The following is a 551,725-nucleotide window of genomic DNA, read 5'->3' as shown; positions in this document are numbered from 1 at the left end:
CAGTACCAGAGTGCCACATAAATAAGATGTGTGAGAAGATATGTTAATTATCTTCCTTTTCTCTCCTACCTGCCATGATGGCAACAAAACCTAGAAAGGAATACCGGCTGACCTGGGTTTGTGTTATATATAGCATTCGTATCCATACTTTTAGTATTTGGCTTAACTCTATCCAAGTGTCATAGAAATTATGTGACTGGTTGAAGACTGATGAGCAGGCTAAGGTCTAAAACTGTGAAAATGATAAAAAGATAAATAGAATTTGTATCCCCCCTTTTGAAATTTATTAAGTGTTTGTAAGTTTTGTAAGGAATGAAATTGAAATGTTTGCTAAAAGGAAAACTATTACAGAAGTCTGCCTTCCCTGAGGCCTTCATTCTGAGTTCCATGTGTTAGTGTCTGCATCTTGTCACAGTAGAAAAGAGTAAAGAAACAGCTTGATGAGATCTCCTGTTTCCTACTTTGGGCATAAATTCTTTTGTGGACTGTTCTTAGAAGGAGCGAGTCAGTTTTTCCTTGCAGAATTTTTTTATTTTTAAGAGATCAGATCAGGACTGTCATGGTCTTTAGGTTTATTTATTTTACATATATGGTGCTCTATCTACATATAGAGACTACACGCAGGAAGAGGGCATCAGATCCCATTATAGATGGTTGTGAGCCACCATGTGGTTGCTGGGAATTGAACTCTGGTCCTCTGGAAGAGCAGTCAGTGATCTTAACCTCTGAGCTACCTCCCTAGCCCCCAACTCTCATGTTCTTAATGAGTGATTCATAATTATATTTTATTCCATATCTGCAGCGTAAGGTGTTACTTGTCTGCATTTACCCAGACACCGGGCACATTGTCATCCTCAGGCCACCTCATAAAGCTCTCTTTTTCTGAGTGATGGTTTGAAATACAAATTCAAGACACAGCATTAAGTCTCTTAACACCTGGCAGAAGTAAAACATTGCTTTTATTTCTTTACAAGATTTCATACACTTGGAGCTTACACTCTACATATTGTGTTTATAAAACAAAAGCTTATTTCCTGTTTCTCAGATTCAGTGGCAACCCCTCATGTAAGGGATTTACAAAGCATTTATTCTAGATTCTTGGGTAAACTAGTATTTATTTGAATATGGGAGCTTCAAATACAATTTACAATGAAACAAGGGAAAAAGAAGGCAGCTTTGTCTTGTGTTGAAAACCACAACCTTCTATAACAGTTCTTGTATGTGCAGAATATTCTCCAAACTCCTCTGTGCCTATTTTAGAGGCATTTTTCTTTCAGAGGTACCCAACAGTGAGAAATCCCAAAGTTCCATTAACAAAACAGTTAAATATATACAGCTATTTGTATTTCAAAGGGGGAAGTGCATGATCATGTTTGATTGGCTGTGCTTCATTCTGCTATACTCATTCTGAGACTAGGGACTCAGAATGCTTTTTATTTTGCCCTTTGCTTTGCATTGTCCTTGTGACCATTCTATTCTTTCCTAAATTTTGTGTTAACTATTTGCCAGGCTTTCTTTTTCTCATGTGTGCTAGTCCACACTTTGTTACATTTGATTATTTTTATATCTTAGAAGCCCTGCAATATTTTTAAAGTTGAGTGTGTTCACATTTGACACAAGAAAAGCTGACATTCTCCTTTGTGCTTGCCTTAGTCAATAGTTAAAACCTGTATCATTAGCTTCACTTACAGTCTACCTTAAAGAACAGAGAATCAAGGAGAATAAATTTCAGCTTGTAGAATAATACTGTTTTGGAATAGAAGGGACATTAGTTTGAAAATTCTCTGCATTATGATATAGAATGTCGTATTAGGCTACTGATATTCTTAGAATCCAAAGGTAGATTTTTAAAGATTGAAACAGCTTTTATACTGTAAAGCAAGACTTAAATTTACTTAAACTTGGGCCCCAAATAGCCGTGGTTTGAAATTAGCCCAAATAGAAGAGGCATTCCTTATTTTGTAAATTTTGCTCAGGAAAATTATATGGACTTTTCATTAAGTATATTAACATATACAAGCAAATGAGAACTTAACAAATAAAGTTTACAATTTTTGAAACCCAAAGTAGATGTAGATTTTGAGCTATACTTAGGTGAAATATAATTTGCTGGCTTGGGGCTAGCAGTTTCAGGAAGAAAAAAGAGTTATGTGGGCTCAGTCTGATAAACTACTCCAGTCAGTGCAATATAGGCTTATGTTTAGGGGATACCTTGGGGAAATGTTACTGTGAGCCCAATAATCACTTTGACATAGTTTTCGTTACATAACACTTCTACTGAGTTCTTTAAACAGGATTCTGAAGCATAATCACCACACTTCATGCCAATCTACTTACCAGATTGTTAAGTATAGTTTGGAAATGCAGAAAGAAATCTTTGTAATTTCTAATGATAATTTTAAGTCAGCAATATGGCTAAACAACATTACAAGTAAATACAATAATCACAGTTTGTTTTTATTTGAAACTTAAGTCCATTAATTGCAGCCCTTTGTCTCTTGGTCTTCATGTTCCCAGGGAATAGGGTCATTGTCTTGTGCTGAAGGGACAGCATCCCTCTCATGCCAAAACTGCTCAACATCAGGGAGGATGGGAATCACTGTCTTGTCAGTTTTCTCTTTGCTGGAGTTGGGAAAGTCAGGTCTGTCTGTCTCTTGAATGGATGTTTGGGACTCTGGAGAGGGAACCTTGTCAGGAAGGACCTCTGTGTTTCCATCTGGTACCCCCTGAACCTCTGAGGCAGCTGCGGGCTTTCTGGTTATCCATTTCCATACACCTTTCAAGCCTGCCTTGAACTCTTCAGACATCACTAGAAAAATGAGAGGGTTTGCTGTAGAGATGGAGAACATCAGAACTTGAGACAGGGCTATAAACCCCTGTGGTGGCAGTGGACCTCCAGCCTTCAGATGCCATACCCACAGCCAGGCTACCCACTCAGGGAGCCACAGAAGAGCAGAGGTGACTGCACTACTTAGCAGCATCACTGTGAGTTGCTTAGAACGCATCTGGTTTCTCAGGTTTTGTGTTTTCGTACCTCGTTTTTTACATTGGCCATAAGCTCGCTGGAAATAAAAGCTGGCTAGCAGTAAAGGAAGGCAAAACACCAGAAGAGGGTAGAGCTTACCGAACATTGACATGAATTCTTCAGCCACAGCTGGCACATCCAACAGGCACATTTCCACACCTCCGTGATGTCTGGTGGTGCTAAAGAACCATTCTGGCAGGGGAAGCAGGCTGGCTACAAGCCAGATGGCCACCAGCACTGACCAGATGGTGCAGTTGTGGATACTCACTTGCTTGGCTGGGTCACTTGCATACATGAAGCACACTTTGGCAACTACAACAATTGTCAAACTCTTGGCTGCCATGCATGTGTGGATGAACCAGTCAGAGGACTTGCAGATAAACCAGCCTAGATCCCAAACATCTTTGGAGTATGCTGTAGCTCGGACAGGTGCAGAAAGGCCCAGGAGAGAGATGTCAGCCAGGCTGAGGTTCAGAATCAGGGAGTGGATCATGGATGGCTTTCTTTTCCGAACACCATGAAGGAGGATGCTGATCACACATAGGTTCCCCAGGAAGCCCACCAGGCACACAGCCACCAAGAGAGCTGGAATGATGGTCCTCCAGGACTTGGAGTCAGATGGCAGGTACCCTCCTGCAAAGTGGAGGTGAGCAAAGGACACATTCATGATGCTGGGATCGGAGTCAGCAAAGACAGCTGCCAGCATTGCCTTTCCCATGTAGCTCCTCCCTGCAGATGTTAGCTTCTGGTTTAGGTTGGTCTTTCTCTTAGCTCTTTTGCATAAGAAAGAGTCTGTAGTCCACACTGACCACACCTCTGGACCCTCCCCTTGCTTGTTTGCTGACAATGGAAAGTTGACTACTGAGGTTTTGTACTGCACACAGTATACCTGTAACTGCATGGAATAACAGGCAGCAGGAGTGTGCTGATGATACAACTAATTAGCAAGTCTAATACTAAATACCAGCTTCATAAAGTGATAACACATTCCCATAAATAATAAATGAAGAGGGACATACAAGTAAGTAGGGATGTTCCTCCCCTCATCCCCCGAGGTGAGGGGAGGAACATTAGAGAAGGTGTTTTCACTCAATTATTTCTAAAATCTTGACTGGATTTCTAAGTACAGACTGTGGTCTGTAACTCAATAGATACTATAGCTAATCCAAGTCCTTTGAATTTTCACATGCATCAGGATCTGATAGCATGATGTTGGTCTAGACAGGCCCATGAGTCTTCTACCAAGTTCCCATGGGGTGTTGCTGCTGCTGCTGCTGGGAGACCACACTGTAAGCAGTGATCTCTCCCTCTTCCTTTTGCTTTGCAGACAGGAGCATTCCTCTCCCCAACGCTCACTACCATAGAAGCTCCATGAGCAACTGGCTGATGGCAAGCACAGCTGGACAGTGAAAAAGTCGAAGTATTTTCAAATCCAATTATGAATGACGCAGGTTTATTGTGAATTGTCTAGAGGTGCATTTGGAACTCTGAACTAGTTTTCATATTCATAAGACTTCAACAGGTGATGGTGATGAATGAAGCCACATGATAAATTAAGCTTTTCAGAATTTTTATGTTGAAGACATTTAAGAGATTTGAAAGAAAGTATCATTTTAAAGTTGAAGAGCCAGCAAGGTGCTGCAGCTGGCAAAAAGCAGTTGCTTTGCAAACTCTAGTGACTTGAGATGGACCCCTTAGAGTTGCCCTCTGTCCTCCATAGGCACTGCCACATACATGCCTGTACATACATATCTTGCACAAAATACACAGTAACAAGAAGGTTGGGGGAAGTACAAGCTCAAATGAACTGGAATTTCCCAGGCAGTGGACCCTGGAGGGGAATAGAAGAGCTGGCATCATTCAGACAGGGACAACCAGCAGACAGTACAATTTATCCTCAGTCTGGTTTACCTGGGAAGCTTATGGAGAAAGTGTGGCCTAGAAAGCCCAAAACCTAAAGGTGGGAATAGGGAGACCTGTCCCACTTGAGTGTGACTGCTTCTAATACTAGTAGCTGCCAGAATGGCTCTGAATGGCCTCTGGGTCCTAGAACAAACTAGAGGAGGAAAAGGAGAGCACATCAAAAACCCTGGAAGCCACAGACATACATGCAGGCAAACACACATGTAAAATAAAAAAACAAAACAAAACAATAAAGCTCTGAAAAACCAAAACCAAACCAGCTTGGTGCTCAACAGTACATCAGCTGAGAAAGCTGGCCATGGTGTTAGGCTTCGGTGTCTGCTTCCTTTCCTGCATATTGAGAGGTAGAACTGATGGAAAGAAAGGACCAATGATGGAAAAGATCCTGTGAGCTATAAATACACACAAAGGGCCTTCTTTTGGTAATGACAATACTCCAAAATTGTATTGTGGCTTTTTTTAAAAAAAAGATTTACTTATTTATTTATGTATACAACATTCTGCCTCCATGTATGTCTGCAGGCCTGAAAAGGGCACCAGATCTTATTATGGATGGTTGTAAGCCACCATGTGGTTGCTGGGAATTGAACTCAGGATCTCTGGAAGAGCAGCCAGTGCTCTTAACCTCTAAGCCATCTCTCCAGCCCCTGTATTGTGGCATTTTTCTGAGCATTAAATACCAATTTACCTCCAATGGTATATTCGGAATGTGCTAATTTAATTAATGCGAATGACGCCTTGGTTTTTGTTTTTCTCTCCTTTCACATTGATGTGGGTTCTACTGATTGAACTCAGGTTGCTAGGCTTATAAAGTGAACTCTTTACTCATTGAGACAACTCACCACCCCTTTAAAAATCTCTTTATTTGTATTTTAAGTTAAATTTCAAAATTTATTTTCTTTCTTTCTCTTGACATGGTGGTGAGTGTTCGGTGGAGCATGTGTGGAGGTCAGGACAACTTTCTGGAGTTGTTTCTTCACGTCCATCTTCTGGGGATCAGATTGAGGTTGCAGAGGCTGGGGCTGCAGGTTTTTAGGCACTGAGCCACCTCCTGGTCACAGATCTTGTCTCAAAAACAAACAAAAAAATGAAGAAAAAAATGACAAAAGCCCATTGCTAATAATTGTTGCCACATTTCCCAAATAGTCTTGGTTAGTTGCAGTTTGTATATTACAGAATTCAGTTATCAAATTGCATAATTCCAGGTTTGATAATGTTACATTTTCCTATCATTCCTAGCCAGAGTGACCAGCCTCTGTGGAAACAGCAAACTGGAGCTGTTTCCATGGTTACTAAACCCAGTGGGGTCTCTGGCATCTTGACACACATTTGCAGCATCCCTAGACATAACTAGCTTCAAGTGTTGAGTGTCACTACCTTAATTTCTTGGTGGTAGGAGAAGGGAAGCTACACTATCCTCTTTGAGATGACTGTGTGTCCCATTTGTGACCTATACATACTATCTACTGTGCCAGCCATGCTTATTAATTGAAGTTTCTCCATGCCTCAAAATAGCCCTAATTCCTACCCTTAAGGAGGAAGATGTGACATTTCTCCCATCTCTACCTGGGGCCACCTCATGAATAAAAATTTTTTTCAGAACCATTTTGACTGATTGGCATTCATTTGCATAAGTAACAATATTTTTCAACATTGCCAATAATGAAATATATCAGAAAAAAAATCAAAGAATAGCTATTCTGATGGAGGTGTTAAAATGTCTGCTTAAAGATAAAGAAGAAAAGAGGTGGATGAGACATGTTAACCAGTTTATTATTAGGCCAGCATTGTAGGGAGACTAAGAGAGAAGAGAAACAGGGTAAATGGCTGACCTCCATGGCCGGTCGCCAGAGAGAGAGAGAGAGAGGGGGGGGGGGAGACAGAGAGAGGGGGGGAGAGACAGACACAGAGAGAAGAGCAGAGCAGAAGCAAAGAGAAGAATAGAGAGAGAAAGGAGTGAAGTGTAGAGAGCGTAAATGAGCAGGGATTAAAAGGGGTCCTCTGCACCTGCGTGCAGATTTAGTTCCCATGGAACCCTGGGCTGACCAGGGTACTGCCTGTTCCACCAGGTAACAGGTAACAGGTAACAGCATAATGCCTGAACCTTTCAGAAGGAAAGGTGTAGAAATTCCTGTTAAATGTTTCCACCTGGGTACAAAATGTTTGTTAATCACCCTTTCTGCTGAGTACATTGAAACAAAGCAAGTTTTGACATACCACTCCTTTTCAGTACAGGTATGTGTGGAAGCAGGCAGGAAAGTAACAGTTCAAACCAATATTCTTCTACTGTGTGCATTATCTTATCCCCTTGTAATTAAGAAATGGAAATATCTCTAATTTTTATCTTCGTAATTTTTTTTTTTGAGTCAGGGTTTCTCTGTGTAATGGCCCCAGCTGTCCTGGAACTTGCTCTGTAGACCAGGCTGGCCTGGAACTCACCTGCCTCTGCCTCCCAAGAGCTGGGATTAAAGGCATGCACCACCATGCCAGGCTCCTAACTTTTTAGTTCGATAGAGGAGGTGGTAATAAACATTTTACAGGTGCCTCGGAGCTGGTGACCTGCTTATAGTTACAAAACTGATTATTTGCTGAACTGAGACAATTCTTTCTTCCCTAGATGAAATTTACAGATAAGGGGGTAGGGGTCAGGGTCTAGACCAGGTGAAAGAGGTGTTGAGGCGGAGTCATAACCCTTGTTTTTGAAGTCCCTCTCATCTACTGTTGTGGCCCTGAGGTCCCTCTCTGAAACTCAAATGGGCTGTATGAGTCCTAGAATCTTGAAAGCAGCTGGGGCTGGTGGCACAAGCCTAGAATCCCAGCACGTAGGAGGCCAAGACAGAGAAGTTCAAGGCTAGCCTGAGTTAGATGAGACCTGTCTCAAAAAATTGTTTTTTTTAAAAGTAAAATACAAAGGAAAGCCAGTTTTAAGTGCCTAGAGGCAAGAGAGTACCTGGGTTTGTCAGGGGAGGCTCTGTGGCAAAGGTGAGATGTGATACCTCCCAAATCTCTCCATCTGCGTATTTCCAAATTCATTCCACCCCTGTACACGGTTTTGAAGGGATTCCAGTATGTACTGTCAGCAGCAGCAGGAGGAGGGATAGAGACCCAGTTTCCCCATAAGCCTGAGGAGTTCTCTGAATCAGGCCCCTTGGCTCAGCTAAAACCAGAGCCTTAGCTTCCATGTAGAAGAGAACTTCAGGACAAGCCAGTATGAAGATATCATTAGAAGATATTCTGAAAAAGCTTGGAAATACAAGGCTTAAGGGAATGAAGCCACTTGGGGAGAGAATAAGACACACTGAGAGCATGCTATGGGCTTCTCAGTGGCACCTCACTATCTTTAGTCATAGAGACCATTTTGGAGATCTTGAGGTTATCTTCAATGGATTGCTAAGGAAACTATATGAGGTCACATGTTGTGCCCCAAAGGCCACTGGAGATGAATATGATCAGTAAAGTAAAACTAGATCAGAGGGAAGCAGGGAAGTTGGATGGCTTTACTGTCAATAGGCAACAGTGCTGCTTGCGGGTTTCTCAGAAAATGAGAGGGAGAGGAAGGAGACCTGTGTTGGCTAGTTTTATGACAATGTGGCACAGGCTAGCATCATTTTGCTAGAGGGAACATCAATGGAGAAAATGCCCCCTCTAGATTGGCCTGTAGGCAAGCCAGTGGTGCATTTTCTTAATGGATGATTGATGTGGATGGGCGGGTGGTGCCACCCCAGGGTGGGTAGTCGTGCATGGCATAAGAAAGCAGGTTGAGCAAGCCATGGAAGCAAGTCAGTAAGCATGTTTCTTCATGGCCTCTGCTTTAGCTCCTGTCTCCAGGTTCCCACCTTGAGTTCCTGCCCCACCTTCCCTCAGTGTTGAAGTGTGACTTATGAGTGCATGTTGAATTAAACTCTTCCTTCCAAAGTTGCTTTTGGTCATGATGTTTTTTTTTTTTTTTTAAATTTACTTACTTGTATTTTATGTACACTGGTGTTTTGCCCACTGTGGCAGTTTGAATGTAACTGGCCCCCATAATCTCATGGAGTGGTACTATTAGGAGGTGTGACTGTGCTGGAGTGGGTGTGACCTTGCTGGAGGAAGTGTGTCACTGTAGGGGTGGGCTTTGAGTTTTCCTAGAGTGTCAGGCAACAGGAAGTTGATTGATGTAGCACTCTCTGCTCCAGCACCATGTCTGCCTGCACACAGCTGTGCTCCCCATCTTGATGATAATGAACTGAACCTCTGTAACTGAAAGTAAGCCACTGTAATTAAACATTTTCTTTATAAGAGGTGCTGTGGCCATGGTATCTCTTCACAGCAATAGAAAACTAAGACACCTATATGTATGTCTGTGGGAGGGTGCTGGATCCCCTGGAACAGGAGTTACAGACAGTAGTGAGCTGCCATGTGGGTTCTGGGAATTAAATATAGGTCCTTTGAAAGAGCAGTCAATATTCTTAACCAATGACCCATCTCTCCACCCTGGTCATGTTTTTATCACAAAAATAGAAAACCCAGATAAGACAAGGCCCTACTGAAGGCCATATACTTTCAGGCCTGGTGCTGGATAGCTTTATGTCAGTTTGACATAAGCTAAAGTCATCTGAGGGAGGGAGCCTCAACTGAGAAAATGCATCAATAAGATTGGGCTGGAACCCAATGATCGATGTGGGAGGGTCCAGCCTATTGTGGGTGGTGCCACCTATTGGCTGGTGATCCTGGGTTCTACAAGAAAACAGGCTGAGCAAGCCATAGTAAGCAGCATTCTTCCAGGGTCTCTGACCTTGAGTTTTCCTCGATGGACTATGTGAGCCAAATAAACCCCTCCCTAAGTTGGTAATAGTGCTTCATCATAGATTTTAGCAGTAGTCACACTAACTAGGACAGAAATTGGTACCAGAATAGTGGGATATTACTTCGACAGACCTGACCATGTTGTTTTTGGGAGGATTGTGGAAGGACTTTGGAACTTGGGCCTAGAAAAGCTGTTGAGTATTTAAAGTTTGGTGAGCTTGGAAGGTAAGAATTTGGGGAGCAGTACAGACAGTGGAGGCCTGTTTTGTGATGTTCCAGAGGGAAGTTTGGGAGTCACTTATGGACTCTATTGTTTTGAGTTGAGGATTTGTGGTTCTGCTTAGCTAGGGCTGAACAATCCACTGAAATTAACAAGAGAGTGGTTGCTGGTTAGTTGGAGGTAAGAAATTAACAGTGATTAAAAGACCAGCATTGGGGGCTGGAGAGATGGCTCAGTGGTTAAGAGCACTGGCTGCTCTTCCTAGACAACCCAGGTTCAATTTCCAGCACCAACATGGCAGCTCACAACTGTCTGTATTTCTAGTTTCAGGGGATCTAACACCTTCACACCAATGCACATAAAAATAAAGATATATATATATATATATATATATATATATATATATATATCCAGCATCATTGAGATGTAATCTGAAAGTGTTTCCTCAGAGTTAACCTACAGCTGTGTTCTATAAGTGGCCAAGGTTATACCTTACATTGACAACTTAACTGGTAGTATAAGAGTCACCCAGGTGGTACTGGTGGCAGCTTAATTGGTATTTAAGAGACACCCAGGTGGTACTGGTTTCAAAGGCAAGAAGGGGTCATGAAAAGCAGCTGAGGCTTGGCACGTGAGAAGCCAGGGTAGGCCAATGGAAAAGGTGCAGCCTCAGTAGAAGTTGAAATCCTAGAAAAAAGTAGTCATAGAGAGAAGTTAAGGCTTGGTGCCATGAAAAGAGCCCAGGACAGGCTATTGGTGAAAGTGCAGTCCCATTGCTGCAGAGCCTCCAGCATTTTGGAGATGCCAGTACCATGGAATGATCACCAAGAACAGCAGCTGTGGTGGAGTGGAGCCTGGCACAGCCGGAAAGACAAACTGTGTGAGCTGCAGAAGGTAGAGCCAGGGAAGTGACCCAAGCAAGCCCTTTGGAGGAGCCCAGATAGCTTGTGAGTGAATCCCAGCTATTGGACATTGAATTATGTACACTGTGCAAGTTGCTTTGATTTTGACTGCACCATGGCCTTATTAAAGTAAGCATTTCACTTGCTTTTTTTGGTTTTACAGGAGCACACAGTTGAGAGACTTAAACTTTTAAAAATGAGATTGAGAGTTTCACAGAGACTTAGGATAAAAAAAACCAACTGGATATTTTTAAAGAGACACCCTTTGATGTGTATGACTTTGTAAGGCTGTGGGATTTTGTATGCTTATAAAATGTTTTATATTGTGATATCTTAATTAATATGTGATCTTGGGGATGAACAAGAAAGGAAAGGTCGTGGCTTAACAGTGATGTGTTTGTGTGTCAAGTTGACAAGTCATTAGTTGTGCTGGCTAGTTTTATGTCAACTTGACACAGCTAGAGTCATCTGAGAGGAGGGAACCTCAATTGAGAAAATGCCTACATAGGTGGGCGGTAGGCAAGCCTGTAGGGCGTTTTCTCCTCTTCCTCTTATTTGTTTGCTTGAATGTTTTGAGACAGGGTTTCTCTGTGTAGCCCTAGTTGTCCTGGAATTCACTCTATAGACCAGGCTGTTGTGGAACTCTAAGATCCATGTGTCTCTGCCTTCCAAGTTCTGTGATTAAAGGCGTGCACCCCCACTGCCTGGTCAGCATTTTCTTAGTGATTGACAGGGGAGAGCCCAGTTCATTGTGGATGGGCCTACCTCTAGGGTCCTGGGGTCTACAAGAAAGCAGGCTGAGCAAGCCATGAGGCACAAACCAGTAAGCAGCACTTTTTGTAGCCTCTGCATGAACTCCGGCATCTCCTGCCTCCAGGTTCCTGCCCATTTTGAGTTCCTGCCTTGGCTTGTCTCAACCGATTTGTAAGCCAAACAAACCCTTTCCTCCCCAAGTTGCTTTTGGTCATGATGTTTCATCACAGCAATTGTATCGCTTTCTAGGACCGGTCTTAGGCCTGTTTCATTGATATGTTAGCATATCAGTATATAAAGCGATTTACTGCCTTTCTGTCTGAAATTTTCACAATAAATGTAGTTGAGCTGGAATTCTTGCCTCTTAGAAGATGACTCAGACAGCCTAGAAAGTGAAGGTCACCTTTTCCCCATGTCCCCACAAGTTTTCTGTCTTTCTATCTTGTTTCAGTACGATTGTAAACTGCTTTTTCTCTTCCTATTGTATGTGACTTATGTTTCTTAAAGATGGCTAGACTCAGACTTGCTATGTAGCTGAGGGTTACCTTGAACTCTTGACCCTCCTCCTTCCTCTTCCCAAGCATTGGGACTACTTCCAGGCTGTCAATATCGATGATGCAGTTTTAAAGGGGGAGTGCTCTCTTCTCTGACTGTGAGAGACAAGAAGTGGGCCAAGGAAGACGTGAGTATTCTTTAGGGATCTCATGTTACTGACGTAAGACAAGCCACCCCCATCAGTGTTGGGTATATTCCTTGCTCATAAACAGTGATTATTCCTTAGTGCGGAGCATTCTTACCTGAAAACAGCAATGGCAAGGCAGTAGTTAAAAGCTTGCTGTATCTTTTCTTTCTTTCTTGTCGCAATCGCAATGATTCTGCCATGTCTAAAGATGGAGAGAGAAGGCAGCGGTGCAACAGCAGGGCGTGCAGCCCGCGATCCTTGGCAGAGCTCACATAGCGTTCTGCCTTTTGTTTTCCCGGCTTCCTTTCACTGTTACCTGTGACCAAGCAAATTGCACAATCGCCCACCATCCCAGAGAGCGCTGCAGCGAAGCCTGAGATTAGTGAGCGGCGCCCTCTTGTGACAATTTAAAATACTACTGCCGAGCTGGAAGGCAGCTTGAAGTGTGGTCAATAGCATGAAAGAAGTCCAGAGAAGACATGGGACTACTGAAGGGGACATAAATGGAGCTACTGAAGAATTTTTTAATCAGTGTAAGAATATTTATAGACAGGAAAATTGACACATGGATTAACATGAGGCCCACATGGTGGAGGAAGAGAATCGGCTTCCCAAAGCTCTCCTTTGACTTCGTGGTTATGCTTTATACGTGTGCCTATATCTCCACACCCCCAAATATCCACCCCCAACCTTACATACCCCCCATCCCTTCCACATGTTAGAAAAAATCAGGACATCCATCAGGAGAGATGTACAATCTTCACTGTGGTTTGAGGGCGGCAGCAGCCTGGCTTGGCAGCTTGTGAGACACAATCTCAGGCTCCACACAAATCTCCCCAGTGAGAACCCACATTTGATCAGCTCAGGCGCTCACATGTGTAGTGGAGAACCCTAGAAGTGTTTGCTGCATGGATTCCAGACTTAGCATTGGGTTGGATGCTATCACTACTTTACCAGCTATGAGAAATCGAGTAACATGTGTGTCTCAGCTTTGTTAATCGTGACGGATGAATACTAGTGTCTGTATTTACTGGCAGACAACCAACCCCACCATTGTCATCAAGGTTTAATGAGGAATTATTACATTCTAGCCAACGTTTGAAGCATTTCCACTTTATTTTGGTATTTTCATTAATGATTGAATTAAGTCCCCCCCAGTAGTTTTATTTTTTAGTTAGCATACAAAATAATAGATTATAATATTGTCTTAGGGTTTCTATTTCTGTGAAGAGACACCATGACCATGCGTGGCAACTCTTATAGAGGAAAACATTTCAATGGAATGGTTTTCTTACAGTTTCAGAGGATCGGTCCATTATCATTATGGCGGGGAGCATGGTGGAGTGCAGGCAGACATGGTGTTGGCTACATCTTTATCAGAAGGCAACAGGCAATGGGCAGTATCTTGAGCAAAAGAGATGTCAAGCCTGCCCCCCCCATAGTGACACATTTCCTCCAACAAGGCCATACCTATTCCAAGAAAGCCACACTTCCTAATAGTACCACTTTATTTGGGAGCCATTTTCTTTTAATCCATCACAAATGTTTTCATAGTATACATCATTGGACTTAGCTTATATTTGCCCCCGCTCTGCTTTCTAGTCCCTTCTCTGTCTTCACTGCTCCCCTCACTCTCCACTGCTTTCATTTCATATACAAATGTATATGTGTGCATATATTGATATGGTTAAATTTAGTTTCTGTGTATGAGAGAAAACCTGAAATATTTTGCCTTTCTTCCCTCTTCTAATTCTCTTATTCCTTCCTTTCCCTTAGGTACTTTCCACACCATAGTGTGTTCCTTCTACTTTGTGTCATGTTTTATTAATTTAAATCTAGATAGATGTGTATGTTTAAATCTAGATTCCTTATGTGAAAGCACATATCTGTTTTTTTTCAGCTATTCAGTTGGGCAAACTTGGCATTGATGACATTTGGTTCCAGCCATTTGCCTTAAAGGGGACATTATTTCATTCTTCTGTAACTAAGGAAAACTCCATTGTGTGTCTATACCACATTGCTTTGCACATTCATGTGGGGCATCCAGGCTGGCGCTGTGTTTGGGAGCTTGTTTTCTGAGGCAGGGTCTCATGTGACCTTAAACTTCTTGATCCCCAGCCTCAGCTTCTACATTGCCTCAGGTTACATCTCCTAATATTTGATTAGAAGTCAAATCTGGAGGTGTTGGTTCATTTGAAAGTGACAACAAGGGGCTGGAAAGATGGCTCACGGTTAGGATTGTGTACTGAATAGAATTCCTAGCACCCAAGGCAGGAGACTCACAACCACCTGTAACTCCCATGGGCAGGGAATCAGAACCCTCCTCTGGCTTCTGAGGGTATTGCACTCGTGTGCACAAGCTCATGCTCAGACATATACAAATGATTTTGAAAAATTAAGAAAAGCAACAAGCCACCCACTATAGATTAATACAAGTAAGGAAGTTTTCATAATAAGAAACTAGACTTTCAAGAAGCATTAAGTGAGAAAGAGTCGAATCGTTTTGTGTTCTTGCCGGTGTTTAAAAAACCTGTCTTCTGCAGTATCTGTTGCAGAGTCCCAGATCATGCAACCCTCAGAAAACGCTACTGCACATGCAGGGGAGAGATGAAAAAGGCAAAGATTAGGAAACAGTTTTTATCTCATAGTCCCCTGGAAGGGCCCACGGGGACCGCCTTTAAACTCTAGGGGAATTCAAATGACTAAGACACAGTGACTGTAGATGCAAGCACATAGAACACAAACCATTTCTACTTTTGCATTAGTGAATTTGTGGGAAAGAATTCTGCTGGGGTTCCAAGTTTGTATTTAAAACGACTGAAGCAGAACTTCTGTAAGAGTGATAATTCCCAGTTCACTGATCCCAACTAGCTGATGCCCTGGGAGCCTTTGCTTAGGTGCACTTGGAGAGCATCACTTTACATTTGGGATGCAGGAAATGAACATGGTGCTTTGTGTCTTGGGCTGCTCCAGCTGCTATATGGGAGAGTGGGGCTTAAATGGGGATCTGAAACAGAGAAGAGATCTCTCTAACTGAATGGATCCGTCAAAGTACACTGGTCAAAGTGAACTGAGTTGGTGTGGTTATAAAATCTTTGCCAGAAGATTGGGAATACCCTATTTGGTGGTAGCTGCTCTGTGTGCCTGGAGGGTTTCCTTTATAGTAACACAGTGATGGAGAACTTCCTGAGTGCTGGTGGTAACTGTCTGTCTTAGGATTTCTATTGTTGTGAAGAGACACCATGACCATGGCAACTTTTTTTTTTTTTTTCTCGAGACGGGGTTTCTCTGTGTAGCTTTGGAGCCTATCCTGGCACTTGCTCTGGAGACCAGGCTGGCCTTGAACTCACAGAGATCCACCTGTCTCTGCCTTCCTAGTGCTGGGATTAAAGGTGTGCACCACCAACGCCCAGCTCCATGGCAACTCTTATGAAGAAAAACTTTTAATTGGAGTGGCTTGCATTTTCAGAGTTTAGTCTATTTCCACTGTGGTGTGACATGGTGGCATGCAGGCAGACATAGTGCTGGAAAGGTGGCTGAGTGTCCTACATCTTGGCTCGCAGAACACAAGGGAATGATCTGTCTCATTGGGCTTGGCTTGAGCATATGAGACCTCCAAGCCCTCCTCACAGTGGCACGCATCCTCCAAAAAGACCACCCCTACTCCAACAAGGCCATACCACCTAACAGTGCCACTCTTCTGAGGAGCATTTTCTTTAAAACCACCACAGTTCATTTCCTTTTCCTTATTTTCCAATTTCCTTTTATTTTCCTTCCCCTTTCCCCTTAGCTTTTCCTACTCTCATCTCTTCTCTTTCCTTCAGCTATGAGAAATCGAGTAACATGTGTGTCTCAGCTTTGTTAATCGTGACGGATGAATACTAGTGTCTGTATTTACTGGCAGACAACCAACCCCACCATTGTCATCAAGGTTTAATGAGGAATTATTACATTCTAGCCAACGTTTGAAGCATTTCCACTTTATTTTGGTATTTTCATTAATGATTGAATTAGAAGGGCTGCTATGAGTACCATGTTGGGATAAGGAGTCTAACATCAAAATCTTAAATAAATACAGTATAATTCATGGATACTTCAGGACTGACTTAATATACTAATCATCCAGGCAAGGTGGCCCATGCCATTAATCCCAGCACTTGGGAAGGACAGGCAGGTGGATCTGTGTGAGTTCAAGTCAATCTACATGGAGAGTCAATTTCTCAAGTCTACATAGAGAGTTCCAGATCAGCCAGGGCTATGTAGCAAAACCCTGCTTCAAAAACTATTTTAAACATATTTAGAAACATGGTGGGTAAATTATTTAATATTTTAAATGCATGGGGGAAAACAAAATGTGCTATATAAAGCAATCAATTCTGAGTTCACAAATAAGCCTATGTAAAACAGAGTACAAGAGAAGTCAGTCCTGGGCACCCCCTTTTCACTTTTGAGGTGGTGGTCTGTTATGTTCCATTTGTGTCTCTCAAACATGTGTTACCTGCTTCTGGGGGAAGGTCAGAAATAGAGACGAATTTGGCTTTCCAGTGTCAAAGTTCTGTTTGCTGCTGATAATAAACAGACCAGAGTAATGAGGCAGGTTTCTGCAGTTGCAAGATTTGGCCAGCAGAGGGAAGGAGAGTAAATGCTGCTCCTTGCTGAGGATAAGGCAGTTGTGCAAGTATCTGTAGGAGGCTAGGTGGGCCTGAGGACCAGCTTGTTCCTGGTGCTAGTTGATGGTTCCTGTGGAAGGACAGCCCAGAGTGGCTGGTGCTTCTGATGCATCAAGAGAAGAAAACATCTGAACTTCTCTGATTCTCTAATTTAAGAGCAGTGCCTAATTTCTATGAAACATCACTCTGAAGCTTAGAATAAAAACAAGTGGATTGATCTTGCAAGTGGATTGATTTTGGCCTGTTGTCTGCCAAGATATAGAACCTCTGAGGGATGCTGCAAATGGCCCGAATTTGTCCCTCCATTTAAAATTAGTTTTAATAAATCTATACATTTATTAGTATATATGAATTTTACAAAATAATGGGCTTCAAATGTGTATGGAATGTATTTTGGTCCTGATCACTGTTGTGTGGACCTTTCAAGCTATTTGTCTCTTTTTATATGGAATATTCCATGGTGAAGATGAGGATACAGGAGACAAAGACCACACTGTTTCAGCATTCTTGGGGAAAGTCACCTCTTCTCCATTGGGATTAAAATTTCAAGATGATGATATATTTATCTTGGAATCTAGCCTGCCTGTTGGATGAAAACCTTTTTATCAAGGAACATGTTATTTTGTGGGCACTTGTTATAAGTCTGTCACTGTGCCTATTGGAGGAGAATGACTGCGGCATTGTCAGGTGGTTTGACTTAACTATTCTGCCTTATTTCCCATTAGTGTCCACACTCATTAGTGTGGTTTCTTGGCTTTTGACTTGGGAACTATAGTGAACCTCTGGGTCTTCCAAGAGCTTGCTCTCACACAGGGCTCTGTCACCCATGAAATATCTGTCTGCATTTCCACATAGCAACTGGACCATCTTTCAACAGTCAAATTTGATGAAGCGTTTCTTCCCTTCACCCTTCCCCCCTCAACTCTTCCACAACTTCTATGTTAGGAAGAAGGTAGAGCTCTCACTCAGGCCTATATAGAATGTCTTCATCAGAGATCCCCTTAGGGCTCAGGGATCTGTGTGGAAGAGGATGTAGAAAGATTGTAAGAACACGAGGCAGTGATTGACTCCAAGGTAACAGTGCCCTCCAGACAAAACAGAACTGATGCATACATGGACTCACAGAGACTAGGCAGCATGCATAACACTTGCAAAGGTTCAAGTCAGATGGGGTCCCAGAACTAAAAGGGGGAAGTGGACACAGGCTCCTACCCCTAACCTGGAAGATATGCCCAGCTGGTACCACTGGCAAAGGAAAACTTACTTTTCTCCAATGGGTATATTAACCACACTTAAGGGATATTAACCATGCCCAGCACTAGTTAGCTAACCTGAAATGCAATGGTGTTTTGTAGATTTTTTTGTCTCAGATTGCCTTGTTTGATCTATTGGTCTTTTGCTTGTATTGTTTTCCATTTGTGTGTGTGTGTGTGTGTGTGTGTGTGTGTGTGTGTGTGTGTGTGTGTTTTGAGGAGTGTGTGTATGTGAGTTTTCTGGTTTTTTGTTGCTTTTTTTTTTTTTTAAAGAGAAAGGGAGTGGTGGAGAGGATCTGGGAGGAGTTGGAGGAGGGGGAAAGTATGATCAGAATTTATTGTCTGAAAACATTTTCTTTTCAACTAAAGATAAGCTGGAATTCTTTCCAGACCAGCTGGCAGCTATGTTTCCTGATTTATCCTGACCACTTGCTTTCTCTCCAGACCCTTTGTTTGCTGCCACCTAAGAGCTTTGGGGCAAAACTATTTAGGTACAGCCCATTAGGACTCTGGGTGAAGCTTCAGTTGCCACAGGCACAGACATTGCTGGTGTAGAACAGGGCACCGTGGTGGTGCTGAGGCATGTGCTTTTTGAGTTTGGTTTTGTTTTATTTGGAGATGATCAAGAAAAGGGAAAACTCAATAAACTGGGCACTGTGAGACCTGAGTTAAAGCAGAAGTTTTTGTTATCTATCTTATCTATCATCTATTTAGAATTGAAATAGTCTATCATCTATCTGTCTACAGAACTCATTAAAGTGGCTTACAGGCTGTAGTCCAGCAAGTCCAACAATGGCTACTTACTAATGGAAAATTTAAGAATCCAGTAGTTTGGTCTACTAGGCTGGATGACTCAGTGGCTTTTTAGTATATATTGGAAAATAAGTATGCTCTAATGCCAGTTAATCCAGAGTGTGGGCAAGCAGGCACAGAGCAAAAGCTTCTTCCCCCCATGTGGCCCCAACTTAGCATGAGTCTTCAGACCTCAGGTGGTTGGGATTTAACCTCAGGAAGAATTTGGGAACATGAAGAGCACAGGGGGTCCAGGCCATGTGTTTGGGGCATGGCCTCAAACAAGAGGGTTTACATCCTTTTTGTGATGAGAGAGCAGATATAAAAAAGGAGATTGATGGTAAGAAGAACCATGGATATTTGTGGGCAGCCACATGGGGTCAAGCTGTTGTCTGAGGACCACCCTGCAGCTGAGCAATGACAATTTGAGTGGCATGTGCAACCACGTAGGGCCATAGTGACATCCAGGGATGCTGCCAAGGACCATGACTGGGTCCATGGCTCTACCTCAACATGGCTCTGTGGTAATGTCCACAGCCCACATTGCCACACAAAGGCCATAAGAACCCCTGGCCTCTGGGCCGCCACCTGTGGCCATGCTGGAGTCTGAGGAATATGTTGCTGCTGGGACCATGCCAACCTCAGTGGCCTATGCTGCTACCTGTGACCATGATACTGTCTGGGCCCCAACTGCTGCTAAGCTGTCTGAGTCCGTGGTCCCACTGCCACCAGGGTCTGCTTTGATGTCCGAAGCTCTGGTTACCACCAAAGGCAATGCAGACGCCTGGGGTCTGGACCCCAGCATGGGAAAGCTGGCCCGCCCCCTAATAGGAGAGCTGGCCTCCCACTCTTGGGATAGCTTTCCCTGCTCTCACCATGGGTTTGGTAGAGTTGGCTCTATCCCTCACCTGAGAGGAATGGTTCCAGTGGCCTGGACTGACCAATTCAGCTGCTATAGCTGCAGGTTCTCCATGACTCAGGACAACAGAAAGGAAATGTTGGTGGGGGTCCAGTTTTGATGGTGTACCAAAGCCAGAGGCCTTAAACCTGACCAACAATTCATCATATAATGAACATTTGCAAGTAATGTTGTTTGGACAAAAGGGCACACTGCATGACACACAGCAGCTCCCAAAGCCACTAAGATGAATGAAGAGGAGACAGAGAGGTGGGAAAGACGAAGAAATGAGGTGTTTTTCCTTTTATTCTTTATTATTATTTTAATCTTCTTTTTACTTTTAAGCTTTCCTTTGGGGGTGGAACACTACAAGATTGAGCAGAGGATGCAAAGGGCCTGGGAGATGAGTGGGATTGGAGTGCATGATACAAATTTTCCAAAGAATCATTAAAAAAGAGGAATGTAACTGGTTGCTTTTAAAGTCACAATTTAAAACAACAGTAGCAGCTACAACAACAACAACAATAACAACAAACCTAAGATATTAGGGAGATAAAAATAAAATTTTCTGATTCATATATTATGTTACAAAGTTCAGCTAAAAAGAAAATTTATAGAAAATTTAAATATTCACATGATGTCAAGAATTCTAATGTAAATCTACTAATGAATAACTTTACTATAAAGAAGAAAAAGAGATTGACTATTAGGAGAGATTGATCTTGGAAAGTGGCAACATATGGGAATTACTGTATGACTTGTGCTTCCTGGATGGATGTGGGTTGAGGCCATCAAATAAAAGGGGTGGGGTGGGCAGACAGTGGTTGGCTTGGGTGACTGGGACAAATTGGGGCCTGGTTGCTCTGAAATAGGAGAATGACATGGGAGACTGGTTTCCAATGACAACAGCCAGCTCATGCATGTGACCTGTCTGTTGGGTCAACTCTCCAGATGTTGCAGAGACCAGGACATGGATGGGACCCTGGGGGCTAAAAAATCAGGGTCCTTTGACTGTCAGTAGGAAAGGCCTTTTCCCTCCCATTTCTGTCTCATTAATATATATGAGCTTCTTGCTGATGAAGAGGTGGATGTGACTAGAATCTATAGTTTAACTCTTAGTGGCACATGTCACATTCCTCTATCTCTCTAACAGTGGCCTGTTACCTGTCTGAGTCTCTAGTATTTGGAAGATAGCACAAGACCATCAGGGTGTGAAGTTCAGCTTTTTTTTTTTTTTTTTTTTTTTTTTTTTTTGCATTCCTTAGCAGTCTTACCCTTGGCTGTTACAGGGTAGAGTGGCCTCTTCTGACTTATGCACGGGAGAATGCCTGCTAGGAACCCTCCTCCTTACTGTCTGTCTATAGGACTATTGACAGATAAAAGAATTGTAAAACAGGGAAGGTAGCCAAAACCCAGCTCTGGTGTCCTGGGCTCCTGGCTTGATGACTGCAGTGCTGCAGAAACCTCTCAGCTGGACTCATTTTCATGTAGACCAGTGGTTCCCCACCTTCCTAATGCTGTGACCCTTTAATGCAGTTCCTCATGTTGTGATCATAACAACCATAAAACCATTTTCATTCTCTCTCTCTCTCTCTCTCTCTCTCTCTCTCTCTCTCTCTATGTGTGTGTGTGTGTGTGTGAGACAGAGAGAGAGAGAGAGAGAGAGAGAGAGAGAGAGAGAGAGAGAGAGATTAACAAAGAAAAAGAGGTCATGAATTGAAGATAGCAGAAGGTAAAACTGGAATGAAATTGAAATCAATAGCAGAACTCAGAAGCTATACAAACACAAGGACAAGGACATGGAGCCATCTACCACAGAATCATTCCCATGGAGCCATCTACCATGGAACCATCCACACAAAACCATCTACCACAGAACCATTCTCATGGAACCACCTGCCATAGAACTACCCACCATGGAACCATCTACCACAGAACCATCTACCACAGAACCATCTACCATGGAACCATCCACTGTGGAACCATCCACACAGAACCATTCTCATGGAACCACCTACCTTAGAACTACCCACCATAGAACCATCCACACAGAACCATCCACCACGAAACCATTCACCACGAAAACATCCACCACAGAACCATCACTGTGGAACCATCCACACAGAACCATCTGCCATGGAGTGATAGAGCATTCTTGAAGTAACTAGGGAGAGAACTTAAAAATTACTAGAATCAGGTGAAACTGAAAGAACACATACTCATAACCTTGGAGCAAGGAGGGCTAGCTCTAGCTGTGAGTGTTCACATGAATTCACTTTAGCAAACCCATTCTGGAGGAAGCTAACTCATTCCCCCAATACTTTCTTCACTCCTGGGAGACAAGATTAATGCCCCAGGCTCTCTGCCTGAAGGTCTTTTCTCTTTCCAACACTGTTACATTAAAGACTGAGTTAGGGGACAACAGGTACCCAAACTATAGCAGTTCTAGGTCTCCAAATTCTTTGAAGTCAAGCATCACACTTAAGTTTTCATAATGCTCCGTGCTTTTGAGAACAGTTGTTATTTGACTAGTATTTGTTAATTATTCAATAGATGAGAAACCTATGACTTTTAATTTGTATTAGATGGATATAAGGATTCTTTCAGTTTAGAGGATGCTACATTAATAAGAATTCTGATGGGACTGAAAGCATGGATTTTTCTTGATGTTCTTGTCCAACTCATGGCTCAAACTTCCTCCTTTAGTTTTATTGCTGCCAGGCTGTTTGGCATGCTAATAATTTATTGGCATGTGTAAAAAAACAAAAAAAACATTTTCATTGCTACTTTATAACTATAATTTTGCTACTGTTATGAATCATAATGTAACTATGTTTTCTGATGGTCTTAGGTGACCCCTGTTAAAGGGTTGTTTGATCCCAAGTGGGTAGTGACCCATGGGTTGAGAATCACTGATTTAGAAGAAGCCATGTTGCCTGCTGGGTGGCTTCAGGTGGTCGGTCAGTCCACAGGTGAGGTGTCCCTGAACTGGCTAATCTGCTCACATTCTGAGGCAGGTTCTTTGGAAATGTGTTAGCTAAAATGGCTTGGCCCTTACACGGTTGCTGCTGAGTGTGAGGAAAAGCAGCTCTGGAGGTCTGGAGGCCAAAAGTCCCATCTGCTGCTGTTAAAAAAAAAATGCCTCTTTAATTAACATGCGGTTTTCTTTTTCCTTTAAAATCAATTTTTACTTGGACAGTTGCCTTCTCTGAACAGTTTTTCCTAAAAGTATGAAAGACAGAGCCATGCTTCCTTTGTATTTCTCTGTAGTTGCAACCCTCTCCTGTTGCCAGAGGTTACAACTGGTATTAGATTAGTGTATCCTGCAGACTGAGAGATTTACCTACTCTGCTATTTTGGTTTACATTTGGCTGCAGGAGTTAGAGAAATCTCAAATAACAATAGTTTAAGCAAAGTTCGGAGTTTCTGCCAGATGTAAGGAAAATCTGGAAGCAGGAGGTCCAGGGCTGGATGGTAACTCCATGTTGTTATAAGGTGTCCCAGTTTTCCATCTTTTATCCGTTGTCCCCGTCTTTAAGGTCACCTGGTCCTATGTAATGATAAAAGCTGTAGCCATTCTTTTTTTTCTAGAATTGTGACTTTGCTTCTATTTTCACCCTTTATTTGGAATACAGAGCAATATTAGTTTTGATAAACATGGTGATAAAAGCATTGAAAATAAGTATGGCCTGTTTGGAGAGTAAGTGGTTTTCCAGTTTGGGGGTAGGAGGAAAAACAGGTGCAAGACCATCTCCAAAGGAGAAGAGAACATATACTCAGTGAGTCACCAAAGGGTTTGGCTTCCACTCACTAAAGGCAAGCATTGCAGTCCAGGCTAACCATCCATGATTTTCATCACAGCAAATCAGTCTCCAATTGTTCAAAGTAATTGTAGGTACAAGAGAGAAAGCAACTCCAGACTGACTTATTAATTGGTTTGGACGACTATGAAATATGTTCCCCATTCCTGAGGTGGCAAAGTCTTCAAGAGTGACTGTTGGAGCAGGGAAGCTTTCATGTGCTCCCAGTTGTTATACAGTGCATAGAGACTGGTGAGTGTCAGTCCTGCCAGGCCACCACATGCTATTCCTCGAAGACCACCTGGACATTTATACAACATTCCTGTCATGGTTCCAGCTGGTACTGTGTTGAGGTCATCTTGGGCACCCAGTGTTTTCTCAATGATAACACCAAATGCACTATAGAGCAAAGCCAAGGAACCTAGAGTATTAGCCCAAAGTGCCCATTGCCTAGTCACCATATTCAAAATCTGTACATTTCTTGGTTTGGACCAGGCCATGCTCTGGGTTTCCTTCAATCCTAGCCGAAGACTGTTCATTGCCCCCAATGCAGGCCCTGTCATGCAACATCCTCCAATGGTAAAAAAAAAAAAAAAAAAGCTAGCTCAAATTGGCCTTGGGTTTTGTTAGCTCCAGTTGGCAAAATTAACTCATCAGTATCCTGAACAAGATATCATGGATTCACATTTAAATATGGAGACAGGGGATTCATACCAGTTAGTAGAATGCCGGCCAAATCAGCCTGCTCCTCCCACTCCGAAGAAGCCAGCTAACCCCCGGAGGTAGGTTTTGTTGCCACTTCCCCCGACACCCTCCATGACGTCGCAGCAAAGTGCGGTGGGCTTCCCACCACCACCACCTCCTCAGGCTATGTGCTTGGCCATGGTCCCCACAGCAACAGTGGGAAGACCCACGTTCCTACTGCTGCCTTCACACCCTGACCTTCCGGGAGCCGGCCTAGCCATTCTTACTGTACACCAGATACAGTAAAAAGAAGGAAGGTCTCATTTGTGTGCATGTCTGATTATATCTCATTGAGCAGATATTCGTCAAAAGGCCACATGTAGCAGCAATAGATGCTGGTTACTAAATAATTACAACAAATGAAAATCTTGTTTTTACTAAATAGAAGAGGGAGAAGGCATTGAATCTGCCATGAAAATGTGCACAGAAGTGCACAGTATTACATTTGTTACATCAAATATGATTCTGCATCTTGTTCTTTCCAGTTTAATGTGGTTTTTGGATCTCAGCATATGTATATACAGTTCTCATTCTACTCACTGATACCTGGCATGCATAATATAGAGCTAGAACGTGTTCAGTTGTTTCTCTATAAGAGATCATTGGAAGTTTTCTAAGTATGTAGGTGCTCTCCTTTCCATATCTAGACACAGGAAGTGTCTAGATACATGGAAGTGAAGTAAATTTTCCAGGTTGCATAGGTAGAAAATGGTAAGGTTGGGGCCCAGATCTGTTAACTACTCAAAATATTAGATTGTTTGGGTTCATCACAAACAAACAATTATTGGATCCTTCCATTTGCAAAGCATCTTGGTAACTATCTCTGTATGTGCTGAGCATAAGGACTGGGACAAAGGAGCCAATGAAGAAGGGCTAAGGTCCAGTTCTTCACTGGAGGAGTGTGTAGAGTGCATCTCGTCAATAACGACCTTGCCTTTCATAATCAACACCACATACAATTGGAAATCCTAGGGTGGGAGGGTCCCCTGTCTGGGCAGAGACAATTTATGAGGAAGTTACCATCTGTAAGAGCCTCCTAATTTGTCTTCCTTCTACTTTTCTTTGGCTTGGCATGCATGATGAGCTTGGAAAAATGAAGTGCCAGGTAATGTCAAGCTTGTACTGTGTTGAACCTCTTGCTGGAATATGCCAGTTTCTTCTCTACCAAAGTATCTTTACCTTTGTCCCTTTTCCAGAATATTCTCTTGGGACATCTTATAGCAGGCTTAGAGTTACATCCAGGTGCCAGTGAAAATTGTTTCTCTGGAAGTTGTCCCCACAGATGTTTCTGGATCTGCAGTAAAGCCATCAGCAGTTCTTCTATTGTCTTCTTGTCCCTTGATAGCACTTGCCTGAAAGTCTTGTACAAGGACATGAGTGGGTGAGCTCCATTAGGCAAAGCCATCGTCTTGGCCATGGTACAAATAAGGCACGGGGTTGTGACAGGCGAAGGCTTAGCTTTTCTGCTGTGTAGTTTCTTCGAGTTTGCTTTTTCCTTTATAGTGTTCTCAGAGCCCCACCCCCAGCATCTGCCCTCTAAGGTTCGTGCCCTTCCTGTGGTCTTACCATCCAGCTTTCCCTGCAGTGTCTTGTCTCAGCAATACTTCATAGGTTGGGTTCCTTAAAGAGCCATAAAAAATAGTATCCCAGATACAACAGAGGCCTTGAGCAGTGTGGGTTGGGTCACCAACCAGATGTCTTTCAAAAACATTCGACATAGCTTTATCCTACCCTGGGGGAAAATCAAATTCTGTTCCTCTTATGGTGTTTTGGGTATAATCAGCTACTTATTTCTATAGTTAGAGGAGTAAGAGCAGGTGGAGTGGGCACATGCCCATTCAGCTCCCATGTTGCCTCTTTGTCACTAAAATAAAAATTTTAGGATGATCCCCTTGGCAGGCGGTCACATGTGGTATGTCAGTGTATTTAAAAAGTGGGTAATTCATTTGTTAAATGAATATGGCAATTATTAATTTCAATTTATCCTGTTTATTGGGAACAGCTGTTCATTAACATTTTATGTAACTGCTAATTTTAGAGCCAAACTAATTACCTCAAACACAGCGCTGTGGTATCCTGAATAGAAAAGCACTCTTAACTGTCCTGCCTGCCAGAATATAAATATGAAGACAGTATGCCCTCTAGGGTGCTATTTTGCAGCTGGCCAGGTGGGGGCTCTCTTCACTTGGAGTTCAAGCCATATGCTGCAAAGGGTCTCATGGAAATGCAGCAGGGTTCTTGCAGGCCACCGTGGCAAATCACCCCTGAGGGCCAGGCAGGTAATAAAGACGAACCAAAAGGGAAGGGAAGGTGTGGGAACTCACACATCCTCACTGGTCTTTAGATCAAATTTAGTTAAGGGAATCGGGCTGGATAATAAATGGTCATCAGCCCTTACCATGAGATTTCAGAAGACCCTGACGGTGTTCAGGGATAGTGGCAAACTGGACGATGACTTTTGGAAGGGATGCTGGGACCTGGGCAGGTGTGAGGCAGGAGGTAAGAACTAGAGTGGCTTCTCAGAGGAGCCACATATGTCATCTGGGACTGGAACAAATGTGTTGAATGACAAAATTTTTAGCAGAAACCCAATATATGGGTTTTTAATGTGAAATTTCCCAAATGTTAAATGTTAGCTCAAATTTTAGTTGAGTACTGTAGACTAACATAGTATCTGTGAAGTCAAGGGATACTCGTGCATAGCTTGCTAGTTAAGAGCTGTTTCTGGGTGAGAGGTGTAGCTTGGTTGGCAGACACCAGAATGCTTGAGGCTCTGGGTTCAATTCCTAGCACTACAGAAAAGACATATGGTGATCCCAGCACTTGGGAAGTCCAAGCTATATAACAAGTTTAAGACCAGCTCTTAACATGAGACCACCCCCCTCCCCCTCCCCGAGCGCTTCCTTCTAAGCTCTCTTTCCTCTCTGGGAAGTAGTTAGGAAATGGTGAATAGAACATCATCTGATATTTTATATATTTTTTGCTGTTTTTTATTTATTTTTTACATTCCAATCCCTGTTCTCCCTCCCTTTTCTCCTCCCCTCCCCAAGTCCCCCAAACCCATCTCCCACCTGCTCGCAGAGAAGGTAAAGCCTCCCCTAGGAAGTCTAATAAGAGGCAGGACCAAGGCACCTCTCCACCCCCTGTGTCTAGGCTGGGCAAGGTATCTATCTCTCCATATAGAATGGGCTCCACTAAATCAGTTTGTGCATTAGAGTTAGATCTTGGACCCACTTGCCAGTGGCCTCATATATTGTCCCAGCTGCACTATTGTTACCTATATTAAGGAAGTCTAGTTCCGTCTTATGCAGGTTCCCCATTAGTCAGACCAGTGTCAGCGATCTCTTGCTAGCTTGAATCAGCTGATTCTGTAGTATTTTTAATTTTTAAAAAGAATTTTTTATTATTGTAAATTATGTATTGTGTGTGTGTGTGTGTGTGTGTGTGTGTGTGTGTGTGTGTGTGTGTATGAGAGAGAGAGAGAGAGAGAGAGAGAGAGAGAGAGAGTCTGTCTGTCTGTTTGCTTGTGTCTGTGTGTGGGCATATGCACAGTGTAGGTGCCAGCAGAGGCCAGATGTGCCGAGTGTTTTGGGGCTGTACTTACAGACAGTTGTGGGATGCCTGCTGGGGTGCTGGCAACTGCTGGATCTTTTAGAAGGGGTAGCAAATTCCCTTAAACCCAGAACCGTGTTTCCAGGCCCTCCTTTAGTTTCAGACACTTCTTCCATTCACACCATTGTCTGTTTCCTTAAAAAGTTTAATCTGAAGTAAAGCTCATAACTCTCACATTGCTTCACATTTCTTATACAACAAAGGAGCTGGGTTTCATTTTTCTGTAGACTCTAAATCAAATTTTCACGTTCTATGATTTTTATATGACTAAACTATGGGAAACACAAAATCATTTTCATGTAGGAGTGACTTTACTTTTTTTTTATAATCTTTCTTTTGTGGGCATGTCACCCAGGAAATATTGGGCAGACGGCCTGGAATTCAGTGGGTGTGAAGACCCCCCCAAGCCTGGAGATTCTGATGCTGAGTGACTGGGCTGTGGTGAGAGAACTTCAGGAGAGTACTCATTCTGCAGTAGAAAGGTCTTTGGCACACATTTTAACTCCTTATTTTTATGCTAACCCCCCAAAAGAATTTGAACTAAATCTTGTGTATTGGCATTCAGCATCTGTTTCTGCCACCTTCTTAGCTCTTAGGTGCCTTTGGCTAAAAGCACCTTTCCTGATGCCCACAGTCATTGGGATTCTACAAGCTATGTTAGGTTCTGGCGAGCAAAGGCTCTGGAGACTTTGAAGACAGAAGGGAGGCAAAGGGCGTTTTTTTCCTCTTGAGTTTTGTCATGTCTGTACATGTGAATATTGGCAGCAGCCGGGATGTATGCTCACTCTTCATTCTTTAGCTCCATGGTGTGAGAAAGCTGTGGTCTCAGCAGTGGTGGTAACCATGGAAACAGCAATAGTCTGGCATCTCCAGGGCTGTCGTAGTTTATGATCCTGGAGTCTGAACCTATTTCAGTCAGCACTGACGAGGTTTAGTTATTATGGTAACAAGCTACTGGAAACCTTAGACCAGCGGTTCTCAACCTTCTAATGCTGCAACCTTGAATACAGCTCCTCAGGCTTGGTGACCCCCAACCATAAAATTATTTCTGTTACTACTTTATAGCTGTAATTTTGCTACTATTATGAACCACAGCATAAATATTTGATATGCAGGATATCTGATATGTGACCTTTGTAGGGGTTGTGACCACTGCATTAGATGATGGGTTTATGCTGTAGCTCTCTTGAGCAAGTGCTGCTGGCAATAAGATGCTTTGGCCCAGAAGCAATATGTGACATCTACCTTGAAAAAAAAAATCAGGGTACAGGACTGTCATGTGTCCCACCTTTCCACAAGGGGAAGTGTCCCTGGAAGGAGGTGAGCTGGGGATATTTTGTAAAAAGTACTTATGCATCGTCTCACAGAAGCCTAATTGTGGTCTATAAATCCCACTCAGCTGTCTCAGGATTCGGTGAACATTTAGGTTTGGGATGAAGCTGCATGCTTCTGAAGCAGTGGTTCTCAACCCTTGGGCAATGATCCCCTTTTTAGGGAGGGTCACATATCAGATATCCTGTATATCGGATAGTTATATTATGATTCATAACAGTAGCAAAATTTTAGTTAGAAAGTGGCAATGAAGTAATTTTATGACTGAAGGCCAGCAAAACATGAGGAACTATATTCAAGGGTCACAGCTAGGAAAGTTGAGAACCACTGGTCCAAAGATCCTTGGACTGATTTTTGTTGCTTACCTTTAGCAAGTTCTTTGAATTTCCTGGGAAGGTGAGCAGACAAGGAAAGATCACTTCCGCCCACGTCTTTTTTATGGAGCTACTTTGTGGTCCTCGCCATGCCTCTTCCCTTTCCCCCAGGTAGCTCCAGCTATTGCAGGTAAACATTTGCTGTTTTACATCTGTATCTTTTTCATATCCCTTTCTTCCATTAGCCTGAAAACTCCTGAGGACCCTAGCTGCCTTTGTTCTTTTTTGAGTCAGGGTTTCTCTGTGAAACCTTGGCTGCCCTGGGATTCACTTTGTAGACCAGGCTGGCCCTGAACTCAGAGATCCACCTGCCTCTGCCTCCTGAGTACTGGGATTAAAGGTGTGTACCACTGAGAGGTCCCTGTAGGTATCATACAGGGAAGTGAACCACACAAATAAGAATGAAAACTGGGTGTAGATTGACTTGGTCAACCTGGATCCTACTTCGGGGAGTCTAATAACAGGCAGTTTATTCCCAGTGTGTTTAAGCCCAGTAAAATTTGGAAAAAAAGTTTCCTGGTGTAATACAATCCCATTGCACAAGGAAGCATAATGATGTTGAAATTCAACTCAGGATACATGTTACTTCTTCCAAAAAGATGGGTTCTACCTGTACTAGCTTAAGAGCCTAAGGAAAGATCTTGCCTGGTATCAGTCATACAGATAGTACAGAGGTCATTTGGGATGTTAGCCACCTTGGGGAGCCTCTGGCTACCAGGGTCATTCAGATTACTAGCCACCTCAGGTCTTGGTTTGTAAGAGCTTGATACAGCCTGGCCCAACACATCACCAGGCTGTTGAACTTCCATTTCTCAGCTTTCTGGATGGAAAAACATGTTTTTGTTTTTTTTTTTTTTTTATCTTTTCCATTGGAAAGGTAATCCTGTATGCTTAACATTCTTGGTTTCTCTGGAGATCTGTGGGTGCAAGGCCCTTTGTGTGGTTCTCCTAGCACACCACTATGCCTGGCTGCTCCCTTTGCTATTAGTCACACTCCCAGAACCCATTGCAGCTCCTGGCATATAGCAGACACTAAATAGACAATGTTTGGATGAGGGAATGAGTCCCTGCTTCATTGAATCTTAACTAAAGTTCAATTGGTTAATAATCATGATTTAATATTATTACTATCCCAACTTGGATTACAACTTGAGTTTATTAAGATGTGTGGAAAATTCTGCATGGTGTAGAACGAACATTTCTTGATTTTTTTTAATTTACCAATACACACACTTTATTAAGATTTTTCACGTGTAACAACATAGTTTCTGTTGTATCCAAGTAGTAATCAAGAACGACAGCATGTCATTTGGTAACAACTGACACCTGTGGATTTTCAAATTTGGTTTGCAGAAACTTTATCCTCAATTATATCTAGTAATGCTTTTGAAAACTGCTTTAGGCTACTGCAAGCTAGGCAATTAACATTTGGCATGGGCAATGATAAAACAACCACAAGAGATAAATAACAGACATACTCTCATAGGTCATAAACATAGACAGCAAAAGGAAATGGTAGTGAGTCAGTGGTTACCACAGTTAATAGAGGAGCTCAGCAGAGACATCTGGAAGCTTTGTTTCCCAAGCCCTGAGAGTTCTCAAAGCAGGGGCAATGTCTAGAGTACAGCTTACATCGCTAACACATGCAAAACAAGTACAGCATGATGAGCTCACCTGCATGAGTGCCTTACATCCTTCTGAGCTAGCAACAATACCTTAATATAAAAATTATTCCAGTTGCTGGGCAGTGGTGGTGCATACTTTAATCCCAGCATGCACCAACTCTGTGAAGGCAGGTGGATCTCTGTGAGTTCAAGGCCAGCCTGGTCTACAAAGTGAGTTCCAGGACAGCCAGGGCTACACAGAGACATCCTGTCTAGAAAAAAAAAAGGAAATTATTCCAAAAATTTCAATAGCCGGAATTTGGAAAAGAATTTTAGTTAGAAATCAAGCATACAGAGACTCAAAAAGGAAAAAAAAATGACTTGTATAGAAGGATCAAACTAGAGTCCCAGGTGTTGAGTGATTTTCTAAAGTAGAAACACAGTGGTCACCTGCAGCTTCCTGTCAGCCCAGTGAGTGCCTTAGGGATTATGAGAGGCTCTGTGATGCTATCTACTATACAAACAGCATTTGATGAACACCAAAGGATTTCCCTGGAGTGGGGATGAGGGTGCTTTCACTTAGTTTAATTCACAAACTGTTTCTGTGGTGGCATTGTGACTCCAGGAGTGCAGTTTTCAAGGTATTCTACTGCTCCTAATTAAAAACATCCCTTATTTCATTTCATGTGCATGGGTGTTTACCACATGCATGCTTATTACCTTGGAGGCCAAAGAGGCAATCAGGTCCCTTGGAACTGTAGTTACAGCAGTTGGGAACTGCCATGTGGGTGCTGGGAATTAAACCCAGGTCCTCCGGAAGAGCAGCTGGTGTTCTTAGTCACTAAGCCATCTCTCTAGTCCTCCACTTTTAATTTGAGCTCTAAGCCGTTGCCTGTATGATTTGCACCTATGCCGAGGAGTTTTCCTTTAAAAACAAAAGCCCTCTGTGCACAGCAGGCAGGTGTGAAGAATTAATTGCCATGACAGACTCCATGTTCTATGTGGTTATGCTAGGCTACTATTTGTAGACTTCAGCTGCATTTTTAATGCATAATGTGCAGATCTATGTGCATTCTTAAAGTGCCTTTTATCTCCGCATAATTACTATCTTTTTCCTGCACTAGCCTGGGAACTTCCTGAGGTCTTGTACTGTTAAACACAAAAGGACCTCAGATCTATTTTCCCTTTACATGCGACTCGAGGCAAGTTGCTAAAACAGAAGACCTTCAGCAAGGAGAGGAATGCACTCCTGGTTTAGTGGAAACTGAGGAGGACAGGGAGTCACTACCTTCCATTTTGGTTTACAACAGGGAGTGTTCTCTTCCCCCAGTGTCCACACTAAACCTGTTTTCCAAGACAGTCCGTGAGTTGGACTTGATATTTCTAGGTGTCATTCCTCAGATGCTTTGGTCCTGTGTGTTGGGTGTGCCACATTGTGCCAATGTCTCCCTCACTCTCTCATCACGAATTCACCTAAACGGAGTGTATTTTTATCATCTGCCATCTCACTCCTTATGGCTACAGTGTGGAAGCTGTTAAAATAATACTAATTATAGCAATAATAATAGCTGTCATTTATTGGCCATCTGCTACACTCTAATAAGTTGCTAAGAGCTTTAAGCACGTTATTTATTCTTTACAATAATCACTTTGCCATGGGTATTCACTTTGGGCAGAGTTGCCATTGTGAACACTTTTCATGTAACTTCCCTGTATGAGGGGACACTACCTCCAGCAACACCCCACTTTGTTTTCCCCTCTCTCCATTAAATGGGTCATTTAATTATGAACTTGGGTTGGATTCTTTGGGCATCATTCAAGAGAGAGGGAAGAAACAAGGGATGGACCAATCCACCGTGCAGCTGACAGTAAGTAGCATCTGGACAGATGTTTTACTGCCCAGGCCGAAAGAACTTGCAGCTCCTGCTAGGTTTCTATGTGTGCACTTCCATGCTTCTGTATATTCTAATACATTCTTCTTTTACTTGAATTCTGTTGCTTGTAGCTATTCACCATATTATATCAACAACTGATACTGTGTGTTATGGTTTAACTATGACATGTCCCTCACAGAAGTGTGTGTTGAAGCCTTGGTCCCTAAGTGGTGGTGTCATTTTCAGAATTTGGAGGCTTAATATTTTTGTATGTGTATGAGACCAGGTCTCACATAACCCAGGCTAAAACTCACTCTGTAGCTGAGGATGACCTTGAACTCCTGATCTGCTGCCTCTACCTCTCAAGTGCTGGGATTTTAGATGTGTCCTATTATGTCCAACTGTGTTTTTTATTTTTTTAAAGGGCAGCTGATGGGGGAGGTCCTTCTGTGTATCTGTCTCTCTTATTGGTTAATGAATAAAACACTGTTGGCCAATAAGGAAGCAAGATATGTGAGACTAGGAGAGAAGGAGGATTCTGGGAAATGTAGTAAAGAGGAGTCGCCATGTGATCCCAGGAAAAAGAGGACGCAAGGCTGGCGTCCTTGGTAAGATAAGTCCTCATAAAAATATATAGATTAGTAGTTATGGTTGATAATTAAGATTGAGTTAGCAAATAAGAAATCCTAGTCATTGGCCAGAAGCATTGTAACTAATATAAATCTCTGTGTGTTATTTGGGAGCCCTAATGTGTGGCAGAACTCAGGCGGTTGGCGGAAAGAGTTATTGTTACAGACAGCTTTTGCTATGTCACCCTGGTTGACTTTAAACTCATGGTAATTTTGGCCTCAATATTCTGAGTGTTGGAAGTACAGGTATGTGCCACCATTTCTTCAAGAGTGTGGTCTATCTGGAGGGAACAGGTCATTAAGGGGCATGCTCATGGGGCTAGTCCTGACCCCTTCCTGTATTTTTTTTCCTGCTTCCTGGATGCCATAGTAGTAGCTGCTTTCCTCTACCACAGCCTTCCAACCATGAGGGACTGAAGTCTCTGAAACTGTGAGAAAAGCAAAGCTCCTTCCCATAAGTTGTGAGGTACTTTCTCATAGCAACAGGCAAAGTAGCTAATAGATGGTCAATGTCCTTTTTCTATAGAACAGACTGAAACTCAGATAAGATACCTTTATCCAGATCACATATGAGTATGTGTGGGCTCAACCCCATGGATATTAGGTATCTGAATCCATTCTTCCCACTGACCTCTGCCAAGAAAAGGGACTCTTAGTGTTGCAAAGTCTATCAGATGTGGGAAGAATGGTCACATAGCCTGCTCTTCAGAAAAGACCCATCACTGGGTTTCTTCTTCATTTAGCAAGACATGCACTACTTTCCCTGTCTTGATTTCGGACGATTATAATCCCCTTTATTTAATCCTTTTTTAAAAAAAGATTTTATTTATTTATTATGTATACAACATTCTGCTTCCATGTATATCTGCACACCAGAAGAGGGCACCAGATCTCATTAACCGATGGTTGTGAGCCACCATGTGGTTGCTGGGAATTGAACTCAGGACCTCTGGAAGAGCAGCCGGTGCTCTTAACTTCTAAGCCATCTCTCCAGCCCAAGAGAGACATTCCTTTTGTTTGTTTGTTTGTTTTTTCCAAAACAGGGTTTCTCTGTGTAGCTTTGGAGCCTATCCTGGCTCTTGCTCTGGAGACCAGGCTGGCCTCGAACTCACAGAGATCCGCCTGCCTTTGCCTCCCGAGTACTGGGATTAAAGGTGTGCACTACCAACGCCTGTATTTAATCCTTTTCACCCACTTTAACTTACGAAGGAACTTCAAACTCCAGAGTGATTTTTTTAAACACCATTATTTTATTTCTTGAAATCTATAGTTCCAATTAAAAAAAACCAAAAACACCCAACTGTATAAAACTTCATTGCTTGAAGGCCCCAAGACAGAAAGCATCCATAAGCCAGTGACAAAACAGAGATGAATTCCATGCATTTAACAGTAAACAAGGACACATTTGCTAATAGGCTGTAGCCTGGAGACTTGAGGATAAATGGGAGAGGGAGGAGGACTGACTAACAATGGTTACTGACTGCTGCAGGTCTGAGAGGGACAGCTTTCAGGAATGTATCTGTCAAAGGAATTCTGCAGAACTGGTTTTGGGGGGCCAGAACTCAGTGGGCACTCCCAGGAAAATTGGCACAGGAGCCTGGAACAAGCTCCCACCAACTCCTGGGATCTGTCAGTTACTGTTCTTCCAGGAGTTGTTCTGTTTTTGTCGTTTAGTTACTAAGGTAAGGTTTTTTTTTATTATTATTTTTTTATAGAGGTTAACTGTAGTTTATAGGTATGAAACTGGCATTCAGAAGAGTCATCAGAGAGTGGAAAGGTAGCTCAGCCATTAAGAATACTGACTGCAGGCTGGAGAGAGGGCTCAGAGGTTAAGAGCACTGACTGCTCTTCCAGAGGACCTGGGTTCAATTCCTAGCACCCACATGGCAGCTACCAACTGTCTATAACTCCAAGATCTGCTACCTTCACACAGACATACATGATGCAAAACACTGATACAAATAAAATAAAAATAAATTATTTAAAAAAGAGTACTGACTGCTCTTTTAGAGGACCTAGGTTCAATTCCTAGTACCCGAATGATGGCTTACAACTGCCTGTAACCTCCTATTCTGGGAGATCCAACACCCTCTTCTGGTCTCTGCTGACTCTGCATGCAAGTGGTTCATAGACACACATGCAGGCCAAGCATGCAACTACATAAAAAAGTGCATTAAAGTCACTAGTTGCTGGGGATTACAGGGAGAGCTATGTAGGACACCGACCTGTTTTTGACTTGAGAGCTTTAGCCTACTGTCTGGCAGGTTGCTTCCTTCTTTACCCTCGCTGGACCTGTTTCTGATCCAGAACTCTCAGGGTCAAAGCTTTGAAGCTGGCTAGACCTGGTGTCACTTTTCTTCTTACTGCTGGGTAAATGGATGATCCTTTCTGAGCATTAGATTCTGTGTGTCAGGGGCAATTTTAAGGACAGGTCATATGATTGTAACAGCATGAGGTACAAAGCAGGGCACATGCTGACAACGGTGTTGACACTGCTGCTGTTTTTTTCCATTTACTTGGCCTTGCAGGCTTACAGGTATCTTATGTTTATCTCCCTCAGCACCTGTGGTACTGCAGGGCTTCCTTCTAAGCCCAGGTTCTTGGAACTGCCATTCTAACTGCCAGGCGGCCCCAGACTCCTGTTGTGTGAATGCTGAACTTCTCTGTGCTGCTGGGAATAAACCCGGGCATGGAGCTGTATGAGCACTGTGAAAAAGTTATGTGGTAGAAAAACCAAACAAATTTAAGCAAAACGTCTTTGAATATAAACTGAAAAGTGGAGAGGATTTGTGTGACTGGCCTCTAACGGTGAGATCCAGGTTCAAACCATGCAGCCAGCACCTGGCTTCCCTCTGCTGTTTTATCTTTTTTTTTTTTTTAAGTTTATCTTCATCTTTTATTTAGGTGTGTGTGTGTGTGTGTGTGTGTGTGTGGGGTATGCACAAAATTTAAAACTTCTGATGTAATAATAATAATAATAATAATAATTTAATATTTTTATTATTTTTGAAATTAAAATATAATTGCATTACTTCCCCCTTCCCTCTCCTACCTCCTCCTCCTTTATGCCCTCTTGCTCTTTTTCAAATTCGTGACCTCTTTTCCTTTAATTGTTGATATATGTATTCATATATATATATATATATATATATATATATATATATATATTATGCTCCTAAACATATAAATATAGCCTACTCAGTCCACATAGTGTTACTTATATGTAGGGCTGGGGGTTCTTCCTTGGGGGAGACTATTTCTTGCATTCTTAGCATTGTTTAGTTGCCTGTAGTTCCTTGTCTAGGGTTGAGGCCCTAGGATCTTCCCCTTTCCACGGTAGCATGTGTATCGGTGTCGTCTTTGTTCAGGTTTTGTTTAAGCATCTATGCTGGTGAGACTTCATGGGTATAGCTTCCCTGACATTTCTAGGAGACACAATCTCGCAGCCAACTTCCTGTTCCTCTGCTTCTTCTTCCTCCCCTTCCTCCTCCTTGTCAGCACACACAGTGATGGGTTTCATTTGGCTTTTCTGCACATAAGATGTCATTAAATTTGTTCTCATCTTTCCCTCTTTCCTATTCTCTACCTAGGAGGAGATTTGAGTTTACATCAAAGGAAACCTAGGAAGCAGAAGAGGGAGTGATGATGAGTCAGGGGCTGTCTTTGTTCCTATTCAGTTTTAGCCTACATGGTTAGAATTTGGTAAGAGACTTCTTTAGGAGCCCCATTTAAGTTTAATTTGAATTAAATGAGGGTATCTCCTTGTTGGTTTAAATGCTTTGGAGGCTCAGACTGAAGCAATAGTAATTATAATGTACCTGGTCATGTATATAAAGGCAGTGACTTCCTAGAAATAGCGTTGGTATAGTTAATGGTTTTCCTAACTCCTAAGAACTTGGCATGACAATTTGGATTTCCTCTGACTGTTTTTGTGGCTCTCTCCCCAAACAAAACAAAAAACAAAACCCAACTTCTGAATGCCATGTGTTTTAGTTAAGGAACACAGAAATTCTGAGATTAACCAAATAGGAAATAAAGGTGAAGGCTTTTTAGTCTTTGATTTCTTGTGAAAATTTGAAAGAGTGGTACATCTACATGCCTTCAGATTTAAGAGTCATAAAAAGGAAATAGCCAAATGCCTCCTTCCTAACCTGTACCCTCCCTGGCTGGGCCTGATGCCAGCAGTTTCTGGTGTAAACCTTGGGGGCACTGATGTCCACATAAGCAAAGATGCCTCTTCTTTCTGCACCACCTTCTTCAAAATACAAACGAGAGCAGGACGTGTCCATCACCACTCAGAACTCTGCTTTTCTCACTGTTCTGTATGCTTCCCTTGGGAATTTACTGTTCCCGTTGAGGCAGTGCTGGGGAGATGAAGACAAAGTGGATGAATAAGGGTGAGGAGTGTTGTCAGGATCCCCAGAACCCTCAAGGTCAGTAGTGACTCACTGTCTGCTTTCTAAAACCAAGGAGCAACATTATTTGGGAGCTTATGAAGAAAGAGGCATGTTGTGGGGCTGGAGAGATGCCTTAGTGGTTAAGAGCACTAGTTTTTCCCAGAGGACCCAGGTTCCCAGCATCCACATGGTGGTCCACAAGCATCTGCAATTCCAGAGGATCTGACGTCTTTTTCTGACTCCATTGGTGTCAGGCATGCACATGGTGCTTAGAAATACATGCAGGCAAAACACTCATAAACATAAAAAATATATATCTAAAAAAAGAAAAGGAGGCATATTGTCATGCGAGCAGAGGTGGTCAGTTAAATAAGTTAAAAACCATGCAGATTTGGCATACTATGTTTTTCCCTTGAAATAATTGCTACTTTATTGGCAGGTACTTCCATTATTAGGGAAGATGAAATTCTGTAAAGTTATTTCCCTGATGTAGCCTCTAAATACTGTGTCTGATATAGTAGTCCTGGAGACCCTTGAGAAACTGACTAGGCTGGGGACTTTTACTCCAGATAAAGTGAGATTTATCTTTATCTAACTTTAGGGGGTGGCACATATAAGCTCGTTGGTGCCAAATTTTAAGAGGTAAACAATTGGTGCTGATGTTATAGGGGAATAGAGTTTGTGTTATGTTGGAATTAATAATGAGCCTATTATTTTTATGACTACAGAAATTTTAGTTAATAGAAAAGCTGAATGCAACATTCTAGGATGATGTGAGCTTACAAGATTTGTTTCCCCTGACTGCCTCCTTCCAAGTGATGATATATTTGGTAAACTAGCAATTCATATACAGTAGTTGTTAACAATCTGGGATTTCTATGAGTTATTGTCCAAGATGGCTCCCTTTGCTCCCCAAACACAGGAAATTGTTACTGCTGTTGATTGCCCACCAGTAAGATCTTATTGTTGAAGATATCACACACACTGGTTGTAGGACACAGAAATCAAGCTGGAATTAAACTGGGGGCTTCCTACTGGTGGCCAACCTTTATTGTGTTGGAAAGGGCTTTGTGGGCTGTTGTAGGAAAAAAATCCACAATCTTACTCAGCCATGGACTCTTCAAGCTACACTACCAACTTGCCAGGCAAGCTGTGCCCACTGATGCAATAGTGGTATGGTGGTTTGAAAGAAAATGTCCCCCAAAGGGAGTGGGCACTGTTAGGAGGTGTGACCTTGTTGGAATAGGTGTGGTGTTGTTGGAGGAAGTGTGTAAACTGAGGAGTGTGGCTTTGAGTTCTCATAGATGTTCAAGCCATGCCCAGTATCTCAGACCACTTCCTGTTGCCTGTGAGTCAAGATGTAAGAACTCTCAGGTCCTGCATCCTGCCTTGCTTCCTGCTATGATGATGATGGTGGTGGACTAAATCTCTGAACTGCAAGTGGGTCACCACAGTTAAATGTTTTCCTTTATAAGAAAAGAAAATAAATGTTTTCCTTTGTAAGAGTTCCCGTGGTTATGGTGTCTCTTCACAGCAATAGAAACTCTAAGACAAGTGGCAAGTCTGTTATGGAGGTCACCAAGGACTTTATGATTGGATCTGAGGGCAGGGATGGTCATAGGCCCTAGTAGGGAAGCTGCTGTTGATGTTCTGCTAAATGGACACAGTAAGATCAAGGTGTTTTCAAAATATTTACATCCAGGCCCATCAGCTAATGCCTCAGCCAGTTATTGCAGTCTCATAACTGGGCAGAGTGCTGAGATTAAGGGACTGTTGCATGTTTAATATTAAACAAGACATCTACATCATTCTCCTCAATGTCCAAAGTCCACTGTGGGGGAGGAATGGGGAAGACTATAAGAGCCAGGGAAGAGGTGGAATGTTGTGGAATAATCTTTCAGGCATGACAAGACTGATACACTCATAAACTCAGAGCAACTGCAATTACCTGCACAAGACTGGGCCAACATCCTGTCATAGAGTAGGGAGGGTTCTGTGAATCTGCATCCCCCACCATGCCAGAGGATTTCTAGGCAGTTAATGATTGTTGTGGAAGGAAAAAACATTTTCTGCAGATGTTGGTAAGTTGTCCATGCTTCTGTAGACAACGCTTCCCAGAAGATCCTACAAGCAATTCGTGCTAAACTAACGGGGTCCTTCCCTCCCAAAGTAAAAGGACAGCTAGTTGACTAAAGGAAAATGATCAAGGGTGGAAAGGGGGACAAGAGAGGATCAGGAAGGGTGAATATGATTGAAATAAATTATATACATGCATGGTAATGTCATATGAAACCATTGTTGTGTATAATTAATATATACTAATAAAAAGAATACATTTAAAAAGGCATTGTGGACTTTGCTGTCAGAATGTCAGGGCAGAGGGAACAAGTTCAAAATTCTGTTCTGTCACTTATCTACCTCAGGCAGGGCAAGCTAATCTTAAATTCAACTTTTCATTTGTAAAGGATTAGGGCTAACTGCTCTTCCTGGCATTGTATAAACACAGGACACCAGGGCAAGCTAGGAGTGGAGTAGCCAGCAAAAAGGAGTATTGATGTTAGGATTCTTCATCTTTTGTGATTATATGGATGAATCTGTATTAGATTCATCACTGTTTTAAAGGAAAAACAGTTTAATCACTTTGAAGCCAATTGCATGACCATGGACTGCTAAGTGGCAAAATAGTCATTAGAAACATATTCTGGATTCTGGCCCCCATAGAGTGCAGAGCTGCTTTGGCCCCTGCCTTGGGCCCAACTTCCATCTGCCCACTCTGGGAAATCCTACCCTGGGGTCTGCAGGCAGACCGAATTGGTCCCTGAGGACCAAGCAACCCTGATTCTGCTGAGATCACTGGGCTACTCTGCCCCCAGGCAGTACAGAGTGCAGAAAGTACAGAGGTAAGCTGCTTCAGCCCCTGCCTTGGGCCCAACTTCTGCCTGCACATTCTGGGAACTCCCTCTCCCGGGGTCTGCAGGCAGATTGAATTGGCCCCTGAGAACCAAGCAACCCTGACTCTGCTGAGATCACTGGGCTATTCCGCCCTCCACCCCACAGTGCAGAGGCAGATTGAATTGGCCCCTGAAGACCAAGCAACCCAGAGTCTGCTGACATCTGTGCCCTAGTCCCGCTCTCACCCACCTGGAGAGAGAGTGCCTCAGACCTGTCTGCACCCATCAGAGTATCGGAGACAATTGTACCCACCTGAAGAGAAGCCTGGACCCATACACACCAGGAAAGGAAGAGACATCACCTGCACCCACTGGAAGAAGGGATGGGAAGACGAGAATATAAGAACACATCCAGCAACAGGAAAACAAATATGACACCACTGGAGTCTAGGGACTATACACCAGCAAGACCTGAACATCCAAACACAGATGAAGTAGAAGAGAGCAACCTTAAAAACAACTTCATGAAGATGATAGAAACCCTAAGAGAGGAAATCAGAAAATCCTTCAGAGAAATGGAAGAAAAGACAACCCAAGATGCAAGAAATCAAGGAAAGCCAAGAAAATACAATTAAACAGCTGAAGGAAACAGTTCAGGACCTGAAAACTGAAATAGAGACAATAAAGAAAACACAAACTGAGGGAATGATGGAAGTGAAAAATCTGAGTAAACAATCAGGAACCACAGATGCAAGCATAACCAACAGAAAACAAGAGATGGAAGACAGAATCTCTCAGACGCTGAAGATAAACTAGAGGAAATAAATTCATCAAGCAAAGAAAATCTTAAGTCCAACAAAACCTTAACACAAAATACTCAGGAAATGTGGAACACCGTGAAAAGACCAAACCTAAGGATAATAGGTATAGAAGAAGGTGAAGAAACCCAACTCAAAGGTGCAGAAAACATACTCAACAAAATCATAGAAGAAAACTTTCCCAACCTAAAGAAAGACATGCCAATGAAAGTACAAGAAGCCTACAGAACACCAAATAGAGTGGACCACAAAGAAAGTCTCCTCGTCACATAATAAATAAAACACCAAACGTACAGGAAAAAAAAAGAATATTAAGAGCAGCAAAGAAAAAAGACCAAGTAACATATAAAGGCAAACCTATCAGAATTACACTGGATATCTCCATGGAAACTCTGAAAGCCAGAAGGACCTGGATAGATATTCTACCAACTCTGAGAGAACACGGATGCCAGCCCAAACTACTATACCCAGCAAAGCTTTCAATCATTATAAATGGAGAAAACAAGATATTCCATGACAAAACCAGATTTAAATATTATGTAACCACTAATCCAGCCCTACAGAAAGTACTGGAAGGAAAACTCCAACCTAAGGAAATTAACTACACTCACAAAAACATAGGCAATAGATCATCCCACTTCACAAAAACCAAAAAGAAAAAGCAGGGTAAATCCACATACAATACCACTACCAACCACAAATCAAAAACAAACAAGGATAAACCCTCAATGGGCCTTAATTTCCCTCAACATTAATGGTCTTAACTCGCCTATAAAAAGACACACAGTAACAGATTGGATACGAAGACAGAATCCATCCTTCTGCAGCATACAAGAAACACACCTCAAATTCAAAGACAGATAATACCTCAGAGTAAAAGGTTGGGATAAGATATTCCAATCAAATGGACCCAAGAAACAAGCTGGGGTAGTTATCCTAGTATCTAGCAAGTTAGACTTCAAACTAAAATCAATCAAAAGAGATGAAGAAGGTCATTTCATATTCATCACAGGAAAAATCCATCAGGAAAAAGTCTCAATTCTAAACATCTATGCCCCAAATACAAAGGCACCAACGTTTGTAATAGAAACATTATTAAAACTCAAATCACAAATAAGACCTCACACAGTTATAGTGGGAGACTTCAACACCCCACTCTCACCACTGGACAGGACCACCAGACAGAAACTTAACAAAGAGACAAAGGAACTAACAGAAGTTATGACCCAATTGGGATTAACAGACATCTATAGAACTTTCCATCCAAACACAAAAGAATATACCTTCTTTTCAGCATCACATGGAACCGTCTCAAAAATCGTCCACATACTCGGCAACATAGCAAACCTCAACAGGTACAAAAAAGTTGGAATAACCCCCCTGTGTATTATCAGACCACCATGCTTTAAAGTTAGAATTCAAAAACAACACAAATTGTAGAAAACCTACCAACTCATGGAAATTGAACATCACACAATTGCACCATTCCTGGGTCAAGGAAGAAATAAAGAAAGAAATTAAAGACTTCCTAGAATTCAATGAAATTGAAGACACAACATATCCAAACTTATGGGACACTGTGAAAGCAGTACTAAGAGGAAAGTTCATAGTTCTAACTGCTCATATGAAGAAACTAGAGAATAGTCACACCAGAGATCTGACATCACAGATGAAAGCTCTAGAACAAATGGAAGCAAATGGAGTACATGCCAGGAAATAATCAAACTGAGGGCAGAAATCAATAAAGTGTAAACAAAGAAAACAATTCAAAGAACCAATGTAACAAAGAGTTTGTTCTTGGAGAAAATCAATAAGATAGACAAACCTTTATCCAAACTAACCAAAAGGCAGAGAGAGAACATCCAAATTTACAAAATCAGAAATGAAAAGGGGGAGATAACAATGGACACTGAGGAAATCCAGAGAATCTTCAGGTCATACTTTGAAAACCTGTACTCCACAAAATTAGAAAATGTAAAGGAAATGGACAATTTTCCGGGCAGATATCACTTACCAAAATTGAATCAAGAACAGATAAGCAACTTAAACAGACATATAACCTCTAAGGAAATAGAAGCAGTCATCAAAATCTCCCATCCAAAAAAAGCCCAGGGCCAGATGGCTTCAGTGCAGAATTCTACTAGAAATTCAAGGATCAGTTACTACTAATTCTCCTTAAATATTCCACACAATAGAAGCAGAAGGGTCATTGCCAATCTCTTTTTACAGGCTTCAATATCTTTGGTACCCAAGCCACACAAAGACCCAACTAAGAAAGACAACTACAGACCAATATCCCTCATGAACATTGATGCAAAAATTCTCAATAAAATACTGGCAAATCAAATCCAAAAACACATCAGAGAAATCTTCCACCATGATCAGGTTGGCTTCATCCCAGGAATGCAGGGATGGTTCAACATATGAAAATCTATCAATGTAAACCACCATATAAACCAACTGAAGAAGAAAAACCACATGATCATCTCACTAGATTCTGAAAATGCCTTTGACAAAATCCAACATCCCTTCATGATAAAGATCTTGGAGAGATCAGGAATAATGGGAACATACCTGAACATAATAAAAACAATATACAGTAAGCCAACAGCCAGCATCAAACTAAATGGAGAGAAACTCAAAGCTATTCCTCTAAAATCAGGAACAAGACAAGGCTGTCCACTCTCTCCATATCTCTTCAATATTGTCCTTGAAGTTCTAGCTAGAGCATTAAGACAACAAAAGGAGATCAAGGGGATACAAATTGGAAAGGAAGAATTCAAGATTTTACTGTTTGCAGATAATATGATAATCTACATAAGTGAACCAACAAACTCTACCAGGGAACTCCTACAGCTGATAAACACTTTCAGCAAAGTGGCAGATACAAGATTAACTAAAAAACAAAACAAAACAGTATTCCTACTATATATGGATGATAAATGTGCTGAGAAAGAAATCAGAAAAACATCACCCTTTACTATTGAAACAAACAATATAAAATACCTTGGGGTAATGCTAACCAAAAAAAATTTGAAAGACATGTATCATAAGAATTTTGAGTCGTTAAAGAAATTAAAGAAGATACCAGAAAAATGGAAGGATCTCCCATGTTCTTGGATAGATAGGATCAACATAGTAAAAATGGCAATCTTGCCAAAAGCAATCTACAGATTCAATGCAATCCCCATCAAAATCCTAGCACAATTCTTCATAGACCTTGAAAAAACAATTCTCAACTTTATAGGGAGAAACAAAAGACCCAGGATAGCCAAAACAACCCTGTACAATAAAAGAACTACCAGAGGCATCACCATCCCTGATTTCAAGCTCTATTATACAGCTATAGTCCTGAAAACAGCTTGGTATTGGCACAAAAATAGACAGGTAGATCAATGTAATTGTGTTGAAAACCCTGATATTAACCCGAATACCTATAAACTCCTGATTTTTGACAAAGAAGCCAAAGCTATACAATGGAATAAAGAAAGCATCTTCAACCAATGGTGCTGTCATAACTGGATGCTGGCATGTAGAAGACTGCAGATAGATTCATGTCTATCTCAATGCACAAATCTTAAGTCAAAATGGATCAAAGACCTCAACATAAACCCAGCCACACTGAACCTATTAGAAGAGAAAGTAGGAAAAACCCTTGAAAAAATTGGTACAGGAGACTGCTTCCTGAATATAACATTAATAGCACAGACACTGAGATCCACAATTAATAAATGGGACCTCCTGAAACTGAAAAGCTTCTGTAAGGCAAAGGACACAGTCAGCAAGACAAAAATGACAGCCCACAGATTGGGAAAAGATATTCACCAACCCCACATCTGACAGAGGGCTGATCTCCAAAATTTACAAAGAACTCAAGAAGCTAGTCTCCAAAACACCAAGCAATCCAATTAAAAAGTAGGGTATAGAACCAAATAGACAATTCTCAATAGAGAAATCTAAAATGGCTAAAAGACACATAAGAAAGTGTTTAACACCCTTAGCCATCAGGGAAATGCAAATCAAAACACTGAGATACCATCTTACTCCTGTTAGAATGGCTAAAGTCAAAAACAACAATGATAGTTTAGAGAGGTTGTGGAGAAAGGGGAACACTCCTCCACTGCTGGTGGGAGTGCCAACTTGTACAGCCATTTTAGAAATCTGTATGTTGATTCCTCAGGAAAATGGGAATCAGTCTACCACAAGATCCAGCAATTCCACTCTTAGGCATATACCCAAAAGAAGCAAATTCCTACAAGAAGGACATCTGTTCAACTATGTTCATTGCAGCAGCATTTGTAATAGCCAGAACCTGGAAGCAACCTAGATGCCCCTCAACTGAAGAATGGATAGAGAAAATGTGATACATTTACACAATGGAGTACTACTCAGAGGAAAAAAAAAAGCAATGGAATTTTGAAATTCGCAGGCAAATGGATGGAACTAGAAGAAACCATTCTGAGTGAGGTAACTCAGTCACAAAAAGACAGGCATTGTAAGTACTTCCTCATATGTGAATTTTTAAGACATAGAGTAAAGGATTGCCAGCCTGCAGCCCAGGCTGCCAGAGAGGCTGGTAAACAAGGAGGACCCTAAGAGAGACATACATGGTCCCCTGGAGAAGGGGAAAGGGACAAGATCTCCTGAGCAAGTTGGGAGCATGGGGAGAAGGGAGAGGGAATTAGGAGAATGAGAAGGGGAGAAGAGGAGGGGTGAGGCAGACATGATGGGACAGGGAGTTTGAGTTGGGGGAAGAACAGAAGAGAGCAAGATAAGAGATAATATAATAGAGGGAGACATTATAAGTTCAAAGAGAAATTAGGCACTAGGGAAATGTCTGGAGAGTTACAAAGATGACACCAACTAACAATCTAAGCAACAGAGGAGAGGCTACCTTAAATGCCCTCTCCTGATAATGAGATTGATGACTAATTCATATGCCATTGTATAGCAGCTGGTGGAAGTAGAAGCAGACACCCACAGCTAAACCTTGAACTGAACTGAAATCCAGATGCAGAGAAGGAGGACTGATGAGCAAATGGATCCATACCAGGCTGGTGAAACCCACAGAATCAGGTGACTTGAGCAAGGGAGAAATCTTGATGCCTAGACTGATAGCTAGGAAATCAGCATGGGACTGATCCAGACCCTCTCAATGTGGGTGTCAATGAGGAGACCTGGGAAATCTAGGGGACCTCTTGTAGTGGATCAGTACTTATCACTACCATAGGAATGGACTTTAGGAGTCCATCCCACATGGAGGGATACTCCCTGAGCCTAGACAGAAGTTGGTTGGCCTAGGCCCTATCCCAAAGAATATGAAGACTTTGAAGACCCCCTATGGAAGGCCTCACCCTCCCTGGGGAGCAGAGATGGTATGGGATAGGTAGGTCCTTAGTTGGGGGAGGGACAGGGAAGGAGGGGATGGAGAGGGACCTGGGATTGACATGTAAAATAATTTTCTTTCTAATAAAAAAGAGAAACATTCTGTTGGCCTTTTAGGGTGGGGGTGGTAGGTTTTTATAAGGACACGAGAAATGCCAGGTAAGGTTTATGGGTGATGATGGCAGCAGCCACCCTGACATCTGTCCTCTACATGTGCTCTTCTCAGGGCTGAAAGGCTGTTTCTCTCCACCATGAGTGAAATCCTATCCACAGAGCAAGCTGAGAAACGCCTAAAACCATAATGCACACCCTCCCTTGAGTCGGGCCCACAAATCCTAACAGTAAAAGGGAGTCTTGGGAATAAACAGCGAGGACTGTCTTCCTAGCCACACAAAATTTGTTGAAAATGCCACATTTCCCAACTCAGAGGATCTTTTCCAATCATTTCTAAGATTGGAACTCACCCTGTAGCTGTTTTACCCATTTGTCAGCCAAGGCAGGGAACACCCTCATAGGCCTTCTGAAAAATCAAGACTTTTGCCAAGCCTAGTGTGCATGTGTATGTCTTCCTCTCTGGGTATGGGTGTTTGTTTCTATTTTTATGTGTGTGCACCTATCTTCTCCCCTCCCCCAGTCATCTTAGGGCTGAGAAAAAGCACCGAGAAATAAAGGCATGGGAAGTCTATTTGTCACAGGGACTTGCCTTACTGTCTGCACTGTGGCTCTCAAGGGAGCCTTAGTAAGGTGCTGCTGTGTCCCTTCCCTGCACCCAGACAGTCCTGGAAACAATAATTTGCAACTGTTATATCCACTTCCCCCTCAGGCTCAGCAAGGCATCCCCTTCCCCCATTCACCTCTGGGCACATCAGGGATGTGGGTGATGGGAGGAGTAACATGGATAGATTGATAGCCTTGGGATTACATCACTCTTCGTGTGTGCTGGATATCATGTCAATTATTTGTCACCCAGAGATATCATTGCAGGGAAAAATCACATTAAGAGGAGGCTGGAAAATGAAAGGTTATAAATTCCAATCCAGTCCCATCCCTGGAAGCTTTGGAATTCTGTGCCAGCTCTTCAGAGATGTCTGGAGCACAGATGCCTCTGGCTTTCTCCTGGGGTGTTCTCCCAGTGTCCCCTCATCAGGTGGTAAGGGCTGTGTGAATATAAACACAGTGTTCCTGCTTTTAAAAGTTTCCTTGTAGTTTGGAGTTTGATAGGCCTGAAACACACACTTTTCTCTCAGCCAACCCCTCAGTGAGGCATTTTCTACACTCCTAGATGCTACCAAAAATGGGTGTCTGAGAAGATGGCAAATGCCACTAGTTAAATATAGCCTAACACAGCACCTCAGAATGGCTGGCAGACAGAATGTGGGGGCGCACGCTCTGCTGCCAGGCAGTGATTCAACCTCTCCCAGCCCATTTCCCCATTTTGTGAGTGAGACATTGTATTGACTGTAATGCTTGCTGTGGGGATTAAATTAGATCGTCTGCGTTGCATGATTTCAGTGGCCAGGCCTCAGAGAGCTGCCAGTTTCTTAGTGCCACACATTCAAAGTGTCTGTGGGTCTGGGTGAAGCAGTCTGTACTGGCTAGTTTTATGTCAACTTGACACAAGCTGGAGTCATCAGAGAGCAGGGAACCTCAGCTAAGAAAATGCCTCCATAGCTTGGGCTATACCCAAGCCTATAGGGAATTTTCTTAGTGATTGATGTGGAAGGGTCCAGCCCATTGTGGGTGGGACCATTCCTGGCCTGGTGGTCCTAGGTTCTGTAACAAAGCAGGTTGAGCAAGCCAGTCACGGCCTCTGCATCAGCTCCTGCCTCCAGGTTCCTGTCTTGCTTGAGTTCCTACCTTCACTGCTTTTGATGTTGAACTATGATGTAAAAGGGTAAATGAAATAAACCTTTCTAACCCCAACTTGCAATGGGGTGTGGTGTTTTATCACAGCAACAGAAAGAAACCCTAACTAGGACACTGATATGTACTTGGTCAGTTCTGCGCTGTGGTTTCTGGTACCTTTGGAAGGAAGTCCAGAAAGTGTCACATGACCTTCTTTGTCCTGTTCCCAACCCTTCACATGATTCCCTTCCTTCATCCCTTCAAATGCTAGTCCAGCAACTGTGGATCCATCTGTCTGTGCAGCAGACAGGTGTGCATGTAGGAGCAGCTGGCTGTACACAAGATGAGAGCCCCTGCTTCCCTGCTGCCCATGTTCTGGTGGGAAGGGCATACAAGGATGTGCCAGGGAGCAGTGGGTACTGTGAAGGCAAGGACTCCGGAGGAGGGACAAGGGGATCTGAGCTGGTAGTGAAGTATGAGTGGAAGGAGGAACCAGTTCACACAGAGTGTTCTGGAACTTCAAACCTGCAGTGGAAAAGGGTGTGTGGCAGGAAAGTGTGGCATGAGATGACCAGAGAGGGGCACAGTCTAGGACTTAGAAGTCTCAAGGACATGGACTGTGGTCAAAATGTATGCAAGGATTTTTTTTTTTAATTTTGAAAGATTGTAAAATCTCTTGCTATTAATTTCCCCATGTTAAAAATATTACTTCAGCTTTTCTAGCCCTTTAAAGCAGACATATTTTTTCAGAAGTTAAAAAATGAAAATGTTTTTTTCCTAGTGAATAATTTCACATTTGTCTTAAAGATTATGAAACTTGATTATCAAGAGTTGAAGTTGCTGGAGGAAGATCACACTTATTCATGGGTCCCAAAATAGCTGTGAGGTCCAAAATAGAAAAATAATCTCTTTTATAAGTGTTTTTATAAAACTCTCGCTTGAAAATAATTTGCAATGTATCCATTTTTATTTCTACTCAGCAGTTTTATATCATTCAGAAACCTACCAGATTTCTAGAAATGACAAGGGGAGTAGTTTTGCCTTCAGAAACCAGAGTTCATACCAGAAAGACTAAGCTTGAAGCCTGGTCCCCTGTGCAGAAGTCAGGGGGAGGATTTGAAGTCAGTACTTGGCAAGTTGTGGTTGGTGTGTGGCTGAAAGGTGGGTGGAAAGGATCACAGACAGGCAAACTAGCAACTCTGCTACAGCCCAGACTCAACTCAAGAAAGCTTGCAGTCAGAAAATCTTGAATTTCGAAGCCAGAGAGCTTGCTCTCAGATTTCAGACTAAGGGTAGCTATGGGTGCAAAGTAGGGGAGAGTTAGGGACTAGAGCACAGACATCAAAAGCCTCCTCTTTTTTGGCCAGAGATTTGCTGTTGTTAGGAGTGAGCAGAGAGTGGTGAGCAGTGAGTAAGAGAATGTCAGGTGATTTGTAAACATCTCTTATGGGCACCTAGTCCCCAGGATCAACAGTATGGGGGTGGTACATGAAGATTCTAGCAAAAAAATGTTACTTTAGTTCTGGGAATGCTAATTACTGTGGTTTTGGGAAACTGTCACCATTTAACCAAAAAGGAGGGACTGCAAAATGACAGGCCCATGGCTAAAAGTGGTAGGGAATTGTTTCCATTCCTGTTTGTGGATAAGATTATAGTGGGCAGATGATGGGGAGCAGGCAATAGTAGTCCTTAGGTGAGCAGGGATAACTGGAGACAGATGGAGTCAGGAGTTCTTCAGGAGGCTAGGTCAAAACCTAGAGAAACATTGATGATCTTGGTACCCGTAATGCACCAGCCTCTCTGGCTTGGATGTTTTCCTGTCAGCTATGCCTTTCTGTGAGCCCCATCTCTTTCATCTTCTGCGTTCTCCATTTTTCTGTGTGTTATGCATGAGAGCTGGGTAATTTGGAGCAGTGGATAGTGCTGTTTTTAGGGTTTTATATTGCCAGCATCCTGAATGCCCAGACCTGTGCCAGTTCTTTTAAGGACTATGGAAAAACTTCTGGAGCCATTATCATGCTCATCATGACGGTCAGAGAGAACACCATTATGCTTACACAATCAGAGAATCTCTGATTCCCTCTGTGCTCTCCTCAACTTCCTCAGGGGACTCTATTCCCCAGAATAGCATGGCAGTATTGAACGACCAGGTTGTTAGAAGCTCTGTGTTCAGAATCTCGCATACATTGAATACGATGCTTAACATCTTGAAAGCTAATTTTCTATGTGTGAAAAATGGGAAACCACTTTCTAGGGCACTTACAGAGATTCTAGGGGGCTTTGTGTGGGATCTGGCAGATGTATAGGCAATCGAAAGTGAATTAGCTTGTACAGCTACTGGCATTCCAACTATTGTTTTTATTGACTTAAGGAAGTCTTGCACCTATTAAAATGCAGTGCCACACATGGTTCCTGATGGCTTGCCTTTTTCAGATGCTCGTAGACTCAAGAAGTATTAAGGATGTTGACAGGCATGTCCCTCAGTCTCTAGATGTAACTGTGATTGAAGTGTTTTCCAAGGATAGTCAACTGTTTCTAGTGTTCTATGAGAAATGGGAGACCAGAGCTTTGGAGTCATCTGCCTTCATACCTCACCCCACACACAGGTTTCCTTTCTCTGTGGCATCCTTGTCTGTTGCTAAGGCTTCTGAGATCTTCTTGATACATTTAGTGATGCTGCTTTGGGATAATCATTTGTTTTTCCTATGGACAAAGAATTACTAAGCCTGGAATGTTCTATTCTGTATCCCATACTTCACTCAGAGGCCCAGACACTCCTCTTGACAGTCAATCTCATCTTCTTGGCATCTCGGTGAGAAGATGGGATATCTGAAGTACACTACCTCATAAGAGTTTGCAACTGGTTATCTTAATGAGAAAATCTTTCACATTTTTAACTTTTGCTGACTTCATTCAACCTCTATTAATTTCATACTTTTGACTAAGCCAAAAGAATGTTAGATTTTTTCATTTCTCTCTCTCTCTCTCTCTCTCTCTCTCTCTCTCTCTCCTTTCTCCTCCTCCTCTCCCTTTCTTTACAAGAGAGAGGGAAGGAGATATCAACTCAAAGTAAAAAAGAGATTTGCCTTGGCTTTGGGTTCACAGGTGTGTTGAATTCTTGTTGACTCAGATATGTGAATCACTGGTATGAACAGAAATGTTGGTCAATGGTATCCTTCCTGCCCTCTCCAACTTTAACTTTATATTTATTTCTTATTAGATAAACCTCGAATTCATTTCCTATAGGAGATGGAAGATCTTATTTTCAGAATTGTCTTTGAGATAGATGTAGGGTCAGGGAAAAGGGACCTTGAAGCAAAAGCAGGAATGTGGGCCAGTCACTACAAAGGAGACATTTAAGTCTGGACATAATGTGGGCCAGGACCTTTGTTAGTAGTTACTTAGAGTTACTTCTTGGATAGTGGCTATTATGACACAGCTTAATGATTCTGTTACCAACTTCATAGATGCCATACTCTCCATCAAGCTGTCAGTCTGATGAGGACAAGGATGATAGGATTTGCATGATGGGAGACAGTTAACACGCCATGATGGCTAACATTGATTGCCATCTGACAGGATCTAGAATTATTTAGGAGAAAATCCTCTGTCCATGACTGAGAGGGATTAGCCCATTAGGTTGACCGAGGTAGGAGTATATACACTAATATAGGTGGCACCATTCCTTGGGCTGAGGTCCTGAACTACAAAAAGAGGATCTGTGGTTGCAATGTGATCAGCTGTCTTAACCTCCTGCACCATGATTTCCTTGCCATAGTAAACTGTATCCTAGAACCGTGAGACAAAATATACCCTTCCTAAAAAAAAAAAGAGGGGGATTCTTCTGTGTTCAGTGAGAAAATTATGGGCTGTGGATTGGGACATTCCATGGTTGGCAAAGCCTTGTAACCATAGACAAACCCGCTGTGGCTTTCAGACTGACTGAAAAATATTTTATTTCTCCCACACGGCTGTCTAGATTCTTGTGGTAGTGTTTTGGTTAGAAAATGTACTTTTCCAATCTCAACTCCTTTAAAAATTACTTTTATTATTAAGTGTATGTGTGTGGGTGCCCACAAAGTCCTGAAGAGGGCATCAAATTCTCAGAAGTTGGAGTTCCAGGTGCTTGTGAGCCATGCTGTGTGGGTGCTGCAAACTGAACTCAAGTCCTCTGGAAGAGCAGCAAGTGCTCTTAGTCACTGAGCTCCAGGCTCTGTCTTTGTCTTTTAAAGTAGGGGTAACAGTATCTATGTCATTGACTTGTGGTGACAGTGTGATGAAATCTGACATATAGCTACATATTGAGCACTTAAGATGAGTTTTGATAGAACTCTGAATAGTACATTGTGTGTTTACAGGGAGTTGATTTTACTAAAGTAGTTTCTCATTAGCAGCATATGGGTAAAACCAATAAAAGTTCAGGTTATGGATTCTAGGGTTGTCTATTTGGAATAGAAGTCTTACCTTAGTTATTTTTTCCTGGATTCAAACCAGTATTCTCTAAATTGACCCCATACCTCAAGGCACCCAGTGCTCTTGTATTAATCTTTGCACATTGTTTGGACATCAGGAGAGCTGCCTGGAGCTGACTGTAGAGACCTATATTCAGAATCTGTCTGCCCATAAGGTTGAGAAAGATGGATAACTTCAGGCCCCCGAAAGTGTTATTAGAAAGCAAGTTTACTCCCTATCAAGTTAGTGCAGGGAAGTGGGGAGGTGTGCCCCACTGGGAGAGGGAGGGCACAGCTTAAGAGAGGAGTCATGATGGATTGGTTTGCACGGGTAAACAAAGATCTGAGCCTGGGGCATCCTGGCTGTTGGAAATTTAGCCCAGATGTTCAATGACTCACACAGTTTCTGTTCAATTTGAGTCTGTGACATTTGTACAGTTGATGGGATTTTATGAGACATTTTATAGCACTTCCCTGCCACTGTTTAGAGAAATAACCTCATGAGATCCAGCCTTCTTTCTTGTTCCATTTTATGAGGTGGTGCCCATCCCCCCTCAAAAAAAGCTCTTTGAGCTTGGAGTATAGCTCAGCGGTACAGTGGCTGCCTAGTGTGTGTGAGCTGTCTCCCTCCCACCCCCCAGCCTAGGAGGATTTGATATCCAAAGCTGCAAGAAAAATAGGGTGGTTTATGTTTGTTTCCCTACCTAACTCCATTCCCCTAGCATTCTATAGATAGAGGCCAGGTGCAGGCAGCAGGAGGCCTTAGTTTCTGGATTTTAGACAGGATTGCAAAGTTGAAGGGAGTCCCTGTCCTTTTGGGGTAGGAATAAGAATGCCAGAGATAGACTGTTCTGGAGTACTTACATACTTGAGGTTTGCCTTTTTGTTTCTGAGTTCTCCATGCATTAAGGGCTTGGGAGTAAGACAGATTTAATTTGTATCTTGTCTTCATGCCTTCTCAACTGTTATCTTGGGCAAGCTAGGAATCTTCCTGAACCTGCTTTCTCACCTGTAGAATAACTAGCAACATTATTTTATAGGTTTTCTGTCATGTTCTTGCAGCGTTTACAGTGCCTGGTGCAGAGTGAACCCTTCAGAACTGATACTGAATGTCCATAATGACAGCTGCCTCATCTTTTTTCTGCCTCAGTGTAGTGGCTGGGCTGTTTCCCAGGTCCTGTATAATTTCTTCCTTTGTTTATATCATTTTCTGTTTCTTTTTCTTCTCTGGTCCTTAAAAGGAAGAAACCCCTGGTCCACTGCTTATACCATGGTGCTGCATTGGATTCAGTCCAGTGGTGTAAGATGGCCACAGCTGTCCCAGTTCTTAACCATTTCTGTTCACATTCACCTCATGCAGACATGATGGCTGAGACAGGAAGAATGTCAGTTCAAGACCAGCCTGAGTTACATAGTGAGACTCCCCTCCCTAACAGTATAGATTTAAGTTCCCCACTGAAAGGAACGTGAAGTTGGCACAACACATCTCAAGACCTAGTTCTCAGCACAAAGGAAATTTATTTGCCCCAGAGGGACTAAGGGCAGGGAATAAGAGACAGAGATAGGAGACAGAGAAGAGTAAGGGAGAGGGGGGAAAGAATATTTACCTCTGAGGAACAAAGGTCTGCCTCTGCATAGAGAGCAGACAGAGGTGGCCCTTAGGCAAATGTCAGTGTATAAAGGGAAAAGGAAAACCCATGTTAGAATAAGCTGGTTTGTTTTAATTGGGCATGTTAATCAGGGTAGCCAAAAGGGGGCTTTTATTTGCTGGAGTTTAATACTTTGATAGTTGGAACTTGGTGGTCAGTCTCTGGGAAAGAATGTGGCCAAATAAAAGAGTAGATCTTGGTGGCTATCTTTAGGAATGTAATCTAACAGTGTAGGAAGGCAGAGGGACTGGGGGAGGAGAGTGAGTGGTTAGCTTTGCTCAAGAAACACGATTGAGGTTGGGAAAGTATGGTCTCCCCTAAGAAAACATCTAGTGATTTTACCATAGGAAGAAAGGCAGAATCCTGGGTAGTGAATACAAGTGTTAGCTGGGTTGATATTAGTATTTCAAATGCTTTTCATATTTAGTGAGGTGAATGGAAAGGTTCCAGTCATGTGGCCAGTTATCTGTGCAAGTGAGGCCTCTATCACTAGAAGGAAGAAGCTAATTAATGGCTGTCTTTTCTGGAGACAGAAAAAGGTCACTGTGGATCTGAGGACTTGGCTCAGTGGATAAAGCACCTGCCTGCCAAAGAAGCATGAGGACCAGAGTTCAGATTCCCAGCACCCATGTAAAACTGGGCAGATAGGGTATCCACCTGAGACCCTATACTCTCTGGGACAGGATGGCTAGGCATACTAGCTGCAATTGATGAGCTCTAGGTCCAGTGGGAGGTCCTGCTCCAATGAATAGAATGGAAAGTGACATGATGTCAACTTCAGGCTCCATATGCACATACACATAAACACATACATATGCATGCTCACACACATCTGAACATACATGCATACCCATACTTAAGATCACTGAATGTGAGAGATGAGGAATTCTAAAGGGAAAAGAGAGTCTGAATAAACTTGGTCCTCAGCTTTAACAACAGTTCACTCCCAACTATAGCCTCTGCAACCTCCATATCTCTGCTTTACTTTGTGGTGAACTTGACATCTCCTTGTCTTGCTCATCAGCAGACACAGAGCTAACTCAGTGTTTCCATGGTGACATGGTCATCTTTATAAACATACTGCCACAGGCTGTAATGCAGTGTTCTCTAGGGTGCTGATATGAAGTCAGGGTTCTTCCTTAATATCCTAAGCCATGTTTTTAGGGCGTTCAAGTTCCTCTGTTAGTCTTTAAAAAAGTCTTCCAATCTATGAAATATGATACACAAATTACATAGAACAAATGGAGAGCCTGATGAAAAAAAGGGGAAAGTCTTTAAAATGTAAATTTGTGGTATATTGACCTATCAGATGCTCTCTGAGAGGTCACAGGTCACCCTTGCTTTTCTCTGTTGCCTCTAAGTCTATAGTAACTTCTTCCTGCTCTTCTTTATAGTTCAGCCCATGAGTGTGTATCTAAAGACCAGTTTTTCTTTTTTTGTGAGTTTTTTTTATGTAATTTTAATCTTTTTGTCTTTTTACTTATTTATTTTTTACCATTTTTAAAATTTTAATATTTATTTATTTGTTTGTTTTTCAAGACAGGGTTTCTCTGTATTGTTTTGGAGCTTGTCCTGGAATTCACTCTGTAGACCAGGCTGGCCTTGAACTCACAGAGATCTGCCTGCCTCTGCCTCCTGAGTGCTGGGATTAAAGGCATGCACCACCAACACCCTGCTTACCCTGTTTTTATTGAGCTATACATTTTTTCTCACTCCCTTTCCCTCCTGCCCTTCTACCCCCCATGTTCCCAGTTTACTCAGGAGATCATTTTTTTTCTCATTCCTAGGCGGATCCATGTATGTCTCTCTTAGGGTCCTTTTTATTGCCTAGGTTGTCATTTTAATCTTGATGCATACTTTTTTTGTTTGTTTCTACTTTCTTTTTCTCAACCTCATATTTTGTTCATCATGACACATATAAAGTTGTAGCTTATTAATTTTCATTGATAGTATTCCATTTTGTGGGAGAACATAGTGCATGTTTTACTATTGGTGGTATTTGTTCTATTTTCTAATTTATGGCTTTGTGAATTTGTCTTGGTATCCACAGCCATTCATTTTCAAGTATGTACTTAAAGGTAGGTTACAGAACAAAAGCTCGTGTGTGTGTCTGTGTATGTGTGCATGCGCATGGGTTCATATACACATAAAAGTACATATTAACATGATATATAGTATATGATTACCAATGCTATATACATATTTTCATTTTAGCACATTGTATATGTAAGTATATTTTATATCATGATACATATATATCATGAATATTACATATAATATTTGTATTTTAGCATGTGATAGGGTATGAGAATGTCCAATATTAGTAAGAATATCAAAAGGTATTTTGAAGTGGTGGCCTCACAGTCTCACCATCAGTATATGTGAAAGTTTGGCTGTGGGTGTCTTTTCCCATTCTTGTTAGTGTCAGTCCTTTGCATTTCATTCAGTTATGTGGCTGCCTGTGGTGGTTTGAATAGGAATGGCTCCATAGATTCATGTGTTTGAATGCGTGGCCCATTGGGAATGGCACCGTTAGGAAGTGTGGCCTTGTTAGAGGAAGTGTGTCACTGTGAACGCGGGCTTTGAGGTCTTATATGCTCAAGCTTTGCCTAGTGTGGTACACAGTCTCCTTCTGCTGCCTGTGGATCAAGATGTAAAACTCTCAACTGCTTCCCCAGCACCATATCTCTCTGTATACTACTATGCTTCTTGCCATGATGATAATGGACTGAAACCTCTGAAACCATAAGCCAGCAGCAATTAAATATTTTCCTTCATAAGAGTTGTCATGGTCATGGGGTCTCTTCACAGCAATAAAGCCTAATTAAGACAGAAGTTAGTATCAGGGACTGGCGTATTGCTGTGATAGGCCTGGCCTTGCTTTTGTTTGGAGCAATGTGGACTTTGGGATTTTGGATTAGCAAAGCAGTTGAATGCTTTAAGTGGCTCTTAATGGGCCATTCTAGTAGGAACACAGATGACAGTTGTGCTAAGGGTGATTTAAATTGTCAGCCAGGCTTATGAGGTTTCAGAGGAGAAGTTTCATATGTGGCCTAGAGACTGTTCTTTGATAATTTGGCAAAGAATGTGGCTGCTGTTGCCCTTGCCTTAAAAGTCTGCCTGATCCTAAAATGAAGAGCTTTGGATTAATTCCATTGGCAGAGGAAATCTCAAAACAGCCTAGTATTGACTCTGTTGTGTGGTATTAGTGTTCATTCTCATGAAGATCTATAAAGAAAAGGAGCAAGCCAGAAAGCAGCACTCCTCTGTGGCCTCTGCATCAGCTCCTGCCTCTAGGACCCTGTCCTGTTTAAGTCCCTGTCTTAACCTTATTTAGTGATGAACAGCAATATGGAAGTATAAGCCAAATAAACCATTTCCTCTCCAACTTTCTTTTTGGTCATGGTGTTTCATCACAGCAATGAAAACCCTAACTAAGACACCATTCCACTCTGCTTACATTTCCCTCATTACCAAGTGGAGCGTATCTCCCAGGTTTGTTGACTTTGGATATTGTCTTCAAAGTCCCTTAACCATTTTCCTCCCAGATTTCTTTGAAAAAATATGATTTGTAGGAATCTTGTCTTCGATAGAGAGAGTTCTGTTCTTTCATCTGGAGCCACTGCCCATGGGTCTTGGTTTTCAAGACAGTGTTTCTTGGGACTTACTCTGTAGACAAGACTGGCCTTTGACTCAGAGATCCTCTTGTCTCTGCCCCCAGTCCTGGGATTAAAGGCGTGCATCACCACAGCTGGCTGAGGTCTTGTGCTTCTGCTGGACCCTTTGCTGTTGCTTCATGTGGTCCTTCCTCTATGTGATCCTTCATATGAGGATCCTCTGCTCAGCCAATGTGTTCATGCTATAGGCCTCCTGTATAATCCCTGCTGCAGAGGCTGCCACAAACTAATGGCTAATTCTCTTGTCATGTCAAGTGACATATTGGTTATGGCCCTTTTATTTTCATACCTAGAGTTCTATCCCCACCTCTGACTCTCCTGACTTCTCATACATCCAAGATTCATTTCCCCACACCTCCCTGCTTCTTCATTCTCCATCTCATTTCAGAGTCATCACTTAGCAACTTAGCTGTCAGTCAAGGCATCTTGTTTAGCTTCTGTTTGTTGCTCAGATGAAACCAGTCTTTTAATTATATTGATTTTACCTTTCCCATTTTTCCTTTCCCTAGCTCAGGTTTTATTATTTCTTTCCCCGGAGCCCTTGATGTGCAGCAGTTTTCTCTGAGATTGAAACATTCCATTCTGCAGGGCAATTAGGTAAGACAGAAAGTCAACACAGTTCCAGGAAGTTCCTGAAACTGAGTGTATTCACTAGGCCTCTCAGTTCCTAAGGGTAAAGATTGCTGGGAGTCACCCTGAGACAAGCCAAGCTGTGACTCTCAGAACAGCTTTGCTACTTAGAAAAAGCTGAGACCCAGCAGCCTGGAAGAAGCAGAGAGAAGCTGAACTGCCTACAAGAAATGATGGGCTGAGCTGCTTAGAAGAGGATCAGACCAACTGAGCCACCAGAAAGGGACACTGTCTACACTGTTGATCTGCCTGCTGGCTGTACCCTTCAGCCTTCCAGCTTTTGTGAGCTGTCATCCATGGTGGTGTGGGCTTTGGTGATGTAGCTCTCTTTGAGTCATTCCTGCTTTTGTAAGTCACTCCTCACCAAAATTCCTGCAAGACACCCCAGTAAAATTCACTAGTTCACCATGTTGGTAAACTATGAACTTTGGTGGGCTATGTATTTTGGTCTGTCCTCAGTTCCCTTATCTGGAGTTACTAAACATTTGTTCATGTCTTCCCAGGAATTGTGTCACTGAGCAGCCACTTCAACATCTTCCTAAGTACTCTCCCTGCCTCCAATCTTGTTCCCTTTGAATGTCTCATTTATATAGTTGCCATAGAGTACCTAAAAAATGCAATAGCAGCTAGGCTAACACTCCTTTCCCATCTTCTAGTGTGTCTGGTCTAAACAGTCCTCTACATTCCAGCCTCACTCTCTCACAGGCATGGGATCCCAGCGTAGACAACTTGCAGTTCTCATGTGTTTTCTTACCTAGGTGGCCTTTGCCATCTGTTTGGATTTAGTCCCTTTCCCCTTCTTTTAGAAGAGTGGGTGTCCTAACACAGCAAACCCACAGCAACCTTGGTATCTCTATGTTTGCTATGCGACATTTAATGGGTCTATTTGGGATGACATTTCCTATCAGTCTAGATTCTCTGAGGTTGGGGCCTTGTGATCTCTGTAGTTTGCATCAAGGCATGCAAGCTCTGAAGTAATTGGAGAGGAAATTTTTAAGACAAAACAGTTTGCATTATTACATCTTGTAGTTAATGATTTAGTGTGGTAAATAAATGCAGTGTGCCCACCCATATCAACTAACATCAAGAACTTTAGCCTGGGTTCTAGTAGATCCATTAGTCTGGAAAGACGAGGAAGTGAAAAATGAAACCATAATGATGCAATAAAATGAACCTCCAGGGTTCATAAGATGTGGTTTCTACTTCTACTTCCATCAGCTGCTAGATGAAGGCTCTAGGATGGCATATAAGTTAGTCATCAATCTCATTATCAGGGGAGGGCATTTAAGGTAGCTTAGATGGTTAGTTGGTGTAATCCTTGTAGATCTTTGGACATTTCCCTAGTGCCTGATTTTCTTTAAACCTATATTGGCTCCTGTCTTATAGTATCTCTTATTTTGTTCTCCTCTGTTCTTCCCCCCACAAACCTTTCTGCTCCCTTATGTCCACCTCACTCCTCCTCTTCTCCCCTTCTCATTCTCCTAGCTCCCTCTCCCCTCCCACAACACTCCCAATTTGCTCAGGAGATCTTGTCCCTTTCCCCTTCTCCAGGGGACCATGTATGTCTCTCTTAGGATCCTCCTTGTTGCCTAATTCTCTAGTGGTGCGGATTGTAGGCTGGTAATCCTTTGCTGTATTTGTAAAATCCATATATGAGTGAGTGCATACCATGTTTGTCTTTTTGTGACTGGGTTACCTCACTCAGAATGATTTCTTCTAGTTCCATCCATTTGCCTGCGAATTTCAAGATTCCATTGTTTCCTCCCCCCCCCCCACTGAGTAGTACTCCATTGTGTAAATGTACCACATTTTCCGTATTCATTCTTCAGTTGAGGGGCATCTAGGTTGCTTCCAGATTCTGGCTATTACAAATAATGCTGCTATGAACACTGAATTGAACTGGAATCAGTTGCAGAGAAGGAGTGATGGGCAAAGGGGTCAAGACCAGGCTGGTGAATCCCACAGAAACAGCTGACCTGAACAAGGGGGAGCTCTTGGCCCCCAGACTGACTGAGAAACCAGCATGGAACTGATCCAGACCCCATGAATGTGGGTGTCAGTGAGGAGACCTTGGAAATCTATGGGGCCTCTTGTAGTAGATCAGTACTTATCCCTAGCATAGGAATGGACTTTGGGATCCCATTTCACATAGAGGGATACTCCCTCAGCCTAGACACATGGGGGAGGGCCTAGGCCCTATCCCAAAGGATATGACAGACTCTGAAAGACCCCCCCCCCATGGAAGACCTTGCTTTCCCTGGGGAGCAGAAATGGTATGGGATTTAGTGGGGGAGGGTGTAGGATTTAGGAAGTAGGGTGTAAGTGGGGAGCAGGGGGTGGGGAGGGAGAGGGAACTGGGATTGATGTGTAAAACAATCTTGTTTCTAATTTAAATAAAACATGGAGAAAAAAAAAAGATGTGGTTTCTATCCCTGCCTTGGAATAAGTCTCTATGTAGCTGTGGAAAATAGGCAGTATCTTTTTGGTCATGAAAGTGTCTGAGTTGAAATGTCTCCAAAAACAGTAATCTGCAATTATCATTCCTCGCCCTGGCAGTTATGTCATACTGAGCACATAAAAAGGCAGCCATAACAGTCTTACAGAGAGTCATATAATCTTACTATCAACCAACCCAGTGGAGATTTAATTTGTAAATGGAGCTGCAGTCCCAATGTAAAAGATAATAAAAGGTTTACAGCCTGTTTTCAGGCTCTGTCCCGCAGCTATTCAGAAGCATCCTCCATTGCTACAGGAAAGGTAATGAATTCAGAGAGGATCCTCCAAGGGTCTGTTAATGTGTGTTGAGACCATTTGTGCATGTAGTGCATGTGCATACATGTGTGTAGTGTCATGGCAAGAAGAATTTGTTTCATGCTGGAGATGAGGGGAAGCTGTAATCACTGTTCATGCTGGATGGTCCCCAGAGTCTCTCCTGGGACACATGAGAGTGATGGAGTGAGTTAACCATCCCTGTGCTGGCCAGAGTGAAGAGCTGCTCACAGCCATGTTCTGCCCCTGTGATGGGACATTCTCTCTGTACTTTAGGAAAGTCAGGTTGCTTTGGAAGTTTCTTCTGTGATGGACAATCAGCTTCTGTAACATTTGTCCAATGACCAATGAATGCTCTCAGCATTTCAGGGTACGCTGTCACCAGCAACCATCATAAATGAACAAATGACATTTTTCTGCCTGTTTAAAAAGAACAAGGAAAGTGAAGTTATGCCCCTTGTCTTGTCAGATAGGAACCGAGGGGATGGAAAATGCAGCTGCCATTAAGTGTTCCACTGATAAGAGGAACTCCGGTCTCCTACCCCTTCCGTCATCCTGTGAGAATCTGAGAGAAGTGGCTACACCATTGCATGGTGTGCTTGTTCATATCACTGGGGATGTGAACCTGGGGCCTTGTGCATGCTAGGTAACTGCTTTATCTCGGAGCCACATCCTTAGATTAATCATCATACCACCTTTGTATTATTGCCTTGTGTGTGTGTGTGTGTGTGTGTGTGTGTGTGTGTGTGTGTGTGTGTGTGTGTGTTATTGGTCATGAACTCAGGGTCTTATGCATGCTGGGCAAGTGGTATGCTCTTCCCCAGCCCTTCAGGTGTTTACCAGCAGATCTGTTTTATGTCTGGTCTGAAATAGAACTCATCTTACTACATTGGGAAGTGGATTGTGTTTAACATGCAAGTTGTAATCGTCTGTTGCTTTCTGACTGTTCATAAGCAACTTGTGTTTGGGGTTGGAAACCAATGGCTTAGATGAAATATGACTTCTAGTTGTGCCATAACCAGAAAATCAGAGGTAAGAAAGCTATACGGGGGGCTGGAGAGATGGCTCAGAGGTTAAGAGCACTGACTGCTCTTCCAGAGGTCCTGAGTTCAATTTCCAGCAACCACATGGTGGCTCACAACCATCTATAATGAGATCTGGTGCCCGCTTCCAGCTTGCAGGCATACATGCAGGCAGAACATTGTATACATAATAAATAAAATCTTAAAAAAAGAAAGCTTTACTGGGGGAACTCAGTTTTATTTTTAATTTTTAATTATTTTTCTGAGACAGTGTTTCTCTGTGTAGCTTTGACTGTCCTGGGAACTCTCTCCATAGATCAGGCTTGCCTCTAACTCACAGAGATCCGCCTGCCTCTGCCTCCTGAGTGCTGAGATTAAAGGCATGTGCTACCACCAACTAGCTAATATTTTTTATATAAATTTTTATTTAAATTAGAAACAATCTTACTTTACATATCAATCCTAGTTCCGCTTCCCTCCATCCTCCCATGCCCCCCACCGATTACCCTATCCCCCCCTCCATTCCCCAGGGAGGGTGAGGCCTTCCATAGGGTATCATCAAAGACTGTCATATCATTTGGGGCAGGGCCTAGGACCTCCCCCATATGTCTAGGCTGAGAGAGTATCCCTCTATGTGGAATGGGCTCCCAAACTTCATTCATACACTAGGGATAAATTCTGGTTCCACTGCTGGAGGCCCCATAGACTGCCCAGGCCTCCTAACTGACACCCACATTCAGGGGGCCTGGTTCAGTCCTAAGCTGGTTCCCCAGCTATCAGACTGGGGTCTGTGAGCTCTCACTTGCTCAGGTCAGCTGTTTCTGTGGTTTTTTTCAGCCTGGTCTTGACCCTTTTACTCATCACTCCTCCCTCTCCACAACTGGATTCCAGGAGTTCAGTTCAGTGTTTAGCTGTGGGTGTCTGCTTCTATCAGCTACTGGATGAAGGCTCTAGGATGGCATTTAAGGTAGTCATCAATCTCATTATAGGGGAAGGGCATTTAAGGTAGCCTCTCTACTACTGCTTAGATTCTTAGTTGGGGTCATCCTTATGGATCTCTGGACATTTCCCAAGTGCCAGATTTCTCTTTAAACCTATAATGGCTCCCTATATGAAGGTATCACTTTTCTTGCTCTCCTTCTTTATTCTTCCCCCAACTCAATCTTCCTGATCCCTCATCTTTTCTTCACCCCTCTTCTTCTCCCCTTTTCTTTCTCCTATTCCTCCCCCCCCACCCCTGTGCTCCCAATTTCCTCAGGAGCTCTTGTCCCTTTCCCCTTCTCCAGGGGACCATGTATGTCTCTTTTAGGGTCCTCCTTGTTTCCTAGCTTCTCTGGAGGTGCAGATTGTAGGATGGTAATCCTTTGCTTGATGTCAGATATCCATATATAAGTAAGTACTAATTTTTAAATTTTTATTGGTGTGACTTGGATATATAGAATAAAGCCAGGCATTCCCCCCTTGCCATCCTCACCAATCTATCACAAACCTCCCCTCTAATTTACTACCTTCCATACTTTTCATTTGCACTCAGAAAGTCCTCTCTGCACCATGGACACATAGGCAAATGGGCATTCCAGTCTTCTCTCCTCCCCACCTTGCCCTGTGAGGTGGGTGCTCGGCCCCAAGAGATTTGTTTAGGGTGCCATCTTGCTTTTCTTTATAAGGATGCCCCAGGGAAGGTTTGTCTCCTCTTTTCCTTCCACATGGGAGGGTTGAAAATAATCACTCTTGTCATTCCCCTTAGCCTCGTTATGGGGAATATTTAGTGCTGCAGCCAGGATGTGGGGGGATATCTCGGATGCAATAATACTGCTTCTTGCGTCAGCGAACACGGTATTGATTGTAGGCTGTCAACCTTTCTGCATGCTTTGCAGGGTCCCAGAAGGCTAATAGCTGCAGGGAGGGTGATGCATCAGGCAGGGGCATGAGTGTTCTGTTAACCAATACTACCCTGAGCTCTCTTGCTCACGCTTAATGCAGTGTGGCTCACTGGCTCTGGGATTTCCTTTTAAATCCCAACTCCTCTCAGCAATCCTTTGGTGTTCTTTGGATCTCCTTATATGGCATTCTCCTTACTTGGTAGCCACTGTTCATCTTGTAATCTTCCCAAGGGCAAGAGCTGGCACCAACTTCTGTGTGTGTTGTTTTGTTCAACAGACGTTTATTGAGCATCTAGTATGTGCCAAACTTTTCTCTGAAGATAGAGTAGACTAAGCAACATCTCATTCATATGGAACTTAGGGAGGTAGGAAAAGGCCTTTCTGGGGAGGTGACATTCCAGCTAAGGTCATCAGTGTATCCCCTGGGACTAGATAATAAATACTTGTTAAGTTAGGATGGAAGCTAGTTCCTCAGGTTAGCTGCACCTACACTAGCTTCAGATAGGCCCAAATGGTGACCTTCATTGAGGCCAAGCATTATGTTTCCATTGTGTCCCTTACCTCTCAGGACTTTCTGTCCCTTGCCTCTTCCAGCCAGCTGCCCTGCAGCATGGTAAGTTCTTTAAATAGCCACATGCTTTTTTGCCTGCTCTGAAGCCTGGAATATTCTTTTCTCTTCACCTGGACAACTCACTCCCACTCACCTTCTAGGTTTCACCTGAGGAATTGCCTCCTGTATGATTCCTCTGTTGGAGTGAATTGGTCCTGTGTGCTCTCCATACCTGCTCTGCCCAGCAGAGCATGTATTGTTTTACTTTGTAGTTCTAACAAAGATATACCAGTACAGTGCCTCTATTGGCCAGGAACCATTCTGAGAGCTTGGAGTATATCATATCTTTCCATTTTCACACTGAATTTATGGGGTATCAGTTTACTATTATAAATGGTACTGAGGCACAATGATGCCATTTGTCAGGGTTGTTCAGCTTTTCACTAGGAGAGATCTGGTTTCTTTGCAGGAGGCAGGCAGGCAGAGAGGTTAGTCAACTTGCCCCTGGAGGTGCTTAGCCAAGATCTTGAGCTGCCACTGTTGCCTGTGAGGTTGTCCCTTCCTGTGTGCTACAGGTCGTGTGAAGACAGGGGCCCTGACTACTGTTTTACAGATCAGATTGGTACAGGCTTGTCAGGTGTTGTTTGATCAGTTATTAAGTGAATGAGTGACTGCTCAGAGTTCCAAAATGTCACTTTTCCTTTTGCCATTGAAGCAGATGTTTCAACTCTAGTCTCTGAGGTTCTTGACACCCACAAATGGACTCCCACACCATTCTGGCTGGAAAGCAAATCATGACCCAACTAGGGCAAGGACACCATACTGATAGCTGGTCCCTGAGGCCTCTGGGTTTTCCTCCCAAGGTTCTTTTTGGAGAACTGGCCTATGCACCCACCTAGACTGAAAACAACAGCTAGGGGTGCCTGGGGTGGTGGTCAGGGAGAACTTCAGTAGGCTCTGCCTACCCAAGATCACCAAGGGTGAGTTTCAGGGGCTGGTGACAGGGTGAGGGGCTAGTACAATAATCACTATGTTCAGTCTCCTAAGTCAGGAGAGGGCAGAAGTGACAGGCCAGGCTGGGTCTGCTCCAGCAGTTTATCCAGCATGGAAGATCTGAATTGGGATGGGGTGGGGTTATCAACATTGAGGTCAGAGTAGGAGGTTGGAGACCTGAGTGTCAGGACTTTGCACTTATTCCTGGCCATGCACCAGTCTCTGCTCACCGAGTGGCCCATTTCTGAGTCTCCTCATTGGTGAGAATGGACAAGCCAGGGTCTCTATGCATGACCCATCACTGTGGAGCAAGAGATGCAGGATCTGGAGAAGGACAGACCTGGATAAGACTCTGAGCTGTCATGTAAGCCTTTGAGTCTATCATGGGAATGCATTGCTACCCATTAGGTATTGCGGTGATTTTCAGTCACATGGTGACTGCTCATAGGTTCAAAATACCTTTATTCAGATAAATACCAGCCAAACGCAAGCCAGAGCATGCCAGGGGCAGCTGAGCAGCAAGGCCAGGGAGAAGGGGGAGGAGAAGGGGCTTCCATGTGCTCACGGTTCCTTAAGAGCCCATGCTGCATCATCCTGATCACACCTGTCGCCAGCCAGGAGTGGCTTACTGTCCCCTACATGCTGATTTTCATTTTTCCATCTATTATGTTTAAACACTTGGATGTGGAGCTTAAGAAATAGTTGTAACTGGGACTAGGGGAATGGTAGTTTAGTGGTGGAGTGTTTGGATGGCATGTGTGAGGCTCTAGGTTCAAACCCAAGTAGCAGTAATAGCATTGTTACTGGCTGAGTGAAAGCCAGCAGGGGTGGGTTAGCTCTGGGGAACTGAAATTCTAATAGCATTTCTAATAGCACAAGGGGAGTGTTAGCTTGGCATTTTGCTCCCATGCCACACCATGTCCACTCTTGCTTCAGCTTCTCTGTAGAGTTCCATCTATTTGAAGTGCTGCACCATATTTGGTACAGCTGGGTGGTATAGCTGCCTTAAAACTCTGCTTAGGTGTCCAAAATACTGAGTAATGTTTTCTTATCACTTTAATCATTCATTCCCTCTGCAGTTCCATACTTCCCTCACCTTGCCTTGCCTTATAGAAACACTTGGTACCTCCAGCAGAGGCAGTGTCTTACTTGTCTCAGTACCTCCATCCTTTTGTCTGAGATCTGGTCCCGGATTCCCACTCCCAAGCTATCAGGCTACCTCTAATGTTGGTGAACTTATGGTTAGTACTGGCTTTCCAATCAGTACTTTCTCTTTATATATAGTGGGGGATGGGGATGGGAACTTGGACCACCCATCCTGGTTAGTTGTTTGAGAATTTTGAAAATGTTGTCCTTTGTTTCCTTTACTGTAACAGTTCACTCAGTTGCTACAGTGTTGTCATTTGTTTCCTTTACTATAACGGTTTAGTTAGTCACTATACAATGTTGTTCTCTTTACTGTAACAGTTCAGTCAGTCGCTACACAATGTTGTCATTTGTTTTCTTTACTGTAACCATCCAGTTACAGGCTACACAGCAGTGGATTGGTCAAAGGTGACTGACATGTACCCATAGGATTATAAGATCCCTCTTGCCATGTGCTGTTGTGTTTGTCCTGACACTGTGGTCACTCTCATGTCCTAGTGTAACACATTGCTCATGGTTGTAGTGGTATTGGTATAAACAAATCTGTCCAGATACATTTAGCTACAGAAATACTGTGTCTTACAGTTGCCCATAATATTCAGCATGGTTACATCATGCAGATGGTGGCCAAGGAACAATAGGTATACCTACATCTGCCATCCGGCCTGTGGAAGTATGCTGTCCTGCATATTATCATGTGAATCCAGAAGCAGGCTAAACTGATGCTGAGGTGCTTAGAACATACCTGTCAGATACATGGCTTGAGTTTTGTGGGTAAATAAGTTAATGCATGTATATATATTTTTTGAGACAGGGTTTCTCTGTGTAACAGTCCTAGCTGTCCTGAAACTTGTTTTGTAGACCAGGCTGGCCTTGAGAGGCAGAGGCAGGCAGATCTCTGTGAGTTCCAGTGCTGGGATTAAAGGTGTGTGCCACCACCACTGGGCAATGCATGCATAATTTGTAGAATCAAACCTGGCCTGTGAGAAGTGCTTGGCAATGTTAGCTTTGTCTGTAGCTGACCCAGGATTTTAACAGTTCTGCTTCAGTCAGATACACTGAGTTGGGAGTTCAAGATCCATCTCTCACTGGATGGATATCACTGATGGGCAATCTGTCATTCTCCATTTGCAAAGTGGGATTCAATGGCATTGTGTGTTGAGGGAGGAGCCAACAAAGCGAGTATGGAAAGCTCTCATAACCCTCAGGGAACGTGGCTGATGTGGCTGGTCTGTTGTGCTTTACACAACAGAGGAGGAAGGGCAGGAGCCAGACCCAAAGCAGTTAAGAAACAAACAAATCCCCATTACCTGTCTACCCAGCACTCTGACCCTTGTTGCTGGCTTGTGCCACTCTTATTTCCCATGACTTAGCTTCCACCTTTGGACAAGAAATCATGGCTGCCTCTCAAGGTTCAGCTTTTTGGGTTGCTTTGCTTTTAGACATCAGGAACTGAATGTTACCTTAGGAAGATTTTAATAAAAACATAGGAAGACATGCTTTCTTCCATTTTACTTAATTGAACCGATGCCATCCAGTAATCTGATGGCACTTACAGCATACAGTGCAGGGTCCTTAGGGCCAAAGAAACTGCTAATACCTGGGGCTCAAGGAGATGAAAAAGGGTTCACTTCTCAGTGTCTGGCAAAGAGCCAGCAAGTGGTGACAGATTGGTTAGTGATGCCTGAGGCCTTGCTCTAGTGATGTCCTTTCCTGTTTTTTTTTTTTTTTTTTTTTTGTCTGAGGCTCCCTTCCATGTTCAATGAGGAGTCTGGTGGCCATGTGTTCTACCTCATCTGACAATCCCTGTCTCTGTCTACCTTTAGATCACAGGTTGTGCTCTGTACTGAGCTGGTTAAGACAGGGTGGGGGCTTGTAGTTGAAGTCCACAGACTTCAGTGAGCTCCTTGACGATGACCAGAGCTGTTCATGTTCATGTGTATGTTATAGGGAGCATGGATGACTATTATGTTCAGACCATGGAGATAGTCCAATGCCTCCAAAGGCACTGATGTCATGCTAGTTCAGTGCTTCTCAACCTTCCGAATGCTGCAACCCTTCAATACAGTTCATGATGTGATAACCTCCAATCATAAAGTTATTTTCATTGCAACTTCATAACTGTTACTTTGCTACTGTTAAGTCATTGCTCGACACCCAAAGGGGTCATGACCCACTAGCTGAGACCAACTATGCTAGTTATGTGGAGTTTAGTAAGCCCACTTTTGGTGGCTCTCAGAATGACTCAGGAGGTGTGTGGATACATGTTCCCCCTGTGAATAGTTAATGCAGTTTCTGTTAGAAAGAAACACCAGCATATCAGATCAACATTTCAGGGATTTTTGTTCTTTGGAGAAGGATATCTTGCTTCTGAAGAAAGGTGACTTAGATTCATGTTAAATGAACAGGACTACAAAGGAAGACTGGTGTTCAGCTTGCTATAAATATGATTTGTATACACCCCACCTGGCATAGTCAGAGGAGGGGAGTCTCCGGGAGCTGACAAAAAGCTAAGAATGGCAAACATCTGTGACCCGATGCTCCCCATCCATTTATGCTCTTTAGGAGCTGGAGGAATTTCTCATCAAGGAAAGTCTCACGGAGCTTTCTTTCCCAGAGAGTTTCTCCATGGGCCATGAAAGATGACCAAGGTGCAGCTTGTGTTGCAGAAACCTCGAGAAACACTGGGAAAGCCACATCTTCATCCTAATGTGCCTGCTGTGTGGAGATGCAAAGGCTTGTGTTTTCAAGCTCCTACAAAATGGTTATGATTTAAATAGTTATTTCTTGCTGCAAAACTGTTTGCAAGCACACACAGCTTGGAAATCGAGACAACATGGTGCTTTTATTATTTTTCCTCTTCCGAAGCAAACTAAAAAGTTAGGAGTTTTAACAAATCCAGGAACTGAAGGAAAATTTCCTTTTAGTGAACATTTCCCATCTCAAGTTATTTCCTCTCTACCAGACAGAAACTGGGGAGATGAGTTAAAACAGAGCAACAGGTAGAAGCCATGGTACCACTTTTTGGACACACCCAAGCACCTTCTCCGCTTCCTTTCTGAGAGGATAAATGCTTTATTTTCGAACTTCCCTTTTGGAAATGGCTTTCTTGAGGTGGTGAGTCATCTCTAGAGAAGGATGAACCAGCTGTCATGATTAATGATGAAAAGGAATTCTGGCTGGTCAGAACTGATATGTCATGACTGTTATTTTTTGGAGGAAGCTAAGTGTTGCTGTAAGGAAATGCGACTTGAACACAAAACTGAGGCAGGGATGATGGTTTGTGTCCTGGGTCGTATGTGCTCCCCTCACCCTGCCCCCTGTATCTCATTGTGGCTTGTAAGGAGGGAGCTCTTAAATCTACTTTCCCAGTTTGGTGAGTTTGAAGTGAGCTCAGATGTGTGCTTAGGCTGACAAATCAGCATCATTATGGCCTTTGTTTTAGACACAGTGAAGACTGATGGATGGCTCTTTCTGGAAAAGAGGAGGGGTTGCTCAGGAGGGAAAAACCCAGAAGAACAGGCCAGCCTTTCTTGGGGGGCTGCTGATGTTCTGCCCACTGCTTTGTTGAGACCTCCTGATACTAAGCAACTGGGACACAGCCTTTATAAGTCAATGGGCAAATCCTCTGGCAGAGGTTGAAGGGAAAGAGCCAAGGACCACGTAGGCGGGGATTAGATGGAGCCATTTAAAAGGAAACAAAAATAAAAGCAAGAGTAACAAGCAGTGGAAGAGATCTGGTCCCAGCTGGCCTTGCCAAGCAAACTCTGGGAAGCCGCATGGAGAAAGGATTCTCTTTAAGGTTCCCTAATGTGTTTGTGGTGCTTTGGCCATTACATTCCCAGGCTGTTTCTATGGCACTTACCAAAAGAAAGAACAGTGTCATGATGTCCCCTCCCTTCCCATTCGGCACCTCTTTCTCAGCCTCATGAAATAAGTCTCTGCCTTCAATGGAACTGTTTAAAAGGAAATGGATGGGAAAGCAGACGAGATATACTGGCTAGGCTGAATTTTCACAAAGAGAAACTCTCTAAGAGTAAACAGTGTTTATTTTTTGTTGATTTTTTTCAAACAAATGGAATTGCTTAATTAAAAAAAAACCTTATGTCTTTTCTCCTTAAATACTACAGACAATCTCATTTTATCGCAGCAGACACCTAGAAACAAAACACGGAACCCACCAGAGAAAATTGGGCAATGAATAAACGCATCAGAAATTCAAGTTGACTATGGAAGAATTAGTGCCAGTTGGCAGCTCCTGATTCTAAACAGAAGTGGCCTGAGCCTACTGAGTTTGACAAAAGTTTCTTAGAATTGGGGAGCTAGGAACATTGAACTCCTTTTTAAATTCTATTCCAATTGTTTTATGCATAGGGAAATGAAACTCAATGCATCAAATGAAGACCCAAAGAAACATTTAAAAACTCATTTGACTAGTATTCAGTATGTGAGACTAAGTAATAGCTTGTCCTCCTAGTTAACCTTGTCCTGGAATATATATAAGTTATTTGTAGCCGCCACTGCTATAATATTTTCTGAAGGATGCCAAGCTGTATGTAAGATCTTTTTGCTAAAGTCCAGACTGTCGACACTGATCTCATCTTTTCTTCGCTTGCCCCCGACGCACACTTTTCGGGGTTTGAGGATAGCCCGGGGTTTGCTGTTTTCCCTCGAGGCCTCAAGGGTCACATCACGCTTGGTGTTTCGGTCGAACATCCTGAAGAAGTTGTTGTAGGAGCCCGTCATGATGACACTGCAAAGGAGAGGGGAAACTGAGAATTACGGAGAAGGGTGGTAAGACATCCCCATAGCATCTTTCAGGAACACGTGATTATCACCACCAGCCCACAGAACCAGAGGTTTAAGCTGAGAGCATTGACTTCTTTTCGAGTTACTAAAAGTACCAAGCTCTTTGGCTGGGCTTACTACAAAGGGTTGAGATAACCATCAGTATTACTTGTTTTTACTCCACAGATACCTTTTGTTTTTGAGTCGCTAATCTGGTCCAATTGTTATTATCCTGGGGTTACTGATATTCCATTAGTGTAAGGAGGTGTGGTGGTTTGAAAGAAAATGACCCTCAAAAGAAGTGGCTCTATTAGGAGATGTGGTCTTGTCGGAGAAAGTGTGTCATTATGGAGGAGGGCTTTGAGGTCTCATATATGCTCAAGATACTGTCCAGTGTCTCAGTTCACTTCCTGTTGCCTTTGCTTCAAGATGTAGAATTCTCCAGTACCGTATTTGCCTGCACACTCCATACTCCCAGTCATCATGCTTTTTGCTATGATGATGATGTACAGAACATCTGAAACCATCAGCAGCCCCATCAATTGAATGCTTTTCTTTATAAGAGTTGCTGTGGTCATGGTGTCTCTTCACAGCAACATAAGCCCTTACTAAGACAGGAGGCCACAATGAGGAAGTGTAAGCAGACACACATGGAATCAGCAAACCATTTCCCAGGTCCAACATACAATTGTTTTACTGGAATTTCTTAGCTGTCTGAGCTCTGGGAATTTAACTTAGCTCATCAGCCAGATCTGTGAAGTGCAGAGGCAGTGACCACCACAGGGTGGCCTCTCTCCCTTTAGGAACCAGCTCTATAATCTGGTGTTTCAGAAAACTTGTCCACAAAATGGATGCTATGGTCTTACCCGGAGAGATAGTAAATAGATTTGAACATCATATGTCTAAACTTTGTGGAAGGCATTGTAGGAGATGCTTTCTTGTTTTTGTAACCTATCCATCCTTGGGGATGTCTATGATTGAGTGGGAGAGCAGTGAATGCTGAAGGCCTTCCAGCAACAGGGTACTGAATCTGTACAGCTGGCATTTAAGATAGGCGGCAAGCATTGGGGAGATATGAGGTACTGCTTGTACCCTATGTGCACCATCTCATGGTGGCACCTCAAAGAGGCTGCCATAGATGATGTTTGGCAAGGAATGCCTGGTGTCAACTGTGTTTGGTGAAGGAAAAAAAAAACTGGGAAGGCTGCTGCTGACTTTGGGAATTTTGTCAACTGTGTGGATTAATTAGAGGTTGGATTTTGTTTCACTGGCCCAATCAAGGGATGCCATGGATAAAGGGTTATCTGTCTGGGTGCTCCAGTGAACTGTCATAGGGGCACAAGGGCTCTACCTTCACAATCACAGTTAAGTTTCCAGTAGCTCATGCAAGGGAGTTTCAGAGGAGATGAAGGTGTGCCTGCCGACAGTGAGTGACAAGCTCAGAATGCATGTGTAGGACCACAGGGTGCAAACGTCTAGCCACCTGGCTTTGTAAGCTTCTGGGACACTGAGTTCATTTCTGCAACAAGATTTGACTTACTGTTAAGCATATCAGAAGAAATATGTTTTATCCTTAAATAGCTTAACTTTATCTGAACTCTGAACAACATTCCCAGTTATGATACAGAAGAATTGATCTCAGTACTCAAGGATTTTTATAATTACTGCTCACTAATGTTTGAGGTTGGGCCACCTCACCAAGTCTGCAATACGCTGACTCTTAACTTCCACAACTGTGAAATGGAGATTAGGGAAATAACGTTACTGGGCTGTGGCTGAGATTAGAAGATGTGTATAAAACGTATCTTGTGCATAGATACCTAGCAGTCATTGGTTATGAATCTATGTCAGTGAAGGGCAAACTGGAATAATAACAGATTTGTAAATAGAATCAACTAACAATGACTAAGTGGTAAAGTAACAGACTTGCTTCTTTCCTGGGGACTCTGGTTTATATGGTTTAGTTACTTTGCTCTCTTATCCTGTATAAACTGGATAGTGTAACCTGGGTCCTTTGTTACATGTTTACTACATCTGGTTCAGCTGAATTCTACAATAGAAGATTCAGTGGTGGTTTGGGAAGAGGGGCAAGGTGATCAGAGATCGTGGCACTCATTCAGAGCTGGAATCTCAGAATGGCCTGCTGTGGAAAAAGTCCCATGCTATTAAACGCTGTGCCTCCATCATCAAGAAGCTAACTGAGCCCCAGCAGCCTGCATCTAGTTTACAGAGAGTCAGAGCATCATCTGTATTTGTCAAACTAAAAATGAACTATTGGGAGGTAATATGAAGTATTGTAGAAATCAAGAGCTTTAAAACACTAATAAATCACTCTGAAGGATTGTGATTAATGAGGTTGGCTAGAATTCTGCTAATGAAGTACCAGGGCCTTCAGTCAGGTCTGTTCTAGCAGCTTCAAGGGGATAGGTCTAGAAAGCCCCTTGACAATAATCAGAATTATGCAGGAGAGGACTTCCTAGTGTATTACCAGTGGTCTTGAGTAGGCATTCTGCCCTAGCTTTTGGGTGACTTGTATGTCAGAGACAGCATTTTCTTGTTGACATTAAACTGTCACCAGTGCCAGCCTGGAAATGAACTTGGGGGCATCACAGCTGCTTCTCCTTACAAGCTTGACAACAGTCTCCAGTCAGTGACCCACATAATACATCCTGGCCAGGTCCTGGGGCCCAGCATTGATCTCCATTTGGAGGCATTCCATTTAGAGTAAATTGTCCAGAGGTTCCTCCAAGGAAAGGCTCTTAGCCCGAGTGTTTCTTACCTGTCTGACCCATTCCACACACACTCAAATTTATCAAAAATGCAGTCATTTTCGTAGAGGGAGCACAACTTGCTGCGGAGGTAGTCATGAACCTGAGAGGAAACATCAAGAACATGTCATCATCATCCAAGGCGAGGAGGTCTATGAACACTGACTTGGTGACATGAGCTGTTCAGTCTCTTCTGTGTGCCCTAGCATGGCATCAGGTGGTGCTGTGCTGAATGCAGGCTCAGGGGCCTGTCTTTGAGGAAAGCCTGGGTCAGTGAGCTTCTCTTATGCCAGTGTGGATTGAAGAAGGTTGCTTCTATAGATAGTGGCATAAAGCAGGGGTCAGTAAGTAGTAGAATTGTGCTTTGTTTTATTGTTATTGTGTATGCATGCAGGTCTGTGCACAAGTGGAGGGCAGAGGATGGCCCTGTGGAGTTGGTTTTCTCTTTTCACTAATACATGTGCTCTTGATATTGAATTAAAACTCACCAGGTGTTAGAGACATAGTATTCACTTAGGCTTTGATACACAGCTGTTCATCACAAGTCTGCTCTGGGCTTGAGGCAGAGCACTGGGGGAGAGACCATAGAGTGGGATAGATACATGAGAAGTTTCAGACACTGCTAAAATCAAAGAATATGAAAGTGTGGAGAAGGGTGAGCATTATTATTATTATTATTATTATTTTTTTTTTTTTTTTGTAGAATGAGGACTCCAGGTTACATGTTGATAAGGTAACATGGCCTCAGAAGCCTGCAGGGAGCAAATGAGCCTGAATGGCATCTGGAAGAAAGGCTTTTTCCAGCCATAGAGAAGAGCATATACAAAAGGCCACAGGTACAAGTCTGGGAAGGAGTGTGATAGACCTATGGTGAGTAAGCAGATTGGGACCAAGGTGAAGAAGGACATCACAGAAAGGACCACTAGGTCTGCTGTGTTCCAATGAAATGGAAGAACAGAAGACCAAGAGCAAGATCAGTAGCTGAACTCAAGATGGGGTCTGGGTAGCACTGATCAGATATAGAGCAACCCTGAGGGATGGAGCAGAAAACCAGAGTCAAAGAGGGTTCTGATCTCTCTTCTGAGTATAAGATGGCTGGGCAGGAGGGGCTGCTGAAGCCCTTCTAAAGAGACAGATGAAGCCATGGATTTGAAAACTAAATCCCTGAAAGAAATACTGAAAACTCAAGCTGAAATGAAGATAGAGTTGAAAAAAAGTCAGTATCTCCAATTGAAAATCCTGGTGGAAAGCCTTTTTAGGTAGAAGACAAAAATATCATGTTTCAAGGATTTAGTAGAGGAATTAGATCACACAAGCATAGAACATGAAAAATTAAAAACCATACAGGAAAGGACTATGTAGCAACTGTGGGACACCAAATCTTTGAACTATAGGCACAGATGTGGAAGAAGAATTTCAGGTTGATGGCATAGACCAGATCTTCAAGCTCATATGAGAAAATCTCCCACGAGGAAAGACACACCTTATAGATACAGGAAACACATAGAACAACAAATAGAAGAGGAACTCCCCATGACATATCATAGATAAAACAAAGAAAGAGAATGAAAGTAGAAAGAGAAAAAAAAACACAAATCACATATAAAAGAAAATCTATCAGAACAATAGCTGATAGAAACCTGGAAAGCCGGAAGAGTCATGTGCTCCAAACTCAAAATGATTGTGGATGCTAACCTAGACTATTGGACCCAGGCAAACTATCGGCTATAATTGAGAGAAAAGGGAAAACTTCCCATGGTGCAAATAGACTAAAAGAGTTCATGCCCACTAAACTAGCTTTATGAATAACACTGGAACAAAGAGAAGAATACGCATAAATGATTCTAGAAAGAAAACAAAGCTGTAATTACTGAAACATGAAGTATGATTAAGTACAGAGACAGCAAAACAACACACGCACACACATATATACCAAGCCCAAACAAACCCAAAGTGACTATAATCAACACTTACCTTTCAGCAATAACTTTAAATATTAATGGCCTTAATATTTCAATTAAAAGACACAGTATGGCTAAATGAATTAGAAAACAGAATCAACCTTTCTGTCTATAAGAAACTCGACTTTTGAGCTGTGCGGTGGTGACACAAGCCTTTAATCCCAGCACTCAGGAGACTGAGGCAGACATCTCTGTGAGTTCAAGGCCAGCCTGATCTACAGAGCAAGTTCCAGGACAGGCTCCAAAGCTACACAGAGAAACTCTGTCTCAAACAAAACAAAACCACAAAGGAACTCAATTTTCAATTTTAAAGATATGCACAAGTCTAAAGAGAAAGAATAGGAAAAAGTATTCCAAACAAATGGAAGCAAGCCACGCAGGTATTACTATCCTGATATCATGCCTTCATATTAAAATTAATCAGGCAGAAAAGCAGGTAGGCTGGCTGCAGACTCACACCTCCCCACCCCTGCCCCAGTCTCATCCCCAGCTCCGTAGCAAACCACCTGCAGCAACCTTACCTTCCTCTTAGCTCCATCTCTAGAAGATCAAGCAGACCTTCTTCCACAGCATCCTCAACTCACCCTTTTGTCCCAGCCCATAACTCCTGCAGGCATTCCCTGGGAAGCCACAGGCTACACCTTCCTGGGAACATAGGTTGGCTAACAGGAGATCTTCACCTTTCTCCTCTCCTCTAATCCATTCCACAGTCTCAGCTCCAGCTCTGTAGAGGACCACCTGCCTTGATTTGGCCTCACTCCTTGTCTTTACCCCAAGGGGTTAAGCAGATACTGTTGAGACACTTCTACTTCCTATGGACCCTCTCGAACCCCTACTAGCCCATTCCCATTCCTAAGTGCCAGCTTCCAATACCTAGAAATACATTGTACTGGGAGCCCCCAGTGGCTACACCTGTCAGGATCTCAGAAGTAATCCATATCAGGCAAAACACAGCCACTACACTCTCCTAAGAACCAGAGAAGGCAACAGAATTAAAGGAACACAACACCCAACAAAGACAGGACCACATATCAGCACTAGAATTACAGTCATCTGAAACTTAGATGCCTAGATAGCAGTGCAAAAATATAGTAACACTCAGGGCAATGTCTCCAGGAAAACAGTAGTCCCTGAGAAATAAAACATAGCTGAAGCACACGATAAAACTAAATAAGATGGAGGTCCTTAAAGAAAGAAATTTACGAAACCACAAACAGTAGAAGGAAATGAATAAAAATGCTTCAAAACTTGAAAGTGGAAACAGAATCAAATGAAACCCAAACTGAGAGAAATCTGGAAATGAAAAATTTAGGAACTCAAACAGGAACTTCAGAGGCAAGCCTCTCCAACAGAATACAAGTGATGGAAGAGAGAATCTCAGGCATTGAAGATAAAAGAAATGGATACCTCAGTCAAAGAAAATGTAAAAGCTAGAAAACTCCAGGCGTGAAACATCTAGGGAATCTGGGACACTATGAAAATACCAAATCTATGAACAACAGGAATAAAGGAAGAAGAAACCACAGTCAATGACACAGGAAATATTTTCAATAAAATCATAGAAGAAAATGTTCCTAAACTAAAGAAGGTGATGCCTATCAAGGCACAAGAAATATACAGACCACCACCAAATAAACTGGACCAGAGAAGAAATTCCCCTCGGCATGTAATAATCAAAACATTAAGCATATAGAACAAAGAAAGAATACTAAAAGCTGCAAGGGAAAAAGACCAAGTAACATACAAAGGCAGACCTATCAGAATGTACCTCAACATCAAGGATCATCTTGAGTTACACATGTCAGGGTAAAAGGAAGGAAAATGGTATTCAAAGCAAATGGAGTTAAGAAGCAAGCTAGTCTAGCTGCTTTAATATCTGACAAAATATGTTTCAAGCCAAAACTAATCAGAAAGATAGGGAAGGACACTACATACTCATCAAAGAAAAAAATCATCAAAGAGGATACTGCAATTCTTAATATCTATGCAGTAAGAAATGGCACCAATTTTCAAAAAGAAACATTATTACAGCTTAAATCACAAGTGGGCCTCACACATAGATAATGGGTGACTTCACTACCTCACTCTTGCCAATATACAGGTCATCCAGACAAAGAATAAATAGAGACATGCCAGAGTTAATTTACACTGTAAACCAAATGGACCTAACAGATGTTTACAGAACATTTCACCCAAACACAAAAGAACGTACCTTCTTTCTAGCACCTCATAAGACTTTCTCTAAAACTGACCATATACTCGCACACAAAGCAAGTCTCAACAGATAAAGAAAATTGGAATAGCACCCTGCATCCTGTCTAACTACTGTGGATTAAATAAAGCTGGATATCAACATCTACTGAAACAACAGAAAGCTTACAAGCTCAGGGAATGGAACAGCTCTACATTCAATGAAAAGTGGGTCAGGACAGAATTAAAAAAGAAATGAAAACTTTTAAGAATTGAATGAAAAGGAAAACATGACACACCAAACTTAGGAGACACAAAGAAGGCAGTTCTTAGAGGCAAGTTCATGGCACTAAGGACCCACATAAAAAGATGGTGCCTTCGGGCAGTGGTGGCACACACCTTTAATCCTGGTCTACAAGAGCTAGTTCCAGGACAGCCAGAGCTGTTATACAGAGAAACCCTGTCTGAAAAACAAACAAAACAACAACAATAAAAAAATGGAGCAATCTCATACTAACAGCACCCAAAAGTCCTAGAACAAAAAGAACCCATACCCCAAAGGAGTAGATGGTAAGAAATCATCAACTCAGAGAAGATATCAATAACATTGAAACAAACAACTAAAGAATAGAGAAACTATCCAAATTAACAAAGTTAGAAATGAAAAGGGAGACATAACAACACACTCTGAGGAAATCTAGAGAATTAGAAGGACATACTTTAAAAACCTGTACTCCACCAAATTGAAAAATCTAAAAGAAATGGATACTTTCCTTGATACATGCTACCTATCAACATTAAATCAAGATCAGACAAACAATTTAAACAGACCTATAACCTCTAGTGAAATGGAAGCAAACCAGGGCCAGATGGTTTTAGTGCAGAATTATACAGACTTTCAAAGAAGAATTAATGCCAAATTCCTCAAATTATTCTATAAAATAGAAACATACGCAGCATTCCCAAATTCATTTTATGAGGCCACAGTCACCCTGATACCCAAACCACATAAAGACTAAACAAAGAGAGAGAGTTGCAAACCAATTTCCCTTATGAACACAGATGCAAATATTTTCAAACTAAATCCAAGAACACATCAAAAAGATCATCCACTATGATCAAGCTGGCTTCATCCTAGAGATTCAGGGATGGCTTAACAGGAAAATTAGTAAATGTAATCCACCCTATAAACAAACTGAAAGGGAAAAGCCACATGATCATCTCATTAGATGTAGAAAAGGCCATTGGCAGAACTCAACACCCCTTCAGGATAAAAGCTGTGGAGAGATTAGGGATACAAGGGACATTTCTCAACATAATAAAGGCAGTTTGCATAGTCAGCATCAAATCAAATAGAGACACATAACAATTTCCACCAGAATCAGGAACAAAACAAAGTAGTTCTCTCTCTCCATACCTACTCAATATAGCACTTGAAGTCTTAGCTAGAACAATACTGCTACTGAACGCAATCAAGGGATTATAAATGGGAAGAGAAGTCAAAGTATCTTTATTTGCAGATGATATGATAGTATACATAAGTGGCCCTAAAATTTCCACCATGGAACTCCTATTGTGGATTAATTCTTTCAGCAAAGTAGTAGGATACAAACTTAACTCACAAAATCAGTAGCCTTCACAGCAAAGTGGATTGAAAAAGAAACAACAACTTTCACAATAACCTCAAAAATATAGAATATTTTGGGGTAACTCTAACCAAGCAAATCAAAGACTCAAGACACTGAAAAAAGGAATTGAAGATAGCAGAAGGTGGAACCATCTCCCATGCTCACGGCTTGGTAGGATTACCATAGTAAAAATGGTCATCCTACTAAAAGGAGTATATAGCCCCAATGCAATCACCATCAAATTTCCAACACAATTCTTTACAGATCTTGAAAGGACAATTCCCAGCTTCATATGGAAACACAAAAAATCCAGGATAACTAAAACAACTGTGAATCATAAAAGAACTGCTGAAGATGTCACCATCCCCAACTTCAAGATGTACTACAGAGCTATAGTAATAAAAACAGCATTATTTGGCACAAAATCAGTCATGTTCATCAATGGAATTGAATTGAAGACCCAGACATAAATCTATACACCCATGGTTACCTGATTTTTGTTTTTTTTTCTATATAAAGAAACCTGAAATACACACTGGAAAAAGACAGCATCTTCAAACAATTGAGCTGATCACACTAGACTTATGTAGAAGAATCCAAATAGATTCATATTTATCACTGTGCAAAAAACTCAACACCAAAATGGATCAAAGATCACTGTGCATAAAACTCAACTTCAAAATGGATCAAAGACCTCAACATAAAACCAGATTCACTGAACCTGATAGAAGAGGAAGTGGAAAATAGCCTTGAACTCATTAGTACAGGAAAAGACTTTCTGAGCAGAACATTGCTAGTAGAGGATGTAAGAATTAATAGGTGGGGCATCATGGAACAGGAAGCTTCTTCATGGCAAAGGACACCAGCATTAGGACAAAGCAGCAGCCTACAAAATGGGAAAATATTTTTCCTAACTACACTTGTGACTGAGAGCTAATATCCAAAAATATATAGATCTTAAACTTGATATTAAGAGAGAGCCTAATTAAAAAATGGGGTACAGATCTTTCTCAAAAGAGGAAATGCAAATGTATGAGAAACAAAGATATGTTCAACATCTTTAGTCATCAGGGATATGCAAATCTAAACCACTTTGAGATTCCATTTACATCTGTCAGAATGGCTAAGATCAGTTAAACAAATGACAACTTGTGCTGTTGAGCAAGTGCGGTAAGGGGACACTCCTCCATTGCTGGTGGGACTGAGAACTTGTACAACCACTGTGGAAATCAGTGTTGAGGTTCTTCAGGAAGATCAGAATTGACCAAGATCCAGCTATACTACTCTTAGGCATATACTCAAAGGATGCTTCATCCTACCACCTTCTCAACCATGTTCGTTGCTGCTCTATTCATAATAGCCAGACACTGGAAACAACCTACGTATCTCTCAACAGAATAATGAATGAAGAAAATATGGGACATTTACACAATGGAGTATTACTCAGTAGTTAAAACAGTGAAATCATGAAATTTGTTGGTAAATGGATGGAACTAGAAAAAAAATTCCTGATTAAGGTAACCCAGGCTCAGAAAAACAAATATAGTATGTATTCGTGGATATTAGCAGTTAAGTCAGTGATAAGCAAGCTACAGTCTGTAGAACCAGAGGTTAGGAATAGAGTAAGGGACTAGGGTGTACAGATAGATATTCCTAGGAAAGGGAAATAGAAGAGATAGTTATGGGTGGTTGCATGGTGTGACTGGAATGGAAGGACCAAGTAGGGAAGGGAAGACAGAAATAAGGGAGGGAATATGAGGTAAGAGAGCTAAAATTAAGGGCCATTTGAATGGTAGTATGGGAACCTAATACAGAAGAAGCTTCCTAAAATATATACATATATGAAAGTGATCTAAATGAAATCATCAAATAATGGAGACAGAGCCCCAACTGGACATCCCTTATCACCAAATGAAGCTTTCGATACCAGGGATAGGTCACATCTAATTGGGTTGTTGGCCAAAGGAGTCCCATAAACAACCCAGGCAATTGCCAAGGCTATAGGTTGGTATCCACCAATTGATGGCAAGGCCCTATTGCTGAAGACAACACCTACACAGCTTTGAACATGGAGTAGTCCAGCCTACCTAGAGCGTTCCCTCTTACATCCTAGTGTCTTTGGTCCAGGAAGGTGTTCTATGTGCTACCCTTTCCTTCCTGCTCTTGTCTCTGAAGACCCTGTTACTCCATTCAGAACTTCAGGGGATGATGTGGAGTTTTGCTCTTAAGTCCATGTGCTAAAATGGGGTGTCCTGTTGCTCATGATGACTGTTCCTGTCTTATTCTCAGTTCCTTTGATGTCACACATTCAAACTCAACTTCTTGCTATCCACTGGCCTCACATCATCAAAAGCACTGAGTCATTCCTTGAAGCAACTAGAGTACCTCCCTCTTTCTTCCATTCCTTCTGCCATAATTTTTGGTGACTCAAATACCCTTTTATTAACTACTGGGTCCATCATATTCAATGATTTTCATCCCTGCCCCTACTGTCACAATTCTACAACAGTATCTAATGTGCAAGTCTACTTTTATTACTACTTCCTTTATTTTTAGTTTAGAGTATCTTGATTCTTCAAGGCTACTGACCCAAGTGCTTTGAAGATCTGCTATGTACTTGCATTGGACTATTTGCCTCTCATCTGTTTGTGTCTCATTAGCTTAACATGTTCAAAACAAAACTGTCAATCTCTTAATCTAAATCAAAAGGCAACTTCACCTCTCTAATGGTTAAAGACGGGTATCTCCCAGCATTTCCCTTCTTACAACAGACATCAGATTCTAACGATTTTACCTTGGAAACTACATCATGAATCTGGGGACCTCTGTTGCTGATACTCTCATTTGAGCTGCTATTGCCAAAGATTGTATACTGGCAGTTTTTGTGTCAACTTGACACAAGCTAGAGTCATCAGAGAGGAAGGAGCCTCAATTGAGGAAATGCCTCCATGAGATCCAGCAGTATGGCATTTTCTCAATTAGTGATCATTGGTGGAGGACTCAGAGCATTGTGGGTGAGGCTGTCCCTGGGCTGGTGGTCCCGGGTTCTATAAGAAAGCAGGCTCAGCAAGCAACAGGGAGCAAGCCAGTAGGCAGCACCCCTCCATGGCCTCAGCATCAGCTCCTGCCTCCAGGATCCTGCCTGGTCTGAGTTCCTGCCCTGACTTTCTTCAATAATGAACAGCAATATAGAAGTATAAGCCAAACCCCTTGCTCTCCAACTTGCTTTTTGGACATGGTGTTTCATCACAGTAATAGAAACCCCAAGATACATTGTAAAAAATTTAAAATTCATTCTTTCTGTCTATTCACTTATCTCTGCTACAGTGTTTCCTCCCCTGTGCAACTAGAATGAGGTTTCAAAATCATAGTGACAAATCTGGACTTGGTGATGGCTCTACAACTCTGTGAATATACTAAAACCCAGGGAGTTATATATTCTGAAATGAGTGAATCCTATGATAGATGAATTGTATCTCAAGTAAAACAATATAAATCAAATCTGTCTGCCTGGATTCCCCTTTCCTTTCCTCATTTCTTTTTTTATCTAATTAAAGATATATAAAAATAAGAGCAGCTATTTCTGTCCCTTGATTCATCTTCTCCTTGTCCCTTGCCTGGCTTTTTCAAATCCTTTCTACCACCAAGTCTGTTTAAGCTCTTTTAATAAAAACACCCTGAAGCAATGCCTTTGCCTTTGATCCAGCCATCAGTGTTTCTGCCAACTTCTACCCAGTGCTAAATGCAAGAACTTCTTATACAGAGTCCGTGACTTTTCACCCATTCTATCAGCAAGCAGATGTCACTGCCTCTCCATCCTCCCTGTCCTTGCATCATCCTGACATCATTCAGTCCACATCAGCACCATCTCCTTTTCTGCAGCCTCCTTGTCATACTATAAGGTGAAACCCATTGTTTTCAATGCCATTTCCTTTCAGAAAACCCTTTTATAGCAAGAGACAAACAAAGAAGCTCTCAGTACCAGAATTTGTAAGATCAGACCCCACTTTTGTCTTCAGGCTCAACTTTCTGCCTGCCTGTTCCATAATCAAGGAAAACTTTCTCAACCACAGTTCTCGTTACTCCAGGTCTTTGGCCATGGTAGTTTTCTAAGTGTATGCCTTTGCTAACTAGCTCATGACAGCTTCATCTTTGTCTTTCTTACCCTACAAGGTTTCCATGCCTTGGGTCTCAGCTCCGTCCCTTGCACAAATGCAATGAGTCCTCTTGTTAATCAGCCAGTTTCTTCACTAGAGAGCTTCATGAGAGCAAGGCCATGCCTGTCTTACTCACTCTAGGTATGGTACCCATCTCACTTAACATTTTCAGGCTATAAATGTTACTAGTCCAAATGCATCCTTATCTTAAATCTCATGGCACTTGCAGCCTGTAGTAGTTTATGTAACACATCACTATGAACAGCCTTCTATCTCTCTGCACTATAAACATTTGCAGGCAGGCAGAGGCTGATGTAGAAGCCCACAAAGGGGGTGTTCTGTACCTGGTAAGTCTCGATTGGGCGATTTTCCATGTTGAGATCCCAGACTTTCACGGTCAGATAGTCTCTGGTCATGATATACCTCCCACTGTGGCTGAACTTCACATCCGAAATTGAAGAGATAATTTCGGAGAAAAACGATCTGTTGCTTGGATCTTCCGGCTCTTCAAAAACTGTAGAACAAAAGCAAAACAAAAGCAAGACATGATGAATACAGCAAAGGCTTCTGAACAGACCCTAAAGTTTGGGTCAGCCAGAGAGCTAACAGTGAATTTAGAGTTCTATGTAGGGCGGGTGTCTGTAGAATATAAAGAAGTTGACAACAGCGTTTGCTCTGTGGGAACAGAAAAACAAAACAAAACCCCCAAAACTAGTGGATTACTGTGCTTTAAAGGGATTGACATGGGACCTGTCTCACACTCTGCTTGCTGTGATACTGCCCTAGAGATAATGTGATAATTCCCTTGCTTGGCATTAGAAATCTGCTGAATTTCAGGGCTTCCAGACAGATTTCAGGAAAAAGACATGAAGGAGAAAAGAAGGAAACATGGGAGATAAGACAAGCTTTGATAACTATAAGGAAATGGTCGTGGTGGGAATCATGGTAGCCTAGACCTGCTCAATGGGGATATGGCAGACTCACCATCAGGGCACGTGTATGTGTTTTATAGATGTCAATATAACACAAAGTACCATTTTTTACTCAAGATCTATGTTCCTATGTATGTATCTATGTACCTTTGTGCCTATGTATCTATTATCCCATCTAATGCTCAAATGTATGATCTGGCAACTACCACTATTTTCATTATGGAACAGGGAACAGACCAGCAAGATTGAGCAAGGTGCCCAGGACCCCACTCCTGCCTACTGTCCACTGTCCACTGTGTACTTTTTTACTTGCTCTGTCCCCATACTTAGGCTGACCCACACACAGTGTTCAAGTCCTAGATGTACTTAATGTATGGCTCAGACTCTCCTCCCCTTCCCACTCCTATCATGGGACACTGAATTGGAGTTCAGGTTGGTATGAATTAGCTCACTCTTAAAAACTACCTCTTGAGCTTCCATGTACTGCACGGTATGAATTCATCCAACATTTGTGAGTCTTTTAGCCTCTTTCCCATGAATTAATCAGTCAATACAGGTGTCCTCATGGCTGAAAGGAACAGAGCCAAAATCTGAACGTGGTCTGCTTCCAAACTACAATTTTTCCTCTCTTTTTCTTTATCATTGTTACATATAGGCATTCATATAATTATAAAAGTACAACCCACAGAGTCAATTCAGCATCATCTCTGGAATAGGTCATCTCTAGACTATCATTTCACATCTACCCCTTTGGTTTAAATGTCTCATTTCAATGCCACCATCACCTTGGCTTTGATGATCTTGACAGATGAGAGGGATGTGAAGGTTTGCTTGTGATAAGGAAAAAGTAGACTCACACTCATGCATGGGTTTTACATTGCTCACTTCTGCTGATGTCTCTTCTATGGAGAAGCACAGCTGGCAGGCTCTTCCGTTAGGAGACAAGGTTGACAATTTCCCCATAGTGAGGACACAACCAGCATTTTCCATATGGAGTAAGGCAGATGGCAACTTTGCTTTGGAGATTTGCAGGCAACAGTTTTGCCCCCGGGAGAGAAGAGGCTCACCGATTGAGAAGCAGCCAGCAATTTTTACTACCTAGAAGACATGCTCGATAATTTTGCTCAATGAGAGAACTGGTCCACAGTTTTCCCATAGAGGGTAAGAACTCCCTAGGTTTGCTAACATCAGCCTTTTCCCAGATGAGAACCATGAGAGAAATAGTTTAAATTTTAGTGAGTGGCTACTCTGCTTAATATGCTTAGTGTTTTGATTTCTAGACATGGGCTAGAGATTGGGAATTGAGATTGTATTTAGCATTGGAAAGCAATAAAGCCCAGTGGCTTAATCCTTGTGATATGCTTTTTATATACCCTTCATTGATTCCACAAATAACTGTTCCTCAGTGAACACTGCAGTCACATGATACACATCCCAGTGGAGAATAAGTGTGTTGTGGAGTAATCTTTTGTGCATTGTGTCTTTGCCAAGGCACCTTCTGATTGGTTTAATAATAAGGAGCTGAATGGCCAGTAGTAGGCAGGACTTCTGGGCAAAGAGAAAAGAAGAGGAGCTGAGTCAAGGCCAGAGGATACAGAGAGGAATCAGGACAAGCAGGAGGAGAGGTAAAAGCAACAAGACACATGGAAGCACATAAGTTAATAGAAAAGGGGTAGTTAAAGTTTTAAGAGATAGTTAGATTTTCCTGGGTTCTAGCACTCCACCAAGGCCTGTCTGGTCTACTCATCATCTGCTTCAGGGCCAGGCAGAGTGAAGAAGGTGAATATACACAAGCAGCCGAGACAATGGGGCTGCTTGATTTGATTGTCTACACCCCACATAAGTGGCAATTTCTGCTCGGCTTAGTTGATTGCTGCAGGCAGGAGGAGTGTGGCTCCCACATAGTCAGTGCGTATCATCTGAGATGTCTACACTTTTCTGGGGGAAATTCTGACTGTTTTTAATGTTAGTGACTAAGTTTAAAAAAAATCAAGAGTGTGATCAAATATGTCACCTGTGAGCCACACTGGCTATAGCCTGTGACCCATGATGGACAGGCTATAAAGGTGTTATGGATGTTTATGTAGCATTGTGCACATGATCTCACTTGCTCCTTGTCCTTTTCCCACCTGACTTGGCTCTCCTGTTTCTCAAACTTGAGATTCAACCTTCAGGGCCATCCAAGTACCTGTGTTGTCTCCTTCCCTACTTGCTGGTAAACTTGGCTCAACTTCAAACTTGTGTGTGTGTTGCACGGGTTTGTTCAGTGTGTGGAGGACAGAGGTCAGTGTCAGGTGTCATTATCATTCTCCACCTTATATATTGAGACAGGGTCTCTTCACAGAACCTAGCGCTTGCCTGTTTGGACCCTGGCTCACTGGCTGTCCAATAAACTCCCAGGATCCCCAGTGTTGGGATTACAAGCATGTGGCATTGTGACCAGCCTTTTGTGTAGGCGCTGGAGTCAGGTCCTCATGTTTGCACATCAAACACTGTATGACTCAGTCACTTTCCAGCCCCTCTTCCTATTATTTTCAAAAGTCTGTATTCATTTTAGATCCACAAGGAGTTAGGAAGTCCCAGTTCAGAGAACGGCCATCACAGAAAGAAAGCATTGGTGATAGCAACAACACCCATCACCTGCCTGGCACAGCACAGAGGCAGAATCATCTACTCCATGGCTGAGCAAACAGGATGGAGAGACTGGGTCCCACAGGACCCTGTGGTCCCTGAGTGCACACATTGTAAGGGCTCATTAGCTCTGAAGGTGGAACCTCCTTGTGTAGGAGCCTCAGCTGGAATCTATGATCTAAAGAGAAGGGGAACAAGACCCTGTGAGTGGCTTAGCACTGGCCTGTCAATCTAAAGCCTGCATTTGGGCTAGCATCCACAGAGAAGTTCATTAACTGTGGGCCTGTTTGTTGTCCTTTTGTGAAGAATAGTCATTTATTAGCTAAGCAGGTCTGGTCCCTTTTTGAGACCTGCCATTCTGGAAGGATATTGATTGAGGGGGTTTTTGAGCACATTCTCTCCAGCAGGCAGCAGCCATAGGAGGCGGCTCCAGTCCAGACAAGATGATGAGTTGGCAGTGGGGGTCTCGACAGGAGCCTAATGAAGAAATCTGCTAACAGGCAGGCCTGGCTTTACGAGGGCTCGCATTGGTCTTTTACCCCATTATACCCCTCTTCCTGCAAGGCTAGTGAGGGGCAGAGGCACACGGGGGGCTTTATACTTCTCTCTGCAGAACTGTACTTTCCTAAGGCCTGGGGTGCCAGGGGCTCCAGGATCATGATGGCAGTGTTCTCAAGTCCTTGGAATCCTGCCACACATCACAGGTTGGAGACCCAGGCCTATCTGCTCCACTCCCCTCCCCCTCAGAAAGAGCTCTCTTTGCTCCCTCCTACTCTCTCTGATAATTTGTTCCCAACAGGAAGCTGCTTGCAGCTGTTGCAAGAGCAGCCCTAGCCCCCTAGGGAGTCTCTGCCCAGGTGGAAGAGATGGCGAGTGAGTGGCCTGTTATTAGGGGTGATCGCTGGGAAGCTGGTTGTCATGGCACCGTGGAGGCTAGGGCTGCACTCTCAAGCTGTCCCTGTTTCCCAGGATTTATACATAATCATTGCTAGGAGAGGCAGACACACGGAGGGGAAGAGAAGAGCCACATCCTGCTGACAGCAATCTCTCTGCAGACCAAGGTGGGCAGTCCATCTCAGCAGGGAACAAGCCTTGCAGAGACCCTGTGTGGGCTGGTCACAGCCTCACTGCCTTCTCATGGCTTCTGCTGTGCAATGCTCTCGTGTGTTCCCAGAGATGATTTTCTACAGAAATACATTGTTACTAATCCACCAGCAGGCCTGTGTCTGGTGTCCAAAGCATGCAGGTGGAGTAGACACATTGTTACTGGAGGAAAAACTCTGCGGCTGTGTTGGAGGAGGTAGCGGCACTGTCTTGTGTGCCAGGTCATGTGCTGAACTCCTATGTAGGCAAAGTAAGGAGGTTCAGAGTTGCTTTCCACTGGTCACTGAATTGAGGGTTGACTCTACAGTCCACTGCTATCTCCCCTATAGTCTTACTTCTCCTTTGATGATGCTGAGAATAGACACATAGGCACTCCATATGATGGGGGGGGGGCATTGGTCCCAGAAACATGAACGAGCTAATCCAAGCCTTAAATTTTGGATAAATAGCCAAGAAAATGGTTCATTATCTCTGTGTACTCACCAACCACAGTTAACGAGTGGAACCATCTCTTTGTGGGTTAATATAATGCATCAGGGGTAATGTGGAGAGAACAGTCACCAAATTCATTAAGCATCCACTATGCTTCTCCCAGAGCGCCAGACAAATTCTCATCATTGGCTCTTCTTTCCTTTCCTGTTTGTCACTTTTGCTGTGTCTGTGACCAAACACTTGACCACTGTGGGGTGGGAGGATTTATTTTGGCTCATGGTTTGAGACGGTAGTGTCCATCATGGTGGGAAAGGATTTTCAGACTATTTAATTGAGCTGAATGGATGGGAGATAACATCCAGGACTGCTTACCATCATAATCTTTTTCTTAAGTGGTCCTGTCCTCCCTTCTCCCTCCCTTCTCCTTTCTGCTCTTTGGTTTTTCTCATTCTCTTTTTCTATATTGGAGATTAAGCATAGGCCTTGGTGCATTCTAGGAAAGTGATCTACTACTGAGAGATAGTCTCATTCACTTCAAGCATTCCCCCTCCTTCCTTCCTTCCACTTTCAGTAGAACAGGCTGAACTGGTATTACAATGAAAGAAGGGGTAGCTGAGGCAGTAACAGCTAGTGACCAATAGGCCAAGCTACAGAGTCTCCTAAGTGGGTGACTATTTGACAACTAAAGGATAGGCATAGGGCCATGGAGAACATCTGAATTGTGGAGTGGACTACATGGCCTTAACAGTATCAGGGGCAGAGCTGCAGCAATGGCTGAGAGAGGCTGTAGCAATGGCTGTAGCCACAGTTACAGTGGTAGAAGCAGCAGTGGGGCTATTAAGGGTCAAGGAGTTAGACACCCTTGGCCCAAGAACAGTAACACAGGCTGTTGTCAAGGGTGAAGGAATCTCGACTTTCAAAGCCTGCACAAGAGCTCTGACATGATGACCATAGGACTTGTGGCATGCATGAGAATTTTAACACCAAAGGGTGTCCCCTGCTGCTGCTCCTGCCTGTCTCTTGTCACTAATATCAAATTCACAGGGATGCAAAAGCTTCCAAGACCAGCACAAAAGAGCCTTTAGTACAACTTCCAACTAGAGCAGGAGGACCCCAGGCTGTTAACAGTGCCATCCTTAAGATATATGTATAATACATATATATATATATGTGTGTGTGTCAAATAATTTTGTATAAGACCTATGGGATACAGGTGTTTGCCAAAGAGTGTTAATTCTATCTCTGGAACATAAAAGGTGGGAGAGGAAAACCCACTCCCAAATGTAAGTTGTCCTCTGACCTTCATACATTAATGTGGCACTAATGCATGTGTATGCACATGTGCACACACGTACACACATGCAGAATAAATTAAAATGTAAAAACAGAGTCTGTGATGTAGGTTATCAAAAATTTCAAGAAAGCTTGTAGGAGTAAAGTTTTTTCTGAGGTTGAGCTTCTTTGGTTTTCCTAGGAACTGGAAAATCTTGTACACAACATCTCCATCACATCCTTCGCTTAAAAATCAAAACTATTAAATAAATGTAGCAGTAAGACAACTTCTAATAACATGGTTTTTTTGTACCCACAGATTAATGAATCATTAACCCTTAGCAGAGAAGCGTTTTGCAGTAGATGTGAGTTACCACAGTGACCTACAACTGGACACTGTGCAGAAAATGGGAGACTTCAGAGTGCTCAGACCAAAGTCTTCATCAAACTCCTCCCCTTAAGACTCAGGAATCTATGCAGAAGAGGGGAAGAAGAGACTGTCAGGGCCAGAGGTGGTGATTTTAAGGAAATGGTATTTTGCAGACTCAATAAAGTAGATAAACTTATGAACCCACAGAAACTGTGACAGCACACACAAGACCTGCAGAAGCTCAAGCCAGACAACGTCCCATTACAGAGGAAGGAAAGCAGTGTAAAGTCCCACCCACAGCCAAGAAGCTATTTAAAAGTGACACCTACCCTGAGAAAGGAAAATCAGTTTTTGTCAATGGAGTGACACTGGGTATATCAACCACATTCCAGGGCAGGCTGCATGCTCAGGAGAGGTTGGCAACACAAATTGGACTCCATGCTTTATAGTGGCTTTTTAGAAAACCTCTTCCTCCTTCCTTCCTTTTATTCTCCCTCCCTTTTAAGCAAGAGAAATACTGTAAAATTGCCTGGGCATGGGTTTGGGGTAGAAGGGGGCCTTAGAGGATAAGGGGATGGGAAAGAATATAATAAAATAGGCTGTATGAAATTCTTGAATAAAAAATCATTATTATGAGACATATGGCATTTTATTTTTATTTTTTGATTTTTTGAGATAGGGATTCTCTGTGGCTTTGGAGGCTGTCCTGGAACTAGCTCTTGTAGACCAGGCTGGTCTTGAACTCACAGAGATAAGCCTGCCTCTGCCTCCCGAGTGCTGGGATTAAAGGCGTGCGCCACCACCGCCCGGTGACACAGGGTATTTTATCTCACGCCATTCATTCATATATCCAACCAGTATGGTTTAGGGTTAGCTAGGCTCTGTCTCTGGTCCTCTACCATGAAGAACTTCCCAAGGGCAACAAGTATGCATTTGATTAACACCAGTTCATAATTCTTTGTGGTCCAACAACGACAGGAACACAGGAGATTCTTAACAGAGACTGACTGACTGGGAATACATGGGATACTTTGGGGGATAAAGGCATGCAAAATCATTTTCAAGTTTAATTATTTCTCACTCTATTCAGAGTAAACTTTTTTTTGTGTGTGTGGTGCTGGGGACGGATCTCAGGGTGACTCACTCTACTGTGAAGCCACACATGCAGTCCTTCAGCTCGTACAGTTTGTAGAGAGCATCTGCTGCCCTTGACATTGGGAGTCTAAACTTCACGTTCAGCTTAAGGTGAACTTTATGTTAGAAACACTTCATAATTTCCTGGCCTGCTTTAGCATTAGCCTTCCTATCCCACCATGCTCAGCACAATACTGTGTTAATATTTGCTTTAATTCCCATGTATTCCCCCCTAAGCTTAATGAGCCCATTCCCCCCTCCCCACATGTAACTTTTCAACTGACAACTTTGTTTCTATGCAGGGATTTTCTTTTTTTTCACCTTTCTCTTTTTTATTTTATTTTATTAGTTCAAATTAGGAACAAGCTTGCTTCAGATGTCAATCCCTTCTCCCTCTCCCTCCCCTCCTCCCCCTAGCCATCCCCCCTCCTCTCCCCAGGCAGGGTAAGGCCCTCAAAAGGGTCTCCCCAAAGTCTACCACATCATCCCCATGCAGAGATTTTCAAAAGCCATTACAATTTCAGGGTATACTGGCTGACCCCAGGGTTAAGGATGCCCATGCAGAAGTTAATTCCTATTGAAATGCTTATACTGAGGTTAAAGATAGAAAAGAGAGTATCATTATGAGCTTTGTGGGATGAGCATTGCCTGCCCTCTGCTGCCTCTGGTCTGTGCTGGGGGGTGATGGGAAGCAAGCCCTCACAGCAATTCAACAAAGAAAGGACTTGCGAGATGGGCTGAAAGCTGTTTGAGTGGATGGCAGCACTCACAATTCAGTTATTGATGCCACCTGCTGAGCTGTCAAAATAGAATTATGTGAACCACACAGGGGCTCGAATTAGCCGATATATTTAACACAGGTCAATTACACACATAAGAGATCTCCCCTTCTCCACCTGCCGATGCACACAAGTACCAAGGGTGGCTGGTAGTCATCATTTAAAGTAAGGAATAAACTGGATCACTGTGAATGCTCTAGATAGCCTTCCTTGGGTTTGAATTCCTCAGCTACCAAAACCAAGCAACCAAACCAAACCAAGACAAAGACAACCAGCCAGGCACACCCATGCCTGTTACCCTAGCACTTGGGAGGTCAAGGCAGGACAGTTTGGATTAAACAAAGACCTTTAGGGGTTTTCATTACAATCGGTGAAGATAAAAGCTGAGGAGAGGTTTCCAATTTTCCTAGCAAAATGTGTCAATGCAAACATTTTATGAGTTTTTCCCCCTAAGAATCTTAGAACTCACAACATTTCTGAATGCCCCCTCTAGTTTGTCCCCTCTCTGATCTTTGCAAACTTTCCAGTGAACACTTTATTTAGACCTGTGCTCAGACTGAAGCACTGGGGAGCATTCTGTTCTCTCTCTCTCTCTCTCTCTCTCTCTCTCTCTCTCTCTCTCTGTGTGTGTGTGTGTGTGTGTGTGTGTGTGCGTGCGCGCGCGCCTATGCCTATGTGCTTATGCCTGTGTGTGTGCTTGCATATGTGCCTGAGGTTAACCTTGAACAACATTCAGGAACATCCATCTCATTTTTTTGAGTCAGAATCCCTCCTTGGCTGGAACTTGCCACATAAGCTAGGTGGACTGGCTAGTGACCCATCAGGATTATAAGCATGCACCACCATGTCTGGCTCTTTTGCATGGGTTCTGGAGACTGAACTCAGGTCTTCATGCTTTCACAATTGCCAACAAAGCCCTTTACTGAGCGAGCCATCTCCTTCACCTCCTTATCATTGGTTGTTGGCCTCACCCTCCACAGACAGCGTACAAACAGACCTACTAGTTTATACTCCAGACTCTGCTCCAAACATCCAATTTGACATCAAGAACTTTCTCACTCTTCTCCTTGTATTCACTCTTTTTCCTGATTCCTAAATGGTCTCAGAAACCCATCTACTTGTTTCCCTAAAACCTTCCTAGATATCCCTTTCCCTGTTAGAGTAAAATTAAACATCCTTACCACAGCCTACAGGGATACTGTGTTGCCCAACTCCCATGTCCTCTGCACAGCGTCTGGCATGGAGGGCACCAGTTGTGAAAAGCAGAGTTTGAATGTAGTTCCTCACATACTCTAGGTCCCCAGCTCACCCCCCTCCCCGAGCAGTCCTTCTCATTACACAGTGGCTGGTCCCTCTCATCACTGCCCATCTGCTAAGCATAGCCCCACCCAGAGCCTTTGCATCTTTTCACCAAATCTCTTTGTCCTTGTGACTGTGCTTTATTCCTTTTCCTCAAGTAGATGCTGTGTGGGTAGAGGGCTCTATCTTCTTAGTGCTTGGCAACAATAAACATTCACTGACTACTTGAGTAACAGATGATTGCTACTTCACAGACTCTTCCCAGAACCCAAAAGTTACCTTATGGTCTGTTTATTTTCATTTTTTTCCTACTTGCAGTGCCCAGGAATCTATTTTTTTTACCTTAATATAAGTTAAACATGGTACAGTGGGCCTTTTTCTCTATCTTTCTGTCCCCTCCATCCCTTTCCTCTCTCTCCCTCACCAGGAGATTGTGAACAGGGCTTTCCACTTGCTAAGAGCATGAGCTATCACTAACCTAACCCCCAGCTGCTAGACATGCATTCATAAAGTTAGAAATGAACTAACCCAGTCAACTACTACTTTTTGTGAGCCTTCCCAGCTCTTCAAAGAGAAGGGCCAGATGCAAACTATCATATTGCATGATTACAGTCGTTTGCCTCTTTAGAGGATTTGTTCAGCACTATGCTATGTGCCCAGGGAGTCATAAACAGAGTCCAGCCATGGCATTTAGTGTTCAGAGGGGACATTTCAACTGGCTTGGGAGGCCAGAAAGTCTCTTTGGTCAAATGTGCCTTTTCTGAAACCTGAGGAGTATGATGGAAAGAAACTTGGCTGCAAGAATGTCTACACCCCAACCTAACCCCTGCAGTCTATGGACTCCTTTTGTGACAAAGAGGAAACAGGACTGGATAGGATTATGGTGGCTAATTAGCTGATCTCAAAATGAGATTGTTCCACTTAATCTGGGTGGATGTCACACAAACCCTTAAAAGAGGAGGAGGAGGCAGAAAAGGAGGCAGTTGTGTGATGTGAGTCTCATCTCCCTATTTCTGGATTCTCAAATCCTGGGTAGAGAGGCAGGCTCTGGAAGATGAAAAACTCCAAGTCAATTCTTTCCAGAACACCTGATGGGAAGGCAGTCTAATTTAGCCAGCAGCACCCATGTTACATGCCTGAACTCCAGAATGGCAAGATGACAGCTCTCAGAGGTTTATAGCCATTGGAGCTTTGTTACAGCAGCCCTAGGAAGCATCAGGTTTCCTGACTCATCTCTGGAAGGAAGAAATGGGCTACCTTAGGATTCTGCCAACATCAGCTAATAGACTTGAGAGGCCAGGGACCCTCCACAGAGAAAATAACTGCCAGGCAGTCCCCTGAATCTGGTTTTCTAGAACTCCACTATGAATGCTCACCTGTGCCTATGACTAGTTTGTTGGTAATGGCTCATCACAGACAACAATGACAGGTAAATTGGTCCAAGAGATGTTATAGATCCAGAGCCACTTATGACCCCACAGGTGACCCCTCCCATCTTGTATGTCTTGATGGTGAAGTACCATGTGCACGTGGTAATTTCAACCTCTACTGCTTTCTCACCCAAGACCTTGAGCAGAGAAGAGGGCAGAACCTGGGATGGTGTCAACTGTTAATGAATGATGCTCACTTCCAAAATTAATAAGCTTTCTAGTCCTTGGGAAAATCCACTCAACTGCACTTTCCAGGATGACTAATTGACAGAACTGGTAAATTAATCAAAAATGGAAATGAAGATAGAAGAAGGGGGATGGGATTCTATTTTTTACTTGGATGTGAGGCTTGTCTGCTCTGTGGTTAAAGCCTGAATGGGGTAGGTGTGTGTGTGTGTGTGTGTGTGTGTGTGTGTGTGTGTGTGTGTGTGTGTGTGTATTCTGTTTCATGTATCAAGGCTGTTTGGCTTTTCTCCAGGTGTGGTGTGTGTCTCTGTGTTTGTAATCCTGTCATCAGGAAAAAGCATTTTAATAAAGGGCTTTGTTTCTCTAACCTAACCAAGCTCATCTACAGTAAACAGTGTTAATTATGCCCTAGATCGATACTGAACCCCCTTTGGAAGCTTTAGAATGAATCACAGCTGCAGTTATAGTTGATGCCTTTGGACATATTCCATTAGGAGTCTGGGGAAGGAGACACAGGTTTATTAGGGGATCTCGAGGCTTAAGGAACCTGGGCTTGGCAATTAAGTTTGTAGATGAGGGATGGGAGTGCATTTCACATCATGTGCAGAAGCTGACTTAACACTGCAGCCAGAAATGTTCAGGCTAGGGCATTGGGTTGATATAGGTAGGATAAATAGCAGACCCATGAAATTATCATTCTGAAAACCAAAAAGCAATCATGCATTTCCCCTGCCAAATACACAGAATAGCAGTGAATTCTTTGGGAAGTAGACATAGGTTCAAGTATGGTTCTGGCCCTGGAATCTGGGGCAAGTTTCTTCATCTGATCTGTTAACTGGGGCACTAAGACCAACAATCTTTGTGAAAATTAAATAAGACATAGAAGAGTTAAAAACAAATAACACAGTCTTCTGCATGCCTCCCACCTTTGGGGGAAAATGAAATTTCTGATTCATATTTTTGGGTTAGGCATCAAACTTGGATGTTTTCTTAAGGAGGCTATTCACTAAAACATTTCAGTATTTAAAGCCTGAAGTACTGTCACCTTTACTTCCTCAACAACTAAAAAGGCCTTATGATCCTTAATCATGGTCCATGCACTCCAGGATTGAAGGCTGAATAGAAAGTCTGCCTTGGTGGCATCTGAAAGAAGGAATTCCTATGGCCTTGATTTGGGGTATAGTCTTGCCCACGTGAAAGGGCCTACTTGGTGAGAAAGGACCACAGACCTCAGGCCTGCTAGTGGAGCCATTCAAGGGGACTGGTGCTGTGAGTTTGCTCCCACTGCTGCTATGGAGAGATGTCTTGGCTCCTCCCTTGGGATCCTCCATGACTAGATGGCTCTCCTGTAAGTCTTGAGTCTAAGCCAGTCCCTCCCAGAGGCAGGCAGAATGGAGGCAAGCCTGCCAAAACCACAGTGGTGTATAGGATCTGTTGAAGGACTGAACCCATGTCTGTGGGTGATGTGGTATCACATGATTGATTTCACTCAGCAGATGCACACTGCATGTCAGGCAGGACACCTTTCCTTTCATTAATAGTGAAAAGCTATCATAGGACCAAATCTCATGTTCATTTACCCAGTCTCATCTTTGTTGGCACCTCAGAAGTGTTTGATAACATTGGTCCTAGCATCTTTCTGCACCATTCTCTGCTTTGCTTACACACCTGGATTTCCTCTTACCCCGGCAACCTAACCTTCTTCTCCATACCCCATTGTTAAGTGTTGATTGATATCCATTGGCCTTGGTCATCAACTATTCTCTACCCACACCATGTCTCTTTAGTAGAATCATTCTGTCCCGAAGCTTGAAACACCATGATATGCTTATGACTCCTTAACTTTAGCCTTTTAGTTTAATGTCTTCATGAGTGTCCAGATCAATGTATCTAATGACCAACAGACTTTCCTAATTGGATGACTCAAAGACAGTTTCTGGAGACAACTAAAAATGCAGGCTTAGTCTTTCTACAGTGAATCCGTTCCCTCTCTGGCTTCCTCACTTCTGTGTCATTCCACTGTACCATCAGCCAAAACCAACATATGATTTCTCATTTCCCCCTTAGATCTGCCTCCCCATTTCAAATCTCTCAGCAAGCCCTCACAGGCTGACCTTCTGAGTAGACCACACCTATGTTCACTCCTTGGTAGTGGCTATCATTTCTCCTGAGACAATGGAAGGAGTCTCCCAATTGGTTTCTTTGCTCCTAAGCTGGCTGCCCCATTTCTGAGAAGTCTTTTAAGGCTATAAACACACACTGACATTAGCCATACTCTTTCTGAGTGTGTGTGTGTGTGTCTGTGTGGTATTCATCTGTATGGGAGCACATGCATGTGTATGCATATGTCTGCTTATGTATGAAGCCAGAGGTTGATGATGGGTGCCTTCCTCAAACACTTTCCATTTTACATATCGAGGCAGCATCTCTCAGGGAACCTGGAGTTCATGGATTCAGCCAGTCTAGCTGGCTAGCATGCTCTGGGGCTCTCTGTCTCTGCCTTCTGAGGGTTGGAATTACAGACAGGGTACCACGCTCACCAAACATTTACATGGGTGCTAGGGAGCCACCTCAACAGCCCCGGCCAAGTCTTTCTTCATGCTGGGATTTATTCTGAGAAATGCACGGTTAGTTGCTTTTGTTGTGCAAATATAAAAGATGATAAATAAGATGTCATAGGTGATATAATTTCAAGGGACACTGTGATTGGCCAAAATGACAGCTTATGCAGCTCTAGACTGTATTCACTTCCTGCTAATGGTTCCTTATCTCTCTTGGAATGAAACCCATGGGCTTTTCTCAGGCTCACGAAATATGGTTCCTAGCCTACTTTTTTTTGCCTCTCCTTTTACACTGCTCTCTGCAGAAGCATCTCCATGCTCTGGTCCTTGGTCTGTTCTTCAAACACAGGTGCTACTGTGCTCTGACCTTCACTGTCACAGGATCCTTCCACTAATTCAGCTCTAGTTCAGAGGCTTTCCCTCACAGCACCCTATGGAAACAGCTCTGCCCCAGCTGTTCTCTGACCCTGTGTTATTTCCTATTGCTTGACCACTATCTGAAAATACACTGCTGATATGTATTTTAAATGTACTTGTTCCTTTGCCCTATGGAATGTCACCTTTTGGATGGCAAAAGCCAGAAGATGTTTAATAAGTCATAGTCGAATAATTGGTTCTTGGTGTTCTAGTGATTAGACGAGAGACATGGACTGAATTCAGAGCATACACACTGGAACAGCCCATTCAGCCCTTATTCCATGGATCCTCTGTAGCAGGAAGCTGATGCTTTCCCCAGGTGGTCAGGGTAAAAAGAGAATATAGTTCACAGGGCTCTCACAGTCCCTATACAAAGTGAGTACCCAGCATGGCTCTTATCAAGAACAATGGGGAGATGGACTGAGAATCACAAGGCCAAAAGGATAAGAAACCAGTGAACATTACAGGCCTGGGCCAACCCATAGCCATGTTTGTACTCTATACAACTCACTCTCTCTCCAATTGAGTAATGATCAGAAGGTACCTCACAGGGTTGGCACGAGGAAGAAATGTGCCCACACTTGCATACTTGGCTTGCTTCCTGGACATTGTAAAACATCATAGAAATCAGCTGTGGTTATGGTTGATGGCATTACAATGTCTTCACTATCGCTGCCTATCCTTCTGGTTTCCTTCTTAAAATAAGACACATATGGTAGGGAAGAGAGGGGGAGGGTAGGAAACAGAGGGAGGGAAGGAGGAGGGAGAGAGAGAGACTGACTCCCATCTTGTGTCATGCTATGTTTCAGCCACTATTCTGAGACTTCATGGGTGTTACTGCATTAATCCTACAAGTACCTACAAGGCAAGTACAACCACTGGCCATTTTTTTTGCAGGTGAGAAAATAGAGGCAGAGAGAGGTAACCTGCTCAAGATTGCTCAATTTGGCCATTGTGACATAGGCTGATATTGGTCACCTGTTCTTCCATGTACTTCTTAGCACAGTCTCTGAGTTTACTCACTGCTGTCTGGAAGGAGAGAGAGCAAAACTATCCTGGACCAGGTCTGTCATGGTCTCTGTACACAGTCACTCTCACATTCCTGCTCTGTAGCTTTGCAGCCCACAAAGTTCATCACAGGCAAATTACTTGTTCTTGTCTTTCAGTGTGTCTGCAAGACCCCAGAAAGTCAATTCTCTCCACTCCTTCAATGTGCCCCAGTCCCAGTTGTGGATTTCCATGACTCCTCTTTTTATTTGATAGGCAAATTTATGTTAATTTTAGACAAATGGTAAAATTGTATGTATATCAAAGACTTGTTTTAAAACAAAATTCTTTATGATTTATTATCAACATTTCTGCTTTTTTTCTCTTATGTTGTTAACATGGTTTGACTTGTTAGGGACTAAACTCAAATTCTACTTACTGTCACTTAAGGGTGACTTTTCAGTAGGAAACAGATGCCTTAGAGGAAAATAGCTTCAGGACCATGGAAAGTTCCCAGAAGGCATTTTCCGGAAAGGCAGGACCATGAAGCTTTTCAATGCACAGTTCTTGTGATCCTACTCATTTGGTCCTCCAACTCCACACTGCCCTTAAAAAAGGCCACACTTTCTGTGCTCACTGTGTATGAAGACTATGTGAACCTGATGTCTACCATCTTTTTCTGTCCTTACTGCCTGGAGGGAAAACAAATGGCCCCAGGAAAGGGACAAGACCAGGATAGGAGGCTCCTGGGTCCGTCCACTTGCAGAATTCCTCATGTCTCCCTCCTATAGGGGACAAATTTTGCCACCCACAACTAACATACAGAGGTCCTATATTGTCCACATGTCTCAGAATGTGACTGTCTTTGGAGACCAGACCTAACCCAAGATGACTCTTATAAAGAAGGGGGATTTTGGACACACACACACACAAGAAGATGGTGGAGAGAGGGGTGTGAGCAGCCCAGTAAACCTGCCAGCTGACATGTTTCTGAGAACTGAGACAGGGCCTGGTAAGATGGCTCAGTTGCTAAGAATGCCTGAAAATCTGTGTTTGATTCCAGAGTTCACATAAAAACGCTGGATACAGCAGTGCATAGCTGTAATCCCAGCATTTCTATGGAAACATGGGAAGCCAAGATGAAAGAATTGCTCAGGAGCTTGCAGGACAGCTTGACTTTAGTAGCACAGTGTGGCAGAAGCAACAGGAGAAAAAAAAATAAAAGAAGCAACAGGAGAGACCCTGCCACAGAGTATAGAAGGAAGGAGAATTGATTCCTGAAAGTTGTCCACTGGCTTTCATGAGAGGTTACTGTTTAAATTAACAGGCTGAGGAAAGACGTGGTGCATGCACGCCCACATTCACACACACACACCCCACACTAAATAAAATTTAAAGACTGAAGAAAAGAATTGTGAGGCAGTAACATTTTGCTGTCTGTTAGGGGCACTCTGTTATAGCATCCTGGGTAAGTGAATATAACTTCTCTCAAGGGTCTGTGTACCATCTAACTGTCTCTTTTCCACAAGTGCTCCATTTGGCTCCACACCAGCCAGAAGATAATTGAGGGTCATGGCGGAAGGGTGTTCCAGACAGAGAAAGAATTTATGCAAAAATCCTGAGGCAAGAAGGGGCTAAAATGTTGTTGGCAGTACAGGAAGCAGGACAGTGTGGTCAGGATCCCTGGAGCCCAGAGGGTGGAGACAGGACAGAAGAGGAGCTTGGATTTTAACTCTTTTGGTTTTTAGGCTGGCTTTTATATCCTCTGGCTAGTTTCTTCACCCACTCTTCAGTACATATGTCTGGAAAGAAAGAAGCAGGATCCAGCCCAGCAAAGCTTTGCTGCCATCAGCACCCTTTGTTTCAGGCGCTTCAGACTACAAATGCAAACACCTCACTGCCGCCAGAAGCAACAGGGAAAAAAATCAGAAAATAGTGAGGGAGAGGAAAAATCATTCCTTCCAACCCCTGCTGAGCATGCAGAGTGAGGGACATATGGAAATTAATATATTCGGCTCTGATAACATGGTTTTCCTCGGCGTTTTGATTAAACGCCGACGGTTATTAAATACCCTCCTCCTCTGTGCTCGTCTCCGAAAGCCAATGTTGCTTTTCATTTTGTTCTCTGATGAGCTGTCTTGTGCTGCTCATACCCTCTGCTGAGCCTCAGCCCACTGCAGGCTTGTATTGGAGGAGAACAGAGAAAATCAATAAGAGAGGTCAGAACACAGGCCTCCCCAGTTGGCAGGAGCTGGGGTTGGGTGGCTTTGGAACAAAGGGAGGTGTGCCCTGAAGAAGGTCAGCCTTTTGGCCCAGTCAGGAAAACGAATCTATTTCTTCTTAATTAGATTAACAGGCTGGTGTCTTGCAATGAAGAGCTGGGTTAGGCTGGGGTGGGTAATGGGGGCAGGTTTGATGAAGGCTTGGAATGCACTCACTAGCTCCTGGTCTCCTAGGGACTGGCCTCAGGACTTTGATCTTGTAAGGGTGTGTGGCACCAGGACTGGAGGGAGGAGCAGACTCTGAGGGCTTCTAGATGTGTGTCCAGACAGACTTCCTACTTCTGTGTATATAGGTGACCTTTCTCCATACTCTTCTTTACATTTCAGATCAGCAACCATTGCCTTGTAAGGTCACTATGATGCTAACCAACAGTACAACATGCTGCTGGTTCATGCTTTGTGATTTGTTTGTGATTCTCTAATGGCGGCAGGTGACTTTACTCTTCAGCCTGCTTAATTTTCTCTGTCAACTTGACTGGTCACAGGTGCTCAGCTACTTGGTCTGACATTCTTGTGTTTCTGCAAAGGTGTTTTGGGATAACTTTAACATTTAAATTAATAGGCTGAATAAATATTGAGCTCTTAATGTGGATGAGCCTCCCCAATCAGGTGAAGTCTTGATTGGAAGAAAGAGTCGCTCCTCTTGTGAGTGTCAGTACCTCTCTCCACCTGACTGACTGATTTGGGGTTGTGATGATTACTGGTTGGAGTTGAATTGAGACACTTGGATCTTCAGCCTGGTAGCATGTGGAAGGGAAGACCGTCCCTTCTCTCAGAACTTCAGCTTTCTGAATGCAGATCTCATGACTTAATCTTCATATGTGAGCAAGTTCCTAATAATAAATCTCTTTATACATGCCACCTGCTGTTCCCCCTTCTCTGTAATACCTTGGCTAGTACAGTGAGCTCTAAGAGACAGAGAGAAGTATATCTGCTTTTGTTCATCCTTGTGTCTCCAGAGTTGGATATAGTGCTTGGCATATGGTATGTACGTGGTGAATATGGGGCCTCCTGTACCTGGCAAAGGCGTAGGGGTTCTAAGTATCTTACAGTGACAGACCTGGGGGGTGGCTCTGGAGGAGTATAGAAACCATTCTGCTTGCCATCTCTTGCTCCCTCCTCATGCACAGAAGACAACAGCCCTGCCTTATTCATGTAATAGTGTTGATCCCTTTTGCTCACATGCTCTGTGTGGACTATGGGGCTCAGGACGATTGCCTGAGGTCAAAAGTATTCCCCAAGTACTGTTCTAAACCATTCTCATTAAAAAACCTTTGACAGCCTGGTCCGTTCTCCTGCTTGAGGTTAGGGCTCACAATTTTTCCAGACCATTCACAGTTTATTCTTCTGCATTCAGGACTCCTGTGGGCCTGCCTGACTCTAACGCCCAGGCTGGTATCTGCCACACTGGCTGTGAGGGCCTCTGAGCTTCTTGAGGCCCCTCAGGGATATCTCTAGGTCAGTAGTCCACCCACCTTGTTCCATATTCACTTACCAGAGAGGACCAGGCCCTCAAGGTCGCTCATGTCATCTCACACTCAGTAGGTCCCAAGCTGAACACAAATGCTTCATGCCTAGTATGACTTCCTGTAGCCTCCATCCCACATGCCATTCATGTCAATCACTGGCTGTGTCTTTTCCCCCTCCCCCAACCCTGCATTCAAACCCCTACCTCTTTCCTGCTTCTCCTATCCCAGTGGTTCTCAACCTATGGGTCACAACCCCTTTGGGGGGGTCACATAACCTGCATACCAGATATTTATATTACAATTCATGACAGTAGCAAAATTACAGTTATGAAGGAGCAACAAAAATAATTTTATAATGTGTCTCTGTGGCGCAATGGATAGCGCATTGGACTTCTAGTGATGGAAAAAATAGTTTTATGGTTGGGGGGTCACCACAATATGAGGCACCGTATTAAAAGGGTCACAGCATTAGGAAGGTTGAGGACCACTCTCCTATCCCTTCCTCATCCCCTTTGTATCCTCACTACCAGGTCCCTTACAGTCCAGCAAGTCTGGTTAACTCTGCTTTCAAGACTTATCTGGAATTCTCTGCTGCTGGCCATGCCACCCCACCTCCTTGTCCATGGCACCCTTTAACAGTTCCTTCACTGTTTCCTAGGGGCCGCTTCCTCACAGCAGTGAGTGATCACCACAAAGAATTCAGCTCAGCTCACAGTGTTCAGTCCTTGCTGGCAGGGTTTTCTCTGCCTCTGCGTGCTTCCAACCTGATCATGGGGCTTCCCCTTCTCAGGAACATTAAATCTGGGGCTGACTCCCAAATCAGCTTAACACGTGTGATTTCTTTACTCCCACTGTTAAATGAGATGGAACCCTTCCAGGACCCCCCCCCCCCTCCTCCCAACTTTCAGAGGCCAGGGCACCTCACCTCCATGGCTCTTGTGTTGATACTCACACTTGGTGTGCCTGTCACACAGGGCAGATGCCCGCATGTCACACAGCCGGATTGTCCCCTTGCTGCTGCTGTATACAAAGGTGTTGCAGTGATGGGGGTGGAACTCAGCTGCTGTGATCACCTCTGTGAGCTCCTCCATGTTGGCTGGCTTGATGTCCACAATATCTGGCACAGACGAGTCAAGGAAGAACGAGGAGAGGGGGACCCTTGCTGTGAGTGCTATGGGAGCATTCACCATGCACAGGGTCATCTCACTGGGAGGCTGTTAGCAAAAATGCAGACAGCAGTAATTTCTGGCAGCTGAGACTCAGGGACTTTAAGGGGTGGGGGCTGCCCCGTAGTCAGAGGTAGCATTAGAACTTAGGTCTAAGCTGGGGGTGGTGGCTTGTGACTCTAATTACTGAGCTCAGGAAGCTGAGGCAAAAGGATTGCTATGAGGTGCAGTCTAGTCAAACACTGTGAAATCCTGTCTCAATGAACTTATGTTTCCTAACTCCTTGTCTCTATTTCATCTTCTGTGACACATAGATGATGAACTCATACTTGCCCATGAGATCATTTGAGTGTTTCCCACTCTATAGCAACAGCTAAGGATCCAGCTAGGTCCACTCTAGCCAATTTGTTGAATTTGAACTCTTACTGGGATCTCTGGGCTGATAAGTGATAACTGTAACAGGCTCCAAACCCTTTCCCGTGGACTATCCATCTAACAGCAGCAGCTGCCACTCAATGAGGGTTTATTAAAGAGCCTCTCAGGGTCCATGCCCTGATCTTTGACTCATTTAACCCTTATAACAACACTATCAATAACACTTTTTTACAGCCATGTTCAGGGCTGCAAGTGGAGCCTCCATGAGCATTCAAGAAGTTACTATACGAGACATGGTTAATGGGCTGGAGAGATACTCAGGTGAAGGTCTTTGATGGTAAGCCTGGTTAACCTGAGTTTGATCTCCAGGACCCACGGGGTAGGTAGCTTCCACAATCTGTATTCTGCCTTCCACAGGCATGCTTGAGGAACATGCCACAGGCATGATTGAGGAACACATTCACTATTCACCTACTTTCTCTATTTCTGTCTGTCTGTCTGCCTGTCTTACTCTGACACACACACACACACACACACACACACACACACACACACACATACGTGACAATACCTGGATTTCACTGCAGGTGTAAAGCCTGGGAGGTTTCACAATTGCCCAGTCTCTTTCCTTTGAGATGAACAGTCCTTCTAGTCTCCATAAACTGTGATTTGCTAGGGCTGGGGTGCTGGGTGGGAGCTTAAGTGTCAGGAAGAAACCATCTATGTGTAATGAGGGATTTGGGATCATGTGGGATATGCTCAGTTTTAGCCTCCATGTTCCCACCTCGCTAGTATATTCCTTTGTAATAATAATATTCATGTATATGCATGTATATATTTGAGGCTGTATTCTTGTCTATCAGAATGAAACACTTAGGTTTTTGTTTATAAAGCAATTCAGTGGCGATAAAAACAATTTCTTTCCAAAAGTGAAGGAAGGAATTGGCTTGCATCTGTCACATCCCTACCAAGAGTCTAGGAGGCTCTGTCTGGGGACCAACTGTACCTTGTCATGTGAGTGTTGGTGTGCAACAAAGCTAAGCAAGAGAACCTGCACTCCCCTGACTCCACTACTCATGCACCACCTTTTGGATATTTGCCCCTATCACCAGGTTCATTCTCTTCTTTCTCTTTTTTCCTTTTCCTTTTCCTTTCTTTCCTTTCTCTCTGTCTCTGTCTCTGTCTCTGTCTGTCTCTGTCTCTGTCTCTGTCTCTGTCTCTGTCTGTCTCTCTCTCTCTCTCTCTCTCTCTCTCTCTCCAGTTTTCTTTAGATTGCCCTCACTCTTTCACCTCGTCTAAGCAGTAAGCCAACATTCACAAAATGATGGATTTAATTATCTATGTGAAAATGGACACATAGTGATTAAAATGAAAATGTATGTGCTAGGAATCTTTGTGCCACACTTTGGAAAAAAATGTGTTGTATGAACGAATAGGTAGCTTGACACAGATCATCCTAGAGATGCTTTTGCCTAAGCAGCAACACTGCTCCCTCTTCGGCATGGAGACAGGCACAGACATGCAAAATGCTCATATTTTAAGCCCTAGTAGCACCAATTAGGTAGCCATGTCGTAACAAATGTAGACACGTACTAGCAAACACCACCTAGGTTCCAGCTAGATCTGTTGCCATATGGGATTTGTTCCAATGGCTTTGCATGGGGCTGTGCCTCTTGCTATTTATCTTGTAGGCATCCCATTGTATTCTTTCTAAAACTATTATGAGCCTGTATTAACATTGCCTTTTGGCACATTTTCATCCACCAAAACTGGATACAAAGATGACTTGGTTCAGCAGGGCATGTATATTCCTGGATTAGCAGATTACTACCTCTCAATTTAGCCTCTGCATTTGGGATACACACCTGGAGCTCAAGCCCAAGCAGCTTGGGAGGGGCTGCAGGCTGCAGGCCTGATGTGCTTTCTGGCTGCTGACCTGTGCCTTGGGCTTGGCAGGTATGCCACAGGATAGGGTAAACAGGGGTTTGTGTTCAGTTGTTCCATACCCTGCAGTGCCAGCAAGCATATTCCCCCTTTTCTAAAGTAAGGAGAGAAAGTCTGGTGTCAGCTTTCTCAGCCTCTACCAGTATAGCTCAGCAAACAAGCTGCACTGGAAGAGATCTTCACTGTGTGGGCGAGGGAGGTGCTACAGCCCCAGCTATTTTTTCTACCTAAAAATAAAGTCCCAAAGTCAGAAGATGAGAAAACAATGTGCCTAAGCATATCTGTGCCTCCAGGAGCATCCTCCCACCACCAAGGACATCTTCCTGGACCAATGTCCTGAGGATCTGCCTCTGTCCACTGTTTCTAGGTGTGCTCTGCTTCTCACCCATCTGCCCTTCATCTGAAGCCACTTGATTCTTCTCCAAGGTTTGAGTCTCCCTCCTGATACAGTGCTCCGGGGGTGGAGGGATTGACTCCAGTTTGGCCAAAGGAAGAAGCCATGATTCTATCCCTTTTTTTAGCACAACCACCAGTAGCTGGTGTTTACCAAGTGTTGATCCTGCTTGGACTAAGTGTCTTATATTCTCATTTTTTCTCCATTCCAGGTAGATGAAGACAGTGCCATTAATAGTCCTATTTTACAGCTGACAGAACAGATGAAATAAATTTTTCTTTCTAATCAGGAAAAACTTTTGTTTCTTAAATCTGTTCTTTGCCATTTTCATCCGTGTATTTATTACATTTTGGTTACTTTGACCCCACCCTCCTTTGTCTCCCTCCTGCTCTTATCATCCTCTCATCTTTTTTTTTTTTTTTTTCCTGAGATAGGGTTTCTCTGTGTTGCCCTGGCTGCCCTGGAACTCGCTCTGTAGACCAAGCTGGCCTTGAACTCAGAGAGATCCACCTGCCCCTGCCTCCTGAGTGCTGGGATTAAAGGTATGCGCCACCACTGCCCACCCTTCATCCTTTCTTTATGTTCCTTTTCCATATTCATAAGCTTTTGTTTTTTGTTTATTTATGTTTTTGAGAGCCAGTGAGCTTAACTGGTGTCATCTGAGTGGCCATGGCTTTGCATTATTTTGAGAGTGTGTATGTGCACACATATGCCAAGGTGTGCAAAGGACATTGGTGGAGTTGGTTTTTCTCCTTCCCCTTTGGGGTTCCTGGGGATTGAACTCAGTCTTGGTGGTAAGAAATTTGCTGACCTCTAAGGTAAATTTCTTAGGGCCATATGACTGTGTGTGGTAGAGCTGGGATTGGCACTCAGGCTTGTGCCTGGATTCTTCACATGCAGCCACACTGTATTCTGTGAGGAATGGCCTCAGGAGGCCACAGTTTCCATGAGTGGGTTTGTCTGGTTCTAGAGGGACAATGACTGGCTTCCTAGAGAGAGAGAGAGAGAGAGAGAGAGAGAGAGAGAGAGAGAGAGAGAGAGAGAGAGAGAGAGAGAGAGCTCTCTTTTGACTTATGCCCCTGAAATATCTCCAATTACATTTCTGGGATGGTATTTTCTATAGCCAGAACTGTTGTGTCCTGTGATATCATTCATTTGCTTGAACTAGAAGTTGGGACGAAAAACTAGACAGTGGCTTTCTTGTCCTATTTTCCAAGAGAAGACTTTGCTGAAGTCTAGAAATGTGTGAGAGAGTCTAGTTCGTAATATTTGATGTCTTCTGAGTCAGTGTGGGGAGGAAACCCACACTGATGCCCAGAAACCCAGGTCATTTCTCTCTCAGGTTCCAAAGGGAGATGTGTGGCTGCAGCTAGCATACATGCTTCCCTCTTCATACTGGGAAGGAGGGAGAAAGGCGCTAAGCAATGAAAGGTGCCCTGCATTACTGGAAAATGGGATGATGTATTTTGACAGTCAATTTTCTCCATCTGGTCCTTTTGAGCACTCTATCTAAATTATTTCCCTGTTTTCCAAAGAACTAAACAGCAAAAGATATCACTGAGCTCATGTCTAATGCACAACCCAGAACAACCCAGACAGCCAACAGATTGCCATTAAATTAACCTTGGGGCCTGACAGGTCTGTTCTTTTTGACCCCAACTGCTTGGGGCCATTCCTTATTAATGCTAAACCCAGGCAAATTACCTCTACTAACAAAGGGGGGTTAATCTGGCTCACCAGGTGGGGAGGGGTCCACCACTCTGGAAACAGCTCTGGGGATGAGATGGGGGCATAGCCAGCCTGGCAGCTGAGCTCCATGCTTGCAAGGCAGAAGGCGGGAAGGTGAGGGCACTGCTGTGCCAGGCAGTTGCTTAAGGCATCATTGAAAGTAATAATTGAAGACATCGGGAGGTCACCCCTTCAGGGATTTGCTTTGAACAAATAAGCAGCCCAAGCCATAAATTACAGCCCAGTCGAATGAAGGGGCAGATGAGACTGGGTGGTGGAGGGATAGGGAAGCTTTTCAGTCATTTACATAATCCACGTTGGGAAGACCCAAGCTTTCTATACCTGTCATTCCCCTGCCTCCAGTAACATGAGAGATTGACAGTGACCTAAATAAATATACAGAAACACATGATAAAGTGAACTTAAAAAAACTGTCATTAAATTATCTTTGCAGCGAAATGTCCCAGTATATATAAAAAAGTCCACTGTCTGCAAAATTCTATCTCTAGGATCATACTGCAATTTAAGCTTATACCTTGAAAGCGATGAGCTTCAAGGCAGGTGAGACATGGAGCAGCTTATGATGATTCTATGAGGGTGTATAGAATCACTGAATGTGTTCTTAAAAATATATCCATACCATCCCCACACTTTCATTCAATGACATAGTAATATTTTAGAGTATAATAATGTTTAAGACAGATTTTATGTTTATCATATTATTTCAGGTGAGGAAAATTAGATAAAATAGTACTACAGTCTGATCATTCAACAAAATATGACGAACAAGAGCAAGAGAAATGGACAGGAAACACAGCCATGTCTTGCAGAGAGAACAAATCCCAAACTCAGAGAGAAAGTCACCTGTAACTGGAGTCCACTCCTCTACTTATTCCATGCCATTCCTGGAGAATGAGCAATCTGCTAGTGATCTTATGGATACAGTGGATATGCCAGTGATCAAAGCAGAAACAATCCCAATCTACAGGGTCTATATTAGGGGGACTTCAGTTGACAGACAAGGTAAATTATGGATTAGGCAGTGGTCACTGGAAAGCAGGAGGAGAGACAGGGTCTCTCTCACTCCCTTTCTTTATCTCTCTCTGTGTGCCTCTATCTCTGTGTGTGTCTGTACATGTATAAATGTGTGTGTATGTGTGTGAGTGTGTGTGTGTGGTGGGGTATCGCAGACTAAATAGAAGAAAGGCTCCTGACAAATTAAGACTTTGAATTTCTTAGTTTTTTTCCCCTCAACCAATATGGCTGAGTTAGTTGACAGCCTCATAAGTGAGAGGCAAAATTGGTAATGAGGTTATTGGTTATTTTATTTCATTTTCCGAGATCTTGACAATGAATATGTCCTACTAAACCAAGAAAGCAACCAACATTTAACAATAGGAGCTTCTTTGCATAGAGTCATCCCTGAGAGCTGAGACAGGCCCTGAGCTCAGGGGGTAGAGTTTAAAAAAAAAAAAAAAAACCACTGATAAATACCGTGATTGTAACAGATGTGGCCAGGAGACCATTTTCATCCCTTCTAGTTAGCTTGAGAGAACTTGAGAAAGTCACTTTATCTCTCTGGGGTTCAATTTATTTGACTTCAAATGAATAGACTCCTATTAACAACCTCTAAGGATTTTAATTATTAGAAGAGATAATGGAGAAAAATTATTTAAATCATTTTCATATTAGACAGAATCCCATTTTCTACAGGAAGTACATGTATCCAAGCAAAACATTTCCATGCAGTGTCTTGGGGTCAAGGGGGCTGTCTACAAGTGCCTCCAACTCACTGCACTGATTTTTCTGATACTGACAATTATTTTCCCCAAGTTCTGGCTGAGCCAGGCAGGGAAGAGAGAGTTGAGGAAGATCCTTGCAAGGGTGTTACTCACATAGGCCTCACCACATTTACTGGCTGAGGTTACTGGATTTCAAAAGCAGCAGAGGTTGCTTACATGATATAGAAAGTCTTCTAGTTCTGTGTCCAATCCATACCTGGCTCTCTAGACAGAAGACAAATGTACATGGTTCTAGCCAAAATTTATAGTTTTTGCTAGGACTCTAAGTTATAAATATGTTCCTACTGTTTGACAGATATCCAGATTTCTGTTTTTTCTACACTATGGGTTTCAGTAAATAAGTTTTAACTTCTGTTCCCAGTTTAAACATGTCTTAAACAGGTTTCTGCTTCTGGCAGACATATCTGAGTATCAGTTGCTGACTATAGCCTGCTCCTATGGACTTGGAGCCCTGGACTTGCTGTGGATGTGAACCAGTCCAGCTAATGTGGACACCCCCCCGTCTCTTCAACAGTCTGCCAACCAACTGCTTCTGATAGATTCCCCATTGCCTGAATTCCCTTTTTGCTTTTGACTAGCAATTCAGCCTTTTTAGGCCCCAAATGATGCTCTGAAGTCAGCAGGAAGTAGCATGGGAAAGAATGCATCGCCCATTTCCCCTGGTTGAAATGCTAAGTCAAAAGGCAACTCCCTTAGTTAGGGGACAATGTGACAATAGATGCAAATGTCACTCCCTCAGAAAAATCTGTCAGCTAATAGCAGGGCCTGTTAACACCCCTTTGAGCCCCCCTAACAGCTAATGGCAGGGCTTCTTACCTGTTAACACCCCTTTGAGCCCTAACAGGCAGGACTCAAGATTGAGTCCTCTCATGGGTACTTCCAGAAGGGGGAATGAAGGGCCCAGCTCCCCAGCTTGTCTGACCTTGCCTTGGTCACTAGTAGGTTACCTAGCAAGGCTGTGCTGTACCGCTCTGGGTGGGCTTTATGGACAAATGCACAGCAATGAGGTGCAGAGTATAGCAACCACCCTCAGAGGTGACCAATCAACACAAGGCAGGTCCTCCAAGCCTGGAGGCACACCAATCCTGAGACTATACACACTCCTAGACATTCCCCTTATGCTGTCCTATAAGATCTCTGTCCAGTGGTTTCTCGGGGTCTTTCCCCAGCCATCTGCCATGGTGGGTGGATGGAGGCCTGAGTTAATGGGGTTAGCTCATTAAACAACTGCAATAAAAGATTCATTGCGTTTGCATCAGAAAAAAAAAAAAGGAAAAGAAAGTCTTCTAGTTCTGAAGTGGGGAAATAGTTGAATGTTGGCTTTGAACTCTGAGCCTATTCCAGTTGGTCCCCTTTTTAAGGGACACACATTACCATGAGTTCTTTTGATTTTTTTGTAATATTTAAATTTGATCCTTCGCTATTAAGCAGTGATCACAAAGTGCCAAATTTTATCAGCTAAAAGGACATTGGTAAGGCATTGGTGATTTCTGAAGCAGACTTCAGGGAATATTCATCTTTTAGGAGCTTAAAAAGCCAATGTGCAAATATCCAGGAGTATTTGCCAAACACTAGACTCAGGCTGAGGAGCTGACAGAGAGATATGATGCCATATTAAGTCTACAGGGTGTTACATAAGACTTTTGCTGCAATACCCTTTATGATGGGGGAGCTCTTGGAAGCCCCACAACCACAGACTCTTTCTTTGTACATGTCAAAAAGCCCAAAATTGTGTTATAAAAATTTTATAATCCAAGAGTCTGTTTCAGATATTGTTTCTAACATGAAGCTGTCCAGCTTCTGAGACCCCTCCCATCTGGGTATCCTGGGGGACACATGCCACATAGTATGTGTTTGGTTACATTGGCATGGCTGAATATAGATTTTACTATAGAATATAAATTGGAGATAGGCTCCTAAAATTTTAAACCTCAAATATGACCAGTTATAGAATATATGTGGACATAGAAACTGTGTATACAGAGGAGGAGTTTTTGGGTATTGTGGCATATACCAGTAATCAATGCTTCAGGGAGGCCACGGCACTGAGAGGCTGAGTTCCAGGCCAGCCTGGGATACACAATGAGACCCTGTATCAGTGAAAGAAAATAAGGAAAGAGGAAGGAACTCCAAGAGATATGTATTTGTAGCACATTTTTGTGTTTAATACAGGTTCTAAAATCCCTGGACTTATCTTTCCTCAAAGGGTGTGTATGTCTCTTTTTGTTGTACACTTACTTTGATGGCTTTGGGAAATGCTAGCTTTGTTAAATTGACCTTGGGGTTGCCTTTGCTCCTGTTTCAGATTAGTCTCAGTTTTAAGGGATATTCTCTTCAGAAAGCTGGAGGACAAAATGGAGAAAGTGAGGTATATGTATCCAATCATTCACCCACTTACCCTACCTCAGTGTAGCCATGAAGGAATTTTATAGATAAAACTAAAGACCCATAATCAGTTGAATCTAAGTTAATGAAAAAGGAGACTATGTAGTAGGGTGGGTATATGTAGAAGGCATCTATCTATCTATCTATCTATCTATCTATCTATCTATCTATCTATCTATCTATCTATCTATCTCTTTTTGAGGCAGGATTTTTCTATGTAGTCTTGGCTATCCTGGAACTCACTTTGTAGACAAGGTTGGTCTCAAACCCAGAGATCCTCCTGCCTATGCCTCCTCCCAAGTGATGGGGTTAAAGGTGTGCACCACCATACATGGCCTAGCTGGAGGACATTTAATAGGGAGCTCAGGGCTAGTTTGGGGATAGGGCTCATTTTGTAGAGTGATTGCTTACTAAACACAAGGTATCCAGGGTTTGATCCTAGCCCTACATGAACTCCAAGTGGTGCCACAGGGAGGAAAATGTAGGAGAATTAGAAGCTTATGATCATTCTTCACTACAGAGCAAGTTTGAGGCCAGCCTGAGCTATGGGAGAGAAAGCTCAGACATTCCCATGGTGTAATGAAAGACATCTTAAGAAATGAGAAGTGTGTATCAGGCTTCCATGTCTTCCCCCAGGCTTGCGTGGCCTTGGCCCATGAGTGCAAAAGGGAGGCAGCTGTCTATAGTGTGAACAAGTGCTGTACTAGAGGCTAGAAATCACAGAGTTGAAGCTCTGTGCATCCTGGGTGGGGCAAGGCAACAAGTGAAGGCACCTTATAAGGATTCTGGGAGCAAGATAAAAATATCCCTGGGAACTGCCTGTCTCTACCCACCTCCCCGCCCCCAGAGCTGGGGTTATAGTCATGCACAATTTTTAAGTCGTGGATTAATGCTTAGGTCCTCATGCTTGTGTAGCAAGTGTTCTTACCCACAGAGCCATCTCCCTGTTCCCAAAGAAAAAAGAGGTTAAAAGCAAGCTCCCCTTATTAAAACCCAGGGTCACCTATTGCTCTAGAAAATTACTAACCTAGAAATGGGGGTCCCGATGCATCAAGATCATCTTGGTCACTTGAAACAGGACCCATTGTATAGAATGGCCTGACTGGCTATGGATGAAGGAGAGGGCTTGTGGTCATGTACCCAAAGGTTAAAGATGGGCATGATCTTAGCTCTAAATGTGAGACCCTGGACATCAGAGACTGAAAATGTATGCTGATTAGAATATAAGCAGCACCACTTGATAAATATCACCCAAGTCTAGAGCCAAAGGGGGAATCTAGAATTGAGAAGGTGATCCAGACAATGAATTAAATAGAGCAGAAACCACTGGCCATCTTTGGTTTTCTTAACTCTTCTACAAGAAACAATTCTTATCAGCCTTTGTTATACTGATCTGTTGTGGGATATTTGATCACACTGTGAAACCCCAAGACTGTGTTAACAAAAATCAACCTTGACTCAGGGGGTGGGGCCAGCAACTAGTTGACATGAATTAGCCATAGAGAATATGGAAGTTCCAGGAAGCAGGATAGAGAGATGCACAGGAAGGAGTAGGGAGGGACTTAAGAGAGTCACAGTCTTTTGGTTTGGGATGAATGGAGAGGAGCTTTCTTGCTGGGTCTCCGGCAAAAAGGAAGGCCAGCTAGTTGCTTCTTTGCCCTTCTGGGCTACCAGTTTTCACCCCAAATCTGACTCCTGCGTCTTTATTGGTAAATAGAATAATAGAGACTTAGTTAAAAACTACATTTGGTGGCAGCAGCAGAGCCAGTGACAGCAGGACTGGCAATCCCACCAGGCTGTGGCATGATGAGCAGAGAACTGACTGTGGGGGTAGCAGGCCTGCAGACAGTAGTTGAAATATCAGTAGATTCAGGCATAGCCACTAAGCCAACAGAAAAACAGGACTGAATATTTACTTATTAAGGCATTTCTCTTAGTGTGTGTGTGTGTGTGTGTGTGTGTGTGTGTGTGTGTGTGAGAGAGAGAGAGAGAGAGAGAGAGAGAGAGAGAGAGAGAGAGAGAGAGAGAGAGAGAGAGAATCTTACAATCTCACAATCCTTTGGTAGAGTTCTTCCTTGTGGAGGGTGAGTGGAGAATGGGAGTCTGGGTAAACAACAGGCAATGTTCAGTCCAAAAGTGGTGGGCCTGGGTGAGAACTCTATTCTTGTCAGACTCTGAGTGCTGTGCTGTGGGCTATGATGTCAGTGTTGTGCTTGCATTTCCCCAACCAGACTTCCTTTCTACTTGTCTTACTGTGTTAATTCTTGAGGTATACTTTGTAATTTAAGTGGAATTTTTAGCATCTGTGAACTCACAGGATGCGTGTTAGTATCACTAACACACAATTAAGAAAACAGTCCATGTATTTCATTGAAGCATCTTGCCTGATACTGCAGAGGTCCCCACACCAGGCTTTGCAGGCATCCCAAGCCATGCTCCTGTCTCTTTGGTAAGATAAAAGGTATAACAGAAGATGGTGCTAAACAGAAGGCATTCAAGACAAGGGTTGTTCTTGATACTTTTATGAGGATGTTGTGGAGGAGGGCTGCTACCTGCTCCAGAGGTGGCTACACTTCAGTGCTGAGAGGCAAAGGGGCCCTAGTTTGCACACCTTCCTGCCCGGGGCAGTCTGGCTGAAAGGTACTATATAGATATCAGTTATCATCACCCACATGATGACAGTGATTATTTTACATATGGTAGTGATAAGGGTGAGTGCTAAGGTCTCATTTGTATGCCAGCATCTGGCAGGCTGTCACACATCTGCAGAAGATAACCTAAATGGCACTATTAATATGTCCCCTTTGCATTCTCCCCAAGGCATCTGTCTCCTCAAATGCCTGAGAAAGTTCCTTTCCCTCTTGAAGGACTGGAGGCAAAATTCAGAAAACATGCCACCTAGGCTGGGGAAGCATAAGCTCAGAGTGACAGCTGGCTGAGCCCAGGCAGATTCCCGACTCTCAGAATAGATGTGAGGAGGGGAAGGCGACCCCCATCTATGAATTCATTCTATTAGCAGCTGCTTTGCCAGGAAAAAATGTACAGTCAGAGACAGCTATTCCTAGGCCCACACAGTGTGTCATGTCTGTTCTGGGATCAATGATAGATGCCCAGTCCTAGTCCCAAAGGCCAGCTTTCAGTGTCTCTAGATGTATCTCAGTGCCAGAACCTGGTTAAAGACACCTTCTCTAACAATATTCAGGAACTCTAGGATGTCTCTGTGGTAGGGACTAATGAAATGTGTACCCATGGTACAAATATCCTTTCCATGTGTGTGTGTGAGTTGCCTGCCTGTGTGTGGCTGTTGCTCTTCAGATAGCCTCACTCCTCAAAAGGACAGGATTTCCCACTAGCTTATAACTTACCAATACATGTGAGTGTACCTCTACCTCCATACTGCTGGTATTATGATGGGTGCCATCCCATCTGGGCTATTTTTCCCAAGTTCTGGGGCTTAAACTCAGGTTCTCATGATAACCAAGAAAGCACTTTACCGGCTAACTGATTTCCTCAGCTTGGCTTTAGCACTTTTCAAGTTAAGTTTCCAAGTTAGGTTGCATAGTGAAGAGTCTCCTATAGCTCCACTCTGACTACCAACTTCAATGTCACACTTGCTGTGTGCAGCAGTGGTCAGGACCAGAATGCTGAATCCATTGGACTATAGCAATGGGTCATTCAGGGCTCCTGCTCTCATGAAATGGACATTCTCATGGGGGCAAACTAAAAACGCACACTAAAACATTTCAAATCCCAGTGAGCATGATGAAGACAGCAAGAATACAGCTGCTGGCAGCCACTTAGAAACTAGTGGGGGAGTCTCTTTCTCCCCATCCCACTCCTACCTCAGACCAGTGGGCTAATGGCTTGCAAGGAAAGGATACTAAAACTCTGATTGGTTATCTCAAAGTTCCACAGATTAATCCTCAGGTCATCAGCAGACATGTAGGTCTCGTAGTCGCTGTTGACAGAGATGGAGTTGATGTGGTATGTGTGCGCATTGGCAAACACTCTTCGTGGGGTGGCCTCCACCATCAGGTCCATGGGTCTCAGGACGGGCACCTAGGATATGAGAGGGGCACAGTGCTCAGAACAGAAAGTTTTCAGTAGGAAATGTGTTGTGCTGTGTCCTTACCACTAAACAGTAAGTCACAACCCTGAAGCCAAGAGTTATGGGGTGGTGGTGGGGACTCCATTAAATCTTTATAAACCTGAAACATTTCCCTAGTCCCCTTCAGGGGACTTGTGGGAACACAGTCTTGTAAGTTCTCACTCCCAGTCAGTTTGCACATTTTAAAATTTAAACATTTTTGTTTTTTGAAAATTTTACACGAGTGCTATGTTCATATCATTTCCACCCTTCCCTCTTTCTTCAATTCCTCTCACATTCATGACCTCTTCTTTGGTTATTATTGCTACACACACACATATGTATGCTTATATGCACACACTTACAAACACCCAACCTACTGAGTCCATTTACCGTTGCTAATATGTACTTTCTTTTTTTTTAAACAGGAAATCTATTCAGGAAGGAGATGGTGGGAAAATCTTAGGAATGAGTCATTTAGCTTCAACTTCAATTCATCTTTCTTGGGTTCTCTCGTAGTTTACCTTTATGGGCACCTTTAGGAAAGTATTCCACCTCACAAGACCCTAGTGACCCCAAATGAGCCATGAGTATATGAATACTTGTTGCACTCTGGTTGGCCTGGGAACATCTTTGTTTACACCTAGTGTCCTTGAGTACCAGTTAGGTAGTGCCACATTCAAACTGGCCCCTCGTTTGGACAGTAAATCATATGACCACTCTTCTGAAATATAGAAAGTGTCCAGTAAATTTTCACTGAATCACTGAGTAGAATAAAAGTCAGCAAGCATTCTCTTCATGGCCAGTGGGGGAGTTAGGCCTCTGAGAGAGTGTTTTCTTTAGGGAATGTGAACAAAGACACCCAAAGAAGCTAAACTACACAGCACAGGCATGGCTCTTTAATAGAAACAGGGAGATAAAGAGCTAACAGGGTCTTTTCTTCCCTCACAAAGACTCTTGTAGGATCCCTGGCTGATGTGACAGCAGGTGGTAGATTAAGACTAGCTTCTGGATCAACATCACCCCAGGTGGCCCAAAGCAGGTTGGCTTCCTGAAGGGCAGTCATGTGACATCACCTTCTAGAAGGCAGTGTTCTTCAAGCTCCACCTTGGAGTTGTTCACAGCTCTCTCTCTCTCTCCCTCTCTCCCTCTGCCCTTTTCTCTGTGTATATCTGTGTATGTGCAAATAAACAGCTCTAAGAAAACATAAAGGTCTAGACAGATGAGATGCTGGGTGTTCGAGATGCTAGTGGTGGGGTCTTCTGTGTGCCAGGATAGAGGGAGGGGTTGATCTCTTGGGCCTTATATGCCAGGAATAGATAATGATTTTGCAACACATGTAGGGGAGTAGGAGGCCTGTGCTCTGAGCATAAGTAACCATCAACTGATGGTCTGGGATGTGCCCCATGCTCTGGTAATTGGCTGAACCTGCTCTGTCCTCTTCCTTTTGAAGATAGTCATGGGGATTTATTGAGTTATTCACTATCCATCCCACCCACTCTTTCAGCAATACCAACTGAGCATTGTACAAAGTCCCAAGGGCTCACTCGGTAAACACAGGACCCCTGCCTCACCATCATATGGCTGCCATAGCTGGGGGTGTTGGTGGGAGTATGTGAATGATTTTACATGACAATAGAGCACATGGCCCAAGGAAGAGGCATAGTGCACAGCAGGCCTTGAGAGGCTTTTCCTGTGCATCAGTGAGTATGTAGGGACATGAAAGATGAGTGTATGTCACCAGGCCAGCAGAAAAGGGGTTCTAGACAGAGAAATAGGGCTAAAAGTGGGGGTGGTGGCAGAGTCCACTGTGAGAGTGAAGGTGACAGGGTAGATTCAGGGTGAGCTGCAAGAAGGGACTCTGCCTACATCAAGAAGGTGGGAAGAATGCACACATTTGTGATGATCCAGACATGATCAAGGTCAAATTTTGACCAGACCTTTCTGGAGGTGTAGTGGAGATGAGTTGGTGGGCTGAGCTCCAGCCTTTATGGGGAGGTGTGCATGAGTGAACAACAGCTAAGGTTAAGGGCTTGTGTGAGTTGTGTGAGTTTCACAATGGATACAATTAAGCTTCCCCCATGAACTTGGCCTTGAAACAGTTACTGAAGCATCAGTGCCTGACCAGACACTCGTCACATAGAATCCCAGATAAGTCTTCAACAACTGCAAAACAAGTACTGGTGCAAAGTAGGATTACAAACAAGAAACAGAGAGAGGCCAAGTTACTGTTGCAAGGTGGCCTAGATATGAGAAGGCACAGACAAGATTTGATCTCAGGACCCATCTGGCTGCAAAGTGAGAGTTCTTTCCTCATCTCCAGCAGGCAGGAACATTGTACAGGGTGGGAACTGATCAGTGCTTTTATATACCTGGGTAAATAGCCAGGTGGGGTTGTGGAAGAGAGACATTACTGATGTCAAATCATGCTGTGGGAATGAAGCTTCCGTAGGCATCACAGATTTTCATAGCAAATGGACAGGGCATCTATGTTGAATGTTTTCAGAAGCAGCTGCCACCCACACTTTTACAGTTGGTCATAAAGGCGCTTGCACTTGGAGCCTTTCAGTGCTCCCTAGAGGTGCCTGAGTGCCAAGCTTCCTTGAAATCCTTGACCTCTAACTTGGTCCTTCATGTCTGCATTGGGTCTTCAGATTGCTCCCGTGGCTGTGTTTGATGCAGAAGGGAGCGTGACAACAGGATAAAGAGGCATTACAAAGTGGTAGCTGCCAGCCCAGGGCTGCTGCCTAATGTGATGAGCCTGGTTGCTAATGCAGGCTGACACAATCCATGATGGGTTGTATAATGGGGAAGGGCTCAGAGCAGGTGTAGGGGGATGGAGTCCTCTGATGCTTTGTACGAATAGTGTGTGTGTTTGTGTGTGTGTGTGTATGCATGGGTGTTTGCATGTGAGCATGTATACCTGTGTATGTGTGCATGGCTATGTGTGGAGGGAGTACCTGGATTATTCTTATGTGCAGGTAAAGGCTTGTCCTCTGCCCATAATTGCCTCATAAGGAAGGACCAGATGGGTGGATTAGGCAGCCATGTTGGGACTGTGATTCCCGCATGGTCTGATTGTTCCTTCCGGGGCCATGCAGGGAGAAGAGTGGGGCATGATTTCAAGAATGACAGGCAATGTTTGGTCTTTCTTTGGAGAATGCTGTTCTGGCAGCCTTCTTGTGCTATGAGCCAGCCATGGTGTTTAGAACCCCAGGTGTCAATTCTACACCAGCCATGATCTCACTCAGCCTCTCTGGTGCCAGTCTTGGAAGGGGCTCCATTTGCCACCCTATAGGGGAGAATGCAGCCCAGTGTTATGGAGAGAGCAGCCTTAGCTTTTGATTTTGGGAGAACAAGGTCTTGATAAGTAGCACAGGCTGGTCTTGAACTTGAGACCCTCCTGTCTTAGCCTGTGAATGCTGGAATTATGAGCAAATGCCCAGCCAGGCCTGGCACCACTTAACTCAGCAGCAGCTTTTATATGAGGCTTCCTGGCAGCTGATAAAACTGCACCTAGGGTGACCCAAACTGGGATGCAGTAGTGTCCTTTCTAGGCCAGCTTGAATCCCTCCTCCTCTGCTCAGGTTCAGCATCTTCCTGAGGTTGGTTGTACATATGAGTATTCTCACACACTTGTGTATGCCATACTGGGAGGAAAACAACACGTTCCCATTTTTTCCTGGGCACCTGGCATCCTGTTATATTCACTGATTGATGTTCCTAGGTACAAAAGGCAGCCTGAGTCTGACCTGTCATAGCCTTACAGAGAGCTGTTCTACTCAATGCCCCTTTCCAGTGGCACTGTCTCAGACAGACCTTCTATGAACACCCCACATTAAGTGACACCTTGTTATCTACTGCCTGAGATGTTTTAAACACTTAAGTCAGTCATCAGTGAATTATCTTATCTTCATGATCCCTAAGGGACAGATAAGAAAGGCAAGGCACAGAATGGTTGAGTAATTAATCTGCAGTCACACAGTTAGCCCGAGGCAGAGCAAATATACCTGCACTCCTTGGCTCAGGAGTCAACCTGCCTCTCTGTCCTCCTGGTTCTGTACCAGGCTGCATAGAGGAAGGAGTGCTGAGCTGTACTGGAGTTCGTGTGAACTTCCAAGGAGCTATCACCCAAGCAGTCTTGTATCTCCTTGGGAGGTGGAGGCAGACCCAGAAAGGAGAGGATGCTGATGCAAGATGGACTAGAAATAGGGTTATGGTAGAGTGTGTATGCTCCTGGGAGTTGGGTCAGTAACTTAATTATTCACTCAACAAACACAATTAGATCTCTGTATCAGGCATGTCTCAGCACATATGCAGTCAAGCTTGCTTTGGTGGCATCTCTCTTCCTCTTCCTCCCTCTGTCCCTCCATCCCTCCCCTTCTCTCTCTCTCTCTCTCTCTCTCTCTCTCTCTCTCTCTCTCTCTCTCTTTCTTTTGTGCTGTATGACGTGGCTTCTCCAGCAAGGCTTCTCTGAAGGGTGCCATGTGAGCAGATGCTAGAAGGACATGAGGCAGGGGGACCCATAGATGCAAATGCACCAAGGCTGAAGCATGTGCAGAGCATCAGAGAACAATGAAGTTGTAGATGATTTGATGAGCAAAGGAGGGCTGGAGAAGATGCTGTGGTCAGGGTTAGGATGCTCTGGAGGCTGGGAGGAGCAGCCCACTCACACTGCCCAGGAGCCTCTGTTCTCATTGTAATGAAACCTTGAACAATATGGACGCTTGTCCAATTATCAAACCCACCTGGGGGGTAGAGCCTGGCATGATGCACCCATTATTAGAGGCTAATTCAGTGTAACAAACCAAATCGAGTATGTACAAAGACTGTCAAATAAAATAAGCCACTAACAAATTAAATTACTCCCCATTTTTGGCGGGAAGAATGCCAGTCAGTCATTTTTCATTTAAAAAATTATGCATCTTAATTCCATTTTTAAACATGAAAAGGAGCATTATAAGGCCTTGTGTGCTGTCTTTGATGAGGTTTATTGTGGGTGACACATCTGTCTCTCCTGGTCCTCAGAGAACTGATAGAGCATCAAGCTTCACTCTGGTCAAAACCCTTGTTTCCTCTGTGGATTGGTGGGTGGGTTGGGGAAGCAGGAGGGACAGGTTGGCTCAGCTTATGATGACATATCAGAGCTGTTGTTTCCAGAATGAAGCTGCCAATCAACAGCACCTCGCCAAAACCCCCAAGGAATCCTATCCAAATAATATAATTTTTAGATTTCCCTGCTCACACCCTTCAACAGGCTCAATATGGCCCTAATTTCTTCTGTTATAGGCTTTGCCATATAGATTGAAATAAGCCCCTAGAACAAAACCCCTTTGGACCAAGTTGGGCTTTGTGCTTGAGGATATTAAATAACAGAATTATATCCTTTCATTTGACAGATACTTATTAAGTGCCAATCACTGCACCAGGCAATGTGTATACAGAGTGAACAAAATAGATTGTACCATGGAAATGAAAGTGGCATAGGAAAGAAAGACATTCGTGTCTCAGGCAAGTGTATTGTTACAGACTGTCACTCACTCCACACTGACTTTTCATGAGAGAAAGAGAAAAAAAATAAGGTTCCCAATTTAGATTGGGGAATCAGATAAGCTGTTTGGAAAGAAGTAAAAACTCATTTTCTTCAGAGCACCCCAGTTCTTAAGTCAGCTTCTCTTTATGGGGACAACTTGGCCACTAGGTGATGTATGGAGATAGCTCTGGAGTAGCCAAATAGATATTCCTGACATTAGTGCACAGAAGCCAGGGATGTCCCTTAATGCGGCACAGTGTACACAAGACCATTACAAAGAATTACCCAGGCTAAAATGTCAATGGTTTTGAAATGGAGAAGCTGAGCTCTTAAAGAAGTCCTTCTGAGATACAGTGTAAGCTGAGCAGACAGAGGAAAACCTGTGTCAGCTTACAATAGGCTGCAGAAGGCTCAGCTTACAGCTGGGGATGGAAATCAATGGGGGTCCACATGCTCTGTGTGCTCAAAGTCCTGGCATCAATTTCCATACACAAACATATATAACACACATGTATATATATGTACACATACCTAATACTTACTTATATATACCTGTCTCTGTATCCTTATGCATCCCCTATCATCTACTCCTGTCTGTCTGTCTGTCTGTCTGTCTGTCTGTCTGTCTGTCTGTCTATCTATCTACCTATCTATCTATCTATCCATGCATCTATCTACCTATGCATCCACCCATATTTTCTTTATCTTTATTTCTTAGAGATTTGACTCCTATTGGCAGAGTATGTATCTCAACCCCCACAATTGCCTGGTTAAATATGTACACACACACACACACACACACACACACACACACACACACACACACACACGAATGAAACACAATGCATCAAAGATGATTTTCACAACCAAATAACAATTTCACATTCTCAGTGTCTGACTTCCAGCCTGTGTATGGAGAAGAGAGAAGAAACACCTTTCTCTCAGAAGATAAACTTGCCATCTAATTACCACTTCGTGCAGAAGCCCCAGTCACTGCCGGTTCTGTGCTATTTTTTTCCCAGACATTTCCACGTTCTGCCAGCATCACTGCCTCTCAAAGCGTGGTTCCCTGATCACTGCCTTCTCTGTTATTTCCCTCAATGTTATACATTGTGTAATCTCACACGAAGGAGGAGACATCCGGAAATGCCAAAGATCAAGGCAATTCCAATTAACACATAGCAGGGGAAGGGGTGGGTAGGGAGAGGCAGTGGCTTCATTTTGGATGAGTTTGGTTAGGATTAATTATGGAAACTGCCTTTGCCTCTCACATGCTATTGGTGAGAGTGTTTATAAAATTTGGTGATGTTTGTTATTAGGATAGATATTCAATGAATATTTGGTGGCTAGAGATACTAGACCCTGAACAGTATCATATTATAGTCTGTTATTTATGATTGTAGAATATGCAGAACCAATGATATGAATACACATTCGATGCTAACTTGACAATCTTGCCATTGAAGTTCCCTGGGAAGTTGTTTACACAAACAAAGCCTACATGCATACAAAGATACCTTGCCAACACCCTGAAAACAGGGCCTTTCATAGATGTGTGCTTGTAGAACCCTTTGTAGCTGAGGTGTGTCAGTTTTGCCTCCCACCTGCAGGTGGCAGAACTGATCACTAGTGCTTGTCCCACAGGAATGGGTTAACTTTCAATGACCTTTCAAGGTTGAATGATCGATTCCTGGTTCTAGATGCATATTCAAATCCAATAAGCCCTCTTGTTAAAAACTGATATCTGGGTCTTGCCTCCAAAAAGTTAATTCACCAATGCCAGTGAGATGGACTGGTATTTTGAAAACTAAATCCCCAAACCAGGTAACCAATGTAGAACTACAGCTGGGAACTAATGAATTTGGGGCTACAGGGAAGAATTTCCATATCATCACTTAGCAGGAGTTTTTTTGGAGGTGTTTAAAATGATTGTCACAGTTTTATAATGGTGGGTTTGTTTTTGCTGTTGTTATTGAAAGAAGCTTTTCCTGATTATTTTTATGAATGCACAAGGAGATCATTCATGGAATATAAAAATGACTAAGGACATGGAGTGGGGGAAGGACCTGGGAGGAGTAGAAGGGTGAAGGGGGACTTGACAGAATCAGCATACCATATATATATATATATACATACACACACATATGAAAATATCAGAGAACAGGGAATAAAACAAATAACTCAATAAAATATAAATCAAAGATATAAATAGAAAATTCAGAGGAAGAGAGAGCTAGGCATTTATAGATATGTCAATCTCAGCAGTAGGCAGCAAGTTAAGAGCCTCTAAAAACCCTTAATCTTGCAAAAGATAGGTCAGATTCCTTTCTTTATTATTTATTTCTTTTATTTATTTATTTATTTATTTATTTATTTATTTATTTATTTATTTTTGGTTTTTCGAGAAAGGGTTTCTCTGTGTAGCTTTGGAGCCTATCCTGGCACTCGCTCTGGAGACCAGGCTGGCCTCGAACTCACAGAGATCCACCTACCTCTGCCTCCCAAGTGCTGGGATTAAAGGCGTGCGCCACCAACACCCGGCCAGATTCCTTTTTAAATCTTTATTCATAGGTATCTATATGGCAGTCCCTGTTCTGAGTTCACTACAGTTTTATGGTGAGGTAGCTGAGACACAAAAGAGTCACTTCACTTTAACTTACACATTCAGGCATTGGGCCTTGAGTGACCCTTATGCTGCCTGGAAATTAAAAAGGTAAAGGTTAAAATGACTGCTGTCACATCTTGCCACACAGAGGTTAAAGCAGTGGTTCTCAACTTTCCCAGTGCTGTGACCTTTAATCCAGTTCCTCATGTTGTGGTGACCCCCAACCATAAAATTATTGTTTGTTGCCACTTCATAACTATAATTTTGCTACTGTAAATAATGTGTTGTCTGATGGTCTGTGAAAGTGTGATTCAACCGCCAAATGGGTTGCAACCCACAGGCTGAGAACCACTGAGTTACAACTATTGCCACTGATCAGGGGAATAAGAACTGCAACAAAAATGTCAGAGGTAGATACTAAAAGAGAAATAATGTAACTTTTAACTTAGAAAGTCCTTCATGAATGGAAACTGTCATTTAGCACCTGACCAAAAGTGTTGGAGAATAATAATGTCTATGTTAGTTACGATTACATTCTATCAAAATCTAGACTCTTCTGGAGGAGAGGCTGAACAAGTTAGAGTGTACCTAGATGCTAGAATGACTGCTGTTTCAAAGAAGAGCAATTCATTCAGCGGGCTATCTGTATAGCTAAGTGGTATTCCTCCACTGCTGTTATAACAACATGTGAAGGTAAAAGCACAGGGAAGATATAAAAACAGTGACACCCCAAGCAGTAACATTTCTAATCTTGGGAAGAATCACTATATGCTGTTGTATGACTTGTTGCTAGAAATGTGTTTTCCTTTTGTAATATGAAAGAAAAGGAAGGAGGAAAAAAGAACACAAAGTTGAGGGCTACGGAAGTGGGGGGTGGCTCTGGAAGTCAAGGGGAGGACTTGGGATAAAAATGTCTAACATTTCAAGGGATTAGTAAAAATATTTATAAAAGCATTTTGAAACAGAAATAATGCAAACCAATTTTTCTATAGATGCCTTTTTTTTGCTACACTTAAGCTTATTTCCCAGACATATACAGTAATAAAAAGCAGCTTACAATGTAATTACTATTCCCTTGGTGAGCTTATTAAATCAGGAAACATTTAAGTGTTTCAATTTATTTGGTTACCTTATCCATCAAACTTTCACTTTGCATTTAAAAAGAAGAAGAAGAAGAATCATTGTATCTAATTCCTCACCAGGATAGAATTCTTAGTCTTCTTCAGTCTGTCCTATAGCCCTCATTATGGGAGCCTGATGAACAAAGTAATACGACATCGCAAAGATGGCTGAGCAGGAAAGGTCCTTGACACCGTGGCTGAGGATCATATTTGATCTCTAAGATCTACATAGTGGAATGGATGGAGAGAAGGGACTCCTCAAAGCTATTCCACATGGGCACTTGCATGCATGCATGCACACATATACAAAAACAAATAGACAAGCAAACAAAACGACAATAAATGCTTTCTTCATTGTGAACTCACCTCTTCCCGGGGAAAGCCAAGCCCTGTCATGAGCACACCATCCCTATTTCTGTGAGATAAGAGCTGCTTCCACCCCAACTGTCAGCACCATCAGCACGGGTGGGGGGGATGCCATGCCCAGCTGAAGACTGGAAGGGTCAGACATTCCTATAAGCCTTTGGTGCCCTTGGACTTATGCACTGTTTTGTGTGCTTCCCTCTTCTCTTTCCCCAGCTCTTTCCCAGCCTCATGACTTCCACTGTTACAGTTAGTAGGGCATTCTTCATTCTGTGCAGGCTCTCCATCCCATTGTCAGTAACTGAGCAGCTGTGAGAGTCCTAAGAAAGCAGATCTCCAGGTTCCTGCCTTAACACGGCACAATTCCCAGGATCATTTCTCACTAGTGCTCCTTTGCTCAAGGGTGGCAAAACCCAATTGGTCACTGTTCCCTAGGCAGAAATCGTGTTTGCTTGGAATGTTATTTACAACTACCATTTATTTTCTTCAAGCAATGAGCTGCCCATTTATCTCTCATAAATTTTCTTCCAATCTTAGAAGTTCAATGAGCCCTTTTCATGGAAATGACTCTGTATGTACATCTGTTTATGTAGTTCTTCTGGGGTTTGAACTCAGGGCCTTGGACATCCTAGGCAAGTGCTTTACATTGAGTTACATCCTCATCCCTGTAACATTCTTTTCAAAATTCGACTATAAATCATTTTAAAGTAGGCAAACTATACAAAAAAAGAGGTTAATCTGGGATGGAGTAAGTTAGGTAATTACATCTTTTGGAACAATGCACAGTCTTACTGGCCATGAAGACCCTGAAATCTGCTTTTGACAGTGGCTATGTTTCTACATCCTATTCTTGAGCAGCTGATTCTTTTCTCCACATTCAGCAACAACAGGCCTTGTTCTATGGTGCCCTGCATCTATTCCCTTCAAGGTTTCCCTGTCACCATCCATGTTCTGACTCTTCTTTGTCCTTTGATCTGGGGAAAGGTGAGCTATGGGGAAGGGTGGTGGGTTGGAGGCCATCACCTAACTTGACTCTAGGACTTGAAACTCCCACTGTTTTTTTTCTCTTTCTGAAGGGAAGGGTATGAATTATTTTTCCCAAAGTCAAAGACAACAACCACTTTGTCAAAGCAGAAATCTCCGAGGTTTACAGACAGGAAAATTGACTATGCAGAGGGAGCAAGGGACAAACATGGAGTCATTACAATCCCTGCATTTGACCATAAAATGCCTGCACCTGACTTCTACCCAGTTTACATTCTGTTGAGGAGCCACATGGCATGTAACCCAGGAATAATAGTTGGGTTCCATTCACATGCATCTAACATGTGGCTTCAACCAATCATGGTCACATATAAGAAAGAGGGAAACAAAAACAATGCATTGGTAATGACTGCCACTGTGTCCCCAGTGGGCAGCAGGCCCCGAGTGAGCATGAAATTGCCCTGTATAGACAGATAGGTGGATCTCATGGCTCAGCATTTTGGTGTGTCAAATGAGCTACTGAGGGTCACTGATGTGTCCTTCTTGTAATGCTCCCCCTCCCCCACAGCTTTATACCACACACTGTCTTCATATCATCTACGAATTAATTATGTTATTCAGTTGGGGGAGTAGGGACTCCACAAGAGGTTTTTTCTTTTCTTTTCTTTTCTTTTCTTTTTTTTTTTTTTTTAATGAATTCTGACCTTTGCTTTCTGGGATGACTTTGACTTTGGAACTTAGTCACTCTAAAACTGCCACTTTACCACCCCTTCCTGCTTCCCATAAGCTCAGCATATATTGCCACTTGCAACCTGCACGAAAATCTTGGGAAGCTCAGTGGGGTTAGGTCATTTAGTTAACACTGTAGGTGGGATATGGGAGTCACTTAAAGTACAAAGAGGAGTTAAGGGTATCCGGATATTTAAAAATGAGGCAAACACGAGAGGGAAAAGGAAAACTAGTTTACAACTTCCCATGACAGTAATCTCAGTGCCACCAACATTACCAGATATAGATAGACAGATAGATAGATAGATAGGATCAAAAACTTACAACAGTTTTATTTAAATTCATTCAGGTGGGATTTGACACAGTCACAGTTATAAGCAGGAAATGAGAGAGTGACAAAGAAACAGAGACATAGACGGAATACTCAGCATAGATGAGCTCGTGCTAGTATCTAAGTCCCACAGTGGCAGGGCCTCTTATTCACATGGTCTCTTCAGCCCTCAGGGAATTACACATAGTTACTTCTCAGCACATTTTTTGTTGAATGATTACTAGAAAACTTTTCTAAAGATAAAAATCACTATTGCAATCAAGTTGCAAATGAAACACATTACACACCTAGTAGCCATTCAAACAAGTGCTTGTCCAGACAAAAAAATGTTGAAAATAAAGGGAATGAAAGATTTTCTCATTCTTCCAGTACAGTTTTTCATCAGTCTCATTTGAGAGAAACACTGACTGCTGAGACTGGCAATCTGAGACTCTAGCTCAGTTGGTATGGGGTAATGCATACTGATTTTTAAAAGTGCCCCAGTAACTGAAAAACAGCTACATAGTGCTCATTCAACTCAGACACTTGTTAATCCTCTTTAGATACTTATACTTTATCTGTTTTACATGTGCTGTGATTTAATATTTACTTCAAGTGGATCTACTTTTTAGATAACTACATTTATTTTGATTAGGAATTTCATATCACTGTAATACATTGAAAATAAGTTCCATGTAAATTACCAAAAATTATAGAAACACATTGAAAAAATTATGTTTTAATTCTAGTTGATTTAGTCATCTGGGAAGGACCTAGAGTTTAAATTTAGCTATGAATTAAAAAAAAATCTTAAGTTTCCCCAGAGAGGTTATTGCAAAAGCCAGGCTTCAGGCTTGGTCTAACCAGAAAGATAAAAAGGGAATGGGAAAACTAAGTTGCTGTTTCTTTAATGATGCTGCCTAAGGCTGTGTCTTATATGAGCATAAACATACTAGACTTTAAGAAACTTGATGACATGGGAAAGTGACCGCCACACTACCAGAACAAATAAAGGTGGCTTCAAGTATTGATAGAAAATCTATTTTCCCAGGTGTGGTGGCATATCCCTATGATCCACTTGGGAGGCTACACAGTGAGTTCCAGGACACAAGCTAAGACCTTGACTCAGGAAAAAAAAGGCAATTTTTCATCAGGCACAATATTGGATCTCTATTAGATTGTTCATTGCTAATTCAGGCGTGTTCTTCTAAGTGTGAACTGAATAGCTGGTTTGACAAGTTTTACCTGGGGATGCCTGGTTGGGCACAGAAGGTTCCTCTCTCTTCCACATGTGACTGAGGCCTTCAGATCTAGTGAATCGTGAGCTGTGTCTTGGACATTTGCTTTCTGTATCCCTAATGGCTTCTAACCCTGTGGGCTTGCCATGTGAGACATCATGAGGCATGTTCTCCCACACACCTGATCAGACAGGTGCTCTTAGCAAGCTTAGCTTTATTACCCGGAGAAGTTGGAAGTATCATTCTGCTGGGAGGTCTCATCTTCCCTAGTGAGCACACATGATGCCCTCTATAGATATGGAAGCAGAAGCCTGCCATGTCTTTCTTTCCACTGTACTATCAGCTTCTGTGACCTCAAAGCCCACAAGTGTCCCTGTGCAATAAAACAAGGGGGTAAGATTAGGCTTAGCTTTTAGATGGTAAAGGGGTCACCCTGCAAGGAACAAATGGGGGTGGTGAGCTTGAGAACTATGTTAAATGGCGTGCAAAGGGAGAGGAAAAAAGACATAAGCTAGAGGTTAAGAAAAAAAATAATAAGCTCCTTTTCCCATCTGAAAGGAGGATGTAAGTGGCAAAGGAGGAAGCCAGGCCATTGGAGCTTGGCAGTGGGTGATTTATTGATCAACACCTTGAGTGTGTGCACAAAAGAAAGGCACAAGGATGGAAAATCATTTGTGTCAGTGTGCAGGATGGGAGCCACCTGAAGAAGCAGGGGAGATGTAAATCCTCTGGAAGAGAAAATGAGGAAGTAAGATTTCTTTTCTTCTAGGCCTCTGAAAACAAAACATTGACTAGGTCTTAAGTAGAGTCATAGACATCTTCGATGCCTTACAAGCACACAAGGCAGTTAGGCCGTCTAGAGTTGGAATCAACCGCAAAGCTTCTCAGGGAGGATGCTAGCCATAGGAGATGCTGTGGAAGGGGCGGGAAGCTGTGTCCCAGTGTAAAGCTTTGTTATCACAAGAGAGGAGACTCTAGCAGAAATAGTCAAGGAAGGGCAGCTGGAGAGAAAGGGAACCACAGTAAGGTGTTGCATATAAACTCTGAGGGTGGCAGGCAAACACCCTTCTCAGTGCGCATGCTTGCAGAGAACATAGCAAATTTTGACGTTCTCTCTGGAGCCTGACTCAACACGCTCCCTGCTTATTTTTTCCTTCACAAGAACTGCTAGTTTAAAATGGCATTCTATTCTAGGTCTATTTATAGTCATGCAGGATTTTTTTTTTGTCTTAAATTGTAGAAAGTAAGTTAAACCTAGATCTTGAGTTACGACACCAAATATAGTGAGACATTTTCCTTTTCTAAGGTTGCAGATTCAGGCAAGCTAAGTTTACAGTGTGTTTGGAATTTTAATCTCAACATATATGCCACTTCCATTGCTCATAAGGGTTTTTTCTTCCTCAGAAGGAACTAATGCCAGTAAAGGAAATAATGCCAGCTCTTCTGTCTGTGCTGTGGCATCTTTCCATTTGATAATTAGTAGAAATTACACTAAGGCACAATCTTATCAAGCATAGATACAGAGAAATCTAATTCTCTGTGATACTCTACCTTAGTGCTAATGCAGATGGGAGTATTCCTTCAAGAAAAGCTGTCCAATTAAGAGTGTGTGGGGGGGAATTCTAGAAGACAGTTCAAGCATACAATGTTGCCTTTGAGTTTTCAAAAGTTTTAATCACTTCTCTCCACCTCCCCTCTCCTACCCTGTGTGTGTGTGTGTGTGTGTGTGTGTGTGTGTGTGTGTGTGTGTGTTTGTGTATGTAAGTATGTGTGTGTATGTGAGTACATGCACATGCGGATGCATACAAGCACATGTTAGGTCAGAGGTTGACATTGGGTGCTTATCAATCACTCTTCATTTAAATGTTTTAAGACAGGGCCTCTCACTGAACCTGGCATTCACCAATTGGCTAAACAGGCCCACCAGGGAGCTAGGGATGAGCCTATCTCTACTGTCATGCCTGTGCTAGGGTTACAGTGGCTCCACAGCACAACGGACCTCACTGCCACATCTGCCTTTCACTTGGGAGCTGGTAATCCATACTCTGGCCCTCGCACTTGCAGAGTGGGCACTTTATGGACTAAACCATCTTCCCAGCCTGAGTTTGAGAATGTAGAAGGGGTTAACAAACTTCTGCCAGGAGGGAAATATGCTTATCTTTTTCTTAGTGGTCAAGACCAACTAGAAACTGAGAGTGATTTGTGTCTTGTTTTTCTTATTTGTATTTTTACTGTGCTTCACAAAATGAAGACATAGAGCATAACATTTGACAGTGCATCCTATGACCTAAGGGTAAACTGGTTCAGGCAGAGAATTCTGCATTTGAATGACTGACAGATGGAAGCCAAGGCAGAGAATTTAAAGGGAGATTTGCCGCCAGAGTCCTGAGGGACTCTTAACAGTTTCCCAGGTTCCTGTTTCTGCCACCACCCCAGGGTCCCTTATGGAGATTCAAGCTGCTGTGGCTTCTTGCCTGAAGGAGTCACTCCTCAGCAGCACTCTTCTGGCTCAGAGAGAACTTGAAGTTTCTCCCCAAACTGGGGATTATGGAGTGGGGGACCTATTCACCTCAACTTACTGCAGAGACTCACTGGGTTTATTTTTTATTGCCACCCTATTCATACTTACCGAGAACAACTGACTATGGGAGGCTTGGCTCCAGTTGAGACATCTACAGCCCAACTCCTGTACCCAAGGCTGAAGAAACACTGAGGAAGAGGGAGTGGAAAGCTTGTCAGAGCTAGAGATTTCCCCCTGCTTTAAGGGGTGAACTTCCATCCTCCTGTTTTGTCTGTCTTGTCCCAAACACCCCTGAAGCAGTGAAAAACTTAGTGTTCCTCAGTGTTTGTGCACAAACGAGAGGCTACTGAATGCTAGTCCTTCTCTAGCTGAAATCTTTTGGCTGTCACATTCTGCAATCTATGTGGTGTTTGATACAGCATGCAGTACAAAGAGCACTTGACTACACTGTCTAATCAAGTTGACTTTTCTTCTTAAAATTTTTATTTATTGTGTGTGTGTGTGTGTGTGTGTGTGTGTGTGTGTGTGTGTGTGTGTTTGTGTTTGCTTGAATTTATGTGCACCACATACTTGCATTCAGGGACCAGATCCCCTGGAACTGGAGGTAGAGGGGGTTGTGAATTATCATATGGGTTCTGGGAATCAAACCCAGGTCCTCTGCAAGAACAACAAGTATTGTTAACCACTGAGACATCACTCTAGGCCTAAATTAAAGTTTAAAATCTTAGACTAGCACTGGTGGTGCATGTCTTTAATCTCAGTACTTGGAAAGTGGAGGCAGGGGGATCTCTATGAATTTGAGGACAACCTAGTCTACAGAACGAGTTCTAGAACAGCCAAGGATAAACAGAGAAACCCTATCTTGAAAAACCAAACAAAACCAAACAAAAATCTGTTAAGTATCATTTGACTTGCTGTCCTTAAGATTTTTGCTTTCTAAGTTTTATGCTGTTATAGTGTGTGCCTGGAAATATCCTGATGTCTTAGACTGTGTGGCAGGATAACAATGGTTGGTCAGTCTCAGAGGTTTATTCTTTTGAATGAAAGAAAAATGTCAATTTTGCTTGCTGGATCCAACCTGGGCAGTGGGATCCAACACACCCAGACACTGCTGAGGCCCCAGTGGCAGTTCCACCTCCATCCACGACAAGAGGACAGACATCAGAGTACTGGAAATGCTTGCATCTACCAGAAGGGAACCTTGGTCCCATACCCACCAGGAGAGGAAGAGACTCCTACTACACCCACCAGAAGAAAGGATGAGAAGAGGTCAATGTAAAAGCACATTCAACAACAGAAAACCCAATATGACACCACTGGAGACTAGGAACCATACACCAGCAAGACCTGAACATCACAATGCAGATGAAGCAGAAGAGAATGACCTTAAAAACATCTTCATGAAAATGATAGAGGACCTCAAAGAGGACATGAGAAAATCCCTTAAAGAAATGGAAGAAAAAACAAACCAAAAATACAAGACAACAAATCTCTCAAGGAAACAGATCAAGACCTAAAAACTGAAATAGGGACAATAAAGAAAGCACAATCTGAGGGAATGCTGGAAATAGAAAAGCTGGTAAACGTTCAGGTACTACAGACACAAGCATAACCAACAGAATACAAGAAATGGAAGAGAGAATCTCAGGAGTTGAAGATACACTAGGAGAAATAGACTCATCAACCAAAGAAAATCTTAAGTCCAACAAATCCCTAACACAAAATATCCAGGAAATATGGGATACTGTGAAAAGACCAAACCTAAGAATAACAGGTATAGAGGAAGGTGAAGAAATTCAACTCAAAGGCACAGAAAACATATTCAACAAAAATAGAAGAAAACTTTCCCAACCTAAAGAAAGACATGCCAATGAAAATACAAAAACCCTACAGAACTTCAAATAGACTCATCCCAAAAAAAGTCTCCTTGCCACATAATAATCAAAACACCAAGCATACACAACAAAGAGAAAATATTAAGAGCAGCAAAGGAAAAAGGACAAGTAACATATAAAGGCAAACCTATCAGAATTACACCTGACTTTTCCATGGAAACTCTGAAAACCAGAGGACCTAGATAGATATTCTACCTACACTTAGAGACCAAGGATGCCAGCCAAGACTACTATACCCAACAAAGCTTTCAATCAATATAGATGGAGAAAACAAGATATTCCACGACAAAACCAGATTCAAACAATACATATCCACCAATCCAGCCCTACAGAATGTTCTGGAAGGAAAACTGCAACCCAAGGAAGTTAACTCCAAACAGAAAAATATAGGCAATAGATAATCCCACTTTACCAACAGCCAAAAAGAAAAAGGGATAGAATCCCTCACACAATTTCACCACCATCACCAAATCAAAAACAAACAAGAGATAGGGGAGGAAGGGAGGGGGAAAGGAACTGGGATTGTCATGTAATTCAATATTGTTTGTAATTCAAATAAAAAAATGAAAAAAAACAAACAAGAATGAACAATCAATGGTCATTAATATCCCTCAACATTAATGGTCTTAACTGGCCTATAAAAAGACATAGATTAACAGGATGGATAAGAAGACAGAATCCATCCTTCTACTGCATACAAGAAACACACTTCAACTTCAAAGACAGACAGTCCCTAAGAATTAAAGGTTGGGAAAAGATTTTCCAATCAAATGGACCCAAGAAACAAGCGGGGGTAGCAATCCTACTATCTAACAAACTGGACTTTAAAATCAATCAAAAGAGATGAAGGAGGTCACTTCCTACTCAAAGGAGAAACTCATCAGGATGAAGTCTCAATTCTGAACATTTATGCCCCAAATACAAAGGCATCCACATTTGTAAAAGAACCTTTACTAAAACTCAAATCACACATAAAACCGCACACAATTATAGTGGGAGACTTCAACACCCCACTCTCATCACTGGACAGAACACCAGACAGAAACATAACAAAGGAACTAATAGAAGTTATGGCGCAATTGGACTTAACATATATCTATAGAACATTCCATTCAAATACAAAACGATTTGCCTTCTTCTCAGCGCCACATGGAACCTTCTCTAAAATCGACCACATACTTGGCAACATAGCAAACTTCAACATGTACAAAAAATTTGAAATAACCCCCTGTATCTTATGAGACCACCATGCTTAAAAGTTAGAATTCAGCAACAACATGAATTACAGAAAGCCTACAAACTCATGGAAATTAAGTAACACCCAATTGCACAATTCCTGTATTGAAGAAGAAGTAAAAAAAGAAATTAAAGATTTCCTAGAATTCAATGAGAATGCAGACACAACACACTCAAACCTATGGAAAACTTTGAAAGCAGTGCTAAGAGGAAAGTTCATAGTGCTAAGTGCCCACATGAAGAAACAGGAGAATAATCACACTAGAGAATTAACAACACAACTGAAAGCTTTAGAACACAAAGAAGCCAATACACCCTGGGGAGTGGATGCCAGGAAAAAATCAAATTGAGGGCTGAAATCAATAAATGGAAGCTAGAAGAACAATATAAAGAATCAATATAACGAAGAGTTGGTTCTTTGAGAAAATCAACGAGATAGACAAACCTTTATCCAAACTTACCAAACAGCAGAGAGTGAACATGCAAATTAATAAAATCAGGAATGAAAAGGGGAACATAACAGCAGACACAGAGGAAATCCAGAGAATCATCAGGTCATACATTGAAAAACTGTTTTCCTCAAAATTTGAAAATCTAAAGGAAATGGACAATTTTCTGGAGAGATTTCACTTAACAAAATTAAACCAAGAACAGATAACCAACTTGAATAGACCTAAAACCCCTAATGAAATTGAAGCAGTCATCAGAAGTCTCCCAACCAAAAAGGGCCCAGGGCCAGATGGCTTCAGTGCAGAATTCTACCAGAAATTCAAGGAACAGCTAATACCAATTCTCCTCAAATATTCCACACAATAGAAGCAGAAGGGTCATTGCCAAACTCTCTATGAGGCTTCAATAACCTTGCTACCCAAGCCACACAAAGACACAACTAAGAAAGAGAACTTCAGACCTCATGAATATTGATGCAAAAATTCTAAATAAATTATTAGCAAATTGAATCCAAGAACACATCAGAGAAATAATCATCCACCATGATCAAGTAGGCTTCAACCCAGGGATGCAAGGATGGTTCAACTTATGTAAATCCATCAATGTAATCCACCATATAAACAAACTGAGGGAAAACCCACATGATCATCTCACTAGATGCCAAAAAAGCCTTTGATAAAATCCAACACCCCTTCATGATAAAGGTCTTGGAGAAATCAGGGATAACAGACATACCTCAACATAATAAAAGCAATGTAGAGCAAGCCAACAGCCAACATCAAATTAAATGGAGAGAAACGCAATGCAATTCCTCTAAAATCAGGGACAAGACAAGGCTGTCCACTCTCTCCATATCTCTTCAATATTGTCCTTGAAGTTCTAGCTAGAGCAATAAGACAACAAAAGGAGATCAAGGGAATACAAATCGGAAAGGAAGAAGTTAAACTGTCATTATTTGTAGATGATATGATACTCTACATAAGTGACCTGAAAGACTCTACCACGGAACTCCTACAGCTCATAAACACCTTCAGCAAAGTGGCAGGATACAAGATTAACTCAAAATCTGTAGCCCTACTATATACCAATGACACATTGGTGGAGAAAGAAATCAGAGAAAAAATCACCCTTTACAATTGCCACAAACAACATAAAATACCTTGGGGTAACACTAACCAAAAAAGTGAAAGACATGTACCATAAGAATTTTGAGTCTCTAAAGAAAGAAATTAAAGAAGATACCAGAAAATGGAAAGATCTCCCAAGCTCTTGAATAGGTAGGATCAACAAAGTAAAAATGGCAGTCTTGCCAAAAGCAATCTACAGATTCAATGCAATCCCATCAAAATACCAACACAATTCTTCACAGACATTGAAAGGACAATTCTCAACTTTATATGGAGAAACAAAAGACCCAGGATAGCCAAAACAACCCTGTACAATAGAGGAACTTCTGGAGGCATCACCATCCCTGACTTCAAGCTCTATTATAGCTTGGTATTGTCACAAAAATAGACAAGTAGGCCAATGAAATAGAGTTGAAAACCCTGATATTAACCCACACACCTATGAACACCTGATGTTTGACAAACAATCCAAATTTATATGCTGGAACAAAGAGAACATCTTCAACAAATCGTGCTGGCATAACAGGATGGAAACATGTGGAAGACTACAGATGGACCCAAGCCTTTTGCCCTGCACAAAACTTAAGTCAAAATGGATCAAAGACCTCAACATAGACCCAGCCACACTGAACCTATTAGAAGACAAAGTGGGAAATAACCTTTAATTAATCAGTACAGGAGACTGCTTCCTGAACACTACACTAGAGGCACAGACCCTGAGATCAACAATTGATAAATGGGACCTCTTGAAACTGAGAAGCTTCTGTAAGGCAAAGGAGACAGTCAGCAAGACAAAATGGCAGCCCACAGACTGGGAAAAGATATTCACCAACCCCACATCTGACAGAGGGCTGATCTCCAAAATATACAAAGAACTCAAGAAGCTAGTCTCCAAAACACCTAACAATCCAATTAAAAAGTGGGGTACAGAACTAAATAGACAATTCTCAATAGAGGAATCTAAAATGGCTGAAAGATACATAAGAAAGTGTTGGACATCCTTAGGCATTAGAGAAATGCAAATCAAAACAACTCTGAGATACCATCTTACTCCTGTCAGAATGGCCAAAATCAAAAATGCCAAGGACAGTTTATACTGGAGAGTGTGTGGAGAAAGGGGAACACTTCTCCACTGCTGGTGGGAGTGCCAACATGTACAGCCTACCTTGGAAATCAGTATGGCGACTCCTCAAGAAAATGGGAATGAGTCTACCACAATTCCACTCTTGGGCATATACCCAAAAGAAGCACATTTATACAACAAGGACATCTGTTCAACAATGTTCATAGCAGCACTATTTGTAATAGCCAGAAAGTGGAAGCAGCCTAGATGCCCCTCAACTGAAGAATGGATAGAGAAAATGTGATTCATTTAGACAATGGAGTACTACTCAGCGGAAAAAAACAAATGGAATCTTGAAATTTGCAGGAAAATGGATAGAACTAGAAGAAACCATTCTGAGTGAGGTAACCCAGTCACAAAAAGACAAACATGGTATATACTCACTCATATGTGGATTTTAGACATAGTGTAAAGGATTATCAGCCTACAATCCATACTTCCAGAGAAGCTAGTAAACAAGGAGGATCCTAAGAGAGACATACAATGTCCCCTGGAGAAGGGGAAAGTGTCAAGATCCCTTGAGCAAATTGGGAGCACAGGAAGAGAGGGGAGGGAGCTAGGAAAATGAGAAGGGGAGAAGAGGAGTGATACAGAGGACATGAAGAAGCAGAAAGGTTGAGTCAGATGAATAATAGAAGATAACAAGAATGGAGATACCATAATAGAGGGAAACATTTTAGGTTTACAGAGAAATCAGGCAGTAGGAAAATGTCTGGAGATCGACAAAGATGACACCAGCTAACAATTTAAGCAACAGAGGAGAGGCTACCTTAAATGCCCTCCCCGATAATGAGATTGATGACTGACTTATATGCCACCCCATAGCCCTCATCCAGCAGCTGGTGGGAAGTAGAAGCAGAAACCCACAACTAATTACTGAGCTGAACTGGAATCCAGATGCAGAGAAGGGTGAGTGAAGAGCAAAGGGGTTCAGACCAGGCTGGCAAACCCCACAGAAATAGCTGACCTGAACATCGGGGAACTCTTGCTCCCAGACTGATAGCTGGAATACCAGCATGGGACTGAACCAGACCCTGGGAACATGGGTTTCAGTGAGGAAACTTGGAAATCTATAGGACCTGCTCTAGTAGTTCAGTACTTATCCCTAGCATAGGTGTGGAATTTGGGAGCCCATTCCACAAAGAGGAATACTCCCTGAGCCAAGACACATGGGGGTGGGCCTAAGCCCTATCCCAAAAAATACAATAGACTCTGATGACACCCTATGGAAGGCCTCACCATCTAGGGGGAGCAGAAAGGACATGTGATAGGTAGGGTTTTAGTTGTGGGGGTGGTAGGGGAGAACGGGAGGGAGAATCGAATTGGGATTGTCATGTAAAACTATCTTGTTTCTAATCCAAATTAAAAAAAAATATCTGAGGAAAAAAAAAAAGAAAGAAAAATGTCAAGAATGACAGCCATGATTGTTAGGTTGATTATGCAATGTAAAAATTCAGGATCAAGCATACAGCAGGTGCCATACCCAGCATGCTACCCCTTGGAGCCTGAGAAAGCTCCTATGGGCTCTATTGTTACAGTAGCAATAAAAGATGTTGGCAAATGCCCGGAAAACAAATTCTGCCTTCCAGGATCCAGTGGGTATTTATCCTTGTCATTCCTCTGGGTGTGGGGCTCTGATTTTTTTTTTTTTTTGCATGGATAGCAGAGCTAATTCTTCTTTGAAGCTGTGTGGAAGCTCTTCCTAGGGTGCTGCACTCCCAACCAAGCCCAGTCATTTCTCTCTCTCTTCAGTCTCACTCCTGCATGGAAGACAGAGCTAATGATTTATACATCGTAAGCAGTTCTGACAGGTGCACTCCATCTTGACTTCCTCCATCCCCAGGACTAATCAGAAGCTTATCTTTTCCTTTGTGTAATGGGGTGCTGTCAGGTTCTATGACCCTCCAAACAATTCAATCATTCATAGAAGGGCTCACCTTTGATGAGGACACCTTAGTACTGGAGAGGCTAGTTGGAGGCCATACCCTGACAGGTATCAAAATAGTGGCATTCAGGGGCTAGAGAACAACATGGCCTAATTGACAAATGCCACCTGCTTCCTGAATTTAAACTCTCTTTCACCACCAGGAGCTACTTGCTCATGCAGCTTCTCTAGCTTGGTATGTCTCCTGTCTTGGGTACAGAATATTTAGCCATCCAAGCAAAGAAGGGCTGTTCCTAAGTAAGTAAGTAAGTAAATAAATAAATAAATAACCCTACCCAGAGCAGAGTGTACAAGCCAGGGCAGATCAGGGTCTTTACCAAAGCCCATTGTGCTCAGTGTGATCTTGCTGGCACCACACTCCCCTTGCACATGCCTGGAGTCACTCTCACTCTCCTCCTACCCACACTGTGCTATGCTGACTCCCACATGTGACCTTGGCTTTCTGCTCGTCTCCTGTTTTTATTTCTCTTCCCTCTTTCCTAACCTGTCTACCGCTACAGCTCAAGGATTGTTGTTTAGAAAATTATTCTGTGCTCTCCCTGGATGGATCAAATTCTCCACCATTCTTTCTCTTACATGCCATGCCCTTCTCCTCTGTATCTCCTGTTACAGTGATGTTTTAATTGAAAGTGGTTTATTCCTTTTTCACCAAGAGACTACAAGTTAGAGGGCAGGGACCATGCCTTGTGTGGGCATTGCTGCAACTCTGGGTTACAAAGAGCCTAGTTCACAATAGGTATTCAATAAGTGCTTTCAGAATTAATGAGAAGTGAATAAGCAAAAAACCTCGATGGCCTGTGTTCTTAACTGATTTGGGTTGGTGTCGCTGTCATCTGTGGGTTTGTCTGTACTAAGGACCTTCCCGTGGGGAATGATGATGGCAACCATGCCTGAAACTGTTTCATCACCTTCACTTCTGAGTCTAGTCTCCAGAGATCACTGTATGAACCCTTAACCTTGTGTTTGCATATTTGGTTCTTAAACAGACATTCTCTGGATGTTGCAGAACTCTAAATTCCTGAAAAAGAGAGAGAGTGGGGGTCACAGGGCAGAGAAGAAATCATGACACAGAACTCAGTTCCTCTCCCCTCCCCTCCTCTCTTTTCTATTTTCTTTTCTTTAGATAGGGTCTCATGTAGTTCAGGATGGCATTGAACTTGATATGTAGTAAGAATGACTTTGAACTTCCTGATTCTCCTATTGAGTTTTGGAGTTACAGGCATGTGCCCATGCCTAGTTTTATGTGGTACTGGGGCTCAAACCTGGGCCTGTTCACATGCCAGATGAGCACTGGACCAACTGAGCTACATTACCAGCCAATGTGTATTCTAGGCTGGCCTTGAACTCTTGAACTCTTCATTCTCTTCAATATTTTTCTATCTGGGAATGGCACCGTGAGGAGACGCGTTTCTAAGTTTACAACAGGATTGGCTATAGTGACAACCGAGGACACAAAATTGGTATTCCACTATTTTAAAAGGTATGTTCCAAACTCACTAGATCTAAGCTTTTTATGAGATCAAGGATCACATATGTTTGCCATAGTTATATGTATGAAGATTGAAACCTTTCATAATAGCAGAGTAGTTAGAGATTATATAAAATTGAGGGTTTTCATGATCTAATGCTGAATTTCTGTTTCAAGAACCCTGAAGAAGGGTTAGAGTGAAGACTGAGTGTGGGTACAGTGTCTCGCATGGTGGCAGAAAGAAGCTCTCAGTTGGCATGAATGCACTTGAACTGTCAGGAAGAAAGTTCTACTAAACATCATTATTAGGTGACTTTGTGACTGGGAGGCAGTAAGACCTGAGTGAAGATGCTACCAGGGCAAACTCTTGTTCTCCCAGCTCTTTGACTCAGCACTTTCAGCTAGCATTTTCCAAAGTGAGGCTCATTGCTATGTAACCTGCCCCACAAATAGATCAGTCACCCAATGTTTAATAGTTCATGATAAGATAGAAAGGTTTAAACCCAAATCGATGCCTGACTTCATGAACTGAAGTCTTGCTATGGGAAAGGGAAGTGTCAGTAGAACAGATGGATGGCTTAGTGTCACAGATTATTCTCTTTTAACTGTGGCACTGCATAGGACAAGGGTTATTTTTAGTAGAATATTTTAAACAATAATTATCCTTTAAATTGAGAAAAAGTTCCTTATGGACAAGTAAGTTTGACAGAAAATGCTTCACTACAAATCCTTTCTAGATGTACTTATTAATGTCCTAAAGTTTTACAGAAACTCCTGCAAAGCATGGATTTGCTTAAACTATAGCTTCTCATGTTACTCTAGCAAGATATATTTGTGAGCATGAATATGTGCTCTAGTGGCTTTCAATGCTTCTATAGTAAAGAAGGCATCAGATCACAGTAACAATTTGTGAAAGTATGACCCAGCCCCAGTACATGCCTTCCAGGTGGAATGTTCTTTTCCTTGTGGTTCAATAATTCTAAAGAAACTGAAGAACTCTGTGTTTTCTGTTGAAAATGTTTCTTTTAAATATAAAACTACCCTTTATAGATTTTTCTTACCTACCAGATTCTTGTTTTATGCATCAAAGAAAAGACAATGTCTTCACATCCACCACCCCTTGGGATGTATTTCAAAATCTTGACTGTCTGGTGAGGACTGGTATTTAAAATGCTTTCATCAGTGCATCAGCTGGAGATTGCTCGGCAATGTCCTAAGATCAAAGTGATCATGTCCTCTGTTGGGCTTGATTCTAAATCCATTTGTGTTAATTATTTTCTACAAAGATCTTATGTATAATGAGCAGAGGACCTAGAAACCCTCTTGTGATCAAATTAATTTCTGGGTATAACTTGGAAGTGAAAGAGAATCTGACATACACATTTGATCTGCTAAGAAAGCCAATTTGGAAAACAAATAAAAGCCAGGGATAGACCCTGTTAGCATTCTCAGGTATGCTAAACTGTGGGCATATGCATGCCTGTACACTTATTTCAAGGATTGAGAAAATCTCCCACTTCCATCATCCAATTATGGAACATTCCACTTACCTTCAAAAGTATAAACAGATATTACTTAGATAAAAAGATGGGAGGAACACCCTTCTCTTGTAAGAGAAAGCTGCGTGGGTCAGTGTGAACCACGGTTGAAAGGGTGACACCATCTATATTTGCAAAGCCTGAAAAAGACCAGTAGACTGTGCTGGTCAGCCTTCCTATGGCCCATCCCTGAATTCAGATCACTGTATGACAAAAGATAAGGAAGGAGGGTGTTCCATAACCTGGAATCATGTCTAGCCCCCTAACCATGATGTCTTAAGATGAATGACAACTATCACCATGGGAGCATTTGGACTTAGTTTTGGTCAAATGTTATTCTTTTCCTGGCACTAGTGGAAGTTTCAGCATCTTAAACCCATTGAGGATTAGGTCATGGGCACATTCCAATGGGCTGGGGAACAAGATACAATAACTTGATCCTAATCCAGGTGTAAGATTCCTTTTATCATGTTATTCATGTTGGATATAATTACAGATACTAGAAGTATCTCTGGAATGAAAGATAATATGACATTGTCAGGGAGTGTGCTCTGATTCCAAGAGAGCTAAATAGAGCTTATACTATTTTAGACTTTCCACCAATTTTCTATTTTATCATCATGACTTGTATAAGAATATACAATCATTCCTATGTTATAGATGTTAGCTGCCATTTGGTCAAATATTGATCCCTTTACTGGTAACTCTTATAAAAGATAGCATTAAGAGCACTGACTTTGGAGTCAGATTGAACAGGTTAAAAACACAACCATGCACTTGGTTCCTGTCTGTGTGGGCAGGTTGTTCCAGGGTTCATAATCAAGTGCCCTCATTTGCAACATGGGCATCATAGAATTATCCACTGCATGGTTTAATGTCAGGATACAATAAAATGGACTTATAATCTGTCTGCCAGAAGGTCTGGCGTGTGGTACATGATTAATAAATGTTTTCAGTAGTTACTGTTGGAATATAGCCCTGGGCATGAGGTGGCTGCTGCCATGACGTCACCAGAGTGAGAGGGGAAGGAACTTCAGTGAAAGGATAAGAAATACCTAGAGTTAACCATAATTGAGAACCAGAGACAATTGATCTAAATCAATGTCAAGGCAACTGTATTTCAGTGTAATACTGCTTTCATATTGGTCTATGCAAACCTTGAGGAGTGACAAGGAAGAACTAAAAATCAACTTGGAGACTCTCCATTGTGAAGTTGATCTTAGAGGCTCTCGTGTCAACAGCTGCCAACACCAGTCTCTGGGTCATATAGTGGTTAGATATGGGTAAGTGCCTTGGCCCTTTTCTCGAAGTTTCTGAGTAGTTGACTAAGTGCGTGCGCATGTGTGTGCATGTGCAGGGGGTGTGCGTGTAGATGGAGAAGGTTTAGGCACTTTATGATTCTGGTGACTAGATGTTTTATGCCATGACCTAGCTTCTGGTACCCTTCCTGTCCACTTTCCTGCTAAACAATAAACCCACCTTTGTCAACACCAGCAGCTTCTACTGCCTGAATGGCAAATTACTCTCTTACCCCAGCTTATTCACATGGATTTTGGCTTGAACCTCACTTTCAATGCATATATCAGAATTCAGTCTTAACAAGAGGCAGGATAGCAACATGAACTTTGGAAATAAAAAGACAGGGATTCAAGTCCAAGCACCACCACTTACTAACCTCTGACTTTTGGTAAGTGCCTTAATCTTTACAGCTTGAGGTGCCATGTCCTTAAAAATGAGAATGACATTGGTCCCCACATTACAGGTTTATCTGGAAGATGAAATTATGCCAAGTGCTTTTGGAACACAGCAGATGCTTGCTAAACACTAGCTGCTATTATAATTCTGACTGAATTAGTTCATTTGGCTACCATTGAAAGCAACTAGTATTGTGTCCCTGGATATTAGTCAAAGGAATCAGGCAACAAGAAGAATAGAAACACTCGAAATTCTCACTCCTAAAAGGCTAAATGAGTCCAGACATGGAGGCTTGTCTGTAGCCTAGCTGCCTGAGTTCCTGTAGAGTGTTTTTCTGATCCTATAACTGTAACTCCATGACACAGACAGATATAATCAGATAACAGTAACAATCAATAATGATAACAGAAATTATTATTTATTTTCATAAATACAGAATATGTGCGTCCTGCTGAGTTACATACATCACATGCCAGTATTCACTTTTGGGGCAGTCAATCAATGAGACCTCTCAATATCCACCCCCAGAGGTAGGAGGGGGAAGACGGAGCTAGGGATGAGAAATTACCCTCAGCAGAGTGACACATTCACCAAGTTAATCTAATCCAGGGGGGCCATTGGGGGCTGTTGCAAGCCTGTGAATATAGAACAGACTTGATTGATTTTCACTGCAGTAGCTAAAACACTCCATTGTTATTTGCAACAAATATCAGGAAAGATGAAGCTGTGAAAGGATTGTATATCAAGCCTCCAGTGCAGCCATAAATCAGAAAATGAAGTTTTAAAAAATTAAAAAATGGTTAGATGAAGGCTATATCTGTGTCTGGAGAGGCCTCTGTTATTAAAGCCTAAACCCCAAATTAAAAACCATGGTCAGTAAAAGCCAGTCTCAACTCAACCAAAAATTTGCGCTGGAATGAAGATACCCGACTCAGGGATACTTCAGCAGCTTCTTATGGGTGCGTATTCACAGCTACTCCACCAGAAGGAAGCAATCAACAGCACACGTTCTCTTGCCTGCCATATGCAACACCCATGGCACCAAAGCTGGTGTAGCCCTGAAGACTCAGCTTGGAAACCCCATCCTCATCCTGCACCTCCTCCAAGCTGCCATGGCAACCTTTTGTGCTACTTCGAAAAGTGACACTGAACCTTAGTCAGTACTTCCGTAAGTGGGCACTGGAAGTCTCTACTGGTTGCCTGGGGAGTTCTATCAGAGTTATCAAGACCAGGACTCTTTGTGCTGAGGTCAAGTGAATGTTTCTAAAGTATTCTGGGTGATCCTGAGGCACACTTCTTTTTGAGAGTTCTGGCTTAAACTGATTTCATATGCAACCTGTCTTCTCTCTGCACTGTGAGGACAGAGTGGTTCAAAGACTGCTTTGGCTAATACCTGGTTTGCATGGTACTTACCATGTACCCAGCATTCACAAAGTTCTCATCATTGCATAAATCAAGGATCAGGCAAAAATAGCTCGCAGAATGTGGAAGACAGGATTCTAGCTGCACACAAATCTGCACTCTTGGGTCTACTTCTTAGTACCTTTGAATTCTCAAGCCAGTGCTCACCTCTCTTTACAAATCTCTGTAATGGGCAGAATGCCTAAGTCATAGGGTTTTGATAAGGAAAGAGTAAAACACACACAAAACTGCTAGACCCTATGTTGATGAAGGCCTGGGAAAATGCAGTTATTATTCAATAGGTATCTAATCAATTCTCTTAAAAACAGATCAGGTAGTTAAATTGGTAGTTTCACTGAGAGATTGCTCTTTGGAGAGAGGTTAACCCCATGACCTCTAAGCAATAACCCTCAAAAAGTTCCCATTAGGAACAAGAGCCAGTGGATTCTCACACCCACCAGTGAGGCTGTAGCCTCTAAGTGTCTAAATGGCCATTGGAAAGATTTGCAAACATCATGGTCACATTAAAATGATAAAGGTTAGTTCTGCCTAGTCAAGGAAATGTAGCTTAGGGGTGGACAGACATGGCCACGGGCAGGAGGTAGGAGAGTGGATTGATGGCACCATCTAATCATCCATGGAAGAGCCAGCTGGTCCCTGGGAAGCCACCCAATAGAATAGCAGCCCTTTCAGAGCACCCAGGCCTCCAAACACAAACTCTTGAATTAAGAAAGCTTTGACAAGGACTTCTGAGACATGGAAATTAGTGATGAAACTCCCTGGCTACAAAGTATGGTTTTCTTAATGAGTAGAAACCACAGAGAAAAGGAATGAAAATCACCATTAGATTTTGGGTCAGACTAGGGTTTGAAGCCCAGCACTGGCATTTTAAAGCCATGAGATTGTGGGCAAACACCATGCATCTCCTGACAGTTAATCTCTACTCTGGCGTAATCCATTCTCTTGACAAATGGTGACCTACTGCCTAGAAATTGCCTGCATTGGCAATTTCTCCAACTGGCGAAGCTTCACCCCCTCTCTTTCCATAGAGTATGGTTTTCTGAGGAATGAGGTGAGGCAGGCAATGAACAAATGGTTTATTAAGTTATGCTCAGAGCTAAGAAAAAAGATCAGGCGAAGGACACGGAGAGTGACTGTCAAAGAGTGTGCAGCATTTATCACCAAGTATTCTGGGAAAATTTATTTGATAAAATGGCACCCGGGCAATAACTGACAGGAAGTCTATGGCTTCAGATGACCTGGAGAACAACACAACCTTCCTGGCAGAATTACTGCACCAATGAAATAGTGTAAGGACATAGAAACCAGTACCTAACATCCAGGAAGCAACCAACAAGCAGCACTTTTTTTTTTATCATAGTTATTTAAATACTATTTCCATTAGCTGTTAGGAGAGTCTGGATGAAACCTATTAGAAAACTTAACTCATTATATCTCCCTCATCTTTCAGAAGACAGGTTATGACAAGTCACAGTTTGAGCGTTCACACCTTCGAGAGTCTATTTATAACAGGTTTAAAAGAAAATGTCACCCTGGCCTAGGTTCCCAGGGCAATGTCAAGGAGCCATAATGAGGCCCACAAATATCTCCAGGCTTATCCCGCCAGGAGAGAGTGAGTGTCAAGGGTGATTTCTTACTACCCAGCTCCCACCCATGGCTGATTAATTCACTCAAATACCAATCGTGTTGCCTAGGAAGGGCTCTAAGGGCCCATTGCCCCTGGGCACTTGGAGCCTAGGAGAGAAGTACATGGAGGAGCTCTCTAAGTGCAGCTGCAGAAGGACTCAAGGTGTTGGTTTGACTCAAAGACTGGGTGAAAATGTGAGTGAGTGAGCGAGCGAGTGTGTGTGTGTGTGTGTCTGTATGGATGGGGGATGTTGTGAGTACCACAGATCAGGTGTAATAAAGGCACCAATCACTAAGTGGCATTTCAGTGGCTAGAAAGATAGCTCTGGTATAAAGTATTTACTGACAAGGCTAAGGATTGGAATCAGGATCTTCATCTCCCACACAAACGCCAGTTGGGCATGGTGGCCTGCCTGTAATTTCAGCTCACAGAAGGCAAAACTGTGAGGCTGTCCTGCTGGTAGCTATGTGAGAGCTCAGGGCTCAAGTGAGAGACCCTTCTTCGATGAAGGAGGTGGACAGCAACCGAGGAAGGCAGCTTGTTACCCACCCATGTGAACATGCATACACCTGTATTCATACCACACACACATACATATTCGAGAAAGGCATTTCAAATACCCATAATGAATGTGCAGAAGGCTGAGAGCCCCGGCTTTTGATTTAGGTCTTAGCTATGAAATGACAAGGAACTGAAAGAGGAGCAAGTTGCTTTCTCTTTTGGAGCTTGCATCAAATTTAAGGGTCCAGTAGCAAAGTAGATCAATGTCTCCTTTACAGACCCACAAGCTGATCATGGGAGTCCCCCCTTGGAGCTTTGTGTCCTGAGCAGTGGACTTAGCTCCTGGGGCAGCCACTACAAACAAACGAGGGATATAGCATGCTTATGACATAGCACAGCCTCAGTAAATACTAGCAACTTTCTTGCCAAATATCTGCCCAGTCCTCCTCATGTTCGGAAGATGAACTGAGGCATTAGGTTAGAAAGCATCCAGTGGGTGTCACTCAGTTATCATCACAATTATCTTGGGGACATAAGGATACTGAGCAGGGAGACATTCTTCTCCTGGGCAAGTGGGTAACAAGTGATTGAATTTGAAAGAGTATCTCCCATTAAAAAAAAAAAGTCAGATTAACATTCTTGCTTTAAAAAAAGCCGAGGCTCTCAGAAATGAAACACGATGGGTTCGTTACACAGTAAGGATTAATTAGCTGTCTGGTATTATTAAATGCTCCCACTCTCAAGACCCATGTGGAATTGGATACTGTGAAAATGAGCTAGTGGCAATCATGATGGGGGTGGGTGGGGGGGCACAATTGCTGGCGATGCAGATTGCAAGAGCAGAGTATGTTGGTAAAGAATAGTCTGATGTCACATCAGGGTGCTCTGTTTGGGGTCACTGTTCTGTATCTGTCTATGGTTTTCAGGGTTGTGGGTGGTAGTATTTTATTTTTTGTTTGTTTTGTTGTTGTTTTCATCTTTTTCCACCAGGATCAAAAAGGAAGGGAGATGGCCTTTTTTTGGAGCTTTAAAGGGGAGAGGATGGGTATGTGGATATTTACATGAAATGGATGCTATTTTAAGGCCTTAGAGTGAGGAATGAAGTGAAACATGGATAAAATAATTTTATAGCAAATATGTCTCCTACATTGTTGTAATTCTGGCTTGCATGGTTGAAAAGTAACAAGCTCAAAAAAAAACCAAAATCACAATTCTACGGGGATGGTGGATTTTAGAATCCAGTGACCACAGACCTTGGTGTTTTAACAAACCCCAGCATCAAGTGTCAAAAATGCAAATTGGGTCTCAGAATGAGAATTTTCCAACCCTCTGCTTGGCAGCTTAAAAATAAGGAGAAAAAAATAGAGTGCAGTGTCCAGTGCCACACAGCTGGTTACTAACGACTGGGGTTAGAATTGATATTTTTTAACTACTGCCACACTTCAGGGCCTCTGTCAGAGTGGCCTGGGGCTCACTTCATTAGCATCATCGTCTTGCCACAGTTGATCTCTACTCTAGTGGGGATGTAAATAGGCCTCTTCTCCTCTATCACTGGGATGGCGCCTCCAAGGGTTTAAGCGTAGATACCTGGAATCCCATAGGATGCCATTGGCAATGGGAAACCATAGTGGGCACTACAGATGGCCTCTGAAAAATTTCATGCATGTAGCAAACAAAGGCAGATGTATCAGTTAACACATTAAAAGATAATTTCAGAGGCACCAAAATGCATTGATATCACATTAAGAAATGAAAACAAAGTACTTCCTCTTGGAATAGTTTGATCAAGACTGAGGCCAAATTTAAATTTTCACTTCTCTCCCTGTATCTTCCATCTATCTATAGCTTGTGGTTACTGGTCTGTCTGTTGTATGTGTGTGTATACATATGCCTGATGTCTGTCTGTCCCTAAAAAGGGGGGGGGCTTCTTTGTCTTTATTGCAAAGCACAGAAAATGTGGCATGGGAAAGAAAAGAGGGAAACTTTATAGAAATATTTAATGGAGCTTTATAAGGAAAAAGGTTACTAGTCACAATCGACCCAGAACAGCAAACAGTACAGCAAACGGATATTATCGACCTATATCCATTTTGCTTCCAACATTTATGTGGCATATTTGCTGCTTAAGGTTGCTTCCAACCCATTGGCTGCTTTCAGCAAATAATTACCATGACACATACATACAGAGACATTACTCAGGGCCCAGGGCATGGAAAAGTATATGACCCAAGATTGGCTATGTTTTAGTTTAGATTCTAAAAGATGACTATGTGGGCAATCCAAGGCATGGTTGTTTATATTGCTCTTTTACAGGTAGGTTAAACGTAAATAGGACAAGTACATAGTAGGACAGCAGGCTAAGTACATACATGATCTTAAGTGATCTCAAGGTATATTAACTTTGTTTCAAGTTCTGGAAATGGTAAATCTTTTTGAACACAAAGTGTATTTTCAGAACAATGTATCACTACAGGCAGATTCCATGACAGAATTCAGGGGCACCTTGTCCATTTGTTTTCCACACAGGACTGCCATGTCCCGAGGGACAAAAGATAGTTTTAATTCCTATCCTATTTCCAGCAAGGTGGTTACTACTTCAATCCATAAGTAGCTTGTGGAATGAATAAAACAGAATAAAAATAAACATAAACATGCACATATAGGCCTATTTTCAATGAGGTAAGAAAAGTGGAGTTGACACTGGTGATGGTAGTCGTGATGATGATGATAATTATGGCTGGTGATGTTGAGGATGATGGAAACACTAAATAGGCTGCTGACTTGGAGTGTTCTTTTTATGCCAGATACTACATAAGTGCAGCTCTTTGTCTTACAAACACATGGTGTTTCGTTGAATCTGCACCAGAGCTTTAGTGAATAGTGACCACTGTCATCTGTGTTCTATAGACAAGTCACTGGAGACACAAGGTTTCAAGTCAAATGCCCACCACAACCAGCTGGAGAGTCAGGCTTCTAACCTACTGCATCCCACTGGGACTATTTGTCATTATGCTTCCCTGCATTCTCCCAAACATCTGCACTTTTACCACAGCAGGGTAGGTCAAAACCTCCCCAACCTGGTCTGATACAGGCATGGGGAAGTGGCATAAAAACACAGCGGGCAATGTGTGTGAGCTCAGAAGGAACACAACTAAAGACATGGTGTCCATTAGTATGGGAAGCCCCAATAGCCTAGCACTGTGGCCAGCAGAGTGTTTGAAAGCATTTGATAAAAAATAGATGAGTGAATGAATGAACCCATGAGCCGATAAAGGCACACAGTGATCATCAATGCTCACTTTTGCTTGTGTACACAGAGCAAGACCCTTTCTCTTCACCTACATGTGCTTCATGGCTGTCCCCTGACTGGCAGCTGAAGTCTGGAAGCGCAGAGTTTACAGTTCTAAAAGTCCTGTGGGTTTAGAGCTGGTCCCAACATGTTGTTACTTTACTGTTTACACTGAACAGATTAAAAATAAACCATCCAGTGTTAAACCACTTTTACCTGCATCTAGAGCAGTGGTTATCAACCTGTGGGTATCGACCTCTTTGGGGGTCAAATGACCCTTTCATGGGGGTCTCATGAGACCATTGGAAAACACAGATACTTATATTACAATTCATTAACAGTAGCAAAATTACAGTTATGAAGTAGCGATGAAATAATTTTATGGCTGGGTGTCACCACAATGTGAGGGGTCACAGCATTGGGAAGGTTGAGAACCAGGGTTATAGTCTTCTCTTAGTGGTGGCCCATGTGTAGATATCCATTGTAGTAACACCTCCTCCTAAGGCCTGACCTCCAAACGACTCTCTGTGTCTGTGCATTTGTCTTACTCTGTGTAGAGTGAGGGCCATTTGAGTGTGAGTGTTGTAATGCCCCCCTCCTCACCAGGCTATGCACATCTGGAGGGCCCCAAGGAAGCCACACAGACTGAGAGCAAAGTCTACACACATGCTGAGTGTAACAGCCACAGGGGAAGGACCTTTCACCTCTTGCCTTTCACCTTTACCAGTTCACAGACAATAGGACTTCTGGCCAGTGTTGCAGGTAGAGAATGGAAAAGAAACTTGTCTGACTCAAGTTAAAGAAGATTAAGAGAATGTTGTGTTTTGAATGCAGTTTCTCCCAAAATCTCATATGTAGAAGGCCTGGTCCTCACGTGGTAGAGAATCTAACCATCAAAAAGGTTACTGGATGAAACAGGCTTTATTCAACCATAGTTAGTCTGTTGTTGGGTTCATAATTTGGTGGAAATATTGGAAGACCCGGCCTGCTTGGATGTGTCTTTAGAGGGTATCTTGTCTTTGGCTCCATCCTATCTGTCTGTGTCTTTGCTTTGGGACCACTATGAAGTGAGTCCCCTCTCCATATGCCATTACTGCCATTACTAATTCCTCAGCACATCCCAAAAGCAATGGAGCCAGTTGGCTCTGGACAAAATCTCCGAAACTGTGGGCTAAAATAAACAATTCATCCTTTAAATAGTATCTGTCAGTTAAAATAGCACAAGAACAACATTTGACAAATATAATAGCCACATAAGGTTCTGATAAGTGGCAGAGTTCAAAGCCAGGTTTGTTAGATATGAATGCTTGGGTTCTCATGGGCAAACTTTCCAACCACCTCCCCTGTAGCCTTGTGCCCCTACAATACCAACTACAGAAGGTGTTCAAGACTTGCTAGATAATGTGAATAGACAGACTAAGAATACTGTAACGTATGGCAGTGGCCATGTGGCAAGTCCTTAGGGACAAAGGAGAAGCATGGATTTGTAGTCATTAGGGCCTGGCATCTTTCCCATTCCTCCATCTGCCACTAGACATGGTAGGCTGAGGCTTTGCCCAGTGCCTTCAACCACATATTATAGTTGTAATCAGCACATGTCCAACTTTAGGGGGGAATTCCCTTTCCTCTGGTGGCCCAGGCTGCCAAAAGGCATGGCTGGAACAGCTACAACACTCACCCGAAGGGTTGTGATGGTAGCAGGATCCCGGAGCCGGCCCTCCTCATCTTTCAGGTTGTAGCCTTCTGGCCTCTTATCACGCTCACTGACTTTCCACAGCTTCACAGTTTTATCTGTGGAGGGCAACCAGAAGTCAGGATGACAGTGCAAGGACACTTTCTCTAGGGATGGGCAATGGGGTGAGGGTGGGGGTTGTGGTGAAGGTAATGATGGCAAGGAGGGCTATCGGAGCCAGCTATTGAAAGTGATGTCCTGCATAAATCTCATGCCATCTGAAGGAAAAGCTCACAAGGCAAAACAAAAACCCAGATTGTGTTGGGACAAATGGCTTTGTCTGATGATTCACTTTTAAACATATACCTTACATTTTAATTTGACACATTCAATAAAAATGTTGACTGAAATTGAATAAGAATAGTCACATATATAGAGTTCACTATGTAGCTATTAGTACATGGACAATTAATTTCATGTTCACGATCACTCTGGGAAGTAACCATCTCTATTTTTAGCATCCACCCTCCTTAGACACTGTTCTCACCAGACTCCCCAATAGCCCTCCATAACCGTGCACTCTTGACTTCCTCAGCACTCTCACATTGCTGACCACCCTGCCCCCAAACTTCCTGTGCTGCTGTCACAGGGCTTCTTTCTTTTGCCTAGGCCACCAAGCACACTTCTGCCTCAGGGCCTTTGAACTTACTGTGCCTTCTCTGTCAGGAAAGCCCTTTGTTATCTATCATCTGTCTGTCTGTCTGTCTGTCTGTCTGTCTGTCTATCAATCATCTAATCTATCTTCTATCTTCTATCTAATCTAATCTAATCTAATCTAATCTATCTGGCACTTAGGGTTAAAGTTCTCTGACAATGAATTACCTGCCCAGGCCCCATAACTGTTCATATGACTCACTCATTTTTTATGTCCCAACCTCAGAGTAACTTATACAGAACCTATATAAAATGGTTCTATACCCGTTCTTTCTTCTCTCTTTGTCCTTGACCATGTCCTCTTTCTTCCCCTCTCTCCCTTTTCTTCTGCACAGTACACTTCCCTATCAATTGGTTGAGTTGGCTATCTGTCGGTCTGTCTATCTATCATCTGTCACTAGAAATCTCTGAAGTTTTATCTGTCTTGTTCATCACTGTACTTTCAGTATTTAGTGGTACCTGGGGCTCAGTAATATCAGTATCAATAACAAATAAATATTAGTTTGAATGGATATCTTCTCTGTAAGAGTATACTTTTTATATTGAGGGAAATAAAATGATGTAAAGATAAAGCAAAATGCTTTTATCAGGCTGGGGGCATAACTCAGTTGCCTAGCAATGTAAAGCCCTGAGTACCACTCACTCCAGTCTCTTCTCCCTCTCCCTCTCCCCTCTTCTTCCCTCCTCACCTCTCTCCTTTCTCTCTCTCCTTCCTTCTCCCCTTCTCTCTCTTGTCTCCTCTGTTCCCTTCCTTTCCTCTCTTCTTTCTCCTTCCCTCTCCTCTCCTCTCTCTCTTTTTCTTCTTGCTGCTTCCTGATAATTTCCAGTGATAAACTATAGTTTATATTGTCCTATCATCTTGCGTCCCTTGATGACACCTGTCCTTTGCTATAGCATTGAAACAAAAAATGAGAACTCCAATGCCTCCAGGTGCTGACAGCTCAAGGTAATGATGGAAGGGATTTGGGACTCTGGGGAACGGATGAGGCATGCCCCACCCAGGCTTTCAATTCTATATTTTTAGAAAACATGTTTTGGCTAAGCCAGTCTTGTCTGTGTGCCATATGGCCTCTAACACTTTCCTTATCAGATCACACATTTGCAGTCTGTACTTGTCTTTACCTTTCCTTCTGAAATGCAGGGGTACACTTGATTTCTCTGTATTTGTCTCTATTGGAAAGGATTTCATATGAGATATTGTAAGGCCCAGTTCCCACTACTGCCTTAGATAGCTGTTAGATCTCAAACCCAGGACAAAGAGCTAAGATGTCTATTGACACATGAAAGGAGACTCTGGCTGTCAGGCTCTCCCAGCATCCTTTAGTCTTTACCTGGCTAGCACACCCTGTTTCTACCCTGAACTGTCCAAACCTGGGGCTGGGCTGACCCTTATCCAGGATTCTCTGGCCCCTACTTAACTCAGCCATTTTTGCTGTGCCAGTCTCTTGACTGGGTTGCCATTTCTTGGTCAGTGGTTACTCTCTTGCTCTTCCTCTCTGTCCTTCTTCACATGGCCTGGCTCAGTCTGGCCATCTTCATTCTAGATTCTACTAGATGTCTCTGCCTCCGTCTTTGGCTGTTTTTCTCCTGCATATCTACAATAAATCTTCTCTTCCATACATAGGAAGAGCTATTCCCCCCTCCTCTCACTGAACAGCCACATGGCCAAGGACTATGGTCCTTGTGAGAAGGCACATAGAAAACAGTCCTGGAGAATGATCATGAGGAAACAAGGAAGTGCAGAATGGCCACTTAAATCTCAGTCTCAGTATACATACACCCACATATTTAAATATTACACAGTTGTCACCCTATACACATTTTATTCATTAAACTGGCAGAAATGGCATCTTTCTTATGGGGACTTTAGGATGAAATGAATCAACATGTTTAACTGTGTTGGGCTTCTCAAAATGGTGTCTAAATAGCAGCTGTCATTAGAATTAGCATGCCGAGCCACAACTCTGCAGTAATAAGAGGTTACGCTCTCGCCTTGAGCGTCATTCCACAAGGATGTCTACACATCTATCTACACATCTTAAACTGCTTTTAATGGGACTCTTTGATTTTCTGTCCTGTCTCATTCCTCCACTAATCACCAGGCTCCACACTATCACTTCCCAACTGCTTCACCTTGGGCGGACCATTCTTGCCAGCAAAGGCATGTGACCTCACAGTAGATCACGACTTCATGTCTTGACCTGAGAGGTCTCAAAAGTACTGTGTTGTGGGTTGTCTGCAGCAATGGTGATATTTTAGTAAAAATCATCTTCATACCCCTAGGTATTACTTGGGTTTCCAAGCCTATACTCTCATGTGTGGCAAGGCTGTCCCTTTTGGGACCCATGCATTCTCATCTATGCGCTAACCCTGACTTGTGCTGGGAGGAGAGCCTTTCCCAGCTGTGGGCTTAATTTAGAAATTGCCAGCTCTGTGCTCACATCCCTCTTATCCCAAGCTCTCTTGAGATCCTGTTCATGTGAAGTTGCTTTTTTAGAGTGAGAAAGTTAAACATGGACCATATTTATAAAGTCAGTTGATTTGCTTTTCATCAGCTGTGGCTGAGAACAACCCATGAGCCAGTGAATTTCACCACGAAATATATCTGTTTCTTGGCTTTGAAATGTGTCCAAGTCTAGTTATTTGCAAGGCATTTTATCTTGGTATTTCATATTACAAATGATAAAGTTCCATAGAGAAAATAGAAGTCATAGGTAAAACATGAGGATAAAAGTTGCCTATATGACATCCAGCTAGGGATAATCCATGATCAGCATTTTGTATATATTCTTTTGGATTTTGGTATATGGTCTCCCTATGTAGCTCTGGCTGTCCTGGAACAGAGACCACATTCATCTGCCTGCCTAGTGCTGGAATTAAAGGTGTGCTCCACCATGACCATCTCTTGTGTAAACTCCTATATTTTCTGTATGCAGTATTTTGGGGCTAGGAACTACAATGATGTTATGTATACTAAGTTACATATTTAATCATTTTCCTTTTGTTATATAATAGGTTCATGGCATTGTAATTGGAAAGTGAGAATGAGCAGAAAGGTTAGAAAAGAAAAACTTGGACAAAGATTACTATGTACATAGTCTTCCACTATGTCCTTGCTTAACAAGCACTTTCTAACAAGCACTATGCTATATAGGTGATGTTTGCATTTTGCTTGCTGTATATTGATACCAACAGCTATCCACATACTATATTTATAGAATCTATTACATGTGATATATTACACTACAGGATATGTAATTTGTAGTTAGAATTTGTAAACTAAAAGCCTAATAGTGGGAGACTGATAATTAAGTCACAGAAGAACCAAATCACACGAGGGAATAATATGCAGTCATTAAAACACAGAAGAATCAAACCATACAAGCAACCAACATGCAGTCATTAAAAACCATATGGTATTTTAATAAAATATCAGTTAGGAAAATATTCTTGTTGCTATATTATTAAATTTAAAAATCTGGCTTAAAAACACCCTGTAGAATAGATCCTATTTCTGTAAGTAGTACATCATTTACATCTTTTTCTCTAAAAGACACTAACAGTAGCTCTCTCTGTACCTGAACACACATTGCCTTTGCTTTGTGTCTGGGTCCTTTTTTAATTTTCACAATGAACACCACAGTACTGTGCTTTTCTCACCATAAGCAGCCAGGCAGGAGAAGTAACCCAAGCAGAGTAATGTGTCTTTGTGTGGCAAAAACATCAAGGTCTATTTCTCAATGGAATACTAGCTTTATTTTTCTTTAGAAGTTATGAAGTTAAAAACATATTCTAGCAGAATTAGTTACTATACTCAACTAATGAGATTAGTACCTTTTCCTTCCAAAAAGATAATTGATGGAGAATTCAATCCAGTTCTCCAAGGTTGTGTTGCCTGGGGGGTCATACTTGCCTTTATTATCACAGAATTTTCATTTGACTTAGAATCTTGAAGCTGTGTGTGTGTGTGTGTGTGTGTGTGTGTGTGTGTGTGTGTGTGTGTGTGTGTGTGTGTGTGTGTTGGGGGAACTCCAAGGAACATGCAGCTGTTAATATGAGAAATGGCTTTTTCTTTCTTCTGCCTTGTTCTCTGAGTAGTTTATCATCACTTGTGGCAGCTTTAAACACAACCTTATCATTTATCTTCATTTTCTCTTTTATATAGTAATTCCCAATGTCTTCCATTAATTTTTGAATGTTAACCTATTTGGCTTAAGGGGGAGATTTTCAACCTTAATATTAGTACAGAAAAGAAAACCTCATAAGAACATGGGGATTTTACTTAGAAGAGTCATTTTTGAGATGCAGTTGGCATGTGAAATAGCATCCCAAATGGGAAGATAATATCCTTGTTAATCAAAAAACTATTTAAAAACTCAATTAACAGAACATTATGCTATATAATTAATCTTCATTGAATTTCACTTTCTTTCCCATCCCCCTTACAAAGTAGTTAATAAGCCTTTGGATTTTATTGCAATAATCAATAGGCTAAATTTCATAATATAATGTAATCTAGCTATGGAAAGACAATTGGACACTTTTCTGCTACTGAAGTAATTACATCAAAAACCACCATAAGTCTCTTTCATAGTAGAGTGTGACAACAAAGTCTGTGAGTGAGACTTGAACAGAAAAAAAAATCACAAGAGAATAAATGGAAATAAGATGAGGTGATGTGATATCCAAGAGATCGGGGTTGCAAAGAGTAAACAGGACAATAAATACAGTTACAAGAAGGAATGAAATTAACTGCAATCTTTTAAAAAAAAATCAGACAAGTAGAGAGCTGATTATCTTGAGGCATGCTTGGATAACTCCCAAACAGCTAATCTAGAATTGTCACATTTTAGATCGGTCCACTGGCTCTACATTTGAGGGACTAAGGGATCAACTACATTACATTTTGTCTCTTTTTTTTTTCCTATGAGATTTACCTATGACTCACTGTACATACTTTGAAAATTAAAACAACAAAAGGAACCAATTTACAAGTGGCTCACAATGCTCAGTCAAGGCTTAGTAATGGGAAGCCTTTTGCTGTATCTTCCTCTTCTTTAAAAAGAATATATGCTTGGTTGTGTTATAGACACTGCCTGCATTTTTCTGTTCTCGATGTGAGAATCTTAAGTGATATTTGAGCATATATTCATCACAGACTCACACACATAATGAAATGCATCATTCTTCAACCTCTTTGCTTGGGCAATGGTCTTTAATTTTCTCTTTGAATTGTCTTGTTATCGTTTCCCATTAGCATTCTTTAGTAGTGACTGAATTCCAAACTGCGCCCCCCCCCACACACAAGAATGTAGGCAACTTCACTCATGGAGTGAATATGTGACCAGCCTTTATTCACCTGCCAGTATGCTCTCTTCTCTATATCAATTCTCCCTAAACATATAGGTTATGGAGAGTTTGAAGGCAGATAAGTATCTTGTGCAGTTTTGGGGACCATCTCGAGCTCCTCTGGTCTTGTGCTCCCAGCTCAGAACTTGATTTTCTCAGATACACAGACATCTGTTTTGCAGACCCCAAAATATATTCAGGGATTAATAACTATTTTTCAAAATGCCGACAGCGTGTCAAGTTTCCTGAAATGCATTCCCAGAATAACATGGATGAATCTTAAGACAGGAAGTCACACTCCCCAAACACCTGCAAGCAATCTACATTAGGAAACTGCAGATAACAGGTTCCACAAAAACTGGGTCATAAATTCGCTGTTTATAAAAAGAATAGCTACTATTTACTGAGTCCAGCTCTGTATGCACTCTGAATTTTGCTAGGCATCTTACAAACAGGGTTTCTAAGTTTTTCACAAGCCCACAAGGGATGGAGGAACATTGAGGCTAAGGGAGACTTAGAGGTCTAGTCTCTGAAAATATCAAACAGGAAAAAGAAAAAAAGAACCTGCACATACCGTTGGTAGACAGAAGAAAGTAGGCTGCATTCTGCTGAGGGAGCCATCTTATCTTATTGATTTTTTCTTCTATCTCTAAGCTCTTCAGGTAATCGAACTCGGGTTCATGGCTCTGGAATGTGCTGTAAACATTGTATTCACCCCTACGATGAACCTGGTTTTTACTCTGTAGGGTGGTAAAACACACACAGAAAATGAAACCATTTAAAGCAAGTGCCAACTCTGTTTTCCCTTTAAGTGAAGCCAGTAGGGGTGGGCTGGCAGGCTACATCACAGTGTGGGGAGGCCAAGATCATTGCAGCCATAGATTCAGCTTAGTTTACTGGTCCCCAAAGCATGCACTCTGTTGGTTAGAAACACACACACACACACACACACACACACACACACACACACACACACACACACACACGTAAATTATATATTTAAATTATATTAACACAAAGTGTAAATAATATATATATTATATATATATATATATATATAATATATATGTATATATGGTGTGGTGGCATACATCTTTAATCCCAGCACTCAGGAGGCAGAGGCAGGTGGATCTCTATGAGTTCAAGGCAGCCTGGCCTACAAGGAGAGTTCCAGGCAGCCAGGGCTATACAGAGAAACCCTGTCAAAAAAAGAAGGAGGAGGAGGAGAAGAAAGAGAAAATGAAAAGAAACAAGTTAAAATAGGGCAAGACTTTGAAGCCAATACAAATAGAAGGTCTAATATTCAAATCTTTGTGTAGTTCAGGAAATGCTGAATGGTCCATTCCAGGGTGATGCTCACACATGATTATATCAATTCCTATGAAAGGTGCAAAAGCTGTAGCAAATGCAACTTTCAATCCTCATGGACTCTGAGATGTAGGAGAAGCTGGGAGATAGACCCTGGAGGCTCAGAGACATAAGTGACTCTTCCAAGGTCATATAGCACTTATGAGCAGACTTGGACATCAGTTCCTCCCACCTCCACTTTTATCCAGTATAGTGATGAAAGGGCCATCTGCACATGAGTGCCATCTGTATCACAAGGAGAATGATGGGCTTTACCTATGTCTTTCCCATGGCACTAATTATGCAAAGTGCAAACAGCAGGAACTAAATAAATGATGAGACACTGGAGCACAAAGCCAAGGGCCTGAAGTTATGGAAAAAGGTGAAGAGGAAGAAAAAGCTTCTTGCAGAGACAAAGATAAAAAGAGAGAAGAGGGAAGATTGTATTTGCAGGTATTTCAGAACCATGTTACCCAAAGTCGTGAGAATTGGCTTTGAAATTTTGTTCAAAAATTAAAATTTGGGTTTCACTAAACATATTTTAAATCAAAGTTTGACTTTTTAAAGAAAAGGCTCAATTAAAACTCTAGGGTCTCAGATGGACACAGGACACTGGAAGGCATGTTGCAGTTTGTCCACAAGTGGCTACATCTGCTGAGACTGGAGTGGGTAGACACTGAGGACTGAGGTCCTTCAGAGCAGTTTTTCTGGGAGTGAGAATACTATTAAAGAGTCACTGGCCCCAAATGATATCACATGACTTTTGTGAGGCAAGCCATGTAGGCATCTGAGCCCCAAATTTTGGAGAAGCTAACACTGAACTACTTGATCCTCATCCTCACTGATGTTTCTGTCCCAGTGAAGCCACCTCTACTGCTTTGGAAGGTGTGCCCCCATCATTCTCCTACTGAGTCAGGCTTCCCAAACCTCCCAGTAAATGAAAATAGGTGAAACCTATATATAGCTAGCAGAAAATGTGGGGTGGAATATTACTGGCAACATGCAGCCTTGGGTAATTTATGCTAAATAGCTCCTCCAGTTCCCCTTAATCATAGCTGTGAACCTAATTGGATTTTTTTTTTTAAAATTGGAGACTTGAAAATCAGTTTTCAAAGGACTTCAGATGCCGACATCTTTGACACTCTCCTGCTTACTCACAGAGGACCGGTCCACCTTAACAAAAAATGTCTAAGAGGGCTGATTTGCTACCATCCAAATCAGACTGTCAAGTGTGTATACCATGTGCCAGACCAATTAGCACCAGGCAGCCCTGGAAAAAGCAGGAAAAATTCCAGGTCACAAAGAGCGATTTAGTTCTTACTTGCCAACTACATTTTCATATTTCAGGGGCCAATGCAATAGGCTGGGTGCCTGATTTAATGCCGAGCTCTTGAATTTACACAGAACCCCGAGGGATTATGAAACCCTTATAGAAATTAATTGCAAATAATGTGCAATTACCAAATATATCACCCCTAAATGAGGTTTTCCTCTTTTGAGGGGGAGGTATAATGCAAATGGCTTGGAGGCACAAAGCGGGCATTAAATTGCTTGGGAAGTCTCTTGTGGAGACTTCCTCTTAACACTGGGCCTCCCCCACACCTCCCCAGTGCCCAGTGGATCTCAGAGGAAGACAGTGGCAGATGGGCGAGTAGCTAGAATACAGACTACCCTGCTGGAGGGGCTACAGTGTGCCAGGAGAGGCCAAGGAAACCAAATCGGGCCATGATTCCATTCCGAGAAAACAGAAACAGGCCTGGGAGGGGAAGTATCCTCAATTTATGTGGAAAAGAGATGGTTTCTAGTGGAAACCAAGCCCCAGGAAGAAACCAGCCATAGACATGGGCATGATATAACACACCCAGCTCCCAGGACACACACTAACATGTGTCTGCGGGGCCAAGAAGCCCTTTTGGAGGATTTCACCCCTTTGGCAGGTTGAATATCAATTTCTTCTCTATTGACCCAACATGCCCTCTTTACTACCGTTGTCAAATGAAGCTATTTTCCTCTCCTATATGAATTCTGCAGTACCTGAAATGAAGGAAGCCTGAATTTCAACACCAGGATAGATCCCAAGACAACAGCTGGAGTTTGCTCCTCCACAGGCACCTGTGGAATTTTGCAGGTCAGATGAGAACAGCTGCTGTTTCCCAGTGTTCACCATACAGAAGGATTAGGCTCTGCCAGGGGAGAACCCTCTTTGAGGTGCTTTTGTGGGCTTGAACTTAGAACTGCTATGGATGCTAATGACTTTTTGGCAGTTTTATGTGGTGAGCAAAGTGGCAGGCAAGGTTAAGGGCGACAGACACGTGGGGATTAAGGCACAGTGGGAGGCCTCCTCTCAAAAAGGGAAGAAAATGAGAATTTCCAATTGGCTGACACTTACCTCCTGTTCTCGCTGAAATATTACAACCCGACCCCCCTTGTCCCCTGTCGCTAGTAACTCTCCCGTGTGGTTGAATTCTACCGTAGAGATAATGTCAGCTGAAAAGAAAAAAGACAAAAGCAATTTAAGTAAGCGCACACTTACTTTGAAAGGGTAGATAATAGACACACTTTTCTGTGCATTTAAGGGCTTAGGGCTCCGGCTGTGCGGTGGAATTTACAGGGTTTTATGTTCTGCATTTTAAGTACCACTTGAAGCAGCAGTTGGGAAATTTCCTAGGTGCCCCCACTGCACTGTGGGCTGCTCCTGGATTACCTGAGGGGAACAGAGGGGCAAGGCAAGTGTATTCATACCCTTTGTTTTGTGGAAGAGAAAGTGATTTTTTTCCCTGATGGAAATGGTGGTTTTCTTTGCTAATTTTCATTGTCCACAGGCCCCCTAGTCCAGGCAAGACAGTCCCACAAAACAGGTGTTAGCGTGGCGGTCAGGGTTAGGCCTGAGCACTGACGGAAGCGGGCTGAGGATGTTGGTACTGATGCCAATTCCAGGAGAGAGCATAGAGGTCATTGGGACACCCCACTACTGCTGCAGTGTCACCATGGTCCTCCCCTCTTGCATAATCCCAGAGCATCCTCTGCAGGGCACATCCTTTTCCAGTACAGGGTACTAGAAAGGCAGTGTCACAAAGTCAGAGAAAGGTGCAGGCACCAGGAACTCAGAGCATCTATAGCTGCAGAAAGAATCCCAGCTTATATTCTGGTTACCCTGGTGGCCCAAGGACAGGTGAATTACCCACGACTGGATTTATTAGGGCTAGTTTTAGGGAAAAAAATGTCTGGGGTTAATTCTCCCATAGTCATTCTTCCACACAGCTTCCACAATTGGAGAGAGCAGATGAGCTTACAGATAAGGAAGTAAGAGCATAAAAGAGAGGAAAGGAAGAAGAACAAAAGAGGCAAAGAATTGTGATTGTGGCCTCTGATGGAGGACTGGCTGAAGCCTGAGCCTATGGCAGCAAAGGCAAGGGTAAGGTGGAAAGCCTCAGCAACAGTCCCAAGGAGCTCAAGTCTCACATGTTGCACTTGAATCATCACTTTACAAAGATCTCGGTATGCCAGCTTTAGTCAGAAAAGTGGCATACAATTTTTCACCTGATATACAGTCTTTTCTCACTCTTTGTGCAGAAGTAGAGAGAGTAAGTCATCAGCCTTCATTGCTTGCAGGTGAGGCACACTTAACCACAGTCCAAGTTTTATTTCAGCCTTATCAGGAGTCAGTTCAAACTCAACAGAGCAAGGAACACAGAAAGTAGTCCCTTTTGGGGAACAGGTGTAACAGGGCACACGCTGTCTGAGGTCCCCAGTCTTTGAGGAATATTATCATCCAGACATCTAGATCCTAATGGAAACATCTTAAATTCTATGATGCTATATTTTCTTTTCAACATATGACAATAAAAACAATTTTTTTCTGTTATGAGACAGGTTCTTTCTGGGTAGTTCAGGTTTTGACATGGTATCAGATATATCATAGGCTAGTCTGCAACTTGACATCTCCCTACTTCCTTTCCCTGAGATATAGCACTACAGATCTGTACCACCAAGCTCAGGGCTAATGAAGGAAATCTTATCTGTAGGCTGAGGGGAAAGCTGGGTGGGCAAAGTGCTCATTGTGCAAGCCTGAAGACCTGAACTTGTGTTCCCAGAACTCACACAAAAGCAGAGTGTGGCAGTGCCCATCTCCAATCCTGGTGCTAGGTGGAGACAGGGAGATTCTGGAACCTTACTAGTCAGCTAGTCTAGCCAATTGGTGAGAACCAGGATCAGTGAGAGACAAGGTTTCAAAAAATAAGGACAGAGAGGGGTTCTGTAGGAGTGGGAGAGGATAAGAGAGTGCAGTGAGAGGGTAAGTATGAAATACATTATACACATGTATGAAATTGTCAAATAATAATTTTAATATATATTAAAATATATATATAGAGAGGAAGACATCGAATGACAACCTCTGATGCATGGGGCTCTTTATCCATATACTCATACAAACACCATGCTCACACAGGCGTATCTTCTCCACACACAAATCTTGTCTAAGGGTCGCATTTGGTTTGTGGGTCAAGTGTCTATGATTTCTGGCTTATAACCATCTTCACTTAGATAAGTCAATCTCATTACTTATTGATCTAAACTGGAAATCAATTCCATTTTCTCAGGAAATGAAGCGCAGAATAAGCTAAGCCCTTGATATAAGCTTGGAAGGCCAATTCCTATAATTGGCACCCATGAGCTAAGGCACAGCAGATCCCAGGGTGGCTGGAGAACTTGCCACTTTGTATGAAGTATGTAGTCACTTGTCTTCCTTATAACTAGTGTATCGTAACAACTTAACTCTTTGCTTGGAGGACAGGAGTCAACTGTTAACTGTCTGCTGTTGTCTTAGAATGCTCTCTCTGAGACTTACTGAGTGTTAGTGTGTGCTGCTGACATCTCCACTGCTTCTGGCCTTCAGTGAGGACAGAACTCTAGCCTTCAGTGAGGACAAGAAACTCCTCCAGCTTGAGCCCTGGCTCACTGTCAACAAAAGGCCATGCTCAGCAAGGCAAAAGCTACTTGTAAATGCACCATTCTACCCAGACTCTGAAATGTCTGCCTTTAAAATCTAAATAGCTGAAAATTGGGCAGGGTTCAGGTTCAATTCACATGACGCTAGCTAGCACCACTAGAACCCATTATGAAATATAAGGTATTGCCCTAGACCATAAAATGTGTCTCACTTGTTTCACAATGGCCCCCATTGTTCAGGGCTCTATTGTCCTTGAGAACCTTGCAAGAGAAAAGGGTGACTTGAATGGCAGGAGCTTGCAATTCCTCTTGCAAAGACTTCAGATTTGCAAGTTGGTCAGTATAGGAGGTTGCTGCAGTTCAGTTGATATCTGTTTTGAACTTTCCTGTTTCCTGACTCATTTATCACTGCTAAGCAGCTAGGTATAAGCTGGAAGACTTCACTGTCCCATCCATCTCTACTTATCTCCATCTATGACTGCTTAATAATTGATAGAAAACGCATGAATCACCTTCACATTCCAATTTCAAAATACCAGGACTACAGATGCCCATTCTCTTGTGTTTGAAACATGCTGCTCCAAACGGGGGGACTCTGGGAGCCTAGAAAGAAGGGGACCCAGGCACAACCACAAGCTAGCAAACTTAGTGACGGCAGCCTCATCTCAAATCATGATTGACAGAAATCAATCCTTCCCAGGCCATATGACTTTCACCATAGATAAATTTACAAGATGACTCAATATTGCATTAAATTTCATTTCAATCTAATTGCACTGCTGAGTAAGAAACTAAAACCTCAAGCATTTTTCCTCCACTTTCTATATGGTTGGTGATATGGTGCACAATGACTGAGAAACAAAAGCCCCAAACAGTGACTGGGGTCAAATGTGGTTAAAGGGTTTCTAAAGGAAACCTTGTGTGGTCTGAGATTGGCTGTGCTCCCCATCTATTCGTGCTGATTTAATTTTCACAACACAGTGCCCTGCTAACCCTGTTTCTAGCTCAGTTGGCGCCGTGAAGACTGACGTTTTTTCTTTTAAAAATCAATCTGGGCACCTTACACAAGTTTCACACTAGTTATTTACTACACCAAGTCTCCATTTACCTCCACAATGAATATTGACTGGGCAGATGTATTCACAAGATGGGAGGCTTAGGGGGACAGAGGGAGTCCTGAGATTATGACCTAGTCTTCCACAGTGTCACACCAGGCTGGAGTCAGGGCAGAGCACCTGGTCAAAAGAGATGCCTGTGTGATTGGGTGACATAGGGACTGGGGTGGCATTTTGATCAAAGGGCAATGCAGCTTAGACTCAGAGAGTCCCAGAGTCCACGGGTGGAGCCACTGTACTGGCCAGGTGACTGGTACTGCCTCTGAACATCAGTCATGGTGATGGAAATGAATGGGTAATACAGTCAAGCCTTATCTTTCATCGCAAACATGTTCCAAGGATAGAGAGCCATCTGCCCAACTGTATCAGCCATCGGGCCCTGCCCAGTCAGGCCTGGGCTTTTGTTCTGATGATCAAGTCTGCTCTAAGTTGTTTTTGTATCTTCACTTCAGATAAGGATGTTGGTAAGGTTGGAAAATGTACCTCACAGCATATCACATTGGTGAAATGGTGGCAGTTGCTAGGTTTCTCTAGAAAAAAAAAAGTAGGAGCATCACTATAGGTGAGGTGTTTTGAGTCATTGGTTGTGGGGGCATCAGGAGAATGGACATGCATACCTTTCCTAGCCTTCTTAGGGATCTCTAGTTACACTGGCTTTGTGGGTCATTAAGCAAATGGGGAGTTCTAGGACTTTGCATGGGAATTAATTACTCCTGTCTCTATGAGATTTCGGTCTTCTTTCCCAGCCTTGGTTCTCACTCTTAAGTCAGCACCCATGTTTTCAAGTCAGCATTTCTTGGGTAAGCTTTGGTAATTGAAATAGTGCATTATTGTCCAACAAGAGGCAAGATATATGCTACATTCTTGCTGTTTCCCCTCTCCCTCTACACTTCCTCTCTAACACAGATTTGATTTCTGTGACTTGAACAGTGTCTGGGGAAATGGAATCCTTTCTCCTTAGTTGGAGTATCACAAATTGTGTCCACACCGGTTTAAACTTCAACCTGAGGCTAGCCTTCCTTTCACAGCGAACTACAAGTAGAAATGTCCATTAGTTTCATTCCTAAGGATCATATCACACTTGTGTCCTTAGTTAACAGTGTGTACAGCATTGCAATTGACAGCATTAGCTGACATAGTATGCAATGTAGAGATGCTTTCTGGGTTGCTGTTACTCAGTGCTTCTCCTTTGTCTACTTTCCACAGTTCAACCAAAGAGGCTGAAAAGACTGGATATTGCTTATTCTTGTTTGTAGCTAGGTGACCAAGACCTGACCACTGAGATTAAGAGAAGTGTTCACAGGGTAGACTGAAGATTGTGAGGGAAGTTTATTTTTCTAAATTCATTTTTAATATTTTTAATCATGTGTGTATGTGCATGTAAGTTCAGCTCCCTACAGAAGCCAGAGGCATCCAATGCCCTTGGAGGTACAATTACATGTGATTGGGAGTTGTCCAACATGGGTGCTGGGAGCTAAACTTTGGTCTTCTTCATGAACAGCCCACACTCTTAACTGCTAAGCCATCTCTCTAGCGCTCTCCAGCTTTATTCTTGTGTTTTCTGTATATGTTCTTGTGATATTTGTATTATGTCTTCTGTGATTATATGTGTTCATGATGTGTGGGTGCCATCTATTATGTGATATGGGGTAACAGAGGAGGACTTTTAAGAGGCTAAGAGATTGCATCGACAGCTGGAGAAACAGGATAGTATTTTTAATGACAACTGAGCAGCTAAGACCTTCCTCAAGACAGCTATGTTTGAGCTAGTGGAACACTTGACACTATGGCTTAAGTCACTATTAGAATGACTTCCCTGTCATTTGAATTGAAAAGTATTCTTGTTTGTTTCTTTTTGTGGAGCTGAAGATTACACCTTGGGCTGTACCATACCTTAGCTCTAAAAGCACACCATTAAGCCTGCTGCTCTGTACGTGTCTTCTTCATAGTTCTTTGTACAGGACTAGATGACTAATACAGATTGAATTGGGAAAACATGGCTCCCTGCCCCCAAACCTCCTTCCTCTGGCTCTCATGTGCATACATGCATTTTACTCTCCTATACAACCAGCTTCCTTTCCACTTGGTTAATTAGCAATGCTGTGTGATTTGTTTCCTCTTTTCCCTGCTGTGGAGATGGTGTAATATTTTTCAGCCATGCAAATTATGAAAGCAGGGTAGGGTGAGAGAATACCCACTCCAATTTACACATGGTGTCCATTATAAAATGATGCCTTCACAGAGACCGAACCACGCCCTCCTCAGGAGTTTTGCTCTCCCTGCTCATATGCAGCGAGGCTCTCCACGCTTGCTGAGCTGTGGAAAGGCAGATGGTAGGAGGCAGGTGAGTCATGAGCTCCATGCTGTTCCCATTAAAAGGCACACAGCTTCGCCAGAATGGCCGAGTCTCCAGCATGAACTGTAGTGAGGCAACACAGGCACTTGTGGGCTGATGGAAGAGGGGCCTTCCCTACAGATGGAATGATACTTTCCCATGAGGTAGAGGCATCTTCACAATGACAAGTCTCTAAGTGCAGAAAAACACATTGGGAAAGTGATAGCTGTCCAGACTTGCCTGGGAGCCTGTGCAGGGAACAGCGGAATTTGCTGTCAAGGTGTCTTCCATCTGTCACCCATTCTTCCAAAACACAGAGAAATAATTAACTACTCAGGTGATGCAAACTCTGCCAATCTTTCAGATGTATTATCTGAACAATGCAGGGCATCTGTACCTGACCCTGTTGTTGGAGCTTCAGCTCCAGAAGGACAAAGGGTGGTGGGTAGGTCCTAGCCAGGCACTGTGCCACCCAAACACACTTTTTATGGCATTTGCTTGGCACAGCTTTAGTCAGAAATTGTGCTGGGCCAGATGCTCTGAAGTCAGGAAGGCAAGATGTCTGTTCCACAGAAGCTAAAACTCCCCCATTTGAGAGTTGGCTCAAATATCACTTTCCCAGGAAAGCATTGTGTGACTTCTCCCAAGGCCAGGCCAGTTCCCTTTAATTTGCAGCCTCATTGCTCCCCTTACTTCCCCTTCATAAGTTATCATCTCTTGTCATTAGCACTTATTACAGTGGTATTAGGATCATTTGAGTGCCTCTCTTACACACTAAATTATAAACTCCACAAGGAACCCTTAGCGCCTAGCTGAAGGTTTCAGCATAGGACAGAAGCCTCTCAATGTTTTGTCTTTTGGTGGATTGCCGAGGGAGAGAGTCAATACCAAAGTAGACCATCACACAGAGAACAAAAAAGTTCTAAGCATAGTAACAAAGAAATATTGGGTGGATGCACAAAGAATTTTATTAAGGTATGTGGGGCCAAGGGCACTCTTATTTAGAACAATGAGTGATGATTGTAGAACCACAAAGATAGATCAGTGAAGAACAGGCTCCCTCCATCCACAAGTAGGTAAAACACACAGTTAAGGAAGAAAAGTGACCAAGGAAGAGTGTTCTTTGAGAGAAGACACAGAGATGATGAGAAGACAGGTAGTGTACACTGAGCCTATGGCTGTGATATGAAAGGATTGTTTAATGAGTTATTTATGTGTTATGGTGCTATGGGTATAGGGACATAATAATCCCACCCCACCCCCAATGCAAGTTCCTTGAACTTGGGTATATTTAGTTTAGAGTACTGAAAAGTCATGTTAGATTGAGACACAGGAAAAAATATTGTTGGAGAGAGGCTGTGGAGACAGCTTATTTGATAAATTGTTTGCCACACAAACATGAAGTCCTTAGTTTGAATCCCCAGCACGCATGTAAAATCTCCTGCAACCTCAGTGCTAGGGTGGGGGTTAGGAACAGAGGCAGGTGGATCTCCAGAGCTTGCTGTCCAGCCATTCTAGGCAATAGGTGAGCTCCAGGTTTAGTGAGAGACCTTGTCTCAAAAAATAAGGTGAAGAATGATGGAGGGAGATAGCTAATGCTGACCTCCAGGCTCCACTCCACCTCTCTCTCCTCTCTCTCTCTCTCTCTCTCTCTCTCTCTCTCTCTCTCTCCTCATATACACAACCTATAGGGGGACAGGTTGTTCAAAGATGCTAGTAGTGGAGGATTTGGGACTATAGATTATGAATCCCAGTTTTCACTTAAAAAGCAATGAGAAGTCACTGTTGCAGCTTGTAGTGACATCTCTGCAATATCCCTGCATTTAAGAGATTGTACACAGAAAAGGCAATTGACCATTAGGTCCACTACATTCCTTCTTAAATTCTATATGGACCTAAAGAAATGAATGAAAACAGCAAGAAATGAGTTGGAGGTTCCTTCTTAAAACATGGTTTCTATGGCAACAGAAAGGTGCTGTGGCTGCTAATTCTCATGCTATTATGGCATGGTGATTTTTCAATAGTAAATATTAGAACCAAGTGTGCCAACAACATTTTGATAAATCACTTGAAATTTTATTGTCTGTTTCTGATCAGAAGTTGAAGTATTTTGAAGACTATGATAATATATTATTCTATTTCAGAAAACATTTTCCTACCTTATAAGCAAGACTGGATACATAGGTAAATAGAAAGATAGAATGAATAGGGCCAATTTCATCATCAGTGGGACCCAACCTTTAATAATTAGTCACAAGGAAAGACAATGCCATACACATATCTTGTTTTTCTATCTCCATTGACAACTGGAAATTTTGAAAACACAATGTATTTCACTTTCCAGGAAGTCAAATGCAACTCACATGGTGGTTTATATGATGGTGAAAAATATTAAACAGAAAAATCAAGAAAGAATCAAAGTTAATAGATTTATTCGTTAATGCATCCATCCATCCAACAGATTTTTAAATACACCAATCTGTGTCAAGCACTCTCTTCAAGAATTAAGTCAGTTAATAAAATTAAAAAAAAATCTGTCCAGATGGAGCTCACGTTCTAGTTGTGGGGAAAAGACAGCAGCTAATAGACACAACAAATAACATTTATATTGTCTTCTGTGAGGATCAAATAGAATTGATCAGGAGAGATAAACAGTGCTGAGGCTGGAGGGTGACTCAAATAGGGTGTCAATGATGAGTCTCAAGGAAGAGCCTGAAGTAGGCAAGGGGTTTCCAGACCAAGGGGCCAGGGAGAGATCATAGGAAGGAGCATGCACATGTCAAGGGTAACCAGAGCAGGGCAAAGGACAAAATGAAGGTAGAACATTGAGAGGTTAGGTAATGCCAAGTTTTTGCACACCACAGCAAGTACTTTGGCTTAGACTCAGTGAAATGGGCACAACAACACAATATACTTGGATGCCACCAGATTATGCATTTACAAATGGTTAAAATAGAGATTTACAAGGATGACCCCAACTAAGAATCTAAGCAATAGTGGAGAGGCTACCTTAAATGCCCTTCCCCTAAAATGAGATTGATGACTATCTTATATGCCATCCTAGAGCCTTCATCCAGAAGCTGATGGAAGCAGAAGCAGACACTGAACTGAACTCCTGGAATCCAGTTGCAGAGAGGGAGGAATGATGAGCAAAGGGGTCAAGACCATGATGGGGAAACCCACAGAAATAGCTGACCTGAACAAGAGGGAGCTCATGAACCCCAGTCTGACAGCTGGGAAACCAGCATAGGACTGAAATAGACACCCTGAAGGTAGGTGTCAGTTAGGAGGCCTGGGCAGTCAATGGGGCCTCTGGTAGTGGATCAGTATTTATTCCTAGGGTATGAATAGACTTTGGGAGCCCATTCCCCATAGAGGGATACTCTCAACCTAGACACACGCAGGACGGCCTAGGCCCTGCTCCAAATGATGAGACAGACTTTGATGATTCCCCCATGGAAGGGCTCACCCTCCCTGGGGAGCAGAAAGGGGATGGGATGGGGTTAGTGGGGGCAGGGGAGGAGGGGAGAGAGAACTGGGATTGACATGTAAAACAAGCTTGTTTCTAATTTAAATAAAAAAGAGAGGAGAAAGAAAACATGGTTAAAATAGTCAATTTTAGTGGGGCCTCACCCTGAGATAAAGAACTACAGGCAACTAATGACTGCTGTGGGAGGGAGAGTTAATTTGTCCCAGGGATGAGCCCCCTGGATGGTTATCTACTACCACGTGGTCAGCCCCGTTATATATACACAAGTAACATAAAATGGACACAGCAGGTTACATTTATATGTTTGTATATATCTAATGGGTGTATGTCACGATTACAATGAAAAAGAGGCCATCAATTTGAGAGGGAGTGAAGGGGAATGGGGGAGTTCAAGGGATGGGACATGGAAGGGGTTGGAGGAAAGAAAAAGGAGGGAATGATATAATCATATTTTAATTAAAATTTAAAGAACTAAGTTTTGTTACATACATTTTTCTATAAAGCAAAAATGGAAGGTTGCTGGGGAATTGTCAACAGAGAAACAGCAAATGTTTATGATAATCAGTTTGGGGATGTGAGGTTGTGTACAGAGGGGTGCCACAGGGGATGCATGAGTAACCCAGGTGAAAGATGGAGGCACTCTGGTCAAGGCAGAAAGAAGCCAGATTCTGCATGCAGGCTGAGGGCAGCCTGTTGGAATTTGGTGATGAAGCAATAACAAGAGTGATTCCAAGGTCTTTGCCCTTGGAGTTGTTGTACTGGAAACTTGAGTTTTGAGAGTGAAGCAGCCTTTTGTGGGCATGAGCAGATGTTTGGTTTCATGCATAGGAAACGTGAGAGTTTCGAAATAGAGCTGGTGAGTGGGCTGCTGGAAAGAGGGCCTGGAGTTCAGGACTTTGGAGATTATTAACATTCAGATGGTACTGAAAGGCACAGGACGGTATGAGATCTCAAGGAGGGTGTTTATTAAAAGAAAATAATAGAACCTGGGGCGTTCATCTCTAAAAAAGATGAGAGAAGGGGCTGGAAAGGTGTCTCTTCAGTTATGAGCACGGCCGCCCTTGCAGAGGACCTGAGTGCAGCTTCTGGCACCTATATAGTGTCTTACAACCATTTTTAGCTCTAGTTGCACGGGTTCTGACACCTTCTTCTGGCCTACGTGGCACTGCACACATGTAGTGCAATACATACACTTAGGCAAACACTCATACACATAAAATAAAAACAAACATTAAAAAAAAGTTGGTGGAAAGCGTGGCATCCCAGATGACAAGTGAAGTGTGGAGTGGGTCATGTTGTCCAATAATGTTGGTAGGTAAGGAAAAAGGCTAAAATACACCTTTGCAGCAATACTGTAAAGGTTACATTAAACTTTGACAAGTATAATTTTTGTGGACCTTTGGGAGTGTATTTAAAAGAGAACAGGAGGAGAGGAATTTGAGATGATAACTATAAGCAACTATTTCAAAGAGTTGTGCTACACAGAGTGACAAAGAAATAAAGGATGTGTGTGTGAGAGCGTACATGCATGTAAGCATGTGCACATACATAGTTCATAGCTGAGTGCTTCTCTAGCATGTGTGAGTTCTCGGGTTTGATCCCTAGGGCTTCTCAGAAAGAAGGGTAGAGAGGGAGGATGGGAAAGGAAGTGGGGGTGTTTTATAACATTGCAGAAGTAATAACATTGCTCATATAACGAGAAAGTTGCAGCAGCTGAGGAGAAATGAATGGTGACGATGATAGGGTGGAATTGCTAAATGAACACAGAACTGAACTTATGGAAGAACAAATCTGCAACCAGGACATCTGTACAAGCTCCTTTCCTACCCAATGAAAAAGACAGTAACAAAAAAGTTATTGAATCTTATGTGTTAACCCTATTAACACATAAGATTTAACATGGCTCCCAAGACTCTTGGCATGGTACTTTTTTGTTTGTTTTATATATTTATTTATTTATTTTAGAAGCACTCTTACATATCAGTCTCCCCATTACCTTGCCCTCCCATCCTCCCATGCCCACCCCCAACCCACCCCACCCACTCCCCAAGGATAGTGAGGTCCTCCCACAGGGGACCATCAAAGTTCTTCACATCATTTGGGGGAGGGCCTAGGCCTTCTTTCGTGTATCTGGGCTGCAACAGTATCCCTCCATAGCGGAATGGGCTCCCAATGTCCATTAATGCACTAGGGATAAACACTGGCTCCACTGTTAGAGGTTCTATAGACTGCCCAGGCCTCCTAGCTGGCATCCATGTTCAGAGGGCTTGGTTCGGTCCAATGCTGGTTCCCCAGCTTTATGACTAGGGTCTCCGTGCTCTCACTAGATCAGGCCAACTGTTTATGCGGGTTTCTCCAGCACAGTCTTGGCTCCTTTGCTCATTCCTCCTCCCTCTCCACAACTAGTTTCCTGAAGTATGGCTTAATGTTTAGCTGTGGGTGCCTGCTTCTGCTTTGATCAGCTACTGGGTGAAGGCTCTAGGATGGCAACCAAGCTAGTCATCAATCTCATTAGCATCAAAGGCAGCCTCTCTACTACTGCCTAGATTCTTAGTTGGGGTCATCTCTTTGGAACCCCAAACATTTCCCCAGTGCCAGACGTCTCTCCAAACCTATACTGGCCTCCTCTATAAAGGCATCTCCTTTCTTGCCCTCCTCTATTCCTTCCCTCTCTCAGACCTCCTGATCGCTCCTGTTCTCCTCCCCACTCCCCTTCTCCTCCTCCTTTCTCTCTCCCCCCATGCTCCCAATTTTAGCAGGGTACTTAATGTCACCAAATGCTACATCTGAAAATTATTGAAATTTTACAACATATATGTTTTCCTGCACTTAAAACCAAAGTGGGATGTACTAAGTTTCTCCCATACTTTGGCATTTCAGAGATCTTGTGGCAGCTGAGAGGAAATCAAATCCCCATTGTTCTTTTGTTTCTTCCTCCTACCCTCCTTCCCACCTTCTTTTTTTTTTTTCTTTTGAAGCCAGGCATAGAAAGGGCTCTATTCTTTTAGCTACCAATCTGCCTACCAAGCTGACGGCTGCTCACCTGTACACACTTTGAAGTGATGTGTAATTACCCCCAGAGCACTTCCACATGGGCAGTCTGACCTGCTTGTGGCCTTCACCAAGCAGCTTTCACCACTGTTCCTATCTCATGGAAACAAGTGTGGCAGATGTGGGATGAGCTCCCTGCACGATCACCCTTGGTTCATAGACATTTACCAATGGCCAGCCCAGGTGATGGTGCAAGCAACAGTGGGAGCAATTCATGCATGTGTCTTTAATGGCAACTCTGGCTGCACATTCTTACTGTGCTATGACTACAGAGAGAGGATTGTGACTGTCATGGAGAAGACTCAGCTGACATTAATGAGCTATTGACTTAGCTTCAAGCGCTTTCATTCTTAGGAGGATGTCACTATTGCGCATTAGAAAGGCAGAGTTGCTCTCTGAACATGTCATTCACTGAGTTACTTTACTAGATCCCAGGCACAGAACTAGACCCCCTGTGTGTACCTCTTCTCCCAGGTCTGTTTCCATCCTCACCCAGTGAATGTCTCCTCTGGCCAGAGGCTGTGATTTGGATTTTACACTATGCCATTTAATTGGCATTCCAGTTCTTTGACTTTTGGATTGGGGGTGGGGTCAAATTACTTGTCTCAGTTTGGAAGATAAATGGTTAGGGGAGTTGAGATTTGAACCCAACTATAGTTCCCCTAAACCGCATATTTATGTATTTTGTGCTTGTGCATGCATGCATGTGTGCTTGTTGGTGTGGGGGCATATGTATGACACAATTGTGGAGGTCAGGACAACTTTCTGGAGTCAGTTCTCTGCTTCCACTACATGGGTCACAAGGATCAAACTCATGTTGTCAGGCTTAGTGGCAGGTTCTTTTACTCTCAGGCCCTCCAAAACCCTACTTTCTTATTGTGTGTGTGTGTGTGTGTATCATTAGAAAAATCCTTTCTTAGCTCATCACCCAGAGCTGTAGGTTTTGCTTATCAGGGTGGCAGCGTATGCTTACTGGGCTCAGCCTCATGTCCTCATTGTCACATTCCAGATATTTCAACCATGTTTAATCTTTCACTCTCTCTAGACAGTCATGCTCTTGACTGACCAACTCTCACTCTATTTCATTTTCCCAAGATTTTAGACTTTATTTTTTACAAATAAAGCAAGAACAGTTTTCATTTAAAACGTCGCTCACTGACTGGGCATGCTCTTACTGAGTATGACTCATTTAATTTGGGTTTTGGTACAATCACCTACAGATGGCTTGAGTATATGAGGGATATATTTTATCTCCCTAACTAGGTTATGAGTTCCTTGAAGACAGAATCATATCTGTTTCTTTGACATTTCCCTAGCCTCTCTCCTACTACTTATGCTCTTATATTGTACACTGCAAACAAGACATAGCTGGTCCACAGCTGTCAAGTTCAGATGCTCAAGGGGGACAACTGTTGGTCTGTATAATGCATACACTCTCTAACTTGTCTAGAGCTTGTTATTTCCAATGGTTCATTGCTGCAGCATCATGGTTTGGGATACTTCTTTTATTTTTATTATTAGTTCAAATTAGAAACAAGCCTGCTTCACATGTCAATCCCTTATCCCTCTCCCTCCCTTCCTCCCCCAACCCACACCAGCCCCCCACCCCATTCACCCTCTGCTCCCCAGGGGGGTAAGACCCTCCATGGGGGATCCTCAAAGTCTGTCATATCATCCTGGGCAGGGCCTAGGCCCTCCCCCATGTGTCCAGGCTGAGAGATCATTCCTCCACATGGAATGGTCTTGAAAAGTCCTTTCTTAAGCCAGGGATAAATACTGATCTACTACCAGAGGCCCCATAGAGTGTGGAGGCCTCCTCATTGACATTCACATTCAGGGGTCTGGATCAGTCAGCTTGGGATACTTCCAAAACAAAACTGATTCTTGAGAACCTAAACAGCCATTTTTCAGAAGCAGTATCCTGAGCGCAGCAGATGGGAGAGGAAAGGAAATCAAATCAAGTTTTCATTTCCCCCTAAGTTATCTACTCTTAGGGAATCTTAATGGATTTCTCCAGCATAAATCTTTGCCTTTGGAGAGTATGGAAAGACAGTGGGTTCAGAATATCTGATTGCTAAGAAATGCAGCAGCAAAATTCCTTCCTTCCCAGCAAAATCTAGAGTAGTTTCTTAGCCATGACTATGATGTGTTGATTATGGAACCAAAGCATTAACCAAATAAGGGTTACTCATTGCTGGCTATGGTCTCAAATATGACTCTTGCTTCTTCAACAGAATAGAAACCAATAGTAAAATGTACTAGACACCGTTCTAAGGAAGCCCAGGGCTAATGTAAGTCTTTGGTCATTTAGTGGTAAGGAGACTGTGGTATTCCATGGTTTCCTGATACCCCTTCTCACTCTATTCTGGTCCTGCACTTGTTTGCAGGACCCCGTAAAGATACCTTGCCTCCCTTCTCTTTGGGGGGTTTAAACCTGCTGCTCTACTTCTGCCTAAGGGCCTCCCCACTCTCCTTTGGCTACCATCTCTTCAGTTTTGAAAGTTTCTGCTGAAATGGCACATCCTGAGAGCAGCCATGTCTGACAGCACCTTTCCAAGTCTCTTGACATTGCTCTTCACAAGGACCCTATGCTTTCTTTCCCTGTGAACTACTCACTGGAATCCACAGTGGTTTTACATTTGTTTTGCTGTTGTTACTTTGTTCTCTGTAGACTGTATGGTCACCCAGGGAAAATGTCCTAGCTGACTTTTCACTGGCTTAGTGTTTTACAAGTAGCAGAGATGAAGTCAGTGTGTACACACACACTCTTTCCTCTCTTTCCTCTCTCTCTCTCTCTCTCTCTCTCTCTCTCTCTCTCTCTCTCTCTCTCAGTGGTTGCATCAGACCTGAGGAATTATTAAAATGTAAAATACCACAAATCTATATGTGCTTCATTCTCTTCAGTGAGGTTTACTGAGCTAATGACATAGATACATTATGAAATGTATACTCATACTTGTACTACTTCAATCCTATCCCATGTCTGAAACACTCTACACACTTGGGCTTTTCAGGAAGACAGACATTAGAACACCAGCAGCTGCATGGGAAGATCTTTCTATACCAAAAAGTCTGACCCAGTGTGCTACTTCAATCAAACACATCTGATTGGCTAGCTGGATGGCTGAGAGGGGATTTCTGGATTAGACAGTTTATTAGTGAAGAGCCAGCTCTGAAGGCCTGATGGCCTTCATTCTGTGTGTCTGGAGTTAGCAGAATGACACAGTGAAGGCTGGCTGAGTGACAGCTATTAGTTTGTCAATAGTGGCAGAAAGGGCAGCTACCAGAGGTGTCAACCGCACCCAGTTTAAAAGATACCTTCAGCTTTTAACTAAGAGATAATCTAAAATGGTGGGGGATATTCTTTCTCCCTCTCTCTCTCTCTCTCTCTCTCTCTCTCTCTCTCTCTCTCTGTGTGTGTGTGTGTGTGTTGTGGGTTGTATACAAAGCACTTGGAGTGGGGCCACACACGCATTAACACTGACATCAGGAGAACACTACCTATAACAGCAGTTCTCAACCTGTGGGTCGTGACCCCCAGAGGGGGCTTACATATCAGATATTACATTATGATTCATAACAATAACAAAATTATAGTTATGAGGTAGCAATGAAATAATTTGATGGTTATGGGTCACCACAACATGAGGAACTGTATTGAAGTGCTGCAGCATTGGGAAGGTTGAGAACCACTGAGAACCACAGTGAATAGTTAACAGGATGGTTTTGGATGTCAGAGAGACACAGTTCATCTCTGCCATCTGTAAGCGGTATGTCTTTAGGAAAGTTGCCTGAGGTCTCTGAACCTCATCTTTTTACATCTGTAAAATAAAGGTACTAGTGGTACTCCTTCAGTAGGATATGATGAGGGGTGAGGGAGGGAAGGAGCAGAGAGGGACATGCTGCAGATTCTTGGTAACTGTGGTCATGTTTTTGCTATTTTTCCTAGTGTACCACCACTCCCCTGAGACTCAGAAGAGTCAGTGTAGGCCTCTACAGTCCACATAGTAGGACCAACAAACCCAGTTGCAGTGGGTAGGCCAAATCTCATCAATAGAATCATTTTATTGTTTTACTCAGTAACACTGCAGTGCTAGCTCATACAGTCTCTTAAATTTTTGAACAGGTTGTGAACATTTTAAAATGATAAAGTTTCATTTGTAAAACTCTAGATACTATTATCTCTCTCCCTTTTCCCCTCCTCTCCCCAGCCCTTGGTTGTTCTGTAGCCTAAGTTGACATTCAACTTCTCTCTCAAGTGTTGGGCTTAAAGGCAAACACCATCACAACTGGCTAGATAGCTATTTTTAAACAACAAACAACAACAGGCAGCATTGGGCTGTCATTCCCACACTGCTCTTTCAGGCCAGAGCTAGGGAGCGTTTCCCTATATCAGAGCACCCTGGATTCTGAATTTACAGGGCCTCCCACCCTTCTCTAGTGCAGTCCCAGAACAAGATCATATTGACAATGCCTATGTACCCACCTGGGCTTTCCTGACTTATCTGCACTCATTTTTCACACTACTTGATCTCTGTGAACATCTGACTCTGATTCAACATCTGAGGGTCTTGACTTACCCAGTATCCTTTGCAAACTGGCCTCTCTACAATATCTTGGACCCCATAGCCTTGGGCCATTCATCTGCAGCAGCTGGTGAAAGTGTTGAACAAGGGAACAGTGAATCACAGCCAAAGGCTCACCAAATGCTGACTCCAGAAACTTACTCTTAGCTTACCTAGAATCTTCTTCAATTTTGTCTAGACTGAGGGTAGAGGACAAAGGAGAAACATGTGATGCAAGAATGATTTGGATCCCCTTGAAAATGTCTTAAAGATTAGCAGCCCCTAAGGCAAGGTTCCCTGGAAGAAAAGATGTACTCTGAGAAATAATTCAGCCTTCATCCCTTACATTGAGGACATATAGGTGTGTAAAGATCAGAAGTCCTGTACAAAGGGGCTCAATCTACAATTAAAACGTCTAAAGCTATTCATTGAGCACCTATCATGAGCCAGAGGCTGTTTCTGGTGTTGGTGACAGTGTTGACAGGCAAGATCTCTGAACTCAGGTAACTTCTTTACCTTGGGGTAAAGCAGGATGTTTTGCTCCATTTTCCTATCTATCTGACAAGATATGATAAGTACTGCTACTTAGGCATGGCCTATAGCCCACCCCAGGGTCTTTCTCTAGAAGCCTTCACAACAGATAAGTGGCAGAGATCATGGTAACATTTATGCAGAAGAAAGTCCCCCAACATTCAAGAACTGTACTCAGAGAAATGCAGAAGTCCAAGGAACTCTAGTAGAGCCTTGACTTGGGAAGAATGGCAACTTTATCCTGACTCTCAAATCCAGGAAGTGCTGCCGAGAACACTACATGAAGGGTTAACTTGCTTCTCTCCCTTATCTCCAAAGTCGAGCTGTGTTTCTATCCCTTTAATGTGACCCAGTTGGAAATGTATTTGTTTTTCACTGTTTAATCTTCTGTATCGCCCACTCTTGATTAGATTTAATTAATTTATGTTTCTAATGAATTTAGAAACTCACCGTGCTGTAGCAGGAACATTTTTAGACAGCATCTGGCCACCAAATGGATTGATTCCCTTATCTGTAAAAGTCTTTCAAACATCTGGGGCCAGATTTGTGAGATTTCCAGAAGCCTTTGCAGAGGTTTTTTGAAAAAAAAAAAAGAAGAAACATGCCAAATATCAAGGTGGAGGGGGCGGGGGTGATGCTAGACACAGGTAGGATTCACTTTGACTTGGAAATCTAGATCCTGGCACTCCTCCAGTTTGAAAGCACACTTTGCTGCTCATTGGCACAGCTTCAATGGCACAAATAGACTCATCTGAATCTATTTTGTTCAACATAATCAGAACCCACCAGGTCCAACCCAGACTGCCACCCTGTGAACTTCTCTGGCACTTCCTTCTGAATGAAAGCTCCCACCGATCATTAGGGTAAAACATTTACAGAAAACATTTAGAGCGAGGCACTTTGCTCTCATTCATTCAACAAACATTTATCGGGGGGCCCACTGTGTGCCTGGCACTGGGCCATGTGCACCTCTTCATCAGCTGCTCTTGGCAACAGCCCTGCAGGATGGCAGGCTCTGCTTTTTCAGTCACGCAGATATAACTGAGAAGGATGCAAAATAATAACTAATAACAGTAGTACTAATAAAGGATAAAGATGCACATGAATGCACAAGTGCGTGCGCGCGCATGCACACAAACACCCCCCCACACACCCACATGAAGCACTTTACAAGTACTCACTTGTTCACCCTCTCCCCATTAGGTAGATGTCATTTTGCTGCCTCCATTTTACAGAGATGAGCCAAGGCACCTGGAGTTTATGGACTTGCTCACTTTTCCAGCTAGCTTTCCGTAGCACCTGCCTTCTGGCTTGACAGTCTTTGCTCCTTGCCTCAGGGCTGTCCCTGTCTGGATATGGCTCACTGCAGACCACATTAGGCCCTATCCAGGGCCATCAGTGCATCATGCTTTAACTCACATTCACACCTTATCCAGTGAGTAGCACTGTTCTTAATGATGCCGCAGATGCTGACGGTCTGAAACAAGGAGGCCAATGGCAGCTGGCAGCAGGGCTGAGGCCATGCTCAGGACTACAAAGGCTACTGTCTCTCCATGCCTCCTGCAGATGGATGAGACAGAAGGGAGTGCTGGGAACTACATAGCTTGCTCAAAGATGCACCAGGACAAGTAAGATGAGTGCCAAGAGGGGTAACCTGGACTGCCCACCCATTCCAAAGACACAGAGAGAAAGGGGTGTTTGGTGGTGTTGAAGCTGAAGATGTGCAGAGAAAAACATAAGAAAGACAGTTCCATCTTGAGGGATAGATGGACAATATTGGAAAGCTCATTCATTGCCTGACTGGTTTTTCTGGCTCCAGTTCAAAGGGAGATGACTGACAACCAGGTGGCTGCCCATAACATAGGCTATAATAAAAAGCTTGTAACATGGAACATCTGAAAATTTATGGACAAAGAGTGCAGAGTTTTGCGACAGTCAGCTTTCTAGTTCCACACTGCTCTTGAACTTTCTACTTGCTCCCTTCCAGATAAGCCATTCTCCAACCCTCCCTTGGACTGTCTAACCCATATGCACCCAGTCCTCAGGCTCTAGAGTTCTTCCTAGAGGTCTTCCTTGATTTCCCTGTTTTGCTCAGGTCTTCATTTTAAGCATAATTTAAACACCTCTACTTCCTCCTACGCTCCAGTGTAAAGTAACTGTTTATTGGTCTTCTTTTGTTATAGCATGTTGGCAACCATTGCATCCACAGTATATGGGTCTGAATAAATGTTTTGCTGAATGGAAGGGAGGCATTATGAATCTCTCAGCATGCTCTGGGCTGGTCTTCCTGCTTGAAATCTCTCATCATCATACATCCTAGAAGTTACTAAATGCCTCTTTAAGCCGTCATTGTTATTTCTCCTTTTATCACTACGCTCCAAACCCTTGTATAGAAATCAGAATAGTGATAATCCCCGGGGAAGAGTGGACCTGAGATCTTATGAAGTCCTGACCATACCTCAAAACTTAATCTGGGTAATAGAGACTGGGTATGCATATGTAAAAACCATTGAGAAGGGCATTGAGAGATACTGTTTTTTACTGTAACTGATTAATGTCTTAGCATGAACAAACTGATGCTTTGATATCCAACTTTGGTTGATAAAACCCGAAGCTCCCTGTTCTGGTGTTGAAATTTGTCACTACTTGGTGTACTCGTCAACCTGCTTGTCAAACTCACTTTTCTCAAATGTGGGCCCTGTTCTTTTTAAAACTCTTCTCATTTGTTTTCACATCTATGCTTAAAATCATGTTGCAAATCTTTCCCTAAACGTCTGCTTCTCTTACCCTCACCTTCCAGGAACAACTCCTACTCTTTAAGGATGAGGATAAATCTGTCTCAATCTAAATAAACACACCGGTCTCATTAATCTTTCTCTGAATCCTTGACTCTTGTCTGATTCATTTGTGCCATTTTTTTCTTGAAGATGGCAAGCTCTTCAAAGGCAAGAACTTTGCTGTATTTTGTATTCATGTATTTAGTAAATGGCCTGGCATGTTGGTAGGTACTTAGTGTATATCTCTGTATGTACTGAAGGCTGGCCTCTGCTCCTAGCCCCTGAACAGCTGTGAGCTTGAACACAGGTTAAAAAGGCAGGTTTTCTGTCTTTTAAAATAAAAACATGGTGGTGTTCCAAACAGACTATTGACTTAGGATTCAAATGAGGTTCCAAACTCGGATTTTGGCACTCACTGACTTTATGACTCAGTACAATGAACTGCCATCACCCAAATTCAATGTCCTCATTCACACAATGGGGGCTTTCTCATAGGCTATTGTGAGAAGTAAACAAGAGCATAAATATTTTGAGTTGACATTTGCCTACTTATTCACTTGTATAAAGAAAACACAGTCAAGCCCCAACAAAAGCCCATGCTTTCAACTACCAATGGAAGGATCCCAAAGAGCCACTGACTCCCAAGAAACACTGAACACATGCTAGACCTTACCATCAGAGCCATTATACATAAATGTGAGGTGTCAGAGAGAAATACCTCTGGAACAGGAGGTAAGAGGAAGAGAACAGGATGAGTGGATGTGCTGTGATCTGTACACATGTACACACAAACAGAATGAGTTTCATTCATTAGACTTTCCTTAGAGAAATTCCAGCACATCCCATTAACACAGTCCCCAAGGCAAGAGCTGGCCTTTGACCTTTACGTATTTAATATCCCTGCAAAGATTCTGAAGCCGTAATCATCGTGAAATGGTACACAAAGGCAAGTGTATCTGGGAGTCCCTACAGCTTTCTGCCTTAGCTGTCGCTCGTGTGACTCTCTCATCACCCTGATTCCTGATGCTTCCCTTCAAACTTTTGACCTTAGCAAGGCTCTTTGATTGCTCAACAGCAATTTGACAGGTAGGAAAGAGGAACAGCAAGAAACGAGTTCCATTGTGTTCTGACACACTCATTTACAAGACAACAGTTTAATAATTCTAATTCATATCCCCTTCTATGCACGCAATCAATAATTCATGGCAATCCCTCTGCTGCATTTGTAGTGACAACAGAAAGGGCAAGATATTGCTTCTCTTCCTCTCACCCTCCTTTCTTCACTTAGTCATGCCTGGAGCCTGGAGAGTTCAGAATCTCAAGAAAACAGTTTCCATGGTGATTCTTCCTTTGAGTACCCAACTGTATTTCACTCTTTCTGGAGTGAATTAATGCTCCTTATTGCTTTCATGCTAAATATATTGAGGATTAGATTTGATTTCCTCTGCAGAGATACAGTTTTATCAGGAAAATGGAAAGGAAAAACACAGCATGAAGAAACTGTCTTTCTGCCACTATCCTATCACAAAGAAGAAATAAAACAATTTATTTTTATATAGAAGAAAAAAAACAGCCAGCCATAGGCAAATGTATGCAAGTGCCTGGAAGCTGGGCTATGGACACGTTCTTTTACAATGTTAGTGAAAATCTGTCTCAGGATAAAATGACCTTAATTCCTCCAATTGTTGAAGGGGATTTAAGTTGACCATACAACATAGGCTACAGAAAAGCCTTTGATTTTTGATGCATTAATACTGCTCTCACTCAACATGTATATGTATAGATTATACTGAACATGAAAATGTTTGAAGCAACAATATCACACCTACTTAATGTTTTAATGTGGCGACTTTTACTTTCTCTTAATCTACTGGTCTTCTTTATTTGTTAAAATGGGAAACCTTCCTATGTCTCCCATAGCAATCTGAGTTTCTCCTCAAAGAGTATATTGCCCTAATATTTCTCATCTACTCATTCACTTTTCCCACAAGACCATAATAGGCAGTGCTTCTGTCTGTGCTGTTCATAGCTTACCTCTCTGTCACAGCTTGTGGGAGGTGGGGCAAACAGAAAATTGGAAAAAGAAATCTATGAGTGGTAACCCAGGCACAGAAGTGTCCTTTAAGTCTAGAAGCATTCATGGTCCTCAATTCTCTCCTGCCCCAAGTTCTGCTCCCTTTCTGTCCTGCAAGCAACAAAGGGTAAAAGGAATATTTTGTCTGTTGGAGGAGGGGGGAAGGAACAGACACCATGGGGAAAGTACTTTCTCCATCACATACCCACTCACACAGCTTGGAGTCTAGTCACTAGGCACCAACATCAGGTAGAAAGGGGAAACAGCCATATGGAGCAGTGGTTCTTAACCCGAAGCTCACAACCCCCTTGACAAATGTCTATTTACAAAACATTTACATTACAATTTATAACAGTAGCAAAATTATAGTTATGAAGTAGCAGCGACACTAATTTTATGGTTGGGGGTCACCATAACATAAGGAAGTGTATTATAGAGTCACAGTATTAGGAAGGATAAGAACCATTCATTGAATTGGACCCAACCAGTGGGTATATAGTATCTATGTTAAACTAAATATGATTGCTTTCAGAGTTTGGGGACAAAGAATTGAGTAGAAGGGATCTTTGGGGGTCACCAGAAAGCAGGGCATGGTTGATTGAGTACATGCTCATACCCTCAGATGTTAATAATGCTTTTATTCATTCTCTGTACCATACATGCATGAACTTCTTTCATCTGCCTAACAAAGTCATGTATTAATGTTATTTTTCACATGGTGTAAAGAAATTCAGATTCAGGAAGGCCCTAGGCAGTTTCTAGCATCCTAAGCTCCATTAACAGAAGAGCCAAATCCACACACCCTGGTCTTGGAGTCAACATCTTAACTACACAGTTGTAAATCTCAGGCTCTTGGAGTCTGAGCTGAGCAAACCACTGCACACAGCATCTCCCCTAGTCTCCTTTGATGGGTAAATTACCAAACTTAATTATGTTCACAAATGTTGCAGGGCAATCATCAGGATGCCTAGAGAGCCTCAGAAAAATTCTAGATTTCAAAAGGCAGACCACTTTGGGTGGGTGTGTGAATGCTAGGTTTATGCATCCCTATAACCAGGATGCACACAACTACGGCAGGACTCCTTGGGTTCATATTTCCATACAAAGGGGTGCTCTGAGGATGGTTGAGTGTGGCCTTCTCTTTCAGAATGGCATTCTCCAGTGTTTGAGAAGATCCTGGAGGGAATTCTGCTGGTTTCCTAAAATTGTTTGCTGAAATTCAAAGCTTCTCAGTGGCACAATGTTCCACTCCAGTCAGTGTCAAGAACAAGGTCTCGGTATGTTGGTTCCTATAGCATGAATTCTAATTGTTCTTAATAAAAACTTGGAGTCAGCAATCAGGGGGTGAAAGCTGAAGGATCAGAGAAGCAGAGAAGCCAGCCACTAGAGTTCTTACTCTACCAATGCTCAGACCAAAGGGGAGATCCTGTTCTTAGACTGCATCCTCAGACTGACTCTCAGACTTCATCCTCAGCCTGACTGTTCCTCAGACTGCAATGAGTTCCTGCCTCCTCCAGATTTATATTCCTCTCTCTGCCCAGCCATATCTCTTCCTGTCTCTACTTCCCTAGTGCTGGGACTAATGAATTGTGACTCCTAAGTATTGGGATTAAAGGTGTGAGCCACCACAGCTTGACTCTGTTTCTTTTTTAGATTGGATTGACTTCATATAGCCCAGAGTGGCCTTGAACTAACAGAGATCCATCTGCCTCTGTCTTCTGAGTGCTGGGATTAAAGGTGTGTGCCACCACTGCCTGGCCTCTATGGCTAACTAGTGTGGCTAGTTTTGCACTCCGATCTTCAGGCAAGCTTTATTTTTTAGATCATAAGCACCACATTTTTCCTACTTTGGATCCCCTCAACTATGTTAAACATAGATATGACTACTTAAGGCCAGGGAGGAAGCATATTAAGGTTTAAAGGGCAAGACTGTGAGATATGACGTTTCTTATTTTAGTTTTCATTGTTTAATGACAAATAATAGTTGTTTATAATTATAGGGTACAATGTTGTGTTTACAAATATGTTTAAATTATGGGATGATTAAGGCAAACTAATTAACATAATATGTTACCTCATACCTTTTGTTTTTGTTGTTGTTATTGTGAAACCATTTAAAAGCTACTTGTTTGGTATTTTGAGCTACCATATTTTATGGTTGGCTATCTGGAATTACCCTGCTGTGCAATTGATCACCAAGACATCTTCCTCCTATCTAACTAAAATGCTGTATGTACCTTTAAACAACAGCCATGCCCTTAGCCCCTGGAAACCACCATTTCACACTGTTTTAGAGTCTGCCTGTATGTAACACCATGCAGCATTTACTTTTTTATGCCTGAGTGAAATTTCCAATTTTAACTTTGCTTCTTTGATACAATTCTATTTCTCAGTTTCTAGAATTAAGCATATGTAACTTTAAATATAATGAAATAGCTGACCAGTTTTAGATGAAGTGATTTCCCAACCAAAGAAGGACAGAGCCTGGAAGAGAGATGTAGCTTAGTGAGTGTTGTCCATAAGAGCCAGCACTGAGAACAAAGGTGCTACTTATGGCATCTTGTGACTCCTAGAGATAGAATAACTGAAGAGGAAACCATCTCCCCATACTTAGCAATAAAAGTAATTATTACTCATCAAAAAAACATTTTTTTTTCTTCCAGAAGAGAGAATGGGCTTAGTGATTATGTTGTTTATACATCCCAGATCACAGAGTCCGCCTTGGTTGTATAAAGAATGTCGTAAGACCCCGGTATTTGGGAAGACTATACATCTGTCATTCAAGAGTCAGGTGTCAAGGCAGCTTGAATGGCACTGAACATGTAGCTAAAGATACTCTGCATTTTCATGAGAAATTGGGATCTTGGTGGCTACCAGTGGGGGAGGTACTCCAAGTGTGAGCTTGGAAGGAAGAACTTGGAGTGAGTGATTATGCCTTCCTGCCAGAGCCATGTACCACACACTCATTGACTCATTTCTGATCTCCCCATTGTTAGATAGTCCAGAATGTATTTTCTGAAAGAAAATACTATATGCATCATGAAAATACCCCTGATAGCAGATAGTATTCCAAAGAAACTAGAATGCATGAAAACGAAAATGGAGAGTGGTAGCTGTAATAATAAATAAAAAAGGAAGTCGAAGTGAGTACCTCTTGGTGAAGTGTGCCTTTCTTTTTTATTATTGCAGTAGGGATTCAGGGATATATAATGATTACCAGTTATTGGCCCCTAAAATTTTTTCAAAAGCAGGAGGAGTTTGAGAACCTGGCAGCTCCAGGAACAAAGTGCAGTGATGTGTATTTGTTGGTATGTGTGGGATATGAAGGTAACTGCTGTTCTGCTTACATTTTGAGGCAGAAATGTAAATTAACTTTGCCAGAGCCCATAGCTATAGTATGCTACATTTATTATTAAATGACTAGCACCTTAGATGGCAGAGAAGGACCACAGTCATTTCTAGAGTCTCTCTTCTACTTTTCCTCAGTCTCCAGAGAGTTGAATTGAGTAACAAAAAACTCAGGTTTGAAGTCACATAGATCTTGGTGTCAAAGCATATATAGTGTGTCACCTATTGGATGATAGCCTTTGGGCAATCTGATTACTTCTGTAAGACAATATAGACATTTTTCTATTTTTTTTAAAGAGAGGCGTGAGGGTGAAAGGATAAAGGAGCTAGTACAATGCCTGGCATGTGGTAAATCCTTACAAAACCAAACCAAACCAAACCCAATCAAACTAATGAAACAGGGATGAAAATGGGGGGGGGGCGCAGAGTGTGTATATCCATTGCAATGTTCTAGATTTTTCTTTATGAGAGGTTTATCACTTCTCAAACTAATTTCTCTATCTGTATAGTTGGCTTTTACTTCCCCTCTTTATCCCCAGGATAGAACTATAAATATCTCCTAGTGACTTGATGATTAAGGTGAGGACCAAGGACTCTTTCCCCATGTGCTGTTTGAAAACAACCTTTTCAGGAGATACTTGATGGCTTCAGGGATATTTATGACTCAGAGCTCCTGGCGAAGTCCTTGATGCTGACTCATTTGTTACCCCAAGAAAGAAAAAAGCAGCTGAAGCCATCAGTCATTATTTCTGCTTATCAGTGATGGCAAGAGGTCATAGGTAAAACATTCAGCACAGGGTGACTGAGAGTATCAAGAATTTCAATAATTCCCCTTTGACCACGTACACAATAAGAGGATTTCTGGCATACACACACTCATAAAAGTGTCTTCAAGTTCCCCCTTATTGCAAGGCATTAGTAAGGCATTGCTGAATGATAATTTTCTGTGGGATGCCTGAGTCTTCAGCTCTGGATGCCCAGAAACTACCTTTTCTCTTCAAAACAAGGGAAACCAAAATGACAGCTGATGGGAAAGGAGGATAGACAGAAATAGAAAAGAGGCATGATCTGGAATTTCCACAATAGCTTTGGCCTTGAAAGCAAAAATAAAGGGCAGCCTTCCTGAAATGGGAAAGAGAATACAGAAAGGTAAATTTTATAAACATTCCTATGAACTATAATAGCATTAATAAAGTTATAGTGCTTATGCTCTAACCATGAACAAATATGGTGTCAATAAAACACACCAATGCAAGAATTTTGGAATATGAAAACAAATGAGAAAAGAAATACTAATAGCTAACAGTTGCTGGAATATTTGGGGTCAGAGCTTGAGATATATATCCTTGGATGCATTCTTTGTTTAACTCACAAACACTACAAGGTTGTGTGTTTGTCTAGGTATAGTTTGTAGCTGGGGAACACCAGGCTTGATGATGGTGGATAACTTGCTTAAGAAAACACAGCTGAACTGACCGATCTTAATCTAGCACTGTTGCAGCTTTAGCCAAGAAAAGTTGCACTGAATACAAATTCCATTTGTTACTCGTAAATTATTGACACATAGTTATTCAAAATTTATGAACAGAATATGAGTGAGAATTTGGGTCAGATATGGACTTCTGGACCCCTGGGAGATCTTAGCATCACTTTTTCTCCACATACAAGCAGAAGAGTCCCTGTCATCACCATCACATCCAACCAAGCAATGAGTCTGTGCATATCTTTGAAAACATGGGAGAGCATTTATAGAATTGTGAAAACAGGATTGAACATGCAAAACCAGTGGCACTTATGGGTTTGCCTATGCCAACAGAAAATGCTTTGTGAGATATAAAGTTAGCTGGGTTGTGTGTGTCTCTTTCTAGTTTCCCAAACAGATGGCCCTGGTAGAGTTATTCTTGTCTCTAAATAAATGAATGAGGTCTCTAATTCTAAATAAGTAAAGTCTAAATGCATTCTAAGGAAGTGACTGAGAACTGGCCATTGACATTTGGTTTTCAGCAGGAAAATGTAGATTGGCATCAACTTCAAAAAAGGTACATTTGAGGCAGTGAAGCCATAGACAGGGAGGGAGGTGAGACAGACAGACAGAGAGAGAGAGAGAGAGAGAGAGAGAGAGAGAGAGAGAGAGAGAGAGAGAGAGAGAGAGAGAGAGAGATTTAGGAGGACATGCTCTAATTACTATCATGGGTGAGTTCTGCTTGCTAGACCCTTGTGTTTCGAGGCTTTTACAATACAGCGGTTGAGTTTTCATACTGAAGTTAGATTGATTAGTGACACTAACAATAGAGGTCAGAGTGATGACTGTGGCAGAAGCAGCAGTGAAAGACATAGCAGGGTCAGTTAAAATTGCTAACATTTACTGAGCATGACCAGGTACTGTTCTTTCCTTCCTTCCTTCCTTCCTTCCTTCCTTCCTTCCTTCCTTCCTTCCTTCCTTCCTCCCTCCCTCCCTCCCTCCTCCCTCCCTCCCTTCTTCTTTCTTTCTTTCTTTCCTTCCTTCCTTCCTTCCTTCCTGTCTTTCTTCCTGTATCTTTCTTTCTTTTGGTCTTTCTCTTTCTCTCTCTCTCTCTCTCTTCTCTCTCTCTCTTCTCTCTCTCTTCTCTCTCTCTCTCTCTCTTGCAGGGTCTCACACATGCTAGTCTCTAGTCTCTTGGACACTGTCTTAAATGCTTTACATATATTATAGAGTTGTTGTAAGAATCAAATAGCGGAAGCAGCATTTCCATTCAGTCTTTGCAAATTGAAACGATGTGTTAAATGTTCTCTCTGTTCAGTCTATATAATTATTGATGCTTCTCTCTTTCTCTCTCTCCCTCTCCCTCTTTTTCCCCTTGGCTGGCTTTTCTGATTCCTTTGTTTTCAGATTACATTTTTTCTTTTTTAAAATTCTTAATTGCTACTCATATTTACATAGTCCCTCGAAGAAGGGGATGGGAACAAGAACCCCTGACCAAAGTGGGAGCCCCGGGGGTGGGGAGAGGAAGGAGGTAGGAAGGGAAGAAGGGGAGGGGGCAAGAGAACAAGGGGATTGAGACAGGGAAGGAATAGAGGAGGCCAAGAAAGGAGATGCCTTGATAGAGGGAGACAGTACAGGTTGGAGAGAGGTCTGGCGCAGGGGAAATGTTAGGGGATCCACAGGGATGACCCCAACTAAGAAGCCAGGCAGTGGTGGAGAGGATATCATTGATGCCCTTCCCCTATAATGAGATTGATGCCTACCTTGGTTACCATTCCTGGAGCCTTCATCCAGTTGCTGTTCGAAGCAGAAACAGCACCCACAGCTAAGCACTGAACCACACTGCTGGAATCCAGTTGTGGAGAGGGAGGAGGGATGAGCAAAGGAGCCAAGACGGGGCTGGAGAGACCTGCAGAAATAGTGGACCTGACCTACTGATAGCATGGAGACCCTGGTCATAAAGCTGTGGAAACAGCATTGGACCAAACCAAGCCCTCTGAATGTGGGTGCCAGCTAGGAGGAGAAAGACAGTCTATGGGACTTCTAACAGTGGAGCCAGTCTTTATCCCTAGAGCACAAATGGACTTTGGGAGCCCATTCCCTATGGAGGGATACTTTTGAAGCCCAGATACAGCAAGGAGGGCCTAGGCCCTCCTCCAAAAGATATGACAGACTTTGAAGGTCCCTGGTGGAGGGCCTCACTATCCCTGGGGAGGAGTTGGTGGGTAGGTTGGGGGGGTTGATGGATATGTAATATTTTTCTTAACATGGGATCCACTACCAGTTTTGTTTGATCACAATTTCAAGATCTAAATTGCTATAGCTTTGGTACCAATACCTCCTACTTGGTCACATTTAGGCACCCCTCTGGGATCCCCTCTTCTACTCTGCTGTCTCATGAGATGGGGGTCACAGGATCTCGGTTTCCTCAGAGGTCAGACAGGACAAAAATCAGTATGTACTCAAAGGGCTGGTGTGATAGCTCAGATTCTGTAACAGGAAAGGGGTCTGCATGGTACCTCCTGTACAAAGAGCTGAGATCCATGCCTGGGATCTAGGCACTGGTCTCACCACACAACCCACTCCATACCAATGGCATTTCCTCACTGGGAGCAGAGGAAAATTGAAAGTGTGTTTTCCCAGGAGAATATGCAAAGGTCTGAGGTTAACATGTAGGAGATGAACTGAGCCACACAAGAAGAAAGGGAGTGGGGGGATGTGCTCCGGATTCCACTGCCAGAATCCCCATATTTTTATTATTTGTATAAATCATTTGGCTTTGAAGACACCAAAGGCCAAACCTCCAAGTGCTCTGATGAAAATAAATTGGATACTACAATAAATAACGGGCAAAACCAGGCTGCCAAATAAAGAAGATTTAGATCATTTAAATCCTAGGCTAGGAGTTGTCAAATCCAGTTTAATGCTGATAAGTGTGGGATAATCACTGTTTGCAAACAGCCCTATCCCACCAAACACCCTTGTGCAACCCCTTCAGTTCTCTTACCTACCCTTTGCCAGCTGAAAGAAACCTGAGGGGATTTGCAGAGTGAAAAGGGATGTTATAACCTGAGCAGAAATGAGCCTAGGTTATTAGACAATAATCCATGATGACCCTGCTGGGCTTAGAGGAAATATGAAGAGCTAATAGAATGTAGAGGGGTTTGATTAGCAACAAAGGACTCTAAATCAGAGTAGGTGTTAGACTACTTATTTGGACAGCTGGAAGGAGTGTACTATAGTTGGGTGTAATGCAAAAAATAAAGAATTAGGGACATTGCTGGGTTGCCTATTCAATGGCTTGAGGGTGTAATAAATATTGAAGGATACATGCCACGACAAGAGAAAACATAGTCATTGGATGACCTGTTCTTAGCATTTGGGGCTATTTACACTGGACTCATGCCCACACTCAGAGACTTGGCCTAGAGGACAGAAGAAGGGCCCCTGCCTGATAAGACTAGAATCTTAGGAATGTTCATAATCAGCCATTGCCTGATGGAATGATGAATGATTTCATTCACTCATCAAATATTGCTTAAACAACTATGTATCACGTGTTGTTCTAGGAGACATCACTGTATAAAATAGACTGATAATGACAGTCACTAGCGATTGGGCCACATGGTTTGCATGCATCTGCATCTTCAAAAGCTTTCTAACAAGTCCATGATATAGGTACAACGCAGTGAGAGTAAATAATTTGCCAAGATCATACAGACATGAATGATGCTTCCATCCAGCAACAATCTCCACCTTCCCCTAACCCTGTCCTAAGCCTTCTGTTATGCAGTGACTCCCAAGAAGGAAGTCACAACAGCCATCATGAAAACTGTAGATTATCTCTGCTGCTGCTTCCTGGAGATCCCAGTATTACCACCCACCCTAGATCTATGCACGAGCTGTGAGTGACTAGAACATTCATATTCTGGTGTTATTTGATACTTACTATTAATACTACCATGAGGGGACAAAAGCAGGATTTTGCAGCTATGTGTTTTCATCCCCACTCAACCCTTGCCAAGTGGTCCATGTGTTAGGTCACTTCTGTACCTCCAACAGGTTCTTTTTAAAGCCAATCTAGCTTGGCACTGTCTGACAGCAATTATAATTTTAAATGTTCTAAAAGTAATATTTAAAAAGGTACAGGTAATCAGCATATTTTATTGAATCAAAATTATTATAAATGCCATTTAGAGTAGTAACAGTATAACATAAAGTTTATAACAGAATAATATAATAACCTTTATACAATAGTATTGCTGAGTTTTATCATCTCCTTATACTCAGTTTTAATTTCTGGCATAAATTTTACATGTACATCACTAGAAGTGAACTCTCCCTGCTGTTCTTGTGTTTATTCAACTTGTTCTGACTAGCTTTGATGAGCTGTACCTTCTGGTGGTATTTACTGAGTGTCTACTTCATGCCAAGACTTGTAATGGGCATTTCCACATGCATCACACTTCATCTTCCCAGGGGCTTTCCAAGTAAACATCACTGGCCCCACGTCACAGAAGGAGGAACTGAAGGCAGACACTCAGGTTCCTAGACTGTAGAGGAAACTACTTTCACCTCTTCCATACTTCCCACAGTGACTTGCATAGAGCATACCTGAACAAACATCTTGGGACTGGGTGGATGGTCACTTAGTAAGTCTATGGAGGAACCAGCATTTGGGTCAGGTGTGTCTGACGCAAAGGCTTGTGCTCTTTGATTCAGGCCCCTTTAATTCTTTGCCCCCTCTACTTTAATTCTCCTGGAGTTGCTATGGTCCCCAAGGCAAGGCACATAGATGCCCCAGTGCTTTTGAAGCAGATCAGCCTTTTGTCTAAGCAAATGAATTATAGGTGGGAAACACTTCACTGGGATGGTAGATTTACTATGTCTGTGTTTCACAGTTTCTTAGTATCTGTTGTTACCAAGAAGGGTGTTCAGCCTTGGAGGAACAAAAATCATTAGCACAGGGGCCTCACCCTCAGTGTCACTTGGAAGACTTGCCAGTGTGTATGTGTTGTGTATTTGTGTTTGTACACAGATTCACAGAAAGACTGGGTTGGAAGTGACTTTAAATGACTGCTTATCACTGCATAATATCATTTAGAATAAAATTATTTTCTGGTTATGGCACAGGAATGATAGCATTCCCCATAGTTTTTACAAATTAGTTTGTGTGTGAATGTGTGTGCGCGTTGGGAGGGGTATGCATGCTACAGTAAATGTGTGGGGGTTAGAGAGCAATGAATGTGTATAATTCTCTATTCTATGTTGGTTCCAGAGATTGAACTCAGACTGTCAGGCTTGTGCTGCAAGTACCTTCACCCACAGAGCCATCTTGGGTGGCTCAACCATTAGTTCTTGAAATAAGAATACTCCCCACGTATTTTGAGTATTTGTGCAAGATAGCTGAACATCTTTCAGTTAAGTGGTCTTGGCTCTGTCTCTGCTTGTTTGCCAAATAACTAAGAATCAGGCTCCTTATAGGCCAGGAATGGCCTGGTCAGATACAGTGAAAACTCTAATTAGATGCACACATCTTAGGAAAATGGAGGTGGGTGGGCTTTTGATTCTAGCTCATAGTAGAAAGTCTTCAACAAATTATGCAGGGAACTTTCTAATGAAATGATTAATTAGCGATTTAATTAATTACAATACTTATTAGTCAACAAGTAGGCATTTCTTCTATGACTAGAATTTTGCATGTGATAGTCCCTGCTCTTGAGGATAGCATACCATAATAATGGGCTCTGGCATCTGAAGAAACAATTGTAATGAAATGTGATAAGGATATGCACAGAGTCCTATGTAACACACAGGAAGCACATCTAAACAGAAACTAGAGAAATCAAGGGGATGCCCCTAGGGAAAGCATAATCTATTATCAGGTCAAATGAAGCCAGTTGGGCCAAAGTCAAAGGACAGAAAGATAAGATATAAGGGGACCCACATAGTGTGGCACATTTAGAGACCGGCAGAAATTTCATTTTGAAAGGTGCACAAGGCGTTAGGGCCTGTACAAAGGAAGAACCCAAGTCCACCTCACACTGGACAGAGACCTTGGAGCTCTTGATGAAAATCTATGGATGGCAGGAAGGAAAGGCATCAAAGAAGCCAGAATTGGGATGTAAGGACATATTGCTGAAATCTTGGGTTTTACTCTAGCAATGCTCACATTCCATGACCACTGGTTTGTTGTCTACCTCTCATATTATCCTGAAACCTTCAGTGCAAGGGTTTTTACCTTCAGTATCTCCAATGCACTGATAAAGTATATGTTGCAAAATTGATGCTAAATACTTATTTTGATTCATTTTGTCTGTGGAAACAGTGTATTTGAGGGGGTCCAGTCTATTTGAGTGTGTATTTATTATCCAGAAGAATTGAGAGGAGGGAGGGATGGTACCTTCATCTAGATTTCTTAGACATCTAGAATTTACATTTTAAAAATTATGTGTAAATATTTGCACTTTTTGAAGAGTAGAGGTTATTAATTTTACTGATTTTCAAACAGGTCTAAGATTTCCAGGATTAGGAACATTGGCTAAAGGAGAACCTTTGGAAAGTGTAGTTTGAAACCCTTTCCAGCCAGAGAAGGCTTTTTAAGAGGTGAATCAGTCAGATAAATGACACTTCACACCAACAGTAGGAAAATGAACAGCCAAAGAGGGATATGACCTAAAATTTACAATGAAAGGAGCTGTGGGAATAGGCTTCACCAAAAGACAGTTATTGTATGGTGGCAAGCTGACCGATATGGTTGTGATACAAAATGTTCCCCACAAGTTCTGGTCCCCAACAGCTGTGCTATAATATAGTAGAAACTGCAAGAGCTTGGGCTGAGCTGGAAAAATTAGGTCTTTGGGGACATACATTTGAAGATTATTTTTTGCCCCTGGCCTGTTCCTTCCTCCTTTCTGCATCCTGGCTATCAGGAAGTGAGTAAGTAGCCTTATTCCACCATGCCTTCTGCAATGATGCTTTGCCACATGAGGTCCAGAAAGAATCGAGTCAACTGAGCATGTACTGAAATCATCAAAGCTAGGAGCCAGAGTCTTTCCTCCCTTTGCATTACTCCTTTCAGGCATTTGCCACTATAACATAAAAAGAACCCAGTGATGTTTATAAGAGAAAAGAACTTTGGAGACGATCGGCAGCTACTTAGTTTTTAAAGAAGAGCATTCTGAGCAGATGTGGGAATCTTCAGAGCAGAAGCATGAGAGGTAAGCACAGGGCTGTGAAAGTCACCATGGGAAGAGGACAGTCTAAAGGAAGACCCCTTAACAGTCAAAGGAGGGAAGACAATAGCTCTCCGTAATAAAGCCATTGGGGCTGGGGAGATGGCTCAGGAGGTAAAGTGCTTGCTGTGCAAGGATGAAGACCTCAGTGAGACCCCAGCACCCATGTAAAAGTCAAGAGGGTATCACTAGCTGCAAACTCAGCATTGGAAAAACAGAGATAAGAAAATCCCCTGGGGCTTGCTGGCCAGACAAACTAGTCTAGCTGAAACAACAAGCTCTACAAGCAAGGTCGAGATTATAAAGAGAGTAGCCAATGTCAATCTCAAGGCTCTACAGGTGCATGCAGGGGCATATACACCTATTCACACACACACACACACACACACACACACACACACACACACACACACACACCTACACCTATACCTACACCACCCCTACACACATTCCTGTAGGGGCTGGAGATGTAGTTCAGCTGCTAGAGTGCCGGCCTAACATGCACAAAGTGGGTTTAATCCCCAACACTGCATTTGTTGGGTGTCTCGGTGCATGTATATAATTTCAGCACAGGTGGAGGTAGGAGGATCAGATGTTTAAAGTCATCCTCAGTGACGTATTGAGTCCAGACCAGCTGGAGACACAGGACACTGTCTAAAGGGAGGAAAAAAAGAAGATGAAACACAAACACCAGACCTTGAAGCTCTTGTGGAATTCATTTTCCTTCCTTTATCTTCATGAATTTGAGTTAGTCTTTTTATATAAGATTTCCTATGTCCACACAGGTGAAAAGTTTACAGTAGAACAGTTTACAATGGGTAGCAATTTAAACTGATAAGAACAGATGTCACACTTGATCTTAGCCAAAAGACTGGGAAGGATGATAGCCATTTACATATGTGGTATTTCTGTCTCAATGCTAGAAGCTTGAGGTTTTGATGGACGATGCCTGATTTTTCCACCACAATGAACTTGTTTTGCTTTTATTGCAATGGTTTTAGTTACTGTTCATGTCACTGTGACAGAATGCCTACAGAAAGAAGGAGGAAGGACTTGCTCTGGTTTGTGGCTCAGGGGATATGGTCCATCCCTGTGTCATGGTAGGGAAAGACATGGTGGTTGGTGACTCTGTGGTGGAAAGAGAATATGGCAATGATTAGGTTGAGTCAGCAGTCAGGAAGCAGACACAGCCCGTGAGTGGAACTAGGCTATAAACTGTATTCCCTTTCTCCTGTAACTTGCTACCCCCAGCTAGATCCCACTGCCTATGGTTCCCCAATGTCCTAAATACCATCAGCATCTGTGGACCAAGTATTTCAGATGGATGAGCCTTTGGGGGACATTTCACATCCAAACCACAACAAAAACACAGTTGTGGGTTAAATGAGGAATGTTCCCCATAGGCTCAGGCATCCTAACACTTAACTGCAGCTGGCAGTGCTGTCTAGGGAGATTATGGGATGTTTCAGATATGGAGTCTTGCTGAAGGAAGTAGGCCACTTGGACGCTTAGGGTGGGCTTGGACAGTTTATAGCCTTGCCTCATTTTGCACTCTTCTTTTTGCTTCATGTGTTCAGTTGAAGTGTAAGCTCCTAACTCCCTGCTCTGGCCACCATCCCTGCTGTTGCTGTTCCATCCCTTTGGGAGGCCAGAGCCAAACTTACTTCCTTGAGTGGCTTCTGATCATGGCATTTTATCACAGCAGAAAAGAAGTAACAAATATAGATACAAATGAGAAAGTACTTCATTTTGAAGATACGATGGGTGAGTAATTATGTAAATACAGTACTCATGTATGGAATTCTTTAAATTTTTTTCAATTAGCCGGGCGTTGGTGGTGCACACCTTTAATCCCAGCACTCGGGAGGCAGAGGCAGGCGGATCTCTGTGAGTTCGAGGCCAGCCTGGTCTCCAGAGCGAGTGCCAGGATAGGCTCCAAAGCTAGACAAAGAAACCCTGTCTCGAAAAAACAAACAAACAAAAAAACAAACAAAAAAAAGAAAAAGAAAAGTTTTTCAATTAAAAATAATGAGTGCTCTAAAAGAAATAAAGACTATAGGAGGGAATAGTTTCATTGGCATGTCTTACCAAAGGAACACATTAAAAATGTGCATGCCTGGGTCGCATTCCAGCTCCATTCTTAAATGGAAATTTAAGAATATACCATTAAAAATTATCCTCCAGAAACTCCTAAGTTTGCCATAGAATTTTTCTATTTTTTTTCTTCTCTCATACAATACATTCCTACTACAGCCTACCCTCTCTCCATTCCTCCCACCATAAAGAACTTGAATACCCTTGGTTAGCAGGGGTGAAACAGACTCCATGAGAAAGGCTCCAATCTGGCAGACACCCCTTCTTTTCTACACATGTATGTACTTTGGACACCAAGAATGTGAGGTGAGCTTAATACAGCACCATGACTGAATGAAGCAGACATTTAACCTTCCAGAACATTTTTATACATTTTCAGTGGTACTTAGAGGCTGAAGTTGGAGGTGCTGACACTAGGGGTAGGGAGCAGGTGTGAATTATTGGCTGCTGGTGGTGAACATTCATACAAACCCCACCTTCACATGTACTCTTGGACAACCAAGGATTTTTTCTACTCCCATTCCCCAGACTAGAGTCAATACCTAGGGGGAAACAGCACCTGGGGCTGCCCCTCTTGACAGGTGGTGAGCAATATGCATACTCTGAGGGTCCTGTCCTAATAATGGTCAGGTAATCCTTTTTGGGGGCGGGGTTGATAGCAGTAACACCCCTGCCTGTGGTGCAATAGTGAGAGAGTCCATGATTCTAGGTCATATGACTTTTAACTTATTCTACTATGTCATATTTTATCTATTCCTGTATGTTACCTAAATAAGTTTTCAAATAGCAGAGTGAAAAATATATTTTGGGTCAACTGCACTCTGGCAGAACCTGATTTCTAAATATAAAATGGTATAACATATGGTTCTAGATTTCTAGATAAGAAATTACAATTGCTCTGTGCATGAGTGAGTAAGGGAGTGTGTGCTCTATGAATATGTGTGTGTGTGAGAGAGAGAGAGAGAGAGTGAGCGAGAGAGGCAGAGAGAGAGATAGAGACACAGAGACACACACAGAGAGAGAGCGAGAGAGAGAGAGAGAGAGAGAGAAAGAGAGAGAGAGAATATACCTTGGGTATATACCTTGTTGGTGATTCTTCATTGAGGTAATAGGATTTCCTTAATTGAGCCCATTAGACTATCTTCTTGTAATTATCTCTGGGCCAATCTGTCTGTGTAATGGGCTCTGGAGGAATCAAGCCTTCATGCTTTTACAAAGGAAATTGTTGTGCATGTGTCAGAAGAAAGCCATCTTGAAGAATTACTGGCTAACCATCTCAACAACAACCCAGGGGACTTTTCTGTGATAACAAAGGAAACTCTTGGAGTTGGGACTTTATTGCTCCAAAGGGCATTTCTTTTTTTCATGGGCTTTTTAATAAATTTAAAAGGTGCATGATGCCAATGGCATTAGGGACCTGATGCAGTCTGGTGAGGTTGGGCAGGCTACTGCCGGCCTACTCTCTGAGAGAGAATATGAAATCTTAAAGGTTGTGTAGACTGTCAAAACTCTTAATGGCCTCACTAGTCAGTCTTCCTGGTTCCCCTTCTCTGGATTGTTGATGCCTGGCATTGTGAACATGAAGAGTGTCATCAAGTGTACTTGAAAATAATTGTCTTGTGCAACAGGAACTTCATTTCTCCATATGCAAATTAGCAATGTGCTGCAATGGAAGGCTTCTTTGTCTTTTCTTCACCAACACTGTACTCACTGACCTGAAAGGACTGGAGTGCTGAGATTCACACTCTTTCTCCATACATGGCTTAAAAGTTTGTGAAATGAGCAAGGGAGGCTAAAGGAAAGCATCCTATCCTGGGCTTTCTCCAAGTGTGAACTACCCTGGGCTCTCTCAAAGTATGAACTACCCTGGGTTCTCTCCAAGTGTGAACCATGCAAGTGTTCTTTGCAGAAGGGAAAAGTGATGAGCTCTTGTATATACAGATAAGTGGCAGTTGATAATAATTAAATTAATTAATACTATTAATTAAGATGACATTTCTGTGTTTTCTCAGTGTTTACCCACTTCCCCACACAAGTCTAAAGCAATCCCAACTTCTGAAGCCCCGAAGCTCGATTATGCTTAATTTTTAAAACAGTCACTTCATTTTTTGGATTCTACTTAAACCTTATTTCAAATCCTCTTCCTTTTGAGTTGATCTCTTCCAGCTTCCTTCCAATAGGCCCTTTGTAGTACAGAGAAGCACTAAACCATAAAAGCCAAAAGGAGTAAGAGACCCATGAACCGTAAGTTACAATGTGCCTCAGATATGATGGCCACAAAATCATTGAGCAAATATTGCTGCCTTAGTGAGTGGTTATAGGTATTCTTACCAAGATTAAAACCAAGACCAATGGCGTGCAAATATGGGCCTGACTGACCTTATTGATTCTCCTCCACTGAGAGAGAATCACAGCTTAGCAGGCAGAAATCAATTCAACTGCATTATGTTAAGCTGAGTGAAGGTTTATTCAACACCATGCCTGGGAATCACTTTATAAAGTAGCAAAACCCAACAAAACCCAACAACCACAACTATAGAAAAATATGCAGGCTGGTTAACAAATACTTATATATTTATACAAATAGGGATCTGCTCCTCTAACCTGAAATCGGAAGTAAAACAGAAGACAATAGACTCTTCTATTATTCTCCCTTTCCTCCTTCAACTTTTTTTAAAGGATTCTTGTGTTCACTTGGCCACAGCAGCCATCCCAGATTTCAGTGACAAAAGTGACAAGAGCAGACATAGATTTATATGTCTACAGCCAGAGAAGCAGCAGCTGCTGAAGGCTCCTGAGGAATTCATCCCCTTTGGCTTTTACATTAAAGGAAGCTGGCCCTTGGGCTCCAGTGCACCACAGGAAACAGAAGATCCATTCTTTCCTTCTCCAGTGAGAACTTAGGCTGAAGAGTGCTTTCAGAATCAACAATGGGTGGAAAAAACTGGCCTTCCAGTGGCGATCAATGTGAAGTCCACCCCTACCCTCCCGTGTGTCACCAGGGAACCATCCTGTACGCTCCTCGGCTCTGGGACCTCAGCCAGGCAATCATTTGTGCTTAGGGGTTCAGCCTTAACCCCAAATCCTTCAGAAGAGCCAAAAGGAGATCCTTCCCATTTCCGATTGCTAGGCAACACTGAACAACACATTTTATTGCAAGAACCTATTTGTGGCTCTGACTGAGAATGACTTCGAGTTGTTTCTCCACATTACCTACTCCTGAGCCAGCCTTCCCTGCTAAGACATGTTTCTCCTACCTCTGTGGTGTTCTACAGCTATTGTAGAATTTTAAGTATATTCTGCACCTCTGAGGCAACTGAAGTTTCTTAATAAAGTCATATGGTCAACACAGAGATCTGGCAATTAGGAGACCCAGGGTAAAATTTACATTTGGTTTGGAATACTCTCAATTCAATAGAGGAAAAAACGTCAACTCAAATGCTTCAGTTGTTCTAACTCGGGCCCCCAGGCAAAAGGAGATATCTTCACAGTATTGTGGAGCCTCATTGGCCTTAAATCTAAAATGTTCTGAAGTGATGTGATTGGGTAGAGGTTGAAGCCATCAGGTCTGGGTACTGACCCCAGCTCTTCCATTCTGCCATCCTCTACCCTGGCCTAGCTTCAGCATCCACAGCTTCCTCAAGCACAGAACAAGGATTCCAAGCACTGTTCTAAGCTTTTGAACTCTTTCCCCTAAATGAGATACTAGAGATCCAATTCTCAGGGTTCTTTTGGAACATCTAATAAGAAAACAATGTACCAGCAGTTTGGGGAGCTGCTGAATGATGATGCAACTGTCATGCAGGCAGGAGACTTTCTTCAAGGACTTTGCCATGAGTATCCTGTGCCATAATCAGGGCACTCTAAACTTCTAAGTCACCACATCTTTTGAACTCTGGTTTCCCCCATGGAAACTGCTAGCCTTATGCACAGGGAGAGAATGAGGTAACAGGAAGCACAGATGTGTTTTTTAAACTGGTGAATTGTCCTAGAAAAGCGACTCCTCTTTAGAAAAACCCACTTTGGCTTTTGGCATTAAGAAGCACATGCAGTTTGTTCTTGGCTCAGTGACAGAGCTTAATCGGCCTGGCTACAAAAACCTTACAGAGTTATTATGGGCTACACCTGTGATGGCTATGCATCATGTTAATCAAAACAATTAGGATGGGGACCCAGAGAATGGCTTTCACCGCTGTGCATAACTGTCCTTGCTTCCAGGAAGAAATGAGCAGCTGCTTTCTGGTCTCTCATATTGCTTCCTATTCTCGGAGAGAGATCTCAATCAGATCCACCTCAGCTGAACAGCATCCATCATGGTGTCATTACACATCTGTGAGGAAATACTGACCGACTCAGAAACAGCTTTGGGACTGTGGGTAAAGAGAACCACATGCACTAATCACTGGACAGAACAGAGAGCTGGTGACAGCCAGAGTCAGGGGCAAGACATTCCAGTGATGTATTCCAGAGGAGGAGGGGAATGAATAGGAAGATGGGTAAAGACTTTATTCTCTATCCTCTGAAGGGAAGAATGAGGAGGAGACTTTTGGGATAAAATGACCTTGTATATTTGTATTTTCCCACAAAACTGAAGAATCACTCCACGTCTATTTTGTTGTGTGGATTTCTTTTCACCCACAGGCAGAGTAGCCTGAGTTGATCACAATGCAGGCTCTGTGCTGGTATAATACTCTAGGTTTGATCCCATGTGATAGGATGGCCTTGGGGGCACTGCAAAGCCCACATGAGCTGAGGCTCTGGAAGGGTAACTCACAGGGTCTCAGCATTGAGCCGTTCCTACATTGGGCTGACTGTTATCTGTGGACAAAGCATAATTCAATGGCTATAGACTGAGTTGGATTTACTAACAAGACCTTCTATGGTGCTCACCATCTGTCAATCACCTGAAGAAGCTCTTTCCAAAATGGCCCCATAGCTCTAAAATTGGTCAGTACCCCGTTTCTAACAACCTTCTCTTCCATCACCTTGTCAGAGAAAACAGCTCTTGTATTCCCCAAGTAGACAGGTTGGCTGTGATATCATGCTAGGTATATAGTGGACAACATGTGGGGATCATTTCACCTGGGAAGATCCTAATAGTGGCTTTTGGCCTTATTTTACTTAGCTTTGTCTAGAGACCAGACCAAACCATTATTTATACCTGTCATTCCCAACCTATGCATCAAGCCATCTCATGGTGTCCCAATTAGGTTCCCATTGCTGTGATAAAACACCAGAGCCAAAAACAACTTGGGGAACGACAGGGTTCATTTGGCTCACACTTTCACATTGTAGTACATCATTGAGGAAAGTCAGGACAGGAACTACTGAAGCAGGGACCTGGAGGCAGGAACTGAAGCAGAAGCAAGGGAGGGGTACTGCTTACTGGCTTGCTTCCCATGGTTTACTTGGCTTGCTGTCTTATACTACTCAGGACCACCTACCCATAGATGGCACTGCCCCTAGTGAGCTGGGCCCTCCCACATCAATCATGCTAATTCAGAAAATGTCCCATTGACTTGTCTACAGGCAATGTGATAGAGACATTATCTCAATTGAGGTTTCTCTTCTTAGACAACTCTAGCTTGTGTCAAGTTGACAAAAGACTAACCAGGACACATGGCAAACTCATAGGGGATGCTGTATTCCAAAAATTGAGGGAGGAATGGAATTAGCTCAGTGGTAGATTGATTACATTGTCTTATTTGGTGTACACAGAGTCCTGGGTTTTACATTAGCATCACAAAAGGAAACCAAAGTAAATTAATATATGAAATGTTTGCTAAATACTGTGAGAACTAACATGAGGGAACTTGCTGCTCCAACATTAGCATGTGGCTGGTGACATATTCCCTTCAATCATTGCAAGGATACAGTCATAGAATTAAACAATTAAAAACATACTGGATCCAAATCAATGTCAAACAGATAAGGAAGCACCCAAAGGGATCCCAAGATTTGAGAAGGTAGGTGGAGTCTAATGGTGTTCACATGTAATTATAATGCAGAATAAAGTAAAAATATTAATTAAATTTATGTGCACCATTTTTTTTTAAAAAGTTACCAAATTGCTACAGTATACTTTGACATTAACTAGCTTAGACATACCTTCCTAGTACACAGAGCTGCTAGGCATTTCTTCCAGCCTAGTAGCAGTGTGAAGGCTATTACTGCAGTAGTGATGATGCCTTGGGCAAGGTAGCCTAGGACCCTCAGCTCTAGGAACCTTTGAAAGGCTGAGGCTGCTGAGCAGCAAGGGGCAGAGTAGATGGACACTGAGACTAATTTTTCAGGACAAGGACTGTGATGTTTTCAATTAAGCTGTTGCCATAGAGACAGTTGTAGATATCAATATGCTGTTGTATAAAATGACAGTGAATGGCCCCCTCTACCCAGTTTTCTCCTAACTTTATCAACATCTTGAAAAATGTTAGGACTGTGTCACAACCAGGATGGTGACACTGATTCAGTCAAGGTACAGAACATTCCCATTACTGCCAAGGTCTCTCTTATTACCCTCTTATAGCAACGCCCACCTCCTTCCAGACTCACTCTCTCTGTAACCCGACTGCTTATCACCTCTCTGTAATCTTGTCATTTAGAGGAAAGAGAGCAGGATGAGAGATACCATATCAGAGGGAGCCACTATAGGTCCGAGAAGAGATCTGGAACCAGGGAGATCTCCAGAGAACTACAAGGATGACATGATCTGATAATCCAGGCAATGGTGGAGAGGATAACCTGAACGCCCTTCCCCTAAAATGAGATTGATGACTTCTCTTTATGCCATCCTAGAGCCCTCATCCAGTGGCTGATGGAAGCAGAGACATCCACAGATATACACTGAGCTGAAATCGGGAATTTAGTTGAAGAGAGGGAGGAATGAAGAACGAAGGGGTCTGTACCAGGTTGGAGAAACCCACAGGAACAGTTGGCCTGAACAAAGGAGAGCACATCGACCCCAGATGCTGTCGGGGAGTCCAGTACAAGACTGATCCAGACCTCTGAACATGGATGTCAATAAGGAGGCCTCTGCACTCCAGGGAGCCTCTGGTGGGGGATTAGTATTTTTCCCTGGTGCAAGAAGGGACTTTGAGAGCCCATCCCACGTGAAGGGTTACACTCTAGCCCTGGACACATGGGGAAGGGCCCAGGACCAGCACAGGAGATTTGGTGGACTTTGCAGAGCCCCTGTTGAGGGCCCTACCCTGCCTGGGGAGTGGTGGGTGGATGGAGTGGGGGTAGGCTGGGGGTGGGGGAGGAGGGATGGGGGTGAGGGGAGGGAGAGGGAGAAGGGACTTACATGTGAAACAAGCTTGTTCCCTAACTAGAACTAATAAATAAATTTTAAAAAAAGCAGCAAGATAGGTAGATAGGAGAATTTGGACAAAGGGGAAGAAGAAAATAAAATAAAATAAGTAATTTCAAAAAAAAAAAAAAAAGAGAAAGAACAGATCTGTAGAGGTAAGAAGAGGTCATGACCCAGGTCATAAACTTTGAGAATTGGCTTTTTTCATTCATCCTCATATTTTTTGAGGTTCACCCTGGTTTTTTGGATACCAGTAGTTTACTCTTTTTTGTTGCTAAATCGTATCCCAGAGCCTAGAGACAACACAGCTTGTTTAGTTATTTACCTATGTAAGAACATCAGAGTTACTTGAAGTTTAACAACCATGTAAAATGTTGCTAGACATATCATTTGTAAGTTTATATGTATTTTTGGATGCAAAAGCATATTTTATTTTTTGAGATTAATGTCCAGGAATGCAATTCTTGGCTACATCATTTTTTAAAATAAGAAATTGCCATATTGTTTTCCAAGATGGCTGAACACTCTACATTCACACTAACAGTATGTGAGTGATAAAAGTTTCTCTGAGTTCTAGTGTACTGTTGTCACTAGTTTTAATCAGCACCTTGATACATTTGGTCTGAATTTGCATTTCCTCCTTGGGTATTTATGTTCACCATATTTGGATGAACTTGATTTTTATGTGTCTGCTATTGCTGATGAGGTGTCTCATGTCTTTTGCCATTTGCTTTTTGATTTTTTGAGACAGGGTTTCCCTGTAGCTTTGGAGCATGTCTTAGGCTGGCCTCAAACTCAGGAGATCTACCTTTCTCTGCCTCCCGAGTGTTGGGTTTAAAGGTGTGGGTCTTTTATCAGTTTTCTAATCTGATTATATTTTTGATACTGAGTTTTGAGGGCTCTTTGTATACCCAGAAATGAGTGTTTGCCCATAGTTTGAAATATTTTCTCTAACTTGCTTCATTCTCTAATTAATCTTTTGCTGAGGAAGTGATCTTCATTTTGTAGAACCTCAATTTACAGATAGTGCATTTGATGTCAAATGTAAGAACACTTTGTCTAGTTATAGCTGGATAACTTTCTATTAAAAATAACTTTATATGTAATTCTATGATCCATTCTGGAAACCTAGTCACTCTAGCAGCCTTTGTTGATAGACTGTATGCCTACCATTCAATTGTTCTGTACCTTGGTAAAAATGGACAGAACATCATTTAAATGTATCTACTTCTGGATTCTCTATTCTGTTCCACTGGTCTATATTTTTAACCTTTCATTAGTGGTACAATATTGACAACCCTACATCTGTAAAAATATTAAATACAATGCCCCTTTCTTACTCTTAAAATCCATGATTTAGCTATTCTAGTTTCTTTGACTTTTCATATATATATATGATTTTTATTTTTTTTATTTTTATTTTTGTAAAGTCACATTAAAGCTGGGAGAGTTGACAACTCTACTTTGGGTGGTCAAACCTTACACTTACAATCAACAAATGACAACCCTCATTTATTTTAGGATTAGGTCACACATTCATTGGCCCCAAAGGGGTCTTATACATCAGGTGTAAGAACATTTGATAGAAAACTGGATATTGAACTATATTTCTATAAGAAAGTAAGAACTCCATCAGCTGTTAGATGACAAAGAACATGGCCTCAGCAAGAGGAATATGAGTGATGGCAATGGCTGCTGGCTAGAGGCAAGGATGTCCTCTATGAACAGGACAGCTGCTAACCAGTTCTTGTTCTGAAGAACATGGCTGTCATGAAACCCATTAATTAGTATGCTAAATAAAATATAAATTAGGAACTCCCTCCTAGAATATAGTAACAAATATCATCTTCAAAAAGAACATGAGCCCAGAATTGCTATGACTTATAAATTTTAATCAGAAGTCAGAAATCCATTAAAATATTGGCAGCTACTCTGAATTAACATAAGACAAAATAGGCCAAGTATGCTCATTAGTAGGCTGGATCCATGTCAGAAACCTCTTTGTTATTTTTACTTAAAGGAGTCAACAAGGGAAGGTCTCCAGCCTCAAGGCACTCACAATTCACCCTCAGCTGTACACAGATACCATAAGGCCATGTTCATCATAGCTCCTATGACAGAGGGTACTCTGTGATCTGGGGGCGGGGGGGGGGGCAGGGATGGCTCTACAGGAACTGACTCTGAATTGTCTGTAAACATACTAGGAAAGGCAAACAGGTATTTTCCAGAGGCTCCAAATTATAACAGGAGGTAGTCTTAGGAATCCCGCTGTGGCTTAGCTGTGTTAGTTCAGCATCACATCTGAAGCAACCATTGCTAGGATCAAGAGAAGCAAAAGTCAGCTTCAGGGAACCATGGAGTGGAAAGGAGAGAATGTTTCCACGTATTTCCATGCCTGGGCCACTCATCAGTGAAGGCAACAAAGGAAAAGCCTTCAGGAGAAGTCCTCATTCTTTTAGAATCAAATCTGAGCGCTCAATAACTATCCATAAGTCCTTGTATGGTCTGAGCTCCTTCTTAGACTTCTCTCCTCTTTCCCCATATGCCTGTTCTGTGTCACAAGGTCTTTGCATTTTGTCATTTAATCATTTTTCCATCTGATGTATTCATTCAGTGCTGATTAAAGACTAAGTTTTGGCAATAAAGTCAACAAAACTGACTTTAGTTCCCAGCCTAATGGAATTTATATTCTAATAGAAAACATGTTCTCTTTCTTTCTATCCCCCTCTCTCTCTCACACACACACAGTGTTGTATAAACTATGAAGGAAAGTTAGATAGCAGGGATAGTTGTGATTACCACATCACATGAGTTTGGAAAGACTACTAGTTAACATATGAGCAGACTTGAATGGAGTAATGAGCAAACCACAAATGCACACCAAAGAAGAAGAGATTTCTCAAAAGGAGGGAAACACAATTGTTAAAAGCCTGAGGTGGGAACTCATTTGGTGTATCTGTAGAGTAGTCTAGGCAGGTACTAGGGCAGAGGAGTGATGGTCATTTGGGAAGAGAAGACAGGGACTAGAACCTTGCAAATCTTTCAACCTTAGATTTTACCCATGTTGTAAAGAGAAGTGACTGAATGATTCTGAGAAGGCCAGTGACACGATTACAGAGATTATAGGTGGAGAAAGCAGAAGAAGAGAAATTGGAAGCCTTGATTATAGTCCCAGGGAAAGATGGCTTGAACTAGTGTGGTAGCAGTAGAGGTGGGAGAAGCAGGTTGGTTTGAAATAGTCTGAAGGTAGAGGTCACAGGGTTGCTTTGAAGACATGAAATGTGAGAAGAAAGAGTCCAGAGGCTGCGTCTTCATGGACTACTTAATTTATTGAGAGGAGAAAGTTTGTGTTTTTGATTTTGCAATCCTAATCCTAACTCATCCTAAGTCACATGTTTATCCTTGTCCCAGATCACCTCCATCCTGCCATTTGCACTCAGATTTTATTTTTTAGGACTTAAGAGTATCCTAAACTATTTTATATAGTTCACTAATTATATTGACCCATACACAAACACCAAGAGGTTAAGGACAATGCCCACTCAGCTTGGTGCACTTTCTGCAGAACTTAATCTGGTGCTCTTGGGATATGCTCAATGAATATCTGTTGATTGAGATTTACAAAGTGTGAGACAAACTAAGCAACGTTCCAAGTTTCATATACACAGTCCTTTTCAGAGCAATTAGATAATGGATGAAATGATGTTGATTTACTGTGGCAGTGACTATGCCAGGCTCCGGGGAAACAGAAGCCAGCAGAGAAGGCACCAGCATTTACAGCACTCTGATGGAAGTCTGTACAGTTGATAACCTTACAAACATGGATGATTCCTGTACTGAGGATTCTTGAGGCTAGGTAAACAGAGCTATGAGAGTGCTGATCTGGGGATCCCACTATGTTGGGGAGCACAGGCGAAGCGTCTCAGAACTGGGATACAGGTAGGAGTCACTGGGCTTCAGTGACCTCTGAGAAGGGTGTATTCTGTGGGGCCACTTATAAGGAAAATGTGTTGAATTCTGGCTGAGGCTGGATTCATCCAGCATTCCCAAGTTCAGGGACTCAGCTGAACTTATCCTGCATTCTCATGTCCTGGGGCTCAGGTAGATTATAAATCCAATTGAAGATAAGAAGCTCATCAATGAAGGGACTAGGGTTTTCCATGTATCTTGGGGCTATCCACTCAGTAGAGCTGCTGAAAGAACTAAGTGTCAGGACTGTGAAGTACTTAGCACAGTACCTGGGGTGTAAGCACTGCTAGATATTTGGCAAGAATTACCATTAGAATTCAAATTCCTCAGAAGATTAATCATTTTAATATGTTACTCACATTAGGAGGAGGAAGAATAGATGAAACGATATGTGATAGACAGAGTTTTAGTTGGGGGCGGTGGTAGGGGAGGACGGGAGGGATAAGGGAACTGGAATTGTCATGTTAAACAATCTTGTTTCTAATTCAAATAAAAAATGATTTAAAAATAAAAAAAGAAATACAGAAAAAAATATGTTACTCACACAGGCTGAACACTTCATAGTAAGTGTTGGTTTTCTCAATGATAAAGCATTTTTAATCTAACCAACCATTCATATATCAGAGACAGGTCCAGTAAACACACAGAACAAACCAGACTGTATCCTTCTGGGCAATACAGATATCTCCAGATTGGTGGCTACTGTTAGTTACTGGCCTAGGGAGGGAGACTCCTGGCAGCCAAGGATGGTTGGTAGCCTTCTGTATGTATGCTAGCCAGTGGATTCCCAGTTTTAAATTAAAGGCAAATGATATCTAGGGAGGTCCCAGAGAATTCAGTGATTTTGTGTACCAGTAGTACTTTCTAGAATGATAGAGCCAAAGACTGCAGGTAGCTGTAACTAGAAGAGCAGTTTTCTTCTGACAGAAACTAACATGTCCCATCTGTTCAGGTGACTTCTCAGCTGCTACCATAAAAGAGGAAGTGGTTTGAATTAATGCTCATCAACCTGATTCTCCTGGGGCACTCTGTACCTGAGAACCTCCAAGTCCTTGGTAAACAGCAGTTAAGCTTCCTTGTCTTCTGAGGAATGAGCCCTTGGATTTTTGCTTAAGTCAAGCTGAGCTGCAGTAAAGAGGCTGTGATTGTTAGTAGACTAGGTGCCAGACAGAATAATTTCCAGGCCTCATACAAACTCATGCTTTAAAAGAGCCAAATTACCTGTAAGACCTCAAGCTATTTTGTATATCAGGGTTCTGCCATAAAGTCCTCCTAAGTGTTAGGTGAAGGGTGAGTGAATGATTGAAAATGAGAACAATCATTGTGCATGGAAAATTAGCAAAGAACATTATAGTAAATAGACCAATTTTATTAAGTTTTTTTTTTTTTTTTTTTTTTTTTTTTTTTTTTTTTTTTTGCTAGAGAAATCCTAGTCTGTGTACTGAAGAGGCATAAGCAAGACTTCTCCTTGCAGTGTGATCTGTACCAGTGAGAAATCCGAGGGCAATCTTAATGTGTATTGATCAAGAGGAGTATAATTAAATAGGTTACAGTGCTTCTAAAGAATTGGGCTGACATACGTGTGCTTTCATGGAGAGCTAAGACAGATTAGAAAGTGAAAAAAGCAAAGTGCAGGGAGGGTCATGTGTGTAGTATGCCATATGAGTCACTTAAGTTAGCCCGATATTCTTCACTTTCCTTCCTTTAGGAAATAGAGCTTGTGTAGTCTACCTGCAAAGGTGGATCGCATTGCTGACTTGTTTCTAAGGAATAAATTATGGCAGGAGGAATAAAGTGCTCCTTCCCAGGTTGAGTCATGAAAAGGTATCACACTGGTTTCCTTTGTGATGGTTCATCTTTCTCTCTAGAGGCAGCCTGCTGAGAACACTCAGGGGCCCTTGAGCAGAGGCCCATGTGGCAACCTGGATCCAGGAATGGAGATTCCAGCCAAGTACTGTGCCAGTGAGCCATCACAGAAGCTTATCCTCCTGCTTAGCCCAAGTTATCCCAGAGTACACTCCTTTCTTCCAGCTTGAATACAATCTCCAGAGAGGCCCTAGACTGAGCCCCCAGGGCTTAGTCATCCCTGGATTCCACACTTGCAGACAGTGTGTGAGGTAAGAGATGTTTGTTATTCCAGGACACACAATTTTGTATAGTGATCAATAACTAATATACCATTTATATAAACACAAACTTATATAGTTGAAGAGACCTACATATACACAAAGACAGCACAGACAGTGACTTGGAAGGTGTGCATGGATGGGCCCAGTGGTTAGCTCTCAGGAGTCAAGAGAGGGATGAACACTAAATTAGTTCTAATTCTGTTGTGTGGCCTTCATATATATGTAATGTTAGATAAAACTCAAAGGGAAGAAACACAATGTCAAATTGCACTTCTTCATATTTCCTGGTAAGGAGAAAAGGCTGGGAGCTCAACTTTGATCATCTCTAAGAAAAACGGTTGCCTAGCAAATTTGTTTAATAAGAAACAGTGTTATCAATGGGGATCTCCAACACACTCGGGAAAGGCAAATCCCATCAGTCACCTTAGCACAAGTCACATACAATAAGTGATTATTTTTATTCATGTTTCTTATCTAATGTTGAAGCAGGTCACAGAGACCTTTATTTGAATAATGCCAATCAGCAACATTCTCTCTTCCACAGGGCACCTACGTTCTTTTGAAAGTGACTAGGCTATTGAAAAAGCTAAGTTATATAGCAACAGAATCTGGTTTTATCAGGTGCCTCAGACCTAAAGAGGCTGTGCTATCAGTTAAGGATGTGGATGAGGTATTTTAAAATTTACTTTGCATTAGGTTTCTTTTAGGCTTATGCTAACTTCTTTTTCCATTTTGAGCCTGGGGTCTCCATCATTTAAAGGCAGTGGGAAGCAGAGGCTGATCCCCGTCTGTGGCTACACTGGCCTGCAGGCGCCAAAGCATTTGCAGTGGAGTTGGGTCCAGAGCTTAACTGTGTGATGCCTTCTGGGTGACTGACCAGAAATCCAATCACAGCACATTCATTTCAAAAATTCCTTTCATGTATCAGTTAAAAGCAGCTTGCACACTCACATTTGCATATCTCTGACCTGGGGTTCTGGAAACCAAGGAGAATAGATTCCTGTTCAGCTTCCGCTATGATGAGAGGGAACAAACCGGAAACATTTCTCTTCCTTGATTACTGGGTAGATTTAACACTTTTGAAGGATTCTGAACTGGCCTTTCTGTAACATTGGTGCTGCCCGAGGAAGTTCCAGAATAACACATACAGGGAGGGCATTTCTCATCCTACTAAGTATGTCAGCATCCACTGCACCATTTGATCGCAGAGAGGCTTCTAGTTACCCTATGTGCTGAGGGCACAGTGATCCTCAGCACCTGCAGAGACAGCTCTGGTTTCCTATCAGATGGGCACACTACTAAATAATGCTGCCCTGGGCAGCATCCTGGTCTTAGAAAAGAATGCATTTTAGTGGCTGTGATTGAACATACCACATCAGGTGTGACAGTGCACTGTAGTGCATTTGATGTTTAGACATCTCCCTGTGCTGCAGAGTGTGTCCTGTTTCTTTCAATGAACTCACATGTAAATACCAGTCTTTGCTGCAGAAAGATAGAAGGGCTGAAGGCAACCATAGGGGCTTATGCCCAAATCTCTGCCATTTTTAGCTGCTTATAGTGAGCAAATGATGTACCTGTTCATTTAATGTCTTAGATTTGTCATCTAGAAAGTGAGTCTGATACTAGTAATGATGTGCTGTGTTTTCATGAGATTTAGATGAGTGAATTCATGCCACGTGGGGTGCCTGGGGCAAAGTTCGCGCTTGGTCACTGGAATACTATGAGCAACTTTGGAGAAGGACAAGGCACATTCACCATTCCTTCAGTGTGATGAATTTTGCAGGACACAGTGCCAGGATCTTGGGATATATCAGATGAACATATTTTACTCACAACACATACCTGATAGTGGAGGAAGGAGAAGAAACCAAATCAGACACAAACTACCAAAGTGTCACAAGGGTAAAAAGTGGGGGTATGAGTTTGTATGAAGGATCAGGTAGGGACAGTTTTCTTTAATTTTAGGATGTGAAAGTCCAGTCGTCTAAAAACAAGCTAAAAATGTGATCCTAGAAGAGGTATGGCATGTGTGGATACCATAAGGGAGGAAAGTGCTCCTTAAGTTCAAGGAAGTGAGGGACATTGGAGGGGGAGTCTGATCTGAGAGAGAGGAAGAGAGTGAAGGCCATAAAGTGGTGGGGGCATGACATTGGGATCTGGAGGGGGTAATGTGGAGTAGATATACTCAAAATACATTATATGCATGTTTTAAGCTCTCACATAATAAACTAAAATATATAATTTTAAAGAGGCATGTTAAAGTATTTTGGCACTATCATCACCATCATGTAATATCATAAAATATTTATAAAATCTTCTAATATTTTTATTGCTGTATATAATTATTCAGTCATCTGGTTAATGAATGCTCCATTAAGTTGGCTTCATGAAAGACAAAAATCTTTTGATTTTTGCTCATATTGAATCCCTGCCATCCAGAAAAACAGTGGGAGTATCTTGAAGGAACTTGTACTATCGACTAACCAAGAAGAAGGAAGAATGAAAAAAAAAAAAAACTAGTCTAGGGGGCTGAAGGCATGTCCACTTTCGAGAGACAGAGAGTGTCACTCTCATTTGACAGCAATGGAAGGTTTTGGTTTTGCTGTAAATGGAAATTTCCAAGCTACATTTAGTATAGAACAGGATCAAATCCCGACTCCCTTCCCTGCCTATGTTTGTCTATTTCTAATTTCTGCCCTTTCCCACAGGGATTCTTTTTTTCCCCTAACAGAATGAAAGCCTAATGCTTCCCTAAACCAGCCTTTCAGTCTCTTCCTTAAGCCATCTGCTCTTTTATCTGCCAAATGTTATTGATTTTATTCGAAAACTTTTAATTAGATGCTTCCAGGCAGAGGCTGAGTTAAGTTTAGAAGCTTTGAGCCTGTCTCATACTCAGCAGCTGTGGAATGGCTCTGAGCCTCATGATCTAAGTTCATTATTATCTCTGTGTTGATGTCATCTTCTTTTCTTTCCATACGCTGTTGTTCCAGGAAGCTACAGAGCCTTGGAGCCATGAGACAAACACTGCTTCTCAGAAGTGACCTTTTACGAACTTTTCCATGTATGACCAGATGCTGGTGAAGCTGTGAGAATCACTAATTTACATCCCTTCTCTTCACCAACTACCTGAACTTGCTTGCAAGCTTCATACTCTGAGTAAACCAACATCATGATGCTCAAGGAAAAGGGACTTAGCCAATGCTGAAGACAAAAACCGAGTTTAAAGGTGCATTAATGACAGTCAGCCAATCAACAATGATACTGATTGTTCCAGAGCCATCCTCACCTTCACCCAAACTCCTCTGTGGGCTAGAAAAGTCTTACATATCTCATGATACTCTGCTGTGGCTTGCCTCTACAACGATCTTGTTACACCCATCTTCCTACCTGAATTAGGCCTTTTCTTTTTCTTCACTCCACATGCTCCATGCATGTATCATACAACCCTTCCTAAACTTTTGGTATCTTTAGTCTTATATCTTTTTCTTCACAGACTTCAGTTTCTACAGATACACGAAGGACAGGCACAAATGAACCACTTTTGTGTCCCCTGAACCTATCCAATAGCTTGGCATGTACTGGGTGTTCAACACATGTTTATTTAGAGAAGAAGGGTTCCTTCCTTAGTCTTCAAAGTACACTTCACTTAGAATGGCCAAAGAGCCCTTAGTTTATAGTTTAGAACTAACCTGGTTAAAGGATAATTAGGATAAGGCTTTCTCCCACCTGATCTAATTTTGTATAAGGCATATAGACTAGAATACTGAAGATCTTGTAATAACTGATGGTTTAGATCACACTGAACAAAATAGTTTCTGCTTTGCTTGCCTTTCAGTTCTTACAGTATTTAATGCTACATGTAGTGTCTGGGCCAGTAGCCTTCAGGCATACATTTAAAAAATTAGTGTATATTCACTGTGCAAAGTGATGGGTTTTGTTGTGACATTTTTCACATATATATTCATATACTTTGTTCATATTTGCTTTCCTTGTGGTTTCTTTACTCATCCCAAATTTGCCTTTTAAAAAACACTCATGTTATGTGCACACACACATACACACCACATTTTTAAGTCTAGAATCTGCATATGAGAGAAAGCATTTTGCAATATTTTTCCTCTTAGAATTTGGCTTATATATTTCATTTCATTTCTCTATCCATTTGTTGACAGATATTTAGAATGATTCCATAAGAGCGTTGTAAACAGTGTCACAATAAACATGGATATGGCCACATACATTAACAAAAGTGTCAACACTGGATGCTCTGATGCTCTAGGTCATGGGTAGACTCTTAGAAGATACTGACATAGTTGCTGGAGTGTAAACTCTTAGAGGATATTGACATGGTTGATGGGGTGAGGTAAAATCACATTTATTTAAAATGCTCCTTAACAAACTGGTGTGGTGGCTCATGCCTGCAACCCCAGGACTTGGGAGGCTATGGCAGAAGGAACTGGAGTGCTAACTTCAGTTCCTCTGCTGCCATTAGTAATTGTGTGAGCCATCAGCTACTGTGACGAATCAACAGCATCTTATGATGATGCTGGATTTGTGATTCCCTGACCCAGAATGTGACTCTTCTTATGTAACATTGGGTAACAGGAAAGGTATGCCTTTTGAAGCTGACAAACTTTATATTATATAAAAAATAAATGGGATAATTGCATACTAAGCACTTAGCACAGCATGCACCCCACAGAAAGTACCCTGCAAATTCAGTTCTCTGTAATAACAGCAATAATTACTGTTTATTGAGTGCTTATTATGAGCCAGGAACTATGCCAAGTGCTTTTTATGTACTCTCTTAATATCTCTGGAAATGCTCTGGGTATTGTTTTAGTCCCTATTTTTTAGGCAAAGGAAGGAACTGGTATGCTTGTGATTTCTCTGTCCTCACTGTTTGCATGGCCATTGTGAAGAGAATAGTGTGCTTCAGAGTTCAGTAAGCTGGATTGCAGTATTGAAGGAAGCAGCACTTCCTAATGGTGTGGTACCCTCAGGGTGTTGGGCAGCTGATGGATGGTGTTCTCCAACAACTCAAAGTTTGCCTGGAAAAGACAGGCAAGATACCCAAGAGGAAGGTGACAGAAAAGAGCTAAGACAGTAGTGATGAATCACCAGCAAAACAATTTAAACCAACTGTACTTGGCCTTAAAGGCAGAAGTGTGTGTGTGGGGGGGCAGGGTGCATAGCTGGATTTTTTTATGAGAGATTTTAGTTTGCACTACATTGGAATTTATTTGGACTGCTAATAATGGGTTTTACTTTTACGGGTGAAGGATAGACTGGATGGATGTACTTTGGGAGGAAAAATCTGAAATTATACAAATTTGGGTGGTGACTACTGATGTTTGCCACCACTAATGGTAATCCTATTTAGAGGGCAGTCAACAATGACTCTACATTCTTTCATCTTTCTGCATGGTCGTATTCATGGTCCTGTGAACTCTCTCCTTGGCTCCCAGTTTTCCCATCCATAAAATGGGAAACATTATAGCTTGTCATGTCCTTGGCATGCAACCTGGCATGTAACAAATGTTTGATATATGGTAGGTGCTAGTTTTTCCTTGACTTCATGAGGGAGGAAAAAGGTTGAGAATCACTGACTGAAGGTTTAAGTCAGATGTAGAATGCTCTGAGACTGGCAGAGTTTGAGCTGGAATTGAGGCAGAGGTAGGGTGGTGGATGAGAAGATAAGTCTTACCCTTTCAATTTAATTTGGGCTCAAACATTCCATCTTGCACTTAACCTTTCCCATTTGAAGTCATCTCAGTTTCTTGATCATCTTAAGTTCTGAAAGGCCTTTTAAACATAACAGGACAATATGATATCCTATAACATTCTGACTACTGATGGAATTCCTTGAATGGATAAAAGGCATAGAAAAATAACTACTGATACTGTTTAAGGCACAAGCGTGGTACAGGGTATAGAATCATCTTTCACATGAGACATAGGCAGGTATGAAAAAAGGTAGGCTCAATTATAAACTATTGCTCAATTCACTCAGTGAATTACAGAGGCTTTACTTTCACCATCTGTTCCAAGACAATTAAAAACAAAACAAAACAAAACAAAAATGAAAATTATTACCCTGAAGGACACCAGACCAAGTCCACATCTGCCCTGCTGTAGACTGTCAGCAGTCATCGGCCTGCACAGAAGGCCACCAACTTTTTCTCAGAGTCACTTAGAACTCTCTGCTTGAGCGCCTGTCATTTGGCTAATGTGCCCCACATGTCAGTAGAGTGACCTGTGACCTGCCTGGCCCCAGGAGCAACTCTGTGAGCCTGGTCTGTTAGATTTCTGCCTAGAGCACTTGGCTATAACAGAGTGGAGAGGAGAGAAATCAATACAACCTTAACTAAATGCACACTTAAAACATCAACCTTCAACTCTGGAATTGCACCCTGTCACTGACATCCAAAGTGCTTTTGCTCAGCCACGACTAAGCAGACATGAGGGAGGAAGTGGAAACAGCTCCAGGCACAGGCAGAGACATAGGCTGTCATAGATGGGGATACATACACAAAGGGGCAGGTACAGGCTACCGTTCTAGCAAGAACACAGCCTATTCACATGCCAGCTGGGGTTTCTTGGGTATGTTTCTCAACTCCTCCGAGTTTTGGTTCCTTATCAAAAAGTGTAATGGTGACTCATCTTACCCAAGGATGGTAGTGTTTTGGTGTTAGTAGATGTAACAGGCACAGCATGAATGGATTTGACTACTGCTCAAGGTGACTTACAAGGACAGCTCATAAGGGCAGAAGGCAGACCAAATTACTAAACATCATTTACAGAGCCATCAAATACATGTGTAATTTATGTCACCCAATATTTGATGGTTTCTATGGTGTGTCATAGCATTAGGGCCAGGGATGTGGAAAGTGAGTAAAAGAAAGTTCCCTTTTTGCCAAGACCTAGCAATTTCAAAACAAATCTTCAGCAAGAATTCATAGAAAGGAAGAACGGGCCTGGTGAAGGAAGCAGAGAAAGAACAACCAGCTTGCCTGGAGAAGAAGGAAACAGGTTAGTTTGTGGGAAAAGCAGACTCAATAGGAAGGGCCTTCGGGGTGAAGACTGCTATGGTAGGCGGCTGGCAGATGGTGCGAGCCTTGTGGGCCACCTTTGAAGAGATTCACCTAGAGAATGTGGGAGCCAGTAAAGGTCTTTAAGTTGGGACAGGCCTCTACATAGACACCTTGCTTTGGCTTCAGTGTGGAATAGAGAAAGGTATTTAAGGGGCCATTTCTCCAGCCTAAGTAAATATATAAATCTATAGCCTATCAGAAGATGCAGGTCAGTAATTCTACAAACCAAGGATGGCTTCTGGTCACTGAATCATTCCCTAATGGACACACTATTTCAAGCAGGCATTGATTTCTCAGCTTTGCTGCTCCCTCCCCACCCCCAGCTTCTACCCCTTGATAATACACTTGTCTCCTTCTGCATTGCCTGCAAGACTGAGTTTATTACTCTTCATTACCCATCCACATCCATTCATAAACAATCCCAAAGGGAAGGTCACAGCCTCTGGCCTTTGTGGTGTCTGCTGAAGTTAAGAAAACTAAAGTGCTTCTAATCTTAAAGGTGATCAACCATGCCAGCCAAAATATGTTGATATTTGTGGATAATCTCTACCCTCTGAAAAAAAGAGCAAATACATGCCATTCTAGTAACTCTTCTAGCTGTTGCTAAGATATTACACTATTTTTTTGGTTAATCACAATTGTCATTGTGGTAAACTAGTATTTCTGCAATTTAGAAGATGCTTCAATATTAAAATCTTGGAAGCAAATGAACAGTCATAAATAGAGGCTTTAGAAGGGTAAGTAGTTTTTGTAAAAAGCATGTCACACCTGCTAGTTTTTGATAAATTTATCTCCATTATTAAGTACAACATTGATGGAAAACATTTTTTATGCATTGTAGAAAAGTTAAGATCAATTTTAAATAGCCATCAAGAAGCAGGGCTGTAAAGAATATTATATTTCACATGCAAACCTAAAAAAACTATTAAGACAAAAAACTATAAAAGTATAAGTCAAAATAATAGTAGAGTGCATTCATATTCCCCAGCATGAGTGGGTTCTGGAGATTCAGGGGTAAAGACCAGGTGTGTTCACACACTGCACAGGTGAAAGGGTTATTTCCAGTGTCCACCATTCTGACAAGAAGCTCCACAGGTGGCTGTATAAAGTGAGAGGAACAAGGAAAATCTACTCTTCCCTCTGCCTATTCTGAGTCTTTAAGTTTATCTAACATTTGAGCCAGGAGTGGGTGGAAACACACAAATTGCATACATTAATGACCTAAGACTATTGGCATCTATTATTTACAACATTTAAATTGATACTCTAAATCATAAGTAGTTGAATACTCCCTAACTTGAGAACATTAAGACCAGTATTTTCTTCTTACACACCTGTTGCACTGGCCTCCAAGCTTTTGTGTATATTCTCCCATCATTGTGTGCATTAATTTTAGACTGTTGTTTCCTCATCAGATGTATAGAGAAGACAGTTAATTCATGTTTTACATCACAGGAAGCACTTTGAATACATTTGATATAGTAGAACCAAAGCATCCATTTGTTCTCCCACATAGTCATCAGTGAGACTTTAATTAAGTCACCCTGATGAGTAGGATGACTTCCACTAGGTCTCTATTTCTTGTGTCAATAACTTTCAAGTACAACAGAGTCACCTTTGGGAAGCATTTCCATCCATTGATCATCTTAGACCATCCATCTGTCATAGTTTATGACTAAAGAGTATATTTAAGACGGTAGTATCTGCAGTGCATTCTCTTCAGAGAGTCATGAATATTAGTAATACAACTTGACTAAGTCATTAATATCTATTCTTGAAGAAAGAAAGTACCAATAGTATTTTTGTTGTTGTTGTTTTGAGACAGGGTTTCTCTGGGTAACAGCCGTGGCTGTCCTGGAATTCACTTTGTAGACCAGGCGGGCCTTGTACTCTTAGAGATCCACCTGCTGCTGCCTCCTGAGTGTTGGGATTAAAGGCATGTGCAGCCACCACCACCCAGCTGACCACTATTATTTCTTAGCAAGTATTTATTCTACTTTCTGAAATGTGTGTTTAGCTAAAATGTACTGGACTGTCTTTGATGGTGCTATGTGCTCAGGAAAGTTGCTACAGCACAAGAAGAACATTATATTTTCACCTCTTAAGCTTCATTTCAGAATTTTTAGGCTTAGACAGGTGATCTGAAAAGCAAATGTAAGAGAACTTTTCTCTAAATTAGCATTTGAGAGGAAACAACCATTTTCTAATGATAGCACTCCTTACATTATTTCTCCACAAATATAAGGAGGAAGTGTGACTAGGTCACTAAACAAGGAGCGCATGTGTGCTGGGGTACATGCAGACACTGTAAGTAAATGAAATGAACCAAACTAACAGCTGATGGAGGTGCATTTATTCCTTTTAACAGCATCCCCTACCATTTCACTGTCTTCATGGTCTCCCATTTTCCAGAGCCATAAATATTTCAAACATTAGTCACCTAAAGACTTATGCTAACAACACCAGTTCAAAGGTCCCACGGATAAAGCATGGGTTCTAGTTGTACAGCCGTCAGTGTTTCCCAGTCATCCAGTGAGGCTATCTGGCTTCATCTCCTCCTTTCTCAGCATTTCCATCATAACTTCTGGCTTGTGTTGACCTTCTTTCTAATGCATTTCTACTGCTATACCCTTTAAATCTGCTCTCCATAAAGCTTCTGTATGCTTTTCCCATCACTGCTTCCTTGAACAAATGGAATGATCACTCAAATAAGGATCACATCTCATCTGTCCTGTGCTCTCACCTTGTTGGATTTCCACTGCACTAAAATAAACCCCCAAATCCTCCAAGGCCTGTACGACTCAATGTCCTCTAATACCAAGTCTGCCCCTCTAGCTTCCTTTTACTATTCTTGTCTTTATTATCTGCCACCTGCACTGCCAACTCCCCACCTAAGCAGTCAGACCTATCCATGGCCATAGCTTATATTTCTGAGTTTTTTTGTGACCTCTTATCTTTCAGATGTCATTTCACTATTCTCTCTTCAGACAAATTTCCACTACAACCTATAGCTGTAGCCCTCTCCCCACCCGATATATTGCTCCCTATGACAGTATATTGCAAAGTGAGGATTCCAGATCAAAAGCATCAGCGACAACTAAGAGCATATTAGAAACACAGCTTTGCCAAGCTATGTATGCCTGTGGGTGTAATAGTGGCATGAATGTTATGGGTGTGACTGACATCTCTCTGAATAGATTCAAAATCCTCTCTGGAGGAACAAATATATGCTGGGACTATAAATTTGGTCCACAAACCATGGTTGCAGCATGTATAGGCCCCAAGGGGTAAACTTACTATTACTTTACTAAATGGACATAGTATCAAACTACCCTCTAAACTTATCTCCATACCTATAGACCAGACCTCATCAGAGAAATTGCTTTGTGTGGTAGATGATAGGCAGTTCAATGCAGAGAGTATCTGTGGAATGTTTAGCTATTAAAGGGAATCTGTAGCAATCCTCTCTCCCAAAGTTCAGGAACCAATGTAGGAGGAGAGGGGAAGAGTTTTTAAAGCCAAGGGTCATGGAAGACTGGAGGTACACATTGTTTTCTGGACATGATAGGACCGCTGTGCTCATGGATTCATAGCATATAGCTGCCTGCACAAGACCTATACAAGACCAGGCCAGGGAACATTTCTGCATCGAGAGGGAGATGCTCAAGAACTCCTACCTTTTCTTGGGGAGTTATGGACAGTTGATGGCTTCTGGGAGATAGGGAGATGGGGGTGGGAGAGGGAGAATGTGATCCCTGTAGCTCAACCATGCTCCAGTGGATGGTTCCACATCCTTGAGTAGATGGGGAGACAAGTTGGACTTGGGAGGTTATTAAACAACAACAAAAGAAGACATGAAGTTGGGGGGATGTAAAGATGTAGGGGTGGATCTGGGTAGAGTTAGGGGTGGAGTGATAATATGAACAAATATGTTGTATACATGTATGAAATTCTCAATGAATTAATAAAACTATTATATTATTGAAAAAGAAAGACTGGTTATCAGGTTCCATCCCAGAGTTGCTGAAGTAGAAGCCCTGGGGACATCCTGGCCACCATAAGCCTGTAGGTGAATCTGGCACATGCTGAAGGTGTCCTAAAATATGTGTTTATTGCATGTGCATCACAAACTCTAACAGCTTCTTCTTTATTTAACCCATGTTGTATCACTCCCTCAGGGGATACAGAACACTCTGGGACAGGTTTCTGTGTTTACAATATGCATAGCAGTACAAGAGGCAGACTGGTAATATCTATTGAATGAATACATGATATGGAATACACACAGGGAGGTAGTGCTCCCCAAAGGTCCCACATCAGCTTAGGGTTAACTTTTCAGTATCTGCAGGGACTATAGGTTACTAACACTCCCCTCCATCCATTTGTTCCATATTTACATATGAACATGCCAGATTCTAGACACTATCAATAAAAACATGAGCAAGTTTTTTCTCTTAAGAATAACAAATAAGACTTTAAAATGGAAAAAACCCACAATTTTACTATCCTTTTAAGTAATATAATAATAAGACCCAAGAAAACATACCAAAAAGTTTTTGGAATGCGCATGGTCTTGTCTTTGACTCAGTTAATTTAGTTGCAAAGATTAATTCTAAGAAAATATCCAGGAATATGTGCACAAATATCTAAGATAATCATTTGCCAGTGTTATTTATGTTAGAAAAAAAATCAGAAATAACCTAGATTCCCTGTGTCCCTAGTTTAGGAGCAATGACTTTAAAGTATCACAGACAGACAAAAAGAAAGCCCTAGCAAATCAGTATAATTTAAAAGAATTATTAATCCTGTATGATGTTATAACATTAAGTATAAAACTAAGTTTTAAATTCAATATAACATTAAATATACTGGAAAATATATACAAAAATATTAACAGATGTCTCTAAGTCATGTGATAACTAGTGATTTTTCTTCATGTTACTCTTGTCTTTAAATTTTCTATAGTGTACTCGTTAAGTTAGAGAACAATGTGAAAGGAAGCAGGTCAGAGTTGAAGAAGGGAGGACGTCTATTATGTAGGTAGAAGACACACTTAACAGAGACAGGCCATCTGAGCTGGGGTTAGAAGGCATCAGAAGAAAAGCAGGAGTCAGCAGATGAAGAGTATGTTCAAGTGACAAGGAATAGCTCACTGAAAGTGAGGATCTGATACAGGGAGTCTACAGCTCTCTGTCCTCAAATGCAACCTACAGGAAACAATCTATTTGTTTACTTCCTCAAAACATGAAGCTCTGTATGGACTGTGACATCTTGATTAATCCAAGTTAGACTTTACTAAGGTATAAATGGCTAACAGACTCAGCAGTTTGAAAAAGACACTCTTTCCTTGGTGCACAAAAGTGCCAAGTAAATATAAAAAATTACAACGTTTCACTCTGATCATGGAAGAGGAAGGGAGGAGACACTCAAAGACATTCTTACATCTTTAGATAGATCTCAAGCCCCCAGTGCCAGAATCCAAAAAGCATGCCTGAGTCATGGTTTGGCTCTCATCAATGCCCAAGAAGACAGAATGAGCAGTAAGATCTCTTTGATGGCTGCTTATCACTCAGCACCAATACAGAAAAATTTCAAAGTCCAAGATAAGTGGCTTGACAACCTGAAGACAAGTGATAAGGTCTCAACTTCTGATCACCAAACACAATAAATCCCTTGTGAACAGGTGTTATTAATTTTTTAAAACTCTTTCTTGTGCTGTCAATCATTCTTAGGTCAATTGCACATGAGCCCCTTGACCTAAGGAATATTCATACTTAACTGAAATTTGGTTGAATATAAATTCTGAGAACGGTGCATGTGGTTTCAATAGAGGGGATTATACTGGAAATGATTTATACTACAACTAACAAACTCAGGCATTTGAGTCCAGGAAGATAATGAGTTGCCTACCAAATGTTCCTTTCATCCACAGGAATGAATTTTTGGCTAGGGCATGGTTAGGTAAAAACATTCCCAGCTTCCCTTGCTATAGCAGGCATGCCAGAAGCTCGCTAAACTACTCTTTCCATTGTTTTTGAGTATACAGCTAATCTATATTTCTTGGTACTCTGTGCATTTAAGAGAGGCCTTATGACAGTGTTAGCCAATAGAATGTGGGGGGTGGGCGGAGATGATATATCCCATATCCTGTCCCTCCATAAGTCTACAGACAAACTTCTTGTTTTCATTGCCAAGATGAGAGAAAGGGATCTAAGACACTCTAAGAGGTCATAATGTGTGCCTTGGGGGCTTGAAGTCCCACCTCCATAGAAGGCATCCAACACATGTGCACAGAGTCGTTCATAGGGCGTATCACAGCCGAAAGTTGGAAGCAACTTGAATTACATCCAAAGGAAAATGGCTAAATAAATTCTAGGCTGTCTATATTAGAAAAGGAAATATAACTTAAAAAAGATTGTTACCTTTTCAGTGGGAGATGGCTTAGTTGGCAAAGTGCTTGATGTACCAGCATAAGGACCCAAGATGGATACACACCCCACAAACAAAAGTAGGTATGATGCCCACACTTGTAATCCCTGTGCTGGGGAGGCAGAGACAGGAGGATTTCTAGCACTCACTGGCTTGTCAACCTAACCTGGTAGGCTCAAGACCAATGAGAAATTCTATCTCAAAAAGTAAGGTGGATAGCTCCTGAGAAGAACACCAAGGGTTGCATTCTGGCCTCCATACATGCATGCACTTAGAAGCAAGTAAGTGCATATGCACATGCACACACACACACATACACACACACACACACACACACACACACACACACACACACACACACACACCTACACATGTGCATGCACACACATGAACACACATGTGCAAAAGATACCACTGTGGAAAGAGCTACAAAACCCAATGGTGGAAAATAATGTAAAAGGATTATTTTTATAGGCAATGGTGATTAAGTAATGAGTGATGCAGGAAAAGTAAAAGTCTTGGCCTATCCAAGTGTGGTGGCACATGCCTGCAATTCTACCACCTGCTGGGTACAGACAGATCTTGAGTTTGAGGCCATTGTGGGCTATAGAATGAGACAGACACACAAAATATATAAAACCCAAACCCCAAATAAAACAAACAAACAAACAACAGAGCTGTCCACAGAATTTATATGTTGTAGTATGCATAATTTAAAATCTTAAAGCCATATGTTAATAACATGCATATATTTATTTTGAAATAGAGAGGGACTTCCCAGATTGATGCCCATTGACGATGACTTCTGTAAAGTTGGGTAGGATTCAAGTTCTGGATAGTAAATTTTTGGATATAGTCTTCGTGCTTTCTGACCCATGGATGTGTCTTTGTGCATTTGAAGTCTTTTTATTGGCCTCCCACTAAGGGCATGACAGAACTACTGTCTGGAAGTCTGCTCTCAGAGCCTCAAAGGCTATTGCAAGAGCAGAGATGCCTACTTCCTCTGCTAGCACTGCCTTCCATTTCGTCACTCGCGACTGTGACACTGTTTTCGACTAGAGCTTTCAGTGACACAAAAGTTCAAGAATACCCAACCTTGCTCATAATCAGAAAATTAAAACACACAAAAGAGCAAGGATGAGACTCCCACTTGAGCATTCCCCTAGGTTAATCTCATACCATTTAAGGGTTTGTATTATCCAGCTTTTTCATTACTTAGGCCCCTCTGCCTGTAAAAGACAAGATTTCAGTTTTTCAGATGTCGAATGTCACTCAACAAATAACACAAATGAGTTCTGACAGGGAAATGCCTTTCCAAATAGAAGAGTTTTGTTTTATTTTCAGATTGTGTTATAACATAGGAGACCCCTGTAACAGTGAAGATAAAGTTAATCCAGCGAAGCATTTGCCATAAGAAACCTGCAGAACAGAAGCACATTACTTCGTTCAGATGGAATTTTAAATCAACGTAAGGGATTAGATGGTATTATCTGGCTGATGGAACTCAATTCCGAAAAACACGCTGGACTCTGGGAAATGGTCGTCATGTGCCATTTGTGTTCCAGGAACTCTGTTTGGCCCTGCTATGATTAATATATCTGATATAATTCTGGAGAGCTGGTGTCTTTTCTCCTTTAGCATTTCATTTTGCTGTTTTGAAAGGTCTGAACAAAGCAGAGGCAGGCTTTATGTTCTTTCAGATTGTGGCTTATTATGTATGACCTGGTTTGAAATGAACCAGTGGAAATGGCCTTCGTGCTAACACTGCTTTTCTAGTGTTAGAGGAAACAGTACATCTTCTCTCCTATTAGCACATCCACCAAAACAACTCATTATAGCATCATTACAGAGAGAAATGATATCAAAACACATGCTCTACAAAAACACACATAGCCCACAGGTTTCTCACCAACCCTATTAACTTGCCTGCATAGGCTCCAGGGCAAGGGTAGTTTCTCCTATGTTTTGTGTAAATGATCAGCTGTTTTATTTAATTTATTGTTAATGTTTTGTGTGTGTGTTTGTGCGTGCGTGGGCAATGCATGCATGTATGTGTGCACATGTGTGTCTGTGTGTGTGCATAATGTGTGTATGTGACTGTGGGTACAACCCACAGTGAGGACAACCTTCAGGAGTTGGTTTTCTCCTTCCATGGTGGGATCCAGGAATAAACTCAGATTTCCAGGCTTGTGCAGTAAGCACGTTTACTGGGTGAGGCATCTCACCAACTCATGATCAGCTATGCTAGTTCACATTGTCTTCCCACCCACCTAGCTTCTCCTGAACTATTTTAACCTTAGGGACAATTTGTTAAATGTGAATTATCCAGACAATCTGTTTTTCTCAACACTGACAGCCTGTATACATGGGCTTTTTCTTCCTCCAGAAACCCTACCCTTCCATATTTCCTTTGCTTTTGTTACAAAATATAATGATGTATAAAATACCTTCACATTTATAGGCACAATATGAGAGAACTTCACAGACTTTATGAGTTCTGGGGATTTATAACGCATTGGGCTAACTCCTAGCAAAATGAAATTTTACTGAGTCCCTGTATACTCTGCAATCTTAATGAGTAGCTTAACTGCTTTATATTTCAGCTCTTGTCAGCTGATGGGATGGTCACACTCACTCCAGGAGGCTGCTATGAGTTCACTGAGGTGATTTAAGTAAGCTGCTCCATACACAGTGCTTGCTACCCAATGGTGACTACCGCTGCTGTCATTATATCACAACCAGCAATAGATTTTGCACCTAACCTTAACAGAAGAACAGACTAATCAAGTCTAAGAAGAATGACCAAATGTCAAGAAGGTTTCTAGATCCTGACTGTGGTGACAATAGGAAACAGCTCCCTATAAGTGGAGAATGTACAAAACAAGTCTATTAATATCATTCTCAATTTTACAGAAATAAAAAGGAAATGAGGAATAAGGCATGGTGTATTTGCCTGTAATCCTGGCATCTGGAAGGCTGAGGGTGGAAGATCATAAGTCCATGGCTAATCTTAACTACATGGTAAGAACCCCTCAGAAAACAAGTTACCATACAAACCCTGAAAATGCATCAGCTATGATATCACCATGGAAACTGTATGCCAATGAATTCAGTGATCCAGGTGAAATGGAAATGTTTCTGAGAAAGAAAGGAAATCTAACTAGATTCTCAATAAAATAAGTAAAGAAATTAAGCCTTTCAAAGAAAAACCTGGGACCACAGGTCTTCACTGATGGACTCCCAAAGTATTAAGTAACTACCATCAACCCTTTTGAAACTCTTCCAAATGATTAAGGAGAAAGGTCACACTTCCTTACCAAACCAGGATTATTCTAAAGTCAGATAAAGACACAGCAAGAAAACTACACACCCATGTTCTTTAAGAATTACAATAAAATAATCCTCAACAAAACACAAAACCAAGGTTTGTACCATATTTTAGTAACTACACATCCTGGCAAGCTCGGATTTATTCTGGTATTGCAAAGAAGGCTGAATATGTGAAAATCCATCAATATAATTTATCAAATTAATAGAATGCATGGAAAAACACATCATCCCCTTTGATAAGAAGAGGCAGAAAAGGCCTTTGACAAAAAGCTAAACCATTTTAGAAAAATTTAAAACCAGAAACAGAAAGGACCGCTACATGATAAAGGTGAAATATGAGAATTTAACATCATACTTCATAATGAAAGACAGTCTTTCTGCTATGATTACAAACAAAACAAAGACGCCCAATTTCATACTTATATTTTAATGCAACACTACAAATTCTGGCTAGAGCAATTTTAAGAGAAATAATAACCATCTGAAGTGGAAGGGAAGCAGAAGAATCAGTCCTGTCTGTAGATGATAATTATCTTACATCTATAATCTCCAAAGTCTATGCTTCATAAGCCTTCTAAAATTAATGAACAAAGTTGGCAAATTCAGGATCTCAATCTCTCTCTCTCTCTCTCTCTCTCTCTCTCTCTCTCTCTCTCTCTCTCCCTCTCTCTCTCTCCCTCCCTCTCTCTTACATACACACACAGACACACAGACACACACCACACATGCTTCAATCCTGGTTCTATAAACTACCAATGAATCATTTATAAATTAAGAAAAAATCATCTATAGTAGGGCAAAATAGATATAATTTTTATAAATAAATTTAGCCAAGGAAGGATGAGAGCTGTGCCCCCAAAACTAAAAGATAGGAAGACTGCTTTGACAATTGTCTTAAGAAATATGAGACCAAAGCACTGGAGAGATGGGTTAGCTGTAGAGTGCACAGTGCTGTAGCAGAGGACCTAAGCTTGGTTCCCAGTGCCCACACAGGACAGATCAGAACTACCTGTAAATCCAGCTCTCAGTTTCAGTGCAGTCATTTAGCCTCTTTAGGCACTTGCAAACCCACAGAATACTCCCACACAGATAGACATAGAGGCACATACATGATTAAAAATACAATAAATGAAAAAATAAGTACTTCCCAAATGCAGTACATTTACCTGAAGTGCTATATATAACAATCCACATAAAATTTGAAGAGAGTAAAAACAATGGCCAAAATACAAAATATCTTGAACAAGCACAAAGTCAAAGTCTTGTTGTGTTGGGGGACTCCTATAATGGCCCATTGAAGCAGGAGAAGTCCATGTGTCTGGGTTTAACAGTGAGACTCTACCTAAAAGGACAGAAAATGTTAGAGAACATATATGCCTTGATTTCAAAACTTACTACAAAGCTACACCAACCACAATGGTGTTTTATGGCTGTAACAGAAGTGATACCGCCCGGTGGATGCAATTGAGAGCACAGAAAGAAATACATATGCTGTCAGTGCTTTTTTTTTGTAATAGTGCCAGGACAACTCAGTAAGAAAGGCATTTCAAACAAAAGATGCTAAGAATGGAGGTCTACATTCAAAAGAATGAGATTAGATTCTTACTTTTCACAGTACACAGGGAATTAACTCACAAAGGATCTGAACCTATAAAACCTTTTAAGAATTATGGGTGAAATGAGTATGACTTGACAGTGGGGATGGCTATACATGAAGGCAGAAGCACAACACAGGGAAAATATGTAAAACCACACTTAACCAAAGCATGCAGGAAGAACACCACTGAGAGTAAAATCAAATCCCATGGAATAGGATAAAGTATTTGAGAAGCATATAATTGGTGGTAGGGTAATATCCAGAATGTAAGCAGAATGCATATAGCTCAGTGATGGTAAAACAACCCGGGATCACAGAGTGTGTAGTTTGGAAGTTGAGCATTTGCTTAGCACATTTGCCTGAGTTTGATCCCCAACACCACAAAAGTGATTCAATATATACACAATATACCCATGCATATATATATGTATATATATATATATATATATATACATATATATATATATATATGTAATTTAAAAGTTTAAAGTATTATTATTGATTTTTTCATTTTTTATTTTTTGGTTTTATATTGCTTTCCAACCACAGTGCTCCCTCCTCATTATTGGTTTTTATCATACCACCACACTATTCTAGATACAGAAGTCATTTACAGTTTTTATCTGTTTGTGGATGCTTTTTCTTTGAGAGACAATGTCATGCAGTTCAGGTGGCCTTAAAGTTAATATGTAGCACAGGGCTGTCCTTGAATGCCTAATCCCCTTGTCTCTACCTGGGATCACAGTGACGTGCCATTGTGTTTGGCTTTTACATTGTTTTCTACACATAACTGTAAATCTTAGAAAGCAACATTTTTTTTTGCAGTGGAATTTAAACATTTTTTGGTAATATAGCTAGAATATACATTTTTTTGCCTACATGTATGAACATATATAAATGTTAAAAATGAATGTTGGGGCTGGGGAGATAGTCCCATGGATAAAAAAGCGCTTGCCTTTCAAGTCTGACAGCCAGAGTGTGAGTTTGTTCATTTGTTTGTTTTACTGTGAAAATGCATGCTTTCCTGAGTATTTCCAAGTTGCTCTCTGGGATGAAGACCGCATTTACTTCCCAACTATAGAGTGAGGGATTGTTGTCCATATATGTTCCCCATGAATCCTTGGAATGATCTAGTATACAGACAGTTTCCAAGTGCTTTGTGGCTGTGAAGAGGCAGCTTTGATGGTAGCTTCCTTATGTAATGTTTTCTAATTGCTGGTAGCATTTTCTTTAGGAACAGGTTTACAGTGCAGTCAGTAGAATTACTCCTAAATTCAGGCAAAAAGTCTGTCTACATTTACTCATAAAAATGAAGTAATTTTATAACCTAGCAACTACTTTCTGCTTAAACTACTTGATTATGTTCTCTTATCTACTATGTAGCACTGGATAACCTGGAACTTTCTCTCCTGGTGTCCAGAGTTTCGATTCCCAGAATTCACATGAAAAATTGGACATAGTGGTCCAAGTGTCTATAATTTCAGCACCCCTAAAAGGAAACAGGAGGAGGAGACAGGAGAATCTCCTGTTCTCAGGCCAGCTAGTCTGGATTACAGTGTTGAAGTGTCCTTGTCTCAAGGTAGGAAGGCAAGGACCAGTCAGTGCCCAAGGGTGATCCTCTTTACCTTACCTACATGCTGTGACTTGTCCACATCTACAAGTAACACCACACACACACACACTGGAGTGTGGGGACAAACTCACATTAAAAATAGTCATGAAATATTGAGTGATCACACAACTGGAAGATTCTGGGAGAGGGTTTTTTTTGTTTTTTGTTTTTTGTTTTTTTTTAATAGATCAGGATCCATCCTTCAGCTCTTTAGGAGTCTAAGTTTCCAGGACAACATGGCAATATAGTGCAGAAAGTTAAACAACAACTCTTCTTCCTCAGGTGAGGGCAACCCTTCTGTTTTGCAGTATTCCAATAATGTTGCTCTCTTACTCTGATATGTCTGCTTAAAATATTGTTTTCTATCAACATCTGATCTGGAATTTCCATGAAACACTATCTTAATTCTTAAAAATCCAGAAAACACAACATTCATCTGTGAAATTGCAAATCAGAAAATGAAGTTCTCATGACCATAACTCTCTTCTAGAGTTTCCAAAGACAGCACATGGGTGTAAAATGATAAAGACATGAGCGATTTCCACACATGCTGCCAGCTTCACATATGTGGTGTGTTCCAAGGCAATTTGAGTAAAATATGTCACAGCTATTGTCCATGTTGTCACTTCCTGATTATCTTCTTTCCTGTGTTTTGTTCACTCTTGGTCACAGTGATGACCTGTAGTGCCCGCCTCCTTTCTGACACTTGCTCACAATCTCTTAAAATTTCCCTCTTCTAGGTTGTCAATATTGTGAGCTTTCACAGTAACAAAGAGGGTTGCAAAAGATGTACCAACTCAGGCTCACCAAGCAGGGGCAGGTAGATTGGGATACACAGCTGGGCCATGGAAGGCATGTTTAAATAATGGTTCTGAATATCCAGAATCCAATCAGACAAATGTGTTTCTCAATAGTCTCTATCTGCTGCCAGGCCTGAAATGAAGATGCTTAAATTCCCATTAGTGGAGCAGGGCAACCCTGTATGAGAAAACACAGGCAGAATCCAATCTGCTCTGTGGGTCTTCAGAACAGCTACAAGCTGATGAGAACACATGAATGTGGGGGTTCAGAGTGGGGCAGAACGAACACAGCTGTCTGACATCAGCAACACTGATGAAAACCCCACTTGATTTGTGAGCTGAGCCAACCCATCTGGAAAACCTCTAAGGAAATAGTTAGAAATGACATTTCAGCTCTGCTTTTTCCAGTCAAGGCTGAACCTTCAACGGGAGATTCAGAAGCAGCACTTCATCTAGACACTGTCAACACTGACATTCCAGGCTCTTCAGTTCTGAGAGTAATGTCAGCTATTTGGGGACTAGCACGGAGACAGGCACTGGGCACTAGAAACAGACTCGTGCTCACATCTGGATTCCAGGAAATGGATTGCTGTGCTGGTGGTTGATTCTGACATTTGCTATCATGAGATCTGAACCCCAAGCTTGCCGTACGGTAAGGCGGTAAGGCATGTGGTGGCATTTATAGAGACCCTGACATTCTATGATTCAGTTCATGATTGGTGTCAGACAAAGGAATGTATTAAATGACTGCCAGCCTGATGATAAGGCTGGCTATTATTGAGGTGTAGTTTCCCCAGGTCTAAAAACTCATAGTGTTGCCACTGAAGCATGCCAGAGAGAAGATAAAATTTAATTAATAATTTCCGTAGAGGCCAACAGTCTATTACCACTATGTTCCTGGATGTTTTTTGCAATGACCCTATGGCTCATAAACATTATAGATACACACTTGGTCATAGTCTCATACCCAAGTTTAATTTATGGCTCAGATTTGCTGCATAATTAGATTGACTGGAATGAAGATTTCCTGATGCTGGAAGCATTTCAGGCTCTTCATGCAGTAGGTGTGTGCCTCCCTCCCTCCCTTCCGCTCACTCTGATGCCTGGATTAGAGAGTGCAATTTCCTAGATGAATAGCTTGCAGCATGGACATAAAGCTGGGCATAAAGGCAAGGCACGTCTCACTGGTAGATGACAAATTTGGTTCTCCATTAGCATGAAAGAATCTGTACACTGAATTGGGCAGCTTTTTGGAGGTTGTTGTAATATTAAATGCAATGATTCAATCGGATTGTTTTTAGTAAGGCAAAATTGTAAGAAACAATGTAATATTGGGTAACTATTTCTCCACTGGAGTAAAAATATACGCTTCCTCAATATCCAAGAACAATTATTTTGGTTCTATTATATATTTAATACTTGCTATATCCACAGGAGAAACAAACAGTCTTAGTTATCTTTAGGATCAGTGCTTCAAAATGGGAAGAGCACCATTTTAATAGTTACCAGGATTAGGGACATAGTTCAGTTGGTGCAGGTCTTTCCTTGCAAGCATGAGGAGCTGAATTTTAACCACAGAACCCACACAAGAATGCCAGGCATGTTGAAACATTTATAATCCCAGAACTGGGGAGGGGGAGACAGGAGGGTCTCTGGGGTTCACTGGTCAGTGAGTCTAATCTAACTGGTGAGTCCAAGCTAGGGAGATACCCTGTGGCAAAGGAGCTGGACACCTGTTATCTTCTACCCTCCCTATGCATGCTCACATACATGCATGTGTTCCTGTACACACGATGTACCTGCATGCACACGAAGATACACACACACACACACACACACACACACACACACACACACACACACACACACACATATTAGATAATAAATAAATATTAGATGTATTCATCAGTGAGTTGGTTGTGGCATAGTGTGAATATTTTTTTTACAGAAAGCACAGTGTTTATGAAATCAGAAAGATAACAACATGTTTAAAATGAGAGTCCCTATCTTCTTGAGAATGAATGATTTCTAAATGCCTCCTGCCAGGTCCATTGGTTGCAGGAATACCAAGGGTGTAGCAACAGTTACTGGTTCATCCCTTAACCAACATCCCAGAATACAAATTGAACCACAAATGTGGTATTTTCTTCCGTGGTTTTGATACAGTCTTCTCCATGTGGTAAGTTATCACCAAGTAGACTGGCTTTGTTCTTGTGCCTGGTCAGAGTACAACCTCAAAAGCCTTTTAAAAGATGTGACATACAAAGACAATCACCATGTCCTTTTTTGGCATTCCATTGATTAGATGTTCATTTCTAATTATTCATCTATGTAAACTTTATCTCTTTTTGGCCAAGGTAGTACATAGCTATAATTATGGCACTCAAGAGGCTTATACCAGAAGATGGTGAGTTCAAGGCCAGCCTTGGGCTACATAGCAAGACCATGCCCCCCAAAAAGTCAAGCAAACAAACAAAAAACAAAGTAAGGAAACAGAAAAACAGAAAGCTCTCTGCTTCCTCGGCTACTCTTCAGGGATAACTTCAAATACCATTTAAACAAAGTACACTTGTCTCCTTGTAGTTATAGGAGATTGGGCTAGAGTCCCCAGACAGACCAAAATTCCAGGATGTGCTGCTTCCTTATTTTTTTCCATGTTTGTATGTAACTTATATTCAACCTCTCATATACTTCAGCTTATCTCCAGGTATATGCTTACGATATGAACATCATTTAAATGTTATGTAAATTATTACTGTGCTTTATTGTTTAGAGAATGATAAGAAAATGTCTATACATGTTCAGTACACATGCAAGTGTACCAAACTGAGGAATTTATAGATAATGAAGGCTGGCAGTTGCAGAGCTGGTATCTCTTTCACTCCTACCTTTAACCACTCACTCACCTGCGTATATGTCACTTCATTCTAAACTAGTGAAGGCACCTCACATGTTGGTTGAATTGCTTGGGAGAATAGGATGCAGCCTGCAGTGCCCAAACAAGTCACTTTCTTTTCAGTCCTCACCCACATCCCAGCTGAAGATGGTGACAGCCGTTAACATTGACAGGGTATTCATGTGCCATGCTAACTTCTTTAGCTACAAATGTGTCATTTATTTGCCAGCACTGCCATGTTATAGGTATAGCACTGTGCCAGGCTTCGAGCAAGGGACCTAAAACAGATGCTTGGGTAGGCCTACCCCAAACTGATGCTTGGGTGGGCCCACCCCAAGCCACACACAAATTGGTATTCATGTCTAAGTCTGAATCTTTGCTTTCAACATCTACATCACCCAATGTCTCTCATAACTTGCAGTTTCCCATAACCAGATGTGAAAGTGTGTCTAAATATCATTGAAGGAGAAAAGCCATAACTGTCTGATGCCAAGCATCCAAACTTGTACAACCTCTGGACTACTGAATACTTAGTTTACACGAACACAGTCATCACAGCATTTGAAAAGCTCTGATTGTCACGCCAAGTGAGCAATTTTAGACTCTTTCTGGCTGTAAGTTTTACCTAATATTTGAGTAAGGTTTACGTTTTTCCCCCACAAATCAGAACATAAGCTGAAAGCCAAGACAGAAATTTTAAAGAAAAAAAATCCATGTTGCTTAATCACATTACTGTGGAAAGTGCATTTCTTACCTCCAACAACTGCTGTTGTTGAGGATGATTAATTTGAGATTCAACTAAAGAGAGAAGATGTGAATGTGTTGAATTTTGGGTCAGTCTGATTCTTCTCTATCCACTGTATAGGAGAACTAGAAGGTTCCCACTGGTACTGAGGCTCTGAATGTGGTAGCTTCGAACCTAAATAAGGATACTGTTCTGAACTTTCTTCAGCTGTGGAATATCATGTGTCTTGGACTCATCTAAGGAGCTTCGGATCCAAAGGTTTCCCCTGAAGTAGCTATCCCATGCCTCACTTACCATTTGTCACATTACAGAATTCAAAGAGATGGCTTATAGGAGCTGATACTTCAGCCTGGCTCATCCGACTGAATAATTTAAGATGTGACTGTGGGAAACATTACAAGTTCTGCAGAAGGTATAGTGTAATATAAGCCTTACTTTGACTGAAACTCCATGTGTACAGGCTAACAGGACACATTTCTATAAAACTGTTCATAGAACCTGTTTGGGGCACTTTGAATATCTCTTCTCTTAGACTAACCACTCTCTCTTTAGTTGATTAAATAATATAAATATTTCACACTTCCGATTTAACTTTCACATTTTCCCCAATTTTCCAAAGGCCATGCAATTTACCTAATCAGTTAAATGCCATGTTTCCAATATTTTTTAAAATAATAAATGTCAGAGGCTGTAAATGATAATTAAAAACAAAAACCTGCCATCGAGCACCCAAAAGGCCCTACTTGGAGATATGTGTCTCTCTTTGTAAATATCCACAGATAGAGAATTATACTCATGTCTGCAAAAGTCCCCTTTGGAGATGTCATTTCCATAAACAGGAAACAAAGGCTTCCAGCACCAATGCTTTAACTGGTCATATCACCCCCATCCAAGGTTGCAGATATTTCAATACTGTCTGATCAGGGCACAAGAGGAACCATAATATGCTTCTTCAGGGAGCAATAGTAACTGACAGGGTGTGATGGTTACTTTTAAATTTTCAATCGGATAAAACTTAGAATTACCTGGGAGGAGAGTCTCAATGGAATGCTATCTACACTGGCTTGGCCAGTTGCATGTCAGTAGGGGACTGTTTGAAGTTAAGTCATGTGGAAGATCCAGCCCACTGTGGGAAGCATCATTCCCTAGGCAGGAGTCTTGAATTATATGGCAAGATAAAGCAAGCTGAGTACTAAACATACACACATCCATTTTTCTCTGTGTTCTTGACTGTGGATGTGATGTGAACAACACTTAAAGTCCCTTGACTTGTAACTCTTTTTCTTCCCCAAAGTTGTGTTTTGTCAGGACATTTTAGCCTAGTAACAGAAATGAAACTAGAACAGAATGTCAGGAAATTATCTGGGAGAATAAGGGTATAAGCATATTCATGTAATTTTTCTGGGTGTGCTTGTTTGTGCATTTTTAGTACTCCATGAACAGAAAATGTAGACCACCCCAAATTGGTTTACAATGACCACTATCTCAAAACCTCATGTGCTGAGAACACCACACTCAAAATTTGTACCCTTTAATTATAAATAAGAAAATGGGATGTTTCAGCCTATCCTCCATTGAATCAAACTTCATTTCCTCTACACAAAAAAATGTACAAAGGTTTTCTCAGTAAGCAATTCTAAAAACGAAAAGAAAGGTCATCTATGTCAATACCCAGGCATGAAAGTGTGAATAGTGAACAGCTTCAGTGAGTAATGTCAGCAATCTAAAGAACCTGAATTACATGCATTTGTAAAATAAATATAACCATTACCAAGTCAAAGGTGCTTAATAGCACACCAAAAGATTGCCGTGAATGAAGATTCTTCATGACCTAGTTTAATTAAGCAGGGGCAATGCTAACATCATAGCACTGGTGTGAAAATGGATTTATAGAAATGCTCCTTGGGAGCAGTTGGCATTTCCCTTGCCACAGTCTGAAACATCCCTTTCACATTTCCAGTAAAAATTATCACTTCTTGCTAGTGGCAAATGAGAAATCGCATCAATTAGAACTGGTACTCTAAATATATAGACACAAGCTCATCATATTTTGCTCTTAACTTTACTGTTGAGAATGCTACTTTAAATGATATCCTGTATGAGCACAATTCTTTTCCTCTATAGCCAAGTATACAAAAGGACCACTCAGGGTTTGGAGGTATGGCTCAGTGGCAGAGCACTCACCTAGCCTCCAAGAGGCCTGGACTCTACTCTCAGCATTACCTCCCAGCCCCCACACAACAGTGTTCATTCTTTTTTCAGTTGGATAAATATCTCCACAAATGAAGGTGTTTTTCTTTTTTTTTTTCTTTTGTTTTTTTTATGTTAGCTCTACAGAATGTCAGATTCCTGGTAAGCTCAGGGTAAGACAAACTTAAAATGCTATAATTTTTTTGACTGGACACACACTTAATGGTAGAAATAAATTTAGAAACAATGGGGGGATTGGACATCAAAGTGTAGGATCAATTATTGCAGATGCAGAAGCAAACAGAAAATGAATTGTCTAAGAGCATGTGGAAACTCCCATAACGCTCTTGTCTCAGGGGTCATTCTCAGCCTGAAGACAGCTCTGGAGTCGAGATTCCTTTGCTTTTCTGGGGGCACATATGTGAACAATGCTGCTTAGAATGCAGAGTGTGGTTCATCTAGGTTTTCAAACTCAAAACCAGTCAGGAGCCAGTTTTGAAGTTGGTGCCTTCCTATTTATCCCATGTTCTGACTGGGAAGACACTACAATTTCCTGGAACACTGGGCTTGGGACTTTATGTACCTGTGCAAACCACCATCCACTACCAAGCCCTATTCTGAGGCTGGGCTACTCACAGGTGATAGATGACACTTACAGTACCCTCTGTGTCCTGTGCGTTTCTAGTTCATAACTGCTGCTTCCTATTAACTCCTTTCTCCTCTCACCTAAGGCAATGCTTCTTGGTCATTGGAGAGGATGTGATTCTCTCAGCCTCTCCCCACAGCCCTCCAAACTAAGAGAGAAAAAGAAGGAAGACACAGTTGAGTATGACACCATCTAACAAGTTCTCTATTAGAGACCAATCAGAGAGAGAGAGAGAGCCAGAGAGAGAGAGAGAGAGAGAGCCAGAGAGAGAGAGAGAGAGAGAGCCAGAGAGAGAGAGAGCCAGAGAGAGAGAGAGAGCCAGAGAGAGAGAGAGAGAGAGAGAGAGAGAGAGAGAGAGAGAGAGAGAGAGAGAGAGAGAGAGAGATGAAGTTTGGAAAGGAATAAAAGACAGGGCCTCAATTTTTCTTTTTAAATTCACCCACCAAGCTTATAATTTCCTCAGTGCTTTTTACAGTGCCATCCATCTACACAATGCTCTGCAGGGTTTATCTTGTTCATCTTTGGCAACACTAAGAAGCTGTTCCTATGGAAACTCTCCATTTTGCTGATGGAGAAATGGAGCATGGAGAGGTCAAGGTTTTATTCAGGACAACTTGGTACTTGAGTGGCAGACATAGCATTTTAATTTGAGGTCTGTTGAAAAAAATCAAACAAGTATACATAACCAGTATATACAGCAACTCGTATTTCCCTTCTTGAACCTGTGTGGGGAGTTGCAAACTCAGGTATCATTAGGCAGGTAGTTTCTGTAGGTGGAACAGGCTCAGATTGAAATAAGGCAGTTTGGAATTCCCCTAATTATTTATATGAGAAGATACCCATGCCCCCATTCCAGTCAGTTGTAGCATGAAGAACATGCTTACCACTGAAGGCACACAATCATATCTTCAGAAGAAAGATGGAACCATGGACATTTGTTAACATTTAAATCTTTTTACTTATAGTTTACACCTGAAATGCCAAGAATTTCCAGGAGTACAGGAACACTATGGACTCCAGCCCTGCCTGATTTTAAAATCTTGTCAACTCAATTCTATACCAGCTGGGATCGGACTCCTTGTGTGTGTTCCCATCCCCTCTTTTTCCTTAAGTCAAATCTTGATAGGAATGATAGGAGCATACTTTAATGACAAGCACATCTTTGAACTATTAAGTCAACCGATCAGAACCTAAGAGCTGGCTCATTTAATTACACATGCCTGCTGCCAAGCCTGATGACCTGAGTTGGATCCTTGGGATCCACATGGCAGGAGAATCAACTCCTGCAAGGGTCCTCTGACCTCCACACTCATGCCAAGGCATGAGACCCCATAAATAAATAAATAAATAAATGCAAAAAAGTGTGTAAAAAACAACCAAAATTAACCAGACACCCAATCTATCCACCCCAACAAACTTCTGCTCAGTTAAGAGTAGTCATTTGGAATGGAAGCTGTGAGTATCACACTGGCTTTCACACTTTTCACTATCAAATAAACTTTTATGCACTTATTCATCATTACAATGAAAAAGTATGAGAGAACCAGAACTATAAAAACAATGAACTTTGTAGCATCTTACATTACTTATATGCATTACCTGGTTAATTTTGGTGTGTGATTTTCTTATTTGCATGTTTAAAAAATAATAAAGTTTATAAAATTAGAAAAACAGTCAATTAATCAATCAACCAATCACACAGTGAGGTAAGAAGCTGAGTGCTGGACTCTGTCCTATCAAGGCTCTAGAAGGCCATCCTGTAATGGAACAGACATGGGAGGACCCTGTGTTCCTAGCTAGAGATGAGAACAGGCTCTTCTTCTTTCTCTAGGTTGTTGTGCCAGCATCTCTAATGTTGCTGCTTAGCTGCACACTGACTTCTATTGGTCTGACTACCATTTGTGTCCTGGGGAAGAAAGCAATTCCTCTGAGGCTCTTAAGCACAGCCCACTTTAACTTTTTTCTAAGTTTCAGAAATAATGGTGAATTCCACACCCAGCCAGCACAGCTTTTGTTCTCCTTAGCACACCCTGGTTAAACAAACAAACAAACAAACAAACAACAAAATAGAGGTAATTGCTCTCTAAATAGGGAAGCTGAAGTTGTGAAGAACAATTTACAGTGCTTGCTGTTTGGGTCATTTGGGAGAACACTCTTAGGGCTTGGCAGAGGGTGTGTTTAAACACAGCTAACACCAGCTGCAAGCCTCTCTAGTTAGAGGCTGGCTCTCACCAACCCCTGCACTCAACCACTGCTTTTTATTTCTTCTAAAGTCTTTAGGATGGGAAGACCAGTCTTGCTCATGGTTGGTCCGAAGCACCCAACCACACACACACACACACACACACACACACACACACACACACACACACACGAATAAATATTTCTTGAATAAATGGATACAGCAAAAGGAGGGATCAGATCAGTTGGAACCGAGATAATGTTTATGTGGTGATTTATTCATTTAAATATGTTGGAATAAACTCATCCCCACAAGGACTATGGTTGAGGAAAAAAAGGTACCTGTGTTGGATAGGAGGCATCTGTGTAGCTGTGCAGGGTGGCACCAGGGGGCACTTGCTGGCTTTTCCAGACAGAGGAAGGAAGAGGATTTGGAGTAAAGTGTGTGAAAATGAGGGAAAGAACAGCTGAAACTCTTAGAGCAAATGGATGAGGAGAGGAGACTCTGAAAGTCCAGAGAACTTTCAGAAAAATATTGTCACCAAATACATTGCTGTCATGGGATATGGTCAGCATTTGAAACATAACTCCAGGGCATTTTCAACATAGAAAATCTAGTATAAATTCAGGAGGGTCTTTCTTGGAGTAAGAAGTCCAGGGTGAAATGGCCGGAGAAATACAACCTTGAACTATAATATAAAACTACTTGAAAGCATGCACAGGGCATTATTGGCTTGTGTAGACATTTGTTGAGCACTTAGTGCCAGGAATGTGTGGGGCCCTAGCAATACCATGGCAAGCAGGGCAATCTAGCTCCCTTATGCTTAAGGAAAGAGAGGCATTGCCTTTAATGAGGGTGAGTAGCATAAGATAATAGAAAGGAATGGGTTTCACATTGATTAGGTTGTCAGCACCAGCCTCTCTGAGGTATGGCTGCTGAGCTGAGATCTGAAAGATGAGCAGAAGACAGCCTTTCTGGGAGAGGGAAGACATATATGCAAATGATCCCCCTGTGGGCCAGCTATAGGTGTAAGGTAAATGATGGTGATGAGGGCGGAGCTTGGGGTTGAATTCCTCAGTCACAGAAGCATCTGCAAGGATAATGGGTAGACTGGCAAGGATGCCAAGAAGTTGGCTGGAATGCAAAGGTAAAATGTAATCACAACACAAGGGCCTTGACACGCACCATCTCTGGGGGGAAAACTCTTAAACACTGGCCCTCCAGGGGGCAGGAAATAATGCAGTCTAGCTAATTGCCCATAGGGATGGCTCTATATGTTAATGTAAAACTAGGGATTATCTAGCCCCAGATGTGAATGAAAAGGGCACAGTGGGTCACTGGTTTTTCCAAGACTCTTCTCACTTGAGGTGGAAGCAAAAATGCCAATTACCCTCATTTCAGCCGAAAAGAAACGGGAGGGGAAAAACACTGGAGAATTGTGATTCCAACTGGCTTGCAAATCATAACCACCTCCCCAAAATTAAGAGAAGGAGGGGGGATCCCCTTTGCTCTTGGGACCTCAAGTGATTAGAAAGCGTTGTTATTTGGCTGATTTTCACACTTCATTAGCATATGCATGATTTAATGAGGAAACATGCTGGTGTGGGGGCTGGCACAGAGAGGGCAGCTCTCCCGATCCACATTCTAGAAACTGGGGCAGTAGCATCGGGAGTACTTAATTACGCCAATGAGGCAACTGAGATCATTGCAGAGAGGGACTGGCACATGACAGAGCCTTGGATGAGCAGAAAGATGCTGGTGATGTCTCCCTCCACCCAGGAACACTCCTGCACTCACAGATGTGGGTAGCAGTGCTGAAGGACTCCCCACAAAGGCAGAGAGCACCAGGGTGAGCCTCAGGCTCCCTGCTTTTCTCTTGTCTATTTGATGGCCACATTTTCATTTTAAAAAGCCAAGAATAGTGAAGTATTATGAATATCCACATTCTTCCTTACACAGAAGAGAAGAAGAAGGTAGTGCAGTGACATTTCATGGAAACAGAATAAAATGAATTCTTGAAGCAGAGCCTAGCCTTCAAATATTAATTCCAGTTTTTCAGGTAAGATCCAAAAGAAAAGCAGAGAGGATGAGTGCCATCCCATGCTTTGAAGTTGTTAATCTTTAGCTTACTGTTTATTCCGGTAAAAACAACAAAAACAAAACAAAATCCCCAAACTTTCCAAGGAAGACAAAATAAAAGACAAAGTATAGTTAGGCTACTTGTTACAGAAGGATAGGCCAGGTACAACCACCAGCCTTTCTGGACCTGTAATTGGCTCATGTCCTTTGGAAGCACAGATACAGAACTCAGAAAAGTGATGAGTATGACAGTAAGGATTTTTCTGAAAGGAAGTGGCAATGAGAATTATAGATACCAAAAGAACAAAACAAAAACAAAAACCAAAAAAATAAGTTGTACCTGTGTTCAAGAACCACATGGTTTGGAGAGTTGGAATGGTGCAGATCTAAACCTGAAGTGATCTGGGACTATCATTACTCCCTTTAACACCCATTTGTTGTATATGATCTAAATTCCCTTTGGACTACCATGAAAAACCTTAAGAAAATAGCTTAACACAGACAATTAGTGTCCACCAGTCTGAAAGCTAAGACTGTCATTAGACACATCTCAAAGTCCCTCTACTCTGCTGTCACCTGCCTCACTGCCGTCTCGACCAAGGCGGCTTTGATTTGAGTTTTGTGCCATGACTGTGGAAATGCACGTAAGCACTTCTGTGGTACAATACATCATTCTGGGCAGCCTGAATCTGTACCTGGACCATGGTCACTCATATTTGACACAGAATAAACTATCTCTTCTTTTCTTATGTCTGAGAGCTGTGCTATATGTGAACCCAAGTGGCTGTAAAATCACCACCTCACCTCACCTCACCTCACCAGATATCAGGGAAGCTGAAAAGTGTGTCCATCTTGGTCCATCAGTCCATTCTGAGACTTACCAATCCTTGTCCAGTTCTTGGGTTTCCTCGGTGTTATTTCTCCATTATTTTCTTAAGAGAACAATTTTTTCCTTTCTGTGAGTCCCATCTGGGGCGTGTGTGTGTGTGTGTGTGTGTGTGTGTGTGTGTGTGTGTGTGTGTGTGTTACACATCTGAGCTAGTCAGCATGGCCCTTGCCCACTGGAAATGTGATTGTTTTGGGGAATTAAAAAAAAATCACCTAGGATGGATACAAGTTAGGTCCAGGCTTTTGCTTCCCCAGGAAGACCATCTCTACTAACTCCCTTTGCTCTTTTCACACCCCCTCCTTGAAGCTCTCCAAACATGTCAAACACGTTCATACCTCTGTGCCTCTGCAGACGCTATTCCACTTCTTGGCTGAATGAAGGAATCCATCAGCTCTTCCATCTGTTATTTTGGCTTGAATCCCCAAACCTTATGCTACCACATTTAACTCAATAAACATGCACTCACTGCTATTACCCTAGAACACTGCCTGTCTTCCTCCTTTCTGTCAATAGTCTCCACATCCCCACCTAGAGAATTCTACCTTGGTTAGCTTCAGCTACTCCATCTCACACAGAAGCAGGGATGGATTAAGGAAGGTGTGGAATCTAAATAGCACAGCGGTTAGAAGACAGTTTCTGATGGTTTAAGGCAAAGATGTGAAGTGCCACGCTGTGGTGTCAACTTCATGCCATGAGCTAAGAGCCTATAAGGGCTGTCCACAAGGAGCAGAGCAGAGAGATGGCTGACCCAGGGCCACAGACCCAAAGACTTGATCAAACTTTACCTGAGCTATTATTGTTCTTTGGAATTTCTAAGTTGTACATATCAATTGTTTAAAAACATGTCTCACTCTTTGGCCCAGGCTGATAGAAAACTCAATCTAAATCCAAAGGCTATCCTCAGACTGAAGAAATCCTTCCCAAGTACTGAGTGTACAGGTATGAACCACCACACCGGGCCCCTTTTTAATAACAATCATGATACAGCAATACACTTGCTTGCTTAAAAAGACCACAAACATCATCACAGTGTGTCAGACACAGAATGTATCAGACTAAGTATGAATGATAACACCCAAAACAAAGCAGGAATCGACTGCAGCTTCAATGCAACACACTTTTGAAAAGTTCAGATCTGAAAGTTGTGACCATTTCTAGGGGGCAAAGTCCATTCTTCTGTGTGATTTTAGTTTATAGGTTTTCAGAAAACAAACTGGTTGTTTTTGTTTAGTTGGTTGGTTGGTTAGTTGCCTGGCCTTTTCTTCCCCCTTTAATTTTGTTTTGAAATAGGGACTAATGCAGCCTAGGTGACCATCAAACTGACTGCCCTCTTGCCTCAGCTTCTCTAGTGTGGGGATGATAGGCATATACTACCATGTCCAGTACAGTGTGTCTTAGACAGCTGTAATGTTAAAATTTTTCAGTACTAGAAAAATTCTACAATACAGGTGAGCCCTGATGTGTGACTCCTGCAGTGTATTATACAAGGTTATAAGCAAAATGTCAGCCTGTCTAAAGGTCTACAGGGTTGTAGGTTCAAGCTTGAGCGAGGCAAGATAGACATGTTATTCCACAGCAATAACAACACACACAACACCACACACACACACACACACACACACACACACACCCAAAGCCCCATGATGATGCATACATACAAGAACAATATCATAAGCATTACATGAAGTAGTCTAAAAGACTGGGCAGATAAACATTTCATCCATTCAATGAAGACATGAATTTTCCTGCCAGGTTTGACTGGTAGCTCATATGCTGGCCCACACGATAGGTTAAACAACTTAACTACTTAAACTACAATTGTTCCAATTCTTACACGCATTCATATTGATATTGGTAAACGAAATGGTTATGAAACACTAAGCACTGACCAAAAAACTAGTGTGTGTAGGAAAGTTACAACCTGCATGTCTCAGTGAGGAGACAAAGGTTATAATTTTTATAGAATTTTTCAGGTTTTTGAATCCAATGATTCCTGGTCCAAACAATGCCATAAATGTTAAATACCCTGCAGACTGTATGGCAGACAAAGGTAGGACTTAGTAAACCAACAAATGGGGGTCCATTGTGCTTCGTGGTCTTCACATTCATCTGATTCCCTTAAGAACCTTGCTGTAAGATTAAGGTTCCTAGGTGAGCACTCGTTTGGATCTGAATTAGAAGATACCAAGTAGAACTTTGGAATGTCATTTGATTTGCATTGTGGGAAATTCTAAGCAACTTTGAGAAAAATACCATACTTTGATTTTCTTCTGATTGGTAACTCTTCACTTAAATGGACTGATAAATTTGGACTTTAATCCAACTGAACATTTACAGTTCAGACTGTGACAGAAGGGAGATATCCATAGATGGCTAATGACTATACCCTACCTTGGACAACTAGTTTGATGTGCTTTATAAACATCTTCAGTCTTTATAGTCAACCATAATCAATACCCTACTCAAACTACAATTGTTCCAATTCTTGTACACATTCATATTGGTAAACAAAATGGTTATGAACACTGCCCATCAAACACTAAGCACTGACTGAAAAGTTAGTGTGTGTAGAAAAGTTACAACCTGCATGTCTCAGTGAGAAGACAAACTTAGTCAGATGTCTTTACTGAAGAGGGTGGCAGAGCATCCTAGCATTTAACAAAAGCATGCAAGTGGCTCTCCTTTGTCATAAACCGCTAAGCAGAGCTGTAAATAAAGTGAGTTGCTGTGAAGCCTACTTCAGCTCTGTTCAAATGGACAAGTACAGAAATTCTCAGAAGTCCACATATCACTCCAGTGATTTGACAGTTGAATAAACCCAGAAAAACATGGAAAATCACTACTATTTACTCCCAGGTTGGTTAGAATCTTCTGCTTCTACCAAATCCACTTCTGCATCTATTGGCTTTTGTTTGTATTTGGGATTCTGAAAATAGTCCTTTCAAATTGTCTCTGTTTAAATAATATGATTAATCACACATTAATATTATAGTCTTAGTTTAATTTAAGAATTTCTTTCCAAAAACCATTGACTCATCTAATTTATTGGTTTCATTAGGGTATAGTCAAGTGGGATAGAACTGGTGTAGCCACAGTGAGAATCAGTATGAAGATTCTGCAAGAAATTAAAGGTCAAACTACAATTTGGTTCAACTATACCATACCTGGATATATACTTTGAGGGATCTAAGTCAGATTATAATGGATAAACTTGCCCATCTGTGTTAATTGAGGCATGTTAGTTACTTCTTCCATCAACTTGAAACAGACTAGGGTCTTCTGGGAGGAAGGAATCTTAATGGAGAAGATGCCTGAACAGGATTGTATTGTAGGTAAGTCTATAGGATGTTTTCTTGATTGATGATTGATGTGGGAAGGTCCACCTCAATGAGGTTTGGTACCATGCCTGAGCTTGTGGTCCTGGATGCTATAAAAAAGTAGGCTGAACAAGCCATGGGGACTAAGGCTGTAAGCAGTATTTCCATGGCCTCTGCATCAGCTCCTGTCTCCAGATTCCTGTCCTATTTGAGTTTCTGTCCTGACTTCCTTTGATAGGTGTCAAAGCATAAGCTGAAATAAACTGTTTCTTCCACAAATTGCTTTTGGTCATGATGTTTTATCACAAGAAAACCCTAAAGACAGGAGGAATTATTCACAGTAGCCAAAATATGTAACCAACCTAGACACATCAACAAATGAATGTATAAAAATGTCAGACACACACACTCACAATACACATACACATAAATTTATTTAGTCATGAACATAGTAAAATTACATCACTTTTAGGAAAATGGATGGTACTGGAGAGCAAATATTAGGCAAAATGAACCAAACTCAGAAAGACAAATATCATTTTTCCAATATATGGAATTAGATTAAAAATTTTAAAACACTGTAAGGAAACTAAGGGGAGAGGGAGGTAGTAGTAAGAAGAGGGGGATGATATGTGAAGGGATGCTCTCTTGGCCTGGACACATGGGGAAGGGCCTAGGCCTGGCCCAGGATGATGTGGTAGACTTTGGGGAGCCCCTTTTGAGGGCCTTACCCTGCCTATGTTGTGGAGGGGGGATGGCTAGGGGCAGGTGGGATGTTGGGGGGGAGGGGAGGGAGAGGGGGAAGGGATTGACATGTGAAGCAAGCTTGTTCCTAATTTGAACTAATAAAAGAATAAAAAAAAATTAAAAAAAGAAGAGGGGGATAAGGAGGGACTGGGGTGAATATGAGCGGAGGGCCTGATACATATCTCTGAAAATGTCATAAAGACACCATAATTTTAAAAACAGATATATACTGATGAAAAAGAACACATGAAGGGTGGGTCTGGGGCTCAGTGCTACAGAGCTTGGCTAGTATGTTAGTATGTGAGGGGCTAAGTTTTAGTACTGCCGAAATAAATAAAAAGTTCCAAGCACTTGAAAACAAAACACAAAGAAAGGAAACACGAATGGGATCCAAAGCAAGAAAATCAAGACAGCAGTAGTTTCCAACCCACTACACTTTTCCCATTATAGTTATGATCACATTTACTTATTACTGTTTTCAGAATTTTATAACAGAGAAATTTATAATTCCAGTCACCACATTGGAATATTTGCACCCTAAAATTGTATCATTACATTTTAAATAAGGCAGTATAACAATTTTAGAGGTAATAATAAATATTTAAAAACACACGGAGCATAAGGTTCAAAGTCATAGATAATACACATTAACATTGATTAATAATTAATTATTATTTGAACCATACTCTATTTTCAGGACTCAATACCTAAAGTATTTTAAGCTATACAAAGTAAAACACAAATAATAATATCAGGCCAGCTTTATGTACTGCACATATCTTGACAGTTAAGGATTCTTTTAAAATTTTAAAATTTTGTCCACTGTTTATGAGTCCATTAAGAGAACAGAAAGTAATATAGATAGTTTAGTACACAATGCATATATATATATTATATATATATAAACTTACTTATATATATAAGCATATATATATGCACATATACACACATAGTTGGTTTTATAAATTTTTTAAAATAGCAGTTAGGGTCTGTTGACTCATCAAATGCTTAAATAGCAACTTCAGTGAGCTTAATTTTTATTTTCCCAATTATATTGAAATTCTTAAGTGATGATTTCCCTAGAATTTGGCTGTTTCAGCAGAGAAAACAATAAAATTGAGATTGTGTGCTTTGACTTATACCTATTTGAATGTCAGTTGTGTTTTTTTTTTTACCTATTTATTTATTGGCTGTTTTTTGAAGCATAGAATTTCTATATAATACTGAAGGCCTCAGACTTACGGTGATTCTGCTGCCTCAATCTCCCAATTTCTGTGTAAGTGAAAATACAGGAATGAAAAAGGAATGACTTCTCATTCAACCAAGTATCTATCTGTAAACAATCTATATTGTTTCAATGTAGCAAGCATTTGAATATTCACTCCCAAAGTAGTTAAGATGTTGTGCTCTGTTTTCCATGGTTGGGAGCAAGTTACCAGTGTCTTAATAAAACAGGGCTAGTGCAAGTTTTCATCTCAAGAGGACTTTTAAGATTAGACTGAATGTCCTTCTAGGTATGTACCTAAAGGACAAAAATCTCTCACTTGAGGGGTCATGTGCATGCCCATGCTCACAACTGATGATAGTCAAGATAGGGAAAAAATGAGTAGCAACAGATAAATGGATACAGACAACATGATTCACTCCACTAAACACTATGTAGCCTTAACAAAGGAAATTCTAATATGTGCAATAATGTGGATGGATCTAGAATCTATATTACACTAAGTTAGAGACACAGATAAATGTGACATGATCTCACTTATCTGTGAAATTTATTAAAGCTGAAGGCAATGAAACAGAGAGAAGAGTGGTTACCAGGAAAGTAGTGGGTAGGATAAGGGAGATGGGGAGATATTGGCATTCATTTAAAAATGAACAAGAGACTTAATGGCTTAATGGTCTTGATAGAGATGGTAATTAATAATGATGTGTTGTATACGTAAAATTTCTAAAGACCCAAGGTTACATATTTCTCCTCCCCTTACCACATGCATAACAAACAAAAATCAATCGAGTTTTAATTTTAAGACGAAATGGATTTGTTAATCTGATGGTCATAGTCATTTCACCTTGAATGATAGCATTCAAAACATCCAGTTGCAAACCTCTGGCTTATACAATTCTTGTCAATTGTATATCAATTGACAAATAGTCAATTTACATCATAAAAAGATTAGCTGGAATAATGCATATAAAACAACTAAGAGCCACAGCATACAACCATTTCATCTACATGTATACTCAACAGGACAGAGACATGTGTGAACATAACCTGGCACTAGTTTTTGCAACTTTGCAATTTATGGTTATACTCAGCTGCCTAACAGTGCCTCATTAGCATCTCTGCCATTGCAGACATTCATTCCCTGAGGTTTGCTGCTGACCAAAAGGATGATGGCTCAATGATGAGAACACCGTCCCCACTATCTAGCAATGATCTGAAATCCAGGGAGGATTTCAAAGGTACAGTGGTATGGTCTCCTTACTCTTCAGAGGAAGTGAAAGTCACAGGGCCCCTTCATGATGGGTATGTGTGCATTGGTGAAGTTAGTGTGCTCAAGTGGTCTGTGTCCATGCTTCTAAGTCTGTATACATGTTTCCCAGCTAGCTCATCATCAAAGACAGATTCATCATAAAGGATCGAGTAAGCAAACCACAAGGACCTCTGGCCTCACAAGGTACAGCATGATTTTTACAAGTTTGGATTCTGAAGTGAAACACTATTTCCCTGGCATCTGCCTGCTCTGGTAACTGAGGGACAAACATTCTCTTTCTTGGAGTGCATCTTCTTTCATGTCTGATATGCCATGAACTATGTCTAGTAGCCTAGAAGAAACTGAGTCAAGTAAGATGTTTCCCCCATTGAGGTACATTACACTGCATCTCCAGCAAATGTTATAGCAGAGAACTGGCCCATAGCTGATGATCAATAAAGATTTGCTTTGCTGAATGAACACACAAATATATAGTTGGGGCAATCCCATCTACAGGTCCTGGGGAGAAAACTTAGAAAGCCTATATTCCCAGTTACAATTGCCAAAAGGCATTTTTGTCTCATAGCTTCCAAGTCTGGCCAGGATATGCAAGCTTTCTGTCAGGCCATTGTTGCCTACCTAGCACCTCCTCATCAGCTCACTCATCTAGGAGGGATCTGCATCCTTCAAGGAAGAGATGGAGTGCCAGTTAAACACTTTCCAAAGCATTTTGGTATCAATCCTTTGTTAGCCCCTAGTATTCCTACTGTGTCATCACTGCACTGGAGTGGTTTTCTTGTGGTCTCTGCAATGATAGGCCCTTGTCTATTGTTGCAGACAGAAAACAGGACTGTCTGGGAGATACTGCATTGCTGCTTTAGCTCATGTGATATTCAAGGTGCTGAGGGTGCCCCATCTGTGGATCTTTCCTATCATATAAAGCAAATAATTGCTTTTTAAAATACATCCATGCCACTATTGCTAATTTTTTCATTTGTAATGCTACCCCACTAACAACCTCTGGGTATTTACACAGCATATTTGATTATGCAGTAGTTGTGTGTATACCGGAGTATTGCAAAGTGGGTTTGTGTATACTGAATTCACAGTCCTGATTTTTATAAATGCTTTGCTTTCCTCAACCTCTATTTTTAGCAACAGGACAATAACACTAGTCTTTCAGGCCTCTGGAGTTATTAATGTTCTTATGTGCTGGAAAGCTAGAAGAAGATATATCCGTGCTGAATATGACAAGATATATTTTGAACTCTGTGCTTAAAAGGATCTCTCTGCTGTGCATCTCAGGCTACCAGCAGCTAAGCATGTCACTGCCATCAAATGGACTTTATTGACCAGGCAGTGGCTGTCTGGTGAGCTCTACATTAAGGGCACTCCTGAGAACCTAATTTTAAAGCATTATTCCCCCTCTTTGTTACATGTATTTGCTTATTTCAGAGCCTGACACTTTAATTGGGGCTCAGGACTCCAACACACAAGTGCAATTTACCTTCTAACATGACAGAAAGCTGCTGCTTTGAGATATAGGCTGAGCTCCTTGAGTGAAGAGCTTGACAAGAGACTGTGATGTTCCACAGAGCCAATAGACACCACAGATACCCAAGGGAAGTTCAACCCATCTTAGGTGCAGGCTGGGAGATGGGCACACTACAGTCATCTTTCAGTATCACATGATTAGTCAGTCCAATCTAGACAGATTTGCCCTTAGTTTTTAGTCCCTTAAGGAGTTTTGCATTTTTAGTACCACACCTACCTTCTTTAAGGATGAGGGGTTCAAGCTTTCACTACACAATTCTCTTTTTCCACTGGGCAAACTGTATCCTTTCTAATCTATGTTGTCTTAGTTATAGTTTCTATTGCTGTGAAGAGATACTATGACCACAGAAACTCTTTATAAAGGAAAACGTTTAATTAGGGTGGCCTGCTTACAGTTATTAGGTTTACTCTATTATCATCATGGTGGGAAGCAAGACAGCATGCAAGCAGACATAGTGCTAGAAAAGGAACTGAGAGTTCTTACATCTTGATTCACAGGCAACAGGAAGTGGTCTGTCTCACTGGGCATGGCTTGAGCATATATAAGACCTCAAAACCCACTTCCATGGTGACACACTTCCTCTAAGAATACCACACCTACTCCAACAAGGCCACACCTCTTAATAGTGCCCACTCTCTTTGGGGGCCATTTTCTTTCAAATCACTACATACATTATCCTTACTTTCTGTTTTGTTTTGTTTTAAATTCTATTGCTTGTTTGGTTTATTTTTCTTCTTCCAATGATACACCTCTCCCTGCTTCCCCTCTCAGCTAAGTATAGAAGGCCATCTATAAAGCTTGTCTTTGTGTTGCTTCCCTGCTTCCTCCACAGGAAGCCTACTCATGGTATCCTCAGCTCTTGACTTGGGTCTCTGTAACATGGTTTGTGACATTCATGCCCACGAATGTGCCAGAAGATTATTCTTCGCATGACACAGAATACTCACCACATTGAGCACTAGGGCTGTGTTCTCAGAAAAATCAAAACTATAACTGAAATAATCAAAGTGCCTTTAAAAAGTATCCTCTACTGGCATGAAAATCTACAGCTAGTCCAGGTATGGTGCAGTTGACAGGAAGCAGAGGCAAGCAGATCTCTGAATTTGAGGCTAGCTTGGTCTGCATAGCCACTTCTAGGCCAGCCAGAGCTACAGTGGGGTCTTGCCTAAACATAAAATAAAAACTAATAATAAAAATCCCAAAACAGTTAACACAAGCTAACCATGTGCTGGTACTAAGTAGCAATGAATATTTGCCCAGAGCATAGCACCAGTCAGGAACACAGCTGTTTGCTTTGCTAGAACTAGATCTTTGAACTTTATCAATAACTTTACAAAGCACTAGAATTCTACATGGGGAACTGTAGCTTTAAAATAAAAGTTGGCTTTCTCCAGGGCACACAAATCTCAAAGGGAAAGCATAGATTCAAGGCCTGCCTGATTCCAGAGTTTGCCCCAAGTCACCCACTACAGTGCTCTCTGTTTCCTTGTGTCTCATCTCAAAGGATCTGTTCACGCTTACCTTCCCCAAATTTATTCAAAGTTGACATGGTCTGAGACTCACATGACCTTATCCATAGGGATAGGTGATGGACACAGGAGCCTTGAGGGGACTTTTCAGCTTTTAAAGGGGATGCCCATTGATCCTCATTCTAGGTCAGGCAAAATAAAGCTATGGCCAAAGAAAGTTTCTCCTCCTCTTCAACTATTAAGTGGGTCAGTAGCCTGTTCATCAAATGATGGAAGCAATCTAGATTCTTATATCAAATCTTATTCTCTGGCTCTGGATATATTTCTTCCTGGTCTTTGTCTTTGCTAATAATTGTAGCAGACTAATTTAAATATGAATAAAGTAAACACTGTAACAGAAAGGGGAGGAGAGAAAGAGGCAGAGAGTGAGAGAGAGAGAGAGAGAGCTCAAGCATGAAAGGAGGTTTGGCTGTGGTGGTGTTGGGGGGGTGTCTATTTACTTTTGGTTAGATGCCAGTACTGTAAGAGTCTGAGGTCAGTAAAAGAGACATGAAACCAATTAGGGCTTCTTAGCTTCTGCTGCTTTGTGGGTATGTATATTGTGCACCCACAATATACAGTTTTTCAAGGAACTGTGGATGGATGCAGGCACTCTACCATGCTATATGATGGCTTGGTGCCAAGCTCCTGGAACAACACATGTCCACTTTTCAGACTTGGGTTAAAAGTGCTGCAACTCAAAAGAATGGGGTGAACAAAAGAGATTCAGCAAGAGAGGGAGCAAAGCATGAACTCTAGCAATTACCATCAGAAGCTTAAGGGGAAAAAAAATACAACTGCCAAATCTCTATAGCTCCATGCTAATGGCTGTGACTGTAATTTCTGCATATTTTAACAGATGTTCTGTTTATAAAACTGCAAATAGATTTAGGGTTATGAATAAAGTCAGAAGGCCCTGGAGATGTTTCTTTGTATGATTAACTGACCACAGGCCATTTGTTTTACAACAAAGATGCTCAATGATCCATGGTCCATGATTTATACCAGCCCATGTGTACTAATGGTGGATGTCTCCATGGTACTTCTCATTAGCATGGGAAGGCAGATTGGAGGAGAACAGATTATGGGAATAGCTCCCCCATTGCTCGATATGATAGTTCATTAGTGAGTGTGGAGTCAATCTGAAAGAAAACTAAAATAATCAAAAGCTGGATTTGAAAAATTATAACAATTAAGGAACTCAATTTGATGATGAAAGAATATGGCTTTGCATAGTCCCAGCTTTAGATACTTTGATTAGCTGGAAATGAGAGGATGTTCTATGTTTGCTAAATGAAAGACAAATCATATTAATATTTCTGATAATAGTAAAGTCATTTGCCTGACTGCTGTTAATCAGCTAACTACACACCAGGCATCCTGTTCTCACGCTGTGAGATCCTTACAGACTAGAGGTAGACATCAGGGCTGGTAGGCATCCCAGGATCCTGGATACTCTTTTCTTTCCTATGATGCTTCTGTTTCTTCATTTGTATCAGATGTTCTTCTTATGAAATAGATTTTCTGTTTAACTCATTTTTACTGATGCTTCTTTACTTCATAGTCCTGATATGAGCTCATTGTTTCGTTGAATTGTAAGTTTCAAGACTAAATATCCCACAGGTAATTTGTTTTCTAGTCTAAATTCCTGAGAAAAAATCTGAGAGGCTCAGATTTTTTTCTTTTTTTTTGGGGGGGGGGAGGGTAGAGTGCTATAGAGTATAATGTCACCTAAGGCATGACAATTAATTGGTTTTTGTTCCTGTCACCTCCTATGCAATCAGATCCCTTCTCCAAGGAAATGAAATTTGATTTCTAAGAGATATCTATACCCTCATTTTCACCAACAGATGATGGGATAAAGGAGAAATAGAATACATATACACAGAGGTACACACATGTGCACCCAGATTAACATATATGAACACCCTCCCACATGTACACATACATACACACACATGTGCACACATAATAGAGTAATGTAAGGTCTTTATAAAGAATGCATTCTGATATTTCCAATAATGTTTGTGCAAATTCACTTATGTGTAAATTCTAAAAGATTGAAACATAGCAGGGGTTAGTATCTCATTTCTGAAGTCTCAACAGTCAGAAGACTGAGGCAGAAGGATTGCCGTGAGTTCAAGGCTTGCCTGAACTACGTAGTGAATTCCAAATCAACCTGGGCTAGTAAGTAAGATCCTATTGTAAAAACCTCCAAAATTAAATAAATAAGTAAATAAATAAATAATCCAGAAAAAATAGTTAAACTCAGAAAAAGAGCCCATGGGACTTGAGTGGGGTCAGTGGATGAGGAACTGTGAGTCCAAGGGTACCAAGTATCAGCCATGCAGGATTGATATGTTCTAGGGAAAAAAAAAAAAACGAACAACAGTATGTCTGTAACCAACAACACTGAACTCCATCCTTGCAATCTGCCAGGCAGGAAGAGTATAAGTGCCAATCAGTACACACCCACACACCTACACAAAGGAACTGTTAACTCTGGAAGAAATCTGATCCATTAATTTACTTGATGTTGACTTATTTCACAATGAACATATGTATCAAATTGTTAAGTAGTATCCCTTGAAGTCAACAATATAATAGAACTGTACAAAAGCAGTAACCTCTATAAACCTTTGAACAGATTCCCCAAGATGAGAAAGCTACCAGTGGCACATCTAGCTCATCCTAAGAGGAGAGAAGGGCTTTTATTAGTTGTAGAGCAGTATTTTTTAAAAATAGTTTTATTTGCACTTCATAAAGGAAACACATCTACCTCATAAAGGTGTTGAAGCCAGAGAAGGATAAACAAGTGCTTACAAAAGTGCCTGCTACAGAAGCCACACTGGAATGCCAGTTGTTAGCCTTGTTCCATCAATACATTTTATTAACATCAGATAATTATGATGACTGCCCCATAAATTATCCCAAATATGGGGATGAGTTGGTGTTCTAAGTGGCCCCACTTACCCATACTGGAGTAAGAGTGGGGAGAAGTTGTGCGTATCTGCAATTCAAATCAGCTTGGGTAATTCTGTTTGCACTGTGAGTAGGCAGTGAGTCCTCAACTGCAAATGAGGCGGTTCTTTGTGTTGAGCAGAGGTTAATGGTGGGCAGGCAGATGCCCCAAACCTTCCTTGATAAATCTTTACTACTGTTTGAAGGTTCTGGAAACTCAGAGGCAACATCTGACTCCAAGGAACTTAACACATTCCAGGTCTGTTTGCAGCTTCTGACCCCCCTTTTCTCCCAGTCTGGCTTCCCTGGCTTTCTCAGGAATGTATAGATCCTCCCACTTGAAATGTCTGGGTCAATATCAACATCTGGCACAGACTCCAAAATTCGTTGGCTAATTAAATTCTACCCAAGAACTCAACAGGGGGTGGCAAATGAAAACCCGAGGGCACTTGCCTGGCTCTGGAAGTTTCATTTGTGTGCAAATTATGACTATGTGTGTTTGTGAGTGCAGAAAAATTGAGTGATCCCAAAATACCATCTCACTCCATCTGTTGCCAAAGTTCACATCAAGTACCAAATTCAAGAGAGGAGAATGAGTTTTGTGAAAATGAACTTGCACTCAGAATGTCAATGTCCCAGGAGATGCAAAACAGACACATTTAAACTTGGTCTGAAAACCCTCAAGCCCTGCAACTTGAACATTGATCCCAGTTATTTGACTATATGACAAGAGGGTTTTTACCAGCAGGCTGGTACCAGTTTTCCTTCATTTTGCACACCCCAAAATGATGGTGGGAAGGAGCCAAGGATTTAGTGAGGTCTCTCCGTAAAGGACAGACTTAAAAAAGAGAGATCCAACCTTCATGTTCAGCCCAATACACATAAGCCAGCATCCATTTTGTAAATGTATTGAGCCAAAAGGATATTGAGGGTGATTGGAAGGACTCCAGACTGCCTATTAGAATTCAGTTTCAGATGCATTTTGATCCTGTATTACATTAATATGAAGCCAGAGGTTGAAAGCAGAGTCCTAAGGAATGGTCCTGTTACAAAAGGCAGGGTGTTGGGGGACACTAGAAATATAGTCAGCTTATGGGTCTCTACGAGCTACGAATGTGTGCTTTGACACACCCCCATAACCAGTCCATTCCTCTCAATGCTCCCCAGATTCTTCTGTGAATGCAGAATCAGGGCACCTTTAAAGTGTATACTGTGAGAGCAAACCCCAGGCAATTTGTAATGCACAATTTTCTTACATTATTTTTCAGTACTGTATGAAATTCATTATTGAGACTCATGTAAGCCTCATGTGGGAGAAAGGGACAGCGTGTGATATTATCAGCCACATTTGTTAACTTTAGTACAATTGAGACACTTTTAAAGATAAAGTCCATTAATGTTTCAGCACATCATTAAATATAAATTCAGAACTGAGCTCTGTTATAAGTGAGAATCCCACCAGTTTTAATTGGGCATTTAATAACAATTCTCTACGTGAAAAGAAGTACCTACTGGATAGTGGGAGGGGGAAAAAGGACGTACAATGGAATGAATGTTTGAGAAATACTGTATTTCAGCTAATTCATGTGACTTCAGTGAGTCAGACTTAGTAAATCCAGTTCCTCTGGATTGGATTTACTAATCCTATGCTATGTGTAGTTCCTGAAAATACAAAGGAAGTCTTACCTAGTCAGACTGAGGTGATGATGGGGTGGGATAATGTTGCCCAATACAAGTACAAGTATCCTAGATTTCAACTTGTCACTTAGAAACTGCATTTCATAGGCCTCACTTTTCCCATCTACAAACTAGAGCAAAGTGATATTATTATTATCATCAATGCTTAAATAGCCATCACTTACTGAGCACTTCATGTATGCCAGACATTGCTATAGATAATCCAAGATACTTTTAATCCTCATTATATGCTATTTTTAATGCAAGAAACCAAGATCTAGAGACTGGCGAAAACTCACTCCAGGTGTCACTACTAGCACTCAAGACCAAGTTCACTGTTCTCCTGCCCTGCGTCCTCAGTGCTCACCCTGGCCCATTGACTGTCTTCTCAGTTACACTGTAAACATCCTGAGAGGCAGCCAGGACTGTGACTTAAGACCCAATAGTTGCCAAACGAATGAGTGTATCATCCCTGGTTGTTTAGGAAGACAGAATCAGATGCTGCTTGGAAGCTATCCATCCCTTAGAAAGCTTAAAGTGAACGTAGGGCAAAGACTGTGGGCATTTTAATGTGACTGATAGACTGGCCACTAAACCCTTGAGCCTGGAACAAAATCTGTCAAACAGAGTAATTTTAAAGCTTTGCCAGTGCCCTAGCAAACAAAGCAACATGAGGCAAAGCAGAATGTTCAGTGGTTTCCACTCCATGGTCAGTTCTAATGAAGAAAGGAATCCGGGGATGAGAAAAGAAGCCTAGTTGGGGGTGGGGGAGGGGGCGGTCTCTCATCCAGCATTCAGCCTGATAGTGTGTAATAGGCTATAAGACTTGCTTCTGTCTTTGGAATAAGGCTGTTGGATTCTGAGGTGGCAGCACCAGGGACAATAATTCTACTTGGTCAAGTGTTAGGGTCAGGTTTTATGTGGTGGTAAGAGATTAACTTTATTGCAGGGAGAGGAATTTCATTGTGGAGAGTGAGTAGTCAGACGCTTAGATCAATAGAATGTAGGTCAGGCCAGGCTCTGAAGTATGCATGACTCTCATTGCATGGAAAGTTGAGGACTACAAAATCATTTAGGGGCACTGGGTTACTTGAGCATGAAGTCAGCTGCACCCTTCCTCAGCTGTGTATGCACTCTGTACTTTAACCAGCACTCCTGGCTTGCTGACTCTGGGAACTTCACCTTCTACTCTACAACTGGAGAAAGCCAATAAAACAATTAACTTAAATGCCGTTTTGTTTTAAAACTGGAAAATAACCCCACACAGCCTAACTTGCTATTCTCTAACCACCACAACAAAAATAACTGATTTTGGAAATGGGGATTTTTTATTCCCCATTTGTCAGAGGGACTATTTAGATATCATCAAAGAGACTTCCATTTCAGTATCCCTCACCAAGTTGTTTTAAATAAACTATGCAGCTCAGGATGGGGAAAGAAATATATTTTTCCCATGGACATTTGGTGTTTTGTTTCTGTCTTTTCTACATGGAGCAGCTATTAATTTGGGAGTTCCTAGGAATAAAATGTGTGCTTCCAGGAAATGGCTAATAGGGATGTGTTAAGCACCTATTACTACTTTAGCTGTACAGCCCATATGGAAATCTACTGTCTTATAACCAAATGCAAAAAAAAAAAATAGTTCAAAAAGAGAGGTTTGGAGCATGTGTTACTCTTGCAGAGGATCCAAGTTCAGTTTCCAGAACCCACATGGTGGTTCATAACTGTCTGTAACTCCAGTTTCAGGGAAATCTGAATCCCTCTTCTGATCGTCTCTGGGTACCAGACACTCTCTCTCTCTCTCCTCTCTCTCTCTCTCTCTCTCTCTCTCTCTCATATATATATATATATTATATATATATATATATATATGTATATATATATGTATATATATATCCAAAATACTCATACACATAAAATAAATAAAAGAGAAATACTACTCATTGTAGGATAGTGAGTCTTCTAGAATCTGAGTTAAAGAAAAAAAATCAGGGCCAAGTGTGGAACCCTTATTCTTTGTCGTTCAGGGAGGCCCCAGAAACACCTTCCCCAAACAACACAGGCTTTTGCCATTCCTCTTGGTTGACAACCAGAACTAGATAAGCTCCTGTTGCTGAAGAAACCATACCCCTTGGCTGTAAGACAGAGAAATAAAGCTGGAACTGAACTGAAAAGTGCCTTTGTGCTGGAGAAAGTGCTATGCAGGCTGATTAGGGGAGAAAAGGCACCAAGAGTTTTACTATGAATTTAGGAACTAAAATACTAACCTTGCCAGACAACAGTGACACGGACACTATGAAGTTAACCAACCCCTGTTTGATTGGATTTGAAGCCACAGGAGGGAACCCATACTCAGTACTGTTACACAGTCAAAACTACATGTCTATGAAAGTCACAGGATCTTACAATAAGTAGAACTTCTTGTTGTTTACCGTTTATACTCATAGACAGATGCTACTCTCAGCTTCATTCAGTGGAGACTCTTCATACAGTAAATAGATAGGACTATAGCCCTGGAACAAGACTCGGTGCATTTTAGCTCCAGCTTACAAGGTAGTTCCTCACTGGAGTCATGTGAGCCAGTAGAGTTATTTCTAACCTTTCTCATCCTCAGCTGAAACATGGAGAAAGCCCTGAGGCAGATGGGCACCCTGCAGTCTGCAGAGGATCGTGTTAACCAAAAGATTGTGGCCACTTGGGAAGTACAAAAGTGAGTGTGCAGAGGGAGAGATTTGTGTTCCATCCACTGTCCCCATGTCCCCTACAGTCATTGTTCTAGATGCTTGTACTTTGTTGATCGAAGTGTAGATCCTGGACCAGCATCATCTGAAACACCTGGGAGCCTGCAGAACTGCAGAATCTCACCCTCCACCCAGACTCCCGAGTCAGAATTCATATTATAACAGGAACTATAGGTGATCCACCCAAACAGCCACGCTTAAGAGCTGGTGCTCTTCAAATCTCCTCCTAGCTTTTTTGTTCTGTAATTCTACTATAGTAGCTCAGAGTACTTCACATTCATAGAACACTTACTTTTGGATACTGCCCTGGATTCATGACTCAGGAGCCATTGTCATGTTGTATTGTGTTCAGGTATGGTTTTGCATAGTCAAGTGAGGGTGGTCATCTTTGGAGAAGGGAAAGTTTCTTACTGTTCTTCCTTCCCTCTTTCCTCTCTGATCACAAAGTTTGCCAGCACTGCTATCCAGAGGTGGGTTTTATTCCACAAGAAGTACATGTTTCATATTAAAAGCAGATGCGCCACATTTGCTAAGACCTGACCTGCGCAGGTACAGAATGAAGCACCTCCAGGAAAGGAGGATGCACTGTTAGTTTCATTTTACAGACAACACATTTCAGTCTTGTAGGAGTAACCTGTTTTAGTTCCATGCCAGGACATAACAGAGCTGGAACTTGAGCCAAGATTTGCCTTCTTTTAGAGTTTATGTACTTGACCACTAGGGACATGCCCTCCCAAGGTACTCATTGAAAACCCCCAGGGTACCTTCTCCTAGGGATTTCCATACTATCTTTGTGCCTTCATGCATTCTTGATATTGTTACCCCATCATATAATATTTCCTATTTGTGCTGTCCAGTGAGATTGTCAGTAGTCGATGTGTCTATTCAAATTGAAGCTCAATGAAAATTTAAACTACTTACAGCAGCAACACTTGAAAAGCTCAGTGGTCACATATGCTTAGTGGTTGACAAGATAGCAATCACAGATCATCACTATTAATTCCTCTCATGGATCAAATTCTATCAGAGAATAACATTCCTGAAAAATCACCTTGCTGTCATTAGGCTTGTCCCTTATTTTGTTATTTTGTTAGTATGGAAAGTTCTGTTCTCAAATGCACACACTTAGGAAAGTCTCGACAGTCCCTCTCCACTAACAGGTGGAGGGGCATATAAGGGCATATAATGCAGAAGGACTGAGTGATTCTGAATACCCAGTAGGATGGGAATCTTCAAACTTTACCCTGATCTCAAGTTAAAAGACCATTTCTACCCCGGAGAAGTCTGGTGTGCTATGCTTCCCTGATTTCCATCAACAGTTCTTCCTCACTGTCAGGGGACAGAGTCCAATCAAACAGACTTTTATTTCTTCTCTGAAATAAAATAGAAGTGACTGGCCAAGGCATCTCCAAGAACGGCTGCTATGGGGCTTTAAATTTCTCAGTAACACTTCAAGTCAATCCCACTTCCATGTCGGAGCTTGCAATCCACATTTATCTCCACTAGGCAGACCATCTGCAGGGGTCCAATACCATTTTTATTATTACCTTGTAAATGCAAAATCCTTGAGGCAAACATGCCAGATGCTAACAATAGAGTGTGTATAAATACCCACTTCTTTAATGATGAATGCCTTTAAGTTTCTAGTCTTTTAAAAACAGAGTCTCATTCTCTCTCTCTCTCTCTCTTTCTCTCTCTCTCTCTCTCTCTCTCTCTCTCTCTCTCTCTCTCACACACACACACACACACACACACACTACACCACATGCACACCAAGAAATTACCCAGAAACTTTATTGTATGAGTCCAAATCAAGGCTTTGAAAACAGCTCTCTCCAGAGAATCCACTGTCAGAGAATGACCACCTGCTTGGAAAACTGAGGCAAAGAATAGGGACAGTCTTGGCTACTCTTTGCAAACAGACTCACCAGTCTACCAGGGGTTGAATGACAAGAGGCACAATAGCTATCGTTTTTTAAGGGCCAACTTTCATATCTTTACCAGTTTAACAATTCATTGTGCTTCTAACAGGGTAGGTCTACAATGTGGTAGGACCCCCAAAATACAACTTTTAATGATGGTTGAGAAGGAAAGACAGAGGTGACATGGGAGAAATGTTCAGGGGAAGCTGGAGTGGAGACAGTAGTCAAGAAATGTCCCTTGTGACTAGGTGGCATATGGGCAGGTGGCTAGTGTGACTAGAACTTAATGACCAAAGGATGTGAAATGAAGCCAAGACATGGAGACACAGGATCTTATAGGCCAGACTTAGGAAGATTAGGTTAGCCAAGAGTAATGAGAAATTACTGAAGGATTTGAAGCACAAAGCTCACATATGTTTTGTGTTTTTCAAAGATCACCCTAGCTGAAGAGTGAATGATAGATTGTATGCTAGATGGTGGAGCTGAGGTTACCAGGAGGGGATCTATTTGTAATTTATGTAGAAGATGGTGTGGCTCAGGCTCACACTGCAACACTGTAAGTCGAAATGAATGAAGACATTGTGAGATATGTTGGGGGATATAGGAGGGCTTGCTAGCCAACCTAGTGTGTGTAGGTGAAGTAAGGAAGGCTCAGAAATGATGAAGTAGCCACAATTTCAGGCTTAAGATCTGATGGGCCTGGTAAATGTACAAGAACTATTTGGAGTGCTTTGTGTTCATTATTTGTAAACTAGGTAATTATCTTTGGTGGAAAAATAGCAGGTGGAACATTGCTATTATCATCTCCCTTCATATGGGGGAAATTTATAAATTCATGAATCATCAAGTAACTTACTTAAATTCACAGTTTGTGGAAGGTCAAGCCCAAGTTTGACTTAACTGCCTCACAAATGCATTGTCTTAGTTATTGGCTGCACGTCTCCATTGATCCTTGATCTGAATTGGTCCATGTGTTTCTAGGTTCAAATGTTCTACTGCCTCCATCCCTGCCCCCTACACCACTCCACCTCTACCAGACCATCCCTTTTCATTCCTTAGACTCATCCACATGGTTTTCATGACCTCACCATTTGCTCTCTTAAGGCCCATCAAGCTTTTAACACATTTCCTGCCTGATCAACTGGTTTTCCCAACAAGATATAAGTTCAAAGCACACAAGACCATAGAGGCATTCCCATCATTGCCCCACTAAAGTCTGACATGATCCCTGATGTATTGTTCAGTCACAGGTCTGTGAATATTCATTAAGTGAGTTCTTAGGCCCTGATGGGCTTACCAGCAAGATTAGTCCACTTTAACCCAACAAATCAAGAGCCTGGATGAGGTGCCTAATTGGCATGTAGCAGGGACCTAAGGTCCAGGAAATGCAGGGTAAGCATGGATTTTGGTTATTAAACAGTTCTGTGATGTTTGGGTATTCTACTTGCCTTTGTGTGCCTTAATTCCCTTTAGCTCAAAACAGAAAAAAAGTAAAACCTTGCCTTCTGACCCGCCAGAGGAGAATAAAATCCAAATTAATTTATCTAAAAAGACTGAAAATGTATGAGACCAAATACATGTGGATGGTGGCAGATCTCATTTGCTAGAGTATAAAAAAAGTCCAAAGTCTCTTCTGAGACCAATGGCAATCTCTTAACTGTAGCCCCCTGTAATCAAAATTAAAAAAGCTGATACTTCTAACATATAATTGTTCAGAATATACATTGTCATTTCAAAAGGGCAGAAAGGGAGCATAGTGAGGAAATACTGTACCAAAGCAAGACAGAAAACCAGCTGGGCCAACTCCACATTCTGCATCGTCATGTCAGATGTCAAGGTACTCTTTAGAACTCCAACTCCTTTTAGCTTTGCTAACTATAACAGATTTCTCTCTCTTGGCTTAGTTCCACATCTAGTCTGTAGCTTTCCTTGGTAGGTATCCTATGACAGGCATCTCTAACATCTTGGGGTCTCTAACACAATCCAGGCTTCACCTTCATGGCTTCATGAAATGGCCTCTCTAAGTCTCCATGCATGGACACCCATAATGTGTCTGGCCTCAGTGGCTTCCCTTAGCTATGGGGAAGGTGATTCCACAACCCTTTCCTTGTATCCTTGGCCCTAAAGCCATAACCACATGGCCAAATCTGCCAATTCTGCAGCTTGCTGGGCCTGGAAGTTGGTGCCCTCTTTCAATTACATTTGCATCAGCTTTTCTGTTGTTGATAGTTTCCTTCACTGCTTAGGCTTCCTTTAATTTCTTTTCACAAGTTGGAAGCTTAGCTGGGAGGGGTCTTTCCCTGAGGTCACCACTCCCTTTTTGCATTTAGCATCAGTCTTATCTTTAAACTTTTTATCCCCTTGAGCACTGGACTTAGCTGCATTATACTTCCTGGTGGTCCTTTTCTCCTCATACTGTACACTTTATATTTCTCTTTGTCCAGCTTGCTCCTTTTCACTATAGATCTGCATAAAAGTAATTACTAATAACTACATGGCACAATCAATATGAGGCGTTCCTAAAATCCCTGCCAATACCATTAATCCAAACTCTTCAGTTTAGGCTTCGGCAGATTTTTAGTACAAGAGAATAAAACAGCCACATTATTTGCCAAAATAGGACAAGAATTGTCTCTAGGCCACTTACTAATATTCTCCTTCTCTGAAACCTTTTGAGCCTTGAGCCAGGATGTCTGTTGTAATCCACACCACTCTCAATATAACTGTCTTCCAGACTCCCACTAGGATGGCCCATTAATCCCTGCTTAAAGTGTTCAACCACTTTTCTAGTACAAAGTCTCAAAGTCCATATTCTGTCAACAAGCAGCATGGTGAGACCTGTCACAGCAATACATCACTGCTGGGACCAATGTGCAAGGGATAGTTAAATCATGTTAGGCATAATAATGAACATATATATATGTATATATATATATATATAATTTGCAACTATATATATATAATTTACAACTATATATATATAATTTGCAACTATATATATATATAATTTACAACTATATATATATAATTTGCAACTATATATATATATAATTTGCAACTATATATATATAATTTGCAACTATATATATATATAATTTGCAACTATATATATATATAATTTGCAACCATATATATATATAATTTGCAACTATATATATATAATTTGCAACTATATATATAATTTTCAATTATATATATAAAATTTTCAATTATATTCAATTATATATATATAATTTTCAATTATATTCAATTATACATATATAATTTTCAATTATATATATAATTTTATAATATATAAAATTTCAAATATATATAAAATATTCAATTATATATATATAATTTTATTATATATATATATATAATTTTCAATTATATATATATATATAAATTTCAATTATATGTGGGGTATTATATCATGTTAGATGTAGTTATGACCTGGTTATTAAGCATGATGTAAGAGATATGATTACTTGTCAAGTTGACAAGCTATTCTTGGTTGTCAACTTGACTACATCATGAATTAACCCAAGCAGCTGGGTACACCTGTGAGGGATTATGCTCTTAATGAAATCATTTGAAGTGGGAAGACCCCTTTTAATCTGGATCATTTGAGGTAGGAAGATCCACCTTTAATTCAGACCTTCTGAGATGGGGAGATCCACCTTTAATCTGGGCCACACCTTCTACTGGAGCCTATATAAAGGAAGAGGAAGAATGAAGCTTCCTCTTTCTTTGCCTGCTTGCTCTTGCTCTCACTATGAAGTCCATTCCTTGTAGCATTAAAGCCTACTTCTTCAGAATCCCAGTGTATACAAAAGACCAGCTGAGACAGCTAGCTTCATGGACTGAACAACTGCTAGATTCTTGGACTGTTGGTAGACAGCCATTCTTATACTAACTGGGGCATAGCCTGTAAAATACTCTAAAAAATTCCTTTCTCTCTACAGATTCATTCTATATGCTTTGCTCCTCTAGTGAATCCTGACTAATACAGGTGTGTAGCTTTGAATGTGTGTATGTAGTGTGTAGGTAGCAAGTAGTAAGTGCACCATCCCCAAGCAAGGTGCTTTTCTCTACATAAGAAGAATCAATATTTAGAGATAAGCTTTGTGCTGGGGAATGCTGGGTGGGATAAATACTCAGAGCAATGGCACCTGCCTCAAGTTCTAAGTGAGCTCTCCCATATGGGGAGACAGTCTGTAAAACTTCTTAGTATCAATAAAACATGTTCTTAAAAAAAACTCCATCTTCTCATTCAGAACAAAAACTTCGCATTTTCCCTCATTCTGCTCTGCTGCTTTTTTAATCATCTGAAAACCTGCTGCCTAGTTGCTTTTGACTCCTAAATAGCTTAATAATCAAAAGACCCAGGACTTCCTTGAGCAGCAGGAAGGGAAGCTGATGGGGAGGAAGAGAGGGCTGACAGATAGCTCAAGGAACAGAACCTAAGAATAGATGGGGATAGATGTGGAGAGAGCAAGACGGAAGGGAGGCTTTCTGGCATGGTCACAGCACTGTGGAATGGGGCTAGAGTTCAGGTCAGACCCAAAATCATTACATGCAAGAGAGGGCAGGACAAGGCAGGGGAAGGACAGCTACAGGACACAGCTGTCGTTTCTAAGGGTAGACCCCTTTATGTACCTCATTTTCCTCATTTACAAATTGGGTTGTAAAGTGAAAGAAAAGAGAAGAGCTGTCCCCGTGTCAAAGATTCTACAAGGCTGATTGACTAGAATGTCTATGTTGGTAAAGAGTTGGATTGCTGAAGTTATGGAACTAAATTATTTTGGTTAATGTTTAGTCATCCAATGCCAACCTCTTTATTTGACAAAACATCCTTGCAAGTCTCTGCAAAGTTCTTTTGGAATACACAAACAGATGGTGAGTTTCCATGAACCCAAAGGCTAAGGATGTCATCAGGGAGCTTCAGAGATCTACATCAGAGAGCTCCCCACTCTGCTACAACCTGCCTACCTGATCATACTACTGATGTTTTTGAAAAGAGCCTTGATTCATGATCACCTTTTGTTCTGTTACCCCAAAACTTCATGTTCACAGACTGGAACATGCTATTTGGGGCAACCTGCATCCCTTGTATTTAGCTTTAGAATAAACTGTCTCGGTCCCTTTGTAGTGAGCAGTCATGTATACCATTTGTCCTGTGGATCTCCTCCAACAGCAGTTGGACAGATGTGCAGCCTTGCTGGATCTCATTGCCTGCCATGGGTGCCTAGTGCCTCCAAGAGGGCCCACTCTCCTCCTTCAACATTTAGTCATGTGTTGAAGTCCTGTGCTTAGCAAGTCAAAACACTCTGCTCTGGGACTGTTGGGTCCCTGTCCCTGATTAGACCTCCTGGAATTGACTAGAGCATCCATGTTTCTTCTTCCTTTTCACATCCATCCTGCATATCTTTTCCATTCTCACTGTGAGTTCTTGATGACAGAGATGTTATCCTCAGATTTCTAGCTATTGCTCAGATCTTGCACAACACCTGAACATACAGTACCTGCTCAGTAAGCATCAGTATGAATTAATATTCACAGAATATATAGAATATTTGCCAACGGTGGTGAATATCTCCAGGAGCCCAGGTAGGTCAGATAAATACAGGTGTGATTTGTAGCTAATTGAGGAGTGAATGTTTTGCCTAAAGGCATTTCCTCCACTAACTTGTTTTGGAAGAAAGTCTTGGCTGAACAAACCCTTTCACTACTGGCTTAGAGTTTGAAGGTCCCTGGAACTAGTTGGTCCTGTAGATACCCAGAAGTCCTCCCCATGATGGGGGCTGATCTCCTCCACTGCATCCTCCAGACAACAACTCATCCTAAGACTCAGTGAATTGTCAAGGATGGAAAGACAAGACTTTCAAAACTCTTAGTCATTTTAATAGTCATTACTTTGATCCAAAACTGCTTCCTTGCAATTTTTACTGAACTTAGTTGTGCCCCTTGACACTGGTAAAACAAGCTGAATTCTTTTCTTTGTGACGTCCCTGCAAATATTTGAGGAAATTTACCTCTCCTCCAACTCTATTAGATTCTCACCAGATTCAACTTCTTTTGTCTGTTCCTCCTATCGACATGACAAAACCTCCACCATTGTGGCCAGATGTTGTTAATGATCAGATATTTCAGAAAAGATCCAAATGTATAGCAGAAGTTTAGTATCTTTTGGCACATCTCCTAATATCAGGCAGTTTATGTAGTATGTAAAAAAATATCATTGAAAAGTACAGGAAAGCATCTTTAATGAAACAGGCTAAAAAGGCCCAACACAAAATAAAGCATACAACATCATTCCAACTTAAAAAAATTTAAAATCAGTTTGAGCCAGTTGAAAAGTCAGAAAAACTACATAGACCAAAAATTATTTCTCCAAGCCAGAAATAAATATATACATCCTTACCTTGTAAAATAGTATTTCTGGAATTAAAATTGTAAGACTGCAGGTCTTTTAACACTGAAGAATCATAAATAACTCCACATTAGAGTCTAGTCTGTGGGAAAATGGCATCCAAATCTCCAAGTTTAATGTCCCCTCTCTTACCTCAGATGGGAATACATTCTGATTTGGTGGGGCCTGACCATAGTTTTTACAAGGCTCTTAGGAGGTTTGGGTAGATGACAGTAGATTGTTATTAATGCTGCAGAATAAATCCCCCTCCTTACAGCCTCCTCATTCTTCTCAATCATTCCTGGAGTTAACTGAGACCCTGGAGGCTGATCTTAGGGGTCCGCCCTCCCTGTACAGATGCAGGTGGCTTTGTAAGACCTCAGGGAAGGGATTGGCATTGATCCTCATGCAATTCAAGTTATTGGATTTGGCCCATCCATCTAGACTGTCAAGATTTTGCTGTTCTGGCTCCTCCTTCCAGCTGTGAGTCATCCTAAAACTCAATCTAAATGACATTAAAGGTATTTAAACAAATCTCCCCTTTTCCTTAGATAAACACTGCCAATTTCTTCTTTTTCTTTCTTTCTTTCTTCTGATAATCAGCCGGCAGTTGAGGCCTAGTATTTACCATCCAGAGACAAGGATGGTAAATCCTTTGAAAAATCTTTGCCCCTTGAAAAATAAGTTGATGATAAATTTATTATTTTTATATTTTAGATGATAAACAATTGCCTATGTTTGCAGTGTATGTGGTGAAATGGTCAAATCAAGCTATTTAATGTATCTATTATCTCAGACATTTTGTTTTCTCTGTGAGAGCCTTTCTCTGTTAGATACAGGAGTATAATGTGGAAAGTTTTGTTTTGTTTTGACACATAGCCTCTCATCACTAAAAACATGAAAAGTGTAGAATGAAAAGCTCTCTGTCCCCAAGTTCATTTCCTCACTTGAGTGGTACAGTGCATACTCTGCTAAGTTCTATTTCATTTATCTGATCAAATATTTCTGTCACCCATTTCATAAAAATAGTAAGTTATTTTGAAGCCACTTCTTAAGGATCTGTTGAGTCAATAAATTGCCATCTGAAGTGGCCAGCTCCTAATCATGGGAATCAGAATGTGTTGTAATGTTTCTGCTCATTTGACAACTTCCTGAAGGTTTGGGGAGGCCTGGAACACAGTGTAATTGCCCAGTTCTTGGTTCATTAGAGTCATCTGGGAAACTTATAAAAAATAGGGCTTCTCAGGATGTCTTCTGTTATTCTTGTACAGGGCTTAAACACTCTTAGCAAATGTTCTAGATGATACCAATGCTTTGTGAGACTCAAGCCCAGGCATTCTGGCATCAGGATTAAGTACGTGATGCCATTGGCTTGATGCTTTGGGTCCATTTTCCTCTGCTACAAGCTATTTCCTTATCACTCATTCACAGCCACTTTCTAGTTGAAAAGCCTCCATAATGTCTTCCATGTTGAAATCTACCAGCTCTTTAGCTTTTCTGTTTTGTTTTTCATACCTTCTCATACACTGATTCTCATCATGATTCTCTCACAACACTTTGTACAGGTTAAACTTCAGCCAGGTTTTGCAGTCTGCTCATACTTCTGTGTCTTTTCCCTCACTGTTCTTATGCTCCACCTGCGCCTCTTCTTGCTGGCACTCCCTGTATCTGCCTACCTGTGTCTGCATCTTCAAGGTTTACACCACATTTACCTCCTCTAGGAAACTCCTTGTGAATCCTGTCCATCTCCAACTATTTCTTCACAAACTTCTTTCTTCAAAACCTCCACCCTATTTGCATATTTATGAACTCATTTTTTCTACAGATAATACCTGCAATAATAATAATAATTTCATAAATATAGGATAAATGAATAAATGAACTCATAAATAAGCAATCAATGGAAGGAAAAATAAACAGGGTTCCCCAAGAAAATACTACAGGCATATCAGCAATCAGCTTAATGAATATACATCCTGCTTGGTGGATTCCCTATGGTATTCCTGTATTTCACTTCTTTGAAGGGATGTAGTCAACTTCTTTTGTTAGTAATCCAAATACATTACCACGCTTACATCTTTTCTCATGGCAATAGAGTTTAGGAGTTTTCTACTGGGAGCACAGGTGAGATCCTGGAAGGCTATGGGGGAATTCCAAAGGGGGTAACACCAGTTGTACATATCCTTTGACATCCATCACCAGTAACATGCTGCATAAACTCACAAAGGCTTCTCCTTGCTCTTAGGCTGCTCTGCCATGGCCTAGGACTGCTTATCTCTTTGTCTCATCTACTACCATGTTCCAACATGCTAATGCTGCTTCTTTGTCTCCAAAGTGACAAAGCAGGATCCTTTCCTGCTTTATAGTTTATTTATGCTGTCTTCAGCCTACCAAGGCTTCTCTTTTCCCAAGCCATGGCTTAAACATCATTTCCCCAGAGCAGCCTTACCTAACTCCCACAGAACTGAGACAGGCTGCCCCAGTACAGCCATATAGAAAGAATGCATCATGTTTGTAGCTTAAGCATTTCTTTTGTAATCCTTGATCATGGGTCTAGTTAGTTTGTCCACTAGACTTCAAACTTGAGGATAAAGAACAGAGAAGTTGCTTGTGAATTTCTCAGTACTATGCCATAACAATATTTGCTGACTGAAGAAACAAAACGATTTATAGAACATTCCTGTTTTCTTTAACACCACCAAAAGCACAGGTAGGCTGTGGAGAGGTTGCGGTGGGTTGCAGTGGGTAATGATATTAATATGTAAGAATGAGAACCCGAGTTTGGACCCCAGCACCAATGTAAAAAAGCCAGATATGGCTATGCACACCTTGTAACCCCAATGTTGGGGTTGGTGGTAGAGACAGGAGGATTGCTGTGGCTTGCTGTTTGTAGCCTAGTAAAAACATAGTGAGCTCCTGATTCAGTGAAAGATGCTGTTTGAAAGCAATAAGGTAAAAGGCATAGAGGATGAGACTCAACAACTTCCTATGACTTTTGTGTGAGTGTGTGCATGCACACACACACACCACCACCACCACCACACACATTACACACACAGGCACACACCCCACCTTCACACACAGAGCACAAGAAAATGATGAATCTTTCTTCTACATTTGAATCTCAGTGCCTTCTTCCCTCACTTGATCAACATCCAACTTTTCATGGTAAAGTGACCAAAATTTATAAACTATTAAATTCTTTTAAAAAAATCTGAAACATCACTCCATTGTTCAAACACACACACACACACACACACACACACACACACACACGTGCGTGCGCGCGCGTGCAATCATCACTTTAAAAATAGCGCCTTTCCAGGTTCAAATATCTCCATTTATCTTAGGTTACTTGCTTTCTTAATGACTCAATAAAGTGTTCCTATTATTGCTATTTTACAGATAAGCAATCTGAGACTCAGGGAAATAAAGAAATGTAGCCAGGCACCCGAAGCAAGTCACAGCAAGAGCCTGGGCCTGAACACAGGAGATGTGACTTTTAGTTCATTTTCTGCCACTAATTCCTGGGGTGATCTTGATTCACTCATTTAATCTCCAAGTTTTGATTTGGTCTATACAGAGAATCTTAAGATTGAGACCAGGCCTTCAGAAGTTTCTAGTTAGGAATAAAGATGAGGATGCCGATGCCACAAAGATGATCATCCCACCTCATCCCGCCCCTCAACAACCAACAGATGGCCTTCTCTCAAAATGAAATACCCCTCCCAAGGTCATCTATGCCTACAAATCAGTACAGGCTCTCTTTTCCAGAACAGAATTTCCAGCTGGAAATCAGCTCCAATTCTTCCTCTTTCATGGGCCTTGCTCTAAATAATATATTTTGAAAACGAACTATTTTGGGGCCAGGAAATCTGTAGATCTGAGCTGATTCATCGCTTTTGCCACCAGCCTGCTGCTCTCCCTCTTTGGCTTTGTGAGACAGAGACAGTTTATTTCCATTGCTCGTTTCCCAGTGGGCTGCATAGAGAGGTCTCCTCTTGTCACAACAGAGTCTTTGCAAAAGATTGAAAAACTAAGGGTGAGAAGAGTCACATGAAATATATAAATGTAAAGCCGTGCACATGGGGGTGAGGTGGAGGGAAGGAGAGGAGGGAGGGTGGAAGGACTCAAAGAATAAAGCTGAAATGGCCATGTGTGTTTGTGGATGCATAGACTCAAAACCCTACAATTCCTGATCGTCTCGTCTCCACACACACACACACACACACACACACACACACACACACACACACACACACACACGGATATATAAGATGTGTTGTTTTAAAACCCGTTTCTATTGGTTTGGGGATAGCCATAACTTCCCCTACAAGATTTACCTTTCTAACCATGCTCTTTTGGGGTTATCTATTCTGGAATGATTTTGCTGTCTTTGAGTGAACAATAGGGCCATCCTGAAAACCTTGCTAGGGAGAATGGGCCACGGAACAAGGACAAAAAATGTGTGGTGCAGATGCTCACTGAGTAACAGAACTGGCTACTGTCTTCTCTGGAGAAGAAAATTCCATGTTTAGTGGAATTTTAAAGTACCGCATAAGGGAGTATTGTGACCAAATATGTTACTTCAGAAGGAGAGAGGATGGGCCGTGCTGATCAGAGACTTCCCTCATCTTTGGATTGATTATGCTTCTTCTGAACTTAAGACAGAAACCCATTCACAATGCTGCCATCTTCACATGTATGTCAGACAGGCCAAAGTCACAGTTGAAACTGACCTACTGCTGTTCTGCCTTTGTCCCACCTCCCTCACACAATCACCCAGCACACTATCCATCACCAGGCCAATCTAGACTCAAGATTCATTATGAACACTTGGATACACCACTGATCTTGACATACTCTCTACCTACACTCTTTACATGCATCCATGGGCCCCAGCTTCCATTTTCAGAACTCTACTAGGATACTGTTCTTCCCCCATATCCTTTCTTGTACCATGTAATTCCCCTCCTCAAAGCTCTCTAATGATTCCTGTAGCTCAGTCATCAGGTTCCTCTCTCCCATTAAACCAAGCTGAGCTTATCCCCTTCTCTGGAGTTACAGTCCTCTAATGAGCTAAGAAGTTTTGCTGGACCTATCTTCTTTCATGTCCTTGGAGTCTCAAAATGAGGCTTAATGGCATTGGATTTGGAATCTAACAGACCTGGGTGAAATCCCTTCCATCACTTACTAGATTGGAAGCAAGTTTTTAAATTCATTTTTCACTTTATTTATATGAATGTTTTGCCTGTATGCTTACATGTGCACCATATGTGTGCCATGCCCATGAAGACAAGACGAGGGCACTGGATCCTCTGAGACAGAAGTTACAGACAATTGTTAGATGCTAGGAGTCAAATCCAGGTCTTGTGGAAGAGCAGACAGTGCTCTCAATGGGCTGAGCCATCTCTCTAGTTCCAGGGAAGTAAATTTTTTATGCTTCAGTGTTCTCACTTCAATCAATGACAATACTTACTTGATAAGGTTAAAATTAGAAATAAATAAGAAAAATTCTGAATACCTAATAGCTGGTGAAGGTGAATGCCCAAAAGACAAAAATCCCTAAAACCTATTATTATTAAAATGATTTAGTTTTCTCCTTGGTATTTAGCAAAAGTATGAATGGATTTAGTTCTCAACTCTTCCCTGTAATAAACAGAATATCTCGGCACACTGCCACACTGGAATGCCCCCAAAGTTATTCTTGCATAAAATTGTTACTATTTTTATTTCACCAATAGGGGAGAACATAAGTTTCTTGGCTCAGGACATATTGAGTAGGTGGCCCAGGTAAGACTAGAACTCTCCTTCAAGTGTTATTTGCATGAAAAACATTATTTACATTATAGAAATTGAGTCCATCTAAAAATAATGTGGTGTCCAGTCATTTGTACTGTGCTGTATTTGCTGTCCCAAATATGATGTGGCTATTTTACAGGAAAAGAAATTTGGAAAATAACAAATTGCTAAGATGCCAGGAAGGTGAGACGTTCCCCAGTCCAGGGAAGATTCTTGTGAGTGACAATGCAAACTTGTGAGAGTTTCTGGAAAATGAAGCTGGTCACCTAATCCTCTGCCTCTGGCCCTTCCAATGACAAGCCCACTTTCAGGCTGAAGTCATCCTTTTTTTTTTTTTTTTTTTTTTGTAGTCAAGCTCCAGGGGGACAGATCCTGCCTATCTTTTCTTCAGACCTTGCTTTTACTTGTTACTCTCATGTCACAATGGTCTGCCATTTCTCATACTTTCCAAGCTCTTTGCTGTTTCCTTTTCTAGAACTCCTCATTGACCAGGCTTCCCTCAGCTCAGTAACTTATTTAGGTCACACTTTGGCAGCCTTTCCTGCCTACTCTACACAATGTTGCCTCTCTATTGTCTCCACTCTGTAGTATCCTTGACTTTGTCTAGTCCCTTCATAGCATTTATCCCCATATAAAATTCTTATTCATTTTTGGACTCTTTCTTCTAGTAGAATATTGGGAATATAGGAAGATGTTTATCTTGGTCACTGTTCTATGTCCAGTACCTACAACAGTGCATGGCTAACAAAGGTATACAGCAACAATTTGTTAAGTAGGCACTGAGTAGATTTATTTTATCAGTACCAAAACACCAAGATGAATTCTTCTAGAATTAACAATCTCAACTCATATAATATCCTTAAAATTAAAAGCAATGTTATTCAGTCCCCCAAATTAGAACCCATAAAGATGTGACAGCCAATTCTAAATGTCACTCCTAAAGAGCTGGGAACAAAGGACTCCTGTCTTTATATCTAAGAGAGACCAAGTCTTTTGGCAAAGGAGACTATTTGGAGACACCCCTCTTATTTGAAAGGAGATGTCCCACATGCTTCTTCTCTATCTTGGAGGTCAACCCATTCTGGTTTCAATCTGGAGATCTTATCTGACAGCCAAAGGGTCACTCATGATGACTCTCTCTGTTGCCAAAAACAAAATGAAACAACCCAACTAACTTGGACAGGATACCACATGCATACTAGCAAAATGCACATCAAGAGGAGAGATATTCAAAGTAGTTTAATTTCTAGAATTAACTTCCAGATGTCTAATACGGCATTGCCTAGTTCACATTAGAGTTCAAAATCTTGTGATTGGATTCAATTATACATGATAAATATATATTACTCCCAAGCAGAAGTGTGAGACACTCCCATTTTCTGAGTTTTTCTTTTAGTAACAGATAGAGTAGAACAACATATCCCACCTGTTATCTAACAGAATGAATTTGCAAGCCTTAGCAAAATACAAGTCCCTATTGCTTTACTTAAGGCTATTTTAATACAAGAAATTGGGGAAGATTTGATCAGACTTATGCTGTATTGATTCTGTCTTATAAACCAGCACCACCATATCAAAATTAGAGCTGAGTCACCATCTCCATGCTGAATGACCTGCTTGATGAGTACAAACACCAAGCTGTTTTCCATTTTCCTTTTAAATAGCAGAGACACAATTTTGTTTATTTTCAGATGCCTCAGAATGTTACACAAAACAGGGCTGGGATTAGATATATGTAATTATGCCAAATCTGATAGCAGTGTGATTCCCTGATGATCACAAAAGCTTTTGAGTGTGAAGCTATTTCTTTTACAAAAGCCTGAAACACAGCTTGCTTCAGCCTCCAAGCCCACCATTAAAAATCCAAATGATGGCATGAAAACAACCAGAGAAGGTATCCAAGTCATAGCTCAGGTGGTCACCATTTATATTCTTTAACTTTCGGGCCAATGAGGGCAGATGCTGTCAGTATAGCAGCCGTGTTCTGCTCTCTTCAGCCCATGAGTTAGCTCCTTGACTTCCTAGAGAGTCTTCAATAGATGATATGGATTATCTCTGGGTTCTTATCACCACAGGAGATGGTCAAGTACACACAGAATAGCTGAACGTTAAACAGAAGTAGAGGGACACACATCAAAAAGGAAAATTCCTGAAATGCAGCCATGGTAGTCAGGTAATTATTGAAGTGGGTTTTTAATGGAGATAGAAAGGAAGCCTTAAGAAGGTACTTTCCCAGTAATTAATTGAGCCTCTCCATTCTAAATTGAGAAAAATACAAAAATCAATGATTTTGAATGTGTCATACTTATCAACACTAATGAAACTTCCCAAATAAGCATTTACTGCAACTCCACTATGATTCTAAATTTATGTTCCCTAGTGAGTGGACATAACAAGCTCAGGTCAATGCCCCTAGGTTTCACAGAGCTGATGTTATCAAATAGACCAGGCCTTGTCCACAAGGTTTGGGGATCAGCCCTTTGGAGAAGGTGGCTGAGCTGTCCATGGTGCTGGGAGGGCAGCCCATTGGTTCACCAGGAGACCTGTTTGGAAATGTCTTTTTTTTTTTTTTTTTCTTTCTCCTCCACAAGGCAGTGTCTGGCAAGCTGTGTGTATTCAGATAAAGAAAACACACTATCTCTGAATTCTCCGATTCATGGCAATCTTAGTTTGCCTAGACTTCCTCAATAAATGCACTCCTCTTGTTTCCCTCACTATCAGGAACTCATGGGAGGGAGTATGTTGCTTTGTATTTTCTTGTATCTTTCTTTGTAACTTTAATAATCTATCTTTCTTGGTGGAAATGGAAGGGTTGCTGAAATATGGACTAGTCTGAATGAATGAGTTCAAATTTAGGATCTACTAATTGCTACCTGAGTACCTTGGTTAACTTACCCTTTGTACTTTATTTTCATTTTTGTGTGTACTTTATTTTCTTCAAAAAAATACAACAGAACATTTCAAAGTATTTTGCAAATTGACATGTTTTAAATGTGCATGCATTTATTGACACATTTTAAACATTTTACAACACATGTATTAAATGCTCTTAATTCACAATGGACTTTTGTTGTTGTTGTCTCTTCTAAATCAGAACAGTTGTATAGGAATAAAATGCCCATTTCCAGAAAAGAGAGACTTAAAAGTTATGGTTGCAAGAAAATATGACATAGGAGAGGTAGAGAAATTTGGAAATTATAAAATGTCAACCTACTCAAATAATATAAAGGTCAAACTCAACTCAAAGACTATTGTGACTGCCATTTCTCTGGTATTGGACTTTAAGTGGAAAAAACACCATAGCATAATGAGCATATGTGCCACACAAGCTAACCTGAATATCTCCATTTTAAGGATAAATGGAGGTAGGGTGATTAAAAATCCTGTTAAACACAACAAAGAACTAAAGAGCCAACATCTGCAGTCTGAATTCAAAGCTCAGATGGCAAGCCATCATGGCCATAGCCTCCTATATCAGAACCTGTCCTTCACAGGTTAATTTATAGGTGGGCCAGAATTCCTATGTCCACTTATTCTGAATGAAACGTATGAGGTGTGGGGATGCTGAGTATTGAATCTAGGGCCTCATGCAAGCTAAGCACACATGGCACTACTGGGCTATACACATAGTCTTCTGAAGTAGGTAGAGCTTTGGAGATCAAGTCTAGCATGGCAGAGGCCATCTTGAAAAGAATTCTTTTAGGAGCAGGAAGATAAATGAAATCAAACCCATGGTAACCCTTCATGTTCCATGAGTGACACAGCAGAGGAGGGACAAATCCATGGAAGTATAAGGGCACTGATTAATCTGCTTACAGATTCAGCATTTCTAAGTCACCTAGAAGTCAAAACACAGCAAAACCAACAACTACACAATTTAAAATTGCATTTGTTGAAATCCTTTCCATCTTAAAGACCCAATTGATAAAGAATGCAGAGAGCAGGAGAAATAGTCTTTCTTGGCAATCAGCATACCAATTGATTGTCTAATATCAAATGGTCAGCCTGATAACATAACATAAAAGTAAGTAACATAGCGGGTTGCATTTTTTTTATGTGTGTGTGTGTGTGTGTGTGTGTGTGTGTGTGTGTGTGTGTGTGTGTACATATCACTTAAAGAAAAAGAGGCACTTTAAGAAAGCAAGGATGTGTATATGGGAGGGCTTGAAGTGAAAAAGGGGGAAATGAAAAAAAGAACCAAGGTGATATTCCTGGCTTTAAAGACAGCTCTAATGAATAGTAACATTTCTCAGCATTACTGCCACAGCTGTCTATATACCTTACGTCAGACAACAGTCACCTACATCATGGAATATCTTCATTTTTTTCTTTTTTGATTTGCACTATTTAAAATATGCTAATTGGTTTATATGTATAGCTTGTTTTCTTATGTTTTTGGTTATGAGCCTAGCCTTTAATGGCTGAGCTATCCCTCCAGCCCATTGAGCTTGTCTTCTTTATCCTTAATGGAACACAGGCTCATAATCAGGTGCTTAAAATATATTTAGGTGAAGTCATACTGATTACTATGTTTTGTTGAAAATTTTTGGAAGATTTTTGCTTCTCCATTAACATAGTTCATGAGGACATGATAATTCTTTTTCTGCAGATTTTCACTATTTTCACTTTGATTTTCACTATTTCACTTTGCATTTTCCTCAATGCAAAGCCTAGCACAGGGCTAAAACTATATATAATTGGAATAACCAGGAATGAAAATAAATGGAGGCAGTTGAATTGACAGGGATTACTTCCCACCATTGTAAACCCACACTGCAACCCCCACACCAAGCAGCTATGGATAGAAAATGTCAAATGTCTTCTTCAAGTGGATAAACTATATTCCTAAATGAATTGATTTTATTGGACATGAGAGTCACTTTCAAAAGCACCACAGGGAGATTTATGTTTGGGAATTTTTACAAGATATAACAAAAAAATGTAGCCTGGGTCACAGCTTAGACTTTAGAAGGCAAACAGTGGGAATGAAAGGGGAATAGCTGCTATATTATATCAATCATGCTTAAAGCCTCATATAAAGACAAGACTGGGGCATTGCTCTTTAGCACAGAGAAGAAATGTAGACAAACCTTTTCAAGAGAGTACAAGCTGTTTTATATTCAGTAATATTTACTATGGTAGACTCTGGAGTTAGATAAATCAACAAAAATCAGTGAGGTCCTGTCCTCATGGATCAAGATGGAAAACAAAGGGAATTTCTATCAGTCTGCATTGCACACACTGCTAAAAGATCATCTTTACACATACTGTGTGTGTCCCTAGCTTCACTGCATCTCTGATATTACCAAGGATAGAACAGATGACACAAGCAGTTAATCTGATTTGATAAAGCCTTTAATTCTCTTGGTAAATACTAGGGAGAAAGGAGATCACTGAGAAAGAGAACCCAGAAATACACTTTAATCCTTTTTCCATCGTCCTCCTACACCCTTAAATAGAAACAATAAGACAATTCCTCAAGACAGGCTGTCTCTGCCTCGCTCAGGGGAAAAAGAATTGGAAGTCTCCCTGGCCTACTTGAAGTGATTGCCATAATCCATCAAAGATGCTCCCTGAAGGAAGGGCCCTCCTGAATTGGTCCTCTATAATATCTCCATGCATTTTATGACCTTAATTCAAAGGCTTGGTTTCCTTTTTCTTTGCTTTGGTGGAATGTTGTTTTACCTTCAAGTTAACTTGACTTTCACCTCTGAAACACATTCTTTTCCAATGTTTCTTTTAGTTCTTGGATTAATATTCAGACCATTCCACATCATCCTAGAGAAACATGCCTACCAATGACCAATTCAGCAGGTGAGATCTACAAGCCCCAAGCAGAGCATCCCTTATTTAGAGACAGCTTAATTGCATTAGGTGACATAGTACAAGCTGCTTTCTGTGACAAGGTTTTATGGTTTTACTCTCCAAAAGCTCAGATCCCATCTGTGGCAGCAGACTGTTATAGAGTTCAGCTATTAATAGCTTTTGGTGAGCACTTCCTCAGAGCTGGAAGGCCCAGGGCTTTGAGACAGCCAGACAGAGATAATACCAGAGTACCAGAGGGTAATTGCATGAACAAAAAGGATCATCTACTTTTTTTTTTTTAACTCCAAAACAAAACAGACACTCAAAACACGATGATCCTGTTTTATCGAAAGCCAAACTCTCTGAAGAGCACCTCCAGGCCCTGGAATTCTTAGGTCTGACTCCAACCCCATGAGATGCATTACTGCTTCTGTTGTTCATGTAACTCCTTATGCAGGTTACAAAGGCGAAAACAACTAGATTGGCTAACAACCCTGATGCGGGAAAAAAGAAAAAGAAAAGTATTCACTCAGAAAATCAGAAACAAAACAGGTTTGTGATGCATTATTCAGTAAAAAGTAAACTGAAAGAGTAGACATTCTTTGGAAGCAGAAAGATTTCCCCAAACACAATGGAAAAAGAACAGCTAATGAAAAAGAAAAAAAGACAACTAATAAACTGGGTAGCACAACATTTCTTTACAGGGAAAAATCCCTCCTGCCCCCCTCTGTTCCAAGTTTATTTAATAAAATTTAAAAGTGATTCTGATCTTAGCTCATTTTTATCAGAACAACAAGGGTAATAATAATACACTATGAGACAAGAATGACACAGATAACATATTTAATATGCTTTCTATTAATTAATCATTCTTTGCACCAACATTTTACAAACCACCAATACTTGTCTTATTTTTAAAAGAACATTATAATACCCTGCCAGGGAAAGCATCTTTAGGTATTTGATTCATCATTAAGCTGAATGGCTAACATATTTGGGGGAGTACATTTATAAGTTGCTGAATATGGGATTTACATGTTATGAACACACAGACATATGAAGGATGAAGCTTGTATGTTATGGAAAACAGTAAAAATAGAGGATGGGTCAGTGTATCTTCTCTCTAGTCTGATCCGTAACAGGAGTATAACTATGCTTTCTTGTGAAGCCACACACAGCCAAAGGCAAGAGGTATAGTAGCTCAGAAGTCAAGACTGAGAGGGGAATATTCTGCTTTCACACTTTATGGAAGATCCCAGCATTCTAGGGCATGTCACATTATGAACTTGTGACCTATTTGATAGTGCCATATAGAACTGTCCTGGCAAAACAAGTAGAGCAGGCAGGTTGATGGAGATGGTAAAGAATCCAAGAGATCTCAAAACAAACAAAACCAAGGGTTTTTTTCCTAGTAAAATACACTCCTAGAATATAATGAACCTTTTACTTCAGGGAAAAATGGTTTAGATTCAGGATATAGGGTCATGATATATTGAATTAGATCTTTTCTATATGTTATTAATTAAGCCTTAGCAAGCTTATTCAGTTAGGAAAGTGTCTGATTTTTGCCATTGTTTGGGGCAATGACTTGATTATGTAGTGTGTACTTACTTTGTAGCATGACTTTGTGATTTTTACAGAATTTTTTTTGTATTTTGTTTTTATTTTTGAGACAGGATTTCTCTGTGTAACAGCTCTGTTGTCCTGAAACTCGCTTTGTAAACCAGGCTGGCCTCAAACTCAGAGATCTGTTTGCCTCTGCCTACTGAGTGCTGGGATTAAAGGCTTGTGCCACCACTGCCTGGCTACAGAAAATACTTGAAGCAACATGTTTAGTGCATACTTAGTGCTGGAGGCATACTTAACTGTTGTTTCTTCGTCCTTTGTGTTTTTATCACCACCACTGTGTGATAACAAATTCTAATGTTACAGAAATTTGACTTTGATCAGAGCTTTAGACTTCTTTGCAAAATAGAGTCCACTGCACCTGCCTTGTGAAAATAAGTTAGATAATTCATGCTATCTAATTACTATGTTACTATGTGATGTGACTTAACCCCTGTGTGAAAATTATTTGCTATGATGTTATCATGATAATCATGGCCACTCAATAAAATGGATGTAACAACTAAGTAACTATGGATATAAATTTTGACCTTGGTGGTGTGATCTCTGCATACTAGGTAGTAGAGACACTTCTTATCCATTTTCTTGCTTTTATTAATATCAGAATGTAACAATTTATAACATTTCCAGATATTTCTGGTTTTTTTTGTTATTGTTCTTGAGCTTCTAGCATTATTGTTTCTAAAATGTCCAAATCTGCTTATCCCTCAAAATGGCTTCAGGTGTCAAATTTCATTAAAAAGTCTACCTCAGACCTACATACGGCTTGGGAGACTGAACGAGCACATTCCACATAGGGATTTGTGTCTATGTCTCTAAGTAGCAGGGAGATTGAGCCTTGGTTCTTTCCAACTCATGCAAACTTTACTCAGAGCTAATAATCTCATTAAGATGTTCACTATTCCCAGCAGAAATATATGCAAGGGTCCAAGTAAACACACTTGCTAAGCTGCCTTTCATTGCAATGGAAACATGCCATTTCCTGCCTACACTCTTGCTTCGCTATGAAAAGGCAATGTCTAGCTTAGGGTGTTCAAATGTTATAAAATACTGATACCTCACCTACTGTGGAAATGGATTTGAAATAATTTCTTCATTTTTTGGGGGGGGCATTTTCAAATTAAGCTCTGGTGAATGGGAAATAGTGAGATAGATTGCAGAGTGCTTCATCAGGCAGGCTGGGTATCTCTGCTCTCACCGTTCTGGCCTCTCCCTTGACCCCCAGCCGCACAGCTGACAATTTCAAACATTTATTAATATCGATCTCTGTGTCCCCTAACAATCAATACTAGATGTCCAAAGAACCAGATAATATTCAATGTGCAGAACTGAACTTGTTTTCACATAATGCCGCAGAGAAATTGGAGATGATTCATTAAATGAATCAATTTATCTCTTGATGACTGGAAAGGATGGCCACTTCTGTGCACACCCTCAGTTTAGCTAATGTGGCTCTAATGAGCCCTTGCCAAAACACTCCTATCACTTTGCCAGTTTCCTTAACCAGCTAGCCAATCATTTCCCTGGAAAAAATGTGATTGTATGATATCTTGAATTTGAATGAGATTATTTTTATCTATGACAAATGACTTATCTTTCAACAATAGAAATAGCTAGCATGTATTGAGGACATGCAGTGTACTAGGCCAAGGTTTACCTTGTCTGCCTTGCCGACACAGTCCACTTTATTCTCAGTAGCTTCCCATAACTCAGTCCCATTATTATTATTATTCATGTTTTAACCAAATGAGAACACTGATGTTTTGATAGGACTGGTGACTCTAGGAGTGCTATTACCATCAGCTACATAGAACTGGAATTTAGAATTGTCCTATCTGAATCAGAAGTCACAAGTCTCCGCCATCCCCCCCCCCCCCCCCCCCCGCAATCCCTACATGGTAAATTCAGTGACTTGTAACAATTTCTCACTTCATTTGGACATAAATTTTTAGCTTGTCTCAGCTCACCTAACATCTTCATTATTCAGCCTCTATTTTCAAGATTTAGGCTTCTAATTGGTACCCTGAGTCATACTGACTGTGTTTTCCATATGAAGAGTCTTATACCTGGGACTAAGAGAACTTCATGCTTTTCCAGAGGATCTGAGTTCAGTTCCCAGCACCCACACCAGTCATCTCACAATATCTGTAACTCTAGTTCCAGGGGATCCAACAACTTCTTCTGGCCTCCAAGGGCACCACACATGTGACATACACATAATACACTTAAATGAAATAAGAATACTCCCCACTTTTAAAATCACACACCCTTATTTTCTAGAAGGTGGAAACTATTGAACTGTGTTTCAAAATGGGGTTTCAAATATTATCTTGAGATGATATCACAGATCCCAGAAGCATCCGTTTACCCATCTATAGTTATGTACAAGTAATAAAGTGGTTTGTCTTTTTTTTTTTTCTAAAATCTCCAGCGATGCAGTTTAGTATATTGCCTTTACATGCTATGTTCAGGAGAAAAATACCATTTTTATAAACTGTGTGACCTTACATAAATTATAAAGCCTTCCTGAGCCTGAATTCAATACATGCTAAGTAAGAAAGTGATGGAAATACCACCACTCATATTTGATCGTTTTTGATGTACAAATGCAATAATTCGTATTTTAGACTTACTATATATTTGGCACATAAACATTCAGTATGTTTATGTTGAAAATATATAATTTTATTTTTGATATATTTTCATCACTATAATTTTATCATTGATTTTTGTGAAATGATAACAGAAAATTTACTATAAGGCCTATTATTTAACCATTCCTTTCCCATGCCCCATGAGCAAGCCTACTGCAGTTGGTGCAACATTGATTCAATTCCCTCTTTCCTTTTTCCATTTCTTTTTGTGTGGTGTGTATGCATGTTTTCATGTGTAGGGGTACACATGTATGAATGCCAGTATGTGTGAACTTGTGTGTACATACCTGTAAAGGCCCTAGGTTGATGTTGGAAGTCATTATTCATCACTCTTTCACCTTACTCATTGAGGCAGGATCTCTCATTAGATCCAGAATTCACTCATATGGCTAACCAGCTTGTTCTGAGAATCCTCTGGAATTACAAATAGACTGTCCTGGTCATTGGTCTTTATATGGGCTCTGCAGATCTGAACTCTAGCTGTCATGATTAATTAAGGCCTTAACCACAGAGCTATCTCCCAGCTCCTATTGCTTCAGTTCTCTGATTGCAAACATATTTTCCACCCCTAGGTATACAAACTCATCAGAAATCACAATACAGACTTTGTCTGAGTCCAGATGCACAATACTAAAGTTTCTTTGAGGGGAAATGTTTGCAGCTAAGAACAGCAGAATGGCTCTTGCATGACCATGTGTTGTCAATCCAAGAGCATTGTGTTAAGATTACAGTCTCAGGATGGGTATAAATAATTGAACTTTCTCCCTTCCTGTGATTAGGATGCAAGGACAGAAGGAACAACCTACCGTTTCAAATTCCAGCTGACCTGGCTCCACCTGTATAAAAGTGATTTGATTATATGGTTCTTTGGTGACATATAGTTCAACACAGTTCAATAGAAATACAACATGATTTAAATGTCTTATACCTGTTGTATTACGAAGTAAAAAAGAAGAAAATAGAGAAAAGGTGGACTTGACTTTAACAATATTTATCTAATCCATAATACCAAATTTATTCCTTATTTTTGTGGTGCTGGAGATTGAACCTAAGTCCTATTATAAACCAGGTATATTCTCTACCACTGATTTATGCTGCCTGCCTCAAAAATTTTATTTCTACATGTCATAAATATTAAAATGTTATTAATGAGGCACTAACATCTATTTTATACAAAATCTTCAGAGTCTGCTATATATTTTCCATCCAAAGCACATATCAAAAGAATTAACATTTTAAGTGGATGCAACTACATGTCTACCTTACTCAAAAGCACATTGGGAGAAAGGTCAAGAGACATCAGATAAATTCTAAAATTGAGAAAGATGAAGGAGAATCAGGGAAATTGGTTTATGAGTGCTCTGCAGATATGACCTGACTTTCAGCAGATGTTGGCCCCATCAGACTGTCTCCCATAGTAGTACTATTGTCTTTATTCTCAGTAATTTTATGAGCCCTTAGTACATAAGCTCTATGTTCAGCTCCCCAACAGTAAGCCCAATATATGCATGTCTCATGATGTTAAAGAAGTCTTTATGTGATACATGAACCAATAAAAGAAAAAGAACAGTAGGAACCCACCATTAGCTAGGACCTGTTTGTTGTTTTGCATGCCTTCATTTTATGTAAGGGGATGGCAAAGCACAGTACAGTTAAGTTCTCTCCCAAGGTCACATATTAGAAAGAAGAGGACAGGGGAAAGGGCAAACATACATAGAGTGACAGTCGAGAGGGCTGAGCCGCCTTGGAGAGTCAAGGCAGTATACACTAACATGCTAATGGCTGGCATGTACTAGTTTGCCTAACAAACCTTAAACAGTTCCATTTATGTTATTCCCCTGGACCTACATTCTCTTTCTGACAAGATTTCCTTTAAGAAATAAAAACAAGTTAGCTTCCTGAGATAAAGGGCATCTGGAATGAGGGAGGGGGAGCAAGAAGGAACACAGAAAGTTTAGCCCAGTTTTACTCACCATTGCCCCTTTAAAATCCTCAAAATGTGAATACTTATCTTCTGTGGGAAGACCATAGCCTGAGACAGTGCTATCCTCTGAAAGAGGCTGAACACACACTCATCTCCATACCTCCCTCCCCATAAGTTCCCTTTAATTAGGAACTGGTTCTAAATGTGACCTGCAGAATACTCTTGTTCGCTTGGAGATGTGATAGATAGTCTATTTGATCTGTGGGGGTGATAGAAGAGCAGCCACCACTTAGGCAGTGCTCAAAAAGATGAAGAAAAAAAAGAATGGATTCAAATTGAGTCCTAAAATGCATTATAAATGTGATTTCTAGAACTGGGATTGTCATGTAACTCAATCTTGTTTAATTCAAATAAAAAATTTGATTTAAAAAATGTGATTTCTAAATATGAAAAAATGTATTTGTGATGGAAGGGAGGTTAAGTGTGAAAACTAGAGAAAAAATCATTCTTATGGTCCCACTTACACCTGAGATCTAGACACTAACTCTGCTGATTCTGTTGTGCAGGACTACTTTGCAAGAGAACATGATGAGGTTCTAATTTGCTGAGCTCTTGGCTGTGTTTGGGACAGCCTACTGACCACTCCAACCCCCTTCACCTCTGGGGCGGGCAGAGGACAGAATGCAGATGGTGTCTCCATTCCTGCAACTTTATCCCCCTTCCCTTCCAAACATTTATTTTTGCTTCCCTAGGGCATCAGGAAGAACATGTTCTCACACAGTCATGCTGAAGCATTGCCAGGTTTATCTTTAGCATTATCTCAGGGCAAATAAGACAGAGGAAAATAGCATTTGGGGTCAAATGTAGAATACTTGAGTCTTATTTAGCCTAAACTGAAAGAGCTAAAATGAAAAGCTAATAATGTTGATTCTGGATTCTGTCTTTTCTTTTTTCCTACAAGAGTTTCTATTTAGAGAAGAGGCAGTGGGAGAAATAAGATGGGCTTAAGCACTAACAGCTTTGGGCTGTAACTCAGACTAGATCAATGGCTGGGTGATTAAGTACCCCGGCTTGCATAGATGTAACATTCTTGAATGGCTTCTCCGTGCCTAGCATTTCATCCTCACAGTTTTACAGTCCACATTAGTTACCTCTCAGAATCTATTACAGTGCTCCTCTCCAAAAGAAAATATAGCACTATCTGCATGGCTTTTATGATAATTGAAGGAGATCACAACATTCAAAAAATTCCAAAGTTTGCAGCTGCAATATCATAGTTCCTTAGCAATCTTGCTGTCCTTCCCTCATCTTTGGAGCAAACAAATGAATCCCTTCTCCAAGTCAACTTGTGCAATAAAAGCACAGATCTAGTATGGAACTAAAAATAAAATCACAGACAGCTCCATGAATCTGTTTTCTTAAAAGTACCAAATATGTTTTTGGAGGTCCATAAGTCACAGCGGCAGGATTTCAAACTTCAGTCACAGATACTGACCATTCCAACTGTCCCATTTCAGTATGAATGAATTGTTTTATAAAACAAAATTGCTTTTTCTTTTCAGACAGGAAATATGGTATAATCAGTATTATAAAAGTGGCCAAAATATTAAAATTGCTTATTTAAAGTCATGAACATGTTACCTGCAGTGTATAAGACATTGTGATGGCAAGTGTAACGAGAGAAACAAGCATACTCTTGATCTGATAAACTTACTTTCCAATGGGGGAAGATACAATGTCTGTCCCCAGGGAGGCTAACCCAGGGGCAGGAAGGGGGGCACACACTTCCATTAATCAATAGTGGCCAATATGCTATATTGTAAGCATTAAATTACAAAGAAGTAGCTCTGAGGTAAGGACATAAGAGCTGATGTAACCACTCAGGGGGCTGGAGTTCAAGGGAGGGGGGTGGGATTTGAGCTTAGACATCTGAAGGTGAGAGAGGACTACTCAATGTCTTCTATTGTCCCTTTGAATCAAAGCTTAAAGTAGCCACCCCCTGTGTGACCATGATTCAAAGAAAAGGGAAAGGCATTTATGTATTGAAGTGTTTCTTATTTGTTAATAATACCAAGTGCTATTTTCAATTGTTAAGCTATAGTTAGATAATTTTAAAGCACAGATGTTGTTTGATGTTTCAGTGCGTTAAAGTTATCCTGAAAGTAGGTACAATGAATAAGGATCAATATGGAACTTGATACCATCACTTTCATTAATTACCTAATGATACTGTAGTCTACTGGGTACCACACAAGGAGAAACACATAATCTTTGGAGATTCTAATCAAATTGTCTCAATAAGGGATATTACAAAATTGTCCCACTCAGAGTATACAGGAGATTAGCTTTCAAGTAATCCCAGGGGAATATATGTCCATCATCTCTATTTCCATTTCCATCTCTACCTATATCTATATATACACACCAAATTCAGAATCTATATATTCCTAAAGATTGGGTCTATGTAGCAGATTGGTATAGGGTTAAAGTCATTACATTCTCTCTTACAAGAGAAAAAAAATACAAAGTAGAGGATATAATTTCATTGCCTATTTCTCCACAAACTAACCCTCCATTTCTTTTTTTTTTTCTTTTTCTTTTTCTTTTTTTTTTTCCGAGACAGGGTTTCTCTGTGTAGCTCTGGAGCCTATCCTGGCACTCACTCTGGAGACCAGGCTGGCCTCGAACTCACAGAGATCTGCCTGCCTCTGCCTCCCGAGTGCTGGGATTAAAGGCGTGCACCACCAATGCTCCGCGACCCTCCATTTCTTAAAGCCTATAACTTTTTTCATTTATTACTATTTTTATTATTCTAGAATTTGGGTGTGGTTATGCTCATTCCTTTTATTTCATAGCTACCAACAGTGTAAGACAATGATTTTTGAAATATATTGAAATGTTCCAAATGTCAGAAAAGCCACTCTCTCCCAGGCTAAGGGATTCTTGCTCACACTCGACCCCCCCCCACATACATAAAGGGCCTTTGATGAGGCATCACTGTACCTCTGCACACATTCATTTTAGCAATAGCCACTCACACCTAGAAACCAAATGGAGCCTGCAGACCAGCATGGTTGGTTCTACTTGGTGAAACTTCCCTTTTAGAAACCAATTTGAGATGTTACTAGAGCACTCTAGACACTGAAAGCATCCAATTTCTTTAGGAAAAACTGCTTGGTTCCATTAGAAAATGCCGGATCCAGGATCTACACATCTTTCTTTTCAGCACTTTGTCTATATGTCATCATGTGATCCTCCTGGGACTGTTAGTACCTTCCTTTGTCTTCCCTTCATCAAAATCCTCATGTAGTTTTGCAGAACATACATTTTTTTCCAACTTTTCCTATATATATGTTAATAGTGACTACCTGAGGTTATAGCTTTCTTTATTAATAAGTCCCTTATTTTAAACCTTTTAGTAGATTTCAGAATGTGTGGATTATTTTCCAACTCCTTGTCATGACTTATAATGTTCCATGAGATTGAAAATTTGCTCTCTTATTTTATCTCATGCCACTCTTCTACTGGGCTGTATTTTTTCCACATGCCAGTAACCTTGGGGCTCTTGGACATGCTTTCTCTAGTTGATATACTCCTTCCAATCCTTTGTGTGACTAACCTATTTTCATACTTTATCTCTCAGCCTACACTGACATCATCTAGAACCATCTTACCATGTTTCCCCTATCATGTGTTACCATTCCATCATCTATGATTATTTCATTTTGCAGCAGGGTTTTTATCTCCATTTCCAATGGCTCTTCCTCATACTTACAAGCTCCATGAGGGACAGATACTACGTGTATTCAACTCATGATTAGGGCTTCAGTATATAAAGTGTAGCTGGGACTGGTGTGCCAGCTTGCCCTATGAATTTACTCAATAAATACTTTACTCAAGTAAAAAGAAACAGATGACTTGAATATATATATATATATATATATATATATATATGTGTGTGTGTGTGTGTGTGTGTGTGTGTGTGTGTGTGTGTGTGCCTGACTAAAGCACAAACATTGATAGACTCTTTTTAAAAAATAAGTTTATCAGTGATAGAGAGAATTTAAAATTAATTGAATTTTTTTTGTTGTATTTTTGGGACAGGGTTTCTCTGTGTAGCTTTGGAGCCTGACCTGGAACTTGCTTTGTAACCAGGGCTGGCCTTGAACTCAGAAATCCATCTGCCTCTGCCTCCCAAGTGCTGGGATTAAAGGTGTGTGCCACCACCACCCAGTTAAATTTTAAAATTTAAATTGAGGAGTTCCGCATATGAATGGATCAATAGAGTAGCCACTAGCCATAGACCTCTTTGTATACTTCCAAACAATCTCATCTAAACAAAATGCACCATAAATAAAAACTTATTCACTGGGATTTAAAGACTTCATTTGAAATAAAAACACAAAATATCTCATAATGCTGAGTACATATTGAAATGACATTTTAACATATTAAAATATACTATTGATTTTATCCATTAAATTTTCTCTTGTAGTTGTTAGAAAATTAATTACCCATGTGACTTACCCTGTATTTCTATTGAATGACCTGGCCTTACTCCCTCAGCATTTATAGTTATCTTGACTTCTATCATGGCATCTGTTACAGATGGAAAATGTGTAGAAGTCTCAAAGCTACTTGTAAATTCTTAGGTCATCCTGTAGCACTGGAAGTTAGGTTGGCAGAACCTGAAGGACTCCTTCAATGACTCATCATCTCTCTCCCAATAACTTTGTATATACTTCAACCATCACACTTGTACTCAAATTGCCTACTAAGTCAACTCTAGTTTACATTATTAACAGTTTGTAAAAAGTTTTAGACTGATAGGACAAGTCAACAGATAGTATACAGAGTTCTGGCATTCCTTTTGTGCCATCTCTCTTCTTATGAACATCTTAAGCTAATATGGTGCACTGGTTATAATTAATGATTCAGTGTTAACACACTGTTGCTATGCTAAATACTTCTTTGGTTTTTATCTAATGTCCTATGTTGGTTCTAGAACTATCTATGTCACATATACTTGTCTTGAGAGAGTTTCTCAGACTTTCCTTGCCTTTGATCTTAAAGCTCCTGACAGCTTGAAGAAATACCAGTCAATGTATACCATAGGATATCCCTTTAGGGATTTGCCTGGTTTTCCTCATGACAGAAGACCACAATGCTAAAGTGCCATTTTTATCACTTCACATCAGTAAAGGGGGCCTACTGTCAGCACGAATAATGCCTGTGTTGATGCTGCTCACCTGGCTGAAGTAGAGTTTACCAGATTTCTGTGCAGAAACTCCCTCCCCCTCCTCTCTGCACTCTCTAGAAAGAAGTCACCAGATGCAGTGCACACTTCAAGAGTTGAGTTATGTTCATTTGTGTTGCTTCTGGAGGTGTCATCTACACCATTTATTTAGAGTTCTTCAGTAGGGGATTATCTTTCTTTCCTCACATTTATTAACATGCATTAGAATCATATTTTGCATTAATCACATATAACAATATGGACATCTGCTTTGTGTTCTGGGAAATGATCTCAGGTCATTTTAAATTACTGTTCAAGTTGCTCTACTTTGGCCATGGGGGGTCTTTCATTGGTCTCTGTCTCTTTGACATGTCCTCATCTACTTACGGCATTATGATTCCCAAATTCCCTTCCTTCAGGGCTTTGTTGGTGGCTCCAATGCAACACAAATATCCATTTTCTAGTGACAGCATCAGACAGCTTTCCAGAGAGTGCTGGTTCTTTGAGTTGTCTAATGACTTAAAAACCAGGATATAGGAGCTAATTTTCCTCACGGATGCTGGGATGCCCCTCTTTGATGTAAAGAAAACTCATGTTTGTGTACACACACCTGTGTGCACAATACATCATTTCTACATACAGTTGCCTTACACAAATGAACAGGTCTCTGACTGTAATTTGTGAGCATGTAGAACACTTTGGCTTCTTCCTCGTTCTTATCTCTGAGCTCCCACCCAACAGTGACAGGTTACTAGATTTTTCTAGAGACAAGATCAGTGCTTCATTTGTGGCAGGGTTCCCAGTGCTTGGGGCTTATATTTTGAGTTGATACTTAGTTTACCCCGTAATCTAGAAGGGGCTAGAGGTAAATCTGCAAATATTCCAAAATACAGATTTCAAAGACGAAGATCACAACAATTTATTAGGGCAACCGCACAAGAAGGTATGCTAACAAAGGTCTCATTTAAATGTTTTTATTCAACTCGGTGAAGGGAAAATGACAGTAATAGGTCTAAGCCACATAGAAAGGATACAGGCTTCCCTGGAAAGGATTCAAGTGCCATAAAATGACTTGTTTCTCCACAGCAATTTACATTTATTAAAATACATAATAGACATAATCATTGTCAAAATAGAGCTTCTAACCCCGTACAATGTCTTAATACATTCTCCAAGTTCCTGACAAACAGGCACAAAGCCATGGCAGATTAGATTCTAAGTGGGGGATCACTCTAATAGCACAGCAGAAAAAAAAAAAAAAAAACCACTATCTCACACTTCTGGGACGGAGAATAAGAGCACAGAACAGCCTTTGAAGGTGGAGGGTGAAGTACAAAGAGAAAGGTGCTAAAGTGATGCCTTGGCTGAAGAGAGGACCAGGCTCTGATGTGACACTCTGCATTAATGATGCTAATTTATGCCTGGGTAAGTGTGTGTGCATGACACAGGGAATTTAAAGAGGTCTGCATTATTCCAGGAGCTCATCCCAAGTCTCTTGCAAAGGCACGTGCTTTATGCAAGGACTGCTTTACCTGGGCACATGTGATGTCTTCTTTTAGTTTCATGGGAACAAATTATTTGTCTATTCATTTCCAATCTATCTTTTACCCAGAAGACAGAATATGCTTCTTTCTTTTAAGAAAAAAATTTGGTCATTGCCTCTAATCTTCCACAAATTAAGTTTTTTTTTTTTTCCAGTTTTCTTTTAGTCCTATTAGAAAAAGCAAAGGGGCCATACATACTTTCAAAGACCTTAAGGTTGGGGGGCGGGGCGGGTATCTAGCTCATTATGTGCTGGGAAATGCAAGCCACATCGGCCACCTTCCATCCTTCTGACTGAGCATTCTTTCTTGTACGTGCTCTAGCCTTTGTTTGCATGGTTATTCCCTTGGGCCAGCCTCCCAACCCTTCAACATTGCTCCCACCATGCCCTGAAGATTGAACAGTCATTCTTTTATCACTGAAGACTTCTTCATTCATGTTTGTCTTTTTTATTATACATTGTCTTAGCAGCATAAAGTCTTCCTTTGGAGTGATGGCCACACCCGCCATTGTGCACCTGGCTTCATTACTTTCTGATTAATGTGTTTTCCTAGAGGGTCTTGCCATTTCATACACATGGCATCTAACTTCCTGCCTGGCACACAGTAAATGCTCAATAAATATCCACTGAGTAAATAATAAACTGACCACACCATCCACCCACACAATTTGTCAAGGTTTGCTGAGAAATAAAACTTGAGATGCTGAGAAATATGCCATTAGACACCAGAGATTTGATTGGTTGCCATAGGGATAAGTGTAAGAAATAGCACTGCTAGGCTCTTAGTTTCCAAAGACACACATAAACAAAAATGTGCTGAAACAAGTAACTTTTTGGACCTGAATCTAAGAGGGCATGAAAATTCCTAATCAGAAGACACCTCATTTTAATTATGTTGTTATTCAGTGATTAGATTTTACCCCTTAAAGTCATTGTTACTAAGGAGTTTGGGTTTATTTCACAGTTTTTAAAATGCTACTATTGGTTTCAAAGCATTCATCATTGAGTCTGGACTTCATTTAACAGTGCATCACATGTACCCTAGCAGCCATCGGGTACAAGCTGAGCAAGAGAGGCAGGCACTTACCTTTGGGTGGAGGGCATAGCCACCACTCTAACAAATGAGAGAAATGGCTATAGGTACTTTCTAATGATGCTGAATGGAGATGCTGCCATGAAATCAGAGAAAGACCAGACCAAGATGGACTTCACTATTTTGTTATGACCTGTGCTGGCTGATTCAAGTGCCTGCCTGAATAACCTTCATCATTACTCCACAGTACCACGTAGATCATAGCACTTATTTTCTGCCTGATGGAGGCAAAAGCATTTAATGCTTTCATAAAATGTAAATGCATTCCCTTTCTGGAGCAAATAACTAGGCAAAAGAAAGCATAGGTTTTTCTATGGAGTACTCTAACCCACAAACTTCTTTATTGATAGTTTGTGCACCCCAAGATCAAAATGCCTTGTTCCCTACAGTGCATATTTCACCACAGCATCTATTTCATGTCAAGAAAAAATTTACTTGGTGCTAGTGAAGGAGTAATTAGGGATTCCCCAAATCTTCAAGACAATAGAGAAATTATAAATTTTTCCAAGAAGTATGAGGAATCTCCAGGTAATCACTGTAAGCTCTGAGGCATGGGACAGTATTGGAAGCTTCTCTGGCCCTTGATAATTACATGTACAATATTTGCTGGATGACTGGACAAGCATTAAGAAAATTAGCCAGTTGACATATGACTGCAGGGGATTTGGAAGAGAAAGAGTTGCTCACTTAGCAAGAAGAAAAAGCAGCAAGAAATGGTATTCTTTCCATCCTGCCCACCCTCCCCCCACCACTAAAGCCATAGGCTTATGAAAGGTCAGAAGGGGAGAATCTCACAAATAGAACCATGGCTATCCCAAAGCTCATAGCTCAGGACTCACCATCTAGTTTACTTTCTCCAAAGGAGGAGGGAAATCAACAGGTTGACCACTAGTTCTAATTACACTCCTGAGCAACAAAACTAATGGTGTCTCTGTTTTTAACCTAACGAATTATATTTTGATTACAGATCAATAGTGCCCATGAATAACAAAACTATTTGCCTATCACTTGGATGTCTGAATAGTCTTGTCTTCATACTAGCTCAGCCCAGCTTCCAAAGGGAAAAGCCCCTCATCTGCCCTCAAGCAAAATTTAAACAAACTAACAATTAGCTTCAGGGACTGGACTATGATACTTAGGGCTTCATTATTTTGGTTCCTTGTTGTTCTGCCTGCTGCAGAATTAGCCACTCCCTTTGTGGTACATCAGCTGGGTAATCAGGATTCAGAAAGGTCCAGTGGAGGGTCTTGGATTATCCACACTAAGAGCCAAGGTTCTTAAAAAGGAATTGGATAATTGCCAAGCCTCGGTTTCATTTTGTGCTGAGCTGTACAGAGGGGCATGGCATGATTAACAGAGATTAACAACCTCAGAACGTTTGAGCACCTTCTAGTATAGCAATTGTCATTTGGGACCAAATCCATGATCCATCTTATGGAAAGTTCTTTTGCTTTATTTTTTTAAAGATCCCCTAGGGGGTGTCGCTTTTAACTGCTAACATTCTAAGTCCACTAAATTAGAGGAGTTTCTAACAAAACAAGCAATGGCAGTTCATGTCTCTACAGCCATGTTTAATGCTTCTTCTGATCTACCTTCTGAACAAATCATTCATGCTTCAACTCCATATGCAAAGGGGCGGCGGGCGGGGGGGGGGGGGGGGAGGGGAGCGGAGAGTTAGAATTCTGTGCTGCTTCGAGACCTTTCCAATAGGGAAACTGGGTTTTACCTTATAGCCTGGCTGGCCTGGAACTCAATATGTAGACCAGGCTGCCCTCAAACTCAGAAAGATCCTCCTTCCTTTGCCTCCAGAGTGCTGGGATTGAAGGTGGCATGCCACCATGCCCAGCCCCCATTCATCTTTAAATCTGCCTTAGGAAGGAGTTGGGTTATGAACTATACAGTGGTGGAAAATGTATCCCCTGAAATCAAGTGTATCACTTTTCAGGTCCTAATCTACTTCATAGGAATTTTGTTCAGGTTTAACCTCCCCAAGCTTCACTTTCTCCATGTGTAAAGCACATACAACAATACTGTCACTTTATAAGGTGTTTACTACATGTTGGCAGGTAAGAAACCCACAAACAATGATCTGTGAACTAAATGTCCCCCAAGTGCTTAATAATTATCAACTACTCTATGATTCAAGTTGATACTCATTAAATTTAAGGAAGATGGCTGCCCGATTCTTTACATCAATCTCCTGCCATAGTTTCTTGTTTTGGGAAATCATAGACAACCATATATGGTTTCATGTTCCAAGTGTTAAATAATTTCATGTTGCAAATTCAAGAAAATCTTAAGTCTAATGGATTCTATTTTTATGATACATGAATTTGTTAAAATGACACTTCTCAGAGACCACATACACTTTATACTTCACATTTAATTGTTCATTAAGTTATGTAAAATGTTTCAGTAGTTGCCAGCTCCTTAGCATTGTGAAAAGGGCAGAGGGGAAAGCAGGCATCCATTCCTGCCATCTTTCTCAAAAGCTCTTAAAATACCAGCTCCCACTTGTTTCTACTGCAGGTCTTGTGCTTTGGACATACAGCTATGATCTCAATCACTCTCTGTCTCATTAAAGCAACATCATCAAATGCAGCATTGAAAGAGTTATTATATGTTGTAATGAAACAAGATAAATTGGCATTACAAAGCCATCATCTAATAGATGAGAGAAGAAAATGTGAACTTTCTGTATCTAGGGTAAAACTAAACTGAAACTCAAATCACACACACACACACACACACACACACACACACACACACACACACAATTAAAAATAAACCCCATCTCTTATAATCTTACTTAAAAGTTATCTACATGTGTGTATGTGTGCCTGCTTGTCTGCATCTACCACATGGAGGTATCCTTGGAGGCAAGAAAGGGCGTCAGCTCCCCTGAAACAGGAGTTATATAGAAGATTGAGATACCTGATATGGGTGTGGGAACCAGACTTAGGTCCAATGCTAGAGCAGCAAGAGCTCTTTGGCAGTTTTTTAAGTTGCATTTACCCTATGACAGATATTCCTTTGAGGGCTTTCCCTCCCTTCTTTGCTTAAGGTAGCTTTCCTCTCAAACACCTTACACTTTGGTTTGTCTCCATGTTCATGTCAACCTCTGTTACAAACTCTCTCTCAAAGGCGATGTTCTGGTGACTCTTTTCTTAAAATACGACTGTTTTCACTTAAATTTTATTTCCAGGATGCAAACCTATGCCCTGCAAAGCTAAACATGTTTGCCATAAATGGTTTGAAGAAATGAGTGAAAAATGCCATCTGATCAAAGCAAGAGAAACTGTCCAAGGCTGGGAGGAGGCTTTCAAATACTCTATCAATGGATAGTCACTGTTTCTGCACAGTGATTTCTATTTTCACACTTCAAAGTCACCTATGCGGTTAGACTGTCCATTTTTCAATATATGTACAGTAAGAGGACTATTTTGTTTCATTTGTCTTCAGACCCTAAACTCTTATTCTTTGTTTAACTAATTAATACATCCGTATTGTTCACTAGCCTTTTCAACCTCCCTCTCTATCAACAATGAAGCAGACTGTGCTCTTGCCTCTCTTGTCTACCTGGCCACTCTTTCTCTTGGTGATGTTAAAATCATTAAATTTATCATCCCTGTGTACATTTTATCAAGATAGTATACAATTATTAAAATCATAAGTCAAACTGTCTCATATGCAATTATTTTTTAATATGTTCAATCTCATTGAATAGTCACTAAGCAATTAAAACAATTGATGCAATACTTCCATGTTGCTATTTGGTCAAGAGTAGCAGGCATAAATGATAATACCTTTGCTGCCATAGATGCTTTCATCTCTGTAATTCATGCTTCATTATTGGGCCACTATTCTCTCTCTTGGGGTTTCTCTTGCCTCCTGTGACAAATATGGGGTTCAGATCCAGGCTGCAGGAGCAGGTGATGATGCTTCAGAGTTTTGGTAACATACAGCTGCATTTACATACCCCAGCCCTCAGCCAGTCTCTTAGGTGAGATTGCTTCCAACACAGCAAGCTCCAACTAATAGCTTAGATTCTTACAGAATTCCAACCCAAGAGATTATATTTACTACTTAATGAGGATCAAATCACCACTAGCCTGAACTGATACTGGCTCAAAGGTTAAAGATGGAGAAATAACATTTATATTTTGTTCTGTCTTACAGCAGTAATATTATATGTTTTAGGACTTATGGACAACCCATCTAATATTAATAAAAATGAATCCTAATATAACTCAACAAATGCTGTAACTGTGTCCCTGGGGCCATCATCGGCTTATTATGTACTGTGTCACATGCTTGGTGCTCATAACAACCTTAAGAAATTAAGGACTATGTTATCTTCATTTTATAACAAAGACATGTGGGTTTAGAAAAGTTAAATAATTTGCCTTAGGGCATAAAATTTAGTCATCTATATTCTTACCATCTGAAATATATTTTTTAGTATAGTATCAAACTCTAGGAATTACAAGCACAAAAACTTATATGGTCCAGTATGAATTGTATTTGTGACCACTTAAGTCTTTAGAAATACTGAAAACAACAGAGCAATTACTCTTTTACTGTTATGTTCATGGCAAGGACAAAACTAGTCAAGATACATCTGTTGTCTGATTTAATCCTTCAAACATACATATGAGTTAGATATTTGGGTGTGATACACAGCCATGAAAGAGAACCAAGTCCATGGGCTTCCCCACACTTAGAAATCTCCAGGGAAAGTTTAGTTCTTTAAGGCTTACATCACTGGCTAGGGATATGGTCTTTGAGACCCTTTGATTTGGCAAGCAGACAACTCCAACCCAGGTCCAATGAAGAGTTTTAGGTGGTACATAGAAAGCCAAACACTCCAAATTCTCACTCATAGTTAGAGGTTAAAACAAACTGACTTCATAGAATGAGAGATAGAATAGTGGTCACTAGAAGCTAAGAGAAGTGGGAGAGTAGAGACAAAAGGGGAAGAGTGACTGCATGTTTTAAGAGAGGTAGTGAAGGCATACACCAGTATTACAACACAAAAGAAGTCAAGGAGAGTTAAGGAGAAGGCGCAGAGTTGCTTTCCCCAAGGAACCTGCAGTAAAGGCCACTGAGGGCCATCATGCACAGATATTCAGCACAAAGGAGTATCTTCTCCCAGCCTGAGATAATCTCTAAGTGGGAATCCAAGTAGTATTTAGTATTTTAACATAAGAAGAGCTGTATTCTAAGAATCAGTGTCTATAGCCGCAACACGTTTTCTACCACAAAGAGGCCAATAATCATAGATAAGTTGATTGGCACCAATGGTTCCGTTTCCTTATTAGGAAAATAAGTAAACACAAAACCATATTCATTTGTTGTTCACTGTTGTAAGAGCTTTGCTAACAGTTTGCAAAAAATCCCTATGAGATAGCACCCCTATTGTATCTAACTTCTTCAACGACCAAAATTTGATCACTTTGTGTTCACCAATTTAGGCAAGTTGGTTTGTTAACAGACTAATCTGAAAGGCCAGAGGATGAAGTACCAGCAATACCAAAATAGCTGTGGAACAATATGCTAAGTTGTTTTTATGACTAAGAGAGATTCTTCCCCAAAGATCCTAGTTCCCTGCAGACTTGACAGGAACAGATCAGTTCTTGGCAGTATGAAGTGGCCAGAGGTATCTTTCCATGAAAGCAATACCAAACCACCATGCCAACATTCAGGGCACAGACACCCTCGGGAGCTCAAAAAAGGGGGGGCATCAGCATATTTTTGCCAAAGATGACTTTTTGTTCCTATGTTCCAATCCAGACTTTGAAGTACCATGTTATTGTCTCTTGTTAGTCTACATTGCAAAGCATAATTTCCCCATGTATTAAGGTGGGGCAAGGTGACCCAGTATGAGGAGTAGGTTTCCCAAAAGCCAGTAAAAGAGTCAGAGACAGCCCCTGTTCCCACTGTTAGAAGTCCCATAAGAAGGCCAAGCTACACAAGTTATAACATACATGCAGAGGTCCTAGGTCAGTCTCATCCAGGCTCCCTGGTTGTGAGTTTAGTCTCTGTGAGTCACTTTAGGCCCGGGTTAGTTGATTCTGTGAGTTTTCTTTCTTGTGATGTCCTTGACCCCTCTGACTCCTACAATCCTTTCTCCCCATCTCCTGTGGGATTCCCCAAACTTTGCCCAATGTTTGGCTTTGGTACTGCTTCTGTTTCCATCAGTTGCTGGATGAACTCTTGCCTTGACCAGCTTTAATACACAGAGAATATTAATCTCAGTGCAATTTGATATGCCATGTTTTGTTGATACTCATGGGAAGACCCGTCCTTTTATAAACAGAAATGGAGGAGGAGTGGATTGGGGAGTGGGAACAGTTGGGGGTCTGGGAGAGAGGAAGTGAGGGGGGCGAGGAGGAGGACGGGGAAACTGTGGACAGGATGTAAAACAAACAAACAAACAAACCGACAAATAAAAGAAAGCATAATTTCTCTTGTATATAGGTGAGGACAAAGGGAAAGAACCTAGTGAAGACATCTTTCTGCAAAACGAGAAATTTTTTCAGAGTTCATCTTGAAAAAAATGGAGTAAAGATATGTAATACAATTTTACTCATCTTTTTTTCCACCTTACTCCAGTGACTTACCCAAGAACTGCAAGAGCAAAAAGAGAAATTAAGGAAGTAATTTCCCTAATAACTTCATCTGTATCTTAGACTATGGTTTAACTTCAAGTTATCTATGGATTAAAATGGCTTTGAGGTATGATATCATCAGCCTGCTCTTCCTATTCTGGTTCTTTGCTTAAAATATTTTGTAGGTCACCAAGAGCGGGTAAAACTAAAGCAAAGATCATGCTATTCTAAGCATACAGTTTCCTTGGAGCTAAAATTGGAAACACATATTCTTTGAAGTTACTAGCTGTAGAGATAGAAATCTGTTTGATCAATTGCTCAAAATTCAGCTTGAGGTCACTTTACCAAGGTCACTTTTCAGTAAGTAAGTCAACCGCAGAACACCTGGAGGTTGCTTGGGTCATGAAACCAAGGAAGAACGGCAGGGCTCTCAGACATACAACATAAAGCCACATCATCTCATGTGGATGGCATTTTCCTGTCCATATCACTCAACTGCAAATAGCATATTGAAATACATTTCTCTCTAGCAGCTGCCCTGTCTGTAGACCTCTCCGGTAGGTCCCGTTGTGACTAATCCACTGATACATTTTAAGATTAGCTTTGACAAAACATGCCAGAAATTCCTTCAGAGTAATTAAAACTACCTCTGCATCAATAAAGAAACCCTGTGAGATCTTTCATGTGCAGAACGGTTGGCTCTGGCCCACTGGCTCCAGGACATTTATTCTCAGATGGGTTTTCCATCACTGCAATTGATTTTCACTGAGTCATCTAGACCCTTGCCCACCCCACCATGAGACGTCTAGCTGATGTTAGAGGTACCGTCTTACATCTCTTGTTTCAGTCAATAGACAAGGACGAAAAGAGGACTGGCACTAAAGCCAAGCTTACCATCAATGCTTTTACCTAGTCTGTCAGGTAAGAGGCCTAGAGAAGGATTCCTGTGGCAAGCCACTACCACTCTAGAGTTCCAACTGATTTTCATTTGGCGAATTATTGTATCATCACAGTAAAAGAAAGAACTTGGGTGAACATCTGCTACTTTGATATCCAGAGGCTCATCTTTCAGACATAGCATGCACTTTATGAATTGTTTTTCTCTACAATGACAGCTTATTGTTTTTATTATGTAAACAATGTGGATAGTTGTTCACAACTGTCATACATTATAGGAATATTGAGTAGGAATTAGTTAACATTATCAGCCTGAGATAATTACCATTAATATTTTGATAGCCAACTTTCTTATATGATAATATATACATACAAGTTTATATAATAGGAACCCCATTGTACATAGCCTTTTTTTTTATCATGGATACAGATAGATTTAATTTTCCTTAAAATATGGAGGGGGTTGCTTATTCAAAGGACATTTTGCTTATCATAAGCAACACTAACAACTTTTCATATTTTTCCTTATGAACTTCATAGAATTGGCTCAGAAACATGTGTGAAGTTTCATGGTCAATAAATACTTGCTGAATGGTTCAAGAATAGAATGACAGAATAAACAGAAATGAATGTGCAAAATGGAAACCAGCCAGAAGTGAGTCTGAGTCCTTACAAAAATCACATAGTGCATCATTTGACAGCTCCCTGCATCTTTAAACTTTAACTAGGGTAAGGGGACCTGACTTCAGTATCTTTACAGGAATTTACAAGTGTGAATTCCCATGCAAGTTACACATGTAACTCTCCTTTGAGCCAAGCAACCATCATCTTGTGGGGTCCAGCTTCACCACTTTGCAAAAGGATTATCCCAGCTGGGCTTGTTGACTGTTTGATCCCCCTTATGGAGAGGTAGGGAGTGCCATGGGACCCTCACCTAAGTATCCAGCTTCTTCCTATTACTTGCATGTGGTCCTGACTTAACTGCATATGGCTGGGAAAGGGGCAACTGTATATAGGTAGACGAAGGAAGACTAGCGGGAGGGGGTTCTGCTGAAGCCTCCATTCCTTCTGGGTAAACACTTCTGGGGGTGGCCAGTTTGGGGAGGAGGGCACTCACACTATGAGGAACCTCTCATCTACACTCTGTAAGGAAGCCCAATAAACTCATTGGTTCCCCAGAGTAAACTTTGACAGAGTTATACCTCTTTCACTGGGACCTCAGGAGAAGGGGTTGATGACTTGTGTCTCCCCTTAGGAAGGAATTTTAGCAATTATCATGCAACCAGCTGCTGTTCTAACTGGAGAGGAGTCATCCATGTACTTTCAAATGAAATCAAGTTCCAAAACCATTTACTAAGCTCCTGTATGCCAAGTAACTAAGCCTCTCCATCCAGTGAACCAAAAGACAAAGTAACTAAACCCCTCCTTGAAGTAAACTAAAAGGCAAAGATGAAACCATTGCCTTTCAGAAAAGGTCTGTCTTGTCAGGGAGGAAATATGAAGCATCTGCCTATCCCTGGCTGACTGAACTTGAACCTCAGTTTACATACTCATGAAGTAGGAATATCTATCCTTCATAAAATTGTGATTGTTAGATGTCTTAGGGTTCTCATGAAAACCAACACTTTGATGAGAAACTGTGGATTATGGACAGAGCATGAGGACACTTGGGAAGGGAAGCAGTACACAGAGGCAGAAAGTGCAAGTGGTCCAGAGTAGCGGGATCCAGCACAAGTCACCTTAGCTAGTTTGAAGATGAGTTCATGCTGAGAAGATGAGTGGACAGACAGGGAACATTAACATTCATAAGCGGGGCAGGGGGACTGTGAGCAGACTAACCTTCTGAAAGGGCAAATAAAGGAAAAAATGTTTTGCCTTTTCAGCATGTGGCAATGTCTAGATCAAAATGATACCCGTGAGGGACTCAAAGGCAACCTGCTTGTCAAGTTACTGGAAAAAGAAAAGGACCTGGTTTGCATAGCGGGCTCAAACCCAAGTTCCTAAGACTTATGGGGAAACAAAAATCCGTTCAGAAAATTTCCATTTCATATTATGCTGAGGAAGCTCTGGACTGACTAAGCATGTTGGCAACAGAAACATGATGTGACAATCAGATTGCTTTTGTGTTTTCCCCCACAGCACAGAGTTCAGGTCCTGCTGAGACCTCAGCATTATTTTCATCTCTGGCTCTGCATGGGGGCAGGAGATAGGATTAAAAATTAGTCACCATCAGAGATGGCAGATGTAGCCCTAGGGAAGTCATAGTTTCACTTTTAACCATTTGGGAATTCCCAGAAGCATAGCATCACAAATCTGTTCAGCATTAATACCTGCCTTCAAGACAGATGAGGGTGGTGATATTGGTAGATTTAACATTGTGAAAGGGTGATTTGAATACTATATTGCCAAATCTCCACTGAAATTCGCTGTTTCTAGAAGATGACTTAACATTTGTGATCCTCTAAGGAAGCCTTGGTTTTCCTTCCCACCCCATATGTATATATCCACTCAACCATCCATCATCTATCCATCCACCCACCCACCCATCCATCCATCCATCCATCCCTCAGTCCCTTCATCCTTCTGTCCCTCCATCCACTTACTCATCCACCCATCTTTAAATTTTATGAACTAAGCATGTAGAGCATATACTCTCTATCATTTTTAATACTTCATAAATGTTTTAATTTTAAAGGGACCTCAAACAACCTGGTACCCTGACTTCAAGACTCAAAGGCAATGCCCCAAATATCCAAATCAAATAAACCTGAACCTCCACCTGACTTCCAACTGCAAAAAACTAAAGGCATCACAATGCAGACAGTCAGCAGGCTTTGAAAAGGAACTCAGAACCTCTCAAAGCATAGCAGTCACAATTTATTCACATATATAAAATGATCCTGATTTTCATGAATTTTCATTTCCACAAAGTTATAGTGTCATTTTTGGGGGTGGGGGAAGTAGTGATGGTTGAAAGTCTTAAGACAATGTTAAGCAGAATTTCCTTTTCTCAGCCTTGTCTGAGTTCATATTACATTCAACTATATGTTCATTGTATTAACTAGAAAAATAAAAGCACAGCTTTTAGAAATGTCAAATTTGTACCCCAAGAAAGGTTAGCTCATTAAACAACCACATTGGTTGCCACACTGGGTCAATAATTCTTTGAAGTTACCTACTTACTAGTTTGAGGAAAATTAACATTTCTGGGTCACCAGGTTCCATATACTCATCTACAAATGATGCCTGGGAACCATGAAAGCAATTTTATTTAACGTAAGTGGGTAACTGCATCCCAGGGAACAGGCTGCTCACCCGTGCACTTGGTGACTTAGAATTGAGCCTGCCTTTCTGCTCAGAAAGGGCAAAAGAGCCAGAGCTCCAGGAGAGATTGGGGCAAAGGGCTTGGATTAAAAATCAGTTTATAACATTTCTCATATTTTCATATAACTTCCCTGAGATGAACTTAAAGACCCTAAAAATCTGTGGCAATGAGAAGTTGAGGCAAGCTGTGGCCAGAACAGAGGTGGCAGTGTACCATAGAGGTTGTAAAGAATTCTTCAGTACAGCTATTTCAGAAGGCAAGTTATAAATATCTTCTAGAAACATAGCTGTTTGTGCCTTCAGAAATTTGTTGTAAAAGACAAGCAAAGACATGATTTAAAGACAGCATACTATTTATCATACAATCATAACAAACATGGGCATAATTTGAACTTACAACATTAAGGGAGTAGTAAAACTATGATTCTACTATAGGATGTTATAGAATACAACCCCCTTCCCAATCGAGTCCAAGCAGACCAATGCCAGATAAGGTACCATTTTACATGTCAATCTAGGATTCCCTCAATTGTCAATCTCTCTGTGTCTGTCTGTCTGTCTTTCTCTTTCTGTGTGTGTGCGTATGTGTGTGCGTGCGCACAGATGAGAGAGAGAGAGAGAGAGAGAGAGAGAGAGAGAGAGAGAGAGAGAGAGAGAGAACATCTGGAAAGAAACACATAAAACTATTGATGTCAGTATGTACATAATTGCTTTTCTTTTAAGCTTTCCTCTACACACAACACCCACTGGTATGCATGTACTTGGTTCTTTCTTAACATCAGTGCTTTTCCACACAGTGTTTACAATGTAAGAGTTGAGCTATTGGGATAGAGAAAGCATAGATATGTTCTGGTCCTTGTCAGGAAAAGCTCATTGAGTGCTGTTACAGAATATTCACATACTTGTAGCATGCTTAAATTTGTCTTTAAGAAAAAATGTTTTTGGTTTAGACATAAAAATTGCAGGCTTCTCTCATGTGGAATCTAGGCTAAATTATGTATATATTTATATGGCAGGAAATTACACTATATTACATTGTATATCTGTACTATAGGAAAATGGAGGAGAAACTGTTTGGGGGAACAAAAATGAAAGAATGCATGGGAGCAAATATGAGCAAGGTATAGTGATAAAAAATGTAAAAATGGCATAATGAAACATTATTTTGTACCCTAGCTTTATTTACAAATGAGGATACTGGCACTTTTTTTAATATATTTAAAATTAAGTTATGTGTTACTCTATGAGGTGATTCTGGGGTAGGTACACTCTGCTTATCTTCTTGAGTTGCATGTTTATGGAGAACCAGTAGTGTTCCCAAATCTCATGATGTCTATTTCAGTACTTATCAGTGTAAATGAAAAAAGAATGGCATAAAAAGAAAGAAAATGATTGTTTTAAATGAAAGCTAAGTAGAATGTTTTTAAAAGATGACAAAGAACTGTGGTGTTAAATGTAGTAGTAGGCAATCATAAACATCTACAGTACAGATGGCTTATAAGGTGACTGTGCACATATATTTATCACTGTATCTTGCTCAAGTACATAAAAGTTAGCTGTGGTCTTTACTGTAATGGGTCTGGTGTGTGCAAGAAAAATATAGCCTCACATATGAGATTAATACGACATGCACACATTTCACTTTTCACTGAAATTAGTGAACACTCTTCCTAAAAGGAAATGCCATCATCAATGATAAAGCTTTCTGAATTTTCTCAGCTCTGTCACACATGGGCTGAGAAGAATTCTTTTGTATGTCTGACATCAAAACAATATATGTTGTTCTATCCCCTGGCATATTTTTGTAATTAGAAAAGACTTGGCAAAGATACACAAAGAGCCACCCAGGTCACCTTTTGACAATATAAGGGCAAACCCAGAAGCCACACAGAGAATGGTGTGCGTAGTTAACTGCATTTGGTCTCTGAGCTTACATTTCCCACTCTACTAATGATGAGGTTGGAGGTGGGGGAGAGAAGGAACAAGTCTGTGGTTTTACTGGCTGTAAATGTCTGCATTGATCTCGGTATCCATGATCATCTGGGTATCTAGTATGTTCAGACGGTGTGCTCAAGGGGTGGGACAAGGGACACAGGCATAAGCTCTAAGTGGCTCCAGAATCCCAGGTCTGGCTGTACTGAGGGGCCAGATCCTCCTCCTGGCAAGAAGGTTCTGATGCAGCCAAGAGGTAGAGCCAGAAAGGGAAATGTCTCTTTGCCAAAAGCTGCTGCAGATGGAGGAGCCAGTCTGTCTGGGCAGCCCATGACTTTGAGAGGAGCCATTTGGCAAAGCTGTTGGCAGGAACTGCCTTGCAGCATGGGTGCTGGAGACAGCCCTAGGCTGGAGTGATTCCGGGATGCAGCAAAGGTGGCTGGTGGGACAAATAACCATCTGGTGAGCAGGGTGCTGCTCATCTTGTTTCACTGACAGGGAAGAGCAAGTGCCAATCAGGGAAGCTGAACTCTCCATGACAAGATCTGACAGGTTCAATAGACTCTCCTCTCTACACCAAAGCCTCCATGGAGGGTTAAAAATCCCCTATGCCCTTTCAGAAATCAGGAAGGCCACAATATGTCCTCCACTATCACAATGTAGAGACAAAATCTACTAATTTAAAACAAAGCCATGTTTTGCCAAGGATAGTGTAGGGTGTGCTGGGGTGGGGTCGGGGAGTGGCTGCTGCCGTTTCTGCATCCTTGTTCCAAAGCATCTTCCCATCTATTTGTACAGATGAAGCTCTGCTCTTCTCCAAATGCAGTTAACTACACACACCATTCTCTGTGTGGCTTCTGGGTTTGCCCTTATATTGTCAAAAGGTGACCTGGGTGGCTCTTTGTGTATCTTTGCCAAGTCTTTTCTAATCACAAAAATATGCCAGGGGATAGAACAACATATATTGTTTTGATGTCAGACATACAAAAGAATTCTTCTCAGCCCATGTGTGACAGAGTTGAGAAAATTCAGAAAGCTTTATCATTGATGATGGCATTTCCTTTTAGGAAGAGTGTTCACTAATTTCAGTGAAAAGTGAAATGTGTGCATGTCGTATTAATCTCATATGTGAGGCTGTATTTTTCTTGCACACACCGGACTCATTACAGTAAAGACCACAGCTAACTTTTATGTACTTGAGCAAGATACAGTGATAAATATATGTGATAAATATATAAATATACAGTCACCTTATAAGCCATACTGTGGCAGGCTTGGGACTCCTACCCAGAGCTTCTGAGGTACATCCTATAACAGTCAATTGCCTTTCATGTTTTTTTTTCTTTCTTGTTCATTTTCAAATTCTTGACAAAAACAGGCCCCTTTGTCCTGATGTTGAATTGGAAGAGTATTTTAGAAAACAGTGTTATCATCATGACCAATTTTCAGGAGTCATGGTTCATTCCCTGAGTAGAGGGAGTCTACTGCAGTGTTGAGTCAGGGGTTTTGAATCAGACAGATTCGGGTCTGATCTTTGTTCTACTATGGTGCTGCAATAAACATAGAGGTCTGTATAGCCATTAGAAAGCATAGGCAAAGAGGAGTTTGGACTTGGAAAAGACCTTTAAGACTATAAAAATTGCCAGAGGAAAACAAAAGTGCAAATAAACAAGCAAGGTATATTTAAGTGACCAGCCTCACGAGGCACAAATCCCTAACAGATCTTAGTTTTCTCGGGTCAAAGCCTGCCCACCCCTGAACTCCACACATCCTTTTGTGTAGTGTCTCCTCGCCCTCCTTCCTCGCTTCTGTGAAATCATCACAAGTAATTAAGGTTTGCCCAGATTGTCTGACTGCCCCTTCCTATTGCCCATGATGGCTCAGTCATTCTCCAAAAAACCAGAGAATACAAATTAGTTTTGTATGGATTTCACAAATGCCTAGCAGATCATCACTCCTAATTGTTTCCTTAGTGAACTTGGAGCCTAAGAAATTGAGGGTTCCTGGGATATTTATAACAAAACTCTTAGTGACCTTGTAGAAGTAATTTGTTTTTAAATGGAGAGCTGAGTCAGGGCCTTGAGAGAGATTTTAGAGCCTGTTGGAAAGGCTAAAAAAGGAAATTGGAAGGAGAATGACAAGCCAGATGGAACCTATCTTTTTGTCATGGAGGTTGGGGGAGTGGGCTGGAGAGCAGCTTTAGCCTCAGGTACCTTCACATTTATGTGCAAAAGATGTACCAAATAGCATTTCTGCCACTCTCTTCCTATGGTCCAAGAACTGATAGTTGTCACTGGCCTTCACAGATGGGACTATCTCAGCTCTGTCCAGAAACTCACTTCACAGTTAATCTTAGAGTAGGGGGTATGAGACACTGAAAAAGCTGTTTATAAAACTCCAGCTAGTTTCTCACATCTTGACTCCTCAGTGCCATAACTATTTTTATTCTTTTCTTATTAGAGGGTAGAACTAATCTACTACAGGAGTATGTCAGCTAGGGGCTCTGGCACTGGGTGAGGGAACTTAGCTCCCTCTCAGCGAACAGCTAGAGCAGGCCCAGAAATAAACTATGCTCTATTGGGAAAGGCTTGATGCAGTGAACACAGAAGCACAGACTGAACATCAAGGTCTATCTGTCATTGGTAGAATTCAATTTGAATTTCCTTTCCCAAAATCCTGACAAGCAGCAGGGTAGTTGAGAAAAAAAGCAGGTACCTATAGTGCAGGTTGTCACAGACTCCAGTATGGTCATGTGGCTTAAATAAGTGTACTTGCAATACAAATGTATTTGCTATGTGAGTTTTCTTGGTTCTTTGTATCATGGAATTTATTTTTTTGAAATTGAGGCTCATGCTTGATTAATGCAACCACTCTCCCAGTTTTCACAGGGAGATTAGGCAAGCTAACATGAGAAACATCTAGGAAAATGCTTTGATTATAGTCAGTACTCATGACAACTTCTGTCAGTTTGGTGTCGAAATAGGACCTTTGGTTTCTTCTTAAATGCAAATGTCAGAGTCTAGGAATGTCAATCCATAGCTGTGCTCTTTTCATTGAGCATTATCAATATTTTGACAGGACTGGTGTAATAATATTCACCCCAAGTTCACGGCTATATTTCTGACCAACACTCATAAAGGGCTTGCGGCGCTTGCCCCTCGGGACGTGGTTGCTAATAACGAATACTTGCTGGCAATTTCAATGCACTCTGGTTATTATGTTGAGTTGCACAACATTTTCTGTCCCCAGAAAGGTCATTTACAATAGCATAAGGCATAAGGCAGCTTCCTCCCACCTTCCATTTCACGTTTTTCTGAGAGCTTAAACACTCATCCATATGCATTGGAAGTACCATCCTGATCTTTCATTTGCATACAAATACCAAGGCAATTGAAGGAACTGGAGGCAGCTATCTATCATGGGACACCACCTCCTTTTATTTGTCCAGTATCTTCCTGTATCTTCATCTTAAAAGCCATCTTTATACATCTTCCCAGATTTATCCATCATAGTATCTCTTCTTGAGCCTACATGGGATGGAGGTGGGAGCTGCACTTCTTGATGCTGCAGAATTTCACTCAGATCTCAACTTTAAAGAAGTCTGAACTCAACACATCTGAGACTGAATCCTTTTTATTTTACCACCTTGCTTATACATGGCCATGTATTTGTATTTGGAAACTTTTGGTGTTTGTGTAATTATGATATCCAAAGCACTTCACATTGGAATGGGGATTATTGTTATAATTCCTTTCTTTCTCTTCCTTCCTTCCTTCCTTTTTTGTTTTTTGTTTTTTGTTTTGGTTTTGAGACAGGGTTTCTCTGGGTAGCCTTGGCTGTCCTGGAACTCACTTTGTAGACCAGGCTGGCCTTGAACTCACAGAGATCCACCTGCCTCTACATCCTGAGCTGGGGTTAAAGGCATGCACCACCACCACCTTCCTTGATATATATATATATATATATATATATATATATATATATATATATATATTCCAAACAAGCATCAGTTTCTCTATAACTTCTCACTCATTGCCTCAAATTCTTCCCTGATATAATCTTCTCTTAGGTGGCTTTGGCTCATCTAGTCACATGCTTTCAAATAATTTTAGACTAGATAGCACAAACATACTAACTTAAATATGATGTCTAGGACTTTCTTCTGAACACCAGAAGCAGATAATCTGCTTATTTTAAAGTAGTGGTTTTCAAACTGTAGGTCTTGACAGTTTGGGGTCACATGATATTTATATTGTAATTCATAACAATAGCAAATTAGAATTATGAACTAGCAACAAAATAATTTTATGGTTGGGGTCATCACAACATGAGGGACTGTATTGAAGAGTTGCATCATTAGGCAGGTTGAGAACCACTGCTTTAGAGTCTTGAAGTAAAACTTTGTGTCATGACTTTCTTAAGACTTTACCAACTTCCAAAGTCCATTTCCTGTTTGTCTGCAAGGACCCTGTGTATGGATTCTCAAAGCAAGCCTCTGGGAGTTGTCTTCAGCACCAGCTACTACACTCACACCCAAACTATCTTACTGAGTAAGTCTGGTGCAGTCATTGCTTATAATGAACTCTCCATGTCTGCTGCAGCCACCATCCTGAGTAGAAATGTGTCTCCTTATCTCCCAGCTTTCCTTAATACTCAGCTCTTATCCACCCTTCTAACCTCAGCCTGCACAGCAGCCAGTCTGAGCTCTTGAGAAAACAAAACTGATATCTCTCCTTTACAGAAATCCTTTAATGGTTTTTCATCCATCTTTGGATGAAGTCCAAATTCCTTTTGAGCAATGAGGTTCAATGGGATCTGGCCCCTGAATACCTCTTCATTCTCCCCTCACCCAATATTTTATTAAGAAAATTTTCAAACAGGCAGCAGAATGAACACAACTGCTTTACAGTGACTATCCATGGTCCCACTTGGGTTTTATCATTAATGCTTTACAGGCATTTTATCATATTGATGTCCATTCACCCACTCTTCTGTTCTTCCATTAATCATTCTTGGATTTGACGGATTCCCAACTAACTACAGACTCCACCCTCATTTTTAAATACTTTTTGCCTACAGTCTAGCTATAGACATCTCTCCATTCCTTGAATATATCAGATTATTTTGAATCTCTGGGCTCCCATGCTCATTGTCTCCCTAAGACACCTTTGTCTCTTGCTAATGCAGATTTTATCCTTCAGTTCTCAACTTAAAACTGCCAAATGATAATCTGGCCTTAGATCCCAATGTAGATTAGACCCATGTTCCACCATATGTATGCCCTACATATTGACTTGCTAAACTAATCATCCAATGGTTTGTCTCCCCTGATAGATTGGACATCCCATGAAGGCAGAGGCCATGTCAGTATTTTAAAAAACCTCTGAAGTAAGTCGAGTGATATTTCTAGAAAATCTAAAGGCAGAACACATGAAGCAGTTAACACATTTATTCTTTAATAGTGTATCAACAGGGCAGTTTTTCTTAAGGCTTCTGGGATAAAATGGAGCTTATTGATGCCAAGATATAACCAACAATTAACTAGCAATTAAGAAAATTGCTAAATGACAAGTTCCCTAGCTATCGGACCAGACAGGTGGCTTCTGCCATGTTACTCTTCCCCTCTAAAGTACCCCAAATCAATATTCAGTCTAAGCAAGTGGGAATGTTGGATATGCAAACACAGATGAACACCACACTTACAGTAGATTGGGGCTGTTTGGTGGTAGGCAATATCTTGAATGCTTTCTCTGTATTAGATAACTTTTTCTCTCCTTCTAATGTGACTCCCATTTTAAAGCTAAGAAGACTGAGGGCAGTAAAATTATTTTAGCCCATGTCATTTATAACACTATTCTTGACCACTTTTGGAAGTACAAGGTTAATCTAGAAAATCCACAGACTGTAATAATGAAGACAGGTGTTTCGATTACTCCAGCAGACATCTAAAAATGCAGAAAGTCATAGTTAGATCTTAGAGATCCAAGACATGAACCCTTGGTTAGGAAACCTTGAGCCCCATATCTGACCGAACCAGCATGTTGACTTTATGCTTATGGTCATCCCAACTCTGTCTTTCCTTATATGTCACCCATGTGCACATTTAAAAATTACTTCTCAGAAGAATTCTACTCCAGATAGAAAGCAGTTCAGCTCATATACTAAGGAAACCATTGTCATCTTTCCGGTCATAGGAGGCAGCACAAAGAATTTGCTAGTGAAAACATATGGGCTTTAAGCATGGCCTCTAGCTGCAAGACAGGATGTTCCTTGTAACTAGTAACATCTCTAGGCCTCAAGGTATTGGTTGGCATCCCACTCTGGATATGTGGAAATGCACACAGAAAAGCTCAGAAGACTGCTTGGAGTAGAAAGGCCTCATAATGTTGATGGTGACTTGAGCAAGCAAAGAAAGACAGATGGAAAAAAAGTGGGAAAGAGCACTTTGATGGCCCGTCCAGGAGGGAGGGTGGAAGGAGGGAGGATAGGAGGAAAGGGAGAATAGAGAGAGAGAGTTCATAGCATTTGCATTGCTCTTAGCTAGATGAACCTGCCTACAGCTACCACTTACAATGCAAATTGAAATTAGAGTCCTTCACAGTAACTATACAGCAAACTCCTTTCAGCTTTAAATAGAATACCGCAGTGTGAGATGATCTGAGCAAAGGGGAGAAAATTCAGAGAAATTGTGGAGTAGAGTTTAGGGGGAAATACCCTGCTGTATTTGAGCAGGTAGAAGGGTAAAGGTAGAGAAATAATAAAGGAAACAGAAAAGTAATATCTGCTAAAGGACAAAGAGGATAATCCATTGGTAAGTGTGTTTAAAATGTCGAGAAGGAAAAAAACTTGGATAGGAGAATTTTGGGGAGAAGACTTGGATCTGGTACTCTCTTGGGGCAGGCTGGCACTTCCTCCGATGTTCATTAGAAGGGGCGGAAAGGCTCCTTCCTTACTGTCCAGCTCAACTGAATGGGTGGTGGAAAAAAGAATAGACCAAGACTACAGAGCTTCTTGCTCCAGAAAGCTTCTGTTCCATTCCCCCCTCTTCCCAACTCTTCATTAAGGCCAGGTACAGGGGTCTATGAGAGATCCATTTGTACATACCAGAAAAGATAAAAGGCTTTTTGCTGTAAACTCATATCTCATTGTTACTATATAAACTCAAATATTCCATCCAGAATTAGAATCAATAAAAATGGAATTAAACAGATACAAAGGTAGTATCCAGGACCCTGAAAACAATAAAGGATGCTATTTGAAACTTCTTCCTTCCACACATTCCTGTACCCCAACTCCAATTTAGTCACCTTCTCAGTTTGGTAGGTTTCCCTTTGCCTGTGCAATGTAATATAAGAAAACATGAAGGCAACCTTCTTTCTTTGTAGTCACACACAGAATACTCCCTATCCTCCACAAAGCTAACAGACTCAAGACTGACTTCTCTGGTGGATGGCATGCCTACATGTCATATGCTACCTGGTCCCACTCAGTCACAAAGCACAAAGACAAAATCACAATGCCACTGTGAAAATATTTGTAAAAATCATCAAGAATGGCATTTCTTCATTATGGGGCAGGGATGGGTCCACCTTCAAAGTCATTTCTATGTCTTAGGGCTTGCAGTGCATCTGCTACCATCGGCAAGTTGGGCTTGATGGTCCCCAGACGTGGTGATGAAAGGAGAAAGTATTTTCAATAGCACTTGGAATTCTTCTATCTAAAACTTCAAGAGATGTTTGCAGAGGGTGCCACCATTACTCCTTCCCCATATGTCTTTTTAATTCCCTCAGCGCTGGCACTCTTACTTGAATCATTGCATTTCTCTGTCATTCTTCTGATGTAATTAAACATTACAGAAATCTTAGCATTCTAGAAGAAGAATCACAGGCTAATATGCCTTGCAACATTTTCCCTAAGCACTTTCACACACATCTTCTCACATGGACTATTATGGTAGGACAATGCAACACTTTGTATTAGTTGCCAAACCAAGACCCACAGGTAGAAAATGAAGCTCAAATGCAAAAGTTGTCATTCAAACAAAACTAAAAATGACTTATACACAAAAGGCAGGTTGCAATCCACCTGCTGACTTTCCCTGAAGGCCTGCCCAGCTCTTAGGCTGGTGTCATGAGCTCTGAGACAGAGAGAGAGAGAGAGAGAGAGAGAGAGAGAGAGAGAGAGAGAGAGAGAGAGAGAGAGAGAGAGAGAGAGAGAGAGAGAGAGAGAGAATTTCACCTCTTGCCAAAGCTCAGCTTGCCGAGCCCTCTTGCTTTCTGCTGGCTGTTGATTCAGCAGAAAGTACTGCTGCAGAATTCATAATGGTGATTTTTAAAGGGCCCCACGGATCCCATTGCTCGCCCCACGTGTCAGCCTCATTTGCTCGTCGTGGAACATTATTCCCCGGCTACCTTTTAAAATTTTCTGGCTTATGTACTTTCAAGGGGAGAGGGCTCCCCCACTTTTGCAAAGGGCCTTTAGGAGGTTTTGATTGTCTGAGCAGGTAAGCCAGCGAGTCAGAGAGATGAATGGGCAAGAAATGAAGCCGTGCCTTCTCTGCAGCCACCAAGAGCCATGGCATCACCATACCCAGAGAGGGGTGGACTACGGTCTCTCGGGGCCCCTCCCTTCTTCTCTCAGTCCAAGACTCTTGTAAGCATCTTGGGGCAAGAAGGGGTCATCTGCTTCCTTGGGATCATCTGTCTGCCTGGGAGCCGCGCCCTGAAAAGCCTAATCCCTAAAGGCCATTTTAACTCTCTGGGGGTGCCGGTCCACCTGCTGCTGCACTGGGGCTCCAGTCACAGAGCCCGTAAGGATGTGCCCATACCCCTAAGCAGCCTAGCCTGAGCCCCCGCCCAAGCCCCAGAGCCCGGAGGAGTCTCAGCCTGGCCGCTGGTCGAAGCATGCTATCCGCAACTTGCACCCGACCCCAGCGGCGGAATGTGGCCGAGCTGAGCTGGCATTACCTTCGGTCGCATAGCTGTGGTCGCGCAGGAAACTGTTGTTGATTTTGCGGGTATCAATGTCCTCCTCCATTGACAGCAGGCTTACTTGCGTGGGAACCAAAAGCCGGCAGACAAGTATCCATGATCCCACCCCGCAGCCAGTCTCACAGGAGAGGGGGGCAGGGGAGCCAGTGGGATTGCACCATGGTCCGAGCCTGAGGAGGAGACGGGGAGGCGGAGAGAGAAGAAAATAAAAACCCGGCAATGGAGCTGTCACCTCCTCCACTCCGTTCTCCGCGGCTGCGGTGGCTCCTCCCGCACGGTGCGCTCACTTTAGCTCCAATTCCCAGCGAGGATGCTGTGCCTGCCTCCTCTGCCTCCGGGTACCAGGAAGCACTGTGTCCCCCACGAGGGGTCTGGTCCTGTCTGGCCTCCCAGGAGGCGCTCCCAAGCGGGTCTGGGGAGATGCCCAACAGGTTCCCCTTGGTAGGCAGCAGCTCCAAAATGCAAAAAAGGAGAGCCCTCCTCCCCTTGGGAGAGCGGGCAGCGGCGACAAAATGGTGCCTTTCCGGACCTACACTGCAGTGGCGAGATGGCAGGGGCAGGATTCAGGCTTGCCTTGGAGGTGAGGGTGCCTGTCCCACGGGAGGGCGGCTCCCGCAGGCGGGGGCTAGGAAAGCTGGCGGGGAGCTAGGCAGGGCGCTGCGGCCAGCACCAGCGCACTCACCCTCACACCCAGAGGCGCGCACTCGCAGCTGCTGCTGGTGGTGCTGCTGCTCCTGCTGCAGGAGGCTGGAGGCGGCTGGTGCATTAAAGGCGAGGCTCCTCCCAACCGCGTCAGCAGCCCCAGGACTCTTCCCCAGCAGCAGTGGGAGTCCAGGCAGAGGCTGCGGAGGCTGCTCTCTGCTGCAGAGGGGTGCAAGCAGCAGCCAAGGACGCCTGGACAGCGAGTGGCTAGCTTGCAGGTTCACCGAGGGAAAAAAAGGCGAGGATGCGCTTTCCCAACCTCCCCCCTCTGGTGCCCATGCAGCGGAAGGGCAGCACAGGGCTTGTGTTCAAGAGCCCCTTAGCTCACTGTTTTGCTCCGGACACCTGCCTGTACTTCATTCAGGACAGCATTTAGAAGTAGCTTCCTTTGGGTACAAGTCCACATCTAGGGACCCTTTGCTAACCGGATATGATGTAGACAGCCCCTTACTGAAGTTCAAGGGCGAGGCCTAGAGCTCTAAAGCTGGAGAAAACTGGAAAAGGAGCCTATTCAAAGATTAGCCCTCCACTCTGCTACTAGTGAGCAGAACAGGGGCCAGAACTTTGAGACTGCCCTCATACCTGATTCCTCTCCAAGCGGTCTAGCATCTAACTGTTAGATGCTAGTGTTCAGAAAATGCATCAGTATCTACACAGGCAGAGACATAGTCTACACAACACCGAGCTGAGTTATGTGTCACTATATTTAGTCGGAAGAAGCACACTCTCTGTAGTCCTCTGCATTTTCTTTTAGACAGACAGGGGAGCTTCTCAGTTTAAGTGTGCTTTTTCAGAATGCCTTCTGTGTGTCCTCGGCATCATAGGTCTGTGCATGCAGAAGGAAGACAGGGACCAGTGAGAGCCACTGCTATCCCAACAGAATTTAAAGGATCCAATGGCACAAGAAGAGGCCTGCCTTCTTACTTCACTCAGAGAAAAGGCAGGATCTACTCCTTAGCCTACATTTCCCCAAATGGCGAATTCCACATCTGAAAAGAAAATGATCTCGTTACTGTTATGAAACAAACAAAATAATTTAACGGAGCAGTCCAAGCCACTAGAAGAGCAATTTGGAAAAGAACTTCTCCCTGCTTTCCTCAAGAAGTAGTATACATTTCTATGGGTGACACTGTAGGGAGAGAATCAGCAAATGTCTTGCTCAGTTAAGCTCTGTTCGAGTTTAGTCAGATGGGCCCCCAGGGACCTGTGAGTTAATTATATACATACAATGAATGCTTCGGCTAACACAATTTAGCAAGTATTTGAAGTTCAAAAAAAAAAAATGGGAAAACAAGTCCTTAACTGAGGTTGGGAATTGCTACTAAGTTTTTAAGGAGAAAAAAAAATAGATGTTTTTGGTGAGTAGAAAATGGTATTGCTTCCACATCAAGAAAGTAACTGCATCTCTTGGGGTGGAGGGGAGGGGATAACAAATGCTTCTCTACAATTAGGAGGTGAAAGGTGAGTGTCCAGTAGATTGTATTCTATTTTCATGTAGCAGTTAAATCCTACATGCTTGTTCGTGTATTTGTTCAAAAGCCACATGTGAAATTGAAGTAGCAGCTGAGAACTGGCACAAGTTGGTTCAGTCTACTTCAGTATGGGTTGTCCTAGTGGCATCTTCCATGTTGAGCTGAGGGCCTCCCCATGCTGCAGGGTCCTACAGTCACACTTTTCTGCTTCTCTTGCAGATTGGCATAGAGTAAGGAAAGAACAGAAGGAAAAGGGGAAGGTCATCTCTCAGCACATCAAGGTGCAGAGATGTCTTGCCTTCACTAGAAATGACCATAGACTGCAACAGCAGGGTTGAGGACCTACTGGGAAATTCACCCCCCTTGTCTTTTTAGAACACAGACTGGACTGGAAAGGAGTTGTATGGTGGACCAAGTGGGCTCAGGCTTATAGCCAGACTAGATTGAGGAATTTCCCATAGTAACCCATGAGAAACACAACCTCTCTCCAGCCTCTGAGTCCACTGAATTTCCCTTTGGTGTGGTCTGCAACATTCTGCTTGTATTGACTCAACAATAGAAAAGACACAGGTCATAAGAAGGCAAATGAGAAGGACTTCCTTATCCACCCACTAAGTAGACTTCAGAGTTCTGAAAGGCTGTTTCTTGATCACACTATATAGATCTCTGCTATTGTTTATTTTCCCAATTATTTTTGTCTTTTCATGACACTTTGTTTTCCACCATTGCTTATTATTATCATCAAATATTTTCATGTCTCCGATATCAGGTGCCTGCCACTTAGCAGATGCTTGCTTATATTTATTGAATTATAGTACATGTTGAATAAATAAGTAAATTATTGAATATAGTTAGTGGTATTTAGTCTTTTATTCCTTCATCTATGATAAAATTCATGCCAAAACAATATATTTTTCTTCAGTTTTCTGAAGCTTACAATCCTACTGCCGTGGGAATAATTGTTCCCATTACATCCTACATGTATGTGTGCTAAAAATTACTAACCATTTGATATGTGCTAGTGTTGTTCTAAATATTGGAAATACAGACAACATGAAACAAAATTCTTTTCTGCACAGAAGTGTGTGAGCTTTGAGGTGGTACACATGCTATAATCAAGGTTATGGCAGATCAAGGCCAGTATGAAAGGGCTGGAAACAGATACGGTTGCCCACAGCCATGCCTGATGACCTGGATTTGATCGCCAGAACCCATGTAGTAGAAGGTGAAAACTGACTCTTGAAGTTGTCTTTTGACTTTCATATTCATATTGTGGCATGTGTGCGTGGGTCACACACACACACACACACACACACACACACACACACACACACACACACAGAGTAATAAAAATTTAAATAGACATGCCATAGCATAACATCAAGTATCAAGCTGTGACGTCAGGTAAAACTTATTTCATCTACCCATTACATTACTGTGTCCTCGAGCAGGTTACAAAAATCTCACTAAGCCATAGATTTTCTTACCTATGAATTAGGGAGAAAAATGGCATCAATTTTGGAACATCACTGTGAAGATTAAAATAAAATAAAATACCTGAAAAGAATATATTGCTATTACTTAGAGGTTTCATTTGGTTTTTCCATCACTACTATCATTGATTTCCAACAAATATGTGTACCAGACACTGACATAGGATGGAGATTCCACATGTCAATTTGTGAGATGGTTACTTGGTCTCTCTTATCATGGACCTTTGTGTCCAACTTATAGTTTAAGTAGAGGCTCCACAAGCTCCAAAGGGGGTGGCAGAGGGCACTCTGAAAGGCTGACTTAATTCAGCCTTGTGTCAACACAGAAAGAGTCAATTACAAATGCACCACACTCTTACACTACTCTATTCAGCATGGTAGCATATGGATACATCCTTTTTCTCTCACCATTGTCCTTGGTCCCCTCTGCCAACACAATTCTCCTTACTAGTCCAGGTAGGCTTCTGACACATACTGAGACCCTTGACTTCAACCTATGCAATTAGCACATTAAGCAGCCACAATTTTATTAAAACCTCCATCCATTCCCGTCTAGAGAGACTTAATGTAGTCTTCCAGTATCAGGCAGTCCCAACCTGTATCCCAGCTCAGGCACTTCTGAATTTCTTGAGCGTTCACAAGTCATTTAGCATCCCTGAGCCTCTGTGTCTACAAAGCAGGCCAAGAGCCCTAGCAGTCACTTAACAGGGTTGTTGGTAGCTTCAGAGACAATGTAAGGAAAGTGCTTAGCCCAGGGTTGGTCTAGAACCAAAATTCTCCAGGTGAATGATGGTTTTCTCTCAGTCTTTCATGGAGACCTCTGTCTTCAGAGGGTAAAGAGTTGCATGACAAGTGGTCTGCCATATGAACACAAGTGACCTAGAAACCTGTGGATAATCTCTGACTGTCTAAATGAACAACTAGAAACAATACAGATATTTTAGCACCTTGCAAAAGAAGACTATAAGCTACAATATTGATACAAATGTGAGGAAAGAGGGTTCCTCCCTCTGGTGCTCACCAAGGCTACAGATTTGGCCATACTTCCTCAATGGAGGAATTCCATGGATTTCCTTTCCAGGAACTCTAGTGAACTCTAGTCACCCAATGTTCACCCTAATATCTGAGGTGGTTTATATGCTGGCTGCTCAGAAACTGGCCTCTTGGATTTTAAGCAAGTTTGTAATGCGTTCTTGTGCATGCTGCAGCATGTAACCCCATATGACTGATTCTTTAATATGACATTTAACTTAGGGAAAGAAAACAAAGCCTGGAATATTTGTACACTGTGTGACGATATATTGCTGTGATTGATTTAATAAATAGCTGAACAGCCAATAGCTAGGCAGGAGGTATAGGTGGGATTTCTGGGCAGAGAGAGGAAGAGGAGGAGGAACTGAGGGGCAGGAGATGCCAGGAGACACAGAGAGGAAACAGGAGATGCAAGATGAAGAGGAAACATCCTGTGATAGAACACAGATGAATATAAATGGGTTAATTTAAATTATAAGAGCTAGTTAGGAACAAACCTAAGCTTTAGACAGATCTTTTGTAATTAATAAGAAGTCCCCATGTCATTGTTTGGGAGCTGGCTGTCAGGACAGAAAGACTCTTACAAAAGCCTTTTGCTGCCCCCTCCATCAGTGCTGTGTGAACTTTAGATTAGGGACTACAGTGGGCCAAGATGTGTAGGATGCACATCTCTGTATAGCTGTGCTTTAAGTGACATCATGATGGAAGCGTAAAATCTGAAATAGGCTGTGATGAGATAGTTGTATCAAAGAAATTATAAGTTTCTTTAAAAACCATATAAATCAAGTTATTTTTAAATGTGAGTCTTTAACCATTTACCATCAGGTCAATAGAAACTCACCGATTACTGGGGTATCTTTGTAACATCCCTTTGCACACGTCCCTTTGCACCCACCCCTTGCTGAGCTATCTCTGCACCCACCCGTTATCCATTCCAAGTTCCCTCTAATTTCTCAAGACTACCCTCCCAAACTAAGCCAATTCCAGAGCATCCCAATTTTTCAAGGAACTTCTGTGATAATGTCTTAAATTTTTACTTTTAACACCAAGATTTCTCATATGTAGCAGAAGAAATCTGATGAGTCCTTTGGTTTCTTTTAAGTTGGTTATGAAGTTGTCATGGTAGACCCCTGAGTGATTGCTTCTGGAGGGCTGTGATAGCTGACTATGTAAGGAATGCTGGACAGGCTCACTCTCCAGGAATGTTTCTTTCCTACAGTCTAGGTCCCATAGTTACTTTACCCTTGCCTTGATAAGCCCAGGTGTGAAACAAAAATGTCTACAAAAACATTCATTGGCAGCTCCTCTTCTTGTCTACTGTGATGCTGATGGAACCAGAGTGAAGGTGCAAAATCCCAAGCCAGATATGAAGACCAGAAAGAAAACATCATTTTAAACTTAATCAGTGGTTCTGGAGTTAAAACTGGCTGTCTTGTATGGGGTAGTTTTAATTTGCATTGTTATTTGTTAAGTACAAGTGATGGGTCTCCAAAACCAGTTAAGCAACTCTCTGGGGGCACTGTCTAGCACCTGATTACCACACTCAAAACAAAGCTTTAGCATAATTTATAAGGAAGAATACATATTGGAAAATAACTTGTATATCTAAAAAGAATGTACCAAAAGATCACTTTATGGAAATTAGAGTGTCTTCCATTGATCATATGGCCACAAAATTCTGCTCTCCAATCTAATTTATAAAAGCACTGATTGTTCTCATATATGAGCAAGCATGCCCACACCGTAACAGATTCTAAATTAGCAACCATAAAAAATTATCTTTCTTGGGCAGACATCTGCCTGTTTGGCTTTGGCCCCCAGCTGAAACTGAAGCTATAGGTGTTCAGCCAAACAGTTGGCCTATTACTGGGGTAACTGCCAGAGAGTGAATACAGGTTACAGTTTGCCTGGTAGGTACTTTTGCAATTTTTGTCTTTTGTTATCTGTTCATTTAGTTTGTCAGTTCTAGAAAGAAATGAAAATTACATTCTAACTTTCTGTATGGTATTTATGTATAGATTTATGACCATATATATTTTCACAAAACTTGAAATAGTTTTGAGGGTCATCAGATTCTAATTCCAGTCCTCATAGAATAACTATAGGCATACTTCTAGAATGTGGTGCTTGATTGCCTTTGAGACAAATATGGGGTAGTTTTAAATGTGAAACAGCATAGCCTCCTTCCCTGGGCACTTTTCCCACTCATTCTTGCCTACCACTCCTCTGAGCCACCTGAATGTTAGTTCTGTGGCTCATTTGCTGGTTCGTCTTCACATCTTTGACTTGTAGAGGCCATCATCCTGGACTTTAATATCCCCAGTCCTTTCCTCAGTTACCACTAACAATATTACATAGCTCCAGATCTGAACTCTGAGCATGGACCTCTCCCCTAAATAATCTCAGCAGCTGGCTGAGCTGACATTTCCCTGGGTGCCTATGAGACATCTCCATCCTAAGTGCTGCCTGCCATGCTGGCTCTGCTTCCTGCCACTGAATTCCTGTCTTTCCCACATGCTTCCCATCAAATCAGCCAACTCTAACTTCAACATGTATCTGTAATTGACCGATTCTCACCATCCCAGCTGCTATGCCATGCAGCCCATACTGCTCTAGTTACCAAGAGTGTTTCAACACTAGCCACCCTCCAGGCCTCTGGAAACAGCCTGCGCTACTACTACAGTGTTTACTTTTAAGATTTTAACTTTTTAACTGTGTGTGTGTGTGTGTGTGTGTGTGTGTGTGTGTGTGTGTGTGTGTGTACATGTTTGCACACAAAAGTGCAGTGTTCACAGAAGTCAGGCATCAGAACCCCTTGAGCTGGAGTTACAGGACAGCATGTGTGAGCCACCTGATATAGGTGCTGAGATATAAGCTCTTCCCTGCTGAGCCTGTTAAAAGCTAAGGTTCATGTCCTTTACCAGAGTTTATACACTGCAGGAAAATCAGTCCTTTAAAATGCAAATCACTTCATGTCACTTTTCGACCCAAAGCCTTTCACTGGGTTCCTATATGTTAAGACCAAAAGATTCTTGAGATACTGGAAGGATTTGGCTCTGGCTATGGTTCTACGTTTTCTTCCTCCCTGTAGTACCACCAAATATTTCCAACTCCCCCACTGTCATAGGGGCATCCTAATTGTTCATTAAATAGTACTCTTAGCCCAGAACCATCAAATCTGATTTCCTTTCTGATCTCAAGTCCATCACTGGGCACTAGCATAACTCAGCGGTTTACTTATTTGGGGAATCAACCTTTCTGGGGTGTTTTCCTCTGTACAAATAAAGCCATATCCACCAATTCTCCACTCATACTGTATCACTGTGGTGCAATCAGAGAGTATGCATTTGTTCATCTTTGGTTACTACATGAGGAGAGGATGATGTTTAGGGAATCAGGAATTCCTTGTTCCCTATACTTAGCACCCACAACAGTGCCTGCACTGTTAGTTCTCAACTTTTGGGTCTCTATCCCTTTGAGAGTCACATATCAGATATTCATATTACAATTCATAACAGTAGCAAACTTACAGTTATGAAGTAGCAATGAGGTAATTTTATGGGGTGCTGTCAACACAACAGAGGGAACTTTAGTAAAGGGTTGTAGTATTAGGAAGGTTGAAACCCACTGCTCTAAGGTACCTTTTGCTTTACTTTTTGAGGACAGGTCTCATGTAGCTCAGGCTGACCTCAAACTCCCTATTTAGTTGTGGGTACCTATGACTTTCTGATCCTCCACCCACCACCTTCTCAGGGCTGGGTTTGTGGTCATGTGTTACTATGCCTGGTTTATGTAGTCCTGGGAATCTAACCCTGAGCATTGTGCATGCTAGGCAAGTAAACTACCAATGACCATTGAACCTTTTAATGCATCCAAGAGCATGTGCTTTTTTTTTTTTTTGCAGATTTTTTATTTGAATTAGAAACAAGATTGTTTTACATGACAATCCCAGTTCCCTCTCCTCCCCCCCCAATAAAACCCTATCACATATCCCTTCTGCGCCCCCCTGGATGGTGAGGCCTTCCATAGGGCATCATCAGAGTCTATCGTATTCTTTGGGATAGGGCCTAGGCCCCCACTGTGTGTCTTGGCTCAGGGAGTATTCCTCTATGTGGAATGGGCTCCCAAAGTCAATACCCATGCTAGGGATAAGTACTGAACTACTACAAGAGGTCCATTAGATTTCTGAGGTTTCTGAACAGAAACCCATGTTCCTGGGATCTGGATCAGTCCCATGCTGGTATCCCAGCGATCAGTCTGGGGAGCAAGAGTTCCCCGATGTTCAGGTCAGCTGTTTCTGTGGGTTTCACCAGCCTGGTCTGGACCCCCTTGCTCTTCACTTACCCTTCTCTGCACTTGGATTCCAGTTCAGTTCAGTGATTAGTTGTGGGTATCTGCTTCTACTTCCACCAGCTGCTGGATGATGGCTATCAGGTGGCTTATAAGTCAGTCATCAGTCTCATTATCAGGGGAGGGCATTTAAGGTAGCCTCTCCTCTGTTGCTTAGATTGTTAGCTGGTGTCATCTTTGTAGGTCTCCAGATATTTCCCCAGTGCCTTATTTCTCTGTAAATCTAAAATGTCTCCCTCTATTATGGTATCTCCATTCTTTTTATCTTCTATTCTTCCCCTGACTCAACCTTTCTGCTCTCTCGTGTCCTCTGGATCCCTCCTTGAGCATGTGTTTCAAAAGAATGAATGTTATGGTGGATTGAGTAGGAATGGCCTCATCAGACTAATGTGTTTGAATGCTTGGCTCATAGGCAGTGCTACTATTAGGAGGAAGTGTGTCACTGTGGGGGTGGGCTTTGAGGCTTCAGTTGTTTAAGGCTCAGTGGCACAGTTTTTTTTTCCGCTACCTTTGGCTCAAGATGTAGAATTCTCAGCTCCTTCTCCAGCACCATGTTTGCCTGCATGCCACCATGTCCCACCATGATGATAATGAACTAAATCTCTGAAACTATAAGCCACCCCAATTAAATGTTTTCCTTTATAAGAGTTGCCATGGTCATTCTGTCTCTCCACAACAATAGAAACCCTAACTAAGATAGAAAATAATGAACAGTCAATGTAAAATGTGTAGTGAAAGTATTTGGCCTAGCCCCAACAGCAAGCTGGCCTTCTATTTAAACGTTTGGATCTAAGATATGTTATACATGTGAACAGTATATGTTTTAGGTTTAGGGACAGCACAGGGTACCTAAGTAGAACTTAGTAGAACTAGCTACAGCAGAGTTACTACTTGATTTGGGCTCGGAGCTTTGGGTCACATGATTTTCTGTCCACCTAATTGCTGAGTCCAGTTTTGTGACAATCATAAATAACTTAGTCATGCCTATGGGGCCTGTGCAATGGTACTCCAATGACAAGCCTGACTGCCAGGCTTAGAAAAGCCATGGTGGCTAATCATACCCTATGCAGGTTGTCATAGTAATGACAGAAGGGGGATACACACACTGAAAACAAGGGAAGCTTTGCCTGAGACACTTCCAGATATTGCTCAATTCCATTCTCCCTTGGTTGATTTTAATGTGTACTTTTCCCTATAATGAGCTATAATCATGTGTATGACAGAATTCAATGAGTTTTGCTAATTCTCCTGACAAAGTATTGAAATTGGGGTTAACTTGGGACCTCCTATTTGTGGTTGGTGCTAGGAATTAGGGTAATCTTGAGGACATTGCTTTCAAATTTTACAGCTTACCTAAATTCTCAGCAGTGTGAAATACTCTTGACAAGGTTCAAGTTGGAAGGTGGGCTTACAGACCATTAGGTCTAGCCCATTATCATTTTGTTTATAGGAAACTGAACCATAGAGAAAGGTAGAGACTTGCCCAGATTACCTTAGTAGGGGTGAGGGGTGATGTAAAACACTGCACCCCCAGGATGCTTGATAACTTCAATTTGTGAATACACATCTTTTTCCTTAACAGGGCTAATAAATGCTATTCAGAGTTCCATTGGGAAGCTCAGAATATCAAGGTTGGTCAGATGGAGACGTTACTACTTTTTAAAAAGTTAGTGGGTTCTATCCACATACCTGCAAATTTTATTTTATTTTATTATGGATGACAAGTATTTCTTTTCTTTTTTAATGATTCATTCATTTTATTTTTATAATTGAAATATGTGCTTTAGCCTCCATGAATCATTTATATCCTTTAAAAATCATAAAAATGGAGCTGGCTGTATTATTAAGTTTAAAGAAACCTATTAGAAGAAAGGCCTTTGTTAAACCTTTGCCAAAGGTGTTGGATTTCTTATTTTATTTTATTATGTTTTATTTAAATTAGAAACAAGCTTGTTTTACATGTCAATCCCCCTCCCTCCCCTCCTCTCCTGCTCCCCACCATCCCCTATCCCATTTCCTTTCAGCTCCCCAGGGAGGGTGAGTTCTTCCATGGGGGAATCTTCAAAGTCTGTCATATCATTTGGAGCAGGGCCTAGACCCTCCCCCATGTGACTGACAAGTATTTCAAAGTGTTTATGTACCATAATTTTATTATCCTGGAACTCATATGCATACAAGTAATATATGAACTGAGCAGGTAGTATCTATATTGTGCCCATCATGTCGGAAACAGGGTCTTGAAGAGTTCAAGGTGCTACACAAGCAATGTTGCTGTCCTAGCTGTGAGGACATTGGTGTGGCAAGTCACAGAAGGCAGAATTCAAGAGCTCTGTGGACCTTGAACTTGCAAGCAAGGTTGTGTATATTTTTAAACTCAATAAATATTTATGGAATAAATGCCAAAGGAAAATAATCGTATTAAACATCCCTCAAACAGAGACCCTGTAATTTCCATTTGGCATCTGACAGAGCCACAAGGTCTGAACAGAAGATAAAGATGAAAGAGTATGAATTTACATCTGAAAAGTAGCTTGGGCCCTGAGCAATGACTTGAACATTTGGGATCAGAGAACTTTTTTGAGAACTGAAAGATTTTGATTCCTTCTCTGGGTGTGTGAGGTGGTGGCACCTGGGGTGACAAAGCTTGGGTGCTTACTGCTTCCAAATGCTGACTCATTAAGTCTGTTTCACACAGCAGAGAAGAACAACAACAAAAATGCCTCAGGGCCAAAGTTAGGTTTGGGGTTGAATGCAGGTTTAGACTACGCTGCCAGCCGGCTCCATGCATACTCCAATGAGAGGAAAAAAAGGAGCTATCAAAAAAGTTGAGACTGATAATGCTACAGGGCTGCCTTTGAGTCTTTTCAAAGACAGGTAAGACATAAGAGGCAAACTTAAAGGTATGGCTTTTGAGAAACAGAATGGTTCTGAGTTCAGATCTTGGCACTGATGTTTCCTAGTAGCATAATTGTATGTGGGGGACTAATCATGTTGTCTTTTACTTTCCTTTGCAAAACAGCAGTAGTCACATCACAGAGTGGTTGCATAGTGCCTGCACTAGCCTTTTAAGACACTGGCAAGGAGCTCACACCTTGATTGGAGACATACTGATTGAAATGTATGTGCAGGTGATGGACTCTGCACAGTCTAAAGATTTAGAGGAAATTACTCAAGGAAGGGTAGTATCAGCAGATAACATAAAAACACAAAATATCAGCCTGAGGCTCTGAGACCAGCTGTGTAACAAATTTGCAGGAGTACAAAGAACAGGGTTCTTTGTTGCCAAAGCTTCGGGGACTTTAAGACAGCAATAGTAGGGTGTGATGTGAAGCATGAGACATGTCTGTGTGTGCAGAGGACTGTGCTAGTGCATGTGCTGTAGACCATGTAGCTTACCCTGCCTTCAAGGGCACGAGAACTCAGATTACCGGCTTGGCACAATGACACTCTTCAGATTGCCGGTTCACCCATTCCTGTCTGTCTTTGTGTATTGTATTTTTCCTTATAATTTAAATGTTGCTACTGCTTTAAGAAAACCTACATAAATCTTATTCTTCAAATCCCAGCTCAGCTCCAGTTTAGAGAAAACACGATAGAATGAAGAGCCCAGACTCAAAATTCAACAGACAAGGGTCAAGCCTGCTTTCCACCCACATTGAATAGAAGGTAATGCTCTTCCTTTCGCTGCAAAGTCAGTGTACCCCTGACCTAGTGGGCAGTTAATAGGAAAGCTCCCACAAAGCAGGCAGGAGGATCACACAGCTTCACAAATATGGGAAGAGTTTGAAACACTCATGGCACACATTGACAAAAAACTTAAAAAAAATACTCTCGATAAGGTTTCCTTCACTTATGCAGGCTGCAAATACCCACTAACACACACACACACACACACACACACACACACACACACATCACACCACAAACATGTGCATGCAAACATGTCTATTCCCACTACAGTCTCCTAATTAGCTTTGGCTTATATGAATTTGTTTTCTTGTTCTCTTATTTAACTTCTTGTGCTTCTTAATTCTATCTTTATGAATCCCAGTTCACTCTCTTCACTAAATTAGCATTAATTTTTCCAAATCACAGATCTGGTTTTCTGCCACTTTGATAGTTTCTTAAACCCAAAGACAGAAGTATCAGTGTCTTTTGAGGTGTCATCAATGTGTAGTAAAAGAGGTACAGGATTTGATCCCCAAACCATACAAAACAACCACTTCACATGATCTTAGTTAGGGTTTCTCTTGCTGTGATAGAAGACCACGACCAAAAACAACTTGGAGAGGAAAGGGTTTATTTCATCTTACATTTCCAGGTCATGCTCCATCATCGAAAAAAGTCAGGGCAGAAACCCAAGGTAGGAACTTGGGCATGGGAACAGAAGCAGAGGCTGTAAAAGATCCCTGCTCACTGATAGACTTTCCAGCGCTTTCTCAGTTTGATGTCCTATACACCACAGGACACCCTTCCCAGAGGTGGTAGACCCACAATGGGCTGGGCCCTTCCACATCAACTATCAATCAAGGAAATGCTCCACAGGGTTGTCCACAGGTCAGACTGGTGGAGACATTTTCCAAGTTAAAGTTTCTTCTCCTCAGATGACCCAAGCCTATGTCAAGCTGACACAAAACCAAACTAAACAATAACAGGACATTGTGATGCAGCCTTCTGTTGGAGGTGTCCAGTGCATATCAAAAGACAGAACTCCTGTCATAAAGAAGTTAATTTAGCTTCTTCTAGGTTGGAATTTCCTGTAATAAGTTGATTCTATTTACTTTCTACAGAAAAATACTGCCAGTTTCAGGCCTGAAAGTTGTCAGGCTCTTGAGTGTGTCTTGTGAGCTTCTATAATCAATCCCCTCCCAGAATCTCTGGCTTTTTATGCCTCCTCATCCCCAAGTCTTATACTGTAGAACCCCCACCCACTTACATTCTCTTACTCTCTCGCTCTTTTACCTTCTTTGTCTCTCTCTCTCTTACTGTTCTGCTCTTAGATACTCTTTGTCTCTTCTCATCTCTCCCCCTCCCTCCACCACCTGGAATAAACTCTATGGTTAATGTATCTCTCACGTTCCTGTCCCATCTAGTGTGCTATCTCTAACTTAAACAAAAGAACAACATTTGGTGCATGTGAATTGGCCGGTTTTCCCAGCATTTCCTCATACCTGCAGCAGTTTTGAGATATGCTGGGGACCCTGTAAACTTCAACTCGGCCACTTTTCCAACTAGGGTTTTCTGGATTCTTCCATCCACCACCGCCATGTCTGGTAAGCCCGCCCCATCCTCCCTACCTCTTGCCCTTGCTTCCATGAGTTAGGACTCTACTCATATCGAGACTGTGGTCTCTTGAGTGTATTGGACTGGTTGAAAATCCCAGTGTTGGATGACCACATGTCTCAGTTCTGGGAGCCCTGGCCCCTGATTTGTGCTTGATGAACCACAAAATCAGTTGATGCCTTTTGCATCTGATCCTTCCTTAGTCTCTGGGATGCTGGAGATTGTAGGCTTTGGATATTCTCTGCTTCTCTCATGGAAGCTGGGCCATCCCCATATCAAACCATGTGCCAGGTTATTGGCACCCTACATTCTACCAGTGATCTATGGTTGAGAATGTGGCCTCTACTCCTTTTCACTCATCTGTTTCACACCTCTTTCCTGCATGCTAAAATTCTCCCGCCTGCCACAGCATTTGTTTCTTAGACCCACAAGGGGTCTCTCATGTTTTGTACTATGGCATTGTTCATAGACTTGTGCATTCATTCTTAGACCTATGGTCTTGGCCACATGGCCTAGCTTGGGAATGTGTTTATGGAAGCAGCCATCTTGACCACGTGACCTAGCTGTAGGCATGCCCACTCAGTCTAGCCAGCTACTTCCCACACCAGTTTCTTTGGGGAATCGCCTTCATGTCACTGGCAGTTTCTACTCTGTCTCTTTAAATATCCTGTCTGTTTGCTACAACGTATGGATCAGAGATCACACTCTGGTTCTCCTTACTCCTATCTAGTCCTGTTTGATATATCTGCTTGTCTCTGTACATGTGATTTAAATTTAACTTTATATTTAAAAATATAACCTAACTCTATATGCAACTTTAACTGTAACATATCTTTAAATGATAAACATTTTAAGTTATAAAGTTCTATTTCAAATTAACAAAACAACTTAAATTTAACTGTGATGTATCTTTAAATGACTATAAACATATAAAGTTATAAACATCTATTTCAAATTGATAAAATATTTATACCACCCAGTCCATCCTTTAAGCTGTTTACAAAGGTAAAGCTTCTATTACAAAAGGGGAGTTTTCTCTACTTCTTTGTCCTTTAGAGATGTAAGTCTAACCTACTAAGTTAGAACCAGTTACAGTCAGGCTGGAGTGCTCTGAGTAATACATCCCTCCACAGATCTCAGCTTAGATATAGCTTCCCAGACAGATCCTACACTAATCTGTAGTCATTTATGTGCTTAAGGCAAGTAACTAAAGGCAAATTTTGTCTACTGACATATACTAAATAGACAGACAGCCCTTGAATGCTCAGAGATCTAGAGGGTATGGCATTTAAAATGTTTTGTTAAAAAGCTTTTTATAACAGACAGACCAGCTGCTGGCTCCCCCCATTTCCTCCAAGAAGACTGGTGTGCACTGAAGAAACCCAGCCACAAAAATGGCAGTGATGGCCACTGAACAACCCTGCCTTTCACCTCAACTGCTGCAAAGGACTTTTCAGACTGTGGACAAGAGGACAGTGGAATCGACTTTCTCCATGTTGCTTGGGCCAATGGCAGGCAAGTCTTCCTAAAGTTCCCAATTCACAGGTCCCATGCTATCAGCAGGAGGCAGATGTCCTTAAAGCTGCTGCCCTCAACAACCATGGAGGACCTTGGGGGTAGCTGTCCTCGAGGCCAGCTAGCAAGTCTCTCTCATTCTCTAATCATTAACTCAGGAAAATTTTAACCTTCAAGAACTCTGATGTCTTTGACGACTGGTAGCTTTGCAGCTTACAGCAACAGACAAAGCTACAAATGTCCCAAAACAGATTTCAGGAACAGGTATTTTAAGGTTTATCTATAAGATAGTAATGTAAGGTGTATGAATTAAAGTTATGAAGGTCTGAGGATAAAAAGGCTTAAGTGATAACAAATAAAGTGAGTTGTGACATTAAAAAGAATCAAGTATGTTCCATATTTCTCTTTCATTATAATATTGTTCATAGTAAATAAAGTTCTGATAAGCTACTAATCTAACTCCAACAGAGTACTAAACAACATCTATCACTATATGATAACTGCATAGTCAAAATTAAGGTGCTTTTCACTGTCCTAAAAATGTCTGTCAGTTTTAAAAGTGTTAATGCTTTCAGCCAAGTTGCTTCTAACAAATATGCTGCTAATGTGTCTAAAATTTATGTTCTCACAAACTCAAAGGATTCTTGTAAGTTCCAGGGAGCTGAATTGGACCCAACCAAACAGGTCAGATTCACTCTGGATATTCAATCTTTCCCTGGTCTTGGGTGGGATTCCCTTCCCTCATCTCGGGACCCCTGAGGACCCCCTCCCTCATCTTACAAACCTCCCCTCAAATACCAGGACCTAAAAATTTTTTTTCTTAACTTAACCTTGTCCTCTACTTTGCTAACATATTGCCATGTCTAAGAGGTGCCAGAGAGTTCCATTCAGCCTGGACTGCGATGGAGCAACCAGCTACCCCAAGACATGGCAGCACCCCAGCTTTCTCAGGTCCCCCAGAGATGGTCAACACCCCCCAGGTCAGCAGGAAGTAGTCTTGAGAACTCTATGGATGAGAATGTACTGTGTATGTTTATCTTATTGATTGTTGAGTAAAATACTGTTTGGCCAATGGCAGCAAGTTAGGCAGGAATAGGAGTCAAAGAGGATTCTGGGAAATGTAGTAGAGAAGTGGTGTTCCAGGCAGGAAGTGACATAGCAAGGAGACTCATATTTAAGAAAGGAGAAACAGGAAGTGCCTTTTCCCCTCGGCTCTTCCTCCAGCAGCGCCATGTGAGCCACCGGTAAGAGGGTGCCAGCGAAAGGCATCCTCTATAAGATAAGTCTTATAAAATATATAGGTTTATGACAATTAAGACTGAGCGAACAGATGAGGAATCCTAGTCATTGGCCAAGCAGCATTGTACCTAATACAAGTCTCTGTGCATTAATTGGGGCCCTAACTTGGGCAGGCGGCTGGCATAAAGCGCACATGTGGCAGTAGGGCTCAGGCGGCTTTTGGTGGAAAGATTTATCATAACACTCTCCATCTTTATTCCCTAACCTGCTATGCCTAACTCCCCACCTTTTTAATAATAAGTAAAGGTGGGAATGAAAGGTTCAGGTATTATGTTGGTCTGGCCCTTTTACCTGGCAGAATGCACACAGGCAGCACTCTGGTCAGCCCAGGGTTCCATGAGAGCTATTCTGCACACAGGTGCAAAGGACCCCTTTAAAAGACAAACCCCCCACCCACTTACATTCCCTTATTCTCTCGCTCTCTTACCGTCTTTGTTTCTCTCTCTCTCACCATTCTGTTCTTACCCTCTTTGTCTCTTCTCATCTCTCCCCGTCTCACTCTTCCCCTCCCTCCCCCACCTGGAATAAACTCTATGGTTAATGTATCTCTTGTGTTTGTGTCCCATCTAGCACATTATCTCTTTAACTTAAACAAAAGAACAGCAAGTGGATTATTTCCAGTTTCTTGAAGAACTTTGAGTTTTGCACTACTGTGCTTGCTGTCAACAATACCTTCCTATCACTTATCCTTTCATTGATTCTCTAGTCATGTGTCATGTGTCCCTTAAGTCCTTGATCAATCATTCTGTAAAGACATGACATTGTCATTAACTGCTTCCTATCGTATTTTCAATAGTGGAGTACTTCTTTGGAATTTTGCATACAAAATAATTCTGATATTTGTAAACAGCTTTTGGTCACAGGTGCTTAGTAGTGTATTGTAATATAGACAACCCTTCAAATGGGTCAAAGTAGTTAATTGGAAAAAGATGAGCAGATCAGGTAACTCATTTCTCTTGTCCTTTGAGTGCTGTCCACTTTGCCTTAGTTGTCCAACCCAGAAGTTCAGAGAACATTCCCAGCATTGCCCTTTCTCTACATCTACAGTTGCACAGACCCACAACTCAGCACCCCTTTGAAAAAGTCTGTCTATATCTGTCCACTCATGTAGCTCAGGCCACTGCTGCTGCTCAGCATGCTTCCTCCTGTGGTCCCTTAGCAAATTTTCCATTCTCTGTGCATTATTCCCTAAAGTGAAAATCTGAGTGCTCCAGTTACCCTCAAAGCTTCCCATAACTCTTAGTGAAAGACAAATCCAAGGACCCTTAAGACAGCACCGTGGACCTGTAAGAGCTGGTGGGTACTTTTCTACCTTCATTTCCATCAGTTAAGGTCTCATAGTTTATATTGAGAGCCTCAAGGAGCCCATGGGAATTTCTCAGGATCTCTGGGCATTTGCGTGTATTTTATTTCTCTTGATATTCTCTTCCACTCTTCCTCTGGACAATTCTGAGTTTCTGAACACTGATGGAGGATAATGCTCTTCTGCTGTGAGCTTATACATCTGGGTATCAACTCTTGTGAGTCTTTGGGTCATCTCTGTGTCTTAACTCTGTTGGATCTGTGCCTAACAAAGTACTTGCTACAGAACCAGCATGGACTTGTTGGTTGGAATGAATCATTTTGAATTGCTTTGTTTACAGAATCGAAGAATGAATAAATGGATGAAAGAAAACTACACTAATACAGGCAATATGTGTATAACAAGAGAAAGGATGTAAAGCTTTATCTTGTCTGTTTTGTCTCTATCTTCTATGTCAAACTACATCTTCTTTCCATCAGTGCCTGGACCATTTTCCTTTACAGTGGCCTTTGTGTTTTCTTGAGTTTTCTTTCCTCTTTTGCCCATAAGTAAAGCTACCCTGTACTTCGGATTATTCATCCTTCCACAGGATTCTCACTGATACAGACTATGCCAGCCTCTCTACAATGCCCCTTTCTCTGTTCCCACCACAGTTAGCAAGTGCTGAGTGACAGTACATGGTAAGGTCAGGCGAGAACTATGCTTTTTGTTTAGTACTGGATCTCAGTGCCTGGAAAACCAACAAGTTTGTCTAATAAAGGCAAGAGCTAAAAACTATGTCTCATCAGCAATTTGGGCTTGCTTTTTTATGCCGTGTACATTGTAGGGCTCACAAGGTGATAGCTGTTTATCCTAATAAAGACTGATACCTTCTTTTTCTTGTTTATAAACAGCTTTTAACTAATATGCTTGAAGGAAATAAAATTATTCCTACAAACTTAGCAACATATGCATATTTTCATGCCTCCTTGAAATACGTTTTTAGCCCCTTTGAAATAAATGTTGTCAAAAGAATCCCATCTGCCAGGCTCCTGGACTCCACCTCATTAGTCAAATAAGTAGCTTCAGAGTCCATGTCCACCACAGGAAAGCACGGGAGTGCTAATGCATCCATCCCATAATGTGCTCTAATTGGGACACATTGGTTTGTCATGTCACAGCTTAGTTAGTGCTGCTTCAGTGGTTAATTATTAAAATGGAAAACAAACAGTCCCAAGAAGTCATGACTGTTTGACGACTGGGGCTCAATACTTGTGTTGGCCTGGCACAGTGTTCAATACTGATGGCCCCATGAAGCAGAGGGACTGGAATATTCAAAGAGGTATTCTAAAGCCTGTGGCATCACACAGCATTTGATCTCTCTACAAAGTATCAAATTAATGTAGATATGTATTTGAGGAGAGAGCAGACCATGGCATTATAAAGCCTTTTTCCTCTCATAATCACATCGGCTGGCATGTGAAAGGAGCCCGCCGAGCATGCCAAGGCATTGTGCCCATGTCTTCTTAGGTACATTATTGCTATCACTCACAGCTAACACCCAAGGAGATATTTCTGACTATCATTGAGTCAATCAAATATCTGAAATACTCTTAGTATGAAGAGTACAGCAGATCTGGGATTTCAACCCACAATGACTGGTCTTTATTCCCACAATGGTTCCCTTATATTTCCTCATGGAAACACAAAAAGCCATGACTAACCAAAACAAGGGGTTAAGAAAGGGCATGTAGGGGACTATGAGTGGGAACATGTTCATTGTATATTGCATATGAAAATGTCTTTATGCAAAATAATGCCATGTACAGGGATTATACACATACAATGATTTACACATGTGAAAATTAGAATATGTTAAAAGGAAATGCAGACAATTTCTTTGGACAATAAAAATTCATTAATTAAAAGATGTATAATCAATGGAACATTCCAGGCCTTAAAGGCAATGAAGAGAGTTGCTAGTACCCTGAAAGCAGGGGATGCTATGAAATAACTGAGAAAAGTAGAGGCTCAAACTATCAAGGAGGATGGCTTTAAAACTTTATAAAAATTTATTTTATATTATGGGTATGAGTGTTTTGCCTGCTTGTACATTCATGCAATATGTGAATACCTGGTGCCTGCTGCAGAGGCCAAAAGAAGGAGTTGGATTCCCTGAAACAGGAGCTACAGACTGTTGGAAGCCACCATGTGGGTACTAGAGGTGCTGGAACCTGGTATGCTGACCCTGCTCCCTGACAATGGGTAGGACATGCATATGGCATTGGCATTCAGGCAGATACTTAGGCAGCTCAAAGGGATCTGTTGCCTGGCTACGTCATGGCTACCTCATTCATTCCAGGGCTGGGTAAGGACTCAGTATGCATGTGCAAGCATCCCCTTTTAAGCATGTACCTCCACACACACTCTCTCTCTTTGCTTGCTCTCCCTTGGTTTCCCTCTCTTCTCTCCCCTCATGTCTCTCTGTTTCCAGTGGTCAACCACTAATTCTTCTCTCTTACTCTCTGCTCTGCTCTGTTCTTCCATTTCTCTCTCTCCCCCACCTGGTAATAAAACTCTCTATGGTTAATATACTCTGCACGGTTCGTGTTCCATCTCCATCGCAAGCCTTCTAATTTAAGCAACAGAACAAGAGGAATCAGGTCCTCTGAAAGAGCAGCCAGTGAGTGTTCTTCACTGCTGAGCCATCTCCCCAGTTCTAGAAGAGCGATTGTTACTTTGAATCAATGTAGCCCTGATGTCACTCTATAGACCAAGCTGGCCTTGAACTCAGACATCCACCTGCTTCTGCCTCCCTGGGATTAAAGGCATGTACCACCACCACCCAGAGCTTTTCCATTTTGAAATAAGATTTCCATGATAAAGAAGCAGATGCCCTAAAAGAACCTGGCTTAGCCCTTTAAGTTGTTGATGCTCCTTGATTTTGGATAACCAAAAAGAGAACATCGCTGTCAAAATGTTTATTATCTCCTTACCCCTAAGCTCTCTTTACAATAATAGTGAAGGTGTAAAGCAGATGTAACTCATAATAAAGAGAATGTGAGAAGCACTATCCCGTGTACTGTGGATCTCATATGCTAATGAGAGAAGAACAGTGGATGGATGATGACAGGGGAAGAGATAAGCCAATGAAGGCATTTACTTACTTTGCCCAAACCTGAAGATACTTCAGTATGTAGTAGTGCCCAAAATGATGCGAGGTGAGGGCTGAATGTGGGGAGGCACTAAAGTGATATCCATAGGGAGTTAATTGTCACCCATACAGAACCCTAGGACATTGATAAGTAGAGTACAAGAGAATGGGTTCTCATGTCTGCAAAATGCTTCCCAGGATAGATACAGTTTGTGTGTGGAAGTTGAGAGTCATCCTCCTTTCCATTCAGTGACCCTCTATCCTTTGTCATTCCAGTGTATGCTTCTACATTGGAGCAACACACACACACACACACACACACACACACACACACACACACACACACACACACACACACAGGTATATGTAACACATGCATGCATGTGTGTGTGTGTGAGTGCACAAGCGCATGTGTACATGGGTGCGCACGCGCGCGCACACACACACACACTTCTCAACTGTGAAGGAGAGTGTCTAGAGTAAAGGACCACTCGCTTTACTATTTTAGAAGATTCGCAACTACATAATCATTGAACAGTTCTCCCATACACATTACTTTTGAGAAATCCAGAGAGTTTCCTGGAAGAAAACAGATATTAGCTTTGTGCCAATAATCATGAGATAGTCACTGGAACTTTCTTGTTAGCCACAATGGTCCTTTAAAAACAATGAAGCAACAACTTGAAATGCCCAGGAGAGAATCAGTTTCTGAGTGACCAGCTTATAATGCCCTTACTGAATAGCCGAGAACCCAAGGTTCTTGAACTGTGTCCTCCCTTTGCTCAGTGATTTGTTGTAAACCCTAAAAGTCTGTTAAGGGTAGTATTGTTCCCCCTTCACAGGATCTGTTTCGAAGTCAACCCTAAGAATAAGGGTGAGAAATGAGCATCAGAGTCAGAAAATATACACAGGTCAACCTTCTATTCTTCATCCAGACTGTGTCCCTGGTCTTTGAAACAAACAAAGGCAGAGTAGCTGTGCAGAGTGAAGAAGGTATAGGGAGGATGCAGGGAGAGCCATCCATCACAGGGACTCTGGGGTCAAGGGATACACCAGTGCCATGTCTAAAGAAGCATCGTGTCATTGTCGCTACCGTGGCATCTCTCAAAAGTTAATATTTCAGCTGACAGCATGAGTAAACACAGTTGAAGAAATTTCACAGACAGATTCTTCTTTGAAAATAAGATACAAACTGAAGTTCTCGTTGTATATTGTTGGCATGCTGGCACTGACTGAAAATATCTGTTCAAATGAACTCATACAAAAGTATGGACCCCACTATATCCCTGATTTATATTAACTAATATTCTGGATTTCATTTAGATACTCAAGACACAAATACAGTCATCCCTCAGTATCTGAAGGTGGGCTGGCTGCAGGACACACCACAGATATTGAAATCTACAGATGTTGAAGTCCCTTTTTTCAATGACCCATGTGTATGTAACACATGCATGCATGTGTGTGAGTGCACAAGTGCATGTGTACATGGGTGCGCACGTGCACACACACACACCCTCCCTTATGTACTTTAAATAATCTCTAGGTTATTTATAACTAATACAATGAAGTGCCATACAGATGACTGTTGTACTATACTATATAGGGAGTGATGACAAGAAAAAAAATTCTGTACATGTTTAGTCTAGACTCAATTCTTTCTCAACATTTTACATCTGTAATTGGTTGAATCATGAGCACAGAACTCATAATGAGGGCTAGCTATACTTAACATGCTTGATGATCTAGGTGTCATGTCAATCAAGTGCATTCTCTGTCCTCATCAAGTTTTGGTTTGTGAAGACAATGAACAGAGTTATGTGGAGGTCAAGAATGCAAGGAAAAGGAAATGTACCTTGATAAAATATTCATGAGCAAGCTCTTCCAGATAGTAATACTTCTGATACAGAGCATCTACACAAGGGGCTGGGGTGATGTGGAGAATGGCAAGAAAACAGAATCCTAGTGCAAATATCCCTAAATGACTTCAGTAGTGGGAATACTGGGCTGAAGTAAGGGAAAGGGCTCCAGTTGAAACTGGAAAGGTACACAGGATCAACACAGGAGCCTACTGGTCACTGTATAAAATGGAACAAAATCCTAGGTGATGGAGAGTCTCTGGAGAATTCACTTCTCAAGAGGCGTGTGAGTTGACGTACATGCTTCTGTTATCTGGCTGAACTCACCATGTGCCAATTCCACAGACTCTCAGCATCACCAGACTCTGATGCTGCCTTTTGGTCCTTCCAAAGTTCTGGTTCTTCCCTCCCAGCAAATATTTATTGAGAATCTATGCCATGAAAATACTTTTTGAGTCCCTATAGTGGTCAAATAACAAAATATCACTCTCTATTTTTTAATTTCCTCACCCCCACATCCAAGTAGCATGTTCACTCAGTGACCTGTGTTGCAAACCTGCTTTCCAGTTCTGCCTAGTTCAGGCTTTTCTTTCTGCTCATTTTCAACAATGATGATGCTATATCACTGCCATTACTAACAATATTTACTGCAGTACTTCTAATGCAAACAGAGCTTTCCAGCCTTCAGGCTTTGTTCTATGCCATTTACATAGCTGAACAAATTTAATTGTCACAAAAAATCCTGAAGACTGGCTTTTGACATATGATGGCACGTTGCCTCTTTAAGTGTTCTTTTTGAAGGTTATTGTCCTCAGTTTTTTTTCCATCCTACTCATTTTATTGGCAGACTAATTGTCTCCACAACAACAGAAAATGTCCTCATATCAAGCTGAAAGCTACCCAGTTCTCTGTAAGCAACATCCCAATTTACAATACTCAAATCAATGTACTTACAATCTCTCAATAGCAATAGTTCTCCACAGTGGTCAGGGCATTTCTGGGGATTCTTAAAAAACAACAACAAAACAAAACAAAACAAAACCTGTGGGGGCTCCACTGCCTTGATAGTACTGAGGTGGTATTTGCTTTTTTACTCGCGTCTTCTCTTGAGTGTACAGTAGTTTCCCAAGGCTGTACAGTGTGGAAATATCATAGCAAACTGAGTGCAGTGTAACAGAAACTGGCTGCCTTCTATTAAACCAGGCATTAGATAAATTTCCAAAAAGATGGAGCAGTGCTACTTTCCTAATTTTTTTGTTTAGAAAATTTGTGAAAGGAGATTCAAGTTTGACTGAGTGACAGGAAGTCAGAATGTGAAGTCTCAAGACTACATACCCACTGAGTCTCTGATGACGCTGTTGAAGCTTAGTCTTAGGATAGGCAGAGGAGTGGAAGAAGTCACAGCCAGGCTGTGGAGAATCACATAGTAACCAGGGAAGCAATGCTTCTGGTTTCCAGTGTGTAGCCTGGAGGGACTGCAAGCTTTCTGGTGAAACCAGGCATCTAACTAATATGGCACCCAAATGATCGCCATAACAGTTCATAGAGAGTGGCTGCCCTCAGCCTGAGATGGGATATGTGGCAAATAGGACCTATAGATAGATCCCTGAGAGAAAAGCAGAAGCAACTGGGAATACATTTGTGGCTCCAAAGGTGAGTACATTGGACTAGAGGTCATGTTAAGTCCAGGTGGTGGCAGCAGAAGACAGTAATATTAGCAAGGAAATAAGATACAAAACAGGCTACATATAAGTCTAGGAGAAAATATATTTAAAAATTTTAACCTAAACATTTATCAAACCTAATTTAAAACTTGTGACTCAAATATTAAAAGATAATCCAAAACACTTGAGCAAAAAGACACACAATTGACAAACAGGTTTCTGAAAATATGACACTGGAGAAATGCAAGTCAGAACTACCTTATATTACTGTACTCATATATCAAGCCTGGAGCATGGCAGAAGCATTTCTGTGGAGAAGGGAATTATGATTCTAAGGTATAGTCTGATTCCAAGTTCAGGAAACTGCCGTGCTCAACATGCCCTTACACCCCATGAGCAATTGTGATTACATAGTCAAGTCAATTATTAGTCTTTTCTTTCAATACATCAATTTTGATTAAAAGTCTACATAACTGTTTGTAAGTGAGTATGTATGAAGTAGGTTGGACCTAACTACTTAACCAAACAATGGTTAAGACACCCAAGGCCTTGCAAGTTTTCTGTCATGCATAGTTCCCAAGTTGTAGCTAAGGAGTATAGAGGAGGATAAAATATAGAGGAAACTGCTCATGGGCACAGAATGGGATGGCACCTGGAGTTCAAGATAAGCCTGTGTTTCCGACCTCCTCTATTCATGCATGTATGAGCTTACTCAATAGTGCCTGCAGGCAGGTCCCAGTGAGAAAGTGGATGGCCAAGGGAAAAAGAGCTTTTTCTTGGGGTTAAGAAAGGAAAGCAAGAGACTATAGGAAGAAGCATGGGGAGTGAGTGACCTTTCCCGATTCTGACCACATTATTCCCAGGATGGAAATTTACATAGGGAAGTAAGTGACTTTATTTGGGGTCCCACGAGACTGAAAAATTCCCCCACATTCAAACCAGGGAAAAGCTCAAGGAATTTGGAAGATGGATGGATCTTGAATTCAATTCATTTGCTCAGGGAGTGTTCCTGGATTTTTATTCCAATCAGTACACTTCAAGGAATGGCAGTGTGACCCTTTTCCTGTCCTGATCAGGGAGCATTTCCCCACTGTTATGCACATATTACCATCCTCTTAAGGGGTCAGGAAAGCCCTTCATTTCAAAATCTGATTTATCCGCATCCATAATCTTCCTGTTAGACGGGTGATCTGCATAATAACGTGGCATGAAACATTCTTACCCATGCTTACCAAAACACAGAAAGAAACCTCCAGAATAATGGACAGCATTAACTGTCTTAAGCAGGGCCCATTTGCAGATTAAATTTGCTGAGAGGGCAGCTTGCAGCTGCCACTGTGTTGCAAGCCTCACGTGTCACCTACTGTGACACATCTTGAGAAAAGCCAGGGTCTTTTCCAGTCTGCTGATTCTCCGTTTCAATTAGAATAGATTTAGAGTCCCCAAGCTCTAGTTTCTAGGTGGCCTTGTACAATATTATTAATAATTCAATCATACCTGGGCTGATAACAGGTCACATTTCCACTACCCTAAACACACAAAGCCTGGGCAGATTAAAGGGTTACCCCATGGCTAATTTCTTTAGCAGTTTCATATCTGATTGACATCCATTTATCTAATTGCTGCTAGCCGATTTAATTTCATTTTGTTAGCTTAAAAATAAATGGAAAAAAACCTGTTTACTTTTTAAATATTTGACTCATTCTTTCTCATCGCCTGAAGCCTGTTAAGATATTCTATTCCATGCGGTGGATCTTATAATTTATCAGTTTTCATTTTCCAAATTCATTTCAGCCAAGTCTCGCTATTTACAATCCGAAGTCTAATATAAAGTTTAATCTTTCACTGCAAATAATTTCATGTTCTTGTGAGCTCGGTAATGAGGAGGGCAGCAGGGTGTTCACTGGCAACCTCAGAAAGTTGTAGGAACAGACATCTGAAAGAGCTAAAGTTAGTTTAACCATGTATGCACTGTGGTACCCAGGACAGGTTTCTTCCCCCGGGTCTGATAAAAGGGTGTAATGATTTGGGGGTAAAAAATTTACATGGGTAGGTGGGAGAGTCACATGCATAGTCAGTACTCATACAACCCTAGCACGAGGATTCCCTTCTTAAGTTTCAATAGTTGGCTTGCAATGTACTGCAGGTCTGCTTCTGGCCCCAGTTTCTGAGCACTAGTTGCCTTGTTTGCAAAAGAAGGTTGGCTACAGCTTGTTGCTTGTTTCCATATATATATATATATATATATATATATATATATATATATATATATGTACAATTTTATATATGGACACTTTGCATAGACCACTCATATCTCCTACCACCCTGTTACCTCTAGCTACCCTTTCCTCTCCACAAGATCTCATGTTCACGTTTTTGTTTTCATTTTGTGATACACAGAGATTAACAAAAGCCACCTGTGTGACCATGGGTTTGGAGTTATTCACTGGTATCCAGTGAGCTCACAAAAGGTATACAGACAGAGATAGTGACAGTGACACTCCCTTTCCCAGGATATATGGGCATCCAGTAGTTCAGTAGTAAAGAGTAGGGTCCTGTAGAGGTCTTGTGTGGGTCCAGTACAGGTAACTATAGCTGAAATGAGTTAATGATTGCAACAGAAATATCAAATTGACAGGATGGCTTTTCATAGTCCTTCCTCCTATCTTCTGGCACTTACACCTACCCCACTCCCAACTCTTTCCCAGTGTTTCCTGGGCTCTGGGGGTGCTGGTATAAGCTGCATGCAGTATTTTATGTTTAATTTTTAAAAATAAAGCAAAATGTCATCAGCTGTTCCCCAAGTGCAGCATGGTTTGTCTCCTGTGAACCTTTTGGCCAACATCTCCTAGTACTCTTTCTGAAAATTTTCTATACTCTGATCACATTGCAATTGGTTTCTTAAAGGCATCAATGCTCTATACCTCTCAGTCTACCACAGGACCTTTACATGGGCTGTCCACAGTCTAGAAGGCTCTCCACCCATTTTCACACAGTTAACTCTGGTCTGTCCTCATTATTTCAAATGCATGTCCTCAATGTCCAAATAAGGCCTCTTTGAGTCATAGTTGGTATTTAGGCAATCATGTATTCAATTGATTGTTACTGCTCCAATTCAGTAAATTCCCAAAGGGCAGAGATTTGGTTTGGATTAGTGGCTGGATTACCATCCTTAGGTAATCAGTAGGTGCACAACAAATATGATTGACAAAGGTCATATTTTTACTACCTTATTTGTGATAAGGACACCCTTGCCAGGTACAGGTCATGGGCTAGATCGTGTGGGCAGCCATTCCTTCTGTACTGACAGCTCACCCTGCTTGTTTTTCCTTACAGTAAACTCTAAATGCCTCTTCCCACTAGTTCCACTGCTCATTAATCCTATTTCCTTTCATGCGGAGCTACATCCTCTGGCTCACCAATACTGGTTGCTACAGAAAGGTACATATTATGCTTGATTGGATATAGACAATAACTAATGCCACATTCCCCACACTCAGGGTTCCTTCAGTACCTTGGGATGAATCACCTGCAAGAGACACTATGAAAGTGAGTATGTTTCCTGGAAAGTTATGGGATATCTTAGGAAGTGACCTATTTATCATTTGAGGAGACAGTGGCCACTTCCTGAATGAAGGATCTCTCCTCTATTCCCCCGCCCCTGTGTGTGCGTGCGTGTGTGTGTGTGTGTGTGTGTGTGTGTGTGTGTGTGTGTGTGTGTTCAACACTGGTTATTTTCCTCAATATCTCATTAATTTTGAGATAGGTTCTCTTGCTGTACCTGAAACTCACTTATTCTGGCTAGACTGGTTGGTTAACTCCAGGGATCCTCCTGTTTCCAGACTGCTAGCCCTGCCTTGCCAGTTGTTCCTTCCTTCCTCCCTTCTTTTTCTTTCTTTCTCCTTTCTATCTCTCTCCTTTCCTTTCTCACTCCCCCCCCAATTTCTCTCGCTCTTCCTTTTTTTGTGTGTGTTTGCTGGGGAATTGCACTCAGGTCCTCATGTTGTACAGAAAGCACTTTATATACTGAGGCACCTCCTTAGCCATGTCTAAGTAGGAGTTACTAACATGAAGAGTAGAGGGGAGGGAATGAATATTGAGGAAAAGTGCAGAGGAAAGATGTTGAGGCATTCTGCACATACCCAGAGTTGGCACGCTCCACAATTTTCTTTCAATTGCTCATTTGTTTTGGGCCCTTGTGTTTATTCCTAGCAAACACTAGGTCCTGCCATGCTGCCAAATTCTAACCTTATATGCAAATATAACTGTAAGACAAAAGAGCAAGCTCTGTGCATGCTCTCTTTGGAACTATGTACTGTTATGCCTCCATCCTGTGTATACCCAAGAAAAGTTATTATGTCATGTGTCCAACCCCTCAGTGGACACCTATGAACGGCTTCATTTTAGGTCATTCATCCTGTGGAGATCTTGTCTGACTGGGAAGGAAAGATATTCTAGAGGCATAATTAAGATTAATTTTGGCTCAAATACTTTTTGCTATGATTTCAGAGACATACTGCAAGCCATGTGCTTCAAATAAAACCAATGCTAAACCAGTATCCATTCTCATTATCACTATTATAGATATAGTATTACTATTATCTATTCTGGATGGTAGGAGAAAGCAGAGAAAGGACTGATGCTTAGGTAACCGCCCTCCATCCGTGGGATGTAGGGAGTGATCCATGGGTCTTACTCTTACTCATTAGTGTGACTAACAACATAAAACAAACTTTTGGATTAGCTCAATAGTTAAGTCAGAAGCATCCAAATGAATTCCTTACTTGGTAAAAATGAGCAGAAATAGAGGTTACTATGTATCACTAGGGAACATTGAAATTCCATTTTCATCTGAACCCTCTCTACTTTTTGACTTCCCTCCTTGCAATAATTTTTTTCCAAATCTGTCAAATTAAAATGAGTCAGTCTCTTAATCTCCCTTTGACCTTTCCTTGAGGGATCCCACAGGGCACAGTCCTTGATTTATAGCTTCATATCCATTTTGGAAAGGTAAAACTGAATTGAACAGGGTGAACTGGAGGGACTTGGCCTTCCTTTCAAATAAATACAATAAATGTACTTGAGTTGGTTGCTCAAGTTCAAGGCCTCCAAGCTGAGCTCATAAATCCTTTTGTGAATGAAAGCAAGACCCTAAAGAGAAATTCGATGATCTAGAGCTCCCCTTCTTCATATTTCCTGTGCTCCACAGAAGTGACAGTGGCTCAGTGCTTTCTGTTTTCTTCTCACAAAGCCCTTGGGATTTTTTTTTTTTTTAAGCTCAGGGGAAACCTAACTCCAAATCTCTGTGGTTATGAAGAACAGGGACAATGGCATGGTGGAGAGCAGGTGGGTTTGAGAGGCAATATTAACTCTGCCCATATGAAATAACAAGTATAAATATTTAATTGTAATGTTTGGAAAGGAGAATTTCCTTGAAAGTTGATTTTAATGCATATGTAAATTAATTATGATTCATGACATTCCTTGAGCAAATCATTTATTTCAGAAAATGATGCAATCACTTAAAAACAATATTGACAATTTGAGTGTTACAATACTCTTAAAGAGATATTTTCTCGCCAGGTGTTGGTGGCTCACGCCTTTAATCCCAGCACTCCGGAGGCAGAGGCAGGTGGATCTCTGAGTTCGAGGCCAGCCTGGTCTCTAGAGCGAGTGCCAGGATAGGCTCCAAAGCTACACAAAGAAACTCTGTCTCAAAAAATGGAAAAAAGAGGCATTTTCTCTCTCTGCAAAGAGGACCTCCCAATATGAACAAGATGAAATGCAGAGTACTGGCCACATGGCTTCAGCTGGTCATACTTGTGCAAGTTGGGTTTTAGAGACGATTATCAATAAAGCCCTTTGGGAAGCAGTGATTGGGGGGGGGGTAGCAGCTTAAGGAAAACATCCCCTCCCAAGGATACATCCTGGTTCCTCTTCATACACAAAAATGTTAATGATCTTTGTGATTTTTTTTTTGGAGGGGAGTTAGATTTTCTCTGTGGCTTTGGAGGCTGCCCTAGAACTAGCTCTTGTGCACCAGGCTAGTCTCCAACTCAAAGAGATCCACCGGCCTCTGACTCTCAAGTGTCAGGATTAAAGGCATGTGCCACCACCACCCAGTGATCTTTGTGATTTCTTAGAAACTTTTAAAATCTCTGGCCATGTTCCAATTCAGTATATGTCTATAACCATCTCCAAATTCAATTTCCTCCTAGTACAGTTAGCTAAAAAACAAAAAAGTATTTAAAATCTGGGATCCAATTAGCCATTCAAATGACTAAAGAAATTGTTGTCAACAAGTTTGACTATGATTTAAAGAAGACACACCCAGAGATGACCCCTGTGAAGAATACCAGTCACATGCTGGTACACAAGTAAAGGAAGAGATTTTCTCAACAACACACTGCTGTGTCTGACTCTATCCTGACACAAAGATATAGGTTTAGTGGCTCTATAGGAACTCCAAGGAGACTTGACAGGGACTGCTATATCTGCTGAAGTTTGGGGCCTGAGCACTTCAATTCTTTCTCCAGCTCAAAACCTTCTCACTAGCTTGCTGCTCTCAGAACTAGAGTCAACAATGGCTTCTACAAGCACAACTATCATAAAGACAGTCCAGTTAAAGCATATAGTTTTTTTATATAAGGCCAGGATGTCATTGTTACCTTCTTGTTTCCTCTCCATATTGTTTTTGTTTTTTTAAAAGAAAATTCCATGGTTCTATTTCCCCCATGGCCTCAAACGTCCTTATTTTTTCTTCAAAACATCAGTCTGGGCCATACCACCACCATTTTCATTTGTGGAGCTCTAACACTCGTCTCACTGTTTTCCACCTTCCACTTTTGTCCCTTGAAATCTAATGCACTTTGTTAAGTAGCCAGAGAAAACACATTTTAGGGAACTTCAGAGTATGCTGCATTTCTATATAAAAATCCTTCAACATCTTCTCATTTTATTCACGATAAAACAAAATTGCTCACCTGGCATTTAACTAAATGCCTTCCCACATTTTGTTTTTGCAGACTTAGCCTTTTTCTCATTCATATATCGAATCTCCTCCTACCTGATCAATCTAGAGGAATCGCTCAGTTTCTCTCTCCCTCTCTCACCCCTCTCTCTCTCTCCCTCTCCCTCTCCCTCTCCCTCTCCCTCTCCCACACACACACACACACACACAGAATTTGAAATGTAGGTTTCTTCTATATTATAATTTCTCCAGAACAACAACATAAAACTTCAGCAACCTTAGCAGTCCACAGCCACTGAAGATGTTCAATCTGTGGATTACAATGATGATGGGTGTGGTAACATATGCCCATTGGTGTAATAGTGAGACACATTCTAGGGTTAACCAACCTCCTTCTGACTCCTTGGAAGGAAACATGCCTAGTATTGTAATTATGACCAAGAGCACAAAGTTTGGGAACTCACAGGCCCCAGGGGTAAAAGTATTATTATTTTGCTATATGAATAAAGCACCAGGCTGCTTCCTAAACCCTATCTCTATACCCATCAATTAGTGCAGCTCCTGGACCTCATTAAAGAAGTCTCCTCTTACAATGCATGTCTATTAATACTGAAACACAAGCTGTGTGCAGAGAATAAGTTGGAGTCCTTAGCTACAAATGAGACATCTATTTTGCTCTCTCCCCCCAACATTCATGGACCACTGTGGGAGTTAGCAGGATGGAAAGTGTGTAAGAGCCAGAGGTCAGGGATCTTCCTGGTCATGACAGGGCCACTGCATCCATCAACTCTCAGTGGCTGTGGCTGTCTGCAGAAGACCTGCAGAAGATCAAGTCTTCAACATTCCAGTGTGGCTGTATGTGTGTGTGTGTGTGTGGGGGCGGCTCACAAGCTCCAACCCCTACCTATGGATCTAGTGACACTGGATGACTTCTGAGGGAAGGAAAGTCAGTTTCTTCCACTGTATAGCTCCTAGTAGTTTAACCACATTCCAGTGGATGACCCTACACCCAAGGACACATGGGCAATACAAATTAAACTTGTTGGGTCATAAAAAATGAAGGAATTCGGAGTTCAGAGGGTGCAGAGAGGTGGGGTGGACTTGGGAGGAGTTATAGGGGAGGGAGTAAGGAGTGATTATAATCAAAATAAATAGATGACTTTTATACATGCAATGTAAGAAAAAAGATGTTCCTTTACCTGAGTTTAGCTGTCACTGTCAGGTGCAAACCTAGAGAGGGAATATGCTAGGTCATTACATTTGCTAATAGGTCAGACTCAGTGACCTCTGTTGCTTTTCAGGTCACTGTCCTATTTGGTGCATATATTGTGCTAAATTCTGATTTACCACTATAGACAAACTATTAGTTCTTTCTCTTCTGCCAAAGGTCTGTCACTTCTCCTTGCTGATTCATAAAAATCACTAACAAAAAGGAAACCTCTATTTCAGTCCTGCGCCTCCACCTTTCTAGTCAATTCTTGCAGTGAGCACTTCTGTCCTCTGCTGCATTTGAAACCCTGGACCATGCTCCAGCCAAGCTCAGGCTCTGCCACTCAGCGGCATTCAAGCTGCAATGAAAATCTAGCAAGTTCTTTGCCTCCCTTTTCCTCTTGCACCTCATCATTCTCGGAATGATAAACCCCTGCTGTTATTAAAAAGTTGAGTGATGAAAACCCCCAACTTTCATCTTGGGAGCCACTTGTGTCCCCCTTTACCTGAAACTATAAACTCAATGCTGTGTTGAGCACTGGTAAAGGAAATTGTTATTTTTATTCACTTTGAAGTAGTTTATACAACAAACAACTCCTGGTTTGCACCTAAATATCTGTTCTCAAACCCCAAATTAGCCACAAGACCAAGCTGATATTTTAAAGGGTGTTTGAGTTTTTGAGTCATTCAGTACCCAGAAAAATCAAATGGAGAAGGTGAGATTCAAACCAGAAGTTCCCAGCTATTCATTTTTGACTACTTGAGAGAATGTTCTCTTCCTGAGGGGACAATAGGTCTCGCCATATATTTAAATCAAGTGGTTTCGACTATGCAAGTTATAAGTACTTGGCAGAGAGTGATAAAGGAAACAAGAGCTTTCTCTGGCTTGTTTGTCTGCCTTGTGGCTATTGACCTCCCAGAGTCATACCTAAGATCTGGCATAATAATGGCATTCAAAATCCATGGAATCAGTGACTGAATGTATGCAGCTACTATGTGGCATGGTAGGTATTCTAAGATTTCTTGGATTACAGACTTGTTATGTATTGACTTCTCTCATTTGAGTAGGTGTGGCAATGTTTCCTGGTACCACTCTTTGTCCTTTGCTGCACGTTCTCTGGGTTGTCATCTGTGTTTGTATTTTTCTTATCAACTATCTGTAGTTGTCCTCACCACTTATTTGCTTCAAGCCAGGGTCATTCTTTGTACACGTGGTATAGGAACTCCAGGGTCCAAACTAATATGTGTCCTGCTCTTAGTCTTTAGCAATTATTGATGCAAGTGGCAACCTAATTTGATAGATACGGATCTTCACTTAATAGAGATGTTTGGAGTTATGCATAAAAGCACACGTGTGGCAGGACTGATGTCAATCTCACCACTGAGGTCACTTCACAATTTTACATAAATAAAACGGGCTACAAATTCACCATTGACCATCCGAGTTCCAACTAAAATTCTAATACTACTTATAGCCCAAGTCAGACATTTTAAGTTTGAATGCAATCTTAGGTCACAATGTAAACACATGAAGACCTAAAGTGAAGGAAAGTGAACAGTGTAAGGAACAGAAAAGAACTAGTTTGGTTTTCCTCCTCTTTCAGCAAGTCCGGCGGTTATCTCTGCTACCTAAGAATGCAGAGCATTTGACAATGAAGTGCTGAGCTATTTGACCTCGGTGAATGCATCCGTGTCATCTTGCTGTCTACCTCTGCTTTTCACGGATGCCAACTTAAGCCTGGGGTGTTTGAATCCACCATCACTCCTCTCCACCACTCCTGTCTGCTCAACCCCCAAACACTCTGGCTTTCCTTGTAAACATATAATCAAGTCCACCTGCATTTTCTGTATGTTTAGGCTCCAGCAAAGAATCAATTATGGGAATGACAGAATTGCCAGAAAGAATTACTACCTCATCACTTAACAAGTGTGTGAATTCATTGAGGGGGCTGTAAAGGGGATGAGCAGAAAAGTGAGGAGGAAGAATGTGCTTGCAAAGAAGCTGGCTTTGGGCTCTGTACTCTGTCTGCCACTTGTCAAAGATGGTTTTACAAGTCTTTCCAGACACAGCCAGAATTTTGGCCTTTTATCTCATGCTGGTAACACAAAGAGTATTGATTATCAGATAAGGTTAATGATACTACCTGCCCAACACAAGAGCTACCAGGTAATTGCACTATAGGCTAAACTTCTCCTAGCTCTACATAGCATTCCCACTTTTATCTTCTAAGGACTTTGCCTACCTGTTACAAAAAAGTCTAAACATTTAAACCAAGTTTGTGAGTCCCTGCTTACCTTGGCCCTCTCTGAATCTCATGCTGCTTTGGATGTTTTTGGAATGGCTTGGCCTTATTTGTATTCAGATTCTTTTGTTTCTTCCTGTGTTTTGCAGTTTCTTTTGCATTTTGCATTTTGAATATGATCACTTATAAACTATTCTGCTTTTCACCTGGAAAACTCATAATCTAAGACCCTGATGTGTTTTCATTAGAGTGTCTCTAATTCCCTGAACTAGGTGTGGTTCCCTGCCATTTGCATTTGTCCTTCACTTCCTTCCTATCTCATTATTCAAAGTGACTAAATATATACTTTGATATGGTTTGCATATAAGATGTCTGCCATAAGCTAATGTACTTAAACCTTTGATCCCCAGCTTTGTGTGGTTTCAGAATCTTTGAGACATGGGGTCTAGCTAGAGGAAATAAGTTACTGGATGGTAGGCCTTGAAATTTATAGTCCATGCTGATTTTTGCCACTTTTTTGTTTCCTGATACTTCCAGATATGAACAAGCAGCCTCCTGTTCCTGCTGCCATTGTTGAAACTGTTCTTACCATCATGCTTTCCTACCAGGGTGGACTATACCCTCAAATACTGAGCCAAAACAAACCCTGTCTCCCTTAAATTACCTTGGGTCAGGTGTTTGATGGTAACAACAATAAAAGTAGCCAACTACACACTCTTTGTACTAGATTTGGCCTCTGTGGTGACTGGCACATTAACTCACAGCTGTTTCACTAGCATCTAGTTGAATGCCTGACACATAAATCGACCCTGAATAAATGAATGGAAATCAATTATATGCAAAATCTGCAAGAGTGTTCTCATTTTTTTTAGATGGGGAAATAGGTTAAAAGGGGTTAAATAAGTTGCCTAAGGGGTGCACAATTAGCAAATTAAGAAGCCAAGCTTTGAGCTCAAGATGGATTTCCAAACCCACGGTTCACAATGGAATTGCAGCATTTGCCTTTGTAAAATTTCTTACAGCTATCACAGAAAACATGAGTATAGACTGTTTATCTTCTAGAACAAAAGAGCAGAAAAGGCTGCCAGGATTCTGGAAGCTGATCTTTCTCTTGTCTGATGTCACTGCTCTGTGAAAGAATCCAGGTGTTCCTGCCTCTTTTCTGTACCCTGAAACATGGCTTCTGCCTCTCAACTATAGGTGGTAGTGGATCCGAGCAACCCACAACACTATCATTTAGCCCTCCCTTCAGATCTACATAGGAAAAAAAAGAAAAAGAAGAAACCAGAGTGACTTTCTTACATTCCTAGAGAGGTTGCCCAGGCAACAAAGACAGACCCAGCTGAGACATGCCACAGCATCTGCACAATTCTCCCAGATGGATGCCTGATTCTGTGGGCAGCAGCCAACTGTGTTAACATAGCCTTTTAACAGTGTGCCATCAAAAGCCTCACCTGGACGTAAAACGCCCCGAAGACAGCTAAAACAACAGCTCTAGATTCTGACTATATGGTCAAATGAAAAGCTCTGTGTTTGAGCTACAGGTGAAAAGCTCAGTAGTTCAATTTTGTAGCTGTCAAAAGGGAAAAATTGGCCATTGAATTACACATTCATTTAAAAAAATTGAGTTAGTTCATACAATGGCAGCTGCTGACACAGCCTGTCTCTTAATAGCTGTGTCACTTTCCATAATGTCTCCATCATGAATTTGTTCGTCTATATAATGGGCTTCTAAACATGAGTAATTACCAAAGATACTTTAGTGAGAATTGAGAAAATGCTTGCAAAGTACATAATTTGTGATTATTAGATATTATTTGGGTTTCTTTCTATCTGAAACAGCAGTCTGATGTCACTGCTTCAAGAAAGAATCCAGGTGCTCTTGCCTCTTTTCTTCACCCTGAAACATTCTTTTGTTTCTATTTGTTGGCTTAAATTTTGTGGAGAAACAAAGTGTGGTGTTTACTTCCATAACTAGTAACATGGATTGCAAACTCTTGATGTGGGCTGTCTTTGTTATATACAGTAACACCTTCACCCAGCTGAGTAGAGCTCAGGACACATATAATGAGGGCCCAGGAAATGAACTTGAAGCAGTAACCATGGTATGTGTAGGCAGGAGAAAACAGTGTAGAATCTAGATCTTTGGTGGAAGATGCACTCTCCTGAGAGCTGCTAAATGCATTCTTCAGGGAGGCAGCAATCATGTATATAATAACCTGATCGGATTGTTCAGAAGCACTTTCCAACCGAGGTATTCCAGCACAGGTGCTGCTTTGTGCTACATAACTGCATGTCTGTCAGTCTGTCAGAAGACAGACTTCATAGGCTTGCTGATGCATGGAGATAAGAGAAGAGGAGGGTGGCCATAGGCAGGGAGTTTCAGACCAGCCTGCTCCCAACCTCAAACACTTTATGTATGCACATGAATGTATATATGCGTTTGTGTGTTTGTGTGTGTGCACGTATATGCATATGTATGTATGTGTAATCTATATGCATATAAGTATGTCTACATGTGTGTGCATGTACATGTTTATTGTGTGTGTGTATGTATGTATGTGTGTTTGTATATGAGGAGTGAGTGACTATATTAGTTATATATGTCCATTTTTTTAAATGCCCAAATATCCTTTTATTATATTAGAGAGCTATTCTTCAGGGATAATTTATTTTTTTAAATTTATTCTTTGACCACCAAGACCTCTTTGAAGAAAATTTAAATGAAATAAACTATGTATATGACTATTTCTTTATATTAAATTATTTCTGAAAAAAACCAGCTTTTTTTTTAGGATATAGGGTACAATGTGTTAGCTGTGGCCTTTGTTCTTGAGTTCTGAAAAATCCTGAGAAGCAAATAAATAACCTCCAAATGCTTATTTGAAAAGCTAACACCAGTAACTAATATTGGCATACCATCTAGAATTTTCTATTTTAAGAATACACCTCATGAAGTGCTAATTAATAAAAGATATGTCTTATTAATGTCCATATAATAATTACCCAGATCACAATTCCATCTGCTAAGTAGTCAGCAAACAAGACAAATGACTGTGTTCAGTTAAACAGATTATCAAATGCTTTTGGGAGTACAATCTAATAGCCCCAACTAAACCATGAATCAAATAGCCACTCCTTTTGCCACGTGGGCAGGCAGCAGTGATACCATCTCCCGTGTGAGGGACAACAGAACAGAGGAGACAAGCAGCACCTCTCTCTAGAGAACGCAATCATGCAAGTGAAATGGCTCAGGTGCCTGCTTCTCATAACCCTGAACTGAAGCTTAAGATTTGGTCTCATAAAAAGATACAAGAAAAAAGTTGCCAAAGAATGTCACTTCCAGTAAAGCACTATCCTACCCACAGCATTCTGTGAAGTTTCTCAGCTCCTCATACAGAGAAGGAATGTCATTTTCCTGTGACTATGTCGTCATTTCATCTCTGCCTCTCTTGTGACATTCATTACCCGAATGTCTCACAGCTTGTGACAGGCATCTTAAGAACAGAGACTACCCCTTCTGAACCTCTTAGCAGTGACAACAGCAACAACAACCAGCAATGACAACAAACCGTGACTAAGTACCATTTCTAGTGACGTTAAGTGCACCAGTCACTTGGATGCATGCTTTAATTTTCTCAGCTGTTAATTCTTTAAAATGTGTCACTTCATTTTCACAATTCACACTGCCACATCCTCATACTGAGTATGTCACTTCAGTGAGGATAAATGACAAAGCTTGGACTTACTCCTAAATGTGGAAGCTTCTCAGTCTGTGCTCTGAAACACTATGCTTATATGCTTGTTTGCATGACTTGTACCTGATCCAAGAAGTGCCTAGGTCAGGCTAAGTATGTAACAGACATCGATGCGAGCTGCAACCTTAGCTGTAGTTTCTGCCTGCATGCTCATTTTACCAGATTCACATGATGTCTAATGCTATTGTCTGCACTGTTACTACTTGTTTTTCTAAAAACTTTTAGGAAGGCTCCTCTTACCTTTTTGTTGCTCTGGGGCTCTTCTTTCTAGCGCCGTATCTGTCAGGATGATATTCAAAATTGGCCTCTTTTTTTCTGTTATTCTGGAGTTAGTCATATGTTGGGCTGCAGACCAGGTGGTAGGAGGCAGCCCAGTGTTCCTGACTTCCTCCCAGCTCTCTTCAGCATCTTGAGCATTCTGGTCTGACAGGGCAAGAGCCCAGAACCTATTGGCCACTGACTTCACAATAGTCAATGTTTCCTGCTGATTGCTGGTTTAATCCTCTCACTACACAGAATTTTCTTCAATCCTGATCATCACACCTCTGCCATGCATCCCATGTACTTGGAGCCATTGCCCTTAACTCTTAGCTCTAGAATAGAACCATGGCTGGTTTACACCAATCAACACTTGCCAAGTTCAAATGGATGACTTGGTTTTGACCAATGAGAGACCAGGAAATGTTTGTTGCAGCTTTGGAGGAAAAGGTGCTTCTTGATTTGGAAATTCAGCAGCAAAGACATTTTCTTCCTCCTTACTGAACAATCATGTGGGAAAGGAAAGCTCCGTAAGTTTATTGGGTTATTTTGGAACCATGAAGAAATCCCACTTTTGGGATAAGAAAGATACTGTAAAAATCTAGGAACAAACTTGGAAAGGAATTGGTTTGGATGATTAGTGAAATCACCTAATCAAGCCTTGTTCCAAAGATTGGGCTGTTTCTGGGTTTTTCTATGAAATGAGAGTTGTGATCTCTTTTGATCAAGATGGTTTTGAGATTCAGATTTTCTCTGACTCAGAAACGGAAAGATTTTAAATAAACACAACTGACAGCTCTGATTGTTTCCTGCTCATTGTCACCCCCCACCACCCCAGAAATACAAACCTCACAGTGGTCTGAAGGACCAGAGGGTTTTCCTTACTAGCTCATCCCAGTGCTCAGCCAGGAAAACCTGGGTAAAACTGGCTTGCATGTTTTAAGTATGATCACATAGTGCTGTCATGTATGTTGATGTCAGTGAAGCCTCCCCAGTGGTTTCTTTCAATAGTTGTCACAAAGCCTGATTGTGAAGATGTGATGAGATCACTGCCATGGGACCAGAAGTCACAGCCACATTCATAAGCAGGCCAGCCCACCCCAGCAAAACCCATGTGGCCCCTTCCAGGGTATCATTTATATTCAATGTTTCCAAATGGATGGATAATTATCAGTTACTTAGAAAAGAGTGTTCTCTCAGTCCTATTTGGGATGTCTTTGTGAAATCCCTATCTCTAGAGCTTGGGTAACCCCACAGAAGAGGAGGTGAAAAGACTGTAAGAGCCAGAGGGGACTGAGGATACCAAGAAAACCAGACCCTCAAAATCTGCATGACCAAAGTTCATATCAACTCAGACTGAAACAGCACACACAGGGCCTGCATGGGTTTACACCAGGTCATCTGCATATATACTATGACTTCTAGTATAGTGTTTTGTTTTTGTTTGTTTTTCAAGACATGGTTTCTCTGTGTAGTTTTGGAGCCTATCCTGGAACTCGCTCTGTAGACCAGGCTGGTCTCGAACTCAGAGATCCACCTGCCTCTGCCTCACGAGTTCTGGGATTAAAGGTGTGTGCCACCAACACCTGGCTTCCAGTTTAGTGTTTTTATGTGATTCCAAAGTGTTCGAACGAGCGGGTCTCTGATTCTTGTGCATTCTCTTGGGATCTTTTCCTCCTGTTAATTTGTCTTATCCAACTTTTGGTGTGATACTTTTTGTTTTTATCTGATTATATTTTGTTTTGTTATATTTTTTTAAAAAAACAAAAGACAATGTAGCTGCTAGGGTAAAGGTTAACAACTGAACTATCATTCATTCCTGGAAAGGGAAATCAGTGTTTCTCCTGATTTTCTCCATGTCCTGGAGTGACATGGGGTATACCAACCACCCCAGGGCAGGCCTCATGTTCAGGAGTAGCTAATCAACATGGAACAGACGCCACAGTTTCTTTTGTGTGTATTTATTTGGTTACAGTATTGTGGGTTTTGTTTTTCCTTTTTTGAGCCTGGCTTGTTTTGTGTTCTTGGTTTTTTTTTTTTTTTGAGGGGGGTTATTTTTGCATTTGGTGTTTATTTTTTGAGAAAGATTTTAAAGTTGGGTGGGTAGGAGAAATGGCTTGGGGGAAGAGAAGAATATGATCAAAATATATTTAAAATTGTTTTAAATAATAAAAATGTAATACAATAAAGTATAATCAAAAGGGAGGGAGAGAATGAGGAAGGAAGGAAGGAAGGAAGGAAGGAAGGAAGGAAGGAAGGAAGGAAGGAAAGAAGGAAGGAAGGCTGGTTCTCTGACTTGGCCACACTGTGTTTGCTTACAATAACAGCAACCCTAGAGAATCTCAGTGGTGAGTAGACAAATTCGAGACTTACAAGCTTTAAGCCACACCAATTCGAAGCAAAGTGTGTGCAAACATTGCTGCCTTATGTTGATGGGACAGCTGGGACTGGATCTTCTAAAGTTGTATTTACAAAGGATGCCCTGTACCCAATGCTTGACATTAGTTACAAGGATAGAAAAAAACAGAACTATCAAAAGCAAATGGCATTGAATCTCCCAAGGGGTTTATTCAGAGGGTGGGGCAATGAGGTATCATTAGTTCCTGATTGCTTTTAGGGCCAGCTTCATGGGTAAAGACGTTGGGTTGTCACAAAGAGTCTTGTGAACAGAAGGACCCTGTGCTTGGCTTAATGACCTATTGCCCCCATGTTGAAATTTGAAATTCATTTTTAATGAGAGGCCCTACATTTTTGATTTGCCCTGGGTTAACAATGCTGTAGGCAGACCTTATTATAATTATTAATCGACACTGCCATCTTCATTGAAACCACATTAAGGAAGAACAGATTCTGCCAGATTCCTCTTTGATGGTCTGATGATTTTTTAGGCTTTCTGACCACTTGTATCTCCTTGATTACGATGTTTTTGTTGAATACTTAGTGTGCCTTTGTAGTTTTCTGTTCATTTACTGTTTGTCTCTTTATGTGCAAATAATGTATATGCAGTGCATATATATGTACATGTAGTACACATCCGTGTGTGTATAGGGTGTGTGTGTCACAGCATGAATGTGGAGGTCAAAAGATAATGTCAGGTTCTAGTCTCGTCCTTCCACCTTGTTTGGGGTGGGGGGTCTGTTGTTCACTGTTGTCTTAGGTTTCTGTTATGATAAAGATCATGACCAGAAGCAACTTGGGGCATAAAGGGTTTATTTCATTTTACATGTCAAGGTAAGTCACTGAGAGAAGTCAGGGTCAAGCAAAGCTGGAACCAAAGTAGAAGCCATGGAGTGTGGCTGGTTACTGGCTTGCCCTGTCTGCTTTCTCCTATACTCCAGGACTATCTGACTAGGTGTGGCACCACCCACAGTGGGTGGGACCCTCTCACATCAATCATTAGTCAAGAAAATCTCCACCATTAGTTGCCTGTAGGCAAATCTGTAGAATTTTCCGAACTAAGGTAACTGCAGCTTGTGTCAAATTGACAGACAAAAAATTAACAGGACAACCATCATCATGTGCATACACTGGGGTAGCTGATGAACAAATTTCTATAGGTGTTCTTATATCAGTATCTGAGCTTGTCATAGGCATGTTGGGATGACACATGCAACTTTTTGTGACATCTAGAGATCCAAATCCCTGTCCTCCTGCTTGTATGGCAACTGCTTTATCTATTGAGCCATCTCCTCACTTCCATTTGCTCTATTTTTGTGTTCGTTTCATGGCATTTGCTCTGGGCTAGCACTATTACTAAGTATCACTACCTTTTCCTGATTAATTCAGAGTAAAGCAGAATCTCTGTTACAATGTAATCTGTTCCTTACTTTCACTTTTGTGCTATTACTATTACAGACAGCATACACTTAACACCACAATATTAAAATGGTTCCAATGGAAGCCTATATCTTTTAAAGAAACGGGGAAATGACACAAATGTATCCACAGGATCTTTTATACCAAGTCTCTGTATTTACTGAGGGAAGCCTTCCTTTCTTCCTGTGGATCCATGTTACCTTCTGATGTCACACGTGCAGAACTTCCTTCATCCATTCTCATCAGGCTCATCTGCTTGAAACTCAAACACTCAAGTGTCTGGTGATCTGCGAAGGCTTTGCTTACATCTTTGAAGAACAGTTTTGTTTGACACACAATTCTTGTTTGACAGTATTTTCTTCCGGCACTCTGGGCATGTCACTCTTCTGCCTTTTGCCACCAGTGGCTTCAGATGACAACAGCTTGGTTGTACTGATGTTCACCTCTCTGCAATGAGTCACTTTTTTCTTGCTGCTTTCAATGAACGAATTTCTTTTGGGATTTGGCTCTCAAACAGTTTGGGCAGGATGGTAGGGGTTGAACCTATTTGCAGTTAAAGTACTTTTGTTTCTTTTTGATTCTCAGATACATAAATTCTTTAATTAAAAAAATATGGAAATTTTGTACTGTTCTCCTCTCCCTCCCCCATCTCATATTCCCTCTTCTCTTCAGTAGACTGGGTCTTATTATGCAACCCTGCTTTGATGAGAACACACCATCTAAACCAGGCTGTCCCCCAACTCACAGCAATCCTCCTGTTTCTGCCTCCCAAGTGTTAGGAGTAGAGACGTACATACACAGCCACAACTGGCTTTCAGTGAACTTTGCTGTGTGTTTCTTTTCTCTCCTGTGAGACTCATTTCATGACTGGTAATCTGTTTCGGCCCACTGAGGTCAGTTATTTTCTATTGATTTATGGCTCACCGAGTCTTCTCTCAAGCCTGCTATTACTTTAAACATAAACAATAGTGGTCATCAAGGGAAAGGATATGAGAGCTCTCAAGTGAATTTTCTCATATCCATTGTTTCTGCTGCTGCTAGAAGTTCCACTTGCCACTTCTCTGCCATTTCTATGTCATTATGACAGACCTCTATTTGTTGAACTATTGTTATCCCATTTTCTTTTAATTCTTTCATTACAGCATGATTTAGATTTTTTTTAACATTTACTTTGAAACCTTTGTCTGCTAACATCTTGTAACATCATTGCTATTGCTCACTTCCTTTCTTGAGTGTGGACCACACTTCCTTGGCATGCATCAGTATTATTTTTTAAATGGGACCTTTCTATCATGTTACTCTTGAGTTCTGAGTCCTGATATTCTTTTCCTTAATAGCCACTACTGTTTATAGCTTCCCCAGACTAAATCTGTTCCTTTTATGCCTACCAATGACTGTGTATTATATGTGCCCTAAAACCCTGAACCACCTGGATATCCATCTTTGCAGTGGGCTCTCTTTGTGGCAGAGGCAGATATTCAAATTTAGGCTGTTTTCAAGCCTTTTTCAGTTTTGGTTTCTGCTGAATTCTTTTAAGCCTCACATGTACATGATATTAACCAGAAGCACAGGGAGGTTTGTTTTCTCCATGGGAGAGCTTCAGGCAATGGAACAGTTCCCAGATGCAAATGTGACCTCAGGCTAGGGCAGTCAATGACCCTCTCTCAATCCACCCTCTTCCAAAACCATCATTTCTGGGCTCAGTGTATACACTATCAACTTCTTCAAATGCCTGAGTCTTGTCTGCAGAAAATCTGTTGGTCACCATGCTTTGGCCTACTTTGTCAGAACATACAAGCTAGAGTAAGGGGATGATAGATGCTTCAGGCTAGAACATCTCAAATACATACTATTCTGTAACAAACCTCAGTGTGTTTGTTTATTTCTTTAGGATAGTGTGGTGTTTTGAATGAGAATGGCTCCCATAGGCTCAGACATTTGAATACTTGGTCCCTGGTGGGTGGGACTCTTTGGGGATGAGTAGGAGGCTGCAACCTGGTTTTAAGAAGTGTGGCACTGGGAGCAGCCTAGAGGTTTCAAAGGAAGCATGCCAATCCCAGTGTGTGCTCTTTGCCTCCTGTTTGTGGTTTGAGCTGTGAGCTGTCAACTGTTCTGACAACCATACCTTTGCTCCACTATTGTGGACTCTAATCCTTTGAAACTATAAGCCCAAATTAAACACCTTCTTTATAAGTTACCTTGGCCATGCTGTCTTATCACAGTAATAGGACAGAAAGTAATTTAAACAGATTGGGTCTCACTAGGTAACTCCAGCTGGCCTAGACTTGCTATCTTCTTGCCCAAGACTCTCAAGAGGTTGGGATTAAAGGTGCAAGCTCTCTCATCTAAGCAATTCCAAAAGTTTAAATAGCAGAAACTGTTCTCATATATTCAAAGCATCTAATGTTTGTAGATGCCAATGTTTTCTAGCTTCATTTTGGGGAGAGTATTCTATATCATGACAGGGCAATAACTACAAGTCCTGTACTCTGTCTTGGGATTTGACTTTGCCCATTATTTTTCTTCTTCTGTCACAGATACCCTTTCATATGTTTGAGTCTCATATACACTAATGGCATGGGGGCAATAAGATTTCTCTTATGCATTTGAGATAACAAATTTGGCAACAAATCATATACTACCACTACAGTGAACCAGTTAAACAGGGTGGCAACAAGCTAAGACATTGGATGAGTATCCTAAACATCTTGCTGTGCAGTCTTACTGCCAAGCCTTTCTTCTAGGCATGGAATAGCAGAGGATTACCGAGAGCCTGCTTCCTGTCTCTCATTATTCTATAACCGTGTAGACTTCTGTAATCAATGTTGACCTTCTTTTCTGTTAAGTCTGGACTTGGCCTAAGGATCCTCCTTAATCAGATCTCCAGACAGCGATCACACAGTTGAGCAGATAGAATCTTTTCCATGCCTTCATGTCTCTAGAAGTAGACATTAAAGTTCTCCATACCATTTCTCTCCTTCCACATGTCAACCCAAGTCAATTTTGACTTGCTTTACTTGGGCACCAGGTATACGAACTTTGAATTACTGTTTTCCTAGATGTCTGCTTCCATTCCTGTGGTCATTTCTAAATCTAGTTTCATGATTTTAAAATCACACCCACTTATTAGCCCTTCTAAGATTTATATTTGTAAATCAGACAACAGTTACCAAAGGAACTTCTAGGGAAACATGTTTTGAAGAAATGCCAAGAGAAGAATTCATATTTTAAAAGGAGAGGCAAGAGGTGTGATAATGAAGGAAGAAAGGAATTTTGTTGGGAATTGATGGATATTTTTATCTTAATCCTGGTGATCCATGCAGTATTTTTATTTGTGCAGTTTTGAAGTTCTGAGAAGTCTTGCAGGCAAATACTAAGCTTAATTAAGATTGTTTTCAACATAAGCTCAAAATTAAAAAAATCTATATTCCAATGTACAAGGAAAATTAGTGGCAGCTGCAAAGTGTAGGCTCTGGAAAGAAACTTACATGGGTTTATATTTGGCTTTTGTCCTTTTGCAGGACCTATTTTGTATCCCTGAACTTCAGTTCCTTTATTTGCCACATGGGAATCACATCTATATCTCAGTCCTGGGCTAGGACTAACCAAGATGAATAGTCAGGGTCAAATATGGTAAGCACTCCCATCATTTTAGTTAAATTAAACAACTATTTGTATTTTAAGTGTTAGATGCTGGGGATATAGACTAGAAGGTGGCTCCTTGCTTCAGGAAATTTACATTGGATAGGCAGGAAGCAGATTAAGAACATATAAACCAATAGATGAACAGTTTCTGATTAGTCACTCTATTATGAAGAACATAAATCAGGGTTATGTGTTATAAGAAAGGAACAAGAACTGCTTCAGGCTGGATATCCCAGAAGGCTTCTTAGAGCAGAGGATTCTTGCAAATATTGAGAGCTGAATGTGAGGAGCCAGCCAAGCAAGCAGCCATGTAGGAATGGAAGGGCAGCAGGAAAAATATTCTTATCTTGTTCAGGATGGAGGGAGAGTCTGGGTGACTGGCTAAGGAGACGATAGGTCACAAATAGCATCTTCCTAGCCTTATACAGACTAGCACCCCTGGGCCTTCATTTGGGGGAGGAAAATACAACCCATAATCTCTTTCTAGTGGGCAGGGGAAGGATAGTGGCTATGGGGAAGAGAGAGCTAATTAGCACAGTCTCAGGACTTGGATTGAATTAGCCAGCCTGCTTGAACAGGATTCTTAGGTCAAGGGAAGGATCTTTGCTCTGTGCTGCTCACGAAGGCACACACACACACACACACACACACACACACACACACACACACACACACACACACACACACTAAATGTGAGATATAAATGCAGAAGCCAGGGCCATACCTGGCTCTCACTGTCATTGTTACTGGCCTCATTTTTGTGAGGCCTATGCTTATTTATCTTTGCTGGCTTGTTAGCCTAAAATTCTTTCTGTATTTTCTGCCTACTGTTCTTATGAAGGCACAGAGCAATCTCTTGGGTATTGAAAGACCCCGCCCCCTGGCTGGTTCTCTCTCGGTGACACTCCCGTACACGCGCACACTCCCACACGCCTGGCGGCTGGCTCCCTCCCAAGCCAGTTCACCCAGGTGGGGGGCCCTCGACCCAGGCCCGCCCGCCTGGCGCCGCGCCCCGGGGCTGGGGCCGAGCGGGGAGAGGACGCCCCCCCCCCATGGGGAACCTCCGTCCCAAGGTCAGCCATCTGGACGCGGAGGGGGGAATTGGGTCTGTTGTACCAGGTGCAGACCTTGAGAATATACTGATAACTCTGTACCTCATTAAATTGTCCAATAGAATCCCTGTAACTATGCTTTTCGCTTCTGCACTGTGCTTTTTAGCTATATAAGGACCCCTCTCCCTTGGCTAGGGGCTTAGCCTACCAAAAGCTAAGCCCTGGGGTACCAGCGCTACTAATAAACCCTCTTGCTCTTACATCCAGAGTTCGTGGTTTCGCTGATTCCTGGGTGCGGGTCTCCTTCTACGAAAGTACCTCTTCTGAGGTCTTTCATTTGGGGGCTCGTCCGGGATTGAGACCCGCCCAGGGACCACCGACCCACGTCTGGGAGGTAAGCGTTGTGCGGATCCGCTGTCTTGTCTCGTCTTGTGTCTTGTCTGTCTGAATCCGTCTTATGAACTGCGCCTGCGTTTGCAGTACCCAGCTGAGTACATTCGTATTTGGCGGCTCGGAGGAGGAACTCCCGGCCGCGGCTCCAGGAGACGTCCTGGCAGCGTTGGAGCCTCAGTGAGCTCATTTGTTTTCTGGCTAGGGTAGATGCCTTAGCGCTTGGAGCCTCAGTGGGCTCATTTGTTTTCTGGAGTTTTACTTTCGACTCTCTGTCGAAACCGCGCTGCGAAAGCCTGTTCTGTGTTGTTCGGTCTTTGTTTTGTAGTTGATGTGCATAAACGCAAATGGATTACTCTTTGTTCCTCAGAATGGCCAGCCTTTGACGTGGGCTGGCCACGGGATGATACCTTTAACCCCCAAACTATATTTCAGGTAAAAGACACCCCAAGGGCCCCCCTTCCTTTCCCCCTCTAACCGCCCGCCGCCGCCCCCGCCAGAGGCAGAAGCGGCCGCCGCCGCCTAGGCGGAGGCGGCCCCGGCAGGTCCCCTTAACCTCGGAGGAGAAACAGCTGCCCAATGAAATTGATGCAGCTTGCCCTCTTAAAAGACCTGAATGGGATTTTACCACTGAAGCAGGTAGGACGTCTCTATCACCGGGTGTTCGCAGCGGGTCTGGGGGGGGGGGCAGGACGCCGACCCACCAATTTGGCCCAGGTGAAGCAGATGATACAGAGGGCGGAGGAATCACCTGCCGCCTGCCAGAACCTGGCCGAGACTGTGGACGAAGCTGCTGGAAACTGGAAAATTGATTGTACCCCTTTGCCTAGACAAAACAAGGTCAGTCTTTTCCATGTCCCTCTTCCACAGAGAAAAAAAAAAAAAAAAAAACTCTCACAATATAGGCCTGGTGAAGATTGCTGTTCTTTGAGACAGCTGCCTCCAACGGTGATGGAGAAACTTGGGTTTGGCTAACTGTATATGGACTTGCTTCTAACTGGCTTCTGTCACTTTTTAGTAGATTCGGATAAAATATACCCTTCTCAGATCTCTGAAATATTACTGGTTGTCAGCTTGACAGCATCAGACAGTCAGATCCACTATAGACTAGTCAGTATGTTAGCTGATAAAATAATGACTATCTACTGTTCAGGCACAAGCTCAAGGTTTTTAAGTTTATTTTGGTTGTCATCTAAGTACAAACTTAAAGGGCTTTTCATCAGGCCAAAGGCACCTCTGTCCAATCCATACCTAGCTCTCTGGACAGAAGAAAAATGTACATGCTTATAGCCCAAATCTGTAGTTTTTGCTAGGACTCAAAGTTATAAATATGTTCTTGCTGTTTGAACAGATATCCAGATATCTGCTTTTTCTGCACCGTGGGCTTCTATAAATAAGTTTTAACCTCTGTTCCTAGTTTAAATATGTCTTAAACAGGTTTCTGCTTCTGACAGACATCTGAGTACCAGTTGCTGACTTCAGACTGTTCTAAGTAGACTGCGAACCCTAGACTTGCTATGGATGTGAACCAGTCTGCTGATATGGACACCCCCTATCTCTGCAACAATGTCTGCTAACCAGAAGCCCCTGATGGATTCCCCATTGCCTAAATTCCTTTTTGTTTTTGACTAGCATTTCAACCTTCTGGGGTCCCTAACTTCGTCCCAAAGTCAGCAGGAAGCAGTTTGGAAAAGAATTTCGCCATCCATTCTCCCTGGTTGAAATGCTAAGTCAAAGGGAACTCCCTTGCGTGGGGATGCCAGTACCTATCACTCCCTGATGGGGACACTAGAGACTGGGCCCTCCTACTCCCCCTAGCATACCCCTAGGCCATATGGGCTCACACCTTTTTTTTAAAAAAAAAAAAACTTATAAAGACCAGAGGGACCATCCTACCATTCCCCATTCCTACCAGATCGGGGACACTGTCTGGGTCCGGCGTCACCAGACCTCAGCGCCTACCAGTTGTGAAACTGCCATGCAGCACAAGCTCACATTGTCTGAGGTCTCAGGAAAGGGGCTATGCATAGGCAGGGTTCCTCCCTCATATCAAGAGTTATGTAACCAAACAGAGCCATTATCTCAGGACAGCCGATACCTTGTTGCCCCTTATGGAACTTATTGGGCTTGCAGTACTGGGTTGACTCCCTGTGTCTCTACCACTGTTCTCAACACCACCATTGACTTTTGTATATTGATAGAACTTTGGCCCAAAGTCACATACCACCAACCTGAATATGTTTACAGCGTACTAGGGAAATCAACCCGATATAAGAGGGAGCCAATATCCTTTACCGTGGCCCTATTATTAGGAGGGATAACAGTGGGGGGCATAGCAGCCGGCATAGGGACCGGAACCGTTGCCCTACAGGGAATTAATCATTTTAAGCTTCTACAACAAGCCATGCACACAGATATCCAGGTCCTAGAAGAGTCAGTCAGTACACTCGAGAAATCCTTAACATCACTCTCTGAGGTAGTCCTGCAGAACAGAAGAGGGTTAAATTTATTATTTTTACAGAAAGGAGGGCTATGTGCTGCCCTCAAGGAAGAATGCTGCTTTTATACAGACCATACAGGAATAGTTAGAGACAGCATGGCCAAGCTTATAGAAAGACTTAACCAGAGACCTCTGAATGAAAGATTCCATTCAGTTACAAGAGAAATGGGGGAATGAAAGACCCCGCCCCCTGGCTGGTTCTCTCTCGGTGACACTCCCGTACGCGCGCACACTCCCACACGCCTGGCGGCTGGCTCCCTCCCAAGCCGGTTCACCCAGGCGGGGGGCCCTCGACCCAGGCCCGCCCGCCTGGCGCCGCGCCCCGGGGCTGGGGCCGAGCGGGGAGAGGACGCCCCCCCCCATGGGGAACCTCCGTCCCAAGGTCAGCCATCTGGACGCGGAGGGGGGAATTGGGTCTGTTGTACCAGGTGCAGACCTTGAGAATATACTGATAACTCTGTACCTCATTAAATTGTCCAATAGAATCCCTGTAACTATGCTTTTCGCTTCTGCACTGTGCTTTTTAGCTATATAAGGACCCCTCTCCCTTGGCTCGGGGCTTAGCCTACCAAAAGCTAAGCCCTGGGGTACCAGCGCTACTAATAAACCCTCTTGCTCTTACATCCAGAGTTCGTGGTTTCGCTGATTCCTGGGTGCGGGTCTCCTTCTACGAAAGTACCTCTTCTGAGGTCTTTCAGTATAACTAAACATCAAGAAAACGCTTATCAAATGCTGCCCTTTTAACTTGTAAAAAGTCATTTCTCACCCATATCATAATTAAGTCCTTTTTCAGAAAAGAACAACAACAACAACAAAAAAGCCTTCCCTGTGGCCAGTGACTTACCAGTGGCAAATTCTCATTGGTGCTCATTTGGCCTTGCCAGAATAGCTTAGAAATTCTCTTCCCTATTGTGCCAAGGATCTCTCTCTCTCTCTCTCTCTCTCTCTCTCTCTCTCTCTCTCTCTTTCTCTCTCTCTCTCTCTCTCTGACTAGAGATCAAAGGGGACAGTGATATCTCTGTAACCCAAACCAGAGCCTTCTGCAATCATGCACAGAAAAGCAACAATGGGCGAGAAATGTTTTATGTGGGCATGCTTTTGTTTCCCATCTTAGTGTTTTTCAATGCAAATTTAACCTGCTTGTTAATCTTTTGCCACACAATGGGAAATGCAGGTAAGAAGTGGTTGATCTTCTTGCAGTTTTGAGGAAACATTTTGTTGAGAATGTATAACAGACCTCCTCAGAAATAGTACTCTTTTCTAATAATCTCTCTCTTTTTCAAAAGCACTTAGTTCTTGTGTGTGTGTATGTGTGTGTGTGTGTGTGTGTGTGTGTGTGTGTGTGTGTGTATGTGTGTATGAGTGTATGTGTGTTTGAATATGTGTGTTTTGTGTGTGTATATTTGTGTATGTATATGCTTGTATGTGTATGGGTATTGTTGCGTGTGTGCGTGCGTGTGTGCGTGTGTGTGTGTGTGTGTGTGTGTGTGTGTGTGTGTGTGTGTGTATGTGCATGTGTGTGTGTGTGCATGTGTGTGTGTGTGTGTGTGTATACCACAGTAGGCATGTGACAGTCAGGACAGCTCACAGGAGTAAGTTTTCTCCTCTCATCATGGGATCTGGGAGAGTGAACTCAGGTCATCAGACTTGGAGGTAGGTAGTTCACCTGCCAAGTCATCTCACAGATACTACTCTCTCAAATGGTCCAAACTTCCTCATCTGACTTTCTAATCAAAAGTTTAATGATTTTTTTTTGTTTGGGTTAAGAAAGATGTACTTTAAAATTTCCTTCTTTCTCAGATTATCTTTTTAGGTATTTCATCAGGGAAGGGCAAGAAGTTTTGGGGAAGGAATTCAGGCCAGTTTATCTCTTTTATCAGTAGTGTGATAAAAGCCTGGCTGAATGGCTGAAATAACTGCAATTGTCCAAAGGGAGCTTGGATATATGAGTTTTAGCCATGACTTAACCTGATCTTCTCTACCAGATAATACAATTACCTAAATGAAAAACATATCGTGGTTATCTTAGTCACTGTCTAAGGAAGAAGGTGCTTCCTTAAGTCGATGTGGATTGTTAGTAAGCGGCTAATTGTGAGTGCACAGATAGGTGAGTGTGTGTACATAGGTACATGTGTGAATGGAGGCACTGAACTAAACTCCTCTCTCCAGCCTTTCAGCTCACCCAGATCTGCTCATTAGCACTGTCTTGAATATTCCCTGCCAATCTTCCCTAGGCTTCAAGGGGATTTCACACTCTGAATCTCCCTTAGTATGTTTGTGCTAATTTGTTCGGGAAGGCTCAATCCACCTATTGAGTAACTATTCACATCATGTCACTCTTCCCTCTCCAACTTTCCTCCTTGCACTAGTTCAAATCCATCTCCAGTGAATTGGGATTTCCATTTCAAAATCATTTGTCTATCAATCTCTCACTCCTTCAGCCTCCCATCCTTCTTCTAAGGGATTAAATTGAAATATCTAAGATACTAAACCTTTGGACAATCGATGCTAAAAAAAGTCTGAGGTGGTCAGCAGTCCAGGGGCCAAATCCTCTCCTCTCCATTGTGTGCTGCCTTATGCACACACTTCTGATTGTGATCAACAAAGTCACAGCATAGTAAGGACAGGTCAGTAAGTCACTTTTCAGATGTGCCAAGAGATGTCACACAGGGAAAGTTAGCTCCTCAAGGGGAGGTAACTCCATCTATCAGGGTCACTGCAGCTACCAGTGCATTAAGGTGGGGGCTTAGGAATCAGAGGGGCAGTGTGTCTCTACCTACAGCTGCATTATGTGTACCAAAATGTCCACGTGGGAATGAGAGTGTATGCAGCTTTAATTACAGCTGGTCATATTCTACCTGGGAATTGCAACTAATTCTGCCTTGGCTTTGGGAAATTCTGTACTTTTTCCACCCCCTTTGCTTCAGCAGCTGAGGTTGGAAGTAAAAAGGGTTGGAAGATAATCCCATGTGTTTCCAATTGGATGAACTGTTTGCTTGTAAAGTTATTTTTCCAAGGTTTTTTTTCAATTAACATATTAGATCCTTGAGGAGTAGCCTGGAAAAATGCCCAAGTTGCTCTCTGGTTAAGAAGAATAGCACGAAGTCTGTATCCAGGGATCCCAGCCTCTGGTTAGAAAGCAGGTCAACACAGCACCTTAATTATTTCTTAGGGAAAAAAATATTTAAAATGACTATTTGGGATTTTCCCCCACTTTTCCAACAGATAATTAGTTTTTTAAGAATGGAGTACCAAGGCCGAACTATCACTAACTGCACTTGCAATACTATTAATGTACACCCTTTGCTTTGTTGTGAGATATCCATCCACTCTGAGAAGATGAACAGGCTTCCAAACAGAGACAAGATGAAACTCATACTACAGCCAGTGGCTTATAGTGACAAATAGATGCTTAGAGGTACCCTGGACTTATAAGAGACACCTTTTCACAAGTACAAATACCATGTGTGTGTGTGTGTGTGGGGGGGTGCTGGGGTCATTGGCCTCAAAGAATGCATGTGAAATTTGTTTATGTCTAGCTATAGCTCCAATCTTAACATTAAATATTTGAAAGTTGTATCCTGTTTCACCAGAGCTGAAATAGATATCAGAGAGCAAACATTTTTTGAGTGGAAGGTGTGGTTGTGGTGAGACAAGGCTATTGTTCCCATAGCATAAAACACATTCCTCCAGGTCTCCCCCTTGATGACATGTGTATTTAAAGGAGGGCTAGATGAGAAAGTGTGAATAAGGTAGGCCTCAAGACTGGTGTGGAAGAATGACTGGACTCACTCTGACTGCAAGGCATTTTTAATTTACCACTGGTCAATGATTCATGTATGAACTGATTTATTCCTTTAATTATTGTGTGACTAACCCTTCCTTCCTTCCTTCCTTCCTTCCTTCCTTCCTTCCTTCCTTCCTTCCTTCCTTCCTGCTCTTTCTTTTTTTTTCCTTTTTTTGATTTTTGAGACAGGGTTTCCCTGTGTAGCTTTGGAGCCTGTCCTGGAACTAGCTCTTGCTGCTTTTAAAGTCACAGATCTGCCTCCCAAGGTGTGCATCACCACTGCCAGTTGTGACAAACTTTTTCTATTTTTCAGGCACACCAATGATTTTTAAAGATTTAGACCTAGTCTTTAAGGCACTTAAAATGTCCCTGTATCCCTTCAAATTTACTGTGTTGAAATCCTGACATACAAGGTGATCATTTTTAGGAAGTGAGATCTTTGGGAGGATACCAGTCATGGGGTCATGGGATGCCTTCAGGAATGGAATTTACATCCTTACAAAGAAGATCTAGAAAGATCTTGCCCCTTTTCATCAAGTGAAGACAATGTCCATGAGCCACAAAGCTGACCCTTAAGTGCCACCAAATCAGACAACTCTTTGCTCTCAGGAGTTTCTGGTACTGTGGGAAATAAATTTCTGTTTCATATAAACATTCAGGAGGCAATTTATGACAGCACCATGAAAGGACACAATGAAGGGTGTGGCAACTATGTAAGACTTAACTGTGTCCCAAGATCTAGCTCATATGAAGAGCAAGATGCTTGGAGCATTTAGCAGCAGCTGTCTGACAACATCTGGAGAGGTGGTGAACTCTCATAAAGTCTCTGAGGAAGCAATATATCAGCCATGATCTAAAGTGTTAGGTAGGTATCCTAATGTGCTTTCTTTTATTGTGATAAACACCAGGACCAAAAGCAGCTTGGGGAGGAAAAGGTTCATTTGGCTTACATATCCCAATCATTGCCTGTTATTGAGGGAAGCCAAAGCAAAAACTCAAGCATGGCAGGAGTATGGATGCAGGAACTGAAGGAAAGATCATAGGGAAGTGCTGCTTACAGGCTTGCTCCCCATGGAGGACCACCTGCTGATGGCAGATTGTCAAGCCTCCCACATCAATTATTAATGAAGAAAATTCTCTGCAAACTTGCCTACTGGCCAATCTGAGGGAGGCACTTTCTCCTTTCATCTCCCTCCCCCCTGATGACTCTTGCTTTTGATAACAACAACAAAGTTGATAACAACAACAAAAAAACTTATCAGTACCCCAGGTAAAGGAGGACTGGGAAGTAGAGAGGGAAGGAGAGGAAACAGAAAGGGCTGTGATGGCGAGTGTGCTGGAGGAACTCAAGGAAGCTTAATATGTGTTTCATGTAAAGTTTGGGAAAAGAGTGGAAAGCATCCTTAGAGGGGCTGGAGAATGTAGCACAGTAGAATGCGCACTTAGAATGCAAAGTCCCAAGTTTGATCCCCAGCACTACATAAACCAGGTGTGGTGGCACATGCCTGAAGTCCCAGCAAAAGGTGGTGGGGACAGGAGGGATCAGAATTCAGTCAAGCTGGCATGATGGTAGGCCAAGTCACTTGCTACCAAGGTGGTAACTTGAGTATAATTCCCAGAACCCTCATGATGAAAGAAGAGAATCAACTCCTCACGTTGTCCCCTGACTTTCATGTGTGTCATGGTACAAGCATCACTCCAGACATACATGGAATTTCAAGGCCATCCTCAGCTATTGACAATATTTCAGAGAGCAGCCACCACTACAAACTCCCTCGAAATATTGCTATGCAGTAATGATGTCATGGTACTGGTACAACACTAGACATAAAAATCACAGCCTTCTTAAGGCAGGAGGAGACACTTTAGTTTCATAGAATAAGGTAGGACCTAGAAATAAACCTACATTGCCATTGACACTTGATTTTCAACAAAGGGGACAAAAATGTAGCCTGGAGAAAGGCAGCCTCTTCAGCATATACTGCAGGGAAAATCGGATATTCCTGTGTAGAGGATTAAAGTACACATCTCTCCCCCTGTACAAAAATCAATTCAAAATGGATCAAAGACATCAACATAAGACCTGATTCTTGGCAACTGCTAAAAAAGAAGGGGTGGGGGGACACTTTGAGTCATAGGCACCAGTAGCAAGGGCTTTGTGAAATGGATTCCAATAGTTAAGAAAGAACTGCAAGAATTAACTAACGAATGAGGTTGCTGAGATCAAAAAGTTTGGCACAGTAAAGCAAATAACAACCGCGGCGAAGAGACTGCCTACAGAGTGGGAGAAAACCTTCCTGGCTATTCATCTGACAAGAATATATGATGAAGTCAAAAATTTCATAAACAAAGAAATCCAGCCAGTCAACAATGAACAGGCATTGATAAAAAATGAATGGATGATAAACACATGAGAAATGTTTACATCTTTACCCCCAAAGGAAATGAAATCAAAGCTACTCTGATATCCTATATCTCCCAAGTCAGAATGACCATCCTCATCAAGAAAGCAAATGACATCAAATGTTGGTGAGACTGTGGGAAAAGATGCCAAATTCTTTGCTGTAGATATGCAAATTAGTTCAGGGCCTATGAAGATCAGTATGGTACTTCCTCAAAGAACTAAAAACTACTGTATGATTGAGTTGTGCCTCTCTTAGACATATGTTTAAAAGAATTAGAGTCAGGATGCAATAGAGATTTCTGCTTGCCCATTTTCAATGTAACTCTCTTCATAACCACTATGTTATAGAATAGACCCAAGTTCCCATGAATGGATAAAACAATGTAGTATATATATGATATAGTATTATTGACCCACTAAGAAGAACAAAAATCTTATTGTCAGGATAGTGGGTAAAACGAGATATCCCCATATTATGTGAAATAAGCAAGATTCAAAAAGGATACTCTCTATATATGTACACACACACACACACACACACACACATACATATATATATATATATATATATATATATATATATATATATATATATACACACACACACTCTCATATGCAGAATTGATTTAAACAGAAATGTTGGGGTGAGTGATATGACTCGGGAGAAAGGAAAAGCCTAAGACCTGGGTTCAGTCCCTGGAACCCATGCAGTGGAAAGAAAAAACAACTCTGGAAGTTGTCCTCTGACCTCCACAGGTGCACTGTGATGGTCTTGCCCCTTGCAAAATAAAAAGTAGAGGGGAAAAATAGGCTTGAAAGTAAAAGAGGCTGTTTGGAAGGTGAAAGTATTAACAAGAGGGTAAACAAGCGACAAGATTGGGTATTATTTGCAGTACATTATATACATGTATAAAATTTCGTGTTATTTTCTAAAAATATAATTTGAAAATAAGGATAGGGAGGAAAGGGAAACAAAGATAATTACAAGGAGGAACAGAATATTAGAACCTTGCTCGTCTGAGACCTAACATCTGATGTCTTCACAGGCTTAGATTTAGGTAGAGCTACATTTGATTTTCAGACTCTAATCTTACCCAGCAATTTAGGCAAGTAGTTTTCTCTCTTAACTGTGTAACGGGGCAGGGGCACACCACTCCATAGGACTGCTGAGAACAGCACCTGGTAAATGGGAGATGCATAACAAATGGGGGCTGTGGCTGTCGCTTTTCTTATGCTTCTAGACAATGGTATTCTGGGAATCATATCTCAAAGCTCTACTGCCATCAGTTTATGCACAAACAAGTTGAGGTGCATTGATCTTTAGAGTAGGGTCCTCCCTGTGGCCCATCTGTTTATACATTATGAGAGCTTGGCTGTGAGACAATATTTATTTTTTTAGTCTAAGCACTGAGGTTCCTTGACTAAACATTTTATTCATATGGGTATCCATTGTTATACCCAATGCTTTTCATGTTGCTTACTAAGGTTCCCTAAAACCCATCACACACCCCTTAGAGTGGGGATGAGAAGCAGATGAAATCATGCAAAGGTAGCTGGTGTGTGAGGTATTTTTTTTCCCTATCATCCTTAAGAAATCTTGAAAGCAGCAAAATAAAAAAGAACCAATCATTGGTTTCTTATTATGTATAGCTGCTTTTTAAGTCCTGTCTATTGAGCATAGCCATTCTGATTGCTTTTCACATCACTAGTCTCAAACAAGCAAAAGCTGTCTCCATGGTGAGTGGGAGAGTACTCACAAAGCTAAAAAGCTCTTTCTGAGCCCCAAAGAGAAGACTATTTTCTCTCTCTCTCTTTAATCCTGCAGGCTGTGGACTTAGTGTCTCTGTGTGAAAACTTTAACATACCTGTAGTGAAAAGGTATCAGGTAGCTGGGGACCATCATGGTAAGGATATAGCTTATGGCCCCTCAGACGTCATTGATTCTGTAGGGGAGATATAGTGAATGAGCTAGCCCACTGGACAGCACCTATGCCAGATGCTTCTTGTGCTTCATCAGTATTCATTCTCCAGAAAACTGTTTGAACTGGGCAATATCAACTTCCATTTGCAGATAACAAAATCGATATTCCCACAACTGAAACTGAGTTAACAGAAAGTTCTCTAAACACTGATAGGTGCTCAGAGCCAGAACTGTGTAGAGCAGTATTACCCAAGGTTCTTGATTATGAATGCAGCATGATGTAATCTACCTCTCCTTGCTTAGACTACACCAATAGGTACTACCGAGTGTGTATTCAGCGTGCACCTAGGTACTTAGCATTCTAGAAGTGCTGTGGAGACACATGGGATGGACTTAGACTAAAGGCAGGGAAAGGGAGTTAGAGCTAGATCAGATTCTCAAGAGACATTTTGGAGACTGAACAGGAGTTGGCCGAGTGAAGACCAGATGGAAAAGGGCATCCTAGGGGTTAAAGGGAGGAACAATCACATATTCACAGAGGGTCCGGCTCTTGCTCTTGGGGTTACAGCTAACTCAGTCCAGTTCTGTTATTTGTGACAATCAAGGAGACACACAGGACAGATGCTTTAAAATTCATGTCTTCTATATGGATAACATTTTGGTTTACTTATATTCTGCCTTATTCCACAAAGGCTTTGAGATAAAATTCATTACATGGTTTTAATGCAATGACCTTCCTAATTAAGTTTTTCTCAGCACTGTCGTGCTCATCTCTGTATTCCCTGAGTCATATGCAGGGAGACATGAATAAGAGTTGAATTGAATTTGTACACTCTGAGTTTGCTGAAAGTGGTTAGCAGGGGCAACGGGTCCCCGAAGCTCAGTGGGTGGCAGGGAAAGCTGGGCTAACACTTCAAATTGCTTGGGTTGGGCCATTATACTTCACTGGAAGTCAGTTGCCTCAGACTACAGGACATCTATTACATCCTGTGTTTTTAAGGGAAAAATTGCAAAGTTCCATCTGTAATATCTCATTAAGCCTGATACAATCTCCCTAAAGGTACAGTAGATATGGAAGAGATATGTCTTTACAGAGAGCACACTTGGTAGCGATAGAGTCTCCCATCCCGAATATTCAGAACATCTAAAGAGCAGTGATACCCTGGGAAGAGAAAACAAACCTTTCCACCTTCCTACTGCCAGCTTTCCTCACAAGGTAAACCTCAAAGATGCTGCAAATGCTGAGTCAGCAATGTTATCTCCTGGACCTGAGCCAAAGGAAATAAGCACGGGAGTTTATGGGAGAGCCATTGCAGAGCTGGTTACTTACACACTCACAGCAAGAACCCCAAAGTCACCAAAATCACCTTCACGACATGCCTCCCATTAGAGTCATACAGCAGCATGAGGCAACAGTACAGAAACACTTATTTAGATGAAAAATAATTTCTGTGTGATCTTTTAAAAATCAACAGGACATTGGCTATCAGGTGAAATTGTTGCCGAGAATGAAATTACGTTTACAGAGGAAAAAATGTTTGAATTATATATACCAGAATGTTAGTAAATGTCTGGGTGAAGGGATTTTAGCTAAACTTTTCCTTTGCATTCTCAGATTTTAAAGAGAAAAATCAAATGCTGGTTAGCTGCAGGTTTTTAAATAGACAATATGCCTACAGATAATGGACAATTCGCCTGGACCTGGAGACTTCATCTCTGAAAGTACCTCCCGTGGTGGCTTTTCTGTTTCTCAGGGGAGGCAGGCTGTCCTTAGCTGGTCTCAACTGTGGGGCCCTTGTTTAAAGATTGTGGGAAAAATTGATCGTCTACTGGGAGTACAGCTTCATCGCCTCGAACCTTTCCTCAAAAGTTGATGCTTGAAATGAACAAACAAATACCTCAGGCTACAACTATGCTGGGAGGTCATGGAAACTAGAAAGCTAGGATATAGTCTCAGGTCCTGGGACAGAGAGGCCCCAAAGTCAAGGAGGCAACACCCAGGTCCTACAGGCGAGAAAAAGCTGAGCCCAAAGCCTTTACTATGACTAAAATCATAACTATCTCTCTAAGCAAATTCAGGGTATTTTCCAGGTTGTTTATAATTCTTTGTAAGTTATGTTATATTTTTACAATACATATCACTGGATCCAAGAACTCATTTTAAGGATAAATGTTCCATTTTGACTGTAATTATTTATAAGTAAATGTCTTCTTAGTTTACACAGGAGACACTGCGTGCTAAATGGCCAATCCTTCTGATTAGTAAAGGCTGTCAGTATGCATAGTTTCTTCCCAGTACAATGAGTGACACCTTTGATGTTTATTCAACGGAGCCTTTTATTTCTTTACTTGTAGCTGCCTTTAAGGAAAATAGGCATTCCTTATGCTGCCCAGAACTACATGTCTAATACTTCCTTAGTTTGGAGTTCAGTTCACATCAAAGTTTTAGGTTGTGATCACACTTGATTGACTTACAGAGTTAGGTTTGTCTTTGCTGTTCATCAGCTCTGCAAGATTTAAGCCACCTATAATCTTCAATATAGCTATATCCCATCATGTTATCCTCTATTATCTACCTGTCCATCATTCACCTTGCTATTTCTCTGTCACATATGACAGTTGTAACCTGAAAAAGTAAAATATAAGGGGCTGTCAAGATTTCTCAGTGGTTAAGGGCACTTGATGCTCTTATTGAGCACCTGAGTTCAGTTCCCAGAACAGTTTGGATGATCTCAACCACCTGTAACTCTAGCTGCAGGGGCCAGGATGCCTTATTTTGGCCTATGTAGGTACTTCCCCACATCACACACATGACACACTCTCTCACACATACACACGCACACACAAATGAAATAAAATAAAATGAAAATTCAAAATACAGATTTTGGCTGGCAAGGAAATGTATGCCAAGGAGATGGATTAGCACTTAAGGTTCAAGTGTTCTATATTCTTGCACCAATTTCCCCATTCTCTCTATGGTACCACCCCACATTGGTCTGTCCCTCCTACATTGGCTTATGCAACCAATAGTTTCAGTGCCCTGCACTACTGTTGATAGATCTAGAAGTAGATGATTAAAATATTTATCTACTTGGCCAGCATAATTGAGTCAGGTATGGACATCTAATCCAAATCCAACAATCAGAATTCTCAGAAGCATTTGAAATAAACACCAAGGAAAGAGGATTTCTCTCCATTTACATGTTGCAATGGGAACACATGTCAAGAACTAAATCTGCCTGTTCTGGCTGGACTCAGGGGAGCCCATCTGCAGATGGGGGAATGGGCCACCACCCAAGAAGAGCACAGCTAACATGCAACATCACAGTAGATAAGTTCAGGGAGTCAGTAGAGACAGCAGGCCCCTTCTCCACTGTGATTCCTAGCAAAATCCCTTTGTTTTGGTGCAAGCTTGTTGAGTTGTGTTTCTTTAGTCCTTGGTCCTTTGCTTACCTCCCAAGTCTTCATGGCTACATACACAAGTTCTATATGCATGCGGAGTTAGCATTGCAACATGGAATTCTCTGTCATGGGGGCAGCTAATTAGGTGTAGTTTTACTAAGGTAACAGTAAAGCACTAAAACTATAAGTAATATGAATGCCTTCAGCTCAGTACCCATTTTCTGTAAGCTGTGCCTTCCCATAGAACACTCCTTGTTTACTAGCTGCTCTCCCCTAATGTTAAGCATCTGCCCAGAAATGGCATCATGTATTCACTCCTGATACAACTTTAATTTTGTCTCAATGTGGACCTAACACAGTCAGAAGACATTGAGTTTTTAGAATCCTCCTTTCTTGGTTCTGAAGGTTCTCATAGACCACTTAGAAAATGAATGTGAACTTACATGAGATGCAAGCAAATTGTATAGAAATTCAGGCTGACTTCAGAAGGCAGCTGGAATACAAGACACTCCTCCACCTACCCTCCCTCCTCCCAAACAAATGCCATATGTCTGTTCACAATGCATTCTGGCTTGCTGCTATGTGGTTGACCTCCAATACTGAAAAGATGCCAGAACACTTGGGACCTCATTTTCTCTTCAGCTCATTGTTACAACCGTATTTAATATGGTTGGGAGTAAAAATGAAAATGATGACAAGCAGGTCTGGGATTCTTTCAGGCAGTCCCTCAGTGAGTCAGATCTCTGGATGTGTCATGGTATTTGTGATGGTTCACAGAGGGAAGTCTGTTGAGGCTTTAGAAAATGATGTTTATATTGCCTGCAAGTGTGTGCAGATCACTCCGTCTAGATATGTCATCTGCAGAGCAACTAAGAAGTAGGACCCACTTCCTTTTTTTCTCCTTGCCCCACAATTCCAGAAATTTATCTTGCAAGCAGAATAATTTATAGCGAGGCTTGTGGCACCACATGTAGCATGGGAGAATGGTTCATCTTACTATATGGGAATTGTAATTAAAATTTTCCTTAAAAATTAAGAAATGCTGTTCTCAGGATAGCATAGTAGAACATCCAAACTTTGGAGCTTAATTCAGGAAGCTACAGATCCAAATTAAAGATGATAACAATGTCTCATTGGAGGAAGTATGTCATTACTGGCGTGCCTCGAAGAGTACGTCTTGTCCCCAGATCCTTCATCTTGCTCCAATCTGTAGATGCCAATTTTTGAGCACTTTTTGTCAGCCACATGATTTCTCTTTGATGCCTCTGTCTTGCCTAGGGTCTCAAAGCAATGGAGCCAGCCAACCATGGACTTAGAATCCTGAATGTGAGCCCAGGTAACTTTCCTACTTCTGTTCTCTCATTCAGTTTGTAACAGTGATGGAAGGCTGGCTGCCACAAGACAGAATTCCTCCATCTCTTCTAGCTTCTGGGCCTGCTGGCATTCCTTGGCTTGTAGACACACCATTCCAGTCTCTGTTCTTCCCATGTCTTCCCTCTAATAAGCACACCAGCCATATTAGATTAGTGGCTGTCCTCATCCAGTATGACCTCATTTGATTTGATAACATCTGTAGAGACTCTACTTTTAAGGTCATATTCTGAGACATTGAGGGTTAGGACCTGAATATATGTTCCTGGGGGACACAGTGTAACTAATAGCAGTTGCATTGTTATCTGAGGTTTATCAATCATGAAGGTTTATTGTAAAAACTATAAAGCAGCAAGTAAAACCAACCACATTTCTCCTACCAAAAGGTCATGCTAACAATTTCTTTGCATGTATTTCTTAAATATTCTAGAATATGGGTATTTAGAGATGTGTGTCATTTCCTCCAGATAATAAATTATGCTATGGCTATGATCTCTCTCCCCTCTCCGTGTGTGTGTGTGTGTGTGTGTGTGTGTGTGTGTGTGTGTGTCCCTTCCTCTCTCCTTCTCTTCCATTATACTGGAGCAACTATGTGCTTTAAATAAATGTTTATAAGTAATACAAAAGAAATGTCCATTTTTACATAACTTATCCAGTTGTTTTCCACAAAGGATATTCTTTACTCTCATCAGTAACACGCGAGTATTTTAGTTTTCCCTGTATATCAGAAATGCCAATAAGATATGTATCTCTAAAATTTAAAATTCATGAATGTCTATAAGCATGTTCTCCCACGAATTCTAAATCTCCATTCATCACTATTTGCATGTACATCCATAATTTTGATAAACATCTTCATAATTTCTATTTCATTTTTATAAGGTTTTAGTCTATTTTCTTGAAGCTGAGGATCAGACTTGGGGTCTTGACTCCAGATGACTGTGGGTGGGGTGTCAAGTTGTAATATAGAGAGTCTGAGAGACCCTTTTTTGACTGCTACATTCCAAACATTTGGATGAAGTGGGACTCTAAATGGAGAAATTCAGTGTGTTTCCTGTTAATCTTTTCAATGAGTTGGTTTCTTTAATGAAGATCCTTCTATTAATTCACAGAACAAGCCACACTCAAAAAGCCTTCAGGAGAGCGAGCCTGAGCTCCCCGGCAGCGCATAGTCTTTCAGCTTCAGTGTACAGAGTTAATTGAATTTCTGCACATTCTTGCATCCTTTCGCTCCTTCTGAAAACAGACTATGGGTTTCAAGGAAATAAATGACATTGTAGGGTTAATCTTGACTCCATTGTCATCTGCCTGCTTCCAGTGAAGGGCTGACAAATTTGGGTCTTCCAAGCATCAGTCATCCAGCTCACTCACAAACCACCTCAGAGCCTTTTATAGTGGACTCTTTGGAGAGAGTTGGTAAGTACAAGATTGATTTAAGAAAAAAAAAAGAGAAAATAGAATAAGCACAGACTGGAGTATCCTTTCCTTAAAGAAAATCTGTAAGGAGGCAGAGAGACTCCAAATCACACAATGTCTTCAGATAAAATGAAGACCCAAAGCCTCAAACATCTTCCCTCTGTCCTGCCAGAGACTGAAGACTGGGGAACCCTAGCTCCCCAAATGCACCACTCTTCACACAGTGCCCTTTGGGTCAGTGAGTGATTGTATACCAATATGTGTTCAAAGAGAGGCAGTCCCAATGCCTCATCTCTGGTGGATGACAGTTCACAACAGTGGCTTGCTATTTAGCTTCAACTAGCAGTGTCCTTATCCTTATCTCTTTAAATAAGCAAATGAATACAAATTAGAGTTTTAATCTCAGACTGAAACATCAATGGTATTTTCACTACAAGGAGTTTCATAATGGTCTCATTACTGTTCCTAAGTGCAACACACTGAGGCGTTTAAATAGCTGAATTGTTACTACATATATTCTTTGAGAACAGGTATCCAGGTAACCATGGTAATTGTGTCTCCAGGCAGGATGGTAGTGGGGTGGGAAACTACTTCATTAATTGAAGGGAAGAGATTGAAAAGAGGCTGTCGAGCTGTAGATCACAGAGCTGGGAAAGAGGAAAAAGGACAAGTTTCACAATCTTGTTTTATTCTCATTATTAAATTATGTAACCCAGAGAAACTCAAAGTGATTTGAAAGGTTTGGAGAAATTACAAGATTAAATGACTGCACCATTCTTAGCTTTTCTGAATCATTATCAAGGCTGCCCTGTACCAGATTTTATTTAGTTGGGCTTTTATATGGTGTTTGAAACTTGATGCATCTCTTGAGGAGACAGAAGTGTGGCCAACAACCCAAAGCAAGAACAGAATGACCCACATCAGCGAGAGAGCTGTGTAAATGGAATTGCAGATCTACTTATGTTGAGTTGGTAGAATCTGGAAACACTGCTTCTACCAGAAAAGTTCATTTTCAACCCAGCTTCCCTGCCTCCCTGACAATTGATAATTATCTAGATTTAAAAAGCAACTTTTCCTTCCCTCTCTCCCTCCCTCCCTTTTAACCAAAGCAGGGGAGAAAGGGGGGGTCAGGTTTTCAGAAGAGACCCAGCTTTGCTTTCATGTAAGGGGTGCTGCAAACTGATGCAGGGTGGGCATCTGTGATTTCACCAGATGTGCCATATACTTGAGGCTTTGACTTTCTGACAAAAACTGTTCTAGTGGACAGGGTAGGATTTGTGAAAACTCAATAGCCCTAACATAATCTGACTTCCAAAGGCAGGTGGGCCATATTTGTGGACTATCTTTTCAAACCAGGCAAAACAGGAAACACCCATGCCAATGCTCCCTGCACAGTGTGCCTTTAGGTTAATGCAGGTAGAAAAAGAGACAGACAATACCAGGTGCAACTACTACCAAGCAAGGAAGCCCAGACTCAGATACGTTTTGTGGATTCATTCCTCAAAGAGTAAATCCACTTCTATTTAGGGCAACATTATTTCCAGAATCAAGGAAAGCAACCTAAAACTGGGTGGATAATCATTAATCAAATGGATTTCATTTTAAAACAAACATTTCTTTTCTGCCAAACAGATTTTTGTTTTGGAAAGCGACTAACTCTGGAGATCAGGGCCAGAAATTGCCATCTGCATTACAATAGCTCTTTGGGTGCTGTCCAATCGCAACGTGTGCACTACCTTACTCTGGTTTGCAACCCAGAGGCTCTTAGTTACAAGGAGCTGCAGCTGCTGCTCAGGGGCTGTGCTTCGGGGCTGTACCACCTTCAGAGACAAAGGGAAATGGATGGCCAGAGAGGCCCGTTTTCTTAAGGCACAGAGAACAGTGGGACAGACACTCTCAGCTCTATTATCAGAAATAATATGGCTTTCCACTGTGTATACACAAGACTGATTTGCTAAAGGCTAGAAAGGGAGGTGACGCCTGCCTGTGTCAGATCTCTGGCATAGCAAGGTGTCAAGTGGGCCTCTGCTGGCAATGCTTAACCTAGACAAATATTAACATAGTGCCATGAATGAGGAGTGACCAGAAGGCTGAGCGAGGGAAATTTCTCACATCTGTTCTGCAGGGGTTTACTTTTTACTCGGTGGATATGTGTGTGCCTGCATCAGTTCATGTGCCATATCTATGGGCATGCGCCAGAATAGGGTTTTGGATCCCAAGGAACTGGAAATATGTGGTTGAGAGCTACTTTAAGGGTACTCAGAAATGAACCCAGGTGCTCTGCAAGCGCATCCATGCTTTTAACCATGGAGCCATTTTCCAGCCCTGACCATTTAGCTTTTGAGCCAACCCTGCTATTAGTCACATGGACTCTAAGGTGATTCATCGAGAACCCTTTTTATTCCTGTGTTCATTTCCTAAACTGTAGCCATTTAAGCAACAACCTTCCACAAAAGAACATACAATTAACTAGTAGCTAGTGTAGCAGAAATGCACCCCTGTGCACATTTCAGCTTTCTGCTTGCTCTGTGAGAGGCAGAGATAAATGCCTTGTTCTTTCCCTCAAACATGTCCATTTTACTTGGAGCGTGACAGTAAATGATACTCGAATCTGTGGCAATTAACTTTTCCCCTTTCTAGCTCTGGGACTTAAGTACTCAACTTATATTCTGGGAGACGTTTCCCATCTAAGAGCCAGTATAATTGGTACTGTTACTTCTGACTCCAAGTCCGTTGCTTAGTCTTTGTGCATCTGACTACCATAGATCTCTACTGCAAGTGGTGAGCATTTTTATTATCCGAAATGAAGTTAGAGCTGCTAGATCAAGAGATTTGTCACTGCACGTGGAGAGTTGTATGGAGTCTGTAAAACAATTTCTAGGTTTGATTTGCATTGCAAATTAAGATGGTAACTAGAGGTCCCGAGGAAATAATGCAAATCAAACATGGCATCACTCCTGCAAATGCTCAATCCATGCCAGAAGAGGCTCCCACCATCAGAAAGGACCATTTCCATCTGAGCAATTCCAGACTCTGGCATTTCCCTCTAAAGTGGCTGCTGGTGGGATGGGGATCAGGCAGGTGGAGGATCTGTTGTGATATCTTGGGAGAACCCTCATTCAGAAAGTTACAACTGAAGGAGAGCCAGCAGACTGCTCTTCAGCTTGGACTTCAACATGACTAAGCAGGGCTCCACACAAGGTCTAGTACAAAAGCTCATCTTTTGAAAGTAAAGACACCATATGATGCTGAAGCCTGGGCCTTTCAGAAGCTCAACTCCTACTCTGGTGTACATTCCTTAGACTTCTGTCCCTGTTTAACCCTCTTCTTATGGCAGCATGTCTATGTGGGATATGTCTAGTCTTTGAATACTTTGTGACTGCTTCATGGTTTCCAAAGGCAAAACATGTGATTTAGGTTGAGCCAATCAGTGCTTTCCAAACTCTTACCACACACAAGGCCTGGAACGTGACTCACATCGGACCAATCAGTGTCAATGAAATCTATTTCAGCTTCTGAAATTGGGGCAAAATGAACTCTCAGTTGCTGATCTCTGAGCTCTGGGTGTGAGATGACATCCTCAGGGCTGCAGCCAGAGAGACAAGCCAACAGACAGAAGTCAAGGTGTGGGAGCAGATGAAAGGCATAGAGGGCTAAACTAAGATGTGGTCTAAAGCCTTATCTCCTTCTGCCTGAGGCCAGCTGGCTCCGACTCTGATGAGGCAAAACATCCTTCTTGTTGCTCTAGTTTGGAGAGGGTTCTTTGCAAGACATCTAATGACTTCCTGAACCTTTCCCAGCATCATTTAGCATCTAAATAGCTCTCCTTTATTGGAAACACTAAATGAGTATGACTGATACCCATAACTTATGTTCTAGATTCCCATCTCTATAATGCCACCAATTTGCTAGGAATATCCTTACACTTTCCTTTTTCTCATGGCCAAATATCACTTAACAAACCTTCATGGCTAGCAATACCTGCTCTCGGAGGTGGTCATTAATGCTCTTCCTGTACTCTCTACAAGGCAAAACTGGAAAGATCCCTGCTCATATTGTGATGACCTTTCCCTCAGTCTGTAGAATCTTAACTCATCACGAGGACACTTTCGGAGACTGTAAACATCTCCCAGAGTGTGTGATCACTTCATGATGGGAGGTCTGGCCAGAGGTGGGATACATTTTTAGGGCACCATCTTTATACGAACATTGTGTTTAAATATTTGCACTGCTACTTCCAAGGGTGTAAGACTTAATCATATACTACTAATTGTGTCTTTGTTTTTAATTGGTCAAATGAGGTATACCATTAATACCCAATTCACAGACATCATAGGGATAAAATGGCTTAATCTGTGTGAAGTATTAGAATAGCATATGGTGTTTCCATCCATATTAGAACTTATTTCTAACTCTAATGCCTGTCATAAAATAGGTTTCAAAAATAGTATAACTATGAGAAGGCAGCTTATACCCTGCAAGTCTTATGTACTAAGTAGAGAAAGAGAAAGCAATAATGCAATCTTATGATTTTATTTTCTTAAATTTATATGTGAAATCATATGGCATCATGGAAATTTGGGCTGCTGTGTTTTATGGAGGCTTTGTTCACAGTCCTGCTTTTGATACAAAAAACATCTATTGGAATGCCATTGTATTTGGCCCTGGGAATTATAATTTACTGAAATAATAGGTTCACCTTCAAGAGGCTCATGGTTTGGTAGGTGAGTTGGGTGAATAATTGAAGTTGAGCAGATGTTCAGTCCATGCTAGCTGTCGGGCATGGAGAGTTGCCCCTGAAGCTGCCTCACATTCTCAGTTCAGGAATTAGAGACACAGACTCCTGGTTCCATTGCTGGAGCCTCTGAAATACCAGGTCTGGGACCATCAACAGTACTTCTAAAAGACCTCCGTGAGTTAATTCTGTGGCATGTAGTATCATCCAGGAGATGTGCCTCTCTCTTGCCAGTGAGCATTAACTGAAGAGGATGGCACATTGCAGCAAGTGGTCCTGATGGAAAGAGACTGGAAAGAATGCAGTGTCCCTGCCTTCAATGCTTCCTGAGTGTCTGTATTGCTGCTGCTGCAGCCACCATGGCCATCCTTCAGGGACACCACATTCCACCTCTCTAGCTTTTCCATGTAAAATGAATACCAGACACTTCCAGGGACTCTTCCAGGCCTCCCATGCCAGTTTGAATTGTTGGATCCTCTGGGTTCATGGACTGGGTTCTTTGCCTCTCCAGAACATGGGTGACCACTGCTAGACTCAAGCCCCTATGGTATAGATAATCTAATAGGTGCCTTTAAGATTCTACCTTACATACACAAATGCCTTCTTATCCAACATACAAATTATAAAAGAGTGAGATGTATAAATACCTGAAAGAAAAGAAGTTTGAAACCTCCTATATGCTCATTCTATCGACTCTGGTCCTGTAGAAGACACTGCCTACTATGGGTAGTTTCTGGCATAGAACATGGGATAATAGTTGGCCTGGATGGGTTAAGGAAGACTGCCTGGTGTATGCGATAGTGTGCTAGAGTCCTATGGATAACTAGGGGTCTGCTAAGCTTTGACAGGAGCAGGACAAATGAGCTTCCAAAATAGATCTTTTGGTGCTTTTATCCAAGACAAAACACAAATCCTGGCAGTTTTACACACCGATTCTAGAGCATGTGACATCACTTGTTGATTTTGTTTTTTAACTTCAGTTTCAGCTCAGGTGCATAGTGAGTCATCCAGAAAGTGGTGGAGTGGCAGGAGAAGGTAGGATCCTTCTCCCAAGTAGAGGATTGATTGGTCTGAGGTGAACATCAGCATTTGTTTGTTTTTGCAGCACCAGGGATCAGCACAAAGCCTCATACATGCCAGATAAGTGCTCTTCCACTGAACCCTGTCCACGGCCCCAAACCTCAATTCTTTTCAAAGCTCTTAGGTGGCAGTAAACATGGAGCTAAAGAATTGCTGGTTAGGCAATTCCTGGCGTCCTAAAGGACCACAAGTACCAGGTCTAGCATCAGATGTCACGCGCCTGACTGTGAAGGTGGGTTCTGTGCCTTACAGAAGCCAAGAGGGGCCAAGTCTCTTGCTTGAAAAACAACCAGGAGGTGTGATCCAAGTGATGGTATATTTCAAAAGCTCACAGTCAACATGGTATCGCTATTAGCATAAAGCAGAATGTGGCAACACAGGTATGTCATCCATCCAGTAATAATGTATCACATCACACATATTTTATTCTCATGCCAAAATATTTAGGCAGTATGGGTGACATTGTAGTGCTATTATGCCAGCCTGGCTCTGTAGTTCTGTGCTTACATAAAACCACATAGAGATAAGACTGAGCATCCTAACACAAGCTTCTCTGTGCTCCAGAGGCACAGGAAAATGGCTGCTGTCTCAGACTCCTACTCAGCTTCACAGTTCTGCAAATTAAATCAAGGTCTTTTTTTTTTTTTTAAACTGGGACTCTAGACTCTAAAACCCTCATGGTGACTTAACATACCTGGTCCAACCCTGTCATCTGAGAGTCACTGAAGCATATTATCTTTGTCACTTTTGTGATTTTTGAGTTCCTATAATCAAAATTTTGCCTATCTGAGAAGCTGAGCATCCTATGTTCATTAGTGGTTTTCCACCGAAGTCATTGAATAACCCATTTTCTTTGTTTCTGTTTTGCTTTTTTTTTTTTAATCCTGCTTTAGGTTGGTTAGGTTTTTAAAATGCTCATTCATTACAAATAAAGGAGATAATTTTCACTATACCTGCTGACTCTTTGAGTGGCAGGCACAGTCTCATGAGAAAAACCATTCCCACTGTATTCTGCAATCCCAGAGAGATGGTTAATCAAGGTGCATGCATGTGATTCATAGAAAGCCAGGATGTATCACTCAAGACTTTGGGCCTTTGGCTAGCAAGATTCTCAGAGGGTAAAGTCACCTGCCTCTAAGCCTGACAACTGGAGTTAGTTCCTTAGGAACCACATGGTGAAGGAGAGAACCTATTCCTGCAAGTTGTCCTTTGACATCTGCCCCCATAAATGAAATTAAACCTTTTAAAATGATTTCTTACATTAAATGAGAAATACAAGGGGGGAAGAGAAGAGAGAAGGCAAGGGAAGGAAAAGAAAGGAGGACATGAGGAAGAATCAGGTAGGCTCAGTCCTAGGATACTCTTCGATGTCGTCAACCAGAGATTTAGATACTCATTTGCCCATTATCAGCTGGACTTCAGGTTTGTTGAGTTACCTGTGTTCTGCAAACAATTTCTTCATTGCTAAAATCTAGAGTTGGTTTCTGGTGCTTGTGGTCTGGGATCACAGGATTTGATCTGCTGCTAAATTATGGCTAGTATCAGAGGAGACTATGATAGAATGAGAGTATGATAGAGAGTATGAGATTAGTAGGCTAATCTTGGATGTGAAATGTCTGATTCTCATAAGGCTTGGAAAATGGATGACCTGGGTGGGTGCCTACTACAGACCCAATGTTAGGAAATGAGCAGAACCAGTAGATAATAAATGAAGGACCAGTCCTTTAATTAAAGGACTAAGAACTTTAATCATGGTAGATGTGGACATGTAGCTTCCAAATGAAGAAAATACTTGAAATTAATAAATGAAATATATTTAAAAATTAAAACAATATTTTGTACCCCTGCCTTCACAACCCAAAGCCAAAATGGCTAGTGATAAGCTACATGCCTTCCCAATAGTCAAAGCAGATTCTTGGATCAACTTAAAAATTGAGGTAGGGAATATTCATCCATCAGCAACTGAATAAAACTAACAGTCACAAATAAACCTATCTTATGACTTTTGATAGGATGCTTACCCCCACACACTCCGTTTTTTGTTTGCTATAGCTCTTTCCTTAAAAATACAGACAACCCCCACCCCACCCCCATATGCCCCTACAGCAATAGGAGAGAAGACCCTATACCTCCCCTGGGCAGAACAGTAGAGTTGGCCCTGATGGTGTGGGTGACCCAGATCTGAGGACCTGAGAGCAGAACTGTCCCCACTCCTTGCTGCAGGCTGCATTGGGTGAGCTAGCCCAGACAGTGCAGGAGAGGTTGCTTGGCTAGTGATGAGGGAAACCTGGCAGGCTGACCAATCCAGCTGCTACTCAGGCCCAGAACCAGGGTTATGAGTTAGACCATCCCAACATTCACCTCATCTATGAACTGTTGGAGCATGTGAAGAGGACAAACCTATAGATCTAAAATTGCAGGCTCTCCATGACACAGGACAGCAACAGGATATCCATGAAGAGCTCCAGAAAGAGGCCTTTATCAGTGGTGTAGCAGAAGCCAGAGGCCTCAAGCCAGACCAATGACTCATAACAATGAGCATTTGCAAGTAAAGATGAATGGACTAAAGGGTAAGCTATGTGATTCAATGGGCCACACTACAGCTTCCACTATGAGACTCTCCTTTTTTGGTTTGTTTCTTTTTCCTTTTAAATTTTGTTTTGTTTTGGTGTGTGTGGAGAGTGGAAGTGGGGGGACAGGGAGAAAAGTGGGAACAGCGTGCATGCTGTAAAATCCACAGAGAATCAATGTAAGTTGACAAAAAAAGACACTTATATAGACACAGCCATACTTGTAATTTGTAATAAGTCTGAAGTATAAGATTCTAATTCATCAGCAAAACTATTATGAAGGCATTTGGGATATACCTTTATCATCCAGGGAACAATAGATACACATACCTCCAAGCCTGGAACATATTGAGTTGTCATTTAATAGCATGAAACCAACATTTTACTTTGAACTGAGAGGAACTTCCCATAATTTAGGTGGGAGAAGGCAGAAACAAATTAGAAATGTTCATGAAGTCAATCAAATATGCATTACTTAAATAACAAAGAGACATAAAGTAATAGAAATGCGAGTCTGATGAATTACCAGCAGGAAATGAACTCCATCAAGTGAAGAAATTAAATGGCTTGAGATGCACAGTTAAGAAGTACATGGCCTATTTAAGCATAACTGTTAGTCTTTTAGAAAATATGATGTGTGTTGATAACAATCCCATGTTATAGTTACTATTCCTAATTCATGATTAAAACATGTTTATACAACTATCAGATACCAAAGCCAAACATCTACATAATATGTACATTTGAAAAGCAGCATGGAAATTCAACAAGCTATAACTAGTCAGGAGAAGAAGCGTGTTAGAGTGACCCACGACAGCAGATTTCTGAAACTAGAGGAAACCATTCTAGTAGGAAAGTATGTGTAATAAATCATTGATAAGCACTCGAAATCCCACAGTCAGCATTGGTCAATTGCAAGGTCCCAGTTCTTCTTTCCACAGTGGTGCCTAAGTACATGTCAAACAACCGATGCCTCAAGCTTCAAAAGTAGAGTAAACTGGGCTGGAAGGCTTTCCCTCATTCGATTCTCACTGACTACCACTTCAAGCATCTTGACAACTTTTGGGAGGGAAGATGATTCCACAACCAGCAGGATACAGAAAATTCATTCCTAAAGTTTGGTGAATCTCAAAGCATGCACCCCACCTCCTCTTTTTTTTTTTTAACTACACAAAGAAATTTGTTATTGAAAAAATGCTTTGATTGTAACGTGGTTTCAATTTTGATCACTAAAAGTGTATGAAGTCTGGTTACAATGCTTTGGAACTCCCTTTGCATCGACTTGAAAAAGGCATCAAGTGCAGAGGCAGCGTTTACTTCTCTCTTCTTCCTGTGGACACAGTGTGACCAACTGCTTCACGCTCCTGCCACAGTAGCTAGAGCCACCCTTGCTGCCTGTCCTTCTCCATGATGGGCTGCATCTTCCAATGTGAGTCAAAATAAGCCCTTCCCTTAAGTTGCTTTGTCATTAAAGCAATTAAAGTGACTTACATGGGCCACAAGGGAAGAACTGAACTGTTTGCATTTCTAAATTGGGATACACAGTACTCTACTAGTTGGCATCTGAGTTATGAATTCTCTCTCTTCTCTTTATCCTCTTCCCTTCTTTATCATTCCTCATTTTCCTGGATTTTTCCAACTTGGACATTAAATCCAGGGCTTTGCACATGCTAAGTATGAGCACCACCAAAAGTTCTATTCTGATAACAAACCAAGCCAAGCACTTGACTGGAGCATGGGAGTTCTTAGATTTCACTGTCCAAGAAGAAAAAAAAAAGTTTGTCTCTGAGTGCTTGCTATATGTCAAGCTATACACTAAATATTTAATTCCCCCAATGGCCATGCCGAAAATCTTATCATTTTCTTTCTTCATTGATGTCACAGATTCATTTGGGTTGAATCATTTTTTCATCAGACATCTAGTGAGCAGTGAAACTATAAGTTAAGCCTAAGTGTTTTTAAGCAAGAAGTCACACAATACCAGGGTACTAAAATATATTAAGACTAGAGTGTAGGAATAATTGTCTCCAGAAATTCCTATGTATCTGGTCCAAACCCATCCAAGAACCCTATATAACTATATAATGTCTATGGAACTGTCTAGAGATCTTGTTAAGGTGGACATGTTAATTCAATAGGTCTGGATTTGGGTCTGAGGGCTTGGATTTCTAACAAGCTCCAGGTGATGCTGATGCTACTGGCAAAGGGCTTTTGATTGGCCAGTGAATAAGTGTAAGAAACAGGCACACAATAGTTAAAAGTGGTTTTTAATACAAGTCATGGATCCTGTCCCCAGATAAATTGCAAGAATCTCTATACCATAGCAGTGCTGGGACCACTGAAATGAAGCCAGTCGGTGAATGTTTATTTTATGTGTGGGGTGGTAGATGCCAGGGCTTCACACATACTGCCTAAGTGCTTTTCCACTGAGTGATGACCTCATCCCTCATTGAGTAAATCTAAAGAGAAAGAATTCTGACTCTGGAGATCCAATGCAAGAATATGAACTTGTTTCAGGTAGCCCAACTCATTTCTACAAGGGAAGGGCTGAGGGCTGCAAGCCTGTAGCTGATCACTGAGAGGCAACCACTGACTATAACCACCATTTTAAGGATCCTGGATATGTGAGCTCTAAAGAGATGTCAAGAACCCTGTTAGAACTTAGAAAAGTGACAAAAAGAGGCATGATTCTAGGGATTTAAAGAAACATTAACTGAAAAAAAGAAAAGAATTCTCTGGCATTAAGTTTCCATTTAGCTATCACATTTTCATTAGTTATTAGAAAGTCCCTCCACAGTTTAATCTTATCACACTAATCCCCTGAGTGGGAAACTCTGCTGTTCTTCACTCCCGCACTCTATGTTTTGTTATCTGATCCCCAGCTATGTGAACTGTCATCATAGAAAATGAATCACCCTGGTCACTCCCCAATGAATTTGCTCAAGATTTTATCAACCTTTGTTTGACCAAAGATTAGTCTTTTGATCTTGGGGAGAAAAACATGTCCAACTGAGTCAACTTTTGCAATAAGGGAGGGTAAGTTGTCATCAAGTTTGTGTATTGTAGAATCACTTTATACTCAAGTGTGCTCACTTTCTCTTTCCATAACTCCCTCAGGATGAATATACAGTACACACACACACACACACACACACACACACACACACACACACACACACACACACACACAGGGCCACATCACAGTTCAGATTTGTGAATGCACCTCTTTTTAGAAGATTATAGATATTTATGTGTACATCTGCCTTGGTCTCTTATTACAAAATACTGCACAGCAAGTAGATGACAACAAACATGGTTTCCTTATGGTTCTGGATGCTGTGAAGTTCAGAACCAAGGTGCCAATGGATTTGGTATTTGGAGAAAGCCACTTCCAGTTTCATCAAAAACCATTTTCTCATTTTTCCCTTATGTCCCTACACGACAGAAAGGGCAATAGAGTTCTCTGTGGGAACTTACTCTTATGGCCCCAGCACTTCCTAATATAAATCACCACATTGGGGGCTAATATTACACTTTATGAATAGGAGGAATAGAGACATTTAGTTTATAGCAATGTCTTACTTGGATTTGAACTTACAGTGATGCTCTTGCCTCTCCCTCCCAAATGCTTGGATAAACTGGAATAAGAATATGCTGCCATGGCCGTCTTATCCTAGCATTTGTAATGTATTTTGTAACTCAAAGTGTCTCATGTGTAAGACTTCTACAAGCAATGTTTCTCCAAGTGGAACATGAATGCAGTGTCCTCTCATCTGCAGTAAGTAGATGCCCAGCCTCTTGGACAGGCCTTCAAAACTGACTGGATGTAAATGACAAGTTTTGCCTTAGAAATGCAGCAATTTGTATTCCGTGACCAGCAATTCTGATGGAGATCAGAAGGCAGGCCCAGCTGACTCAGGCAAACATCATCTGTTTTCTGTCATTTAGAATTTAGAGAAAAAGGTAAAGGGTCAGGAAAACAAAGGGGGAGTACTAAGGGAGGGTGGGGGAAGGAGGATGGAGACAGCAGAGGGAGTGAACATGATCAAAGTACCTTATCTGCCCATATGAAAATGTCATAATGGAATCCTTTGTTTTGCACAGTTAATATACAATTAAACAAAACAAACTAAGAAAAACTAACAGAAAGGAATCCGGCCCTGGAGTCTGCATTTTGGTAATGCATCCCATGCCATCTTTCATTAGATGCTCACAGTTTCAAATGGCAGTTGGCTATGTAAACAACTTGTCATCCTGCATGAACAGGCAACACATGCAAGTGTATAATACCCACAGTACAAACAGCAAAGGAAGGGCATAGTGAGACGCTACTTAGTCTAGATTAGAGCATCAGGGTGGTTTCTTCGAACTTAGTGCTTAATTTGAGTCTTGAGAGACAAGGTCATCAGGTCCTGTTGAAGGTAGAGGTACCTATCTAATAGGAGTACTTCTGCAGGTTGTACATTACTAGCTGTGCATTTCCAGTTATGTGGTCACAGAGCTGAGTTTATGTGTTTTTTCTTTCGTTTTTGGAGCAGATTTCTGACATAGAGGAAGAAAGCACCTTGAAGAAGTGTTAAAAAATGTATAAAGGCCTTCCTTCCCCCTCCACCTCCCTGACCTCTCCTGAGCCCTACTAAGGGCTCTCCAAGCCCTCTCCAAGGTCCCCATCATCCCAGGATCTCTTTGGGCCTGTGGCTGTAGAGAGTGGTCCCACCTGCATAGAGGGGACCCGCCCAGACAGGCAGTGTTAGAATAAATCTTTCTGCCAAAGCTGGCGAGCCCTACCGCCACGTGGGCGCTCTCCACCAGCCGCCCACCTGAGTTAGGGCCCAGATTAATACACAGACTTGTATTAGGTACAATGCTTCTTGGCTAATGACTAGGATTCTCATCTGCTAGCTCAGTCTTAATTATCATAAATCTATGTATTTTATAAGACTTACAGAGGATGCCTTTCGCTGGCACCCTCTCTTGCTGGTGGCTCACATCTTGCTGCTGGAGGAGGTGAAGGGGAAAGGGGGACATTTCCTGTTTCCTTGCTATGTCACTCCCTGCCTGGATCACTACTTCTCTACTACATTTCCCAGAATCCTCTTTGACTCCTAGTCCTGCCTAACTTGCTGCCATTGGCCAAACAGTATTTTATTGAACAATCAATAAGATAAACATACACAGAAGTACATTCCCCATCAAGGAAGACCTCCTTGAGTCTGGAAATACCTCACTCTCTCTTCCCCTTCTGACACCCCAAACTCTGAGTAAGGAGACTACAAGGAAAGGCAAGACCATCCATATCCGCAGACATTCAAGTCTTGGCCCACACACCCACTGGGTGACAAGAGGAGATAGAGACCCCACCTGCACCCACTGGAAGAAAAGACGGGAAGAAGGCAGAATAATAACACACTCAGAAAGACCAATATGACACCACCAGAATCTAGGGACTCCACACCAGCAAGATCTGAAAAGCATAACACAGAGGAAGAAGAAGAGACAGACCTAAAAATCTACTTCATGAAGATGTTCAAGACCCTTAAAGAAATAGAAGAAAAAACAAACAAAAAAAATTCAAGAAGTAATTCTCTTAAAGAATCCAAAGAAAAACAACCAAACAAGTGAAGGAAGCACTGGAAACAGTTCAAGGCATGAAAGGTGAAATCGAAACAATAAAGAAAACACAAAGTGAGAGGATGCTGGAAATACAAAGGCTGGATAAATGATGGTCCTCATCCAGTGGCTGATGGAAGCAGAGGCAGACACCCACAGATATACACTGAACTGAACTCTGGAACCTAGTTGCAGAGAGGAAAGAATGAAGATCAAAGGGGTCGGTACCAGGCTGGTGAAACCCACAGAATCAGCTGGCCTGAACAAGGGGGAGCACATGGAATCCAGACTGCTGTCTGGGAGGCCAGCACAGGACTGATCCAGACCCCTGAACATGGATGTCAATGAGGAGGCCTCCGCACTCTAGGGGGCCCCTGGTAGTGGATTAGTATTTTTCCCTGGTGTAAGAAGGGATTTTGAGAGCCCATCCCACGTGAAGGGATGCACTCTTGGCCTGGACACATGGGGGAGGGCCTAGGTCTGGCCCAGGATGATGTGGTGGATTTTGGGGAGCCCCTGTGGAGGGCCCTACCCTGCCTGGGGAGTAGAGGGTGGATGGGTGCGGGGCAGGTGGGGGGTTGGAAGGGAGGGAGAAGGGATTGATATGTGAAGCAAGCTTGTTCCTAATTTGAACTAAAAAAAATAAAAATTTAACTCTATCTCCAGTATGTGCATGGCTAGGAAACGATCTACTGGACCATAAGCATACTACCAGTGGCCACATGCATAAAAATATTTCCTGATTAAAAAAAAATGTATAAAGGCTTATAGACTGGTGGTAAGCTACATGGGGGGGGGATGGAAAGACCTTGCACCCCATCCTTGGTTTCATTGATACCCAGTGTCCAAGAGGAAGGATAGAACACACAAGTGCTAGTGCTGACTGCCAAAGATGCATCTGTTCAAAATGGAGAGGAACTCAGAATTGAGAGAAAGCATCAAATATCTGGGGATGCAGAGCTTGCTGAGGTCCATCAAATATCACAACTTGTGCTTTTTTTCCTCCCAGTATTTGTAACAAGCCATCCGTCAAGAAATAGACTTGGATAGGTCATGAAGCATCTGTCTCCTGAAGTCCCACCCCTCCAAACTCCAGCTGCCACCTCTGAAGAGCAGAGGACTTACTGATTTCCTGAGAGGACCCCACTCTCTCTAGCCCTCAGCTGTGTCTTTCCAGCCCCCAACTCTGTTAGAGTGAGTCTCCATATTCATTCCAAAGACTCCAACCCCAGTCAGATGTTTCAACTGTTTTTGAAAGATCACCCAGATGATCTGCTTGTATAACCACTTCCCAGATGTTACATTTCCTCTCAGAAAGAGACAGAATCTAACCCACACAGTATTCTATAACCATTTGTTTTCCTTTATTATTCAACTATTAATGTAATGCTTATTTATCACTCTTTGTGTACCCATTAGTTATCCCAAATATTTATTGTTGTGACTTTTGTTTAGGCTTCATAAGAATTATACAGTGTTACTACTTTTAAGTTATTATTTTACAGGTATGGGTGTTTTGTCTCCATATATGTCTGTGCACTACAAACATGTCTGACCAGAAGTGGGCATCGGATTCCCTAGAGATGGAGTAACAGATGATTGTAAGTTGGCTTGTGGATGCTGGGACTCAGACTTGAGTCCCCTAGAAAGGCAGCCAGTGCTCTCTTCAGCTATTATTTTAAGTGCTATTTAGAGATAACCCAAGGCAAAGAGGACTTAAGCAACTTACGAGCTAAACAGTTAATAAACAAATACAAGGGCAAGGACACACATTCAGGACAATCTGACCCTAAAGGCTATAGGATCCATCAGTACACAGTCCTGCCCATTCTCCTTTGCCTTAGACAATGACATCACTATTCCTATCATCCCTAACAGTTGTACCTAAGATTTTTCTATAGTAGTTGATTTAAGCCTACAACTATCTTATGCTGTGGGTTCTGTTATCATCTGCATCTCATATTTGAGAAAACCATGTGACAGAGAAGTCAAATTAAATACTCAAAGCCATTTAGTAAGTGATTAGAGGTGGTATTCAAGGAATTTAAAATGCTCACTAAGATGTTTAAAATTGCACCCAAATTTCTGATTTTGTTCTTAATATAGTAGTCTTTTATTTTATTTTTATTGAGCTACACATTTCCCCACTCCCCTTTCCTCCTCCCCTCGTCCATTCCACCCTCTTCCCCCACACTTCCCCCCCAAGAGATTTTTTTTTATTAGTTCAAATTAGAAACAAGGCTGCTTCACATGTCAATCCCTTCTCCCTCTCCCTCCCCCAACCCTCCACCAGCCCCCCATCTCAACCCCCCTCTGCTCCTCAGGGAGGGTAAGGCCCTCAATGGGGGTTCCCCAAAGTCTGTCATATCATCCTGGGCAGGGCCTAGGTCTTCCCCCATGGCCCAGGCTGAGAGAGCACCCCTCCACATGGAATGGACTCCCAAAGTCCCCTCCTATGTCAGGGGTAAATACTGATTTGCTACGAGGAGCCCCATAGAGTGCAGAGGCCTCCTCACTGACATCCACATTCAGGGGTCTTGATCAGTCCTGTGCTGGCCTCCCTTATGTAGTAGTCTTAATTCAACTAAATCTAACATTTTCAATTCAACTAAATCTAACATTTTCAAGGTGTTACCATGTTGAGGAATATACTGACTTAACCCAATTAAAATTCAGTTCAGAGGAGAGTCTGGGGTCTTCACTTTTAACTATGCTCCTTGGAAACTAATTTGAATCTTACAGTTAAATCAGATAAGACAGTATGTCCTTGTTGCATTATTTCTTCATTTAAATGCTTAACAACAACAGCAAAGCTTTTAGCCTGGTGATGGCGGTGCCACACGCCTTTAATCCTAGCACTTGGGAGGCAGAGACAAGCTGATCTTTAATGAGTTTGAGGCCAGCCTGCTCTACAGAGTGAGTTGCAGGATAGCCAGGGCTACACGGAGAAACCCTGTCTCAAAAAAATTATTTTTATCGTTCAATAGCTGATGTGTGTTCAACAGGTGTACATTGTCGAAGTGTCTAGGAAGTCTAAGAAGATTAGACTCCATTCCTGCCTTCACAAAGCTCACAGTCAGTGCCAGAGGCGCAGAAGAAAACAAATGATTACAGTATTGTCACCATAGCTAGATAGACCAGGAGCTTAGCTGGAGGTGAGCTCTGACTTTACTCTGCTTTTCCTCTACCCAGAAGGGAGGTCAGTGCCTGAGAGTGAGGACTTGAGTACCTATTAATACACACATGAGTGAATGCACGTGCCAAGATCTGGGGTACAGGAAGGGGCTTTGTTAGCTGGGGTCAGGGGAGAGAAGTGAAAAAAAAATCTTTGAAGGCGGTGCTTGAACTATACTGAAAGTAAGAACCAGTGGGAAGTGGCAGGCAAGTAAAGAAACAGATGGGAGGAAGGGACCAAAGGGTTAGAGCACTGTGAGCCATAATGCATCATGATGGGAAGCTTCCAGCTTTTGGAGTGGGTTGGGAGGGAGACGGCAAAGTCAATCCCTGCCATACCAAGGAAGCTCATGGGAGGCTAGAAGGAAGGTGGGGAGGCAACAATGAAATCACATTTGTAAGACCAAGGAGCCATATGACAGCTCTCAACAAACAGCTTGAACTTGACTGTGCAACTATGGAGTGGCCATTGATAGATCATAGCAGAGATGTTCTGGGAACAATTTCAGTTGCCTATAAGAATATAAACCCTTCTTTCCCAGCCCTCCATAGGGACAGATGCTGGGGCATCCTGAGTCCTGGACATCTCAGCCCCATATCAGATTTAGGTCTGACAAAACAAAAACAAAAACAAAAGCAAAAGCAAAAGCAAAAGCAAAAGCAAAAGCAAAAGCAAAAATAAAAGCAAAAAACAAAAACCACCACCACCAACAAAACTAAAACAACAACAACAAACAACCCTGGGGCTCTACCAAGGAGGTCCCCTTTTCTCTTAGAAAGTAGCTGGGGTCATCCCAAAGCCTTCCTCATAAGTCATCTACCATACATTGTCTCCTTACACACCCACTGAACCTCCTGGGAATAAGACTCACATGCTGTCCTGAGAGAACCCAGCCAGGGTCTAGAAACATCAGGAGGTGGGCTAGAGTCACTAGATGGGATGTCAACAGAAGTAGACCAGGCAGGATAGACAAATTTAAGCAAATTAGGCTTCAGAGTTCAAGCTTCCATAAAGCAGGATGTTAACCCTAAATCCTGGTGGACAGGCCATCACATGCCTCCAGAGAGCAAGTAGCAGCTTTTAAATCTAATAAAATGAAGGGGTTTATTTGTGGCCTCCAGGAACTCCAATCCTTTCTTGCCAGATGGCATGTCCATCATCCCTCTCAGATGCTTTAATACTAGTCTCTACCTACAAAAGCAATGCATGGTGTTGTAAAAGCTCCAATAATCAGATAAAATAATCAGTGGAAGGTGTCTTTATTACACTTACCAGAGCCCACCAGGCTTAACATTTTGGTAAAACTCTTAGTTTGGATCTTAGTATCAGGTGTGCACTGTATTTATCTTTTCTATGAAGAAATATCTTAGCTATGTTATTTGCCTTTTAATACAACATGAACATAGATTTACACTGTGACTTCCGAAGTGTATGACATATTCCATTATGTGGATACAACATACTTTTTCTAATTTGTTCATAGGCAGTGAGTTATTTCTAATTAAAAAAAAAAGCTTACAGAGGCAGGTGATGGTGATAAACACCCACCTCATTAAAACTCTCTGTATTTCTATGGTTGTTTGCATAGAATAAAATTCAGAATCTGAGTTGCTGAGCCAAATGGCATGTGTGTTTAATACTTGGGCTCCATATTGTCTGCTGAATTGCTCTCCAACGTACTCCCACACAATCAAAATGTCTATTTTGCTGTCTCTAACTTCTTGACACATTATTTTTGGTTCCAATGTTGATCTATCATTAGGTGAAAATTAGCACCATATTGTGATTTTACTTTTTATTTCTTGGCTCACTAGTTAAGCAGACAAACTTCTCAAGTGGTCATTAGGCACTTGTTATGTAATGTGTTTTCATGTCCTTTGTTCATATTTGATGGGGGATATTCTTTATGGGAGTTTTAAATTTCTGAGGGGGAAAACCCCTTATAGTCTAAAATGATAATTTGGTAAGCCCATCCTAAAATCTGTCCAATGTCATCACTGGATGTTTACATGTCAGTTTCTGTAACTGGGAAACTATGCTCTTCCAGATAGCTGTTATTTTCAAGGAAATGATTACAAACCAAAAGGAATTTTTATCTTTATTTTCTTTGTAATGGTGGCCCAGTTAGCAGATGCGGTCTGTGACCCACTTTAGCTTAGGTAATCTCTTGCCTTTGCTTGTGTGTATCCCTAGAGACAAGAATGAATTATGAAGACACCACCTAGGGTGTTTTAGAGAGAAAGTTAAGCTTGGCAAAAGCTTGCTCAGCTAGTCTGTGATTCATTTGTTTTACATGGCTGGCCATAAGCTTCCAGAAAGGAATGCATCCATGGCCATAGCTCACCCCCACCCATACCCCCACCCCCAACTTCAGGATGATCTCATGACTCTCAGTGGGGAGGGTGTTCTGCACATTCAGTGTTCTGTATCCTAAAAGCACCGACATGTGGAGAACATCACACTCATGTCTTTTCTTTCTTTTTGGGTCAGCCCAGGTTTCTGCTGCTCAATGTTCCCTGGACTCTGCCTTCATTGCTTCCCTTATGTTTGAGGAGATGAGAGAGAATCTAATGAGTGTGTGTGTGTGTGTGTGTGTGTGTGTGTGTGTGTGTGTGTGGGTGTGTGTGTGGGTGTATGTGTGTGTATGTGTGTGTGTAACAAACTTAAGGCCAACTTGACCTATGTAGAAAGATGCGGTCATTAACAAACACAGACAAGAATGATTAAGAATACAAAACCCTTGAGGTTGAAAACCTGTGAGGTGGCACTAACCAACCAGAGACCCAACCAGAGGCCATTTCAGAATTGCAAGAAGACTCTTAGATTCATATCACCCTCTAGTGTCCTTGGGCTCTTCCAGAGTTCACAGAGCTAGACAGTGGCATGGCTGGGGATGGATCTCAGGGCTTTCTGCCTTCAGGGTCATTTTTATGTAGCCAGTCTCAGATCACTTTGTTTGCTCCTCTTTGTTTCACAAGAGCATAGACCAAGGACTGCTGTGTCCAGCACTGCATGGAGGGCTTCCTGGCAGAGCTGGGTAGAGGATACAAGGCCCTCTAGGGCCACCATTGTGGCCCTTTACTGCGCTAACTTGCCTTGGAGATGATGGTTCAACTTAATGAGGGAACATTATTAAATGTGAACAAACGTGATTGGGACAAATTGTCAAGTACAGTTTATCCAAAATGAGCTAGAGCCCATCTTCCTCACTTTGTTCCCTGTTTAAGGACATTTCACATGAATCCTGTAACAACCTTGCTGATGACATAATGTCCAATCCAATGAAATCAAAATCAGTGAGGCCAATCAATGCCTGTGATTTTCTGTGTTCACTAAAGCTGTCTGATCACTGGCCTGACTCAGCCTAGAGTCCCATGTGCAAATGCCAGCCAGAATCTCTCCCCTGTAGTCACTGTTCTTGGTATGGCAGGCAGTGGGAACTCTTCCAATGGGCTGAGTGATCTTCCTGTCTGTTCGCTGGCTCACCGCCCACTAGTTCCGGTCTCTCCACTGCTTGGCTCGTTTTCTAGCCACATTGAGTTTCTAATCCTTTCTCAGGCAGGACAGCTATTGAATATTATGTTATTTGAGCTTTTCCTTGGGGTCCTCTTTTCTCCTCAAATAGTTTATCCCCAATTATTCTGAAGCAAATATGACCCTTTCATTTGTTTCTCTGCCTTCTCCCACAGGGGGCATTAGCCCACTGTTTACATAAATTACTATTTTAAGGGCACAATCAGTCAATGAGGGTATCTTGTGCAAACACATTCTAACAAATATCCCAACCAGAATTCAAATTCAATCGCTGACGCCCCAAGTTCTGGCATTGTTGAAGGACATTCACTCCCCAACTCACTGTACTGAAACCTCATTTTTTGTTGACTCTTGAAATACTGTATACCCAGGTGTCCTCTGAATAGAACTATTCAAATGGTTTGACTTTTCCGACTTCCTTAAAAAGGTTCTTACAAGGGCAGCTCTCATAATGAATAATTTACCTTTCTCAGGAGGAAGTTCTACTGAGACCCGACCTTCTTCAGGCACTGTGACCTCCAATTGCAGCCCTCAAGTCAGCCAGCTGCTGTGGCTCCAAGACAGTTTTGGTCCTGTGATTACTGAAATCATTGGCAAGTATGTCCCCCTTCAGTCACCCTTCTATCTCATTAACTGCTTCAACCTGAGGTTCACAACCAAGTGCTTTGAGAAACTGTGACCACACAACACAAACGAGTGCTTTCCAGCTCCTATCTACCCCAAATTAGCATGTTAGCTATTAACAGATTTGCTATACAGAAAGAGTCAAAGAATCAGTTTGCAAACTCTTGCCTACCGAATTCCCTCTTGGGAGACTTTATGGTAACTATCAGCACATTAAAGATTTCCATTGAGTCCTGTTAAATGGCTGAACTTTGGCTTGGCAGCTCTCATGGGCTTAGTGGCTACCAGACGTGGCCTTAATGACTACCAGATGTGGATTTGGTGGCCTTGGTGACTACCAGACATGATCTCTTAGTGGCTCTCAGATGTGGAGCATGTTTCTTTTCAGATGTGGGTCTTGGCATTGGGGGGCCAAGAGTGTCCTTCAGGGTTTACTATGGACAAGCATCTGAAGGGGTAGAGTGGGCCATCCTTTTGGGAACTGCAGGCCTCACCCTGTGATTGACAGTAAACGAGTCACTCTTCTGGGTCAGTGTCCTCATGTGTAAACTGAAGGGGATGTGACATCTTGTCTCTAGCCTCTTTCCCATGGAACATAAGGGCCACAAACTACAATCTCATGATAAACTGCGTCATATAGACAATAAGCTGCCCCACCAGGTGTATGTCATGGAAAATATGCTGAGGAACAAGGAGACTGATTTGTCCTAAGGCACAGTGGGCTTTGCTCAGCCAGATTCCAGCACAACGGGACATCTACAGAGGGGCAAGTGTGGGGTGTGGGTGGGAGCCATGCAGCCACCTCCTTGGATCTCCTTATTCAGAAGATGATGGGTGTGTCCATCATTCCTCCAAGACATCCCTCCAAGACTATTACAGAAAACTCAGCTCCTGCCTTCCTCCCACACCTGCAGTTTTCAGACGTGTTGCTGGCTGCATTCCTTGGGCTGGGTGGGTACTATGTAAATACTCCTTTGGGGGATATTCAGACTAACAATGTATGAATTGGAATATAATACTGTAATATTGGAGATGATTTCTTTTCTGCTTTAACAACACTTGATCTCGATAATAATACATTGTCCTAAATACAGAACAGGATAGTGTGAAGGTAAATTGCTAGGCTATGATATATAGCCGATACTGGATTTAACCAGCTGTCCATCCCTGGGCACACCCTGTTACTCTGACCCTTAGACTCTTCATGTGTGACTCACCAAATGGCTGATACAGCATGGTGAGGTTTGTATAACTCTCTGTACAGTAGCTATGTAGAGGGTGTTAGCCAAAGGCCATTACTTCAGATACAAAATGCAAGCAACAAAGGGGAGAAGTGCTACCATGCCACGCCCTGGAAGTGGAATCTCACACAACCAACACAGCCACAGAAAAAATATCTGCAATTTGTGCTTGCAGCAAATATTCATTAGGTAGTCCGCACTACTGGCCAGACATTCCTGCGGGACCTCATTGTTCATTGTGGAACACTGCCACCTAGTGGACAAACTGGCCACCTGCGGGCAAGGAAATCAGTTCCGTTGGGAGCATGTAAAGAAGAGGCCATAACACTCTGGTGGTTGTGTCCGAGCTCAGTTTCTTAATCGGAAGTCACATCCAGTAAGAGATATGGGGATCCCTGATTGTGAAGAACCTGTCAAATGGTTTCACAAATGAAACCGTTCTTTCCTTTACGTTGGTGCTGGCCATGTGATCTGAGCCAAAGATTGGCTCCACTTAGTCCTCAATAACCTTTATAAACAAAATTTATTGTTTTCTGAAATATTTACGTGTGTGTGTGTGTGTGTGTGTGTGTGTGTGTGTGTGTGTGTGTGTGTGTGTGTGTGTGTGTGTACTTCTGCACCATCTATAACTAAAATGGAAGCTTTCTTTCAGACTGCACAGCAGAGCAGCCTATCCCTGCCTCATGCCTAGGACATGTCTTCCTGTACATAGTAGGTGATCCTAAATATATCTAGCCAATAGAAAACAATAATGGCAAAAGCAGTAAGTGCAGCTATTCTTCCTAATTTTCCAGGCACAGAGTCATTCTGGACATAGATTGTCTCCTTTTATCTTTGTAATCACCTTTCTTGATGAGGGTAATTCACTACATTTAGGATCAGAAATGTCTAGATCCTAGAAGTGATTTTTCTGAGTCAACACTCATAGTTCCTCTTTGTCAGTATTACACTGCCGGCGCTTGTTCAATCCTGTCTCTTATAACATGCACAAAATACCCATTTTACAGGTTTGAAAGCAATTTCCCATGGACACTCAGCTCAGACTTAAGACTCAGGTCTCACTTGATCCTAAGGGCTCTGCTCCTATCCCTACAGCATACAGCTTTGGGCACAAGGATGCACAAGAGTTTTTACATTTCTATATTATGAATCTAGACCTGAGTTTTGTTAAGCTTCTGAGAGAAACTTTCTCTCAAGGTAAGTCTCAGCTGGCTTTCCTGTAGTCATGTCTCTGTTGACCCTTAGTTGCCTCTTTCATCCTCATCTCAAATGTAGACTATCTGATTCACTGAGGTATTGCCATGTACTAGGTTAGGGGTCGATGGATCTCATTTACTTTTAGGCACAGCTCTGTACAATACATTTCCATTTCACCAACAATGAAGCCCAGGTTCTGAGAGGCTATGAAACTGCTCCAATGGTAACCCAGATCCAACATCCTGGCAAGAAGGTAGGCAGTGGCTGACAGCTGACCTCTGGAATGCACCCTCAAACTCCAGCAGCCCTTCTGGAAGCTAGTTCTGACGAATTCCCTCTGCTACCACAGGAAAAAAAAATCTCCCAGTGCAGCAATTGTCAGAATTGTGCAGCTCAGAAACTGCTGTAGTTGGCACACGTGGGGACGAGGGGCATCCTGTAGCTAGTTCTCCTCCCCTCTGTGTTTGCAGTCTCAGCCTACGGCTCTCTTCAATTAGTTTCCATCTGTAGGAACAGCAATTCTCTAGGGATACAGAGGCCAAAAAGAGACCAACTCAGCCAAGATCCCAAAATATCTTCACTGGGGTGAGTGAGCTAGTGGTGGAGATGAGGGAAAAATTTCCCTTTGGTTCCCTGGATCTTCCCCAAAGGCAGCCCACTCAGCTTATATAAGGTATGTACACCACTGAGGGATACAACCATGGCCCCAGGAATCTAGGACAACCCTTCCAGTTACATGTTAATTAAGTTACTTAGTGGTTACCCACTTGCCTTTTGGGACAAGTTGATTCTGTGTGAATATTAGATTGCATAACCCAGATCACCAGACCTGGGCAAAGGGACCTGCCATCACCCAAACACAGTGGCAAAGTTATTCTGAGAGGTACAGGTCAAACCACACCTCTCTTCCTTGAACTCTTCCTTTGACATACCAGGAAGCAATATTTGGCAGACTTCTAGGTCTCAACACATTCACGAATACAAGCTTCTGTGTATGCATGCACCCGTGTAGTCAGACATATTGAACAAATATCCAGTAACAACCGCTCACATCTACTTCTGCTTACCACCAGAGGCTAAGGACATCACAGTGAGTTAGACAAAGGCTTTTCTGGTGATTGGTGAACACTCAGAGTTGTGCTGAAGTGAATGTTGAATGACACTTCCCTTAGTTTAACATGTAAGACAAAAAGGAAAGCACAAAGGCACAGGCCAATGACATTTGTCAATGACACGAGTAACTTCTTTGCTGAATCAGATGGTGTTGTCAATAGTGAAGGGCTCAATTCCCTGGTTTCTGGAGGGATTCAGACACTATGTCACACCTCTCAGTTTAATCTGCATTATTAATTCCCTCCATCAGTATTTTAAATCTAGACAAACAAAACAGTAAATCAAACACTGGTTTGCTGTGTTTGCCAATTTTCAGATACACACACTGGCCAACTTTAAAGTCACTAGAGAGATGCAGAATACAAATGCATTGGGAAGGGATGTGTTTGGAACTCTTACTTTTACTTTAGATACATTTAACTGTAGGTTTCTGTACTTGGGCTTCAGACACTTAATGGCTGCCTCTAGCAACTGAGACTGGTCAGCTCTAGCATGCTGCTGACTAGACAGCATCCATATCTGAGAAGCTTTGGCATGAGCTGAGAAAGAACTGTCTCACTGTGAGGCAGTTTATAAGAAAGGATATCAAGACACTGGGGAGCATTTAGAGGTAGGCTCAGTTTGGTTATCTGGAGAAGCATTCAGAAACAAAATGTCATTTGAGATCTACAGCCAAGAGGCACTAATTCTATGATGCTTGACAAGTGGCTTCCACAGAGAGCAATACTCTTGCAAACATCTAGGGGGGAAAGCAGACAGCAGAATCTCTTAGAAACGGTGTCTCAGGGCTGAGAATATGGCTCCGTGCCTAGGAGCACTTGGTGCTCTTACAGAGGACCCATGTTCACTTCCCAGTACCTACAATGGGTGCCTCACAACCTCCTGTAAGTCTAGCTCCAGGAAACAGATGCTCTCTTCTAGCAGACACACATGCATGCAGCGACTCTTCTAGTGTGCATACACATAGCTTGTACACACACACACACACACACACACACACACACACACACACAATACTCACACACCCTCACACACACACACCCTCACATACATACACACACAGCCTCACACTCACACACACATACACATACACACACTCACATATACACTCCCCCCACACATACACACACAGCCACTCTCTTCTAGCACACATGCACGTATACATAGCCACACATAAAAACAAAAGAGAAAAAATGGCACATCAGTATGACTGGAGGAAAATGTTCAAGGTAAGGCAGTGTTGTGGCGTAGGATCAGGGAGGGGGGAAGGACAGAGCCATCACATAACCTGTCTTAAAACTGTCTGTTCCAAGGCTCCCGAGTCCTTGCTGATAGGTTATTGACATGAGGACAACATAGGATACTGTGCACTAAGTCAACCTTGTGCTGCAGGACAGGAAAGAGCAAGGCTAGGAACTCTGGTCATCCAGGAGAGAGATGGAGGTTGATGCATAGAGAGGGATGAGGGAATACATGACAGCAAGGCAGGTCAAGATCATGATGCAGAAATCTAGAGAGACAGCTGTAGAAGCTCATGGAAACTCATGAACTCTAGACTGATAGTCGTGGAGACTCCAGGGGACCAAACTAGGTCCTCCACATGTGGGAAACAGTTGTGAAGCTTGGGCTATCTGAGGGACCCCTGGCAGTAGGACCATGATCTATCACTGGTACACGAGCTCGATTGTTGGAGCCCATTCCCTATGAGGGGATGCCATGTTCAGTCATAACACAGTGGTGAGGGGCTTGGTCCTGCCCCAACTTAATGTTCCAGACTATCAACTCCCCATGGGAGCCATTACCTATTGGGAGGAGTGGATGGAGGGTGGGCTGGGTGCGGGGAGAGATGAGGGAGGCAGGAGGAGGGGTGGAAAGAAGAACTTTGGTTGGAATGTAAAATGAAATTAAAATAAATATAAAACCAAACAATAAAAGAACAGAGGAAATACAATGGTTGTTATCAGCTGCCTGAGGTCATTGAGGGCCAATCAGAAGCATCGGGAACACCAACAGTAGAGACTGGGCTAGAAGTGACATACTTTCAGGAGTCTTTGGTAATGGTTCCGTATCAAACCTAAGTGAGGAATAGGTTAGTTCTATGATGTGAAGTCATCACATCAGAAAACAGTAGGTTCATCAGCACTCAAGTGAGTGGGCAGCATGACACAGGCTTCAGAGTAAGGGGTCCTTGCTCCCTCAAGGTCTGGCCACAGTCCACCCTTCTCTAACATTTCAAGCACTGATCTGGAGGTATAAAAGCAAATGATTTTAAGCTTTTGTACAGAATCAATTGTTTTCCTGCAGGTAATAAAGAGGCAGGAAAATCAGGTGAGAACACTTGCAAATCTATTTGGAACCTGGGCACAGTGCACTTAACTGTGCTTGAAAGTAAATAAGAAGCAATCGAGAGGGACAGGAGAGATGGCGCAGCAGTTAAGCACGTTAGATGCTCTTGCCGTGGACCAGAATTGAATTCTCAGCACCCAGGGTGGGCAGCTCACAACTGTTTATAACTCCAGTTCCTGGGAATTCAACACTCACTTCCTGCCTGTGTGTGCACTCCCCCTCAGGTGCACACACAGTCACAAACACAGACATAAAAATAAAATCTTTTTTAAAAGAAAGCAAATCAAAGGAGACAAATCCAGCTTCTGCTCTGCAATAGGGTGAATTTATACTATTACTAACACACAGGAACATGGCACTTTCTCATACCAGGGACTAACACAACCAGTGTTAGTGTGACTTCCTATCACACAACCAGTGACACCCACTAGCACAGTGCTTCTTATGTACAGGCCACTGCTAAAACACACTATGGCAGTGCTTTCTGTCTGCTGTATATAGGCATATGTATATTACACAGCATTTAAAACTAGCCACAAGGTAGGACTTGCTGATCTTTCCATTTCACACATTAGAAACTGGGAAGTCCAGAGGAGGTCAGGAAGAGTCAGGCTAGTTGAAGGCCACACAGCTAGTATGTGGTCAAGGTGGCTTTTGAAGTATACAATCCACATAGTTTAAATCACAGAAATTTCTGTCTTTCTAGACCGGCTCTGTGCAACTTAAGAAAACGTCACATTGATTAATTTCTTCACTATAGGCATAGAGAATAGGTCCCATTCCTTGTAAGGAATTTGAGGGGAAGGCACATGGGAGAAGTTTGATGGAGGAGGGGAATGGGGGAGATGATGCCTACACAGTACTTATGAAATCCTCATATACTATATAAATTCAAAAAGTTTAAATGCATTCGTCAATCTTTGTGTGTATATGTGTCATGGCAGATGTGTGGGGGTCAGAGGACAACTTTTAGGAGTCAGTTCTCTCCTTCCATCATATGGGTCCCAGGGGTCAGGCTTGGTGGCAGGCTTCTTTTACCTGCTGAGTCATCTTGTTGGTCTCAGACTTGTTTTTTAAAAAACAAAACATGGAAGATTCAACAGGATGGCATCACCAGCTAGTTAAAAAGACCTTGGCTTCCATGCTGGAGCATGTCACATATATGTTTTCACATTCCTACCACACCATACAGGGTTCAATTTCTTTCCTCTTCCCTCAACCTCCCCCCTCCCTTCTGCTCCTCCTCTTTGTCCCCCCCTCTTCCTTCTTCCTGCCATCCCTGACGGTGGCTGTGAGCTGAGGTCCTTCTCTTTGGCTCTCACCCCAGGAGGGCCTATCACCTCTTGGTGAAGCAGTCCTGCAGAGGTCTGTATGACTAGCTTGGAACAAATCCTTTCCTTCAGACCTGCCAACAACCTTGTACAGAAACTTGGAAATGGATCCTTCAGGCCCAGCTGACCTTTGAAATGCTGCAACCCTAGCTGATGGTTTTACTACAACCACATGAGAGACTTTTGGCCAGGGGCACCTACCAAGCCACCCTTAAATTCCTGACAGACAGAAACAGAGCTCAGAAAACCTTTTAGTTCTGTGCTAAGTTTTGGAGTAATTTGTTATGTAGCAGTAGATAAGTAATGCAGTTCCTTAGGTATGAGAGAGTCTGTGACAAAACAAAATAAGAGTTTTCATCTTTTACAATTAAGTATTCAACTGTAATTGAAACACACATGCATGCACGTGATGAAATAAAACATCAAATTGTACTAAAGAAATTTGAAATATTAAGCTGGGTAAGATAGTGTACCCTTGTGATCCCAGCACTCTCAGTGTTTGGTGGGTGGAAGCAGAAAGCCAGCCTGGGCTACCTAGTGAGTAGTGGGCAGGATGCTACTCAGTGAGAAGCCCTGCCTAGCATGAACAGAGCTCTGGGATCCACCAACAGCAACTCAAATAGTAGAAACACAGAATACTGAGTTTCCATCTTAACTGAGTTTCCATCTTAACCATTTTAAGGGCACGGGTCAGCAGTTTAAACTCTGGACCACCACCATTCTACTCTGTCTTTCCATGAGCTCAACACTCTTGATGGCTCTTTGTGCAAATAAAATACCATTTGCCTTTTTTTGTGACTGGTGTATCTTACTTAGCATAATGTTTCCAAGTCCATCTCCCTGTCAAGGGAGAGACTACAAAAGGACATAAATACTGGAGAAAATCTTTGGGGCTTTCTTAGGAGCTGCCCACTATAGACATTCTTATAAGACTTAAAGAGAAAAGCAGAATTCTTTTTAGCCCATGTTGTTGCCTGTGTCAAAATTTCTTCCTTTATGGGACTTACTAATACTTTACCGAACATATGTTACCACATCTTATGTATTTCTAAGTCAGAGAACCAATTTGTTTCTACCTTTCAATTTTAATTGATATCTGGGCACACACATCACATCAAAACTCCTAGTTCTAAAATGTTAGAATATGTTAATTATACAAGATGATGGGTGCCACTATGCTACTTTGACTCATTATTGAGATATGTACAGGAGTGGACTAATTTAATTTGAACTGTGTTTTGAGTCAGTACCCAGTAGGCTGCCTTCGCTGGCTGGGAACTCAATATGTAGACCAGGATGGCCTTGAACTCAGAGATCCATCTGTTTCTGTCCTCCAGTACTGGGATTAAAGGTGTGGTGATACCCAACTACTTTTAATTGGGGAGGCACCAAAATGCTTTCTAGGGGCCTGCCTCATTTCCAAGTCCCACCCAGTACACAGATGACCTAATTTATCCAGTGCTCATTAATCTTATTTTTTTGTTTTCTTTGAATGTCATCTTGGTGGGTTTGAGCTGAGGTATTTTAATTTGCATTTTCCTAATGATTAGCACTGTTGAGTTTTTTTTTTTTTTATGTGCTTTACCACCTTGTGCATGCTATCTGGAGAAGTTTCTATTGAAGACAGTTAATATTGCCATCTGGACAGAACCTAGATTCATCCATGAGGGACCAACTGTGAAGGAGGGACTCTAAGTTGTGGTTACACTTGTGATAGATTTTCTTGATTGCCTAAGTAGGGGGCACTAGATATGGGACTATCTGGATATGGGGAGCACCTGAATGTGGGGAGTATCTGCAGCAGCCCAGATGAAAAGGTCTGAGGGACAGATTTTGCTTTGACTTGTGCTTGCCTCATATCTTTGCTGGCAAGTTCATCTACCCTGCTATTATAGCTGCTACCATTGTGCTGTCATCTTCTGCTGCCATCAGAACCCAGCTTCTTGAGCCTTCCTATGTAGACTGAGCCAGGGGCTCCTTGGGAATTCTCCAGACTTCCATTTCCACTTTGGAATTATTGAAACATGCAGCTTCAGGGACTGAGCAAATACTGTTTTTCTCAGCCTTTCGAGGATTAAGACAGCCATTTGACTGCCCAGACTATGTGGTGTAAATCAGTTTAATAAATTTTCTGTTCAACATATAGCCATGTTATCTGTTCTGTTCTTCTGGAGAACTTGCACAAGTCCTTTATAACTTAATTGCAGGGTTCTCTTATAATGCTCTAAAAATCCTTTACATATTCTAAATGGCAATTCATTCTTTGCAAATCTCTTCTCCCTTCTGTGGAGAGTTCACTCTGTGAACTGTCCTATTTGCTGCACAGAAATTTATAAATTTTGAAGTAGTCCAAATTTCCTGCATTTACTTTTATTCTTTGTTTTAATATCACATCCAAAAGATTATTGCTGAAGCTCTTTTGCTGTTAAGAGTTCTATAATTTGAGCTTTATGTTGAGGTTCTCGATCTATTGCAAAATACTTTTTATATATAACATAGGGTTAGGATACAGCTCCTAATTTTAATTTTCTAAGCTGATGGCCAGATATAATATGCTGAACAAAGATTCCCCTTCCTGTGATTTTCAGCATGACTGGTTTCATATAGCAAATTCCTATGTCTACCAAGATGTATCTGCATGTTCCACTAAGATATTTATCTATTTTGGTCCCAGGGCCATATGGATACATGTAATGTAGGTTAAATTTATATTCTAATTAAGCAGGCAAAGTTCCTGTTCCTTATTCTTTTTTTGTTTTGAAGTCTTCTTGACGTGTTTTTGCAAACTGACATTTTCCCTTTTTCTTTTTAGAACTTCACACATGAACACTGCATCTATATCACTCTCTCCCCTCAATCTAATTCCACCCAGATTCATGATCTTCTCTTTATTATTGTCCCATACTCTCACTCACACACATATGCATACATATGCACATATGTAATTATTGAGTCCATTTAGCTTTGATCATATGTACATGTGTTCAGGATATCCACTTGGGATTGGACAACCTATGCGAGAACCTGCCCTGGACGAAACCTATTCTCCCTCTCTCAGCAGGTACGAATCGGTACCTCTTTCCCTAGGTGTAAAACTGTGTGGAACTTCCACTGGGAATCAGAATGTCAAAGGGTCTGGGTGTTTTCATTTTAATGGTATTCCTATTAGCCTCCAAACGTCACCTCACTCCTCCACCCACATGAAAATGTAGAGATCAAGAAAAGTACATGAAACAAGATTTGCATCTTGTTTTTTCACTATTCTCCAGCAGTTCGTCATCTCTCTGATAACATCTTCACTTGTCTACTTGCTCAAGGAAATTAAACCAACACCACACAAGAAGCTTGGAGTCACCCTTAAACCTGAGTGGACTAAGAGCCTGGCCATTGGTAGTCAGCTCCATTATGTGTTGAGGTGACGAACTCAACTATCCACCTCTTTCAAGATAATTCTTCATATTCAAATTCATAGTTCAGCCATGACAAGGACCAAGACCCCAGATTCTTAGAAAATTGACAAAACCTTTCCACAAGGGGATCAGACTCAGAAATGGCAAAGCCTTCTTTCTTTGGTTCAAATGCAAATGTTTGTGGATGACTGATTAGTGTATACTATCAACTCCATCTTCCTCCTTCCACCTACAGAGACTAGCTAATTCCTTTTCTTGTGCTGTATAATTACACCAAGGTTCGTGGTGGTGGCATTAGTAGGCATGGCTCAGCTGGAGCTCACACAGCCTATCTGACGCCAACTTTAATGTGTCCATGTGTCTGTTGATTCTTTAGCATAGAACCTTTTCCTCATTCTCTCACCACCCCCAGTCAGGTTAAGACACTGAGCCACACTGGTGGTGGCACTCTAATGACCTCTTAGATCTTATGACAGTGGGTCTCTATACCATCCTTTTGTATGTTATACCCCCCCAGCAGAATCAATTATTTCACATATTATTTATCAACCCTCACTGGTGTTGCTGAGAATTCAGCTGGTATTATATGAAAGGTAATGATCCTCTTTTAACTAAACTTAAAAATTGAGAAAAATTGGATGCACAGATAGTATATAAAGCAATACAACATATTAACACCGAGTACCCTTTGCCCAATTTTATGGCAATGTGTTGCATGACTGCTCTATAATATCACAACCAGAATACTGACAGAGATATAACAAAGGTGCGGAGCATTTCCACCCATGAGGATCCCTCACACTTCCCTTTCGTAGCCACATCTCTCTCCTTAAGTCAGCAGCCAAGTGCCTGCTCATCAATCTGCTGTGTCATTGCAAGGATGTTATACAGAGAGAATTGAGAAACTGAATCTACAAACTAATGTGACTAACATGTAAACTGACAGTAAGAGAACATTGACCCACAAGCTGGCCAGCAATCAGCCCAGGATGGCAAAGCCTTGGCCTCTGCCAAAGTTGACCTGAGTGCTCAGAACTTACTTTTCACTTTGACTTATAATTTAGCAGAAGCCTGAGAAAAGTGCACGTTTCTGAAGCCAGCTTACATCGTGTGCTTTGCTCCTGGCTGAACCTTGTTGCCATCAATATTTTTGCTGCTATTCGCTTTGAGCTTATTTTGTTATTCCAGGTCTTGAGGCAGAAACTTAGAATATTGATTGGAGACTTTCTCTCTTCGAAGTCAGTGCTATAAATTTTCCTCCTAGCAGTCATATTCCATAAATTTTGATGCATTTTATTTTCATTTCTGTTCAGTTTGATACACTTATTTCCCTGGAGACATCCCCTTGGGACCTATGGGTTACTTAAGGTGTTTTTTAATTTCCAAGCATTGGGAAGTGTTCCTGTTATCTTTCTTCTATTGACTTCTAGTTTGACTCAGTGTGGTCAGAGAATGTACTCCACATGATTTAATTACACGAACCCTTGTGAGATTTGATTTATAGTGCTGGATATTGTCTAGGTCCCAGAGTCTCTTGAAAATCATTCTCTTCTCATGAAGGGCTTTAAAGATATATGCACAGAAAATATTAAGACAGTTGTACCATCCTGCTGCTACATTCTTCCACCTCCTTACTGTTGTCTGTCTAGGTGCCTTATCAAATGTTAAAACAATACCATTATATACTTTAGCCATGACTATGGAGCTGTCTGACCTTTCTTGCAATCATATTGCTTTTGCCTAAAAGAATTAAGTGTTTAGGGTTAGCTAATTGGCCCCATTTTCCCGATATTAACATGCTAACTTTACTGCTGACAAGTTTGCCTATGAACTTTTAATCTTTTTATTTTCAGTTTGTTCATATTTTATATTCTATATTTGAAATGAGTTTCGTATAAACCACATATAATTCAGTTATTAGAAAATAAACCCTGCCCCTTCTTCATTTTAATTGATGCACCAAGATTTTGTATGTTGGTTAGCTTTTGAGGCATTAGGGCTTATGTTTGTCATTTTGTTTTGTTTTTCTTGTTTGTAAGATACTTGAACAGTTTTTAGATTAAAAACAACTTTTTTAAAAATTTGAAGTCTATGGGTGCTTTGCTCACTTGTGTATCTAGGACCATGTGAATGTTTGGTACCATGAAAACCAGAAAAACTCATTAGATCCATTGAAATTGGAGATATGGGTATTTATGAGCCACCATGGGGGTGCTGGAAATCAAACCCGATCTTTGGAAGAGCAGCCAGTGGTCTTAATCACTGATTAATCTTTAGAATGCTAGATTTCCATTTTCACATGGCTAGCCTGCCTGTCTGCCTTCCTCTCCCTTTCTCTTTTTCAGGGTCTCACAAAGCCCAGGATGTTCTCAAACTTCAAGATGATCTTGAACTTCCAATCCTCTTGCCTCCTGCTTTCCAAGTGCTGGTATTACATGTGTGCACTGCCATTCCCAGTTCTGTGGGATATGGATACAGAACTCAGGGCTTCATGCATGCTTGGAAAGCCTTCTGCCAACTAAGTGACACCAGCTCATATTTAGTGTCTTTGAGTATGTCTTTGTGCAAGTGCTAAAATGCTTTTCTAAATATCACGATAATCTATTGCTGTGGTTGTTTTATTAGTTCTAGTGAGGTCCAGATGCCCCTCTTTATATTTCACCATTTGCAATTATAGCTATCTGCAACATTTTTACTGCACACATTTAGAACTATATTAGATGACATTGTGATTTTGCTTCAACCATGAAATAAAGCACGAAAGTCAAGAAATGGAAAAAGGGCGAGACTGCTGGACTATTCTGGCCCCCACAGAGTGCAGAGGCAAGCTGCTTTGGCCCCTGCCTTGGACCCAACTTCTGCCTGCCCACCCTGGGAAATCCTGCCCCAGGGTCCGCAGGTAAACTGAATTGATCCTTGAGGACCCTGGGACCCTGACTCTGCTGAGATCGCTGGGATATTTCAACCCCCACACAGTGCAGAGGCAGTGCAGAGTGCAGAGTGCAGAGAGTGCAGAGGTGAGCCGCTTTGGCCCATGATTTGGGCCCAGCTTCTGCCTGCCCACTCTGGGAATTCCTGCCAAAGGATCTGCAGACAGGACGACTTGACCCGTCAGGACCAAGCAAGCCAATCCTGCTCTCGCCCGCCTCGAGAGTGAGTGCCTGGAGAGTGAGTGCCTCAGACCTGACTGCACCCACCTTGAGACCCATCAGAGTATTGGACCCAATTGCACCCACCTGAAGAGAACACTGGACCCATACACACCAGGAAAGAAAGTGACACCACCTGTACCCACTAGAAGAGATGGGAAGACAAGAACACAACCAACAGGAAAACCAATATGACACCAGAGTCTAGGGACTCTACACCAGCAAGACACAAACATCCCAACACAGATGAAGCAGAAGAGAGCAACCTTAAAAACAACTCCATGCAGATGATAGAGAACCTAAGAGCAAATCAGAAAATCCTTCAGAAAAATGAAAGACGAACCAAAGATGCAAGAAATCAAGGAAAGCAAAAAAGCCAAGAAAATACAATTAAACAGCTGAAGGAAACAGTTAAGGAGATGAAAACTGAAAGAGACAATAAAGAAAACACAAACTGAGGGAATGCTGGAAGTGGAAAAGCTGAGAAAACAATCAGGAACCACAGATACAAGCATAACCAACAGAATACAGGAGATGGAAGACAGAATATCAGACACTGAAGATAAACTAGAGGAAATAAAACTCATTAAGCAAAGAAAATCTTAAGTCCAACAAACCGTTAACACAAAATATGCAGGAAATATGGGACACCATGAAAAGACCAAACCTAAGGATAATAGGTATAGAAGAAGGTGAAAAAACCCAACTCAAAGGTGCAGAAAACATTCAACAAAATCATAGAAGAAAACTTTCCCAACCTAAAGAAAGACATGCCAATGAAAGTACAAGAAGCCTACAGAACGCCAAATAGAGTGGACAACAAAAGTCCCCTCGTCACATAATAATTAAAACAAACGTACAGAATAAAGAAAGAATATTAAGAGCAGCAAGGGAAAAAGGGCAAGTAACATATAAAGGCAAACCTATCAGAATTACACCAGACTTCTCCATGGAAACTCTGAAAGCCAGAAGGACCTGAATAGATATTCTACTAACTCTGAGAGAACATGAATGCCAGCCCAGACTACTATACCCAGCAAAGCTTTCAGTCACCATAGATGGAGAAAACAAGATATTCCACGACAAAACCAGATTTAAACAATATGTAACCACTAATCCAGCCCTACAGAAAGTACTGAAAGGAAAACTCCAACCTAAGGAAATTAACTACACTCACATAAACATAGGCAACAGATACTTTAAAAACCCCAAATAAAAGGCAGGGTAAATCCACATACAATACCACTACCAACCACAAATCAAAAACAAGAAAAAACACTCAAAAGACCTTAATTTCCTTCTACATTAATGGTCTTAACTCGCCCATAAAAAGATACAGGCTAACAGATTGGAAACAAAGACAGAATCCATCCTTCTGCTGCATACAAGAAACACACCTTGAATTAAAACACAGACATTACCTCAGAGTAAAGGGTTGGGATAAGATATTCCAATCAAATGGACCCAAGAAATGAGCTCTGGTAGCTATCCTAGTATCTCACAAGTTAGACTTCAAACTAAAATCAAAAGAGATGAAGAAGGTCATTTCATATTCATAGGAAAAAATCAGGAAGAAGTCTCAATTCTAAACATCAATGCCCCAAATACAAAGGCACCAACGTTCGCAAAAGAAATATTAAAACTCAAATCACAAATAAGACCTCACACAGTTATAGTGGGAGACCTCAACACCCCACTCTCACCACTAGACAGGACCACCAGACAGAAACTTGAGACAAAGGAATTAACAGAAATTATGACCCAATTGGGATTAAAAGACATCTATAGAACTTTCCATCCAAACACAAAAGAATATACCTTCTTTTCAGCATCACATGGAACCTTCTCAAAAATCAAGCATATACTTGGCAACATAGCAATCCTCAATAGGTACAAAAAATTGGAATAATCCCCTGTGTCTTATCAGACCACCATGCTTTAAAGTTAGAAATCAAAAACAAAACAAAGTGCAGAAAACCTACCAACTCATGGAAATTGAACACAAATTACACCATTCCTGGGTCAAGGAAGAAATTAAAGACTTCCTAGAATTCAATTAAAATGTAGACACAACATACACAAACTTACGGGACACTTTGAAAGCAGTACTAAGAGGAAAGTTCATAGCTTTAAGTGCTCACATGAAGAAACTAGAGAATAGCCACACCAGAGAGTTGACATCACAGCTGAAAGCTCTAGAACAAATGGAAGCAAATTCACCCTAGAGGAGAAGATACCAGGAAATAATCAAACTGAGTGTAGAAATCAATAAAGTATAAACAAAGAGAACAATTCAAAGAATCAATGTAACAGTTGGTTCTTCAAGAAAATCAACAAGATAGACAAACCATTATCCAAACTAATCAAAAGGTAGAGAGAGAGAGCATTCAAATGAACAAAATCAGAAATGAAAAGGGGAATATAACAACGGACACTGAGGAAATCCAGAGAACTTCAGGTCATACTTTGAAAACCTGTACTCACAAAATTCAAAAATTTAAAGGAAATGGACAATTTTCTGGAGAGATTATCACTTACCAAAATTGAATCAAGAACAGATATGCAACTTAAACAGACCTATTACCTCTAAGGAAATAAGAGCAGTCATCAAAAGTCTCCCAACCAAAAAAAGCATGGGGCCAGATGGATTCACTGCAGAATTCTACCAGAAATTCAAAGAAGAGCTAATACCAATACTCCTCAAATTGTTCCACAAAATAGAAGCAGAAGGGACATTGCCAAACTCTTTTTACAAGGCTACAATAACCTTGATACCCAAGCCACACAAAGACACAACTAAGAAAGAACTGCAGACCAATATCCCTCATGAACATTGATGCAAAAATTCTCAAAATACTGGCAAATCGAATCCAAGAACACATAAATAATCATCCACCATTGTCAAGTAGGCTTCATCCCAGGGATGCAACGATAGTTCAACATATGAAAAATCAATATAATCCACCATATAAACAGACTGAGGAAAAAAACATGATGATCTCACTAGATGCCGAAAAAGCCTTTGACAAAGTCCAACACCCCTTCATGATAAAGGTCTTGGAGAAATCAGGGATAACAGGAACATACCTCAACATAATAAAAGCTATATACAGCAAGCCAACAGCCAATATCAAATTAAATGGAGAGAAACTCAACCCAATTCCTCTAAAATCGGGAAAGGGCAAGGCTGTCCACTATCTCATACCTATTCAATATTGTCCTTGAAGTTCTAGCTAGAGCAATAAGACAACAAAAGGAGATCAAGGGGATACAAGTTCGAAAGGAAGAAGTCAAACTCTCACTATTTGCAGATGACATGATAGTCTACATTAGTGACCCGAAGAATTCTACCAGGGAACTCCTACAGCTGATAAACAACTTCAGCAAAGTGGCAGGATACAAGATTAACTCAAAAAATTCCGTAGCCCTACTATATACGGATTACACTGGTGGAGAAAGAAATCAGAGAAGCATCACCCTTTACAATTGCCACAAACATAAAATACCTTGGGGTAACACTAACCAAAAAAGTGAAAGATCTGTACCTTAAGAATTTTGTCTCTCTAAAGAAAGAAATTAAAGAAGATACCAGAAAATGGAAAGATCTCCCAATGCTCGTGAATAGGCAGGATCAACACAGTAAAAATGGCAATCTTGCCAAAAGCAATCTACAGATTCAATGCAATCCCCATCAAAATCCCAACACAATTCTTCACAGACCTTGAAAGAACAATTCTCAACTTTATATGGAGAAACAAAAGACCCAGGATAGTCAAAACAACCCTGTACGATAATGGACCTTGCGAAGGCATCACCATCCCTGACTTTAAGCTCTATTACAGAGCTTATATTCCTGAAAACAGCTTGGAATTGGCACAAAAATAGACAGGTAGACCAATGCAATAGAGTTAAAAACCCTGATATTAACCCACACACCTATGAACACCTGATTTTGACAATCCAAATTTATATGATGGAACAAAGAGAACATCTTCAACAAGTGGTGCTGGCAGAAATGGTTGCATACATGTAGAAGACTGCAGATAGACCCAAGCCTATTTATATGCACTGCACAAAACTTAAGTCAAAATGGATCAAAGACCTCAACATAAAACCTTAGGGGCTGGCTACAGACATCTGTTCAACGATGTTCACAGCAGCACTATTTGTAATATCTAGAAACTGGAAGCAGCCTAGATGCCCCTCAACCGAAGAATGGATAGAGAAAATGTGGTACATTTCCACAATGGAGTACTACTCAGTGGAAAAAAATGGAATCTTGCAATTTGCAGAAAAATGGATGGAACTAGAAGAAATCTTTCTGAGCGAGGTAACCCAATCACAAAAAGACAAACATGGAATGTACTCACTCATCTGTGGATTTTGGACATAAAGAATTACTAGCCTACAGTCCACACTGCCAAAGAAGCTAGTAAACAAGGAGGACCCTAGAGAGACATACATGGTCCCCTGGAGAAGGGGAAAGAGTCAAGATCCCCTGTGCAAATTGGGAGCATGGGAAGAGGGGGGAAGGGAGCTAGGAGAATGAGAAGGGGAGAAGAGGAGGGATGCAGAGGACATGAGGGAGCAGAAAGGTTGAATCAGGGGAAGAATAGAAGAAAACAAGAATGGAGATACCATAATAGAGGGAAACATTTTAGGTTTAGAGAGAAATCAGGCACTAGGGAAATGTCTGGAGATCTACAAAGATGACACCAGCTAACAATCTAAGCAACAGAAGAGAGGCTACCTTAAATGCCCTCCCCTAATAATGAGATTGATAACTTATATGCCATCCTATAGCCTTCATCCAGCAGCTGGTGGAAGTAGAAGCAGACACCCACAACTAATCACTGAACTGAACTGGAACCCAGATGCAGAGAAGGATGTGTGCAGAGCAAAGGGGTCCAGACCAAGCTGGTGAAACCCACAGAAATAGCTGATCTGAACATCAGGGAATTCTTGCTCCCCAGACTGATAGCTGGAATACCAGCATGGGACTGATCCAGACCCCAGGAACATGGGTTTCTGTGTGGAAACCTCGGAAATCTATGGGACCTCCTGTAGTAGTTCAGTGCTTATCCCTAGTATAGGTGTGGACTTTGAGAGCCCATTCCACATAGAGGAATACTCTGAGCCAAGACATATGAGGGTGGGCCTAGGCCCTATCTAAAGGATATGATAGACTCTGATGACACCCTATGGAAGGCCTCACCATCCAGGGGGAGCAGAAATGACATTTGATAGGTAGGGTTTTAGTTGGGGGCAGGTGGTAGGGGAGGATGGGAGGGAGAAGGGCACTGGGATTGTCATGTAAAACAATCCTGTTTCTAATTCAAATAAAAAAAAGTTAAAAAAATGGAAAAAAGACTATTTTCCCAGCCTACATCAGTGGTTCTCAACCTTCTAATGCTGTAACCCTTTCATACAGTTCCTCATGTTGTGGCAACCTCCCCAACCATAAAATTATTTTCATTGTTTTTTCTTAACCGTAATTTAGTGCTGTTATGAATTCTAGTGTACATATCTAATATATAGGATATCTGATATGTGACCCTGTGAAAGGGTCTTTGACCCTGTGAAAGGGTCTTTGACCTCCCAAAGGGTCACTACCCACAGGCTGAGAACCACTAGCCCCTATAGTCTCTTCTTTCCCATAGGCATAGTTTCTTTATCATTTTTGATCTTTTAGAGACTTTCCTTTAAAGTTAGTTTATTAGCAAATAGTCTTAGTTTTTCTTCAGAGATTATCTGTTTCTTCCTTATTTTTTAAAATTCTTTATTTCACTGTAAATTTCAAATGATATGCATTTATGTATTGCCTGTTATGGTTTATGAATAAATTACTAAATTAAATTAAGCTAATTGCCATATAATCACCTCAAATATTTATCATTTACTTGTGTTGAGGGTACTTGAAGCATAATTGCTTAGCAATTTTGAAAAGCATAACATGCTATTAACTATATGCAGTGCAATAGATTTTAAATAAAATATCTTTGTCTGCTTCAGTTCCTTTTGGCCATCATCTTATTATTTCTCACTACTCAGTCTCTAATACTTTTTATTCTATTCTCTACTATGGCTTCGATTGCTTTTGATTTCACAATTAAGTGAGAAAATAAAATGTCCTTTTGTGGCTGGCTTAGCTCATTTAGTGTTACTTCCCCCTAATTTTTTCTTTTCTTTAAATTAAAAGAAAGATTTTTATTTTGTGTGTGTGTATGTTTGTGTGTATATGTGTGTGTATATTTGTGTACGTGAGTCTGTGTGTTTGTGTGTGTCTATGTGTGTATCTGTCTGTGTGTGTTTATTTGTGAGTCTTTCTGTGTGTCTGTCTCTCTCCTGTGTGTGTCTCTCTTGGGTGTATGTGTTTGTATGATTTTCTACTGGCCTTTCTTGTCCCCTCCAAATGGGAGGAATATTTTGAAAAGTTTAACATATGCTAGAAGTTGAACAGAGTCTCGTGTGTGCCAGAAAAACGCACTACCATTGAATTATAGTTTACTGGTCATAGTTCTTTTATTCAAGGTTTCCATAGGTAGCCCAGGCTAGATTTGAATTAGCAAAGTTCCTGTTTCCACCTTCTGAGTTCTGAGACACCATGCTAAGGGAAGTCTTGTTGCTGTTGGGTGGAGGTGAGAGTTCCCACTCTTCAGTAGGCCCTCTTTAACTTACTCCTCCCAGGGAAGAGGAGGGATAGCCATCACCATCAGATTGGCATGCGAACTCAAGCTCGCTCAGGATTTCACTGATACTTTAGAACAGAGGGCCCCCATTGCAATAGAGCTCAGATAAAGTTCTAAGTTCTTAATACCCAGACCTCATCCCAGAGGGATAGTGAGACATTTCATTATTGTCTCTTGATGTGGGAGGGGATACTACCTACTTGGCCTGCTAGCTGGGGTACTATAGTGATGCTGTTAACCTTGAAGTAAGAGCCAGAGAAAGTGTGGCATCTTGACTTGGTCAACACTTAAATTCATTCTTTCAAAGGAACATTTAATAGTGAGGATGCAGAATAGGATTTTAATTTCTAAAGTGTTAAAAGATCTATTTTTATTTTATATATATGACATGTATGTATGTTTACTGAGCTCATTCCTGATGCCTGCAGAGGTCAGAAAAGGACACCAAATTTGCTGGAACTGGAGTTAAGAAGGGTTCTAAGTCAGATGGGCATTGGTGGCGCACGCTTTTAATCCCAGCACTTGGGAGGCAGAGGCAGGGGGATCTGAGTTCCAGGCTAGCCTGGTCTCTAGAGCGAGCGCTAGGATAAGCTCCAAAGCTATACAGAGAAACCCTGCATTGAAACCTCCCCCCCCCATAAAGAAGGGTTCTAAGTCAACATGTGGGCCCTAGGAACCAAGCCTGGGTCCTTTGCAAGAGCAGAATGTGCTCTTAACTGCTGAACCATCTCCATAGTCAAGAGAGAATGACTTTCAGAACATCAGTTTGACTCTTTTTGTTGTTGTTGTTCTGTGAGGCAGGGTTTCTCTGTAGTTCTGGCTGTCCTGGAACTCACTCTGTAGACCAGGCTGGCCTTGAAATCACAGAGATCCACCTGCCTCTACCTCCCAGTTTGACTCTGACTTGATACTGTGTGAAGTTTCTCTCAGCATCAGCTTTCTTATTTGCAAGAATAAGTAAGGATAAGAACAATGACATAGAAATATTTTGAGGCTTTAAAGCAGTGGTCTATGCTTCTACCTCATTGTCAGGAACTCAGTAACACATGCTCTCATCATTGTTTTACTGTAATCATTGTCACTGTCCTATTAACTAGAAACATCCCACATTATCTTTTCAGTTGTGAGTGACATATGAATGATATCCTGTTTCCTTGTGTTATGATACTGGAAGGGTAGCAGCCTCATTTTAAGGATTCAGAGCTGCTATTTAAGTCAGGAGGCAGAAGAGGCCCACGAGTGTGTGACCTACAGCAAACTATCTCTCATTAAAAGCACCGAATGTTCCCTCTGGGTATGTATCCACTTCAGGAATAGCTGAGCAGGCTGTGAGTTCTTGATGTTAAGGCTGACAGTCAAGAACATCTCTTTAGCTCTCTGATTGTCCCAACTGGGCCAGATGGGTCATGTGACAAGGTAATGCTCCATTTCAATCAGTTTGTACAGCTCAAGCAGGCTTTTCATACACCATAGAGCTAACTAACAAGCTGGTAAGGTTAATGAGAGAGTTGAATACTCAGTGACATTATTCCCTGCTTGGACAAGCAAATAAGAAGCTGAGTCATTAAGGGACCCTGTCACTCGGCACACACTTACAAAGGACCATTCTAGTGTATAGTCCTAGGTCAATACTCTAATGAAGGCATATTGGAAAGTGATTGCCGGGAATGCTGGGAGGTGAATGAAGAAATGAGAAGTGAAGGAAGGAAGCCTATTGGCAATATTTAAGCAGTTCACTAATATCAGCTGCAGGATCTCAAGCAACTTGTAGAATATGGAACTCACCCACCTAAGGAGGAAGACAGACATGCCAGTTTTTATCCACCAATCCTAACAGCCCTGGCTTGAGGTTGCCACCCCCCACCCTGTAGAGCCTTCTCCTTCTATACTCCAAGCTCTGGTATTTGACAGCCAGGAAGTCATGCACCGGAATGATGAATGCTAAGGCCACGGGCAGGGAATGTCAGTCTGCATTTCATGGCCAGCATTATGTCGAGCACACAGGACAGTGTGCTTGTAAAAACTGACACAATTCTTGGTCATCTGGGTTCTGTTGTTTAGTAGAGAACACCAACAGATAAATAGGCAGTCATAATGTGGGGTGATAAAAGCTGTAGTATCATGAAGTATAGAATGCTTGAGAACAACTGTGAGGAACATGCTAGAATAGAGATGGGGCAGGGAAACTTCCTTATAGTGGTCAGGCTTTCACATTCCTGCCCACACTCCATGCTCTGTCTTTACCTGGCCATCTCATGCACCGTTTTTCATGTCTTACATTATATACACTGCTTCTTTAGAAAGAATTTGAGTTTTCACAATGGATTTGGCTTCCCAATTATTGGTTCCCATGGTAATCAGTATTCATATTAGGATTAAACAGGATGGTGCCTGAGTTTTTCTTTGTTATAGCACCAGTATTTGGCATTGTCTGGCATAGAGTGGTAGTCAATTATAATTTGTTGAGTGAAAGAATAAATGGTCTATAGTAAAAGCTATACTTTCTATTGCATCTGGGGCTATAAAGAAATACAAATTATAATTGGGAACACAACCAGTGACAGGCTTACCCTTTTAAGAACTAATTCTCTAAGGTACAGTGTGCAGATTTGAATTAGAAATGTCACGGGCACTTCCAAGACATGGTGAAAGAACAAAAACTGTCTTTGCTACCCACCTACCTGCCTTATCACAGGCCCAACCCCATTATTTCTGGTGTTGTAGTTACTATATGCTGGGGACCATTTTATGAGGACTCAGAGGAAAATACAATGCAGCTACCAATCTAGTTACCAGGATTCTGAAGTAAGGCCAGGCCAGGCGACATGTCAAGAATAGTAAACAGCAAAAATGTGTGAGCATGGGCTGTGCTGCAAACTGCCATAAAGCTCTTAAAATCAGCCAAATAAATTGTGAGGTACATGACATGATTCAATTTGCTGTGAGCCGGAGTTGGAGTCTCAGTTCTTTAATTATTGTGAGAACGAAGACAATGACAATTTTGGCAACCATGCAGGAGTCATGGGAAGCCCAGAATTAAGATAAATGACCTCTTTTAAATTCAGTTGTTTTCAAGATCAGTGACAATAGGACGTGTATATGAATGTGCTCATAAGTATGCCTTCATATGGATACTAATTAAGCTGGGCCCATGACTGAAAACCTCCTGGGTTTCCAAAGAGAGGAAGAAATCAATTCTAACTGGTAGAAGACATCTTCATGGAGGCATATTTGAACTTGCCCTCATGTGTAGAGGAAGAATTTTGACTTTGTGAGGTCATCATGGGACATTACTTAAGCTTGAAAAAGAGTGTGAAAGTGAAGGGTAGGCTCATCTATGGCATGTTATGAAGGTTGGATATAGTTAGCATGGAAAAACCTATACAAGTTGGGTACGGAGGGATACACCTACAACCTCAGCACCAGGGAGCTTGAAGACTAAGTTAAGTTTGAGGCTAGCCTGGCCTCAAACAAGCTAAATAGTAAAACCTAGAGCAGCCTGATATTCACAGTGGAATCCTGCCTCAAAACACAGAAACAAAAGTAATAGCAAGTATAAGGAAATAAAATTGAAAAGCAAGGAAAAGAGAAACCTAAGTATGGGGTGAAAAGCTGCAATTATACCATGGGCACTAGGTTACTTAGACACTAGTGTGCCTGGCCAGAGAGAACTCCAGTGTCATCACACAAGGCTGACTCAGTATAGAGCTGGGGCACCAGGAATGACAAGTGCTCACCAGTGGCAAAGGAGTCCGCTGTCTGGCTCTGGGACTGAATGGGCACACTGAGGAAATAGGTGAAGGGAGCCATAAAGCTTCCTGTTTGGAAGCAATGTTACCAGAGAGGGCCTGGAGCATATCTCCTCTGAATCATTATCTTCATCCTCTCATAGTGCTCGCCTTCAGGCAGCATGCTTCAGGTTAAGGGTGTGTCCCTGGACTCCATTTCTTTTGTTCTCTAGGCTCACCCCATTTTGACAGTCTAAAGTTTGTGACTTTCTCTGACTTTTTGGCAGGTTGGTTATGACTTTTGAGGGGAAAAGAGCTCTTAATCTCTTTGAATTTCTGTTTGTGGATTTTAAAATTCTGAGACTGAATCACAGGACTGCATCTACCACTAAACCTCTAAGTCTTCCCAAATTTACTTCTTCCAGCACCAGACTCAAATTTGCAGGTCATCTGAATCTTTCCAGTGGACATTGGTGCCTCACAAAGAAACCCAGAAGCAATGGTGAAATTTCTAGGAGCAGCCAGGGGCTTAGATCTGAAAAGGAAGGATCACCCAAACTTAAGGGAGCCCTTCTTAGATCCCTTCCTGGAGCCATTCTGTTCTGCCTCCTGGTGACAGTACTTGGTTCAAATCCAAAACTCTCTAATTTTGCTTAGTCAGTTGCTCTTAACAACCTATGATTTGGGGGACTGGAGAGATGGTTCAGTGAGTAAAAAGCTTACTACACACAGAGATTCAGGTTGATACCCTACTTCCTGTGTTCAAAGCTGGGCATGGAGGTGTGGTACACAATCCCAGATCTGGGGATGTGGAGACAGAGGATCCCTGGGCTCGCTGGTCAGCCAGCCTGGTCTAGCGATTGAGCCATGGGTCCTACTGAGAGACATTGAGAATAGCTCCTGAAGAATGACACTCAAGACTGATCTCTAACCTCCAAGTACACAGGCACACAGGCACACCTACACGAACACCCACACACCTACACAAACACCCACATACATAAACACCTACATGCACACACTCTTTAGGGAATCATCAGACCGAACTACATTAGTCTTGAGCTAAGTTTGCTGGTTATACTTCAAGAACCTGCCGGCCACTTTTGGTTAAAAGACTGGCTCTTTACTTGGTCTTGCAGGTATTTGAGAGAATGACAGGATGAGTTGAAAAGTCTTGATGTTTGTGTCTGCTTCCTTTGCTTCCTTAACCTTTAGATTAAGGACAGCTATCAGCCTTCATGATCAGAATAGTACTAGTCCACAAAAGACATGGCCCCCAAGTACCTGGACATGAACTATTCTTCCCTTCACTAGCCCACCGAGCTCTGTCAGCATCCCTGGAGTTAGCGGCTGGTCTGTGAGCTCTTCCATTTTTTAGCCACTGAATAAAACCTTCCTTCTTCTCCACTCTGTTATATGAGTCAGTCTTGTCAGGCAGCATGGACTTGAACCCTTTGGTTAACTAGCATCAGCTGTAGACAGTCTCCTCAGGGTGGCTAGCCCTTCACACAGCATCTGAGGATGAGACTCTGCACGTTACCACATCCATGGATGCAGTCTTTCACCTATGCCTGACACATTCTTGATAATCCATTGGACTTGTCATGCAGGCCCTGGACTTCACTAGATATGCAACTTTTCCAGTCATGCCCAGGGCCTGCTCAAGTAGAAACAGGTGCAAGCCTAGAAAGCACACATTCTCAGGAGGCCTTCAGATGATTCAGGAGCATGCTAACATTTGCAAAGTGATAAATTTAAAGTCAAAGAAAGGAAAGAGAAAAATACACCACTCTTAAGCAACACATGATCATTATTTTGGGCCGAAGGCAGATTCAGTGCTACATGGTAGCAGAATTTATAGAATATAATTTTTAAGTGAATGCTTTTGTGAAATATAACAATATCTTTATGGAAAAGAAGAGAGACATCACCCAGGAACCTTTAATAAACATTTCAGGAAATGTAAATGTTGGATTTTTTATTTGCAGGATCTAAGTGCATGGATTCCATTGCCTCCCTTAAAAGCTAGGTAAACTTTGATTTCAATGAAATGTAAGTAGAACCACAAATGTCAAACAGATTGAGTTGTCCACTAGGTAAATGGGAAGCAATCAGATTACTGCACCCCATCTTTCATCTATCTCTTTCTACTGAGATCTAGAGGCTCAATACAGGACCCATCATCACATGCCCCAAATAGCTTTTCTATCCTAACCACTTTTCATACCCTATATAAAGGCCCCAGGGACATTCTATCATATTCCTTGAACTGACATTGTAATTAATACAAAAAATTGTTTTGTTGTGATTATTTTTCCTAAAGACTTGCAATGGAGTAAAGGGAGGTGAACCTCAATAGCAGAAGCCCTTTTGGGTAGAGATGAGCAAAGCCTATCAGATCTGTAGCTGGGAGAATGGACACCTGCCTGGAAATCTACTGAGAAAATATCCTCAGCTGAGCCTGAAAATCAGGGGCAGCTAATAAGTTGCCAACTTAGGAAATGGGTAACTCAATCCATCTGCCGGCACTTATGCTGCTTGGGCAGATGAGACAGAACACGTGGGCTTCCTCTCTACAAGGCTTTTCCTGAAAAACCCACCTGTGTTTACACATGCATTCACAGACCTTCTAGAAAACAGCAACCTGACTGTGCCAGCTGTTCCATTCTCACAGAACTCTGAATCAAGTCCCCGTTGGAAAACACCCAGTGTTGGAGAAACGGGTACCCAAAAGAGTCCTCTGCATCTTCAGAACCGTGGGCTGGGAATTGGCTTTCTTTATAAGCTAAACTCCTTTTCCAAGATAAATAATGTCAGAATAGATTTTTAAAAATTAGACTTCATTTCACTTGCCCTTTTGGCACCCTCTCCCTGTCATCATTCACTGGCCCTGAGGGTTCCAGGTAGCTTAGTTTATGAAGCACCACCAGTAACGGGTAAAATAGACGTCCAGGCATCAGGGCCTTTACATGTATGGAAAGTATCAGAGCCTTCACTAAAGAGCCAGTATCTAGTTCCGAGAGCTTTCCTTAGAATATACCACAGTCACATACTGATTCATGCAGCTGGCACAGTTTCTAGGCACCAATTCACTCAACCTTTTGTTACGTAGCTAGATAGATATTAGCAAGCTTGAAGGTCATTGGGATTGATCCGTCCCTGCTAATCAGCAGACTGGACTGTAGAAAAAGCAATGGAGGCTGCAAGACTCTGTCACAGGCCAACATAGTAACAGATGTAGAGACCACCCTTCAGAAAAAGCTATCTTTCTTTTAAGGCTTTAAGAATAATAGATAGATTGTCTGAACTAGATTGGCATAATGGTCTCTTTGGTTACTGTCTCCGTCACTCCTTAAGAGTGCAGCCTATGCACAAGTGTTTATTCTTGTGCCTTGAGAATGTTCTGCTCTGCCATGGTCCCTTTGGTCATATCCCAACTCTCACCGTCTTGTCTGACTAGTTTTAACAGCATTCATCTGGACCAGGGAGCCAACAGGCCGCTATAGCAGGATCCTGATGAGCCAGTTTTCATTAAACATCTGCTGTATTCCATGCACTAACTAGCTACAGTGGATTCAACAGTATGCAAACCAAGACCCAGTCCCTCCTCACAAAATATTCTGTCAAGAGAAATAATAATACAAGCCAATGCAAAATGTGGAAGCCAAGGACAAGGAAAGCTGTAAGGGCAGTGAGAGCTGCAGCACATCAAGGCAGAATCTTCCCACATAGTGACTCTAAGCCCTGGCTGCATGTAACAATCGCCAAGGAGTAAAAATACCAATGCCAATGCCCAAGCCCTTCCCCATAGTTTTCAGTATGTGTGGTTGGAGTGAGATTTAGGCATTGGTGCTTCCTGGAAGAACAAATTTCCTTGGGTGATTCTAATTTGCCACCAAGGTTGAAAAGCACTGCTTGGGTAGTCACCTCAGAGGACTTTCTATTTGGACCCCTTTCTATTTGATTATAGGTCAGTGTGAAGTGAAGCCCTTCAGAAGCACATTGACTCATTCTCTAGACAGCAACTGATTTTCAGGAAGCCCAGGCAAAATATGCCTAAGTAAAGACCGGGAAATGGCTAGCTATGCCTGTCAATGGGGGGGGGGGGTTCAGTGCAGTAGAATAGAAAGGACCCCAAGTTCCAAGCCCCTTCCTCATCTTTCACATAAAGGTTATACGATTGATAATGGTGGGGCTGGAGAGATAGCTCAGTCAGTAAAGTACTTGCCTTTCGTTGGCCAGGACCTGAGTTCAAGCCCCAGAATCCATGCAAAACAAGCCAGGTTGAGTGGTGCGCACTATTATCCTACTGCTGGAGAGGTGGCAACAAGCAAATCCCTGGAGCTCACTAGCCACCTGCCTAGACTATTTAGTGAGCTCCATGCCAGTGATAGCCACCCCCTCAACACACAGGAGAAAAATTAGAACAGGCAAACAACAACAAAAAAACAACCAACTACAACAAATAAGGTATAATGTTCCCAAGAAACAATATCCAAGGTTGTCCTTTGGTCTCCACATGAATATGTTCAAATATGTACAAGTATTCACATGCCTGTACACACAGAAACATACACATACATGAACACATGAAAAACAGGTAATGATTTTCCAAGCTGAATCTACACCAGCCTTACCTGAAAGCCTGGTTCACATGCCAATTGTTGGTTGGGCTGGCTGATGAGGTGTGGGGCAGGTCCTCAAAGGTTTGGGGTCCACCAATATCCCCCTATATACTACTGCTGCTGCTGCTGCTGCAGACTGGGACGAAGATACCGTTGACAGACAGTAACCAAGGAGAGTAACTCCCTGATGGGAGACTGGAATCCTGTTATTTAAAGTTTTATATTTTACCCCTCATAAAGTTTGGTGTTTAATATTGGTTCTAACTATTGTGTTACAGCACTCCACATCTTGAACACTAAACTTTTGAGGGCTCTGTAAATTTCACAGGTAAATTGGTGCCTTGTTTTTTAATTCTGATCCTTCCTACCTAAGGACCACACAAACATCGAACCTCAAAACTAAATGATTCCTAAAGGCTCCTTTGGTCCTCATCTTCCATCGGAGTTAGTAGTGATTGTGGCAAAGCAAAGGCACTCTGGGACTAAGCCTCCCTGTGCAGGCCTGCAATGGTGCTTACCATTTCATTTGAAAGATTTGCTTTGCGGCTTTGGGAAAGGTGCTACTACTTCTTATCCACTGTTCTGGTTGGCTACCACTGTGATAAAACCCAGCACCAAAAGCAACTTGGGGAGAAGTTTAGTTTGTACAGGCTGTAGTCCATTATCAAAGGAAGCAGGAACTTGAGGTAGGAGCTGAAGCAGAGGCCACAGAGAATTACCACTTACTTCTCACTGCTTGCTCAGACCCCTTTCTTATATAACCCAGGACCACCTGTGAAGGGTTAGCCAAAGGTGGTCCTGGGACTGGTTCCCTCTCATTAATCAAGAAAATGTCCAACCCATAGCTGCACCCACAGACCAATTTGATGAAGGCTATTTCCCTTTCCCAGGTGATTCTAAGCAAAAACCAAATCACACATCATTCAAATCAGAAGTTTCTGCTATTGATCACTTACTTAGTAGTTGGTTGAAATAACGCCCACGTGACACCCATGCTTTTGGAAATCAGCATTGCCAGCATGTCTTGCTCTCATCATCTACTGAGGGTTCCATTCTGGTGAGACTCATGTTTTTTTTTGGGGGGGGAGGACCTAAGAGGAACTTTTTTCAAATCATTTTTTTTATTTGAATTACAAACAAGATTGAATTACATGACAATCCCAGTTCCCTTCTCCCTCCCTTCCTCCCCTACCATCCCCCAACTAAAACCTTACCTATCACATATCCTTTCTTCTAATCTACATCTGACTCAACCTTTCTGCTCCCTCATGACCTCTGCATCCTTCCTCTTCTTCCCTTCTCAATCTCATAGCTCCCTCCCCCCTCTTCCCATGCTCTCAATTTGCTCAGGGGATCGTGACCCTTTCCTCTTCTCCAGGGGACAAAGTTTGTCTAAGAGGAACTTTAAATCCTTTCAAATCTACATTCTACTCAAGTCATGCAATTTCTTGTTTCTCTTGATTTTTCAATTTTTCTCTTGTGGATTTGCTTAATCCCTAAGAAACAGTCTATGAGGGTAATATAATGAAATGTATCTTTGTAAATAAAAGTCTGTAGAAACTGCAAAAACAGCCTTTCAGATAGATGTTCATTATTTATTAAATAATTTATAAAATGAATGGCTAGTTCCTCCCAAAGAGACAAGAATCACTTCCATTCATGCTGAGGGACACAAATAGCTGTATTAGGAGAGAATGACACTCACTAGATCCTGAATGGGAAGTCAAGATTTCTATAAAGGTATAAATAGTTGTCAAATTCGGAATAAATTGATACTGCTAAATTTGCACATCTTTTTTGTTCTTTCTCAGGGCTCTAATTCAAGTCCCTAGTGTCTATTCCAGAAATTTCCTCCCTAGAGACCATCTTTGTAGACTTATTCTTCTCAGAGTTCAGCATTCATCCTTAGCAAATAGGACCTTTGGTCGACATAGACGTGAGTCACCATGCTTTCTGCGTAGATCAAGCTGTTTATCCACCTGGAATGGCCTGTGCTGCGTGTCTATTAAAATCTTACTCATTCTTTCAGATGTAACTTAAGAGTCACCTCCTGCAGATTCAAGTGTGCCACCGCCTCCCCCTGGGCTGGTACTAGGTTGTTACTGCTGATCTTCCCTAGAGCACATCTCAGAATCCAGCAAAGAAGTCGAGGCTCTTTCTATGCAAAATGCTTGGTAAATTGTTTATCCTCAATTCTAGTTTCTGTTTGATTGATTGTTAAAATAACTTGCTCATTTTCCAGTCAGTAGCCCTAATAAGAGAACCCTAGAATCTGGTCAGTGAACCCAGTTTTCATCAAATCATCAGCATGGGAAATACTACTCCTGTTGTATCCTTAGATGTCCCTGTTGGAACCCCATTATTGGTTGATCTTTAGTGATTAATATAAACACAGATGAATGCTGTAAGAATGTGCTCTATAAAGCCCATTGCTACATATGGTTTGAAAACTCTTTACAGGGACCCTGAGTGTCTTTCCACCCACCAGAGAAACTGTCTTTATGACTAAGGGCCAGGAAAAGATGTCCTTCTAGGCAACTTCTGAATTTCAGTTTTGTTGACAGCTGTGACCCTGTCCTGTTTTCCTATTACCTGACTGAATGAAAATCTGAAACTAAATCTCCAATTTAAAAACTATTCCAGATATGAAATTATTATTATAGTAATTCCCTTTCTGATGCACCCACACACATACGTGGTTCTAATACAGGATTTAGAGATAATTTAGTACATTATTTTAATATTAAGTTTAGCCATCCCACGACAGGAATATTATGAGTATAAAATGAGATGAGAAAGCCATCTGGAAAGCTGAAGTCTTGTCAAAAGCAGCATGATATGTGCATTCCACAAGCACATACTTCACAGGGACACCCATTTATCTGTCAGAAGGAAATTCCAGTTTTTGCTGCCTGATGTAAAAGGGCTATAAACAGTATATAAATGCACACATATACAAATACTAACCCGTAAGTATCAGAAAACAAGTGTCAGTCATTACTGAGTCCACACAGTTTGGAGTTAACCAGACTCATCCCTTTCTCTTGCACATACACTGCCACCACAATTTGAGCAGCACAATTGATCACATCAACTAGTTACAGCTGACCCCAGGTAGACAGAACCACCTGTAAGGACACTGTAAGGACAGTGTCTCATCACTTCATGCTGGCTTTCATCTCAGTCAGTCTCCACACAAGGCCAGTCACCCTTCAGAAATACAGTGTCCTCTCTGTGCTTGGGATGTAGTGACTGTTCACCTAATGTACTAGAAGAGACAAATTCTTCACATCACTTCCTTCCTCTGACCCCTCTGCAAGTCTTTCCCCTCACTGTGCTTTCTCAGTACAATTCAACTGTTTGGCCTCTTTATTGCATTTTGAATACAATATTCACACACATGACCTTGCTGCCATAATACTCTTTACCCAACATGATAATTGTCTCACCTATTTCATATTTACTCATGTGACACATTCTCAATAAGACCATTCCCTACAACCTGACTTAAAATTCTAAACACCTTTCCATTTACCTAAGAACTTTCTGCTCCTCTATTGCTTAATTTTTGTTACTTCTAACTTACCACACACATAGCGAAAACACCATGTAACAGCTTGCAAACTTATACGTCTGTTTAATCTGTTTGTCTGTCTGTTTGTTTGGTTTTTGTTTTTATTTTTTGAGACAGGGTCTCTCTATGCAGCCCTGACTATCCTGGAACTCGCTCTGTAGACCAGGCTGGCTTCCAACTCACATTGATCCACCTGTCTCTGCCTCCAAAGTGTTGGGACTAAAGGCATGCACCATCACTGCCTGATCTATATTGCCTATATTGAGGGGAAGGATTTTTGTGATCTGTCTTGCTCACTGTATATAATATGTATGGCATCTGGGACATACGAGGTACTTGTTTGTGGTATGTATAAACCTCCAGACTCTTCTCTTATGTAAGTGGGGTCCACCCTATGCTACAGCTCTGCTCTAAGATCTCCATTGACTGTGTATAGATCCAGAAGAAAGCTCATGTAATTGCATTATGATGTCATGGACTTCCTATTAACATTTCAGCTAGATCTCCTATTTTCCAAATGTCTGATCTCCTTTGCTTTGTATTGTATATGCCATATATCTTCTCATATGTTCCTTCCACTTGGATGGCTCTGTTCTTTCCTCTCTGAAGGGCCTGAACTTACTCAGTTTTGCATGCATAGACCAAATGACATCTCCTTGGTGAGGTTTTCTTTGATTCCTCCAGTGGTAAGCCATCTAGTTTGCTACTGTCTGAATCTTATGGTTGGCTTACATCTCTCTGATAGCACACTGTAGTACAACAGGGTACTTAGCATAGGAGTAAGTTCTTTAACTCTCTTGGCCTTGAATTTTTCTATCATCATAAAGTGGGACAGTAGTATAAAAGCCTACTAACTGTATGATTTGAAGCTGAGTCACATCATAGATGTAAGCCTGAGTTGCTTCTTCCTCTTTTTCCTCTCTTTCTCCTCCTTCTACACATTTGTCAGGATGTAAAGAATAAGAGACTGTAGAATGCTCGACCTTAAGTAGAATATCCATCATAAACACATTCTCTCTCTCTCTCTCTCTCTCTCTCTCTCTCTCTCTCTCTCTCTCTCTCTCCAAAGGTTCAGAGACCATTGTGGAATGGGTTTCAGGTGACAGAAATACAGTAAGAGTCACAGGTTTCGAATGATTACATCAAAGTAAGTGTTTTCCATATATAGCTCACAGCAGGTGTGACAGCATACACAACACCTGTGCAAGCTCAAACTAGATAAAGTCTTAGCATGGAAGGCGATGGTGGGCTTAAAGTACCACCCATATCTGGGGGGGGGGTGTATTAGGAAGTGATAGCTACCAGGAGAGGGAAAGTTGGTTTTCTTTTGGGGTTTGCCCCTTGATTGGTCAAATACATTCCAGTGGATAGTCACTCATCCAGGAATATATAAGTAGCATTAATTAGACTCAAAAGGAAAACAAAATACAGACAAAATGTTTGATGGGTATGAAATAGGGGGTGGCAATGGGAGAAGTTGGGGGAGAGTACATATGATCAAATATATTCATTGTATGGAATTCTTAAAGAATATGGGAAGGAATAACTAATATCAAAGACCTTTTGAAAAGGCTCAAGATCTATGCAGAAGAGGAGTCAGGAAGACTGTGCAAGCCAGAGGCTGTGAATGATGTCAAGGACAGCATTTCCCTGACACAGAAGGCTGATGCACATATGAACTCACAGAGATTGTAACAGCACACAGAAGACCTGACCAAGATTGCAAGCCAGACAAAATTCTAGCATAGAGAAAGGGAAGTGGGCACAAAGTCTCACCTCTAGTCAAGAAACTATTTGTAATTGATACCTGGTGGAGAGGGAAAAATCAGTTTGTTTTTTTTCCCCTAGTGGAGTAACACTGGGTATATCAACCATACTTCAAGGCAGGCCCTAAGCTCAGGAGTAGTTGGGCAGCACAAATTTGACTCCATGACTTGTTGCTGTTATTGTGAAGGGACCAGCTCCCCATTTTGGCAGCCATGACAGTAACACGTGCTCGCTATGACCTAGTCTTAGTCACTAGAGGTTAGGTGCCTGCCTCGTGACAAGGAGCCAATCAGAAGTTAGCTGGTGGCACTATGCTTTACGACCCTGGGTGTTCTTTACGGACAAGCACACAGCAATGATGCACAGAGCATAGCAACCACCCTGGGAGGGCCTATGGGCCATAACAACCAATTGACCAATCAACACAGGCAAGTCCTCCAAGCCTGGAGGCACACCAATCATGAGCCTGTGCGTACCCCCAGACACTCCCCTTACTATGCCCTACAAGATCTTTCGGCAGCCGGTTCAAACTGTCTTTTGTAGTCAACTGCCATGGTGGCTGGACAAAAGACCCGAGCTAACATGGGGTTAGCTCATTAAATTACAATAAAGACTCATGCAGTTTGCAGCAAGCTCTCGAATCTGCCTGGTGATTGGGGTGACCACTTTCATGGCCTGGGACCCCGGATACCTGAGTTTTTCCGGGGTGTCTAACAATTGTTGCTACTGCTGTTGTTGTTGTTGTTGTTGGTGGTGGTAGTGGTGGTGGTATGTGTGTGTGTGTGTGTGTGTGTGTGTGTGTGTGTGTGTGTGTGTGTGATTTTTAGGAGAGAGAGAGAACATGAAATTGGGTGTGTATAGAGGTGAGGAAAATCTGAGAGAAGATTGAGGAGAGGAAAAATATGATCAAAATTCTCAAAAAAGAATTAATACCATATAAAAGTACAATCATATTATTGTTAAACTTAGAATTTCTTGAAAACAGAATAAATGATGAGTTTGCCTATCTATGCATGTAATTATGTATTGATCATTTGTTGAATCAATTTGGGAGTAAAGAACATTACTTTTCCCTCTTTGTTAAAACAAATATACCCAATGTAAAGATGTTGACTTTTAAAATTTATGATCATGGTCTAGAGATTAGATATATCCCAACATGACTTGTCTTTACTTTCAAATATTCTTTGCATAGAATTAAGAGCACACTGATATTAAATATTCTTATAGTCTCCAATGCACAGAAAAAAGAAAGTTCTGTTGCTAATAATATGTCACTCAAGACTTTTGTAAAACTATCCAGGAAGAGAATAAAGACATAGAAATAAAGTTCTGAGAAGATCTGGTCCTTGTCAAGAAGGAGATAGCCACAGCCACAGATAAATGAGGAACTGACATAGCCAGAAGGGATGGATAAGGACTTAGCTCAGGGTGTTGTGAAAACATAGAGGACAACCAGGTCTTTTGTGCTCTTGGGGATATATTTCCTAGAGGAGATGATCACCAAGCAAAACTAAGAGAGAAGGTGAAAATTCATTAAAAGAAGATAAGCAGAATGGACACTATTCTGGAACAATATGTCAACAAAGACAAGAAGGTCAGAAAAGCAGCATGGTATGTGCTAGAATTGTACTAACACTTAGGCATGCTCTAGAGCAGTAAGGAACTGTGAAGTTGACTAGCAGGTTGTGCGACAAGTCACAAGTACTCTCTGGTGTCCATTGATGTTATGCTATTGTGTGGATGTGATAGGATCTTGGCATAGTCAACTCTACTGAGTAAAGGGTACTCTTTCTGGCAATGGCAGCAGTTTCACTCTCACAAGGTGAGCATAGTGGAGTGCACATCAGCAAGGAAGTAGAATGGAGCCATAACAAGAAGTGACAGGGCAAAAATCATCCCTCCAAATGTCCACCCACCTTCTATACTCTCAGCACCTCTAATAAGTCTATTTACATTTCAAATGAATCAAATAATTAAATCATTCATTTCACCAGAATCCTCAAGAAACACCCATGTAGACACTGTCTAATCAAGGTCATGATATCTATCCAGTCAAGGTCATGATCACAAAAGACGACTGAAATACAATGCTCTGGGTTTTTCTTTTGCTGGTAAAGGGGATTTTAAGTGGGAAGGGGGCATGAGCAGATCAGATTTATGCTTTGAATAGATTGCTCTCGTTAAATGGGAATGAGAGAGAGAGAGAGAGAGAGAGAGAGAGAGAGAGAGAGAGAGAGGAGAGGGAAATAGAGAAACACTGAGATGAGAGACACACAGAAAGTGCTAGAGAGAGACAAGAGAGACAGAAAGAGACAGCACTAGAGAGACTGAGAGACTGTTAAAGAACAACTTTAGGCAGGGAGAATGGGTTGTAGAAAACAAATTAAGGGCTGCAGTCAGGAACCATGGATAGCAAAATAGCAGGATTTGGTGATTTGCATTTGAATGGATCAGGGAAAGGAAAGACTTGGGTTTCTATTCCAAGGAACTAGTGAGCAATGATTCTAATCATTGAGACAGGAACATTGTTGGTGAGAAGGAGCAGGGTACAGCCTGGCCATGTGGTATGGAGGCAATGAGACCAATTTTAGTCATACTGGGGGATCAGTACACTGATAAACTTGTCCTTAGGGAGAGAGCTGAGCTGGAGGTAACATTTAGTATTCTTAGGACACAGGGTGGTTAAAACAGTGGGTCTGTATAACTCACTCAAGGATATAGTTTACGTCAGGGCTAGAATTCTGATGAACACAGCAATTACAGCAGGGAAGAGGAATCCCACAGAGGAAGGCCAAGAAGAGGAAAACAAATTTGTTGACACCAAGGGAGTAGAGAATTTCAGGAAAGAGAAATTGATCAACAGTATCAAATGTAGTAGCAATGTAAAGTAAGACATGATCTAAAAAGTATTTCTGAGATTTGGCAAAAGGCATTTAAAATTGGGTTTAGTGCAAGAAGGAAAAACAAGATAGCTTAATGCCTGCTGCTTGGAAAAGATGATGTCATACTAACAGATGACAGGGTGAGAGAAGGCTCCAGCAGGTCTGTTGCTTATTTATCCTATCTAGGGGGAGGATCTCCAAATTGGAAAGCCAGAGACAGTGTATCCAAGAAGGAATTGAACCCAAGACGGTTTAGAAGGTAAGACGTGGCCTGAATGGTGTTGCACATAAGAAGTTTTCCAGGTTCAGGTGAATTATATTTTAGAACAATCTCCTTCCCTTTTCTTCCTCCCTCCCCCACTGCATGTGCACACACACAGACACACAGATACACACCCAGACTCACAGATACATACACACACACACACACACACACACACACACACACACACACACACACACACACACACGAAAGCTTTAATCATTATAAAAAATGATCTCAACAGTAGTATAAGCCTGGAGATTAATAAAAAGGAGTCCAGGAAAGTATGCATTCATACATATAAAATACTATTAATATTATACAGAATAGGAATGTTTATTCTGTGTGGCTTCAAAAGATAAATGCTGAAGTATTGCAGTTCAGAAGCACAGATTCATCTAGTGATATGGGACGGATCTCATCAATCAGGATCACTAAGAGATGATCGTCTTAGGCAGCAGCATTTTCTGGCTTTGGAAACTGATCTGTCTGTCACTTGGGTGTGATTTGAAAGGGTCCATAACCAGTACTCACAGACTTACCTCCTTTTGGAAGGTATCATTTAAAATATTTTTTTCTTTTTGTGCTAAGAAAATGAAATAAATTACATTTATTATCCCTGGATTTTCTCTAAGGACTCTTCTAAATGAGAAATGTCATGTATCCAGATTTTAGAAACCATAGTAAATATTGAACGATAGTGATAAGAAACAGCCCTGCCAACCACACTATCTGGAACCCCAAGAGGACTGGAACAGAGTCTGAGAGTGGTCTCCTTGAAGGAGGGTTGACTTAGACAGTGTTTCATGCCTCTCTGGACCACCAGATTTATAGAAGACTATTTAGTGGTGTCCTCTTGATGGCAGCTACAATGCTAAGTACGGCTTCTATGGAGAAAATGAGTAAAGCCAGAACCTAGGCATGCTCAGAACAGAAGGTGACTCTGTTATAAAAGACTGTTTATCATGTCCCTGTAGGCCAGTTAAAATGAATTAGAATGATCAAAGACATTAGCATTGAGTTCTCGCTTTGTATAGTTCAGCCTACAAATCAAATACTGCTCTCTGTTTATTACTGTGAGATCATAATTCACAGAGGAAGGTTCAGAGGGGTCAGTATTTATGGCTACCCAAAGTGTTTCATTTGCAAAAATTATAAATGGAAAATCTGGCACTTAGTTAGAAATGTAGATCTCCTGATACATAAATTTGCCCCATTGATTTTTATGTATTTCTTAAACTGTGCACTGCTGCTTTCAATATTGCTGTGGAACAGATTGACCATAAATATTTGAATAACTGCTCTTCAACAATCAAAGCTACTCACAACAGTAGCCAAAGTTACAACTGTGATCTGTTGAGGTCAAGAAAAATGGGATAAAATGGGAACGATTCAGTCAATTTTTACTTAGTCTTGTTCCATCAAGTGAAGACAGAGAAGGTTCTGAGGTCATGCTTGTAGCTTAATAGGTATTTCAGTAAGCACTTCTAGAGTGTAATTTATGCTGAGTGTTTACTACCAACATGGAACTGGGAGATCACAAGATTTAGTTCTCCAAACCCCTGAGAGGACAGAACCCTAAGCCCTGCCAATGTGCATTTTAATGCTGGCCAAAGAGTTTTACTCTGTTTTTTAGTTTACCAATTACTTTGTAACAAAACTATGTCAAAAGTACAGATTTCATTACATCAAGGGTCTTGAACCCAAATACAGTAATGTTCTTACCTTGACAACTTATGCAAGTTATTTTCATCATGTGCTTTGACTATCTCACCTTTCCTACCACAGCATGCTATGCAGTCATTTAAACTTTATTTTGAATGGTCCTGGAGGAGCTCTTTGCAACTTGCCAGAGCAGTTCTGACTGTCCGGTGCTTCAGCTTTGAGAGCACATAGATCCCTTGGATCTACCTCCAAGGGAACAGTACTGGTGGACTGACATAGCTCAGTGTTGATACCAAAACTGGCCATTCCTTATCCACAAAGGAGTTCTCTACAAGGCAACTGTTGCCCCAGGGCTCATCAACAACCTGATGAAGCCTTTCTTAGAGCTATAATAATGGAGTCATAATAATAACAACCCCTAATGGGTTATTTAATAGGTTATTCAATCCCAAGTGGCCACTCATAAACACATATACATATAGGTAACACTGAATGGACTCAGATATATACATACATATATATATGCATATACACATACATATATACATGTCTGTGTGCATGTGTGCATGTACTGTTATTAAAGAAGAAGAGGTCATGAAGTTGAGAGGAGTGGAGGACATGGGATGAATTGGAGGGGGAAATGGAGGGATGAAAATGATATAAATAAAAATTCTCAGAAAAATTTAAAAACAGAATTAAAAATAATGTTTTTCTATCCAGTCTTCCTATTCACTCTTCCTTATAAACATATCAGATTTACATCACTTTCCACAGGTATCTCAGCTTAGTTTATTTCGTATTTTCTGCTGTAGGCATTTCACCTTGTAAATATTGAAACTCTGTATTGACATTTTATCCTGGAGAGCCTAGGCAGGCAGCAAACTATGATGCATCCCCAGAGTACCTTCTACCTTTTCTTAAATTCCCATGCATTTCTTTTAATTTCTTAATACAAAATACCTATCTAACTTATATATTTATATAAAGTTCTGCTAAATGATCTCCTTCTTATGAGACTTGATGTTTTACTGGGATAAGAATCATGTCTATTTTATTCCTAGAAACTATCCAACTATTAAAAAATCATAATTTATTAACATAGATTTTATTTAATGAATAAATGAATGACAAAATAGTGACAGTTTCATACTGTTGTGGACGGTTTTAGGTTTTCATAAAGAAGGTAGAACAAGCTAGCTACAATAGACTATCAATAGAAGGAAGAGGTGAGCAAATAAAGCAAAGTAGTTCAAGATTGCCTGAAGTTTACTTAACTGTATATTTGTGCTTATGGGGTTTTTGTTAGGATCAATGGATAAAGTATACTCAATATGACAAAGATCTCAGAGCATAGATAATTAGAATCTGGTGTTATTATTAGTCCTTCAATTTGAATGAGTTCAGCACCAATGAGCCTGGTCAATATTAATCAAACCCATCAAATCCATGTGATTGTGCAGATAATGAAAAAAGAAACAGATTCCCAAAACTAGCCAAGCAGATTTCTTTGAACCTTGAGAGGTTAGCAATCTGTTTGAGAAAAGCTGTTCATAATTGGTTTCTAGGGGACTGTGATATGACATCTGATACATTGCAATCAATTCTTACAGTCATTGTGAGACTTGGGATTTCCTGATGGCCACAAAATTAGTAGTTGGTAATCCTACAGTATGGATATGAAGTTTCCATCTAAAGACTTGTGTGTTGAGAGCGTGATGCCTAGTTGGTGGTTCTACTGAGAGGTGATAGGATTGTAAGGACGTAAATGATGATTTCTCGGTTCAATAGGCTATAAGGAGGCAAGGCCTAATTGGAGGAAGAAGGCCACTAGAGATGTGCCTATGATGTGTTGTGTTTTGTCCTGAGATCTTCTTTATAGACTCCCTCTGCTTCCTAGCTGCAGAAAAGTGGTAGCTTTAATCTACCATGATGTCAAACCCACTAAATCCATGTGATTGTTGTCATGAGATGAGCAGCCACTTCTGCCTGCCCTCATTCCCCCTGTAATGTTACTCTACTTTACCTCTGGCAGAACCCACAGATACAGTCAGCCTAGCACAACCATTTTTTTTCCAAATTTAATAAAATAATACAAAACTATATGATTAAGAAATTCAATAATACACACGGCATAAATACAAGAAAACCTTTACCATCATAGTAAGATTACTAAAAAGTATCTCTAAGGACAAAAAGGTCTTTAAATATTCAGAAAAGGGACAAGCAAAAGATCATAGAGCAACCGTAACTTATTGAAATAATGAAAAAAATTCAAAATTTATAATATTAGAATCAATAAAAATGTTCTTATATCCTTCAAAGATTTTTTTCCAAAGTAGAATAAAAGGCAAGTTAATTCATTGTCACACATGATTTTAGGTTTGAATTCAAATCTACACAAGGTAATACACAAAGCAGAAAATGTAAGAACATGAGTAAATATGGAAGAAATGTCCATTTCTTCATTTACAAATTAGAAATATTTATTAAACTATAATGAATAATAATGAATATGTTATATTACAATAATGTACTAAGCTTTAATGAATATCATATGTAAAAAGACTGGTGAAAAGTCATGCATGGAAAAGTTTATAGCTGTTACATTCTGCAAAAGTGGTATAATACTGTAATATGTTACAGACATATAACACAAGCTCTAGAGAAACCTCTAAGCAAAGAACTAAGTCATATAGCTGATGAGTCAATAGAGGAGAGAATCTGCTAAAAAATAGTCAATTAATATAAGCAAAGTGAGGAAACGTGGAAATAAGGAGCAAAGAACAGATGGATAAACAGAAAAAATAGCAATATGGTAAATTTAAAAATGGAATGAACACACCAATTAAAAAGCAGAGATTGACAGACTGGATAAGATGTGAGGCCAAACCAAGTACTGTCTGAAAATACTTTAAGTATAAAAGGATAGGTCAAAAGCAGAGGGCTAGAAGAAGATGTCTCATGAGAATGGTAGCTAAGAGGCCCATCTGGGCTCCACAGGAAGACAACAGGACATTTCCTCTGTAGCAGAGGGGGCAGTTCATACCGATTAACTTCATGTGCCAGCATGACTTGGTTGAAGCATATTCACGTAGCTGGTGAACATTCTACCTGGGTGTGTCTGTGAGAGGAATTTGAAAGAGGCTGGCACTGAATCAGGTTTGAGGCTCAGTCCTCAGCAATGTGGGTGGGCACATGCCAATCCACCTAGGGCCCAGATAGAGCAGAATGGTGGACTAAGGACAAATTCCCGGAGTTTTCTGGATATGGTTTATCCATCTTCTCCTGCTTTCTAATGTGAGAAACTCAGGACTTCCCTTTCCTTGGCTGCATTGACTCTCAGGCCTTCATCTTCACACTTAATAATTTTTGCACCAACCTTCCTGGTTCAGCAAATGGTGGCCAGCATACTATGGCATTTCTCAATTTTTGTATTTGTGTGAGCAAATCTCCTAATAAATTTCTTTTATAAATCTCCATTTGTACCATTAGTTCTGTTTGTTGGAAAGTACTGGTTGAGCACTGATAATGAGGTCACTATATCAGAAAGATATATGTATAGGCAGACCCTAGGTCCCAGGGGAGAACTATTACTCTGCTAAAGGGACAGAGTATTAAACAGACTTTCAATGACTCAGTCTTATACAAATATATTGATGCACCCCTCAAGCCTCATCAGAGAAGCTTCTATGTGTAGTGGATGATATTAATATAGACACCCACAGGTGGTCAACGTGCAGAGAATAAGAGGCTGTCGAGCGCTCAGCCCTGATTGGGGCATCTGTATCCTACTCCTCCCAAAGCTAAGGGAACATTTTGGAAGAGAGGCCACAAAGATTTTAAGGGCCAGAGGTGGTACATGATTATAACAAAACAGTGTTTTCACACACACAACAGGGCAGCTGTATATATGAACTCACAGCAGTTGTGCTGGCATTTATAAGACACTTGCAAACACAAACTAGACAAAATCCCACTGTGGAATGAGGCAGTGGACAAGTCCTACTTCTAGCTTAAAAACTACTGAAAATAAATAGGTGCTGGGAGAATCAGTTTTGTTTAAGAGCCTGGCCCTTTGTAGATCAACCCTAGTGGTAGGCCACATATCCAAGAGCATATAAACAGCCTAAGTTGTATTTGACGGGTTTAAAAAAGAAACAAAAAGAAAACACATTTGAGCCACTAGTGAAAAGGGGTTGATCCAAGAGGAGCTTGGAGAGGAGGTGAATATGATCAAAACATATTATAATGAATCTAAGAACTAATGAGAAAAAGACATAAATTTATTAAATTGCATAGGCCTCACAAGATAGCCTTTAAATATATAAATAACAAATCACCTAGAAAGAACATGAGAAATGACAAATTCATAATCATAGTTAGAAGTTTCAGCATTCTTCTCTCAGTCACTCAGAAAGTCAGCAGTATTTCAGAACAAGCAAACAGCACCATCGCCCAATATTTTCACTTAATTGACATTAGAAAGACATTGATATCTAAAAAACACCCCCACACACCCCTTTTAATTTGAACATGGATTATTCACCAACAGAGGTCATATATGGGGTTGTAATACAAGGTTCCATAAACTTAAAGATGGATATTCTGTAGAGAATGAATTCTGGCTCCAAAAATTTGAATTGGAAATTAACAACAAATGTAGGGCTGCAAGACTCCTCAACATTAGAAACAAACCAGTATTCTTTTACACAATCCATGGCTTAAAGATGCCAGAAAAGAAATCAAACAATGTTCTTAGTTGACTAACATTGACAAAATATGACCAAATCAAGAAATTCCAGATAAAGACATTCTTAGAAAGAAATTCATAGCTTTAAAGTCTTGTATCAGAAATTGTAAAAGAGCTTAAATGAATGATCCATGTTCCCATGTTGAGATCTACAGAAAGAGAATTTAAATAGACCACATAAAGGAATAAATCTGGACAGGTTCTTTCCATAAAGGAATGCAGTTGATCCATCTGGAGTTGGGTTAATGGAAGAATAAGAAAAGCCAAATTAACAGTAGTAGGAATGAAAGAAGTTTCATTATAGATCTTACAGATATTAAAAGGAAAACAGGGTTGTAAAGAGGGCTCAGTGAGTTAGAATGTTTACTCTGCAAGTCTGAGGACCTAAGTTTGAATTCCAGAGCCCATACAAAAAGTCAGGCATGGCTGCCTGCGCCTGTAAGCACTGTGGGACAGAGACAAGCAGCTCCTAGGAGCTCACTGACTGGGTAGCCTAGTCCAGAATAGCAAGCTTCAGACTCACTGGGAGACTGTTCAAGATAGAGAGCTCTATAGGGTGGCATCTAACATCTTGCTCTGGCTTTAGTGTGCTCATACAATACACTCAGTGTGTCACAATACACTCAGGTGAATACAGCACACACACACACACACACACACACACACACACACACACACACACACACACCACAACATTTTTTCCAAAGATTTATTTTTATTTTATGTGCATGAATGTCTTACACACATGTATGGAAGTGAAACTGGAGTTATGGATAGATGTGATCTACTGCTTGGGCACTGGGGACTGAACCTGGGGCCCCTGGCAGAGCAACCTGTTCTCTTAACCACTGAGCCATCTCTCCAGTGCCACAAAATATTTTTTTTAAATCTGTTTCTTGGGTCTAGAGAGAGTGGTTCAGTGATTAAGAGCACTGGATAATTTTTCAGAGGACCCTGGTTCAATTACTAGCACCCCTATAGCCCACTCACCACGGTCTGTAACTCCAGTTCCAGGGAATCTGATGCCTTCTTCTGGCCTCCATAGACACTAGGTACACAAACATCCACACAAACAAAATACTCATAAATAAACAAACAAACAATAAATAGTGTGTGTGCGTGTGAGTGTGTGTGTGTGTGTGTGTGTGTGTGTGTGTGTGTGTGTGCGCGCGTGTGAGTGTGTGTGTGTGTGCACGTGCATCTGAGGATAGCAGAAGAGCGTATTGTATCCCTGGAAATGGAGTTGCCAGTAAGCTCCCTAACGGGGGTGGTGGGAACCGAGCTCCAATCCTCTACAAGAGAAGCAAGTGCTTCACAGCTGAGCCTCTTCTTTATCCCCAAGAAACCGAATTTCAATAAAAAGACATGCCAAAATGTGGGTCCAAGGGGGTGGCCATGCTAAATTCTACCAAATGCTTAAGTGCCAGTCTTAGGCAAGCTATCTGAGAAAATGAAAGTGGAGGAAACAGTCAACATGGGCAGCCAACATACTCTGACAATGAAAACAGAAGAAAAAAACTTTGAATTAGGCAAAGAGTTCTTAGGTAGGGCAATACAATACTATTGATCCTCAATGAAGCCACTGGGCTTCATCAAGATTAAAATCTATTTCTAAAAGACGGCACTAAAAATACAAAGAGACCAACCAGAAAGTATTTGCAAATCATATATCCGATAAAGGACACATCTGTGAAATATATAAAGAACTTCCAGTGCAGGGTTATAAGGAGGCAAACAGTGTAAATAAAAATTACATGGGCAGAAAGATACATCAGAAATAAAATGTGGAACAGGCGTGATGAGTCTCAACAGGACAGTAGTAAGCAGATCCCACTAAACAACAACAGCAGATGTTTGGGGCAGTAATGCATTCCTAACTGAAACATTCCACCAATGAGCTTACTGTGTCTTCACTGTTAGACCTTGTTAAAATCATGGCTGCACCAGAAAGCACCGAATACATCTATTAATTAAAGATTAATTTGCATTAGACGTCAGAATACCTCCTGTTAGGTCTCACAGGCAGTTCATACGTCCAGAAATGAGCTCAAGCTGGACTACAGAAGGATTTCTGGAGGTTAGATAAAAGCCAATGCTCCCTAGGAACTTGTGAAATGAGTTTTCTGTCCCCCAAAGGGAATCATTTCCCTTGCCTCTGGCAGAAGGGACATACGGCTCTCCAATTTACATACATACCTGTGGCACCTATTAGCACATTAAATCCCATGCTGGCCTCCAGGCTCCTTCAATATCACAAGTACGGGTTAGACATTTAAAACTCCATACTAGCATTCTGGGTCTCTGCACCCCCCACCACCCCCAAATACCCCCTCTTTATAATGCAGATGATTTGTCCAGCCCCCCTTCCTCCCTCTCCCTCTCTCTTCCCACTCCCTCTCTTTCTGTCTCTGTCACTACCCTCTCTATCATTCTTGTTCTCGTGCTTTCTCTAGCTCTCACTATGCTCTATTCTATGTCTTGCTGTCTCTCTATCTCCACTATTCTCTATTCTGCTATGCTCTCATGTTCTCTTACCTCTCTCACAGATTGTCCTGGCCATGTCCAGTTGGCTTCCTTTTCTCTGCTCTGGATATTTCCTCTCTATAATACACACACACACACACACACACACACACACACACACACACACACACACACACACACACACACAAATAAACAAACAAACAAATAAAAAATAAAACCTTTCCCCTACTGTCACGCTGGCAGTTTCTGTACTGTGCCCCTCACATACACTGCTGGGCAAAGCTTGAGAACCTAATCACATTAACTCTCCTTTCACCTTCTTTCCAGCATTAGTGTCACTTATGTCCTTTATTTTTAAACTTACTATGGCATGGCTGTTATTTTTTCTAGCACCATGTGACATTTAATATAAATTGCATAATTTTAAAAGAATTTCTGCTTGTAAGAAATTATCTCAAGTTGTATTTATTTGAAATGTTTTGCCTTTATGGAAATCTTTATTGTAGAATTATGAATTGGCAAAATTCTGCAGTTTCCTCACCTCCGCCCCTCTGGCTTAAAGCTTCTATTGTGTACTTCTGTAACTCAGCACTCCTATGGTGAGATGGGAGTTGGAGATAGAAGACCCCCCCCCAGTTGTCTGCAGGCCACCTAGCCAGCACCGAGTGTAGCAGCATAAACAAGAGACTCTGCCTCAACAAGGTGGGAGGTGAAAGTTGTCCTCTGACATGCACACCCACCCACATTTACACACTTTTGCACACACATACAAGCACAAAATTCAAGTAAATGAATAAAGCTGCAACTCCATTGTCTTTGGGGTTTTCTAATTTGTTTTCAAAACATTCAAGTTCATTCTGAATTAGGAATAAGTTTTTTTTTTTAATTTTGGCATTTAGTAATAGTTCTTCGTGTGTGTGTGTGTGTGTGTGTATTACTGGAAGATGAATGAAGCCAAGACTTCACCCTTGCTAGGCAAAGCACTGTATTCTGAACTTTCTTCTCATTTTATCTTGATTGGGGTTAATAGCATTTCTTGAATTTGTAGCTTAATGACTTTCATAAATTTTAAACAATCTCAGCCAGTGTCTCTTTAAATATTGATAGCACTCATTACTTCTCTCACTTATACTTCTTAGATTTCAATTCAAAACATGTTAGCCTTTTAAACTTGGCCTCATGTATCTTTTAGACTACTTTTTATTTCCTGTAGCTTTTACTTATTGCTTCAACCTGAATATTTATTGACCTAGCAGGCCAGTGATCTACTGAATCCTGAATTCAACTTTTGCATGCCTGTCTTTTCCTGAGGTTCTCACTGAAGGCTGTGACATGGCTATAGAATGTATCTGTGCTTCCTTCATTCCCTACCCATTTTTCCTACTGATGTTGTTCATATTGCACCTGTGCCTCCTGGCTCCAGAAGATGCTACAGAACGGCACTGTCCCTGGAAGCCTTCTTTTGTCGTTTGTGTTCCCCAAGAAAAGGGCCATTATGTTGCTTGCTTGAAGTAATTAGATGTTATTTGCATATCAGACAAGTCTTTGTAAGCCTCTGAGTACATCGCTGATCTATAGCTGTCTGCTGGCTTAAAAGTGGGACAATGACAGCTGATTTCAGTGTCCCTACAGTGCAAGTGCAGGGCTCTCCCCTCCCTCCAGTAGCAAAGTGGTTCTTTATCTTGATAACTTGGCCTGGACAGATTCTGATCAACAGGGTACCATCCTATGCCAGTGGGGATGAGAATCTGGGCTCTACCCTGAGACCTAACAGTAGTCTCTCACCCATAGTATTGTTTTCTGTGGTTTGTTATCCAGTCAATCATGTCCCCATATTACTAAATGAGAAATTCTAAATTTAGCAATTTATAATTATAAATAACTTTTTTTGGAATGAGTAAGTGAACTTTTTATTTATTTATTTATTTATTTATTTATTTATTTATTTATTTTTACTTTTTTCATTTTAATTTAAATTAGAAACATGATTGTTTTACTTGTCAATCCCAGTTGCCTCTCCTTTCCCTCCTCCCCTGACCCCCATAACACTACCCATCCAATACCCTTTCTGCTCCCCAGGGAGGGTGAGGCCTTCAATGGGGGGCTCTTTAGAGTCTGTAATAACCTTTGGGATAGGGCCTAGGCCCTCCCCTCCCATGTGTCTAGGCTGAGGAAGTATCCCTCTATGTGGAATGGACTCCCAAAGTCCATTCCTATGCTAGGGATAAGTCTCTTTTGTTGCTAGCTTATTGCTACTCTCTTAATATTCTTAATTTGTAAATCACAATTCATCTAGGGTATATGTCCTAGTTTGCTTTGATAAAATACTGATCAAAATCAATTTAAGGAGGGAAAGGCTTATTTGGCTTACCCATCCTTATTACAATACATCACAGAGGGAGGTAAGGAGGAAAAAACTCAAGGCAGGAATCTGGAGGCAAGAACTGATAGAGAAGTCACGGAGAAATTCTGCTTTCTAACTTGCTCTAAGTCTTCCTTCCTTCCTTCCTTTCTTCCTTCTTTCTTTTCCTTTTTTCTTGTATGTTTTATAGGTTTATATCTATTTTTTAAAAACAATATTTTTAGTTTACATACCAATCCCAGTTCCCCCTCCCTCCCTTCCTCCCACTCTCCCCATCTTCCCCCTACCCCACTCCCCATCTAATTCTCAAAGAGGATGAGGCCTCCCATGGGGAGTCAACAAAGTCAGTCATATCATGTGGAGATAGGATCAAGCCCCACCCCCCATATTTAGGCTGAACAAGGTATTCCTCCATAGAGAATGGGCTCCAAAAGCACCCAGGACTACCTGCCCAGGAGGGACCCCACACACAATAAACTTGGTCTTTCCATATCAATTGTCAATCAAGAAAATACCACAAAGACTTGACCACCGGCCAGTCTGATGGAGGTAATTCATCCATTGAGGCGTCCAATTCTCAACTGACTCCAGTTTATGTCAAATTGAAAAAGAAAGACAAAGCACAGTATGCACAAATAGAAAAGTCATATGAAGTGCAGAGTGTGGTACTGCAATAGGTACCTATCTAGGAACCTGAACACTACCAAGAATTTCACCAAGGAGTTTGGAGGGAGAGGAAGAAGAAAGGAGAGAGAATCAGCTCACTTACTTAACAACACCATAGTCCACAGTCCTCTGCTTTCACTCGGCTACTGTAATCTCCTTTGGTGGTTTTCAGTAGTCCAAATGGTAACCATGAGGGTATCCTCAGAATTTGGTCCCAGGCCCCTTCTCTTTTCAATTTCTACTTTTTCTCTCGATGATCATCTGGGGTCATGGCTTGATGAATCATTTAGATCTCCATTTCCTTCCCCTTTCGAGTACTCCAGTCTCCAATGTCTACTGGCCTCTTTGATATCATCTCACTTAGGGATACACAACTCAAAGCTAACTATCCAAACAGAACTCTGATACACTGTAACAGAGGTCTTGGAAACACCTATTCTAATGAAGCAATTTAACAGTAATTGAATGTATCATTCACTCTGTAGTTTATCAAAGCAGTTTTAGGCATCTGACATGTTGTTGTATTTCTATTTTAGTTCATGTCTTTTCATTATAATATAAGTTCCATTGGAATAGAGAGAAAATTATCCTGTGTGTTAGTTCATGTCAATATGCATAACTTGGTGCAGATCATCGGATCAGATACTGAATGACTTATGGAATGAATATCAAAAGATATTCACACTGGAACAGAGGAATAGAATAGAGCTAGACTTTAGATCTTTTTCTTATTTGGCTTCTGATTGGAATAGGGAAGTGGAATTGTGTGTAGATTATGAGGCTAAGTTTTCTTCTTATTCATTGCCATCTATAAGTCTTCATCAACCCACAAACCTTGGGGCTGTCATTCATATCTCACTCAATGACACTTCACTTGAACTTTTATAATTCATTTGCAGTCCTATCAGATTTACATGCAGTTGTTCCCAAACTCACTCTCTTCTCTCCATCATCTGTAACCCTAATCCCAACTTGCATCCTTTCTTGCCAACGAAGTATCCAAGCCTCTTACTAGCCCCCTGTCCTCACACTTATTTCCCTATAATTAATTTTCCACACAGAAACTGTGTCTTGTAAAATAAAAACACATTATGTCCTGTAGCTGCCCTCAATCACCAAAGGTTTTCTATCATGTTTAGGATAAAAACCACGCACCTGCCTTGGCATGTATGTCTGTGCAGGGTTTGGCATCTGCTTTCTGTTATGACTCTGGCTTCAGTCTTCTCACTAGGCCCTACCAACACTGATTCTGCTATCTTTTATAGTCACATAGTAACCTTACTGATTTTTAAATGATGTTATTTTAATTATTTAGATTTATTTTATGTGTCTGAGTGTGCACCTGTATGTATGTATACATGTGCACTGTGTGTGTTCCTAGTGTACAAAGAGATCAGAAGAAGGAATAAGGTCATCTGCAACTGGAATAACTGATGGTTGTGAGCCACCATATAGGGGTTGGGAGCTAGACATGGGTCCTCCACAAGAACAACGCATAGACACACAGCACATAGCAATGCAACCACAGAGCCATCTCTGAAGCTATCCCCATGTTTAAAGCTTTTTATTATGTCTTGGAGAATTTTGTACAATGTGTTTTGATCATATTCACACCCTCCCCAACTCTTTCCTTTCCCATCTCATTAACTTTGTGTCCTTAAAGAAAAACTATCGAGACCAATTTATGCTGCCCATATATTCTTGGGTATGTGATCTTCTACTGAAGTTTAGTTGACTGAACAGGAAGCTACACTCTCAGAGAAAAATGGCTATTTCTCCTCCAGCTAACAGTTGTCAATAGCTTCATGACCAAGTGTGGGTGGGATTTGTGCACAGTTCCCCTCTTTATGCAGGCTTTTGTCTGGTTTGGACTTGCACAACTGCTGTGAGTTCATATGTACCTTGCTGTGTTCAGAGACACTATTTCATAATATGTGTCTACCCCTTAAGGCTCTTCCCCCTTTTCCACCCACTCTTCTGATATTCTTAAATGATCCATGAACCTTGGGAAGAGGAATGTTCTATTTAGGGCTGAGCATTTTGCAGTGTCTTGTTTTCTGTGCCTTGGTCAATTATAGGTCTCTGCATTAATAATTATTCAATGGAAAAGATGAAAATTGAAAGATGATAATCCAGTCTATTATCTTTTTGGACTCAGTCATAATTTATTCTTTATTTAAAAGGAAAGAGTAAAGTTTAAAATCTGTTTTCTCTTTCTCTACATCCCATTTTCTTATAGAACTATTCTGAATTTGTTATAGCAAAAATAATTTCATATATTTTGATCTTTTATCGGAGCCAAGCAATGTACTTGATTATTTAATTTACTTATTAGGTTAACTCTTTCAATGAGGTCCTGTTGTTATATATACAAGGTACTTGAGGTATAGAATGCTTCTATCTCATTTCCAAGATCACAAAGCTAACTAACATTCCATTTGACTATCTGGGGTAAACTTCAGACATCAGCTACTTATGATAAAGAAGATGTTGGTTTGACTGTAAGTGCTCTTGAACAAACCTAGTAATTTCTTATGATACAGAGACTGAGAGTGAAGGGAACAGTGAGTACCAACTTCATATCAAGATAACCTGATAAAATATTGGTAACGAACTCTGAAATAAATCAGTCAGTGTCATTCTTGGAAGGACTGTGAGCCAATAAGCAAAATCAGGTTACCATCCTCTCTTCAGTTTCAATAGTAGTAAATTACGAAAGCTTTGCAATCAGAAAAATCAGAAAGGCTGCCTTTTCTGACCAGGCAATCCTGGGTAATAGCTTGATGAACTTACTATATTACTTAGGAAACAAAATTACAAATAAAGTTGAAAATAGGTATTTGTAAGACATCCATAGCTTGAAGTAGGAGAAAAAAATCTAGGAAAATAAAAGACCATATAGACTAAAAGACTGTGTTTCACATAACCTTAAATATTTTAATGAAATGAAAGGAGAAAGACAGTGTAGGTGTCTCATTTATTGAATAAGCATTAAATTCTCACTTGGTCACTTACTACCATAAAGATACAAATCTGCTGAATCACTTTACATGGTATTTTAACAATGGTTCCTAGTATCCAATGGATTTTCTTGATTTTTTTCAGTTTCCTACATTAATAGCAAAGAGTAAAGTGTAGTTTTATGCATTTGGAAGATAAACTCTTTCCTTAAAATTGATTCAATGCAACCATAGCATTAATTTTTTAAAATCATTATAGTGATAGTTTACTTTGCAAATGAATGGATACAATGGAGGGTTAACATCTTAATTTTTTAAAAAAATCAACTGACCAACTAAAGGGTTAGCCAACTTTGTGAACAACACTATGCATTAGCTTATTTGATTCTATGTTAAGTCTACACTAAGTAACTTTGCCCAAGATACCCTGTGGTAGATGCAAATAAACCTAGGCAGTATAACTTGGGAGCTCATCCATGTTGGCTTATAGGGAATTTCCCATAGTTCCTGGGAACCATGAGTGTGCATTGAGTTATAAACATATCTACTTGTATATACAGATGCATGTACACATTCATAAATATTTATGGAAGTTCTCTACTCTCAAACACCCTGAAATTTCCCATTGCAAGTGTTTCTTTTGCCTTTGTTTATTAGAGAAGTTTCAAGATGGGAATGATGGTGAGAGCCTGTAGTCCTAGCTCCTGGGGAAACTGAGGCAGAAGAATCAAGAATTTTTGGTCTCTTAGCAGCATAAACAGGTTTCTCTACTGACCACAAAACCAAACAAAAACCAAACCAACCAAACAAACAAACAAACAAATTGCAGTTGAAAAATTGCCAACTCAGAGTGGCTGGGGACTGGGAAACATTTATTCCCACTTTCCTTGTGATTCTGCATCACTTGGGATTTTATTTTTAATTTATTGAGATGGGTTTTTGGTGCTGAGAGTTGTACAACGTGTGTGTGTGTGTGTGTGTGTGTGTGTGTGTGTGTGTGTGTGTGTGTGTGTGTGTATGAGTGTGTGTGTGTGTGTGTGTGTGTGCACCTTGCCACATGCGTGTGTTGAGTGAGAGAGGAACCATTATGAACTGTGGGAAAATGTATGTGGATGCCATCTGCTCATTGTGGAATGGAACTTAGAGAAACCAGCACCTTCAGAGTGATGTGAGAGAGAATGAGTCATGCTGGGAACAACATTTTCTGCCTGCCCACTCATAGGCATATTGCCAAGTTTTATTTTATTTTTTAGGTTCTAGTCTTCAGATTCAGATGAAAGAATGATATGTCTGAGGCTGATGGTGGGATACTTTTCATAAGAATTATGATTAGTGAAAAGGCTTTACTTCCCTGAGGGTGGGCATCTATTTCTTTAACCATTGTGCACGAGTATCTAGTGTCTGCTTTCTGGAACAGAATCAAGACCTAATAAATATTTGCAAGTGAATGAGTGAATAATAAATGTTTTGTTTTTATTAGATTAGATTCCATCTAGAATCGTTGCTTTCCTGGGTCACTGGGATCCTGGCAACTCAGATTGTGCTGTGGGCTATTTTTAGACTCAAGGTTCTTTGACATTGTCTTACCTATGTTTCTATTGCTGTGACTAAAAGCAACTTGAGGAGGAAAGGGTTTACTGTATCTTACAGTAGACCATCATCTAGGGCAATAAGGGCAGGAACCTGGAGGCAGGAACTGATGCAGAGACCACAGGAGGAACACTGCTTCCTGGCTTGTTTCTCCTGGCTTTCCTAGTTTGTTTTCTTATACCATCAAGGGCCACCTACAAAGAGGTGTCACATCTGCAATGGGCAGACTCCTCATAATAATTATCACCCAAGAAGATGCCCCACAGTCTTGCCTACAAGTCAACCTTATGGAGAAGCTTTCTCAATTGAACTTTCCTCTTTTCACATGACTCCAGCTTGTATCAAACTGACAAAAGAACTAGTTGGCACAGACCTATTAGCAAATCTATGTCTTAAATTATTTTACATACCAACCAAAGTTTCCCCTCGCTCTTCTCCTCTCATTCCCTCCCCCACTCCCCTTCTACCCACTCCCATCCAGTCCTCCTCTGTCTCCGTTCATATTTTTAAGGGCATGTAGAGACATCATTAAATCAGTAAGGGTTTAAAAACAGATGAACTGGGAACAACTCATGGCATAAGGCACACTGTTATTCTCATTGGGTTTATATTGTTTAGGTTAAACAAGAAAACAGATGACAGTATAACAGGGTTGGTGGTGGCACATATTACAGAAAGACAAGAAAAGTAGAAATAGCATGAAAGATGAGCACTAGATAGTGTGAACCCAACAATCAATCTTTCCTGGGGAAAGCACTGTCTAGATCCTAGAAGAAATTTAATGAGTGTTTCAGAAGGCTTGCTTCTATTAAATAAAACTTTTCAAGGATTTCAAGGACCCTGAAAAATCCTAAAGCACTGGGGAAATTATGTTCTGCTGTTTGCTTGCTTGTTTTAGCAATGTAGAATCAAAAGGCTGGGGAAAGTGAAATTCTAGAGGAAACAGCAAGGAGATAAGAGAAGGTAGCATGGGCTGGACACTTTAGTTCATTATATCAGTTTACCACAAGAATCCCTATTCATTTGGAATATTCTTCTGGCTTCATGTCAGATGAGACACAGAAAGAAAGATCCAGGAATTAGCTTAAATTCACTCAGCTAGAGATGGAAAACCCAGGAGTGAGTGCAAACTGCTAAGGCAGCTATTTCTTTATGGAGTTAACTCAGGGGATGCTCGATCAAAACCCTGAGTTTTAAACCACTGAGATAACACTGCTTCTTTCAAATGTGAAATGAAATATAAAGGCTTAATTTTTAAAGTGATTTTCTGTTTTAAAAAAACCATATAAGCCAGGTGCTGGCACATTCCTTTATCCTAGTACTTGGGAAGCAGAAGCAGGCAGATAGATCTCTGAGTTCAAGGCCAACCTGGTTTACACAGTGAGTTCCAGAACAACCAGGGCTACACAGGCTAAACCCAGTTTCCAAAAACCAAAACCAGTGTAATTCAATCTTGTTTGTAATTCAAATATAAAAAAAACCAAAACCAACCCACCAACCAACCAAACAACAAACAAACCAAACCAAAAACAAAAACCCTTCAAACTCTATAACACAAGGCTATGGTATCCCACACAAATCTTTTATTTCTTGAATATATCAAATTACTCCAGTCTTTGGGACTTTGTGCTTACAGTTTCTTCAGCCTGGAATGGCCTTCTCTAAGTTTTTCATGTGACTGGCTCTTTATCTCCAGTCAAATCTCAGGTCAAACAAACCTCTTCACGGAAGGTGCCCATATCTATTCTATTCCCATGCTCACCATCCCTTAGTCACTCTCCCCTCCTCATTCTATTTTTGTGTTCTTCCCTGCCCTTATCCTGACTTAAACGTTTCTGGTCACCGATGCTACCTCTGTCTGTCTGTTTCCTGAATGGAAGTGCCACGAGTTCGGCCACAATGGCTGCTTGTTCATTGAAATTTCTCAAATTCACCTCAGCCTGGCAAATCACAGGAGCTTCAAAAACATTTGACAGAAAAAAGGAACCGTGGCACATAGTGGATGACTACTACGGGGGTAACCAACCACTTTCTGATTGGATTTGGGGGCTATTCCACAAGAGCAAATCAACGTCTGTTACCATAAACACCATCAAATATTCTTGCTTGGGGAGGAGGTCACAGACCCTGAGGGGAATATACTTTAGTTGCTTAGCTATATGGAAGGAGTTTCAAACTCCTCATAAATATCTGTTTATACCCATGGACATATGCTACTCTTAGCCTTAATTGGAGAAACATCTCTTCGACGTGAACTACAGTGAATGCAGACTTAGGGATGCCCAAGATGCTAAAACTAAGTGAAGTTGAGGCTTGGGCTCCAAGAGGATGTTTATCCCACCTCCTTTAAGGCTCAGGGAACACTGGAGAAGAGGGTGCAGAAAGACTATAAGGGCCTGATGACAGGGAGAAGGGCTGAGAAGAGCTCTTCTAGGCACAGTGAAACCACTGGAATCATGAACTCAGCAGATGCCCTGGGCCTGGAAGGGGATTGCCTTGCCGGATCTACACTTAGTGATGATCTATCAGCTTCTGAAAGATTCTGAGAGAAAAGGAAGTCATTGTTTTCAGAAGGATATCCATTGGTGAACCCACCTGGCTACAATAAATGGTTTGTTTAAAGTAGAAGTCAACTTTCCTTCTCTACGCTGTAAACTGATGGCGTACGAGACAAGCGGTTTTTTAAGTGCAGGTTGCTTATCACTGGAGCCTCCAATATTCACAAAATTCACTGGGGCTAATGCAATAACCAGACAGTACTGTATCAAATAAACCATTTTGTGTGATGCCCAGGTCTGTGTGAGAATCAATAGAGAACTGTAGCTAAGGCCTTGGCCCCATGTTCACCTCCAGGATCATTTCCATGGATCATTTCAGCTTGGATTTAGCTAAATAGGAGCCCAAAGCACAACTCCAAATAGAAGAGCAGGAGTGACCACAAATAAAGGGATCTAGAAGAGACTGTTCCAAACAGGTTCAGCAAGCTCAGCCTGGGTCAGTTAGACAGAGAAAAATGTAGGCTGGCACAGTGTCACGCTGGAGATTGGAACAGGGAAACTGCAGGGCACCAGCTCTGATAAAATCTGGCTGTATCAAATCCCCAGGCTGAACTCTCTTCAGACTGGCCCTGAAACTAGTGAGTTTAAGGGTCTCCATAGGAAGGAATATGAAGTACACAATCTGGTACTGAATTGTCCAGTGCCCAATATGAGGAAGGAAGCACTTAGACGTGACTTCTGGGAGGTTTAATAAGTTTTCAGCTTATTCTGTATATGTGAATAGGGCCAATTTCAAAGAAAGACATGCTTCCTTTACAAAAGTAATTGGGCTGTTGCATAAACTTTGGTTCTCTCCCCAGGGTTTACAAGATGCACACCAGGAGTGTACAGCGAAGTACTTTTACAGTGCATCATTGGGAACTTTTCTTATCTTGTAGTGTTTCTACCAGTAGTCAAGTATTCCTGGATGGTTGTGACAGGATTGGAAGAGCAAACCACAGTGAAGGTGGTGTATAAGCTGGGTCTGGAAGCAGCTGTTTACAGATTGAGCTGTCCTGATCACTTTGTGAAATGGTGGTTGGGAGTTAAACAGGACTCTGCATTCTCTTCTAGTTCAGGCTCTGTGATGAGAATTTCCTGGAGAAAATGGAGTCCCCAGTAGACAGCAGTGCCTCCAAAAACTGCTCAGTGCACAGGCAAAGGAGGAAACGAACAAATGAAATCCAATTGGTTTCTGGATTGAACACAAAGGCGCTTCTCTTAGCAGATCCTCAGCAATGCTCTTCTACTGAGACTTGGCGAACAGCATGCCTGTTTGTGAAGGTCACACCTCAGTCTCCTTTCTCCACTGTTAACAAACCTGATTCTAACTCTGAAGTCTCCCCAGCTATGCTAGAGATAGAGAGAGAAGGTCCCAGAACACTGTAGTCCATTACTGAAGGAAGTTAGGACAGGAACTCAAACAGGGCAGGAATCTGGAAGTAGGAGCTGATGCAGAAGCCATGGAGGGGTGCTGCTTACTGGCTTGTTCAACATGGTTTACCGTCTACTTTCTTATAGAAACCAGGACCACCAGCCCATGGATGGCACCATCCACAATAGATGGGTCCTACCCAATCAATCACTAATTAAGAAAATACCTTACAGAAGAATCTTATGAAGGCATTTTCTCAATCGTGGACCCTTCCTTTCAGATAGCTCTAGCTTGTTCCAATTTGATATTGGACTAGCCAGCATATTGACCATGATTAGAGGTGGAGTTATTGGAGATTATTTGGAGGAATTTGAAATCCCTGAGTTTCCTAGCCATTCTGTCACCTGTTTCATAGGACTGTGAAGAGAGACAGAGTGGTAACTAAGATAGACATCTCCTAGTCTTTGCTTACAAGACTGGCTTTTGGTCCTTTGTTGCCTGACAGCCCACCTCGCTGCTGACATATGAATATACAGATGAGCATATGTGCAATGCTATCTAGGGGCTTTGATACGGAAGCTCCAGCCTGCTGAATAAACAAGATTGGAAAGCATTCTTAGGATTCTGTCCTAAGACAGCCTTTCTTGACTTCTAAATATCATGCTTTCAAATGCAGAGTTTAGAAGAGAAACCTCCATGCCATGCCTGGAACATTTACTGATTGTCAAACAGAGCATAGTGTGTTACTTCTGCTATCATACATTGAGAATTGAAATCTCACTGAATGTCAGGACAAGGCACAGGCTCCCATATTATTCAGATGTCATAAACAAAATTCAGGCATTTGGAGCACACATTGGGATCCAGCAGGCCTGCTTACACTAAGGAAACAGAAAGGACCCCTTTTAGAGATCACATCCATCTGTTTTTGTGTATTCCACTCCATGAAGTGTGTTATGTATTCTTTGCCCCCTAATCTTCTCAGAGCAGTTACAAAAGTTTTCAAATCTTTTAAGCACTCTAACAATTGTTTTCTGGAATTTATCCCTGATACAATTTCCAGTTTCTCTTTGCTTTGAGAATAAACTCTATAACTCATGTTCACAGACACAAAGTTATGTGCCTCTAAAGCCTTAACCTTTCCTTCTTGGTCTCTGTGTACATCCAACTGGCTTTCCTTCAGTAATTTCTTGTGTAATCTTTTTCTCTGTGCCAAGGATGCAATCCTATCTTAGACATGCTAACATGGTTTCTGTCACTAAGCCACACCCAAGCCCTGCATTTACTCTTGATTCACCTTAGCTCTCTGTTGACTGAACCTCAAAATGCTCTCCTTGACCGGCAAAATTCTCTCTCATTCTACCTCACTATGCTCTATTCATCCTTCAGATCTCAGTGCAGTGATTCCTCCATCAGGACCATCCTGATCTTCCTCTGATGAACAAAATCTCATCAGGCCTTGCCCTAATGCCAACACTCCCCATAACAGTGTTGCCACAGGGTACAATTAATTTACTTGCCTCTCACAGTGGTAGGAACTGCATCTGTTTTTTTTTTTTATCTATGAGTCATTACCTAACACATGATGGAGATGCTCATTCCTCATGTATCTGTAGTTTTTGAATGGATAAAAGAGTATATGAGTACTCTGCTTACAAGGATGCTCGCTGGCCCCATTTGCTACTGCCATCTCCAGAGCAGTGACATCTCATGAATCACCAGCAGGATCTACAGCAGGCTTCCCTAAAGCACATCTTGGAAGCTATCTATAGATTTGTCTCCCATTTGATTTTCTTGTCTTTTTAGACACTTGTAAAGATAAAGACCTTGCCCATCTCAGCTCATCTTTTCTCTCAGTTCACTCTGTCTGTGAAGAAACGATGACTCAGAAAACTAATGGGCCAGGCTCCCTAACGACGACAATGATTTCACTGTCTGTGATTTTCCTATTACATTTCTAAAATTGGGTCCCAATGAAGGAAAGGCCTAAGGGCACAAGTATCAGGAAGAAAATATGGATCCAGAAGCACAAATCAAAACAGCCCTGACTAGTGTTTGGGTACAAATGAATGCCTGAAAATTGATAAGAGTCTGAAAGAATAAAAAATAAAGCCAATTCCTTTGGACTAGGACAGGGTGGATTGGGAGGAACTCTGGTTGGGCGATCAGACAAGCTTGGCAATGTCTCTGGAAAGACCTGGACAGAGAAGTTCTCAGAGGAAGCAGAGGCACTTTGGTTTCCACCTGGCACATTTTGCCCAGTGTCACTGGTCTTTACAATAAACACATAAAGTTGGATTCTTCCATTTTGAAGTTTGGTAAACAGACACATAAAGGACAGATAAGTTTAAGCCAAAACCAGAACTCACCAGATTCTTAGCATTTCCAACCAAATGGGCCATCTGCACAGTCCCCCTTTGGTGGTTGGCCTGTGCAGTATGAGAAATACAATACAAGATTGCTGTAATCATTAACCTCCATGAGACAACATGAAGGATCAAGGACACAGCTTTTATGAAATATTTCCCATTCTCTGTGCTTTCTATTGGCCTGTGAGTTCCTTACAGATCTTATGAACTCTTGAAAATAATTACTACTTCCAGGTATGGGAATACACAGGCAGGGGGTGTACTTTACACAGAATATATCACTTTGCCCAACAACAATAGCCCTGCTGTATGACCTGGTATTACTGTAACAGATCTGCCCGATACAACCGGTTTATAGGTTTATGAAACAAAGAGGATCTGTGGGCTCAGGATGGGCATCACAGGATCTATCAGCTTCTGTGCTTTAGGGCCTGTGGTAGCACAGTCCATCCTCCAAGCAGCTCTGGACAAATCAGCTCACTTTGTAGTCGTGAATAAGAACAGGAAGAGGGAAGAGGAAAGGGCTAAGGTCCCACTTCCTCCTTCAGGGCATCCCTCCAATGGTCTCAAACCTACCACTAGGTCTTACTCCTTAATGGTTCCATTGTTTCCTAATAGTGCACCATGCCAGTGGAATAAAGCTTTCACGGGAGCTTTTGGAGGGACATTCTATACAAACCTTATAGAACAACGAGGTTTTACTCTACTCCAAGTCAACTCTCCAGCTCAGAATCAGTCAGCTTCTGAAGGTATGGCGGTGTCAGGAAATGACCTCAGTCTAGGACTGCTACCCCCAGGCTTCTTTCCATCACCACACTCTATCCAATTGCACAGGCCAGGGATTGAGTACTGGGATCTCTCTGGACATGAAGAATATTAATATTACTAGCTATTTTTTATTGAATTAATTAGCATTTAGTACCACACTGTATACTTGGAATGAATTACTACATTTACTCAACAAAGCAACTGCTTGTTACATGCATAAATTTTATCCCTTCTTTTATATGTGACAAAAGCCAAGGAATTGGCTTTCTCTATGTTAGGTAGACATTTCAGTTAATACCTGAATAATGAATCTTGAAGCAAATTCACAGTTACCTCGAAGCAGATAAATACTGAACAGAAGGTAACTGGCTTTTCAGGAGGGTGACAATGACCTTGATTCTTCCCAGAACAGCCATGTTTCTGCCAGGTATCTTTGAATGCCTTTACCACAAACAGTCTCTTTAGCTGCAGGATTTTACTCTATCATTTCAGGGGAACTGACTGAGAAATCTGCTTCCCCCACCACCAGGACTCTCCCACTAAGTCTGCTTCTACTCGTTCCTCTACCTTGACTATTTAATTCCTACCTCTGCTTCACAAAATACTTAACTGGAAAATCCTATAATATGAATTCCCATGTCTGGAGAATCCAGACTTGAAGAGCTGTGATGCAGTCATAAGGATTTCCTATGGGTGGTTCTTATGCACAGTTGGGGTTAAAAGCGATGGCTAAAGTTATGCGCGCGCGCGCACGTGTGTGTGTGTGTGTGTGTGTGTGTGTGTGTGTGTGTGTGTGTGTGTGTGTGTGTTAAACTAGGAAGAATCGCATCTTTCTTTTCCCCATGTGCAGAGGACAATTCCTGAAATTTGTGGGGCAGATAAGAACTTGGCCTCCAGTATCAGACAGTCTGGGCACAAATCCTGATTGGCTACGTTTTAGCCTGGTGGTTCCGGGTGCTTTACCTAACTAACCACTCCTTGCCTTGTATCTTCATCTAGCTAAAGGTACAAAGGTGATATTTTGAGACATATTAGCTGTATGCCTAACATGGGCACATAACAAGCTAATATAGGCAGGTCCACCTCCCAAAAATCAACAAAAAAGAAACTACTAATACCTGTATGGTATTAGTAGATGACATCCACTGTGGCAAGTACAACAGGGATAAAAGAAATCACAAGATGCTCCATATATATATATATATATATATATATATATATATATATTGTGTGTGTGTGTGTGTGTGTGTACTTTACCACACTATTTTTCATTTTCATAACCATATGTTGCTACTGTTAGAGAACAAATGCACTAGTTTAACAACTGAAAGCCTGTAAATCATTATCAATGCAGCGACTAGATCTCAGGGTTGTCTGATTCAAGAGTGCATGTTTTTCTACATCGTACTAAAACTTCAAGCAAACACTCATTCACATGTTCACTCATGCAGCACACAAATGCTGGTTATACACTTACTGTGAGATAAGGACTGTACTTGGTTAGAAACCTTTGCCACAGTAGGTATATAGCAGTGAATAATTTAATTGGTATATAACAAGTAAGGCAAGATGAGTGCTATAAAATAAATCAGAAAAAAATAAAGGAGGGAGGTGGGGGCAGGAGAGAGATTGAGATTACTTGGCTTCAGATGGAAAGCCAGGAGAGGATTCTCTGTTGAAGAAACATTTTATGAGATAGATGTGATAAAGCATGATTGGATTGTAAGTATTTTTAGGAGGTTAAGCCCAGGAGGATTTAACACAGAATTGGAAGATGAATATAAGAGAAAGGAGGAATCATGGAGGATTCTAAAAAAATTTTTGGCTGGAGTAACTAGGAGAATGGAGTTCTCCCTTTCTTCTTAAGATGGAAAGGAATGCTGGACAAACAGGTTTTCTCCAGGGCAGAAACCAACCAGTGCTGTTTTGAGATTTCTACTGTGTTTCTATGTAGAATTGCTGGGAAATTAGCTAGAAAGCCTCTTGGGAGTCTAAGAAGGGCTGGACGGTGAGGGAGAAGAAGCCAGGAGAATAAAATCCAGAAGCTAAGACAATGAACTCCTTAGGAAGGAAGCAGTGATTGCATGACCCTATGTGTTGGTGATGCTGAGCTCTGCTCAGAGGAGACATAGTAAAGATGACTAGATTCATTGGTGTAAGGATGGCTATGACTCTGACAAAACCCATCTTGGCAGAGTGGTACAAAGAAGAAACCAGAGAAAAGTCTTTCAAGGCTTTTTTTAAGGGGGGGCAAGAGATTGGGCCACGGCTGAAGGAAGATACAAGTTTATGAGATGAGTGAAGCCAGATGACTTACTGTGTATCTGTGGACTGCATAAAATGTTTCCCTGGAAAGGAAAACCCTGGTGCTGATGAGAGTGGGCAGAGTGCAGGTATGAAGTGATTGGAGTGAAGAGAATGAGGTCTTCCCACAGTCGATGATCAGTAGGCCCACTCATCCGCTGCCCACCATATTTTTAAAATATACTTAAGATATAAAGTGATATCAAATGACAATACAATCTTGTCCTGTTTGATCTTAACAAAATTCCCTTGGTGTAGCTACTATTATTTCCATGTTTCAGAGACACCCACCATACTTCAGAAAGGGTTTTAAATGCAGGTATGTGTTTGTGAAGCTGAGAGAGGTTGATTAGAAAATGAGTAGGCAGAGAAAGCTGTGGGGTGCACGTGGAAGTGCACGTGATGTGGGCTCTGAAGAGGGGGATGCTTCTAAATATGTGGAGAGATTGAGAAGAAGAGACTTAAAAAACAAGAATTCTGTAAATACATAAAAGGCAACAGCAAGTCTATTCTTTGGATGTACTCTGGCATTGAACTGCATGAGTTCTAATCCTAACTTTTGCTCTCAACCAGAGTGAGGCCACAGACACATTACCCTGCTTCTCTGAGGTCTGAAAAACAACACTATTCACTTCAAGATGATTGTAGGAAATTGACCCATACAAACAAGCACATTTATATCCATATACATACAGTGGAATTATAGCACCATGTCTTTCACTGATCTTTATATTAGTATTCTTTATGACATAATAAGAAGTTAGAAAAATATATATTTGTGTGTGCAAGGGAAGTGATTTTCAGCAACCTCATTGAGGATGTCATTGAAAGATGCTTCAAGATAACCCTTCTGGTGAAGAATACTTATTGACAGGATATGGATGAGTCTGTCCATCACTTTCTTGTTCAGTCCTCCATTTTGAAAAGCTGTCTTGAATGTCTAATGAAGGTAAATAGGGCAAAATTCATCTCCTAGTAATCCAGTACACAGATATGTATGAAGATAAGTAGATCCTTTCAGAACAACGAGGAAGCTGTCCTCACACTGACTCAGAAGAAAGTGTGCAGGGTGTTGTAAAGGCTAGAGTGGCTCTAATGTTAGGGTCAGGGGGTTTAGACTTGGGTCTTGGCTCTGTGCATTTACTAAGTTTTGGCTGAGACAATTCCCCACTTAAAACATGGAGATAATGGTATTCAATATGGATGGCCCTGGTGAGGAGCAGGCCAGAGACTCCAGGCATAGTCTCTGGCACCCAGCTGGAGTCCACAGGCTTCTTGGTAGTTGCTTGTCTTTCTTGGAGATTCTCTCCTCTGTGACTCTAGCTTGTGTGACTCACACACCTCCATTCATAAAGTCAAGAAGAAGGCTTCCAAAAGAAAGACAACTTTTAGTTCAGTTTTCCAGGATGAGTGGGGGTTTGTGCACAAGAATGCCACAAGAATAATTCATGCTAAAGAGAGAGTACTTGAAAGGCACAGCCCCTTGTTCTTTTAGGAAAGGAACCCCACGCTGATTGGTTAGTAACCAAAGAAGGTCTTTCAGTGTCTGCTCCCAAATTAGGTTCCAAAAAATATCAACAAGTCTTCTTTTACTTTACTGCCTACTCATTCCTGTGGCGTTTTCTTCCCCCTTGGCCTGTAGGCTGCCTAGATCAATTTCTTTTAGCTGTAATTTAGTTTTCTCCCCAGTTCGAAGCCATTGTTTCCAAATGGGTGATTCCTCTACTATCAATGGAAAGGAAGTTAAGGGATCCCTTATGTGATCAGTCACATAGAAGTGAAGATAGTACAACAAACTTCTCAAACCATTGTCCTACAGTAACATCATTTGACTGTCCTTGTTTCTGACTATATCCTTTTATCTCAAGGCTTTTAAATCAAAGGCTCAGTTGGTAAGGTGCACATCTACAAGACTGACAACTTGTTTCATGTCCAGAACCAACATGGTAGAAGGGGAGACCTGATTCCATATGCACCATGGTACACTCTCAAACAAACAAAAACAAACAAACAAAAATGAATTCTAAAAAATGGCATTCCAGTAGAACCTGTCTCTTAAAGTATGTCTATCTGAAGATCCCCAACCTGCAATGAATAGACAACTTGTGTATACATGGAGGTTGTATTATGTTTATGTGTTTATGTTAGGGTGCTTTTTACAATGTTATACACATGATTTTTTTTTTCAAGACAGGGTTTCTCTGTGTAGCTTTGGAATCTATCCTGGCACTTGCTCTGGAGACCAGTCTAGCCTCGAACTCAGAAATCCACCTGCTTCTGTCTCCCGAGTGCTGGGATTAAAGGCATGCGCCACCAATGCCCGGCCACATGACTTTTCACTTCATTACATGATAGCCTCATATATGTCATTCTTCCATTCCAGTGTCTATTATGCACTTGACATTATCCTGGTGTTGGAGGTACAGAAGGGAGCACAGTTACACATGGGCTTGCTTCCACACCACTGTCACTCAGAGTAGCATTGTAACAAAGATGTCATCACAATTTATTCACAATAGCAAACTAGATATGTTCTCTGAAGTGAAGAAACACAGTCTTAAATAGCTATGAACAGAGGGTCAGGGATGGCTTCTGGGCTGGAACTGGAGTTGAAGGCTGGTACAACAGTACATGATGGCAGAGTGGATCCACAAAAGCCTATGGCTGGATGGAGAATGTTGAGGGACCAATGATGGACTCTGTGGCTAGAGACCAGTCAACATGGGAATACTTAAGGCCAAGCAAGCAGAGAGGATGAAAAGGTAGCAGAACAAATAGGATTTTAAATACAGGTATGTTTAAAGGCACAGGATGGAAAGTAGCTATTTATTTATTTATTTAATTTGATGCTTGCATGTGAATGTATGGGTGCACATGTATGCAGAGGCCAGAGCAGTATTGGGAGCACTTTCTTCTATAATTCTCCACTGCCTTGAGATGATCTCTCACTGAACCTTAGAGCTTCCCATTTGGAGTCAGCTGGCTAATCAGTGAACTCTTCATTCCCCAATGCTGGGTTTACAGTTACACACAGCTATGTCCAACTTTTTATATGGATGCTAAGGATTTGAACTCAGGTCTTCAGGCTTACAGGCAACTTTTCTTTTATCTACAGGGTCATTTCCGTAGGGCCGCCCTTTAAAAGCATTAATTAATTAATTAATTAATGTATGTATGTATGTATTTATTATGTGTGTGTGTGTGTGTGTGTGTGTGTGTTGCCTGCATGTATGTGTGTATATCACTTGCATGCTTGATGCCTGTGGAGGCCAGAAAAGGGGGTCAGATGTCCTGGAACTGGAGCTACAGTTGTCTGTGAGCTGCCATGTGGGTGCTGAGAATTGAATCCAGGCCCTTTGCAAGAACAGCCAGAGCTCCTAATTGCTGAGCCATCTCATCAGCCTCAGGGCTCCATATTTTAAACAAAATCAATATGACTACTATATGAAGAAACAAGCCTTCATCAGAAGGGTTAAATAACAGAGAAAGAAGGAAAGCAAAACAAAAAAAGAACTAAGTTATGAAGTTCATATTCTAGATTTACTTTCTATATGAAGTATCATTTTGTATTTGGACAATGCATTGAATACAGCAAATTCAATGTACATGAAGGCCAGTTTGCCATCATCATCACTATTATCAAAGCCCCCTCTGTGGTATTCTGAATGTATTTATTTGAAGCCATCCTCTAAAAACCAAGGTTCAGTGGCACTAGCATCTAATATCACCTTGCTGGCATGCAGCAGAGGTAGGATCCCAAGCCAGCATCTTCCTGTTGTGGGAAAACAGCACTAAGGCAACTCAAGACTTCAACGTACGGTGTTCTTTCCCCAAGAGGCCCAGCACCACTTTACATCCTAAAGTTGTTTTAGAATTATTCTTAGGGAAATTGTTGGGCCACTTTGTATTTACTTTATAATAGTAAAAGATTCTTTCTCCACTTATCTAGTTAAATAAAATGTGACATTCATACCTGTAAATAAAAAGGCTCAAGTGTAGAGTAAGAAGGTTACTAAAAAGAAGCACATATCAGTGAAAGCCAAAACAGACTCATTCTGACTTGCTTTACTCCTTAGATGAACTTTAAATAGGGTTACTTGTTTTGGGTGACATTATGATATGTTTGAGGAGGCTGTTTGAGCTTAGATATGGCAAAATAAAGAAAATGTGAACCTCCCAGGAAACATGAGACACTGTAATCAAAGCCAGACAGTGCCTATCATTTACATTTACATTTCATTCTCAACCTCCATTGGATGAGGGCTTCTTATTTCTGTATTACAAAAAAGATTGGGTGCAGAGCAATTAAATAGAGTGGACCAGCTGGACTGTTATCTGACTCATGCCTTTTCCACTATGTCCCAAGGCTTCATCCATGATGTTATTTTGGTGGATGTTATTTTCCTCCCTAACTGTTTTTATTAGATTCACTTTGAATTCAAATATAAGAATTCTGATTTCCATCGTTAAGTCTGTCGATGGGGGTGAAGTAGAAATTGTTTGTTTTGAGACAAAGTGATGTTTCCATTTTGAGAGAATAAATTAAACTGGTTTAAAAATACTTAAAAATTATTCTTGTTGTGGTAGCAGTTCTATCTATATGACCAAAGTATTTAGTTTTGATCAATGCACAAAACACCAACTGAAATCAAGTATTTGGGTTTTCAGAGTCCAAGCAGGGAGGAGAGGAGAGGGGAGCCAATCAGGGAGCCAATCAGAATATAAAGCCATCGAGGCCCCTTCCAAATGGCATCAGGTCTTCTGTATGTGAAAAGCTCTGGAGATTCTGATCCATGCCACCTTCTTCTATCTCCTACCCCAATATTTATAGGAATACATACAGAGATATATTAGGTTCTCTCCACTCCCAATGAGGAAAAAAATTCCTGTGGGTAATTTGCTTTTTAGCTATCAATGCATTTAAAGGGACGCATACAAATGCAAAACAACATACGTCTATGAAAATGCCATCCCCAGTCTCAATGCTAAAGTTATCCCAAAACCTTTTCCCATGAGAAGTGATTGAAAATGCACTTCATCCCCAAAGTCTGCTTCTCTCATATGCTATACACAACCTGAAATCCCATAATCCCCCTGCAAGGATGAGAAATAAGGGTGGCTCAGAATAGGCTGACCACCTTCTCCATCCAAGAAGACGGTGGTGGGACTGAGGTGGACTCGCCATTGGTGTCCTCTTTAATACAGTCCCACTTCTAGGACAACCCCTAAACCTGAAGATTATCCAAGCTAGTTGCTTCACATGAAATGCACTTTCCAGGGAACATCAGATCTAAAGAAACAGGCAAATCACACATGGAAGAAACACAGCCAGCTCCTTGCTGGAGAAATGCTGAGATCTGCAGTGCTTAGTGGAAGAGGTACTGCCAGATGTTTACATGGCACACATGTTCACAGAGAAAGTACACACCCATGTATACATGCCATGGCAGGATAGAAGCCGAAGCAGTCCTGGGCAGAAGCCAGGGCTGGGGAGATTGTGTGCAAGACCCAGTCCATGTTCCTTTCAGACAATTAACTTAGAAACCCCACAAAACACATTTCTAGCAAGTATCAAAACTGAGCAACCTAAGAACAAACTGAACTCCAGTCTAACAACCAGCACTCCCCAGTCACAGACTAAGCTAATTCCATTTTGCTAATTGCTTTCTTGGGCATGCACCAAGTTATTAAGCAGACAGTGACACAACAGAGCTAGGATAAATGTGTGTGGCAGCATCCACTGATTGTTTTTCCTCAGCACGAGTTCCAACGACTTGTTTGCATGGTAAATGGAACACAGGGAAAATTGACAAAATATTTCTGAATGATTTTCAGGTCGGCTGCCAGCTTTGAGATCACCTTTGAAACGTTAGTCTGCACTTCAGAAAATACTTCCCTCTCCTTGGAGGAGGCAGGCTGGTTTTTCAGAGCAGATCTATATGTCAAGATACCAGCTTTCCCAGGAACGCCAGTCATCTAGTAAGCTGCAGAAAGCAGCCTCAGCGGAACCTGTGGGAAGTCCGACACCAGCCCACTTTGTCCCACCCACCCAGACACTCTCCCTCTCTGGTCTGTACCTTCCGTGTGGCAGCTGGAAGAGAGGATGGTGTTTGGAGGTCTGAAGATGTAAGGCAGGTAACGAGAGAAGCATTTCATCTTCTAAAGGAAAAAGAAAATTCTAAATGAAAAACCAGTCTCCCGAATCCATAAGGATTCTCTCGGCCTTGAAAGCTGGCTACATCACCAATATGTTTATGTAGGTTCTCTCCCAGATCTGCAGAGCTGGGGAGCCCAAGGAATAACTGGAGATGGGTCCCATTTTGCCATCAGCGCCAGAAAGCAATGCCTTACATTTCTGCAGGCAGCTCAAACTCAGAAGCCCCCAAGCAAGCTGGGATAGAGCCTCTTCATTGGCTGCAGCTCCTCGGAGCAGGATTGCTGAGTAAGTCAGTCCTGCCTGTAAACACACGCTGAAATGTTCTGCCTGAAGCGTCCACCTTTCCCGGTGTGTGCGTCTCTCAGTAATAGCAACGCAGCCGGACACGGGAGTGGTGACGATAAGTGACCATCTCCTATTTAGCTGAAAGATCAGATTAAACAAAGACAGCATAGTGTTCTGCCCTGGAGGGGCTGGCTGTTCAAAGGAGCTACCCGTAATGCCATGGATCTCAGGGATATTAAAGTACAGTGCAATGAAATGGGTCTCTGTCCTGAGCTTAATCTAGATTTAGTTCTTTTTTTTTTTTTTCAAACTCTGAGTCCAAGCTCAAACAATAGGGCTATTTATCATTTAGGTGAAGCCAAAAGCTGGGTTGAGCAGTCAGGGATGGAGGGCTAGCAGGGAGATTCACTATAGCATCCCCCTGTGCTCCACCCTCCTCCCCCAGCCATATCGCTGAAGCATGAATTTGGTCCTGAGCTGCCCTCTGTACAACTATAAAGTCACAACACAAGGGAAGAGGCCAGTTCAAGGGAACTGACCCTTCAACAGCTCATGACTCTGATGGCATAGAAAAATACAGAAAGTAAGTTAGCTCCAGAATTAGACAATTTCACCAAAATTCAGAAGAGAGAGAGAGAGAGAGAGAGAGAGAGAGAGAGAGAGAGAGAGAGAGAGAGAGAGAGAGAATATTAACTAATTGGGATTTGTTTAGTTTGGGTGCATGAAATAAAGTGACTGCAGAAGCCTGGCCAGTGGAAGGCAAGCAAGCATGGGGCTGCAGATTGGGATTTATAGGTCTGTCAAAGGCACTATTGTATATGATGAAGAGAAAGAGCAAATGTCCTTTGTGCTGCTTTCAGAGACGCAAGGGAATGATTTCAATAGTCAGTGAAAGAAAGCAGGTATTCTCCTGAGTAGGGCTTTAAAAAAACAAAATTTAAAAGAAGAACATGCCTTGAAAAAATCTCAGGACCATTTTGAAGATGTTATGGGCTCTCTACTGTACAGAAGTATTTAACTGAGCTTTGAAGGAGTATGCTGGTATGGCTAGGAGAGAATATCACAGTGGATCATAAAGCAAGGTGGAGCATGAGAATATAAAGACACTCCTACAAGTTGCCCCCCTCACCTGACTTTTGGTCTATCATAACCAGAAACTTTATACAAACTGCTGGTAGAAAGAGCCACACTACCTAGTACTGAGATCACCACAAAACCTACCTTCAACCCATGACCCAGTATAGTAGACCATTCCTTGTAAGGCACAGTTTGAGGAAAAAAACAAAAGCCTAATTCAGTGGTTTCAACCTGCGGGTCATGACCCCTTTGAGATCACATGACTCTTTTACAGGGATCACAAATCAGATATTCTGCAATCAGATGTTTCCATTATGATTCATAACAGTAGCAAATTATAGTTATGAAGTAGCAACAAAAATAATTTTATGGTTGGGGGGCACTGCAACATGAGGAACTGTATTAAAGGGTCACAGCATTAGAAAGGTTGAGAATCCCTGGCCTAAGTGCTCTAGTTTGCCCTGTGGGTGATTTCAAACTCAGAACACTGGAGCATGGAGTGGGTGGGGGTAGGTTCTTCCTAGGAGACATTTCACATTCAACTTCTGATCAGCAGTGAGGCGGTGTGGCCACTTAACATGAAGCTTCTGTTCAGCTATAAAATGGGAAGAACTCAAGGCTTGCCATGTATGTTCTCGAAAGAAATGAGACAGTTAAGTATAAAACAAAACATATTGCAGGTGCTTGATAAATTTCCACATTGCTGCTGTGTCCGTCTAATTGAGTATGAGCATGTGCCCCTCCAAGAGCCTTTGAGAGGTGGGTGTGGTTAAGATGAGTGGCACTGAAGTTTGACAGCCTTTGAAGTTAGTCCCTACCTTTGACATGAACTCACAGTGAGACCTTGGGCAACTTGAAGCCTCATGGGATGCTGATGAGGGTAATAACAGAATCTCATACAGGACTGCAAGGGTGAGCAGAATGGAACATGGGAGGGAATTAGCACATTGTAAGTTGCCAAGTCTGTGCATGGCCTCCAGGGACTTGTGCCTGACTGGGGCAAGAAGGGAATAAAGAAAAGAAAAACACAGACAGACAGACAGACAGACAGACAGACAGACAGACAGACAGAAATCTAGGATTAGGTGGTCTCAGTTCTTGGCTGGGAAAAAAACCCTGAGTGCATTAAAGCTCAGCTTGTTTATTAACCGGAACTGACCAGAGAGGCTGGGTTATTATGTACAGATAAACAAGAAGCAGGGTTTATGGAGTACAGCTGGATCAAAAAGACAGGCTTAGCCAATGTTGGCAGGAGCAGACTTCAGGAGGTAAATATCTTAGCTGTGGGTGGAGAAAGCTATGGTGGACATTTTCTGTGCTTTGTCAACATCCAAACACCAGCCAGAAGTGAAGGCGTTGCTGTTTCCCTCTATGCCTCATCCTTAGGGAAAAGGCTTTGCCATTTTCTCTGTGAGTCTGAGGCTCTGGGATCCTTGGCATGGCTGTGCCTATGCCAACATCATACAAACACTCATGACTTCACTCATGAAGGGTTTCCTCTGTTCCCTCCCCGCAGTAAGTGCTTTTTAGCCTGATTCTTTGTGTTCTTAGTAGTAACATATTCCCTCAGTCAGAGAATAATGCTGTAGTTACTTGTCATACCTATATGATCATATTGGAAACTACTCCAGGGAGACATCATGTCTAATTCATCTGTGTGAACATTACCTGGCACTCATCAAAATTTAGTTCAATAAACAGATGAACAGATAAACCAAAATGCATCGGTGAAACTGTTTGAAATATATTTTATCTCTCCTTCCCAGTGGTCCTTTGTTACATGAATGAAGTGAACTCTAGCCTACGAGAAAGCTGACATAGATCAAAGACATTACAGAAGTCATGGATCTACAAACTTCCATTCTGCATTAGTGTCAGTTAAACAGTAGACTTGTATGTCGGAAGTGCCTTCTGAATCAGTGGCAGTAGCAGGTGTACCCTGAAAGAGAAATCATTGACTATCATCCATATCTATCTGCAACAAACTTAAGTAGAAACAAAACAAAACAAACAAAACAAATGGAAGACTGCTTCCTCCATCAGAAAGGAAAGACCCTATAGGCCGGTGCCCAAGACCCAGGAAGGCCACTTCTAACCTCTTGTCACCCTTTGACCTGAGTTGAGAATAAATTCTCCAGTGCAAATTTAAATGGCTGATTTAGTGCTAGGCCCATAAGCCCACATGGCCATGTGACGAACAGCAAGGGACAGAAAGAACTGGAAACTTCCTTCAGGGGTTGACTCTAATGCAGACAAAGTGCCACACTTCATCTGGACTGCTTCTGTGTGCTTTCCAGGCCCTTTTTTCTTTGTTCCTCTCAACAACCCCATTTGACAGAAGAGAGAACAGGCTGGGCAGGCATAATTTATTCAAAGGGGGACACATTTCTGCACTGGAATAACCCTGTGCACTTTGAAGGGTTAGGTTCTTGCAGTTGACTCAAGGACCTGTTCAGCAAGGAGTTTAATTTTAAGCTTTGCCTTTATGGGTTAACATAGCTGAAAGTTTCCCCAATATCCTTGTCCTAAATCATGGCCCTTGCCATCTTCATCCAATAACTTAAAGTCATTGAGATAACTGATGAGGCCTTAGAAGAATTGATGGGGGTACGGGGTATAAGATACCATCCCTGCTGTAAAGGATTGCATAGCCCATGAAAGAAGACAAACACACGGAGGCCATGATTGCAGGGAGAAATGATGAGGAGATTCCTCAGGATTCTAAGGCCCTAATAGCTAATAGTAGACATCCACACTGCTGCCTTGGGTGCTGTTTACAAATGGCCCCTGTCGGTAGGGGGCAGAACAAATAAAGAGCTAGCAGTCACTATATCATAAGTGGAATTTCTATGATTTAGTGACAGAGAACAATAGGGTCACTTTAAGGGTTTTAAGTCCAAGAGGAAAAGATGGCAATGGCAGGGGTGCTATGTATGCCAGGGTTGGGGGATGTGTGTAGAAGCTAGAGTAGAAGGAAGTCTCCAATAGGAAAGTTACAGGCTTAGGAGTAAGGAAAGTTAAAGTGATCCAGTTTAGATTCTACTTGAGAAGGTTCTGGAGTCCCACAGAGTCGAGTCCAGAGAGAAATTCCCCCAGGTGTTTCATGCCAGGAAAATTCTGACATCAAACAGGGGAGAAAAAAAGCAATTGAGTTTCTTGAATACTATGTTATAGACCTGGCTGCTCCAAACTTCTGTAGATGGACTTCTTGGGAGATCAGAACCAATCACTCTGCTATGCCAAGTCCCAGCTTTGGGGCCCATGGATCCTGGGCCGCCTGACTGCTTGATCCCACAGGAGCCATCCCCAGAGCCTGCTGTCACTGAAGCCGGAGCTTGATGGGAAACTTATGCTAGAATCCTATTCTAGCATGCTTTTACAACCCCCTTTAGAGGAAGCCTCATCATTACCATTTTTTATTTTGCTAAAAAAGGAAACAAAATCCCATGGGTGAAAAGGTAGCTTATTTATGACCAGTCCAGATGAATCACACTCCTGTTTTCAAGTCAAAGCAAGTTATTATTCCTCCATCACACCTTAAATAAAATGTCATATCTTCAGAGATAGGTTTCTTAATGCCTTGGACAGGTCTGCATCCTTGCTATATTCTGTCAGTTACTACCTACCCTTCCCAAACACTTGTTTATTATTGAATATGTTTATTGAGCATTTATTTATTTCAGAAAAATCTATAGAGCAGAAGACATGTAAGTTACTTTTCCTCTTCTTCGGATATAATATTCATGCCAAACATAAAAACTGTAACAAATAAAAATAAAACAATTCACTAAAGTGCTTAGTATTCTGCCTAATGTGGAGTGTTACTCAGTTGCATTGGTAATTGCTCTTTGCTATCTGATGCCATCCAGACTAATTTGCAGGAAGGTAGAAATTTGACTTCTGCCTGCTAAAACTCAAGTTCAGAGTTCACTGCCTGGAACATTCCAGAGCTAGTTAAGTACAGGTGAGATGGAGTTAAGTTATATTGAGTAAGCAGAATTGGACAATTTTGTTCATAGTTCTCCTATTCTCTAGCTAGTTGTGAAATCCACTGTGTAGTTAATTATGATCTGGAAGAAAGATTTAGCTCATGTATGCATTTGGTCAGACAATAAATAGTAATTCATATATTCAGGCTAGGGATATAGCTCAGTTAGGTTTGGTCCCCAGCACTGCATAAACCAGGTATGGTGGTGTTTCCTGTAATCCTAGTACTGGGAGGGGGAGAAAGGGGGATCAAGGACAACCTCAGCTATGTAGGAGTCCCAGGGCAACATGAGACTCTGCCTCAAAACAAAGCAAAGTGGAGCAAAACAGATTCATACATCCACATTGGCTTTCCAACAGCTATTTCTTGGGCACCAGCGGCTCAGGGAATTGAGCTAGCATTCTCAGAGTGAGACAGTGGAAACATAGGCATTCTATCAACACGATGGTATTATATGGTGCAAACTAGAATGAGGAAGTAAAACTGAGGGTGTGGAAGAGAGTGACTGTTTTACCTAGATGGTGAGGGATGGCTTCTCCCAATAAGCAACATTTGAACTAATACTGAGAAGCTGTAAATTATTTAGCTTCACAGCAATCTTTCTATGTCGAAGTACGGAATTGTTTCCAAAACAACTTGTTTTCTTCACCACATTTATTTTTATTACCAATTTGTTTATTTTTGCTGTGCAGGGTTTAAGCTCAGAACATCACACATGCTAGGCAAAGACACTCCCAGCCCCATTTCATCACTTTAATGCAAGCTTTGTAAGGCCACAGATGCTATGCTCATGCCCTCCCACTGCAACTCTTAGACCTACTGGGGTCATCACTAGTGATGTAATTCATATGTTTGATTGACAGTCTAGACCAATTATCCTGCTGGCTCCCTTCACATGTGACAAAGGCAACAGAGAGGTGGCCAGCTAAAGATATGATTAAGGGGATTTAACATTAAGAGCAGCCTCAGTTTAGACAGTAATTATACTACACAGCAAAGGAAAAACAAAATGTGGTTTTGACTGAAGATTTCTTGGCTCTCATAGAAGCCAAGCAGGTTTCCTACTAACATACATAGCCATCCATCTTACAGAACCTATAGGGGATAGCTAAATAGAACTGATGAAGAGACATCAGTACAAGCAGAAAAATTCAGCATTTACAAGCTCTGAGGCATGGAGATAGGATTTGGTTTTAATAGATGATCAGAGCTATGATAAGACCAACCCTTAGTTCTGAGTTTCTCCTAGTTCTTACTAGGTCCTAAGCTAAGCACACTGCCTACAATATCATTTAATCTTTTTAAAATCCCCAGGATAAAGTAAACAACCTTATCTATTTATACATGAGGGAACTTACAGAGAGGTTAGACAACTGGGAACCAGTAGAAGAGCTAAGATTCCAATACAGATGTCTCAGTCACAACTACCCAGGTGTTGGGACATGGTGCTACTTGCTGAGTTAGTTGATCTGAAGTTAGCACCATTTAGTCTTACATCAGAGCACCAGGAATTAGAGTGAACCTCTGTGTATATTTATTTGGAACATGTGGGCATTCTATAAGGGCTGGCAAAGTTTTCATTTGCATCCATTTTTATCCTCTATTATCATGGGGGAGAAATTTAACTCAATCCACACATCTACTGCTTCAACACTCCAGGGGTTCAATATGCATTGGATAATGTTGGGGGCCAGCATTAGATGAATGCATAATGTACAGGACATAAAAGTGAGTAAGAAACATGGAAGCAATCAGGAAAAGGAAGAGACAGGAACAAGGGATAGAGGGAAAATAAATGAAGTACTGAAAACAAGAGCATGTTGCAAAATGCACAAGGGCCACACCAGAGTGACAGATAAAGCACAGATCCCCTATCCCTAATTAGGAAATTAAAGAATATTCCATGAGTTCCTAGAATTGGCAGCACTTGCGATGAACTTTGAAATAAATTGCAAGGTATGGAGACAAATTGAGAAGAAAATTCTGGAAGGAGGTAATAGGAGAAACATTAGTTTCTAGTGCTCTAGTTCACTCACTCCCCTGCCCCAATTTATTCTCAGTTAATGTATAATAGAACATATCCTAAATAAATAAAGCAGGTTCCAACCACTATGTTTGGACTATGCATTAATTATTTCTCATTTGGAAACAGTGGACTTTAACCTCCATGGACAACAGACGGGGTATTCAGTATATGCATCCTCTCAAAGCCTTTCTAGAAGGTATGCCTAAGAAGGAGGCTTTGTAAGGGCAGAGTGTGTGCTCAGTCCCTCAAAAGGAATAGCATCATCTGCCTCCTTCCTGAATATCTCTTAATTAAATAATGAGTAATATAAAAAGAAATTACCGTGCTGAGATAATAATGGCATTCTTCAAAGATTTCTCTCACTACCATAGCTACTTTGGCCTTTGAGCCTTTTCAAGGATGTAGTCCATATTTCCTTGTGGACAGAGGAGACCATTAGACAGGATTTTAAGACAGCACAGACCATGAATACAGGTAGAAAATCTTCATTTCCTGACCCCTCCAGGCACCCTTAAGAGGTGTAGAAAAAGCATCTCAGGAATTGGATTTAATATCTTTTCTATAAGACACTTTTAACCCATTTTTTCCTGTTATTTTGAAAAGCTGTAACAGTAAATCCTTCAGTAAGCCACAGAGGAGAAAACACTCCACTGTTCTTCAAGGAATGATTTCCTCTTTCAGAGAGCACCTTCCTCCCCTAGGAGTACCACACTGTCCATACCAAACTGCAGGCAAGTTCTGTTTGGCTGCAGTGTTTTATATTTTATAACTCAAGCTTCCTGGACCAGTCTGTATCCACGCTACATCAGAGAGTTCATGAAGGTTCATCTTGTTGTCTCAGACTGTGAGTTTTGCTTGACAGCAGGGTCTTCAAAGCCAGCATCACTGATGTTTTAGGGGAGGGGATAGTACACAGGGGAGGAGCTCTTCTGTGGATTGCCGGGTGCTTAGCAGTATTGCTCTTCTCCACACCCCAGTTGCTACCAGTGTTCCTGCCCTCACCCAAGTCATGACAATCACAGATGTTTTCTGACATTTGTAAATACGATCTGGGGAGGAGACAGGGAATCACATTCTGTTGTCCTAGATGGGGAGGGAAGCTGCTTCATAGAAACTTGCCCTCTGAGACCTGGGTTGATGATGGAACACATTAGCTGCACACACACACACACACACACACAAAAAAAAAAAAAAAAAAAAAAAAAAAAAAAAAAAAACAGCACAAAATCTGATTGGAACAGACAGACTTTAGCTTTTCTACCCTGATCTCTTACACATGTGATATATAAATTATATGAAACAATATTGAAGTGTTTTGAAATAAAAAAAACCAAACCGTATGTTGGCATGTTGTGGGTTTCCTATCTGAGCTGAGATGTGTGTGTTGCATCTCCCTAGGAAACACTTTGTCATACAACAATGACACATACTCAGAATACCAAAGCCTGGCTTAAACTCAGCAGGCTGACTTCAGAGCCTGCTTTGTTAACTACTATGCATAACTGTTAAGGCTTTCACTTCTACAACTAGAGAGTATTCAGTTATTTAAGATGTTTCAGTCTCAACACAGAATTTCTTCAACACAAAATCTTGCTATTAGAAAATCTTTATTGAGATGGGAGTACGAGAAAATAAGCATTGAAATTAACTAACTAGAGAATGGGCATTTATTGAGTGCTGAGTGTGTCCTCCATGCTGGAATATTAAACACACCACATGAATTACTAATTTAATTCTCACAAGGACCCTTGAAGTGTCTTCACTTCTTGTCTATATGGTACTGATAGAGAGGCTGAGGTATAGAGAGATTGACTGTCATACTTAAGCGTTATGGAATTTGTTTGTTACACAGCTCACTGAGAATTCTGCCTGAGCTGAGAGATACAGTCCTAGAGGAGGCCTGACTCAACTAGAATCCAGAACCCTCAATGCTGCCACTGCTAAGTACTATGAACTACTATTAGTCAATATTAAGACTGGTGCCCTTTCAAAAGTTCCAGGAACTGTATGAAGTGAACAAGATAGATAGATGTGGCTTCTGTCCTGATGACTTTCTTAGGTTCTGGAGAGATGCTTAGCAATTAAGAGCACTGACTGTTCTTCCAGAGGACGAGGTTAGGTTCCCAGTACCCACATGGTGGCTTACAACCATGTGTAACTCCATCCCTAGAGGATATGAAGCCCTCTTCTGTCCTCCACAGGTACCAGATATGCACACGGTGCACAGATATACATGCAGGCAAAACATTCATACACATAAAATAATTTTTAAAAATTTAAAACTCTTCTGAACTCATTTCTGCTATCTAGATGAAAATTTAGTGATCCGTTTTCTCAGAAGCCCTTGTCCTTAAACTAAAAACAAAACAAACAAACAAACACTGCTCTACTCTGTTTTTATGAGTTTGACTTTCTCGGATCCCATAAGTAGTCACACAATGTTGTGATTGTTTTTCTGAGCCTGGCTTGCATTGCACAGCACCATGTCTTCCTATTGTTAACATACAGCAAGACTGCTTCATTTTAAAGGCTGAACAGCAGTCTGCTGCTTTTCAACTGGAAAGGACAGCAAAGGTCTAGTCTAACTCTGTCATACCCCAACAGTGGGAACATTACATGGAACTATGGAAGAGTAAACTCCAAGTGTTGATTTGTCTTCAGATCCTACATCACAAAATGCGGAGAACTTGCACTCATCTCCCAGTCCTCTTCAACCTAACAGCTGTGAACCTAAGTGTTCAAATCACATTACTCACGACTTACCAATACCATGTGGCCAATGATGTGATCACTCTGCATAAGAAGTACTCAGTAACTGTCTCTGTGTGCTGACATAGATAGAGACAACCAGCTTTGATTGCCTTTCACCTTCTACAGCACCAAGGCAGTGGAACCTGAATCTGGAATGCTCTGCTGGTATTTGTTGAGATGAGGTTTGTCATTGCAGATGGCAGAACCTTTAGTGAGCACCTGGGCCTGAAGGCTATTTGTGACTCATTTAGCCAGTTGGGCAAGTGTATCAAATACTAAAGGAGAAACAGTGAATCATTATGTGTACGGAAACAACACTAGTGTTTAGGACGTTTCATCAGATTCTAGCCTTTACTCTATGCCTACTGCAGGTTATCATTTCAATCTCACAAGCTTCTGAAGGCACAACCACCATGTACCTGCTTCACAGAGGAGTTGCATCATAGTGAGGTATGTGGATCCTATACAAAGTGATGGAAAGGAGACTCATCTGGATCCAATTCAGGCAATCCATCCATAGTAGTGCACATTCCCAAGTATGAGAGATTTCTCCAGGCCCTTCGGGTTTCTACCAGGAAGACAGACACAGTATAGCTTCATGGGAAAACAAATATGTATATCTAAAAAGTAACATCAGAGTTGGTCTCTAAAACTAAAGTTTGCCATTTCGTGTCTGTGTGTTTTAGTTTTAGGAATTAGTTATTATGAAACAAAAGTTAATCTTTAAACATAGCTCACCTCTGGTGAGCTGGAAGTTACTAATTTTTAAGTGTGTGTGTGTGTGTGTGTGTGTGTGTGTGTGTGTGTGTGTACCAGGGAGGAGAGGGAGAGGAGAGGAGAGAGGAGAGAGAGAGAGAGAGAGAGAGAGAGAGAGAGAGACAGAGAGAGAGACAGAGAGAGAGACAGAGAGAGAGAGAGAGAGAGAGAGAGACAGACAGACAGACAGACAGACAGACAGACAGACAGAGACAGAGAGGATTGCGTGGCTGCATGTGTAGGTGCAGGTGCCTGTGCAGATGTCAGAAGAATATGTTGGTAGTCTTCTAATTCTCTCTGTCTTATTCCCACGAGATGAGGTCTCTCACTTAAGCTGGAGATCACCATTTCTCTGCTGTTTGGCTAACAAGCCCCAGTGAGCCTATTGGCTCTTTACCCACCAACACTGGGGTTGCAGGCATGTGCAGCCATGCCTGGCTTTTTCTGTGTGTTCTGGGGCTCTCAGATCCTCATGTTTTGTACATCAAACTGCTCTTGCCTGCTGAGCCATGCCCCAGTCCCTCTAAGTTATGCATTTAAAAATATTTTCTGTAATACATCAGATGAGGAGGTACTGTGTGCATGAATTATATACTCAAAAATAGCAAGAAGGTAAATTCTAAAGCATCTGTAAATCATAAGCTGTTAAAAATTGCTGTTACTTTTACATGGAAAACATGTGGTTATTATTAATACTCTAAAATCATTACCACTTATATTTCATTTGTATAGACCGCCAACACTGAAATTACCTGAACAGTTGATTAATGGTGTAGATGAGCAATAAGCACACACTGAAAAATAACTTATACCATGATATGGGAAAGGTTTGCTTTAAATTCTGAGTCATTTCTGATAATAAACAGTAATGATTCCTTTTAAAAACACTAAGGAGGTAGCACAGTGGATATGAATACTTGTTCTGCAAGCGTGAGGACCAGAGTTGGAATGCCCACCACTCACATGCAGAGCTGGTCACGGCTACACATGCCTATAATCCCAACACTATGGAGCAAAGACAAGCAGATCCTCAAACCTCTCTGGCAGCCAGTGTAGGTCAGTCAGTGAGCTTCTGGTTCACTGATCAACACTTAGGCAACCAGGCAGAGAGCAGTGATAATGTTAGAGGAAGACACTCAGGTGTCTGCTCTGGATTCCACTTGGGCTAGCTCACGTGCACATGCACACATGTCTGCATCACACACACACACACACACACACACACACACACACACACACACACACACCACACCACATTCATGTAAACACCCAGCAAAATTATGGAGATCGTGTGGTTGTATCGTAAAAAGAAATTAGCCTTCAAAGGATGATCACTGAATGTTGCAGCCCAGCCCCTCCCACATGGTCAAGTTGCCCAGCCTTTGTAGCTTCTGTCACCATTTGAAAATCACTAGTGTGCTGTGAGCTTTTCTTTCCAATAGGTGACTTGTGGTACCAATAAGTGAGTTCCACTGCACCAGAGACATGGTCGAATTCAAATGTTGCCGTGTTTCCAACATCTACCCAATCCTTGTTTATTGGCCAAGCAGATGAATGAAATTCATCCTTATCTTCGGTGATGCTGCTACAAAATAGCCACACCCTTTTAAAACAAAAGCACTACTAACTAGATTAAAAATGAGGAAAAAAAAGAAAAGGTGTAGTAGCACTTCTTTAAAATCTTGAGCATTAAATCAGGAACTACTCTAGAGAGGCTATGTGATTAATTATTTATTAATTTATTATATACTATAATATATTTTATTATGTTATATTACTTATTTTTGCAAATAATATGGACAATAATTAGGATAAGGCCAAGTGCACATTATTTGTACCATTAAAAAAGGCAAATATGGCTGGAGAGAGATCTCATCGGGCAAACTGCTTGCCAGGCAAGCATGAAGACTCAAATTTGATCCCCTGAATCCATGTAAAAGCCAGGCAGGGCAGTGCACATCTAGAACTCCACTGATGGGAATGAGGAGACAAGCAGAGCCCTGTGTTTGTTTGCTCCTAGCCAAATCAGCAAGTTCTAAGTTCAGTGAGAGACCCTGCTCAAGAAAGAAGGGAGAATGATACTGGAGAAATTATCAGGCATCCACAAAATGACCCCAGTTAAAACCCCTCTAAATAGTGGAGAGGGTGCCTAAACTGGCCTTCTCCTGTTGGTGACTACCCCAACTGTCATTATAGGACCTTCATCCAGTAACTGATGGAAGCAGATGCAGAGACCTATATCCTAGCACCAGGCTGAGCTACAGGAGTTCAGTTGAAGAGAGAGAGGAGGGACTATATGAGCAAAGAGGATCAAGATCATGATAGGGAAATCTGCAGAGACAGTTGACCTGAGCTCAAGGACTCCAGACTGGCTGCTGGGGAGCCTTCATGGGACTGAACCAAGCCCTCTGCATGTGGGAGACAGTTTTGTAGCCTGGTCTGATTGTGGGACCCCTGCAGTGGGACCAGGATCTATGCCTTGTACATGAGGTAGCATTTTAAAGTCCATATGGTGGGATGTCTTTTTCAACCTTGATGAGGGGGGTGCTTGGTCCTGCACTCAACTGAATGTTCCAGGCTTTGTTAATTCCCCATGGGTGGTCTTACCCTTTCTGAGGAGTGAATGGGACTGGTTATGGGGAGGCTGAGAGAGGGGGAGGAGATGGAGGTGGTACTGTGTGGTTAGTATGTAAAATGAATAAAAAAAGTAAAAAATAAAGAAGGTAGAAAACAATTGGGAAAGATACCTGATATTAATCTGAGGTTTACACACACACACACACACACACACACACACACACACACACACACACACACACACACGGCAAATATTCTTCGCTCATATATCTTAAGCAGTAGCTGCAAGATAAGCTAGTCTAGAATCTCACATTCAGAGTGGCCTGTGCTAAATGCGCTACAAAGAATTAAGTAATAACCATCCCCTTTGAAATCCAGTGGAAGCAATGCCACTGATTAAGCAATATCTGCCCTTGCCTGCATCTGACACTATTGTTGAGCCAACTCCAATTGCATCCAACTCCTCCTCATACAGCTCAGACTTTGTTGTGATGTCCTGCACTCAGGCATCTGTGGGTCTGACCCAGACACAGATGAAAGGTTCTATGTGTAAACCACTTAGACTTATCCCATTCTCCCTGCTGGTGGCTGGTTGAAAGAGTGCAGATGACTCAGAATATGGCCAAGGAGTACCAAAGTAAGTTTTCTATGGGTATTTGTGCAAAAGATTCTTTGTTTGGAAAAGTAAGAGCAGGATGTTCCCTTGATGGGTGTGATTTGGTCTGAGTGTTATATCTGGAGTTGCCATGCTTGTCTTGAGACAGAGCTGACATCATCAGGGCATTGAGATAGAGAATCTGGGTCATGCAGGGCATATATCAGTTCTGGTCCCTCACTGCCTCAAGAATTACTATAAAACTGAACATTAAAACAACCCATAACTGGCTTCTCCCTTACAATCTGCTCTTGACTTGTTGCTGGAAGGAACAGCTAACAGTCCATGGCTATGAATACCATTTGGAAATAAGTCCAAGTCTTTATAGTAGTTCATGGGATCTGCCTGTCTCTGCCTCAGTCCCTCACAAATCCCTCCTTTGCTGGCTCAAATTCAGGTACATTGGCCTCCTCACTGACTGATGGTAGCATAAATGAGCTCTTGCTTAGGACCTTTTGCCCTCTTATCTGAAATTCTCCTCAGATATTCATAAGACTCAACATCTTGCTATCTTCATATAAAATGTTAGGGGTCCTATTTTAAAAAGAACTCCATGCCCTTACATCTTGTACTGTTTGGTTTTCTCCATTATATTTACCTTACATTTTATACTCAACATATTAACCCCTAGAGTTCTGAGTATAAAGTAGATGCTCAGGAGATGTTTGCCAAACTTGATAAGAGATAATAATCCCTTTTCTTTCCAGGTATTTTGGTAGGAGTTTTCTGTTGCAGCTTGAAGCTTCATTCATAGTGTACCACTGAGCTGCCAGCATGTTCCGAACAGCAAACTGGTCTTAAACTCACACTGAGTGTCTCTAGAATAGAGCACTCTCACTCCAAGATGGCACTCTGTGTTGTGCAGTAGAATGTGAGCAGTAGACAATTAGCTAGTGTAGAATTCAAAAATTTGCTTTTGTTATCTATGAGATTTTGAAAAGTAGACAATTTATCTCTATGTCTTGGAACCTTTTTGCTTCCCATGCTGATGTTTTGGAGCCACTACCAAACACTGTAAGGGATACTTGAACAGAAGCACTGAGATAGCACCACAAATGATCTGGTGACTGCAATGACTACAAATGACTAGTGGGTGGGTAACATACACAGGGTGGATATGCTGAACAATTTCTAAGTGGGATAGAGTGGGACAGCATGAGATTTTATCTTGCTATTCAGAATAGCATGCAAATGAAAATCTATTGACTATTTCTGGAAATTTCCTGTTTAATATTTTTGGACCATGGTTGACCTAACATTTTTAGGTAACTGAAACCATGGAAAGTGGAGCCATAGACAGAAGGGAACAATGGTACTTATTTAACAGGCATTCACAAAGCCCCTGGTTGGTGCCAGAATCCCCTTCAGTAATGCTCTATCATAGGCTAAGAACACAAATTCTGATGTCAGGTGAGTGTGGGGGTGGGGTAAGCAGATAAACTTTATGAGCTTCAATTGTCCCTACTGAGAAATGGGGTACAAAGGTCGACCAAAATAATGTATTGGAATAGTTTTTGCAGAATCTACCCTATGAATAGAATTTTTATTAATTTTACTCTGGTACTATACACTGATCTCAGAGATCTCGCCCATCCTCTGAAGGAAGGCAAAGTCATTAGCTCAAAAGGAGGATAGTGCAGTTACCTAAAAAGTCCTGACTAATTCTTATTCTTTTTTAGGTTGCAGATTGGGTCCTGATTGTTCAAGGGAACTTTCCCTACTCTCTCACCCAGCTACATAGTATTAGGGCACCCACTGTTTCCCAGCACATTTCACATTCACTTAGATCATAACTGAACATCACTTGTTGGTATCCCCAGAAGAGTGCAAACTGCTTAAAGGAGTGAAGGACTGTAAGGTCTTGTGTATGACAATAGCTTCATTTTCCTTCTCTGTGCCTATCATGCACTAGATCTTCCAGAATTGCACTGGAATTATATTAAATGTTTCACCTATTTAGCACTAGGGAAGGGGTGAAAAGAACACCATGGAGCCTTTTCCCTTCCATTTACTTTCCTTCCCTTCCCTCCCCCACCTCTTTCCCCTCTCCCTTCCATCTGCTCACCTGTCTTTCTTTTTCATTTGGAGAAATGTAATTAACTAATGTAATTTTTCTAAGTGAACATAATGTGTGGGTTCAGTGTGGCACAAAGAGCCTGCTCACTCCCTTTACAAAGTCCACCTCTGGGCACCTGCCGTGTTCTGCGAGCCCTCTCACATCATGACATTCCCCCCTCACAGCTGAGAAAAGGGCTTTCATCTCATGGCAAGTTGTTCGTAATCAGACCAATTTTTCTTCCAGCTGACTGAAGCCCCAACAAAGCCAAGTCACATAGGAAGTCCCTTTGTAGACTCCTGGGTGCTGGGAGAAAACCCCAGGCTTTGCTTTGACACACAGAGAAAAGGTTTTCACTCCTGTCACTGCCTGGGGCAGACAACTAGGCTGAGCAGTGACCTCTAATTTTTGGCATTCTGGTTTCCTTTGAAAGTGCTCAAAATACATTCAGATCCTACATTTGCTTTGTTCTTGTAGAAGCCCTCTGATGTAAGGAAGGAAGGAAGAAAATTTCTCAGTGTGTCTCTTGGATCAACCTATGTTAGAACTACTTGGGAGGGCTGTGGAATAACACAATTCATTGGCCTTATTCCAGACTTTATACAACAGAATCTTCAGTGGTAAGACCTAGGAAGATGCATTTGATGGCCCTCCCAGGTGATCTGTATACAGCATGAGGTTTGAAAATCAGCTGAGCTCCTGTGGAAGGCTGCTACTTAGTGTGAGCCAAATTTAAAGCTAGGATAGTCTGATTTCAAAGTAGCCTGATTACTAAGCCCTTGGAGTAGTAGATTGTGAAATCTTCTGTTCAAAAGACAAAGTTTCTTCTTCTTTCTGAAATGGTAGGTCCTATCAGAGCCTCCAATTCACCCTGAGACCAACAGAAGAAAGCAGAGGGAAGAAAGGCTCCACTTTACATCTTTTATACTTGGATGTGTGGGGTGAAGCCACAATCATCCCGAGACACTGACGCTGCTAAACATCTGGAAAGGTTATTGTCAATCATGGGCTTCCTTTTGTGAAATGGGGGCGAGGCCTCAAGTGTTCATATTGCTTTGAAACATCCCAATCAGTACTTTTCTTCTATAGAGTCAGGCAAAAAGTAGCAATCACTGAAAGATGAAATACCTTTCTACTGACTTGAGTCTCAAATATTGGTGCAGAGCTAAGACAGTCTTGCCTATATCATCAGCAGAAGACCCTCCTCCACTGGACTGTCACTTGCAGCTGTCCCCCTTTACATTAAGCTGTGTAGAATGCTGCTCACATCAACGGCCAAACCAATGTATTTTTTTCTCTTTCATTAGAAATCTGAATCAATAGAACACCTCATCCTTCCTTCCACATGAAAGATCTTTTCAGAGGAAGGGAAAGGAAAAAAGTCATCCCCATTTAGCAAAACAGAATAAACACAATTATTGCCCATGAATAAAATGAAATGGCCCATGTGGATAGATATCGAAGAACAATGAACAAACAAAAGGAAATCAATTGCATATTGTAGCTGAAGGAGGGAGACCCACAAACTCTACCTAATGAGTCTGAGTTTTCCTATGCATAGAATTAGATATTGAGTCTCAAGATATTCTTTGATGGCAAAAGCAGGCCAGGTATTCAGTCAGCTAATTAATCCTAATAATGATAGTACACAACCTTATGGAATTAAATGGTTTGTCATATGAAATATGCATGCTAGGCCGTTCAACTCCAAGGATTATAGAGAAATGGAAAAACTGAGTGTTTGTCTTCATCAAACAAAGCTGGGTGAGTCACATTTAGAAAGCGTTTTAACACCAGGTAACCAAAAGTGTCACTAGATGTTTCCACAGTGCACATTGCAGAATCTGCACTTGCTGTGGTCTCCAAGAGAGTGTCAGGAGTGTGCTTTTGGTCATGGTGCTTTATCACAACAATCTAAATCTAAGACAAATTTGTATTGGGTCATGGGGTATTACTATGACAGACCTGACCCTGTCATTTTGGGAGGATTATGGTATCATTTAAACTTTTGGCTAGAAAAGCCATTGAGTGTTCAGATCTCAGCAGGCAGCTTCGTGGGAGCTTGGACGATAAGAGTGTTGAGAAAAATGCAGATATAATGGAGGCCTGCCTTCTGACATCTCAGAGGGAAGTTTGAGAGTCCTTTAAAGATGCTAGGGCTCATCAGATATTTTGTGTTAAGACTTTGTGGTTCTGTGCAGCCAGGGCTGAAGTTATCAAGAGGCCAAAAATCTCAGGCAAATCTAGGAAGTACATCATTGGGGTCAACACACAGATGCTGTGGTCTGCCGAGGGCTAAAGCTGTACCTCATGCTGGCAGCCAAACTTGGTGATGTGTAAGATTCTCCCAGGAGATCTGGATTTGAAGGGACCAGTGATTGGAGCTGAATTTCGGCTCTGTGAGGTGTCATTAGTGAAGATGTAACCTCAGTGACAGTAGAAGTGACCATAAAGAAAAGTTGAGGCAGGGTCAGTCCCTGAAGAGAGCCCAGGAGAGAGTACTGGTGAAGGTGTAGCCCAGTTGCAGTGCAGACCCCAGGATTTTGGAGAGGCCAGTACCATGGTTACCCACCGAGGAGAGCAACAGCAGTGGGGAAGACTCATCCTGACCTAGGAGATAAACTGTGTGTCCTTTCAATGACAAAGTTGGCTAAATGGAACTGAAAGGCCATTTGGAGCCCAGGGGATCATAAGTGAGTCCCAGATAATAAGTACTGAACATTTTACCCTATTGAAGTTTGGTTAGATGTGATTGGTGATTGTGACTGCTACCCAGTTTTCCTTTTTTTGAAGAAAGTAAAGTATTTTTGATTTTACAGGACCCTAAAAGTGGAGATTTTAAACTTTTAAAGACTTTGGATTTTAGAGAGACTTTTAACATTTTAAAGAGACTTTTAAATGTTTGAGTTTTTAAAGACTTTTAAAAGTTGGAATGTCTCACTAGATATATTAAGCATACTTAAGGGTAGACATCCATGCCCAGCAGTAGATAGCCAATGCAAAACGAACTCAATGGTAATTTGTAGACTTTTGTTTCATATTGATTAATTTGGGCATTTTTTTGTCTTAGCAGCCTTTTGTTTGTATATTATGGTTCCTGGTTTTGTTCATGAGTTTTTGGATTTGGTTCTGTGTGTGTCTCTTATTCATTGTTTTTGTTATTTTTTGTTTGCTTGCTCATTGTTTCCATATTTGTTTTCTAAGGAGAGAGAGGGTGTGGATTTGGGTTGGGAAAATCTGGGAAAAACTGGGGGAGGGGAAATTGTGACCAAAATATATTGTATGAAAAGTAGTTTCAATAAAAAAAATTAGTAGGGGTCATCCCTGTGGATTCCCTAACATTTCCCCTGTGCCAGACCTCTCTCCAAACCTTTACTGTCTCCCTCTCTCAAGGCAGGCGTCTTAGCCAGTCTTTATCCCTAGAGCACAAATGGACTTTGGGAGCCCATTCCCTATGGATACTATTGCAGCCCAGATACAGCAAGGAGGGCCTAGGCCCTCCCCAAAATGATATGATGGAACTTTGAAGGTCCCCCATGGAGGGCCTCACTATCCCTGGGGAGGAGTTGGGGGATGGGTTGGGGGTTTGGTGGGGAACATGGGAGGATGGGCGGGCAAGGGAATGGGGGATGGATATGCAAATATGAGCAGTAATTAAAGAATTTAAATAAAAAATTAAAAACAATTGGAATGTTTTAAATTGTGATATTATTATTCCATTTGGGGGACAAATAAGAAAGGTTGTTTATAGTGGTATGAGTATCCAGTTGACAAATGTCCTGGTTGGTTTTTGTCAATAAGCCACAAACCTAGACTTATCTGGGAAGATGAAATTTGAGTTGAAACAGTGACTCCATAAGACTGGCCTGTANGTTCCTCGCTTATCTCATTAAGTATAATGCCCTCTAAGTCTACACATGCTGTTGGAAATGGTGGAATTGTCTTCCTAAAGACTGAATAGTAATTCACTGTCAAAAGCCCTATCCCAAAGAATAAGACAGACTCTGAAGACCCCCTATGGAAGGCCTCACCCTCCCTGGGGAGCACAAAGGGTATGGGATAGGTAGGGTGTTAGTGGGGGGCAGGGGAGGAGGGGAGGGAGAGGAAACTGGGATTGACATGTAAAAAAATCTTGTTTCTAAATTTAAATTTAAAAATGGAAAAAATAAAATAAAGACTGGCCTGTAGGTCAGCTGGTGGGAACATTTTCTTAATTAGTGATTAATAACCATCATGATGCCACCCCTGGGCAGGTGATCCTAGAAGTGTTTAAGAAGGCATGCATGAAAAGCAAGCCATGAGGAGCAAGCCAGTAAGCCCTGTTCTTCCAAGGTCACTCATCTAAGGACGTGAGTGAAGTAGATTCATGGCCCTCACTCTAAAGGACTCAGTCGGAATCGTGTTTCAAAACCCTGTAGAATGGTTAAAGAGAGGGAGATTTGGAGTCCTTAAGATGGGACTTGTGTCTTAGCTCACCAGTTTGTTGGAGAACCATTAGCAAATTAGTTACTTTGTTGAACTTCTGTACCCTTATAGGTAAAGTACAAACAAAAGCACCTGCTTCTCAAAGTTTTGGTGAGGACTAAATTGGAGTCAAAGCCTAACTACAATGATATTTGTAATAATACTTTACAAATAATACTTACAAATTATTATTATTCTGCAAGCATTTAGTATGGTGGTTGCCATGTGGGAAATTGTCCATTGGAAACAGATGTAGCTAGATAGTCAGAATGCTACACTGGGGAGAGCATATAGAAGACACTCGTTTTTATATGTAGAAAATTATCATAGCTTCTTCCCATAGCTATTATATTGGGAGGAAGAGACAGCACTGGATTCAGTAGTTCATGGACTCTGAATTCTCCAGAGCAGAGGGACTGTCCTGAAACAAGCCTTGCCAGCTCAGCTATTTTTATTCTGCTGAAGTTCATTATAGGGCTGCCTCATGGGTGAGAATAAACTGCCCCTGAAAACAGAGCAGAAAGCAATGATTAATCCACTCCACCTCAGAAGGCTCTTCACAATGGAAAAACAAAACAAAACCTTTTAAATCTGAAAGTGGCATTCCCCCCCCCCAAGAAGAGGTGCTAGGGCCCAGGGGAGCCTTTCCTACCTTTTGTAGTTCCAATCTCGAAGGTGCCTTTTCCTTGGCTGAAGCACCATGTAGTATCTGGGTGAGCGCCACAATTCCTGAAAGCAACACAGGGAGACATGGTAGGTTAGGACATTATTCTGTTCTTATAGGCCAAGAAGAGCCAAAGCCTATAGTGTAACCCCTGCATTTCTAAAAGGAGGCATGTGTACCAGGTATCATCTTCAGAGAGGAAACCTAATAAAAATGCATCCTTGGAGAATGGTTAGTCTCTGGCATATTCTGCCCCGATTCACTGCTCTATCTCATACTTCTCACCATGCCAGGGCTGCTCTGAATGGGAGTGATTGGGGTTCGCCTCTTCTCAGGCCCTGACAGCAGTCTAGAGTTGCTTCCACTTTGGACCCTGTGTGACTGGCCCTTTTCATGTCAACACTAATGCTTTCTAATGTCTTTCTTCAGTGCTCACAGGGGAAGCAAAAGACACAGCTCCCTAAAGGGGCGAGAGGAAAAGAAAGGTGATGTTTTTTGTTCTATAAATGGAGTCACAGCTTGCATGATTGGGTGGCCAGTAAGTTCAGACATTAGTTTTCTTGTTCAGAGCCAGCTTTGAGAGAACTCAGTTGTTGCCTCCATATAAAGTCATTGATAGCTGATGGTAGTGATACAGGGAGAGGTTATACCACACCCTCTTCAACCTAGATGTGATAACAACAGGGTCTGGAGAGATGCTACAGAAGTTAAGCACAGTTGTTGCTCTTTTTGAGAACCTGTTGCTCTTGTTGAGGATGTAGATTCAGTTCCCAGCACCCACACAGTGGCTGACAACCTTTAGTTAACTCCAGTTCCAGGGGATCTGATGCCCTCTTCTGGCCTTTATGGGCACTGCACACATGTTGCACGATAGATACAGACAAAACATTAAAAAAAAGGTCAAATCTGTAATTTTTTAAAGGAGATAACAAAAGCTGAAAGCATAAATGTGGAGATGTGTTGGGATGGGTATTAGAAAAGCTGTTCAGGAATTGGGTATTGAATGAGTTACAATGCCCTGAGCTCAGGGGTGCTAGGCAGAGTGGGAGTTGAACGACTCACTCTATTTCCACAGAGAAAGAGCTACTCAGTGCTACCTATTGATTGCCATGGAGGATTTCAGCCCAGTGCTTGCTGATTGGCTTGTTTTGATCAGAAACCAGAAATCTGTATTGGATTGTGAATAATCCAAACATTTCAGTAACTCCTCAGGTATTGTTCCTCAGGAACACTACCAATCTTGTGTTTTCGAGCAGAATCTCTCACTGGCTGAGAACTCACCATGTAGGTTAGGCTGGCTGGCCAGTGAGCTCCGAGGATACTTCTCCTCAGTGTGCACAACCACACCCAGCTTTTTCATATGATTTCTAGGGTGCAACTAAGTTCCCAATGCTTTGACAGTAAGCACTTTACTCACTGAACTGTTTCCCAACCTCATAACTCCAAAATTTTACTTAGAACACTGGTGTAACATGGCTCACACAGCACTGGGCAATCACAGCACATCCACAGGCTGGATATGTGTTTTGAGCAGCCAATTTGCAAATCTCCAGCTAGAATGTTTATGCTGAAAGACACCTGACATAATACCTCCATCCTCCACACTATTTTATACATCAAAAATCAGGCCAAATCAGGGAAGAATGGATAGTGTATAAAAAAGTTACTCCTGAAGCAGAACTATCAGAGCTTGTCCATTTGTGATCATGCTATCTATGTGAGGGCTGGGTGAGATAGTTATCTATATTTAGTATATGTTCTTTGGGGGTGATGCATTAGATTGCTAATATGGCTGGCTGAGAGGATTAAGACAACCTAGTGAGCAAGAAAAAAATTGTTTTTCTTAAATTACAGCTTCTGACAGCTTCCTCCAACCCCAGTGCTAAATGATACACCAGTTGCTATGGCAACGGTGTCAATGAGTGACATTTTCTACCACAAGGCTGGTGATAATTTAGTGGCTAGATATCCTGGAAGATGTTCATTCCTTTCTTCTCCAATTTGGTTCAAGCCGGATCCAACTCTCAACAAATGGCGAAGGTGTCAGCTCACTGATGATCCCACCTTTGTTTCTAGGATTTCATAATGGCTGGCTTCTGAATCTGGTCAGCCCTTGGCATGCATTTGGTCCAGTCACTTTACTTTGAAGTAGAGGACACTGAAGTCTAGTGGATGGGGTGGGGAATAGCCACAGCATTAGTTTGTAGCAGAGTCAGAGCCAACCCAGGGCTCTAATGTCCTACATAGATCTTTACAGAGGCTGGCCTTTTGGCTGCCTCTTTTATGCCAATCCAACTTTGTGAATACAATGAACATAGGGTGTGACATGCAGCCAGAAAACCTCCTCATTGATGGGGAAGCCAAAATAAAAAAAAGTTCCTTTCATGGGCCTGCTGCTATGCAGAGAGGAAGGGGAGAGAAAAGAGTGAGGTAGGCAGAGGGTCAGGACTAAGTAGCTTTGAAATGAAATGTTATAGACTGTCGATGCATATTCAACTACATTAAAAGACCCTACCATGGAGCAGTCCTGTGAGTGTGTTGTTATGACAATGCCATGATATCCTAGATATTCCACATTTCTATGTATCTTGCTAAAGTGCCAGCCCCAACTTTTTATATAGGATGCCGTATCTCTAGGTGATACTGGTGCTTCTGAGAAAGCTACAGCTATGGGAACTTCAGACATTGTAAAAGATGGGGTTTTACATGGGATTTTCTACCTCAAAGCCCCATATATTACTTGATGTTAGCAACTGCCCCTGTGCTTATAAAAGACAGGCTGTATCTGCATCCCAACTTGCCAGTGAGCCCATAAAGAGCAGGAGCAAGCATGAAGGTGAAGTGCTGTGTTCTAAAATCAAACTTTTCTTTGTGTAGAATTGAATCTGCCACTTAGGAAGATGACAGAGAAACCACCTTCTCATCAATTTGTGGGTCTAATTCACTGAAAGATTCCACTGGCAATCAAACAAATTGCTAATTGGCTACACTGGCCATCACCACAGTCCATCTGGTGGAAGAAAGGGAAAGGAAGTGGAAGGAAGCAGCTGCCTTCCACTGACTATTAAGAAGGTAGAATCAATTAGGGAACCATGGTGATGTGAAATACAGGGACTAGGAGAAGCCAAAGAAATCTTGAGCTGGTGGAGTGTCTCACTTCTTATTGCTGTCTTGATCTGAGTATTTATTTACTTAAGAAAAGGGAAGGCTGCGTTTTTATTTGTAAAGAAATGATAATGGTGTAAGGCATCTTATTGGAAACCACACTCATTCACAATTTAAGAGAAATAGAGGTGCATAGCATTCTCCAATCGATGGATAAGGTGATGGTGTGTAGTAGAAGTTGAGAAAATGAGAACACAGTTGTGTATTTTTGTAGGGGACAGGATGGTGCATGATAGGTTTTTAAGGGGCTTCAAAGCACATGGGAGCCCTTCTCCCTGGTCTGCCTGCCTTGCTGCCCCTGGAATGCTCTGGCTTGCATTTGGCTGGTGTTTATCTAAATAAAGATATCTTAACCTTACAGATTACAGATCTTCTTGTAATATATTTTGCCTGAAACGTCCCAACATGTTATTCTGCAGTGTGATTAATAAGGAGCCTAAGGGTTGGGAGATGACTCAGTTGGTAAAGTGTCTACCATGTAGATTTTGAAACCCAAGAACCCACATAAAAAGGTGGGTATGGTGGCCACATTATTGTAATCCTGAAGATGCCAATATGAAGGTTAGTGTGGTGGACACATGCCTATAATCTCAGATATGCCGATGTGGAGAGGAATAGAGACATGTAGATCCCTGAAGCTCATTGGCCAACCATTCTAGCTGATTTGATGGGATTTAGGTTAAGAGAGAAAGCACATCTCAAAAAAACAGGTGAGAAGTTATTGAGGAAGCTATCAAGTGTTAATCTATGGTCTCTACATGCATGAGCACACACACACACATACACACACACACACACACACACACACACACACACACACACACGGATACATCCATACTAATAGGTAGTACATACACCACACACATACTAATCCACTCACACACATTCTGACACACACTCACATACACTCTTACACTCACACACACACGGATGGATACATCTACACTAACAGGTAGTACACACAATACACACACACACACACACACACACACACACACACTCATCCATTCACACACACTCTGACACACTCACACCCGCACACTCAAAACACGATGTTTTGCTCATCTTTTACATAATACAGTAATTGTCTTTCCTAATACTTAGAGAAAGGATTTAATAAATGACTGATGTGGGGGATTTCAGATTTTCTCTTTTTAAAATATTTGAAGGTATAACCTCATAAAAATAAACTGGAGACATGTAGAGAGTTTGGGTTGATAAATTTTGAGATGTGCAGACTATATCCTTTAAATTGTCACTTCATCAACATAAAAATCAACCTGAGCTCCAGATGACTCCCACGCCTTTTGCAACCCTGAATTTTTCTCCTTGTCCCCAGTCCTAGGCACCTATCCATATGCTTAGTGGTCCATATATACACATGCATTTCCTCATGTCATGTGAATACGTTATTATGGTCTTTACTCTGCCATCCTTGCTTTCTAACTCAGTATAACTATTTTGAGACTAGCAGTAGTTTTTTCATGTACCAATAGTTCATTTCTCCAGACTCATGGGAGCATTCCATATCATGGCTATTCGATAGTTTGCTCATCTATTTGCCTGCATTCAATTTTTGCCATTATAGCTAAAAATTCTAGAAATAGTTGGCTACAATTATTTGTGGGTTCCTTAGTTTTTTATTGTAATCCTCCCAACAGTAGAATGGCCAGGCCACATGGAAAGCAATATTAAGCATTTTATGAGACTCCATAGAGATGTGGCACCAGCAAGCCTTCTCCTCTGTGTCCTTGGTAGAGGGATGGATGCCCAGATGCTTTCTGTTATTCTTTGGTCTGTTTGTTTTTGAGACAAGCCCAGGCTGGTCTCCAACTCCACATTCCTCCTACTTCAGCCTCTAGAGTCTGGGATTACAGGCATTTTCCTCCACATTGGGCCAGAGTGCTTCATATCCCTCCTGGTACTAGGAAGATCCTAATATGTTGTGTTTTATAGTTTTACACAAAAGGTTATTTTCTGGTGATTGAGGAAACCATTGAGTTCTTTACCTTTAAGTATGATGTTAACTGTTGATTTTCATTGACTCCTTTAGGTATTCATCAGGGTAAGGATGTTCTATTTCCTTCCTACTGTGTTCTCCTTTATTTATTTTTTTATTTTTGACATTCTATAATGTATATGTGTACTTTAAAGGTTTTAGAAATAAAAATTCTTGCAGGTTATATAAATATTTAACTTTATGTAATAAGATACTTAACCTTTTAAAAATTTTGTTTCCACAGTGATTATCTTTGTTTCTATATGTTAAAATTTCATTCTACACTATAGCCATTATACATATTAGTCTTTTGACATATTATTAGGCTGGGTTTGCTAAGACTTTGGCTTAAATTTATGCATTTACACTTGTCTTTATTAGGGTTTTATTGCTGTGAAGAAATACCATGACCATAGCAACTTGTATAAAGGAAAGCATTTAACTGGGTCTGGCTTACAGTTCAGAGGTTTAGTCCATTATTGTCAAGGTGTAGAGTATGCCTGCATATAGGCATACATAGTCCTGGAGAGGTAGCTTAGAGTCCTATACCTAGAGCTGCAGGCAGCAGGAAGAGAGAGGCACTGGACCTGGCTTGAGCATTTGAAACCTCAAAGCCAGGCACACACTTCTTCCAACAAGGCCATACCTCCTAATAGTCCCACTCCCTCTGGGCCTGTGGGAACCATTTTCATTCAAATCACTGCAATACTCATGAGAGAAATGAATATCAGGAATTACTAACCCCAGAGGATCAGTTAGCAATTACTGCATCCTGTGCCAAGGGAATGAAGAAAGGACAAACTCACAGATACACAGAAAAGTCAGGATCCCAGTAGGCTGGATTCTTCACAGAGAAGCTACGTACTGAAGAAGTTCAGCATGTTTTTTATACACAGCCAAGAAGAAAGGCAGGTTTAGCTAATCTGTATAGGAGCAGGCTCTGTGGGATAGCAGGGTTGAGATGGTAAATATCTGTGAAGAAAAAACTTTAGCAGACATTTACTGTTCTCATTGTTAACATTCACACTCAGACCCAAGGGAGACTTTGCTTGAGTCCCACGGGGGAGGCTTTAACAATGCTATTGGGGCTGAGACATTGGTCCTTGATATGGCTACATTCAAATCAACAATTCACATTGACTCAGGACTCCACTAGGTATGTGGTTTTTAAATTACATATACAGTTTCTTTACTAGGCATTGTGTTAATCCAGTTATCTATTTATTCTTGAGTGGGTTTAATAATTTGAGTAATTTCAAGGAACTTTAAAAACATATCTTCTTTTTTATTTAAATTCTTTAATTACTACTCATTTTTACATATCCATCCCCCTATTCCCTTGCCTTCTCATCCTCCCATGTTCCCCACCAATCCCCCAACCCACCCCCAACTCCTCCCCAGGGATAGTGAGGCCCTTCACCAGGGACCTTCATAGTCTGTCATATCGTTTGGGGGAGGGCTAGGCCCTCCTTACTGTATCTGGGCTGCAATAGTATCCCTCCATAGGGAATGGGCTCCCAAAGTCCATTTGTGCTCTAGAGTTAAAGACTGGCTCCATTGTTAGAGGTCCCACAGACTGCCCTGACCTCCTAGTTGGCACCCACATTCAGAGGGCTTGGTTCGATCCAATGCTGTTTCTGAAGCTTTATGACTAGGGTCTCCATGCTATCAGTAGGTCAGGTCCACTATTTCTGCAGGTCTCTCCAGCCCCGTCTTGGCTCCTTTGCTTATCCCTCCACCCTCTCCACAACTTGATTCCAGCAGTGTGGTTCAGTGCTTAGCTGTGGGTGCCTGTTTCTGCTTTGAACAGCTTCTGAATGAAAGCTCTAGGAATGGTAACCAAGGTAGACAATAATCTCATTATAGAGGAAGGGCATCAATGGCATTTTCTCCACCACTGCTTGGATTCTTAGTTGGGGTCATCCCTGTGGGCTGGAAAGATGGCTCAACCATTAAAGGCTAAGCTCACAACCAAAAACATATCTTCTAAATTGCCACATTTACTTATATGTTGCTATTCATAATGTTTTCTTATGTGTGGAAAACAGTCTAAATCAATACTATAAGAATTTGTGATGTACTATTTTAGTAGTATATTGAAAATTCTGATATATTGAGTTTTCATTTTGATTAATTAAAATTAATTTTTAATTTCCCCTTTTATTTTTCATCAGTTATTGGCTTATTGGCTGATATATTACTTAATTTTGAAATCTTTGGGATAATTTCCCAGAGATACCGCAGATATTGATTTCTAATTTAATTTCATTATTGTCAGTGAAAATGCTTTATTTGGATTTTTTTCAGAGCTTGGAATGGAATTCAAGGCTAAGTAAGCATTTTACCACTGAGCTGTATCTCCAGATCCTTGACTTGATTTAAATCTTTTCAATTTTATCAAGAGTTATTTTCTGGTCCAAAATATGGCCTATCTTGTTAAGTGTTCCAGTTACACTTTAAAGAAATATACTCTGCTATTGTTACATGTTTTATAAATATCAGTCAGGTCAAGTGACCTCTGTTGTTTCAACATTCTGTATCCATACTTGTTTTCTGTTCTTTTTTATTTTTCTTCATTTTTTAAATTTAAATTAGAAACAAGATTGTTTTACATGTCAACCCCAGTTCCCTCTCCCTCCCCTCCTCCCCTGCCCCCCACTACCACCCTACCTACCCCATACCATTTCTGCTCCTCATTGGGGATGAGGCCTTCCATGGGGGGGGTCTTCAGAGTTTGTCATATCCTTTGGGATAGGGTCTAGGCCCTCCCCCATGTGTCTGGGGAAGTATCCCTCTATGTGAAATGGGCTCCCAAAGTCCATTCCTATGGTAGAGATAAGTACTGATCTACTACAAGAGGCCCCATAGATTTCCAAGGCATAGATTTCCACTGACACCCACATTCATGGGGTCTGGATCAGTACCATGCTGGTTTCCCAGTGATCTGTTCTATCAAATTATTGAGAGGAGTGTTGACATCTCTGAACATGACTGTGAGCTTGCTTATTCCTCTTTCATTTATTTTAACTACTTTTTTTCTTTCTATTTTTCAAGTTCTATGGCTATGACATATTAACATTTGGGATTGTTATTTCTTCTTAGTGAATGGGTCCCTTCATCATCACCAGGTATCTTTTCCTTAACATTAGCTTGGCATGCACTTTTACATCCTTGAACTTTTATCCTAAATGTGTTTACATTTAATGTATGTTTCTTGTGAGAGTCATGTAGTTGTATTTTTAAAGAACATCAAATTTACAAATCTCTGTCTTAAGTGCAGTGCTGATGCTATTAACAATTACTGAATTTTCTGATGTGATTAGGTTTAAATATGTTATCTTTATTTTTCTCATTCATTTTTGTTCCTCTAATTTAATATTTTAATGCCTTCTTTGACACTGGATATGTTTTATCTCGCTATTTCGCCCTCCTTTTTGAGCGCTGAGCTATCATTCTCAGCTCTGTTGTTTTGATGGTTGCCGAGGGGTTTGTAGAATGTATATTTAATGTGTTACAATTTGCTTCTTGTGATCTTATACTTCTTCATGTATGTTACAAAAATGTCATTAGTAGGATTCCATTTTTGTCTGTCAGTTCGTGATAAGGTTTTCACACATGTCACATGCTTCTTCTGCATACTACAGTGATGCTGTTTTGTTTGAATAGTCAATAATGTCTAAAAGAGATTTGAATAATACCAATGAGGCTTTTTTATATGTTCATATTGTCACTAACACTGATGCCCTAAACTTCTTACCATAAACACTTTTTTTCTATCTGCTATCCTTTTATTTCTTTTGAAGAAGTTCCTTTAATTTTTCTTAAAACACATGTCTTTGGGTTATACATTATTTTAGCCTTTATATGACTCACTGACTTGGGGCTGTATTTCTATTAGTCTATAACTTTTGACAATAAATCTGCTGTCACCTCTGTGTGTGTTCTGTATGCATGTATCTTTTTAATTCTAGACATATTTACAGTTTTTCTTTTTAGCCCTAGTTTTGTGATATTGTGATGTTTATTGAGACAAACTGTTGGCTCTATTTTTCATCAAATTTGGAAAAAGTTAACCACAAATTCTTCGATATTCTTCTGTCTCTATTCCTTCAAGCACTTAGCTCTCCAAAGGTTCAGCAACAACACTCTGTTCCAACTTTAAGGTTCGGTTTCCACTCCTCTTTACTTTACTTTACTTTCCACTCCTGTATTGATTTTAGGTTGATTTTTCTTTTTCAGCAGTGTCTAATGCTCCACTAATTATATTCAGTGTATTTTTTATGTCAGTATTTATGTTTTATCTCTACAGTTGAGATAAACTTAAAAATCTTTATTTCTTTTATGGTTCTACTAATTTTCTGTACTTTTGCAATACAATATTGGTGACTGCTATGATGACTCTTTTTTATGATGGGTACATGCTGAAGAGTTGACAGGCACTGTAGAGCCACCCTAGCTTCCATTTTACTATCTTGAAAATATTTTCTAGCTTGCCTTTGGTGGAGTACTTGTTTCTTAGAAACAGTGTTATCTCTTCATGTCTTGCTATTAAAATTTATTTAGTGAAACCAGAATTCTATTCAGCCCAGAAAGAATGATTCTTGTACCTAAAGACTTAGAATTTGAAATACCTTACTTTGTACTCCAGTTAGTCAGAATGATTGAAGTTTGATGAAAGAGAGTCTGTACTGTCCCTGGCTTGGAACAAATGCTGGTCATTCAGTCTCTGTGTGGATCATGTAGTTTCATCTTGTCTCTAAGACAATCAGTATCCTCTGAAATAGATGAGAGGAATCCTCTGCATGTCAGAGCACTCTGTCCATCTCTTCTTTCCAGTGCCATGTTCTTCCAACTACCTAACTTGGTCTCTCCAAGAGGGTTCGGCCACTCCCAGCCCCATCTCCTCTAGTCAGGAAATCTCTTGGGATTTAAATGAACACCCTCTCTTTTGGCCCTTTAATGTGAGCTGGGCAGTTATGAAACCAACACTCTCTTTTCCTATCTGTGGTGATTTGAATGAAAATGGCCCCCATAGGTCCACAGGGAGTGGTACTATTAGGAGGTGTGGCCTGTGGGAGGAAGTGTGTCACTTTGTGTGGGCTTTGAGGTCTCAGATGCTCAAGCCACATCCAGTGTCACTCTCTGTTCATGCTGTCTACCAATCCAGATGTGTAACTCTTGTCTCTTTCAGCACCATGTCTGCCTGCAAAGCCACAATGCTTCCTGCAATGATGACAATGGACTAAACCTCTGAACTATAAGCCAGCCTCAATTAAATATTTTCCTTTATAAGAGTTGTTGTGGTCACGGTGTCTCTTCACAGCAACAGAAATCCTAACTAAGACACCATCTCTTGGCATCACTGTTCTTCACTGTCTGATGTCCAGTATCATGAAAGACTTTGCTTCATGTATCTTATCTCCATCTTCATTTGATTCAGGAAGCAGAATGTATTCAGTCCCCACATCTGACCTTGGTCAGAAGCAGAGGCTTAATAAACTAAACTAACATTGCTCAGCACTCCCATAGGTCATAGAGACTCTTCCTCAATAATCCTCTATTGAGCTGAAAACTCTGGATGGCATTTATCTGCTCTTTGTACTGCATTTTTCTGTACTCTTAGAAATGTCTTGCCCACTGTAACTGTGTGGTTAAAAAAATAAGCTGTGCTCCTTTTATCTTCCACACCCTTTGTATTTTTACCAGATGTTTTTCACAATAATTTTTTTGCTTTCACTTCCTTCTAATAAAAGTTCTAAATCTTAAAAGGTTCCTGCTTTCCCTGGTGAGGAAGTTTAAATAAGACTGCTTCCTACATGCTCATGTATGAGAGCAGGTAATCCTTAGTTGATTACATTCTTTGGGGCGGGGGGGGGGGTGGGGGGGCTTGGAGGTGTGTCTTTGTTGGTGGAAGTACATCATGGGAGGTGGTCTCTGAGAGCTAAAATATCTGTGTCATTCCTAGTTCTCTCTGTTTTTTGCTTATAGTTGAAGACGTGGTTGAGCCCTCAGCTCAACCAGGAAGACCTGAGCTTCCTGAGGACGTGCCTGCTATGTGTTTTTGTTCCTTTGCTAGAATCATCTGGACTCCTATTCTTCTGAAATTGTAAGCCAAAATATACTCCCTTTCTTAGGTTGCCTTTGGTCATGACATTTATTACAGTGACAGAAAAGTTACTGAGACTTCTGGCCCCCTTCTAAAACATCCCATCATCTCTGCGACTTGCTTCCCAAATGTGTCCTTTGTCCCATTCCACAGACCAGGCTTTCAGCTTAAGGCAGTGTTAGCCAGTAAAACCAACTGTTGTAAGCCAAGAATAACTACAGTGTTACATCTTCTAACAGCAGTTCTGATACTAGTCACTCACAGGAATGACTTTGGAATTGCATGTCCAATCAAAACCATTCATTTGGCTTTGGTTTATAATACTATTGTTTCCAATTCAAAGTCCAGTGCTAGAAACACATCCCAGCTCCCTACATGGTAATTCTCTCTCTATTCTGCAAATTCTCTTTACTTTGTAGAGAGAGTAAAATGATGCCAGGCACACCTGCTTGTCTCCACAGAATCTATACTTTCCTTTGTATCTTACTAAGTGATTCTTCCTTTTGTTCAGGACTAACATCAGTTGCACTGACCCGTACACAGACCCAATCCTTAAATAAAAGAGCCTTGTAAGCTCAGACTCCCTTGCTGGTGTGGGTCTGTGCATCAACCTGCCCCTGCTAGGAGCAGCTGCAAACATTTTTGTTCTTGCAGTACAGATTCTACTGTCTCCTCCCATGTACCATTGCTCCTGTTCTCATCCCAGAAACAGGATGTAATGATAGGAGCTACTGCAGATTCTTGGCAGTCCACAGAGAGAGATGAAAAACAAAACACTGAGATCAAGGCTCTGGTGTCTTCAAGCTATTGAATCAAAACAGCAACTGCCTGTCTTTGGTTACTCAGGGTAGACACACACACAAATCTCAAGGAAAACTCTGCTTAAAGTCACTGTTTAGTTAGTCACAGCTAAATCAAAGTCCCTGTGTACAAATGGAGAAGTAAAATGTTTCCTCTGTGTAATTTAATCAATTTTAATTTTCACACAGCAAAAACAGTTCTTTTCTTAGGAAATAAATTGCTTTAAAAGCTCCTCTGGCCCATCACTTCCAACCTTTAGCCATAAGGTCAGAATCAAAGACAAACAGCACCACCTTATAATATACTTACACTCTTATTTGTAGATTCTGAACTCTGTGAGGATGAGACCTGCATTTTATGTATCCTTTCACATTTAAAGCATGATACCCTCATGGAACCTATTAGAACAGTAAGGGATTATTTGAGTTATAATAGGAATAGCAGCAAAACTTTAATCCTGTGGTGGAAGACCTTCCCACAGGACAGAAAGCAATGCTCAGGTACATGCTTTAAGAAGCAAGTAGAAGGAAGCCATGACACAGGCCAGTTCTACATTACAATCCTTATAATATAGAAAATACCATGTGGCTGTCCAAGGACACAAGTGTCCTCTAACACCCCGAAGGATACAAAAGAAGCCTTGTACAAAGAATTCTACATAGAGGCTCCATTTCCAGCATCTTCTGTCCTATTACATTTTACTGAAGAGGGCAATCAGATTAAAAAATAGTTATCATACTTAATGAATTGTCTGCTTTAAATGGATGGTGAGTGACAGAAAGGTAACAGTGGCCTGAATAGCTATGTGACTATTGATCATTGAGTGTTTTGGATCTGGAGGCATGGTATTCTCTAGCCCATGGAGTCAAAGACTGACAGGAACCAGTGACAATTCAATTGGAATTCTTCTCATGCTTGTGCATAAAGGCTAGACAAGTCATCCTGGCATGAAACTCTGAAAGCCTGAGTCACTGACAATAGTGGCTATCTGAGGGTGAGGTCATACTTACGCCTCAAGGTAAGAATGTCTTCTGGTTAGTGTCTCTCAAGTGGACAGATGAGATCTGGCCAGTAGGATGAGGTGACTTTGACATTAGAATTGTCATTGTAGTTTATGGGTTTGCATATTTGAGGCCTCTATTTTTTAATGACATAGACCTAAGAAATGTGGTGAACATGGATACTAGAATATTTTGAATAGATCAAGTAAAGCAGGGTGGAAAAAGCCTGTTTTTCCCCAAGTTAAAGGGACAGATTTACAGTGAGGATTCTGGGATGAAGGAAGAATTTGCCATCATTCTTTTTTACAGACATGGTTAGACCAACTGATAAATAATACATTTGTATTGTGCTTGTGAAATATGCAAATGGAGTCCAATTTGCAAATAAATGCCTTGAAGAATTTTTATAACTTCGGGGGTGCTCTAATCCTGGGATTTGCAGCCTTCTTATTTTCTGAGGCCTTCATTTTATTTTGTGACAGCTGCCATCAATTTAATTAAGCTATACGGAAAATGAAGTTTGGGGAGATCTTCTTTTTTCTTGCTGAAAGAAGAAAATGATCAAAAAGTTGGCAAGATGGGAAAGACCAAGCCCATTTGCAAATGGGGATATAAAAGCCTGCCACAGAAGATGGAAGGAAAGTCAGCCAGCTAAGCAGGCACAGCCTTGTTGGCCATTCCTGTCCTTCACTCCAATTCTCAATATTCTCTCCTTGCTGTGGACGTGAAGGACATACAATTAGAAGCTCCAAATTTAGATGCTAAAATAGTGTCTGACAGAAAGCAGAAGCAAGAAGTAATGACTCAATTTGCAAGCATGGGAAGCCCTGTAAGAGACAGCTATTCCATGTGCATTGCAGGATCCCAAGCTAGAGAAGAATGGTAGGCAGAGTCCATACTGCTTCCTTGTAAAGAAAAGATGTCAGTCCCTCTTGGTTATGGATCCACAGCCTGGTCACAAATGGAGAAATGAACAAACCTGCCAACTTCCCCTTAGACGTGTACTTTTAGCTCTCTGTTAAGGACTAAGTTTCTAAATAACCACAAGGGATACAGTGCTCTCAGCATCCCCAGAGCTCAGATATTAAGTGGAAAGAAACATAAAGTTCCAAGAGGCTCGCCAAGGTCACAGAGTGGAGTGTGGCAAAGCTGGAATCAGAACACAGGCCATTTGTTCTTGACTCAAAGACTCTGTACATCTCATATCTCCACTGGGCACCTCTATTGTAAACAGTTTTGTGAAGTTCCTATGACTTTTATGCGGGACTTACTGGTTGAAGAGAATCTAAGAAAAATTTTAAATGAATTCTTAATTAATAGTGCATTAGTAAATGCAGAGTTTAATTAATCTTAATTGCCAGCTCAATGAGATCTAGAAACCCTGGGAGGCAGGCCTTTGGGCAAGACAGTAGGGGATTATCTTGATTAGGTTAATTGATGTGGGAAGACCTACTCACTGTGGGTGGTACCATTCCCTAGGCTAGAACCCTGGTCTGCTTAAAAAGAAAAAAGTGAGCAGCTGAGCACAAGCACTCTTTACTGTGCTTCCTGGTTGTAGATGCAGGATGACCAGCTGCCTTCTGCTCTATTGGCCGTGACTTCCCTGCCACATAAACTACACCCTGTAACTGAGAGACAAAATAAACAATTTCTCCCTTAAGTTGGCTTTGTCTGGTTATTTTATTATAGCCACGAAAAGTAACTAGGACATGCACCAAGCACAAAAGGTGGCAGTAAAGAGGGACAGTGTGCAGGAAAAGGCAGTGGCTTGTTTTCTTGATGGCTTAGAGTTGTGCCCTCTTGTACAGTGCTGTACCCCTTTTCTTTTCCATCTAAATCTGGATCAGTAGGGTTCATTCCACAGATAAGCCAGATATTTCTTATCTTTTGAAGACTCCTCCTATCCATGTTTTTTGTTTCCAGAAGATGCTCTTCTGACTCCTGTCCATGAAATGTGGGAACAGCAAGTAGAGGGCAAGACACATTATTGTGGCAGGAGAGATGAAAGGGGCTGATAGTCATTGATGATGTGATCTTTCTCTTAGCTTCCTGGCTGGGACAGAGTTGTTTCCTCTCATATCATGTATTCATCTAGGACATTATTCAGCAAAGATTTATGGGGGCAAGGATCACGGGAAAATAAAATACACGGATGCTGTTCTCATGAAGCTTTCACTGTAAGGGTGGGAGGGCGAGAGCAATGAAATAAATAAATGTGTGGATGGTTAGGTAGCTACATATTATGTGAGGAGAGGAGATTCTCTTTCTATCCCCTAAGACTCTATCGAGAGAAGAGGTCTTCTGCTATGTGGGAACTGTGATCTATGAAACACAAGAAGCAGCAAAAAGGCAAGAAAGCTGTGGTGGCTGCAGAGTGATGGCTAAGAGGGGTACAGTAGCTGAGGAAGACAGAAGGAATGTGGGCCAAGCAGCTCATACTGGGTTTAAATACTTAGGATATGGTAAGGACTTTTACTTTGTCCTCTGAATGATAATAAAAAGACTGGGTATTTTTAAGCAAAGAAAACTTGTAGAAAAGCAACCAGGTAGAATGGCTATGCAAATGACAACAATATTGGTATGGCTACAGAGAAACAGTGCCTTTATACAGTACTTCAGAAAATATAAAGTAAAAGGAGAACCAAGTTGAAGAAACAATATGGGAAATTGGTACCAAGAGTGGGGCTGTTGCTGTGATAAATCTGACTGTATAAGTCTTAGGACTTTGGAACTGGTTGGTAGGAGGAATGTAGAAGACATTGGAACCTTGGGCCGGAAAAGCCCTAGAATTCTGTAAGCAGAGCCTAATGGTCTATTCTGGTGGGATTTTTTAAAACCAGAATGCCAAGAAAAATGGAGAGATTAATTCCAGATTATGAGATCACCTGGGAAAACTTGAAAGAGGCCATTTGTGTGAAGTCTTGGTAAAGACCACATACTGCCAGTGTCCCTGGAATCTGGGAGAGACTGAGGCCAAAAGTTGTGGTCTAATTTGTTAGGCAGAAGTAATCTCAAAACAGGATAGCTTAGGCTGTTGTCATGGTTATTGTTCACTGATTTTATCCAGGTCTACACCTAGGGAGATCAACAAATGGAGAAAAATGATATGAAAACAGCTGTTCAGGGAAGAAAGGAGGGATTCCAAATTTGCAGACAAGGAAGATGCTGAGAAATCAGCTGTGTTAAAGAGATTAGCACTGTGAAAGACAAAGAGAAATGCCCAGTTGTTCTCTGGGACAATGGGAAAGGTATCCCGAGGGCAAAGCTCTTCCCATAAAGGCACCTGCTTGTGAGAAGCCAAGTTCTTTGAAAGGAGAGTCTAAACTAACATGTCACTGAAAAACAGGGACATGGATGCACAAGGAGGTCAGTGCACCTGTGGTCCAAGGAAGTAAGACTGCATCTCCAGCTGAAGTTAGAGTGAATAAGTTTTGCATTGCAAGAGGGCCATGAACCTATGTAGACAAGGGGTGGAAGGTTTGGGGGTTAAAAGTGATGCTGGGTATCAAGTTGAAAGGGGTAGAATTGGCATGGTCAATATTGACTGTCATTACAAAAGGGTCTAGAATGACCTAGGAGACAAACCTCTGGAAGTATCTGTGGGGAGGTTTCTAGATTATGTTAGTTGAGGTGAGAAGACCCACAGCACCATCCCACAGGCTTCAGTCCTGGACTGGATAAAAATGAGAAAGTCAGTTGACCACTAGAATTCATTTCTCTATTTTGTAACTGTACAATGGAAAAATACAATGCAAAAATCCATGTCAAACTCTTGCCACCATTACCTCCCCATCATGATGGACTGCCTTCTCAAAGTTTGAGATAAATTGAACACTTCCTTCCTTAAGTTGTTTATACCAAGTATTGTCACAGCAATAAGAAATCTACCCAAGTGATATGAATAGGGGACATTAAAGAGTGGTTTCCACATGTTTTTTGCCATTAGAAGAATGGTCTTACCATTTACTGAGACAGGAGATGGCAGGTTAGGAGGTGTTTTGTGTATGTTGTGTTTCAGAGGTAAATCAGTTATGAAATAAGCATTGCATGATATCACCATCACTAGTTGTAGCCCTTTCCTTAGCAACATTTTTGTGCAAAGCATTTGTTATTTAATACAATGTTTGACTTGGAGTGACATCCATCCAATGCATTGGAGTTGTGTTTTTGAACAATGACTACATTCTTTTCCTGTGAGTAAGCAACATGAAAAAGTGTCTGACTTGGAGCAAAGTGTCAATCAAGTGGATAAACATAAGTAGTGTACAAATGGATAAATGTGAAGGACTGAATCCTCTCAGCCATCTTTATGGACCTGGGCTGACATCTATTACATCCTGCCCAGATAAATGCAAGTAGCTCCATGCCAGGATGCAGGGGGAAGCTGGAACAGTGCCTTTTCTTTCTTTGTGGCTCAGACCAGATCTTGACTTCAGTCCAAGGTTCTTAAATCCTAATATCATTTTAAGGCAAGCCTGTAAAGGAAAAGTGTTATTTATAGTAAAATAAATTTCATTGCTTTTAATCCACCATAGCTGTCTAACTTTGAGTTTTCCATACATATCTATTTAAATTTTTATTGGGTTTCCTTGTGGTCTTTCTTAAGACTTACCCTTATCCCCAGTGTATCTTTAGTCAGAATAGTGTGTGGTCTATATTTTTCATCAATAAACTCCTGCTGCCCAGTCCCAGGACACAGACCAAATCCCTTGCTTCATATTTAACCATGTCTTTGTTTCACTCTCTTTTTGGACTTTTGCTTTTCACGAGTCCTTCAATAAAATAGATAATTAACCAGACTTGGGATATAGCTCCATCTTAGAGCTTGCCTAACAGGCACAAAGCCATGAATCAAGGCGATGTCATCATTTTAAACCTTGTCCAGAATTTGGACTAGATGTGGTAGGTGTTGATATCTATAATCTGCCATGGGGATTGTTCAGAAGCTAGTATAGGAAGATGCTATGAGATGGAGGCTAGCATGGCTTGTTTAGTAAGGTTGAGGTCAGCCTAAACCACAGAGTGAGACCCTGTTTAAAAAATTAACAGCCAAAATGGGTCCATTAATGAATCTCTTATTTTATTTTTAACATTTTAAAAGAGTAGTCCTGTGTGGTTTGCTGTACCTAAGAATAAACAGTTTGCATAGAATATCTCAAGGAAGTTCTCAGTGTGGTCCTGATGAGGCAGCAAGAGATTGGGGTAGACCTCACCATTTACACAGGTCACCCAACAGGACATGTGAGTGCTGTCATTTGAAGAGAGTCCCCATCCCACAATGCCACAGAAGACACAGAGTAAAGGCATCAAATATGGTAGACACAGCCATTGAGCATTGCTCCATGCTGAAAGAGGCTGAGGGTATTCTGTTCATATTCCATATATTTACAATGGGTATTTGCAGAATAGATATTTTAAAAATTTGTTTAAAAAGTCCGAGATGTGTTTTTTTGTTTGTTTGGTTGGTTGGTTGGTTTTTTGAGACAGGGTTTCTCCGTCTAGCTTTGGAGCCTATCCTGGCACTTGCTCTGGAGACCAGGCTAGCCTTGAACTCACAGAGATCCACCTGCCTCTGCCTCCTGAGTGCTGGGATTAAAGGCATGTGCCACCAATGCCCGGCCTGAGATGTGTTTAATCTTATTTAATATAGTAGTTTTTTGAACTTGCCTTTGTTAGTAGACATCATTAGAAGCACTAAGTTCTGTGGAACATAATGTGAAGGACTTGAAAAATTTTGCGCCATCTAGAAGTTAGTATCATGAAGGGTGGCAACACACACCTGCATCCCCAGCTTTGTGAGGCCGAGTCGAGAGGTTGAAGTAAGCATACAAGTTTATGGTCAGCCTGGCACAGTGCGAGTCTATCTCTGTCCATCAGTACTCCGCAGCACAGACTTAACTGAGCTCACAGGCTTGCTCTCAACCTACCGTGTAACACCATGGCCTTATGTGAGTCCCTTCGCCCTCTGTGATTTTATAAACTGAGGTTCTGATCTAGTTTTACCTGTAGTCATTTTACTTGTTAATGCATACAAATCCCAGCATTCAATAAATAGTAAGTACTTTTATAAAATTTAGGTTTATCTTTTTCCTCTCCACAACCCTGCTTCCCTCTTGGTCAGCACTACTGGTTTAGCATCGTCTGATGTAGTGTCTAAAATCAAGGGGTTTAGGATAAGATACGTTCTTTTATTTATAAGCTGTGTGGTCCTGAGCCAGTACTTGATGTCTCTGGGCTTCAGTATCCTTAACTATTAAATACAGATGTTGGGAGGTCAAAATCATTAAGCCAAGCATGCTCCATAAGCCACCCCAGGCTTCCATTGCTCACTTCCTGCATCTGCATTTACCATCTCTAGTTTTATCTCGGCACTTAATTCCTTTGTCAAGCACAAGTGATTCTTGGTAGTCAGCCTTGAACTTCCAACAAAGAAGTCAGCCCAGTCACCTACCCCTTTGCCATTCCCAGAATGTCCCTTCCTCCCTGGGACAACTAGTCCCTGTCATTAACTTCCAGATCTCTGACCCAGCCACAGAAGGGAGAATAGATACAATTTCTCTTCCCACTGCCTCCTGCTCATTTGTTTTCCCTGTATGTCAGATGTTTGACTTCTAAATGTCCTCTGGCTGCAACAACTCACACAAACTGAAGTGGACAGATGGAACAATTACTGGGAAAGCTCTGCCAATGAGAAACAAAACAAAAAGGACAACAAAAGAAAGTGCCTCATAGAGCCCTGCCATTGAGAGGAAAGGGTTGATTGGTTTAAATTATTCCCATAGCCACTGGCATCCATTGCATTTTCCAGGTAATTGCTCAGCACTCCTGGTTATTTTAGATATTGTAGTTTCACATAGCCCTTTCCTGAAGGTACGGATGTATTTGGGCATGGTTTGTCTGAATGCAAATTTTGTTTGAATGGCTTCTATCAATCCATTGACTGTCCTGATAAACACAGAGGTACTGTAGCACTGGGGAAATACTGGTCTCAGGATGGGAAGACACTTTAGGATAGTGAACACTTTCACCATTAAGTATCTGCAAAGAAATTGGAGACAGTTATGACTAATATTTCAGTATTCTGAAGTCCAGCAGCCTGAATTTAATTCTTGCTTTTGCCACATTTTTTGCTGCTGGACGTAGCATCAATTATTTACCCCCCAACTTCCAGTTCCTTGGTCTCTCCACTGTAGATAATAAGAGTACTTACTCACGGAATGATGATGAAATGAAATAGCAATGTATATACATGAAAGCATGGTGCCTGGCACACAGTAAATTCCCAATAAATGGGTTTTATTAATGAATTATTAACAACCAACCTTATGTTTCAAGCTATAAACATTAAAGGCAGAAAAGCCTAGCGCTCTAGATGGCAAGAGCAGAGACTTGCACGTTCTGTGGAATTTGGGCCGGTTTGACTGATTGCTTGCTACAATTTCACATTCTATGGAGTATATATCCTTGTTGACTAAAACGTACCCACATAGAGGAAACCATCACACACTATGAAGTCTCCCCAATTCTAAAATATGAGGAACTAGCCACTGGTAGTCTGTAGCAGAATCCTGGCTCAATCCTAGCCAAACAGTGAGACTAAGTTTGCTGTAGGAGCAAAAGGCCCTAATTGGACCTTCCAGACACAGCCAGCTGTTTCAGTGGGATAACAGGGTACCTGTTCTGGCCTTCTGTGGATGCCTTTTGCCTATGAGTAGAGGATCATGCTACAGAATGTGAGATGTGTGATGTGCTTGTCAGACCCCCTGATGATCTAGAGCACAAAACAAAACAAGCCTGGATGGTTCTAGGCCTACATTTTATCACCAGTGTAACAGGGCTATGCAAAGAGGTAAAAGACTTCTTCAAAGATAGCAAATTATATTAATAATGCCTACCATATACTCAATACACCAAGTCAGAAGCTTACTTGGTTTAGCTGCTGTAAGCACCATCAGTGAAGATATTCTGATTTAGTCTATGCTGCTAGGCATAGAGGGGTTAAGTGGTCTGACCAAATCATCTAGCTGGGAATATGTAGATATTTAAACCAGAGCCTTCTCTTTTTGAAAGGAGGCTTAATTGACTGCTCTGTTTTCTTTGATGGAATTAGTGTTGAACTGGGCATAAGTTTCCTAAAATCTTTATCTTGATAGAAATCCGCATGACTAGCCACTGGTAGTCTGTAGCAGAATCCTGACTCTTATCCCGGGTCCATCCCAAAGAAAAATAGTAAAGACAATGGATACTATTCCAACAGTTAATTGTGGCTACTACAATTTTGTGACTGAGTGCTGCCCTCCAGGGACTGTGATCAGCACAGGTCACCAAAGCTAACTCTCCCACAGCTATAGCTGCATCTATCACACCTGTGCTTCAAACACTGTCAAGAGCAACTGGAGGACTCTCTGTAAGACACAGAATAAACTCTCTCTCTCTCTCTCTCTCTCTCTCTCTCTCTCTCTCTCTCTCTCTCTCACGCACACACACACACACACACACACACACACACACACACACACACTCATCTCTTTCTGTCTTCCCTTAATTTTCCTGATTTTAAAAATAGAATTGTGAGAACCAAATAATACAATACAATACAATACAATACAAAATACCTGGGGCTTAGAAGGTGGCAGACCCCAAGGAATGTTAGTGTTGCTGTTTTCACTTTTCTACAAGGTGAAGATACTATGTTTACAAGAGAAGGCAGGTAGGAGAAGGCAGGTAGATGGACTAAGGCTCACTGTCGGCAAGTCTATAGTATTTGTGCTGGCTTCAACTGTAATGCCAGACCCTTTTTTTTTATAACTGGAACTCTGGAGCCCATGGTGTCTGTCCCCATAAAGGTCAGTGAGCAGAGACAGGGACAGGAATTGTGTCTTTAAGTTGCACTATGAGGGCCAGTGACCTGAGAAGGCAACAGACTAATATATTTTTAAAAGTTGACTTACATCTAATTTGCTGCCAGTAGGCTTTATAGGGATTGAAGTGGGGAATGGGAACACAGAACAGTAGATCATTCCAGAACTCGGTCTTGCCTTTGTTCATGTGCTTAGTGCTTAGTACACCCTCTGTTTTTTTCTTTAATATATTGAAGGTTATTCTTTGCCCATTTCACACTTGTATAGAATGTATTTTGGTCATATTTAGGATACCCAACTATCCCTTCCCTCTTCACTAGGAAACCCTTTTCAACACAGCCCCCTCACTCTTCCATATCCCTGCCTTTATTTATCTTTTGTCACCCACTGAGTCCAAATTGCTGCCTCATCAAATGTTCGCTGAAATTTTTGGCGTCACCTTGGAAAGGTTTTGAGCATGTAACCATGCTACAGTGAGTCCAATGGCCACACATGTTCTGAAGACTGCATTTCACACTGTTCTCCATTCTCCAGTTCTTCCATTCTTCTGTCCCTTCTTCCATGATGTTCCCTGAGTCACGAGATATGGGTACTATGACTGTCCCATTTGAATTGACTATTCAACTGTCACTTATTATCAAGACATTCACAAGTTATGAGTCTCTGAATTATCAGTTACACTTCTGAGACTTGTGATAGCTATTCTATTTTTGTCACCATCTTCCCAATTCTCTGTATGTCTAGTCTTGGGCACTTCGTAGAACACCCAGTGTACTTAGTGTGTGCTGGTATCAACCACGTTCCTTCCAGTGGCTTCTAGGCAGGGAAGGAGTGAGATTCACTTAGGATAAATAAATTATTGGCAATATATACATTAGTATATATCTATCTATCTATATATATATATTATACATATATTGGCAATATATACAATTAGTACCATGCCTGTGCAGATCCTTTTCTACAACATGGAGGAATACAAATGTGTTTACAACATAGGATTCAAAACTATCCATATCCATCTCTTCAGGTTCTCTTCCTTTTGCTATCATGAGGCACTCAGACCAAAAGCAATTGACGGGATGAAAGGGTTTGTTGCACTTACACTTCCAGATCATAGTCCACCACTGAAAATATTAAGGGCCTGAGTTTAAGCAGAAACCATGGAGGGATGCTGCTTGCTAGCTCACTTACTGGTATAAACTTAGGATGTTGGCTAGATTTTGCCAAACTTACATAGGACTAAACACACTTGGGAAGAGAAAACCATAATTGAGGAATTCTCTCCATCAGCTTGACTATGGGCATGCCTGTAGAGCATTTTCTTGATTGCTAATTGCTATAGGAGGAACAAGTCCACTGTGGAGAGTACCATCCCTAGGTGTGTGGGCCTGGGTTATATACAAAGGTAAGCTGAGCAACCCATGGGGAATAAGCCAGTAAGCATCATCTCTCATTCCTCTTTGGTCTTTGCTTCAGTTCCTGTCTCTGGGTTCCTGTTTTGACTTACGTTGGTGAGGTGATGGACTGTAACCTGCAAGGCAAATAAGCAGTTTCCTCCTCCAAGATTCTTTTGGGTAGGGTTTTATTACAGCAATAGAAAACCAAACCAGAACAGCTAGATTTCTTTTATAGATGAGGATCACATGCCCAGGGGATGGTGCTATCCACAGTGGGTTGAGCCCTCCTACATAGATTAACAAACAAGACAATGCCCCACAGACCTGGCTATAAGTTGATCTCGTCTTTGTCATCTCTTAATTGAAACTCCCTCCTTAGGTGACCAAGGCTGTGTCAAAGTGACAGTTAAAGCTACTAGGACACCACCTCTCCTGTCCCTTTTCATTTTCACATGGGTATGACTCTGATTCCTGGCCACACATCAGAAGGGCATGGATAACTTCATTCAAATCCCAGGACTTTGCAGCCATCCTGGATGATTCCCACTCAGCAGGACTGGATTTCAGATTGTACCATCCAGAGCCAGGCTGGTGTCAGCTCCTCTGATTCTTAGCACCAACTTGGTATTCCAGCCTCTTTGTGTGCCACATAGGGAATGTCCCAGATGTGGGTCATTGCACACAGCCTTAGCACAGGCTTAGCTGACTGCCATAGTGCAACACTATAGACAGGGTGGCTGAAAAACATCTATTTATTCTCTGACAGAGGTAGAAGCTAGAAGTTCAAGATCAAAATGCCAGCAGAGCCAGTTTCTGGTGAGGCCTCTCTTCTGTCTTCCCATTTGATGAAAGGCTGAGAGTGGAGAGTAAGCTCTCCCTTGTCTCTTTCCATGATGGCACAGAGTCCATCCCTGCACTCATGACTTAGCTACTTCTCTCCAAAGGACTCATATTTATCTATAATAACTTTGGGCTTAGAATGTCAACATAACAACTTTGGAGTGACATAACAGAGTCCTTAGCACTTCTCTAAAATACTTAATAAGTTTTTCTCTTCTATTCCACTTAGTGTATGGATATGCATATGTGCATGTGTTTTTTTACATGCATGTTCCTATATATGTGCATTTGCGTGGAGGTGTGGAGTGAAAGCAGACATTGACACGGATGTCTTCCTATATCATTCTTTACCTCATTCTTTGAGTCAGGGTCTCTCACAGAGCCAGAGTTCTTCTCTTCAGCTAGACTTACTGGTTAACAAGCTCTAGGGAATCCACTCTCTCTACTCCCCAGACAATGGAGTTACAGTTACCCCCTTCTTTTAATAGGTGCTGGGCATCCAGACTCAGGGCCTTATGCTTAGATGTCATGCTCAGCTTTATTGGCTGAGCCATCTCCCAAGTCCCATTTGTTCCATTTTATTAGCAATGGTTTTTAAAAAGTTAAAGAGACTGGCTGAGTACTTGCTTGCTGGGCAATATACCAAAATGGACTCTTTATTTATTTACAATTTGTATTTGGTTTGCTATCTTAAAAAGTGTATATGATATCCCTGGAGACATCCCAGGAGACACTGACAATGACACACAGTTCACCCTTGTGGGACAAGAGATTAACTTTCCTAGGTGTTGTTTATCCACACCCCACGTGATCACTGCTCACACACATGTGGACATCCACCCTGTAGCTGAGGATTTCATTCCTCTAGCACCTCTCTCTTCTCTGTCCTCCCAAGATTTTGTGGCTAAGCACAAGGAGGGAGCCATCCTCTGGCAATGGCCTTCAGGTGGCTCAGCAGGAACTCAGGCCATGGCTCAGAAGCCATGACATGAACAGCTTACATCTCCCATGTTGCAGGGTAAGGATAAGGATGTGTTAGCAAATGGCTTTCACTAACCACAGCATATATGCTAGGGGCCACTTCATTCAATCCTCAGAACATCTAGTGGGATGTGGGCTATGATTTTTCCCACTCTGTGGAAGTGGAAAATATGGCTTGAGGTGGGAAGATGTTTCACAAAAAGCCACATATTTTTCTACCTCTGCCTTACATTAGGTCTCTGGAAATGTTCCATTATAATCCTGAAACTGTATCTTAGGAATAATATGTCATAGGTAAGTTTTTCCAATCATGATGGGTGGGTATAAAGACGTAGCAGGCAGAAGAGCTCTCAGTAAATGTAACCAACAACAGTCTAGAGAAACTGAACAGTGAAACAGTCTCAGACCCAAGTATCATTACCTGTGCTTAGCATGCAAACAGATTTTGACAAACAAGCCACTAGGACATGTCTGTAATTACAAGTTCTTGCAATGAACTGTCTGATTTTGTCACATTCTGGAACTAGACTCAGAACCCAAGGATTGCTGATAAATTGGAAAAATTAGATCAGCAGAAGGTCTAAAATAATGTTCAACAGATACAATACAATTATAAACATCCTTGTATAAGTGATGTTTTCAAAATACCATTTCCCTGTTTCATGTGTATTTACCAAGTGTAACACACAGACTTTATTCCAGAGAGCATTTAATTTTTAAAGAAAATCTATTTCTCTGGAGTCTATGCCCAAACTGTAGCATGGCAACTCTCATGAAGTGTTCAATATGTCATTTAAGTTGAAGGAATTACAGTTGACATGTCAAATCTGTTCTCTAAAAACCCCAGCCTGCTCCTTTCTCATTTGCACACCCTAAGTCACAGGGCCATCCATCAAGGACCAGGGTCTGGAAATTGTTCCCGAATTGCCTCAGCTGCAGTGGTTAGAGCCATAGTAGGTGGATTTTGGTTGAGGGCCAAGACACCTTATGATATATATATATCAGAGATTAGCTTTGGGAATGGTAATAGAGGCAGAATATTATAACGGTTAAGTATGCACGTTTTAATATTAGTCAGGTTGGTTTTAAATCAGGGCCTGTGACCTTATCCCCAACATTCCCTATCTCTGTGGTGTCTCTAACATATAGAATAAAGACAGTGACTGTGCCCACTTTCTAGGGTTATTGTAAGGAGCATGTTAGAAAAATTGTTTTGTGCCACTTAGAAATCCACTACATAACAAGAAGTAAATGACCAGTAAGAGCTGCCACTATTACATCAATACCAGCAAAAGTACATTATGTCACCACTGACCCTGTTATTATGAGCACCACCATACTTCCTTCCCACTTACTACCACTGCTGGCCCTGCCACAAGTATGCCTACCACCACTGTCCCCAGCCATCCTACCACCACTGTCCCCAGCCATGCCTACCACCACTGTCCCCAGCCATGCCTACCACCACTGTCCCCAGCCATCCTACCATCACTGTCCCCAGCCATGCCTACCACCACTGTCCCCAGCCATGCCTACCACCACTGCCCCCAAGCCATGCCTACCATTGCTGTCCAGTAACCATGTGGACATCATACATCCTAATACAGTCTTAAAATTTTCTTTTCCATTTCTATTTTTTCTGGTCTTCTTTTATTCCTTCCATCTATAATGGAGAAGGAAATTGTTTTTTCCTGTGAAATAAGTCCCTGAAGATGGGAACATTGGTTTATTTGGGCAGACATGTGTCAGTGAATAAAAGTTCTCAATATGCCCTGTTGATATATATCACGAAGAGGATGAAGTATAGGTTGTATAGAAATTCATATTTCTATTCAAGATTCACCTTCAGGTCCTTGGAGCCCACTTGCTATGGTGGGACGCCACGCTCAGCCTTAATGCATGGGAGAGGGGCTTGGCCATGCCCCAGCCTATTGTGCCAGACTTTATTGACTCCTCATGGGAGTCCTTACCCATGAGGAGTGGACTGGGGGTTGTCAGAGAGTGGGGTGGGATGAGGGGTGGGAGGGAGAACTGTGGTTAAAATTTAAAATGAAATTTAAAAGAATAGAAAAGGAAATGTAGAATAAAATGCTGTATGTATGAGTTATGGGAGTTTTAAAGCATGGAAGGCTAATAAGTAAAAAAAAAAAAAAGAAAATGGAGGTGAGCGTAGGAAGACATAGGGATGGGGAAAGTGGATTATGACAATTTGTTGGGAGGAAGACACTTTGAGCTACTGCACAATAGCATCTACTGTGTATACAAAAAGCTAGAAGAAGTGCTGTTGAATTGTTCATCATAAAGAAATGCTAAATATTCAAAGAGATACACATATTTAAACTTGTTGAAACAGTACAAGATGTATGTATGTATAGACACGTCAAGTGGTATACTATGAGTGTGTCCAATGATCATGTTTTTGTGTGATTTAAAAATAATTGATAAAAAGGTCAAAATGAAAAAAGAGTGTCAGGTCCACACTGATGTCTCTCTTCTCTGAGACAGCTGCTGCCATACTTTCTACTTTGCCCAGGATCTTAGGAATTACCTGCTAAATGAACAAGCAACCTGAAGGCAGGTTTGTGTAGCATAACGATACAGGGCACTTAACACATAGCAACCCATCAAATGATATTAACTTAATTGAGACTCTCAGGCCTGTTTGTATTGTAAACTGATCATATTATCCAATGTAGGTTCAGTTTGGGATAGCTGGATTAAAGGCATCCCAAGAGGCCACCCAGCTCCTATCTCTCTCCAACTCTCATTTTCCTCCATCTCTATTCTTTCCAGGTAGATTTGGCCCTTGTGTTAGGAAGCTGTACTGACAACCTCACCCAACAAGTCCGGAGGAAACATCATGCCTTTCTCCAGCCACTCTATAAACACACTAGGGCAGGCAGCATTGATTGGTCAAGCTCAGTCATGCACCATCCTGAAGCTATGGCCATATTATCAGTCCCTTTTGTCTCCTGGGCCCAGTGAGGAGATGACATTTACCAACACAAATATGGGATTTGTCTGGAGAAACACTTGTGTGGAGATCTTGTTTGTCCTTTGTAATTGTCATAGCTATAAAGACAAAACCAGCCCAGGTAGGCAAGGGGCTGTGCCAGGTTCTGGGAAAGCGGCCCTGTTCAGAAACATCTGACGCTAGCGGTTTGCTCACGGCAGCGGGATCCAGCACACCCAAACACTACCAAAGCCCCGGTTACATCGCCACCTCCATCCACGAAAAGAGGACAGACATCAGAGTATTGGAACTGTTTGCATCTACCAGAAGGAAATATTGGTTCCATACCCACCAGGAGAGGAAGAGACTCTTGCTACACCCACCAGAAGAAAGGATGAGAAGAGGTCAATGTAAAAGCACATTCAGCAACAGAAAACCCAATATGACACCCCTGGAGACTAGGAACTATACACCAGTAAGACCTGAACATCACAATGCAGATGAACCAGAAGAGAATGACCTTAAAAACAACTTCAGGAAAATGATAGAGGACCTCAAAGAGGACATGAAAAAATCTCTTAAAGAAATGGAAGAAAAAACAAACCAAAAAAAAAAATACAGGACATCAACAAATCTCTCAAGGAAACAGTTCAAGACCTAAAAACTGAAATAGAGACAACAAAGAAAGCACAATCTGAGGGAATGCTGGAAATAGAAAAGCTGGGTAAACGATCAGGAACTACAGACAGAAGCACAACCAATAGAAAACAAGAAATGGAAGAGAGAATCTCAGGAGTTGAAGATACACTAGGAGAAATAGACTCATCAACCAAAGAAAATCTTAAGTCCAACAAATCCCTAACACAAAATATCCAGGAAATATGGGATACTGTGAAAAGACAAAACCTAAAAATAATAGGTATAGAGGAAGGTGAAGAAATCCAACTCAAAGGCACAGAAAAAATATTCAACAAAATCATAGAAGAAAACTTTCCCAACCTAAAGAAAGACATGTCAATGAAAATACAGGAAACCTACATAACACCAGATAGACTCAACCAAAAAAAAAGGTCTCCTCGATACATAATAATCAAAACACCAAACATACAGAATAAAGAGAAAATATTAAGAGCAGCAAAGGAAAAAGGACAAATAACATAAAAAGGCAAACCTATCAGAGTTACACCTGACTTTTCCATGGAAACTCTGAAAGCTAGAAGGTCCTGGATAGATATTCTACCTAGACTAAGAGACCACAGATGCCAGGCCAGACTACTATACCCAGCAAAGTTTTCAATCAATATAGATGGAGAAAACAATATATTTCATGACAAAACCAGTTTCAAACAATATATATCCACCAATTCAGCCCTACAGAAAGTTCTGGAAGGAAAACTGCAACCCAAGGAAGTTAACTACAAACAGAAAAATATAGGCAATAGATAATCCCAATATACCAACAGCAGAAAGGAAAAGGGGATAGAATCCCTCACACAATTTTGCCACCATCATCAAATGAAAAACAAACAAGAATGAACAATCAATGGTCATTAATATCCCTCAACATTAATGGTCTTAACTCGCCTATAAAAAGACACAGGCTAACAGAATGGGTGAGAAGACAGAATCCATCCTTCTGCTGCATACAAGAAACACACCTCAAATTCAAAGACAGATGGTACCTAAGAATTAAATGTTGGGAAAAGATTTTCCAAACAAATGGACCCAAGAAACAAGCAGGGGTAGCAATCCTAATATCCAAAAAATTGTACTTTAAACTAAAATCAATCAAAAGAGATGAAGGAGATCACTTCCTACTCATCATAGGAGAAATCCATCAGGCTGAAGTCTCAATTCTGATCATTTATGCCCCAAATACAAAGGCATCCACGTTTATAAAAGAAACATTACTAAAACTCAAATCACACATAAAACTACACACAATTATAGTGGGAGATTTCAAACCCCACTCTCACCACTGGACAGGAACACAAGACAGAAACTTAATAAAGAAACAAAGGAACTAATAGGAGTTATGGCACAATTGGACTTAGCAGATATCTATACAACATTCCATCCAAATACGAAACAATTTACCTTCTTCTCAGCAACACATGGAACCTTCTCTAAAATCGACCACATACTTGGCAACATAGCAAACCTCAACAGGTACAAAAAATTGAAATAACCTTCTGTATCTTATCAGACCACCTTGCTTTAAAATTATAATTCAACAACAACATGAATTACAGAAAACCTACAAACTCATGGAAATTAAGTAACACCCAACTGCACAATTCCTGTGTTGAAGAAGAAATAAAAAAGAAATTAAAGATTTCCTAGAATTTAATGAGAATGTGGACACAACATACCCAAACCTACGGGATACTTTGAAAGCAGTGCTAAGAGGAATGTTCATAGCGATAATTGCCCACATGAAGAAACAGGAGAATAATCACACTAGAGAATGAACAGCACACTGAAATCTTTAGAACACAAAGAAGCCAATACACCCCAGAGGAGCAGATGCCACGAAATAATCAAATTGAAGGCTGAAATCAATAAAATGGAAACTTTGAGAACAATAAAAAGAATCAATATAAGGAAGAGCTGGCTCTTCAAGAAAATCAACAAGATAGACAAACCTTTATAAAACTTTCCAAACAGCAAAGAGTGAATATGCAAATTAATAAAATCAGGGATGAAAAGGGGAACATAACAAGACACAGAGGAAATCCAGAGAATCATCAGGTCATACTTTGAAAACCTATATATCTCAAAATTCAAAAATCTAAAGAAATGGACAATTTCCTTGACAGATTCAGTTACCCAAATTAAATCAAGAACAAATAATCATCTTAAATAGACCTATAACCCCTAATGAAATTGAAGCAGTTATCAGAAGTCTCCCGACCAAAAAAAGCCCAGGGCCAGATTGGCTTCAATGCACAATTCTACCAGAAATTCAAGGAACATCTAATACCAATTCTCCTCAAAGTATTCCACACAATATAACCAGAAGAGTCATTGCCAAACTCTTTTCATGAGGCTTCAATATCGTTGATACCCAAGCCACACAGACACAACTGAGAAAGAAAACTACAGACCAATATCCCTCATGAACATTGATGCAAAAATACTCAATAAAATACTTGAAAATTGAATCCGATAACACATCAGAGAAATCATACACCATGATCAAGTAGGCTTCATCCCAGGGATGCAAGGATGGTTCAACATTCCATCAATGCAATCCACCATATAAACAAACTGACGAAAAAACTCACATGATCATCTCACTAGATGCTGAAAAAGCCTTTGACAAAATCCAACACCCCTTCATGATAAAGGTCTTGGAGAAATCAGGGATAACAGGAACATACCTCAACATAATAAAAGCAATATACAGCAAGCCAACAGCCAACATCAAATTAAATGGAGAGAAACTCAATGCAATTCCTTTAAAATCGGGGACAAGACAAGGCTGTCCACTCTCTCCATACCTCTTCAATATTGTCCTTGAAGTTCTAGCTAGAGCAATAAGACAACAAAGGAGATCAAGGGAATATAAATTGGAAAGGAAGAAATCAAACTCTCACTATTTGCAGATGATATGATATTCTACATTAGTGACCCAAAAACTCAACCAGGGAACTCCTACAGCTGATAAACACCTTCAAGCAAAGTGGCAGAATACAAGATTAACTCAAAAAAAGCTGTAGTCCTACTATATACTGATGGCACACTGGTGGAGAAAGAAATCAGAGAAATATCACCCTTTAAAATTGCCACAAACAACATAAAATACCTTGGGGTCACACTAACCAAAACAGTGAAAGACCTGTACCATAAGAATTTTGAGTCTATAAAGAAAGAAATTAAAGAAGATAGCAGAAAATGGAAATATCTCCCATGCTCTTGGATGGGTAGGATCAACACAGTGAAAATGGCAATCCTGCCAAAAACAATCAACAGATTCGATACAATCCTATCAAAATCCCAACACAATTTTTCACAGACCTTGAAAGAACAATTGCCAACTTTTTATGGAGAAAGAAAAGACCCAGGATAGCCAAAACAACCCTGTACAATAAAGGAACTTCTGGAGGCATCACCACCCCTGACTTCAAGCTCTATTACAGAGCTATAGTCTTGAAAACAGCTTGGTATTGGCACAAAAATAGACAGGTAGACCAATGCAATAGAGTTGAAAACCCCGATGTTAACACACACACACCTACGAACACCTGATTTTTGACAAACAATCCAAATTTATACGATGGAACAAAGAGAACATTTTTGCAGACATGTAGAAGACTGCAGTTAGACCCAAGCCTATCGCCTTGCACAAAACTTAAGTCAAAATGGATCAAAGACCTCAACATAGAACCAGCCACACTGAAACTATTAGAAGACAAAGTGTGAAATACCCTTGAATTAATTGCTACAGGAGACTGTTTCCTGAACATTACACCAGTAGCACAGACACTGAGATCAACAATTGATAAATGGGACCTCCTGAAACTGAGAAGCTTCTGTAAGGCAAAGGACACAGTTAGCAAGACAAAACAGACTGGGAAAAGATATTCACCAACCCCACACCTGACAGAAGGCTGATCTCAAAAATATTCAATGAACTCAAGAAGCTAGCAACCAAAATACCAAACAATACAATTAAAAAGTGGGGTACAGAACTAAATAGACAATTCTCAATAGAGGAATCTAAAATGGCTGAAAGACACATAAGAAAGTGTTAAACATCCTTAGTCATCAAGGAAATGCAAATCAAACAACTCTGACATACCATCTTACTCATGTCAGAATGGCCAAAATCAAAAACACCAATAACAGTTTATGCTGGAGAGGATGGGGAGAAAGGGGAACACTTCTCCACTGTTGGTGGGAGTGCCGACTTGTACAGCCACTTTGGAAATCAGTATGGCAACTCCTGAAGAAAATGGGAATCAGTCTACCACAAGAGCCAGCAATTCCACTCTTAGGCATATACCCCAAAGAAGCACATTAATACAACAAAGACATCTGTTCAACGATGTTCATAGCAGCACTATTTGTAATAGCTAGGAACTGGAAGCAGCCTAGATGTCCCTCTGCCAAAGAATGGATAGAGAAAATGTGCTACATTTCCACAATGGAGTACTACTCAGCGGAAAAAAAAATGGAATCTTGAAATTTGCAGGAAAATGGATGGAACTAGAAGAAACTTTTCTGAGTGAGATAACCCATAAAGACAAACATGGTATGTACTCACTCAGTTGTGGATTTTAGACATAGAGTAAAGGATTACCAGCCTACAATCCACACTGCCAGAGAAGCTAGTAAACAAGGAGGATCCTAAGTGAGACATACATGTTCCCCTGGAGAAGGGGAAAGGGTCAAGATACCCTGAGCAAATTGGAAGCACAGGAAGAGAGGGGAGGGAGCTAGGAGAATGAGAAGGGGAGAAGATGAGGGATGCAGAGGACATGAGGGAGCTGAAAGGTTGAGTCAGGGGAAGAATAGAAGATAACAAGATGGAGATACCATAATAGAGGGAAACATTTTAGGTTTACAGAGAAATCAGACACTAGGGAAATGTCTGGAGATAAACAAAGATGACACCAGCTAACAATCTAAGCAACAGTGGAGAGGCTACTTTAAATGCCCTCCCCTGATAAAGAGATTGTTGACTGACTTGTATGCTACTCCATAGCCCTCATCAAGCAGCTGGTGGAAGTAGAAGCAGATACTCACAACTAATCACTGAACTGAACTGAAATCCAGATGCAGAGAAGGACAAGTGAAGAGCAAAGGGCTCCAGACCAGCCTGGCGAAACCCCCAGAAACAGCTGACCTGAACATCGGGGAACTCTTGCTCCCCAGATTGGCAGCTGGTACATCAGTGTGGGACTGAACCAGACCCAAGGAACATGAGTTTCAGTGAGGAAACCTCGGAAATCTAAAGGACCTGCTGCAGTAGTTCAGTACTTATCCCTAGCATGGGTGTGGACTTTGGGAGCCCATTCCACATAGAGGAATACTCCCTGAGCCAAGACACATGGGGCTGGGCCTAGACCGTATCCCATCAGATAGACTCTGATGACACCCCATGGAAGGCCTCACCATCCAGGGGGAGCAGAAATGACATTTGATAGGTAGGGTTTTAGTTGGGTGTGGATTGTAGGGGAAGATGGGAGGGAGAAAGGAACTGGGATTGTCATGTAAAACAATCTTGTTTCTACTTCAAATTAAAAAAATTGAGAAAAAATAAATACAATAAAAGCTGCAGATACCCATAGTAAGCTGAGAGGTGGACACGTTTTATGTATTACCCTTAACTTAAGTCCTAATCTCTTTTTTGAGATCATTTTGAAGTTTGAATTATTCAGGGGTAGCAGTTCTGCAAAATCCTAGTGCCACCCTGTCCTCTCCCTAGAGCCTCAGACAGAAATAACTCCCCATGGCCAGATCTGTTACTTTACTGAGCTTGTATCTGTGCTATGGCACTTGCTATGTGGCCTCTTTTCTCTTAAGTAAATTATTCAAACTTTTGTTTAAGTTATGCAAACTTTTATTTGAGAAAAAACAAAGAATAAAAAATTAAACAAGAATTATCAGCTCACACAATTTAGTAAACAGGCCAAGACTAATTCTGTCTCAGAAATGGTTTGAGCCATAGTTCTTGACACATCAATAGAATGAGATTTGTTCACTACATCCATGGTCATGTCCTTAACACTTACTCCATTCCCAACCTTATTGTTCAGCTCCAGCCCTTGTCTCCTTTATTGTTATTGACAATAAAGATCTGTTTTAAGATTCCCATGACTACCTCCTTCCATCACAAGTTCTAAATGACGCTTCTGTGGAATCAATCACTGCCTAAATGTGATATGTGAAATGACTTAGGGAAGGGTCATGTGTTTTGTCTGAAGGTTTGGTATAGACTACAAACCAAACATGGATCTAGAAATAAGCAAAGAGTTCATTTTCAAATGAGTATCTAATCTGAAATCAGGAAGGAAACAATAAACTGGGGTCAAGAAAAAAAAAACAATGAAAGACAACTCTCCTTCAGACCCCATATTTGCTCATTATTTTAGCCAGGGTGTCTGACTCATATATGACACATACTATGGGTACTCAATGAAAACTTGCTGAAACGGAGAAGGAATAACATGACTGACTAGTCTGGCTGCTGCTAACGTTTTCATTTACATTGGTCAGGGCTTTCTTCAAAAATGGAGAATTCTGGAATATGGGATCATTCATTAGCTTGATTAGCTGTTGCCTGTGCCAACTAAACACTTCCCATACATGCTCTTAAGTTTCCTTCCTTACTAGAAATGCTCCCTAGTAAAAGCATCAGGGAAGAGATAACTCACGCCTCAGTGGGGTGAAACTCTCTCCTCTTGGCCCCTGCACTGAACTCTGCAGACAATGAGAGAAACTCTACACACCTTGAGAAAGTTTAGATTAGACAGAGTGATGGGCTGGAGAACTGTCTTAGCAGAGCATACCTTGACAGTTGCTTTCCTTTGTTTCCTCAGCTCCAGAACACATTGGGCTAAGAGAAAGTTTAATAAGGACAACGATCTCTGCCCAGAGCTAAATTCCAAGATAGAACGGAAGATAATAGCAGTGCTGAGCTGTGCCTTCTAAGCTGGTGTTGTTGATATGGAACTCAAATTTTTCTTATCCATCCTCAAGAATGCTTTCTAAACACAGGTGTGGAACATAGAACTTGTAGTTTCATCATCAATGATTATCAAATATTCCAGTTAAAGCCACTTAGCTCTCCTGGGCCCTACAATATCTTTCTCACCTTCATTCAACAAAGGAAAAGTAGGCTTTAGACCCAGAGGAAGATTAATAAAGGAAATTCCTTCAAAGTTTGAATTCTCATGAGGTCATCTTCACATTTCTAAAAAAATTCACTATTTTTCTTGAGTATAATTTTCTTAGGTGATCTTGAATTTGTTCTGGCTACTTGTGAAATTGAAAGCCGAGAAAGGCTACACTACTAAAGGTTCAGCAAAGATAGTTTTCCAGATTCAACATCACTGGTAATAAAATATACTTTTGGGTGGCAGAGAGGTGGTTCAGTGGGTGAAAGTTGGCTGCATGAGCCTGACAACCTGAATTCAACCCCCAGATCACACATGAAGGTGGCAGGAAAGAACCAACTTCACGAAGTTGTTTATTGACCTCTGATCTCCATACATTTGCTATGATCCTCACATGCCCACACTCACATAACACACACACACACACACACACACACGAGAGAGAGAGAGAGAGAGAGAGAGACAGAGACAGAGACAGAGACAGAGACAGAGACAGACAGAGACAGATGAGAGAGACTATTAATGTGTATTAAGTGCTCAACTATAGAAACACACAACAGAAACATTAAAACTGTGTGTAATTTTGTTTTAAGGCAACTATGATATTATTATTTGTCAATAGATTTGAAAAGTGGGTCTAAAATAAAAAACTCCAGCAGGCTGACTTGTCTATGTGGTAACCAAATGACAAAAATGAATGAGAGTGGGAATGACACAGGAAAAGCCCACAAGGACATTAGTGGCTGGTAATTTGTTCCTTAGCTTATTTAACTCCATTAGGCATTGGCTGTCACTCTGCACTAAAATATGGTCTGCCACAATAGCTTTTGGAAAGATCCAAAAGTGTTAATCAATGTTAAGGGCAGAAGGCTAGACCAAACAACAGTAAATTACCTTGCAGAGAGTGACAGCTTACTTCTGACTTGATGGGAAGATGCTAGGAGAAGAATAATGGGCATCATGGGATGTCTACTGGGACCGAGAAAGTGTAATGAATGTTGTAGGAAAAGCAAGCTATCTTCAAATACAAAGGAAATACAAATATGCTTCTTTTGAAGTTTCAGATTCTGAAAAGAACTGAAAATACATTATAAAAATGGTCTTAATATCTGAAATATACAAAGATGATTTAATTAATTTTTTAAAACAAACATACTTAACTTTGCAACTTTTGAAAGTAAACAGTGGTTATTGAATATGTTTTCTTCAATTTAAATATCAAAATTCCTAAATCTCATTAGTAAAAAAATAGTGACTAAGCATTCTAACATTTTCGGTCCTTTCTTACTAGCATTTATTGCTTGCTTATTGTAAAGATCTTTTAGGGAAATTTTGGAAATTAGAGAAAATATTAAAAGATTTTAAGATTAATTCTAATTGTACCAGTGAATTGCAACCCCTGTTAATGTCTTAATTTATTTGCCCCAGTATTTTGCCACATATTTTTGCATAGTTTTATGTACAATCCTAACACTTCTTCCCCTCCTCCTCAGATTCAAGTCAGTATTCACTTTAGAAGTTTCTGGGACAAAATACCAAATGTAAGTAACTTAAGGAAGATAATGCTCAGTGGGACTCATGGTATGAGGGTACAGTCCATCATGGTGGGGAAATCATGGTGAAAGGAACTTGAGGCATGTGGTCCAGTACTGTCCAGTCAGGAAACAGTGATGAATGCCAGTACTTATCTCATTTCCTCCTTTTTACTAGTTCAGGGACCTCTGCTCAGGGATGGTGTTGCCCACAGTTAGGGGAGTTCTTCCCATCTCAGTCACCCTATTTAACCTATGTGATCTCTTACAGGTGTGCCCAGACATTTGCTCCCTGAATGACTCTATAACAGATCCTGTCAACATAAATTGCCAGAAACTCACTCCTGGGCATTTGTCTTGTTTTCACTTTTGTTTTTTTGAGACAGTGTTTCGGTGTGTAACAGCCCTGACTGTCCTGGAACTCACTTTGTAGACCAGGCTGGCCTCGAACTCACAGAGATCCGCTTGCCTCTGCCTTCCAAGTGCTGGGATTAAAATCGTGCACCTGGATCTGACATTTGTCTTTCATAAATGAAGATTTATGTTTATGTAAGAACCTTGGTCTGAATGTTGATTGCAGCTTGGTTTGTACTACTCAAGAGCTGTAAACACCCAAATGCATTTTAACAACCACAAGGTCAAGCAAATACAGACACCGATTGGCAACTGAATGGAAACATGGAGATGCTATTACGAGCCCCAATCCTTAAGTATGCTGAGTTACAAAGTTCAAACTAACTTACATATTGTACACATTCATAAAACATCCAGGAACCTATGGAGAACACATCAGCGGTGGTCATGACATGGCCAGGAAGGTACCACTATCTAAAATAGAAGGCAATCAGGTTTATGATGGAATTGGTCTGCCTCTTGACTGTGGTGGAGGTTACAAGACATGAATTTGTCTATGACAAAATTAATGACAAAACCACAAATACATTAAGTGAGTGTATTCCAAAGTATTGAGTGTTGTGTAGGGTCAGTGAATTGATTCCATTCATGTCATTTCTTTTTGAGAGGAGGTTGTAGCTGTACAGGGTGGTGCTGGGCAGGACTAGGTAAATGGTAAAAATTCTGCAGCAACACTATTCTTACAATTGTTTATGAACCTACAATGAACTTAAAATGCTCAGTGTGTGACATATAACTCTCTGAAAATGTCCCAATGTAACACAATTTCATGGAAAACAAATAGAAACTATAAAGTATTAAAAATTGTAATAACAACAAAATGAATTCAAATACAGCATGAACATTTTTACCATGTAAGCATAACTTTAGAAGGAAAAGTGTATAAACATAATTTTGATGCCTACATAATGACTTATTACACAAACATTGTTCATCTAATCAACGTTCTAACATTGGATATTTAACTTAGCTATGTGCATTGCTGCTGGTCACAAATCACAGTGCAAAGACCTGTGTGCAAGAAACTAATCTCATTTCAGAATAGCTCTTTAGAAAGTATCTTATAAAATGAAATGATGAAATTTGCAAGGCAAAGTTAAAGTCTTGTGGTTGAATATATTGGAAAATGCTTTTTTCCATTCTGGGAATGATCAGTCTTTAATAAATAACTTTTCATGGTGAATCACTCAGAAACAATAATTTAACTTTTCTACTTTTGTTCTTTAAAAAGTCCATGTGTCAAGCTAAAGATGATTTCCAAATCCTTAACTTTCGTCTCTTCATTCTCCTAAGCTCTCAGTGTGCTTAAAGACTGTTGGAAAAATTAAGTTTGCCACTTTCTAAGCACAAATCTGAAGAAACTGACAGGCCTTGTCCTGTGTGTATGTGCCTTTGGCTGCAAGTGTGTGTGTGTGTGTGTGTGTGTGTGTGTGTGTGTGTGTGTGTGTGTGTATGTGTGGTTGCAAGTGTGTTTATAGAGTTCAGATGCCAATATTGGGTATCTTCCTCAAACACTCTACTTGTTAACTCTTTAAAAAGTTAAAAATTATTCTTAAGTGTATAGCTGTTTTGCCTGCATACATGTCTGTGTACCACATGCATGCCCGATGACCTTGAAGACTAGTAGATGGTAGCTGATCCCTTCCCTGGAAGTGGAGTCTGAATACTGTACTGAATGTCAACTTGACACAAGCTAAGTGGTAACCCTAACTAAGTCGCATACCATTGTCAGCTGCCATGGGGATGATGGAACTCAAACTTGGGTCCTCTGGAAGCACACAGTTAATGCTCTTAATCACTGAGCAATCTGTTTAGTCCCAGTTTTGGAGACAGGGCCTCTCACTGCATCTGATGCTCACTGATTGGCTAAACTGGCTGGCCAAAGAGCTCCAGAAATCTGTCTGTCTCTACCCCACAACACAAGTATATAGACATATGGCTCAGTGGGTAAAGTGCCTACCACATAAACATGAGGATCTTAGTTCAGATTCCCCATACCCACATTCAAAAAAAAAAAAAAAGAACTGATCCACAGAACTCCTAATCCGTCCCAAACAGTTCCACTAACTGGGGACTAAATATTGGGATCCAATCTCACTCAAACTACCATATACTTGCAAGCTATTAGTACTATATCTAATATTTAGTAAGAGCTCAGCAATAATTGTATCAACCCCATCACTGGACAACTATGCCATATCATATGAATGAAGAATTACTGTGTTAAAAATAGATATATTTTTAGCTTCTATTTTCATATACTTTACAATTCAGATGGTCATATTTCTTTCCACAAATTGTGCAATACTTTACATCCATTTTGCAGGGACAAAGGATGAGAAAACTTCCTATTTTACAGCAAAGTTGATGATAATAAATCATACAGTAATAATTTCAGGCATTATGGGTCAATTTTATCAATTGTGCTTCTCCATTATTGTTGCAGAAGGATAGCCCCAGGCAATTTGTATAGAATGGACAATACATCTATTAACAGACATGGGCTGCATTTGGACTATAGGGCTTAGAAATTTCAATGTCTATTCTAGATGCTAGATCAAGAGAGCATTCATCCAGAGGTGTCTTAAAAGCATCACCAAAACTGTGAAAACCTGTTTGAGATTTACTATATGTCATGTCCCATGGGCCTTAACCTTCCAGGAAAACTGGATACTTCACTAGGCCTAGAGATAAGTGAAGCTGCAACTATTTCATGTTACTTCCTGCAAAACTGGCTGTATCAGCTGCTTCTACAGGCTTTAATTAGTAGTGATCTATGCACAAGGCACACATACGCTAATACTTGGTTAAGCTGGCAATTAGGGAAGTCAGCTCTTTTCTCTTGAAGAAAAAGTGATTTGGATTCTTTTTAAAGCTGGGAGTGGATATTTCAAGTTAACTAAGCAAGATGTAATTACTAAATATAGGCTATGTGCTTTCACAGAAAAAGGCCTGTGTGAGCAAAGAAAGGCCTGGGTTCTACTTCTTGTTTTAGCTTCTAACCAGCTATGGAACTTGGGGGAAGTCACATCCCTGAGTCTAGGCCAGATCTAATAATTCTTCTTTTAGCTGCCTAATAACATTTAGAAAATTATAAAATACCACATGTAATTTATTAACTTTATAATATAGTTTAATGATGTGTCATCTCGAATAAAACTTCTTATAGGGAGGAGTCATGTCCCTTTAAATCCTCATTTATTTTCATTTTTAAAACTTACTCTTTTAAATTATGTGTGAGAGCTCGTGTGTGTGTGTGTGTGTGTGTGTGTGTGTGTGTGTGTGTGTGTGTGTGTGTGTAAGTGCAGGATCCTGCAGAAACCAAAGGAATTGGATACCTCTGGAGCTGGAGTTGTATGGTGTTGTGCAATTCCTAATGTCATTGTGGTGAATCAAACCTTGATCCTCTGGAATTCCCATATGTGCTCTTGACTCCGGCAGACTTGTTTGGACCACCAACCAGCTCCCAAATGAAATCACAGAGACTTATTATCAATTATTAATGCTCGCCTTTGTCTTATGCTTGTTCCACTAGCTCTTATAACTTAATTTAACCTGTTTTTCTTCATTTATATGTTCTACTTTCACTGCTTCCTCTGTGTCTGTCATAGGAATCACCATCACGAATTCTCTGGCTCCACATGGCCATGAGTCATGGAATCCAGCCATCATTCAGCTTTTATTCATCGAGCACACTGATGATCTATGTTGGCCCTACTTCTAAATGTAACAATGACATTTTTCTGAACATAGTACACATAATTGTCATTTGCAGCCTTTGAAACAGCAGTGATGGGAAAAATACTACTCTTGTAATTTATTCTAGTATTTGGTTTCATAGTAATACCCCTTTGAGAAAGCTAAGATGAAATTGAATTAGATGGATATCCACATAAGCACCTGTAATGTTAATACAGTTGATACTTTCAGGACATTGTTTAGAATACAGATTTGTTTAGCTTTTATGCTGGGATGTGATTTTCTTTCTTTCGTCAGGTTGGCTTCTCTTGAATGAAAAACAGTTTTCTTAGACAGCTTTGGAATTTTCTACCTGAGGACAAATAGAGGCATTGAAGTATTGTTGCCATACTGCATATAAAGGATGAATAATTGATCAGCAGCTTGCAAGTCAGCCTGTTTCCCAAAAGATCTTTTTATAAGAAAATTCTCCATGGGTGTGACTCTTGAATAATGGATGTACTTAATGGGCTGTGTGCTACTTTTAATGCAAATGATGCCTTCTGCAATCCAGTGAGTTTCAGAGTCTCCTGGTGCATGAATGGCATTGGCCCTTATCAGAGCTGCCTGTGGCTGCAAAGAGTGAACAGCCTGGCTCTGGAACTAAGGGTTGGTAGAGATTACTGTTCATTAGAGTGATTGTTCTTCCCTCTAAATGTGCAAGGAGAGAACAACACTCCTTTTTCAACTCCTTCACACACAGCAGGACACTGCTATCTAAGGGGCAGAAGGTTAGAGTTGAACACTATTTTTCTGATGGGTACAGTTTGCCAGGGATTTCCATTCTCCTCCTCCTTCTCTGAAAGAAGATATAGGATATATTTTCTGGTGTTTGCATATGTATCGCTGTCTCCAACATGGAATTAAGGGCTCTTTCTCTCTGCCATCATTGTTTTTGTAAATTTATATGATTCTGATCACAGGCTGTTTTTACAGGTTTTTTAAAAGTTACATCTAGTTCCCATAAAGAACCTGTAAGATAGAGTATTTGTTGTTATTTTTCATTGGAAGGATAGCCAACAAAGCAGGTAAAGAAACCTGAGGACTTATGTTAATTATACCACAATATATAATTTTCTCATTTATGTTAAAATTTACTGAATAGCTTGAACAAACAAAACACAGATACATTGTGTGCTTCCAGGAGATGCTTGTTGGATGCCCCACTCCTTGCTCAGCTACATCAGGATTCATGAACTGCATATTATGCATCCAAGGGCTCTGATAAGGAGTGACTCAAGGTCATGTTGCCTATCAGAAATAGAAGCAGGTAGTACTGCCAATGTATTAAATCCACCAACAAAAACTGCAAGCCTTGTTTCACAGTTTACAATTTTCAAATATAATAAAGATGAAGGATTTTTACAGTCCACATTCTGAGTTACTGAATATCTTAGTCAGACTTTATTGCTCTGATAAAACACTACAGCCAAAGCAACTTGGAGAAGCAATTATTTCATCTTATGCTTTCAGTCAAAGTCCATCACTGAAGGAAGTAAGGCAGAAACTCAAACAGGGCAGGAACCTGGAGGCAGCAGTACTGCAGAAGCTGTTGGGGAGTACTGATTTTGGCTTTCTCCTCATAGCTTGCTCAGCATGCTTTCTCAAAGCACCCAAGACCACCTTCCCCAGAGCTACATCACTTACAGCAGGCCAGGCCCTCCCCCATCAATCACTAATTAAGAAAATGCACTGCACAATTGCTTACACGCCAATCTTCTTATGGAGACATTTTCTCAATTGAGGCTCCCTCTTCCCAAATGATTCTAGCTTGGGTCAAAAAAATAGCCAGCATATTCAGTTTCCCAGCAAAACAGAATTAGTAGAATATGTATGCAGATCTGAGATTTATTGTGAGGATTCTTCTACCTGTAAGTAGAAGACCAGGAAATCAGTGCTGTGATTTCAGTCCAGATCTGAATCAGGGCACTAATAGCAGTGATAATGAGAACATAGATATTGCAACAATCATGATTCCCACACTAGCCAAGACAATCTATTTTCTCACTCTAACTACCTGAAGGCAAAACTGGTCCTCAGCCTAAAACTGGGTCACATTTTGAAAACTCCATGTAGGTTGGAATGTTTGAACACACATAGCCTACCACGTAGCAGCACTGTCAGAATACATCAACATGGTCCTCCACAGATATCACTTCTTGAAAGTCATAATTGCTGGGCCAACTGGAAGCTGTGGCTCTTCAGTGATCCCCAGCATCAGGCAAGAGTCCTGTAACATATATTGTTAGCCCAAGAAAAGACCAAAATTAACCACTTGACACCCATATATTCACCCACAATTAGAATTTTGCTATAGTAACATATCTCTTGAGATACATATCCTTTAATGCACTCATCAAATCATTTCTCTTTGACACATTTTGAAATATATTGCAAACACTAGCCACCTCTTGAGTGTCATTCACTATGCTTAAATATTTGTGTACAGTTTCTTTATATGAATTTTTCATACAATAATGTCTACATGCCTAACATTATACATCCATAAAGTTTGATGAGCTGGGCATCATGGCACATGCCTGCAATCCCAGAATTTAAGAGGTAAAGGCAGAAGCATTTAGAGTTCAAGTCCATAGGATACAAAATAAGTCCAAGGCTAATCCAGGATATATCTTGTATCTTCTCCCATTAAACTCCTTTAAAGACGTAGAACACCGCCTTCAAGACATTTTTCCAGGCCCTTCACAGTCAGTAGTCACACACGCACACACACCCCAGCATCAGAGGCAAGTGCTATTTTATTGCTCTCCACTTTGTTCAACACATGTGTCTGAGGCTTTTTCCTGCTAATTTGTGGTGTTTTAAGTTTACCTTCTAAATTTTGCCATCTTTTAGACCAAGATTTTAAATCTTTAAGTAGTTTATCATTTTAATTCTGATCAAGAATTCACATAAATCCAACTGTATCATATGGGCTTCTTTATGTAAGCATCATCTTGTTTGGTATATTGTGTTTGTTTGGTGACATAGCTTTTCATTTATTCTATCTATCTATCTATCTATCTATCTATCTATGATCTATCTATGATCTATCTGTCTACCTACTATTTCTTTTACTTTCTAGCTAGTATTTGGTTGTAGGAGAATATCAAAATGGGCTTCTCTGTTGATTGACTCCACAGCTTTTCCAGCCTTCACTATTATAAGTATAAAATGACTCAGGCTTCTGCTAGAAGTCTTTTGTGAACATCAATTTTTCTTATTTGGGGGTATGTGTTTAGTTATACAAGCAGTAGCATGAATAGTTCCAAAATAGTACTCCCATTTACATCATTGCCAACAGCATGTGACAGGTCAGTTGCTCCACAGCTGCATTAACATTTAGAGTCAGGCATCTTAATTTTAGCCATTCTGGAGGGCACACAGTCATTTCATGTCATTGTAATACACATTTCACTCATGACTAATAATGTTGAACATTTTCTCCTATGCCTATTGGCCATGCATATGTCTTTTGTGATGAGTTATTCAGATCCTTTAATCAATTTTGTGTGGGGGAGGGGGTTATTTGTTGAGCCTGGATGCTAGATTTTCACTCAAATGTTCTGACTATATTTTCTTCTAGTATGTGGCTTTTCTATCCATTTTCCAATGGGTGCCTTTTGACAAACTTTTTAAAATCTTAGTCCATCCTATAGCCTATGGGTGGCATTTGGCCAAAGGTAGCCCTGAATACACACCAGAATAAAACTGTAAATTTACTTAAAACATGAGTTTTGTTTGACTGTATGGCTCCCAAATGTAAGATTGACAGATGACAAAGTAATGTCACAATATCAAAGGACTGAAACACCTGGTAGAAGACACACTTTTATGTTCTACTGTGAAGGTTTTTGTAGTTTATGTGAAAGTTAAGCTTCATTTTATTTTCATAGGATATTTAGTTATTCCCACTTGACTGATTACCATGTGTATTCCTTTCCCACTTATTTCTTTAAAACCTTCAGTAGATTCCATGTAGGTCTGTTTCTATGTCTGTCTGTCATATTACCTTAGTTACTATACATATGTATCAGAAAGCTTACTAGTGTGTTATCTAGTGTGCAAGGCTAGTTCGGCTATGCGTGGTCTTTGCATTTCTATATGAATGTTCTAAAAAATACCTGTGTGTCACTATGAGTAGGATTACATTTATCTATTTGGCTATTATGAATATTTTAACAATGTGCAGATTTTTCCAGTTTATGATTATTTTAAAGAACCTTGAATCCTTCTGTGCTATTATAGTTAAGACTGTATAGTTCAAGTTGGTATGGGGCTCACAAATCTCTTGCCTTGGCGAGAGTAGCATTATAGGCAGAATCTTCATGCCTGGTTTAGAAGTTATCTGTGCTTTATATGTAGAGGTGTTCAATATTATTTGTTCAATTTATTCCTAAATGTTTTAATTCAATATAAATTGGATTGCTTCTAAAATTTTACTTAAAATGTTTTTCTTTTTTATATCATTTTTAAAATTTGGATTAGAAACAGCCTAGATGCCCCTCAACTGAAGAATGGATAAAGAAAATGTGGTACATTTACATAATGGAGTACTACTCAGTGGAAAAAAAACAATGGAATCTTGAAATTTGCAGGAAAATGGATGGAACTAGAAAAAACCATTCTGAGCGAGGCAACCCAATCACAAAAAGACAAACATGGTATGTACTCACTCATATGTGGATTTTAGACATAGAGTAAAGGATTACCAGCCTACAATCCACACTGCCAGAGAAACTAGTAAACAAGGAGGACCCTAAAAGAGACAAACACTGTCCCCTGGAGAAGGGGAAAGGGTCAAGATCCCCTGAGCAAATTGAGAGCATGAAAAGAGGGGGGAGGGAGCAACGAGAATGAGAAGGGAAGAAGAGGAAGGATGCAGAGGTCATGAGGGAGCAGAAAGGTTGAGTCAGGTGAAGAATAAAGGCTATGTGATAGGTAGGGTTTTAGTTGGGGGGATGGTAGGGAAGGAAGGGAGAGAGAAGGGAACTGGGATTGTCATGTAAATCAATCTTAAAATGTTTTTCTACTGCTATATAAACATGCAGGTAGTTTGGGTGTATCAGCCTTGTGCCTCACAACTTGCTAAATTCACTTATTTCTTCTGGCTGATTTTATGTTCTTTAGGACAATCAACATAAGCAGTCATGTTATGTTAAGTTAGTACAGATAATACTAACTTTTGGTATTATTGCCCAATTTTTGCACCTCTCTTTTTCTTTTCTTATCACGTCATTCCATTTTTTTTCCATTTTGGGGAGATTGTCTAATATTAAAGGATAAATTTAGGTATTCATTTTTCATAAAAGCCCTTTATAAAAGTGAGGGAGTTTCATTCATTCTTAATTTGCTAAGAATTTTATTATGGGCAAATTTACAGTCTCATAATTTGTTTTCATCTTTATGAAAAATATGAAAAACTCATTTCCTCTTTTATTCTATTACTGATTTAACACATGATAATTGCATAAAATGATTTTAGAATATTAAACCAACACTACATATCTGAGAGTAATTTTAGTAGGTACAATGTATTATCACTTATTATAGTTCTTGACTGAACTTGATAGCAGTTTATGAAACGTTTTTGCTTTTACCCTTGGGAGTTCTTGGTCTTTGAATCTCCATGTCTTTGTATTCTTTCTGAAGTATTTATTTATTCACTATATGCATCCATATATGTGTCAGCCAAGTGCTTTTTAAAAAGTATTTTCCTGGACTCACACAGTGAGTTGTAAATAGTTATTTTCTGAAGCATTTTATGTAGTAATTTTTCTACATTTTTAAATATTTCCTAGGATTGTCTAGTAAAATCACTGGGTCCTAGAATTCACTGCATAGGAATATTTTTGATAAATTTAATTTTCTTGCTATTTGGATTTTGTTTCATCTGTGTCTGTGTGGTCAAATATCATGTTTTAAAGTTTTGCCTGATTTCATCTCAGTAGTAGAATTTGTTAGTTTAGAGTTGTTAGTTGTTTGAACAGCATCTTAGCAGGTGAGAACAGTTTACAGCACAGACATCTCCTGCCTTCAATAGCCTGTAACTCAGGCTCTAGGAGATATGACACACTCCAGCGGTGTTTGATGGCAGTGCACACACGTGGACACCCTCCACACACATGGACTGCCCCCATACACATAATTTAAATAAACAAAAACAAATTTTAAAATTGCTGTAGCGTCTGTTCATGGTATTAAAACTTGTTCCTTTTTGTTGTTGGTGGTGGTAAAGTGTTTTCATTTGTTGGTTGTTTCAGTGAACCAATAGTTTGATTTCGTATTTTATCAATTTAGGCATTTATCTTTACAATTTTCTTCTTTCTTCTTAATTTCTACTTTCCTTTTTACCATAAAAACTCAGGTAATTGATTTTGTATTTTTAAGTGAGTATTTAAAGCTTTAAATGTCACCCCAAACACAACAGTGATATCTTAGAATGAAACATTTTATGTAATCATTGCTTTATAACTTTTTTAAATATTTCCTAGAATTGTCTAGTAAAACCAGTAGGTACCAGAATTCACTTTGTAGGAATATATTTCATAACAAATTTAATTTTCTTACAATTTGGATTTTTTCATCTGTGTTAGTGTGGTCAAATGCCATGTTGTAAGGTTTTGCCAACCACTCACTGAGAAATATTCTTTTTATTACTTTTCTGATCTATATAGATTATTTAGAAGTTTACTCTTCAAGGTATTTGGAATTTCCTTAAATCTTCATTGTTTATATTTTTGTATTCACTGTGGTCAGAAAGCCTTCTCTTTTTGATGTCAATTCTTTTATTTTTATTAAAATGTTAGTTTTCTGCCCAGAATGTGATCTGTGCTGGTGAATGCACTTGTGAAAACATTGCACACAACAGTTGTGGGAATTCTGTATGGAAATAGCCTGGGACACTTGAAAAGATTATTCAAAAAATTTGGGCTTTACTAAATTTTTGGCACATTTTATTGTTTAAGAGTCCAACTCCCTGGTATTAATAATTTCTTCCGTTAAATCTGTTGTTTACTATATTTTTAATTTTGTCAGTTGCTCCATGTTCACCTTTTCAATGGTCACTGTAATCTTTTTTTTTTCTTCTATTGAGACCTTGATTTTAAACTCTTGTATTTCTGGCATAATTTTAGAATCTTCGGCTCATTTTCATGGCAAACTTCAAACATTAGTCACAGTATTACTCTTTAATGTCACATTTTATACATATTCCTTCTTTACATCTTTATGGTCTTTATTCACATATGACCTACAATTGTAAAAGTGATCTCACATGTTTTTATTATTCCTAAAAATTTAAAGAGATACTTAAAGTTATGCTTTTTCATTTACTTTTAACATGAGAAGTATTGGTTTCTGCACATTTGTTTATATGTATATTTAATGCTTTTGAACAACTATTTTGTCCTATACCAGGACAATTTTTCAACATTTACAGCACTGTTTCTGCATTGTACCTTTCTGTATTTGAAACACATTCAAAATAATTCTAATAACCAGTACAGTAAACATTTACAATTACTCCCAATTATTCTCAAAATGATTTGGCATAGCCATCTCAATTTTTGTTCATTGTATTAACTTTAGAGATTTATCTACTGAGGCATGACTTTGAAAGATAAGGACACTGATGGATTTGCATTTCCATTTTCTATTTCACATTAATTTATTCTTATTAATCCTGTATTATTAGTATTTAAAATTATTGGTCTCTGTAGTGATTTGAATGAAGTTGTCTTGAATATGCTCTGGCTCTGGGTGTTTGAATACCTGGTCCCCAGTTCATGGCGCTGCTGGTCTCCAGCTAATGGTGCTGTCTGGGGAGTTTTAAGGGCTGCAGCCCTGTTGGAGGAATTTTCCTACTTGGGGCAGGATCAGAGACCTTATTGGTTCTGTATTTCCATCTCCTTTTCTTTGCCTGTGTGGTTCAAGTCATAAGCTCTTAGCTTCTTGTGTCTGCTGCCATGTTCTCCAGCCATCTGGGACTCAACACTCCACACCCATAAACTAAAATAAACTTTTTCTTCTATAAATGACTTGGTTGTGGTATTTTATCACAGCAACAGATAAGTAATTCACACACTCTCTAATCTTTACCCTGAGCTCTCTCTGTCATTTAGTTTTTGGAGTCAATATCTATCCATCAACATCTTGCATCATTTTTCTGGTTGGATTATGGAGTCTTGCAAGTCAGGTTCACAGAACTTGTAGTTTTTGTTATAGCTCCCATAATAAAGCACCACATCTGAGTGGCATCCATCACCAAAAACTCCTGTTTCACATTCCTGGAGAATAGAAGTCTGGAATAACAATGTTGGCACTGCTTAAAGGCAGCAAGGAAATGAAGTGTTCCAGGCCCTTGTTGACAACCATCTTCTTGTGTCTTTTCATGCCATCTTTCTCTATGCCTGCTTGTGCTTGTGTCCAGTCCAAACTTCTCCTTTTAGTAAGGTCATTGGTATAGTGAGCCTCTTGTTCCAGGGTATTTTCATTTTCTTTATTTATACCCCCAGGGGTTAGGTTTACTTCCACCTTGACACAATCAAGAATCACCTGAGAAAGGAATCTCGGTGAGAGATTGTCTAAAATTAGGTTGGCCTGTGAGCATGTCTGGGGCAGGCAGGTACTATCTTGATCATGTTAACTGAGGTAGGAGGAGCCACCATTGTTGGTGGCACCATGTCCTAGGCATGACATCTAGAAGTGTGCACACATTCACTGCTTTCTGCTCCTGACTATGGATATAATATGACCAGCTCCCTCAAGTCTCTCCCCCTGTGACTGCTCTGATGGGTCATTACTTGGAAATGGGAGCTGAAATAGAAGCCTTCTCCCCTAAGATGCTTTAGTCACTGTATTTCTACAGCAATAGAACTGAAACTGAGACAATGGCACAGGTCATATCCTGGTGAAATGAGGATTTAGATCTCAGAGGATACATTTCCTAGGGGAAATAATTCAACACATAGCCAGACTTCAAGGCCATACATATTAACAAATATTCTCCTATCAGGCCACACACAAATGGCACCTTGGTCTATTTTAAATTCATGGATAATAGTATTTCAATCCTTTTCTCAGAACTTTGGAGACATGATTCCACTAATTTCTGAAACTAAGAGGTGCCATGAAGAAGACTGACTAGAGATTTGTAGGGAACAGCCCGGGGGAATGGATATCCACTGATATCACTCTATACCAGTGGTTCTCAACTTGTGGGTCTCGACCCCTTTGGAGGTCACATAACAGATATCCTGAATATCAGATATTTACATTGTGATTAATAACAGTTGTAAAACTTCAGTTATAAAGTAGCAAAAAATAGTTTTATGGTGGAGATCACCACAGCATGAGAAACAGTATTAAAGGGTCACAACATTAGGAAGGTTGAGAACCACTGCTCTAGACTGAAGCTGGTTACAACTGAAAACAATAAATTGTAAATGTTTCTCGTGTTTGTGTATCTGTCCAAAGGTAGTCTGGTGGCCTCTTGTCTGACTGTCAGAAATGAATGACAGGAACAATTCTACAGGCTTTTAATATGACTAAGGCAAGAAAAATTATGCCTATTTTGTACAGCATCATTCTTATGTTTTGATTTTGAAAACTTGTGATTAAAAATCATCTCATGGTAGATGGGTAATCAAGAACAGACAAAGACTGACAGCAACAATTACTATTTATCACAGTTGTAATTATATGGTAGAATCAGATCCCACACTGAGTTTGTCTGATTTATAGATTCAGAATTTTATTAAGTATTATTTAAGGGACCAAGAAGCTCCCCACGTGGGTTATTGCCCTAATTGCTCTAACACAATCACCAGAGTCTAACCTTGTTTTTCTTTAATCACTGTGGATCCCGAACAATTAGGAGGTCCTCTGGGGTAAATTTGAGCTTTTGTTTTGTTTTTGGAGACATGGTTTCTCTGTGTAACCTGGCTATCCTGAAACTCACTTTGTAGTAGACCAGAGATCTAACTCAGAGATCTATCTGCCTCAGTCTCCTGGGTGCTGGAGTTAAAGGCATATAACACCACCATATGACTAAATTTCAGTTTTTAATTCAAGCTACTCAATTAATTGAAATATAATAGATGAGGCTTTGTTCCATACAGTCTCCACACAAGCTGCTAAGGCTAAAATGCAGTTATTGTATTTCTTGGTTTGAATGTTTAGATTAGACCTTACCCTTCCTCCTGAACCCAAGTTCTTGAAGGAGGAACCGCCTTTCTCTTGGTCATCATTATACCCCTGTACTTAGAATACTGTCAGGAAGGTGGTCTCTCTTTGCTCATTCAGTCAACCCAAAGCATTCCTTCCTTGTTTAACAAATTGATTTAGGGGTAAAAGTCTCAGCATTTCAGAATGAAATACAAGGCGTCTCACAATCTTCCCTTTGATTACCTTTGAAATCTAGGAAGTTATTTCCTTTTGGTTGTTTTCCTCATCCATCCATTACAATCTAGGAGCATTCAGAGCACTAGCCCAAGCTTTTCATAAAGGAGCACTTACACAGGTGCTACTATTTCCTTTTTATGGATGAGGACACCAAAGGATAGTGACAGAGCTTTGACTCCAAGCCATGCTCATTCTCATCAAGTCACAGTTTCTCCTGTATTGTTTCTCCCACAGTTTTCAGTCCATGACCTCTCAGGCATCTGGGGGAACAAGGCCCTCTTCTCAGGACAACTTCCCTTGTTGTACATGCTTAACTTCTACTCATCTCTTGGGAATCAGCTCAGACAGGCCTACAAAAGCCTTTCCTATTTCCCCCATGAGAAGCTGGATTATGGGCCCTTCTTGTGTCATCTAAACATCTTCTGTGCACTTCTCTGTTGCTGTATCTGACACATTTCTGCAAGTCTTCATTGTTTGGTGCTCTTCTGTCATTGCTAGTTCCTATAAATTGAAAACATCATTTGCTTTAACTCCTGAAAAACATCCCAGAGCTGTGCTGTTTATTGATCACCTGAAATGGAAGAAGTCAATATTGAAATGCACCGTTAAATACACATTGGATTTTGGAGGCTTAATATGAGGATTGTAAAATCTGTCAATATTTTTTCATATTGAATACATGTCAAAATGAACTAAAATCAATTAAGGCTATTCAGTCTTAGATTTGAAATGTGTGGCCACTAGATAATTTTCATGGCATATAATTTTTTCAGGGGCAAGGAATAATGTTCTGCAACATCATAGAGACATCAATAAATCTTTGCTAATGAGTAGGTGCTTGAAGGTGTGATGTGACCACCCTCTTAGACTTGCCTTCTTTGGTATTTCTCTATTTTAAAGTTCAGATTGTCTGCTGTCAAAGATGGTCTAGCGTGTGTTTCTATGTGTGCCCACACTATAGCACAGACTGTTGATGGACAGAAAGATAGCCAGGGCATGAAGTCTTAGTAGCTTAAAGGACTGCATTGTCTGCTTCATTTCCCCTGAAATACAATGGAGATTATCACAGTGCTGATAAAATGAGCTAATTTTGTGATTCTTCTCATGGGAAACACTCAGTGTGTGACCCTTTTTGTGGTGCTGTGCATGTGTGCCATCACTCTCTGGTGATGAAGCTTAGAAAGAAAATCTTCACTGCTCAGTCACCATCTGAAGAAGGCCAGAATTATTGTCTCTGTGCTCTGCACAGTGACAGGCTCCTTGCTGGGAAGCTGTGGAGAGAGCAGAAAGGTGTGAGGCAGTCAGGGGTCCTGGGGATGAATAATAAGCCGGTGGCTTTTCTTGTCAGCTCTGGAGTCTTCACACATGGACAGCCTCCTTTCCCCAGGGCAGTAGGAGCCATGCATCTTAGAGCAGCAAACTTAATTATTGTTAAGCAAGGGGAAGACAGCGGAAGAAACAGTGGTCATAAGATTGCAGATTAAAATGCAGAAGTCAACATGGGTCACACATACAACACATTCATGGACCATTCCTTCAAGCTGAATTTGTTGGTATAAGATCAAAAATGATCCTTGACCCCAGAGAGCAAGACAGAGGGGAGGGAACTAGAGTTAGATCCAGGTGCATTTCACACATCTTCAATCCACCAAGGAGTATTTTCTTGGTTTGATATCCTGTAACTCATCCTTAGTTTATCAATTAAATGCCTTTCCATTCAGATCAGCCCAACAATCAACTATGACTGCACAATTGTTCCAAGAGACTGATGCAGTTTTAATGATGTCTGCTGGCATTCACTGAGTTGAGACTCCTGAAGCCAGCCTTCAGGCGGGTCAAGTTGCAGATATGGCTGGATATTTTTAGCTTCTCTGCATTTCTACAGCTGTTTCTATCTTGGGTGTAGTTCTCATGTGGGATAAATCTAGCAGAAGGACCATGATATTCCTGAAAACCATGCCAAGAAGAGCACTGTTCCTAACACCTGCCAGCTCTGTATACATAGACCCTTCCCTTTCTTCTTTAAGCCTTAGCTTTCTCACTGCACAGTGGCTAAAATAATGATAAACTTGCAGAGCAAGGGAGAAAACTAAATGAATAATGCCAATAACAGTGATAACATGCTGCCTGGTATGTACTGATATATATATCAGTAACAATTAGAAACCATTATACACCTAGTATGTCCAGAACCCACTGAGCACAGAATAATTTTTAACAGGTATTTTGATAAAACTTTTTGTTTGATTCTTCAGTGGAATAAAATCAAACAAGGCTGCATTTATAAATTTTCTTTCATTAAAATATTTTGGGAAGTGTTTATTTTTATCTATATGGATGTTTTGCCTACATATCCCTGTGTACCATTGTGGGTACAGTGCCCTAGAAGGCCAGAGAAAGATGTTGGAGCC

At 41.4% G+C, this 551,725-nt stretch overlaps 2 protein-coding genes and 1 pseudogene across 3 annotated transcripts; all 3 read right to left on the bottom strand.

Moving 5' to 3' along the window:
- Positions 1 to 2,477: 2,477 nt before the first annotated feature.
- Positions 2,478 to 3,743, bottom strand: Gpr151 (G protein-coupled receptor 151). The gene has a single exon (XM_035440156.1). It carries the CDS (start codon positions 3,741 to 3,743, stop codon positions 2,478 to 2,480), a length of 1,266 nt encoding a protein of 421 aa, XP_035296047.1.
- A 20,088-nt stretch (positions 3,744 to 23,831) lies between these two features.
- On the bottom strand, positions 23,832 to 24,521 carry LOC100763492 (annotated as a pseudogene).
- A 47,930-nt stretch (positions 24,522 to 72,451) lies between these two features.
- Ppp2r2b (protein phosphatase 2 regulatory subunit Bbeta) lies at positions 72,452 to 475,975 on the bottom strand. 2 transcript variants are annotated; one of them, XM_035440155.1, is made up of 10 exons: positions 475,897 to 475,970; positions 320,074 to 320,267; positions 164,828 to 164,925; positions 161,666 to 161,831; positions 155,035 to 155,147; positions 118,431 to 118,608; positions 105,708 to 105,872; positions 85,815 to 85,984; positions 75,546 to 75,637; positions 72,452 to 72,731 (listed from the first exon to the last, which is right to left on the bottom strand). In XM_035440155.1, exons 1-10 carry the CDS (start codon positions 475,968 to 475,970, stop codon positions 72,452 to 72,454), a joined length of 1,530 nt encoding a protein of 509 aa, XP_035296046.1. The 2 variants fall into 2 exon arrangements, with proteins under 2 accessions (XP_035296046.1, XP_027253784.1); XM_027397983.2 differs by lacking the exon at positions 320,074 to 320,267 and having other exon boundaries at positions 475,897 to 475,975.
- Between the last annotated feature and the right edge of the window lie 75,750 nt (positions 475,976 to 551,725).

Source organism: Cricetulus griseus, chromosome 2, assembly GCF_003668045.3.
Source record: "Cricetulus griseus strain 17A/GY chromosome 2, alternate assembly CriGri-PICRH-1.0, whole genome shotgun sequence".
Taxonomy (NCBI): domain Eukaryota; kingdom Metazoa; phylum Chordata; class Mammalia; order Rodentia; family Cricetidae; genus Cricetulus; species Cricetulus griseus.
This window is presented reverse-complemented; position numbering and strand designations above follow the sequence as displayed.

What these genes read in the sequence shown, in the direction of transcription:
- Gpr151 (XM_035440156.1), bottom strand. Translation starts at nt 3,743, where the DNA reads ATGGGAAAGGCAATGCTGGCAGCTGTCTTTGCTGACTCCGATCCCAGC.
- Ppp2r2b (XM_035440155.1), bottom strand. Translation starts at nt 475,970, where the DNA reads ATGCTTCTCTCGTTACCTGCCTTACATCTTCAGACCTCCAAACACCAT. An exon ending in GATAACCAATCAGAGTTTTA is followed by an intron (nt 105,873 to 118,430) that starts GTATCCTTTCCT and finishes CGTCTGTGCCAG; the next exon opens with ATATTGTGGACATCAAGCCA. An exon ending in GTGTGGAATGGGTCAGACAG is followed by an intron (nt 72,732 to 75,545) that starts GTAAGAAACACT and finishes TCTCCTTTGCAG; the next exon opens with TGTCATCATGACGGGCTCCT.